We start from the raw sequence: 428,243 nt of genomic DNA on the forward strand, positions 1-428,243 counted from the left end.
AACCCCAACCCCAACCCCAACCCCAACCCCAACCCCAACCCCAACCCCAACCCCAACCCCAACCCCAACCCCAACCCCAACCCCAACCCCAACCCCAACCCCAACCCCAACCCCAACCCCAACCCCAACCCCAACCCCAACCCCAACCCCAACCCCAACCCCAACCCCAACCCCAACCCCAACCCCAACCCCAACCCCAACCCCAACCCCAACCCCAACCCCAACCCCAACCCCAACCCCAACCCCAACCCCAACCCCAACCCCAACCCCAACCCCCAACCCCAACCCCAACCCCAACCCCAACCCCAACCCCAACCCCAACCCCAACCCCAACCCCAACCCCAATAATTAATTTTTGTTCATTATAATTTATGAAATTAAAAATTTTTAATAGTTTTTACACTCCTTTGTACAATTTAAATTTAATTATTTTAAATATTTGTAAATTATTAATTTTAAAATCTAAAATTTATTAAAATAGCTAAGTTTTATCATAAACTGATAAGGAAGTAAGATAAAATTTAATATAAAAAATATATCAAATATATTTAAAACATATGTTAATTAAAAATATTAAAAACATATTAGTAATATTGATTGAAGTTATTGAATAAATTATATTTTACTTAAATATTAAATATTATTTCTAAATAATAATTTAAGAGGTTGTAATTTTTTAGAAATTTTTACTCCTTCCTTTAAATATAATTTAAATTAAATTGTAAAAAATTTTAATATTTTAAAATATTACATTAATTAAAAATAGCTAAGTTTAAATATAAAATAAAAAGTATATCACATATATAATTGAGGAATGTTTATTTATATTATTTATTATTCAAATATTAAGTAAATTTCATTTTAATTAAATATTTTAAATTCTTTTTAATAATTTATTAAATTTAACTTTTTTTAATAATTTTACTCATTTTTATAATGTTATCCTGTAATATTAAAAATTTTTAATTTATCAGATTAGCTAATATGAAAAAACAAGTAAGAGAAATTTGATATAGAAGGTATATCAAATAGAAATTTGAAGAGTATTTTAGTCAAAAATTTAACAAAAAGATTAAAAAATAATGATTGATTAATTAATTGAAGTTATTATAAAATTATACTTTAATTAAATATTATAAATTTTTAGTAATATATATTTATTTATTTTATTTGTGTTTATTGATTTATTTCTATTGTTTTACTTTAATAATTTATTTAAAATAATTTATTTGAAAACTGATTTACAAGCAATTAAGTAAGTAAGTAAGAAAGTAACTTATCAATCAATTCATTAGTTTTTGAATTTGCTTTTAATTCTACTTTATTATGTATCTTTTACTTCAAATCCTTCATCATTTGAATCGTTATTATTTTACAAGCTATCTGAGAATGTACTTTTTTTTTCAACATGGAAGGAGTTATTTTTATTGACTCTATGTGCTCCAAAATAAGATTAACCTGCTGAATGAGATGTAGGAGTATTGCTATGATGCTTAACTGAAGAGGGAGAATCAGCAGTGAAACCTATTTGAGAAGCTTAAATGTTTTAATCTAAGAAACTTTACCATTTACTTTTGAATTTTATTTAATGGATATTATTAATATTATTTTTAATAGCATTAACCAATTCTTTATATTCAGGTTTATCATTGCTTAGAACAAGTAACTTTTGCAAGATAAAATTACCATACTATATTTTCATGAACTCAGCAATACATCTCTTTTATATAATTACTTAAATTGCTCTTTTGTAAAAATCCTTAATTAAAATTAATTTAATATTATTTACTTTATTTTTTTAACTTTATAATTTACTTTGCAATATGTTGATATGCATTTCTCTATTACATTTGATGAGTATTTTTATATAGAGAAGTGTTATAACTTTTCAAGTATCTTTGCAGTTATTTTTTCACACTTTTCCTCTTCATAACACTATTTATTTACATCAAAATTTTAATTTATTATGGTTAAAAATTATCAATATTAAATACATCATATGCATGTTAAATTGCATAATTTCCAAATGGATTTTGAATGAGTTCATCGTTATTTTAAGCTAATAAATCTATAATTATTTCGGATTTACTATCTCCTTTTAATTTAGTCATCATTGCTTTAAGCTAGTTTTTAAAATACTTAAATTAATATCAATTATGTTACATATTAAAATTACCACACAAAGAGAGTGCTAATTATTACCAAATTTAACAATATCTTTAATGATTGTGTCAAAAATACATTGCAAATTTTTTAAAGGGAAGCAACCAATTATTTTTTAAATAAAATGAGTTGCATTGTGATGCTTTTATTTAAATATTATATTTATTAATTAATTATGATGTAAAATTTTATTTTACTTAAGAGAGTTCTGAAATTTTATTTTATATATTATTCATAATTAAATCAATCTCTTCATCTAAATTAATCAAAGAAATCAATGTTTAGAGAGAATGAGTTCCCTTCTTATCATAAACAAGATCTGCAGTATGATTAGAAACCTTTTTTTATTTTAGAATTAGAATTTTAAAAAATTGTAATAAATTGATTTGTTATTTACTTTTTTTAATATTTTTTTTCTTTGATCTATAGAACAAACTTATATTAAGGATTAAAACATATAATTAGCATATGAATCAGTAACTAAATTTGGTAGTTCTTCATAAATTTCATCTATTACAGAATCTATTTCTGATCCTTAACATTGATGAAAGAATCTCTAGAGTTGATGACTTCCTCCATTAGTCTTTGCTAAGTTGAGAATAGTGCCTTCTATATCTTTATAGGATTTAATGTCTGTGAATTCTTCACCTGGATTTACCTGAACTAATTAATAAATAATAATACAATTACTTAATTTTTCAATAAATGCTTAGGCTGGCTTACAGTCATTAGTGTCTTAAGTGATAAAATTAAGATTATTTAGATCTTCCTATATATCTTTTGTGTTAGATATATTTTTAGGAGAGTAAGTAACTGAATTTTCCATAGAGTTAGGATAATTCTTTAGGAATATTTATTTTTTTTATTGTTTTTCATGGACTGGAGAATTGACTTAGACAAGAGGATTAACTTTTTAAAAAATTAATTATCAATTTTTTTTAAATAAACAATAATTAATTTACAGGAACTCTTTTAAGTTCTCCTTAATTCAGTTTAAGGTGTATTTTATCCTGATGGATTTTCATTGGACTTGAGAGGAAGTTTTATGTTCATATACTAAAAATCTAATAAAACAGTATTTTGCTAGCTTAAATTTGAAAAAAGTTGCTATATGTTGCTAGAACATTTCTCAAACTTTACAAATTAAACTCCAATTTAAACAATGTTGCCATTCTACTCCTAAATAAAATTAACAAAATTTAATTCTTATTGAGCAAATAAATAATTTATTTATACTATTTTCATTTCAAAAGGTTGATATCTATCCACTGTGCTTAAAAAGTCCCATTAAAATTCAAAAGTGTAAATTTCCTAATTAGTATTTAAATAAATTTGAAATTCCTATTTTTAACCAATTAATTATTTATTTATTTACCTTATCAAAATGCAATGTTAGAATGCATCTGGATCTTAAAAATGGTAAAGCTATTTATTGTTATTCAAAGAATTCTGCATGCTAATTATTCATTTTCCAGTACGCATTTTAATCGTTCTTTTTATTAGGAATTAATTAATTTAAATAAAGAAATTCATTTAATCATACACCGAAGTAAATAGGTATGAATTTTTCTAATCTGAATAGTTTTTAATTTGAAACAGGGTGAAATATATCAAAGGAGGCAGGGATGAACTTTGTTGTTCTAAATTTTTGAGATTCATCAAAGCTGTAGAATGTATCAGTTTAAACATGTTAAATACTTTTAGTTACAAATTAGATGTTGTTTTGTGTAGTCATATAACTTTAATAACAATTAGAGTGTATAACATAATTTTTTTATACTTAGCCTACTTTAAAAACCTAGAAATCATCAGTCTGCAAATTAATAACTATTTGAAAGAATAAAAAAATATTAAACTATCTATTTTAGTTCAACTTTTCTAAAAAAAGTAAAAAAATTACATTTTTTGCATATAGGGCAGTTTTGTTATGATAACTTAAGTTACTCTATAATATTTTAATTTTATGGATATCCTATAATCTAAATAGCATCAGACTGTAATTTTACGTTATTCTCTAAATAATGATTAATCTACAACTATTACTGTTACTACTACTAAGCTAAAGGAGACATTACTAATATTTTTTAATGATAATATTGGTTAAAAACAATTAAAAAACTAATTTATAGTATGCTTAGTGATTTTATTTAGTTATTTATTTTGCTAAATTAAGAAATTTTTTTAAACTCCACATTTCATAAACTTTTTAAACAAAAAAAACTGATAGAGCTTTATTTGTGTTAAATATTTAAAAAGGCATCTCTTAATATACCACTAATTGATAGTATTAAAAACTAATAAATGCTATTTTTATTAAGCTATCGCAAATTTTAAAATATATGTTGTTTATATTATTCAATAAATTCCTAATTAATTACTTTCATCATTAATGATCATATTTTGGTTAGAGCTGTCAATATAAGATTGCTATCTAATTTAACTTTTTATAAAATAAAATGATTTAGTTAGGCTTAAGAAAAAAAAGTCTTAAATTGTTTACTGCTAATAATAGCCATTTCCAACTTAGGGCATAGGATTAAACTAGTTAGGAATTGACATCTACTAAATAGCATTAGGTGGATAAGAATACATCTGCCCAGGATAGTTCATCTAAACTTGATTTTACATTTGATAATAATTTTGCATTGGGAATTAGTTTCCTTATATTAAAGGCTATTGCTAAGGAGGAATTAGTTCTCCACCCATATACCCAAACATTTGCTATTACTACATGTTTATAGTCAAAGGCTTTTCTATAATATAATTTAGAAAACGAATTATTATTAAATTAAAATGAAGTTTTTGGAATAAATTGCTAAATAATGAAGGAAAAAGCAAAATGAAATGAATAAATTTAGTAAATTCAAATTTTAAATAAATAGAAAAAAATGGTTTTTTGTTATTTTGATCTAGTAAATCTAATTTTCTTGTAATTGATTGAAATTATTTTACAATTAAAAGCATCGATTAGGGTCTTATCTATGTTTTTTTCAATCAATTCAGTGTATTCAGTTTTGTTCATATCTTAAATGATCTGTATTAAGTTACTTACTATTACTACTATGGAAGATGTGTTTAAGAAATTTGAAAAATAATTATACTTTGCTTTATATTTAGCTAATTTTTATAAAATTATTTGAGAACTATTTTAATTTTTATAATTATTTTGCTATGCTCTTTTTTTGCAATATTTTTTTTCCTAACCTAAATGATTAAAAGAAAGTAAAATCAAATCTTAGTTAGTTATCTCCAAATTAAACTAATTATAAATTATGGTTGATCTTATTTAATTTTCCTTAAGTATAAGTTAATTTTGATGATTGATTTTTATTTTAAATAATTAAATCTTTAAAATTTTAAAATAAATTAATTTACCTATTTGCTCACTTAAATGCCATTTTACCTATTAAAATAGTTTAAATCGTATAGTTCATATGTCTATTTAGTAATTAGTGTTAAGTTATATTAAATAGCACTTTTTTATAAAATAAAAATTCTAATTTTGAAAACTAAATAAAATACTATGTGATATAGATTTTTTTTATTTGACTTTAACAAGTAATTAAATTAATTTATGCAAAAAATGATTCTATATAAGTATAGAATTAATTTCAATATTTAAAAACTACTTAAGTATATCTTAATATTAAATTATTAAACTAAAATTAATTTAATTAAATAGTTAAACAATATTTTTCAAATATAATTTTGAAACTAAATAAAATACTTTTTGCATTTAATATATACTGTAAATATATATTCTTGCTAATTAGGATTTAAATAAATAAATGTGTTTAAGCAATTATTAATATTAATTAAGATATATTCTTAATAATTTTTTTTCTTTCTTCACCCTCTCTCTAAATGCTCCTTAATTAAAATATCAACAATACTTTTTACATTATTAATCCTATTAAAATTTTAGATTATTGTTATTCACTTTTCAGTTTTTTTATTCAAAATACATCAAAGTTTTTATATCTCTTTCAAATAGATAATCTGAATGAAAAGGTAATTAGGCAATCAATATACTTTTATAATGGATTAAATATCAAAATATATTTACAAATCTTTAAATTGATAATATGAAGAATAAAAGTGCTATTATTAGTAATCGATTTAATTATGGCATATTAAGTTATTTTTGATTTTTTTTTTAGGGTTTATTTATTTACAATATAAAAATTAATAAATAAATGATTAAAATTATTTGTAATAATATTTAATTTAACATTGTTAATAATTTTATTTAATAAAATGTCAAACTCTAAATTATATAAAAACTCATTATTATTCTATTTCAGCACTTGATTCTCCTCTACTAATTTTATTTTCATAATTTTTTGTTTTTTCTGTCTATTTGTTTCTTGTTCTGGTAGTACTTTTATTTGCCCGTATTTAAGAACTTTTTAATTAAATATATTATATGAATATTAAATAAAAACTCAATAAGAAATTAAATAATTACAGATTAATATTTTTTGTGATGTCTCCTTTTGAACTTGCATCTTGTAGTAAAAAGGAATTTAATTAGGGTGAAATATGAGGTTTGCTACTATTATTTCTATTGCTGCTAAATATAAAAGATTAATCATCATAATCAGCAGGTTCTGTTTTTATTCTGGTTTTTAATTTATCCTAGATTTTTTCTGAAACTCTTTTTTTATCTTTTGAAGACTTATCAATGCTACTTGTTAGTACAGATTTTTTGACTAATTTATTACCTCCTTAATTTAAAACTTATGATTTTGTAATTTACTTAGGAGTATCATCTTCATTGCGGAATTTCGCAAGACTAGACTTAGCTTATTAATAAAGCTTATTCTGAGTAATGTGATTATGGTCAATAATTTAATTTGGAGAGGCTTTCCTTAAATAGATGTTTTATTTTTGATTTAACTATTATTGCTGGTGTTGTTGTTATTATTATTATTATTATTGCTATTTAGCTAAGTTGATTTGAGCATTTTACAAAATTTATTATATCTAATTTTGATGAGATTATATACTTTAACTTAATTATTATGGATTATTTAAATTTTATTAGAAATGTTAGATTATTATTGGATTTTAAAGTATATGCTATTATTATATTTATTGTTACTACTATAATTACTATTGTAAATGTTAATTCATATTTTTTTACTGAGGAGACCAATTTTCTCTAATCGCCCCTTATTATTAAATTTAATTTATTGTTTATTAGAAAATTTATTGGTTGCTTTGTTAGGTTTAGTTCAAATTTTATTATTGCTATGTTTAAATATTCATATTACTTTGTAGTTACTAAACATTCTATGGATTTTATTAGAAATTTAGATAATTATTTGCAGCAGCTGTTGCATAACTATCTGGACTAGAAGAATACTTATGAATCATGTTGTGCTATGCTATTTAATTTTATTTTTATTATTATTTTGCTGCGTATTATAGGAGCTGTTAAGCAGGTTGATTGACTATGATATTAGATTAATTTTGCTAATGAAATTAACCATTACTTATATTAGTCTTCTTAGAACCTGTATTTTTATTAGAGTTTTATTCAATAACTTTATTTCTAATTGGAGTTTTTTCTATTTTTTATGTATTACTTTTTTAAATTAACACATCTTTTTTAAATTTATCTACTTAGTTTGTTGATTTTGATTACCTAATTAATTATTTAAATTATAAAAAAACATAAAATTTAATTAATTAATTATTAATAAAATATTTTACTGATTTGTGGAGTAATTAGTAATTGCTACTTTCTTTTTTGAGGCAGAAGTTGTCCTTTCTCTACTTTTTTCAACCTTTGAGTGGTTATGATTGTTGATATTTGAAGTTGTTTAGTTTGTAGCCTAAAATGTAGGATTACTGCTGTCTGTTTTAAGTCTATGATTTCTTAGCTTTGAGTCTCTTGCTTATGAGCCTGTTCTTTTTACTACCTTTGAAGGAAGTGGATTTTAAGAAATATCTATAAAGTTACTATTATTATTTCCATGTTAATTTCCTGATTCTACACTAGTTTACTAGTCTTAAATTAAACTATAATTATTCATGGATCCTATAGATGTATAAACTGTTTGCCTCTACTTAGAATTTTATGTTGGTGTTTCCCTTTGTTTATTGACTATTTATTGTTAATTTGCTGGTAATTTTTTTGTTGTCTTTGATATATCTTTTTTCTTTATCAAATCTGAAATGGTATTGCAATTCATTGAGGCAGATACACTCTCTTTAGATTTAGATAGAGTCTTTGTAAATTATTTTTGTTAAGAAAAATTTTAAACTTGATTATTAAATAAGCTATAATTATTAAAATTCATTTTCAAAGTCTCCATTAAGCGTTATTGTTACTATTTTTATTATTAAACAATAAATAAATAAATTATTTTTCAAATTTTTTAAATAAAAAAATTTTTTTTTTAATTTTTAATTACTTTGTTTTTCTTTTAAGTTTATGTGAGGTTGTTTGAATTACTACCTTAAATAGATGAACTTGGTCTTTAAATATTTTACTTTGTGGTAAATTAATTAAAATCATTTATTTCTTACTATTACTGCTGCTATTATGCTTATTTAACTGCTGGTGGAGCTATGTTATCAATATAGTTATTTTACTATGAATTCATACTGTGGTATGTGTTGCTAGCTTAAGAATTAGTTGAAATAACTCCCCCATTTACTAAATTAAAATTTTTATTGCTATTGTTATTTGTGCTTATAAGGTTAGCTGAAATAGCAGAAGCATTGTTATTTTATATCTATTTTTATTTAGAAAAATCTAAAATTTATTTATGCTACTCAAAGTTAACATCATTTTATTTAATTTAATCTTAGGCAATTTGCTTAGAATAGTTACTTGAAGTTAGTTATTACTAAGAGCCATTTTAAATTTAACCCTAATTTGATGACAGTGGTATTATAACTACATCTTCAGATATTTCACTGTCATTATTATCATAAAGTTTATGAGCAGCCTCAGATGCATTATCATCATCGTAATTCAAATCATTTCCTTCCGTCTTTAATCTTCTATCATATTCACCTAAAGTTTAAATATGATCTGTATTACGACCAAAATCTTCATCATCTTTATTATTATGCTAGTTATACTTATTGTTAACTTAGCTTTAATCATCTTCATCATCTTCATCAAAATAATAATCTTCTATTGTAAGTGGTTATGCTTATTGTTTGAAATTATTTTAATTATATTTTTCTTCATTTGTTTATTTGGTTGTTTTATTACCTTAACTACTAGCTACTTATCTATTCTTTTATTAGTCGTTGGTGTTTTAAAATTTAACCTTTCCCTCTTTTAAGATCTTTTTCATCACTTAAGCTTATTTCTAATCCACAAATTAATCTTATATTTTCATTTTCATGTCATTAGCTTATTAGTTTAGTTTAGAAGTTTTATTGAAATTAGTTAAGTCTTGTTTGAAATTTTTTTTTTATGAATTGCTAATGGCTTCTTAACCAGCTGAAGCAAAATTATCGAGTTCATTTATTTAATCGCTTTGTAAATTAGTTTTATCGCCTCCATCAGAAGTAAAATTATCTAATCCATTCGTTTAATCACTTGGTAAATTACTCAAGCTTAAAAAATTAATATAATTATTTTTTTACTAATTAGGTGGTTGGTTGGAAGTTATTTAGTTGTTAATTATACTAAAAATACTATTTTGAAAAGATTTTTAAAGATTATCTAATTCCCTATTAGCTGTTTGATTTAGTTAATTAAAATTTTAAACTCTTTATACCTTAGGCAAATTCTATGAATTTAGATCATATTCAGTAACACCTTCAAGAGATTCAAAAGAAGAACTTCCTTCTGAGTCATAATCTTCTGAATCAGAAAATCTTCTTGGAAATGTATATATTTTATTTGGAACAGACTTTTAGAATTATTTTTCAATGATTTTAACTTTTTATTCCTAACAATAGCTTATTTCTTGACTAGAATTTTATTAATCAGAAACCTACATTTTTTATTATTGCTGCTGGAGTTAAGCTTACATTTCTTACTATAATTTTTACTGAATACTTCTCTCATACGACATGCTTAGCTATGGTACAGGGTTTTTATTTTTTTAAATTTCTTAATCTTATCTTTAAATTTATAAGCGATTCTTTTTGTCGCTTTACAAAAGGTTATCATGAGATTATAACAGCTCTCCCAATTGATAATGTTTATTACTTTAATTAAAGCGCAATTATTAATTATTTTGAAAGTTTTACATATTTTAATTGTCATTTTATTCATCCTCATTTTATTCTTACATTTCATATTCTTCTTAAAGATCATAAAAGTTATTTTAATCTTGTCCAAAACGATTATTGCTTCCTTTAAATTCTTCTATATTTTCTAAATTGATGTTATTCAATTTTTAATTGAAGGTCCCAAATTAATCCTTTTAGAATGAGTGCAATTAATCTTCCTAAAAATTACTTATTTTGATTGGATTTTATGCCTAACCTCTACTCTATTAATAATTTTAAAATTATCCATTTTCCCTATTTTGCTGTTAATTCTGAATAAGATTTAATCTAAATCCTTATTGTTATTAAAAGTTATTTTGTTATTATTGATGCCAACTGCCGCTCTCTTTTTACTAATGCTAATTCAATTTAACATTTTCGGTTTATTAAGCAATCCAATTTTATATGTTAACTTATCCTTTGCCTGTATCTTTATTAAAGTTTTTATTCTTTTCTTTATGATAGATATCTTGTTAATCCATAGCTACTTCTATCTATATATCTATAATGCTAAATAATTTAATTTCAAATTACTTTTATTATTTTTTACTTACTGTATTTTGAAGTTAGTATTTAAAATAAATCAATAAATTAATTAGTTAGAAATCTAACAATACACTTAGCTATAAGCTTTAAAAAATAAATGAACGATTTTTATTAGAAAATCTTTTAAAGAACTATGAAAATTTGGATTGGTTGTCCATTAACATATAATATATATATTAATATCTTAATATAAATTGAATAAAAAACATCACCCAAACAAAATCATGATTTATTTGTTTGTTTGTTATATTCAAATTTATTTTTACATTTTCATAAAATTATTTACGAGCTGTTAAAATTTTAGCAAATATGTCTCAAGTTATTTCAAAAATATTTCTAAATTATTTATTAAAAAATTATTTTTCATTAAAAAAAATTAAATATTCTTTATTTTTTTAGCTTTAAATAAATGTTGTAAAAATTAAAGAATAATTTTGAGCAAAAAACAATTCATTTTTTGAAATAGTTTTTTTTTTGAGATTTTGAAGAGAAAAAAATATTATTAAAATTAGATTTATTTTACTGAAAATATTAATTAATTAGACTTTAAATATTTAAAAATGTTATCTATCTGTACAGAAATAGCTAATATATTTTTTGATGATTATTTTTTTTATTTATGACAAAGGTTATTAGTGATTAAATTATTTATATTAAAAAAATTTTGAGATAACAAAATCAAATATATATTCTCATATCTCTATAAACATTAAAAGCAATTAATTTAATTTTAGTTAAGGATAAAAATCAATACAAACATCATATTTTTTATAATATATAAAAACACGATATCTTAATCTTTTCTAAATAAAAATGGAAGTTTATAAGGAGTTTTATACTTTTATAAAGCATTTCCCTGCTGATCTAACAAGGTTGAATGAAAGTGGTAATGAAAATCAAAAAAAAAACAAAAAGAATAAGCAAGATCCTTCTGTTAATAATTAATCTTAATAAAATCAAAAAAATAACAAAAACTCTCAAAAGGCAAACAAATCACAATAATCAAAAGAAGAAAATTCAGGTCCTACAATTAATGAATTGAGGTAAAAGTTATAAAACAAGATTAAAGAGTAGAGAGAGAAACACTCCTCTAAGAATCCTGAAAAGATAAAAAAAGCTATCTAAAAGGAGAAGGTGAAATAGTAGAACACTCAAAAGCAATAAAAGAAGAACCAAAATAACAAAGACGACAATAAAGGTGCTTAAACTGGAAAGGGAGGCAATTAAAATAATCAAGCTGCTGAAAAGTAAAATAACAATAACAATAAGAATTTCAAGAATAAAGATCAAAAGAAGCAACACGCTTAACAAAAGTAACACTAATAGAATAACAACAAGGCTAACATTAAGGGAAACAAAAATAAAGATTAAAGATAGAGAGCTGGATTTGAAGGCAAAAGAAATAAAAAATTTAAGCACAAATGAAATCAATAATATATATGAATATATCAAGTATGTCATTACATATTTTATATTTTAGTAAGAAATAAATTCTAAATTGTTTTACAATATTAAACAGCAGGTAGGAATAATCTTTAAAACTTCAATTATCCTATAAAATAAATTTGATCTTAATTATTTATTATTCAATCAATATCCTATAAATTACCAGTAGAGGTAGACAGGTTCATACAATATTTGAATAAAATTTTAAAAAATGAAATAAAATATTTTAAATTAACAAATAACAAAATTTTTAAACAATATTAGATTATAAAACATTTAAATACACAAGATTTTAGCTTTAAAATTTTTATTATTTACGTTTAATATGAATTTAGATTAAAATTAAATAAATTAACAAAATTTAAATTTATTATCAGTTTAACAAATATAATTATACCTAAGAAGATCGATAAATGAATTTAAATATTTATTTATATGATGAATTTAATATATAAACCAATTAAACACTTTTAAGAAAAAGACAAAAAAACAAACACACTATTTTAAAATTTTAATTTTTGAATTGTAATTAAATGAATAAATGAATAATCTGGGCTAAATATTTTCTAAGATATGTTTACGAAAAAGAATATATACGATGCTTAAAATTATTTTTCATAAAAGTTTATAAGATTTAAATAGATCTTCTGGTGCCCCAATTGTTTTAAAAAGATTTGAAAAACCTATTTTAAAAAATTATATCAAAGAAATAAAAATTATTAAAATAAATACTTTTCTTTTCATCTTTTGTAATTTGCATGAGACACATGTTAAATTTATAGGTGTCTTTGATATTTTGAAAAACTTCAACAAGTAAAGGATAATCTCTAATTTATATTAAATATTAAATAAATTATCTTATTGAACATTAAAATTTATTCTTACTCTTATTTCGAGTGCTTGTTAATTGCATCTAATATGAGTAAAAGATAAGTTGGTGGATAATCTTTTTTTGAGAAAACCTTTTTATAAATATCAGTTGGAAGCTTTTTTATGTAAAGATAAAGCTTGTCAGAGTGCTTTTTAAATGTATCAAACTCTTATTCGTATTAAAAGGTATTTTATGGATTTTCTTTTCTACTTAAAATTTATTCTTTAAAAAAATTTTAAATTTTTGAATCATATTTTTAGAATAAATTTTACCAGCCATCTTATCAAAGGCATTCTTTGTTACTTCGTTAAGCTCCTGCAATGTAAAGTTTTAAGATATTTTCAAATTTTCATTATTCTTCTTGCTTTTATTAATTACAACTTCTTAGATATCTGAATCTTTATCCTAATTTTGCTTCTCTTCTTCTACTTCTTGCTTTTTCTTTTCATTTTGATAGGTAGGATCCAAATTTTTTAATGCGATCTTTATCTTAACTGATTCTTTTACGATGTATGATAATTCTTATTTTACTGCTTTATTTTCCTCAAGAGTATTTAGCTTTTCTAAATCAGCTCTAGCCTGTGAAAATAATCCATCTTTTATTCTTAAACTTTCTAAATCCTTTGGATCGCTATATAATTAACTCTCGGCTTATGCTTTATTAGACAATGCCCTTCTATACAAAGCCTTTGTATTATCTGGATCAATTTTAAGTACTTTATTACATATTTAAATTGCTTCAAAATGTTAATTTTAATTTAAATGGCACAAGGCAAGGTTTGTGGATAATTGTAAGTAAAGAGTTTTTAAATCTTTATTATCAGAGACGTTCTAACCAGATTTTTCAATCAAATCGACTCCATTTTAGAAAGCTATTGCTGCACTTTTTAGATCTTTCTATTTAAATAAACTATTTCCTTATTCTTTAATCTATTCTACTTATTTTAAATCCATTTCAATTTATGCTTAATAGGTATATCTTTTTATTTTAATTTTTTTTAAATCTCAAATTTTAATTAAATATTTTGATTAAAAAACAAATGTTCTAAATTCCAAATAGAAACAAAGAATATTTTTTCTATGAAAATCTTTATTCTACTTTATAATTTATTTATTTTTCATTTTAATAATCTTCTAATTAAATTTAATAATTAATTTCATTTAAATTCGCAAAGTATGATTTCAAAATATTATATTTTTTAATTTTATAAGAAATCCTTACAAAAAATCGATTTGATAATTGTAATTTTTATTTTATTGAAATATAAGTAAGTGGGTGCGTGATTTTGCTTGATTTTGAAAGAGTTTATAAAATCAAACACATCCATAAATCTTTATTTGCAAATCTTATAGAAATTAAATTAGAGAAATCAAAATATTTATTTACAATTTTTTGATAAATTGAATAGAAAGATGTAACTGAATTTTCTAATTTTATAGAAAGAATTAATAAAGAGAAAATATTTTTTTGTAACGATTTCGCTTTAGATTTTATTTATATAAAATTATTTAACTAATAGAAATAAATTATCAATTATGTTCATGGATTTGTTTAAAAATGTAAAAGTTAAAGCTATAAAATGAATGATTTATAAATTGTCATAGTAAAAATAATTTAGCTAATACTCTTTTTTCAATGAAAGAAAGTGAATAAAAAAAGTAAACAGTATGCGGCTTAACTATAAAGGAAAATTATTAATTTAAATTAAGACAAAGGCCATCCATTTTTTTGATTTTTTGAGTGGTTGAAATTAAATTTAAAAAATATTGACTGGAAATGTGATTATAGCCTGTTGCATTTACAATATAATTAATTCAACTTTTCCCCTGCTTTGCGATTAAGGGTCTTTTAAACTTACAGTTCTTTTTTAAAATTACATAATTTTTTACTAAGTATGGATAAAAGATTGTATTCATGAAAGATTAAAAATGAAAAAGAAAGGAGATTTCAATAAATTTATCATATTTTAAAAATTATTTTTTTATGATAAAATGAGGTCAATAAGTAATTGCGTATTGGGATCTCTTTTATGTTCTAATAAAAGTATAATTTTATAATTGGAATAATCAGCAATATACAAGTATGTAATTTTATTGGTTCTAATAAAATAGAGGAATTCCATCGCTTTTTAATTTATATCTATGTTGATAACCAAAGAAAATATTGTCTTTTTGTAAATGTAAGAAATATTAAAAACCTTTTTTCATTTGAGAGCAAATAAACTTTTAGAAAAAAAATACTTTGATAATTTAATAATCAATAATAATCTTAATAAATATTTCTAAGTTAATCCTTATAGTAAAGCAAACTGTGTAAAAATAAAAATCATAAATAAATAGTGATAGTTTATGACAAGCTTGTTAAAAACTAACAACTAAAATTAGCAACATTTTAACTCACCAGGGAATAAATCTTTTAATCTTGATGTTACTAATTCAAACGATACAAGTGAAATGAGATAAATAAAGCTAAATTATAATAGCCCTGAAAGATTAAGTCGTCAAAATAGAGAAAAAAGTGTGAATGATTATTCGCCAAACTTAAATACAAATCAATCAAGCAATAAAGTCAAAAAAGTCTTCATATACACTGGCTCTGACTCTGATTAGAATAAACGCGAAACGGTTTCTCCAAAATTATCAAATGAAAATACTTAATTTTAGAATAAAAAGGAGCCATAAACACCTCTTCCTAATTACTAAAATAAGTAAGGAGCTAATAAGGGTATCCTAAAGCTCAATAGATAAACTCCTTAATCAAATTAGAGTAGCGAACCTTTTTAATATGCAAAAGATTAAAATTTAAGCTTGAGCAGTGTAGAGTAAAATTAGAGAATGCAAACGCATTATATATAAAAAAACGATTCGAATTTAGATTCTTTCTAACAAAAAGCAAGCTAATCTATTTAGTTAATGCCTCTTTATTAAAGTAAAGCTAATGTGAACCAAAAAGAATTTAATGACATAAATTTTTAAAAAAATAATTTTTATCAATCCTATAGCACATAAATTAATTTTGTAAAATAAAATTCTATTTCAAGCAATGAAGGGGCTCATAGTGATTAAACTCATAATAAATAATCAAGCTATCGTAAAAATAGTTCTATGCTTCTATCTAAAAATTAAAATGTTTATGGTGATTTTTAAAAGAATTCTTTGTAAAACAATACAAAATTTAATCATTCTGTTGATTTTTCTACAACAAGTAATGGTGGTTTTAGTGATATAAATACGACTATCACGAATTAAAGAACACCTTTTTTAAGCCCAGAAACGAATCTTGCATCACCTTTGCTTGAAAAAGTTAGAAACTCCTAATTTTTAAATAAAGAGAATTTTTCTCTCAGTTTAAATGAATAATCCCCTTTTAAGGCAACAAATTAAAAATTTAGAATATCTAAAAATAATAGTTCTTTTTCTGAGCATGTCAGCTAGGTAGAATTAGAAAACGGAGATGATTAGGAGAACAATAATGCTATTGAAAGAAAACATTCTCTAAATCATAAATTTAATCATTGTTAAAGTTACATCAGAAAAAGAATTTAGTCTATTGAAAATCAGAAACCTAAAGGATCACTTCCTTATATAAATGAAGATATTAGTGAAGAGAATGGAGCACTTTCGTTTAAAGAATCTAATTATACATAGGAAGAAGTTAATAGGAAAAAAAGAATGCTTATAGAAAGGTTAAAAAAAGGGTCTACTCCCAATAAATTTCATTATGATGAGCATTACGATAATTAAAAAATTGAAGATAAATTGTATGATCCAAGCAGCATATCAATACATCACCCTTCAAGAAATATTTATGATCATAAAAATCCTTTGAAAGCTTATCAAGTTAGAAGCAATATTCCTCTTTCAAATATGAGAATAGTTACAGATCCTAACACTTACACACATTAACTTTACCATAGAGCAAATTAGAAAAGATAAAAAGATTAAGAAAGAGTAGTACAGTTACTAGAAGAGCAAAATAAAATAATGGACCGTATAATATCAAAGTACCATAAAAGGGCAGAATAAGAGGAAAATTAATTAAAGTTAAAATTACAAGAATTGGAAAAAGATAGAGATTAATTAGTTAAGCTGAAAGAATAAGAGTCTATGCTTGGATTGATGCATATTAATCTTAGTCAAAGTAATTAATTGATTTATTTATTAAAAATAATTTTTGATAAAATTGCCTTTTATCTTTTTCCCACTTTTTAGACTTATTGTTAACCATAATTTTTAATAAATAACAGAAGTAGACTAATTTAAGAAGAATATGAATTATTACAATTCCTAAATGGCACCCAACATGCCTTAATTGCGTCCAAATATGGAAAATGCGTTTTCTGATTTGCACGATATAGCTTTCTTAGATAGCATTTTAAAATAGTAATAGTTTAAATAGCTTTAAAAGCAAAAGCAATTGATTAGACCTAGAAATAAATCAATGGTTTCTTAATACAATAATAAAATATGATCTATGAAAAGAGAATAATCCTAATAATTAAAAATTTCTTACTTCAATTAACTAAAATCAATAGTTAGTTTATTATTTATCCTAAAAATATTAATTTATGTATATACTAAAAAAAAAAAATAAATAAAATAAATATCAAATACTAATTTTACTTTGTAACTCTCTATTTTAATTATCACTCATATGTTTGTAAATATTAATAAATACAATCTAAATCATAATATTTTTGATAATTCATTAATAAAAAGGAAGTGTTTATTTGCTTTGTTGAAATAAAAATTAGCTATAACATTAATAAGATATATAAAAGGAATATTAAACAAAGAAGTAAAGTTGATTACACTTTTTACTATATAAAGTCAAACAAAATAAAACAAATAAAGAAATAAAAGTAAATGAATTAATTCCATACAAGTAAAGTCAAAATTTAATTTTGTATACAAAGAAAAAATCATAGTCTCTTACTCAAATTAAAATTTTCCCTTTCAATTAAAATAAATTATTTGGATATTAACTTTTTATTCCTATAATTGTATTAAATAATTATTTATCTTGGGTTTTTTTTTGAGTTAATTAAAATTTGTGGTGATTTTAACAATTATGTAAAATAAGACTGATCAATAAATTTAATTTGCACTATCAATCAATCAATATTCATCCAAATTAGATATTTTATCAATATTGTTTTTATATTCTTACAAATCTATTGATTTTATTGTTTCCTCTTTACCTTTTTAAAATATTGGCTTAACATATTTTTACTCAAGAAGCTTAAGTTTATCTCTCATTTTATGATTTTCTGATTATGATTATTAGGATCCATAATTGTTTGATTTTACCCTAATAGGAGAATTTTAACTAACATCAAACTTCCTATTTAAACTGTTTGTATTATAACCATAGGAACCGATTTCACCGTAATCGCTTATACTTTTAGTTTTTATAGATGTTTCTATGTTTAAATGCGCATCCAAAAACTCGCTTCTTTCAGGCTCTAAGCCAATCCATTTTCCATATAGCTGCATCAGAGATCCCAAGAATATAGTAGAATAAATAATTATCAAAAGAATAATATTCAAAAGAACGTTTAAATTTTTGCTTTCTATCATTAAAGTTAAACCAAATGCTATAGCTCCTAAATTTTATATTTAATTTACTGTAAGTAAAAAATAATAACTTTTGAATTAAAATAGATAGGTAGATTTATACCTCTTATAGTACCAGAATACCAAACCATAGATAATTATTTATAATTAAGCTTGGACTACTTTTTAAAGACAGCTTGTAGACATGGTAGACTATATACAGAAAAGCATCTTGCAAACATTACTGCAAACATCATACAAATTGTAAATCCAATTTCTATGTCTGCATAATTAATGTTTACTAAGGATATACCTATTTATTTTAGTAGTAAAAAAATAAAACAAATATTTATATTTAATCTTTATTTACCTAAATATGCAAAGACAAATGCTTCAGCTAAATATCCAACTGTCTCAAATGCTAAATGGGTTCCTTTTTACGATTCTTCAGATATATTTAAATATGCATAATGACCCATCACCAAACCACAGCAAAAAAGAGAAATAATTCCTAATTATAAATAAAAATTCAATTTGAAATATTTATAAATTATAAAAAAATCAATTAATGTTCATCTTAAAAAGTAAGTCACCAAACAGTTAAAAAACTAAAACATTTTAAATAAAAATTAATTTATATCTAAAAAAAAAATTCTGAAAAAACTTTAGTTAAATCACTTTTACTGCTAAGCATTTTTAAAAAAATAATAAACATCATCTTAGACATTTTTAATTCTTAGATTATAAATAAATTTATACTTTAAATAAAAAAGCTTAACTAGCTTTTATATTTATTAATATGTTGAAAACTTAGTTTTGAATATTTCATAATAAAATAACTTAAATTACCTGAAAGTCCAACAATTTCAGCTATTAAATATGAGAAATATCCTGAAAGCATGATTATACTTGTTTCTCTAAGAGGGTAGTTATTGAATGATTAATATTTTTTAAAGAAATAGGATATTAATAAACCTATTGTCACTCCCATAATTACACTTAAAATAAGTAATTTGAAGAAATCCAATAAAATTAAGAAAATTGTGCCAACATTGAAATTGCTGTTTGCTTCAATCATAAAGTTCTTAACACTTCTAAAAATAACAATAGAGATTGCATCGTTTATTATACCCTCACCGAATAAAACAGAGTTGAGCTGGGGATATTAACTCTCTTTTACCAAGCTTAGAGCTGCAACTGTATCAGTTGCACATAAGACGGCACTGAATAAAAGCATATCTGATATATCTATATTCTTTCCATTAAAAAACCATCCACTTTACATTAACATAAGAGAAGAAGCGGCTAATATTATAAAGCAGAGAATAGTTCCAATAATTCCATAATACATAATTACGCTAAAATTCTCAAAAAACAATGTTTTTCTTAAATTAAAACCACCTGCAAATATAATTGGAGGTAAAATCAAATTGAAGAATATCCCATGGTTAAATTCTACTACAGTACCAGTAATCTATTTTTATAATTATGCTTAAATTTAGATCCTAATTTTGCTATCGATAAATCAAATAAAAAAAATGCAAAAAGTTATTCTGTTTGATTGAAGATTGCTTTTATTATATTATGTATTATTTACTGCTTTCAAGATAATGGCTACGATGACTCCCAATCCTATAGAAACAGCTGATTCGTGCAAAATAGTTATCTATATAAAAAAACAATTTAGATCAATCTCTACTTAATTATGCATAAATCAAAATTGATTTTTGTAGATATGGTATTTACTTTCTTAATCTCAATCACATGTGATGTAATTGTATGAATGAATAAAATTAATATGGTAATCAAAGCTGCCAATGATAAATCTTCCATTAACCTAAAAGTCTTATCCTATTCTAAATCTAATTTTATATTTGTAAAGAAATACTTTTTTTATTTAATTTTGAGAAAGTAATTTTTAATTTGTTTTGCTTAAAAGTAAATAAATACTATGTTGAGTGTGTATTACCAACCTTTTAAATTAAACTCCTGATTATGCCTATTAACAATCCTGATAAGAAGATATTTTAATTTTCTTTGTTTAATTAAGATTTACGCTAAATTTAAAATAGATTGATAAGTAAAAAATAAATAATTTGATAGTATTTTTTATAATAAAATTTATTTATTTTTTGATTTTAAAATATTCTTATTTGCTTAGAATCTAATATTAAAAGTCATTTAAAAAGTTAATCCTATGTAAGATAACTTTATGTTAAGAAAGAAATGGTGCGAGGTTTATTGAAAAAGATAATTTTTTGCACTAACAAAAAATTTAAATAAAATTAAATAAATATTTTTAATTAATTAAAAATAGACTCTATATATTTATTTTAATCTTATCAAAAAGAAAAGAGTAAAAACTTAAATTTAACAACGAATCTACTTTAATTCTGATGGCTCCAAAAAAAAAGAATAAATCGCCCAAGAAAGATGAAACAAAAAGGGCATAAGCAGATAAGCTTAAAGTAACTAAGTTAGATTGAATTAAACAATTATTGAAAATGAACGATATTAAATAAATCATACCGTTTTAAATCTTAAAAAAAGAGTGCGCATCAGATTTTAGTTTGAATTAATTAAATGGAACATTTATATAAAACTGAAAACAAACAATTAAAGAAAATATTTTTGCATCATCTCATTTGCACAAATAACCATTTTTTCATACTTAATAATTAGGAATAGGGAAACAAGTCGTTATAAAATGAAAATTATTAAAAAGCCATAGAACTGTACACTGAAGCAATTGAATTAGATGATTAATGCTACGCTTATTTTCATAATAGATCATTAGCCTATTTTTTGATAGAAAAATATTAGCTTTCACTGTAAGATGCTATTAAGTGTAAGGAATTAAATCCAGAATATCCTTTAGGATATCTGAGAGAAGCTTCTGCTTATTTAGAATTAGATAAACATGAAGTAATGCAATTTTAGATTTTAGAAATTAAAACTTACGAAATAAATTGTAATTTTAAAAGGAATGCATCAAATCTGCAAAACAAGGTTTAGAAATCGAAAAGGATAATTAGTAGTTAATAGATATAATTAAAAAGGCAGAAGAAGAATAGAAATAAGTAGCAATTTTTTTCAAATAATTAGCTTTAAAAACAAAATATTCAATTTAATAAATAAAGAATTTTATTCTTGCAGAAGATGATCCAGAATTAGTTAATCATAATACAATGATTAATTGGCTGTTAGATGGCAAGAGTGAGTTTGATAATCTAAAACTTCAGTGGTATAGCAAGAATTATCGTGGAGTTCATGCAAGAAGAAAAGTTTACGTAAAGAAGATAATTATTTATTAAAAACAAAAAAATATTTTTATCCTCTCATAATTCTAAATAAATTGCGCACTTATTATATTTATAAATTCTGATGCTTTCTTCAATCTAACTATTTATACGAGCAACAATTATTTACTTTATTTTTATTAAAGAATAAAGAAACGATATTATTTATACCTAAGTCTCATTTGATCACATTAGAGATGGCTAAAGAAACTGATGTGGCAAAAAAAATTATTGCTGCTAAACTTAATTTACTTTCTCCAAAGCATTCCTTTTTGTCCACCTTCTTGCTTTAAGAGAGAAAAAATAAAGAATCAAAGTGGAAACCTTATTTAGATATACTTCCTAGTGATTATAATCAATTCCCAATATTTTTTTCAGAAGATGATCTGAGCTGGTTAAAAGGCTCACCATTTCAAAGTAAGAATCAATATCAATTAAATACGCATAGAAAAAAATTTATTTCTAAAAGATTAGGTGAGAGAAAAAAAAGCAGATATAAAAAGAGATTATGATGATATTTGTTCAGTTGCTCCTGAATTTGCTGAATATACTTTTGAAGATTTTTGCTGGGCAAGAATGACAGCCTCTTCTCGTGTTTTTGGATTATAAATTAATGAATAAAAAACTGATGCTTTCGTCCCTCTCGCAGGTAAAACGATTATAAAATTAAAATATTTATAAAAATATTTAAAAAAGATATGCTTAATCACAGAAGACCTAAGTAAACCTCCTGGTAATACGATGATTAAAGGGAAGGATTTGTAATTCAAGCTCTTGAAGATATTCCAAGAGGGGAGTAAGTTTATGACTCTTATGGCAGAAAGTGTAACTCCCGTTTCTTCTTAAATTATGGTTTCATAAATTTAGACAATGATGCTAATGAAGTAGCTTTGAGATTAACCTTTGATGCTGAAGATCCTACTATTGAAAGAAAAAAGGAAATGATGGGAGGAGATGTTCCTGAATTTAAAGTATACAGAATATTAGAAAACTACCAAGAATAAAATGTTTCTGAATTTATGAGCTATCTTAGATTTATTTTAATAAGAGACAATTCTAAATTGCTGATGCTTTCAAGTCTCCACGAATAACAAACAGAAAATAGTGAAAATTTATCTGGATATAAACCCCAAAAAACACCTCCTATATCAATCTAGAATGAAACAGACATGTGGGTACGTATTAGTAATATGTGCTAAACTTCGATTTCTCTCTACAACACAACTTTAAAAGTATTATTTTACCAAACGAAGCACAAACAATTAATTTAACTTAAAAAAAATAAAAGGAAGACAAAGAGTTGCTTGCAAAAGATAATTTAACCTAGAATTAAAGAAATTGCGTCTTACTTAGGTCAGGTGAAAAAGAAGTAAGTTTTTTTTAAGAATAAAAAAATCCTAAAATAACTGAATTGTAAATGATAGATATTGCACTTTTATATAGAAATGGCAGATAAAATGTAAAAATTGCTAAAGATGAATAGAAGAGTAAATCATTTATTTTTTTATTAACTTCTTAAGGCTCATTTCTTTTTTTTTTAATTAGGAAATTACTAAGCTTAGTTTGTAATAAGAATATATTAAGTATAATGTATACATAAACAAAGTTATTATAGGAACATTACTGTAAGGCTAAAATTGAGCTTTCTGCTGATGAATAATCTATTAATACAAAATAAAAAAACAATCTTTAACATTCCTATCAATTATTATTTATAGATTTATAGAATTGGAGTGAATAAATAAATAAATAGATAAATAAAATAATACTCGAGATATTTAAAGTAGTTATAGTTAGTTAATTAGTTATTCGTTAAAAAGATTGTGGTTAAAAATCTAAAATTTAGTTAAATTGTATTTAATATCTATACATTATTTGTTATTTTACCTTTATAAATATAGCATTAATCTTCAAATTATTTCATATTTCTAAAAAATTACTTTTGAACTTATCGTTTTTATATTATTAATTGGGCTTATAAGCAATATCAATTATTTGAAAAAATTTTATTTCTAGAAGGTTTTATTAGATATTTATTTATTTATATTTTTAATATTTTTAAACCAACTAAATAAATGAAATCATGTTTATAATTAATAAACTTGCAGAGAAAGCAAATATGTTCAATTAAATCTTTATACAATTAACAGCAAATGAGATTTTCTCAAAAGATTGAGGAGAGTAGTGTATTGTTAATGAAAGATCAAGACGATAAAAGCTCTTATGAGACATTTGAGTAGAAAAAAAACTTAGTGCTCGTTGAAGATAAATTTACTGATTTTTAGAAAACTTTTGGTTTTTATGAAAATATTGAAGAATTAAAAAAAGTTAATGAATAAAAGGAAAAGAGGAGATTTTACAGTTATGGCTTAGGTGCCCTAGTTGGTATTGGTATAGTAACTGGAGTATTACTTATTGGTATTGATCCTGCTATTGATAAATCATTAAAAAGAGCTTACTATGTTCACTCTTGCAACTTAAAATTGAAAAGTAATTTGATAATTTTCACTCAAGATTCATTTTAAAATGATTTTTTTTTTATTTATGTAAAATTAGAATAAAATATTATTAATTTAAGAGGCACTTCTAAGAAAAAATTAAAAATTATTGAAGAATATTTTGAAAATATGAAAAAAGTGAATTCTAAATAACCAGCATACAATTTATATTTAGTAGAAGAAATAAGGTCTATAATTCAAAGGCATTCTATTTTAAATGATTAACAAATTATCACGGAATGTATAAAATATCTTTCAGAAATCTAAGTAATTATGGAATCTTCTTAAAAGTATAGTATCTATTATGACTAATATTTCAAAAGTATAGAAAGTATTGTTAGCAACCTAATATAATCCAACATTCAAATATCAGATAACCAGTTGTAAAATATTTGCTCTTTTTGCTTTATAAAAACTGATGATCATAGATAGATGAATACATTTATTGCATATTTAAAGCTGAATAGATATAATTTAAATGAGTAAAAACCTTAATTGGTTTAAGATATAATATAAAAATCTTTGTAGATAATTAATCTTTATAACTCAAATGAACAAGAGTTCTAGTTTAAACATACACTATAAACTTAAGACAGTAGTTATGTTAACCCAGAAGAATTCCTTAAATTTTATGATGAATATAAAAAGTAGTATTACAATTCTACTTTATATCAAATATCAGATCTTATAAACCAATTATAACGTAAAATTTGTTATTTTTATTTATAGAAAAATATATTTTTAATTATCATTTTTTGTATTAGCAATATAGAAGAAGAGTTATTAATATGAAATCAAATAAATAAATGAATTTATTTAATAAAAAGTTTGAAAAAAATATTTTTATTTCTTTCAAAAATTAAAAAATTTAATTAATAGTTTAATTATTTATTTATTTATTTTGTAAATTTATTTAATATTTGTACGTAAAATTAAAGATTTACTATAAATTTCATTAAAAAAATAAATTTATTCATTTGTTAAAATTTTTAAATACTCAATAACGTATTTTTTTATTTTTATATAAGTCAAATATTTGTAGTCAGAAAGCTTAAGCGGTGTTTTGGTTTGCAAAGGGACTACCGAATAATTGATCAATTAAGTTATTCTTAGGATTTTTTAAAGGGATCCAATCAGGACGATCTCTCTTAATATTTGCCCAAAAGATATCGGCAAGATAATCATTAGCAAGTTAACTAGGATGGAATCCATCAACTGGTTCAATAATGTCTTAAGCAGTGTAACCATTTGCAATAGCCATATCGATAATTTATTGAATAGGAAGATCATAATAAACTAAATCGAAATTATTGAACTTAATGGTGGGATCAGCTAAGAGATCTCTGTAAACTTAATTAAGAGAGGCTGCCCAGTCAGCAGTGAGGTCTCTAGTGGTAGCATTGGAATTCATATAACCCCAGCAAGGACTAATTCCTAAGCAATTTAAATAATCATAGAAATTAGGATATGTGATGCCGATAGGTTCAAGCTTATTCTTTAAGGTATCATAAAGAATTTTACCATCAGCGACACCCCAAATAATCATATGAGATCCAGCTGGAACAACTGTATCAAGATAATTCCAAATTTCAAGTATTTTTTCTCTGAAAATATTAGGAGGAGTCATAGCATCAAAAGAATGAGCAGGATCACAAACATCGTTACCAATCAATTCAAAAACGATCCAAAGAGGATAATCAGTTGTTTGATTTCTACGAATAGCCTTAATATTTTTTAAGCTGTCAGTACTCATAGCACCATTGACACCTAAATTTTAATAATCGTTTCTAATACATCTGTTTTACTCCAAAAGCTTCTTGTAGAGACTGTTAACAAAAGGTTAATTGAATTCGTAACCAGTTGTTCCACTCTTATGAGGAAGATCAAATTCGTCTGCAATTCTAGTCAAAATATCGCTAAATGGTTTTTCTAGATAAATAAATAAAAAAATTAGATTAGAATAAACAAAAAAAAGTATAAATAAAATTAAATTATAATTTTATAAATTTGGGGTAAAATTTAGAAAGTAAGTAAGATATTAATTAATTAATTTAATTAGACAAAAATATTATTTTATTATATTTTTGATTGTTTCGGAAGTGTAATTTTTTTTGAGTATTTTTTTAGAATTTTAATCAAAAAACAACGCACTTTTGTTTTGTTTGTAAAATTTTATATAAAGACTATCAGAAGATCAAATTTAATAAAAATTTTTTGAATAACTAGTCTATTTAATAAGTATAAGCTAATTAATTAATTCGTAAGTCAAAATAAATTTAAACCTAATATTTTTTAAGGTGAATTAATTGTTTAATTATTTATTACCATTCCAAAGGGTGACATTTAAGTAAGCAGGAGGGATTTCGAAATGAGCACCTGCTGAGTCTCCCATAGTAACAATACCATATTATTCAGAGTTGCCACATAAAACTTCTTTATAGGGCTTTCCAGAAACAGTGTCAACACCCCATATTCCATTACAGTTGTAATCAATAGTTTGATCACCTGCATATGTTTTAACACCAGGACGTATGTCTTTATGGAAGTCATTGCAATCATAGCCTCTCCAATTGTAGCCACGCAAGGTAGGGATAGTTGAAAAACCGTCATTATCCAGGTCAACAACAGGAAGATGGTCATTAGCGAAATTGTTAAAAAGTTCAACAATCCATTACCAAGGAGATTGGAATACAGCTTGGTCAGTCTTAAATTAGCTAAGTATTTCTTCAATTTGGCTAGATTAAGGATCAGGATTGGATGTACCATTGATATGGCATTATAAATATTTGCCCTCACATGCTCCAATCTTAGCGCAAATAACATCTGAGTTGTACTTGTTAGCAGCAGCTTCTACAAGATAAGGACCAACAATTTTAAGGAATTAATTACAAGTTCCATTTAATTACTGAGGGAATAACTTACAGAAATGGTTTGTCATATAGTCAGCAATATCAACTTTTTTGTAGATAGCATCGTTAAGTCCTAATTTAAGTAAAGCACCACAAATTACACAGCTCCATGCACCAGATTCTCTTTTTCCTTATTCATTGATTTAGGTATTTAACAATGTAGATTCATCCAAACCCTTATCATGTAAAACTTAGATGTATTCAGTAAGTTCACGACCATATGAAACTAAAGCAAAAGTATTATGACGTGAAGCAGCTATTTTCTTAGCAATTTAGTAAATTTAAGATAAAATTTATTAAGAATTAAGGCTTTCAGCTCCTTAGAAGTTTGAAAGAGTTAAATCACACTCATCATTTACAAATGGTAAGAGCTTACTCATTTTAATTGTTTCTATGAAACTGCGAGTGTACTATTCTTTTTCATAAGCATCAATCATCTTATCTGTATGTCTAAGAAGATTATTTTGAACAATTTTACATCTATCAGCTCTCATTTAATCCTTGAAATCAAAATTTTATGCAAAACTAGCACAAAATAGACCAACGAAAATTAAAATAATGCTTATTTACTTACTCATTATTTTTTACTTTTTCGACTTTTTTTTGTTATTAAATTTTTTTAGAGATTTTATCAATTCCCGAAATTTACCAAAGCGTATTAGTAAGAATCTGTAAATACAATATTTATAATCGAGAAACTAGTGATTATTATAAAAGAATATTGTTTAGCCTTGAATTGTTTGATTCTCCAATAGTATGCATTAATCATCCACTTTTTTATTTTTCTCTAATATATTTTTTTACGCATACATAAATACAAATTTTTAATATTTTTGATGGTATTGTTGGATTTTAAGTTTATCATTACATGTTGAAAATATGTAATTTCTTTTTAATTTTCGATTCAAATAGCATCAAATATATTTACAAGCCTTAATAAAATTTCCATCATTATCGTCATATGGTAATTAAAATATTGGCCTAAAATTAATAACAATCAACCAAGAATTCTAAGTATTTATTTCAATTTATTTTAAGCAAAGTAAACATTATTCATTAAATTACGATTAATTAAGAAATTGAAGACTAAATGATATTTCAAAAGATATCTCTTTGATGTTTACAAATAACTGCTTGAGTCAATACCAATATATTTTTTTGTAAGATAAATAATAAAAATATTTAAAAATGAAATAATAATTTAAATAATAAAGTTTCTTAAAAATTTATTTTATATCTAATAAAAAGAAAATATAATTTTCTTCTCATAATAAGTAGACTTTATTATGCTTTAAGCATTCATTTAATTATTTAAGTAAAGGTCATTAGAATTTTAATAATTAAATGGAAATAATAAAACAATATTCAATAATTCTTTTGAAATTAAAATAACAGTATCAATCAAAATTGAGAAGAAATCCAATAATTTTTAAAATACTCTTTTAATTCAATTCAACTTATCTCAACCAAATTTTATTTTTTTTTGTAAATATAAATTGAATTAAATTGATAGATAATAAATAGGGGAGAAAAAAGTGTAGTAATGGTGTCAATTTCGTCAAAAAAAATATTTTTGATGATGAAATTGAAAATTTATTAGAGTTCTAAAATAAGCAATATTCCAATTTAAATAGCTTGATTTGTTTATCTTTATCATCAAATTGGTATTTTTAACATTAAAAAAATATAAATTATCACATACAAGTTAATTAAATGAAGTATCTATTTTTTTTCTTCTTTCCAATTTTTAAATTTTTGATTGCTTTTGTAAAATTAAAACTGTATTTATTTTTAGAATTTCTTGATGTTTTAATTTTGATCGCTAAAAACATTTTTTTGACTATGAAAGTTCAAAAACAATTTGAGTTGGATACAAAATTTAAAAGATTTTCACCACTGATAATAAATATATTTGAGTATAAATTATAGATTTTTTAATGCTAAAAAATATAATTTTAATTTTAAAATGGTAGAATAATATTTTTCAAAAATTTTGTTTTAATTTTTAAAAGAATTAAACATTTAAAATAGAAATTTATTTATTTATTAATTTATTTTCTATAATTATATGCATATTATTTTTATAAAATCGGGTAAACAATAAGTTATTTTATTATTTTAAGAGAAAAATAAATTTGTTATGAATTAAATTTTCCATAATTTAAAATGGAAAATAAAAGAAAATATATTGATAGTTAGTTATAAATTGTAGAAGATAATTCGAATAGATCTATTTCGATTTTAAAAACCATAGTTTTTGTATTGACATATTATTAAAATTAATGCTTGAATCTATAAAAAAGCGTTGCATTTGAATTAAATGATGTCTTTTTTTTTAATTGAATTTTAGTTTAAGTTATTAATATTTATTTTATTACAAGCAATTTCTTATTGTATGTTAATATTATTATTAAAGTTATTTGATTTGAAAGCGAATTATTCTCAAAAAAAAAAAGCAAAAAACACTTAATATTGTAGAAGAAAGGCACGTCAAAGAAGTATAAGTAAAAATAAGCCAATAGTAAGCAAATGAGTGTAGATTTGAAGCATATTTTCATTAAATCGTGCTTTAAATTAAACAAAAAAATAGTTATTTATATTACGAGGAGAGTTTGTGATGAAGTAATCATGTTTTATTGATTTATTTTTAAAAGTTCTACTTTTAAATAAATCGCTTTTATTATATTAACCATTTCTTTTTATGTTATAACTTAATTTAGCCTTATAAGCCTGCCTTAACATTTGAAGAGAAAAAGCAAATGAGAGCTCAAGTAAGCTTTATGTTTTACAAATATAGGTTTTTTATCATCTAAAATAAATGATTAGGATTTTAAAATTGGTGAGTCTTGCTCATATTTTGATAAAAGGACATATTGCATAGACTCAATAAAAGAAATGAATGATAAACTAATTGAAGAAGATTTATTTATTTCTAAACTGGATAAGTATAATGTAGATTTTATTCCATTAAAGCTATCATTTTATTTTAAGAAATAAATTGTATTCGATGGAGATAAAGACATATATGATGATTTTGTGTTATATTCTTCTAGCTTTATTTCTTTTAAAAGATGTTCTGCTCAATTGGTTTTGAATACTATTCTTTAAGGCAACTTTGTATCTCTCAGAATTATTAAAATAGAGGAGTGTTCAATAAGCGATCCCGATTTTCTTCAGATAACTCAAAAGCTTGATTATTATCATGGAGTTAGCACAAATGATGTAAATAAATAAAATAAATAAATAAATTATATATGACTATAATTCAAATGAAGTTTGTTTGACTTAACTTTAATTTAATTGAAACAGAATAATGCAAACAAACTTAGAGATCATTAATTAGAACACAAGAACTCTTTTACATTTAATGATGTTGAAATTAACATAAAGAAATGCTAATACCTGACAACTGCTTTATTTGATTATCTAAAAAATTGGGATAACAATTCATTCACTGATGAAAATAATAGAAAACTAGGATGCGCATTTTCTATCAATTTTATGGGAATTCTTAGATCTACAACTTTATTATAATTTTCAACATCTTAATTTTTCAAGTAATCAAATAAATTTATTTATTACTAATTCAAATATTAAATAAATTAATATACATAGGTAATTGAGAAAACTGAAATTGAAAAATCACCCTCAGTACAATAATAGTCCTGTTTTACTAGAACTACTTCTCTCTTCGCGCAATTTTACAAAAAGGACCTAAGCAGCTATTAGCTATCAATAAAAAAAGTAAAATAGGAATAATGGTGATAGCGATGATGAAGAAGAAGAAGAAATTGAAGACGAAGACATGTAGCTCCATTCTGATGCCTTACCAGATGACGGGAAAGAAACTGATTAAATACGCAGTAATTTGGAAAGACTCTCATTTGATTACTCTGTCTGCCAAAACTTTGATGATTTACCATTAAATTCTGACTACTTTAACAACTTAAAATCTATTTCATATGATGCAGCTCATAAATCAAAGAAAGGAGAGAGTACCAATGAGAAAGATAAAACAAAAGATATGGTATAAATCACATTCTAAAATATGTTTCCATATTCCTTGCAAAACCTGTAAATGTTAAAGCTCAAATTTTGCTCTCTATAATATAAGTTCTTTTCTAATATTGAATACATGAAATGCTTGCAAAATTTATAAATTCTAAACTTCTCTTATTGCTTTTTAGATATGTACGAGTTTTCTAATTTTATAATCAACTCTGGATTAAAGAATTTGAAGTCTTTGATTTTAAGGGCAACTAATGTTGATGACAATTTTTGTTCTGTCGTTTCTGATATCACCATTGTTTCTTTTTAACTAGAAGAAATTGATGTTTCAAAAACAAAAGTAAAATTTATTAAAATTTGTAAATAATATTTTTGAATTTTAATTATCATTTAGGGTGTTTCTCTAAAAGGAGTTAAGTACTTAACAATGATTGATTCTTTAAAATGCCTTAACATTAAAGAAAAAGAAAATATTAACTGCTAGCTATCAACTTTTTTAATCGATTTATTGGAAAGAAAGAGTATATTAAAAATTTTATTTATTTATATATTTATTCTAAAAGGATATTTAAAAATACTAAAAGGATTCTTATATGTGAAATCAGTATTAGAAGATATAGAAATCAATAAGAATATAAGTAATTAATTAATTTATTTGTTAATTTATAAAATTTTAAAATAAAATCGATTATAATAAATATAGATTTATGCGAGGAGAGATTAAAAGAAATAGAAAAAAACGAAGAATTGCTCAACAAAAAAGCAAATTAATTCACAAGAAATGCTTTCACTTCGAACAATATATATGATGAGCAATAAAACGAGATATCAGAATAAGGACGCTTTTAATTTGCATATTCTGGGTAAGAAAGAGAAGAGGATTAAAACTAAGATGAAGATTAAATTATAGAAAAATCAGATGGTGAGTAGACAAGAAAAAATGCAGAAGCTTAAAAATTACAGTAGTAAAAATAGTAAGAAAGTAAATTTGAGATTAGCTAATAAGATATTTAAAAAAATAATAATATTAAACACCCTCGATATGATTTGCTTATGTCCTACACACATAAGTGTCCATAAATAGTACATATGGATTTTTCTGGCTGTGAAAATGTAACTACTCCTTTTTTTGAAGACTTATATAGACATAGACTTTTAAACCGCTTGACTTATTTAAATCTTAAAGGCACTAAAGTAGATAATAATTTAATAGATATATTTAAGTAATCATGCATTCAAAAGAGTGAAGGAGTTTAAGAGTATTGGGTAAGTCATTCTTTTAAATAATATGAGCCCATATACGAAAATCAAATACTTGAAGTTTGTGATAATCAATTTATTCATGATAGCATAAAGTTTTTTTCACTTAGAGATTGTAAAGTGATTCGAGGTTTTAAGATTGTCTTTTTATTCAAATCTATTCCTCTTCTAAGTTTACAAGAAATTGATTTAAGTAACTGTAATGTATTTGATAATACATTAATTTAATTAGCTGATGAAGCAAAAGAAAAGTACCCAAATTTAACAAAAATTAAATTGGCTTAAGTAAAGTCTTCTCCTGTTGGTATTAAAGCTCTACGTAAATTGCCTGCAAATAAAATAGTATACTTAGATTTAAGATCAACAAATTTCGATGATGAAAATTCTCTTATGTTCTTTAGTGATCCTCACAACAAGCTCTTAAGAACACTCTAGTTTTTAGTAGTTAAAGATTGTAAACAGCTGACAACTACTGGATTGCAAGCAATGGTAGATGGTCTCGCAGGGTTGGATAGAGCTGAAATATATAATTTAAGATTTAACGTCAGCGAATAGGAGAAGTTAGAATATTAGCAGAGGACTTAAGAAAAATAAAAGCAACAGTAAGAAGAGCTGAAAGCTCGAATTCAAAATTTATAGGATTAAATCAAATAGTTAGAAAAGCAAAATAAAAAAAGAAAGAAGCACAAAGGTGAAGTGTATCCATCTGATAAAAAAGATAAGCTGTAAAAAGAGCTAGATGATATACTTAAGAAAAAAAATAAACAAAAAGTTAGAATTATTTGTGAAACTTTTGATGTATTTGGACTCCTCTAGGACTGTTATTAGTTAGTAACAGATGATTTATTTACTAATTTCTTACAAAAACTTGGTCATGTTTGTAAAAACATTTTTGAATTAAATTTAAATAAAATGGGAAGACTCACGCTTAATGATTTCGAATTTACAGGAAGTTCATAAGGTAACGAAGAAATTGATAGCGAAATCTTTAAGAATTTAGAAATTATGAATATAAACGAAACAAGGATTACCACTAACTTTGTAAGAAAGTTCTTTAGTTTCTGGATAAATTCAAATTAAGATAAGAAAAATGAGTTAAAAATGAAAAATTTCATGATCCTGAGATGCCAAAAGGCGTATTTCGTTAATCCATCTTGCCTAGATGTTTTTGTAAATTAGCTTAAAATTTGAAAATATTTTAATTTTTTTTATTGGTTTGTTAATATCTTGAATAAATTTATTAATTATTTTAATTATTTTAAAAATAGAAAAATTAGAAGCATTTGAGAAATATTCTGAGTAAAACTCATTTTAAGCTAGAACTTCTTTTGAATGAATTAGGTTTAAAAATCATGGATGAGAATTTAGCATTTTTAGAAGGTTTAAAGGTTTCAGAAACCAGATTTGTGAGCATAAATATCAAAGAGCTTAATTTGGAAAATAACTAATATATTTCTTAATAAGGGTTTACTACCATTTTAAAATCAGGATGGATGAAATATATACTTCGTTTGAATGTTAGAAATACCTAATTTGGAAATACTCAGCTTGAACAGATGAGTCAAATGATGAAAGATAAAAAGAGTCAAAAACAATTTGTTAAACTTTAATACATTGGAATGAGAGGATGTGTTTAAGTAAGCAGAAAAGGATTAATGTTGCTGTGCTAAATGGATAAATTGAATGAAGAATTTGACTTAGGGTGTATTTGTGAATTGAAAATGCTTATAGATGCTGATTTGATGAAAGATATGGCTCAATCTGTTTACTGTAAGAATATGGAGTTTCTTGATCTATCTGATAATGGTTTCTAATCAATTGATAAAGGTTTCAAATATCTTTGCTTTAAGGGAAAAGATGTCAAACTTAACTTAAAAATAATAAATGTCTCTTCAACATGGATATCTGATAAAGCACTTCAGTCATTAGCTGTTTCTGAGAACTTCAATCAACTTGAAAAGATAATTCTAAAAGATTGCAAAAGAATTACAGAAAGAGGTTTGTCCTATCTAGTTGACTCTAAGTAATTAATGAATCTAGATCTCTAGTTTTTATTTAGCTCAAATACTTAATTTCTGAGTGGCAGAGTTATTGATACTCTCAAATACTCAGATAGAAAAAAGACAATTAAAGTAAATTAGCTTTTCCACAAAAATTAAAGATTTTCATAAATTATTATTTTTTATTGTCAAAAAAATTTGATTTTAAATCAAAAAAACTATTTTTTTTATAAAATAATTTAACTGAATAAAAATAGGAAATAAGTTTATTAGGATCACAAGCCTAAGATAAAGAAATTAATAACATTATGTAAGAAATAATATCTGAAAACTATCTTATAAAAACAATCGATATAAGAAAAACATCTAATATTGGTATAGCTGGTTTATCATATATTTTTAGTATGGTATAGTGGAACATCGTTAAAGGTTAGAGTGTAAAATGCCCTTTATAAGCTCTCATTGTAGATAATATCGTAATAAATATTTATTTTAAATAATGATTATTTTATATTGATATTTTTAAAATAGAGATATTAAGAATTCAGAGCTAGGTACTGCTATGATGATTACATGAAATAAGTATAAAGTAAGCTTTTTAATTAATTATTTAAAAGATCATTTTAATTAAAATTTAATAATTTAATTGATAAGATATCCCTGACTGCAAAGCTAAAGAAGATGAGTTTTCAAATATATTTGTTGAAGATTTGAAAAGTGAATTTGGCTCAAAATTTTAACCATTAAAAGGTTAGCTGACTTATCAAGAGTTTATTAAAAAATGTTAAGATATTTATAATGAACTTAGACATAAAATTAGATTTTGTTCAAAGCCTTAAAAGCTTAATGATATTTTTGTAGGAGATTTTATTCAAAATCTATTTTTAAGTGCTAACAACCTCAATAATTTTAAATATGACTTTTTTATTCGAAAATTTGCTTTAAGCATTGAAGACTAATTTATTGATTCACTGACTTTGTGTGATTAAAAATTTTCAATTTTTAAAGATATGGAATCACCAAATGATGGTTAATAAAATTAAACTGAGTAAAATATAAACAAATTTGCTCTTATTGGAAAAAAGGCAGGAGGAGAATAACAAAATAATTAAAATGATACTCAAAATAATACAATTAACTACCCATCATTTAAAGATTAATTTGAATACTTTGATATCAAAGGCAATAAAGTGCTGTGTGATGTTTCTGTTTGTAGATTCTTCTTAAGCAGTCAAATGGTTTCTAATATAAAAATTATAAACATATCATACACACTGCTCTCAGAGAAAGTGGTACTAGCAATATGTGCTTCTCCTTACTTAAGAGAAAGTCTAGAAGCTATTTATTTTAATAGATGCCCTAAACTCAAGGTCAAAGATGCCCTTTAATATCTCCTAATGACTAATTTTAAGAAATTAAGATATAAACCTTTAATTTCTTAATACCATAATTATATTGATGATGAAATATTAACTTTGATTTTAACCAAATTTAGACCAGAAGAGGTTTTTATTTATTTATTGTTTTTTGTTTTTTTTTTTGTATTTTAACATGAATATAATTCATATCTAACAAAAAGGTAAGATATTTGAATTTATCTAATTCTAGAATTACTTCTATGGGTCTTGTTTTACTAGAACACAGTCATTTAAGTGAATACTTTTATTTATTGGATCTTAAGAGTACTGGTATTGAAGCAGAAAAATTAGATTAATTTATGATAAGCGAAGAAAATGAAGAAAAAGGTATGCCTTTCCCTAAAAACTTAAGATATATGTGGTTAGAAAATACATATAACTTAACAGATGAAGAGCTTTATAAGCTGAAGTTTTGGAAATGTTTTAAATCTAATAATTTTGATTTTATGGAAATGGTATAGTCAAAAGCAAGAAAACTTAATTTGACTCTTAGGCATTTGACAAATATAGAACTTAGACCACATATATTTAAAAAATCTTACATTCAACTAGATATTTACACTTATATACCTTCAGATGTTCTTATAACTCTGATCAATGATTAGTTCTATAAAGAAGCTGATTAATTTTATGATTTAAAATATATAATCCTTGCTTTCAGAAAATAATAGTATTATGCTTTATAAAAGTGCTTTGACTGGTATAATGCATCAGACGTAGAAAAAATATTAGCAAAATATTGTATAAGAATAACTAAAATACCATCAGAATATTAAAACTTACCTATTATAAAACTTACGAATAAATCATTAGACTCTGAACAGGCAGAAGTAAGAGAGGCAATCTAATTTGATTTTCATAATTACTTAACTACTATGGACTGTGATCATATTTTAAAAGTAAATAAATTTGTTGAGGCTTCATTATTACTAAAGTTGGACTTTTAGGGCACAGATATAACTGGCCACTTTTTTGCAATATTATGTAAAAGTATAAAGGGGGATTAAAATCGTATTACTGAAGTATCCCTGAAAGGACTGAAGACAGTTAGAGATGAACACATTATGGTAATATTAAAATTTTAGATTAATTTTTATTAAGAAATTTACATTGAATAAATTAATAGTCAATGATGTTTGATGAGTAAGAAATGGATTAAATGCAAAAAAATATGATTGAGATATATCAAAAGCATAAATCAAAAAAATTAGCTGATTCCATCAAAAAGAAAGAAGAAATTAAGAAAGAAATCTAAGTTTAGATTAGAAAAATCTCAAGATTTAAAAAATTCCCATTCTTAGTAAGGCTAAATATTTAAAACACTAAAGTTACACAATTCAGTTTAGTTTAAATTTTGAATTTAACACCTTTTAACATGGGTTTCAGGATAGAAGATTTATTTGATTAATATGCCAAATCTGAATATACAAAGATTGATGACCATACCATAAATGCTTTAAGCTAGTCAAATTATCTATAAAATTTTAAAGTACTAAACCTTGAAAACATTCTATGCTCTTCCAATACTGTAAAAATTATTTAATTTCTTCAAATTATTTTAGGATTAAATTTAAAATAAAATAATAACAAAACTTTTTTTTTTGATGTTTATAAAAGTTAGGAAAATTGCTAAGGTCTCCAAAAGCAATAAATATTTAGGAAATGATACTGAATACAACAAATTTAAGTGAAGATGCTTTTATAACCTTGGCAAATTCAACTAACCTTCCTAGATTGGAGTAAATTAAATGCGTATAAGATACAAATCCTGCTATTAGAAAATCTTATCACTATATAATGAGAGCTTAATATTTAAGTATGAATCTAAAAACAGATGAAATTATGAAAAGTAGGGATGTAATGGATACTTCTTAGTTTATTTAGGCAATCATGAATTCATTCTACATGAATAATTTATCAACAATAGAAATTCATAATGCAAACTAGTTTATGCAATAAATAAAATCTCTATTTAAAATGTCTCTATTTACTTAGTAAATAACTAAAGTGTGTCTTTAGGATGTAGCTGATAGTATTGAATATAAGGATATTTGGTAAATGATTTCTGTTTCAAAAAGCTTCCCTCGTCTACAAATACTGAACGTTAGATCTCTTAAAGAAAAAGAGGTAACTTTAATTTATTATTTTTGAGATTAATATTTTTATTTAATTTAATTTATAAAAATAATTAGCATCTCATTATTCTATTAAATTAAAAATTTAAACCTCAATTTGATATGGAATCACTTTTAAAAGATAATAAATCACTGATAGATGATGATGTTATTATTTTTATATCCAAGATGCCTCTTTTGCTTAACTCAAAAGAAATAGACCTTAGCTCTTTAAGTAAAAACTAACTTTCATTTATATTTAATAACAATTTCTTAAAAAATAAATGGTCTAAACTTCTCTTTTGCTTATTTAAAAATTTGATATTCAATTTTTAATTAACTTCAATCAGTTTAACGATAAAGAACAAGTATTAAGGGGATGTTTATTTTTTCTTTCCTGTGCTATATTAAGAATATTTATAATAAGCTTTTTTTATGTTTCTCATATTTTCATAACATTTTTAAAATATTTATTTGAATACTTAAAAAAAAAAGAAACATATCTTTACTAATATAAAATATTTAATATATTGATTTTCGTTAATTAACTATTTATATTGTAAATAAAAGACAAAATTAGTGTCAAAGCTTGGTAGTAGTTTGCTAACAGTAAGTATGTAATCAATTTAAACAAAATCAATTTTTCAGATGGAACTCTGTTAAATTATAAAACTGATAACAATATAGCTTTGAGAAAATATTACTTTCATCCTGAAGTAGAATTTGCAGGCTCATCAAAGTGCTTTGGTCTTTTTTCATAAAATAATTTTTTCAATTTAGAGAAAATAGATATAACTAATAATAGAGGATTGCCTATAGAAGAAATTAAATATATTCTAATGTCTATCAAAAAGAGACATGTAAGCGTTAAGTTTGATTTTGAAGATATATTCATCTAGATAATAGATGATATCAGACCCCTTATGCTTTCACTCACCTAGGAAGAAGATGATGATTATAGTGATCAGGATGAGATGAATGATTAGGATCAATAATATAATTTATAAGATTAGTTATGGAATAAATATCTTAAAGAATTATATGAACTCTTTTAAACATACTTCATTAAAGATCGTGAATGGTACAACAAAAGGCATAAAACTTTAGATCTAACCTATTTCTAGTTTATGAGACATTTCAGTTCATTTTAAGATATATTCAGATAAATTTCAGACCTTAGTTGCATTGAGACTATCAAATTTTATGAAGGAGGATTTGATAGCGTGTTTTCTTCAAATAATATGAAATTTTTGAACTTGAAGAATGTAAAAATACTGAATCTGGAAGGTGACAAAAAATTGGCTTAGGATTATAGTGGCTATCAAATGAAAATGATCATGGAATAAAAGTATATTAAACCATATTTATTTAATATAAATGGATTTTTAGATAATTATTATATGAATGAGAGAATATAATAATAACTTATCAAGAAAGATACATATATTTTGTGCTAAAAAGAACTAAAAATATATTTATACTTTATCACTAAAGAATAAATCGAAACAATCTTCAATAAAGGAGATATTCATTATGCAGCTACTACAATAACACTATTAGATAAATTTAGATTACAAATTCATGGATAAACAGCAGAGGCATATGAAGAAGATGATTAAATGGATTAGTAAGAATTATAAAATCAGTTAAAAGAGAAATAAGAGTACTTTATAGAACTTTTGTCTTAATCTAACAGTTTTAGCCAAATTACTAAAATAGATACTCCTCTTCCTTTATCACTGAAATCAATCAAATAATTACTAAAATCTAAGTGCTTGAGTCATAGCTTTGATTTCTAAAAGCATGTGATGGATTTAGAAGTAGACTAAGAATATTTTGACTTATTTGTTTCATCAAAGTACTTCAAAAGTCAAACAAAAATAATAATTCCTAGGCTAATTCAATAGTAAAAATAAGAAAACCAGAATGCTAAATAAAATGCAAAAGATAATAATTAGACTTCTTAAAATACCTGGCTGGATATTTAAAAACTAGATTTAAATTGTCTTGAAAGACTAAACTCTATAGTCGTTTTAGAACCAATAAAAGACAAAGACTTCCTCACAAAATTATTTTCTATTGAAAATGTTAAATTTAATAGAGATTTTACATGCGATAAGTTTTAAATTAAAGAAATAGATTAAAATTAATTCAAACATATTTTTGAGCAAGATTGGCCTGGAATGGATTGGCAAATTTTATTAGATCTACTAGAGAAAAACAAAGCTTCGATAGATGGAGAAGTCTATGAAAAACTTCTTTTAAATAAATCAGCTCACTTTTTTATAACTTAAATTATTATACCAGAAACCTTAACTGAAGAGAAAGCTGGAGATTTAATTTCCAGCATTAATAAGAGTTGTAGAAAAACTCAATAGAAGCTGCATATAAATAAGCTGGTTATAAGGTAATTTCCTCAATCAAATTAAGTGGAAGCTTAAGATGAGACTCATAAAAATGACTAAGCAAGCGAAATCAAACAATTCCTTTCATCTGTAACTAATTTGAAATATATTGAATTCTCCAGTAAAGTTAAATTTGGTATGAATGAAGCTATGGTCCTGATAAATAACACTCGTAATACAGATTTATCTGAGGTAGTTATCTCTTGGGTTATACCTAAACTTTCTAAATAGGATCTAGAAAAATTTTTAGTATGCCTAATGAATGATAGAGAAATTCCATATAACTTAAGCTATATTAGTTTCAAGTAAAATCCACATTTCTACAGTCATAAAGCATTAGAACAGCAAATAAATGAACTTAGATCTAATAAAAAAGCAAAAAAAACTGAAAATAAAGAAGGATAAGAATAATAATTAGAAGAAGAAGAAGATGATAAAAAAGAAATAGAAGATAAAAATGAAGATAAAGAAGAAAAATAAGATGATGGCGAGGGACCTAAGGATGAAGGAGAAGCGCATGAATCAAATAATCAAAGTTAGAATAATATAGAAGAAAATAATTAGGAAAATGTGGAGGGTTAAGAGTAAGATTAAGACAACAAGTAAGTTTTGAAGGAAATAGATTCCCTTCTTAAAAATTCTATTACAGAAGATTATTTAGTTGAGTTCCTGCAAAATTTCAAAGGTTTACGTGAAATTGATTTTTAAGGAACTAATTTTGATATCCATCACTTAAAGAGCCTTAAAACTCTGCCTCTTATTAAGAAATTCCATTTTATTAATTTTAAAGATTGTAAATCTTTTACTGATGGTATTCCTTTTATCTGGCTAATACACGATGATTCAAAACCTTGGTAACAAAAAATTGATTAATTTATAAACCTTAAATATTTTAAGCTTAAACAAATTTAGCATTTTTCTCATTTAAATTTTTTCAAAAACTCTTAACTAAAACTTAAAATTTTGAATTTCTTAATTTTTAGAAATAAAGAATGGATTAATTAACATATATTAAAAATTTTAAAAATAGGTTTTAATTTTAGAAATATCTATCAAATTTACCTATAGAACAAATAACAAATTAAAGATAAATGTTAAAAGCTATTTTTAATTGCAAATTTTTCAAAAGGCATTTGAAATATTTTGATGTAGATTTTATCCTTAAGAGGTATTAAGAAACAAGTAAGGATTTAGTTGATTTATTCTCATATATTATTAAGATGAGAGTTCCTAATTTGGATATAACTTCTTTTATGTAATGCTTACCTTAATATATGAAAGTATTCGTTAATGATAATCACATAGAATAAATTTGTAAAGTTTATGGTAATTTATTATACCTTTAACCAGAGTTGTTCCCAAGCGTTGAATATGGTTTCAATTACATTCTATAATAAAAGAATATTCCCACAGCTATAAGATTAATGTACCTTTTAAATAATACGTTTTAAAAGAAAGTTAGTGCAGCTTCTCTTTCTATAATTTATTAAGTTGCCATTAAAAGCGAAGAACTCAAAGAAAAGAAATACATTTTAGAAAATGATGAATAGTTAGAAAAATTTTTTGTTCAGTACATTAAAAAATTAAGCTTAAAAAAGTCAAGACTTTTGAAAAAGATATAAAAATCTAAAAAGGTTTTTGATAATCAATAAGATAAAAAAAATATGAAAATACTCTAGGCTTTAGGAAAAAAGAAAAACATAAAAAGAAAAACTACTACAAAATCAAAAACAATTTTAGATACCTCAAGTAAAAACTTAGATAAAATTAACAGTCAAAAAAATTAAAACTCCTAGATGTAAAGGGGTTAAAACGATGATGAAGAAGAAGAATTTATTAAAATTGTTTAGCAAAACATAAAGAGTAATTTGTAAGATGAAGAAATAGAAAATTTAAGATTAGAAAATGGAGATGATGAAAGACAAGAATATGAATAGTTGAATCAAAATGAAGATGATTAAAACTAAGATAATGAAAATGAAAAAGAAGAAGAAAACGAAGATGGAGAGGAAGAAGGAGAAGGAGAAAATAATGATGAAGATGATCTTAATGATAACGAAAATTAAGATGGTAACGAAGAAAATAATGACGATAATGATAATAATAATGATGAAGATAAAGATAATGATGGATTTAAGATATAAAAAAGCTATTTGAAAGATAAAAATACTCAGTAAAAAGGCTCTTCAAGGCTTAACAGTCTGAGAAATAGTAGAGTTTAGAGTAAAAACAGCTTAAGGAACTAAGATAATGAGTAGGTTAATGAAGACAGCGAGTAAAAATAATTAAATGATGAAAGTGAAAGGGTTTAGGAATTATTAAATAAAGAAAGAAAAGAATCTTTACCTCAAACTGATATGGAAACTTTTTATAAAACACCTAATATGGAGAAATAAAAAAGTAGATTTGATACTACTTCTTCAAACAAGAAAATAAAATATAATTTTGAAGGAAAAATATAAGCTTACAAAAATGCAGTAAAAAATAATCTTGTGAGAGTTTATGAAAATTAGACAGCTTTGAGGCTGCATAGATAATTAATAAATCTCCACTTACTCAGTGAGGGACTCAAAAGCTAAATACAAAAAAGTTAAATATATGAAAGAAAATTAAAAGATGTTGAAAATAAATTAGATTATTTAGAGTTCGAGTTAGAAATTTTAAGATATAATAAAAATAATTTCTTTGCTTTAGAAGTTAATAATTTATTCAACTTTTTTGAGGTCCTCAATCTAGGATAAAACAATCACTTGAATATCTATGGTTTAAATTATTACGTTGCAGAACACATTCTTCCTTGGATTAAAATGAACTAAAATTTAAACGAAATGAAAGATGGGCAATAAAGAAAATAAAAGATATTAAATTATCTAAAAAATAAAGATGATTCAAATTAAGATGATTTTGAGGCAGTAAACGTTTTAAATCCAGATCATTCACTGGATGATAAATTAATTGAATAACTGAGTTACCTTATTGAAAAAAGACTAAAGTAACTTAGATAAATTGATTTGTGTGGCTTGAATGTTAGTGATGACTTTGCTGAAAAATTCAGTTTATTGCTAAGTGACGATGGTAAATTAAAATACTTAACCTTGTTAGATCTTACTAATAATCGTCGTATTTCTCCTTTTGGACTTAAGTTCTTATTTTCTAGTATTGTAAATCGTATTCCTTAAGGTTTCAGAATTTTGCTAAGTTCAACAAGTAATGACTCTGAAGATCTTCGTATATAGATAGAACTTTTAGAGAAAAGTATTTTAAAAGAAGCTGTTTATATAATTGAATAGCAGAAAAAAGAAGTAATGAGATTCATAAGTAAGAATAAAAAGAAACTTTCCAAGCCTGTCCCTTAAGAGCTTATAAAAAGACCTTCTATTGATATTGACATGCAAAACGATAACAAGCATGAAAAATTAAATATGGAAATAAAAGATTTAAATGTGCCTGTTATTTCTGATATTTTTTCAGATGAAAATGAAAAAAAGGAAGAAGAAATCATTGACAAAGAAGTAATTCATTCATTACATAAAATTTCTTAATTAGCTTGTTTATTTATTTAAACGATATTTTCAAAAAAAAATTTTTATTTTAAAATTTTTAATAAGTTAATTAGAAAAAATTGATAATTGAAATCATTTTATTTACTTTTAATTATTTATTTATTTATTTATTTTAACTCATGTCAAAGTATTTGAAATATCTTCAAAAAATATTTATTTTTTCATTTATACTTATAATTTTAAATTCCTATAAAAGGTTCAAATTAACGATTATGATAGCATTGACTCAGAAGAAGAAAGAAAGGATAGATTGAAAAAAGGCGAATTGTAATTTTTCTTCTTAAAGGAGAGAACATTAGATGCTAAAATAGTAAAAAAATTAGAAAAATCGAAAAATTTCAAGTAAAAAATTGAGAGGCTTAGGAACTTTTAACTTGCATATACAAAGGCTATTCAAGAGAGTAGAAATAAAGATATTGTAAGTGATAATACTGATGTTAGATTAATTGTACAAAATATAGTAAATCTTGGTCTATTTTAATCTATCAATATTTTTGTCAGGGACAATTGGAAAAGACATAAACTCTTCATTATTTTTATCTCCACTTTATTTTTCCCATTTACAATTTTCCATTTGATGATGGTTTCAACTTATGGAATTTTCCTGTTTATTTAAAAAAATAAAATCAGTTTTAGATGTAGTTTTGGTAGATCTGCTAAAAACCAAATAAAAATAGAACTTGATAAGCTTGTACCAGAAAATATCCAAAGCACAGATTTCTTTTTTGATGAGGATGTAGCTTAAGTGGATATACTTTTATCACGTAGCAATACAAAAAAAATGCCTAATGTAATATTTATCTATTTAGTCAATATTAAAAACTTTTAATTTTTTTAATATAGGATATTGCAAGAAGAAACGGGAGACTAATTTGTGAGTATTTAAATAACCCTAGTAAGCATAGTTTCCAAGCAACTTATGACAGAATTAATGATAATTAAAACCATGAAATAAATATGCTCAAATACTTTGACTTTATCATCATATTTAATTTCTTAATATTTACAGTTTTTATTTGCATCCTTTACACTTACTATTTGATTTTCTATTACATTCCAAATCACGTATCATAAAAAACTTGTGGAAGTATTCCGGTCTTATATGATGTACCATTTTTTGCAGTAGGTCTTTTTATTGTTGCATACGAAGCAACTCTATTGTATAATATCGAAAAAGTTATTGTCTCTAAAAACATTTTCTAATTTAAAAGCTTATTTGTGTTATTCTAGCTTTACAACTCTTTTATGCAAAGATATAATTTGTATACTGATATGATATTCGCATTTAACACCATATACTGCAAGAAAGCTACTGATCTAGGTAATTTATAAATTTATTTAAAAATTTCTTCAAAATCTTACATCAGAAAAGCTTTATAACTAACTAACTTATTTTATTCTAATAAAAATAAATATTTAAATATTAACAAATTTTCAAAGAAAAATAAATTTAATGTAAATTAAAAAAAATTAATTTTATAAAAATAAATATAATATCAACTAAAAATAAATAATCTTGAATTTTAATTTAATAGGTTTTGCAAGTATTAGTGTATTAGGAACCCACTTAGTTTTACAGACATTTTATTTATTTAGCGCAATTTTTAGTATTTATGAAGCGAAATAAAAGATAAAAAAAAAAATTCCTGTTCATAATACAACATTTATAAACATCTACACTAAAATTGCTTTAATCTAAGATTTTAGTGGACTGAGTATAGTTTTAGATAGGTTTTCGACTTCTTCCACTATTGCATTAGAAGGAATTTTAATTCCAAAACAGCTTGAAAATGTTAAAGTACCATAAATCTTGCTTACAAAATTCTAAAAAGTCTTTTTAGAAGATATTCCTTAAATGATTATAGTCCTTATATTTAATTTAAGATTTGCACAAACTACAAATTTATTAGATTGGTAAAACCTAAGAGTAATTAAATTATTTTTTATTTAGCAATAAATTAATTTTAATTAATTAATTAAATAAATATGTAGGTATTAGTTACTACAGTTTTGAGTATGTATAATTCTCTTAACTCAGCTTGGTAAGCTCATCCTAGTATTTTTAGGACATATCAAATGCAAGATTATATTAATTTTAGGTAAGACATTTCAGAAGTTTACAAAATTAAGATAAGTCAAAATGATTAAGATACATTTAACTACTTATCAATACCTAAAGTGATAAGTAAAACTTTATACTTTAATTAAAAGTATAAAATAAAAAAAGACTTAAAGAAAGAAGGTTCTAGTAGCCAAAAATCCAGAAAAAAAGAATAGAAAGATAGAGATGCTTAAAGTTCCAAAGGGCCTAATAGCTAGATAGGTAGTTAAAATGCTCTATCAGATAATAAAAGCGTTGCGTAATCATAAAAAAGCATTTAGGCATCTGAACAAAGTATAAAATCAAAAGTTTCATCTAAAGGCTAGTAACAAACTAAAAAAAGCAGTAAATCTAATGATAAATCTTAAAAAGAACTACCAGAGTCTGAATTTAAATAAAAATTAATTCAATTTTTACTTGAGAAAGAATAATAGAATTGATAAATAATATAAATTATATTTTTTTATTGTTTTTTAAATGTTAGAATTCAATCAAAACTTTATTCTTTAAATCATTTTATTTTATTTTTTATTTCCATTCATAAAATAGTTATTAGTCTTTCTATATATTCTATGCCTTTATATTAACAGATATTCATTTAAAATTACAAAAAAAGTATGATTAAATCTATCCTAAGTATTAATTTACTTTATTTAATTATTAGTTCGAACTGATTATAAATATAAATTTTTTTATAGACTATTTAAAGAATTAAATATACCTTAAAAGTCTATATGTAATATAGCAATATGCAAATGAATAATTTATACGTTTAGATTCCACTAAAAGTTAATTTAATTGGAAAAAGAAATTTGAGGAAAAATAGCAATTAATAAGTAAATAAGGTACCCTTCTATTTTCAAGTAAAGAAAAAAAATAAATAGTTATAACTAAACCTAATAAGCAATAAAATTATAATTTTTCTGCTTAAACATAATGTTCGTTTGTAATAGCATGAATTTGAGAAAAATTTTATTTTATTAATTAATTTTGGTAAAATTAATTTGTTACAAGCAATTTAGGAACTATTTACATTGAGTAATTTTTCTGTAAGTTCAAAAGTGTTCTATCTATCTTTTTAACTTAAAAATAATAAATATATATTTGTTGTTTTTATAATTATTAATATTGATAATTTGTATTAATTAAAAAAAAAGTAATTAATTATGGGAAATAACTCCTCCTCATCATCATATGCTAACGGTGGTATTTACATACAAACCGACTAACCATTTTACATAGCAGGTGATACTGTTACAGGAAAAGTGCATATAAGTATTCAAGAATCGTTTCCTGCTAATGTACTTTCACTAAAGATAAAAGGATATGAATCGTATAATGTTTTAGATATCTTTCATAATTACTTTTAAACCATTTTTTAGCTTTCAATTTTTAAAAAACATTTTAAAATATCAAAAAGGTCTTATTGGGAAGAAAAGAAAAAAAAATCTAACAAAATAGGAGGAAAATATCACACTCAAACCTATTATAAATTTCATACGGGTAAAAACACATTCTTCTCTCACTAATTCCCTCTTTATATTTGGTCGAACTTTTCCTATATGCCAGCTGGTCAATTTACTTTCCCTTTCTAATTCAAGTTGATGGATACTTTACCTGGAAGTTACTACGAAAATGGTACATATAAAGGTTGTGAATACAAAGCTGCTATTAAATATAAGGTTAAAGTAGAAATAAGCTCATCTAATAATAAAAAACTTAAAAATAAGCAAGATTTGATTATCCGTGAACCTCTCAAGACATAAGTAGCATCACAATACCAAGAAGATGTAGTTAAAGTAAGAAGCGTTGCTTTTTTTTATAATTATATTCGTTTACATTCAAATTAAGCATATTTAAATGTTATCTTTTGCAAAAGCAATATTCTATTTATTGTTCTTCAATAAAGGTTAAATCAATTGAGTAAAAAATAAAGAGTCTATTTATCTCAAAATATAGTCCAAAGATCAATAATATAAAATAAAAATTACTGTGGCTAATCAATAAATTTAGAAATAAAATAGATCTCATACAAAAACAACAATATTTATTTACTATTTTGAAGACTTTTTTATAAAATTTGAAATTTTTTTATATAAATAATAGCCAAAAACATGGTGTTGTATAAGTTAAGGTTAGTCATAAATTAAATGCCACTTTGAAAGAAACAGCTATATGCCTGGAGAGACTGCTCATATGCTTGTTGATATTGATAACTCTTAATGCAATTTATAAATTAAAAATTTGAAATGTTCTCTAAATAAACGTTTGAAATTGACTTCAAACAGTGGAAAATCGCGTACAATTAAAAAGGAAATATGTAGTCGTGATTTCGAAGGACTTGCTGCTCACTAAACAGCTACGCAAAATAATAGACGTAACTGTGAAATAAATCTTATAAGAAATAAAGACAAAGTAATTTAGCCTTCAACAACAGGTAAATTAGTCAGTTGTGAATATAATTTAAATATCTCAACCAATTTTAATGGGTGTATTTGCTGCTCTGATGAACCTGAAGTAACAGTACCTATTACAATAATTTCTCCCCCTCCTTCTAATTATGGATAAATCTAACCTCCCCCTAATTGGAATCCTCAAGTATTTGAAGTTAAGACATTCGCTTTCTCAAGTGATTATATGTATAGTAAAAACTCACCCCCTCCACCAGGAATGAGCAATAACATCAATATGCCTCCCCCACCTCCTATGAATCCAGTTCCTCCACTAATGTATCCTCCTAATGATCCTATGCCTCCTCCAATTATGAATATGAATGTTAATAGGAATGCAAACTAGAATACAAATATGAACGTTTAACTAAATCAATAAGTATAATATTAGGATAATAATATGCAAATGGGTATGGGTGCCCCAGGAATGCAAATTTAAGTAAACAATCACTAATACTAGCACAACTAAAATCAACAACCTCCAAATATGAATATGCAATTTAATGGAGGTGCCCCCCCCATTTTGTGAAATTAAAAATACTTGAACTGAACAACACTCATAAGAATAATAATTTACTTATTTATTGAAAATATTGATTAATTTTTATATAAGAAGTATCATTAAATTTTAAATACATATATTGATTGCAATATATAAGGTGTATTTTTAAATTTTAAATACATATATATTAATACATTTTGATTTTTATTCAAATTTTAATTAATTTCAATAGTAATAAACTATTATCTACTCAGTCAATATTAAAAAGTTAAATCTACATTATATTTAACTTCTTAATATTTACAATTTTTATTTACATCCTTTATACTTACTTTTTGATCTTCTATTACATTCCAGATCAAGTATCATAAAAAATTTTTTGGAAGCATTACGGTCTTATCTGATATATAATTTTATGCAGTAGGTCTTTTTATTGTCTCATACAGCAAGTCTATTGTATGATATCAAAAAAGTTATTGTCTCTAAAAATATTTTCTAATTTAAAAGCTTAATTGTATTATTCTAGCTTTATAACTCGTTTATGCAAATATATAATTTATATTCTGATATACTATTCGCATTATACACCATATATTGCGAGAAAGCTACCATTTAGGTAATTTAAAAAATTTCTTCAAAACCTTACATTAGAAATACTTTTTATTTAATCATTAATAAATATTAACAGAAAAATAAATTTAATGTGAAAATATAGCAAAAATAAATAAAAATAATCACTCATATCGTTTTTAATTTTAATTTAATAGGTATAGCAAGTATTAGGAACCCACTTGATTTTACATACATTTTATTTATTTTGTGCTATTTATTTTATTTATTAGGCCAAATAAAATATTTTTTTTTAATTCCTGTTCATTATACAATATTTATAAATATCTACACTAAAAGTGCTTTAATCTAAGACTTTAGCAGACTGAGTATCGTCTTAGATAGGTTTTTGACTTCTTCTATTATCACATTAGAAAGAATGATATTTTCCAAAGCAGATTGAAAATGTTAAAGCGCCATGAATCTTGCTTACAAAATTATAAAATCTTTTTAGAAGATATTCCTTAAGTGGTTGTAGTCCTTACATTTAATTTAAGATTTTCAAAAACTAAAAATTTATTAGATTGGTTAAACCTTAGAGTAATTAAATTATTTATTATTTTATTAAATAAGTAGGTATTAGTTATTACAGTTTTGAGTATGTATAAAATTAATTCTCTTAACTCCGGTTGGTAAGCTCATTCTAGTATTTTTAGGACATATTAAATGCAAGATTATATAAACTTTAGGTAAGACATTTCAGAAGTTTACAAAATTAAGATAAGCCAAGATAATTAAGATATATTTACCTACTTATCAATACCTAAAGTGATAAGTAAAACTTTATTCTTTAATTAATAGTATAAAATAAAAAAAGATTTATAAAAAGGGGGTTCCAGTAGCTAAAAATCAAAAAAAAAAAGAATAGAAAGATAAAGATGCTTAAAGTTCCAAAGTGCTTAATAGAGTGATAGGTAGTTAAAATGCTCTATCAGATAATAAAAGTGTCCGATAATCTTAAAAAAGTATTTAAGCATCTGAACAAAGTATAAAATCCAAAGAACCTTCTCAAGGTGAGTAACAAACTAAAAAAAAAAGTAAATCTAATTATAAAACTTAAAAAGAACTACAAGAGTCTGAATTTAAATAAAAATTAATTTAATATTTACTTGAGAAAGAATCTGAATAGAATTAATTGATAACTAAAATAAATTATACTTTTTTACTGCAATTAAAATGTCAGAATTCAATCATAATTTTATTCTTTAAATCATTTTATTTTATTTTTTATTTGTTTTAAAAGTTAATTATTATGCTTTCTATATATTTTATGCTTTTATATTAATAGATATTCATTTAAAATTACAAAAATATAATTATTAAATTTAACCCAAATATTAATTTACCTTTTTAATTAATTATTCGAATTGATTATAAAAGTAAATTTTCTTTTATAAAAAAAGTATTTTTTTTATAAACTATTAAAGGAATTATATATACCTTAAAAGTTTATATGTAATATATAGAGATCAAAATTTTCTCTCTGTAGTCTAAAAGTTCATAATAGTTAATGTAATTGAAAATAGAAAATTGAGGAAAGGTAGCAATTAAGAAGTAAATAAGGTACCCTTTTATTTTTAAGTAAAGAAAAAAATAAATAGTATAGATAAGATTTGTAAATTATCTAATTTTAATTTTTCTGCTGATACCTAATGTTCCTATTCGCATAAATTTGAGAAATTTTATTTTATTAATTAATTATGGTAAAAATTGTTTGTTTTAAGAAAAGTAGAAACAATTTTACATTGATTATAATTATGTAAGCTCAAGAGTTCTATCTATATATCCATTTAACTTAAAAAATCTTAAATTTATATTTCAAGTTTTTATAATTATTTATATTGATATCTTTTGTTAAATTTAAAAAAAAGTAATTAATTATGGGAAATAACTCCTCATATGCAAACGGTGGTATATACATACAAACCGATTAACCATTTTACATAGCAGGTGATACTGTTACAGGAAAAGTACATGTAAGTACTCTAGAATCGTTTCCTGCTAATGTACTTTCACTAAAGATAAAAGGATATGAAGAGTATAATGTTTTAGATATCTTTCATAATTAATTTTAAACCATTTTTTAGCTCTTAAATTTTAAAAAACATGTTAAAATATCAAACAGGTCTTATTGGTAAGAGTAACACTAAAGAACTCACACAGTTAGAGGTTCAGATGGCTAGGAAAGATAGCACACTGAAACCTATTATGAAACTCATAGGGGTAAAAACACATTCTTCTCACACTAATTTCCTCTTTATATTTGGTCAAGCTTTTCCTATATGCCAGCTGGCCAATTTACTTTCCCTTTCTAATTCAAGTTGATGGAAACTTTACCTGGAAGTTACTACGAAAGCGGTACAGATAGAGGCTGTGAATACAGGGCTATTATTAAATATAAGGTTAAAGTAGAAATAAACTCATCTAATAATAAAAAGCTTAAAAATAAGCAAGATTTGATTATTCGTGAACCTCTAAAGACATATGTAACATCACAATATGGAGAAAGAGTTGTTAAAGTATGAACAATTAATTACTTCTTTTTATCATTTTCATTTACATTCAAATAAACAAATTTTAAATGTTATCTTCTGTTTAAGCAATAACTATTTACTATTCATCAATAAAGTTAAATCGATTGAGTAAAAATATAGAGTCTATTTATCTCCTTAATATAGTACAAAGATCTATAATATAAGATAAAAATTAATGTGAATACCAATAGATTTAGAAATAAAATTGGTTTCTTACAAAAATAACGAAATTTATTAATTTTTTTACAGATTTTGTTTACAAAATTTGAAAATTTTTTTAATAAATAATAGCCAACAACATGGTGCTGCATAAGTTAAGGTTAGTCACACATTAAATGTCACTTTGAAAGAAACAGCTATATGCCTGGAGAGACTGCTCGTATGCTTGCTGACCTTGATAACTCATAATGCGATTTAGAAATAAAAAATTTGCAATGTTCTCTAAATAAACGTTTGAGATTGACTTCAAACAGTGGAAGAGAACACCTTATTACTAAGTAAGTAAGCAGACGTGATTTCTAAGGAGTTGGTGCTCACTAAACAGCTACAGAAAATAATAGACGTAGCTGTGAAGTAAATCTAATTGGAACTAACGGCACAGTAATTTAGCCTTCAACAAGAGGAAGATTAGTCAATTGTGAATATAATTTAAATATCTTAGCCAATCTTGAAGGGTGTATCTGCTGTTCTGATAAGCCTGAAGTAACAGTGCCTATTTCAATAGTTTCTCCCCCTCCTCCTAATTATGGATAAATGTAACCTCCCCCAAATTGGAATCCTCAAGTATTTGAAGTTAAGACATTCGCTTTCACAAGTGATTATATGTATACCAAAAACTTACCCCCTCCACCAGGAATGAATATTAACATCAATATGCCTCCCCCACCTCCTATGAATCCCATTCCTCCACCAATGTATCCTCCCAATGATCCTATGCCTCCTCCAGTCATGAACATGAATGTTAATATGAATGCAAACTAGCCTACAACATCTAACTAAGGAAATGTAAATATGGGAATAGGTATGGGAGTTCCAGGAATGAATATGCAAGTAAATATGAGTGGAAACGATCCCAACTACAATTAAAACTAATAATACCCCCCTTAAAATATGAATGTTTAAGTAAATCAGCAAGTATAATATTAGGATAATAATATGCAAATGGGTATGGGTGCCCCAGGAATGCAATTCAATTTTTAAGTAAATGATAACTAACACTAACACAACTAAAATCAACAACCTCCAAATATGAATATGAATATGCAATTCAACTAAGGTCCTCCCCCAAATTTTTGAAATAAAAAATAAATCTCTAACTAAGAATAATAATTTATTTATTTATTTATTGAAGATATTCATTAATTAATTATTACATAAGAAGTATTAGATAAGATGTTACATATATTTTAGAGTCAGTCATTTATTCATTTGATAAATTTTAAATACACATAATAATATATATAATATTTTAAATCTATTCTCTTAATTTTCTATTTATTTATTAATTTATGTTTAGTAATTAATTGTTTTATTCTATAATTATTCTTACTTATTAGGTATATCCTTTATTAGAATTAAATTCTTTGTTAGCGTATTAATAATATCTTTTTACATTTAAAACTATTTTCATTCCATATTTATAAGTCCTCTCATCAATGTTTGTTAGGATTGCAATTTTCACTTTTAACTGTTTTCTTCACTATATAAATACTTAAAGGGATAAAGCTGAATGAGAACTTTTCCTTTTATCAAATATTCTGGAAGAGGTCCGTGATCTCTTGAGTCAAATGAGTTATCTTTATTATCACCTTCGATCCAAACATGGTTAGGAGGCACTATTATTCTATTAACCTACTCACCTTCTGTGTATAAAACTCTTTTACAAATGTCCACATCAGGTTTAACAGGCGATTAAGCTATGATTATATCCCCTTTTTTCACTCTTTTTCCAAATATTTTATATGGTAACTTTAAACAAATTAGAGAAGAAGTATCACTAATAGTTGGTTCCATAGATGCACCATCTGCCTTATTAGCAACAATAACATTATCAATGGTTAGGTAGTATAAAGCAGCTGCAGAAAGTGGCATTAAGCATTAACTCACAATATCATTTAGTACTCGAGACATTTTTAAATGAAAAATTCAACCAATCAATCTATCAATATAAATTTAAATACGCAATCTAATAAGTAAATTTTAGTTTTCTATTTTTTTCTTTAAGAAGATTTTACAAAAATAAATATTCCTATATACGTTTGTAAAATATTGTAAGGAATCAAAGCTCCTTATCTAAAATTATTATTAAATTAAAATATTTTCTCGAATGCTACTTAAGCTAATAAAAATTTAATATTCTGAAATAAAATAGAAAAAATAATACGAATAAAATCTAATAATTTTATGTTTAAATTCAATAGCTTTTTATCCTGAATTTTTCTTTTTTTTAATTTTTAAATTAAATAGTTTATTCTATTTTAATTTTATTTACATTTATTAACAAGTAAAGAAGTAAGCGATTAATTTTAAATCTTGAAGAAATATTTTTGCCTATAAAACTATTTTTTATTGAAGCCTGCCTCGCTCATATAAGAAAACTATAAATTTGTTAACTTTAAAACATATTAGAATTAAAGATTAAATCTATTAATTTGAATCTCTCAAAATTTTGTATATTTTTGCAATAATGTTTTTATAAAATTTTGAAGACTTTTTAATCACAAAGTTCTAACAAAAATTCAAGGCTGGTAATAAAAGATACACTATAACCCGAATAAATAATTAGGAAACAATTAATATTTTAATACATCAAATTAAAAGTTTATACTATTTCTAATTATGGGTTGGTTTAGTAAAAAAAAGGATCCTCCTAAAGAAGAAAAAAAAGAGGATGAAAAATAAAAAAGATAAAGTATCTCTTAGTAATCTTAGTAAGATCTAGCTAAGTAATATGAATCAAACTAAGATTAAGTATGTTTTCTTTAAATAAACAATCCACATTTTTAATTCTTATATTTTTTATTTAGTTTATACTAGATTCTATTATACAATTTTTCAATAGTCCTGTATTTACATCACCTGTCTTAGATTTTTTAGATGAAAACTGCATTATTTTCTAAGATTTATCTAAAGAAAATATGAAAGTCTATTAAGATATTCATCTGGTAACTTTAAATAGAGATACTCATTTTATATATTGATTTTTTGTTGCAAAATAGAATTTCAAAAAGTACATTGAGCAGTAACTAATTAGCTTATTGGAAACTATTGGCTGTGATTTAAAAACTATACTTGATCATACCTAAACTATGCTTTCCTAGAAGGATTATCAAAAGTATTTAAAGATTATGATAATTTACTTCCACTTCAATGAGTTTTGCAAGATTATGGTATCAAGAAATAAAAAACTTGAGGAGTTGGCAAGATAAGGGATAACTCCTTAGTAAAAAAACCATAATTAATCTTAATTATAGTAGTATGAATCTGTTAGCAAAGAAGACATTAGCTTTGCAAAAAAACAATCACTTCTTGATGAACAAAATTTAAAAGAGAGATAAAGAATGATAAAGTAGCGAGAAGATGAAGAGTATGAAAGAGTAAGACTTTTATATCTATTACTTATCTGCTTTCTATCATTATAATATTTATTTAATAAAAATAGGCTATCTTAGAAAGTAAAAAATGGTATGAGGATTATTTAAGAAGATTAGAGCAAGAAGAAGAAGATTTAAGAAGAGCTTTACTATTATCTCTTGAATACATGAAATAGTAAGGTATAAAAGAAGATGAATAAGATAAAAAAGAAAGGCTAGAATAGGAAAGAAAACTGCAATAAGAGAAAGAAAGGGCTAGATAAGAAATTTAAAGATTAGAATTAGAGAACTAAAGACTGTAATAAGAAAAGCTTAAAAAATTGTAAGAATTAGATTAAGAGAATAAATTATCCGAAATGCAATAAAGTTAACTTGTCTAAAAGAATCAAGAAAAATAAAGAGCTATTGAATTGGAAAAACTAAGATAAAAATAGTTAGAAGAAGAAGAAAGAAGGCTCAAAGAATTAAACGAAGAAAAATAAAGGTAATTGTTGTTGCAATAAGAGGAGATGAAGAGAAAGCTATTAGAAAATTAAGAAAGAGTAAGGAAAATGAAAGAAGAATAAGCTCTAAAATAAAAACAGTAGTAATAATAATAAGAAGAAGAATTATAAAAATAGATGAAGTTAGCAGAGCAATAAAAACAGAAAGCTGATGGCTCTGATAAAAAAGAAGATAGTAAATAAAGATAAATGGATGCAATAAAGAAATAGCTTTATGGCAATTAATAAGTAAGTAAATTCTTTAAATTAATTATTTTAATTTTTTATAAAAATTTTCTTATTAAAAGGGAGATAATTAAAGCAATAAAAAAAATTAATATGTGGGTATTAACTTAGAATAAGAGCTTGGTTATAACTATGAAGAGGAATAACATGAATAAGAAGATTTTATGAGTAATTACACAAGCTAACAAGGAGGCTAAGGAATCCAAAATAATTTATTATTAATCAATAACGATAATGATGCTATTTCTAATAACAAAAAGAATACATAAGACATTTATAATTAGCAGATGAATTACAACTCTTAGAATAAAAATTCATCATAATCCCCTTCTTCTTCAAAAAACAATAATAATTAAATCAATTCAAATAAATAAAATATTAATTATAATGGAATTAACGAATTTTAATTTCAAAATGAAGATGGTTAAAATTTCGACAATTAAAACTAAAATCCATACTAGATAAACCCAAAGAAATATGATGAAAATGTTAGAAAAAACTTCTTTGATGATTTATAACGTGATTCTGCCTTAAAAAACCAAACATTGTCAGATGTTAAAAAACAAAAATAAACAATTAAAAATCCAAATTAAGAGGATGATGAAGACGATTTTTATTAGACAAATGAAAACAATAAAAGAAATGGAATTTAAAAAGATAAGTTTGAAGATCAGTTTGATGATTTATATAAGGAAATACATGATTTAGACATTGACACTCAAAATAGTAGGGAATAGCTTGATGATAACTAAAAGTAAAGAAATTTAAAACAAAATTAATAAGATGATTTAAATAATAATTTCGATGGGACAGACTATTCTTAAAGAAGAACACAAGCATCACAACAACGTGCCCAATTAATATAAATGCTCAAACAAAAAAGAGACAATGATTTATAAAATTACTAAAGCAATCAATAGGTCTCAACATAAAATAATGTTGGATCTTAGCCAGTATACGGATAATAAACATCTGCAAATTAAAAAACTAATATTTACTTAAATAATGCAACCTAGAAAATATCAAGAGAAGATAGTTATAATGTTTCAAGAGAGTAAAAGGAATCTGTAAAATTTGCAGTAATAAATTTATTATTTTTATATAATTTTAATAAAATTATTTTTAAAATATTAAAAAAGGAAATTGGTAAAGCCACAATTCTTAAAAGACAATTCTGATAAAATTAAAAAACGAAAATTTAATTAAATATTTCATTTAATAACTTTATAAATTCTAAATATAAAATGAGTAGTTAGTTAGTTAGTGTTTTAATTCTATAAAAATGAAAAAAAAATATTAATCTTTAAATTAAATAAGTAATTCAATAATTATTTATGAATTCAAAAAATATATTATCTATTGATATAATTTATTTAACTTTTGTAAATAAAACAATAAAAAACTAAAATACTATTTCCACCTCAATAAAAACAATCAATATTTATTTATTTATTAAATTATTCAATTTTTATTACTTGTTCTAACTTTTTAAAAAGACTTCAAATTTAAAAATTAATTAAGATACAAAATATTAATTACTTGTTCAGCAATAATTTTCTGATTTATAAAATTAAAAAGCTATAATGGCGTACTAACTATATTCTAGTCCTTTCTAGAGATTTTATTGCGCCTCTCCTATATCTCCAGCTGCTTTAGTTTGTTTTTGTACCTATTTTATGGTAGCTATTATACCATTTTTGCTTGTTGCCTCAACTTAAAGTAAAAAATAAAAATAATTCAAACATAGATTAGTTTCAGAATGGATAGTGATAACTTCATATTTTATGATTTTATTTAATAGATTTATGGCAAACACAGGTTATAGGAATGGAATAAGTAGATATGAACTTTTAGAACGATAATAACTTCCATATATCAGTTTTAATTAAAAAGGCTGATTCAACATTAAGCACATACACAATATCCAATCTTTTATATTAAAATCCATTAAATAATGATGGTACATTAGTTAGTCTTTAAGGTTTAACAGTAATAATTATTTATAAAATAAGGGAATTTATTCATTTTAAATTAAAAATTTAGCATTAAAGTTATGATTATAATGATGATGGAAAAGTTGATCATTTAGAAATAAATTTATAACTAATAACATTGTAGGGTACTTATGTAGTTGATGCAGATATAGTTATATTTATGGGAATGAATTTTAAAGTAAGTTTAAATTATTAAAATATTTAAAGATGGATGGCTTATTAATTACAAAATATATTTAGAAATATACCAAGATTTAAAGTTATGGAATGTTAAGATTCAAAACAAATAACTTATCACAGTCAAATTTAGGTAGTGTAGTATTTATAGGTTATCCTGTGCTCAGAACCAATTAACCTTTACCAAGATCTAAGTAATAAATAGTTGATATGAATTCTTAACTAATAAAGATTTAATATAAATTAAGGTATAAAACATTGCAAATATATAATGAGAATCCATTTATAACAGGCTGGATGCTCATAGATCAGATATACTAAAAATATTATTAAAGAGACTGTAAGAAAATTCTAAATATTTTTTCATTTAATTTAAAAAATGACTGAATGCATAAAATTTTTTAAAATTCGTTTTATTTTTAAACAAATATTTTCAATCAGTAAAATTCAAAAAAGTGATTTTAATTCTCAATTAATTCAAAGCAGGTTAATTTAATTCAAAAATTAATAAATAAACAAATAGTTAGAATTGATGCTGAATACTAAACTCATGTAACTTAATGCATTTAGCCATCTTAGACATATTAATCAATTGTAAACTTTAAAATATTACTCGACCTTAATAAATAGCAAGAAGTACTTTATAAACCTTCTTTCCTTTAGCTAATAAGAAATGCTTGGGTCCAATACTTTGGTTTACTGTTCCCCTCAATCTATTTTGGAAGATTTTTCCTACAATTTATATATAAATATAAATTCTTTTCAACTTACATAGTTGATAATTTACCTAAACAAGAAAAACTAAACTGATGATTATATCAAATAATCATTTTGTAATAAAAAATTATGCATATTTGTAAATTATTTAGAGTGTTTAACGTTTTATGAATTTTCTAGAAATATTCCTTTTGAATTTTATTAATGCTTTGTTTTATTTTTTTAGATCAGATTTTTAGCTACACTTGAATGACATATTTTATATAGAAAACAATTTATACTATTCTACCAAATATCCGTTTAAGTAGTATTGTATTTTCGATTGTGTTTTTAGGAAAAAACATTTATACAAAATAAAATAAAAATAAAAAGTTATTAAAAGCAAATAAGAAGAACTATGATAGCTCGTTCACTTTTCTAGACTAATAAATATTTTGCAAGTAAATTTTAACTTTTAACATTCCGTGATAATAAGTATGCGATTCCTAGCCCTCCTTCTAGGCCTGCATTTGCTTAAACTATCTTTAATCAACTTTTAAGAAACAAAGCAAAAGAAATTGGTTAGAAATAAGCAGATATTAAGAAGAATGAACAATTATTTAAGTAATTAACAGAATAAGCGAAGGTTGAAAGAGAAAATGCTTTAAAAAACTATGAAACAAGTCTTAAAGAATATGAAGCTAAATTCAGTATACCTAAAAGGATTAAACCCGCCTTTTTCTATTACTATTTAGAAAAATACGATAAGACTGAAAAGTTAACAGAAAGTGTGAAAAGGCTAAGTAAAGAATTCAAATAACTTTCTGAATAAGAACAGAAGATATATAAAGAAAAAGCCGCTGAAGATAAAAAAAGATATTAAGATGAATGCGAAAAATTTGTAAAGCAGCATTAGGATTTAATAGTTCCATCATTGTATCCTTTGTAACCATTATCTTTGTATGTTTCTGAATAATTTTCATAGAATCCTCAATCAACATTGAAAAAAATTGCATCATCTTGGAAATAGCTAAGCGAGGAATAAAAGAAATAATATGAAGAAAAGGTAATCAAAATTAATGAAGAGTAGAAGTAAAAACTTGCTGAATTCTAAAAAAAGAATAATTTATCAGATGAAGATATTAAGAATTTCAAGAAGAGAAAGCAAAGATCTAAATCTGTTGAATAAAAAGAAAGTCAGAGCTAATGATGAAATAAAATCAAATTATTAATAAACTCCTAAACAATTAAATGTTTTATATTTACAATATTCATTGTTTGAAGCACATGCTAATTGTTTCAGTGTATTTTATTTTTGATAACATCTAAAAAAAGCATTTATTTATTTTAATATTTTTTCTAATAAATTTTTTAATTTTGAAATTTTTTTAATTTGGAGGTTAAATAAAATAGAAATAAACTTTTTACAATGAATTAATATCTAAATCTAAGCAGTTATTTTAAGATTAGAAATAAATTTTTATTTGTTTAAAATAGGAAGATCTTAAAAATAAATCATATCTAATTTCTTTTTCAATGAGCTAAATTATCTCTTAATTTTTATTTGAGAAATATTTGTAATATTATTTAAAAAGTTACTGTTCACCTTTTAAATATTGAAAATTTAAAATAAGCATTTAAGTTAAGAAAAATAGAAATAACTTTAAACTTATTAATGTTATCAGAAGGAATAATTTTTAAGTTAAACATTTTATTGATTTTAAATAAATATAAATAATAGTTTGATCTTAGAATTAAATCATAAATGTTGTTTATTAAGTTTATTTATTTTCAACTTAGAAATATCGTGGAAAATATATTTTACTCTCATTTTAGTTTAAAAATAGTTGTTTAAATTGGCTTATCACTTTTAGGTACTTCTTTTAAAGAATTACAAATTATTTCATTTTAATTTTTAACTTTTTACATATTTTTATAAAGATTTTAATATTTTTTAACATTTTTTTTGGAGCTTTTTATGCCAATTATATTTTATTTTACTTTAGATAGCATTATATTTTTATTTTTAATAAAAAAAAATACATTTTTACTTTTAAGATAGCTCAATTTAAGAATATCTCATAATTGATTGAATAGATAGTCAATAATGTAGAGGGCATATTTAGAAATTTATAAAAACATAGTAATAAAGTTATTTTGCTTTTAAAATTAAGCACAATAATTTTAATTTTCTTCGATATAAAAAAAGCAAAGGAATAACGTGCTTTATAAAATTACGCATTTATTAAAATTAGCTTGCCAATAATAGTGTTAAGCAAGTAACAATTCTATTTTTAAAAGCTTTTTTACAAATTAATTTTGATTAAAAAATTATAATCAACAAAAGTCAACTAATAAAGTGTAAAATATTTAGATGTAGGGATAAGAATTTGAAGAATCATAATCTAGCGTATAATTTAATACTTTTGAAGATAAATTAAATCTGAAAAAGTGGGATGAAGATGAAGCTGAGATAAGAACATTTTTAAATAAGCTATCCACTGACATAGAGCAATCTTTCCTTTAAAGAAGGCTAGATAGAGGAGTTAAAGAAGATGAAATTTAATGTAAACACTTCATCAATTTTTTAATTTGCAAGCTTTTAAACTTTCTTGCTTTAATCTAAAAATGTTTAAGAGTTGTTGTTAATAGAACATTTTTATTTAAAAGATGAATTTGAATTAGCAATAAAGGAAATTTTGAACAAAGAGTAGCAGATCAAGCTTTCTTTAGAACTAGCATGTAATAATAATTAATAAAAAATGTTATTAGTTTATAGAATTCATTTAAAAAAATGAAAATAACCTTCAATAATAAATAATGCAAAATATTTCTTAAAAAGATGTACTATTAGAAAAAATGCATGAGTAAAGGGATATATTTAGTGATGAATATGACGAATTTATGTAATAAAAAGAAGAGCTCTAAAGGGATTTAGAGTTTAAAGAATAATATTGCGAAGAGTACTCAGTAATTTACTAATTAATACTTAAGATTATTTTAAATTTTTTATTATTTTTTTCAAATTATTTATCAAAGTAAAATCACATTCTCAAAAAATCACTAATTTTTTAGTAAATAAGATTTTTAATTTTGGCAAATATTTTATATATTCGTTCGGCAGTACCAATAACTTAACATTATTATATCTAATAAAGAGAAGATTGTAGTTTCTAACAGAATAAAATAATAATTTGACTTAAGAATATGCTCAGTTAGAAGAATTCAATGATAAGCTTAAAGCGAGAAACTCAGAGCTTGACCAAGAACTTATAAAAAGTTTACATTAAATAGAATAAGTGGTAAAGAATAAAAATTAAATTGTGTAAAAAATTATATTCTATTAATTCAATTATATAGAAATAAAATAAAGAATAAGACACAAATTCTAAGCTAACAATTATTCAAAAAGAGCTCGATAATTTGAAGAATCACAATATATAGTTGTCTAAGGATCTATCTGAAGCAAAAAAAAAGGTTTAATCTGAATAAATATAGCAATAAGAATTATTCAATTAGTTAGATGAAATGAAAAGAATGAATAATTGTAATTATGATTAAATTATTTTAAATATATTAGTTAAACAAATATTTTTATAATAATTTTGAAGTGTTTTTGAAAGAAAACGACTCAATAAAAAGATAACTCTAAGAGGCTCAATTTAGACTCCAAGCTGCTTAAGAAGAAAAAGAAAAGATTGAGGTATAGTTTTTGTAGCTATAGATGGTTCATTAGAATAAATTGCATAGAAAAGACTCTAAAGAAAGCGACTATATGGAAAGTGATAGCTATATTGCTTAAAATAATTAAAATAATACAAATATAAATTTAGAATAAGGTAAATTTTATATTTAAATTTTTTACTTTTAAACTCAATTTTCTTAGTGAGTGGTATTAAATTTTTCATCTTAAATTAATTTAGTAATATTTCAACAAAAAATCAAAGAAATTATCTTTTCTTTAGTTAAATTAATTAATTAAAAATATAATTTAAAATATAGATAAAAATTAAGGTTAATTTTCTGCTTTATACGGAGAAATATTAGGGCAAAATAAAAATTAAAATAAATTTGGAGATGATATGTTTAATTACTATTCCTCTAACCGAGATTCTCATACAGAAGATAATATTAAGGATCATAATATTAAAGGCAAAACTAAAGCTATTTCTAAAAATAACTTTGGCAAAAGATTTTCTAACATTAACACTTTAAGCGAAATTTAAATTGAAAATAGAAATAATAGAAATTACCCACTCTCTAACAAAAACAGTAGCTAAACAATAATTGAAAATGAAGAGAAAGGAGAATAAGAAATTAAGAGCAAGGCCTAGACTTTCACCTATTTTAAAAAGGGGTTTAGTAATTTATCTAAAAAATACTAAGAAGAAAAAAATTACGAAGATGAAGAATATGACTCATCGAGATGGCATAAATAAGATTAAGTAATAGAAATAGAGAGACCTAATTTAAATTTCAAGAAAAATGTTTAGCGACTAAGGAACATAGATCAGGCTATGAAAATCGAAGACTAAAATTACTCTTCAATTGAAGACATAAGTGCTCAAATGGATATTAGGAGTTTGCAAGATTAAAAAATAGATGAAATATTGAATTCATATGAAGAAGTTCAATTCAATTCTATCAAGAACTAAGCTTAATCTCCATCTAAAGAAAAGTAAATTTTACTAATTGAAGATCATAGAATATCAGAAGAAGACTAGGAAGAAGACAAGGTAGGAGGTTAAAATTCTGAAAATAAAGAGGAAGCTTAACCAAAATATATATCATCTAATAAAATAAATAAGTTATAGGAATTTTCCAATTAAAAGCAAGAACATGCTTAGGAAAATAGTGGTTATAAAGAGACTTTACATATACCTTAAGATGCTCAAGTTGAGTAAAGAAACTTGTTATCAATTAATTCAACTGATAATCAAAATACCTAAAATGCAAGCTTTTAAGAAAATAATTAATAAACTATCAAGTAAATTAAAAGAATGTCAGCATCAAAAGGTTCTGAATAAAATTCAATTTAAAAATAAGATAAAATTATCACAAACTTTTAAACTCCATAACTAAATTAAAAAGCATCTTAAAATAAAGATGGTAGTGAAATTTTATAATAGTAGAGTTAGTCATAAAACAATGATTAAAACAATTACAACTCACACAATGTTTACAAAAATAATCACCAAAATCATTACAATACATAACCCTAGTTGTTATAAGATGAATTTAGTAATCAATCAAAAACATCAATTAGTGGACAGGTAAGAAAATTTTCTTCAAGAAATTAAACTCACAGGAAGACTAAATTTATGGAAAACATGAAAAATTACAAAATTTCTCACTGGGGAGAAGATAATGAAGAAAACTATAAATTAAACACTCTTATAACTAACGACACTATGGCAACTCATGTTAAAAAATATAAGCACGAACACACTAGAAGTCTTTTAATCCCATCTGAAATATCCGATTATAGAAGTGAAAATAAAATTAACTAAGAAACAAAATAAACAGATCAAGAATATTTAAACAACATTTAAATCAATAACCCATTCGAAAAAATAGTAATAGATGGTGATGCTTTTTTAAATGAATAGCCTAACTAAATTTCTACTAAACTTACACAATAGAAATCAAATCTTTATAAAGCATATAGATCTGGCATAAAAAGTGCAAGTATATGTTCTCTACCTTCAAGTAATTTAACTCAATAAAGATTAAATCATGATAATATTTAGAGATAAAGTATGTAATAACTATAAAATGAAAGATAAGAAAGTTAATTAAAATAGTTTGAAGAAATTTAATCCCCAATTCAGCGTTAATAAAACCCCTAAATAAGAATATAGAATGAACAAATAGAAGAAAAGAATGAATTGTAATAGTACTTAAGCCAAAATTAATTTGAAAATTTAAAATCATAAGAAGACGATAGTGACAGAGAAGATGCAACAGAAATATTAGAAAAGTCTAAACTAAAGAATGAAATTTAAACTTACGATTTAAACAAAATGAATTCTAATAATTAAGATGAATACGATAAATTTTGCTCTCCTTTGTTAAAGGATAATGAGTTAAAAGAAGAAAATATGTAGATATCACATATCATTTAAAGCATTTAAAATAACAAAAGCTAAAGTATTAACCCTGAATATGAAAATATCTCTGAAATGCTCATTAATAATTCTAGAGTCAGGACTAAAGAAAGATCTATTGATAAAAATATATTCAGATAACCATTATAAAAACCATAGAGGAAAGACACTTATGAGGTAAAATTTTTTTATTATCAATATTGTTATTTAATTAGTTGCATATCATAAAAATAGGAATTCTTTATGTTAACTGCTTAATGCGTTAAATTAAATTCCCCTTATTTCGACGAAATAAACTCTGTTAAGGTATAGCCATATTATGAAGAGATTAAGGCACAATAAATACCTTACCATAAGGTATGAAATTTTAATTTAAATAATTTTAAATAATTAATTTAATATTTTTAAAATAAACAGTGGTCTGACTTCTTAAAAGAAAAATTTGAAAAAATTCATTAATAAATGTCGCAATAGAATAAACTTAAATTCACCTATAAAGTTTAAATAGAATCAGTTAAATAAAATCAGGGTCCATAACTACAAATATGTTCTATAATATCTTAAAATCAATCCCCTTAAAGGAAAAAATGAATTAATATAAAAATAATTTTCTAAATTATAAATAAGTTTGTATAAATTAATTATAAAAAATAAGTAAGTAAGTAAGTAAGTAAATAAATAAATAAATAAATAAATGTATATATGATCTTTCTATATCGTTTTGTTAAATATAATGATTTATTGATATTTCATATCTTTAGTTTCTAGTAATGAAAGAAATTATTTATAATTCATCATAAAACATATTATTACTTAAAATAAAAATAAATATTTAAATTTATGTGAAATGAATTCAAAATTTTTTTTTTGGATGCCTATTAAAAAATAAATGTATTATTTTATAGATTTTTAGTTAATGTTTAAAATCTTTTATCATTAATAAAATTTATACTTTGAGGTGAATTTTTTATTTTGTCTCGTTAAAAATTACAATTTATTTAAATTACTAATTTTGTAGGTGGATTTTGTTTAAAATTAACTTTTTTAAAGCAGTATCTTACTTAAAGAAGGTATTAGTTATTTTTTACTAAGTGTACATTTTTGATAAGGGAAATGTATTAATTTACTTAAATGAAATTAAAATACTCTATACTTTTTCGAATTATTTACAGGATTATTAATTATTTGATAATTAATTCACTATAAATGACGTGTTTTATATTCTATCTTAATTAAATTTTCTGGTCAGATAAAAGAAAAATCTAAAAACAAAATTATGAATGAGTTGTGGATTATTTTTGAAAAGATAATTAAAAGCAATATACATTACATCAATTTGTTAATAAATATTCAATTTTGAATTTTTTTTAGATAGATAGATAGATAGTTTATTATTATAAATTTTAGTATTGGAAAATCAAATTTATTTCAATTCAATTTTTGCAACTATTTTCAAATGAAAATGGTCTTTTTGCATACAATTTGTTAAAAGGTTTTTGTTGTTTATTATTAATATTCATTTTATTGTAAATTTGTTAAGGTGAATTTATTTATATATGTATGATTATTGAAAATAAGTTTAGAGGCTTTCATTAAATACTTATTTTGCCTTTTTTTTCCTACTTTTCACTCAGTAAATTAGTTACATGTATCTATTGATTCTTTTATACATTTCCAGTAATTTTTGAATTCAGCACTCTAATTTTCCAACTCTTCTCTTTCTATTGCATTTTTAAGGTCTTAAAAATTTTTATTACTCTGCTTTTAGTACTTAGCAAGTTTTTGATACACAAAAAGTTGGTTGGTTTGATAAATTTTTGTTTACTCCCAACTAAGGTTTGAAACTTGTGTAAAAACTTATTTTATGCACTAGCTCTACAATATTATTATACAATCGTCATGACTTCTGTATGATGCTTTAGCCACTTTAAAATTTATGATACTTAAGGATAGTAAAGTTAAGCTGATAAATTTAAGTATTTGATGATGACTTTTCATTAAAACCAGGACAAATAGATTGTTATAATTTAGATTTAATTTAATTATTTTTTTTCTTTTTACTTAACTTTTTTTTATACTTTCCTTCTTCTAATAATCTAATTTTTATTTTTTCTTTATTTCTCCACATCTATGCAAATACTTACTAGAAAAGTTTTATTTGGTCTAATTTCATGCGTTTTATGCCAAAGCAAGATTAAAATGTTCCTATTAATTGTATGGATACAATTAGTTATTACTTTTATACTTCCTTTCTATTTGCTGGCTAAATTAAATTTAGAATTAGAATCAATATAGATTACATTCATATTCATGAATAATTAATATATAATATAAATATATTTAAATCTATTTTTAATCTAAAATATTTATTTTTAAATCATCAAATTTTAAAAATATTTTAAGTGTAAGTTAAAATTTATTTCATAAAAATAATTGATTGATTATTTTATTTCATTCTTTTAAAGTAAAATAAAATTTATGAAAATTATTTTTTTTAAATTAAACAATTTTTTTTTTAAATTAAATTCACCAAATTAAAACATTTTTATTGGAATTATTAATTTTTAATTCTAAAATATTTAAAATATAAATTAAAATTATATTTGATAAAAATGATTGATTTTAATCATTTTAATTTCATTTATTAAAAATAAAAAAAATTGGCTTAAAAATTATTTATAAAAATGTATTTTTTGTCCAAAAGTTTCTTTTATTTTAATTATAAATTAAATAATTCTATTTTAAGAGTATTTGTATTAAGATTAATTAATTTGTATCCATCGAATTTTAATTGATATTTCCTTATTATTCAAGTAAAAATATAAGCTAATAGTTATTCTGAATATTAATATTTTGAAATATATAACAAAATAAAATTTATATTAATGAGCTCATTTAATAAAAGCTTTGATAGAAAACTAAGATGCGATGATATTCCTGGTAAAATAAATAGACGTAGTATAGAATTCAAGTACTAATTTTTAATATAGGCGCATAACCAAAAATAAGACACTATGATAGGAGACCTGTTAGAAATTATCCAAACCAGTAAATTTATCATCATTCTATTCGCAATAGTTTAAAAATTTTTATGATTAGAATGATGGCTAGTATTTCTCAAGATGAAGAGCAAAATGTCATCAAATATATGAATGAATAAATAGTCAATGATGAAAAAAAGTATTAAACATACAGGCATGTTGTTGACAATTCAGAGAAGATTAATTAAGCTATTGAAAATATTTAGGCTAATGGCTAAAATGCATCAATCAGAAATTTAAAAGCTATTCATTCAAATCTCTCAAAAAATATTGGCTAAAATCAATCATCTTTCATGAATATGTAAATATTTTAATATCATTTTTAAAGTCTTTTTCCATACCTTAACATTTTAATTTAAAGAGCAGATCATCAAGAGTAATATTATAAAAATAAAGACAATAACAATAATTAAAGTGCTTTGATTAATAATTAATAACCTGATAGCATAAAATAAATAGCTGAGTAATCTCCAAATTTATCTCAAAGTAGATATTCAAAAACACCTCCAAAAAATATAAATAAAAATGCTTAAGAATAAAATTTCTACAATTTAGATTATTATAATGGAGATCTATCAGGAGAAAAGCCAATTTTGTTGCAGTAGTCAGTTCAAATTGACTCCAATTAATATCCAAAACATCAAAGAACATAAAATTAACTTAATGCTTCTAGATATGATTAAAATATTATTGATGAAAATGGCTCAAAGATTTTAAGATAAGCATATGGAGATAATATTTACAGATAAAACTTTTCAGATTAAAGTATTTAATATTTTCCTTTTTTGTATTTTAAATTATTTTATAAAAATAAAAGAATTTACAAATTCGTAAAGTGTAGATAGATTTGGAGGAATTTAAGAAGATAAAGCATATTTTTCAGATAATATTTTACAAAAAAAGAAATTTAATCAAAACATTTCTGGTTAAAATTAAGGGTATAGTTAATTGTACAATTTTAATTAAAAATTGAATACTTAGCAGTAATAATAGTTACTACCAAAAATTCAGAGTTAAAATTTGTAAGACTAAATGAATTAAATCTAATAAAATTAGAAACAAAGAAAGCGAATTTTATCTTACAATATAATAACTAATAATTCAGTTAATTATCTGTGTAACGATAAATTAACTAATTTACCAAATTAATTTCCTTCAATTAATAATTAAAAAACTCAAAGCTACAGCGTCGAAAGATTTAATTAATATGAGAAGCTTTAAAATCATCCATAATAAGATAATCCTTCTTTCGTTATTAACTACATACTTCCTACTTCCCAAAACATTGACTAAAATCCATTTAGACCTGAGTAAATTACAGAAAAAAAAATTTAATTTAATAGAAAAAAATTATTTATGTATTGAAATATTATTTACACTAGTAATTACACACCTTTGTTACATAAGTTGATATACATGTCTGTAAACTAAACTAAATAATTATTTGTGTAGTAAACCAGATCACTAATTTTATATAAATATCACCTGAAATTTCTCAAAAAATATATGATTAAAGAATTTAAGTTAATTTTATATTTTTATTTAAGACTATATAATTTATTTTTAATGAAAAAACTCAAATAAATAATTTTTTTCATATAATGAGGTATTACATACTTATAACAGCTCCTTTTGTTTTAATTTATTAAAATAAAGTTTTGATTCATTTTTTGTACTTATTTTATATTTATTGAAAAAATATTTGAATATTTATATGTTTCTTTATTAATGTTGTAATTTTTAATTAATCAACAACCATTTAACTACAAAAGAAATTTATATAATAATTGCAATAATTATAGGTATAATCATTCAACTATTAAATACTGAATTATATTATTCCAAAATAATTAATAAATTAATTAAAAATTAAAATAAATAGGTTTTAAGTAAATAAAATGAGATAAATAGGTAGAAAATAAAAGAAAAGAACTTCGTTCTTCATAGAATTCTTGATACAAACTTATATTAGCAATCATTAAGTTATTAGACCTTTAATTATATGCTACTTTTTAGTCATAATTCATTCTGTTTAGCACTTATCTTTACTGCTTAACAAATCAATTTTGAATTAAATATATTAAAAAGATAGCTTATCAAAAGAGGCATCATAAAAGTTATTTTAAATAATTTCATATTTTAACTTTAATAATACTAATCTGCAAGATTCCTCCTTCTTAGTATACATATTTGTTGGAATTCACACAGTCTTTTTAGTTAATTTATTGATACTTCTTTTATTCTTTAAAGTAAAAGTTAAGAATCAAATACTTCTACATTACAGCCAAGCAATTCAACGAATAAACTCTATGATTTTTAAGATATATTATTAGGTCATTTTAATACCCTCATTTACAATAAGCATTTGGGTGATTAAATCAAGCACAAATTAATCAATTATACTAGCTTGGGTAAACATAGCTTAAACTTTGTCATTAAGTTATTTATAATGTTATCTAGATTTCAGCTAAGAATTTTTGATAAGTGATTCTCTAAATAAAAGGAGTAGTAATTGGTCTTTATTTATACAAACCTTAGATATTGTTTACTGCATAATCACTTAAATAGAAATCAATTATTTGACTTTAGCAGGTTCTATTCTATACTCTTTAATACTGATACTGAAATCATCAATAGAATCAACCTATTTCGATTAAAGAATGAATTAAATATCCATAACTCTTTACTTCATTTAGCTAATAACTTCTATATAAACAATAATTTATTTTTAGCTTTAAATCTATTTAGATTGGTTTAACTTTTTTATAATCCTCATACCTTTGGCTATCAAGTTATCTAACTTTTTTTAAAGTGCTAATATAACATAAAAAATTGAAAGTTCTTTCTAAAATATATTTTAATCTCAAGGACATCTAAGCAAAATCTCTTTAGTCTAGTTATAATATTTAATTGGATCTGTATATTAAGAATCTTATTTCTATGAAGACTACGCACTATCTAAAAGCGGTAAAGGGATATTGGCAGAATCATTTATTATATAACATTACTAGTAGTGCTAAGAGACAAACTGCTTTTGTAAAGAATTCAAGAAAGTACAATTTTATTTTTATATTACATCAAAACATTAAAGGTGGGAAAAAACATTAATATAAATATTTTTTAAAGAATGATAGTAGTAAATCTGATTTTATTGGTGAAAAAACAAGAAAGGAAAGTATTCTAAAATATTTAATATTCCTCTTTGAATGCTTATTTGCTGAGCTAAAAAATGTAAACTAATTTTATGAATATTTTTTTATTTGGAATCCACTGAAAATTTTGATTATTTTTTCTTACAAATCTAATCTTTGGTATTAATCCATTCAAACATTCTAAATTTTTTTAATCTCCTAGTAAATTAAAAAATTTTATCCATTCATTAATTTTTTCTTCTCAATTTTTAATATGGTTTTAATTAGAAATTTTCTTTCCAAAAATCTCCTAAAAATTAAATTCTTAATTTATCCATTCATTCATTTATTTCTTCTCAATTTTTAATATGGTTTTAATTGAAATTTTCTTTCCAAAAATCTCCTAAGAATTAAATTTTTTAGATAAATAAACTAAATTCTACTTGCAGCAAAAAATAATTTATTTATTTACTTATTAATTTATTTTTTAATTTTAAAAGCAAACTAAGACAATTAAGTTTAAAATATTTTATTTAACTTTTTTGCTTGAAGCTTACTCTAGTCCAATAAAGTGCTTAGTAGAAACATTTGAATGCTTAAAGTATTAAGATTAATACTATTGGCAAGAAAGATGTTTACTTGAGATAATTAAATAAAAAATAGTTTAAAAAGCCCATGAGAAAATGTTTAACTTTTCAAATTAGAAATTAAATACACTTATAAGTATATAATTTGATGAAATGTTGACTGATATAGAGGAGAAGATGCTAGAGATACTACCTGAATATAGAAACTATTTGAATTATATTTCTTAAAATTCAATCGATATTTAATTTCTTGAAAAGATAGGAAAGTAATACATCAAGAAAAGGAATGAGATTGATAAAAATATTAATAACTGCTATCTAATGAATCCAGAAAATAAATATTTAAGTCAGCTGACATATATTTATATAGATTTTTTAGATTTCTAAGAAAGGAGATAAAAAGACTTCAAAAGATTATCCTTTCACCATAGAACAAGTTCAGCTCATTAATAGTATAATTTTACAGAAAAACAATTAGTAATTTTTATTTCTCTGCTTAAACCTGTAGGGTAGATATTAAAATTTTCTCATAATCTTCCATTTGCCCTTGGGTATACTCCTGATTAAATTTAATCTAAATCCTTGAATATATTGCTTCCCTCAGGTGTGGCTAAAGTTCATGACCAAATACTATATAACTTCATAAATTAAGTATTTAATATTTAATAAACACTCTCCAATATATATCTTTATTATTTAATAATTTAAGGGGTCTTTAGATAAAATAGAAAAAAGAGTTTATGGATTCTTCTTTTTAAATAACCAAAATGTATCTATTTATTTATTTATTTATTTATTAAATTTTATTTTTTAAATTATTTTTTTCAAATAACCAGTTTTTAGTTCCTGCAGAAATATAGTTAAAGATTGATTAAAATCTAAAAATCAATCAATTAGGTGTATCTGCATTATGTATTTTATAAAGCTAAAATATTGAGTATATCACATATCATTAATCTGGAAGGATATAAGAAACTACCGAGAGGCTTTACACTAATTTATTCTCTGAAAGGATACATCTTTCTTAAGGTAAATAAATGTGTTTGTTTGATTTTTTATATAAAAATTTTTCTTTTGATTAAATATAAAGACAAAGTAAGCATGCTAGATATACATAAAATAATTCCTCAAATAGGAATTATGAGATTAATTAATGACGTTTAATTAAATAAAATATTTAAAGGATACATAATTATCCCAAAGTATTAAATAGGAAAAAAATTAGGTTTTTATTAGGTAGACTCTCTTCAAAATATAAAAAGTTAACTCTACAACTTAATATAATCTTATGAGTATAACAATCATTTATTTTTAGAAGCGTTAATTGAAATTAAGATGAATAAAATTGGCTCAATAGATTAAAGTATTAATTTTGTTAGTCTTTCTAATTTGTAATTGATTCGATCAAAACAAGAAAAAGAAAATATAATAGATGAATTGCAAGAATAAGCTCAACAATTAATGGCTGTAAAAACTCCAAAAACTTCAAGAAAATCTCAATTTTTTTCTTCATCTTCTCTTTCTTCAAAAATAAGCAAAGTAAGTACAAGGTATTTCAGAAACAGCTTCGTTTAAGATGAGAAGAGATTGCATGATATTTAAGATCTCAATTCTCATTAAACAACTCTTTATGATAATGAAGATTAACAACAATTTGAGGAAATAGAAGAAGATTTTGATGATGAAGAAGAAGATAAAGATAAAAATGAAGATAATTAATAAAGTAATTAGGTTATTGAATAATAAATATAAAAATAATAAAAATAAATTTTAATTTCAAATGAATGGGAATAAAGTTAAATAAAATCTTTTAGTCATGATCCTAAGTAAAATGAAAATGTAGTATAAGGTAATATCAATGAAATGGAGAAAGTTAAGCCTTATTTGAATGAAAATAATTAATCTAGATTTGAATCAAATAGTAAATAATTTAGTAGAATTTATTTATTTATTTATTAATTTTGAAAAAAAAATAAACAAAATAGATCTGAGTTATAACACAAATAGATAACTTTAAGAAGAAAATGTGAACAGTACCTAAAAATTATTTCATAAATTTAATTTTAATATATTAAATTATTAATAAAATAGAATAAGATTAAGAGTCTAAATTATTTGAAATTTCAATGGAAACAGATAGAAACTTATTTAGTATTTTATAAAAATAAAGTAAATAAGATCTATTAATTAATGGAAGTGTATAGTATAGCTCACCTTTAAAAGTAAACACTTTAATTATAAAAATTTATTTTTTTTAAATTTATCAAATTTTAAAAGTGTGAAAATATTTTTTAAGTTAATTTTGAGAAAAATGATGAAATATTTAAATAAATTTTTTATTTTGTTTAAATGTTTTTTAAATTTAAAAAGGATAATTAAAAAACAATGAGCTAAACAACTAATTTGATAACTGATTAACTAGCTTCATAAATTTCTTAATAAAGATACATTTAATAAACTTCTGATTTAAATGACTATTTGAAAGATTCAGAATAAATTAGTTCATTATTATATGATAAAGTAAAAATTAAAAATTAAAGTTTTGATAATTTAAAATTATTTTCATTTATTTTAATTAGAAAGTAAAGAAAAAACAAAAATAAGCAAAGAGAAATGTATTTTCTAAACGTACAAGTGCAGTCGAAACAAAAAAAAGTTAAAGCAAAAAGTAAAATATTGCATCATCAGTTAATTCTACTAGAACCCTGTAGCACTAAAGGAAACAAGATATAATCTATTTAATTACAAATGAAAAAAAAAATTAGTTTTTTGAAGTAGTAAAATATACAGGATTTGCTTCATTATTAATTTTAGTTACTGTCACTTCAGTTCTTTTTTCTTTCAATTTATAGTTATTTCAAGAAGTAAAATTTAATTAAAATTTATTTTTTAGTTTAAGATAATATATTTATAAAGGAATTATCATAATTTAATGATATACCTTATGCTGTTTCTATTAGAGCTGATTACTCCTTAATCATAAAAAATACAGAGCTATAAGTATTGTTGGATTAAAATACTTTTGGATTCTAATCAGATTAGCAATAATAAGTGATGGATTTATATAACAGCACAATTCAAGATAATAAAGAAAAACTTAATCACTACTAGTAAATGGTGATAAAGTTTTATCGAGATACGAAATCAAATGGGTTCAAAGATTACATGTTGAATGCAACTTAAGTTTTAAAAAATTATGCACAAATGGTAAATTCTATTTATTTCATCAAATAAAAATTAAAATATAAGAAATTTTTTTTATTGCTTAAAAAAGAAAGGGTATAAAAACTAAACATTCTCGCTTCCATATGCTTTCTTATTTATTTAAGAGAGTTTATATTATTATATGAATTATGGGATAGAAAACTTGGAATCATACAATAATGTTTAATAAAATTTTATAGCTATGTTTGCTTAGTATACTAATATGCAAAATGTAGTTGTTGATTAGGCAAACAGCCTTTGTGATACTATAGTTAATCTTCTTTATGCATCATTAATTACTATACTGACTATTTCTTTCTTTTTTATTTTGATAATATTTCCTATTTACTCCTCTGTGTAACTATAAAGAGAAAATATATTAAAGTTAAATTCTACTTTTGATCCTAGTAAATTTGAATTGCTGATTAATCAGTTAAGTAAACTAATTGAAAAGGGAAATGTTATTTCCTAATAAAGAAAAAATAAAAAAAATACAAGTGCGTTAAATTTCAGTCCTACCAAAATTCCAAGCCAAGGAAGCAAATCAAAAAAGAAAATGATTTCGTCTACAACAAATTTAAAAAGATATAATATCTTACTTATACTAGGAGGCATTTTTATTTTTATACTGCTGGCAATATACCCTATCGTTAATTTAATTGTCATAAAAAATTTTATTAATGATGCAAAATATAATATTAATGAAATCTCAATTTTGTATAGTGTTAGAGCTCAATTAACAAGGTATTCTAAAAACTTAATAAAATTTTTTTTTTTAATTTTAGAGTTTTTAAAAATATCATTTTAATAATAAAAAAAAAAAGTAATTATGCAGCAAACTATATGGCAATGTCTGGCTCTTTACTTCCAGGAAAGTTGGATGCTGTTAAATATGGCCGAGTTCAAGCATTGGCTAGTTCTAATTAAAGCAAATTATAGTAGATATTGTCAATTTTTAATGATTTTAGTGGAACTAGATATGATGATGGCTATTACAAAGGATTCTTTTTAAAAATTTTGAAGGGGAATATTTGTGATGCTTTTTAAGAGTATCCTTAGTTCGTTTCAGCATAGTATTAAATTGATGACTCATAATGTAGAAGTATTTGTAATGGTGTACTTTAACAAGGACTCTATATAGCTTTACAATACGTTTTTAACAATTTCTAATTAGCTTTGCCGTTTTTTGATAAAACAAGTGTAGAATAATTTATTTAGAATATGAGAATATGGGTTTAGAACATTGATTTTTTTGAGTTTAATTAACTTTATCTAATGATGATAAATATTATAGAAAGTGAAAGAGTATTTATGGAAATGGTCACTTCTGATTATTTTTCATACATTACTTAAGTTACATATGCTCTTTTTTTCTATAGCTTATTTTGCCTGCTTTTTATATTCTATTTTTGCTGGGTAAGATATTTTAGATTCCTCTCAGAATAAATGACAAGTGCCAAAAGAGTTCTTTCTGTAGTTCCAATTGGATATCTGATTGAAAATCCTTATGTGATGAGCTATCTAGAAAAAGAAAATAAAAAGTGAATAGTGTTTCTAAAAATAATTGAAAAGCTTATTTTTATTCTTTTATTTTATATATTCTGTAAATATTTCTTTTTATTACAATCCTATTTTCAAGTATTATTTTGTAAAAGATATTTGGCATTTATTTTTCTATTCATTTTTACTTAATAAAATCAACTTTCTTAATTAGAATTTTATTTTTGCTGGGGAAAGCTTTTTTGATTGATCTTAGAGTAAATAGTAGATGCAACAATTTAAGTCTTGTTTTATATTTACCAAAGATATACACTATGTATTAAATCATATTATTATATAATAATATAATAATAAAAATGAATAGGATTTATAATTTCAAGAAAACTTTAACTCTTTGCTATTTAGCTAATAAAAACTCGACTTATCCCATTCATAATTCAAGTTTTTAAGTTTTTGATAAAATTAAAGATTAAAAATGGATTGTTAACTTAAATTTTAATGTTGAATTCATATTTATTAAATAAAATCAAACAATAGATTAAAAGTTGAATTTGAAAACGCAATAATTAATTATTAAAATTTTTTACATTACATTAACAAGATAAAAAAAATAATAAAATATTAATTAATCAAGTTGAATAAATTTTTATATGATTTGAAATTAATGTTTATTTTCTTATAGATACTCTAAATCTTCTTTTATATATTTTTTTAATGTCTCAAAGCAATCAGACCTTTCTCAGACCCAACAGCATAGGTACTACTACAGATTAAACAGATCGGGAGTATAGGTAACCTTGCTCGGGTTTTGAGTTGCTTTAAGTATATACCGTGTTTGAAATTTTAAGATATGGGGGTGATATTATGTTTGTGATGTGATTTTGTTTAATTTTAGTTTTTTTAATCAATTAATTAATCTAATGTGAAATTAGATATTAAAATGATTAGATTAACTACTTAATAACGATTAATTTTAGAATAAGGTATTTTTAGGAATCAGTATTCATCATCTTAGATATAATTTAATTATTGATTTATTCACAGATAGGTTGTATTTATAAGTGGATTATTAATTAATTAGGTTATTTTCATCAAATAATTAGCGAATTAATATATAGTGACATAATATCACCATATTACATTAATTTTTCAGTAATTATCTTTTTAAATACAATTACTATCTACGAATTTACATTAGAATTTAATATACTTTTCAACATCATTATGTAATAAGTGCGCATCATCCTTATTATTAATACCGCTGCCAGAATTGTATTATGGGGAGAAAAGTAAGTTAAATTGTTAAATTTTTCCATTTTAAACACTCTATAAATTAATAGAGTTGGTAGAGTTGGAGTTTTGGAAATCCTCAGCAAAGTTATTCTGTTGGAATGAATATTAACAAGCAATTTATTGAGTTGCATATGCTTAATTTTGGGGGTTAAATTATTGATATTATTGTTGTTATGCCTGATGTTAGTTTTATTAGTTATTAATATCAACACTCTTCTTTTACATCAACTCATAATAATTAATACTTGGTTTTTTGGTATTAATTTGGGGGGCCACATTAAAAGGATCTTCTTCCTCACCAATCATATTAATATTTTCGTGATTTTCCTCAAACTATTCAATATTTTAATTATTATAATATTACTATTACATATTATTCTATCTCACTTATGATCTGTATTATTGATATTATTATTATTCTTACAAGAATTACTATTCCTATCTGTTATTGACAGCATCAAGGCTCTATGAAGAATCCAATGACGAGTCAATACCCTCTTCTCTAAAACTAGCAGTGTCATTAAAGAATTAGCTGATGTTATCGAAGGTTGGTGGACTGTTATGATAGGCATTTTATCTGTTGTTATTCTATTATTCAGTAGTTGTATTTCTTAATTTATCTAAGCTCTATTCTTACAAAACTGAAGGATTCAAATAATTGCTATTGAGTTGCTTTTCAGAGAAGAAAGGAGTAGGGAACTACATTTTAGGATTGTACATTTAGTTTTCATAAGTATTCTTTTGTGCAGTAGCGGCTTGATTACTTCCCTAAAAAGGAGTATCAGAAGAACTGACACAATAAATAGATTTTAAGCTTTCGAGCTGCATTAGCTTTTCCCTTTATAATTCATCAAGCTTTTTGCTTAAATCTTTATAATAGCTCCTTTCTTCTTCGTTATTTGATTGAATTTCTTTATATTTTTAGCAGAAATCCAAGAATGATTGTTGTATAGGTGGTTCGGAGTCTGCTGCAACTTCTTTCTCTAAGGCTTAAATCTTTTCCAACAAAGCACTATTAGCAGCGGTAGAGGAAGAGGAAGTCTAGGATTGAGATTCCTCAATGATGAAATCCTTTTCGCTCTCTTCTAAATTAGACTTTTATAATTCATTTAATTCAGGAGTTGAAGTAGGTTCTTCAGTTCCAGGAGTATGATTTAGAGTGACAGCAGCATTAGCAAGCATTTGAATAAGTTTAAGTTACTTAAGTTGCTCATCTTTCTCTTACTCTTTGAGCAGCTGTATTTATTTCAGCAGTTCTTCTAAGAGTTCTTCTTGGGTTAAGTTTTTGTATTGTTCAAATAATTAAGCGTTTGGCCCTACGAACTATAAGTTACGGAAGTTTGAACCTAAAGTTCCATTGCCATCTTATTGGGATCCAGAAAAGACAAGCATCATGTATATAATAAATATGACAAAGGCTGTACTCCATGCACCTTTTCCAAAGCTGCACAAATTAATAGGAGAAGCTGCCATAATAGGAGCACTAGTCCTGGAAAAATCAAAAAATTAGTATACAGCTCCTGAAGAGTTGGGGTTATTATCGGTTCCTTATTAGTTAGCTTAATCGATATTTTAAATTCCTTGTTAGTATCTTTATTGTATTGAGTCGGTAGTAAGTTGAATGTGATTTGCTTTACAGTTTTAATATTGTTATTTAGTGTTGTTATCAGTGGTAGTATTGGTTGTTGCTGTGTTAGATGAAGGATTATTAAAGAAGCCACATTGTTAGCATGTGTAGTGTTAATTTATCATGGACTAGAGCTGCTTGTTTTCATCAGTTAAAAACTTTAAATCTTATTGCATTTAATTTTCTAACAATTTCTTTCTGTCACGAGAGAGCTAAGCACTTTCACGATTTTTAATTTTTTGACGTTCAGCCTTTTCTTCCTTTGAGTATTCCTTTTAATATTTTTTAAAAAGCAATCTTGAAATTTTTCTCTTTTTAACGTATCTAAACATTTTAAGTTTTTTAATAATCTCAGTTGATTCAAATAATGCATTGACTAGGAATTCTTCAGAAATATTAGATTTTATTTTCATTTATTTTATTGAGTTTTTCAAATTTTATAATAATTATTTATGAGTAGAAAAAATAAATTTGTGTAGGGCTTAAAATAGAGTTTGTTTGGTTTTGTTAAAAAATATTTGTTGTGTTTATTTATTTATTATACCTTTAATTTATAGTTTATTTGATATTTATTAATTTTATTTAGATTAAAACATTTATTCAAAAATTTTGTTGCTACTCTTGAGAATATATTAGATGAGAATATTTACATAAAAATTTTGTCTGATAAAATTAAAGTAAAAAGTGGCATAGTGAAAGTCTGATGATTTTTGAATTAGGAAAGGGTAGGTATAATAATCTTTTATAGTTTTTTTTAATTTTTTGTTTGGTATTTAATGTTCCGTCACTTAATTAAAAAAATTGATTTCATAGTATTTTCTGAGCAGATAATATTATTAAAATCTTGCCAAGATTATTTATGAATTCAGGAATGGATTTTATCTAGTGATGTAAATGAGATTCATATTTCGTCACTCGCACAATATTTTATTTATTTAGACCTCTATTTTTGCTTAATTTAATTTAAGCATCAAAATAATACACCCCACTGTAAAAATTTTGTTAATCCCACTATTTTATCATCAGTTAGTTATATATTGGGGATACATCTTAAAAAATATGCATTAATTTATTAAATTCAACTAAAATTAAGTAAAACCTTCAAAATATATAAATAGTCTTTTTTTTATTTTATTTTTTTCCAAATAAATAAATAAATAAAAAATACAAACAGAGTCAAAGAAAAATTAATTAAATTTATAAATTTGTTTCTATTTTAATCAATTAAATAATTATTTACCTTCTTTTTTTCAGCTTGCTCTTCCTAAATTTAGATAGCCTATTTCTTTTCTTGTATTTGCATTTTCTTTTTATCTCTTTTCTCTTTGAGTATTTCTTTCTTTGATTTTGAACAGGCTTAGCTTTGATAGTTGTATTCACTATTTTAAAGCTAAGAGTGAACAAAACTTGTGAGCGGATGAGACTCAGTAATATTATTTCCAAATTATTGACAATATTATTGATCGCTTGTGTCTATTAAATTTTTTATAGCATTCAGTTTCTGCTATTGAATTTGATATGTCTTTTCATGGCTTTGTAGTGAAAATTTGTTTGAAACCAGACCTCTCTTTTCACTGAAGGAATCACTATTTTCTTCAGTAACGTAGATTTAATCGTCTTCGTATTTGAGACATTTAGATGAAGTAATATAATTTTCTTCATCTTCGCAGCTACTATTATTGCAGCAGCTGCTTTAAGTTGATTTATATTGATTCGAAGCGCTCATTTTATATTTATTTTAAATGAATTCTTCGTCAAAATAAAGGGGAGATAATAATCCTTTCTTTCTCTATTTTGTTTAAGCGATGTTATTTTGTTTGTATTTATTTAGCTTGTTAAATCAAATTTCTTCGATTATCAAATATTGTTAATTGGGTGGGGAAATTGAATATATTGATAGATGTTTCCAATAAGACAAACTAGAAAGAATGAAATATATAAGCTGCAGTTTTCCCTCTGGGATTTTGTTTTTTTATTTTTACAAATCTTAATTAATTATTAAGAAAATGGGCTTGCTATTTTCTTCTAACATTTTTTCTTTTTAAATACACGTGTTGGCTCTTTAAAAAATAAATACTCATCTTCGAGAAGGTTTTACCTTGTTCAAAATATTGCATTTAAAAGAATTTATCATTTCTTGCATTTCAGATGCATTGCCCGCATATTATCTAAGTATTCTTAATTAAATATCTTACTCTTAGATTATCAATTTAATTAGATTATTCAAAATTGATTGAATAGATCATTGTAAATTAAATGCTCTCAATTGATTGACTGACCCCACACTCTTTACTCTTATTATTTTTTTCATTACTGCAATCAAAATTTGCATTAACTATTTACAAGCTGATTAAAACATTACATTCATTATATTTATGCCATTGTTAATACAAAAAAATTTGAAAATTAAAAGCACAAACTTAAACATAAAAAACTACCTCCCATCAAGTATGAAATAAAAAAAATTGCATTTTAATTGTAAAATAAAATAGAATTCATAAATATCACATAGTGTGTAATCGAGCAAACAAGTTTTATTATTAAAAAATTTTTCCCACCTTGCCTGATTTGTAAAAAAGATATTCTTTAATTAAAAAATACTATTTATTATCAGCTTGTTGTTATATTACATTTCTTGAAAAATGGCATAAAGAATAACAAAATAACCTGCTTCTAATTTAGACCATATACATTATTTTAATTTAATATGAATTTATTCTCATACGATGTCACATGCTAAATAACTCACTAGCTTTTTTAAATTCAATAATTTCTATTTTTAAAAATACCTTTAAAAGAAAAATAAGAAAATTTTTTCATAAATAATAAATTGGTGATACTAAAAGCCATAAAATATTGATTAAGAATATTATTAAATTCTTATTTTAATTACTTTCTCCAATATCTTGAAATCTTTAAAAGTTAAATGTCGTCAGTTGTCGTATTCGCTCTTTTTATTTAAATCTTTTATTTACAATTTTTAATTCTTCACTAAAAAATCTTACATTTATTGATTCATTGAAAGTCTTTAGATTTATTAAAAATTATTAATTTTCCTTTAGAATTTTATTTAGAAACAGTAAGGATCTTAAATAAATACACATGTTAAACAGCGTATTATTCATTTAAGCAGCTTAACTTTTTCAGAAAAGATTGATAATGCATCACTGTGACAAAAAATACGTATGCTAATAACTTCGATTATCAATCACTCCTTTTTAAATAAATTACTTTTATAAATTGTAATCTTTTATAAATCAATGGCCTTACCCTATCTTACAAAAAATATTATTAAAATTTCGAAAGTATTTATTTAGGAAAAATAAAAGTTTACTTCTTACAATTTTTGTAAACGTGATATTTTTATCTTACTAAAATATGCCAACTAGAAAACTAAATTTTAAAAAATTCCTTGTAAATAAGCTTTATATACGTCCAAATAAATATAACAGACAAGAAATTTTAAAGTATTTAGCCATTTACAAAAATATTATTATATAACTAAAAAAAATGCAAGATTTTGGATGTTACAGTCGAAAAAAGATATGTTTTGAAGGGAAAAAAATAAATAAATTTGAGTTTGAGTGTAATGTGAGGGGCAGAAATATTAATAATATTATACCTAATAAATATTTCCTATATTCAAGCTTAACTCACTCAGTATAATATATTATTAATTTTCGTTTTTAGTGTTTACCCCAATTTTATTTTATTCAAATAATCACTGATTTTTTCATTTAATTTTATTTCATTTATTTTTAGTTTCTCATAATTAGCTTTGTCTCCTAATTTACACTTCTACCATTGGCTAGTATTTCAATTCATTTTAGGTATTTTTTTTTTTAAAAAATTAGCTTTCACTTTTCAAGTAAAGTTAAATTGTAAATGAGAGTTAACAAGTCTCAAAATAAATTATGACACAATGAGATTTCAAAAGTTTTAAATTTGAAATTTAATTCTTTCTTTATTCATTTCTTTAATTATTTTTTGTTATAAAGAGTAGAAAAAAACTTATTTCTTTTAATTTTTTTGTATTTTTTAAGCATTTTAAAAATAGTTTTCAAATTCGTTAGTTTTTTTAATTTTTAAAAATATTTATTTTTTCTGCTAGCACTAAGAACAAATTATGAATTAGAACCACCTATAATTAACATTTTTAATTTTCTTACGTTTCAATGAACATGAATAGTATTAAGCTTGCTTGTAATTCACTTTAAAGTAGTTCAATTGAAATATTATAGACAGTGTTAAATATTTCTTATAAAATATATCTAGTTTTCATTTAAAATTTTGCTATCAAACATTTACACGTTTTAATAAGAAAAAACTTTCTATTAAATATTCTATTAAAAGTTAAAATGTAGAACTTCATTTTTTAATGAAGATTAAAAGTTTAAGATTTAATATTAACACACACGTAAAGCTATAAATATTTCAAATTCTATTTTAATTTAGAACATTAATTCTAATATCACCAAAATAAATATATAAATAGATATATAAGCAAAGAATGAAAGATACGTTCAATATAGATAAATTATAATTTAGATTTTTAGAAATATTGAATATTCTGGTACTATAAATCTATATCTTTTTAATAGTAAAAGATACATAAGTATATACACAAGCATATCAAAAGACATTTATATATAAAAATAGATTAATTATTTATAAAGTATTATTTATTCATATTTTAGCTTTAACTATTCACTAGAGTTTAGTGACTTAATCTTTGCAGTGGTCATATCCAGTGCGCCATCTTTTTTCTAAATTCTCAAATGAGCAGTCAAATTGCTACTTTCCCAACCATTTATTTACAAGATTGTGTCTCTCACATAGCCATATACTCAGACTCTCGTTACTTTCTACAGCAGGGGGAGCTTTTAATAAAAAATATATTTTATAAATTTCTTAAAGGAATAATTGTTAACAGAAAAATAAGAATTTATTTTTGTTTTTTTCATAAAAATATTTTAAATTTATTTATAAATTACTCTTTAATATATCTTTTTGGAAATGGAGAGCGCAAGGTTTGCAAGGGTAAAAGGTGGCAAATGAATCAAAGAAATTTTTCATTTTTTATTATTCTTCTTCAGTAGGATTTTTTGGGTAGTATATAGCCATAGTGTGTAAAAAATTCCAAGTAAAGAAACCCAAGCTCTATTTGTTATTAGGGCAGTATTTATATGGATCATCTTAAGCAACTTTATCTTCTGATTTTTCCAATTCTCCTGATGAGTTAGAATGGTCATCTGTATCTTCATCTTTAAACTTCATTGTCTTTGGTTATTATGCGAATTTTCTATAGGTACCTAAAGGGTCACTTTTTTCGCAAACTACTTCTGGGCAGTCTTTCTTTTTTTCTTTTTGTTCTGAATAGGACATTTTATAGTGTAGTAAAATTCAATAGTGAATAAATATTAATTATAAAGGTATTTAATGTTAAAAAAGTAAATATATTATCTATGGTTATAATAGAAAGAAATAGATAGATTAATATGCTAATTCATATTAATTAAATTCTAGAAAAAATATAATTCAGAACAAAAAATGTTTTCAACACAAAATTAATGAACCAGAAATAACACTTCCATTTATTTATTAATTTTTCATCTATTATATTTTTATATCAGTTAAATATTATCAATAAGGTATTATTAAACCTCAAAGAGTTTTAACCAATTTATTATTATTTTATAAAATGCTCACTTCTAGTTTATTTTTATTTATTTATTTATTATCAGTTTTAATGGGTTTTTTAATCTTAAGATGCTTCATTGTAATTTATTAAAAACATTCCTAATTCTCTTATTGGATTAGTTGGTCTATTTGTATTTTTTAAAATTAAATATTTAAATAAAATTTATAATATAAATAAATACCTTTCTTTTGCTAACTTTTTCATTCCTTCTAACAAAGCTTTATGAACATTATCTTCAATGTAAGTTACTAAAGGCTAAGGTCTTAGCTTGACTTATATATTATTTAATCTATCCTATATTTCTTTTGTTTTTTAATTCAGTTCTTCTTTCGTAATTGTTCTGCTAGCATCTAACTTTTGTAATCCTAATCCTGATAGGGATTAAACGTTGAACTGCTTACTTTAATTAACATTTGCTTTACTCTTATTAGAATCATCTTTTTTTTTTATTGAAGCCATATCTATTTGTATTAGTAATTGAACTACACCTATTTATATATTATTATTATTATAAATTATGTATTCATTTTAAGGAGGTTATTCAGATATTAGCTATTTGATATCGACATGGGCCTATCCAAGATAGTCATCTTATGACTTCTCATCTTCTTCCCATAGCTCTAATATTATTTAGTTTTCATCATTTCTGATAAAACCATGTTTTGCTCCTTCATTCCACTTTGGATTCTACCCTTAATCTTTTGCTGTAATGGTCCTAAATTGTTATTCACCCATTTTCATAATAAAATAAGGATCCATTTTACCTTTTTCTTCCTCAAAATTTTATGCTATTTAAGCAGATAAAATTTATACAACTATGTTAGGATCTAAAATATATATATTTAAGTAAATTTTCAATTACAAATATTGATGGATGTTTATATAATTTACTTTATTTCCTCACTTAGCTGTTATTAACAAACTATGATTGGCTTATTTATTCCTAGCTTTAAGATTGTTCCATTTAATATTTTTTACGAATTTAGTAATTTTATTCGGATATTTGCTACTGTTGCTTAAATGCATCTTATAATTATTATTAGTTCTTTTAAGAGTCAATTTATATGGCAGAATCATATTTAATATTTAATGTGATATCAGCTACTGTTTATTAGCCTTTGTCATATGCTACATATTTTTTTTCTCCTTAAAAGCTCTTATTATTTATTAAATCTTAAGTTTATATTTCTACTGATCCTATAAAATTATCTGCACTTTTATGATCATCTTCTCTTAATTCACAGATCAACTTATCTTCCTTTGCATGGTAAAATAAAAATGTTTAATCTTAATTCCATGATACAAATTATCCTTAATCATTGCCTACTGATGTTTGTTAAGCTTAATTACCTAGTCTTAATAAAATGAAAGCATCTTTTTTTCCTTAACTTTGGTTTCTTTTATGTATCTAAGCAGAAACTACTTATACAACCATATTAGGGCCTAGTTAATAATTATTTTTAATAAATAAAAAATCTTTAAATGTCTTTTATCTATTTACTAAGCTTTTGCACTTCTTTAGTTGGAGGTCCGCCTCCTTATTTTTTATTCTACTAAGATTAATTCATTTTTACTTTATAACAAAAAATTTAATTCTAAAGATCAATATAGATAGTAATTATGATTAATTAATTAATTAAAAAATTATAGGATTAATAAAAGTTACTTTTTGTTTTATGATAATATCCAAACAATATTTATTATACTTGTTTTTAATAATAAAGCATTAAATAAAAATCAACAATTTTAATTTTAAAATATTATTCTTATTTTAAAGGAAAAATAAAATATAATTTTAAAATTAATGAATACAAGTTGCTAATTTTAATATCTTTTTATTGATACTTTTAATAATTATTTTTAATTTACAATTTTTATTACTTTTGCACCTGTGGTAGTTAGTATAAGTATTTTAAAGGTATCTTTAGATTTAAATAAATCAAAAACAAATATTTAGTTTAGTTTCAAAGATATGATAAATATGAAATTCTTAATGTTTAGAATATACGATATATATAAATAAAGATATAATTTATAAATTAATTAATTAGTTCATTTTTTCAATATTTTTATTATGCATAGTTTTAATTAGTACTTAAGATATTGGTATATACATTTTTTGTTATTTTTACTCCTGTTGTAGTAGTGTTTAGGGTGTTTGTAGACATGCCTGTGAAACTGTTAGTTCTATTAGTTCTTATTTAATTATTCCCTTGAATGTTATTGTTTTATTTAAATTTATCCATTTCACTTTTTTTTATTTAAAAATATTTTATTCATATTTAATTAAATTAGGTTTTTATTTTACTAGTTTCTTAGCAAGACGTTAAGTGGTCTCTCTACATCGAAATAAGTTTTATATTTGAATGAATTCTCGTTAGGATATATTCTTTTGAATCTTCTGCACCTATGAATTTTATAAAAGAAATGCATTAGATAAATGAAGCTTTTTTTTTTTAAATATAAATACCTTTTTATTTCATCTTCAGCTTCTTTAATTACATATCTTTCTATTTTAGAAAGTTCTTATTTATATTTACTCCAGTTATTGAGGTTTTATATTTGAGTTTATATTTATCTTTCAGTAAGAATCTAATTCTATGCCAAGCTGTGAGAAACATCACTAAGATATCTTTAGTCATTCGGAACTATACCTACTAAAGTAAATATGTCAGAGATAAGGTTTCCTTTAATTTTTAAATCTAAAGGTGAATCTGTATTCATGCTAGGAGATAAATTGACTTCAAGTAGCCAAGGCTATTAATTTTAATGAAATTTTTATTCAAGTTAAAAAATCTATATTAAATTTAAAATAAATTAAATTCTTTTTTAATAATTACTTTTAAGTTAGAATCAATTAATATATCAAATCCGAAGAGCTCAAAGCAATTATTTCTGTAAGGCACGTGCATTTCAAAAGCACTATTCATCATATTTTCTATCGAAAGTATTGTCTTTACAGCAAGATCCTCAATTCTATCGAAAATTAATTGATAATTAATACCATTTATTTTCAAATAATCCTTGAAAGCTGTTAAACTCCATTTACTACCTTAAGCATCATCTTAGGCATCCTTTAATAGTTTTATTAAATTAAAATTTAAACAAATACTTATTAATAATAAATAGAATTATTACCTTATTAGGAACAAAATTTTATGCATATTTATTGACACTATAGTTAGTAAGATGCACATATCTATTTTTGTTTATTTAAAAATATTTTTATTAATTTATAAGAATTATTTATTTTCACCTGCTTGGTCTTGTGTTTTTATCAGTGTTATATGCACTTGTTGCAAATCTAGCCAACCCATCATCATAAATAAATATTTTGAGAGGATTGATTGATGTTACAACTACGTAAATACGTAGATCAAATTTGAGATCATTAATTAACATAGGATTTTAAATATAGTGGCAGACAACCATGCTACCATTTTATTTTTTCAAAATCTAAATAATCAATATAATAAATATTATAGTTCTTTGTGATCAAAAAGTCTAAAATAATTTATTACTTCTTAAATGTTATCAGTTACAAAAATACCCTAACCTTAAGACTTCGCAGATGGCTTTACGATATACCACTGACCTTTATTTTTTTCAGCTTCCTAATAATAAAAATCAATTACATAAACTTTTACAGTTGTTTTATTTTACTTCTAGAAAAAGAGACATCTCTGAGGGTATTAGATAAGTCTTAGGACAAAAATTAAAATTGTTATTACCAAATTTTGCTGCCATTTTAGAAATATTTCTACTCAGTAAGTCTTTCCTAGTAATTTCGTAGGATTTAGGGAAATGATTAATCTTTGTTTATTAGTAAAAAAAGTTATAAATGTTCTTTTATTAATTAAATGTACCTTTTGATAAGCCATCAATTGCTAATAGAATGGTGGCGGTATACCAGAACAACTCCACATAACAGTCCAATCTTTATTTTAAGTTTCCTATTATATAAAAATTATGAGTTTTTGATTCGTTATGAACAAATAATCAATCCTACTTTAAATCCATTTTCTTCTAATAATCCTTTAATTAGTTTTACAAATCCACCATTGTAGAATTTATAATAATACCCATTATCTGAAGGATTTGGATTGCTTACTCCACTCCAAGGCTTAAAATGCAAATATCTAACACAATTAGAATTTTTAGGTATAATTTCAAAACCGTCTCCGTTACCAACAGCTTTTTTCTTTTCTTCTTTTTATTTTTTATCATAAGTTTAACAGAATTATATCAAAATGTCATAATCTTAATCCTAAATTGGGGTTTTCACATTCTCTTTATTAATAGATTTTTATGAAATAAGCGTGTCTACTGTATTTTAGCTTTTTACTGTGCTACTAATTTATTATGTATCAGGTAAAGTAGGAAGGGTATTGGTACTTTATTGCTAAATTGTTTTTTTGCTATTGTTGAAATTATAAATATTATTATATGTTGTTATATTGTTCAATTAGTTATTGTTTAATTCAGCCTAGCTACTTCCCTTATCTTATTACAAGTTTGAATTGGACTATTGATCTGTCTTCTATGAGATTTATTGTAACTTATTTAAATCTTGCTTATTTAAAATATCTAATAAATCTGCAACTGATTCAGAAAACTCATCAGCCATTTTAATAAATATGTTTTGCTTAATATAATCAATTTCTATTTAAATTGCTGGTTTTATTCACTTTCAAAAATAATAAATTCAATCAAAAATTATCAACTTAATTGTTTTAAATTAGCTACACACTTACTATATGATCGATATAGGTGTTAAATATTGATTAATTGATTGATCAATATATTTTTCAAAAATTTTTTCATAATCAAACCTTAAAATTAATTATTATCCATAATATTATAAAAATATATTAACAAACTCAAAAAATGATGCATATAGAATAGATATTTGAGTATTATTGATTACAAAAGTATTTAATCAATTTTAACTTTTTTAGATAATTTTGAAATTTAGTATGATATTATAAAATAGTTGTTAAATTAATTTGAGAAATAAATTAGTTGACTAAGATTATATACATTATGTAAAACATTATTTATTTAGATTTAGTTTAACAAATATTCTACAAGCATTTTTACAACTTTTAATTCACTTAAATATTAGTATGATTTATAAAATAGCTGTTAAAATAATTTGATTGATGCAAAAATAAATTAGTTGACTAAGATTATATACATTATGAAAAACATTATTTTTTTAGATTTAGTTAAACAAATATTCTACAAGCACTTTTTACAACTTTTGACTCACTTAAATATTAGTTTTAATATTAAATTTGGATTTATTGTATCTTAGAGTAGCTATTCAACTAATTTTTAGCGCATCAATACATTTTGATCATAAGTAAATATTTTTTATTCTTATAGCGCTTTTACCCACTTTTCATAACATTCATTTGAATCTAACAATTATGGATGGTTTGTTAATTCCTTTAGAGTTTACTAAAATTAAGCCACAGTAATACAATTGAATTTAGATTCTTGATTAAGTATAAAAAATTTAGAAATAAAAGGAATTAAAACATCTGGAGGTGTATTTTAAAATACAAAAATCTGATAAAATCTTAAATAGCTTTCAAAATCAATTCCATTTTGTTTATTACTAATTCCATATAACACTCTATCTTTGATGCTGCCATCTGTTCTAATATATTTCTCAAAGAAAAAAGTCTCTTACAAAAAAGTTTCAGATGAAATACAGTAGTCATGAGTTATTATCTGATTGAATAAGGCTTGCTCATCTATTTTAGCATCCATTTTAGTTTTTATCTTTTTCGTCCTTTTTTTGGCTTACTATATTCTATCAAGTTGTAGTAGCCTATTGAATTCCTCTACAATTAATAAGTGCTATGACTTCTTATTCATAGATTTAATTAGATCACCCATATTTTTAAATTTAAGTGGATTGTGATTTTCGGTATTTAACAAACAGTACATCTTTTAGCCTTTTCCCTTAAATGCTTTATTAAAATTAATTACATTCAAGCAAAATGCATCATTTTACTGATCATCATGATCACCATTTTCATTTCTATTTAAATTTTCACTGCTATATTTTGATTATTTTTTTTATTTAATTCCTTATTATCCTTACTAAAATAACTCATTCTTAAGGATGATATCCGTTTTTGATATGCTATTTTGATTTGGCTTATATTTAACAGTATCCAAACTCTCGTATCTGATCATAGGGGATATCCACTTTTTATCAGATTCTAAGTTTTTTATATTTTAACTGCTCATTTGACTCTGGCTTAATCTTTAAGAGTTTTCATTATTCAAAAAATTGTCTTTTACCTTTGCAGATTACACAGAAGGAAAATTAATATCACCCCTTGCATTATTGCTATTTATAGAAGTTTACAAAATTAAAGATGGTGAAGTTGACAAATTATTTTTTTCTTTGATAAATTAATCGAGCTAATCAAGCTTTTTCTTGATTTTTTATTTTTCTTCAAAAGGATAAAGCCTTTCTTAACAGTTTAAAATATCACTTTACATTTTTTACTTAATCTCTTAATAAACTGGAGTTTCTAATAATAGACTTTTATTTTTAATATCTGCCATTCCTATGTTTACTATATCTTATTATCTCTTTATACTTTGAATAGCATTCTCAGTGCAGTTTTTATTAGGATTAGAATTCAAGCTTTTGCTAAAGAAATCTAAAGGTTTTGAAGATAGAAAACAAAATTCAGGTCTTTGCAATTTTAGCTTTTCATATTTATAATTTTTATAGACTCCTCCTCCCATGTCATAATATTCTCCTCTCTCACGAGATTGCTCTCTTTTATACCTTAAATAATCTAAGCTACTTAAATCTTTTACTGATCTTGAATGACTTGACATATCTGACTTTCTTAAAGTAATTTAACTCATCTTTGATTATCTAAGTTCTGTGTGATCCTTTTCTTCTCTAACTGAATCTTTGCTCTTAGATTCCTTGCTTGTATTAACTTATTTTTCTGAAGATTTACTTGTTTATCTTTGTTGATTTGTTTATGTATTTTAATTAGATTATTTCAAATTTGAGTTTGAGCTATCATGGTGTTTTTATCTTCTTTAACCTTGTTAATTTTCATTTGTCATCTAAATCTTATTAAATTATCCTTATTCTTTGCTTGCATCCTAAAATAATCCCTTCAGTTTAGGGCGAGTTTTGTTAACTTTTTAAAACATTTGCAAACTTTAATAAATTTAGAATAAAAAGAAGGAATAATTAATTAACTTAATTTTTATATTCAAGATAATGTGATATAGTAAATTTTGAGCGTAAAGGTTTTTAATTGATAAGTTTTATAATTTTTAAACTGGAAGTTGCTGAATTAAAAATGAAATAATATGGAAATGCATAAAACCAATAGAATTATAACATGAAATATCCCAAAAACCCATTTAATTCAAAAAATATCAAAAAAAAAATATTATAATTAAAGTACATAGAATCATTTTAGTTTCTTAATTTATCATTAATAGTAACACATAATAATAATAATCATCATCATCATCTTCATCACTGAAATGAATACTGATATAAAAACGATCTTTAATATTTACTTGAATTTAATCTAAATGTTTTGTTCTTTCTTTAAAAATAAATTATTCTATTATATTAGTTTAATTGTGATTTTTATTTTTGTAATGTTTATTCTAGTTTTTATCTAATTTTTTAATGTTTTATTCAATGGTTAATCTTTTCTAATTTCCAGTCTCCTTCACCATCAAAACGTAGAATGTAATCATGGTGTTACTTGAGATCATTAACTCTATGAGAAATAGTGAACAAAGTAATATTATTCTTTCTGCAGTAAGCATATAAGCTATTTTCTACATCAGCACTAACTGCACTGGTGCATTCATCTAAAATTTTATGATTATTATTCAATTAAAAAGAAATATAGGTGGAAATAGAAATTTAAATTACCTAAAATTGCAAACTTAGGATGATGATAGAACATTCTAGCCATAGCTATTCTCTACTTTTCACCACCAGAGAGCTTATCATACCAGTCTTCAAAAGCTTCAAATTTCTTAGGTTCTCTGTTGACAATATACTCAAGGTTGACATTTTTTAAATATTCAATTAAATCCTAATTTAAAAAAAAAAATTATATTTATTTTGTTTAAAAAAGGTTTTTTTAAATACATCATCAGTTTTTTTTTTTCTAAGCATTTAAAGTCTAGTATCAGGATAAATAATTTAGTCACGGAGAGTACCAGTAGGGAGATATGCCTTTTGAGGGATGTAGAATAATTCACTTAATTAGGGGCTGCTCAATGAACCAGTGAAAATAGGCCATAAACCACCAAGAATTCTGAAGAGTGAGGATTTACCACAACCATTAGGACCAGTTACAATAACATTTTCACCAACTTTAATTTCTAAGCTGATTTCTCTAACAAGTTTTTCACCACCAGGTGTAACAATAGGGACCTTGTCAAATTTAATGACATCTTCAACTTCGTGAAGCTATTATTATTATTATGATTAGTAATTAATTATAAAGAAATAATTATGTTAAATAGAAATTACATTTCCAGTTTAAATAGTAACAAATTAAGGGGCAGTAGTTTATTAGAAGCCATACTCAACAGCTGATTCTACCAATTTTCTCTTGTATTATCCTAATATAAAATGTTCAAAATAATATTTTTTTAATTATTAAATTAATGTATAATTACCCTTATTTAAATCAAGTAAAACATCTCTCATTTCACAAACAACAGTTGTATAACCAGCTAATTCTTAAATTTCCTTATATGAAACGACTAATCTACCAATAGCTTTAGCGAGATTAATTAAAAGAGATGAGTTTCTAACGTAATCTCTAGTAATAGTGGAAGAGTCTTTACCAATCTTTGCTAAATACTATTCTTTTCCAGGACCAAAAACGGGTAAACCAAGTACTGCATAACCAACCATAACAGCACCATACTTAACAAGCATAGAATCAAATGTACCCATATACATACGCTTAACCATTACATTAACTTAATGTCTTATCAACTTATTAAAAGATTCGGCTACTCTTTCCTTTTCCCAATTATTACCTATGATATTTTAGAAATATATAAATTTTAAAATTTAGCGTATACATATAATATTAAAATATTAATTTAAGCATTTTTTACCTCTATAAAAAGCAATTTCTTCGCAATGGTGAACAATATCTGTGTGGCAATGTCTGTAGTCACCTTCATTACGTTGAGCAATAGCAGTGAGTTTACCAAAAGGAGGGGAGATATACTTAATAACCAAACCAGAGAAGAAATACCAAAGGACAACCATTAAAGGACCTCTCCATCCTACTTACTCAGCTAATTTTCTGGAGAATAAAATTATGTCCAAAACAGGCTTAGTGAAGTTAGAATAGATAACTGATAAAGAGTTAGCCCATTTTCTTTAAGTAATTAAAATATATTAATTAAAATATCTTCTTATTTAAAATTTTACTCAATATCATTAGTGAGACGTTGGTCAGGATTAGCTACACGACAGTCAAGACTAGTTAATTAATAGCCAATCATACCATTTAAGTAAAGTCCACATAAGTGCTAAGTCAATTGTGTTCTGAAGAAAACAGCTAATCTTTTATTTAAGAAGTCTAAGTAGCTATTAACAAAAGAAGCAGGGATAGCAATCATGCAAAGTTATATAATCTATATTAATTAAGTTAAAATGTTTACAATCAGCTAATCTTAAGTATTTATTTATTTATCTATCTATTGATTCAATCATTTATTTTTTGAGTTTATATAAATCTATTACTACTGAATTATAAAAATTGTATTAAAAGAATTCACTAGAACTTGCTTGTTTTTTTTTAAATAAGAAAACTGAATAAATAGCTTATTTGATTAATTCTTATGATTAGGGCAATTAATTTACTTTATTTTTTAGATATATTTAGGATTTAAAATTAGGAGATTGATAGATTAATAGATAGATAAATAGATATAGTCTCTTAATTAATGATGAAATATAATTGATAAAAAGTTGCATGAATAAAAATAAAATAAAATCATTACTCTCTTCACAAACAATTAGTAATCAAGCTTGATGATGGCTTTTACAATACGACCATTTGCTCCAGCTAAATAGATAGACAAATAAGTACGGAAAACTAAGAAGACTGTTAAAAGCACTATATCGATTATTGCAGTACATTTAATTGATGGGATTACAATCTTTAAGAGAGTTTTAATACGCTCAAAGAATACTTTATCAACATCTCCCTTACCCTTTCTTTCTTTTTCTTACTTGACTTTAGAATCTACTTCCCTACTTCTTTAGTTTTTGCGTAACTTAAGCATACCTAATAAAGCAAGTATTGCTGAAATGGTAATTGTCTTTTTTGTATTTAAAAAATAATATTACAATAGATCTATTTATTTATTTAAATAATGAAAGTTTTAAAATTATTTTTATGGATTTGCTGATGGTTTATTTATATACGCTAATAATCATCTAAAGTTAGAGCTGAGAATAATATTTAAAATTTAATAAACAACTGTAATTACTGTCCTCTATCCATTCTTGAAGAAAAACTTGACAAATTATGACATCAAATCAGCCCATAATTAATCATTAGATGGTATTTTAGATTATGCAGCCATTTTCTACTACCTTTATAATTTTTAATTTAAAAATATTTAGCTATTGTGTTTTTGGATTACTATTTTAATCTATTCAATCTTAAAGAAATATGTCTTTCAAATTGAATTCCATTATCAAACTATTTTATTTTACCTTGTTATTTGGCCTATTTTACTTTATTTGATTCTTTTTTTCTTATTTCTTTTAAAATATTCTTTTTCTAAATAGCGATTAAGTTAAACTTTTTTGATAATTGATCCTTATTAATTAAGGTATTGCATATGATTAATAGCTATTACGCAATTATATTGCTTATGATGAATCTTTCTTGAGATTTATCATTGTGAATTTCTCATTTTAATATTTCACTTTCTAAAATACATATCTCCCACATATTTAATGAATAAAATATCTAATTCATTTTTAAAAGGATGTTTTTATTACTCTTCTATGTAAATAGCTTCATTATCACTGTTTGATATAATATTATTAATCTTAACTAAATAAATTTATCTAATTGCAAATCTATTTTACCTCATTAATTTATTCAAAAAAATCAAAATTTTTAAAAAATTCAAATAGTTTATTTTTTAACTTATTAATTCATGAAAAAGGTTATAAATTTTGCTTTTTAATCCATTAAATTAACTATTTTATATTAATCTAATAATTTTAAGTAGAATTTTAAAATTAAAAATAGATAAATAAGAATGTAAACAGGTGTTGTAAATAATTTGTTTTTGCAATGAAAGCATAATTTAATTATTTTTAGGTTTTATATTTATCTAATTAATGAATGCTATAAATAAATTTAAATGTGGTATTTAAAATTGTAGTATTCTTTTATTATTAAAATTTTGTACTTTTTGAATCTTGTTTTCAATATTCTTTAACATAATTTCCAAAAATTTGATTTTCTCAAAAATTAAATCAATTAAAAAGTTTATTAAAAAGACTTTTCAATTTATAATGTAGATTTTTAAAAGGTTAAAAAGTTAATTCTCAAATAAATTTTTAAATACTTGAAAATCTACACGTAAGTAAGTTTAATATCTTTGATCATGAATCTAATTAAAAAAATTAGATTTAATATTGTAATTAAATTGGTTACTTATTGTAAAATTTTTATATCTTAAAATCAAAATGAAAAATACAATGAAAAATTCAAGTTTTAAATTTAAAAATTATCTAATTTATGCTTTTGTTGTTGGATTTATTCAAGGATTATCAATAGAAGTTAGTAATAAAGACCGTCATTGTTTTGAAGTTCAAGCTATTGAAGGTAGAAATCTCAAAATAGATTATTAAATATCTGGAGAAAGAGAAGAAAATGTTAAATTTGAAGTAAATTTATGATTATTAAGCGCCAAAAATATAAATTTAATATTTAGCTAGTTTCTAGTTAAGGTTAAATACTTCATGAAGTAGACATGAGAGCAGAATACACCTATCATTACAAAGCTGAAAATAATATGCCTGTTATTGTTTGCTTCTAAAGCTAAGATAAAAAAGGAAAATTTATTAATTTTAATTGGAGAAATATAGTGGAAGACGAGTATATAGGCATAGGTAAAAGTATACATTTTGATAAGTTTTTTAAACATATTTTTAAAAAATTAGATTCTATATCTGAATCAGTTAGAGCAGCTTAACAGGCTAATCGCCAACTTGAATAAATATATATCTTCTATTAGAGAGATTATCAAAGATTAGTTACACATACAAAAAGTAAAAGCCTATCAATTAAATATCTTTTTTAAATTTAACAAATCTTTTTTCAAAAGTTTTAAAGTAGACATCCAAAAAGATTAAATGGGGATATATATTTAAAATTGTCTTGCTAATTATTGTTGCTGTACTCGAAGTTATTACTGTAATTAAGCCATTTAGAAAGCTTTAACAACAATATCATACTGTTTGAAATTCAATTCATTCACATGAAAAAAATTAATAAAAATAGTGAAAATAAAAAACACTTTTCTAAAAATTAAAAAGTAAAATAAAATATGAAATATTTTTATTCTAAAATAATTTTGTGTTAGTAAATTTATATTTTAAAGATATATTTTTTATAAAAAATATAAATTAAAATAAAAGAAATGAGGTTTTTTTATTTTTAAAAATAATTATTTAATAATTAAATATCTAAATTATCAAAACGCAAATAAATTTCTTAAAATCTTCTAAATAGCAAAAATTAAAAATTAAGAATGAAATTTGAAATCGTTTTTAGCTTTGTTTTGCTAGCATTTAGCTTTCTAAGTCAAACAAAAGGGTTGGTTTAGTTAACTTAATAAAATTTAGAATAGGAATTGTCTAAGTATAGTAAAAGAGCTGTTATTTTAATACATCAAGAATGGTGTAACGAGTCGAGAGAACTAGAATAATTTTTAAATTCATTATGGCAACAACAATAATTATCATCAGATCCAAAAATGATGGTTAATTATTTAGTAGTAAATCTTAATTAATAAAAAATACTAGCAGATATATTATAAGATAAAGGTGCTCCTGCTATTTATATGTATAATGATGGAAATTATACTCAATATGAATTTGATGTTATTAGTAGAAGATAATTTAAATATTTTATAGATTTATTCTTTTTTGAAAAGCTAATAAATGTCAACTCAATCAAAAGCTTTGATGAATAAAAACAAAAATTTTAATTTATTTTCATCGGGAAAAAGAATGAATACAATAAAGTATATAGAACATTTGTTGAACTTTCAAAAAAAAATTTTTTATATACATTTATAGAAAGTGAAAATCAAGAGATTTTAAGTAGATTTTTTATTTAACAAGATTAAAGCGATTAAAATGGAAAAGAGAGCGAAAGTGAAGCAGCTTATTTAATAATTGTTAGAAAATATGATAAATTTGATAAATATTTAAGAGTGTTGTATGATAACGATAAGGCAGTAGAAAGAACTATTAAGTTCTTTGAAGACAATTAAAAACCATATCGCTTATACACATTTAATCACAGAGTAAGAAAATATTTGATTGAAAAAAGCTATTACTCTTTGGCATTATTTTACAGAAAGAAGGTCTATCAAGATGAGTATTTGTATTAAAGCTTTTACAACATAACAAGAGATACAAAAACAATAATTGATGGTAAAAAGGAAGATCCTTATAATTACATATCTAGAATAAAAACCTAAATACAATAAGAAGTAGTTTTTTTGTTTATTGATAGATTTGAAAACAAGCTGACACAAAAACTCTCAGAATATATGGAAGATAATTCCTATGATAATATTCCATCTGTATTTATGTTTCACTTTAATAATAAAACAAGAAGCTTAAATAAATTTAAATTCAAAATTAAACACTAAGATTTTATTATATTCTCAGAACTTATGCTATTTGTTTCAAGTGTCTTGCATGAGCCTAGCTAAAACTAATTATTTTTTCTAAGAAATAAATAATTAGATGAAAGAATATTGAAATTAAATCCTAAAATTTTATAGCTTAACAGCTATTTTTTTGAAAGGTCTTTCTCAGATAGATATCTAAAAATGCTAAAGAAAGAAAAAGTTATTAATGTTATTCTTTTTTTATCTACTTATTCCAGAGCTAGCTTACAAATAATATCTATTTTTACAAAAATGTAATAAAATCTTATCTTTCCAAACAACCTAGAAGTATAATTTTCTTTTTTTGATATTTCAGAAAATGATTAACATATTTTCGAATTCAAACCCCAAGCTAAAGTAGTTCCTGAAATAAGAATATACTACTAAAGGCATAAATACTATTATCTTGACACAAATAAAATTGATAAAATTATAGAAGACAGTAATATCTAAAACTCTTAAAAGCTATTGGAAAGCTACATTATGGAATTAATTAACCAAATTTTAGATATAAATAAAAAAGAGGATTTATGAACATTTTAAAATAAGTGATAAATAAATAAATTTTATTTAAAAATATATTAAAACTTATTTGTAAGCTTTATAAAATTCTTTAAATCTTATTTAATTTATTTTCATTTTTATTAAAATTAATTTTAAAAATTCATATTAAATAAATTTCAAACAAATTTGATAATATTAATAAATAAATAAATAAATAAATAAATAAATAAATAAATAAATAAATAAAAACTAAGTATGTCAATATTTAGCTGATTGTTATTAATTTAGAGTAGCACTTGTGCTTTTTAATGAATTTCGTATCAATTTTTTATAGTTTAAACTTCAATTAAAAGTTATTAATTTTTTTTAATTTTTTTATCTTTGTCAAAAAAAATCATATTTTTAACCATGAATTTAAATCTTAATTAATGAAGACCAAAGAAGTTTAAATTTTAAATAATACCGAAAGACTTAACAAATTTTTTAGTGATTATAATTTCAATAAAAACTTATTTAGATTATTGAATATTAAATACTTAAACTAAAATTATATAAAAAAAATGTGTTCAAATTCTTATTTTATTTTTAACTATTTAAATTATAAAATTAAGTATTGTCCTAAATTAGAAATTTTTGTTTTGAGATCTGAAAATTAAAATATATTTTTATATTTAGAAATGCTTAAATAAAATAAATTTCAACAAATATTTTATTAATATATATAGACTGATAATATTATTTATTTTTCTATAATTTATTATTTTTTATATTTACTAATTTATTAAAGATTTATAAAAGTATAGTATACACTAATCTATATTATTATATTATTTATCTGATTTGATTTTGATAGCACAAAATTTATTTAAAACAAAGAATTAGATGTATTCTTTTTTTATAAATAAAGTTTGAATATGAAAAATACTTTTCTAGCGATTTACTACTAACACAAACTAAATGTATTTTTTTTTAAATTATCCTTTTTTATAACTTTTCAATCTATCTATCCTAAATTAGAAATCCAATCGATAGAATTTTTTATGAGTTTCATAATAATAGTTAATATAATTTATTGTGGATTTTAAACAAAAGATATTGAATGTTATTATTAATTTTTTTTATATGTTTTTAAAATAAAAAAATATATTTAGTTTAAGATTATTTAATATTAATATTTTTTTTACTTAACTAGAATTTAAGGTCTTTCTTTAAAATACTTTTAAATACAAAATCTATTAAAAATTTAATAATAGATATTACTTATTAAATTTTATTTTATAAAATTTTAATATTCTTTCAAAATGTTTAGAAAAGTCTTAAATAAAAATAAACTCTTAAATCTCTTTGATCTAAAAAAGATCTTAAAATAATTATAATAGATTATTTAATCTATATTTATTAGTGTATACATATTTCATTTTAACTTTTAAAGTATTAAGAAAGGGGTACGATATTTTATAATATACTTTTTATTTATTAAAAATATTTTAAACAAAATTATTTAACTTTTAAAAAACTATTAATAATTTATAAACATATTCTTTTTTTCTTCAATTTTAACTTTTTTAAATTAAAATAAATAAGCAAATTTAAATTAAATTAATTTCAATTGAAAAAATCTTCTAGTAATAATTTAGTAGAAATAAAAATATTATAGTAGTGAGTATTTGTCTGTACTCTGAAATAAATTGTTCTATATATAAAGTCTTTTAAATCTTAGTAAATATTCTACGAATGAAAATTAACTAAGTAAATTTTTGGGCACTTTTAATATCTCTTTAAAGAAAATTATTGAGTAATAAGTTGATTAATATATTAAAAAAATCTTAAAAAAAGTTAATCTTCAAATTATTACATAAAAATATACTAGCTATTAGATTCGAGATATTAGGAAAGTTGATACTTTTTGAATTTCTTTAAAATAAAATAGTATGATTAATCATCACACATCTTTTGAGAGCTAGATGGGAAAGCTCTAAGACTTGAATCATAAGATTTAAGATATAGTTAAGCAACCTTTCACTGAAAGAAGAATGTAAGAAAACATAGAAACAGATGAAAGTAAATATACATATGAAAGATTATTATTTATATTAAAGGATTATTTATTAATATAAAATAATAGAAATAGAGTTACAGATAGCTTTAAAGTAAATTTTAGAGTATGAGCATATGCTGTTAAATTGCTCTTAAAATTTTGGTAAATTACAATAATTCTATAATTTTGATTTTCATACTTTGATTTTTCATAAAGAAATGATAAATGAAGCATTTAAAGAAGAATTTGAAAAGATGGATGCTTAGGTAGAAGAGTTAATACAAGAAAAAGAAAGAGAATTATAATCTTATGCAACAAGATGTGAATAACTTTAGGTAAATTTAAAAAAAATATTTAAAAGCAAATTGCTTAAAATAAAGTAAATTCCTATTTTTATTAAAAAGGAAGCTAATAATGAGCTATCTTAGAAAAATTTTTCAATAGTTAGTAATTTAGAGCAGCTTGAAGAAGAATTAAATAGATAAAAAGAATAGCAAAGAAAATTAGAGCTTCAGATATGTTAACTTAATGAATCACATAATGAAAATACTGTAATTAAGAATTTACACATAATTTTAGTTTAGAAACTTTATGCTTTTATTATTTTTTAAAGGTTTAAATAAGAGAAAGATAAGCTACAGTATAATAGTTGTAAGAAGAAAATTAGCAATAAACTTAGCAACAGTAGAGGATTTTATATAAATAAAAAACGGAAATTATCGATCTCCAAGAAAAATATGAAGATTTGTTAAGATAAATGGAAGATAATTCAAAATAATATGCAGATTCCTTAAAAGAAATAGATAGTAAATTTATTTTTCATTTTAAGCTGTAAACTTACATGCTGAACAGAAATTTTTTTTTTTCTGATCAAGTTTCTTAATTAATTTAAGCCCTAAATTTTTTTAAATCATAGATTTAAAAAATAAAAATTCCCAGCTGAAAGAAATGAACTAGCATCTAAAAGATGAAATCATTAAAATTTTAGAAGAGAAAGAACTTCTATTTAGCAGTGATAACCTAGATAAGGATTAAAATGCTTATAATAGCATGCAAAATGGAGAAGAGGGAAACGAAGTTTAGACTTTAAGTCTTCCTAAAACAGCTTAAAAGGAATAAAATTAAAATGGATCTATTTTAGACAGTTTTAAAAATTAATTCTCTACAATTTATGGAGACTTAATGAGTGATTATAACAAAGAAAAGCATCCAAAGTCAAGCAGACTCCAACATATTCATATAACTAATTAGGCCAATCATGAAGTCAGTAAATTTTAATCAGCAGAGAGTAACAGAAGTCATATTTTCAATATTGGCAATTAATTATCACAAATTAAAAAGGAAGAATCGTTTTTTGAAGGATTTAATCCTAATACTCAACGCTCTACTGATAGTTAAATGAGCTTTAATATTGTTTAAAACTTTTTAAGAGATAATAATGCAAATTTAGAAAATAATAATGAATAAGAAATATATGAAAAAGTTAATCTATCATAAAAAAACTCTAAATCATCATAGCTCTCAATCCGTTCTTCTTTTGAAAGTCCTAGGATCTAATAAATAATTGTTCCTTAGTAAAGTTAAAATAAATCTCAATCAAGTATTCCGTCATAATAAGAATATTTGGATAATAATCTTAAAAGCAGAAACTTAAATGACCAGGATAATTAAGAATAAGATTAAATTTATTAAAATGAAATTAAGCTAGATAAGTATTCAGCCAAACTACATAAAGGTCACTAAAGATACTTGTCTGCAATACCAACAAGTAAATCTAACTCATTCAATGAAAGTGAAGATGAGACCGGAAATGTTGAAAAAATAAAAAACCATTCTATTTTAAATAGTAATATAGTTGAGAATCAAGAAACCTAAATAAAAAAGCTTGATGCAGAAACATAAACAAAAATTAATTAGGGAAATAATAAAATAAATATGTAAATATAAACTGATAATGTTCAAGTGGATAACTCAGAAACTTAAACATCAATAATTTACTCATAAAATAAAGATGTTTAAACAGAAAAAGAAGCAAATGAAGAATTAAAAAATGAAAAAAACTCATCTCAAGATAAATCTAATTAAAATTAGCAATAAAACAAAAACAAAACAAACAACGAATCAGAAAATAATTGTTAAAAATGTGTGTATGCTCAGGACCCATATTATGTAAGGAATAAGAATATAATTTTTATTGCTTTAATTTTATCAATAATAATTTAAATTTTATAAAGGTTTTTTACATATTGATTTGCTAGACTGCAAAAATGAATTCTAAATATAAAGATGATGTTATTGACTTTGATATTAAATAATTTTATTAAGAAATTAAGGAAATAATACCAATTAATCAGGTATATCATCTATCTACTTATTTTATATTACATATCCATCAAGTATTTTTTTATTTATTAAATGAAATAGTGGTATTAATGGGCTAGTAATAAGTTAATAGAATTGAGAAATTAGTTTATGAAAAGATGATTAAAGACTATCTAAAGAATAATTTATCTCTTCAAGATATTCATTCTTTAATTTTGTTGATAGTGATAAAAATTGTTTGAAGTAAAAAAAACAAAACATGTTTTAAATCTAGAATGATAAAAAAATGAATCTTTCTTTCTCTGTTTTGTTAGTTAATTAGTAAGATTCTAATGATTTTTAAGATAAATACTCTTAAAAGTATAAAAATATATCATAAATAAAAAAATCTTAATAAATAAATTTTGCTTTATATAAATATTTAATAAAATGAATCTAATTTTAGATTATCTGTAATGTGAATTCTTTTTCTTTGTATTTAGTTTTAACAAATAAATTATTAATCAATATACAGTTCTACCTATCATTTCACTTTCATCTTTATTTTTATGTATCTATTAAATTAAATAGGGGTATTAATGAGCTAGTAGTAAATTGAAATATTATTAATGAGTATCTAAAGAATAATTTAACTCCTCAAGATATTCAATTATTAATTTGGTTGGTATTTAGTGGTAAAAATTGTTTGATTTATAAAACTCAACTTATTTTAGGTCAAGAATAGTAACCTAATGAATGATTATTTTTTTTTCTCTCTGTTTAATTAGCTTATTAGATTCAAATGATTAAGATAAAAATACTAATAAATATTATAATATAAATATCTTAAATAAATAAAAATGCTTAATAATATGAATCTAAGTTTAGATTCTTTGAAATGTAAATTATGTTTCATTGCATTTAGTCTTAAAAATTAAATAATAATCACTATATGGTTCTACTTATTATATCACAATTATTTCCATTTTTTTTTACTTAATATTAATGAACTGTAGGAAATTAATAGAATTGAGAAATTACTTTATGTAAAGATGATTAAAGACTATTTAAAGGATAATTTATCTCCTTTAGATATTTATTCTTTAATTTGGTATTTATTGAGTTATAGAAATTGTTCTTTTTAAAAATAAAACAACCTATTTTTATCTTTGATAACAACCAAACGAATCTTTGTTATTTTCTTACTCTGTTTAGTTAATTTGTTAGATTCTAATTATTAAGAGAAATACTAATAAATAATATAAAATATATCATAAATAGAAATAAATTAATTTGTTTTATAAAAATATTTAATTATATGAATCTAATTTTAGATTCTTTGAGTGTAAATTATTTTTTTTACATTTAGTTTTAATAAATAAATAAAGAATCAATTTATGGTTCTACTTATCATATCACATTTTTTGTCATTTTTATGTTATATGAATTAGTTATTGGTTAGATATCATCAGAATAAATAGAAACTATTGTCATAGTTATTTACTATCACCAATAACTAAATACTATTTTACAGTTTGTGAGAATTCAAAATATTTAGTTAGTACTTAGACAGACTATCTTACCAATTTTTTTATCTTAAAGTCCTTTTAAATAATTAAAAAGAATACTTTATTTATTCAAAGCTTAAAATCATCTTAAGCTTTGTTAGTCTTTTAATAATTTGAAATCCTAGATAAACTTTACTGCATATAACTATTCTCAACATCTAATTATTACTATAATAGATTTCTTTACATTTCCACCATTTCGCTTTATCTAACCTAAGAATCTCTTATATTAGCTAGTAACTCCTAAGAATATTTTATGCATACAAGACTAATGCAAATGTATATTAATATTAGAAGTATTAGAAATATATTTATCATAAAAATAAGATCACTATTTTCTGAATTATAATTTGGATTATAGTTAACCAGCTGTAAAACTAAAGAGACTAAGTGATAAATTATTATTACAATTACAACAAAAAGCATTTTTTGAAATAGCTAGATATATTGTTCCTACATAGTTATTAGCCCAATAAGTCCATAAATAAAAGTAGAAATAAAAACAATTTCCATAAGCCCAAGTGATAACGATATCTAATCATTAACTATGATAGAGAATGTATTCAAAATACAAAAGCATAGAGAAAAGAATATGTAACATCCTAATCTAAGCTTTTTTTACTTGTTAAATTCTATATTCATTCTTAATTTCTTTATTATATTCAATTTTTAATTATTTGAATTTTTGTATAATAATTAATTTCTTTAATTTACAATTTATGGAAGTCTTAATTTGCAAATTACCTATTCTTAATCTAAATTGCCCTAAAATTAATTAATTTTTTTGATTATTTCAATTATAAATCCCACTTTTTATCAGATATTCTTTCATTTCAATTTAAACTGGTGGGGTTTTTTTTCTAAAACAACACTTAACAAACAATTTCAATTAAAAAAAGGCATAAAATCTTATAATAATGTTCATATTATTGATTAAAGAAATTGTTCATGTATCCTTTAGATTTCAACCCTGAATATCTATTAATTTTAGAGTAATCAGAGAATTTATATAATATGATATTTCGCCTATTATAATTCATTTACATTTAATCAGATAAATTCTATACTTATTATTATTAAAACATTTATTTTATCGTCATTTTATTTTTGAACGCTTTCTTATTTAAAAATTTTAATTATTTTTTATATCTACGAGCTACTAATTATAAAAATCTAAATATTATTAATTTGTTATTTCTTAATTATTATTTACAAAAAAATAATATTAAAAATACATTTTTAGGTAAAAAAAATTTTTATGGAAAATTGTAAGATTAACAGATACCTAAAATTTGAATATTATTTAAGTTAACTTGTTTTCAAAATATAGTAAAAATATGTAGATAATATTAAATTTTAGAATTTTTATTTAAAAGGTTATTTATATGCTCTGATAAGTATTGTGTTTTATAAAATTAATAAAATAAAACATGTTTATTTACTTAGGTAGTTGAGAGAAAATAAGATTATTGTAATTTAATTTAAATAAATAAATATTTTAAATAAATATAAAACTTCAAAGTACTATATTTTATTTAATACATTTTAATAAAATTGTTAATTAAACAAATTAATTAAAAAATTATTGAATTTTTTTCTAAATTTTATTTCAAAAATAGAATTCTGATTTAAAAATTTTATTTATAAGTAATATCTGATAAGTATTGTGATTTATAAAATCAATAAAATATAATATGTTTATTTACTTAAGTAGTTGAGAGATAATAAGGTTATCATAAATAATATTAGATTATTTAAATAAATAAATATTTTAAATAAGCAAACTCTACTTTTTAATGAATTAAATAAATACATAAATTTATTTTTTTTTTCTTTAAAATAAGAGATTAATTTACTTAATTCACAGATTTAAAAAACCATAAAAAAACATAAATAAATAAATAAACTTTGCCATTTATCTACCTTATATTTTATAATAAAGCTGTTTTATTTAAAATAGCTCAAATAGTGTATGTATCTTTAATTTCTACAGAATTTTCTGTAAGACTGTACAAGAATTTTGCAATTTTATTGTTTTTCTTTACTTTAATGACTATTTATCCAGCTATATCTTTTTGATATCCACTAGGATTTTCAAATACTTCAATTATTGAATCTGCATAGCTTTCTATTATACCGAGTAGTCTCTATAAATCTTAATCGAATGTACAAGTAGAAAGGATAAATAGAGAAGGCTTTTTTGAATGAGTTTTGCAAAGCTATATCAAACTACAAACAAAAGTATACAAAAGTGCTTTATTTTAAGTTCTATCAAAAAGGTTTGTTAGATTATCAATAATTATAGATGGATTACCTTCCTACTTGTCCAAAGAAAGTTCTATTTTTTTTACTATTTTAGTATAATATTCTTACTCGTTGTTATCCTTAAGCTACAACTTTAAGGCATTTGAAGGAGGTTCTGACCAACTTTAATGAGTTTCTTCAATAAAAGGTAAATCTTCGGGAACCCAATCATTACAATTAGAAAACAAATCTATGTATGTAAGCTACTCTCTTGTAATATATGGGACAATATTTTATCCAGTTCTTTTTAGTGTGTTCAAGTAGTGTGCATAATTTTAAGTAGCAGCAATTAAAGAAACTCCATCATTTTTCTTTAAATAAATGTTTAAAATCTAAGAAATCGTGAAGTTAGCATTATTGTATATTGTGTCTTTGATAAAGAAGAAAGAACTCTTTGGTTTAACTTCATCATCCCAAGGAAAATCTGCAACTAAATCTTTGATTCTTTAAAACATTTTATTTGAAATCTATTAAAAATAGCTAAATTATTCTATCTATAAATATTGTTAAGAAACTATTAAAAGTGTTAAATAATTTTAAAATCAGTACAAAAGTAATTAATTATAATATTAGCTCTATAAGCTTTAATAATTTTTGAGATGATTATAACCTTAATATCCTCTACCAAATATGCTTATGAGAATAATTATTACTAAACCAATAAATTCTAATTCTTTTTATTTATAATGTCTAATTGATCTAATTATTTTCTTAATTAGAATAAATTTGAAGGTAGGCAGCTCTTATAAAAAAAATAAAATATAAACAATTATTAAATATATTAAATTACAAATAAAAACAAATATTAATTATTAAATGAAAACATAAAAAACAATATTAGATGAATAAATAGTAATAATTAATTATTTAATATTTAATTATTCTTTTTAAGTTAATGTTTATAATTAATCAAAAGTATTTACAAATAACTATTTAAAATTCTTTATTTTATCTTTGCATATGCTAGTTCAATTTAAATTAATGCTAACTATTAGTCTACCTATTTCTTTGGCAAGTTCTGGTGTCTATAATTAAAAAAAAATAAATATTTATTTCAATTAACAATATGTATTTATTTATTAATTTACTTAAAGAATTTTTTTAGAAAATTAATTCAAGTCAATTTTAGATATTTGTTCTGGAGAGATTTTATATAGTTTTTGATATTTATTCAGTAAATCTTAAAGGTATTCACTTTGATAAGGAGTTGGTTCTTAAATTTGACAACTTCTAAACCATATAGAGAAATTATTATTGAAAATAGAAGCTAAAAGGTCATTTACTCTTCTACTTATAATATCATATAGCTTATCTTTAAGCTGCTGTTGTTGGGATTCAGATAGGTGACTAGAGTCCTAAATCATTACTTCAATAAATTCTTCAAGTCTTTAATGAACATTTAAAAACATAATCTATTAATTTTCATTATTCAATTCAATCTAGTAGCTTTCATATTCTTATTGTTCTTTTTCCTGAGCTTATTACTCAGCTTGCTTTTATTTTTGTAATTCTTATTCTTTTTTCTTTCTTTCTTATTAAATTTAATATTCACTTTTATAAATTAGGCCATTCATGAAATGATTTTCATCCTTTTAATTTTATTATTTATTTTAAAAATTACTTTTTTAAAATCTTTGCTCGGAAAGCTCATTTTATTAATTCTCTTATTGAATTTCGTTATAATCAAAATTCTCTTATTAATCATGCAAAAAATCCTCTTCATTTTATCTTAATTAGTATTCTTACTCATCCTCACAAGACCTCTCTCTAATTTTATTTTAATTTGAGCTTACAGAAAACTTAGAAGCTCTAAATGCATTTCTTTCACCTTAATATCCATTTTCCTACTCTTGTTATGGATGATTTTTATCATAGATCTTTTGATCAAGAATGCCAATATTTTTAAGGATATCTTTTTCTTAAGAAGAGAAAGATTGTTTTATAATTTCAAAAGATGATGGAAATTCTTATTATTAAGGTTGATTTAACTATTAACTATTTATTTGATTAAATGTATTATCGTTAGCATTGAATTCTTAAGAAAATGGATTTTTACTCCTTCTTAGCCCATTTTAATTACTATATTCCTCTTTGCTTTAAACATCATTGATAAAAGCTTCATTTTCTAAAGCAAATTCTTACTTTTCTGCACTACAAAATGTATTAAATTTATTATTTGAATAAATAGGAGATGTTATAAAAGACTCAAGTCTCTCTGTGATTTTAGATATATTTTAATCCTTGTTTTGATTTTTATTAGATTATAGGTTTACATTTTAGTCAGCCAATAGATTCTTATTACTATAAAGACTTATTAGAATAATTAATATGTTGTAAATTGAGATTTTTCTTTCTCTCTTATGCAATAAATCTGTAGGATCAAAATCACTATTTTTTTTTAAATTATGTAGTACATTTTCTAAATTTTCTTTATCTGCTTCTCCGTATACCATAATAGCAATACTTTGTGCCTTATTTATACTAATAAAAATCAAGCTAGGATCAAGATATTTTTAAGTTATTTCTATTTTTTAATAAGTTAATTAATTAATAAATAAATAATCTAAGAAAGAATCTTAATTACATTGATAAAATTCCACTCCAACCACTTTCTCTGAAATAGCCCTTGCAAATAAGAAAAATATCAAATCATCATCATCATAATTCTATTATAAAAATCTTTTAAAATTGTATTTTAAATGAAAATTTTCAAATTAAAATACTGCTAAAATAATTTAATCTCTGGCTATTTTTAGGAGTAAAACTCAACACTAACTAATAAGTTTACTAATTACTTAATAAAAAAATAATAAATTGCTGAAATGTTTGTTTTTTCTTTTTATAAAATTAACTACCTATTCTAACTACTTTTATTATTTACTCTTTTTTTTTATAGTCTCATATACATGTTGCGGAAAAGGTATTATATTCTTTTATAATTTAAGACTAGATTTTCCAGATAAGAGATGCTATGTTTCTTTTTAAAATTTTGTTGTATATATTTCTTCAATCATCTTCTATGTTTGATCTATACATTTTACAAAATTTATAATTCCAATGAGGTACTAATAAATGCATACCTTTAGACATTTTTTTAGGTCTTATCCATTTATCAACTTGCTTGATATAAGAATATAGTAAAGAATAGTTTTCTTATGATCCAGGTATTATTTGATTCAGAGCAATCTAAAAGCCAAAAAAAATTTAATTCAATAAAAATAATAAAAAAATTACCTATGACGATTATATACACACTTTATTTATTTATGATGTTTATTTCTGCACTTGTGTTACATTTTAAGTAGATTTTTAATTTACAAAACCAGCTTTTTAAGACATGAAATTAGTTACTTTCCTTTTACCTTTATTATATTTAATTATAATAAACACTCAACAAAAGTATTGCTTATCAAAAATCAAAAAGTATCTATCCTTAATTACTAAAATAAATGTTAAATTTTCAAATTTTTTTAAAATTAAAGTGATTGATTAAGTTTCTATTTTCAAACTGAAACCAAAGATTTTAATTAATAAAATAATCAAATTAGAATAATAAAAACTTTAATATTTGAAAGCAAATTCATTTATTTATGATATTAAATTTTATTATAATTCATTCATTATAGTTTAAAAATGCTTTTTCTTTTATTAACAAATATTTTATATTTAGGCGAATGATATAAATTAATAAATATTAAATTTTAAATTTATAGACAAAGGATAAAAATAGTATAGAACATAAACGTTTCAAATATAATCACATTATAATTTATAAAATTCAATATTTATCATACTTAATTCATTTATTGATGTTTATATCTTGGATTAATTAAAAACTTTATTTATTTATTTATTTATATATTTTATTAGGTCAAATATGTTGGAAAAAATTGCTTTAAATATTATAATATAATTATTTTTATTTATTTATTATTATTATGATTATTAAAATTCCTTGACCTCATGATAATAGTTAAATTATTACTATAAATTTACATCTTAGATTAATTAATTAATTTAATAATTATTTAACTGCAAAAAATATTTTCTCATTTTATCTGACCCACTCATTAATCTTTATTCTTTTTTTATAGTTTTGCTAGTTTTTTCTCAATATCATCATCTAATTTTAGTAAATCTTTTAACTTAGATTTATCAACTACTTATGGTGATTATTTGTAAACAGGTTCTTCACCTGCATAGAGGTAATCTAATTTAAATCAAATAAAATTAAATTTTAAAAAAATTAAATCAAATTTATTTTACCTATATCTTGATAATCTTAATAAAGATAATGAGATAAATCATTCATAAGCTCATCACAATCAAATTCAGGTTTTTTATATTTATCATCTCTATTTTCATTATGCTTAAAGCTTACATCTATTTGTTCATTAGTTATATCTTATCTAGCTCCAGCTTATCCATTGTCTTCTTCATTATGACGAGCTTTAAATTTTAAAAATATTAGGGTTTATTATTTTTAATTTACAAATTTATTTACCTGATCCTCTTGTACTCTCTGTCTTCAAGTCTAAATCATCAAAGTATTGTACATTATCTGTAAATATAATACCTTCTGATGTTCTACGGATCCAAGGAGCTTCAGGCTTATTTTCAACTGCAGTAGGCTAATTTATAAAAGTTAAAAATTAATATTCAAACACAAATAAAGAATTGATTATTGAATACCTGCAAATTTTCTAGAAGTGATTCATCAAAGCAAGGTTTCATTGAAGGAGGTTCAACCTTAGGAAGACAGAAATACAAATTGATACTCTTTTATTTTTAATAAAAATTATTTATCTGTTATTAAATTAAGATTTAAATTACGAAATCTTTGTAGATTGAGAAACCAGTTTATACTCTTGGGAAGATAGAACAAAGTCTGCCTGAAAAAGGGAAGAATCTCATATTGTAGATATCTGCTAAAGCTTACTCATCAACTTTTTGAATAAAGTAAATAATTTTTAGACAAAAAATTAAATTAAAAATTTTCTTTGCTTAACGCAGATTAATTTAAATTTTGAAATATAAGCAAAATTATTTTTTTAAATAGCAAAGAAAATTTACTTTAAGAAAAGATAGCATCACTTTTTTCTTATTCATCCTCCAAAATTTAGAATAGAATATCAATTTACTTAATTATGTTTTCATCTTACTCAATAATATTTCTCAACTCTAATAAATACTTAGATGCATTATCGTAATCCTTTTACATGATGTAAATAGCTGCTATATTGAAGTAATGCTCATAGACGTTATAAGTTCTATTAGTAAATTCGTATTCTTCTAATGAAGTTAGTATGTAAGCATTCTCTTCTCCATACTATTCCATCAATTGAGCTAGATCTTCTTCATCTAATTTTTTCTTACGCTCAACTTCAGCATAATCTTTCTTAATTTTGAAAGATTTATTTAGACTTTTCATGGCCTTTTCATAGTTTTTGAGATAAAAGTAGTATACAGCTTTATAGAAATGATAATCAGATCTCTTAAAGCAGATGCCTTCAATACCCTTTTCAATATTTTTACATTGTTTTATATTAGCAAGTGCTTCTTTGAAGAAAAAGCTTTATCCCTATTAATCAGTCGCACTTGAACTCTAAGATGCAATTTTCAATGAGTTCAAACATAATTTATCATACTTTACCATCTCAGTTTTTTCAGTTTAAAGTTCGATGATTCTATCCATATCGAGAAGTGCTTAATTTAACTCCTTATGTGCAATAAAGCATTTAGCACGTAATAAGAGTATGTCTGCATTTCTGTTTATTCCATTAGCATTTGAATATGTTTTGACTGCATCATCGAATTCACCTATGTTAAAGAGGAGATTTCCAGACCACAAATGAATATCAGGATCGTTTTATTTAACACTTATGTATCTCTATAGATCTCTAAAAGCTTAATTTTTATCTCCAAAGAGATGCAAGCATTTAGCTCTATTTAAGTAGGCATTAGCATAATTTGGGTTATTCTCAATAGCGTATGTAAAATCGTTGATAGCATATCTATACTATTATATACAGCCATATGCTAAGCCTCTGGCATAGTGAAACTTAGATTGATTCTCCTCTGCTTTTTCAATAGCTAAATCGAAATCCTTAATACCTAATAATCGTTGAATTGAATAAATTTATTAATTTTTAGTTGTTTGATGCATAAATAAGATGTATACTTTCATTTATTTGACTAAGAGAGAATCTTATTAAACCTCTATGGAAATATATATTAGAATTAGAATCATTAAGTTCAATTCCCTTATCAAGATTTTTTAATGCGTTTTGCTTGTATTAAAGACGCTTATCTTCATCTGTTTTAGGAATTAACTTGTTCGAGAAGCGAATCAAGGTCATTGCCTTATAGAAGTAGGGTTCCATTTTTTATGGGAGTATTTTGTTGGCTTTGTTGAAAAAATTCATTGCTTGCTCAAATTAATTATTTTATGCAGATATAATACCTTCACATATTAATTTATTGTAGATAGAAGGTTTTTCTAATTTAGAGAAGTTTTCAATAAACTGTAAATCATTTAAACTCTTTTAATGCTTTCCTAAACAAAAATACCCATATGCCCTATAAGTATAAACCAATGGCTTCAGGAAATCCCCCAAACTGTAATTTTTAACTAGGTTAGTCAAGTTTCTAATACCTTCTTTGTGTTTTCTTTTCATTAAAAATGTCACACCATCAGTAAAAATTCTAAACTTTTCTAGAGATTTGAGATCAACATCTAAGTAATCTGCTCTTTAGAGAGTATGATAAGCTTAATAAAAATCTCTTAATTCTATTTTTATTTTAGATATTTCATACAATGCTTTAGTGACAGCTTTTCTTGAATTATTATGCTTGATAGCCTATTCGAAGGAAAGAATAGCTTCGTTCAAATTTTCTAATATTTAATATTTTTTATTTAATTAGCTAATTTTAATTATGGAAATTACTTTGTTTGTAATGTAGCATTCCTTTAAAGTAATAGGCTTCAGAATTTTAAGGATCATCATTCAAAATCTTTATTTTTATATGGAATATTTAAAAGAATGATTTAAAAATAAAATTTTTTACTTTTTGTAAATCCTCTTTTGCCTAATCAAATTATTTGGCTTCTAAGTAAGTAATCGCTCTCTTTAGAACAGCTACTTTAGCAATAATTTCTTCTTTTTCTAATGCCTAAGTGTAGAGGCTTATAGCCTTATCATATTCACCCATAAATCTTAGGCAATCTGCTTTACCCATATATCCTTTATATTGATAAAAAATTTTTAAAATAGTAATAGAAAAATAATGCATTGAATTAAAAAGTATTTATTTATTTACCAAGTCCACATTAAGTATTTAATTTAATAGCGATATCGAAATCTGAGATAGCTTTATCAAATCTCTTCATTTTTACTTACAGTTTACCTCTATATATAAATGCATCATAGTATTTAGGATATTATTGTATGGCTTTTCTTAACTGTTATTTTTTAATATTAATTAATTTATTTATTTAGAGAAAATTTCAAAATTTCAAAAATTAATCTGAAGAAATGTTAATTAATTAATTAATAAATCGAAAAAAGTAAAGAGTAAATAAATAGTGGTTATTAATTATTTACTATTTGAATAGCAGCATCAATTGTATTTATTTTTTTATAAGCAATTGCAATTAAAAGATAAACGTTTCTCTTGTAGTGTTCGTTCTTTTCAAGTAAATCGCAAAACTACTCAATTGCCTTTTAATACTGGCTAGAAGAAAGATAGCACACTCCTAACAAATATTAGCTTTCTAGCATCATTGGCTCTTCTTTCATAGCTTCTTAGAAATATTTCAGTGCTTCTTCAATGTTATTTTCTTTAAACGATTATTTACCCTTCTGCAATAAGTCAAATGCTTTTTCATTTTTATATGCTGCTTGCTAAATTTGATATTGATGTTATTGCATTTATTATGAAGACTGAGATTGATGAGAAGAAGAAGATGAGTTTTGCATAATTTTCTTTTTAATTTGATTTTGTTGAGAAGAATATGTAGAGAGAATGGTCTAAGGATGAGAATTTCCATTAGCTACACTTGAATGAGGGAATTTAGTTGAATTTCTCAAAAATTGTTATTCTTCATCTTTGTTGAAAGATTAAGATAAAGTGTTTGGAATACTTTAGTTGAAATTGCCTTATTAAATTTGACGGCTAATTCCAACCCCACCATTAATTTAGCTATTTTAATTGTATGTAACATGTGGATTTGTATTAGAAAATACAGCAGGATGTTCATTCACCTCGCCAATAGAGGGGATATTGAAGCTATGGTGCCCAGTGCCATATGAAATACTACGCTGGTGATGAGCATGAATTGGAATTTAATGCATATTAATTTATTGCTATGGTTGCTATGAATTAGGAGATGAATATGTGTAGGGAGGCTAATTCTATGAGAAAATTAATTGCTAATTTGGCTATACTTTTTGATTGAAACCTATCTAAAACTATTGCAATTAAGGTGTATTTATTTGAGCGCTACCTGTTGATGGTTGATATACTGAATTATTTGCTCTTTATTATCTTGTTTAAGGTTTAGAATTATTGCTACTTCCTACTAAATCAATCCCATTTTTGTAATAATAGTTTGAGTTATATGATAAGTTAAGATTATTACTTCCTTAATGAGTAGCGGAAGATGGCATAGTTCCACTATTTTTGGGTAATGGAACGTTTTTTGAGGACATTGAAGAAGTTTTTCTTTAATTCTACGATGTATTTAAAGTGTTAGCAGGGTATCCTGAAAGCTAAACTATCTCTTTATTCTCCCCCTTAGAGCTGGATCCGTTGCTTTAATTTAAAATAGAAAGAATACCATTATTCATACTGCTGTTTAACTTATTTTGCTAAGACTAACGTAATAAATTCCCATTATTTGAACTATTATTTTTAACTGAATTGCTATTTTAAGATCCATTGCCCTTTGTTGAGGGTTATTAAAGAACTTGTTTTACATAACTCGCAGCATCCTATGTATGCGAGATAGTTCTTGAATGCTATGCACTATGATATTTGTCTGGTGAATTTACTTTACGTTTTTATAAATTATAAATGCGGTTCATGAATAAAAAAAAATAATCCTTTTTGAATGATAAATTAATTTTAAAATTGGAAAAATGAATATTTATTTGTATTAGTAAGCAAGGCTACCAAAAAAAAGAAATATTAAAAATAATTTGATTTTTTTATTATATTTAAGTTAATAATTAATTAAAGTATGAATGAATAAATGAATGAATTAATCAATCAATAAAAAAATTGAAAATTCTCCTTTCCTTTATATATCAAATTATTTTCTCTCTAAATATTTTTTGCTATTATGTTTTTGTTAGTTTGTTTGTTATCTGTTTGGAATTGATTCTTTTCAAATTGTTATTTTAAAGAATTGATTTTGATTTATTTGATTTTTTGTTAATTTGGTAGTTTGCTTTTTACAACTAAAAAATGACCTCCTCTTTATTTCAAAAAAAATTTAATATTTTAACAATTTAAAATCGAGTTGCTAGCTAGCATGCACAATTCATATTGTAATACTCTTTAAATAATATCATAAAAAATCTACTCGTAAAATTATCTTGATAATAACTAAAGATCTAAAATTCAAAAAGGATTTCTCTTTGTCTTTTGACTAAAATTTTAATAAATTATTTTCAAAATTTTACAGTTAACTTTTGTAGATTTTCGTTGTTCTTTCGAGGATGGGCGCTATCCACTTTGAGGTTTTTTATTTCTGCTATCTTTATCAAGAGGAGTTACACATTTTCTATTCATAGAATCATTCGGAATTGAATTGCAGTTATTGAGATCTTTAGGCTTTAGAGTTCTCTTTGGTTGCTCTGTGTATTACTGCTATTATTGATTCAACACAGATAATGGCTGCTAATTAGAGGATTATAAATACGACTATTAAGGAGTTTATTGAAATTGAATATTTAGCTATTGTTGCTATTGTAGTTACTACTGTTAACCTTGCAACGAAGCATATTAATTCAAATTCTAGTAAGGCTACTACTAAGACTGTTATTAAACTTATTGTAAATAATTTTAAGGTGTTGTAGTAGATTTGGAACGTGCGTGCTTTGCTGACTGCCCTCTTTACATGTTCTGCTAGATGTATTGCTATTGAATCATTTACTATGAAACGTCGCCTTCTATTGAATTTCTAATGTTATTTTGCTTAGTAAAAACAGATGCCTTTTATGACTTGCTTTCCTATATGTTTTACTATTAAAACTACCGTTCTTTGTTTGTAATTTGATTTTATAATAGAGAGTACTTTGATTTTATTAATTTATAATTCAACTGTACTTTATATTTCTTACTTTTGTTTGTTTGTTTATTTAATTATTATTATCTTTGATTTTATTTGATTTTGATTTTATATTTTTTGTTTTTTAATTATTCCTCGTAAATCCTAAATAATAATCAGAAACATTAATAGAATAACTTTCGATTATATCCATGTATCTCTTTAACACTCTTTGATCATTTATAAATGAAATTTTCATGTAAATTTAAAATAAATTCAATTTATAGATAGATAGATATATTTGTTTGTTTATTTGTTTGATTATTTTATGAATTTAATTTTTGTTTTTTGATTGTTTTTATATTAAGCAAGCAAAGCATAATAAATAATTAACAATATTATTATAATAACTATTTTGATTAGGAAAGTTTGTTTGATATCTTTAATTTTCAAAATTGTATTAATGTTATTAAAAGCTTATATTTATTTTCTTAACTCTATATTTATTGTTTTATTTCGTTTATTATTTAACGAGCAGGTTTTTTAATTCAAATAATACAAATTTTGTCTAAATTTTAAACTTCAATTAATAAAGATGAAAATGAAATAAAATTAAATATTCATAATGCAAATTATTTTTAAAAGTGATTTTAATGAATATTAATCATCTAAATAAATAATCATAAAACACACTCAAAACAAAATTTAAAACTTAAATACGTAAAATTGAAAATGAATCACTCTCAAATACTTAATTCACTTTCTAATTAGCAATTTAAATTTTATTTAAAATATGTATTTTAATACTTTTATATTAATAAAAATATTTAGACTTATCACAACTTTTTTTATTTGCTTTCATAAAATTTTCTACAGATGCTTGAATCTGGAAGAGACTAACTTCCTTTTTAAGATTACCAATAATTTAAAGGTTAATCTACTTTTTCCCAATATTTATTGAGCGGTGTCTGGCTTATAGGTCCAACTTTCCCATCCAAACAGAGAGTAAGCCAAATAGGATGCCTTTTTCTAGTTAATTAGCTCATTTGAAAAGGTGGTATTTTATACTCACTCACAGGTTAAGGCCTTTCCTTAACATAAATCTTAACTGTAGCATTAGATTAATAAAATAATTAGTTCAGCATTTTTAGGTGCTATTTATCTTCATTCATCAGGTCAAATTCTTCAAAATCCTAAATATTTCTAAGATTTATATATTCTTAGAGATGTTCAACATAAAACAGGTATTCAAATTAGCCAATATCATCTAAAGTAATAACTTAAGATGGAAATTTTTATGAATTATATGATTTCATCCCCCCACACTCAGGTTAGTAAAAGCCAGCCTTGAAAATTTAAAAAACAAAATTATATTTAATATTTGTTAATTTATGGAAAATATTTTACTTAGCATTATAGCTAGTTTCCAAAATTGAATGTTCCACTTATTCTTAAGGATAAAATTGGTGTTGACCAAGACAAAAGAATTTTAAAAGTTTCCCTATCCTTAAATTTATAAGCTAAAGGAGCTTAAATAGGAAAAGAACTACCCCTAGATACACTCTCTGAATTAACAACTATACAATTCATCAAATAATCATCATGGTGATAATGAATAGCATATGTTTAGCCCCAAGGTAAATTGTATCTTATTTTTAACATATAATATTTTTAAAAATTATTCAAAGATTTGAAAATTTTACATAATCGACTATCCGTTTGCATCTGTAATCTGTTTACGGATTGGAAAATTTAATTTGTAGTTGATTTATTCACAATCATAAGCTTCAGGATAAACAAGAATTTCACTTTCATTTAATATATTACCGTTTTCTGCCCCAAAAGTAGTAATAACTAAATTAATCCAGTCTTTATCTCCTTACTAATAGATGGTAATTAAATCCTTTTTTTTAGTTTCTTTTTTCTCATCTTTTTTTTTCTCGTGGTGATTAAAAACGAGTTATTTTTTTAAAATTTCATTTTCTTTTTCTTCCAATTCAATTTCTTATCTATTTAAAATACTTACTCCATCAGATATAGAAGGAAATTTCAGGGATATTTCTAATATGGATTACAATTAAACCATTCCTTTGATATCACTATCTTAAATATTCTCATTAACACAAAAGTAAAGATGGTTTGTTAAAAACTTATTACAATCTTTTTATATTGCACTAAAGCAAATGCTGTCTTCTAATATCTACCCTTCTTTACCCTTTATTATTCTATAAGGGTCCCAAATTTTAAAATTATTTATCCTGACAGTTTTACTCAAAAATGTAGGAGATACAGAAAAAGAACCTTTTGTACCATTTAAGCAAACTTAATATCCTTAATTAACATTACAAGACTAAGTGGTATTCTTGCATTGTTACGATTCATTTATTTTAAATTCTATTTTAGATTCAAGGTAGTTTATAACATTTCTACAACCTTTTATTTTACTTTGAGGAATAATATCCTGATAAACTTATTTTTTTGAGCCATTCTAACTGAGGTTTAGTGCTAATTAATTTTGCTAATTCCTTGAAAGATCATAAAATTTTGTAAAAATTTAATTGTGTGATGATAAATTTGTAGAGTTTTTGCTAAATGAGATTTCAGGTCTTTTTGGAGGTACGGTGTAATCTTACAAATCCACAAAAATATAAGCTAGAGATGAAACTGAGACAAATATAAGTATAAAAAGAACAAATACAGCAAATCTGCTAGAACTCAGAGTTTTTGTTGTCAACCTGATCACCTATCTAAAAATAAAAATTAATATTTTATGTATAAACTCTTGATAATAAATTTACTTATCTTTGTATGTATATAATATTAAACAAAAAAAGAATAACACCATTGAGTTTGAACATAGAATGGTAGATAAAATTAAAAAAGTCCAAAATTAAACAGCATCAAACTATCCTATAAGTTTGCAGCAACTTACATTTAAACAGCTTCTATTATTTTTCTTTTAGCTTATTTCCTTTAGCAAGTCATCTTCCCAGACTAATCCAATATTCTCCTCCTTACAATTCATATCATAAATCTCATTTTTGAAATATTTAGTCTAAAAATACTTTTAAGGACAACCAATTGATTCTAGAAATGTTTTTGAGTAATCTCTCACATCTTAAATACAGTTACCATTCAAATGTATATATGAATTTTTTACATCCATATATATGATAAGAGATTATGCAAATAAAATACCTCCAACAACAAAGTAGATCACTGTAAACCAAACATAATAGCTTTAATTAGGTTTTTTTGATCTCGTATTGAAAAAATTATAAAACATTAAAAAAAATGTGGACAAACCAGAAATAAAACTAATTATCCCTATTTGTGTTATAAGTCTATTTTTTTATAAAGTAAATAATTAGGAAAATTTTAAAAATTTAATTAGATACCCTTGGTGTTACAGAGTCTCAACTTTTTTAACCTTTATGTAATCTTAAAGATACATATGGAATAAAAAGCACACATTAGAAACACAACAGAAAGTGCAAAAAAAGAAATTAACATTTGATGAAAAATCAAATGGATAGAGGCAGAGCCTTGTTATTTCGTAGACAATATATAAAAAATTTATAATCGATAAAAGAGTGCATAGTGTTTAGGATAACAGCAATACATATGTCATTTTTTAGCTATCATTTTCTCCAGAAAATAAATTATTAGCTTCTTCTATTGCTTTGAAATAGCCTTCAAATATTTCGTTACCTATTCAAAAAAAAAAAAATAAATAAATTGTCAGTTATTTTTGATTGTTTCTATATGTCTATATTTATATTAGTATTAATTTTACCTACTAACAAGCCACTTAAAAAAATTATTAGTATTAAACATAAGATAAAAGAGAACTTGGCAAATGATATTCCTGATATTTCAATATCACTTTCATCTTCATCCAAATTATCAAGATCTTAAAAGTCCAAAAGAGTGCTAGGTCTAATCAATTCTTGAATGCTTGTAGGATTTGAATTTTATCCTTTAAATCTTTGCTGTTGAAACATATTTTTAGATTATATATCATTATTAATTTAAATGTTTACATGTAGAAGTGATTTCGCATAAAATTCTTTATGAGTAGAGTGATTGTGTTTAGACCATGCAAGCAGAACAAATGAATAAATTAAAGTAAAAATAGAAACAATTCCTAGCCATTTTTCTGTACCAGCGTCAACCCAAGAAAAAGGAATAGCTATTTACCAAATTGATGTAAACACTAAAACTAGAGCAGACCAAGAAATGTAATCAAAGCAATGTATACGATCTGAAATAGATAATTTTTATCTATATACTCTCTTATTATTCTTGCTTTTAGATTAGGTATTATTAAAATCTTAAGTTTTATCAATACTAAAATTCATTTTTATTTAATTGGTATTTTTTAAATATTAAATAAAGATTTATTTCAATCCAAAAAACGTAATCTTATTTTATTAATTCAAATAAATATATAATATCTTAATTTTTTTTAATTAATAATTATTACTAACTAGTTTTAAAAAAATCTTTAATATTTTGAGTTAAATTAATAATTCATAACATATTAAATAAAATTATTTTCATTTTTACACTTAAGTAAAAATTTTATATCAGTTTTACTGAATTATAATTCTTGCATTCATCAATTTTAGGGGATATAAAGGATATTGGGAATACGAACCCAGTAGAATATAAGCCCATTTTGTCAAATTCACACTTGAATCTAATAAAGATAATCACAGAAACACGTGTAAATTTGTAAAAATGGGTTCGCATTCTCAATATCCTTAATATACTTTTCTCATTGTATAATTGTGATTTATGTTTATAATTAATTGTCCAATAAAAGATTAATATTAAATAACAAAAGAAAGTATGGTTTTTATTTTATTAAACTAACAATTAAGAATATGTAAGTAAGTAAAATCGCTTATTTTGATATTGTTAATTCTTATGTAGCTAAGTCAATTTTAAGGTAAAGCTATTAATAGTTTTGTTGTTGTAAATTTATTTTTAACTCTTTATTATTAGGTTAAAATATTATGTAAATACAGAATGGTGAATAGTGCTATGAAGATACATACTTTTTCAATTAGAATATTGAAATAGAAAGAAGTAGCTCTACTCATGTACTTGTCTTTATTTAAATTATATTTATACTTATTTAATTTAAAATTTTCTAAATATACACAGAATCGATTTTGTTATATATTAATAAAGGTGTATTTTTTTTTAAGTTAATATGGAATTTTACTTTTAATTTTTGTTAGTTGAATTTAATTATAAAAAAATTACATCAATTTTTCCATAAATTTGATAACTAATTTATTCAATAAATAATTAAATTTATAAGATATAAAAAATCAAAAGATAACAAGATCATCAAGAAGCTCTAAGTGAAGTAAAAATAGAAATGGACACAAAAAATAATTTGTAATAGGAAGAAGCCTTTTATGAAAAATTTGCAGTACCTCCAGCTCCAATTAAAAAAGAAGAAATTGATTATTCATATACAGAAGAGTTAAAAGCAGAGACAAGAAAAATTAAGGATTTGCTGAATTTCAAAATGACTAATTAGTTTTAAGTAAATATTTTAAGAATAGTTTAAATAAAATAAATTGTTAAAATAAAAATTTATTTCATCAAGGTATTGTAAATGATCACTCATACAAATAATCATCATAATAATAGAATCAAAGCAAATGAATTTTTAGATTATAATAGATATACTGATATTCTACCATGTAATTCTAAAAAAAATATAAAATGAAAATTAATCTAAAATTTGTTAAAATAGATAAGCATTCAGTTGTTAAAATTAGCGGAAGTACCTAAGTTGATTAATACATAAATGCTAATTACATAAATGTATAATAATCAATTTTTTATTTTGCGAATTATTGAAGTGTTTTGATTGTTTTTTATTTTTTGTTTAGAATCCCTTTAAAGATAAAGCTTATATTGCTACTCAAGGACCTATTCCAAATACAATCTCTTCTTTTTGGAGAATGATATGGGAATAAAAAACAAATTTGATTATTATGCTTTGCAAGGAATTCGTAAATAGTTTAAATTGATAATTAACTTTTTTTAAACTAATCATGTTTTATGAAAACTTAAAATAGGAATAAAATAAAGTAAGTTATATATTAGTAGATCTTTAACAGCTATATGTTTTCCATGTTTGACATAATACAATTCAGGTTAAATGTGATAAATATTGGCCAAGCCAAGGATAGATCTTATAGGAGGGAGATTTGCAAGTCCAATTTTTATCGTAGTAAAAAAATGCATAATAGAATATTATTGAAAGACAATTCATACTCAAGTATAAAAATGAATAACGTTAAGTCTCTTAAGTGCATGTATAATTATCATATTCAGGTTACTAATAAGTTTCATAAAATACATTTTATTTAAAAAAGTGGGAAGGATGGCCAGATCATGGTGTTCCTGAAAGTAGAGATTATGGAGTTTTAGAAAATTTAGTATAAAGGGTAGTAAATCAAATTGAATAGTCCAAGATTCCTGTCGTGCATTGCAGGTAATATTAGAAAAAAATATAAATAAAATTAGATATGTATACATGTATAAAAAGTGCTGGAGTTGGTAGAACTGGTACATTGTTAGCCCTCTCTAATATTTACATGACTTTGAAATATCATTAAGTTAAAAGTAAGATAGATTATTTTTTGTAATTTCTATTCATAATAAGTTTACTTTTTATTTAACGCACAGAAACTCCTATAGACTAAATAGAATTAAACGTCTTAGATATAGTTAGAAGACTTAGAGAGTAAAGAATGATCATGGTATAAATGGATAACTAATTAAACTTAGTATATGAAATTACAAAAACTTTTATCAGAAAAATGTTCAAATTTTGAGAATCAAAAATAAATAACTTACCTTTGTTAAATAATCTAAATTTTTGAATTTAATTAAAATATTTAAATTTGACTTTTTCAATAGTTCTTGAGTTAAAATATATGTAGTTATTTAATAAGTTAATTACTTAGCTATTTAGTCATTTATTTATTTTACTTATTAACTTACTTACTGATTTAGTAGTAGAATGTACTTTTAAATTATAATTTAATATTTTGGGATATATTATCAAAATTAATTAAACTATAAAATGCACATATTTTTTAATTTCGTTCTTCGAGTTTATTATTTGTTATTAAGAGATTTTCTTTCTAATTAAAATAGCGATTTAAGATATTACTAAAAATATAAAGCCACCAAACATATTTATTTGATTATTAAAAAAAAATGAAAATCATTTTTATCCTTTTCTTTAAGTATTAAATTTTACTTTTTATTCTATTTTTGATTTTATTTTATGAACTGAATAATCATTTAATAAATTTAAAATATTTACTAATTTAGTTACATAATATAGAAACTTTTAGAAATTTTATTAATTTAGAACATTTAATTAATTTTTACTTTTATTAAACAATCAACAATACTTTCTGAAATGAGGTGCATACAAAATACTTTCATACAAAACCTAATATCTTTTTTTTTATTTATAGAATCATATAAAAAACTTCAGGAACAGTATATTAAACTTATTTGAATAAATCAAATCAAAATTACAAATATCCTTTGTTAAAACTAACGTAATTAATATTTCTAATACTTTATTTTTATATTATCATATAAATCTTCATTAACAAAATTAGAAAACCTAGTTTCTTTCATGATCTCCCTGCTGAATAAGTAGAATTATATAAATTTAAACCTTAACATAGTAAAAAGTATACTGGCATACTAACAGTGGCAGGATTATTTATCTCTGTTAACATATTTTGTCTACTTGAATTAAAATATCGTGTAAGTATTATTAACAATAAATAGAGTGTTTATTTATTTATTAAAAATGCCTTTGATTTAAAAAATTGAATATATTTTAGGAAGATTTGAATTTAAGAAATCCTGGAGCAGTTAATTGTTAAGAAAAGGCTTAGATAAACTTTTTCCTTAACATGGCAAGTAAAAAAAATATTTACTTTTTCAAATTTTAATATTTTATAAATTAAAAATAGGGGTTTTCACTCACAAATTGTAAGATTTAATTTATAAATGATTTGATCTAAGAATTATTTTATTTTAAAGCCTTGTTACTAATTTCTTTTTAATAACTCCTGATTTGAAACCTTCTTCAAATATTACTGTTGAAAATGCAACCATTCCTAAATATAGGGAAAAATTAATGAAATTAAAGTAGTTCGACTTCTACAAAGAAAGAAGAGATAATCTTTTTGATTTTGCAATGATTGGAGAATAAGAAAACATTCCTATTTTCTGAATAATTTAATAAATTTTTCTTAAATTGTATTTAATTTGTATAAATTTTATATTCAAAAAATTTTGTATCTTATGTGATTAACGAAATTTTTTTTCATTAAATCATTCTTATCTTAAAAATAAAAATCCATTTTATAAAAATAATAAAAAATTAATTTTACGTTCAGCTAGCTTGATAATTTTTTATTTGTTTAACAAACTTTTTCTATTTATTTAATTTTCTATTAGGTATTATTATTTTTTATTTTTGCTTTTCTAATTATTTATTTATTTTCTTTTTATTTGAATATTTAGTTTCTTTTTTTTGTATTAGCTAAGATTTTTTATTTTTATTTCTTCATATTTAATAGATGATTAATTATTAAAAATTTTTTCAATTATTTTATAGCTCAAGATGATGTATGGAAGATAATTCTGTTTTATTTAAATTAAAAGAGTGTGGAAAAGAATTTTGTTTTTAAAATTTTTATGGTTTTAGTGCTGTTTTTGACAAGCATTCATTCTATCAAATCTAAGTTAAGTATACCATTTTAGAGTAATTTATTTGCAAAATCATGAATTAATAATCATTCCTTACAATGGGATAAAAAGGAATATGTTGATTATCATTCTTAGATTTTCAGATAAATAACTTTTATGTTAAAAACTTATAGTAGCATTTGGATTTTTATTTTAAGATTAAAAACTTATTTTTTTTAGGTATATCTTATTACTTAGTCCGAAAGGCACATATGTTCAAAAGCCTGCTTTTTTTTCTTATTTTAACAAATTATGAAAATTTTCTTAAATAAATATTATAAAAATCTTGAATTATAATAATCAATTTTTCAAAAAAAAATAAAAGAGGAAAAATCTTTAAAGTGGGGAAGATTTTTTGAATTTTTTAATTAAATAAGTAAATATTTTAAGTTAATCAAAACTAACAAGAAAAAATATAATTTAATTATTAACAAAAAAATATAAAAGAAAAAATAAAAAAAGGAAAACAAAATAATATTTCATTAAGTTCTCTTTTCTGAAATCAATAATAAGAAGTCTTAATAAGTTTTTAAATTCAAAAATCAACCCATCCACGTTTATCGTACAAGTTTTAACAAAACAGCCTGAGCATCATTTTTAATAATTATTATTTTAAATGATACCAATTGTTAAGCTTTAAGATACCTGTCACCTAAAATAAAAATTAAGACAATAATTTATTGATAATAAAATTTGTAAATATTTAATATATTAGTGAATCACTGATTTTTTATTTCTGTGATCGCGGAACTGTCAAAATTAATTCTCTTAATGAACTATTAATTGTATCCTTGAAACTTAAACTCCCTATTTATAAAAAGTATTTTTTACTAGGAATAAATGAGCTTGAGCAGAAACAAGAAATATTGAAGAAAAAGAAGAAGAAGAAAATGATGATGATGAAGCGATGAAGGAAAAAATAAAATTTAATAAATTAAAAAGAATAAATAAAATAAATAAATATAAATAAATAAACACAAATCATAAAATAAATAAATAAATAAATAAAAAAATAAATACAAATCATAAATTAAATAAATAAATAAAAATAAAAAATAAAAATATTTGCCCAAATAAAAACAAAGTAATACAAATTAATAATTGATTACAAATAAATTTTATTTAATTAATAAGAAACACATTTTTTATTCTTTTTGCATTTTTTAAATAATTTCAAGATTAAAAGATAAATAAAAAGTTTTAAATACAATTTCTTAAGAAAAAAAGCAAACGCTCAGAGTTATAATAGCAATCTGTAAACCATAAAAGAGAAATTCTGTAATTTTTTTTAAATATTGATCCCCCATGAACCTAAATCTCACATAAACAAGTTTATATTTTTCATTTTTTAATAAATACAAAAAAAATGAAGGAAAATAAATAATTTTTTATTATTTAATTTAAAAATATATAAATTGTACTAAAAAATCTAAAATAAAGATTTTAAAATTATAAAAAAATAATTTGTTTGATAGATTTAAAGCTTTTATGATTTAATGAAAAATTAATTTATTTTATTATTTTAATTATTTTAAGCTATTAAAAATTAAATTACATTTTTAAAAATATGTAAAAATTTATTTACTGAGATATTTTAATTATCACCAATCATTTACATACTATATAAATTAATTAGTTTTCTTTTTAGTTTATTTGTATAATTTATATAAAATAGTTTGCAAATTAATTATCTTTATTAATTTGATTCTAGAACAAAAATACACCAAAAATTTATTATTTTATTCTTTATGTAGTAACAATACAAAAATCATTTAAAAAATTCTTCGTTAATGGGGATGGTAATTCGAATATGAGCATAATTCGATATTTATAGGATTGGATCTCCACTTTAGAACATATTATTAGTCATATAAGATGTAATAGCAGTATTTTTGTTTGATAGCATTAATTTTTTAGGTAAAATATAGTCTAAATCTAGTAGATATATCCATTATTATAAATGAAAGTAATCTAACAGAATTTATAAGATATATTGTTTAAATATTCGCAAATGAAAATTTTTAGTGTAAATAAATTAATAATTTATTTTAATTAAGAAAATAATAAAAAAAAATAATAAAATGAATGAACTCTTCATCATACAGGCACTTAAAATTGTAATTTTTAGCATGCTATTTTATTTGCTGATAATGATAAAATAAATTGAAGGATACATAGAAAAATTTTCAAAAGTTTAATAGATTCTTTTGTTGATTTCAGGAGTATATATATCAGTATCACTGATGTAGTTATTGCCAAAATCAAGTTTTCTTTCTCGCAATTACTACTTGCAAAAACAAAATGAACTAAATACTAATCATATTAGTATATTCCCGATGGAATTTTTGATATTTTGCTTTAGCTTTGCGATTATTTTGTTTGTTGAAAAGGTAATCGGATATGATTATGAAGAATAATAAGAAGAACTGCTTGAAGATATAATAATAATGTAAGAAATGTAAGAGATAAAAAATGAATAAGAGAGTAAATATGAATTAAGTACACAAGCAAAACTCTAAGAAAATTTAATCTGCTAAAAGGTTTCAATTAAATTCATAAAATAATCAGAAATTAACTAAGAAGCTAATAATGAAAATATTGAAAACCATTTTAAATTATGCAATTTTGTATGCATAAACTTTAGTATTTTTCTACTAGGATTTTCATTAGGATATACAAATTATTTGGACCACTTTCTATTCCAGTAAATACCAGCTATATTTTACTTACCTATGATTGCTTGCATTCTCAAATTAACTCTGAAGCAGAATTCTAAACTAAATTAATTTTAAAAAGATAGGATCTATAATGCCTTTATAGCAATTATACTTTTAGGATTTATCTTTGGATTTATTCTTTCGTTCTATAGCAATTATTTAGTATAAAGTTACCTTATTGCTTTTAACTCAGGTGCCTTACTATATGTTTCTACAATGAAAATAATTCAAAAATTTTATGGCAAAGATGAAAACAAAATGGATTACTATCTTTATTTCTCAATAGGCTACTTAGGCACATCTTATTTACTTTATTGAAATATATTAATAAACTTTATATAAAATTAAATTATTAAAAAAAATATCTTAAAAAAAATTATTTGTATAAATTAAATTAAAATATATTTTTATTTATTTATTTATGGTTTTATTTTATCCTTATTTACACTTATCATTTATCCACAGCAATGAAAATAAGTAATCAAATAGAATTTATTAGGATTCTCTTTGAATTATTGATTTAAAGAAATAAATTATGATAATTTTAATTTTATTTAGATAAGAAAGATAGATATATGAAACAGATCTAATAAAACTTCTTTTTAAAAATAAACTTTTTAATTGATATAATATGAAAGGTATTTTTCAGATTTCATTACTTTCTTTCTATATTTGATAATATATTTATTTTAGCTAAACATTAAAATTTAAAGATAAAAATAAATAAAATTTATTCTTTATTTTTTATGAACTATGTTTAAATAACTTCATAGTTTACTTATTCATTTTTTCAAATTTAAAGGAGCTATTTTTAATATTGTTTTAATATTTGAAAAATTGTGAAAAATATATATTTATTTGGTTAATTTTTAAAAAACCTTTTTCAATGAAACACATTTTAAAAATTTAAGTATTTTATTTTTACCTCAAATTAATTTTATTTTTATGATTTGAGATAACTCATATAAAAAATATAAAAAGAGATATAAATTATTAATTACTGATTGCTATTTTATCATTAGCAATACAATTTTTTAAAAAGTTTGAAAAAATCATTAAATATTTCTGCCTTATGTACCTAAATTGCAATCATTATTCAAGGATTAAGGTATATGGGGATTTTGTTTTGAAGGGACAGGAGAGAACTAAGGAGTGTTAGTGTTTTCAATAATTTACAAATTCAATCTACTTGCAGAATTGTTATTTTAATTTTATGCCTCTTGATTTACTTATTTATTTTATATTGGATTAAATGATAAAAACTAATTCATAGGTGATTAATCATTCTAAGCACTCTATGAGCTCTATTAGCTCAAGTTACATATATTTTGTAATGCTTAGTTTGTTTCCTAATTGTTATTTATTAAATAACCTTTTTAAGAGTTATCTATACTCATATTTTAGTTAAGAGAAATTGTTTATTAATTTGGCTATGATCTTTAAATTATAAGTGAATGGCTGTGATGAGAATTTTAGTGATGCTATGTTACATTATTGCAAATTAATTGATTAATTTCTTATGTTTAAATTTATTGAGTAAATTATTAGTTTTACATTTGATTTTAATTGACATGAGAATAATTAGGTTAGGGATAAGATTATTACATCTACTATTATGCTTAAGATTAAGAACTATCTCTGCTTTCTGATTAAGCTAATTATGGAAGAATTCCTTGTTAGAATTAACTTTTATTAGCAGATTCTTTTTTATCATGGTGATGCTAACCTATTTCTTAACAACTCAAATCTGAATTTGAATTAATCATACTCATTCTTTACATGCATATTTACTTTTTAGTTAATTTAGTTAAAGGCTTTTATAGCTAGCATATTTCAGGTGTTTCAGATTTAATATAATTTTATTAAGCATGATCTTTTGAATGTTATGGAGTTATAGGTATATGAGCTTAATTATAACCTTGTGAATTTTAATTAAGAGTTTATGTTGCATTACTACTTGCGTTCGGAGGAGTTTAACTTTTATAAAAATATTAATTTAAGTTTTAGCTAGATTTTATCTTTGAGTGGCTTATTTAAGATTATTGGTTTGTCCCTGGTTATCCACCTATTTCATTCATAAATTAGAAACTAAAATACGAAGAGTCTTAAGAATTGGTAGCACTGTGAATAAAATTTTGTTTTACTTATTGTTAGTTATGCTTAATTGGTTTTAATGGTTGTTAAGCTACTTAACTACTAGGAGTTAAGTTGTTTGAAAAATGAAAATTATTATTTTAGGAGATTATTTATTTAGGTGTTGGTGGTTTAGAATTCATTTTATTTTATTATATTTATTGTTAAGACGATTAAGGAAAGGTTTGTTATTAAAACTATTATTATTATTATTAAGGATTAAAATGTTACTATTACTATTGTAACTGCTATTATTACTGTAAGGGATTTTAATAATAAAGTTTATCAGACTATTACATTTTATTGTTCGTTTTTGGATTTTACATAGAAATTTAAATAGATCCATGATGGGTTCTTATAGGTTAAGTTTATATTATGCTGGAATTGCTGCTGTTAATAGTGTTGGTTTTAATTTTTTCATTGTTTGAGTTCAAATTATTTTAATTTTAAATACTATTTTAAGTATTATTCAAATTTTAAGAATATGAATTAACAGCAAGTTGAGGATTTTAATTTTATTGACTGTTTTTACTTTAAATCGATTAGCTTTGCTTTTAAGATATGCTTTCATTCAGAGTTTATTTAGGAGTTGGGGTTCTGATTGGAAGATTTGTTTTTTTATTACTTATTGAAGCAGATGTTGTTGGTTCACTTGTTTACATATTCTATATAAATTATTAATTACCTATGCTTTAATTTGAAGGTGAAATTATAGCTTCTACTTGTATTTACTGCATTAAGCCTAAATTATTCTAATTTGCGGTATTTAAACTCAGGCTATTATGCAAGGAGCTTTAATGTATTTACTAACTATGAGTCTTGGAATAATTATTTCCTAAAATATTACTTGATGGGTTGTCTAGCAGCATATTACTTAATTCCATATCAATGCTGTCTTTTAGCTAAGGACTTATATGATTATCATTATCAATGTCTTTCACATTAGAAATATTAGATATATCCAACACTGAGTGGTTAGTTTGAATATTGTTGGCTTGATCACTTTAGTAAATTATAAAATTACTCTGTGACTAAATTCCTTGTTTTCCTTACAACTAAAATGCATCCTATCTATTTTAATTTTTTAGAAAAATTTTAATAAATTACAAATTTATATTTAATGTTAATAACTTTTCATACTGATTGGCGGTGAGATTCATTTAATTTGTTAACCACGCATCTCTTTAAGCAATGTGAAGTCTTTAAAGTTCAATTAACTCTTTTTATTACCTAAACTTCAAAAGTTCTTGTGTTTCATAGCTTATTTGTTCGTAATTTTATTCCTATTTACAAAATTAATAAAAATGAATAAATTAAGCGAGAAAATACTTTTTTGATTTACCCAATATTTTTTATAGTAATCAATAAAATTGTCTATTAATTTGCAAAAGTTATAATGATTTGGAGGAGATTAGCATTAATTTTTTTCAGAAAATTAAGGTGGGGTTGGAAAAATTTAGTTTTTCTATACGCTTTAAGGGATTGCAGGTGAGTTTTTTTAATTATGAGAATCTATAGAAAATAATTGTATATTTTAAGAATTTTTATTTTGTTGTTAATTATTAAAATATTGAGGGTTTGCGTTCATGAACTTAAAATTCTATGTTTGTTCTTGAATACTGTTTAATTATACAGAGTGACTAGATATGTAAGACTACTAACGACTGTGATTTTGATGAGAAGGTTCTGAAGTTTAGTGGGTTAGGTGATCATTTTTAATATTGTTTTAGGTATTGTCTAACCTAGAATAATTGTTTTGATAGTAAATTTAATTTTAAGTATATTCCTAAGGGTTGTGAGATGAAATGTGATTATATTCATCTTATCTATTATAATCATCACAATATGCATTGTAAAACACAGCATCCTCTATCTCATGATCACTATTATTATCATCATCATCATCATCTTAAATAGCTTTTGCCACTAAAATTTACTAATTTGTTGATATATTTGCCTATATCTGTTATAAACTTTGTTTCTTTTCATCAGGAGTCAAATTAAGTTAAAAATTTGATGATTTACTAGGAGATAAAGAATTTTTTTTAGCCATTTCTTCTTTCTTATTAAATTTTTTCTTCTTTGCTTAAAACTCTGAAACTAAATTCATAAACATAAAATAAGCATTATTAATATCTTTGAATAAAAGCTTACACTTTGCTACAGCATCATCTATAATGAAATTATGAAGCTTCTCTAAGTCTTAACACTCAATTTAATTTAAAGCCTCTTTTATGAGATTAGTGATCGATTCTTTGTTATATGAACCGTTGTTTATCAAATTTTTATCAACAGTGATATCAAAAGGATACAAGCTATCTATATAGTAATTAATTTTAAATTAGAAATTAAAAAAATATTAAATATATTTGAGTTACCTCTTATTTCTAAAGTAAATGCATATCTATATTATGTATCTTGACTATATTCATTAAATGCTAAAGAGTAATTTATTGTGTTTAGATATATGCCTTAGTTGATTGACATGCTACTTGTTTAAGAGCTACCGTCAGAATTACTCTTCATATTCTAAGAATCGTTTTACATAATTTACTCAGACTCCAGCTAGTTGGCATTCTGCTAATTGATAGGGTCATACTTAGAAGTTTCATATTCTTATTATTCAATATTTGTTTGACAATTGTTAAGATTGCATCCCAAATCTGGGGTTTCAGAAGCTATACTAAAATTACCACTTTCTTCATACACTTATTAATCCTAGATAAACTTAAAGCCATTGTTATTTTTAAATTAAGGAATGTCATAATTTGATGAGTTAATCTAAGAATTATTTATGCTAAATATGTCGCTTCCTTTAGGAGTTTATTGTGTTATTTTTTATTCTTTTTAAGAGATTTATCTCAAATCAACGGGAGTATCCAACTCACTTTAATCTTGTTTAAATATTTTAAAATTTTAATATGCTTTTTAAATGTTAAATCTTTCAGAGGTACTTTAAATAGATTCATTTAACTCTACTTGATTGGAAGTTGATTAATTAACTACTGAAGTATTATTAGTCATGGTATTAATTTAAATAGATTGGTTATTTTAAATACTTATTGATTAAGAATTAAAGGTATTCATTCTTGACTTGTTTCTTTGGTTTTAAGGAGTCTTGTAATTTGAATCAGTTTCTAAAGAATCAGATTGATGAACAAGCGAAGTTGTATTACTTACTTATACAAATATGTTTTCGTTTACTTATACTAAATCCTGTTGAATTTATTTTTCTTACTGCTGTTAGAGAGCTAATTATTGTTGTTTATTCACTTCATCAAAGTCATACTCAGTAACATCTATTGTAAGCTAGTTCTTCTTTTTTTTATGACTAAGGCTTGTAGTTTTTTTATCAGAAAAATTAGATTGCTTTCTTGGAATAAACATATTATCTTTTAAATTATCAGAATGTATTTCTTAACTTTAAATTTCATTATTTTAATTCTAATCTGTGCAGGGTGATGCTTCTGTATTCTTTTGACCCTTTAATTAAAACACTTAAGCAGATTCTAGAGGGCAACTGTTGCTTAATGTATAGTTCATTGGAGTGCTTGCATTACTTGCATCCAATAGTTAAACTGGATAATTATCTTCATCTTGTTCAGACATATCCAAAAATTTGTCATTAAGCAACTCCTCGGCACTTGGCCGATCTTTATAATGTGAGAGACACTTAAGTATTAAATTTTTTAGACCTTCATTCTAAATAAGATCAATTTAATAAGGCAATATACCCTATGAAACCTTTTTTATTGAATCAATAGTTAAAAAATTGATTGTATTGAGATAAATTAAATTAAATAATTAATTACTTTCTTGTAAACTTAAGCTGCCGATGTGCACTCTTTGTAAGGAGTGGAAAGAGTAGCCATTTCTAAAACACACATACCAAATGAGTAAATATCTACAGGAGTACCATATTTTTCTTCATAAATTTCAGGAGCCATAAATTCAGGGGTACCAATTACACTCTTAGTATGAGAAGAGTTTTTTAAGCTTACAGCTAATCCTAAGTCACCTATTCTTATTTCGTTGTTTGTGGTACTGATAAAAACATTCTCACATTTGATATCTCTATGAATGATAGGATATGGCTTTTGCTCATGCAAATATACCAAACCTTTTAATATTTATCGGCACCAATTTTTTATAATTTTTAATCTTGGCTTTTTGATCTTCTTTAAATGCCTATTAAATTTCATTATAAAAAAAATTATTGCTTGCATATTATAACAAAAAAAAAATGAATAAAAACAATGTAATAAGATGAAAAATATGCTAAAATTTGTTTGTATTTCAGTTAATTTTGATTATTTTTACTTTTTCAAGGAGCCTCCTGAAACACATTCAGTAATAAAAATAACTTCATTTTTACTCTTATTTATCCATGCATTTATGAAGTTAATAATATTTGGGTGATGTAGATTTTTTAGTAATTAAATTTCCTCCGATATCCTCTTTCTTTCATCTATTAAAAAAATTTTTAATCTTAAAAATTAAGTAATAAAACGTTTTAATGGTATATTTAAAATCGAATACTTCTAGTATAAAACTTGTAAAAGCATTAGATATATTAATATGTAAAAAATAATTAATATAGTACCAAAATACTAAAATAAATATAAAGTATTTACTCAGAGGTAATCTTTGTAGTTTTATAACATTCCATGCTACTTCACAACCAGAGTCGTTATCATAAGCACGATAGACAGTTTTATAAGCTCCAAAACCAAGTTCTTCATTAAACTTTATAGAAATTTCAAAAATAAAAAAATTTTTTTTAAATGTAAGATGAACATGATATAATTGTTGTTAAAATTATTACTCTTATGAATCTTCCTTTTGGGCTTGTTTCTGCTATTCTGTCTTTGTAATCATTATCTTCATTCTCATCTCTATCAGAATAGTCACTCTTTAAATTAAATTAAGTTGTAAAGTGTATGAAAAAACACGAAATATTTTCAAATTTTGAATTAAAAAATATGTTGATATTTATATACCTAATGCATATATAAATATATTTAATTTACGTTGCTTTTTCTAGGAGATTCAGCCATGTATATACTTATTTTTTGTATTTTTATTTTATTGAATGAAGCTAGTTGAACAAATAAATAAAGTATTGTGAGATTTACAACAGAAATCTAAAACTTTTTGACTGCTTATATCTATTTAGAGTAGGCAACTATCTAAAACTATGATAATCTGCTATAAGATTTATTTTTCTGAGCTAATAGAAAAATAATTTTTTAAATTCCAGAGAATTTTTAACTTTTACTTTAGTTTAAATTGTAAAGATGATAATTCTTTTAATGATTGATTATTCTTTTTTCTAACAATTTGAATAATTAAAATATCTAAAATATTATCAAAATTTAATGAATCAATCAATCAATAAATAATTGATTGATTGAAAAATAGATAAATAGATAGATTGCTATTAATTAAAACATTAAAGTATTTCCAATTCAATAATAATTGAGCCTTTATTAAGAATTCGGTAAGTAATGATTTTTGATAAATTAGAGGATATAAATAACTTTGCAATTAAATCTAAGTCATTCAATTTAAATCTCATACAAAAAATTATTAAAAGCAAAAAAAAACTAGCATAACTAAAAATATTCTGCTATTTATTATTCATTAAACTTAAAAAAATATTCAACCAAAATAATAAATTAATTGCTTACTTAGTATTTCTTTTCTTATATAGAAATTAAATAAAATTTTTTATAATAGACATAAACTAAACTTATAATATATTGAATTATATCAATAGCTTCATGAGCTTTATAAAATAATATACTAAAATATTAAAATTAAATCAGAAACACAAGCTTTTAAAATTACGTTATTTCATCTAATTTTACAAATGTTTAATACAATAGTTAATTTCGTTGGCAAGTTTTAATATATTTGCTTGAATTTTTAAAGTTATAATATTTTTATAATAAAATTTATGTTTATATAAAATAAGAAAGTAAAAGGCTTTTTTAATTATGTTTCTCAGTCTTACTAGACCTTATTCTCCCCGTCTTGTTTTTTAGTTGTATTAACACTTAAGGTGCAACCAGATTTCCCTTCCTAAGATTCGCTTGTAAGCTAGTTAGCTCCTATTTTTTACAATTCTCTTTCAATTATTATTTTCATGTATTTGTACAAATATCCATATTATTCAGAATGATGGACCATACCCCATCTTTGCTCCCTTAGCCTTCTAACAATACCAAATATACTTATAGTACATTTTTTTAATTGTTCGTTTTCATGGAAGTTTGTTACTATTTTAAAATTTAATTTTTTTTAAAAATGTCATATTATTTTTAAAAGCTAATAAATTTATTACTGCCTTGCATCACAGCATTCTTTATAGTTGGAAGATGATGTCTTAAATTTAAAACCAAATTTACTAGTGATATTAAAGTACCAGTTCTACCAACACCAGCACTATGAATTATTAAAAAAAATGAATATAATACTAAATAAAGTAATAAATATTAAGTAGTCTTACCTACAATGAACTATGGATTTTCTATTTTATTAGTATTCAGAGAGCATGATATCAATCAATTCATCAATAATATTTATACTATTTTCATCTGGTATACCATGATCTTTCCATTCTGACCACTTTTATTATCATAAAAAGGATTAAAAATTTATTTTAAATTGAATTGAATTACTTAATATTGATATATAACTCTTGTTTCATTATGCTTTGTAAGAGTCATCTTTCTTTTGTAAAGAGAATTGAAGTGAATTTCTTCATCTTCAAAATTTACAGAGAGCTTACCATATTATTATGTTACTCCAACTCCTGAAGGCCAATATTAGTCACATTAAACTTTATCATTCTCCTGATTATTTATATAAAAAAGAATTTATCTATGTATTTTTTTATTTTGATTTGAATGTAATTAATTACTCTCAGGTTACAAAGCATCATTATACATTAAACATTTTCACTCCAAACCATTTTCCAGAATTGATTAAATGTTTCTGGTAAAGGGCCTTATGTTGCAATAAATTTTCTTTCTCCGTTGCCTTTATGTACAGACTTGTATATTTAAGTAAATAAATAAATAAATTACTTATATTTCTTTTATGTTGTTTGTAGGTACAATAAAAAAATAAATAATTAATTGATAAATAAATATCTAATTTACATTTATAAAAGAAGCGTTTATATATGGGCATTCGTCGTCAGATTCTTCCTCAAGCTTTACTTCTGTGCGCTTATCTTAAATTATTTGGTTTAAATAAGAAATTTTAAAAAAATTTACAAGATAATTGAAATAAATGCATGAATTTATTTATTTATTTATTACTATTTTTTTTTTGTAATATTGAATAATTTATCTGATTTGGTTGTTGGATTTAAAATTTAATAAATTCTAAAATTGAAATGGTTGATTAATAATGATATTTTACATGGAAGTATATTATTATATCTGTTTAGTTTATTAAGCTTAGGTTCATAATCTTTAAGCTCTTCATTGTGAAATTAAGTTTCTGTGATTCTTCTTATTAACTATGAAAAAAATTTGATAAATAAGTTTGAAATTTTAAAAAACTTAAAGATTAATGAAAAGAAAAAATTATCAGAAAGAATATTTTTTAACAATTATGATTCTTTTAAAATGTTTTCTTTTAATAGAGGGAAATTAAAATTATTTCTTTAATTTAAACTTAAATATTGATTATTACCCTAAATTCCATATCAGGATTTCTTTTAGAGATTTTATCTGCAAACTCTAAAATATTGATTCCTTGCTCAATCAATTATATATCACTCATTTTAACTACCCAATTATAAGAAATATCGCTTTTTTAGTCATCTGACCACGAACCTTCAACTAATTCTGATTCCTCAGCCATTAAATTCTAATTTGATTTCTTTTTTTAATTTTATAAATTCTATTTTTGCTTTTAATAACCTTTATTTTTCTAAATTTTAATTCTTTCAACTCAATTATTATAAATTAGTTTTTTCTTTCTTATATGATAAATAAACAATCGGATTAACCTTTACATGTATACAATTAGATGTTCTTTGTTTTTTTTCTCTGAATTATCATCAAAAACTAATTAATTAAGGATCTAACTCAATAAAATAAGTTAAATATAATGAAAAAAAGCTTGCAAAATAATTATTAAATGAATTTTACTCATTATAATAAAATACTCTCAAAAGCAAACAAAAGACTTACTTAAAAAATAGAAGCTCTTTATACGGTTATCATATTTGAACAAACGGCTGATAAAGTTAATTCGGAACGTATTTTATTATTTGGTATATAATAGTTCATTCACTAATTTTAAGAAAGATTCGAGACATATGAAGAATTACAACAGAAAATATTTCTATATTTTTTTCATTTTTATACAAGGAATTTTATGAATAAATTATTCAAAAGATTAGAGTTATCTAAATTTAGTTTTACTGATCAAATAAACATACAATACTAAAAATAAAAGATAAAATTATTTTTCATAAAAAAATTTAATAAATAGATAATCATTTTTAAAACATTATTCTTTACTTTACATTGTGGAAGAATCGATAAGCTAATTTTGAATGATTCATAATTATTAAAAATAATAGAAATATTTTAATAATAATTTTTCTATTTTAAACTCTCAGATACCTCAAGAATTTCTTTTGGTTTTTAGTACATATAACCACCAATCTATCAATATAAAGCTAGAATATTAATTATTTCAAATGTTATATTATTTATTCATAAAAATATTATTTAATAGTTTTTTTATTTAATACTTTTTGAATTAAGTGACATATAACAATTTTTATCACTTCATATCAAAAAATAATTAATTGATTTAGTTTTTACATAAAATTTAATTTGTGAAATTAATTTATGAAATAAAAGTTCATTAAGACTTGATCAATAAATAAATGACAAAATCAAGAATTTAGAATAAAGATCACAATTATTGAACGTTATTATCGAGAATCAATACAAAGTTATAGTTGAATCGATTTAATTAAATCTGTTAAAAATTTATTTTATTTGAAGAAAGAAGTATTTTATTAGTTTTATATATATAAAATTAGTGTTTATTGTACTTAATCATTGTTATTTCCATTGATTTTGGTAGTTGTAATTTTAGTAACCTTACTGCATTTAATAGTAAGGATAGTAGCCTTAGTAACCCATTTAGCCAACTTATCCCATTTAATTCATTTAGTTAAGAGCTTGGTATTTATTTTTATCCACAACTACTTCATTAGGGTTTTTATTAGCATTTACTTGTGTATTAAAAGCTTAGTTAATAGCTGTAAATTACTAGGTGTTTTAGATATTATTATTATTTGTGCTGCTATTACTGTTATTTTAATACAATTCCATTAAACTTACGGGTTTATTTTAAGCTTGCTATTGCTAAGTATTGCTATTATTATTGTTGGATTGTGGGTTTGAGTTAATGAGTCCAGTTTAGTTTTGTGTCAATTATCCGTTTAGTTGATAATTTGTCTTATTAGCACTTTAAATTAAAAAGATTAAAAATGTATTTAATTTTGAAACAAATAATTGAATTAATTATTTACTTTGGATTTACTTAATTGCTCAAATTTTGTTACATGTGTGGTTAATACTAATTTGTATATCCAGGAAATGAATTTTATTTATAATGGTTTCCATTCTAGTATAAAGCATTCAAGTTAGAACCATTTGAGTTTGCTTGAGTGCCATTAATTGGAGCACTATTTTACTTCTTTTCATAAAAATCTAATAAACTATTTCCATTTATATTTATTTAAGGATTTTATTATGCATTTTAAGGTTGTTGTTGATTATTTGATAAATTAGCAGGTGCTGATGTGAAACCAGTAAAATCTTCATTATCTAATTTCATATTATCATCAAAATCTAATAAATCTGCAGTCTTACTTGGTTGGCATGTTGGAGAAGTTACAGAATTAAAATCTTATTTTCCATTTTGCTTTTATTCTTTCATTTCCTTTATAACTTAATTTTTATGTTCTTCTGTAGATGGTCCATTTGATTTAAATTTTTTTTTACCTTCATCAATTTATTGAGTTTTTGGATCCAAGTAATGTTCATCTTAATTATCTTATACAGGTCTCCTATTAATAGAATAAAATAATTTTAAAGATTAAATAATCGTTGCAATATATGATATACTCTACAAAAAAAAGAGTAAAAAAATCATGAATAAATCAATTTAGTAAATTGATATTTTTTTTATATTGCAAAGAATAATAAACATTTTTTTACTCTAATATTCCCTTTTCTCTATTTTTTAAAAACACAGTCACAGGGTTGATAGCTTTAGGATTGCAGTAAAGTTTGCGTACATATTTTTCAGTAACGAAGCGCACTCTTTCATCAGGCTATGCATTGAATGTGATTCTACGAGGAGGTTTTTTAAATTCCCAGTAAGAGTTTGCAATTGCATTGCCAACATAATCCATAATTTAGTAGTTAGCGTGATTCCAGCTATCGATCTTAGTTGAGTAAACTCTTGTAACAGACCTACTTAAGTGTCTATGGGCGCCTATTTTATAAATTAAAATCTTAAAATCCAAATTATCTATGAGGGCAAGAAATATGTTTCTCATCTCCAACTATTGTAAAATAAGAGTTGCTTAAGTTAAATCTTATTGTGCAATCCTTATTAGTAATATATCTATCTAGTAAGCGAATATGAAGAAACTATTCATTTTTCTTCACAAAAAGAGAAAGATATATTTTTACATCTTAAAATTTTCTTTTTATGACTTATTTAACAATATGTCCTTGAATTTAGGCAAAAAAAAAGAAAGGATAATGCATACCTGAACAATTCATGCAAACAAATACACCAAAATCTAAAGATACCCAAGTTGGAGCTTTAGTGTGACAATCAGCGCATATTTAGTTTTCTTCTCTCTTTAAGAGTATATTGAATAGTTTTTCTTATTTTACCTCACTTAATATTTCTCCAGCCATACTCATTTTTTTAATATTTGAAGGTCTATAATCTATTGTGCCTTTTATTTGGAGCTTTTACTGTTGCTAAAGCTTGAAGTTTCTCTTTTCCTTTTGAAAATTTTTTAAAAAGATTGATTAATTCCAATATTTTTTTTTTTAATAAATTGTAAAAAGTTATTTGTTAGAGCTTTTATAGGTAATTTATAGTTTATGCGCATCCTATACAAGGTGATATTTTTCTGATATGCAACAAATTAAATTCATGCAAATTTATTGGGATATATATACATGCAAGAAAAAAAAACTAAAAAAACATAATCATCAAGCAAGCTCAAATAAAATAAAGTCTTGATATTATTTATTCTTTCTTTTCTATTTTTGTTTCTAACTTATCAATTACCAGAATCGTGGATAATTATTTCCTTAGCATTCAATTTTAACTCCTTCTTTATTTTTTAGTTCCATTTATGAATTTTTGTTTGTATTATTCATTTTTATTTTGCAATTATTAGATAAATTTATAGATTAATTTTATTTTATTCACAAAATTCTGAAACACTTCTTATAAAATTGGAATAAAAAAGTATTATTTTCATCATCTTCATCATCAAGAAAAAAATATTTCTATTTTTTTGGTTAAACTCATGTATTAGTTTTTTAAATATCTACAATCAAATTATGAATTTTTAACCATAAAAAACTGTGTCAAATAACATTAATTTTAAATATAAAAAATATTAATTTATCTCCATTTAAAATATAATAAATTTTTATCGTATGAATAATTTTGAATATAAATTAGAATTTTAAGGATGTTAGTTTTTTATATGATGTCCATAGTGTCAATACTTACACCTTTGAGTGTTTAGGCTAAAAATTTTATCTGAATTAGCATTATTTATTCCATTTACAAAATAATATTTTTTAGTTGTTTTATTTTTAATAACACCAATTAAGATTTAGTATATTTTCAATTAATATTCAAAATGCAGACAAACCAAATGAAAAAATACTCCTTAAATGAGGATGTTATTAATTACTATATGAAACTAGCAATAGAATAAGTAACTAAATGAGTTTTTTGGTAATTAATTTTATATCTTTTAATATTTAGAGCAAGATAGCAACTGATAAACTAGAAGTAGCTGTTGGTTGCGTTATGGTTAAATTTACAAATAATAATTAAGATCATGAAATAGTAGCATAATCTCACAACAAAACTAATCAGTATGGAAATGTATGAAAATTAAGTCTCATTCAATTTTGAATGCTCATGAAAAGCATATATATAATATATTATCTTTATTCAATACTGGATAATTTTTAAAATAACTAACTAAAAAGGCAACTCTACATTGTGAAATTAATTGCATAAATGAGATATTAGATAAATATGGTTAAAATGTAAAGCTAATTCTCTTTTAGTATTTAAATCTTAGATTTTTTCAAAAAAATAAAAAGTATGATGAGTAATAAATATTTAAGCAAATAACGCTTTTTGTAACATGTGAACCATGTATCATGTGTGCTTATTCTTTATCTTTGATGGGTATTCATTTTTTATTTTTTGCTTGAAAATTTTCTGAAGAAACATACAAAATAAAATAAAAATTATAATTTTACTCACTACAATTTAATTACAGAAAAATACTTTGTATTAAAAATTGATAAAAATGTATTAGGTATAAAAGAGGTTTATTTTGGATGCTATAATGAAAAATTTGGAGGAAACGGAACAATATTAGATTTGAATACGGCCAATTATGGAGCCAATACATATCCATCATATGGTAGGGTGATTCTTATAACTTAAAAAATATTGAGAATACTAATATTTCAATGCCTGAATTTATGTTTTTTATTTTAAAAAAGGAGGATTTTTAGAGGAAGAATGTAAGTAAGTTTTAAAATAATTCTATGAGAAAGGAAACCTAAACTTAGACGAAGATAAAAGACATAGAAGAAAAAAAAAAGAAGATAAAGATGAATCAGTTTCAAGCTGAAAAAAAATAATTAATCTAACCTAAATTGCAAATAAGAACAAACAAATTAACTTATTATTAAAAAAATCAAATTAACAAAAGTTTATAATTTTTGTTTTTATGTTTGTTGTGTATTTATTTAATTAAATCAACTAAAATTTTAATTTTTAATAAAAATAAACGAATTGTTCTTTGAGTATGAGTAAAAATGAGTCAAGTAATTTTCACTAAGAAAATACAAACAATAATTGTAATACAAATGATGTGAACCATTTAAGATACATTATGGGAAGATAGATATTAAAAAAATATTCTGCAAAATTTTTAAGCGTTTTGAGGTCTAAAATGCTTTAAAAAATGAGCAAATAACAATTTGAAATACTCAATGATAAATCACATAGATTAGAGGATTTTGAATCAAAATAATCAACCCCATTTTTAAATAAATGGAGCTAAAATAAGCAATATACCAATTTAAATAGCTTGATTTGTTTATCTTTGTAAATTCCGCTGTTTTCCACAGAAAGCAATACAATATTTATTTTAAATGGGATAGAAACTGCGCTATTTTATGTTTTAGGGTTTTATTTTTCTACTTTATCTTGCTTCTAAACATAGGGATAAGCTCCCTAGTTTATAGATAAAATGAATTTAGTTTTTATAATAATTTAACTTATTTAATTAGCCATATAATTTAACTCAGGGATATATAGAGAGGGTAAGTATATAAGTGATAGATTTTAAATTCTAAAAAACTGCTTAACAAGCTATATTTTTTATTCTAGGATTTCAATCATTGCTATATTTTTGCATATCGAAATCAGCTACTAGTAGAATTTTATCTATTTGTTTATAATAATAGCTCACTCTTATTCTATCTTTTGCTTCTTATCTAAGCTTTAGGAAAAGGTTGTTTAGTTCTAAATTCTTAAAAAAATAACATCTCTCATCCTGCTAATTAATTATGCCTTTTGTATTGCACATGTTGCTTCATTAATGTGGGTTTACATTGGTATAGCTGAATCTTAGGCATAACAAAAATCGTGGATTGCATAGTTTTTAAAGATAGATGAGAATAATATTGAATAGAATAAATTTGAAATTTATATTGCTAGTCTTCACTACATTATAGTAACTATGGTGACAGTAGGTTATGGAGATATTTATCCTACTACTTCGAATGAAAGACTTTTAAATATTTTAGTCATGATAACTTCATCTTTTGTGTTTGCTTATATTGTTAACTCAGTTGGACAAATCCTTTCTGAAATTCATAACTCAAAAAAAGAAATTGAAAATAAAAAATCAATAATAAAAGCTTATATGAAAAAAAAGAATGTTTCAATTGAACTGCAACAGAAAATTCTACAATATTTGTATTATGTAAATTTTAAAATATATTTTTAAATCAATACAAAAACAAAATTTGTTAATAACTGTAAATAGTTTTGGATAAAATCAAAAAACAGTAAATGCAATGAAGAGTAGTTAATTATTAACGAGCTTTCAGATGAACTAAAGCAAACTTTATTAATGGAAGCAAATAAATTAATTGTTTAAGACTATATCCTTTTCAGCTAGAATTTCTCTGAACAATTCCTTTAAAAAGTTGTGTAAATTATTTAAGAAAAAAACTTTTGTCCATTCTAGTAAATTTTTAGTGTAGGAGAGAAAAATACCTCTATTTACTTTGTAGAGGAAGGTAAAATAATTAAATAGATATAATACAAATCCTTTATTAACGTTTTATTTTGATATAGGCTCAGCAGAGAAGTATATAGATCTCTATGAACCCGTTTCACTAAATAAGAAGGGAATTCATATTATATAAACTTTAGAAAAAGGGATGTTTTTTGGAGTATAAGAATTTTTTACTGGGAAATAAAGATTATTTAATGTCAGAAGTAAAGATTTTTGTACACTCTTATGTATTGATAGGGAAGATTTTATGCATTTGCTCAAAGACTTCAGTAAAGACTTTGAAAGATTTTGTGATATAAGAGACACTTTGATATTTAATCCAGAGAAGAGTGATGTCAAATTAGAATGCTATGGTTGCTAATAGCTTAATCATCTGATTGAAAACTGTCCATATGTACATTATATACCTGATTAATAAAAAGTGATTTTAAAAAATGGATATAATTATGTTGAGAACAAAAGATCAATTTTTAGAAGAAAAAAATTAAAAATGACCAAAAATAATACGTTTCACAATATTTTATAAATTTAGATTGATTAAAATAAGTTTCAAATTTCAAGAAATGACATCATAGAATAATATATGGCTGATAATATTTAATTTGATGATGATAGTGAATAAGGCAGTGATAATAATAGCAACAAAGAAGACGATCAAGCTGAAAATTTTGCAACTTCTATTAGAGAAATTTAAAAACTTGAAGACAGGAATACAATCTTTCTTAATAGCCCTTGCTAAAGAGATGAAGTTTTTGCAGCTAATATGAACTAATCCTTAGATAAGTATGACTCATATGAAAGATTGAAATCTGGTCAAAGTTAAATTAAAGACATTCCTCAAAATTTTTCATAAAGTTTGGTTAAGAGATAAATTTCATAGTTGTTTTATGAAAATTAAGATGATCATAGAGAAAAGAATAGAAAATCTACTTTTGTTAATTCCTAATCCAATTAAATAAATTTAGCCCCATTAACTCCTGGTATTAATAGATCTAAATCAAGGTCAAACTAAAATATAGAACCAGAAATGTTTAATGAAGGATAATCACTTCATTAAGTAAGCAGCCCTCATAAAATTTCTCTACCATCTATCACAGAACTTAATTCTAGTTAAAATATTAATTAAATCGAACAAGTATAAAAAGAAAGAAATAATACATATATCTCAAAAAATCAGCCTCCAGCTCAATATTAATCTACTGCAAATGGAAGTGGAAATTCTCTCAGTTTTAATAAAAAAATTAATGAGAATTTAAAGAGAAATAGTATTGATACCATGAAGACCTCTTTTATAAACTAAAATAAGTAATTCTTTTTAAGAAATCAAAAGAATAGAAATATGAGCAAGATTTTATTTTAGCAAGTCGAGCAACATATTTAGAAGCTTTAAGAATAATTTATATAAACTTAGCTTTAAAACAAGACTATATATCAGTAGGAGAATTATTTGATATATTTTGATTTGGTTAAGTCATTTACTAACTATAAACCGTAATATAATGTTGCCGAGGTATTGAAGAATTATAGAATCTTGCAGCTTAAAAGCTTAAGTAAAAAACAATTTTTGAAAATAAATATTTGAGTAATCCATTTTTTTTATAGATTTAGATATTTTTAAATTTTAGCCCAGTCTTTAACCTGATGAACAGAAAAATATTAGTAGAAGTTTTAGTAATTTAAAAAAGAGAAGGCAATCTAAAGGTTTGGCATAAAATTAAGGCAAATAATTACTTAAAAAATATAACATTTAATAAGATGAGATTGATGCAAGTTAGTAATCATATCTCAAAGATTCAATTTAAAAAAAGCCTGGTTTCTCAGATTTTATTTTCAAAATTTAAAGTGCTTCATTTTTGGATACATTAACGAATAAAAACAATAAATATCAAAGTCCATTAATTATAGGCAGACCTGAATAAAATCAAAATAGTGGATTAGAAAATAAATTTTATAATAATGAAAAGGAGGAATTTATTGTTGATACTCCTAAAAGTTCTGTTCATTCATTAAAGTATTTGCCATAGTATAAAAATTTTGAAATATCAAAGAAAAGTTAATTTCATGATAATTCTAACACAAATCAAAATAGTGATATCTATGGCTATAGAGATAGAAGTGATTCAGAAATTATCAAAGAAATAGATATAAGCAGTATACACTATTGAGATGTATGAAATAAATTTCTAATTAACGAATATAAAATATATAATTAATAAAATAAATAATAAATTATTTTATTTTAATATTACACACTTACTAACTACCTTATCTATTTTTATATAAGTTTAAGTATTCAATTGATAATAATTAGTTGAAGAAATAATTAAAGAATAATAAATTTAAAATTCAAATACAAATGAAGTAAAGATATTAGGTAATTGAGCTATCTAAAAATTAAACTAACTAACTACATATATTAATTTTATACATTTTAGGATTAAAGACATTTTAATTTCTTGAGAAAATAATTAAAGAAAAAAAAATTAAAATGATAAATAGAGTAAATATAATATATAAGTGAGTGATTTAAAAACTAAACAAGCTGATTACTAACTTTATAATTTATTATTTTCATTTAGTATTATTTTTTTTAATTTCTTGAAGAAATAATTAAAGAATATAAGAATAAAAAATTTTAATTTTAAACGGAGTTTAGATAATAAATAAATGAGTGATTTAATAATTAAACTAGCCAAATTACTAACTTTATAATTTATTATTCTCATTTTAGTATCTAATTTTTTAAAAATTCTAGATGAAATAAATATAAAAATATAAATTTAAATATTAAATGGAGTTTAGATAATAAATAAATGAGTGATTTAAAAAATAAACTATCTTATTCCTAAGTTTGTAATTTATTTTTACATTTTAGTATCTAATTTACTGTAATTTTTTTGAGGAAATAATTAAAGAGTATAAAAATATATAATTAAAATGATAAATGGAATATAGATGGATAATAAATAAATAGATAAATGAGTGAATTAAAAATTAAACTAATTAACTACCAATATTTATTTTATACATTTTACTATCTAATTTTTTATTCAAATTAAATATATTTTTGCTTTGTTTAAATATTATTTTATAAATTATGTATGAGCAAGCATAATCTTTAATCTTATAAAATGCTTTGCATGATTGATTTATTGATCGATACTTTTATGAAAGAAAATCAACAAAAAAGTAATATCTGAGCACCTATTGTAATAAATTTTAACAAATTAGTTCAACTTTTTCATTCAATATTTTCTCTGTATTTTTAAATTTCCCCATTTTCCTTAAGCTTTTCGTATTATTCGTAGTAGTCTTGCAAAATCTTAAACTTAAATTGAAGAGGCTTAGTAGGATCGTAAATTACCTTAGTATCTTATTACTTAGGAGTAGGCCATACCTATTCTCTTTCAGCTTCACTTTCAGTAACTCCTCTTTCAACATGCTTCATTCTGTAATTTCTAAAAGTTCTATCTTATAATTCCTAAGTTAATTATCTTAATGCCTCCAAAGTTATGAAAACTCTATCGTTTGTTAACACCTTTAACACACTTAATTCCTATTAAATTAATTTGACAAAATATTAACTTGCTTTGCTAATGAGTTTTAATCTTAAATTTTACATTTGGATAGCAAGATTGCAACTTTTAAATATTTTGATGAGCTAATTCGAAGTTTGTATCAATTTGGTAGGGATGTACTATTAAAATTCTGGAGCGCTTATCCATTTTTTCTAACATTTTAGCAATAGCTCTTGTTTTTGGTTCATCAACTTACTCAGTTTCAATTATACGAAGCTTACCTTCAGCTAATTTAGCACTTAAAACAACCTTCAAAGCTTTTTTTATTAGAAGATTCTTTAATAAAATATTTCACAAAATAAATATTTGATTTGTTTTAAAAGATCAAATTTAATTTAAATTTCTCCTTAATTCTACTAAATAAATAAAATATTTAAATTATTATTGCATATTTATTCAAGTTACCTTATAATCTAATCTTTTTGTTAAGAGGATATCTTAAAATTCTGGGTTTAGCACCGTGAGCCTTACCACCTTTCTTTCTACCAGGGGCACGCTAAATAATTAAAAAAATACATTGAATTACACTAAATCAAAATTTAGAGTTAATTTTTTAAAATTCAATATGTATTTACCTTATTACCCATACGAGCTTTACCAGTACCTTTTTGTGCATAAGGTTTCTTGCCAGAACCTGAAACAGTTCCTTTGGTTTTTGTTATATGTGTTTTGATTTCATCTCTATTTTGACGCCATAATACATAAGAATGAACTATATCTCTACGTAAAGGAACGTTGAATATATCGTGATCCAAATCTTTTTAAATAAATAAAATAGAAAATTATTAATTGCTTGGTATTAACAACTAGAAATTATCTAAAGGAGTAAATTTTTATTTTTTTTTCTGCAATTTTTCATTAACTGAGATAAATTTTTCTAATATTTGTACATATTAAACTCCTAATGTATATTTTGTTTGAATTGAAATAATCATTTGCTTACCTACAGTTTTTCCAGTGTAAGCTTATCCATTTTCTGCCAAAAATTTCAAAACAGGAACACGTAAAGGCTAAGTTTTTTCGAAAGCTTTTAATTTATAAAAAAGTATTAATATCTTGATATAATCTGCAATTTTAAAATATTGAAAAATTCTAGTTTTACGAGATTGAGACCACCATTGTTTAACTAAAATTTCATCAGGTTTACGAACTAAGATAGGCATTTTTCCAGGCTACTCATTAATTTTTAGCTCATATTTTACTGGCTTAATAGAATAATTTGTAATTGAAAAAGCTCTCTTCACTTAGCTTAAACATGAAAGAGATTTAAAAGTTCTTTATAATAAAAACATTTGAAATTGATATGGATATTTCTTATGCTTTCCTCTTTTTTCTTTTTCTTTCTATTGATATTTTTCTCTCTTTCTTGTTGTTATTGCACTAAATTAAAAGGAGAAGATATTATATTGATAATAATTAATTATGATAATAGTGCTCAAATTAAATGAGCTTTCATTATATTTCTTTTAATTCACATTCAATTCCAATATAACAGTGATCTTTTCAATTTATTCATTTATTTTTTTTCATTGATTCTTTTTTATTCATTTTAGGATTTTTGACAATGAAAAAATAGCCGTAAAATAAAATTATATGCTTTAAATTGAGTTATATTTAAAAAAGGAATTTATTATCTTTTTAATTTTAATTTTAATAATTAATTAATTATTTTTCTATTTTAAATATCCTAAAATATAATGTTTTAATATAAAATGCTTTTATAAATTCAATAAAATTATATCTTTATTTTACCATTTTATTCAAATACAATTCAAATTATTTTTACTAAAATTTATTAATTTAAATTAAAAATTTTTTTCAAAAATAAAATTTTTAGATAGAAATAATCAGTTTATTTTTTTTGAAAGAAAATAATTGTTTTTTTTTATTAAAATATTTACTAATATTGAAGTCTGCTTACATAAACATTAAATACTAGATATTTAACTAAAAAATTTCATGGTAATTATAAAATTTTTGATCTAAATATCTTATTAGATTTGTAAATTTTAATTAAAAAAATAGGTTAAATATGATGAAAATATATAACAAATTTTCTAAAAAATTGTATACAGCACTCAATTTCAATTTTTCAGATGAAGTCTCTTGTTCAAAAAGAAAATGGTTACATTTAGGATAAGAAGAAAATGCAGAGAGCCATTAAAAGAAAGAACTTAGAATAATGTAATACAATGTATTAGCTCCTTGCTATACTTACCCTAATTTGTATCCTGATTGCACAAAACAAGATTTGGAATGGAATGCGAGATTAGATTTGTTAATAAAGTAAATATTAATGTTTAAAAATTGATTTTAATCAAAATTTACTGTTAGAAATTACAAGCTTTAATAGTTATTTTTTCCAATATTACCATTTTAAAAAAAAATAATTATAATAATAGAGAAATTAAATTTGTGGATCCTACTATTCTTTGCCTGCAAGAAACTTAGTTAGTAAATAATATTTACATTGGAGATTATAAATTCATTATTATTAACAGTGGGTGATATTATTTTTAAATTAATAGGATACTCTTTATGATTTAAATGATAAGCTAAGAGAGATTTTTGATGTATCTGTAAATCTTACATGATAACTTGCTATTCATCTAATGAATTAGCTTACTAATTTAACTAATTTATACTTATTATTATTAAAAGGTCATTCATAGATTAAAAGGAAAATCGAAAAAAGATGGATGTACAACCATTTTTAAGAAAGAAGAGTATTTATATTTCAATTTGAATTGATTTAATTTGAATAAAATTGAACTAGAATTATATTTTAGCTTATTTAATTTTTATCAAACAGATATGAAGAAATTTATTCAGTAAAACTTGATTTAGATTAATCTAGTAGTATTTATAGCGAATTATAGTGGATTAACTGTGAAAATATATGCTTATTTACACTTTTAAAAGATAAAAAGAAACCTAATTCATTTATTTTAATTGGAAACACTCATTTCATATATTCACCTTAAATGGGTTTAGTTAAGCTGGGATAGGCAAAGCTGATAACATCAGCAATAAAATCTATTTTAGAGGCAGAAGGTAGAGTTATTTTTGAATTTCCAAATAAAGAAAAAGTATTATTAATTAATTAGGTGATAAAAATATTGATGTTTTCTTATGTGGAGATTTCAATTTTATTCCTAACAGTGCACTTTATTCTTTTTTTACTCAATAAAGCATAAATTTTGAAAGTCTTCCTTTGCATGAGGTAAATTTTTTTTTTTCCAATATAATTTAAATTTTATTTATTGATAGGTCTCTAACTAAGATATGGCTTATACTTTTGAAAAAAATGAAAACTCAATAGATTAACACTTTTAAAGTACAACAAGAAAATATTAATTTTTTAATAAGAATGAAACATAAAAAGAATATATTCCATACTTCCAAACTTTAATGAGTTTAGAAGTAAAGTTTGATAAAAAAAACTAAGAATTCAATGTGGTATTTAATAAAAACGAAAATATTAAAAGTAAAAACATAATAACTTCAGATATTTGCTTGAAAAGTGCATATGCTGAAATGTATAAACAATACAATTAAAAATTTCCTAATAGCAAAAAAAGTTTAATTAATAATTTGATTTCGAAGATAACTAAAAAGGATAATTTAACTTATGAGTATGGTTTGTCTCATTTAACCAAAAAAGGATATTTATAATGTGATTTTATATGGTAAAAAAAATAACATTAAGAACAATAATAATAATTAATTGATTTATTTATTATTTATATTTTATTGTAAAAAGGTATAGATTTGCTGAGCCATCTTCCTAAAAACATCTTAAATAAATACTTTAGTAACATGACTACTAATATGTAAATAAGTTCAAAGCATTTCCAAATCAATACCATCCTAGTGATCATTTTCCAATAGTAGCCTCTTTTGAGCTAAATGAATGAATAAAGAAATAAATAAAAATAAAATAATAAATATATCAAATATTAGTTACATTCACAGTGTGAAATTATATATATAATCTAAAGTTAATTTATTTTAAATATTATTTACAATTTATCTAATTATTAATCAACAATCATTATTTTTATTATTTATTTAATTTACGACATTGTTTTTCAAATACATTAGCACTCTTGAATAGAGCTCTTGCTTATTCAAAGTACTTTAAGATAGGAGCACAAGAAAAAATAACCAAATTCTCATCATTTAATATTTTATTCTCTTTAAATCCTAATGTATTTGATAAATTATTATTATTCTATTATAAAAATTGCTATGACTAAGCATTACTATTAGCTACAAAAGACCTAAATGTTGGAGGTTATTGATTTGAGTATTGTTGAGAGGAATAAACGTGAAAAGATTCTTTAAAAATTTAAAATGGAGTTCTTCGATCAGGGTCTATTATGTGGTTTGTTGTTGAGACTCTATAACTTTATTTGCATTCTATACCTGAATGACTAAATACTATTAAAGAAAGCTTGATGGTCCTTACTTTTGATCTTAATAGATTTTATAAAGCTTGTGATTGCTGTAATTATTTATTCTATGGAATTTTGGTTTTATTATTGTCTATTATCAATTAGGCTATTCTTTATACTGCTTCATTCAAAATTATTATCTTATCATTAATATTTGTGTCTAAAGAATTGAACTCGATTGCAATATCGTCTACAATTGGATAAGATTTATCTTAATTTTACGATTGAGATTATGGAAATGAAGGGGAGGAAGTAGGGAGCTTTGAAACAGAAGTTTAACTTTCAAATACATTTTCATTGTATCTTAATTTAACTCTACACGAATAATTATTTTAAATTATGGTAAGAATTTTAGTCCTGAAAGTTTCTTGAAGTAGTTGGAGAACTTCAAGCTAAATTTGCTTCTTTTAAGATGACTTGGTGCCGATAATAAATATATTTTTAAAATGATTATCTAAAGCATTTCTCACTAATATTTCCGATTTCAGATTTTTAGTTATTTAACTTACTACCATATACATTTTTTCAAAAGTGTATGTTTCTCCATCTGTGATCACTCTATTTGATCCTGTTTTTTGTAAAGTACCTTTGAATGGCCTTGCTACTATCAATCTGTCTTTCCCAATGAGAGAAATTATTGGTGAGTTTAGTGTTTTACTTTATACTAGAAAAATATTATTCTCTAAGTTCTCAAATCTATTGCATCCATTTGCTTAGCTGTTTCTTCCTTATTATGTGCTTAAGCTTTAAGTTGACATAGGACTTTGAATGAATTATAAATTGATTGAATTTCTATTCATCGGACTATTTTTTAAGAAGTTGTTAGTATTATTTTTGTTGTTTGATAGCTAATTAGATTGCAATTCATTAAAACTTTAGTTATTTTATGGCTCAGTATATTGGAAAGTCTATTATAAAATTTATTGTCCAGAGTTTTTCTTTGGGGTGTTTTCGAATTTAAATTATGTATTGTTTTATATTGTATCGTTTAATTAACTTTGTCTTAGTTAATTATTAAAATTACTGATAATTCTATTTGAAGTTCTGTCTAAGCTATAATCTTTTTTGTCTGATTTGATTGGGAAGTTTTTATTAAAACTGTTAGATTATTGAGATTAAATTGAATTGTTATTGTTATGATATGATTTGCTATTTGAAGCTGAGCCTATTTTAGAAGCCTTAAGTCCATAACGAGGAGGAGTTAAATTTTAGCTATTTTCAACTGACTTTTTACCTATTATTCGTTCTGTGACTTCGAGATAATTCTTTGGAGATAAATAACTTTTACCATTCATAAAGTTTAATAATACCTAAGACTAAGATGTGTTCATTTAAACTTTTTTTTTAATCTTTTCATCAGTATTCTAAAAATAACTTCTGGTTTGAGAGTATTTTGTGTTACCAGCCAATTTTTTTACAGGACTTTAGCTTCTAGATTAGCTATGAATTTAATATTTCAGGTCTTCAATTTTAAAAAGTAATTTTTGCAAATCTATTTTTTTCAATAAAATGTTTTCATTTCCATCTGAATTACCATTTGTTAATTCTGTTGATTTCATTTCATTTATTTTTCTCCTAAATTCTTCAAGATCTTTCTTCTACCTAATTAACTCCTTATCCATTTCTTAGTCTTTTTATTTTGAGACGTTCACGAACTGAATAGCTTCATTATAAAGATTTTCTGTCTCATCATTTAATTCTATCATTTAATTTTCAAAATTCTCTCTTTGGACTAGCATTTCGATTTCATCAAATTCTTTTGCTCCTATTCCTGTATCATATATTTCTTAGTCCTTGTATGCTAGGTTATTTTATTATTCGTTCTGCATATTCTTTTGCTTTTAATTCTTTAAACTTTCAATTTTCTATTGAAAAATTTCCTCCCTTTCTAAACTTTATAATATGTTTCCATAGTCATTTTCTTAATAATACTGCTGGTTATTTTATTAATTATTGAAAATAGCCTATTGCTACAAATTTTGTTATTGTAACTTTTAATTTTTTGCAGTGTTAAACAAAATATCTTATTTGTTGTCATTATTCGTATCAAAATTCTAAGTCTAATTGGATTAAGCTAAATTACTTACAAAATTATTTTATTATTAAGGTAGATTTTCTAGTTAGTTTTATTATTAGGTTTACTGATTTTTGAATTCTTAAAAGTTGTTATAGCGCTCTTCAAAAGTTAGCTGCTATTATTGCTAGCTAGAAAAAGCTATATCGTTTTGATTATTATGATTCAAATAGAAGCTTTACATCTCTTACAATGGCGAACTTGACATAAATCTATCTTCTTATTCTCCTTACTAATTTTTTATCAATTAAATTTATGGTATAAAGCTATTAGAGTTATGGTTTTGCTAGCTTGATAGAAAATTAGAATAAGGGGTTTCCCTATCAGATTAAAATATAGGAGGTGTGCATGGGAGATTCTTTTATATTAAAGAAGGGTTAAATGAACCTTAATTTAATTCTAAGTTGTTTTTAAAATCTTAATAGTCTATTTTTTTATCTTTTTATGAACTTTATAAATTATTTTCTCTGTCCTAAATGCCATTTTATTCATTATAAGCCTAAATTTTTAACTGCTCCAGTTAATTTAAATATTTTTAATTGCTAGAAGATAATTCCAATAGCTACTTATTTTATTTGAACGTTTCTTCATAATCACCTATTTCTGGAGTCGGATTTTAAACAATTTTGATATGGTTTAGTTAACCTAAATTAAGATTTATTGAGTTACTCAAAGGCAGAGTCTGTTAACTTTCATTAATGTTCATTTCCTAAATATTTTTATTTACTAACTTCTATTTATTAATGAACTTACAGATTAAAATTTTAACACATAAATTTTATGTATAATTTTAATCAAAAAATCTTAATAATTAATTAAAAATATTAACTTTTAACTACAATCAACAGAATAAAAATGAAATTATCTTGATTTTTTAACCAATAAAAATTTAAAGACTTGATTGTACTCATTTTATTACTTTATTTTATTTTTTATAGCTATTTTAGTTCAAAAAATTAATTTACAATAAAATATTTTTTTATTAAACCAAAATTTAAACAAATAAGTTTAATATGTAAATATTTTTTATTTAAAAAGTTTATTTTATTTTAATTTTTTAAAGTTTATTTTAATGTATTTTAGTAAGCAAGCAAGATTAAAAACATCTCTTAATCTATTTTAAGAGAAATTAATTTCCACTTGCTTGCTTGCATTGAATATGTATGTTGTCAAACCCGATTGATATATATTTGAATTTAATTTTATTTAACAAAATGAAAAATAATTAATCCTGAGATATTTGTTTATTTAGTGCTATTATTAATTAATAAAATCTAGTTTGGAATAAATTGAAATCAGAAAGAGAGTAAAATATAAAAATGGACAGTTAGAATAATAATTAAGAAGATAAAAAAAACAAGAGTAGCCTTTTTTCAGATGCCACACTTGATCCTATTACATAGCGTTACATACATTCAAAATATAAGCTAGCAGAAGGAGAGTAAAATTTTGCAAATATAGACCTTAGAAATATGTGCGAAAATGTAAAATCTTGAAAAAAGCTAATTTAGTTAAATCAATCATTTTAGAATTATTACTTTTTATTTTAGTTAATAAAATGTAAATAATAAATTTATGCATTAAAAATGAAAGGTAGTTGATGAGCTTGAGACATTAGAAAGTGAAGCCGCTTATGATTATTTAAAGGTAGAAAATGAAATGAAAGACTTAGATGTTGAAATAGATAAAAGCGATTCTATTTTGTCAGAATTAGAAAAAGTCTTAGAAAATTTTAGAGATCACTTAAATGAAATAAAGAGTTAAATGACTGTTTTGCAAGAGAGATCTCTTAAAATGAATATTTCTTTAACAAACCGTAAAAATCTATAAAAATTAATGAATACATTCATGGATTCAGCTGTTTTAGATCCAAAATTAATAGATGCAATTAATTCAGCACCTATTGATTAAGCTTACGTTCAACATATTAAAGTTCTATGCTAAAAGTTAGAGTATCTTCAGAATACGAAACTGCCAGATGCCTCAGTTGTAAAAGAATTGGGTAATAAATATATAATCACGATTATAAAAATTCTTCTTCCTTTATAATAAATAAATTTCAACATATTTTACATAAGACCTATAAATAGTTTTCATTAATTTAAAAAAATTTTTTTGAAATAATTTTAACTAGAACCTGAATTAAACAAACTGAAAAACAAAGCTTGTGGCAGAGTTAGATAATTTTTGCTTGACAAAATTGATATCCTTAAAAAGCCTACCACTAATATTGAAATTCAATAAAAAAATGTACTTTTAGACTATCGTGTATTTACTGAATTTTTGAAGTGTCACTATGAGGAAATTTATGCAGAATTATGCAACAAATATGCTGAAGTAATGTCAAAAGTATACTCCTAATTGTTTGAAAAGAATGTAAAAGAACTTTAAAAATTATGGGTCGAACTATACAACAAATCGGATACTTTAGTCTGTGATAATGCCTCAAACATGAGAACATTTATCACTATAAAAAACGGAGGAAAGTTAGTTGATGTATACCCTGATAAAAACAAATCAATTTTCGATTTAATGGATCGTGATTTAATCTTAAAAAATGAAAGGTTAAATGATGGCTTTATATTTTATGCTTCAGCCTCTAAAGAAAATCAGCGCTTTACCATTGAACAAATTTTCAGAAGCATGAGCAAGTTAATTTTAAGTACAGTTGTCAGTGAAATAGCTTTTTCAAGTTAATTCTTTAACTTAACAAATGCACAAAATTCCAAGATATTTAAAGAAATTTTTAGTTAAACTTTTAAAAGCTTATACAACTTCTTATAAACTATGTTGACTGAAAGTTATGACTGCAATGGTATGGTACTCATTATTTTGATTAACGAATCTTACTAACGTGAATACTCTGAAATGTATGCTTAATCTTAAGTACTTCAAGAATATTTTAACTATATTAACATGTTAGTTTGGCCACGTTTCGAAAAAGTATTCGAAGGTCACTGCTAATCAATATCAGAAAAAAATTTAAAGTAATACAAATTACTTGAAAAATAATTTAGCTTCAAGCCGATTGTGCAGCGTTATGCAGATATAATTATATCTTTTTATAGACTTTATTCATATTTCTAAGACAACAAAATGATATTTATTCGTATCGAAAAACTACGTAAAGATTTTATAAATATGATCAAGAAGAATGCATAAGATATAGGAAAAGGTATTGACAGATGCAAGTATCTTCTCCTTATTTATGATTTAATATTTACCAACATACCAACTAAGAAAGAGTACCAAAAGGAAATAACTGAAATTGAAAAAGAGTAATAAATTTACATAACTGAATTTGTTAATATTTTCCTCAAAGAACTCTTTGGTGATATGATTGATTTTATTAACTAAAATCTTACTAATAAAAATAATGGTGAAGAGATATAAGACTAAAATTAGAAAAATTATTCATAAAATTAATCTAACCCTGCTGATCATGAACGTTTAGTTAAAACAATTTGTGGTGATTTCAATAGCTCACGTAATAAACGTATAGACACATTTAAACATGAATGTGAAAAAATATTTGAAGGTACTCAAATCCTTAAAAAGATCCTCAAGCGTTTTTTGAATACTTTTATTTAATACTACGGAACTTTCTACCGTTATTGCCAACAAAAGCATCCATAGGCAGCTGCCACTCTTATACATTACAATGAAATCAATAGTGATATCTAAAGCTCATATGGAATTTGAAAACGTTATTGTGAAAAAATTATTGATATTTTAATAGTTAGCTCTACCTTTAATAGAGAATAATTATGTTAAAATGTAACTATTCTATTTATACTTTAATTTAATTTGTTTATCTCTACCAACTTACTTTAAAATAAAAGAATTTATTTATTTAGCTTGTTACTGAAAAAATAAAAAATTATTTTTTATATTTTAAAGTTATGCTGATGATAATTAAAAACAAATTTATTGATAAATTTTTTTATCATTTATTTAAATTTTTTAGTAATTTATATATTTCGATATTCTTTCGTTTATTGTATCTTCGACGAAAAATAAGGGTATTCTTCCAAACTTTATGAATCTATAAATTATGGAATATTTATAAAATTAAAATTAAAATAATATTCATTAAAAATTCAAAAATTTATCAACAAACCCTTTTTATCAAAATAAAAATTAGTCAAATTTTTATATTTCGAATTTTGTTTATTATTTTGAAGGTGGAAACAAAAGCGCTTTTATTGTATTAAATAAAGATGGAAGCAAAAATGAACTTTAAAATAAAAATAAAAGGACATTTTAAATGGGAATACATTAATTATACATGATTGATTATACATTACGAATAAATACAACAATAAATATAAGAATATTTTATTCATATTTGTTTGTGATTTTAATTAATTATTTTGTTTGTGATTATTTATTTATTTATTTATTAATAGTTTAAATTTCGATTGTTATTAATAGTGAAAACTTTCACGTCTAAATATTATTTAAAATATTTAATGTGAAGTTTTAAAATACATTCTTGATAAATCAATAATGTATGTTATGATGACATCTAATTGAGTTTGGTAATTCTCTTGATTCCCAATCTTCAATTTGAATTGTAGAATGATAAATACCATGCTATCTGCAAATCTTAGTTGCTTCACGTAGTACTTATTCTTTATCACCATTTACAAAGATGTGAACACTCATTGATGGCTTGCCAATACTCAAAGACCAAATATGCAAATCATGAATTTAAACTACCTTGTCTATAGCTAAAAGTTAATCTTTAAAGTCCTTTATTTCAATATCTTAAGGTGTTCCTTCCATTAATACAGTAATGCAATCCTTTACGATTTTTACTGTAGTAAAGAGGACTAAAATAGAGAACAAATAAGTGCAAATAGGATCAGCTAAATGCCAGTAATCATATTCATCTGTATTAGCATAAAAGTAAATGAGTAATGCAGCTACAACAACACCGATTGATTAAATTATATCACCAATAACATGAATCATAGCAGCTCTCAAATTGTAATTTTCATGTTCATTAATATTTGATAAATTCTTTTTTAATTAAAAATAATTTTAGAATAAAAAATAAAATTGTTTTAAAATATACTTTTTTCTTTTTTTATCCATTTCCGTGGTCATGATCATGGTCGTGGTCGTGGTCATGGTCATGGTCGTGATTGTGGTCATGGTCATGATCATGGTTATGTTTATTAGCTTTTGATTTATTTTTCTTTTATTTTTTTGTTTTATTTTCTTCATGCTTATGTTCATGATCATGGTCGTGGTCATGATCGTGATCGTGGTCGTGATCGTGATCATGGTTATGGTCATGGTCGTGATCGTGATCGTGATCGTGGTCATGGTCATGGTCGTGATCATGATCATGGTCATGACTATGGCCTTTAGATTTATTTTTTGAGTCACTTGGTCCATGACTATGGCCATGGCTACATCCACCATGTGAATGACTATGACCAGGAGCACTATGTAATACTTTTGCCATTCCTATATTGCAAACAAGTCCAAAAACAGCAGTTATTAACATAAAGAAAGGATCTGTTACCATCGATTTGTTGATAATACGATCAGTTGCTTCATATAAAAGGACTATGGTTAAACCCCAAATTAAGACTATACTACCTAAAGCTCCAATAACTTCTGCTCTGTGATAGCCATATGACAGCTTTTTTGAAGCGGGGCGAGTTCCAATCCAAATAGACATAATAGAAATAAAGAAACCACTTAAGTCTGAAAACATATGGGCAGCATCACTGAGAATAGCTAAAGATCCACTAATTATACCACCAACAACTTCAGCAATTAAGAAAATTAAAGCAATTGCAGAGGCAACAAAAAGTTTGCAAAGAACTCCTTTTGAGACATGAGAAACATCAGGTAAGTCATAAATAGCAGATTCACGATGAGCAGATGAGTCTTCACTTTCAGATTCCTCTTCGTCTTCATCTTAAGAAGATCTTTTGATACTAATATCAGTAGCGCGGCTTTCAGCAATAGAGACCTACTTATTTTTTTTCTAATTAACCTATTTTTTTGAAGCAGGTTTATTTTCTTCATCAAAATTGGATGACTTTTTGAAGTTTGGTTCATCTTCAAGAAGTTTTTTTTCAAATTCCTTCTTGATATCTTGAGGGCTTTGACTCATAGATAATTTTTAATGATTTTGCTTGTATGTTTTTTTTTTTGACAAATCAGCTACTATTTTATACAAATTGCTAGTTTTAGTGTTTGTTTTATTTTCTTATTTATTATTTTTAATTTTTAACGAGTCTTTTTTTGTAAATTTAAAGATATAATTTCAATCGTTTTGGTGATTCATTAAATCAGAAATGAGTCTGCCTATTATTTATTCATTCTAATTTTATCAATTATAAATATAAATTTTATTATTTAACATTAATAAAAATTAGATAATATAATGATTAAGATTCATTTTTCGCGCAATTTATAATTGTTATTATTGATTTTCTTAATTTTAAGAATAAAACTTTAAACGGCTCTATTTTTCATTTTATTGTGTTGACAGTTTGGAAACCATTATTATATTATAAAAATAAATATATAAATAAATAAAAATTTATTGAATAGACTTTTAGTTGATTAAATTACAGTTAATTTTATAAAATGAGTGCTTTTTAGAACATATCTTGCTAAGAAAGATAAAAGAAAGGTTAGATTCATGAATATTTAGTTGAACCAGATGATTTCAGTTCTATGCGAAAGATTCATTTATGAATTTAATTAAAAGTTCATGAAGTATCATTAAGTTGATTGAGTTAATTACTAAATCGATATATTAAAAATTATTAATTTAGATTCATTTTTTTTATTTTTGTTAATTAATTTTCAGTGAATCATGAGTAAAGCAAGGATAATAAAAAATTTATTTTTAAATTTTAAAGACTAGTTTTCTTTAACTGCTTTTTATCTAATTGTTTTATTTTTAGAATATTTCTCAAAATTATTATTAATTCTTTTAAAAAAATCTAAAATAAAACATGAAATACGATTAAGAAAAAGTAAAGTAATGATTTTATTTAGTTAGTTAATTCTTATTTTATATTATTTATTAGTTTTAACATTAAACTTTGAATAGACATTTTTATTTACAATTTTATTTAATAATAGATTAATTAAGATAATTACTCTACTCTTATTTTTTAACTAGTAAAAAGCAGTGCATTACTCTAAAAAATTTATTTTTATCTTCACTCTAATCTATGCTATCCTTATTATTTATTTTATCTCATTCACTATTACCTTCTGTATTATTTTCTGTATCTAAAAAGAATTTTTCAAAGTGCTTATTAATTCCCAACGCCTCTTTCCTCTAATTTTAAAAATTTATTTATTTAAATAAAGTTATCAATTAAGTAAAATAACTTAGATTAAAACTTAATTTATTACCAAATTTTCAATTTAATCCTCACATAAATTTACTGATGAGTTAATTTAAAGATAAATATTTTTAAGATTTATAAAGTTTCCTTTTTATTCTTCTTTTTGCTAGATACTTGTTTCTTTATATGATTAAAGCAATTCTTGTAAGTTAAGCTCCTATTCATCCTAAGGATCTATATCTGTTTTAATTTTTATTATAATAATATTTTACATTGTTTTAATTTTACCGCTCACTAATAATTAAAATAGAGAATCCAAAGACATTGTGTATTAGCTTTAACCCTATAATAATGGTTCAAACTTTTATATGATACCTTAAACTGTTTTTGAGAACTCTTTTTCTTGGTTGTATAGGAAAAAAAAATTAGCTAACTCTTAAGTTAAGCTGTAGTATTCATTATCAAGTATTTAAAGTTGTTAATTTAAAATTTGCATCTAACTATTTTAAGCAAACCCACTATTTGTATTCTCTTATTCTAAATGGGCTTGCATTTAATTCATTTCTGACTCAATTTAAACTCTAATTACAACAAAACAGTAAATAAAATAATTTATTATGATTAATTAACTTACCCTATTTCTTCCTCTTACTTAATAAGCTACTCTAATTCTTACATTTATTAGTCTAACTCATTTATTTATAAATTTAACTCTTCTTATTTACCATCAAATTAATTATTCTAAAATTGATTTTTATTTGTTATTTCTTAAGTATCTTTTTAGTTAGTATGAATTGGATTGGTTAAATACTGATCGATATTAAAATTGATTTCATTCTGGTTATAGTTTTAATTTATTTACTAATTAGTTTATTTTTCAAATCCTTTACCTATGAAGCTTTGAATATTAAAGTTTATTTCATTTTGATTACTTTAAGCTTTATTTTTATTTATCATGTTATTGTTTTACTACTTATCAAAACCTGAGCCAATATATTTTTCTATATTAAAGTTGATCTCATTTTAATTATTTTTGTTATGATTGTGAGCCTCTTAACTTTTTAAACTTTAGCTTTTCCCAGTTTCGTATTTATCAAGCTCATTTGCTTTTATAGAAGAGTTAGATGAAAAATAATTTGAGCTCTAATCGATTCTTTATTAAAAATAAAATAGTTAATAATTTTATAGATTTTGCATAAATATACTTAAAATTGATAACATTTGTCTTATCTTCTTGTAATAAATACAGCTTCATATCTAATAAATTATGTGATAAACCACCTTTTTTTTTAAATTTAAATCAATAACTTTATCATAACTTGATAATCTTACCCATAATACCTATAGCAGGTTAGTTTATGTATGGAAAAGTCACATAAGAGTGGTTGTATCTTGGTTCTATCTTTATATCTCCTAGGAATGGCTGGCTCCAATAAAAATCCTCTTTAAAAGTTATAGATAATTTCGCTTTAGTGATATTTATTAGAATGGTTTTTCGATATTAAGAAAAACAAAGTTTTTTAAACTGATATTTGATTGAAAGTTGAAATAAATGAATTACCCAAATTGAGCTGATAAATTTCATTAAGTGAATTATTAGTTTTATTTTCCTATCCTCCAAATATCTGATTTAAAATAATTACATTCATTAAAAAAATATCTTCAGTTATATTACAATTATTCTTGTTTCATCTATGTAGTTAAGACTAAAAAAGGAACGTGGAGTGGGACTTTAGCCTATAGTCTGAATCTTCTTCCAAAAAAAGCTCTCTTAAAATTTATTGCAAACAAATTAATCAATAAATAAATAAATGCATCATTTATTTTAATTATTTACTGAGGTCAAGCTAGTAAATGCTAAAATCATCATATTTTTAATCCTTACATTTTCCTCCAAAAATATACATGAAATTTTAGTAGACAAAAGCCTAATGGCCTCTCCTAGGAGAAGGAATGTCTCCTTTTGTCTATTTAGGTGTACATTACATCTATTAAAAATAAAGTATGATACTATACAATTAATCATATTTAAATATACTCCTGTAGCAGGTTGTAAACTCTGATTTAAATCAATATTTTAGTAATTAAATATCCAAACATCATTTAAAAGCTTATTCTGAGGTAATGAAATACCACCAAATACAATTAATTCCTTTTAGTCATTTACTTTATTTTTATCAATTCAAATAAATTTAGTGTAAGTGATAAAAAACAATTACACATATCGCATAAAGTGTGTTGATGCCTTGAAGAACTTTGATTCAAAAAAAATTTTTTCCATATTAGAGTTTTAATCTATAAGCAATATATGTCCTCATAGGATCTTCCTTTATCTCCTTCCCCACCATAAATAAAAAAGTAATCCAACTAATCTAAATTTAAAAATAGCTTTAAAAAATATTTTTTATCTTATATTTTTATGTACCATCATAAAAAGCTGTATGATAACATCTCATGAGAGGTGCTTATCCTGTTGAATTCTATTTACACCACTACAATGTTTCTTTACATTAACAAAACTAATCAGATTTATACAATTATATTGCTTATTACTTAAATCTAAAAAATGCAAATCATTTAATCTTTAATCAGATTATCCTCCAAACAATAGCAAACTGTTAAGAGAAGAAATATATGTTAGAGTATGTCCTTCCCTTGGGCAAGGATCTTCAATTCCTAATTATTGAAATAATATTTCACCAAACTTATAAAAACCAATCCAAAATCTAAATAATGAAAACAAATATAAAAGGAGCTGCATTAACCTTATCTTAGTTGAAGATTTCTTAATTTAAGTGACATTACTAAAATACTTTTTTGATAATTAGAATTTTAAAATATTAACAAGTTATAGATAGTATTTTGCGTTATTGAAATTTGTAAAACAAAAATTAATTTTAGAGATAGATATTGATCGAAATTTGAAATTATTATATTTTAAAATTAAAAAAAAAACAATCAATATTGACTTAAATTATTTTGTTTATGATCAAATCTTCTATATCTACCAACCTTTGTTTTTTAACATGCAGTGAGATAATTTAAATAAAAACTCATTTTTAAAAGCAACTAGAGAGAAAGCTATTTAGAGTATTTATATTAAATGTCTATTTATTATAAATATCTTAATGTTGATAATATATACTAATAAAAAAAATAAGTTTTTCTTAATTAAATATTCTTCAATTTATACAATAATTTAGAGAGAAAAGCAGATAAACAAATAAAAATATTTTTAAAATTTTAAGGAAAATGAGTGGTAATCATAATCATAATAATTAGGGAAAACATTAAAAAATGCATGAAAAACTCTTACAAATAACAGATAGTAATTTCAAGTATTATTGTGATGAAGTTAGTAAATATTTATAAGATGGATACCAATATATCAATATCGAAGGTATTGGCACTAATATTCCTACAGCAATAAGAGTAGCTGAGACATTTGTTTAAAGAAAGTAAGCAGACTGGGAAAAGCTCCACACAGGATCTATAGAAAAATAAAATGGGCAAAAAGGAAAAAAAGTTTGCATTAATGCTTGCATCAAAAGAAGATGAAAAAAATCATATTTTCAATTACTAAAAACATAAAACAAAAAAAAACACAATATAAATTCAGATTCAATTATAAAAATTTATAAAATGTTTAAAAATTAAGAATAAATAATATGTTTCCAATTTATACACCTTTAAAATAATGTTATGGATATCTCAATTAATCATCTTATATAAATAGATTATTTTATTATATATTTTCCTTTATCATATAAAAAATATTTAAAAACAAAGAATTTAGTAAATTAATTGAACCAACACGCATTAATATTTTTAAATTAAATATTCAATAATATTAATAAATTTTTTTTATTTTATTAAAATAATACTTATTGCTATCTTCTTATATTATTTTAATATCATTTTTTAAATAATATATTTATTTTTTATTTTTATTCAATTTTAAACAAATATAATTACTCAAATATTAATTAGTATTTTATTCTATTTTACATTATTTTCAAATTCATGAGTATATTTATTAATTTCCAAACTAATTCATAAACAAAAAATTTCTATTTTTGTGCTTATATAAAATTAATTTTAAAATTTAATATATTTTTTAATTTTTCCTCAAATAAATTAATTACTCCAATAATTTACTCGAATATTAATTAAATTTCTTTAATCCACTTTATGTCATTTTCAAATAAGTATATATACTTATTATTATAATTATAAATTATTTATTTTTATGCTTTCATTTTAATTTTTAAAAATTAGTTTTAAAATATTTACATTTATTTGTTCAAATTTAAAGAAATAAAATCACTCATACAAAAATATACACAAACAAAAATTGATATTTCTTTAATCTATTTTATAAAATTTTTTAATTTATAAATATTTGTAAGTATTATTTTTCTAATTCAAAAAGTAAGAAAAATAATTATTTCTTTTTTTATTTAGTTATTTTTTGTGATTTTATATTTCTTTTTTGTAAATTATTCTAAAATATTTTTATTTTTTATATTTTCAAATTTTATATATTTAAATACTACAAAGAAGAATAGTTTATTTATTAGCTAGATCAAATAAAGTTGTTTTTTTTCAAATATTATTTCAAAGGTTAGGAGTATACATATTTATTACTATCTTATTTATAAAAAAAATAAAATATTTCTTCATTCATAAATTATTTTTGATGCTTTTCCATAGGTTTTTTAAAGTTAGTTATTAAAATGTTAATTTAAATATTGTTTCTTATTTTCATTAATAAATCAATACATAATAACTGCAGTAGCTTAATCAAGTATTAAATTATTATTTTTTTAATCTATTTAAAATTTTTTGAAACTTATAAATATACTTATTTATTATAATATGACATCATATAAAAGGAATAATAAGTACAAATAATATTCTTATTTAACTAATTGCATAAGTTACAAAAATTATTATTATAAAGTATGATTTAAATAATAAAAATTTTTAATATTTACTATAATTTTTGGATGAAAATATTAGTAAATACAAAATATTTTTTAGAACCTATGCTAACATTTTCATGTTCATGTATGAAATCAAAAATTAATAAACGTTTCTAGTAAGTAAGCCTTATTATTTTAAAGTGAGTAAAATAATAGCATTTTTTGAAAATTTTATTAAAAAAAAATAATGCATCATTATTTTTAAATTACAACAGTTTGAAACTAATTAATTAGATGCTTTTTTCTTTGATACAAAATATAATTATGTGTAAGTTGCTATTCTTAACTACTTTGTAGACTTTTTGTTTTTTTTACATTATAAGAGACTATTTGTATAAAACATATATAATTTTTAAATAATCTAGAGTATTCTTATGATATTTAATTATAAAAATACTTTAAATACTTTGAATTATTTTATGTTAGATTTTAATAAATGCACAAAAGTGAATTGGAAATATTAAATACCATTTGTATAAAAATCAATATGGATAAATTTTAAATAATGTCATTTTGATAATTTTTCTATGAAAAATAGATAGATGAATCAATACGAATTATTATTTATTTAGAATTTACAAAATAAGTTATTTGTTATGTTTTGATTTAGGTTTTTTTTAAGCTTTTCTAAATTTTTTTTTATAATGAAGAATGGAAAATCTTTATGACTACTTTTTTTGTTTACATTTTTTTAGGGGCTGATGTGCTTTTAACTATCTAAATTTGATTGTTCACTTGTCTATCTTTTTATTTATATAAAACTATAAAACAAAATAAGGTTCAATTACAAATTTTTTGATTTTATGTGAAAAGCAAAGAAATCAAATAAATTTTTGTTTCTCATAATTGATTAAGATAATTTCTCTTTTTTTATTCTTTTGAAGTGGATATTAATTACATTTTTTTTTTTCATATTTGCCTTATGAAAAATATAAGATGTATTTATAAAAGTATTTTTTTTATGAAGTATATCTTACCAAAAAATTAAGCAAACGACAAATTAAACTTATCTTCTTATCAAATACTTACACTTAGTTTTATTTGAAAATAATAAGCTTAAAAGGATAGATATTTTGTGTGGTATTCAATTATATTTGATTTTATAAATTTAAAATTTAATTTGGCATTTTAAAAACCAATCAAATAAAGAGATAAATCTATACACTCTAAGATATTATGAAAATTTAGTTTTTGTTTTTTATATTTAAATCAATAACATATGCTTTTAATTTATTTCTTGAAGATCAAATATTAGTTTTTAATATATTTATTAGCAAAATTTTTTGTATATTTTTTGTGTAAATGATTCTGTCACTTTCAAGTGCAATTTTAAGGAAATTTGAAAAAAGCAGAAAAAAGTTTCTAACGCAAAAGAGTAAATCAATAAATTTTTCATTCTTAAATTAAATTCTAGATATATTCTTCTCTAATTGATAGCTTAGGTGGATCATTAAATATGTCTGTCTATATTAATTTAATTGCTGTTTCTATATATATTTAAAATAATAAAATATTAAAAATAAATCTATCTATCTATACTAACTTAATACATTTTCAAATATCGCAAAAGACTAAGGTTTTTTTATTTAAAAAGTATTTTTTTTGTATTGAAAAATCAAAAATTTATGAGCAATAAAGTACGAGTTTTAGTTAAGAAATAACTAACTTACCAAACAACTAATGAGCTTTGCATAACCACTTAGCAAAGATTTAATTTCCTTTAAATTATTAATTTATAAACCAATAAGATTATCTTAAATAATATAATCAATTTAATTAAAAAAATAATAAATAAGTAAAAAGAAAGATAACAAATATCTTAACGCTTCATTTAAAAATACGATTAACTATTAAAACAAACGAATATGAATATGTTACAAACTACGCCAAGAAAATCTAAAAATTTTTCCATTAAAAAAATCACTCCTCCTTCAGTGAGATAACCAAAGCTCACTAAACAGGATTCTTTTAAGTCATCTTCATCAAGAAATAGCAAGTCTCCTGGTAGTTCTACTTAAACATCACAAACTATTATTAAATATGACAGTATTATAACCCAACCACCAAAAATTAAACATCCTGATCGTAGATAAACGTTTACAGTTATAGATTAAGAAAAATAATCTCCTCGTATTTAAGTAAAATTTACAAAAATCAATATTTTTGAATGAGAGTAAATATGTAGACTTATTTTATTTATTTATATATTTAAATTAGATCTCAAAGAAAGGTAAAAGCATGACCAAGCTCTTGCCAATTTTTGAAAGATAACCCATTATGAGGAAGACTGTTGTATCTAAAACTTTCAGAGGTTTTATTAATTAAATATAAGGACAATACATATCTGATTATGAACTATAAAAAAGTTAGATAAGAAAACTTGATTTTAAGTTAAGGTATAACATTTATTGATAGATTATTTATTTTTCTTAATTAAATTTTTTCATTCTAGAGGGTTTAACATTGGAGAGAAAGGGTTTGATGTAGAATTATAAAAAATGATCTCATTGATGGAGAATTAGAATTTAATAGATCTCTGTATCCATGGGTACTATCTTATTTTTCTTAAATAATTCTTAAATAAATATCTTAATTACTTATAGTGATAAAGATCATAAATTGAGAGACATTGGTGTTGCGTAGCTTATTTTTAATTTTTAAAATAACGGTAAAAGAATTGTTTGCTTAGATCTTAAATTAAAGTATTATTTATTTTTCTTTGTTAAATATCACTTGTTAATAATTAAACTAATTTATATTTTTTATTAAGTTGGAATGAAATAACTGATATTGGTGTTAAGCACATTGGAAATGGGCTGACTTATCTAATAAATTTGCGCTCATTAAAGCTTAACTTAGGGTAAATTTATTATTTTAATGTAACATAATTTCTAATACCTTTATTAAATTTTCTATAAAAGTCACAATAAATTTGGAAGCAAATCTGCAAGTTGTTTAGCCTAAGGAATTAAATCTCTTATTCATTTAAAGCACTTAGAAATTGATATTACGTAAATTTCTCTCATGATCTAAGGTTGGTTAATATATTTATTTAAAAAATAAAATTAAAAGTAATTATGGAGATGATTTAAAAATGATGGATGAAGGAGTAAACACAATTATACAGTCATTTGGAAGTCTCAAACATTTAAGAAATCTTAAATTTATAGTTTAAGGTTAACAAATAACAACCTAAGTTTTTGATAGCTTGCTGAATTCGTTGTCATAAACAAAAAAACTTGCTTCTATAGAAATAGATATGGATTTTGGAAGATATGAAGAATACCTAGGAATTTAAGCTTAAAAATTGCAATAGCTATTAGATTTGTGTCCAAATCTAGTTAATCTTAAAATATCCCGTATTAGGTAATTCAATTTTTTTAACACTAATAATTAATTAATCAATTTATTTTCACCTTAAAATAGTTTGACACAGAACACAAAATTGTAAAGATCGTAGTTTTTCCTTAAGCTATTCAAATAAGAGTTCCTTAACTAAGTTTCTATCCAATTCACTAATGGCTATTAGTTCCTAAATTCGTAAATTAATTTTTTAACTATCACTATTTTCTAATATTTTTTACTTTTAAAGAGATGCTAATTTTGTTGATTTTAAGAAGCAGCTTTAAGAAAAAAGAAAAACTTGTATTTAATTAATTGGATTTAAACATGTATTGTCAAAACATTTAGTAGATCCATAAATCATAATAGATGATTTATACGATGTAGATACAAATATTAAAGATGAATGAAGAAAATATATTTACAGCTCATGCATTTTTAATTATTTAAAAAACCAACAAAACAAATTCAACTACTTACTCAAAATACCATTAAAAAATTAAAATAAAATACCTTTTACACAAATATTTTGAAAACTCAAATATAATAACTTTTAAACAAATTTATATTAAAAATGTCTACATATTATTTATTCAAAAAAAATAAAAATTATTTTAGAACTTACTTAATACACTTTAAATGTTTATTCTATTATAAAATATATAATAAATATTTAAACAAATTTATAATATATTAAATTAAATAATGAATATATCTAAATATGTATATATTCATCTATTTCATTATGTGTAATATGTTCAAAAATAGTAAAAACTCAAAACATATTATTTTTAAATTCTTATTGTATTTATAAAAGTAATACTAAACTTTTAAAGATTAAAAATGCAATTAATTTAAATAAATAAGATTAGAAAATTTATTAAAAATTAAAATGATTTAAATAATCTACTCAAATTATTTCTAAAACTTTTTTATAATGAAAAAAATTTAAATTAAAATAAATTCAACTTAGTAACTATGTATAATTTATTCAAACGTGTTATTGTTTTAGATATATTCTCATTGTTCTTAAGTGTAAATTCTATTTTAAAATATTTAATAAACATTTAAATAAATCTAGCATGAAGTAAACTTATATTGCTATTTATTTATTTAGTTATTAATCTTTTACTATTTACAATTTATAAAATAAATAAGATTGTTTAAGTTAAAAATAAATGATTACTTAAATGCATAATCTTTTTATATATTAAAATAATATACTATAAATTAAATTAAAGGGAAACAAATACATAATACTATATTAAAAAAATAGATTATTTTAGAAATCAAAAGACACCTATACCTATGTCTAAAAAATTTATTTTATTTATAAAATATATTACAAGTTTAAAATTTTTTTAAAGGGAAATAAATTCAATAATGTTACCATTCATTGTATTTATCTATAATTTATTCAAAAATAGTATTATTTTTACTATTTCATCATTAATAATTATATTTTTAAAGTGTTTAATAGCTTATAAATAAATTTATATACTATAATATTTGCTTAATTTGCATAAGTTATTCAAAAATAAAATTATTTTAGATATTCAATTCGATATTTTCTTTAATGGATATTCTATTTTTTAAAATTTATCTCCAAAAACTTTGCTTTTTGAATGCAGAATTAAAATAAAATTAATTCAAAGACGAAAATAATATTTTTATTTTAATTTAACAATCTATCTATATTGTAAGTGATTTAATTCAATCAATATTTTTTATTGAAAATTATTAACATTTTACTCTCTTTAGCATTTAATAACATTATTATTTTTATATAATCTATCAGAAATAAATAAAAAATTGTTATCTAAAGATTAAGAAATAAATTCAAGATAGATCTCAATAAATGGATTTTAAATTTAATTTAGGAGGTGCAGAGGAAGAAGAAGAAGAATAGAATTTAGATGGACTTAATTTCTTTGGTGGGGTTCATCATCACCATGACGATGACCTAGATAAGCTTGATCCTACCATGCAAACTAGCACAATATCTAGAAGCAAGAGGGAAAAATCAGTTGAGCCTGATGAAGAATAACCTGATTATGAAGCAGAAATAGTTGCAAAATGTGTCTATGATTAAGTAAGTATATTTATTTACCTTTAAATAATTAAACATATTTTTAAGGAAAAAGGTGTACTAAATGAATATGAGCTGCTAGATAAAATAGGAAGCGGCTCTTTTGGAAAAATAGTGAGAGTAACTAGAAGCTATTACGAAGATGATGGTGTTACTATTTCTAAATCAATATATGTGTTCAAAGTAAATCATATCTCGCATATAAAAATATATTAAGCATACTATTTAAAAAGATTCTGAAGAAAAGCTAAAAAATTATATAAATTACTGATGAAAATGGATAAAGTTAATTGAAAAAGGAACTAGATTTACTTTATTAGGAATTAGAAATCTATAAATATCTGAATAATGTTAACATTTGCAAGCTCTATCAAGTAATTTGTATTGATTATAAAGCCTTTAGTCAATTTATTTATTTTTTTAAAAAGATTATTGATGCTCCATACGAACAAACAATATACTTGGTTATGCAGTATTGCGACCTAGGATAGATATTGAACCTAGATGAGAAAGACTAAAAGTACTACCCCAATACTAAAATCGACTAATTTATTGAGTAAACCTACAATATTAGTGGTAAGTTTTAATTTTCCTAATTTTATAAGTTGCTAATTATATAAAAAATAGAATAAGATCAATATAAAAAAAGAGAGAAATTTGCCAAAGTAATATTTAAATAAGTTAGCTAGGGATTAAAATACTTGCATGATAAAAAAATTGTAAATAGAGATATTAAGATAGACAATATTCTAGGAAAGAGCATTGAATGTAATACTAAATTTTTATCTTTAAAATATTATTTATTTAATTTTTTTATAATATTTAATTGATCGAAGGTGACAAAGGAGAAAATTTTAAGATTATTGATTTTTCGACTGCAGTTAAGCTGAAATCTCACCACCAAAAAGTATTTGGTTAAGCAGGCACCCCTGCTTATTAGAGTCCAGAAGTGTGTACTAAATCTAATGACGGATATGATGGTAAAGCAGCTGATATTTGGTCTTTGGGTGTAACTATTTATTGTTATGTTAATTTGAGCTTACCATTTTTGAATCAGCCTGACCCATAAAAGCTATTTAATTCAATTTTAAATGACCCTATACAATTCTAAACCCATAATTCAGCTTTGTTTTTAGATTTAATAAATAATATGTGTAGAAAGAATCCAAAAGAGCGCCTAAAAATAGATTAAGTTCTAAATCATTAATGGTTCTAAGAATGAAATGGCTCTAGTATAAATCTAAATTTAGTTAAAAAATAATCTTGATTTAGCAAAAAATAAATAAATATTCACTTTAAAAAGTGATATATGCAAATTTGCTCTTTAAAAAACGATAAAAATATTAGTTTACATAAAATATTTATAATGTATGTATGTAAGTATTAATGTCTTTCCCTTTACAAAATTGCTTTGTTATTGCTGACTTAACTTTAGTTTAATTTATTGTTTTCATCTATATGGTTACCAAAAAATTGCAAAATTATTATTTTTTATGTAAAATTTTATCTTCATGAATCACATTTAATGCGATTAAGTAGAAATAGCTTAAAATTCATTTGATGATTTTGTCAATTCTAATAAGAAAAATATCTTTCAATTAAATTATCTATTAATTATATCAAACAAAAAATTTTAATTTTTTTAAAACTTCAAATTACAATGAACAGTCCTGATAATTAGGCAAATAAAATACCTGAATAAGAAAATTACTAAGAAGATTTAGAGCACCATGGATAAGATGTTGATGAAAATAATTAATTTTATCACTAAGAACATAATATATCTTTAGAAAAATACTCAGATTTATGTGATGAAGAATATAAAAAGTCATTTAAGAATAACTCAGAATCAGAAGAAGATTACGAAGCAGATTTTCAACATACCACGGTCTATCATCATGGGGAAAATGTAATAATATCAGTGAAATGAAATAGTCTTATATTATTAATCAGAAGAGTAAATTTTATTTTCACCCATCCTTTTAAAAGAATGGAAGGCACATGAATGAATATGAGTTTCTTGAAAAATTGGGATAAGGGTCATTTGGTAAGGTCAAGAAAGTGGAAAGAAGATACTTAGATGAAGATGGCGTTACAGTACTGAAATCATTTTATGCAGCCAAGGTTAATTTATTTATTTTAATCGCTTATCTAATTGAATTTTTTAAATTTTAAATTAGATCTTTAAAAAAAGTTAGCTTGAATACGAAAGAGTATTTGCATATAATAGTGATGGTGAAAGTTTTATGACAAATAGACTTCATTTAATATAAGAAGAGATAAACATATACAAGAATTTGAATCATCCAAATATATGCAAACTCTTTCAGGTAATATATATTGAAACAACCTTTATAATTAATTCCCAGCTTTATATGTAAGATCATAGACGATGAAACAGATGAGAAGCTTTATTTAATTTTGGAATATTGTGATATGGGTTAGCTAATGGTTTGGAACGAAGACAATTAATATTATGATCCTAATGATAAATTGGATTAGTTTATATGCTAATAATATGGCATCAATGGTATCTTATTGAGAATAAAAAGCATTATAATTTGTTTATTTTCAAATTAAATATTAGAATAAGATCAATATAAAAGAAGAGAGTAATAAGCAAAAATTATATTTTAGCAAATAGCTAAGGGAGTTTAGTACCTTCATAAAAGAAATATTATTAATAGAGATATAAAAATAGATAATATTTTATGCAAGAGTGATGGTAATTTCTTAAATGACGAGATAATTAAATTTTATTTTTACATTTTTAGAAGAAAACGGGGAGCATTTTAAATTAGCTGACTATACAACTGCAAAAAAGCTTACTCATTAGCAGTAAAAGCTTAAAGATTGCGCAGGTACTAGTGGCTTTAGATGTCCTGAACAATAGTTTAATCTCGAATAAGGATATGATGGTAAAGCATGTGATATCTGGTCTTTAGGGATTTCAATAATAACTTATGTCAACCATAAAATACCATTTTGGGCTGAATCAAATCTATAAACAGACATAGCTGCTAAAAATAATCCGATATAATATGAAAAACATAATTCCGATCTATTAAAAGACTTAATCGAATCAATGTGCAAAAAATCAGAGGTAGATAGAATTAATATAGATTAAGTATTAGCTCATCCTTTTTTTACTGGTGAATGATAAAAAAAGTGTCTATAAAAGAAATATATAAAAATATTGTTTTTTTTTTCTGATGATTAACAAAAAGATGATAAGAAAAAAAAAGATTTAATATTAAAAGGGGTGTAAGATTTACATTTAAAAATACAGTTAAATTTATTTATTTACTGTCTTATATATATATATATCAATCTATTTTTATTATATTTAAAAGCAATCTTATATAAACTACTATTAATATATTTATCTATCTATCTTTCTTACTACCTACATATTTAGCTATATATCAACTGATATTTCAATTACACTATTCAATATATCCTCAAACTCTGTTGAATTTCTTTTTGTCCATTCTAAAGTCTTCAATTTCATTTATTGCCATTCTTCCTAAAGAATAATCTGGACCCAATCCTTCTAATCTTTTTTTAATTAATTAATTATTTATTTATATAATTATAGATTTATGGATATTCATATATTATTTTGTATTTACCTTCTTAAAGTATATTCAGTAGATTAAATTATTCCATAAATGCCACCACCAACTATACCTGTTCCAAAACCAAAAAGTCTTAATCCCCATCCAATAAAATGCCTATTATAAACTAAATAAATATGACTTAATATCATTTTTGTAAATTGAATCTTATTGATGGTAAGATTAATATTATTTTAATAATTTTTTATTAATTTACTTGAAACACCTGTAGTAAAAGCCACTCCAAGAACTGCATAACTAAGCATATTCCTTTTAGTATACTAATAAATTATTCAAAAAAGGAACTTATAACTAATATCTTACTCTTCTACAATCTTCTAAAGTTTCGATTTCTTCAGGGGTAGGAGGCTAATAACTCCAAAAATTTTTAATAATATTTCTTAAATCTAAACCTTCAATAGCTTCTCTGTAAGCTCCCATTTTTTCTTCATATTTTTTTTTTCCTAATTGAATAGATAAACATTAAAATTAAAAAAGTTTATATGAGTGAATGAACTTAATCCAAACTTAATCAATTACTTAATAATGTAGGGTCTTCTTTTTCATCTTTCTACCCCTCAAAAAATTGCTTTAACTCCTATTCTTCTTTATTTAAATCTTCTTTAACTTATTAAATGCTAACTGCATCTTTTTTTTTAATCTATTCACGAATTTTTATATCAGACTCTCTAGCCTTAATAAATTCCTATCTCTTTTAATCAGCAGGGGAAGCTTTTTGTTTACTATCATTACTTGTTTAAGAGTCACTCATTTCTAATAAACTATAAATTTAATAATTCTACTTTGCTTTTTTTATTTGTTTGTTTTGTATTGATGAAATAATTCTAACAATATTTATATTTTATGCAAATTTAATTTGCTTGCTTAATACTTGTTAAAACTCTTTAAATTCACTTCCAGAAATATCTTATTTAATTATAAAGATTTTTATAGGATTTCATCAGCAAAAACAAAATATATAAATTTAAATAAATAAATATGGGGCTGACTGATATAACTTTTTGACTTTTAATTTTCTAAATTTATTTAAAAAATATTCACTTAAAACAAACTTAAAAAATATTCACTTAGAACAAACTAATATAAGTTATTTTTTTTAGTGTAATTTTCTAAATATTCTACATTTAGGTATTAATTTTAAGTATGTAGAATTATGTATTCAATATTTTTAGAAAAATAATTAGAGTAAAATGTTATGCTTGTAAAGAGAAAACTTTTTTAAACTTAATCCTGTATCTTTTTATCTAGTATTATATTACCTATTATTTTAAACAATAAGTATTTTTATTTAATAGATTATTGATAATAAATATAGTAATTTTCAATTTTTATTTCATTTTATTATTTTTTTATTTGCAATTTTTAAATTCACTTAATTTTTAATTTTAAATCGCATCAATCAAAATAAAAGCAGGGCAATCAATCTCAAAACAAACTATAACAAAAAGGTTTAATCCTATCATAGATTTACTGTATATTAAATTTAACAAAGGCCATTTTTTCATTAATAATAACATTTGAATAAAATCATTTAAAATAAGGTCTACCATATAAAACACAATTTTTTTTAGCTTTTTATTACTCAAGGAATTATAGTGATAAGTTTTAAAATATAATTAATAATCTAAAACATATTGGTAAAACTATTCTAACACTTTCACTTCTTATTTACAAAGCTTAACAGCTTTTTATCTGTTAATTAGTTGTAATTAAAGAGTTTAGAAATATTATTTGCTTATATATGAGGTGGTTTACATTAATTTTGGCTGCTTAAAATAAAATCCTTTTTTTCAGATAAAAGATTGTGTATTACTCTTACATTTTTATTTTAAAGGATTCTGATATCTTGATATACCAGAAAAGAAAACATAGTGCAATTTTCTTATTAAGTGAGCTAAATTTTATTGTAAGGACCTAACAATGTTAAAATTTTTAACGCTGTTCTTAATTACCACAAAGGTTTATACTAAAATTCAATATTTTAAGAGTCATTATATAAGCTCTGATAATTTAAATTAAATATATTTTGGTTATTAAAAATATGTTAATCGATCTCTTTTGGCAGGAAGACAGAGACACTCACTTAATCAAATTGAGATTTGTTATTACTCTTTTAATGAGAGAATTTTACTCTAATCACATAGTTTTTGTCTAAAGATTCTAAGAAAAAGTTAAATAAATTGTAAAATAAAATTTTTAATTTGATAGCATCAGAAAATACTAGAATTTCTTAATTGTTATTTTATGTAGTTTCATTTTTATCTAATTCTACAATGATCATTTTAGACTAATTAAAATAAATATTGTTTAATGAATTAGCTACAATTTAAGCTGTTGAAAATAAATTTATCTTTAAACTATATACTTCAATTTACTATTTCCTTAAAAAAGAGCCAAACATTTTATAAGTTTCATTTTTAATAAACAAATTTGCACAAGTAGATAAAATAAACTAAAAATTTTATGTTTGAAAACTTAGTTGCTAACCTGTTTCATGATTTTGTTTTTATCGAATGATTTCATCAAATGTAACAGACGACTAAGATTTTTATTTAATAAATTAATCTATTTTTTAAATAGATTCCTTGACACAATCTTCCTGCTAAGAAGTAATAGCATTCAAAATATTATTTTTACGTTTTTCTTTTTCGTATTTGGATCTAAAACTTTCATTTTCCAATATAATAACTACATACAATTCACTATTCTTGAAATATTTTTACCTCAAGCTGTATTTTTTTTGAGATTCATTACCATCTTTTTTTTAAAAGTAGATCACATTAACAGCTTCTTCTTAATCTGAATTTTATTCAATATTTAATAGATTCTATTTTTATTCATTTTAATTTAAATCGGTTTTTTGTTTGATATCAAATTCCACTTATTTTGATATAGATTCTACTTTTATCTTGAAATTTTATTTTTAGCTACCTGCCCCTTAAACTTTTTATAAAAATATGCTTTGTTTTCTAACCTTTTCTTCCTTTTAACCTTATTCATTATTTTATTTATTGTCTAAATTTTCAAAAATCGCTTCAGAATCCATTTTATTTTTTGAAGTTTGGTTATTTTGACTATAAAATCTTTCTTAGTCAAATAAATTGCTATTTAACTAATTTTTATTTAAATCTAAATTTTTAATCTGCTCTTAAGCTGGTTATTAATTAGACATATCATCAAGGTCTTAGTATGACTAATTACTTATATATCTCTCTTAAAAGCTAGGAGAATTCACTAGTAATTTTTTTGGAGTGTCTAAAAATTTCTGATTTGTTAAATTAAAATTTAATTTATTTTTTTATTCTTAATCTATTTTTATCACTTTACTTTCAAAATTCTAGCTTTAAAATTATTATTCTAAATTTATATTGGCTTGCTTTTATACCAAGCTATATTACTTTTTTAATAAATTATTATCTTTATCTTCTAGTAAATTTGACTAATTAATATTACCAGAAAAATTACTTTAAAGTAAATTTTTATGTATTTAAGTTGATTCCTTTATCTACTCTTCTGGGCTTGGTTACCTTTAAGGTTAAATTTGAATCTTTTAGCATTCGCCAGCTTCTTTATTGTGTAAAATTTGAGTATCTTTGTTAGTAAACAAAAAGAATAACTTTTCTCTGATTATCCATTTTAATGAATTTTGTTCACTCCTTACATTTGATGAATTAGAGCTATTTTCTTAAAATGAATTTTTATCTTATTATGAAATAAATTGAGTTAAAAGAGAATTCTTTTTTTATCTAATAAAATAGTCGTTTATATAGCAGTTTTCTAAAAACTAATTGAAGGATTCATTATCAGTTATTTTTAGCTACTTTTCTGCTTTTAAGTTTGATGAATAGTACTCTAATCTTTCCTCTTTTTTATTAAACTTTCCAATCACAAATGGTGTAGGTAATTATTTATGAATCATATTAGCCCAATCAATAATATGTCTTTTTTATATGAAGATCTATCTTTTGATGATCTCCTCATGTCTAAGTTTAAGAGAATAAAGAATGCAAGGGAATACATAACGTATTATATTTGAAGTTTACAAGTTATTATTAGAATAGCTATCACTTAAAATAAATAAGAGCCCAACAGTAACAAATAAAAAGCTCTTTACAAAATAACTACCACCTTCTATACAAGAGCATAGTAAAAATGCATTAACATATCCGTATGAAATCGTTTTTCGATCATCAAATTTTAGAAAATCTTAGTCATAAATGCCCCATGTTACATTCAAAGAGTATGCATAAACAAAAATAATGTGAGATATATTATACAGATATGGTTTGAAATAATTAACTAATATGTAAAGGCAGCTAAAAGTAAAATGATTGCCATAGTAAATGAAGAACTTCATATACCTAAATTCCTTTTTAATTGAAACTTAGTAAATAATATATAAGAGAGACCAAACAACTAAAACATAAGCAAATCCAATGTGAATTTTACTTCTTTTAATTTTTTCTTCTTTTTAATAGATCTGTTCAATTGATTTTTGTTTGAAAATTAAACTCCATTTGTGTAATTCCTGCTTGTAGCTGTGCTCAATAATTTTTTCCATAATAGCAATAAAATTTCTAAAACTTTGTGTTTTTCTGTTTTAAGTAGTTACCTTGACTTGCTGCTTCAAAGTAATTGTATTTTTGTAATTCTTCGTTATTATTGCAATCTTATTGCTAAAAGTTTTATTTGGTATATAACCTTAAATCAGAATTTAATTAATGCAAATTTTCAATCAATAATATTTTTAGAAACAAATAAAAACTCTACATTTAATAAATCTTCTTTTGAAGTAAATAATAAAGTGAAGTCTTAACATAATTATTATAATATTATCTAATCCTAAAATTAATTTCAATCAATCAATATTAAAAAAAACTAAATTACCACTAAATAGTATTTTAAAGTTATTTAATGAATATCTGACTGAATATTTACGCTTTCTTTAAATTAATTAACCAGATAAATTTTCAAAATATATTTTATCTATTTTTTAAAAATTATTCTTCTATCAATTTTTTAATCTAACTTTTATTTATTTAAAGCAATAATAATCAATACAGAGATATCTCTATTATAAAACTTAAATTAATAGTTTGAAAAATCATATTTAAGATTTTATTTTTTTCTTCTTTTTAGAAAGCAATTAAGATTAAATTTTTCTTCTTCTTCATAATGATCAATTTTTCAAAAGATAATAAAGAACAAGATTGGTATTTTACCTCATTAAATTGAAACATTCACTAGAGAGGAGGTTAGTTAATATTATAAGTCATAAAAATTGATGTTTTTTATCTTAAAATAAATTTTATCATTACTACTTTTTTATTTGCAGCTAAAAAATAAATTGATCTTAAAATTCAGTTTAATATTAAAAATAATTAAGGAAAATTTAAAACATTAATAAAGATAATAACTAAAAGATTAATCCAAAAATGAATTAAAAAATATTAGAGATATTTTTGATGTAAAAAAAGATTCTTATAAAAATATATAAAAATAGAAATATTAATAAAATATAAGAGAATATTAATTATTTCATAAAAATATTAAATATTTGATGTTAATGACAACAAATTAAAATATTTTAAAGTAAATCAATTATTTAATCTCTGATAATAAAAAATAAGGTTCACATATACAGTAAAAATTATCTAATGTGATCCTTGTCTGGACCAAAATTTTTAGTAAAAATTAAATCTGCAAGCTCAATTATAAAAAAAATTCAGCAATTTTAATAATATTTCCAAAGGAAATACAGTATTTTGATGTAAAATAAAAAATACTTTAGAATTTCTACAATAAATATAATTCTTAAGTAAACAAATAAAATATAAATTAAAATTTTTATAAACATTTAAAATTTAAAAAATTATTAGGATAGTATGAATCAAAATAATAAAATAGTTTTTTATTAAATATTATAATTCATATTAATTTATAAATTAGTTCTCGTATAAATAACTTTTTCATTAATTAACTAATTTATTAAATTTTAGGATATTGTAAAAAATTGTTTGATATAATAACAATTTAAAAATAATCAAAGAAGTAAGAAGCTAAGTAGAAAACAAATATAAATATGTAATAATCACAAGCCAATTAGATATTACAGACATTCGATTTTGAGAAGATAGATGAAAATGAAAGATTCTTTAGATTAATGTTAAATACTACTGAAATAAAAATAACTGAATTGATTTACTCGCATAAACTAGATAAGAAAGCTAAATTCTTCATATTTTAGGATATTAAGTAAAATACAATTTAATACCCATTTATACAGTTCAATTTAAATCAGAAACAAAAAATTTGGTATCAAATGCAAAGCGACAATTCAAATTAACAAATGTCTACATTTTTTTTGCAAAAGTTGTACATCTAAGAAAGTCCAGGGCTTAAATTAGGTTTTTTTTATAATACTGATAATATCAACATTATCTTTAAAAACGAAAATTTTAAATATACTTTAAAATAGATGTTTTTAATAATTAAAGAGGAAAGAAACTTGGTATTACAATGTACTTTTTTAAAGTAAATTTATACAAATCTGATTCAAGCTATGATTTCTTGTTTAGAAAATAAATAATTTTACAAGTTTAGCACATCAACCATTTTAGTAAAAAATGATAGTCCGAATTTTAGTGTTAAAGTAGTTGTCCCTTATTTTATCTATAAAAATTAGAAATAAGACTAAATTGAACAAAATAATAATTATGATTTGTATGAATCTTACCTATTAAAAAAAACTAATAAAATTGTAAAAGAAATGCATGAAATATTTAAAAAGTAAAAATTGGATGAAATTTCAAAAATAATTGAAAAAGCAAGTGCTATAATTAAACCTTGTAAGAAAATTATACATATTTAGGAAAGACTTAATAATGACGATTAAAACTCTGTAAGAAATTTACTTTAAATAATGATTGATAGACATAATTAATAAGATATTAATATGACAGAAATGACAGCAATAAGTTAAATTAGAATGAATTTAATTTGATAAAATTTCAATAACAAAAAATAAATGAAGTTTTATCTCATAAATGATGATTTTATTCTAAAAGCACATAAAATTATATACAATTAATTTTATATATTTATTACTAATACCCGGATAAAGTAGAGATCTATTGATTATATGAATATAATTAACCATTCAAATAAAAAAATACATATTGATTTAAGTATTAAAATTTTTTTTGTCAATACATTTATTTTTATTTTTTTATGGAATTTTAAATGTCAAATTTGAAATTATTGTTTTTTTTTTTTTTTTGATTTTTTGGATTTTTTGGATTAATGATAAATATTCAATTTAAAATTTTTATACGACAATATAATATTTGATTAATAAGTTAGATCTTAATTATAAAAAAAGAGTAATCTAATAAGTTGATTAAAGGATTAAATGAGTAGAGAAAACAGATTTAACAGTAATATAAGTAATTTAGAGGTAGATTAAAGGAAACCTTAGAATGTTTCATAGAGTAGTATATAGTAGCCACTTCAATCTAATTTTAGTTCTTAAAGCTCTTAAATGAATAAATAAGAACTTATTAATAGTCAGCAAAAAAAGTAGATGTATTCAAAATAATCTAAAAAATAAATCAATCAAGAGAAAGATGACAACACAGATAATTTAAATTTAGTTATTTAAACATAAGGAGGAGCATCTCTTAAGAATTTATTAGGGTTATAGCATACTTTTAATTAATCTCCTAATTTACCTACAGATTCATAAAATGAAGAGAATAAGTTTACTTTTGAGAAAGTAGATAATCAAAATAGAGATAAAGTTGATTCTTATCAGTCAGCAACATTTAGAAAAGGAAGTGAATTAATACATAGTTAGACAAATTAGATAGGTAGTATCACAAGCTTGCAAAATGATTAAAATATTACAAACTCTTAGTAGATCGCTTAACAATTGATAGGTGTAAAATAAAATAATTTTTAAAAAAGCTCAATAGTGTTGAATAGTACTTTTGTTAATTAGAATCAAAGTAGTATTTCATAAAATTAGTCCTAAATTTAGCAGCCAATTCTTTTTTTGAAAGATAAAAATATAACTACAAAATAGTACATGTAAAAAATTAAAGAATGTTTATAAAATGATTATGAGAATAAACTAATAGGGTTGTTTAAGTTTGCATAACTTTACTCAAACTATCAAAAAGAGGGGTAATTAGCCAATAATGATTTAATTGAAGCAACTATGATTTATGATAACTAATTTTAAATTGCTTAATAAAATAATTAATAAAATTTAAGCTAGCTTTATTTACATGATTATTAAAAAATGTTTCAATTCTAAAAACAATCCTCTTTAGGGAGAACAGTTTTGAGACAGTGCTGCATTTACAAAGGATAAATTCGTCAGCCAATTGAAGATAAGAGTAAGTTTTTTTTATTGAATCAATAGTATTTAGTTAAAATGAATCCTAAAATTGATTCAAAATTTTATTTAATAATTATAAATTATTGATAAAATAGATTAAAAAAGAAGTAAAAGTCCTATTACTCAGAAGTACAAAGAAAAGGAAATAAATAAATTTCAAGCAATTGAAGAAAAAGGGAAAATATACAAAAATACTCTATAATGGAAGGGTGATGCTTAAAAAAAATTTCGTGTTATGTTAAGAGATAATAAAAATCATTTATTTGCCGTTTATACTGAGGATTTAGAAGAAGTAAAGATTTTTTCTCTTTCTAGAAATAAAATTTTTCAATTGTTTTTTTAAGGCTATTAAAATCAGAGATTATTTTTTGTGCTTAAAGATAGAAGATTAAAATACTTATTCAGATGTTAATCTACGAGGTTTATTTAAAAAAACCACTATATATAGACAGAAAGATAGATTTATGCATTTTGTAATCGATTAAATTATTCTATTAATCATTTTAGAAAATAATTATTTTTAATTAAATAGTTTTAAGGAAAGCTTAGAAGCTATGCATCTTACCTTAAAAATTAACAACTATAATAGTAATAATAACAGTAGCTATAATTATTATTGTAAGAGTAGAAGAAAAAGTAGGAAGAGTAATTAATAGTAAATTTAATTATTAAAATAGTATTAATAAATGCTTATAAAATTTTTGTATCTTAGAAGGAAAAAATGGAAATGGATGATATTAAAGACTGCGACATTGAATTAGATTAGAAAGAATAATCCAATTATTATTAAACAAACTAGTCAAATAGTCCTTTCTAGAGCAATAAATTTAAGAAGGTAAAGAAGAATAATAATGATTCCCTGTAAGTAGATAATGGTAATAAAAGCTAGGTTAATATTAGTTAGCTCAGTGATAAGTCTCATCAATCCGTACCAGCTTAAGCTAATATGATTGAAAGTTAATAATTTATAGACTCACACAGAAATGATATGATTCTAGATGAGGAATCGATTGGTAATAATGGGATGAAAATAAATGAAACTAATAACAACAATTCCATAAAATAGAAAGAGAGAAAGCCATCTTTATAAATTCCAGAAATTAGAGATGTATTTTTAAAGAACTAAAGCATATTAAAAGAGTATGAGAACCTTTAAAAATAATTCGAACTTTAAGATGAAAAAGATTAAGATGATGAAAAAGAATAAAACGAATAAAAATATATATATTAATCTAAGGACTAGTAAAACTAAGCAAAATGGAATCAAAGAGATTGCAGGAATATTATAGTATTTAGATCAACAAATAATAAAATCTAAGTGGACAAATAATCAGTAAATAATTTATTATTTCTCAATAGATAATAAGTTTCCATTATTTTATAACAAACAGGTTAACTTATTCTTTAATAAAATCCATTTTTTGAGAGAGTACGATAAAATATTAAAATCCGCATTTAGAGAACAGTTAAAGATGAGAATTAGAAACAGGGCAGAGAATGAAATATTTGATATCAAAAAGAAAATAGAGCAAGAAAAAGAAAAGGCTGATATATTTGTTGACATATTTTTGACATTTTAAGAGTTAAAATTTGAGTTTAAAAGTAAAATAAATGATCACATTAACTATTTTTTTAAATTTTTTTTAATTTATTATGTAGATGAAGAAAAAAATGATCAGAGTATGGTCTTTAAACCTAAATTAACATTGTAAATTATGAAAATGATTGATTTAGATCCTAGATAAAAGTAGATATTAAATGATTAGGGAGATACAAAACCTAAAATGCAGTTTATATTTTTTGGAGATTAAAACAATAAAAAAAATGTTGCTGAACTAAAGGCTAGAGTGTTTTCTAAATAAGGTAACTTCAAAGAGTTTGAGCTTTATGGTGATAATAAAGTTGCTGACATAAGGAATGTAAAGCTTATAGCAATAAAGAAGAATGAGATGAAAATACAAATTATTGACGAAATTACTGGTTCTTTGATTGCAAAAAATTCAATAAAAATGGAAAAAATACTTAGCAAAAACGATTTCATGAGTTCTCAGATAACTATTGAACCTGTTTAATCTCTATGCGATAAATTAGCTATATAGGTAAGTTTGCAGTCTTTAACTGTAGAACAGAAGAATGGCATTTAATTCTAAGACAATAAATTAGGAGATAATAGTTTCTCATAAAAAAACAACCAAAATGAATATTAAGATGTTAAAGAAATGAGAATAGAAACCCTAAGCCAATACATAGAAAGTATTTTGGCAAAATAAAATTATATTTTGGATAATTTTTACTAATGCAGAATATTCTTAGAACCCTTTTCTCCAAGCTAATTTAAAATTGTTTTAGAACTCATTTCTGAGTTGAAAATAGATACTACACCTCTTTAGCTTAGCCTTAGAAAACAAAGTCATAAACTTGAATGCTACAGGTAGGTGAGGGCTATATTATTTAAACACTACTTAGAATAGCAATCCTATCATTAATCTATTTTAGTTAAGAATCTAAATTGTTGGAATAATTTATATGATAAGATTGTTGCTTAGGCAGAGTAAATTTTATTTTTTTAATTTATAAAATAATAAATAATTTTTTTAATGTTCATAGCGTTATAGAGTATGGTAATAACTAAAGAATAGACAACAATTACTTGGATACAAGTGATAATTTTATACTAAGAGATGCATGTGATGAAATTAAAAAATATGATTTTGATGCTGGTAATGATTATATTTAACAAATGCAATCAGGGAGAGATAGTGTTTCGTCTTAAGATGATATTTTTAGCAATAGAAGAATAGTAACTTCAGTTTTTTATAAAAGAGATTTGTGGGAGCAGGATACCTCATAGCAGGAGTTTTACTAAGAAATGCTCAAACATACAGAAAAGGGAATACCTAACTCTCTTAGATAGACTCTGTGGCTAGAAATAGGGAAATCAAGCAAATACACTCATATGATTAATAGACTTTTACTTTCTCTTGATAAAGGCTAAGTTATAAATAGCTCATTAAGTGAGGTTTATTAAAATTTACTCAAAAAAGCATATTAATTTTAATCAAGCTCAACTGGCTAAAGTTTTATATCAGAAATTTAAGATATGCAAGCTGATATTTATTGGTATAAAGAACATATTTTATTTATTGATGACCAAATGCTAATAAGTTTAACAAATATATTCTATGCATACTGCCACTATGTTTATCTCCAAAATAGCAGGACTATTTATTCAAAGTATCTCATCCCATTTGCAGCCAGAGCCTTAGATTATTTTAAAAGTGAAAGCAAGGAAAGCGATGATTCTATTGAAGAAAATGCATTCTGGCTTGTTGTATGCTTTACAAACAATTTTGCAAAAAGATATTATAATACTTAGCTTATGATTGAGGCAGCTCAGTAAATTATGTAGGAATAGCTGCTAGAATAATCCTCTAAGCAAAATAATAATGCTCTAAAAACTGAAGTAATAAGTAAGTAACTAGTCTAATCTCAAATATCTATGCTTCCAGCTAATAATCCTACAAATAATCATCAAAAAATATAGACTAAATTAAATTACATCCCAGATGATATTAGACTTGACATGCTGATCTTTGAATTTTATTTTAAAGAAAAAAATTAAAAGTTGTATAACTTTTTAACAAATGTTAGCTTTGGTATTGGATTATTTTTTGCAGAAAAAATGCTCAGCTATTTTTCAGATTTATTCAACCATGAATTATTATTTAGAATTTGGGATTACTTATTTGTAGAGGGAAGTTCTAAGAATACCTTAAAAGCTACCTATTTTGGAATTGCAGTCATGATTCACTTCTTAGATAAAAATTCGAAGAGTATTGTTTCTAAATGTAAATCTAAAAAGGATACCTTACTCTATATATAATTAGCAGCTAGATTTGAATTCGATTGTGATAATTTTATTTCGGAAGCTGTTAAGCTGTATAAAAATATTATAGATAAGGATCCAGTTAGATTTCCAAAAAATTAATAACAGCAGTAAAGTACATAAAATCCAGCAGTAGCATTAGCAAAGACAACAAAGTTAATATTTCATCAAATTATTAGTGTGTCAAATAAAATATTTAATTAAACTCTATAAAACTACTTAGAAACAGTTGATCAAGCATACAAATAGCTTGATATGCAAAGATATTTAAATTAGCTCATGTTTGTATAAACTTTGGTTCAGTTTAAAGATACCAAAAAGATAGATTTAAAAAAACTAAAAAAAGTTATTGAAAAGGACATTTTTTATAAGCATCATAGCTCAGATGTTATTACTTTATTTGAACACTCAAGAAATTAAAGTTAGATTGGAAACGAGTTATCTGTATCAAATATTAGGTCAAGAAGTACCAGTTAGATTAGTGTAAGTTCCTAAACTCGTAATTAGCAACAAGGTGGTTTACAATTAGAAACTATAAAGCCAATTTACAACATATACTCTAAATAACCTGAGATTTCAAAAATATTTATTTATATCCATTAAATTCAAATTTTAGAAGACTATAATGAACTTAATGTAGAAGTTAAATTTGAAAATCAAAAAAGTGTGCATTTAGTTAAAAGGCTCTCAGCTACATAAATAATTGAGTGTTTTGATCGCTCAAAAGATTACATATAAAAAGTGAATGAATAAAAAGCAATAACAATAACAGTTTATCGATTTTAGGACAATACAGTAATACCTGTGAAGTAAACTAAAATTTATTTTAGTAACTACTAACCTGACGTAATCACTAAAGATTACACAATTATGTATGAGTATGAAAACGTAGATGATTATTTTTTAAACAGTAATTCTTAATATGAGAATGATAAAAATCAAGCAAACAATTAATCATATAATGGAAGAATAGATAATGTAAAAGAACAAGGAAGACCTTTATATAATTATGACTCAGGTGTGGAATTTACGATTTTGTTAGCTACACCTCACGGCATGGGAGAGTCTAAAGCTTACTAAAATATTTTATATCTAAAAAGGATTCAAGCAACCAATAATATTTCTCTCACAGGGAACTCTATAAATATATAAAATATTTCAAGCTATTTGATTGATAAATACAACTATGTACCTGAAGTTTTTCATGTGAGAAAGAATTAACAAGCAGAAAGCAAGCTTAAGTAATTTAATTAAATAAAATCTGAAAATTTTGTTGAAATAATATAAAATAAATCGTTAAATACGATAAAAAATATGTGGAAATAAAAAACTACATTGAGCTTAGAAGAATTTAAAGAATTTGTGAGCAAAACAGACCTAATAGATTGGAATGATCTAAATATAAATGAGATAAAAAACCACTTTTCATATGAAGGAAAAATATGCTTATTTGACTTTTTGCTAGTATGTATTCTATTAGTTGAAGGTAGATACCTTGAAAAAGTAGATGTACTACGTAAATTATTCAAGTACTCAGCTCCGGTCTAAGTTTGTGAAGAAAGAGAGAGATTGAATGAAAACGACAATCCATTTATCTACACAAGCATAATTAATGAACTTTATTGCAAGAATATTCTCTTTTTACCTTTGAATATACATTTTCATTCTCTAAAACTGAAAAACCTACCTCATATTGAAAAAGCAAAGTATTTTTTAGAAAATTAGTCAGTTTAATCTTAAGGTGATAACCAAAGCTCTTAAAAATAGCTTGGTGCTAATTAAAGTTAGTAAAATCAGCCAATAAACGAAGCTCAAACCTAATCTCGAATAAATAAGACAGTTGACATAACAATTTTTATGTAATCATTTTGCGCTTAGTAATCATTATTTAAAGGAACATTTGACATTTTTATTGACTCACCTGAATTTGCAGATGCTCTAAAATAGTATTTAAAAGAGGAGTACAAAGTAGATAATCCTACTGGCAAACTTTAAGCATTTTATTGGGTAATAATTACTTTAACCTTAAAAATATAATGAAATATAAATTTTTTTGAATATAAATTAATGAATAGACAAAAGGATAGTTAAGATAGCTTCAAGCATAATACACTTATCAAACATTAGGACTAGTCCTCAATTATGTTAAATAACAGAAAACAAAGCTAAGCAAAAATAATTCCATTTTGAAAGCAATATAAAATGAATAGGATGTTAAAAATTAAATTAAATAGTAATCAGAAAACATTTAAATTTAATCAGTGTACAAGTTGCTTTAATTTAATGATACTTTAGTAAATCTAAACTATGATAACTACGAAATGGAAGAATAAGAGGTTAATAACACATTTTTTTCTTTACCTTTGCTATCTTACTTTAATTCTCTGCAAAACTCTGTGTATAATCACTCTAGACCTAATAGAAAAAACAACTCTTAAGATAGATTTACAAAATAATTTAATTTATAAATTTCCGTAGATAATGTAAATAAATGTTCATTTAGACTAATTGCATCTTAGAAAAAATAAGAATCGTAAATTAATTAATTAATTAAGTCATTTATATTTTTTATTTCAAATTTTAATTTAAAATAAAAAGTCAGTCCATTTAAGAAGAAGTTAGCTATTTCAACAAATAATTTAGGACTATATTAGAAGATTGGAACATAATAAAAAATTTAAAGAATTTACCTTAATAAAATAATGTTAAGCTAGATAAGTTAGATATGAGTATAGACCACATCCCACTTTATTATAAAATTAAAGATTTAGCTAAACTACTTACTTATCGTTTAATGGAGAGCTGTATCAATAAAGTTGAGGAATATTTTTCATATAATTAAGGTGTAAGCTAATGGATTTCATTCTTTCACTAGATAAAATCAATAGATATGTTAGCAAATTTGGAAGGAGTTTACTATTAAATAAATACAAACAGAAATAACAAATTAGACCCAAATTTGGATTTAGAGCAAAATCTTATTTAAGTTTTAAATTTATATAATAAAACAGATAGAGACTAGTAAACAAATTTAAATGATTTGAAACACGATTTAATATTGAATTTTAGCTCATCAGAAAGTCATCAAAGTGATGATGACGTTTCTAAATTTGAATAGCCCTTACAGTATGCTATTTACAACTTTAAAGATGGTGGAAAGCTATGGATGCCTTGCAAAATAGAAGGATATGTTAAAAAATAAAAAAAATTCTAAGTGAAATTTTTTGACTTCCCAGAGCGTACTTATCTAAGAGAAGAGGAGGAAATTGCAGTTGATTAAGATATATAAATTTTGAATATTACAGATGTAATTTAATTAATTAATTAATATATTTAACAAAATATTTTACTTATTTTTTTTAATTAATAAATAAAGGAAGAATATTATCAAAATGAATAAAATAATCACAATTTATATAATGATAATTCTGTAAATTTGACATTAGAAACACAGCATTGGGATTAAAGCTAATTTGGATTGGCTAATACAAGAATTAATTCAAGTCAAATAAATGTAATGAATACAAGTAATAATTTTAATTAGGACTACAGCAGATATAAAAACACATAGTTTACACAGGATGCATAATCTTATTACTAACCAACACAAGAAGATATATACCAAAAAGATTTGTATGAATTTTAAAATTAAAAAACATAGGAAAATTTTTAAACTGAATTTGAATCACCAATAAAAAGTCAACAATACCAAAAATAATTTTACTGAATTTGTTAGTTAAAAAGTTAATTTATTTTAGGGTTATTTAAAACTCAATTTAATTATAATAAATAAAACACAAAGGATCTCTAATAAATTAAAGGAATATTTTAAAGTAATCTTATAAGAATAACTTATGAATATATATATATTTAATTGTAAATAAATTACTCTATCATCTTTATAAAAAAACCTAAATTATAACTTTTACTAATTTATTTTTTTTAGAAATTGCTTTTTTAAAAATGTAAATTTTAAATAAATATTTTTTTTATTTTCTAAAATACTTTTATTTATTTTAAATTTGTTTAATGAAAGATTAATATCAATCATACTTTTAAATGAATGATAGATTTAAAAGTAAAATTTTTTGTAAAATTAAATAAATTCATCTCCTAAAATTTTCAAAAATGGAAATATTAAATTTTATTGGTATAAATTTTAATATTAAGGATTATTTTTAACTGATGAATATAATTAGTTCTAAATACTTAAAAGCATAATAATAAATTAGTATCAAAAAATTTTAATATGCTTTGTTGATTACAATTAACACGAAGAATTTACCTCAAAAGAGATTTTTTCACATAATTTAATCATTACTAAATGACCTTTTAGCTAAATATTTAATTTTTTGCAGAAAATTATTTAATAATAAAAAGTTTTTTTATACCTTATTGATTGATAATAACAAGAAATTAAAAGCAAATTGTAAGAATTTTAAATAGGAATTAGAAATATTCTATAAATTAAGTAAATAAAAGTAGTAATTATGAAGATTCCTTCATCGAAAAAGCTATAATTAAAAAGCCTCTTGCTTGTTTTAAGTCTAATCATTTTATTTTGTTAAAATGCACTTGGATTAACAGCAAAGCTGAGTTAAATATCCCCTACATACTTATAATTAACCACGGATAATGATATGATAATTAGCTCCTAATACTAATTAGCAAATATTTTTTCAATTACTATCGATAGCATCAGCCCAAGTAGCTACACATACACTTTTAATTTAAAAAATCCTACTACTATAGAAATTAACATAGTATACTCATAAAGTTTTATTTATAGATACCTTAATTTATAGGTGACTCAACCTAAAGCAATTACAGATTAAAGTGGAGCTAATCTTGATTAAAATAGTTATAGCACATAAATATAAATGGTTATAATCTATTCAAGTGCAGAGAAGACTATTCAAGACATAATACCTTATATTGTGTGGGGATTTTTTGGAATCTTTGTTTGCATAACAATTAGTTTTCTTTTTATGAAAGTAGACACAGTAAGCATTTGGAATATTTTAGAATTCTTTCAAATATGTGGAGTTTTGAATTACTTAAACATAGTCAAAGCATAATAACTAATTATTTATCTCAGTGAGCTGAATAAAAGCAATTTTTTCTTTATCCCTACTTGGTTTTATCAGTTGCTCTAGCAAATTAATAAGTCTATATCAACTAATAGCTCTAGCGTTTTTATCACTAATAATTCAATTGATGCACCTTCTTCAACAAGCTTTATAAGAACTACAGGAAATGCCTTATTTATTGTCTTTATATACACATTCCTTACTTTGATATGCTCGTTTAAACCTTGTTTAGTTTTTTAGAAAATTTTTAACACTCGCTCTCTTTATAGAATTGTAGATATTCTTTTGATTCATTTTGTATTTGCTAGTGTCATTAATTTGAGATACTGTTCTTTTAGCAGTGGTTATAACATTAGTGACTTTGCTTCATCAATTGTTTGCCTTATAGCTTTTTTTTTATACTCAACAATAATACCCTGCTCTAAAGTTAATAACATAGATGTTATTATGTTAGACAAAGAGGTAATAGAGAGAAATAAGCATTTCATTAATAAAGCTAGAGTAGAGTACTTTTTTAGCAGAAACTTCTTTTCATTTCGTACAATTTTTAGAAGTCTCTTAGTTATAGGACTTGCTTTAGGAACATTAAGCAAAACTGCAGCAGGAATAATCACATTTGGTTCATTATTTTATTGGATTATTGTTATCATTTTAAGTTTAAGATAAAGTTTATATGATGATAAAATATTAAATGCTATCTAACTAATAAATACTATCTCTCTTACAGTTCTTTTAATATTGTTTATAATTTTATGGAGTTTTGAGCAGTTCTATGCCTTGGTATCACGCTCAAGCAGCAATCAGATTGATAGCTCTTATATTTCAATAAATCACTATCTAAGTTGGTCTATAATCTGTCTAATAGTAATTGCAAAAATATCCTACATAGTATAGTTAGTATTCTATCTAATATAAACTCGAAATATAAAGCTGCAGACTCTCTTGAAAACTTAAAATACAGAAGATTCTTAGGTGAAAGAGCAAAGTTAATTACAAGAATAATTAGTAAACTATAATGATAAATCTATTGTTTAAGATTCTCAGTAAAATAATAGTTTTGTTTATGGAAAAAAGCAGATGTTTTAAACATAAATAGAGTAGAAAAATATCGAATTATCAACAACATAGCCAATTTAATAGCAAAATATAAATGAATTAAATACTGTGTAATCTTAATTATTTGATTCACCTTAAAAGCTTGTTAATTAAACAGCATTAAATAATACAAATACTTCTTAATTTTATAATAACGGCTCATCACTTAATAAATCATAGCCAAATTAAGTTTAGTTTCAAGCTTAAATTTCATTTAATAATTAAAGCATGTAGCAGTAGCCTTCAGATTTTATGTTTTCTTCTCATAAGAATGACAATATACTAAATAACTAGTAAGAGTAGGAGCATAACCAAAACATAAGATTTACTAATAAAACATCTACTTTTTCTGCTGAAAACAATGAAAGAAACTAATTATGAATTAATATATTTTGTCCAAAATATTTCAATAAAATTTATATTATATTTAATTATTTTTCTTTTAAATGTTTGAGTAAATTAAAATATTTGATTTGAGTTAATTAATTTTATAAAATATTAAAATTAATTTAATTCTATAATAATCTAATTAGGCTATGCTTACTATTAATATTTAATCTTTAGTGGTTTTGATGTGAAAGTAAGTTTATGTTTGCTTAACAAAGTTTGTAAAATTATCTAAATAAACAATAATTAATTTATTAATTATACATAAAAAAATTTTTTTAAAGATTGGAAAAATGTTAAAGAGAGTATTTTATGCTTTAACACTTAGTTTATTGTTTTTAAACTTAGCAGACTCAAAAAAAGAGACCCTTTATGTAGCTTAGCCATATCACCTTTACAAACTTTGTGTAAAATAAAAATGCGAAAAGCTTTTTTGTTTGATTAGTGATAATAATTGCTAAAGAGAGATAAGAAAATCAGAAAAGTGTAAAGAATCTAATATGAATTGCTAAGGATTTTTTGAATGGGAAATGGAGAGAAGTGACGATGATACTACTCCAGTCCCAACCTCTCTCAGACTATGTTTCTAACTTTGTCCAGCTGATAGATTCGAAAGCGAAAACTTCTATGAAATAGAATAATGTATGTATGGATGTGCATTTTAAGAGATATAAAGAGGGGATTTATGAATAAAATATTTATTTAAATCATTTATGATAAGATTATTTTATTTATTTACTTCATTTTTAGATAGCAGTATTAATTTCTTAAAATAAATTTAAAATAATTTACTTTTTGCTAAAATAAAAATAATAAAAAAAGGACTTAAATGAGTGATTTTCACTTTTTAATATTTATTTTAAAAATTAAAAATATATTTTAAATATACTAGATTATTTTGATTTATTTATTGATAAACACTGTAAAAAAATAATTTTATAATAAAGTTACGTTGGTTGATTTTGATACTTAATAATTAATTATTTTTTTGCGGGCAATAAATTTAAATTATGAAATTAAATTATTTTGAATCATTTAATCAAATTTTTGACAAAATAGAACTACTCTAAAATTTGTAATAAACGAATATTTTGCAAACCTGAAAGATTTAATATTTCAAAATATTATAATAAGAAAGCATTCTTTATTTAAAATAATATACATTCATATAAATAATAAATAATGTTTAATCACCAAACTCTTTTCGAGACAACTTAATTTTATGTTTAAAGATAAAATCTGGCTGTTAATCCTCGTATAGCAGCTCTTAGAGAGAGACATGATATGATGAATAGCATAATAAATGAACTTAATTAATCTAGCAAAAACGATTTGAAAAGACACTTGTTGTTAACATCTGATAAAATAACAAATATATTTACTTAAATTTAAGCTGATAAGGAAAATGTAAATAGCATTAATTTACCGCTTTAAGCTGATACAAAAGATAATAAAAATGGTAGTAATTTTAAAAGAAAAAGTGATGAATAATCATTAGGATTACCTTCTACTGTCAATCAAAATTTTAATTTTTAATAGCCTTTGATATCAAGTAATAACTTGAGACAGGCAGTATTTAAACCTGGAGCAGATATGCAAGATTTAGTTGATTAAAACATGATTCTTGAATAACTGTGCTAAAATTAAGAACATTTTTGTATATTTATTTATATAGCTAAGCAATTTCTTAAAAAAATTTTAAATTAGTAAAGGAATTATATGAAGAAGCAGAAAATATTGCAAACAGTAATCTAATATGGAAAAAAGAAATTATACAAATGAATAATCACATAGCAAACATCGATAAAACTATTTCAGTAAATTATATCAAAAGCTCATAAATTATTTTTTTATACCTTTTGTTTTTATTAGAACTTGGAATGTAATTTTGTAAGCGAAGTAAAAGCAGTTAAAAATCAGGTTATGAATCTCCATATAACGAGCGATCAACTTTAAGAAGAGATGGATATTGAATTTGAAAACAACTAAAATCTAATGGAATAAAATTAAAAATATTCATAAGAGCTAAGTTAACTGCTTGAAATAAAAAAACAACTAGAAAAAGAAATAGAAGAAACAGAAATGCACTAAAAATCACTGAAGGAACAAAATAATTAATTTTCTGATTTTTTAGCTACAAGCGAAATAAAATAATAAGAGTTATTTTAACGAATTGAGCTCACTGTTGCAGAAAAAAAGGACTTAAATGATGAATTATAATCAATAAAAGGTAACATTAGAGTATATTGCAGAATTAGACCTCTTTTACCTTCTGAAATAAATGTTGAAAAATGTACTAATATTATTTAAGTAACGTCTAGTAATAATGTAGCACTTTAAGTTCCTTAACAAGTAGCTATTAAATTTAATGCCTAGATATTAATTTTTCATTTTTATTAAAATAAAAAAAGCACTTAAAATCAGAAAATAATTAGAAAGATTACAGATTTTCTTTTGAATAAATATTTGATGAAAACTCTTCTTAGCAGACAGTGTTTGCTGAAATGTCTTAATTAATACAATCACTGATTGATGGATTTAATGTATGTATTTTTGCTTATGGTTAGACAGGCTCTGGAAAGACATATACAATTGAAGGTGGGTAAAGCGAAGAGTCTAAAGGTCTTATGCAAAGATCTATGGAAATGATATTTCAACAAATAAAATATTTACAGTAATTTGGTTGGACCTATAAATTATTTGTAAGCTTTTAAGAGGTAATGAATAACAATTGATTATATAAATTATTTATTAATTTTATTTTCATTAATTTAGGTTTACATGGAGCAGCATAGAGATCTCATTACTAACTTCAAAGTAAGCGAAAAGCAGGATTAGCTCGTTTTTGTTGAAATTAATTCAATTGAAGAATTTTATCCTCTCATGAAAAGAGCCAGAGAAAATAGAAAGACTGGCAGCACGATGTGCAATGATCATTCTTCTAGAAGTCACTCTATATTTTAATTAAAATTATATGGTTCCAACACTAAAGATGGAAAAACTTGCAATGGAACACTAAATTTAGTTGACCTTGCAGGTTCTGAAAGAGTTACACAATCAAAAGCTGAAGGTTTGCTATTAGAAGAAACTAAATTTATAAATAGAAGTCTAACTTCTTTGGGAGACGTCATTAATTCCTTGGCACAAAAAGATAAGCACACACCTTTTCGAAATTCAAAATTAACATATTTACTGCAACCATATTTATCAGGTATTTATTTTCAAGACTATATGAGTAATTATTTATAATTTTTTATTTTAAATAAAAAGGAGAAGGATCAAAGACATTAATGTTTTTAAATTTATCCCCATCTTCTTCTAGCTATCATCAAACATTATGTAGTCTAAGATTTGGTGATAAAGTTTCAAATATAAAGCTTAAAAAAAAGTGAATCTTGTTAAGAAAAAATAAAATCATCTATCTTTCTATTTCAATTTCTAATTTATAATACTAATATTTTTAAATATTTAATTAATTAATTATATAAATTTTTAATCTTATCTAATGCTATTTTATAATTTAATTTCTTTAAAACTTTTATATACTGTATTTATTCATTGAATTGATAAAATAAATTATTACTCCATTTTTTAATCAATATATTTTCTATAATGTTATTTTTTTATTTACCTTTAAATAGCTTTAGATAAAAAAGAATACTTAAATTACTATATGAGTATTAATTATCACTAACTCAACTTTTCATTTATTTTAACATATATTTTGGTAAAATAATTACTTTTAAAAAATAAAAAATTGCAAAAGTTATATCAAATTACATAAAATTTCAAGTAAGTGTTCCTCATTTTAATAATAAAATAGCTATTTAGGATTGATTAAAGGAAATCAATATTATAACTGAAATTATTTATGAAGTAAAGGGCATTTAACTAAATTTAATATACTATGAAATGATAAAATTATATTAAATTTAATAAATTAATTATTATTTTAATTTTTAAGTTTTTTATACTAATGTTTATATGTTTCTTTATTTATTTTTTAAATAAATGACAAAGAATTAAAATTTCATTGAATTTGTCTTACATGTAAGCATTTAAAGATTTATTAAATAAGTCCCTTCTTTGTCACTGAAATATATTTCTTCAAAATAAAAAAAATGTGTAAATATTTTAAATAACAATCTTTTATATAATTTAAGTAAACATCTATTTTACCTGATAATTAATTATAAACTAACTTAATAAAAATTTTAATATATAAAAAATATTAACTCTAATTTTGTTGATAATTAAAAAAGTCAGCTTTTATTAATTTAATTGTTTAGTTTTAAAAATTTGGATATCTTTAATTGGATTTGTTGAATTATGTTAAAAAATAAAAATAAAAGCAATACAATTAAGGTGTTTCTATTTTGCTTAATATTGTGCTATGTAATAAGCAGATTAAAAAACAAACTATTTTAAAAATTCTTAGATTTACCTGATTTAAATTAGTATCCAGTTATTGGAATTTACGCATAACCTTCTTCCTAAAAGAAAGAATATGTCAGACAATATTATCAATATGTATTGAATGCTAACATAAAATGGATTCAAATGCAAGGAGCTTAGACAGTAATTATTCCTTTTGATGAAACCTAGGAGTATTATGATAATATATTTAGTAAAATTAATGGTATTCTTTTTACAGGTGGCAGTTTAAATATTAATATAAATAATCCAGTCGATTCATATTAACCTAAAACTGGTATTAATTAGTGGACCTAAAACGCCGCTTATTTATTGAACAAAGCAATTAAAGCTAATGATGATGGAGACTTCTTTCCTGTTTGGGGTAATTGCTAAGGCTTTTAGCTTTTACATTATATTATAAGTGGATATAATTATACGATACTTAATTATATAACAAATGATTTTAACACTACAAGGAACGCCCAATTTTATAACATAGAATCATCTAACTTACTATAACAATTCGACAAGCAAAATATTTAATATTCGCAATCAAATTCCCCTTTTTTATATCTTCACGAACTTGGAGTAACTGAAGAAGATTATAAATATAATCCCTCCCTTAAAGAATTTTTTTAAATTGTTGGCGTTTCAGTTAATTCAACAAGCTTCTAAGATAAAAACGCATTTAAATATCTTGCAATCGTAGAAGGTAAAAGATATCCTTTTGCTGGGGTTTAATTTCATCCAGAGTACACAATCTTTGAAACTTCATTTGACTCTAATCACTCCCTTGAATCGCTAAATATAGCCTCATATTTCTCTCGTTACTTTGTTTCATTAGCTAGAAAGAACGGACATAGATTCTCTGATATTGAAGAACGTAGTAATTTCTTATCTTACAATTATCCAACTGTTCACATTGATGGATATTTGTTTAACTAAGTAGTTTTTATGGATAGAAAATAAAATGATTGAAATAATAATTAAATAATATATAATCAATTAATCTTTTATCAATATTGTAAAATTATTCAATTCTTTAAATTACAATTAATCATTTCTTATTTATATAAAAAACATTAGAACATTAAAATTAGTTTAAATATAGAAAATCATTTTAATATTGAAGTAGTAGAGTGAATTTACTTTTTTTTTTTGTTGAAAATTATTTGAAAAAATAAGAGTTCATTTTTGAATTTCAAAGCTTATTATTTGTCTTACATAATCTAAGTCACAATTTATAATTATTAAATTATACTTTGATTATTTTAAGAAATATGTGAATTATATTTGTAAAAAATTATTTTTAATTGAGATTTCAAGTCAGAGTAACTTTTGAAAATTAATTTAATTTTAAAGCATAAAAACTAATTTTGCATTTACTTAGATGATTTTTGTAGAGATGTTTATAATTTTATTTATAAGAGGACAACTTATACTAGCATTAAATGAATTAGTTTTACTTTAGTTTTAAAATTTCTAAAAGATAATTATTTTAAAATATAGTTATTTAACCTAATAAATTTAAAAATCCCTAAAATTTTATCATAATTAAAATAAATAATAGAATTTTCTAAAGATAAAAATGATATAGTCAGTTAATAAACTAGATGCGAACGAATATTTTTGTAGAAATTCCTTAATTTGTATATTAATTTTGTAAAATTAAAAAAGTTTTTAAATTAAGTGAATAAAAAAGGATATTTAATAGATTCAATAATTTGGTTATTTTTTTGAATTTTAAGGTTTTTAGCTTCTAGTTAGATGGAATATTATACAAAATAAGATGAATCAATATGGGATAAAGTAAGTTATCACATATAGGATAAAAAAAACTTATTGAATAGATTTGGGATATCATAAAATCTCTAGAAATATAACTTATGGAGAGAATATTTTGATAAAAAATTAGATATTAGTTTATTTTAAGGCAGCTTCGAAGATTTGAAAACCTCAATATAAAAATAGAGATATGAACAAGACAAATATATATAAACAAATCCTTTATAGCAATTAGTTAATTCTGTATAAATAAAATTTGATGACAATTATTTCAGCAAAGGAAAACTAATATTTTTTAAAGATTTTGGCTTTTTATCTAAAAAGTAAAAAAAGAAATTAGGATTAAGTGGTATTCTTGGAGTTAATAATCTATTTGATAGTGGAGATAAGTTAAATGTTTATGGCTGGGTTGGAATTAATGATCCTGTAAATAATTAAGTGAATTTAAAAATGAATTATTTTTCCCCAAACTAACCACCTTTAAAAAATGTTAACAACATACAATTAAAAGGAAGATATTAACAATTAGATGATGAAAAATAAGAGTATTTGTATTAAATAAAATTTTAAAGCTTAGATGTGGTAGAATAATGGATTTTTTCAGGAGGTGCTAAGCTATATGTAAACGAATTTAGAGGAGTAGATAGATAGAGTATTATTTTTTATATAAATAGAAAATCTCTTCCAAATAAATAAATAGGATTTGATTGGACAAATACTTCTAGTCTAAAATAAACTTTTGCTTTTGACTACACAAGAAAATCTTTCTTTTTCAAATCAATTTAATTCAACAATTTTTAAAGGCTGTTAAATTACGATCTAGGAAATAATAATTTACTTTACTTTAACTTTATGAATAATTTCTCAAAAGGATACATTATTAGAATTAAATAAATGATCTAAAATGAATAATTTCAAGTTAATTATCAGCCTGGATATATAAACAACCACTATGACCCAGAAAATTCTGGTCTAAATCATCTTGTTTAAAATACTACAAAACTAGAAATGATTAAATTTATTCCTAATTTTGATCCTTTTGTGTAACTTTATTCATCTCTGTAATTAAAGAGAGTTAATTTATAGGATATAATTCATTTTAAATCGTTTGTATAAAATAATTGCAAAGCTGTAGTGAGCGTTGGTGGAACTGTAGATTTAGGTTTTGTCAAAATTGGCTTACTCTATAATATGCTGGATTTAGTACCTTACATTTTCAAAAGGGAACAAAAGTAATAGTTTTAGCAATTTCAAATATATTTTTCAGAATGATCGGATTTTATAAAAGAAATTAAATTAAAGATAAATATAATAAGTATTAAGAGTACTAATTCACTTGTTTTTTATAGCTTAAATAACTAAATTATATTTTAATAATCAATTTTTATTTTTTAGTTTAATAACAATAAAATTTTTAATTTATTTTTAAGTTTACTCATATTTTAATTATTTAAAATATTTAAATGCAAAAAATTTTATAAATTAATTGATAATATTTATTTGAAAAATTTTAGTTTTTATCTTAATCTAAATTTACTTACTATTTATAAAAAGAACATTATCTTTTTCATTGAAAAGTAACTTTATTAATTATATTTTAGAATATTTATTTATATGCTGAAAATACAGATTTAAGATTATTTTTTAAGTATTTTATATCAATTAAAACTATTTTTTACATTATTTTAAGTTGTATTTATCATACTATTTAATTGTTAAATGTTAAATTTTTATATTAAAACATAGAGAAACAACTTTTAAGTAATTATGTAAAGAGATCTATGATATTTCAATAATGTCACTTAAATTTGCTTATACGTTTGAGTGATAAGATATTTTAATTTTTTATCATCAAATACTTTTAAGATTTAATTAATTTTATATGAATATTTATTAAATTTATAAAAGATTAAATTTTTAAGAAAAACGATGAAGTCAAGATTAAAATTAGAAATACTTGCAATTGTTTTTGCTCTAAGTATTTATGGCATCGCAGGTAAAACAAATCATATTAGCAAAGATTTTAAATAATCAGAACTTCCTACTCAATTTTCTTGGGCAAGTGTAAATGGAGTTAACTATTTGAGTTACGTAAGAAACTAATTAGCTCCTAGATTATGTGATTCTGGATGGGCTTTTTCTGTTACTTCTTCACTAAATGATAGAATAAAAATTAAAAGGCAAAATGCTGGGCCTGATTTTATTCTTTCTCCTTAAGTTTTAATTTCTTGCAATGATGACAGTAATGGATGTCGTGGAGGATCTCCATAAACAGCATACGAATATATTTTGAGAAACAACATTACTGATGAAACATGCTCTCCTTATACTGGTAGAGATTTTAGAGATGGCTATTAATGCAGGTAACACAATTATAATATAATTTAATAATGAATGATTTTAAAAATTAACTTAACTCAAAAATTTTAAAGGTTCAATTTTTAAATTTTAACCTATTTTTTACATAAATTAGCTCACTAACTGTTTGTATGGAATGCTGGCCAAAAGTAGGGTGCAAAGCTAGAGATGATGCTTACATTTATTCAATTGAAAGTTGGGATTAAGTTAAAGGTGAAGAAGATATGTAATAAGAAATATTTAATCATGGTCCCATTTCTTGCGTAATTAACTCTACAGAAGATTTTAGAAACTACACTGGTGGAATACTAAATCCTCCAGATTCTCCTGTTTAAATTACACATTCTTTAAGCATTGTTGGTTGGGGTGAAGATGAGAAGTAAACTAAATATTGGATTGCTAGAAACTCTTTAGGCACATTTTGGGGAGAAAATGGATTCATCAGAATTATTAGAGGTAAAAATGCTCTTAAAATTGAAAGTGATTGCTCCTATGGTAGAATTAGAGATACATGGAGCTAATAAATAAGAAATAACACCTCGTTTAGCAAGAGCAATTCTAGTTATACTTCAAATAATTAATAGGAACACAAAATTAATTTAGATATCAATTCTAAATCTGAAAAAAATATTATTTAGTAAGCTAAAGATGAGTTAAAGCAAATCTTTTAAGAGTCATATCAGAAATATCAACCTTTAATTGAATCTATTTCTAGTAGCTTTAGTAATAACATAGAATTAGATGTGAGTACCCTTCCTACCAATTTTACTTGGGGTAATGTAAACGGAGTTAATTACTTAACTTAAATAAAAAACCAACATAATCCATAGTATTGTGGGGGATGCTGGTCTTTTGCTGTTACAAGCAGCTTGTAGGATAGAATAAAAATTGCACGCAATAGAACAGATATTCCTGATGTAATTCTTTCAAATCAGATGATTATAAATTGCCATTTAGGTGGTTCCTGCTTTACTGGAGGAGTTTCATTGATAACCTACTATTTCCTTTCATAAATTGGAGTTGTTGAAGATTCTTGTATGCCTTACTAAGCGAAAGATTAATGGCTTCCTGTTTGCAATACCAAATAATAATGTATTTCATGTGAGCTTCCTTCTGCTCCTATCAGTAACACAACTGATATATCTTCTATCTGTCCAGCTCAAACAAAGTATCCTTACAAGAAATGGAAAGTAAGTAAGTTTGGACACATTACAGGTGTAAAGTAAATGAAAAGCGAAATATATTCTAGAGGACCTATTTCTTGTACCATTGATGCCACTGATAATTTAGAAAATAATTACACAGGTGGTATTTACAGTGAAAAAGTTAAGTTACCTATACCCAATCACTATGTGTCTGTAGTTGGATGGGGTTAGACTTTAGAAGGTGAGGAATACTGGATAGTTAGAAATTCTTGGGGAACCTATTGGGGAGAGGAAGGATTTTTTAAGTTAAAAATGCACAAAGACAATTTGGGTTTAGAATTTGGTTGCTCTTGGGGAGTTATAGATCTTTAATAATGAGAATGAAATAATGAATGAATTTAAAATGAATATTTGTATTAAAATAATATATTAAATTTTTATTAAACAAAAAGTATTAAATAAATATCAAATTTTATAATTTTAAATAATTTATTTTCATTTCTCAACAAGTTTTTTCCCTTAAAACACACTAGAAATATATTTATTTAATTTTGCTTCTCTCTACATTCCAATACTCTATTTAAGTTAATTATTTATCAGATTACTTGTTAAATTTGAAATTTCTTTGAAAATTCTTTTTTCTCGATTTTTTCTCAATAATAAACTCTTTATAAAAGAAAAATATATAACACCTATTTGATCCTTGAATTTGTAACAAAAAATAATGCTCAAGCATTTTTAAATAGCAAAATAATATTTTAAAAACATTTAATAAATGAAATACTTATTGATATTATTTTTGCGTTAATTCAAGTTCTTTTAATAATTATAATCTAATATTGTAAAAAATATTCTTGCTTGTAAGATAAATTAAGGTTTTAAATATAGAATCTGTTTCCTCTTTACTCAGTGATAAAATAAGGGACAAGAGATCAGCTGAATAAAATAGAAAAGTTAATCCAAAACTTCCTTATTTAAAAAAAATAGGTTCTTTATGTTTATTATTTCAATTTATCTATTGACTAATAATTAATTAATTTCTAAAAAATCAGATTAAATCTAAAGATGAGTCATAAGTTAACCAATTTTTCGAAATTGATAGTTTTTATCGCCTGCTTTAGCCTTTTTGCTTCTGTTGCTAGCAGTCGCTTTTTCAACTATTTTAATTAACTCCCTGATATCAACCATAATCCTGTTATTGGTATTTATGCTTAGCCCTCTTGGTGGGATCAGTATCCAAGAGAATACTTTTAGTATGTTTTAAATGCCAACATCGATTGGGTTTAAATGTCTGGTGCTTAGACAGTGATCATACCATTTGATGAAACTTAAGAATACTATGATGATTTATTCAGCAAAATAAACGGTGTTCTTTTCACAGGTGGTGACTATGATATTAACATAAATAATCCTATTGATGAATTTTAACCCAAAACTGGTAAAAATTAATGGACTTAAAATGCTAATTATTTGGTTAAGAAGGCAATTGAAGCTAACAATAAGGGAGACCACTTCCCAGTTTGGGGCATATGTCAAGGATTTTAACTTTTGCATTATATTGTCAGCGGTTTTAATTACACAATCCTTAACCATATTACTAACGATTTTAACTATACTAGAAATGCTAACTTATAGCATTTAAGCTCAGCTAATCTCTTTCGTGATTTTAATAATGATTGGATTGATTACTCAGAGACTTAAACTCCTTTCTTATATTTACATGAGCTAGGTATTACACAAAAAGATTATGAATACAATCCATCATTGAAAGAGTTCTTTTAAATACTTGGAGTTTCTGCAAATTCAACAAATATTGATGCCAAAGATGCATTCTAGTATGTTTCTATTGTAGAAGCAAAGAAATATCCTATAGGAGGTGTTTAATTCCATCCTGAGTACACCATATTTTAATGGGGATTTAATTCAAACCGCGAATAGAAATCACTTGATATAGCTAGTTACTTTTCACACTACTTTATTTCTCTAGCTAGAAAAAATAACCATACATTTACTTCTACTTAAGAACGTAATAGCTATTTATCCTTCAACTATCCAAGTGCTCACATTTAAGGAGAACTCTTTGATTTAATTACTTTTATTCCAAGAAAAGTTAATAAAGCTTGAAATTTCTAATACATTATTATAAATTATAAATTAATTGTTTTTACAAACAAATACATTTTAAATTTGTTAAAACTTAGTAAATATTTTTAGTAAATTAACAAGTAATATGTAGAGTTTAATTTACTAATTTAAATAACATTTATTTACTTATTTCCATATTAAATTTATAATTTAAAAAATTTTTAAATTATATTTATTTAATAAATCAGCAAGTAAAATTAATGTTGAGTTGAATTTTATAATTCAAATTAATATTTATCTATTTATTATGGTAAATGAATTGAAATTTTAATAATATTATACATACATACATTTAAAATTTTAAGCTGAATTTAACAATTTAAATTAATATTTGTAAATTGAGGAAATGATAAGTAAGAGGACATATTTGATTTATTAATTAAATTGATAAAAAATGAGTAATGAAAAATAAAAATATAAATTTTAATTAAATCTTCATAAATAATTAAAAAATATAAATAATATTTTTGGATATAAACATTTATTTATAGTTAATATAATTTATTTTTATTTTATATAATCAATTGAAATTTTGAGATAATTTTCTATTTTGAATAATCAGAAAACCTGAAACTATTAGAGTTTAGATCAAAGTAAGGGCATATGTCACAGGATTCTTTGTTTTGAGAATCATAAAATCCTAAAATACCATTAGAAATCCCGAAAGTATAATTAAAGCTTTTCTTGATTTCTTTACCTTGTGGAAAATTAGCTTTAAAGATAATAAAATTTTTTAAAGGAAATTACTTTAAAAAAAAAAATTTACATAAAAGATTGTATTTTTAAAACTTCCTGGCTAAGAGAGATTTGTCTTTCCTATCGATCTATACCATTTATCTTAAAAGCTAACAACTACATTTCTTTTATATGGTTAATTTTCTTTCCATTCATAAAAATTCCTATATTTTATTATTTAATTTATAAATAATCTTCTTTGATATTATAAAAGATAAAATATAAATACTATTAAGCTTTTGCTTCTTGTTCAGAAATTTATTTCCAACAACCTAATTTTTTAGCCTATAGCTTATTTAATAGACCAATGTTCACAAATATTTCCATTGCAAAAAATAGCATTAAATTTAAGGTTGTTATAGCTGCAATCACCATAGAAGTAAAATAGTCATAGTTGATATCTTCATCTAAGCACTTGTAAGGTAGCAAGCATGAAAAATAAATAATTTCACTCAATTTGATAGCAATAACTTTATTTTATCATTTTTTATAAAAACTTCATTATAAAGGTTTAGAATTCAATTATTTTACCTTTAAAGTAGAAATTAAGATCATGATTAAAACCAAACTAATGCTCTTACTCTGTAACACTTGTCCCATATTTAAAATATATCAGGTGACTTACTTATACAAAATTAAATTAGAATTTATGTTTATTTGAACAATTAAACTTCAAAACTAAAGTAAGAAGTTGTTTTTATATATTTTAATAGTAATATTTGGTATGTCTTGTGTGCTTTCTTAAAATTTGTTAGTAGACTCTATTTATTTCTATTTGTTTCTCTTTACTACACGTTTTTAACATATCTGATGAAATCCAAATTGAAATAAGCACAAATAACGAGTTTATATAATAAATATGAACTTTTTCATCTTTAGTAGATTTCATAAACAAAGATAATTAGTATCAAAAGAATTTACTAGTATGCTAGAAAGATTATTGATGTATATGAATATGTTTCCTGCCATAAACGTATGCAAAGATATAAGATGTTGAATATTATTGCTGCATGAATCACTATAAAAATAGAAGTTGATGGTCTAAGTTTTAATGGATCAGAAGCTTCTCTGGCTTTAATAATTCGACTAATAAATCTGCGAGTCATAACAAGTATTGAGTAAAAGAAGAGCTTGAAGTTGAAGATATACACATTCTAATTGATTTTAAAAAAATAAGCTTTATATTGTGTAAAAATGAGACAGCATACAAGGAGATTTATATCACCCATCTTAATGAGATGACAAGCATTCCCTCATCTACTACTGTAATAACAGTTTTTATTTATAGCTTTTTAAAAATAAACAGAAATAAAGTAATTGCTTACTAACTTATAAATGCTAAAGTATTATGTGATTGTGCTGATTATACAAATCAAGTAATATATTGCCTCAGTGTTGATTTTATCCTTGATTGTTGAAGATATTCTATCCATTATTTCATTCACTTATTCTAGCTAAAGATTATTTTACGCAGATCCCTATCCATTAGAAACTTTTTTAACTTAAGGCTAGTTTTATTTCATGTTTAGTATGACAGACAATATCTGCTTTCAATTTATTTAACTTTAATGCAAAGATTTTGATTATTCCCTATAAAAATATGAAAGAGAGATTTATTTTTCTTTGGATTGCACTTTATAGTTATCCTATTTCTCTTAATTTTATCAATCAATTAATATATTAAAAATATTAAAAATGATTTGATAGATGAATTTTTTATTTAAAAAGACTAATGTGTTTTACAATTCTATTTAAAGTAATATTTTCCCCTTTCGTTATTTTTAAAAGATTTATTATATTATATCAAACATTGTAGCAATCAATGATCACTTTATTTTTTTATCAAAAATAATTCTTTGCTAAATAGTAAAGATTCAAACAGCAACAAATGACATAATAGATAAAAATACGATTACTAAGAATAATAAACAATCCTTTTATCATTTTAAATTTCTTCATTTTTCGAGTATCAAATAAATAATTTGAATTGATCATTCTATTTTCTTTTTAAAAAAAATAATTTAATTTGATAGTAAATGCATTATAAACATGAAAATTAATTCAACAATAACTTATTTACTTCCAAATATTCAAACAAAACAGAATTTATTTTAAAAATAAATAGCAAAATTAAATGATAAATTTTAGCTACACTAAAAATATTAAAATTAAAAATAAAATAGAAACCAAAATTTTAAAGAAAAAAATAATGTTAAATTTAGTAATTTTAACAAAAATCAAAACTATTTTGTTGATTAAAAATATTTCACTCAAAAATAAAAAAGTGATATTTTAGATTTTATTTGAGAAAATCAAAATTATTTTTTCAAAGGCATTCTAAAAACTCTAACAATTTTCTTAAATTCAAATTAGAAGGTAAAGTTTTTATTTTTGTAAGATTTTTGAACACAAAATATATATTTTAATTATTTATTCTAATTATTTTAAGATAAATTTAGAATTTTGAATTTTCATTCTAAATATTTGTAAAAATATAAAAAATAACTTCTAATTAGCAAATTATTGGAATTTATTCAATTTTATATTCTCAAACTAAAAAATTTAATTTTTATAAATATTAAATAAATTAAAAAAAATTTTAAATAAAATAAAAAATCATGGAAGTCGATATTAAGTTAAACTTACCCTTAAAATAAGTCCTATCCTCTCTTGAAAATTCAATCTTAAAATAGATATAATTATCTGAAAATAGCATTGATATTTAATCTTTAAGGGATGCTGTAGCTTAGTTTTAAAAAAATGTATAGGATCAAATAGAATAATTTAGTTAAAATGGTAGCTTTAAGACCTCTGATGGTATGTCTTAGTTAAAAGATTCTACTACAAAAAATTTCTCAAATAACTTATTGACTGGCAATAATAGTCAATAAAAATAGATTTAAGATAGTTATTATCACAGGTAGTTATTAAAAAGATCAAAAAACAATGAAAGTGAATCTGATTTTTATTAAAAATCTGATGACAATTCTTCAAATTCCAATGATGATAACGATGACAGCGAAGGTTTCAGCTCTAAGTACAATATTTTATCACCTAAAGACAAATAATATATCACCGAGTTTTTCAAAAGGCATTATGATCCTAGTAAGAGAAATAAGATGAAACTGGTTTAAGCTTGCTAAAAACGCATAAACTAATCATTTAATTCAATATATTCTATGATTACATATCTTATGAAAAGATATAAGTAAAAAAATAGAAACAGATCTAGCCAGAGATAACTTGATAGCAACAATAAACAACAATATTAAGGAAAATAGTAACAGCAAGATACTTCTGATGATATTGAAGACGAATATATTAATACAGGCCTAAATTTTTCTTTAAATTAAGAAAAAGAAAATGATTTAATAGATGAAGAGTCTATTAACAATCTGATAACAAAATATGAATTCATAAATGAAAAATACGATAGCAATAATTTTTCAAGGTAAGAATATTCAAACAGCAAAAACTATGAGACTAGATAATCAAGCAATCCCTAAAAATTTAGAGAGAACTATCAATCCAACTAAAATTTTGAGTAAGTTAGAAATAACACAAATGGTAAATCTTATAAAATGGAAGAAAATCAACAAATGCTTAATAGACAGCTATAAAGCAGAGAATAAAATGGGTAAAGCAAAAGTAATTATAATGATTAAAGAGATGTTGCATATAATAGCTATGATGAAAGTTTTGATAATGACTTAGATTAAAAATTAAGCAAGAAGTATAATTGAATCAAATAAAATGTATTAATTTATTTTTTAAATATATTTTAATTATTATATATATTTAAAGTCTTCCTTTTTGTTTTTATTAATTTGAAATATATTGCACATTATTAATAAGTTCATTTAGCATAAGAATCGATTATTTACTTACTTTAAAAAAATATATTTGTATTATATTTCAACTTACCAGTGTTTATGGTTTTTATTTAAAAATGATCAACTTAAACTTTAAAATAAATATATATGAGTAAAATTAAAAAATTTTAAATATCAAATTAATAAAAAAATATAAATTAACTTCATTTAAAAAAACAATAGATAGATTGATGATTAATTTGTTAATTCATTGAATATTCTAATGCTGAAATTTGAAAATGAATGATTAATGCTATTTAAATTTTTTGAAAAAGATTCTTGCCATTTAAATTTTGTGAAAATAAATAGCTGTTTAAAATCTTGCGTTTGCATTTAATTAAAATATCAAAAAAAATTAATTAATTAAATTCTGCAAAATCTTAATCAAAAAAGATGAAAACTCAAAGTAAATTCATTCTTTTCATTTATCAAATCTTTTATTAAAAATTATTTTATTAAATTTTAGGAATGGACTCTCCATAAGCTTACCTATTAGCATTTTAAAATTAATAGGTGGATTATAGAAACAGATCAAAATCATAATATTCAGATTTTTCAAATAAAAACTAAGTAAAGCCTATCAATTAAAAATTTCTTGTAGATTATAGTCCTTATGATATATGCATCCCAAATAATAATATCGCTAGTTAGCAATAAAGAAGCTCTAGTATGCAAAACTCTTCTTAATACTTGCAAGAAACAAGCGATAAAACATAGAGAGTATTTTATTTGTTTTATTAAAATCAAGTAAGTAATCATTTTTAACTCAAACAATAAAAGGATTAGGACTCGGATGGCTCTTTTAGTGGTCTTATCAAATACTTAGAGAACTAAAAGTGTTTTGAATATTCTAAGCAAGTAAAATGCTTGCTTAATAATATGAATAAGTTAAAAGAAGAAAATTTAAAGCTTAAGAAAAGGCAATTAGATGTTATCAGTCTTTTATCTGTAAAAATTATTTTTTACTTTTTTAATATAAAAATATAAAATCATAAAAGATTTTAATATCATTTTAATAAAAATAAATAAAAAATAGAGTGCAAATAGTTACTAAAGTCCTTTTAGAGAAAAATCTTAAAATCAAGTAAGCTAGAAGCCAATTTTAAGCTCACCTAAAAATTTAGTAGATGATAACGAAGAATCGAATAGCAAAGGCTATTATAAAAAAGATTCATTAAGTAAAAATTTATTTCAAACCTTTGATTCTGCATCTTAGATTTCTCCAATTTAAAACCACTATATAAAATCTCCTGAAAGTTGCTTGAGCATTCCTTTTTCATAATCTTCTATTGAAAAAGAAATAAAAAAAGAAAATATTTGCTAACCATATTTATATGATTTGCAATAGTAGCCTAATCAAATAATAACTTAATTTACTAATATTTAAAATAATGTTTAGAAATAATAAAATAAAAATGATTAATTGAAATAATAAAATTATAGTAATAATTAAAATGGCTTAAATAAATAATCATTTTAGAATAAATCTCAACCATAATAAACAAATAAAAACTAATAAAAATAAATTCTCTAAGTAAAAATATAAAATTAAAAGAAAGACACTTCATAATATAAGTAAGTATCTGATATAATATCTTAATCGTAATATAATTCATATTTTTAAACTAATGACGCATCTAACGATATTGGAAGAAAGACTGCTACTTTCTTAGATTCTATTATTATTTAACCAACATAAGCTAACAAAACTGCTAATTTAAAAAATAATCATAAAAAAACAGTCATAAAGCCATACAATAGATTGAAAGATTCTCTTAAACTATAAAAAAATACATATTGTAAATCAAACAGTCCTTAGAGATCTAGGAAAAATAATAATACTTAAAACAAAAGTTAGCCTAGAAAAAACTTTGTTTGAAGAAAAAAAATGTAAATCCAAAACACACTAATATTCTCAAATAAAATAAACTATTAAGATTATTTAGAAAGATAGGAAATATAAATAAAATAAATAAGTGTTTTACTTGTTATAAATCATAGTATTCATATTAATAATATATTAAAAAATATATAAAAATAAATTTATTTTTTTTAAAAATTGTTATTGATCTAATTGCATATAAATTGCTTATTTTGCATTATAAAAATCAAATTATTAATATCTAAATAGTTCACAAATATCTTTATTATTTCTCTCATTAAAATTTGAAAAATTTGAAAAACAATAAAAATTTATTTTACAAAAATTTCGAACGAATATTTTTTTGATAAAAAAGGTAGCTTAAATTATTATATAAATATGTATAAATTGTATTTTTTTCATATTTTTTATTTATTTTTGCAAGTTTCTAATTTCTTTGAGTTTTATTTTTTAATTTATTTTTTGTTTTCTTCTTAATTTATATATTTATGGATTATTGTTAAGTTAAGTTTTAGTTTTTTTTCTTATCTATTAATCAAAATTTCATATCTTTAAATTCAAATTCAAATTTTAAAATTAAATTTTTATTTTTCTTAAGGTTTTTTCTTTTTTAATGTTACTGTGAAAAAAAAATTTGTTATAATAGTGAAAGTCCTAACCGCTATTCATAACTGTCCTTTTATCATTTGCGAGATCACGATTTTAGAGGGGGAATACGGGATACATGCAGCGGGATTGGTTTTAAAAATATAGGACTGAATGAGCGATTTAAAAATATTTAAAAAACAAATTTCCTATAAAATTTTAAATAATTTATCTAATTTGTAACGCTCGATTTAAAAACTTATTTCCTGGGATATATTTATAGCACCTCTGGTTTTAAAAACTATATAGATAAATTATTTTAAATTTCGTGGAGTAAAGGTTGTTCTTTATTTGTCTTGAAAGTCGGAAAAAAGATAATTATCATTTTCAAATTATCTTTTAACGATTATATGATATGAAAATACAGAATTATGAGAAGTAGGTCTAAATCAAAAGGGATTGGATTAGCAGAGATTTTTGTGGGTTTAAAAAACTAAATTTGAAGCTTTTACTTCATTCTGTATACTTCATATTTTTGTTAATATTTCATATTTTTTTGTTAATTTATTTAGAAAATAAAATTTCAAATTTAATTAATTATAGTCACTTTTTTTATTTGTTTCCTTCTATTTAAAAGTTGTTATTATTAAAAAATTTGAATAGATTCTGTTTTAGAAATTCGCATAATTATTTATTTATTTGTTATTTTAGAATTGTTCTTTAGAAAATCTCAGCTAAGAAGATTTTATTAAAAATAATTAAAACCTATTAAAAAAAAGATTTAAATTTAATATATAAAGAATTAGCTTGATTGTAAATGAAAAAGCATATTTTATAGGTTCTTTTAATCTTTTTAGTCCTTACAGTAAGATTTTAATGCTAGCATACAGAAAAAGAAGAAGAAATTACTGATAATACTTAGAATCATAGCTCTTAAGATAGTCCTTAGGACATTTCAGAAGGAGAAATCGATACAAGAAATTCAGATTAAGATTAAAATTATAATTAAGGAGATTTTATTGATGAAAAATAAGAAAACTAAGGAACACAATAAGCTTCTAATGAATATATCTCACAAGAAATACTCACAAATCAAGAGGATGAAGTACATATTGATATAGATATGTATTAAAATGACTAGAAGGCTCACGATTAGATAAATTAGTAAAAGCAAGAAAATCAACAAAAAATCGACATTATAGCATTAGAAATTTAATAATTGTAAAGCCTAATTGAATTGCACAAATCGAAGCTAACTCTTCTTTCAAATTTAAGAGAAAACATGATAAAAAATAATGTCACATTTTAGGTAGATTTTTACAAAAAATTAAAAGATTTTTTAACTAATAAATAATTTTAAATAAGGAATTCAACACTACTTAATTGAAGAAAAAGGTTTAGCCAAATCAAAATGTTGTAAATAATAAATAAGATCCTACAGCTGAATAAAAAGAAGAGAGTATTTCATCTAAAATAAATAACATTTACATGACAAACACTTAAAAAATGAAGCTAAAACCTTAAAAGCTGATTGAATTCTAATAATATACTTTTTCCAATAGAGTGGACAAAAAATTAACAGTAAAATGCCCTCAGAAAATTAGGAAATTAAAAAATTTGCAAACTTTCTAGTATCAAACAAATAATGGAATCAAAGCAAATTTAATGATGGTTTCATTGACTATTGATTCTACTATTTTAGTTCATGATTTTTCTGGAGAATTAGCTACCGATCCTTATACTCCTGGGCATTAGATACATTTAATAGCATTATCTTAAAGATCAGATGACGTATTTGTGGCCACTATAGGTGATGATTAAAATTTAAGAATGGCTAGAATAGATAATCAAAAAGTTAAATCTTAATTTGCTGAAGGAAATAATTAGTTTAGATACAAAATAAAGACAGATCTTTTCTTTCCATTAAACTCTTTTTCAAGTACTATTGACATATCTGTAAAAATATTAGATTCTATTTTATTTCAGTTAAATAAATAAATATTTATAAAATAACAGAAATAAGTCACATCTTTTGAGTATCTTTAATTTTAGAGCTTCAAGATCTTTTTACTAGGTGATTATGAAGGAAATTTACAGTAAATAAAATTCAGTTTTAATATATTTAATTTGTTTTATTAATTATCAAAAAGTATGTATTACAAGAACGGTACTTTCATCTCAAAAGAGTCTCTCAGTTCTCAAAACTTGCCTATCTTGTCTTTGTAAAAAATGAATGCACCTAGTATATTATATTACAGTAAGTATATTTATAAATCAAATAAAAACACTAAAAATATTTTAAATTTAATAAAGCTGATAAAGAAATTGGTTTTTTTAACTTAAATACTTTATAAAAATTCCCTTTTTCTTGCTAACTGGTAAAAAATTAAATTAATTATTTAAATAAATTTAAAATTATAAAAAATAATATTTAAAGGATGACTATGAAATATTAAAAGTCAAGCTTGATCCATATATTTCAAGCATTTTATATGTTTTGACAAAGCAGCAACAGTTACTTGCTTATGAATATAAAGTAATGGAATAGTTTTGTAAGTTAAAAGAGGTTTTTGATTTTGAAACTTAAATTCAAGTAGAAGAAGATGAGCAATTTAATATAAATAAATAGCCTGCTTATTATAATTAGCTTGTTCCTATTAAAAATTTTGTCGTTCTTGTAAGTTATTAAGCAAATAAAATCAGAGTTTTAAATACAACTGATATTTTTGTTGACGGGATATAAGATGGTTTTGATTTTAATCATTTAAAGCTATTTGAAAATCTTAATACAACAACAGATGATAGCATATAGTTTATTTATCAGTAAAAGATCTATCAAGGAAATTATATTGTAGCAGGATATTATCACAATAAAGGAGAAAGTACTACTTATTCTCTTTATGAAATTATAGCACCGTTAAGCAAGGAGTATGATTATCTATCATATATTCGTGGACCATTGTAATTAATTTAATCATTAACTGAATTTAAAATTTAATCATTAACTGAATTTAAAATTTAAAAATAGGATTATCACTGTCATTATTGGAATAATTAGCTTTTAAATTTACAAGAATTACTAAAAAAAGAAAATGTATAAGAACAACAAAAATGATTACTCCAATTTTAAAAAAGATCTTGATATTTCTTAAAAGTTTAAAAAGAGTAATGGTGCTAAAAATTCTGATAATAATAATAATCAGTAAATAAATTAATACAAAGATAAAATAAGCTAATTAGAAGAAAGTACAAGCTAATTACTTAAAAACACTTAGAAGCTAGAATAAAAATAGCCTTCAATTTAAAAACGTAAAAATTACGATGATGTTGAAGATGATGACTTTGATTTTAGAAATTTTAACTAAAAAAATAAATATGAAAATGATAAATAGAAAAATAATAATAATTATAAGTATAATCAAATCGAAGATGAAGACGATGATGACTAAATTGATTAATATGACTGAAAAATAAACATTTTATATTTAAATTTTTAATTCCTACTATTTATTTGAACGATTATATTTTTTTTAAATATGATTAAGAATATTTCAGCAATTCATTCATTTTTAGTTTTTAGGTATTTTAAAAATTTTACCTCTCTTGGCACGAAAATTTTATCTTAAATCCTTCTAACGAGAAGATTTATTATTATTTAATTTAAAAAACATAGTTTATTTATTACAAATTTGTTTAGTCAGAATATTTTTTAAGTTTTACTATTAAGTGGTATTCTATCATTTTTTTATACTGAGTTATTTTATAAATTTAATTATAATGTATAATAACTATTAAATATTCTTTCATTGAGAATAAAAATACATATTTTCATTGAATTATATTATCTTAAAAGAAATAATTTTTAATAAGAGACTTTAAATTAAAATTGAAAAAATTATGGTATGAATAGGAAAATGCAGAAGATTATTTAATAGTTTTTATAAACTAATAATATAATTAAATAATCATTTTTAATGCAAATAAAATTTATTAAAATACTTTAAATATAAAATAATATCTTTTTTAGATGTTTTTGGTTAATAAATATGATAGCAAAAACATAATTCAAAGATCTTTGAAAAAATAATATCCTGTTTTTGACAATTCCCCAACATCATATTGCTTTTCATATACAACTTCATCATCTAAATCATGCTAAGATTGTTAAGCACTTTCTTTTACAGAATGAGCTACGTCACTTGATTTATAGTTATTATTGTTGCTACTATTTAAGATTTAGTCTTTGTAATTAAAAAAATAATTTTTTTAAATTAATTATCAACATCAAAAATAAATTTTACTGTTTGCTGCTCTTATTACATTTAATTTTTCATACTTGTAATTATTAGGATTTCCATCAGTGAGTAAAGATTTGTTTTCAATTTCATAAAGATTCTTTCCTTAGATCTAAAATTTTTTTGTAAAAATTAATTGATTGATATATAATAAAAATTAAAAATTACTAATAAGTCTTGCATGTTTTCATCATTTGGAATGACAATTCTGTTTTTTAGAAGATGTATGTTTTCTTAAATTTTATTTTCTAGATAGGTTTAAGTGTTCATAAAATAGGAGGATTATGATTAATTAAAGTTATTATTTGTTAAATTTAGGCATTTCTTTTCTCCTACTGATTTACGAACTACTTCTATTGGCTTGTATGGATTATTTACAGTTACAGTCATAAAGTTACTGAATATATCTGATTATGTTTGCTCTCTAGGATCAAAAATTTAAGGATCTTTTAGTTTTGATATATCTTATTATTAAGTATAATTAACAAACTTCCTTATATTTGACTTTGATAAATACACATCTTAATCATTATCTACATTTTTTAAAATATCATTTGTGTTTACTATTTTATTATCAGATTTCACATTATTTTTACGAAGCATCATATACCAAATACGCTGACCGAATCTTTGCTCATCACTTCTCAAGCTATCAAATGCGTTAAATATTTCTATTTTCTTTCTATAGTCATCTGATTTTATCATTAAAGAGTCTTCTGGTTTTCTATGACTGAAATCAGAGAGTTTACTAATATCTTTAACCCATTAAGTAACTGTTTTGTTGTATTTTTCTAGTATACGCTATTCTCTATTTAAGAGCATTCTTTATTCAAAATTCATTTGGTTTTCTTTTTTCAATTATTCTTCTTCATTTTATTTGATTCTCAATAGAGCTAAATTCATCTCATGAATAAGTTCTTCTTTACTTACTTCATCAAAATCAGTATTTCTATATTTTTTTTTCATATTATTAATTCCTGAATTGTTCATAGCGTATGTAGAACTCTTCTTAAAGCTTGATTTATGTTCTAAAAAAAAAAAATTTATTTTTAAGTAAAATTTAAATAAAATAATTTGCTACAGTAATTGGTATTCAATCTGATGTCAGAGGAATTTTCACTATTAGTTTAATTAAGATTTGAATTATTGAAATTCCCTGTTGCATTCAGTTATATTTAAGAGTTTTTGCGTAGTAATAAGTTTTAATTAGTACCACTATCAGTATACTTAAATGTATTTTTTTTCCTGGGTTGCCTTATAACATTTACTAATTAATCTTTTATGCTATTTTTTTATTCTTCTAGATTATGATACTTTGTAAAGAGCTAAGGTGATCCAACTATTGTATAAGGTACAATCTTTCCATCCCTAAATCTTGGTCCTTGATTGTATTCAACAAATTAGTTACTTAAATTCTAATCCTTGACATTAAATATATTATTTTTCATAGCTCTTTCTAATTCCTCATTTAATTTAGATATAGCAGGGTTATTTTACTTTTGATTATTCATAACAGGTTTTTATATATTAGGCATTGATGTATTGTTGCTACAACTTCTCTTTTGAGTGCTAAGAATCTATGCTTAATTATCTTACTTTAGCTTATCATTCACTTAAATTGGAGGACACTTTTACTAATTGTTATTATTATTATGTAAATTAGATTCAGAAAGTCTCTTAGCTAAAACAAACTTTCCTTTATATTTTGTGTTATTCAAAACAGAAGGCTAATTAACACTCTTTTAATCTCCTGGTAATATCTAAAATATTGAATCATTAACTTTACTGATATTATTTTAAAATTTATTGGCACTATTTTAAGGATACTACATCATGTTATTCAAATCAATAATAGAATTTGAGATGCTATTGTTCATAAACTATGAATGCATTTGCTTAATTTCTTCTCCTTCTTTTTAGCGAAATGTTTTATCACTGGTACCTTTTTTTGATAAAGTAATAATTATTCTAATTCTTTATTTTAAAGAAACAAAACTAATTTTTATGTTATAAGATTTTTATTAAGACAAATTATTTATTTTGCCTTTTTCCAAAAAAATTATGTTGCTAAATAAATGGATTAAATTTCACAATTAATGATAAATAATTTTTAATTGTTTTTTACGCCAGTTTTAATAATGTTCTAAATAACAAATACTTACTTAGTTACAAATCTAATAAATATTCTTAATAACTATAAAAGGTAATGTTTATTTATAAGATAAATAAATGTAGAAAAAAATATATTTTAATGTTTATTAACATAATAATATATAGCATGTATATTGATTAATTTAGAAATAACATATAAAAAATTATAAAACATTAAAAATAAAATAATTACATTTTAGTTTTTTAGAAAGGTAAAAAAATGAATTATTTTTTTTAGAATATAAAATATTTGGTATTAGATATTATTTAATTTATTTTATTTTTTCAAATAAAATAAAACAATAAACTTGAAAATGAAAAATTAAAGGTGTCACCCAGTAGTAAATTTGAATGTTAAAAATTCTAATCAAATGTTTATCTATCTTTCTATCTCATTTATTTATTTAGTTAATCTATAGTAATTTTGATCACCTTTAATTAGCTGGTAAACTGATCATTAATTTAATATCAAAAACAAATTTTACAGTATTTAATACAAATTTTTGATATTTCAAACTATTTTAATTTAAATTGTACATGAAAAACTACTAGGAAAATCTTATTATTTTAAGAGAATAAGATGGAAATGATAGATGCTTTGAGTGCAGTAAATTTATAGGAGTTATTGATACTAAATTTTATAAAAACACTCAAAATATAAATTTATATTAGGTGATAAACTATTTGAGTAGTTTAGCGTATCTATCAACTTAGGAATATTTTTGTGCATAAGACATAGTACTTAGCATATATAGTATGGAAGAAAAATTAGTTACATCAAAGAATACAATTGCAATTCATGGTAGATATTTTAAGTAAATTTATATTTGAGCAATATTTATTTATTTTATAAAAATTATTACAAAGGGAAGATCAAAATTTAGATTTCATTAAACAAGGAGGAAACCTGCAATTTAAAAAATATTTGTGTCTAAAAGGAGTTAAAAAGTTTATATTTAATAAAAAATTTTACTCCTCTGAAATAGTTAATCGCTATAGATACTTAGTAAATTTATTATTTCTGCTTCGCCAAGTTGCTAATTATCATTAATCATTAGTTAGAATAAAAGGCATTGAAAGTAATAAGTGTTGAAGATTTAAATGAAATATAAGGCGATAAATAGGAAGAGTAAATTGAAGAGACTAAAGTTGATCTAGGTTTATTTTGTATTTGCTTATGAATATTATATTTATTAAGTTTTATTATAGAAAAAAGTGAATATGTCTAACATAGCTTCTAAGAATCTGAAGAATAGTCTGAAATTTAATCTGTATCTGATCAAGACAATATAATTAATCAACTTAATGAGTTTTAAATAAGTAATAATGCTAAATAAAATGCTTCTATATATAATATTAATGATTTAGGTATTTTATTAATTGCCTATTTATTAAGTTTTTAAATATTTATTCAATTTTTAAAGATAGTAAAAATAGTAATGATTTAAATAAAGGTCTTTATGAGAAGAATTCTTCTAATATATATGAAGATAAAATGGTAGATGATAATTGTATTACATTAAAAAGTATAAAAGAGGAATAAGTTTTGCAATCTTAAAAAATAAGTGAAGATTAAATGAAATAAGAAGTGTAAGAATAATAATTACATAATATTAGTGAAAAAAACATTTAGTTAAATTCTAAAAATAATACAACTCTAGTTAAAGATTAAGATTAAGAAAAAAAAAATGTGCAATTACTATTTAATAGCAGTTAAGATAACAAATAATAAGATTTAAAGCCTTTTTAATCTGTAAATTCTTTATCATCTTCATCAACTTCCTCTTCTTCTACAAAATTTGTTAATACATTATCAAAGAGTAACACTGAAGATAAATAAAAACTAGTAAGAAATTTAAATATTATATATTAATTAAAATTATATTCTTAAACCTTATTACTTTTAAGTCTAAAAAAGAATAAATTTTTGGTTTTTTCTCTAAAGCAAAGGAGAAATACTAAGAGGCAAAAGTTTCACTGAAAGAAAGTGCAAAGAGCTTGATCTATGATATAAATTAAAAGGTACATGATCCTGACACATAAATTAAAATCCAAATGATAAAAGAAGACGTAAGAACTAAAACTATGGAAGCTTAAGAAATAATTGAAGAGCAAGCTACTCATTTTAAAGATTATGCAACAACCACATTAGAATCCTTTAAAAATAAAATCAAAGATAAAATAAAAGAGAAAAAAATTGATAAGGAAATTGTTGATATGAAATAATAAATAAGAGAAAAGTATTTAGAATTTGAAGTAAATTTATCAATTTTATTTATTTTCACAATTTATTTTTGATTCTTTTAATTTTTATTATCATTATTTAAATGAATATAATCTAATTACATTCTTCAATTAATTCTATTTTGATTTTAAATTTATTAAATATTTGCTTTTACTTTTATTTTATTTATTAAATTTGAAATTCGTTGAATTCTGTGTTGAATTTTTTTATTAATTTTATTAAAATTCGATAGGTATACACAGAAAATTTAGCAAGTAAAAAGATAAAATAGATAAAAAATTACTTGCACACAGAAAATATAGAAAATGAGCCTTTTGAAACAATTGAATCAGATGGCAGAGAATTAGATAAATCTTCATAAAATTTAGATAAATAAAACACTTAATAAAAAAATACTCTAGTTAATAGTTTATAAGATATTTAAACAAGTAATTTATAAGAAGAATAAAAAATTTCTATAAATTAGATAAGTTAAAATGAAAATGATTACTTATAAGATAAATATAAAAAAAATATTAATAAATAGTTTAATTAAAATGATAAAAAAACAAATGTAAAACAAATGAACATATCTCCTAAAAGAGTTTTATTTATAGATGAATAGCATTCATATGATCTTTAACAAATATAAGAAGATGATTCTATATTTTAGCCTTAAGAATAGAATCTACCTCAATATGAAGAAGCAGATAATGATGAAGAAGAAAAAAATGATAAAGAAGAAATATTGGTTTCTAATTATGTGTAAAAAAATAACATAAAACTGAACCTAGTATAAGATTAAAAAGACTTATTTAATTAACATTTATATCATAATTAGTTTAAATGCAATTAGGATAAAGTTTTATTTTTAGACGAATGTTCCTAAGAAAATAGTAATAACAATAAAGCTCATATACAAGATGACGAAAGTATTTTTGATAGTTTTAAGAATTAAAATATATGAATAAATATTAAGTAGAATCTAATTTTTAGTATTCTCTTTATTAAAGTGATTGAAATATATTTACAATATTTATTTAAAGAAAAAAACATAAAAATTAAATAAAGCAATAAAAAAAGTTTATTTTTACTATTTATTTAAAAAAAAAAATCATTTTTATAAAATTTATTAAAATTCTAGAATATTATTTAATGATTAAATGTATTACATTCCTTTATTTTACTTAATTTATTTATTAGCATATCAAACTTAATTCCTTAAAAAACAAACAAACTAACATTCTTAGATTTATTTATCAGATTATTTTGGATAAAAAATATGTCTAAAAGACTTTTAGAAATTAACTAGTAAATTGCTTGCTAAAATAAACTTGTTGATTATGAAAAAGTGAGATAAGATGTTAAATAAATACTAAAGCAAGAGGGTCATGATGAATATGGACATATTGGACCTATTCTAGTTAGATTAGCTTGGCACTCAGCAGGTACTTACAATAAATTAGATTAGAGTGGAGGATCTAATGGAGCAACAATGAGATATTAAAAAGAATTAAGTGATCCAGAAAATAATGGATTATAGGTTGCTTAAAAATATTTAGAATAAATTAAATAAAAACATCCAGTAACTTAAAATTATTTTATTTTTAATTCTTATAATTAATTATTTTAAATGATAGGCAATTAGCTATTCGGATTTATGGATTTTAGCTAGTTATGTTGCTCTTGAAGATATGGGTTTACCAAGAATTGAGTTTGTACCTGGAAGAATAGATGCGTTGGATGATAGTAAATGTCCTCCATAAGGTAGACTTCCAGACCCTTCAAAAGATAGAGTGAATATGAGACAGGTTTTTTATAGAATGGGGTTTAATGATTAAGAGATTGTAGCATTAGTAGGAGGTGGCCATACTCTGGGTAAATGTCATAAAGAATATACTGGATATGAAGGTCCTTGGACTGAAGAGCCAATTAAATTCTCGAATCTTTTCTTCCAAGAATTGTTTAATGAAGAGTGGATAGAAAAGAAATGGGATGGAAAAAAATAATTTGTTGATAAAGAGGATAAGTAGATGATGCTTCCTACTGATTTAGAATTAAGGGATGATCCTGAATTCAGAAAATATTCGCTGATATATAAAGAAGATAATGATCGCTTATGCTCAGATTTTTCAAAAGCATATAAAAAACTCACAGAGTTAGGTTTTAGATAGTTTTGAAACAATATTTTACTTTCTTAGATAGCCTACATTTAATATTAAAATTAACTTTGTAAATCCTATCGATTGATAATCTTGTCCAATTTATATTTTTTATTCTATTTCCAAATTTAATAAAATGTCATAGTATTTTTTAATTTTCATTGAAAGGCAATTTTAGTTATTAAGGACTTTTTAGTAATTAAAGTATTCTTAAGCTCATTAGATTTTAAAATAAAGTTTAAAAAACAATGTTTTATATAAAATTAATTTTAATTGCTAGCTAATAAATAGGGGTTTACTATGTTAAGTATAGACAGTAAGTAAGAAAGAAGGAAATAAATTGCTTTTAATATAATAAATGTAGTTGATAAAGTTTTTGTTATTTTGAATTAACTTAAATATGTATTTTTTGTCGGTTATTTCTAATGAAAGCATTACAATTTAAACAAATCAAGAGGTAAGCAAAGACAGATATCAATATTTTTATTTCGATATTCAAACAATAGTGAGACTTATTCAATAAAATATTTTATTACATCATTGATAATTTAATTTGTTTTATAATTAATTAGTTTTGATTATATTTTGTATTTAAAAATTATTCTATATTTTAAATTTCCATTTTTAAATATTAACTACAAAATTGAAAGTAAAAAATAAATAATATTCTAGCCGAAACTAACATTAATACTAAAATAAATTAATATCACAAAAAGCCTGCATCTTGGAAAATTTTTTAAAAATTACCTACTTAAAAACTACACATCCAATCTATATTAAATTTATCATGGTCTAAACATATTTTGGTACACCTGCTAAAGTAAAATTTTCAATTTAAAAACATTTCTAGCCTCATGATTTAAATATTTTATTGAATGATTTAAATTTAATGATATTTTTTTTACTTAAAATATAATTATTAATATATAGTATGGATCTTTAATCAATTGGTTTAACCCATTACCTCTATTTCTGCAATGCTATTTGTCAAAAAGTTATGAGCCTCTTTAACCATTCAGATATTGCGTTTCTACATTTGTTTTAATGACTTAAAATATATTCGCAAAAATTACTAACAATTCTCCTTTACTATTCACAAGCAGTAATGGCGGAATTCTCTTTTTCATTTATGCTACATCTGCATTCATAATGAAACGATAAATACTGCAATATTTAATATACTTAACATTTCTTGTAACTTGGGCTTTAATTTTATAAAGCATGGACTGTGCTTTTGTTGGATCTACTTTATGCTTGATTCAAAGCATGTCAAGCTTTTCTCCTATTTAAATTATAGTAACTTTTTCTACAAGTCTTAATTTTTAATTTATTATTTATTTATTAATTAATTAATTGGTTATTATTTTTTTAGATAAAAACATATTTCAAATTTTTCTTCATTATCAGAAATCTATTTAAATTAAAGAAATATTTAATCAATACTTATTTTTTTTAAATAGATTAAAGCCTTTAAGTAAAAGAATCATATCTATATAAACCCTTATTCGTTGCTCTTAAATTTTATGTGCAATTTCCTTTGGGTATCCTATGGTTTTGAATTATAACAAATGACAATAATTATTCCTAATTTAGTAGAAATTCTAATAGTAGTTTTATAGCTTTCATTGTATTTTATATACAAGAATATTTATACAAAATCAGTAAAAATAAATAGTTTTTATGATGCAATCAAAAGTTGTGACTAAATTCAGCTTTAGATAACAGAAATATAGAAAGTACTATGATGATGCTTTTATGACTTAAAATAAATTTTTTGAAAATTGTAGCTAAAACATTCTTCCATTTTATATAAAAATTACTAATTTAATTAATACTAAAATTATTCAAATATATAAAAATCATTTTATTATTAAGTGACTGTATAGATCTTAAATGTTATATTTTATAGCTTTATTTAATGATAAAATTTTATTATTTTTACTTTTATTAATCTTTTTTTATTTGTATTTTATATTTTAGGTTCATTTTTATAAAATTTATGCATTTTATAATATTTTTTAAATTTTACATCTTATTGAAAGTAGACACTTTGCCAAATGATCTATCATTTTCTCTATATATCAACAAATTATTTAGTATATCTGCTAATCTATGGATATTTATACACCAAACTTATGCATTCTTTAATATGAAATACAATTTTTCTCTCAAAATTTCAGTAATGTAAAAAAAATATTGAGTTTTTTGGAAATATTTTTTATTTTCCAAAAAAATTGAGACTGAGTTAAATTTTATTTTGTTTTGTTTTAACTTAATTTGGTATAGATATGTTTGATATAGAAGATTTTAAATTTGATGGTTTTTATTTATTCTTATGATTTCTTTTGATTATAATTGGCGCAAAATTTAATTATATTTGAAGCCCGCACAAATAATTAAAATGGATAAGAATGTATCAATATGCCTAAATTAATGCGAAGGATAGTGATTAAAATAATATCTAATTTAAGTCACATAATAAAGCAGCAACACCAATAAATTTATTAAATTTTCGCGGAATTTAAGTTTTATTTCAGTAAAAAAATGAAAAAGTCAAAAGGTAGTCCAAACTACAAAATTGCCATTTATGTAGTTTAATTAGCTGTTAAAATTTAGATATGGATATATTTTTTCAATAATTTAATTTTGAAATAAGCATCTTCGCTCTAAAATTTAAATTTTTAAAAAATAATCTAAATTTTAATTTTAACCCAGATTTTAGATTAGATTGCTTGACTGTAGATCAAAAATGAATGGGAAGTATTGAATTAGATGCTATTAGTAATGCTTTACTTCACTAAATATGTACCTTTGCTTTGTAAAATATGTTTTTTTAATGTTTTGAAAGAGTATCTTTCATTCATTTTTATCAAAAATGCCTTTTTGCTTCTTTATTTTAAATTAACACTATTGTATAAAAAAGAATATTAGATTTTTGATTACGAGTATCAAATATATATAAAAAGATGGTAATCCATTCATTTTTACATTTAAATATTTACATAGAAAAATAATTCATATATCCAATCTATCATAAGAACTCTTTACTAAATAAAACTCATCTGCACATTTACATGCACACATATATACATACATATTTTCATTCATTCATATACAAATAAAAGTAGAGAAAAGGAAAAAGTAATCAAAGATAAAAGATAATTGATCTTATAAATAAGAAGTAAAAAAAACAAAAACAAATAAAATATAAAAGGAAAACGCCATAAATAACTTTTATTGGTCATTCATAACTCATTATCAGACTCAGTCTTAAAATTAAATCAGATATAAAAAATAGCAGAACAATTGTGAAAGATGGACAAGAACGCTGATAACATTCAAGTTATGGTTCGTGTACGTCCCCTTAATGATAGGGAAAAGCGTGAAGGTGCTAAATCCTGCATTATTTTGGATGATGAAAACCCGAACAACATCATAATAGACGCTAAGCCAGAACCCAAATAATTTAAGTTTGATTTTGTAGGAGGCGAAAAAACATCATAAGAAGATATTTTCTAAATTGCAGCTAAGCCACTTATGATGGCTGCTTTAGAAGGTAAAATTAATCAAATTTATAGAACCATATATAGTCAATCCATTAAAGGGTAGCAGCTATCTTATATAAGATTTAAAATTTTAATAAAAATGGTTTACAAATAATAACAAAAATTTGAAAAAACAATTTCAAAGTAACAGAGAAATATTCATTTTTATAAAAATAAATAGGTTATAATGCTTGTATTTTTGCTTATGGTTAAACAGGAGCTGGTAAGACATTTACCATGCAAGGTAGAGGACTCGAAGAAGATAGAGACTCAAAAGAAAGAGGTGTTTAACCAAGAGTATTTGATCACCTTTTTGCCTTAACAAATTAGTAAAAAAAGGAAGGAAATGTTGAGTATTTAGTAAAATGCAGTTATTTAGAAATTTACAATGAACAAATCATGGATTTGGTAAAAAAACATTTTCTTTATTTTATTATTTTACAAGCATGTAGCAATAGAATTTTAATTTGCGCTGACCATGTGAATTTGAATTAGTTTATTTATTGTAAATCATGAGGACTTACAATATATATATATATTTCCTTTAAAGAGGTTAATCTTAATATTTGTATTATTATATTTTGATATACTCAAATATTAAACTTCATTCATTTTAGAAATTAATGAGCTCTTGATTAAAAATTTTTAAAAAAAATTAAATAGCTATCAAATACTTAGAGCAATTTAATGGTTCGTGAAGATCTTAAGAAAGGTGTTTATATAGAAGGTTTAACTGAAGAAATAGCTAAAAATTCTGATGAAACTATCTAACTTTTATTGAGAGGTATGAGAAATAGACATGTTGGAGCTACTAATATGAACTTTGAGTCTTCTCGTTCCCATTCTGTTTTTTCAATGACTATTGAATCAAAAAAGACAACTGATGGCATGATCAATGTCAAGGTATATTATTAAATTGCTATTTACTGATTGCTTTTAAAATAGCTCCTATCTATCCGTTTTAATTAAAACATAAAATTAAAAAATTTATAAACAATATTTTTAAATTTAAATTTAAAATTCAAAAATAAGAAAATGAATTCAAAAAGCTAAATCTGAGTAAAATATTTTTTTCTCCAAAAATTTTATGAATGTTTAATCTACTTTCCTAACTTCAAAAAATTTTAGATTTAAATATTTAATTTTGAAGATCAAATTTCTATTTTTTGATTCTGATGGTTTAACAGATTTTTTAATTGAATGAATGAAGGAAAGAAAACTAATGTTAATTAATAAACCAATATTAATTCAATGAAATTTGCATTTAAATTGTTAATTGCTATTTCTTTCTCTTTTTTGATTTAGTCCTTATTCTTAATAACCTCATACATACTTATGATTTTGGAGGGAATGTTAATTTGGCGGGTTTCCTCTAGATTTCAATTGATTTTATAAGTTGAATTGATTTAATAGAAAAAATTCATGATTTTACTCTTTTTTGAAAAGGAGCTAAATAGAAAATATTTTAAGCTTTTTAGTAAAAATTAACCTATTGTTTTATGGAATTTAGGTTTCAAAGCTTCATTTTGTCGATTTAGCTGGTTCTGAAAGATAAAAGCAAACTGCAGCTGCTGGAGAGAGATTAAAAGAAGCTTCAAATATTAATAAATCATTAACAACACTTGGTTTAGTTATTAATTCACTTGTCGAATAGGCTTAAGGTAAAAGCAGACATATTCCATATAGAGACTCTAAATTGACTTTCCTTTTGAAGGACTCTTTGGGTGGTAATAGTAGGACTTATATGATTGCAGCAGTAAGTGCAGCATCCACAAGTTTTTAGGAAACACTTTCAACTCTTTAATTCGCCTAAAGAGCAAAATAGATTAAAAATAAAGCTTCGATTAATGAAGAAGCTTAAGGAAATGTAGAAAGTTTAAAGAAAGAAATCAAACGTTTAAAAGAAGATCTTGCTTAATCAAAAAATATCATAGTTAATTTAGAAGAATAGTTAAAGAATGGAACATTCTAACCAAACCAAATGGAAATAGAAGAAGAAGGAGAAGAAGATTTAGTTGGTTCAATTAGCAAATCTAAAAGTAAACAAGCTGCTACTTAACTTTTCTCTGAACTTGAAGCTAAAGAAATTATATCTATTAACAATCGCTGCCTTGAGGTAGAGGAAGATTTTAAGAAGCAATTGGTTTAAATTTAAACAGTTATTGATGAGCAAATTTCTCCAGAAATCAACAAAAAAGACAAATACCTATAAGCTTATCAGACTGGAGTCGAATTTTAAGATTCCAGTGAATCTCATTATAAGGCAATCCTCTAACTCTTTTAGGTTAGAGTAGCACGTTTATAAAATCTTTTAACTTAAAAATACGATGAAAACTTGTAAATAAATAAATAAAATAATTATTTCCTTTTTTAATATTTTTTATATTTTTTAGATACAAATAAACAATCTCAGAAAACCAAATATTAATTAATGAGTAATATGAAGAGCTTTTAAAATTAATGGCTGAGACTCCTAATATTATGAGCGTCTATGATGAGAATGTGAATTTAAAATAGAAGTTAGAGTAGATTGAATAAACACATGACCCCTCATTCTTGATGAATGTCTAATGGTTTGTTGAAAATATAAAACAAATCTAAGAAATTGGAAGCAAGATAGATAATAGTCTTGAAGAAAGAAGATTTGTAAAAGAGAGACTCGAAAAGTTTAACATGATCAAAATGCCCACTCCTGAAAAGATTAAGGTTATTGAAGATTAGATGCATAATCAAAAAATTGAGCATAATGAATAAATTTAAAAACTAAATTATGATTTAGCAAAGTAAATTTGAATTTATGAATTACATCATCTAAAAAATATTTTTTAGTTTAAAATAAAAAGAGCATGCACAAGAAAGAGCTTTAGATTAAGAGAAAAATAAAGTCCAACAATTAAAATAAGAAATTATTAAAATAAAAGAACAAAGAGCTAAGGATTTAGAAAATCACTAACAAGAAATTGAAGAATTACTTAATTAATTCAATCAAATAGATAATTAAAAGACTTAAGCTTCAGATGAATATTAATAGAATATTGGATAGTTGAATCGTAAAATTATTGAATTAGAAACAAAGTATTCTAATTAGAAGCAATAATTGATTGAGGCTCAATCTGAGTTATAGTCTAAGGAAAATTTGCTCACTTAAGAGTAAAAAATAAAAGAATAAATCCAAAAGGAGCTTAATGATAAAATCGATTCATTTTCCATGTAATTCTTTTAAAAAATATTTCAAAAATAATTAACTGATAATTTATTTATTTATTCGTAACAGTGAAAAATGTGAAATGGAAAACAAGATAAGTGCTCTTAAAAATAAGCTTTAACTTGTCACTGAAGAACTTACCTAATCAATCGAAGTAAGCTAAGGCTATTAACAAAGAATTAGTTAATTAGAAACTTAGGAAGAGTCTCACAAGTTATAATACGAACAAATGCTCAAAGAAAAAGCAGAAGAAATCAAAAAACTAGAACACTAGTTTAATGAAAAATAAGATGAATTAATTCACATTCAATAGTAAATGGAATAAGAAGATGATAAAATTGCTAATTTTGAAGCTGAAAAAAATAAAATATAAGAAGAATATGGTATCTTAAATGATACTTACAATTATTAATAACAATTATTAGAGGAAAAGAATTCTTAAATTGCATAAATGGAAGAAGATGTAAATACCTTTTTAAATAAAATTAATTTGCAAAATTTTATAAAAAAAATAGATTAAAAATAAAGAAAAAGAAATTGGTTATCTTAAGAATAAGCTTGAAAACTTTAGTCAAGAAGAAACAGAGCTTTTTGGATCTTCTTCTTAGACACAAACACAAGGCAAAAAAGGTGAATAAAATTATTTTTAATTTTAATTTAATAATTCTTTAACAAAAAATAGAAATAAATGAAAGTCTTTTGCTAAAATAAAACAAAGAATTGCAAGAATAAAATCACCAACTCAGAGTGTAAGTTGAATTTGAAGCTAATTCAAATATAAGCTAAAGATCTCAAATGAATACTCTCTCAAACAGAGTAAACGAACTTACAAATTCTGAAAAGCACTTCAGAACTGCATATTTGGAAGTCAGAAACTAATTACAAAATCTTTCTTAGAGAAACAAAGTATTTAAAATTTTTCTCATATCAAATATTTGATAAAAATTATTTATAATTAATGTTAACTTTATGTTTTAAAAATAGGATCTTCAAAACGCTCTTACATCTAAAGAAATGGAACACTTTGAATTACAAAGAGATATGAAATCAGCCAACGAGAATGTTTAATTCTTGTAGGAAAGAATCGTAAGTGTCAAGAATGAAATGAAGGTCAAAGAGAGAGAAGCTCTAGAAGCTGATAATAGGCTCAAAAAATGTAAAGAAAGTGTCATCAAGCTGTAGGAAAATCTTAGACAAAAAATGGATAACCTTCAATAGGCTCTTATGAAGAACGGTGAACTTGAAACAAAGATGGCTGTTCTTCAGAGAGAAGCAGCTTAATTGAAGAATGAAATTAAGAGTAAATCTTCTCTTTCAGAAAAGAGAGTTTAAGAATTATTGTAGTCATTTGCTTAACAAAGAACAGAAATGAGCCAAATGCAAAAAATAATTAACTCTAAAATTGAAGAAAATATCAGTTTAACTGCAAATAATAGGTAAATAATTAGTTTTTTAGTTTATTTTGAAATTGAATTAATAAAAAAATAAATTTTATTTCGAATAGATTACTTTAAAATTTGGTTGAAAAATATACAACTAACGAATGGGAATTAAAGTAGTAATACAAGACTATGCAAGAAAAGTTTGCTAAGGATGAAATCAATTATAAAAAAAGAATAGACCACTTGATTTAAGAATATGGAAAGTTAGAATAAGAAACAGTCTGTAATCAAGAGCTTGAATAGCTTTAAGATATGAAGAACCTTCTTGAAAGTAAATCAAAGGAATAAGAACAGACAATCAAAAATAAAGATTGCTAAATTAAGAGTTTGTAGAAAGAAAAAGATATCCTTCAAAAAGAAAATGAAAAGCTCGATAAATAAATATATGACTTTAAATAATAGCAATAATACATCTTAAAAGAAAAAGATTCTATCATTGGTTAACTTTAAACTACTGTTATGGAAAAAGAAAAGGAATTAAAGGATGTTAACTCTAAAATTGCTTCAATTTAATAAGGAATTTAGCAAGCTCAACAATACTATCATAAATATTAACAGTCTTCAGAAGAAAATAAAAAGTTGAAAGTTGATATTGAGTTAAAAGACTAAACTATAAAGTAATTAGAAAATTAATTAGGTAACTTCTCTATTAATCCCGGTAAGTAGAGTCAAAGACCTGAAGATCCTAATAAATATAAAGAGAAATTTATTGCCTTAGATGAAAAATACCAAGGCTTAAAAAAGAAATATTTAACTTTGCAATAGTAATACTAATAATTATAGCAATCGTTTGGTGAATTGCAAACTAACTTGTAAAACTTATAAAATGTTAATGGCCCTAAAAATGAAAACTAAAGTGGTGAAATTAAGATTCTTTAGCAACAAGTTGAAAGATACAAATTAGAGTGCTAATAATACTTGAAGTAAATAGCTAGCTTGACAAGCTAAGGGGATAATGATATTCCATAATTTTTATCATCCTAAGTAAATCAACTATGCGAATTTGTTTTGAGTGAACTTGAATGCAGAGGAAAAGATCTCATCTTAAATATTCCAAAATTAAATGGAACTATTGAGCAAAATTTAATGTTTATGGTTCATGCATTCAATAATTTATTCACAGATATAAAGGTAAAAATAAATAAATAAATAAATATTTTTATTAAAATTACAAAACTTTATAAAATATATTTTAAAATAGAACAAAGAATAACAAATTCAATAAATGCTTTAAAATGAAATTAAATCAAATAAGAAATTTTCAAGCTTAGAGAAAGAAGTTCTCATTCTCAAAAAGAAAATGAGTAATATGTAACCAAGTACTGCCTCAAGCTCTGCCATACCTACTCCCAAAGCTTCTGTCACTAATTCAGTATATAAAATGCCCAATCACTCTAGTATGAATCCTATGAATAACATGAGTATTATAAATAATAACTTTAACCACAGTATTATGTCCAGTTCAAACAACTCACTTAACAACTCCTTTTCATATAAAAACAGCATAAATAGCAAGAATCAATTTGGAGGTAAAGATTTTTTCAATCAAATCTATTTAAAATATTTTTAATTTCTTTAATTAATTAATTAAATAACTAAAATTATCTAAAAAGAAATAGGTAATAATGAACCTTTGCCTGGTGAATCCATTATGAAGAAAGTTAAATATTGAGCTTAACTTATCATTTTAACTACTAATAAAAAAACGAATGAGCTCATAGTTTTAGTTTTAATAAAGTTATAAAATAACTAATGTGATTACATACATTAAAATAAAAAATTAAAACTATGAATAAAAATTCGAAATAAAATTTATAAATCAAACAAACAAGCTAAAAACTATATAAACCACCACTCATTTCAAAAAATAATAAATAATAATAATAATAATAATAATATATAATTTTTAAACTAAAGTATATAGAATATTAATAACTATTAATTAATAAATGTGATTTAACATATTTTATAAATAAATCTTACTTTGTTTTCAAACTATTTTACTTTATCAGTATCTTATCTATATATCTAGTATTCTTTTTTAGAGTTAACTTTATTTTGTTATTTCATCAAAATAATATTTATTAATTTCATACAAGTATAAAATTACCGTAAAACCTTGTTAACTCGCAACCCGCAAATTCAAAAAATTTTCGATTTATCGAGGTTTATAGAATTTTAAGATTCTTACATCTTACCTCGCAATAGGTTTGTTTAAAAAAATTTTTCAATATATATATATAAACTTTGCAGATTTAAATTAGTTAATTTTTAAACTCAACTTCTAATCAATTACTTGAACAACATACGTATATTTTTTATTTATTAAAAGTAAAAACTATTACAAAAAAGTTTATGGATATATTATGAATAAACAATATGAAAATAATATAAATTTTTTTAGCGATTTGATAAATAGAAAGCTTGATAAATAAAAAGTATTTTCAAAGTTAAAATAAAATAAATCATTTGCTTATTAAAATATTTAAAATGATTTATTATTCTTAAGATTTTATATATCTCATAATTAAATTTGAAATAAATTGTAAATAAATAAAAGTTTATTTTAATTGGAATATAAAAAATTGAAATAATGTAATATTTTAATATTAAATTTAACTAAGTTGCAAAATATATACTGGTAGACTAAACACATTACTTAAAAATTATAAAAAAAGCTTAATTTATTAATTTTAAGAGATTATTTTTCAAATAATTCTGACGTTTGATAAATTTCTAAGTCCTTTAGCACTATTTAGAAAAATAATTTAATATGAAAATAAAAAGTATTTTATTGCTTTTACCCATATTGTTAAATGTATTCCATAGATTAATTTTATTTTTGATCTTTTTGTCTCTAAACATCTCCATATGATCCTAGCCCTATATGATAGAAACAATTTAATATTTAATCAATTAGTTTGATTTTTTTTACCTGCAAATCTTTCTTACTAATGTTTTTATTCTAAATACCTTTAATATTCCATTTTATTACGAGCTTTTTCTTCTTCTTCAGCTCTAATCTAACTTATAATTTCTGCATAATGATCTGGGTTTAAAGTTTTTTTTATATGTGGCTGTTAAATATCTGGTGAACTTCTTTGGATATTATCTATTTATTTGTCTGCTTTATCCATCATTTATTCAATTTTTTCTAACTATTTAGAATGATTCAATGCAACCATTTCCTTTTTTTTATACTCATTTGGATTATAAGAAAAAGGAGCTCCAAAAGGAGTATTGTTTTTGTATTGCTTATACTCAATTGAATCATCATTTTATCTTTATTGTAAAATGCTATTATTTTTTAATGGCTACTGATATTCAGAAGGTAATTCTCTTTATTATGGAAGAGCAACAGTCTCTCTTTTATAATGATCTAAATTTCCTTCACCTTTTTCATATACATTAACTGGATATTTTATTAAATTTTCCATAGTGCTTTTTGGTGCATTCGCTCTATTATTTATTTTATGTTAAAATTTAAATAAAATTCTGGCAAATAAATTTATATACCTTTCATATTGTAATTAAAATAGATTTTCGTTTGTTGGAGGCTTTCCTTGAGCTTTTAAAATGTCCATAAACTCACCAGGATATTTTTCAAACTTTTAAAAATTCAATTAAGTATGAGTATACCTTAAGTTATCTTTTTAATTTCCCCTTAACATTTTTTCTTTAGCTATTATTTAGTTTCCAAGCAAATTATGAGATAAAGTTATATTTTTATTTGCAAGCTCCGTTCCCACATATGACATACTTGTAGGATTAAGCCTGGCTCCCTTTCCATATTAGATATATCCTTCTAAATTAAGATTTGGAGCTAAGTTTTATTTTGTTATCTATGGAGAAATGTTATTTATAGCATGAGATATTATATCTTGCTAATGATTTAATTTTGATAAATTAGGTTGAGATTTATATTGGCTTTACAACCCCTGTCTTCTATAATCTATTTCAGGAGATTATCTACCAGCTTTATTTAAATAAATAGATTTATTAAATATTTAAATTAAATATAATCTTACATTATCTTATGCCTTATTATTCCCTTTGATAAGGGGATTAAGATCTCTTTTCATTCTTAAGCAAAGAAATTTCATTATTTTTTTAAAATTAATATTCCCTTTCCTTTTAGAGATTTTGCTATTCTACTTTATATTCAGCTAACTTTTTTTCTTTTTCATACTCTTACATTATTCTTTCATATTCTAGCTATTTATAATAATCTTAATTTTAGTCTTGGCTTTTAAATTGCTACTCTTTTATTTCCTACTAAGAATTAAAATTTTAAAGTTTGTTTTCATCTCTAAATTATCTAGGTTTGTAACCTTCATCTTCTTAATAATATTTCTTATTATTTTCATGATTATATTACTATCTATCTAAATTAGATTCTTTTTCTAAAGCTTTTTCCTATGTAACACTGCTCTTTTCAGGGTTTTCCTTATTTGAATTTTGATTTCCTTGATTATAGCGAGGATGATCAACAGGAGCGTATGGATTATCGGGATTAACAATAAAATGATGTCTATCTTTAAACTCTCCAGATTAACCCTAATTCATTTCGCTTTTAAACTTGTCAAGGGCATCAAGATATTTTTCATATGGGTTTTTTTATAGTTCTTAAAGTTATTCGATTTCACTTTTATCTATAATTAAAATTAAAAGGAAAGTTACATATCTTATTTATAATTTAAAACGATTTAAATTCTATTTTGATATTGTAATCAATTATATAAACTTAACTTTATTTACTATACCTTTTTATATTAATTTTTTAGCTTGTTCTTTATTCTTAACAACCTTATTGCCGAGAGAACCTGGTACTGTTCCTTCTATATCTTATATGTTTAGATTTCTTGGATAATATTGCTATTATTTTAATGGAAATAATTGTATTAAGATTCATTTTAAATTTTTTATTTACCTAAATGAATTCATAAGTTGGGGGTAAGTTATAAGGATTTTCTAATGATCTTTTCTCTTTGATTTCCCCATCGTGTACAAAGTAATGTTTTTTACCTCCTGCATCAAATGGGCTTTATCCTTAAGGTAGGCGAACTTCATAATTAGGAATTTTTGCCTTTTAGACAACAGGGTTACTTCCATGTCTTGTATTGACAATATAATCTTCTGGGTATTTTTAAGGGATAGGAGGACTTTAATTAATAAGAAATGTTGATTACTTTAACTTGCTAATACATAAACAAATAACTGAATGCTATTAAAGATATACCTTTTTTATTCTCTTTCATATAATTTAACCTCTTTTTCAATGTATTTTGCTCTTGCCCCTAAGCAATTTGAAAATAAATTATTTTTCTTTTCTAAATAATAAAAAAATGTCACCTCTTATATCATAATTTACTAATGATTTGTCTAAAATTGGTTGTGGAAAGCTATTCATGTTAGTAGATATATTACTTTTTATAAATACTGCTTATTATATAAATATAATTAGGTAAAACTTATTATTAACCAAAGTTAATTAATTAATTAATACTTTATTTAAGTCAGTGATTAGATTTTTTTAATTTCAAAGTATTAAAGCAAATTAACAAACAAACAAAAAATCAAAAAAATGCATAGCTTGATAGAAAACCAATTTCAGCAAAGTTATATATTTCTAAAACTTATTTTTTTCAACAAATAAAAGGCATATTCAGAAAAAATAAAGGTTATTATTTAATTTCTTATTAAAATTATTGATAAACACCACGAGCAACTTTTTAAAATAAATTAATTAAAAGAAAATAAAATATTTAGTCGTTTAAATGAATTTGATTGACTTTAAAAATAAAGTCAAGGATTTTATTTATATAATTTGAAATTTTGATTTGATTGTTGTATTGTTTAATCATTTAATTATTTAAAATAAAAGCTTTTTATTTATTTATTTACAGATTTTTATATATAATTGGTTATCTATGTAATTAATTTACTTATAAAAATTGTTAGTTATTAGTAAAATAAATTTTATAAATCATGAATAATTTAATTGTCATTTATGCTATGCTGTATGATAGTATTAATCTAGAGCTTTTTTTATTTATTTATTTAAGCACAATACTTTTTTATTTTTGGTTTCTTCAAAGCCTGTTATATTTACTTTAAATGTGATTTTTAGCGTTTAAATCAAATCCTACAGGATTGAAGTGCTGAGCTACTCCAGAAGGTCTCCATATAGCTTTACGACTACTTGAATTACTTCTACTATTACTATTGTCCCTAGGACTCTAATAGTTTGTGGAAATTTAATCTATACTTAAATCCTTTCTTCTACTTGATAGGTTACCATTATTATTTCTTTTATACGAGAGAGATGCATTTCTTTAGGGTATCATGTTGTGGTTAGAGGCAGAGCAAATTCTCTTATTAGCACAAGTTTAACACTCCAATTTAGGTAATACTTTTTATGATTATTTTTCAGGACTGAGTGATATCAATCTTTTAGGTTTATTTCCACTATAGTTGCTACCATATTATGACCCATTTATTTTTGGGAGTGTTAATTGAGTTGTATTTTAGGATTTTTGTATTGGTGACTTATAACTTTAATTATCTGTTAAAGTAGCACTACTTTTTTATTTATCAGGTGGTATATTCAAATAATCATCGCCTTCTCTTTAATGTTGCATTTATTAATTGTCCATTTACTCGTCTACAAGTCTGCTTGAATTATTTTCATTTAAATCTTCTTTAATTTCTCCTACTTACAGACCATTCATCCAATAGCCTAAATTTTAACAAATTATTTATTCATCTTCAAATCAAATTTTTCAAAAAAATATCTATTATTTACCTCTGTACACTGAACCATCCTTCCAATACATTTCACCGTATCCATGTCTTAGATCATTTTCAAAGTTCCCTTTATAAATATTACCAGTTCCCCATTTATACTCGCCGTACCCACACTTTTTATCATTTCTATATTCTCCTTCGTAGCAATCACCACCGTCTTTTACAGCTTTCCAAATACCCCTACCGTGTCTTAGACCATTAACAAAATAACCTTTATAAAAGTTTCCAACACTCCAATAATACTCTCCTATAAAAATAAGATAACTTTAATCCCCAAGCTAAAAAATCTAAAATAAAATATTACCATATCCTTCAGGTTTTCCATATTCATAGTTTCCTATATATACATCTCCGTTTGCAAACCTTTCAGTTCCTAAACCATGTTTCAAACATTATTTGAATTCTCCCTCATATCTATCACCTTTTTAAGAAAATTATTTATTAATGTACATAATAAAATATAAAACTACCATTAATCCAGGTATGTACACCAAATCCATCTGTTTTTCCTTCTTTCCATTCTCCAATATAAGAATCACCTTATTTTATTGACATTATTAAATAAACATAATCCACAATCATGAAATAAATCTATTTTTTACCTTTAATTCCTTTCCATAATCCTGATCCATGCTTAGTACCGTCTTTCCATTCTCCATCATATATCTCACCATTTACCTTTTATTAAATACGAATAAAGTTACTTTCATTTTATTTTAAAACTCAAAATTATTTATAAGAAATAAAAATGAGTTTAATTTCTCATTAATTAATTCTTAGAATTAATTACCCATTTAAATTATCCTTTGCCATTTTTTTTCCCATTTGCAAAGTTTCCAAAGTATCTTCCACCGTTTTAATAAATTTCTGTAGCTTTTCCATGTTTTTTATCATTTTTCCATTCACCTTCATATATTCTTCCATTGTAATAACATAATATACCTTTTTAATCAAAATTACATAAAAACAATTTATACTTTTAATTTAAAATGATATTTTACCTTTGCCTTCTCTTAATCCTTCAAGTATAATGCCATAATAAATGCAATTTTTATATCTTTTAATTCTTAAATTAGAGTTATTTTTGAGCTCGTTCATATCAAAAGTATTGGATTGAGGTTTATATGTTTCGAAATATTCAAGAATTTAATCCTAATCTTCTAAATTAGCTAAATGTGAAATCCAATCTTTGATGGGCATGTGTAACTCCTAAGTAGAAGCGACCCTGCTATTTCGCTTTGTTAGTGAATGTTCGGGAGATGATTGATTGCTATTCATCGCTAATTTGAATTGCTTAAATCCAAATTTATCTTATACTTGCAATAAATAATAAAAGGAAAATTAATTAGTATACTATTTATTGGTAATCTTTAACTTAATAGGCAAATAGATTAATAATTTGTTTAGCTAAATTGATATAATTATAATTATATTTTGAATGATCTTTTATCAATTAATTAATAAATATGTATTCAGAATTTTTTGTGGTATTTAATTAATTTCTAATACTGAATGTCCTAAAATCGTTTATACATAAAAATCATATTGGTTAAATATATCAAGTTTCATATAATATTACTTAATTAATATCCATATAATTAAATTATTTCTCAATATGCATTTAAATATTATTTAATGACTGTTCCTTTGTGTTTAAAAATCAACTTTTGACTGGATGTAACCAGCTAAATCTTAATTAATAAATACCTAATAATTTTATTAATATCATAAAAAAAAACTAATTTTAAGCATTTTTAACCCATAAAGTAATTAAAATATAAAATACATATAAGGATTATTTATTATTATTTTTTTTATACAATTTTTAAAGAATTATGAATAATTTAGATATTGAACTGAAAGTATTTAACAGTTCTTAAATTAGAATTAAAAAACTTTTTATAGCCATCAAATAAATATTGCTGGAAATCCACCAATATTTTTTATTTAAATATAATTTTTATTATTTTAATATTAAATTAATATTTATTATTATTATTTTTACTATTATAATTTTTATAGAATTTTAAGTTATTAGAATACTTTCTTTGTTGTTTTTTTATTTGTTTGTTTTGTGAGAGAAAAAAATTTATTAATTAAAATCAAAGCTTTAAATTATACTTTGACTAAATCATCCAATTAGCTCTTTCACTACAATTTGTCTTGTATTTGAAATCATTATCTAGTCGTTCAAATGAAGTTTATATTCACTGCTTCTTTATCCTTTTGCACTTAGCCTGAGCCAGGTGCCATTAGCACTATTTAGATCTGTAAAACAAATTTATTTGTTTTCATTAAAATGAATTTCTCCGTGAACATTGCTAATAGTATTTCCTGAATCTTATAAAGCTATAGGACATCTTAAAGAGCACCTCCCAACCTTATAGGATTGCTATCTATTTAAATTAGCTAGTTTGTTACTTCCATTCACTTTTATTGTTACAACATTCTATTTATTATTAATTTAAAAAATTATAAAAAATATAAAAAAGATTTTAATTACATTCTCTATTTTAACTATTTTAATTTCTACTTCTCCTAGCTTTAAAATTAAATCTGCTGAAATTGGGATGCTTTTGATTTTAATAAAAGTTCCTGCTTTACTTTTTATGTCTTAAATAAAAAATTCTCCTTTTTTGTAGAAAATTATGGCATGAGAAGCACTTATTTATAGCTCATCTTAAAAGCTAATGGTGTTAGTGCTTATCCTACCTATAGTAGCTCCTTCTGAGTGAAATGAATAACTTAAATTTTTCTAGCTTGAATACCTCGTACTAACTTCAACTCTCATCATTGGGATAATATCAAATTTAAATGGATTAAAAGGTAAATTATATGTGTACTTTAAAATTTAATTATTTTTTGATTGATATTTAAGCAACATCTGGTTTTATTAACTCTAATTCATCGCTTCTTGCTAACTTAAATCTTTAATTATGTTAAGTGCTGTATGATCAATAATAGATTCTTAAGGGATATCTGAAGATTTTAAAAGGTCATCATTTGCTGTATTCATTTTAAAAATACTTGGGAGTTTCATAGGAATATTACTGTCTAAGATATCGTGAATATTATTTTATTACTAGTTTAAATTATTGTTTTAAAAGAGTTAATTCTGGTCATTTTGTTAATAGTTGTACGGTTAATTGATAAATTATTAATTATTAACGTTATAAAAACCAAAATTTTGATGTTGTTGATGACTTTATCCAACCTAATTGCTATTTGCAATAAAAGAATTACCAAAATTATTTTGTTATTAATTATGCTAACTTTATTGAGATTTTTAATCTTAAAAGTAATAAGAATTACCTTATTAATACATATTTTAATATTAATTAGCTTAGATATTTTCGTTTTAGAATTGATTATAGCACTGATTATTTAAATACTACTATTGAGTTGGTACAAATTGTTAGGGTTAATTAGGGTATTACTAAAAGGATATAGAATTACCTATCATATTATTATGGAATGCATTTTAATTATTGGAAGCATTTGCTTAATTTAATTATTATCCTGTGTTTACATGACATATAAAAGAGCAACCTTGATTAAATGGAGCTTATTGAGTTTGTTGATAGGCTGAGCCTCCAATATTATTTTGATTATTACATTAATAAATTTAATTTTAAAAATTTTCTTGTTGTTATTAAATTTGTGTATCTTATTATTAAAATTGTATTGGAAAGTTGTTAAGATTTTCTTATCTACCACTCAAATCACCTTACCCATTATTAATTTAAACTCTTTAATTAATACTCTATCCGTATTTAAAAGCAGGGATTGAATTTCCATAGTTAAATGCAAATTAAGCACCATTTTAAGGAAGTTATGGCTATTCATTTTATATCGTATTTAATTATTAATTATGAATAAAAAAGTTGTTATTAATATTTTCAGCAAAATGATTTGGAGGATTTGAACCCATTTGGTTTCCATGAAATAGATTTAAATTTTGTTAGTAGTTTTATTACTAAAAATTATCTTGAAGATTTTGTTGTTGCTACTAATGAATATTTATTTACTATTGGTTTTATAAATTTTCTTAGATATTTTATTCTTATTAACATTAATTAATATTTTATTATTAAATCTAAATATTCTCAATAATTTATTCTGGCAAAAATTTAAGTTAACACAAATCATTATTGTTAGTTGTTTATTATATTATTTAATTATTATATTGGTTTGCAAACGGAAAAAAATTTTGATTATGTGGATTTTATTAAAATGTAAATGGTTGTTTATTTTGTAGAATTTGCTACTAGTCTAATTAATTAATTTCAGCTTCATTAGTATTTAAATTCTATGCATTTTAATAGTTTATGTTTGGAGAGTTCAAGCTGTTGATGCTTTAACTACTTTGAATTACAAGTTAGCTATTTTATTAGATGTTATTTCTTTATTGCTATTGCTACTGCATTTAAAAACTTCCTTAGCTCTCTTAAAATTAAACTTTCATAATTCCTTTTATTTTAACAGATTTATCAAAATTATCTGATTGAGTGAAATAATTTGACTAATTAATAAAATTAGTTTAAGGCTAGCTTGCACTCAAGTTTTAATTGCTTAAGTTATTGTTTAAAATCTAACTTAGATGTTATTAATCATTACTTTAAAATAGAGTATTATTACTACTAACTTTTCTTAAACGACGAGAGTCCTCTTAATTTCCTTCTTATTGTTATTAAATTGATTGTTTCTCTACTTTTTAAGACATTCCTAGAGGTTGTTCAATATAAGCAGAATTTCCAAGATTATTTTCTTGCATATTTTTATTTGGCTAATCTTGCTAGCTATATACCTCAGCTTCTTTTAAAATATTAGAATTATTTGTAAAATTGTTTAAAGGCATATCAATCCTTTAGTTAATTAAATTATTTTAGTTCATACTCTACAGTAACTATGTACTCTTTGAGGGGTACAGCTCATTGTTTAATAGGATATGAGAATTTTATTTATTTTATTAAATTAATTCATGTTACCTACCTATATTTGGAGTTATTCCTTATATATACTCAGAGTTAATTAAACTTTTTTAGATGAGAGATTTGGATTCTTTGCTTATTTAATCAGTATTTCCTTATGTATTCTTTTCAAAATGAAACGACGTTCCTAATGTTGGCTAACTGCTTATATTTCTTCTTTCATCAAAGCTTGTTTAGTTTTCTTCAGAGTTAAAGTGCTAAGACAATCCTAGGCTTGCTTTATTTTAATTTGAGTTATAACCTATGAAAGCTGTCCTAATTAGTCTATTTTAGCTAGGACTCTTACTTTTTGATAAGTTTAAATTTGTTTAGGAATCACTAAATAAAATAGTATAATTTGATTGATTCTTATCTTAAGATATTTGCATTGGATTTTTTTATTACTCTGCTGATGCCAAAAAATTTTAATTATCTTAATCAGAAGTTGAGCTTAATAGCTTATCTCTTGTTTAAATCTCGAATGTCATTTAGGAAGAACCTTTTTTATAAATGAAATATTAAAAATAAATATAAAAAAATAAATTACCATATTGAAGATTAGGATTAGTGTTGTAACAGTAACTACTTTTTAAAACTTTATTAACAGATACTTTTTAGTCATCATACTCTTAGAAATCTTATAACTAATCGAATGTATTTTATATGCATTGATTTTTTTAGGATTTAATCCCAACACTAGATGAAATTCCTGGATTTGAAAGTTATCTGCTGTTGCTCAGCTAATTTGAATTATTATTACTTCTATTTAAATTTTAAGGTGATACATTTTGAGTAATATTTTCAGTTTCTATAGAGCTAGAGTGATGGAGTTTCTTAACTCTCTTGATATAATTAATTCTAGCCACTTGTTACTATCTTATAGGTTCTAAAATTTGTATGAAATTTTTTAATTTGGATGCTTAGGTGAAAGTAATACTAAGGATTTTCACTATGTCATGCAACTAAAGATCTTCATTAATAATGGTAAATAAAATAAAACCATCTATTTGATATTTTTCTAATATTTCTTCTATATCTGAAAATTATTTGAATTTATTTACTATACTCAGTAATTCATTTTTTTCCCATTAAATTAGCTGCTTATCATCAAAAAATTTGCAAATTTTCTAGGCTTCTTCTTATATTTTTTATTTCATTTATTCATCCATTTTGTGAGCATGACTTACTTTTGTTTATCTCTTACTGTGGCTGTTTTCATTTTTGTTTTTGGGTCCATCAAGGGAATCTCTCTTTTTTCTGCTTTTATCCACGCTCTTTCTTTTTATGTTTTTAGAAGATCCGTTAACTTCATCATCTTTAGAATTATTGGCTAAATTAACATCTGTGCATTAATCAGAACTTTTTTTTTTCATTTCTATTTAAGGATTAGAGGTTTAAGAGCAGTCATCTTAAAACTCAGAAGGATTGCATTTTTAGGACTATATTTATCTATTTATTATACTAGACTATTTTTATAAAGTTTGAGAGTTAGTACACTCAATTTAACTGTTCACATTCTAAATGGATTATTCTTGTAATTAATGGTTTTGACTTTGAAGAATTTCTATTTTTTCTTAACTTTAACTATTTTACAATTTAAGGTACTCAATATCATCTTCCTTAAAACTTCTACCATGGCTAGTATTTATAATATTATCTTTTTGTTCTAAATGTAAACTTTACTTTCGTTAAGTCTAACTAATTGATTTTTGTGAGCTGCAGTGTGTTTTTGTTTCTTACTCTTTATGAAATTGTTCATTTTAATCTTAGTTGCTTCTATCTTAATTTAATTTTATATTTTGCATACTTTTTAATTCGCTTTAGGCATAAGAAGGTTATAAATTATTTTGATTGTTCTCTTAAATCTACTTTTTTAAAGCAAGACACTATTATTCATCTTCTTCTCCGCTTTATCTATTTTGGTGATTAATTTCCTCTTCTTATTCATCATCGCTTTCATTATCTTCTTCATCTCCTTCTATTGAATCATCTTCGAATTCATCTTCTCTCTCTTCTGGAATGTTTGTATTTTACTTGGTTGTAATCAACTAATCTTGTATAATTATATTTAAAATTTTGGTGAGTTATTAGTTAACAGGCCTTTGTTCAAGTTACAACTAATTTAAGCTCAAAGCTCCAATCGAAATAGTAATATTTTTTTCATCTTTGACATGCTGCAGATTATCAAAAGAATTATTTTAAGGACCTTAAGAAGCAATAGATTAATTTGACTAAGGTTAATTTTCTTCTAATTAGATGGTGTATTCAATAATTAATAGCAGCCATTTGTTAAACAACATCCTTTACAGTACTTAATTTTTGAAAGATAAAACCTAAGAATAAATAATATCTATTGTATAATGATCAAATAAATCTAAAAACTTTATAAGAGTTAAGTTCTTTTGTTGAAATTACTCAGCTGCAAATCTAATATTTGCAAAGAATAAAAATTATTGGGTTTAAAACTTATCCCATGTAAGAGGATTCTACTTAAATTTTTATTTAAATTGTTAGAAAATCAAGCTTTTTTCATTATACTTCATTTGCTTTCTTCAAAAAAAATATTTTTATTTCAAGCAAGTAACTAACTTCAAAAACTTTCTTTAAATATCCTTCCTTCTCTATCTATCTATCTATCTATCTATCTATTTATCAATCTATCTATTATTTATTTTAAGCTTACTAAATAACTTTATTTAATATACTGATTTCTAAAATTTTGTATTTTTTGATTTAATTGAAATTTATTAATTGAATTATTCTATTTTTCTAAAGAGGCTATTATCATTTTTTGCAATCCAAAAATGCATAAATATACATACATACATACATACATACATACATACATACATACATACATACATACATACATACATTCAGACATACATATTTCCAGCAGTTTTTCTAACACAAACTAAATCAATAATATTTATATTCAATACAATCTTTTAAATAATAATTGTAATCAACCAGGAATGTTAAATTTTATAATTTTTAAAAGTAATAAAATTTTCTTCAAAGTAATTTATTACAAACTTCTTTAGAAAGCAATTAATTTTCATCCTATTTATTTTCTACAAGTTTTTTTTATAAAAACTTCTAAAATATGTTGAAAATGTCAAAATTTATATTATATTTAGATAGATTATATTTGTAATTATTCTTAAATAAGGTTCTATTAAAAAAAGGTAAGTATTTAAAAGTAGTTATTAATAAAATTTAAACAAATAAAATTTAATCTAAATCTAATTTAATAAAATTAACTATTTATTACATTTTGATATTTCTGTTAGTTAAGTGATTCAAAAATTTTAACCAAAAAATAAATTAATTAATAAAAATAAGAATGTAGTGAAAACAAAACTAATCCATCAAATTATATTTATCATTTTTATTTACCCAAATCAATAAAATAAACTTACAACTTTTATTTTACATCTTTCTATTAATGTTAAATACTCTAAATATTTTTTAAGTATTTTTAATTACAATATTTAGAATAAATAAAATTTGTCAATTAATTAATTAATTTTGTAGAAGATTAAACATATATTAATTTGGATTTAGAAAATCTCCATAAAACAACAGAAATTTAGTGAGTTATTTTGATAAATAGTGAAATTCTCTATTATTTAACTTCTATTCGAAAACATATTTTTAAAAGGCATTTTAATTTGTAAAGTTTAATTTAAATAAATAAAATACTCATTAGGAATTTTTAAAATTTGAAAAAAAAATCAAAGAAAAATAATTTGATAAAACTTTAAATTGATTTTTAATTTATAAATTATGAATAAAAATAATAATTATATTAGCTTATTAAATACTTCATTTTAATAATTTAATTATTCTTTAAATTGAATAAATAACCTTTAATTATATTTAAAATTTAAGTAAAAAGTAGGGTTTATAAATAAATTATTATATTCTATTTTTATTTTTTATTTATTAAAAAAAATTTTTTTTCTTAATATTTTTTCTTTTTGTTAAAAAGTACAAAAATATTTTTAATCTTTTTGAAATTAAAATGTTATTATTTTATTTATTACTTTTTAAAATAATCTTTTAAAGATTAATTAACAAAATAAAAAAAAAATCATAGATTTTATAAAAAATTAATGGATTTGTCATTTAAAATATTTACGCCAAAATATAAATTATTTTTGAAATACTTATTGAAAATAGATCGTTATGAATTCAAAAATTTTAACATAGAAATTTGTATTTTTATTTAAAAATGTTATTGACGATGCTTTCTTTTTGTTTTTTAATTTTTTTATTTGTTTGTTTGTTTGATGGATATAAATAAACAAATAGGAGTGTTTGTTTTTAAAAAATAAACAAAGACTGAAATCAATCAATATTATTTGAATTAAATTTCAATTTTCTTTTTACCCATTTGAATTGTGATTACAAAAAGCTAATAGTATCTTAAATCAAAAGAAAAACAACAAATTAAACTTAAATAATAACAGGTACTTACTTCCATTCAATAAATAAAAGGATTTCCATAGTTTTTCTTTAGCAAAAAAATTTAATGATAAATATCAATCGATTCTTGCAAAAGTCTTATGAGCTTTAGCAAAAATAGTATGAGTTAGAAGTATAAAATTCAAAGATAAAACATGAAAAATCATCTAACTCATCTCATAGTCAGTATATCAGCCAAGAATAAACTTTATAATAAGATTAGTTATACTAGAGCTAACCAGGTATTCAAAATAGAGTCGCCTATTCCTTTCCGTTAAAAATAAATTAAGTTTAGCAAACTGAATAGTCTGTTTTTGACTAAAATATTTAAAATAATTATTGTTCTTCATAAATTTAGAATTCAGGTACAAATATGATGGCATCATGTGCTTAATTTACTTTTAGAAATTAAAATGGCTCATAGAAAAAAATTTAAAGCCCAGCTCTTCAGTCGCCTATCCCTCCTTCTACTTAATCATTCAGTGATAATACAATTTAAAACAATATTATAATGAATAATCTTATGACTCAAAACTCACTTAACTTTAATAAAGAGAAAAAGCAAAACTATTAAACTCTACCACATGCCTTTTAAAATATTTCAAACATTCATTATGAAGAGATAGAACATGAAGATAATAATTATACTCCTATTTCATACAATATTAGCAGTAATTTAAAATGGGATTATACGATATCAAAAACTTCTTAGCTTTAAGCTTCTTCAATTTAAAGTTAATGCTTAGTAGATGAAAGTGCTTTTAGCAAGTAATAAATAAATAAGCCTCTTCTTACTGAAATTCCTCATTATCCAATGATGGAAAAAGCTAATTTAGAATATAACTGCAACCGTTTGAGTGAAATTCCCATTCAAAATCAGGACTAATCATTTGAATCTAAGTTCTTAATAAATTCTCCTTAGCTGCCTATAAGTGGTTGCTTTTCACCATCAAAAATTAGTGACTTATCCTGTCTAAAAATAGAAAATTTTAATCCGCAATATATTGAAAACAATGTTTTAGTAACAAATCAATGGGAGAATAATCCTTAATCTACTAATTTAACCATGAATAGCATAATTAATGGAGGAGTATTAAATTTTCATATCAATTTAAACAGCAATAACAATAACAAGTAGTAGATTGAACCAAATAATCGCTATAACAACGTTGAATAAAGCTGTCACGAATAAGATTTATTTGAATAAATACCTATGGATAATATAACAAGCCAAGTAGTAAAAAATTTCGAATCTATGGAGTCATCTATCAGCTATAATCACTCAGCATCAATCGTTTCGGATGCTTTATAAGAGAATCAGTAAAAAAATACATCTCTCAAACAAGAATTAGAAAATATTATAAATTCTACTAGAGAAAATACAAACTAAATTCCTCTTAATACAGAGTGCAATAATGGTAATCGATTACCTGCAGAGTTTAAAAATTAAGATTCTTAGCCACATAAAAGTGAATTAAATTATTTTTAATAGTAAAATTCACACTTTATTTCATCTCATGCTTCATCGAATTCTTAATTACAAGATTAAAAGAATTTACTAACATTTAAATCAGATATAAAAGAAGGTTTAGCTGATAATGGAAATAATGATCATTAAATTAGTGAATTCGATAAAGAAAATCAAGAAATTAATTATAACTATGAACCTAAGAGCAACAGAAATTATTAAGTATCTGTGAGTACAGCGAGTTCTTCAGACTAATTTACTCATAGATAGAAGTAAGACACTCTAAGGAAGCTTCTGTCTCCTCAGGGTCACTAAGAGCTGATGAGCTAATTCCTTGGATCCAGTTAAACATTAAGCCACTTTGAAAATAATAAATAGTAATTGATTCCAACAGATGAATTCTTTTAAAAATCTAGATAGTAGCTTGATTCAACAAGAAATAACCCTAATAATATTTTAAACATATTAAACAGATCAAGAGATATGTCACCAGTATAGCAAATTATAATTTATCTATAAAATATTTTATTTTTATTTTTAATTAAAAGATTAATCAAAACTCCTCAGGAAGTAAAAGAATAGGAGGTAATTAGAGCATGGTAAATTTATAGAACTTGATATCAAGCACAAGAAATACCTAAACGAAATAAATTAATTTAAATTATTTGGCTTCTAATAATACATAACTTTCAGATAAGAAGCAAAAAATTCCTAAGTTATCTATTAATATAAGCTAGGCTGACTTGAAAAATTCCTAGACAGAATTTGGAAAGGCTTCTGTTTCTCCAAATAGATTATTTCAGAGCTAAAGTACTAAAAATATTCTAAGTTCTAGTAGGAGTGGAAGTAATCTAAGAGGAGCAAAACAAGGAACAGATGGTGAGGATTTTAAACTATTTTAGATAAGTAATACAACCAGAAACAAATGTATTTCAATTAATATTGCATAAATTAGTAATTATGTCACTTAGTAAGCAGCCACAACTACTAATAGCAGCATAGGAAACAAAACCCCATAACTATTTAAAAGATTAAACAATAAATCTATGAGTAATGCCACATCTACAACCACTTAACAGATTGCAAACCCAACAAAGACCAATAATTCTATCTCACCAACAAGAAAATTGTAAATATAAATAAGCTAAATTATCTCACCAACTCATCATAAAAATACAAGCCTATCTCCCAACTAAAATAATTAATTTGTCTCTTTAAATAAATAAAACACTATGAATAAATAAAAAACTCCTAAAAACTCTGAGAATAATCAAAATACTAATATATAAAATTCAGCAGCAAGTCCTTAAAGAGACATTTTAAAATAATATTAGTTAATTTATAAACCAGAAAAGAAGCTAAGCAGTATAAATAGCAATAGTAGTGCCGCTCAAATGAGAAGAAGTAACACATAGAGATATCTATTAAATAATAGCAATAACAATTAAAACTCATGTCTCAATATTAGTAAAAATAATAATAATTAATCATCTTTCCTCAATAAATCAAATGAACTTATAAAAAAGGTAATTTAATTACTTATTTTAAATTAGCTAAACTTTATATTATATAAAATAATTTAGAATTTTTAGGTTATCTAATCTAAGAATTAAGCAATTAAAAATTTGAATGCAGTGTAGTCAAAAGATTTTAAGCTTGAAAAATTTTACAAGACAGTAAATTTTTAATTTATTTATTACAACAAATAATTTTAAACAAATTTAAAAGAATTAAAAGTAGGTTGACAATATCCCTAAAAAATCAGGACTGAGTTAAATGATTAGTGATAGAAATCAACACAAGTCAATTAATTTGAACTAATTAGCTTTAAATAACAATTCAAGTACAAATATAAAAAATACTAGTAACTTTAATATTCCTCACTTAAATAATGATGAAAATGAATAAAGAGTGCATGAAAAATTGTTAGAAGAAAATTGTTAACAATTAAAATTTTCAGGAATATAAATAAACACATAATAAAAAGTTATTTCAAATAATATCTTAACAACTCCAAACAGTTAAAGCTAGAAACAAATTCTCTAAAAATGCTTACATAGCATGGTATAAATCTACTGCAACATATGCAATAGAAAATCTAGAAATAATATTTAATAATTATTATCAAAAAGATGATTTTGCATTTAATTTTCATTCATTTTTATATTCATTTATTAATTTTTTATAACTTTTGGATTTAATTGATTGTTTGTTTGTTTGTTTATCTAACTAAGTTAATTTTATTTATCTATTTGAAATATCAAATTTAGATTAATAAATTAATAATTTTTATTAAAAAATATTATGGTTAATTTGTATGGATTTCAAATAAAAAAACATACTTACCATAAAATAAAAATGTGAGTTAAATTTCACCTTAGCATCGAACCATTGTTTAAGAAATTATTAGACATTGTATAATAAGATATTTATGCAATATTATATGTTAGCCTAAGATTTACTTTTATGTATATCTTTATAAAATTGATAAACAAAAAAATACAAAAAATTAAAAAAAGTAAATAACATAAAAAATTAAAGAATAAGTTTACAATGTCCAAATCAATCACTTAAGTAGAAGCTTTTTGGGATAATTATTCAGATGAGTACACAACCTATGACCACGGGGCTAACGTATTTTATCTATCTTTACTAAATATGCTAAAGATTGAAAAGAGAAATTCCATTCTTGAGGTAGGAGCAGGTGCTGGTTTCTTATATTCACATACTTTAAATCGCAAAAAACCTGAAGCAAAATACACTGCCACTGATGTATCAGTAAAGATGCTGTATTAAATGTGCAAAAGATTAAAAATTGAAGGTGATTTGACTAATGGATTATATAATGAGAAGTACAATTTAGCAATTGAAAAGGTTAATGGAGAGACATTACCTTACTCGGATGGCACTTTTGATTGTTATATTGCAAACTTATGTTTGTAACTTACCCCTGATCCTTAAAAAATGTTAAATGAATCTTATAGAGTTCTTTAAAAGGGAGGTGTTGTAGGATTTACAGTTTGGGGAGAATAAGATAAATCAATATGGTCAATTATTCCTGGTATACTAAAATAATTTGACATATAAATGGATGAAGGAACAACCCACTTCTAGTTAAATGATAGAAGTAAATTGATAAAGATGTTGGAAGATACAGGATTTACCAATGTAATTACTTGGTATTAATTTTCTCCCTATAGCTTTATCAATGATGAGGATATTGAAACATTTTTGAATTTATCATATAATGTCTCCATCCTCAACTTAGCTGGAGATAAAAAAGAAGAAGTGAAGCAGAAGGTTGTTGAAAAGTTTAGAGACATTTTCTTTGTTTAGAAATAAGCTGTTGGACATGGTGGCTTACTTATAATTGGAACAAAAAATTGATGAATTAAAAAATCAAAATTGTATTTTTATATTAAAATTAAAAAGTTTGTTGATTCTGTATTTTTTAATAAAACAATGATTTTAAATGTATTTTATTCAATTAAAATTCAAATATTAATAAATGTAATAAACAACTTAAAAATATTTATAACTCATTTTGTTATCATAAATTTATTAAAATTAAAATAGGCCTCCTTATTTTTACTAATTTCAGTAATTGTATTCAAGCTACCCACCAATTTAACTAGCTTCATTTCCTCCTTGGTTGATGGATTTAATTATAAGTTTGAAATTATTTTGAAATTTATCTTAGTTAATTGGATCAATTTTTAAGGTAATGTCCTTCAGCAAGCTATTTAATGGTTCTTAAATTATGTTGATATCTTGTTAATTCATAACTTGTGATTCAATATATTATTTTCTTACTTATTCGAATATCTATTTTTTTATAAATAATTTTGTTTTATTAATAAAAATTATTAAAGTCATTTATTTACGTTTGGCATAAATACTATAAAGGCAAAAAGCGCATTAGATATTTTGACGAATATCTTACTATTTACATAGCTGAATGATATATTAAACAAAAAGGCTATGTATTCATTAAAAATCTAATAACCATTAGTAATAAGAGATTTGACACCTCTTTCGACCTCCTCAGTCATCTTAAAATTAATTTCTTCAACACAGAAGCTGCAGAGATTTTATATTACTTGTGATACATTTTGAATTAATGGATCATCATGTATAGTGCTGAAATTTCCATATTTAAAGTTTTCTTAAGTAATCTTTTCCATAAATCTTTTAGAAATCAAGAATAAGTTAATAGCATACCTTTCATCATTAAAACAGTATACAGTTTCTTGGAATTATTCAGATATAATTAATATATTTTAAATAAAGACTTGTGTTAATTTTGGATACTAAAATACTTCTTCAAAAAGCAAAAATTTTAAATCCAAATTAACTTTTAAGTAATCTATAAATGTAGAGTCTCCATAAAGTTGAAAGACTGAAAAGTTTATTAGCTTGCTAGTAAGAAATTTATTTAAAACTCTCCAATATATCATCACAAGTTTAATTTTATCATTATTTTAATTTTTGTTGGTTACATTCTGGAAGTATTCCATTAAAAGTTTACCATACTTATTTAAAAAATCAGAAAAATCCTTGAACATTTGATATCCAAAATTTTAATTTGTCAGAATACTAATTCTTTGAGTCTTGTTGTCAATAACATTTAATAAAAGCTTTAAAGCTGGTACCATTAATTCCATATCCAAACCATAAGAAAGCAGTTGGTCAGAATAAATAAACTTATATAAATGATACCTAGAATTTATTTTTTTATTTTTAAGTTTAAAAGCTTAAAAAACAAAAAATTTTTACGTTTTCTTCAAAAAGACCTTGTAAATTGCTCCTAAATCTATATGCTTAGCTAATCCAGTTGCATCATAAAAGAAACGGATCATGTCAGCCTATAGTAATCAAAGCTTAAAGGATAAATTTATTTAAATTTAATTTACTTTAGTGCAATTTTATGGGTTGAAACAAATTCTTCTTATAATACCATCAGTAGCTTCGATGTAATTATCTAAGGGATCATCCATGTATGCAAACGCAATTAGTTCATAAATTTTTGTTCTACTTTTAAAACTATCTTATGATAGTTACCTTCCTACAGATTCCTTCATAATAAGATTAGAAAGCTGTAAAATTAATGGCATTTTCTTAAATACACCTCTTGAAAGATTGTGCTTGAGCCTTTCAATTAATTAAATTTACATATTAATAAAGATTTAAGTATATCTTAATAAAAAATTACCTAAGAAAGATAAAATTTATAACATGGAGAGAATACTCGAATACATTTTTGCTAGTAGTTTGTACATTCTACTCTAACTTGCTCACCATCATCTATGTCAACTAAGCAAATTCGTTCACATTCAAATATTTTTATACGTATGTAAAGTACTAATTTTATTAGATTGATTGTTGTGAATAAATATTATAATTATTTATAAGGAATCTTATATTTTCTTCTTATTAAATAGGAATAACTACCTTGGCGCTAGTAGAAGTTGTATCAAATGTTTTAGCATCATCTGTATCCATATCTTCAGTTAAATATTTGTTAAGCAAAAATGAATGAAATTAATAAAAAAATTTACTTCCTAATGTTTTAATAATATACTCTTCCATAAAATAAAGTATTGATAATTCAGTTAGTTCGTTTTAAATTAAAGGGAGCTATTAGAAAATTTAAATAAGGTTAAAAATAAATTTAATTAACATTAATAATATTACCTAAGCCTGAGGGTAATTGATTTAACTTTCAATTATCTTGAAGAAAATAGCGATCATTTTCCCCATATATTCAAATACTTAAACAGACTGCTAAATATAAGAATTAGATTTTTCAATTCCAACTGAAGATACTAGAATTAATTAATTGACAAGGCCTAAACACAAACATATCTTGTCTATTTTTATATTTTTACATTTTAATTTTAATAGCTTACTTTTAATTTTATTTTACGATTTGAGCTTTGCATTTATGCATTATCTATATTTCCTCTATTTTACAAACAAATAAAATATTCTTCAGCACACTTTTCAAACAAATGAGCAACAATTTAGAACGAAGGTTCAAGGTCGTTATTTCCAATATAATAAATGTTTTCAAAGAAATTTCTCATTGCCTTCTTAAATTTTTTAAATCCTATTTTTTTTATTTTTTTTAACTTTTAATCTTTTTCACTATAAATCATCCTTACTTAAAAAGTTTGCATCTTCAAAAAAAGAAACTTGTTAAAGACATCTTTCAGTGAAAGTTTATATTAGCTATTTAAAAAAAATTTAAATAACATTTTTTAATTTTAATTTTAATATTACTACAGTAGAAGTAAATTTATTAATAGGATTAGTAATAGATTTAGGAATTTTAATGCTGATAGATAACCTAACTATTTTTCTCCATAAATTCATTAACTTTGGAATGACTTCATCTTTAACCTTTTATAATTTTAATTTCAACTTTGTGTATTTTTCCAACAACTTACATTAAATTGAGTACGATTAATGACATATAAGGAAAATTATTGCATGATATTAATCCATTCTTCACCTTGTTTTTCAATTTTTCTTAATTTCTTCAAACTAAAATTATTCTTAAATTTTATCATCACTTTATTTGATATTTTTAATTAAATTTATTTTACCATCATTCTATTGCAATAATCTATGATTTCGAGATTTAAATCTTCATCAAGAACTTTAATAGATCTTATAATTTCTGTTATTCCTTCACAACAAAATAAGATAAATCCCTTCTTTTTTTCTTTATCTTCAAACTCTGAATGAGTTATCCTGCAAGAAACAATTTTGCTCAAGCATCTAAGTAACTAAAAAAATTGATTATAATTAGAACATAAATCTCATTTAAACAATTACATTTAGGCCAACATGTGAATTTACTGTGATCAGCAACTTAGTTGTGTAAAACAATCTCTTTAGTAAATCGAAGTTCACTAATATTTTAACAATTTTTTCAGGGAACTAGACGCATATTTATAAAAAATATATCAGTAAATTTATAGGAAAGAATTCACAATCAAAGTAGATTTGCTATAATCAAATAATTTAACTAAAGAATGATTACCTAAATTAATTAGTTATCTTAGTAATCTTAATCTGTCTCAAAATCATAGTATGAGATATTAAAGTTAAAGGAAAGGATTTATAAAAAGAGTCCTACATATTTTTCAAAAATTTTTGAAGGGTTGTTAGGTTAAGCTGCTACTATTTCTAATAATTAATACAGCTTTGAAGCTACTTGCTAACTTATTGGAACTAAACCTGATGTTTAAAAGCTTAGTATTATTCTTCTATACATAATGTATCCCATATTTGTGCTAAAATTAGAGATATTTTAGATAATGAAATCTACTATTAAGATACCGAAATCCTCTTTCTTTTTTGTTTTAAGTATTTAAATTAACGTAAAAAATAAGTGGATGATTAATATTGTCTTAAATTGAATATATAGATAACAAAAAATTCTTCTATTTGCTATCTTACAAACTGTTTAAATAACTGTATGTTTAAAGTAACTTACATTGATAAGAATCTATACAACATATTCTACAAGTTCTGTAGAGTAATCAAACGAGTTATCTCCCCAAAGAGCCTTAAAGATTACTGCAATAACATGACACACGGATTTATATGTATGTAATTAATATTTTTTGTCTTAGTTTAGAGTTAAAAATTTCATGAAAAATCCAAATAGCTCCAAATAGGCTACAGTATCTGAGGACATTCTTTCATCAGAATTTGCTAAACTTGAACCTACATCCATGTAATTTGATATATTTCCTCTATTTAAATGATGAGAAGACGCTTCTTTTGTATTAATAAATGTTCTATTATCACTACTAATTATCTTTTAGAGTAGCTCGCATGCCACAAAAATTGAATTCTCTTATTTTGTTTAAATAAGGATTTCAAAAAATTTATACATATTCCTCCAATCAAGTAAAAATTAATCTATTTTTTGCTCCTCCGCTTGCTTATCCTAAGATTTAAGATAATTAAAATTTTAAAAATGTTAACTTCTAAAGCTTAAAAATATATCTCGTTAAAATGAGTAATAAATTTCACTGATAAATTGATTTATTGTGGGCTTTTGAAAAATATGTGCTTACTTATATTTTTTAAGAGTTCAATATTACGTCGCATGACCAATTGAAATTATCGATATCTGTTTAGACTATTTGGCTATAATGATGAGTATTAAATATGCTCATAACTATATTCTACATAGGATTTGGCTACTAAGCATTACTGCCATTGATACTAATTTCTGAATTCATCATCATCTCCCCTTTTACTAGATTATCTAACTTTAAACTTATGTGCCTCGTTTTATTATATTTTTTAAAAGATTATCAAATATTTGTTTTTTTGCTGGCTTTTGCGCCTTTAATATTTGATTAGTTTTTATTACAATATATTTGATTTTATTAAAAAGAAATATAGTAGTAGACTCCCTATTTCATTCATTAATATATACAAATATGCATAAGTACATACATAAAAAATTCATCAAAATCAAAAAGAGATTAAAATAGCATATAAAGATATAATTTTTCAATTAACATTTTTACTAAGTTAATAAAATAAGAGTATCTTAAATATTCTTATCAATATTTTTTATTTATTTATTATCAAAATAAAGACTGCGTCTAAAAATTTTGATATGTACTTTTTCTGAACAGTCAGAGTGTCGTAGCATACATTTTCTAATACCTAAAATATATATTTTTTTATTCAGTTATGTGCATAAAGGCATTTTTTCAGAATTTTTTGTTAACTGATGAGAAAAATTCTTGTTGAAGTATCATTTTTTTTGATGTATGAATTAGCTTTAAAAAAGTATGGAAGAATCAGAACGTAAAAATTCCTTTTATAAAATTGATCAATTAAAAATAATTTTTTCCCATTAAAAAATATAGGTTTAATATTTTTTTAAATAAATAATAAAAGTATTTTTTTATTTAATAAATTTATTTATTGTTAATAATTTTTTAATACAAAAATAGTAGTTTTAATATAAATTTATATATTATTTGCTAATAATTCAAAGTTTAAGAGATGAAACTGTTGAAAAGCAATGTTCTCTGAGAAAACCTCTTTGATTAACTGGAGCCTTAGGTTGATGACCAGCATATCCAGGAATTTTAGTATGACTATATTTCAAAATAATTTAAAAACTAAAAAAATAAAATTTTATAATTTTACTAATTATCCACTATGGTTGCTCTAGATTTATCAATTCTTGAATTTAAAGCTGCAGCATGTTCAAGTGATTTACCAACAGTTCTTGCTGCAGGAATAAAACCAGTATAGTTAGGAATATGGAAAGTAGATTTAGTAGTACCCATTCTAATTTTAAATTTTAATTAAAAATAATTTTTTTTGTTAAAATTTACTTTAAAGGATCTTCGTGTTTATTAATTATTTCATTGCCATATTCATTCAATTTATCAGTTGGCTTTGTGCCAAATTCTCCAAAGGTAGTTTTATATTCAGTAGGCCCTATTTTACTAAAATAAATAATTACATTTTGTAATTTAACTCTATTTTAAAAAGTTTCATTTTATTATAAAAATAAACTTTTATGAAGATTTGACTTTTTAATTATAAAATTAAAAGTAAAACTATACCTATCAACTTAGTGGGGCTTAAGATGATAGGACCATTCTGGTCTTGAAGCTTTACTATAGGAGTAAGGATCTTTAATATTAGCATTATAATTTGATTTCCAATGCTCTACACCTGTTTTCAATTTAGAAGTTTCATTATTAGGATCAAAGGTTTAATCCTTTCTATCACTGCCATATGAAAGAACACTCTTTCCAGTAGCTTAAAGTTGATATTAAGTCTAAAGTCCCTTCTTAACATGTGTATGGTTTTAATAATCTTTAGGCTATACTGCATTTGATACATCTACTTTATATACTGTTTTGTAATGTTGATGATTTTCGTACATAGAAGCGTCATCACGAGTTCTTTGTGCTAATTTTTAAAAATATTTAATGAATCAGTTTTGCTTATTGAAAATATTAATATTTTTTGACTATAATAATTATAACAGCCATTTATTTATTTCGTCACTATGTATAAAATCAAGATTATTTCAGCAATATTGTAATTTTTTTTATCTATCATTTTATTTTATTTTTAAATAAAAAAGTACTTTATTCCCAAACATCGTTAGGAGAGAGAACTTATCTTCCTGGCTTTAGAGAGGGATATGGTTTATCACCATATGAAGAAAATCCTTAATATCCTGAAACTTTTGAAATCATAATATTTGAAATTTGCAAAGACTATTAAAAAAAAAATATATTTTTTGTTTTCTTTGGGTTTTGCTATATAAATAAATATTGCTCGTTATCAAATTTAGGATTTCTCTTATTCACACAAAAGTAAATTAATTAATTAAAAAGCAAACAATTAAAAAGATAGTGATTGAATAAGAAACAAATAACTTTTACAAAAATAATTAATCTAAATTTTTTCAGTTTAATCCAATCATTAAATCAAGAACAGTTTTAATATTTCAAAAAAAATAAATATGATATTTTAATTTAATTTAAACATTTTCTGTATTATTTATTTATCTATTAAAGACCACTTAAATAAGTTTTGAAAATATTTTTATAAAGAAAATAAAAAAAAAATAACTGCTTTTTATGCTTGATGAAAACTAAATGTTTGAATTATGTAAGATATTTATAAAATTGATTATACACTTATTCATTCTATTTTGCAAGTTGATTTAATTTTATAAATCAAAATTTAAAATAGAAACTGCTATAAATTTTACTGTTTTGACAATTAAAATAAGTGAAATATCAATTAAATTTACTGTATATTGTAAATTTACATGAAGAATTTATTAATTATTTATTTATAACTCTCTCTTTCTTTTTCTTTGCTATTTAATTTATTCCAGTTCTTAATTAAAAAAATGTCATTTATTTATATATTGATGATGCTGGCAAATAACATGATTTTTGATTTAAATTATGAATGAAATACAAAGTAAGAGGAAAAGAATAATAAAGGAAAATTATTAAAAGAAATCATTAACATAATCAAAAGGATTGATATTGTTTTTAAACAATAAAAAAGAAAACTTAAATTAATTTATATAATAAATACATAAAAATACAACATATCTGGAGAGATATTAATTAATTAGCATAGCAAATAAATAGCTTATCTGTCCATTTTTTGTGTGTTATTACTGAAAAAAAAAAATAGAAAAGCGACTTGAAGTTCTAATAAGCATATACTATTGATACATATATTTTACAGGTGAACATCAAACCAAATAAAGCCAGGTTGTTGAGAAATTTAAAAAGCTATTTAAATAATAATTAATAGATATGAATAGGAAATAATTGTTTGGTGACGAAAATCCAGATGATGATAAGCGTATATCTAGTGGAGATTAACCAGTATAAAACATTAAAATCATTACTAAGACTTAGTCGTAAGGTGGTTTTGGAATTAATAATTTAGCTGGACGTCTTTACGATAAAGGCTTTAATTTAAAGACAATGCCATCAGTAAAGCGTGATGCTAATTCATACTAAGACAAAGTTTTGACAGCAAATTTAACTAATTTATAAAATCGTAAAACCAAATTAGTGCCACTGATTTATCAACCTTAATCTGTAGTTTTGCACAATGGTAAAAGAGTTCATGCAGTGGTTATGCCAGGAGGATAGCTAGAGTAGGATGGATTTAATCAATCATAAATGGGGACAACAAGCTATGGCGGCAGTGGAGCATTAACTTAGTTTGGATCTACATAATAGCCTAATTTCTTCCGTTAAACAGCAAAATCCACATTTAATGGCTAATTTAAGCTTAATTTTGGATAATAAAATGATGATGGCGCCCCTTAATCTAGAGGAATGTAAATTTAAAGCGCATAAAAGAGTTTAAGAGGTGAATCTCAGCCTCCTTTGGAAAATGAAATTCAACCTTTAAATAAATCAAGAACTGATAATATGGACTTTAAAAATTTTATGTATAAAACCCATGAGCTATTTCCTTAAAATCCTTTAGAAAGTGGTCAAAAAGTTTAGATAAGCCAGAGTTAAAATAAATTACCTCCAATTGACCGTTCTTAGCTAGGATCAGCATAGCAATAAAATAATAATAATATAAATCTTGGCTCGACATAAGTAGGATTTAAAGGAAGCTTCATGGAAGCTGATAAGGCTTTTTTAAAAATTAATGGTTTTTCAGATGTTGAAATGGATAGAACAAAAAGACTTGTTGGAAGGATTTCTGGAAAATAAAATATAGACTAAAGGTATAGAAATACAATGGGCCAAACAGGAGGATTCGGCTCATTTAAAAAAAAAAAGACAGACGAAGAAGAACTTGATTAAAATTAGCAGCATCCTCTTCCTGATTACAAAGGAGAATTTACTGTAGTATAGAGTGAAGAATAATAGAATTAATTAGGTGCAAACTTTGAAAAAAAAGGAAGAAATCCTAAATTAGATCTTTATATTGAGCTTATTTTAAAAAATGTAGTTCATGTTCACGAATTTTAGTATTTGATACGTGACGATAAAGATAAAGATGATGATGATCCTTACAATCTTATTGTTGCTGACTATAAAGATATAAAAGCTAAAGAAAAAGCTGGCACTCTTAAGGAATTTTACACGATTTCAAAAAAAGGTCTTACTCATTACATCAATGGCAAACCAGTTGAATTTATAGGTCTTGCAGTGTGGATGAAGGTATGAACTAATCATTTTAATTAATTACAAAAATATTTTCTTTCAAAAATTTTCCAAAGAGATCAAACTAATTTTAGATTTAAATAGACGCTGTTAAAAGTATTAATTATGAAATTAAATAATTGATCAGTTTCATTTCTGATAAAATTGATAATTAGATTGATATAGAAAAATAAAATTCAAAATAATTCAAAGAATTTAAGTAAGCAATCAAATGAGCAAGTCAATAATCAAGCATCTAAATGATTAAAAACTTTAAAATAAAATAAAATAATTTAAATTAATATATTTTTATTAAATTACAGGAAAGAGAACATTATGATCAAATTAAAAGTTTAAAATTCTTTACTAAATTTAGAAAATGGAAAACTTTAAAAATGTGGAGAAAAAATGTTATTAAGCACAAAACTGCTACTTGCGCCAAGGCTTTAAACGAAAAGCTATTTATCCTAAATAAAACATTCCGTGATACTATTCTTTAATTCCGTTCAAATACTTATGATATGATGGAATCTTAGCGTTTTATTAGCGTAGATAACAATTCATACACAGGAGCTGATTCTACTTACACTTTAGATGAGTTTAAAAATTTGTAGGAGTAAACCAGAAAGAAAATAACAGATAAAATTTAAGAATATTCTAAGAAATGCAGAACTATTGTAAAAAGTGGCTTCGACGAATCTCTTAATGAGCTTAGAAGAAACGTCTACATGGCAAACAATGAAGAAGATTATCAAAATTCAAGAAAATAAAATTAAAATTTCTTTAGGTAATCTTTTTACATAATAAAATATTTCAATTTTTACTATTTAATTTTTTATTAGACTTAAAGAATCTGCCTATGAGAATCTCGGCTTTTCAGATAATATGAATTACGAATAAAGATCTGAGCTTAGAAAAGTTTGTACTAAATTCTTACGTTTTTCTTATTTAGTTGACTTCTTGGCTATGGAATCATTAAGCAACATATTTAAGTACAGTGTTGCAGAACTTGAAAATAAGCTAACATGTTTGGTTGATGAGGATTTCTTCTATGAATAATAGAAGCTCAAAAATAATTAAAATATGAATAACGATCCTCTCTTTTTAGTTGAAATTAATCCTGGTTTTGAACCAATACCTGATGATGCTACTGTTATCGAACCTATTAAAGAATTTATGCCTAAACCTTTTGGTGAAGATACTGAAAAGTAATTTAATATACTCCACCATGTCAGACTTAAAGAACCAAAGAAAAAGACTGAAGAATAAAAAGCTGCTGATGCTGCAAAAAAAAAACCTAAAAAATAGAATGAAGATGGTGAAGATGAAGAGGAAGAAGAAGATGATGAAGATGAAGAAGGTGTTGTTCCAGATGAAAATAGGACATATAATCGTAAAATTGTTCCTACTATAACTGAAAAATGGATTAGAATATCTCCTGACAGAGAAACTATTATTTCAGACATATTACGTTGTATTGCAGAAGGTACAAACTCAATTTAGGCTTTTGAAAGATGGAGTAGACATGACGATATGACTATGTATAATAATAAAAATAGAATTCTTTATTTTAAAAATTTTATTTAATAGTTATGTTAGCGTTTTAGAAGAGTGGGATGATATGGTTGGAGATGATTGGGAGCATCCAGATACCAATTACTTAAATCCTTAAGATTGGATTGATGGAGGATCACCTTAAGATAAATTTTAAAAGACATTTAGAGAGCTCATTTCTAGTGCTTTTTCAAGATGTGATTCATTCATTAAAGATTCATTCCATAAATATCTTATTGAATATTGGGAAAATGAATAAATTGATTTAAATATTTTCCGTAATGAAAAACTTTTAAATCCTGGTGAGTCTTTTAACTGGACTTTAAGGAAACTTACAGATCAAAAGGAAGTTTATGAAAAAGAATTTCCTGATCAAAAAGATTTAGGTCTACTTAGATTGGACTTCAAAACCCTAAGAAAGAAAATTATAAATTTCCCTAATGAAATAATTAAAAAATTCTCTCTTTTCATGCCAGAGATGATTAGATTAAGAAATATCGAAGTCAAAGATTGGTAAATAGCATGATTTAAATTTTTATAATTATAATTAAATTTTTTAAATATCAAGGATGAATAATGCAACAAACTTATTCAAAGGAGGTGGAGCAAACATTGATGAATTCGTAAAGAGAAGCAATAACCTTAAGATAGTTTAAAGATAACTACCTAAATATAAATAAAAGTTTAGCGATATATAACATATTAGAAACATTATTATTGAAAATAAATTTGATATGAAAAAAGAAGATGTATCTGCTATTATAGACACACAAAATGTTTAAAAAAGATTAGAATAAACTATTCTAAGTGCTGAAGAACTTGCTGAGAGAAATATAGAAAAGTAAATTTTTGATATTGTTTACAAATATTTATATTAAATAAATAAATAACTAGTTATATCCGTGATGTTAAAGAAGATTTAATCCCTAAATTAATCAAAGAAGTAGGTGAGTTAGATTCTCAAATATAAAATAAGAAATATCTCAGCGAGGAATTAGATATTAATGTAGCCATTAAAGAGTTAGAAGGCTTGTACAATGATGCTAAAAAGCTTGAAGATAACAGTAAATTATACAATCATTATGAACATACCCTCGGATTACCTATAAGCAGATTCGAAGATCTGGAAATGCTCCTATAGGATGCTAACCTACGTTATTTAATGTGGAAGTCTTTAAAGGAATGGAAGGAGTTAATTTCAGGATGGGTTGATGGTAAGTTTAAAGATATTAACACTGAAGAAATTAAAAATAAGGCTGAATATTATAGTAAGATAGTTGCTCGTTGTGACAAAAAGCTCCCTTAAAATGCCATTCTTACTGAACTTAAAAAATTGGTTACTGATTTCCGTAATACTATGCCTATTGTCTTAGCATTACGTAACGAAAACTTAAAGGATTATCATTGGAGAGACATCAAGAAAATTATTGGTGAATTTGAGATAAATGATGAATTCACTTTAAAGAAATTGATTGATATGAAAGTTGTAGATTTCATGGAAGAAATTTAAGAAATTTCAATTCAAGCAACTTAAGAAGCTTCTTTAGAAAAATAGTTCCAAGAAATTAGCGAAAAATGGAACAAATAAGAATTTACTTTAGCTCCTTACAAGCATCACTAACCTCGTACAAAGGACGCTTATGTACTTGATTAACTTGATGAGCTCTTTGCTGCTATAGATGAATATTTGGCTAACTTGAACAATATCCTAGGTTCTCGTTATCTTAAAAAAATTCGTGAGGAAGTTGAGAAGTTCTAGAAAAACGTGCTTTATAGTTAAGAATGTATTGATGATATGCTTGCAGTTTAAAAGAACTGGATTTATTTAGAAAATATTTTTTCTTCTAACGAAATTAAAAGTAAACTTAGAGAAGAAACTTAATAATTTGAAGGTGTAGATAAATTCTTCAAAAACTAAATGTCTAAAGCAAATAAAGGTCAAGGAAAGCTAATTCATAAATTTATAATTTAACCTAGCAAATCAACTGCTGCTGCTGCTCCTCAACCAGCAGAAGCTTAAAAAGATTAAAAGGAAGGAGATAAAAAGGAAGTGAAAACTCAAAAAAATGATACTTTGAGCTAATGGCGTAAGCACAAAGATACTCTTAATAGTATTCAAAAAGCATTAGACGACTATCTTGAAGATAAGCGTGGTGAATTCCCTCGTTTCTATTTCTTAAGTAATGATGAACTTATTGAAATTTTAGCTAAGGCTGGTGATATCGAGGCTATTTAGCGTAACTTAAAGAAATGCTTTGATGGCATCCATCGTTTAAATATTGATTCCAACAATTCTATAAAGGGTATGATTTCTCCAGAAGGCGAGACAATAGAGTAAATAAAAATTAACATAATATTTTCTTTAATAGTATTTTAATTAATTTTAGGTTTAACAAATTCTTTACTGCTAAGGGAGAAGTAGAAAAGTGGTTATTATAAGTCTAAGAATAAATGAGAGAAAGTCTTAAGAAAGCAATTAAAAAAGGAAAACAAGATATTGATAAAGATAACAAAGAAAGAAAGGATTGGGTATTATAACATCCCGCTTAAGTTGTGGCTACCGTTTCTAACATTATGTGGACTCAAAGCACAGAAATTTTTATTTAGTAACAAGGTGATGCTGATGCTGATAATCCCTTAGAGAATTGGTACAAGATAAACATTTAATAACTATAAGAATTAACTGCTCTTATCACACAAGGCCTTGATCCATTAAAACACAAATCTATAGTTGCTCTTATTACTTAGGATGTTCATGCAAGAGATATAGTTTACAAATTATGGGAAGAAGGAACTTGTTCAGTAAATGATTTTGAATGGTAAAAACAATTACGTTATTACTATTATGAAGAGCCTGAAAATGAAGTATAAGTAAAGCAAGTAAATGCAAAGATTAAGTACGGAAATGAATATCTTGGTGCAACTACAAGATTAGTTATTACTCCTCTGACTGATAGATGTTGGATTACAATTACAGGTGCTCTCAACATTAAGCTTGGTGCAGCTCCCGCAGGTCCAGCAGGTACTGGAAAGACAGAGTCAACAAAAGATTTAGCTAAAGCTCTAGGTGTATTTTGTGTTGTCTTTAACTGTTCTGATTAAATTGAATATTAAATGATGGGTAGATTATTCTCAGGTTTAGCTTAATAAGGTGCTTGGGCATGTTTAGATGAATTCAATCGTATTGATATTGAAGTCTTGTCAGTTATTGCTCAATAACTTCTAACTATTCGTCAGGCATTAATGAAAGGAATCAAGGATGATGAAAAATTCTTGTTTGTTGACAGAATGATCCCTCTTAAAGGTATTTTTTTTATTTATTATTGATTATTTTAATAACTATTTGTATGATAAATAGCTGATGGATATGGTGTTTTTATCACAATGAATCCTGGTTATGCTGGACGTACTGAATTACCTGACAATCTTAAGATTCTTTTCAGACCTGTAAGTATGATGATTCCTGATTATAGATTAATTGCTGAAATTATGCTTTTTGCAGAAGGTTTTGTAAATGCAAATCCTTTATCAAAGAAAATGGTTTAATTGTACACTCTTTCATCATAACAACTTTCTCAGTAAGACCATTATGATTTCGGTATGAGAGCTGTCAAGTCAGTACTTGTTATGGCAGGTGCCTTAAAGAGAGCCTAGCCAGACTTAAAAGAAGATGTTGTGCTTATTAGAGCTATGAGAGACTCGAACGTACCTAAATTCTTAAAAGATGATTTACCTCTATTTTCTGCTCTTATCTAAGATCTTTTCCCCAACGAATAAATTCCAGATCCAGATTATGGTGAGCTTCCACAATAAATTGATCAATCGTTTGAACGCTTAAACTATTAAAAAGTAGAAGAATTAAAGCATAAAGTTATTTAACTTTTCGAAACATTCAACGTACGTTTTGGAGTTATGCTTGTTGGTGCTACCACTTCTGGTAAAAATAAAATCATACTCTTTTAAATTTTTTAGTAAAAATAATCAAATATTTAAAATAGGAAAAACTGCATGTTTTAGAACTTTAGCTGATTCTATGTCTCAATTAAGAAAGAGAGGATCAAAGGATAATAGATTCTAAGAAGTAAAAACCCATATATTAAATCCTAAATGCATTACAATGGGTGAGTTATATGGTCAAGTCAATCCCAATACATAAGAATGGCAAGATGGATTAGCTTCTTAAATCATGAGAGAAGCAGCTTCAGATGAAACTGAACTTCGCTAATGGGTAGTATTTGATGGACCTGTTGATGCCCTTTGGATTGAAAACATGAATACTGTGCTTGATGATAATATGATGTTATGTCTTGCTAATGGTCAAAGAATTAAACTTAGGACATAAATGCGTATGCTTTTCGAAGTTTAAGACTTGAGGGTTGCTTCACCAGCTACAGTCTCTCGTTGCGGTATGGTCTACTTAATGTAAAAAATACATTTTAAATTTAATAAGATAAATTAGTAAAATTTTTTTTTTCAAGGTATGAAAACTTAGGATGGAGACCTTTTGTTTAGTCTTGGATAGAAAAGAAATTTACAACAAAATTAGATTTAAATGACTAAGTAGAAGTAGAGGAGGTTCTTAGCAAAGAATTAAGAACTCACTTATATACTCTTTTCGATGAGAAGGTTGATTTCTTTATAGATCATATTAGAAAGATGAAAGAACCAATTGCAACTTGCGACCTTTAATTGGTTAACTCACTTTGTAATTTGATTGAGTGTTTCATAAGCGAAGAATATGGATTTAAGAAAAATGAAAGACCAGATTTCAAAAAAAGATATCTTGATCATGCCTTTGCTTTTGCTTTTATCTGGAGTATGTGTTCTACAGTCAATGAATTAAACTATGATAAAGTAAATTTGAATAAATAAAAAAAACATTATAAACCGTTTTTAATAAGTTATTAATTAATTTCATATTTAAACATAAAAGTTGGACATTTTAATTAGAGATAAATTCCCTCTTTGTATTTTCCCTAATTAAGGAACTGTTTATTCTTTCTTCTTAGACGTAGGTTCCTAACAACATAATGATTTAACATTTAGACATTGGAATGATAAAACACCTGAGTTTGTTTATGATAAAGAAATTCCTTACTTTAACTTGCTAGTGCCTACTCTAGACACTGTTCGTTATAGTTTCTTTACAGAATGGCTACTTTCATTTAAAAAGCATATGTATTTAACAGGTATGAGTGGTACTGGTAAATCAGTTATTCTATCCACAATATTGACATAGATTTCAGAAACAAGAAACGTTGATCATTTCAGTCTAATTTTCTCAGCTTAAACATCTTCTAAAGTTACATAATTGACAATTGAAGGTAATTTGATAATTCTTTTTGATATTGATAAAAATTTAAAATCGAAAATTAGGAAAATTGGAAAAAATTAAAAAAACATTATTGGGTGCCAAACCTAATAGAAAGACTGCTGTATTTATTGATGATATTAATATGCCTTCTGTTGAAGAGTATGGAGCATAACCTCCTATTGAATTATTAAGATTCTTGGTAGATAAAGGTGGATTATATGATAGAAAAGAAAGATTCTGGAAGGATATTTAAGATACCATTCTTTGTATCTGCTCTGCCCCTCCAGGTGGTGGTAGAAGTATGTTAACTCCTCGTTTCACAAGACACTTTAATTTATTGTGTGTACCATAACCTACAAGAGATATTCTTTTTAAAATATTTGAGTCATTACTAACAGGTTTCTTCAATACAGGTTTCCCAGATACTGTAAAAAGAATGGCTGATGCTATTGTAAATGGTACCATAGATGTGTATCAAACAATCGCAATAGAGCTAAAAGCAAAACCTTCTAAATTCCATTATACATTTAATCTTCGTGATGTCTCTAAAGTTTTCTAGGTATGATAAAACTTTTTAAATCTTTAAGTAAATTTAAAATATTTTTAAAAGGGTATTATGATGACTACGCCATATGGTGGTGTTAGAGATGAAAATAGTGCAACAAAACTATGGATACATGAAGTACAAAGAGTCTTCCATGATAGACTTATTAATGATGAAGATAGAGATTGGTTCTATGAATATATTATGCAATTGCTCGGAAGGCATTTTAAATCTCGTTTGTAGAAATCTGAAATATTTGGTTCTCAACAAATTGTTTTTAGTGATATACTTCGTCTGGATTTAGAAAGGAAGGAATATGAAGATGTAACAGATAAAATGTAAAAAGTAATTAGGGTGCTTGATGATAAGTAGGATGAATATAATTCATCAACCACTAATAATAAAATGAATTTAGTTTTCTTTGATGCTTGCATTTACCATATCTTAAGAATCCTTAGAGTATTACGTTCTCCAAGAGGTAATGCAATGTTAATAGGTGTTGGAGGTAGTGGTAAATAATCACTAACTAAGCTTGCTACATTCATGCTTGAGTATAAACTTTCACTTCTAGAAATTACTAAGGGATTTGATTCTGAAAAATTCAGAGACTTTATAAAAGAATTGATGAAAGACTCCGGAGGTGCTCAAGGCAAAGGAACCACATTTATATTTACTGATAATCAAATTGTTTATGAATCTTTCTTAGAAGATATTAACAATATTTTGAACTCTGGTGAAGTTCCTAACTTATGGTAGCAAGAAGATAAAGATGCTTTGATTTCTGATGTTAGAGAAATCAATAAAAAGTTAAGAAGAGCAGAAGATCCTGATACAATTTACAAAGTATTTATTATTTATTTTTTCATGTTTTATTAATTTTTAAAAATAACAAACTTAGACTTTTGTTGAAAGAGTGAGAAACAACCTCCACATAGTTTTATGTATGAGTCCTGTAGGAGATGCATTAAGAGTAAGGCATAGAAAATTCCCATCACTTGTAGATTGTTGTGCCCTAGATTGGTTTTCTCCTTGGCCTAGTGAAGCTCTGATTAGTGTTGCTACATCAATATTATCTAATGATTAAAATTTCCCAACTCCTAACACAATTACTAAAGAAGAATTAATAGAATAAGTAGCATTTATGTGCAAAGAAGTCCACATTTAAGCAAGTAAGTAAGCAGAAGTTTTTGAATAATAATTAAAGAGAAAAGTATATTACACACCTAAATCTTATCTTGATCTTATCAAGCTTTACCAAAAGGCTCTCTCAGACAAAAGAGCTGAATTTATCACTAATCAGAGTCGTCTATCTTCCGGTCTTACAAAGTTAGAATAAGCAAATAAATCAGTAGCTTAACTCTAAATTGATCTCACAGAATTGAAGCCTTAGTTGGAAGAAAAAACTATTTAGGTTAATGAAAAACTCAGGGAAGTAGAAAAGGATTCAAATATTGCTGCAGAAAAAGAAGCTGTGGTCTAAGAAGAAGCAGAAAAAGTTCAAAAGCAAGCTGATCGTATTTAGTTAATCTCAGATGAAGCTCAAGCTGAGTTAAACAAAGTTATGCCTGAACTTGAAGCAGCAATGTAAGCTGTATAAAACCTTGATAAATCTGCATTAAGCACCCTCAGAGGTATGGCTAATCCTCCACAATAAGCCACCATTACCTTCGAAGCAGTTGCTGCATTGATGGGGTAAAAAAAATATCATTTTTTTAATTAATTTAAACATTTTATTAAATAAAAAATAAGTGAAAAGAAAACTGATTGGGCTTCAGTTAAGTAAATATTCTTGATGGATGTTCCTAAATTCATAGATAAAATGATTGGTTTTGACAAAGATAACATCTCAGAAGATAGGCTTAAAAAGTTAAATAAGGTATTGGCTAAGCCAGAATTTAATTTAGAAGATATCAAGAAAAATTTGAGCTATGCTCATGGTCTTGCATCTTTCTGTTTAGCTATGAAAGTTTATGCTGATGTAAATTCTAAAGTAAAACCTAAAAAAATAGAAGTAGCTAGATTAAACAATGAACTGAATGCAGTTAAATCAGAGTTATATGAAAAAGAATCAGAACTCAAAAAAGTCAAAGATAATGTATAAAGACTCTAAATGGAAACCTAAATGATGGTTAAATAAAGAGAAGAGCTTGAAACTAATAAAGAATTAACTGAGTAGAGATTAGATAGAGCCTAAAAACTTATATAGTTAACAGCTGACGAATAAAAAAGATGGGAAAAAACAGTTGTAAGATTAGGAGGAGAAATAGAAAATTTGTTTGGAGATGTTTTCCTTTCAACAGCTTAAATTTCATATAATGGTCCTTTCACAGGTAAGATATTTTTAAAATTAATTTTTTCATATTTTATATTAAAAAATGTTTAAATATGAAGGTGTATACAGAAAAGAGCTGAATACAAATTGGTTAACAATGATTCGTGAAAAGAATATCCCAACCTCTGAATAATACAATTTAATTAAAACTCTTGGTGATCCTATGTTACTAAGAGAGTGGGTTATTTAAGGTCTTCCTAGTGATTAGGTATCATAGGAGAATTCTATTTTCGCTGTTAAGGGTTTCAGATGGCCTCTACTTATTGATCCTTAACTTTAGGTAATTTTTATTGTATGAATTTTAATTAAAATAATATTTTATATTTACTGTTAAGGCAAATAAATGGATTAAAAATATGGAAAAACAAAATAAACTATCAATCTTTAAATTTTCCACTCCTAAATTCTTAGATATCGTTAAGCTTCAAGTTGAAAACGGTTACCCTATTTTAATTGAAGATGTCGATTCAGCTATAGATCCTTCAATTGATTCAGTAGTTAACAAAGAATTTTCAGAAGTTGATGGTAGATTATAATTAAAATTAGGAGGAAAAGATATTAATTACCACAAAGACTTTGCTTTGTACATGACTACTAAAAAACCTAACCCATAATACTTACCAGAAATATTTATCAAAGTTAATGTGATTAATTTCACCGCTACATTTGAAGGTCTAGAAGATTAACTTCTTGCTGATGTAGTTAAAAATGAAAAGCCAGAAGTAGAACATTAAAGAGATGAAAATGTCCTTAAGCTTGCAACATTCCAAAAGCAAATTATTTAATCTGAAAAAGAGATTCTTCGTCTGCTTGCAGAAGCTAAAGCTGAAAAGATATTAGATGATGTGAATTTAATTAAAACATTGTAGAATGCAAAAGAAATGGCAGAAGAAATCAATCAATAAATTGCAAAATCAATGGAAATTGAAAAGAGCATTGATGCTACTAGAAGCTCATATAAAAGTGTTTCAATTAGAGGTTCTATTCTCTTCTTCGTAATCAAAGATCTCTCTTTGATTGACCCTATGTATTAATACTCACTTCAATATATCAGTAAGCTCTTCAATTAGGCTATGTAATCCTCGGAATAATCAGATGATTTTGAATAAAGATTAAAAATACTTATTGAAAACATTACAAAAACAATATATACAAATGTAACTAGAGGTCTTTTCGAAAAAGATAAGCTAATTTTCTCTTTCTTGATTGCCACATCTATAAATAAGCATGCTAATATACTAAATGAAGATATCTGGAGAATTCTCTTAAGAGGTGCAGGCTTGTTTGATAAGTCAAAGTAACCACCTAATCCAGATAAGGTTATGATTCAACCCCTTTCTTGGGATTTAGCATATTCTCTTGAATTAGACTTCCCTGATTAGTTCAAGGGTTTCACTAAGCACATTTCTTAAAAGCTATCCCTTTGGAAGGAATATCAAACAAGTGAAGATCCCCTCTCTAAAAAATTACCTGAAGAATGGCATACAAAAGTAAATATTTGAAAATTACAAATTTAAGTATCTAATTATTTTTAATTAATAAAAGCTTGATGAGTTTGAAAAAATTGTTGTATTGAAGATCTTTAGACCTGAAAAAATTATGTTTGCAATCAGTAATTATGTTTAATATTATCTGGGTAAATTCTATGTTGAATAACCTAGTGTTACTATGGAAAGAATTCATGCTGATTCAGATATTTCAACTCCAATTATCTTTGTCCTCTCTTAAGGAGCAGATCCAACAACTTCAATTTTGAGCTTTGCTCAGTAGAGAGAAATGAATGAAAAGCTTAAGATTATTTCTTTGGGTTAAGGTTAAGGTAAAAAAGCCAGTATTCTAATAGAAGAAGCTAAGAGAGAAGGCAATTGGATATGTCTTTTGAACTGTCATCTTGCACGTACTTGGATGCCTGACCTTGAACTTATTATTGAAAGAATACCTGAATCTGAAAATGTAAGTAGCGACTTCCGTATCTTTTTAACTTCTATGCCAGCAAGTTACTTCCCTGTATCAGTTTTGCAAAATGGTATCAAGATCACAACAGAGCCTCCTAGAGGTAAATTAAAATTGGAAATACTTTTTTGTATTTGATAACATTTTTTTTTTAATTTTAAAAGGATTTAAAGCTAATTTAAAAAGAAGTTGGGATAATCTTACAGATGAGTTCCTTAATGATTGTACAAAAGCTGATGTTTTCCATAAATTAACTTGGGGTTTAACATTTTTCCATGCAATTATTTAAGAAAGACGTAAGTTTGGTCCTCTTGGTTGGAATATTCGTTATGAATTCAATGATTCTGACTTAGAAACTTCGACAACTGTCATGAGAAAACTTCTAGATGAATAAGAATCAATTCCATGGGACGCACTTCTCTTCGTAACAGGAGAAATCAATTATGGTGGTCGTGTAACAGATGATTGGGATAGACGTTGCTTGGCAACAATTTTAAAGAAATTCTATGTCAAAGAAGCATTAGAAGGCACTTATTAGTAATTTACTTAGATATATTTATATTTAAAATACATTTTTTAATCTTTAATATTTTTAAAGATTCTCTGATTCTCCAGTCTACAAAATTCCAAGGATAGGAAATATTGAACAGTACAGAGCATATATTGAAAGCTTGCCTTTAAATGAAGATCCTTCTGTTTTTGGTATGAATGAAAATGCCAATATAGCTTATCAAGGATAAGAATCTACAAAAATGATTGAAACTATTCTATCTATTTAACCAAGAATGACATCTGCTTCTGCAGGTAAAACTCCAGATTAAATCGTCCTTGACTTGAAGAAAAGTCTGGAAGAATAAACTCCTTAACTTCTTAATAAGGACGATGGAAATAAAGAATTGTTTGAGAAGGATGAAAATGACTTAATTCCTTCTCTTTCTACAGTTTTATTATAAGAAATGACTAAATTTAATTTATTAATTTCCACTGTGAATAGAACTTTAGCAGATTTAGGAAAGGCTATAGATGGTGACATAGTTATGTCATCAGATCTAGATTAAACTTATAATTCTTTATTAAATAACCAAGTACCTAAGTAGTGGGAAAAAGTCTCATATCCCTCCTTAAAGCCTTTAGCATCATGGATTATTGATTTACGTGAAAGAGTTTAGTTTATGGCTAAGTGGCTAAAAGAAAGTACTCCATTCTGCTATTGGATCTCAGGTTTCTTCTTCCCCTAAGGTAATTAATTGTTTATGATTTTTTCATATAATTTAAATTTTAATCCTAAAATTTAACAAATTATAGGTTTCTTAACTGGTGTCTTATAGACTTATGCAAGAAGCCATAAAATTCCTATTGATGAATTATAATTTAGCTTTAGAATATTAGATTTTGATAAAGAACAAGTCACAACAAAACCAACAGTAATTTAGTAAAGATCTAAAATTTGAATTAACTAATTAATTAATAATATTTAGGATGGTGTAAATATTTATGGTTTGTACTTAGAAGGAGCTTAGTGGGATAGAAGAAGAAAGACCATATTAGATGCTGCTCCAGTAAATTAAATTATAAATTATAATATGTACTAATTTTTAAATATAACTATAGAATCAAACAAGCTGCTTCATGCCTGTAATATTATTTAATCCAACAAAACAGTATTAAGAAAAAGCAGAAAATTATGCGTAAGTAGATTTTTTTTAAACTTTAAATTTTAATTATTCCTTTATATAAATAGCTGCCCTGTTTATAAAACCTCAGTTAGAGCTGGTGTTCTTTCAACAACTGGTTAGTCAACAAATTATGTACTTACTGTAGACGTTCCTTCTATTGATTAAAATCCAGATTTCTGGGTTCTAAGAGGAGCTGCTTTACTTTGCTAATTAAATCAATGATTTAAGATAATCTAAAAAAAATAAAATCATTTAAATAAATAAATAAATTTTAATTTTATAAAAAATAACTATTTTAATTTTTGTTTAGTTTTATTCGACTCAAGTGTATATTTACTTTTTGCTTTTTATATTTTCAAATGAAGCAATTAGAGATAAATAATATCAAATATCTAATCACTACTAATTTTATAAATTTATAAATACATAAAAATTTTCTATTTTAAAATTATAAAAATAAACCTTCTATTAATTTGCATATATTTAATTAACAAAAGATAATCAATCAATCAATTGATTATTATAAATAAATTATTGGAAACTAAATTTTTACCTCTTCTTTTTAAATTATTTGATAATTGATAAAGATAGCAATAAGCTAAATCTTTAAAAAGTAGCAACAAGTAAACTTTTGATAAGAAATTTTGTAAAATAATAAATATAAAAAAAAGTTTTTTTATAAAAAAATGAGTAGCAACAAAAAAATTTAGGTATAAAAGAACAAATAAAAAAAAGTTCTGAAAAAGCTTTCTAACACAAAAGAATCTATAACTGTAAGCGAAGACGAAAGCGAGAATGAAAATTATAATTAACAAAGTGAGCCTTTATATGAGGTAGAGGCAATTAGAGGCCATAAAGGAAATGGTAAGAATAGATTGTATTAAATCAAATGGTTAGGATATCCAGAGAACTAAAATACTTGGGAGCCTCTTGAAAACCTTTAAAATATTTTGAAAATGGTAAAATAATATGAGGACTCATTGAAAAATAACTCATTCTCTTCATAATCGTCTTCATCTTAGCAAAAAAAGAAATCTTAAATTCAAGAGCCAAATACCTAAATTTAACTAAATAAGAAAAGGAAAGTTTTAGGCAAAATACAAGGTAATAAATAGATTTTAGAATCTGATGAAGAATCCTTAGAAGAAGAGGAAGAATAAATTTAATAAATTTCTAGAAAGAATAAAAAGGTAAAATCTGAAAACAATGATTCATCGATAGATGAGATCATTACTTCGCAATCTAAATCAAATGAATCCAATAGTTAGAAGAGTAGAAAAAATAATAAAGTAAGTACTAGCCTCATTCGCGATTTTTTAGAACCTAATTAGAGTTTTGATACTCAAAAGAATAGATAGGAAAAGTAAGCTGTATCTTTTAGCACCCAAGATATCAAAATATAAAGTAATTAAAAAGTTGTAGATAACTAAAAAAGCAATAATAATACTGTTAGCAATATTAGTAACTCTAGTAATGATGTCAGAACAAATAATAGTAAAGTTTTGCCAAGTAAAAATGTTATTCCAGAAAATTAATTTAAAAGTATGTCTAATTTGCTCTATCCAAATTTTGTTCCTTAAACTCTCTAATAGAGCTCTTTAAGTCTTTTAAGTAAGCTAACAAATGTAGAAAATAACTATGATAAAGAAAAAAATGTTTAGAGTAGCTCAATTCGCTCTTCGCTTCTGATACCTACTATTCCATAAAATTAAAACTTAAAAAATATAGTTTAGAACTTTAGTTAATAAGATAATTCCGTAAGATAGGTTAATACAGGTTAAAGACTTTAAAAGTTGATTGAAACTCCTGAATTCGAAACTCAAAACTAATAGCCTGATGCTATCAACCCTAAACTAAAAAAGTTGAATAATGAAAATTAAAGTTTATTTTTACAGTTAAAAGACGAATTAGAATTATATAAGAAAGATATGCATCGAGAAGATTTAACTGACTCAGAATATGATAGTGATGATGATAATAGTGAAGATGATTTAGAAAGTAATATCAAGCAAAAAAGCAAATTAAAAGAAGGTTTAAGAATATTTGAAATACACAAAGAATTAGAACTTTATAAAGGTTTAGATATTAAAATTGTATAAAATCTTAAAAAGCAAGAAGAATTAAAACTCTATGAAAACATTTACAATGAAGCAAATCTCATAGAAAATCAATAATAATATTTCTTAGGCTTTAGTGATATCATATAAAATGTAAAATCAATAGACAAAAATTTATTCAGACATAAATTATAATTTGCTCCATATATTAGCCAAAACACTTTATCTCAATCAAAAAATGATGTTTAAATTTAATAAAATGAAGTTTTAAATCCTATTGACACAGCAAAGGAGTATAAGTAGTAAAAAGAAAGCATATAAGAATAATTAAATCCTGAAAATTTGTTAAATATTAAATAAATTCCTTAAAAAACTCATTCAAATCCATAAGAATAGCATAAAAATTTAATTTAAGGATAAGGATCTATTTAGATTTAAGAATAAGTAATATCATTAAGTCAGCAGGCATCAAGTTTAATTAATCAAGAAGAGTCTACTTAAATTTAAGAAAAAGGAGTTACTGGTTTTAAAGAGAAAGAATCGATTTAAAATTAAGGAGAATAATTAGCCATTCCATGTTTAATTTAATAAGAAAAATAATAATCTTTAATCTAAAACGAATTTCCTTTATAAATTTAAGGATAAGTATCTCTTTAAATTTTAGAAAATTTATAAATTTCAATTAATAAATCAATTGAAAATTAAGAAAATTAAATAAGCTAAATCTAACAAAAAGAATCCATATAAATTTAAGAAAGAGAATCGCCTTAAATTTAATAAACAGAAAAATCCTCTTTTATTTAAGAAAGAAAATCACCATTAATTTAAGAAACCGATTTAGCTGAAATTTAAGTAACATAATCACCTTAAAATTAAGAGATAGACTCACCTTAAAAATCTAAACATAACTATTATTCAGATGATCTATCAAATTCATTATCTGAAAGAAGTTATAGGAGGAAACCAAGTGATGATATAATTTCCAGAAACTATTAAACAGATGAATCAGAGCAGTAAATACTTGTAGAAGATGATTTAGATGAAGATTAAAAAAAGATTTTATTCTAAAATGATACTCTTAATAAGAAAGATACTCCCAATTCAAGTAAGAATGATTCCGAAAGTGATAAAGCATAAAATAAAGTAATAGATTCAGAAAAAGAATTAATTTAAGAAGAAACACCCATTTAAATATGCTTTGAAGGAATAAGTAATGAAAAATAATAAGAAATGAGTTACGAAATAAAAAGAAATAAAAATGTATTTGAAAGTGATTCATTGAGTAGCTCAATTTCAATAGAGAGTGCATAAAAAATAATAAATTTTAATGTATAGCCAGAAAAAAAATAAGACTTAGAAATGAATTTAGTCTAAACAAAAAATCTGAGTCAAATTGAGCTCAAATAAAAAACACACTCAAAAGACTCTACAAGGACAGATAGCCACTTAAGTGATAGTTTAAGTGCTACCCCTTGTAAAGATAAATCTAATGATAAACTCTCAAATATAACTCCAGATTCTTAAAAAATCATGGTCAGCACTAATTTTTTATAATTTAAATTAAGATTTAATTAATTAATTGTACTTTTATTATTTAAAATATAGAATGATAATAAAAATAAGAAATAAGAAAATTCATCAATCAGCTCAATTACTTCAAATTAAGATACAGGTTATATTAATTAATAAATTATATCATAATATTAATAGATTTATTTTTCTTTTTAAAGCAAATAATAAAAAAGACAGATTCAAGAAAAATAAAGAGGAAGGTAAGAATTTATATTTTGATTTTATAATTTAAATTTATTAATTATATAGAAAAGCATTAGAAATAATAAAAAAGAATTAAAAGAAGTAGAAAAAGAAGTAGTAGCAGCAGCAGTAGCAGCAGTAGTAGAAGTAGAAGTAGCAGCAGTAGTAGTAGTAACAATAGCAGCAGTGGTGGTAGCAGAAGTAGAAGTCACAGCTCCTCTTCTAGAAAATACAAAAAGTAAACTTATTTATAATAGTTAGTTTAGAATAACAATTTAAAATATAAAATTAATAGAAATTAAAACAAAAATAAATATCAAAGAAATCAGTAAAATCCTAAATTTTAATCACTTTCTTCTTCAAAAAGCTAAAGCTATTCATCTTCATCTAACTATTCCCGCTCACCATCATCCTCTTCTTCATCTTCAGAAAGAAAGAATAAAAATAGGAAATTTAGCAAATCATCTTACAGCTAAAGTAGAAGTAGTTCAATAGACTAAAGGAAATCAAACATTAGCTCAAGATCATCTCTTTCAAAAGATGATGATTTTTTTAAAAAATAAGCAATAAGTTCTTAATCCTCTATAGATCATACTGATCAAAGGTTACTTAACAAAGTAAATTTTAAGATGTAAACTAGCTAATTAGATTCAGAGGACTAATCAGTAATAAAAATAAATTAAATTGATCTTCATAATTATCATTTATACTTAAAAATAGATAAAAAAAGACACTAAAAAAGTAGAAAATGAGTAGAATAAAGGTATAAATTATCATCTTTTTAAATATATTGCTTAGTATTTTATTTATTCATAGGCTTTGATTAATAAACAAAAGTTTCATAACCACAATCTGAGCAGCAAAAGCAACAGGTTTTAATTCCTCAAAATTAAAATATTTAAATTAAAGGTACTTACTCATTAAAAAAAAAATATTTTACTTTATTTATCATTTTTTTTACAAAAAATATTTACAATAAAATTAATTTATTATTATTTAAATTTATTTATGATTTATTTTTAAATTCATTAATTTTAATATTTAAAAAAAAAAGATTAATCTCAAATAATAAAATTTAGTTTTTTTCATTAAGTTCTCTTTATTACACCAAAAATTTTTTTTGAAATTAACAATATGAAACTTTTTTTATTTTTACGCATTTATTTGAAATTAAATATCTACTTTATATGAATTACAGAACAAAATAAAGAGATACCTGTTTAACCTACTCAACCTAGCTTAACATTTGCTAATGATTCTGCGCCTAAGCTTGTAAATCCTTAAATAACAGATATTTAACCTTAGCCTTAAATAAATAATCAAATTTCTTTTAAAACAAATAATTTTGAACCTAAAACTTTTTTAGCAAGCTAAATACCTTAATCAGTCGTCTTATGTTCTTTATTTTCGCCTATTGGAGATATTTAAACACCTTAGCAATCTGTTTCAAGTATGACACAATAATCAATAGCTAAAAGTGCAACACCTTTACCTCAAATAGCTAATAAAAATACTGTACCATAAACTATTTCTCTAGTTCCTGCTTTGTAGCCAAATATGCCATAAAATAAAGATATACCTTCTCAACCGAAAGCAGCGAATACAGTAGTTTAGAATAATAATGTAAATCCACCTTAAGCTAAGTCTTCTAATCCTGTAGCTCAGTCAATAAGCAACAATTCATAATCACAGACAAAAAAGTAAAATATTCAGTAAGACAAAAAAATAAAAACTGTGAAACCAGAAAATCCTTTTGGATGTAGGACTATCTATGAAAGTGATGAAGATTCAAGTAGTGACTGTACTGATAGCGAAATGGATGAAGAAATAAATCCAAAGAAGCAATAAATTTAAGAAATGTAAATTTCTTATTATTTTTTCTTTTAAATAATTTTTTATTTTATCCAAAAAGGTAATAACAAAATTCAGTAAAAAATACTGTATAATAAAAAATTGATAAAAGCTCTAGCGTGAGTGCATTATAAAAATAAGATTCAGTAAATGCTAATGCTATAAAATAAAACACTGAAAAAAATCCAATTGTTAATGTTTTATAAAAATAAGATTCTGTCTAATCTTAAAATCCTCCTTAAGTTTAAACTCAAATTTTACCTTAAATTAATCTAAAAAATTAAGTTAGTAGTTAGGATAACTAATTGCAAAATAATAAAAAAATTTTAGAAGATTAAGCTTTGAATTAAAAGTAAAATAGTATCAAAAATAATTAAGAAGAATAAAATTTGAACTCAAAGTTAAATAATATTTCTCAAATTCCATAACCTCCAGTCTCAGTATAAGTAACCCAATAAACAGTTATTCAGAATATTGAGAATATAAAAGATCCAAGAATCAAGAAAAAATATGAATAACAAGAGAAGAAAAATTAAGTTTTTGATTAAAAGCTAAACAGCTTGAAAAACAATATGATTCTTTTTCCAAACATAGGATCTTTAAAATTTGATGATCCTGAAAGGATTATATCTCATATATATCACAATGGATAATTATTCTTTAAAGTCAGTTGGAAGCCTAGATCAGATAAGATATAGATGCCTCCTACATTCATTGAATACTTTAAATTTAAAGAAATGTATCCAGTCATTTGTGATAAATATATAATTCCAATTTTAAGCTCATAATTAATAAAATATTGAGTCGATCATATGTATTTTTAATTAATTTATAATGTTTTTAAATATTTTAATATTACTTAACATTTATTACTATTAGTTTATTTTATTTTTTTATTTACTAAAAGGTATTATACAACTTAATCTTTAAAAATTTTTTCATTTCTTTATTAAAGCTGATTTTTATTATTGAATAAGATAAGAAAAAAATATAATTGCTTTTTAATTAATTAAAACTGAATATTTTTCTTTAGTATTTATTAATTATTTATTGAAAATATAATAAAAATTATATTTACTTAAGAACTATAAGGACCAAAATTTCTTTAAAAAAAGACATTATATTAGGGGTCAGATTGAGTCATAAAATTTTGACTTTTATGAAAATATTTTATCTTGACATCACAAGGCTAATTAATTTGGTTACTTAAAATTTAATTATTCAAAATTATTAATTGTTAAAATATTTTTTTAAAATTGACTTGTTATAGGAATAAAAAATTAAAATTAAAAAATTATAAAAAATATTTGGTTTACTTATTTTATAATTCTAAATTTTTTAAAATAATCAAAAATTTTAATAAATAAATTATGAGAGAATTAATTAATTCAATTTAAAAATTTTATATTAAATATGATGATAATGAATTAATTAATTCCGTTTAAAAATTGATAATAGAAAGCAAAAATTAAAAATTAGTTTAAATACTTTTAAATTATTAATATTTTACCTTAAAATTGATTGAGAAGGACTTTGAAAAGAAATTTCATTTTACCTATTAATAAAAGTGTTTTATTTATTTGATTTTTTTTTTTTAGATAAATTTCACTAATTGTTTTTAATTAAAAATTATTATCATATTTTTAAATATAAATTTGCTTCATATACTAATGAAATTTAAATAAATTAAAAGAGTTAAGTGGGGAAAATTAAGAATTATTGAAGAAAAAAGAAAAAAAATAAATTATTTACTAAATTAAAAATCAAACAAATATTTAATATATACCAATGAATTTTTATACTCATATCAAATCTAATATTTTATAATTTACTTTATCAACATTGAATAAATGTATTGTAAGATGTTTTAAATATAAATTTCTTTTTGTTTACTTCATAACATTTCAAATGAACATTTAATAATCTTAGAGTTTAGTATTTTTCGAAGCTTAACAGTTTTGTTTTAAAAAATGAATTATGTGTAATTATTTCGCATTCACATGGTTATCCATAGTAACTAATTTCTCCTATTATACTGTTATTATTTTAAGAATAGCTCCTATAGGAAATAGATAAGTCAAAATCTAAGGTTTCTAAATAGTTTAAATTACAGAATTTAGAATAGTCTTCAATGGTTTTGCTTTAAGCGAATGCTTTTACTGCAGATTAATAAAATTATTTGCTTCGTGAAAAATCTTACTTAGTCAAGAAGCGCTCTTAATGCATAACATTTTTATATTCAGCTTTCAATGTTATTGTATATCCGCTAAGATAATGATTTTAAATGTCATAAAAAGTACAATATGCATTTCTAACTCTAATTCTAGTCCCTTCTCTCATTTCTGAGTATGAATTAGAATCAGCAAATTAGATTATCAGCTCAGTTTAAGGTTAATTGGAAATAGGTTAAGATTAATCATAAATGAATAAAGAATCACACACTAAGTATTTAGCATAAAAAAAGTCGTTGGAATTAGCTTTATTAATAACTGAGCTATTAACTGCTTCACAAAAATTAATAGTTTTTTTTTGCTATTTTAAGTGATATTAAACAAGCAGAGGATATTTTTTAAGTATCACTAAATCTAATGTAGAAATCTGTTCTCCCTTTGGCTTAATTGATGAGAGCGATCTTAAAAAAGGCTTATTAAAATACCCTAATTTAGTTTATTTATTTTTCTCTTTTTAAAATGAGTTAAAAGGTATTTAAATTAAATGATCGAATTCCCTTATTTCTCCGCAATCTTATTATATTTTTATTTTTTACTAAAAGAGAAATTATAAATTAGATATCCTAACTTTTGTTTGTGGTTTTATTTTTTTTCTTTAGATTAAATCTTCAAAAAGCTATTAATTAGTCATTTTCAGAGTATTTTTCTTATATCCTATATTTTTTCCTTTTTATTCATCCTAGCTGCTTAGGCTTAAGCTTTTATGGTGATAAGGTTGCTCTTTAATATTAAGAGATTTATTGATTATAAAATATAGTGAAGACCAAGCATCAGTAAACTCTATTACATAATGTCTACTTGTTTCTAGGATTTCTCCTATAAGTAAGATTATTTGGTTGGGGTAATTATAAAACTATTTGATTTCTATTGAATTTAATTTTAAATTATCTTGAATTTAGGCATATTCCTGTTGAATTTTATTATTTGCAATTTAATCAGTTTATTTCTACTTGTTTTGAATCTCCAAAAAAGATAAATATTTCTCAAGAAAAGGTTAAAAGTTTAATTTTTTCTACATGTATATTCTTTTCTCAAGATGATAGTACAGAGACTCTATAGAAAGCTTTTGTTTAAAAGATAATCTCCAAACAAGGAATCTGTAGTAGTTACTAATATCAGTTCGTTTTACAATTTTACTCAAGTGAATTTCTTCTAGTTTTTTGAAAAATTCTTCTTCTCCAACCATACCATTTTAGCAAAAGCAGCTTAACTTGGATCTTATAGATTAAATTTTTTAATAATAGTTTTATTCTTCATCGTTTTAGTCACTCTCATAAATTAGTTTTTTTTCTGTTGTCTAACAATCAGCGATTTAGTTAACTGATTTTTATATTTTATGATATTTGCTTTTACTTTTAATGGTCTATTCATTTTAAACACTCTAAATGGAATCTTAAGACAAATTGTTTGCTAATTCAAAACAAGGTTCACACAGAAATTTATAACTTAAGCATTTTTCTATTGGAATTGCTTTTTTTATTAATGAGCTTTGTTCAAAGTTGATAGAATCTTTAGATAAAAAAGGGTTTCTTGAAAATTAGTAAGCACTAAATTGCTCTAAAGTTAATTTATTAATGTCAAAATCTTGTAAGGCTAAATTCCTTTTTAACTAATCATTATTTTTTTTATTTTTAAAAGAAAGTTCAGTATTTCCAAATTCAGGAGAATGATTCTGAGCTGTGCTAAATTTGCTACTAAATTATAACACAGTAAAATCTGTCTTTTTTGCACTACTTTTTAAAGATTTTTCAAATTTCATTTGTCCATTTTCAATATTTTGGTTAAGCTAAGCTAGATATTAAGCTGATGAAAAAAATGGATCAATGCTTCTATCTATAGTTTTTATATAATCAGTATTTTGTTAATCGCTACTCTATTCTTTTACATAATTTTAATGAAGTCTATGATCTAAATTATAAGTATTTTGATTAAGATTAATATTCCTTACAGTCAAAAAGGGATTCTATTCATCTAAATTGCATGTATTTTTATCATTCGAAATTTTTTGATGAGGATATATTGAATTATTGCTATTCAAATTCCAAGTTCGATTTTTAAAAAGTTCTTTACTTCCTTAGAAAATGTCTACCTTATTTTATTTTCCACATTTTAAAATTTGACTAAACTCATCATCTTCAGCTGTCCTTTGTAATTATATTTTACCTATATCCTTTAGGTCTATTTATTCATACTTCTAAGGAATATCTAAATTGTTTTTTGTAACAAGATTAAGTGTAGAGTTTGTTTACTAGATAATCCCACAAGAGCCTCCATTTTAATTTTAAGCATCCATTTTAGAGGACAAATTATTAGTTTGCTACCATATAGACTTGTTTGCTTTAGGTTTATCCATGTTTTTGTTGGAATTGAACATATTATTTTTAGCTTACTTCGATTTTTAAAATATTTAATTTTATCTGATATATATAAGAATTAAAAAATAGATTTGACAATTAAATGTAATTGAATTCTAAATTTTTTAGACTAAAAGTAAGTAGAATATATAAATAATAAACAAAATAAAAATAAATAATTATTCATAAAATTTAAAGTAGCTTTTTATTTCTTTTTACAAATATTTTATTAGTAAAATGTTGCATACCTTAGATTAAAATTTGCTATGGGAGCTAGATTCATGAAATTTAATAAACCGCATCCACGAATTTACTTACAATTAAAAATTTGTAAGCTAAATAATAATTGAACAAAAAAAATTAATATCTAACGTGTATTAATAATTTGAGTATTTGTGAGTGAAGGAGAGAAGTATTGATGAATTCAATAAAAAAGATATAATCAAAAAATAACAAAGAAGGTTTCTGATCTTGGTACTGATAAGAAGGATAATGATTTAGCTTGAATCAAAATTTTATTTGGATATAACAAAAATTAGATAACTAATTAATTAAAGGTGGGGAAATAGAAAAAATAGAAAATAAATAAGAGTAGTCTATAAAAAGTTGGATCCTACAACTTTTGCAAACAAACAAGATTATTGATCAGAAATAAATTAAAAAGGATATTACAATATTTGAATGTTAAATAGCTAAGAAAATTAACAAAAGATTAATAAATTTCATTAATTATGGAAGATATCATTTACTAATTGAATTAAGTAATTAAATAATTATAAAGTTTACAAGATCTTTAGATTAAATCTTATTCATAAAAACGTACTTTAAATACCTTAAGATTAGGTTGATGATATAATTAATTGATTATAAAAATTATTAAAGCAATTAATATCTTTCTAGCAATAAAAAGACAAACAAACAAGCAAGCATAATAAAAAAGCAAACAGATGTCAATTAAAGAAGAACTCTACGAACAGTACTTGTTAAGTGAGTCAAAAGCTGATTTCATAAGCAATCTTATTCCTGATTCATATGAACACCTATACTTCTAAGTCTTACATTCTTTGAATACTAAGTCTACTTTAACAGAAGAAGATGTCAAGATCTTGACAAAACTTAGAACAAACTATGCTCAAGGTAAGCATGAAAACTATTCTCTTCATAATTTAGACTTCTTAAATCTCCTAAGAGTCCTTGACTCTTAAAAGAGTACCACAGCTTAGAGAGAATAAGCCCTCAAGGATCTCAAAAACTACTTTAATATCAAATTTAGTGCTATCAAGCCTAATTCAGTATAAGGAAATGAAATCCACTAATCAGATATATTGTTAGGAACTTAACTTGAAACTTCTCTTGATCAAAAACTAATCAGCTTCCAAAATTATTTGAATTAAGCCTACACCAGTCAGCACATTCTAAGTAACATTGTCCCTTAAGCTCTCTACAAACTAGATGTGGAAAGACTGCTTACAGAAGCTAAAAATGAAAAGAATTATGCATAAATACTTGAAGCTTTTGTTTCTAATGTCCCTTGTCTCCATCAAGTTAAAGATGTCCCCAAAATATACAAGGCTATTTATGATGACTACTAAAAGAGAAAGCTCGTATTTGACTTTCAGTAAGCTGGCTATGACAGATTGAGTTTATCATAACTCAAAGAATTTGGTACTTTAATGAAAGACGTAGTTTTCGAAACATTTGAATATCAACTTGCCTTAATGAAGAAACTTTTCTTTAGAGTACTTGATTATATTCATTAAAAATTTTATAATTTTTTAAATAAATTAATTAAATTCTACATTTACTTTGCTTATCTTCTATTCAGATAAATAGATATTCATTTTAAAAATTTTATTAGTGAAATTGATTAATTTATTTATTTAGATTATATCTTAGAGATGATATTTGATTATCACAATATTAACTTTTATGATTAAATAAAATAGGATGTCAGTAAATTTTTAAATAAATAAAACCTCTCTTTAACATAAGAAGATAAATAAGAGAAGAAGAAGTAATACACACTTATCTTGACCTGGGTTAAAAGCAACTTACCTAGGAAACTCTAGTACTTGCAAAGACTTTTAGTTTAGGAGCTAGTTTTATTGAATTTAGAATTAAAGGATTACAACTAAGAATTATTCTTAGAATTTATCACAAATCCTCCTATTATTATTAAGTAATGAATTTGAATCATAAATTTCTTATTAAATATTTTTAAATTACTTATAATAGCTAATTCACAAATACTTAAAGAGAAAGATACTAATAAAATATTGTGTAGCCAAATAGAGATTGGAGTTAAATCTTTTAATTCTCAAGTCTTAATTCTACCTAGTTATTAAGCACAGTAGAAAATTATCTCCTTTTCTTTTATAGAACTGCTGATAGTATTAAACCTTTCGACTCTATTTTAGAATAGTATTACTTAAATAAGACATTTTACAAATCTAAAATTTTAAGTGGTTAGTAAGAGTATATTACCAAATCAACTTCAGTTTACTCCTAGTCAGAAATAGAAAGCTTAGTTAACTCAAGATAGATTAATATCCTAGATAGCAACAATAGATATGTTAAGGGTAATGAATAAGTAAAATTGCAAGTTGAGGTAAAGAACATTTAAAACTTGACAGTGAACATCTTTGAAATAAAAACTGGAAATTATTATATGGAGAAGATGACTTAATTTGATAATACCATTAGCCTTGATGGACTTATTCCTTTACATACTACAGAGTATACTTATAAAGAATCTTCTAACTAGTTGGTTTTGAGAGAATTTAACTTGGAGCCTATTTAAAAAGCTGAAAGAGGTATTTTCATCGTTGAATTCTTTGGTAACTCAATATCTTCTAGAGCTGTCTTTAAAAAAGGTATTTTGTTTTGCGAATTAAAATATTTTAATTTAACTTTATTTATTTACTTACTTAGGACTTTTAAATATTGTGTCAATTCCTACAATTGCAGGACACTTGATCACTATTGTTGATGAGTCATAAAATATCTGCAAACCCACTTAAGAAAGTAAAACTGGTATTTTGAAGGATGGAAGATTCTTTAGCGCAGATGAAAATGGTTAGATCATAATTCCATATGAAAGCACTCAAAGAACATACTAATTAATATTAACTCATAATGACTTCTCAGAAATAGAATCCTTCGATGTATTAACTGAATATTACAATTTCGAATGTACTTATATGTATAACTAGGAATCTTTCTTATAAGGTAATAAATCTAAAGTTATCATCCACCCTACTTTGAGTGTCAACGGCTTACCTGCTGATATGGACATAATAGAAGACTAACTTATTAAAGTAAATATAAAAAATCATTAGGATATTCCAACAGCAATTGAGTTTAAAGATTTCAAATTTAGCAACAAAGAAGATATTTAAATAGAAATTCCTATTCAAAGCATTATCAAATCAATAGAAATAGAGTGCACAGGAGTTATAAATAAAATGGATGGAACTAAATAAAACTTAGTTAGCAATAATAAACTTACATTCGAATTGCACCAAGTACCTCAAAACTAGATCTTTAATTTGTACTTAAAGAATACCCATTCTCATGGATATGTTGTTTATGCTCTTGACAAAACTGGATAGCCTTTAGAAAAAGTACCTATTGAATTTTAATTGTTCCATAAAAAAATTTATCAAAACTTCACAAGCATGCTTCAAACAGATGCTGAAGGTAAAGCAATTCTTGGTTAATTGGATAACATCAACAGCATTACTGCCCAAGTCAAAGACTTTAAAAACTTCCCTGACATCCATTAAAATTGGGTTATAATGCAAAATTACAAGACAGAATTACCATCAAATATTACTATTACTGAAGAAGAAACTGTTGAAATTCCTATACCTAGTAATGTTTAATTGAGTCGTGAAAACATTACATTCTACTCTGTGAATTAAGACATTTAGGAATTTGTATATGAAGATCTTTTTGAATAAGTTAAATAAGTAACTGGTTTCTTAAGAATATCTAACTTAAAACAAGGAGTCTACATCCTTCATATCTTGGAGCTATAATCCTACATCACTATTAATGTTTACAGAGGTAGTTATTGGACTCATAATAAGTCATTCTTAATAACTGATAATAAATTCATCTAGGTAACTAGAATTAAATTAATTTACTATATTAACAATTTATTTCAATATAGGTTGATAGATCTAGAGAAAATTTAATCTCAATCAAAGAAACACTTCTAGTCCCTTAATCTGAAACTGAAGCAGATATTTTAGTTAACCTAAACTTACCTGAAAGTATTAGTGAAGCTTAAAGAAACAAGATTAGAGTTCATGTTTTCGCCTTTAATTACTTATCAAATGACTAAGATAACTTTGTATAAAGTTTAAGAAATAACAGAATTCACAAGCCTGAAGTTGTTATAAGCATCCAATCATAAGCAGCAAGCTTCTTCAACAATAAAAAAATTGGTGATGAAATATGTTATGTCTACAATAGAAAAAATGAACTTAAAAGAATAGGAAACACTCTTGAAAAACCTTAAGTTTTACTTAAGAGAACATTTAATAGAGATACATCTTTTGAAAAGGAAAACTTAGAGATAGGTTAAGATTTCTAGAATGTTTCTGAAGTTTAATAAGAATCAATCAAAAAATCAAAAAAAGATATGAGATATTATGATTGCTCTGGTAGTGAAAGGTATTGTGCTGATATTTAAGTTTGCCCTCCAGGAGCATGTCATGTTAAGGGAGAAATAGATTCCTTTTTAAATTTCTTGAAGAATGCATGCTTTGTGACTTCAAACCATTAAATCTAACAAGATGGATCAGTAATTATTCCAGGCTTTTAATGGAAGAATTACTCTAGCATTCAAGTAGTTGTAACAAGTAATAACTTAGCAATTTCTGACATTTTCCCCACTACATCATCTGAAACTCCTACATAAGATCTTAGACACGTATCTTCTATGAAGCCAGATTAAGTAAAAATTTTTATTTCTTAATTGATAAAATTATTTCTATAGAATATTAAACAAATCTTAATTATATAGTTTTACACTGAAAACTTTAGCTCAGGTAAATTGAATGCCAGTTAAACTTTGTCGATTTCTGCTGATAGCCAAACTGCAGTTGTTGGAAGTATTCCTGAAATTTTTGAAATCTAAAAATAATTAATGAAAACAGGAAGAAAAACTGATGAATATAACGGAAAGAGTTATAGCACTTGGTAGTTTTTGAAAGAATGGATAACTTTTACAGATAGATAGAAATTAGATAAGTATAATGAATTCGCATCTCATGAATTAAACCTTTTCCTTTACTTCAAAGATAATAATTTCTTTAAAGTAGTGGTAGAGCCTTTCTTAAAAAATAAAATTTAAAAGTCTTTTATTGACTATTTCCTTCTTGGTAATAAAGAAGAATAGCTTAAATACTCTAATACTGAAAGGGTCAGCGAGTTAAATACCCTTGAATAAGTACTTCTTATCATCACCTTAGTGAAAAATAACTTAAAGTAAAGAGCTGAATGTTTAGCTTCATCGATTGAAAATACATAAAAGACATAAACTAAAAACATTGATTTGTAAAAGAGATTATTCCTCACTATCATAGAATCTACAGCAAAAGATGAAATAGTTGTTGCTCAGCAAGTATTAATGGAGTGTACAAGCTTTAAATCTATGGCGCAAAAGTCTCGTTGTTATGCAGCAGCACCTATGTAAAAAATGTCTCTCAGATCATCAAAAATGGCAGAATAATCAGATTTGTTGGATCTTTAATGTGAAGCAGAAGAAGCTGATGACTACTTTGGCGGAGGAGGCTCAATGAAGGAGTAACTTATTGAAAAGAGGAAAGAGTTTAAGGAAGGTTATAAAAAGTTAGAAAATACTAAAGAATATATTGAAAGACAATATTATTCAGACAATAGAGTAAATAATTATCAAAATTTAGTTTAAGTAAACAAATTCTGGAGTGATTTAGCAAGATTTATCGTAAATAATAACGGGATTGAAAATTTTGTAAGTGAGAATTTTATTTATGGTTTTAATAACCATGTAGAGGCTATCAGTGTCCTATCTCTTATGGATATTGCTCATACATCTAGAGACAATTATGACCTTAATTCTCTTCCAGGAAGGAAAATTCAAATAGTTTCATAAAAGAATGTCATTTACTTCTCAAAAGAAATTGTTTAATCATCCGATATAACAAAAGTAAATTGAATTTCTTTATTTATCATTTAAAATAAAATTTCTTAAAAAATTAATTAAAAAAATTAAAAAATAGTTTTCAATTTAATTTTATAATAAAATTATTTTTTAATCTAAATCTAGGCTAATGTTAGCATAATTTAAACTTTCTTTGATCCTAATGACAGATTCACAACTCTTAAGGATGATCCTACAGTCAAAATTGAAAAAGAAGTAGAAGAATTTGTGATTAACAAGATTTATGGATGCAAGGTTATCGTCTCTAACATCTCTATAGCTAACTTGAATCTTTCAATACTTACTGAAATTCCTGAAGGAGCTATTCCAGTAAATAGCTTCGAATATACTAAAAGTATAGACATAACTGTTAACTCTTATCAGACTTACAATAACATTGAATTCTTCTTCTATTTCCCTAAGGCTGGTACTTTTAATATTTACAGAAGTAACGCCTCCAGAAATGGAATTATTATTGCTCAAGCCAATGAAATTGCTCCAATAATTGTCAAGCAATTCAATGAAATCAAAAAAATGGAAAATCTTTCTGATATCCTTAATAATGGCTCCAAAGAAGACATACTTTAGTTTGCCAAAACCCAAAACTTGCATGACACATAAGCTTTTAACATAAACAAGATACTCTACATAATATAAAGCGACAAGGTAATTAGATATTTTATTTAACCAAAATTTAGATTTTTAAAATGTAATAAAAACTTATAATAATAGCATTTCTTCTTGAGTTTCTTAGAGATTTTAAGAGAATAGGGAGTGTTTAGCAGGAATGTCTGGGAGTATAGTTTATTCCATAACTACGAATAGGGTGTTATAGAATTACTCAACAATCAAGAATTTAGAAAGAACAGAATGATTCAAATCTACTAAAATGTCCAATCACACAATTCTGACTTACTCAGCTATGATAAATTTTAAGTTTTCGAGTATCACCCCCTCCTTACATCTCGTACTCACAGCTTTATGAATTAAAATAAGAGTAAGATCTTGAATGTATAATTCAAGTAAACATACAATGATTATGTCAACTATCTTGCTCATGTAGCTCAGCCAACTGTAAATAAAATTATTAAAAAAATTATTTTTATTTATTTATTCATGCCTTTATTAAAAATAAGAGCGCCCATTATCTTATTTTGAGCTATTACTTGATTCTTTAAGAGCGTATAGATGAAGCTTTGTAAGTATTTGGAAAGATCAAAGAGTCAGATTTAACAAATAACTCAAAGATTTAATATGACTACTTTGCTGCTTACTTAGATATTTACACAGGTGGTCCTAACTTCAAGAGAGCCAGAGAAATCAGTTAAGCATATCTCGAATATCCTATTATTTCTTGGAGAAATCTCTTCGTAAATATTCAAAACTAGCTTACTGAGTATGATGGAGAAGTACTTGATGAGTCTGAAGTTGCAGAAAACACTGATCTTAGCAAGGTAATTTTAAACTTAAGAAAATTTTAATGAATTAATAACAATTAATTTTAAAAGAATTTAAAGAATGCCTAAAAAGAACAGTCAATGAACTTTGAAATTCAAGAGAAGAAGTTAATAGTTTACTATTAAAATGCTGAAAGAGCTACTATTAATCTTTATTAACTTGATATTGAAGTCCTATTTTCTACTTAACCTTTCATGGAAGGAGGAAACAGAAACGAATTTACCTTCATTAAACCCAACCACACAATTAACTTGAATTTCGAAAAGTTGAGCACCCTTGAAAAGTAAGTAATTGACATTCCAGCTGAATATGCTAATAAAAATCTTTACATTCAACTTGTTTCCACATCTGGATCCTAAATTCTTTCTTACTTCTCTTCTTCATTAAAGGTCTAAATGATTGAAAAGTATGGATAAGTAAAAATTCTTGATGAAAAAAATGCCCCCTTACAAAAAGTACTTTTTTTTAAATTTATAATAAAAAATAAGCATAATTTATTCTATAAATAGGTTTATGTTAAGTGCTTTGCTAAATATAAAGATGATTCAGTATAATTCTTCAGAGATGGTTATACCGACTTGAGAGGAAGATTTGACTATGCTTTAAGCAGTTCTAGTGATATTAATTAAGTTAAGCAATTTTCTATTTTAATTTCCAGCGAAGAGCATGGATCAATTATCAAAAAAGCCAACCCTCCCACCCAAACTGGAAGTTTTGAGACTGTAAGCTTACTCAAAAAGAGATGATAAAATATATTAAATAAATAAAATATTAAGTATATTGAATATATTTCAGTTTTATGTTGTATGAAATATTAAAATTATTTTTTTTTAAAAAAATAACTTCATTTTGATTAACAATTTAATTAATTTCTTTGGTATTAAAAAATTAGAAATCCTAAATTATTAATTTAGTATTTTTGCCAATATATTACATTTATCTGTATTTCGGTTATATATTTATTTTTTATAGACAATTTAATCTAGATATAGATAGATAAATAAATCAATAGCTAGCTATCTTGGTCTTTTTTTTATCAATTTTTTAATGAAAAAAATAAAAGAGCTTTGAAATTCTTTTTTCTTTTTAATAGCAAAATAAAGTGGTACTATATTTTAGGGACATTAATAAAAGTAGATAAAAACGCTCAGCTTACAAATGCATCTGGTTAATTTAGATTTATTTTCTTATCATAAAAAAAAAATATTGTAAAAATTAGAGGAAAATATCCAAAAAATTTTATTTGCAATAAAAATATAAATTCAAGCATATAAAAATAAAATAAGGAATGTTAAGTTATTGTATAATTGAATATTTATGAATAAATAATGTTTTTCCTTTAAATGACTATATAGATAGATATAATTATAATCTATTATTTTGTAACTACCGACTATTATAAAAATACGTTAGAATGTAAGTTTGTAATTGAAAATTATAATAATAGTATCAATTAAACAATAAAAAGGTGTCTCTATTAAGATTATATACCAATTTATAATCTTAAAATAAATGTATCTAACAGAAAAATATCTTCCATAATTAAAAATTATTCATAGTTTTTCTTAAAAATCAAGTCAGTATATATTAGCTTATTATAAATTATTTCCTTCATTTCATTTATTTTTAAATTTATCAAAACCTTTTAAAGTGCTTGAATAATTGTCTTCCAGTATAATCAGTTCTGCCTTATGTTAATAATTTTATTCCATTCAGTAATTAATTATAAAATTCTATAAATACGCAATTCTAATAAAATATAGTGTTGATTAATTTATTTCACAAAGATCAATAGGAAAATTTAATTTAAGGCAATTAAAAACACAATAAAAAGAACTTAGTACTACTATTTTTATCTAGCAATTTAATTATTTGGTAAGTGTAATGAATAAAATTTTATTTTAGTGCTAGAAAGAAGTTTTCTTATTTCATTTAGAATTCATTTTTATTTGGAATCACTTTTGCAAATTTCTTTTCCTATTAGCAAGGAAAGGAAATTGAGGTTTTACAGAATGCTTTTTTTGAAAGGAAAATTTGTAAGTATATAACATATATTTGTACTTAGATTGTTTCAGAATATCTTTCAAACAAATTTATTTAATTTGAAGTGGTTTTAAGCAAGATACTTTAAAAATTAAAGTCTAACATAGTTACAGATAGGCTTAAGTATCTACATATACGTTTTATAAAATAAATTTATAAAATTGGAACCTATAAAATAAAACAATCAATTCTAGTGTTTTAAAATAGAAATATAAAGCTAAAATTTATTTAATAGTCAATTATAAAGAAAGATATATTGCTTATAATTAAAACTTGAGCGTGTAAGATAATTTTAAAAATCCTTTCATAATTAAATACAAATTAGCAAATATTTCAGATTGATGGGGAAAAAATAGATCAGTGATTAATTTAGTTTAGACATAAGCCCTTTAAAAAAATTAATATGAGCCACTAAATACTTTATTTTGATAACTCTTTTAAACCTTATTTATTTTGTATTGTAAATTGAAAATTATCTAATAATTATGAGCTTATAGATAATAAGCATACATCTGTTTGAATAAAAAGAATGTGTGTGTACGTGTTTTGAAATTTTATAAATTGAGATTTCTTAAGAATTATAAAATGTTAATTAAAAATAAAAATTAAAAGCTATTATTATAAAACTAATTTTAGCAATTGGTTAATTTATATATTAAATATTCTAATTTAAAGCTTCCTATTGTGATTATGATGAAAATATATGATTAAATTTTGTTTGTTATTTTCTAACATTTCATAAGATTTCTAAATAAAAATATGGAGTATTTCATTTAAATATTTTAAAAAGCAGCATTTTTTGTTTATAATTTAAGAAAATTCCTCATAATTAAAGATTTTCCTTCATTAATATAATCAATAAGTACTTCGAATAAAAATAGCAATTTTAAATATTTCTAGTATTTAAATTTTTTTTTTTAAATAGATTTGGAGGCTTTATTGAGATAAAATAAACCAGACTTATAATTATTCAGACTGATTATAGCAAAAATATTATTCTTAGAAAATAAATTAGAAAATTAATTCATTATTTAAATGCATATTTCTAATATAAATATAAAGATTAAACGGCGCTCAGAAGAGATTAGCCATTATTGATTTAAATATAAGCAAAAATAATAGATAGCTACTCAAAGAAATTAAAGAAATTTCAGAAACAAATCGCTTATTGAATTTAAATAAGCTCTAAAAATAAATAAACAAATCAAAAAAGAAAGTAGCTTTTAGTTTATATTATGGAACTACATACAATTAATATGAGATAAAGTGCCTTCACTAAATAAAAATAAGTACGAGGTATTTTATCATGAATAAATCTTTATTCAAGATAATCAAAAGTATCAAAAAAAAAAAAGGAATCAGCTCAAACTCTAAAAAATCAATGACTGGATTGAACAAAAAAAAGAAAGAGAAGAAAAAGAAAGTGGAACGAAAATCAATGGGAATTAATTGGGAAATTAGTGTTAAAAAAAACGATGATTATCATATACTTATATAAAGATATAGAGTACGTAAATAAAAAAAATTAATAAAGTATTTCTAAATAAAGAAAAGCAAAAGAAAGAAGTGAGAGATTACAAAGAAAAAACTAATACATTTCTTTAAAGACTAAGCATTAATTAGCAACCATTGTAAAGGGTAAAAAGCAATGCTCTCTCACAATAGCTCGCAAAATCGTATGAATTCAAATTACTACTAATCTGAAGGCGCAAACGAAAATAACCTCTTTAATGGAGCTTCATAAGACTAGTCTTTTCTCTCAAATAATAACAATAATATTATGAGCTGTAATACTAATAATTGTAAACCAGTGAGTAAAATTCTTGCTCCTTCTCATGGAAAACACAGCTCTTTATATGAAAAAAATCCTGGAAATTTAGTTTAAAATTAAGGGATAATGCGCCTTCCATCAATAGGATAGCTTTCAAGTACAAAAGCCCTTGCTATTAATCCTTTATCTCCAAATGAATTCGGTAGCTTATTCGATGCTGAAAATAAATTTATCAATTCATGTTCTTCTGCATAACAGTATTCAAATTTTTAATATTAATTAACTTTGATTTTAATTCTTAAAGATTAATAAATTTAGAGATAGAAAAAGGAGGTTTTAATTATAACTATAATTTTTTATAAGCAATTACTTCTTTAACTACGATGATTGTTTGCTTGCTTTCAAAATAACACTCTCCAAAATTTTAAAGGGGGCCTTCTATAATTAAAAGTGCCATTTTTAAATATACCTTTTAATTTTATTTTAGCAAATAAAACCAAAGGATTGAAAAATTCAACATATATTCGCACTGTTACCTTATATTTTTATTGGCATAACAAAAATTAAGCTCTTTTTTTTTTTCTCTCAAATTTTAAGTCAAAAAACAGTTTTAGATTGTTTAAAAAATCTTCAATATTTACAGATTTTTAAACTTGTTTCCCAAATTTAAACAAAAAGTCTTATCTTAGTATCTTATTAATCAACAATAAGAATAAAAATAAAATCCTTAAATTTGTTGTTAATAATTCTTTTTTCTTTTCTTTTTTAAATTTAAAAATATCAAAGTCATGAAATAAATAAATCAATCAATCAATAAATTACTTCTTTTCTTATTTTATCAAATTTAAAATTTTCAATCAATCTTTCTTACACTGTTTGCTTTTTACTTTAATTGATTTATAAATCTCTGAATTATCTTAATTAACTTCCTCCTATTTTCAAATGCGTAATTTAAAAATAGAATTAAATTTTATTATTTTCTTAAGAATTTACTATTTAAAAATATTCAATGGCTGATCTTAATTCTTTTTGATTATAAATAGGAAGAAGAGGATGATAAGAGTGTAGTCAAAAAATAAATTTCCTTCAGATTTCTTTAACGAAAATTAAGATTAGTTTTAGTAGAATAATGGAAATGAAGAGATTTCCTTGTAAAGTAATTGTAAATTCTTCTAGTCACCAGATAATAATTTTAACTCGCCTTCATAGCAAAGAATGTCTAACCCATAAATCTAAGTGAATTAGCTAAAATTATCATAGCATTCTATTTAGAATTCAGAAAATTCCTAAAGCGTAAAATAATTTGATGTCAGTGTCAATTCTTATTCTATCTTGTCTCCTAGATCAAATGTAGATGATGCAAAAAAAAATAGCGTTTAACTATAGAGTCCATAAAATACTTAATATTTTTAACGTCCATTTATCAGTGCTATGGGAAGTCGCTCTATAAAATCATAAAACAATTAAGTACAATAATAAAACACTCCCCTTAGTCAATTAAAGAAAGAATTTTAATTCAATAAAAATAATTTTATCGAGCAATAATATGATATGCAACTTTCAAACTAGCAAAACTCTAACAATATAAATTAAACTTCCAAAGGAAGCTCTGCTAAGTAAAATGTAGCTTTGAATAACTAATCTGCTTCTGGTAGTATTAAAAGACTTATATCTGCTTAACTTCCAAGCCCAATGGTATCTCCCAGTAACACTTTTAGAATGCTCTCTCCTACTGAAAAGCACAATCGCTTACTTAGTCCTTCTTCTTTATAATAAACATAAAAAATATAAAGCAGACTAATTTTAAAAGCAAATTCTTAATAGGAAAATTCTGAATAAAAGTAAAATGACTCTATATAAGAAATTAACATAAATGAAATCAGATCTTGCACGAATGACTTATCTATCCCTAATAGCCCAAAAAACGTCCTTATTAGATAAAATAGTGAAAAAGTATAAAAGTGCTTAGAAAAAACTAAAAGTGCTAATAGTTCAAACAAAAAGTCTGAAATAAACACTCCAAAATCACAACAAAGTTAAAAAAGTTTGCTCCATCACCCCATGTCCTAATAGGCTTAAAGACCTAAAATTCCAACTAGCAGCCAGAAAAGAACACCAAATTATGATGTAAAAAGTTCTGCTAATATTCACGAGGCAATTAATAAGGGACCTTTGAGCACAAAAAACAATGAAGCTGACAAAAAAAATAAATTATTTTAAGGTTCTTTTAAAGAAAGAAAAGATACTGAAAGCAGCGAGAACTCAGAGAGTTAAGCAACAAAATTTATAAGCAGAAAACCTGTTGCTGTAAATAAAGCCAAAGGTGGAAGTAACATAGATTTTAGCAACTTTAAGGTACCTATTTCTACTATAAACAAAAAAATAAAAGAAATTTCTGTACTACCTAACAATTAAGAGAGATAAGCTGGTAAATCTTAAACTACTATAGTCTCATCTTCATCTAAAAACCATAAAGAAGATTAAAACTAAAACAAGCAAGTTCAAAATAGTGAAGTTTAAAAAAAGAAAAAATCTAAAGCTTTATCAACAACAAAGCTTTAGTCATTCATTCCTTTAAACTAGCAAGAATCTAGTAGTATAGCAGAAGTTCAAATTGAAGAATAAATAGATGATCATTAGAGTCTTAACGCAGAAGAAGAGCACGCTAAAGAAGAATAAACATTTTTTGAAGGTGAAAACTCAGACACAACTAAAAATAGCATATAATAAAATAATACAAATTCATTGAATAGTCCAAGCCTTTAATACGAAAATCTCTATCTATTTTCGGATAAACAAATACAATCAAGTCAAAATAGTATGGTAGCCTTACCTCCTCCTCAATTAAAATAATTTTATTCAGATTGTTGTGATACTTCGAATTTTAACTGTTAAAATACTTTCTCCTTCCCCAATTAAATTAGTGTAAACAATTAAGATACTATCAATTTCTAAACTAAGATTGATGGCTATTAATAACACATTAATAATCAAAATTTAAATTAAAATTTTAATAATCAATATAACTAATTTAACGAATTCATTGAAGAACATCCTATGCAATAAGAAGAGATCAATTCAACAAATAACTATAATAGAACAGCCAATTTCACTGATTATCACAGTGCTTCCTAAAATGAAAATAGCTAAAATTAACAGAAACTAAAATCTTCATAAAAAGCTTTACCAAAAATTGCACTAAATTTCAAAGAAAGTGAAAAATATAAACCCTTTTTAATCAGAAAAGTTAGTAGCTAATGTAGTATGAGAGTCAGAGGAAATCTCTCCAGTAATAGTACATGCAGTAATTAAAGTAATAATATGGGTTTTGATTTTATGAAGAACGGATCAGGGGGATCAACAACAAATGGAAAAAGCATGATTTCTTCTCCAACACTCCTTGCTTCTAACGAACATATTAATTCTCATGAATTTAGCTTTAGCAACTAGTGAAAAATAAATATTATTATAAAAATGACTAGATTAAAAAATACATAAATACATCTATTATATTAATATAAAGATGAGTAAATTTAAGATATTTTAAATACTATACATTAATAATAATAATAAATAATATAAACAAACGAACAAATATAAAAGCCTTCAAAATATAATAATAATAAATAATTTAATTTGATATTATAGAAAACAGATTTATCTGGAAATAATTGAGCTTATTTATAAACAATTAAATATAATTAAAACTATTACTAAAATGAAATATTTATTTTCTAAAATAATTATAAAAATAATAATAACAGGGTCGTCAAAATTATTAACAAATTCTAATGATAATATACTAAAAAAATAAGTATATGCATCTATCCTATTCATCTAATTCACTTATAAAATAATATATAACTCATTCTAAATTAATTGCATTTTGCTATTCCTTAGTCTATTTATTTTATGTTTAATTCTACATTAAATTATTCTTTAAATTATTTAAAGTTTATAGTTAAAATTTTACCTAGAAATATAAAATTTTTATTTAAAAAGTAGTATCTATCATTTTTCTACTCTAACATTCATTTTTATAGTCTGATTGTTTCTATTTTTTATTTTAAAATTAAAAAAGATATCAGATACATTCAGAAAAATTCTAATACTTAAAGTGCATTCTATGCATCAATTTTACAAATTGTATTTATTATTTAACTAATAGATTTAAAGCACTTACAAACCTATCAAAAAGAGAAAAAAAATTATTAAAAATGTCATTTAATTACTAAAACGATGCCTTTCATAGTAAAATATATGAAAACTATAAATCAAAACTAGTTGAATAAAAAGCTTAGAATGTATCTTAGTAGTAGGCTTAAAATTTACAAAAGTAGCTTATTGATCATTTATCACATTTTTAATATTTAATTTACTTTAGTTGACACAATCTTAAAATATTTAAATGACAGGCGTTCAAAATAATTAGAAGATTTGAAAAAGGTTTATTCTGTGCAAAAGGTGGAATTATTTTTCGATGCAGGCGAGATAGACAGAAACGAATACCACATAACTTTTTAATCTAAAAAAAATGGCAAATCATACAATATTAGATTGTAATACTTATTATTTATTATAAATCTATAAAAGATAAAAATCTCAAATTGAAAAAGCGTTGACTAACTACAAATCATATGTATGTATTTTATAAATATAAAAGATAGTTAAGTTATGACTTTCCTCAAAGAAGACCCAAATTTTATTTGGACAATAAATTCTTAGAAGACTATATTGATCCTTAAACCTTAGAAATTAAATATTATGATTACTATCCTTGGAATACAGAAGAATCAACCCTCGTAGAGCTTGTTAAGAATATTAATGAAATGATGAATATAAGACCTGTTAACTTCGGGTAAATATTTTATAAGTTATTATCACATTATTTAATAGAATAAAATTATTGCAATTTCATAAAGAGATGACTATCAAATTATAGCTGAATAAATAGCTTTCTAGTTGAAAGAAACTTAAAAATGTAAGGAACTTAATTAGATCACTATGCAAAACCTATTCCCAAAGATAGATGAAAATAAAAGAGAATCTGAATACATAAAACTCTCTAAAAATCCAGAAATTATAAATTAACAAATTCAATCGAGTTAAGAATATTGCAAGCTTCTTTAAAATTGTAAAGAGAAGTCTGATATGGTTTCAACTTTAGCAAGTAAAATTTATTTATATTCAACTTTAAATTAACAAAAACCAACAAAAAAAGCAAGCATAGAGAAAGAATATAGAAATTTAGAAGAATTCAAAAAGTAGGTCAATTTAAAATAAGAATAATTTAGTTAGAAACTTTAAGAGTACCTTTATTTACATGGAGAAATTCAAAAATTTCAAGAAGTAAAAATGATTTAATTTGACGTTGTTTTATCATATTTTTAAAATATAAAAGAGATTTGAAATTTAAGCAGCTATTGCCATTTTAGACTGCGAAATTTATAACTTAGAAGATGAAATCAATAAATTAATGTAGGACAGGTTCTAAAATAATTTAAATGAAATTGCAAAAAAATTTAAGTTATTAAAAGAAGAATAAATATATTTGCAATTATTAAAGTAGCAATATATGAAAAGCAATTGATTGATTGATTGATTGATTGATTGATAAATCAATTTCTTAAAAGAAATTTAAACATTTTTGTAAAAGTAACAAATATTTTTACCAATATGGAAATTAATAATTATACATATTGTCTTAAGTTAATTATATTTACAGTTTTGAGATATAAATTATTAATTAATTTGAGTGATATTAATATATTTTGCTGTTTGTATATTTCTTGTTGCTAGTTCATTCACTAATTTTATTTTATTACTATATAAAGTCTATTGTTCTAATTTAAATAAAATAAAAGTTAATTCGTTTTTATTAAATATTAATAATTAATATTTACTGTTATCCATTAGGAATCCAATTTGTGTTTCGCTTTTACCACTTTTCAAAAATGTATGCTTCAGTGCTTGTATATTCTTCTTTATTTTTTGTAAGTAGTATAGATATATACTTTAGGTAATCCCATTAATTATGAACATTCTAGTTTAAAAAAATCTAATTTAAAAATATAATCAGTATTTAAAATATTTACATTTATATGATAATCAAAACCCTTAGGGCATATTTGTGTAATTTGTTTTCTGTCTAATGTGCAAATTAAGCATATATTTTAAGTATCATTCGTGAAATTTTCATTTTATATTCTTAGTTAGGTAAATGCATCAATAAAGTAAGCTATATATTGTTAAAATTTTTTATTTATTCAATTTATAAATTAATTAATTACCTGTAAATGTCCAAGTCCATATGAGCGAAACAACACAAAAAATATAGAAAAAGAGGTAAATATCTTCGTATGTTAAAACATAATTATTATTATACTCTATATTTATTTATTAAAACATTAAAATTAACGAAACTGTTTTTTAAAATTTACTTTCATAGATTGGCTCATAAATAGGGGAAGAAGATACCAGGCTTCTAAGGGTAGAGTCTAAAAATATGGAAAAACATGATAAAAAATTTTCACACATATTATTGTATGCATCATTTAGTGGAGTAACTAAAAAGGAGATCAGAGAAAAAGTATATATCAAAATAAAATAGAGAATAAGTGTTGAAATAATTTTGACTTTCATATTCCAAACAACCTTGAAAATATTTAATGCATCTGGAAATTAGAAAAAGATATCTAGCAGAAGGATGCAGGCAAAGAAATCGTTAAAAAACAAAGTTAAAAACAAAACTGGAGTATAAAGCACTACATAAGTGATAGTGTTACTCGAGAACCAGTTTTGTATGTAAATCAAAATTATTTCTGATTTAGACAACTTTAAATTTATGTTCTGATTTGAGTTTGAAGTTTTTGATTAAAGCTACTGCTATATAATTTATTTTAAATTCTATCCTTTAGATGATTAGAAATGTAAGCTATGCTACTATTTCTTTTAAATTATTTTATTTTTAATATCGTTATTAACTTTCCATGAATAGAAACTATGTATTTAAAGAATTTGAAAAATTAGCATAAATAAATCGAATCCAAAAAGAATCAAGATGGTTATTTTCATGAAATTGTCTATGCTTCCTTATCTTATTTTGCTGAAAAAAGCAGACCCTTCAACATCTTAGTATTTAAGAAGGAGATAGATATTTATTGAAATGCCTAGCAAGAAATTAATTGATCTAAATATTTCAAAATAATTGAAAATAAAAGTAAGAAGTTTGAAGATTTTGCTTTTAAGAGCCTTATCTTTGAGTGATTAAAGCACATTTAATCTCTGATTGTATTCTTCAGCTTAGTCAAGGAATGATTTAATTTTTGTTTCATATGAAAATCTGTCAATTTTCTAGTTTACTTCTGACTCAATGATTGAGTTACTAGAATTACAGTGAGGAGTATAAGGATAATATATGACTTAAAGCTCATTTATTTCTTCATTGAATATTATAATTTTACCAGTGTTTTTTTCAAAAAATGAATAAGCTTCGGCAAAAATTGATATTTCTTTTTCGTGTTAAAGTTCTTTTTCTGTTTTCATTAGTGTTTTGATACTCTAATCACCCTTTTTGTTAATTAAAATAAGTCTCATTTGCCAGATAAAGTTTTCGATGTATAATTAAAAAAAATTTATTTACTATTAACTAATTGGCTTAATTGATCAATGCTTATTGCAAGTTCCTAATGGATTCTTCATGATTTTGTAGAAGAGAAAATATTTTGAATCCATATTTTAGGAATTAATGAGAATGAGTAGAATAAACACCTTAATACAAAGTTTTAAATTACTAGAATTAATCTATGAAGCACTGAAAAAGATTTTTATAAGTTAATCTTCTCACAATCTATTTCTTTCTCTATTAATTCATATCACTTTCTACTAAGTGTTCAAACATCTGTAACATGTAATTTTTAATCAAATTTAAATTTTATTCTGTGAATGCATTTTATGTTAGTTCATTCCTTTTATCAAAACCAATAAATCCCAAAAAATACTCTAAATATTTATCTTATTTCCTTTTACCTATAATTTATTCCTATGTAAGATTTTTCTCAGAATCCCAAAGCTAAGCCATATTTTCTAAAAATGAAGATTGCATAAGTTAGTCCTTGTTTTCAACTAATCTACCTTAAATCATCGATTAAAGAACTTTAATTGACAATATTATTTAGTCATTAAAGTATTTAGAGTAGCTAATTTGCTCTAAATCGAAGAAAAATTAAATTCTAAAAATAAATAACAAAAAAAATTACTTGAAGTCGAAGTGTTAAGGATTGTTGACTTAATTAATTGGTCTAATAGCTTAATATACAAAACCATCAGATCCTAGCTGTTATTGGAATTCATTTACTTTCTCCAAAAAATCTAATTTTTTTTAATCTTTAGTGAATAAATTAATTCATTAAAAAATTACTTAGAAAGGAGAAAATTAGTCAATATTCAAAAGTTAAATAAGTTTGCAAATATGTTCAAAAAGAGAAGTTTAATCTATTCTAAATGAATAATTTGAGTAGTTATTAACCAGATGAAAAATCATTTTCTTTTTGTTAAGCATGCACTTTGTAGCTACCATTTACTAATAAACAACTTAATAGATAAAATTAATGAAATTTTCAATTTCTGAAATAGAGCTTAAAATTTCATAAATGTCATTTCTTACTTCTTTATTTTTGTCCTCTAATAATTTACAGATTAACCTAATTAGAGATTATATTATTTCTTAGTTTCTAAGAGTTGTTTATTTTGTTAAAGAATTTTTCAAAATCTTTTAAAAACACTTGAAATAAATGAAGTTTTGCATTTCTCTTTTTGATTCATCAGGTTGTTTATCAATAATCTCAATGACTAAATTGATTATATTTTGAATAGTATATGTTTACAATTGCTAATTATTTAAGTCAAGGTAGAGAAGTGTATGATCTAAATAAGCAAATATTCTCTCATAAAAAACTTATAAATCTATAGGTTTTTCAAAATATCCAATATTGACTTGATTCTTATTTTTTTGATTAACCTCAAAGAGTATCATTTTGATGAGATAATCGTTTTAATTTAAAACAATATTTTATCTTACATTTTCATTAAATAATATGCTTTAAAAAAGTTTTCTGTATGCTTAAGAGCTCTGTTCTTTTCTTCTTAAAGACAATAAATTTCTTAAGTAGGGTAAATTTTTACCAATTTCTAAAGAATTAAACTCCATTTCAATCAATATATTGTTTTTTCCAATTAATTTTTAACTTCCAGTTTTGTAGAATTGCTTAGATAAAGTGCAGAAATCTGCTTCATCAGAAAGATATTTACTTTCATTCCAGTTTTGTTATTTATCTTATTTATAAATGTAATTTGATAGGAGATACATTTATTTAATTTAATCACCAATTTTATTATATTAGCTCACATTTTAAGAATTTAAATTTGATAGCTAATTCTCTTTCTTTTAGTTGAATAGGCTTATTATAGAAATTGGTTACCCATTTTATTAAAGTTAAACATTTATTGCTTTAGATTCTTGCTCAAGACTTTGTAGCCTTGACTCCATAGCATTATTATTTTATGTTTGTTATTTTTCAGTATTTTAATTTATACTTTTTAGTTCACTAGTATTCTAAATTTCCTCAGCGTTTTTAAGGAAACTGGTGTTAATTATATTAGATTTTACATCAACTAATTCATTTTTGGAAAAAGATTGCTCTGTTTTTATCAAATTATGAGAATAAAGCGAAGAGGGGTTATTCTTAATTACATTCTATCCAATAATACTTTTATTTTTAATCAAACTTACATTTTTAATACTGATAGCATTATCTTTATCTTTCTGTACCTGTTTATCTAAATTTTGTAAAAAAGCTTCTTTCTCTGTAAAAAAGCTTCCAACTTCAAATATTTTTTAAAATTCAGTAATTTCTTCTTTGAAGTTTTCCTTAATAAGTAATTATTGCATTTAGTTAAGCTTTTTAAAGAAAAAATCATAAAATTTTTAACCAAAATTTCCTAATAGTATAAGTTCGATTTTTGGCAATTCCTTTTTATATTTACCGATAGATAGTATTAATTAAAGTTATTAAAAATATTATTTACTTCAGGATACCATGAACTTTAAGCTAGATTTGAGAAGACTATGTTAAGATCTGTCATAAATGGTACCAGATATTTAAAGATATAGCTCAGAACTCCATAAGGCTCTTCTAGAATACTCTTTTTATTTAATGGCATAATATTCTTAAGATAGTTTAATGTGTAGGTCTGGAGATAGCATTAGTGTAAATTTGAAAGAGTCTAAGAATTTCTTACTTACTATATAAAATTTTCTACTTCAGAATTCTTTTCATCTTTGTAATTTTCCAAAAATTTAATTTATTCTCTTAAAAATTTTATAATTGCCTAGTTTCTGATAATGTCTGAAGGATAGTTTTATGTCTTCAACCATAAACTATCAATAGTCTACATTAGTTCTATTTTTAATATTAACTTCAAAAAATTTTCTTCATTTTATTAATTGTAAAAATCTTCTGAACTAAGAATGCTAAACAGGTATTGTGTTGAAAAAATCAATTTCATCTAATCATTAAATTTGTCCTTTGTCCTAACATTTGAATAGATAATTCTGGCCGTTCTAAGAGCATAAGCTTGATATAAGTAAGGGAGCTATTTAAATTTTATTTTATTATAATAAAATAAGTAAAAATTCTTAAAAATAAATAGTAATTTACTCTATCTTTCTGTATCCAATCCATTTCAAAGCTAAGTTTTTTACTATTTTCTTCTGTTAAATTAAGTTAAATTAAATTTATTGTTTATAATATATTTTAAAAAGTTACTTTGTATTTATTGAATATTTAGTTTGATAGAATTTAGAATTTTCATTTAATTTTGATCCAATTTTTGTTCTTCATCTTCATTTATTTCTTAATCGTCTTCATCTCTCAAAATAAAATTCTTCATTCCAAAAAATTTATAAATATTTTCAGTTTAGAATATCTCCTTAAAAATTTAATTGGCAATATTTTCTCTATAAATTCCTTTTTTCAAGAAGAGATTGTTAAAAATTATTAAGTTGCTTGGATCTATTTAGCATATCGAATCACTCTTTTCCCTCAAGCTGTTTAAATAATCTTATAGCATACCCTTTTCTATATTTTCTTTTTTGTAAGTAGCATCCAGAAAGATTTCTGCAAAAAACTAAGTCTAACCTACTTCTGTACATGAAAGGTAAATTTAAATTATTGGATAGTACTATTTAATTGCTTGAATATTCTCTAAATTATCAAGGCAAAAAAATGTTAAAAACTCAAAAGCCTGCTATATTATAGGTTATATGCTATCAATTTATATTTTTTAATAGAAAAATAAATATGCATCTTCCAAAAACTCAAGCACAAACACGTGGTAATCAAGTGAAAATAGCATTTTTTGGATTTTATAGAAATAGTCCTCTTCCTTTTAAGTTATTTCTATTTTTTTGTGAGCTTCTTTTAGCTGTGCAATACCTTTTTGCAAAGTTGCTTGTATCAGCTAAAGTAATTTTTACATTTCAGCAACATCTGCGCTAATTTAAAAAATAAATCTTCTTTCTTAGAATGTCTTCATAACATTAGTAAGTGCTTGTAATACTTCAAATTTAGCTATCTCCTCATTTCTAAAAATTATTTGAGCTTAACACATCATCTTTAAAAACTCTTATCTTTAATTTGTGATTACGAATATCAAATATATCAATCGTTCATTTAAATTTTATTCTTTGTTATACTTCATAATCTCCAAAATGTTTGAGATAAATGTAGTACTATATATTTCAAATTTACCTCCTAAATCTTTTTAAATGACATTATACTATTCAGCCATAAATTTTATCAGCTCTTTGTTAACATAATCATTCATGAAATTGTAGTATTTTAAAATACTTTTATCAAATTTTTTTATCACTTGAATATTTACTTATTTATTTTTCTCAATATCTCCCTTTTTCTTTTAGAGCTAAAATATTTTATCAGATTTCTCCTCTTCTTTTTAATTTTAACTGACATTTTTATTTCTATTAAGACCATCCTTGTTTTGCTAATTCGTAGATAATTCAGTGTGCAAACTAACTCTTCTCTTTAAATCTGAATTTTTCTGCTTATTTTCTAAATTTTATTTTAACTCATCTTCATTTTAATCATTTTAATCTTCATCAATTTCTAAATTTAAATTTTCATATTCTGGGAAATCTTCCATAAGTAATTTTTACTTTCCATAAATAAAGTTAATATTTTCATCTAATTTTACCATATCTTCTATTTTATTACTTAGCTAAGCTATAAGAAAATCAAACGATTACTTTTATTTCCTTTGAGCTACAATTATATAAATGTCTATAATTTCTGATTTTATTTTATTTGATAACTTTTATTAAAAATTTTAGATTAATTTAGATAAATTTAGTAAAAATCTACCGTATTTCTGTCTAGTTCTTTAAATATTTCTTTCTTCTTTTGCTTTTCAGTTTTTTCTTAAAAAAAAATAAATATTATAAAAATAAAAGTAAAATATACAAACTAGAAATGGTATTGATTCATTTTAAGTCAAATATTATTCTCTGTTCTCAATCTTAAAAAACTCTGTTAAATATTTAATAACTTTGTGGTCGAGAGGACATTAATTAATTTCAACAAGAAATCTAAAGCTCTTTATTACATAGTATAAATAGTTCAGTTATATATTACTAACTTTTTCATTAATGTTTTCTTATCCTTTTTGAATTGCTACCTCTTCTAAAAACTCTAAAAGATAAGACTAAATTTGTTAAATCCAATCATCGATTCTATATTCCAATTCTTCACATAGTTCTGCATCTTCACCTTTTTTACTTTCATTTTATCCTGCAAGTTCAAATTAAACAAAATCCAACTACTCTGATTAGTCTATTTATTCTTCCTCTTCTTCTTATTCATCTTCACCTTCTTCTTCTTCATATTCATAAGATTCTTACTCTTCTCCTTCTTCCTCATTTACTTCTTATGCGTAGACTTGCTATTTTAAAAATAAATTGTTCACTCTTTTATTCTTTTATTTAGGATCTTTCATATCGTCAGTTTAATTTTAAGAAGATTTGCTGCTCTCTAATTCTACACTTTCGTTTTCTAGATATTTTTACTCAAGCTTTTAAATCTTTTTTGAAGGCTATTACTCTTTTTAAAAGTTATCACTTTATTATGTGAATGCGCTTTGAGCTTTATTCAAGCTAGAAAACTTTTAAGTTCTTTTAGTTTCATAATTTTAAGAAGTCTTAATTTGAGTTGAATTTTCCTGATTAAACCTTATAGATTTTTTAGATACTATAAATTTTATGTTTACCTTATTTTCTTCAAAAGAAGTTAAAGTTAATTGATTTTAATCTATCTAATTCTAGTTATAATCCTAGTTTTAAATGAACATTCTTGAAGCTATATTTTATCTATCTGCATTTACTTAGTCTTATTCATTTTGCTCTTCTTCCTCAGGGTAATAGTAATCTTAATAGTGTTACTCCAATTTCTTTTCAAAAATCATATTATTTTCAATTATGTTCAGTTAAGTTTTGCTGAGTTAAGTTTTAGAACGATTTTTTTTCGATGAACTATGTTCATTAAGAGTTTTTTAGTTTTCATATTGCTTTGGATTTTCTGTTTTTCTTCTGATAAAAGACTCTTATTACATTTTTTATGAATTTGGAATATTTTCTTCATGTTGAATTTCTTCCTCATCTATTAGTTCTATCTCTCCACTTCTTTATAAAATTTATTCTTGATTTTCCTAATTTAGATTTTGATTGTCTAAATTAATTTTTACAAATTATACTTGTGTTTCTTAATTAGGAAGTGTTTTTTTATTAATTAATTAAGCGTTATCTTAAACCTCATCTGGGTTAGTTTCTAAAACTCTTGTTATTTTTTAAGGTGTTCTTTGTTTTTAATTTTCTTAAACAGGTTAATTTTTAACCGTATTTATTGGTGATTGAGGTTTAAATTAGCTCTATTTATTTTATTATTTGTTGTTAGTTTTGCTTAAATTATTAGATCTCTACGATTTTACAGAGATACTTGAAAGTCTAGAAAATTAACTCTAATTATCTTCTTCATTTTTTCTATTTTACATGCTTATAGAATCGCCCTGCTTAAGCTTAGCTTTTTAAAAAAATCCATATTTCTATTTCTCTTCAATTTTATTTGTTGAAATCATTTTTTTTAATTCTTTTTATTAATTCTTTAAAAACTCTTTTGAAAAAACAAGTGTTTTAGGATTTTAAAGCTTATAAAAAGGATCCACATTAATGTAAAGATTGGAGTAAAGTTCTAAAAAGAATCCTCTAATCAAGAAATTGATATCATCATTGCGAATGATTGAAAGGAGAAAGTAGTAAGGAAAATATTATCTTACTTTATAAATATTAAAATAATTTCTGTCTTCTGTAATCAGGGAGAGTAGCTTTACAGTATGAAGAAAGAGATTCATTTCTCTACCTCTAGATGAATTGTTAGTTAACCTTTTAAAGTTAAATAAAATTAATTATTTTGTTGTAACTGTTAATTAAAATAACCTTATAAATCTTAAGAAGTCCCATTTGTAAATTCCAATTTAAATTTAAATTTATTTTTCTACTGTATAATCTCTTCTCATAATTTTAAACAATATAAATAGCTACTCAAATTACTTCTCAGACAACTCTTCAAACATAAGTTTCCCGATCAAAATTTAATTTTTGATTTTGATTTTTTCATCCATATCTCTACAAATACTAATTAAAAACTCTATAAAGTCAAAGCAATACTTCTCTTCTCCATCATAATTTTTCTTATTTTTAAAAAAAATAAACAATTTATAAAAATAAATTATTAACTGCAAATAAAAAGTATTACCAAATACTGCATCGTAATGATCTATAGAATGTTTGAATTAATAAAAATTTCTCTATTTTTGAATTGATCAAGAGTCAGATCATTGACTTAAATTAAGTGATCAAGATAATTGTATTTTCTTATAAGATAAGACAAACATTTCCAACAATTTCCAACTCCAATCTATTTTTTTGAATATAATTTAATATTTCTCTTAAAAATTAAGATTTTTTACCATGAAAATAATTTCGAGAATTGTTTTTTTAATTATCTCCTAGGGAAAACTATCTGATTTTATAAGCAAACCAAGTAACTCATATGAATTATTTATTATAATCATAAGGCTTATAAATAAATTTTAGTTTGAAGTCAGAATATCCTTTTGCTCTATCTTAGTAGCCGAACCTTATATATTTTATTAACTTGTACTTTAACTTTGCATCTTTTACTTAGTAAATTGATTATCTTCAAATTTTTTCAATTAGACTTATTGGTATTCATTAGGATCTCTTGAAGATTGAGCAAAAATTTTTAGCTTTTTAATTTAAAAAATAAATAAAAATAATTTTAGTAATGTTAATTTTTTTACTCGAGTAAAATTTTTTTAGTTGATTAAAATATTTTTTATTAATTTGATAACAGTCGATTAAACATTTTTAATAATCATTATATTTAATCTAGCTTCATTTTCTTAATCAGATTTAAACAAAAATATATCATCAAGGTATATATCATTAGACTTTGCAAATCTGATTAAGCTATCAATTGTATGTATAGTATCAATTAGCAACTCTAGATTTTAATAGCTTAATTGTAGGATATCTACATTTAAAATCTTTTCAATCTTTTAAATATTCATTTCAAGCATTTATCTGCAAGATTCCACAAATAATACATCCCAGCATACATTCTCAGATAAAATATTTATTTTAAAACTCTCAGCATTTAAGCTGCTTTAACATAAATTTAATCTATAAGAGCAATTTGATTAATCAAATTTCATTCCTATTTGTTAGCCTAATAAACAAATTATAATTTAAATTTTGTTAAAAAATAATTTTCATCAATCCATAATTTTAGAATTTGAAATATAAAAATGGGCTTGTTAATCCTCAATACTTTACAAAATTTAAGATAGATTAAAAATCTAAGTATTTAAAATGTAAAAATTTAAATATGAATAAAATGTTTGTCTCTTAATTATTAAATATTCTAAATTAATTAATAGATTTATTTTTTTAAAAAAAATATTGATTAATTAATTACCTGTTAATGCATGTATAATACAAAAAGAAAAATTGCAACTGAGTTAACAGGACTAAGTTTTATCAATTCCTTTCTCATCAATAAGTATAAAAACACTATTAAAATCATCTTCAGACATATTAAGTTTAACAGTTTGCTCCATAAAAATTGAAAAATCAAATGTAGGTTACTTTTTATCTGACTAAAATTTTAAATATTTGCCACTCCTATTTATGTAATTAAAATAAATATCAATATAAATTACATATTTAAATTAAGAATAAATAAATGAATGAAGGATGGATGGATGGTAACTTAATTAATTAATTACCTAATATTTTAAAATCTGATAAAATCTTTAAAAAAAATACATCCTCCTTCGAAAGGATTTATTTTTTCAATTATCCATAAATTGGAAGATTCTTCATTTTTAGCATTATCAGTCAAATAATATTATAATATAACTCTCTGTTCGATTTTTTTTTATCTTTTATTGTTTACATTATCATCTAAATTACTTTTACTTTAAGTAACTTGCACTTCTTGTTCTTCTTCTTCGTTTCTTTCTTCCTCAACTTAATTATTAAATCTTTAATCATCTTCTTCTATCTCTTCTATTATTTGCTTTTCATAAATTTAGCCAGCTGTTTCTATATGTGAAATAGAGCATATGCTACCAGCTTTTAAAACACTCTTTTCACCTTCTTACTAGCTCTAAGAAAAATATTTTACTATCCTTTTTATTTAAATTTTTTTAAACGTTAACTTTTTTAATAAAAATTTTGCTTTTACTCAAAAGGATTTATTTTAGATGTATCTTCTGAAAATTATATATCAATATAAGGAATAGTATTTTATAATATTTCTTTATCGCTCCAAAATTTTTTTATTGAGCAATGCCTCTGCAAATATTAATCTTTTAAATTAATTATTGTAATACATACTTTATCTCCAAACGCTATTAAATCCTCTTTCTTTATTCGATTTTTGTAGAATTGCTGAAATTAAAATCCTACTTAGTCTTCTATTTAAACGTCTAATGTTAAACTTTAAAAAAAAAACAATTTTAACTAATTTTATGATTTTAAAAAAAATAAAATTGCTGATTTTTGCAGAATGATTTTATATTTCTAATAACAAATTAATTTACTTAAAAATATTTACATCAAATGGCGATTGTTTAATAGATAAATATTTTTTAGAGACTACATGCTGCAAAATAAATGTATCATTATATAAAACGTAGTTATCTTTATAAATATCAATAGTTCTTTTATTGCTCTCTAATTCTTTATTTAAATTTAATAATAGCTCATCCTACTTGGATTAATCTTTGTACTTATTGTATTTTAAGCACTCAAGCATTGCTTAGTTGGTTAATTAAGGATAAATTTTGAATAAACATTCTGAAGATTTATGATTTCCTATGTTTTAAAAATTTCTTAGCTCTAACTCTACCTTGCTCATTCCATTCTAACCTAGATAAAAGAAACTCCCGCTAATTCTTAAAGCTATTACATCCCCGTATTTTAAATATTAGTCTTGATTATTAAAATCTTAATCTAAAGTTAAATTCATTTTATATATGAAGCAAAATTTGATAAATACTTTAAGTTATAATAATGTTTAATTTTTTCTACTTTTTCTTTTTATTATTGTATTTATATGAATTTGTTAAAAGTAGAATCAATCAATATTTTTGATTAATTTAATTAACTACCTTTAAAAAATATATTTAAATATCAATTTCAAACAAGCAAAATAAATGAGTTAGTTAAATTCAAAAATAATCAGATATTATTCTTTTTTATGATCCAGTACACTATAAGTAGAACGAAAATTACTTAATCGTTGATACTAGCATTTTTTATGCTATTATATTTATTTATTCGTTTGCTTAGTTTACCTTAAATTCTTTTTTAAAAGATGCTTTACTAAAATAATTGAATATATTATTTTAAAGAATTTGAAATAGAACAAAAATAATAATATTTAATTTTGTAAGGAATTAAAATTTAGTAAATGTACATTAATATAAATTTCAATAAAAATATTCAGTGACAAATATAAATTAATATATGTTGGTTTTTATTTATTTAACAAAGTTAAATATTTAGGAATAATAAGTAATATTTTATTAATTTATATCAAATAACTAAATTTTTTGCTTAAAAAAATAATAAAATATTATTTTTTATTTGTAATTTAGTAAATACTACCAAAATAAATAAAAAAATAATGATAATAATAATAGATATTTAGATATTTTAGAATTATCAGATTGTACTAAACTTATATAAAGTTATATGCTCATGAGTTTATCCAGGTAAGAGTTCTACTTATGGGAAGTGAGGAATGTTAATTGAGTTAGGTATTCCTTGTGTCTCTAGACAAAATCCAGCTCTATCTACAAATCCTTTGATTTAGCTTAAGTAATTACCTGTATATAATTATAATCCAGGCTAGTTTGTATACACTTCCAGTACTCTACCAGATGCTTTTTCTTAAACTTTAGCAGCTAAATTGATTTTTCCAGATCTTTTGAGAATAAAGTTATGATCTAATCCATTACCGATTTATAATTGATTATCTTTGCCTTGCTAAGATAACTATTCTTAAAGTGTTTTCTATTATGTGAAATCAAATGGTGTATTTTAAACTTTTAAAATTTCACCATATGGGCAACATGTATCATCTAAAGGAGTATAAAAATCTGCATTTATGAAAAGTGAATGATCTTACATGCAAGTTGCAAAATCTTTCTTTGTCTAAAGATTGAAATAGCTATGACTAGTTAAATTGCAAAGAGTTTACTTATCTGTTTAGGAAGTAAATATCATTTAGAACTCATTTTCGTCATTTAATTCATATTTAATTTAAATTTCTAGTTTTCCTGGGTAGCCTTCCTCTCCATCTTCACTCACTCCAGTAAGAATTAACTAATTAGGTTATTAAATTTAGAATTAATAAATCTTTTTATCAAATCCTTTGATTCCACCATGGAGATGATTTGGCCCATTATTTACAGCTAGCTAATAAACATGATTAGGGTCGTTGCTCAAAGAAAATTTCCCATTTGCAATTCTATTGGCGCATCTTCCAACAAAGGCGCCAAAGTAAGCATCATTATGTAAATGATATTATGTAAAATCATCAAAATTAAGTACTATATTTGCTAATTGATTTTATTTATCAAGAGTTTGTATTTCTGTAATAATTGCTCCATAATTTATTACACTCACTTTAGTACCTTTCTTATTTGAAAATGTAAATTTCCAGATTGATTCCTCACCAATCTTACCAAAAAGTGTTTACTCTATTTACATATTTATTTACAATTACCAAATATTTTTAGAATGTATTGAAACCTTAAATAAAATAAAATTACAAAGATATTTTGCTTTCTTTATTAAGATATTTGTTGAATTTTTAATTCACAAATAAAAAATAGTAAGACCATCATTAAGAGATTTAATTAAATACAATAATTTTGAGAGAAAATACTTTCTAATTATTTATAAAAATTTTCATTTTGATTTTTTCAAATATTTTTTTTTGCAGATTGACTTACAACTTACTCAAAAAATCTTTAAATAAAAAAATTGATGAATTTAAATGAGATAATTGTAATTAATAAATTAATAATTTTTTTTTTTCTTTTTAATTTATTTAAAAAATCTCAAAATATGTCTTCAAAATTAAACAAATAATAGAATTTTTTCATTTTAATATGAAATAACTTTATAGTTTACATTTTTTAAAAAATAGTAGACATTATTATTTTAATTTTATAAGATAAAATAATTTTAATGTTATTTAAGATATTTATTAATTAATTATATTAAAAGTTACGCAATTGACAAGTTGATCTCAAATTATGATGACTTACTTACTTATTTATTTTTACTAACTTTATAAAAAGACATGAAAAAAAAAAATAATTTGTTAATTTTTTGTTAGATTATACTTAAATTATATTTCAAAGAACTTAAGAAAATTTAAACACTCTAAAAATTATTTAATTAAAAAAGAATAATTAATTATTTTGCCAAATTAAGAAATTAAAAAAGGTAAAACAAATAAATATCTTATAAAAATATAATGAAAATTAACAATATAATTTTACTTATTATTTTTTTAAGCTATGTTAAGCTTTGCTTTACTGAAAAAATAGCTCAATAATAGTAAAGTAACAACAAGAATCTATTAGTTTAACTCGAATATAGCATATTTCAAGGATTTATAAAAATAGAATTTAAATTATTAAATGATTCTTTTGCAGAAAATTATAATATTAAATTGATAGAAGTGCAAATAAATTCAAATAATTTCGATGAAAATAGATATTTTAGTGATCTATAATAAACTACAATTTGGATAGAGATATAGTTAAAAGATGCTTTTAAAGATATGGTGATAAAAGTTGTAGCAAAATAGAGTCAAGTACAAACTAGAACTAATAAATAAATGAGTGGTGATTTTTATTAAGAAATAAATTTTGGAACTTAATTACCTTAATTAGTTAGCTTGGATTTAAGTAAGAATATTAATTAAATGTAAAATAGCTCTTGGATGGATTTTTTTCGAATATTTCCTCTCTATTTGATTTTCTTCAACTCACTTTAAGGTGTTTTTGTTATTATAGTTGCAGAAATTAAATTACCATAAAGATTGTATGAAGTTATTAGGCTTTTATCTTGCTTTTATTTTAAAAATTTAAGGGGCTGGACTGTAAGCCAGGATTATCCTTATGATATTGCATAAAGCAGTACCATAGGAGTAGATATTTATTCTAGTGATTCTAATATTTATTTATCTCTAATTGGTATCAGTGAGAATATATTTGCTTAAGCTTTTTGGAATATAGTTATTTTGATAATATTTTGGCTACTTTATTATATGTTCCTTAGAAAAAAGCAATTAAAATTTGCATTACTAGTTGGAAATATCATATCTTTTTATCATAAAATAACTTTACTTTTATTTTTTTTGGTTTTTTTTAGTCAGTTAAGATTAGCGTATACTTTATAATCTTCTGGTTAGAGTATTACATCATTTATTATTGGTGTTTTAATGTTGATATATATGATTTATTTAATCTTATTTGTATCAAGAAAATTGCTAAAAGATCACGAAAGCAGTGAAGATTAAGAGAGTAACTAAAAATCATTGTAAGAAATAGTCGATCTATTGTATTGCTATTTTTTATCTTAAAACTAAAAAGATTATCTTAAACACATTGAATGTAAATAGCTTTCTTAAAAAATAAATAGTTTTTTTCCTTTAATCAGTTTCTATTTCAAGATATATATATCATTTATTCTTGTATTTATGCAAGGAACGAAATAAGGATAAATATCTGTGATAATATTTAGTTATTTCATGTATTTTATAATATCATATCGCTATTTTATAGTTGATTCTAGAAATATTAAGATTATAAAAACTCTATCTCAAATATCATTCTTTCTTTTGCTAATTTTTACTTTAGCAAATTATTTAGTAATTGATAATTTAATTAACCAGCTCCCACAAAATCAAGGTCAATTAATTACAGACGAAACAATATAAGCTGTAAACGGATTAGAAATAGTTTAATTTATCTTCATGTTCTTATTCGTCATTTTAGAATTTGTAGCTAAATTATTTTAACTGAAAAATTTGATAGAAAAAATAAAATAAAACATATAATTTTATTAAAGCAATGATATTAATTTAGAAATAAGTTAAATTTAATTCACTAAAAAGTCTTATATTGAAAGGCTGAATGCATAAAACAATTAACAGATAAGCGATAAATAAATAATTGATATATATAGAACAGATAAATCTAAAGATGCTGAATCATTTCCATCATATTGCTAAAAATAATTGTCAGGCTCAATAATAACATCTTTTAAAGGACATAAAAGTAAAACAAATGAAATGCCAAGTTTAACTCAGTAATTAGTTAATGTAAATTAAATTACAAAATAAGTTCAAATTGCTAATCAAAATATAATGGAAAGTGATTATCAAAATAAAGATATTGTTTTTTCTCGTACAAATTCTTTATACGAAAATAATTAAACACCGAATATTTAAGAAAAAAAATAAGATCAGGAACCACAAAATATAATTACTTTACAGATAGTTGATAATAAATAATAAACTACTATATCCTAAAATTAATATGTGCCTCCACAAATTAAAGTACATAAAGTTGAAGATATTTAAAATGAATAACCTAAAACAGACAATAAGTTTTTATATGTTCAAAAAACCATTAAAAAAATCTTGAAAAATAGTTTAATTAATTAAGAAACAATAAAGGATGCTGATATATTAGATAGCTAAATAGTTAAGAAAGAGTCTTTTGATCAAAGTGATTTTGATATTTTATATGATATTAATAAATAACTTGAAGGCTAATAGGAATAAAATGATATAGACTTAGTTGAAAGAAAAGAAGAGTTTAAAGAAATAATGCAAACTTCAGCAAAGAAAATTGAATTATCAAAGGAAACTAGAAATTTTATTTCTTCTTAAATTGATAGGTATAACTAATTCAAAGAAGCTAAAAATCCATAAACTGTATTACTATATTAAGATATCATCTAATAAGTGAAAGACAAATATAACGAAGAAATAACTGAATACAGTATTACAAGCTTATATTTAAAAGAAGCAAATATAAAAATATGTAACCAAGATAATAAAACAATTAAAACTGTAATACCTGTATATCGTTAAAGAGTGTTTTCAATCACAAGTCATAATTCGGAGAAATACAAAGAATTATAAAAAATATTTGAAACATAAATCTAAACAAAACGAAAGAATAAATTTTAAGAAGATAATCTTGATAAATAATAAAATTAATTAATGCAACAAAATACTCGTATATTTTTTGATCTAGACTCCTATCAAAATAACACTAAATTAAATTTAAATAATCATTTAATCCACCGTGAGACATTTTAATATAAACCATACGATTCCTGAGCTAATTATATTAATAAATTAAATAAGGCAATATTATTTTATAAAGTAAATTCTATTTATTAATGTATAAAAAATAAAAAGCTAACAACATCCAACCAATAATATTAAATTTAAGTTTTTAATATAAACAAGTAATTAATTTTCGAGTTTCGCTTAAAAAAAATATAAATAGTGCTTATTATTTTTTAAATAAATGATATCGAAATAACTATAATTTTTTAAATGTTATTAACAGCAATTACTTTTAAAAATAAATTAAATATTGATTTTTAATTAAAATTTTCAATAAAAATAAACAACTTATAACTCAATTTAATAAAAATAGAAGTGCTTTTATAATTTATAAAAAAATAATATATTTAAATCTAGCAAAAAAGTAACATCAAAATGAAAAAATATCAACTTTGTAGGCAATATAAACAAATAATTTTTAATAACAATAACTAACTCTTTAATTGCAAATCTTAAATTATCATATTAATATATTTATTTTATAAATAATTAAATGATTAAAAACCTAATTTAATTTTAAACCACTTTTTAAATTAAAAATAAATAAATTAATTGAATTTGCTAATTATCAAAATTTATTTTGATTACTGTAATATACAATAATTTATAAGTTTAGAGCTTATTTTAATTATTAAAATTATATTTTTCACTAAATACTTTTGTATGTACTCTCTATAAATCCTAACAAATTTTTAAATAATTGATCAAATAAATAAGAATCGTTTTGAATTTTTGCTTCATTTTCATTCAATATTTTATTAATCATCTATTTATGATTCTGTAGACCATAGAGTTATATTGTCTTGTAATAGTTGCATAATTAAGGCTGTATCTTTATAATGCTCGTCCTTTATTTTATCTATATTTGCTATTGCATTTTAATAAGCCTCCTAAGCTGTTTTGACTGCTAATCCTATTTTAAAAATAAATTGAAAAAATGTGAAATAAAATAATCAAATTACCATCTTTTTCAGTTTTTTACAATATTTCATAATAAAATACTGATTAGTTCAGTAATAAACCTAATTTGATGGGATTGGTTGGATCTAAGGATTAAGCTTTATTATTTGCATCTTTGTAGGCATTTTAACAAGATTCTACTGCTTTATTATATTCATCATCAACTAAAAACTCTGCTAGATATCTGTTATAATCGCCTTTCATTTTATAATAGAAACAAGCAAATTCATCATCCTAGGATTTAGGAATAAGAGTATTATCTAAAGTGTTTATTATGTCAGAACAATATAAACGTAATTCTTTTTCTATCTTTTGCTTGTAATTTCTTATGTATTATAGATTGTTGGTAACTTCTTAAGATTGCTATTTGCGAGACTCTTTTTATTCAATAGCAGTTAACACTCTTAAATCTGCTCTTTTATTTCCAACTAAATTTTTATATGCTGCTGAAACAATAGCTCTTTCTTCTTATGTTAACTATCCATTTTATTAAATGAACTTTCCAACAAATTCTACCATCTCGTTGAATCTCTCTGTTTACTGAGCTAACTACGCTAAAAGTAAATAATCATCTCTCTAAAAATTTTTATCACTCATATTTTTGAATAGTTTTTATTGATTGATAAATATATGGTGTTTGCAAAATATTTGGTTGATCTAATTAGCTATTATCTAACTATGCTTAATTACTAAAAAATAAATTAATTTCGTTAAAGAATAATTTATTTATTTAAATTGGTTATGATTTCTAATTTTGAGTTTAGATATATATTTCAGTCAGTTTTATAATATCTAAGATATATAATAACAATAAATATTATCATATTTTAAAAAAATTTTTAAAAATAGCTATAACAAAAATTTAAGAATAGTTAGTTTAAACAAATAAAATAAATAATTTTTTTTAAAAAAATGTTTCTACTCTTTTCTTAGTTGATGCTTTTTAAACATACTGAATTAAAAAAGCAGAAATTTATTAAAAAAATAAAAATTTCAAAACATGAAGAAAAAAACCTGATAAAATAGAACATAAAATAGATATTAAAATTACAAGAAATAAATTTAATTATATGGCATAAAGATTACCTAAGAAAAACAGTTTTATAGAATAACTTAGAAAATCCAATTTTAAAAAGATAAATTTTAATTAATTTTAGATTGATTGATGGAATTAACTTAAGATTTATAATTTTAAAGTAAGATTTATAAGAATAAGATTACCCTGAAAAACGACCTCACGATTTAGTTATTGACATAAAATAAAATAATCTTTAAATTGTAACATAAAAATACCTTTAAACATTAGAAGACTGATCACTATTAGAATTTTTAAGTTAATTTTAAACCTTCTGGAATTACAATACCGACTGGCTATGAAATTGTAGGCATATTACTAAATTTAATACATAAATAGCTTCCTTACGAGAGAATTATAGGTGAAACAATCCTTCATAAAAATAATTGAATGTTAATAAATTTAATGTTAAAAAATATTTTATTTTAAATGTGTTTTCAGTCTATACTGAAAAAGTACTATCAATAAATATTGAATATTGATAATTTAAATGTCATAGATGCAACAAAATTTGATAAAAAATAATCAGAAGGAAAATATATAAAAGAAATAGAAATCCTTACCAAATTTTAGATAAGAATTTATTTTGTTTTAAGTAATAAAATATGTGAATCGACATTTAAAAATGTTTGGCATTTTATTTCCTCTTTCAATTGAAGATGTTTATCGGATCCTTCAAAAACATATTAATACATTAAACAAGTGAGAGAAGATTAAATAAATGATTGATACATTTATTAATTTTTTGACAATATATTAAAATTTTACAAATATTACATTCAATTAAAACTTCAAAAAACATTTGATTTTCACTTGATTTTTGCCAAATATAGAAAATTAAAAATAGATAAATTTAACCAGTTTTTGACATATGTAAATATTCTTTTATTTTTATTTTTTAACTTATTAATTTAAATATATTTGTACGAAATTAAATTTATTTTTAGTAAAGAAAGATAAATTATAAATATAAAATTATTACAATCTAACTTATTTAATTAAGAATTTTTAAAATAAATTTATTTCAATTAAGATTTTTAATAATTCATTAAATTTTCATTTAAAAGTTGTATGAATAATATAAATTTTCGATACAAAATTTGTGTAAATTTGATCACGTGGTTACTCATTATTTTTTTTGGAATTTATGAATTTTATTTCTTAAAAATTATTAGGATTGTAAGTAATACATTTCTTATGGTAAAATCTTATCAATTGGTGAGAAAAATAGTAAATTCTCTTTAATAATAATTATACTTGTTTGCAATTTTATATTTTTAAATTTTTTAAACTTTTGTTTCAAAAAGAAATTCATCAAACTATTTTATTATCTATCTATCTATCTATTTGATCTAAATTTGCATGATTGTATTTTACATTTAGATTTAAACTAGATGCTTTTCAATAATTTAATTACTAAATTATATACGTATTATACAAACTTTAATACTCTATTCATTTTACTGTTTAACATTTATAAACCAAATAATTTTTATTTCATAAGAAGGGAATAAATTAGTTTTTTATCACCGATTGATCTAAGAATATATTACAATTTACAAATTTTGGGCTTAAAATATCGTAAATCCTATAAAAATTTATGCTTGTATGGCTAATTAACTCTTAAAAGTCGTAATAAGGCAGAACAATCTAAACAAAAAAATCGGTTTATACGAATCTTTCTTTATCTGTATTCATGAAATATTTGAGTATTTTCTTGCTTAAGTCATGTAATTAAATTCAACTGATTTAATCAATTTTTATAATTAATTAATCAAACAAAGAAAAACAAAGCTTATTTTTAAAAATGAAGGGAACTAAATTCTTTTTATCACTCACACTTTTGCTTGCAGTAAGCTTAGTGGCTTTTAATGGCTATCTCATGTACAAATAAAGTAAATATGTCATGAGCTCCTCTGGTATTCCTTCCAAGGTATTTGGTCCTTATGTTTTTATATATGATGGCGTTTTTGATGAAAGAAATCAACTCAAGGGCGGTATTCCCCAATGGGTTATTAATGGTGGTTCTAACATCGCTATCCTTTCTTTCTTGGATCCTGTTGAATTAGAAAAGTCAAATGTTCCCCCACAATAATTTTTGGACTCTATTGCTCAAGTTAGCTCTAATGCTAATTATTACGTCATGTTCTCTGTTGGTGGTTGGGACTTTTAGAATCGTTTTACATAAACTAATCCTTAGACTGTCGCCTAAAATGCTGCCTATATGGCTAAAAAGTACAATATTGGTTTTGAAATTGATTGCGAAGCAGATAGTGGTGCTGCTAAAGAATGGATCAGCTCATTTATCAAAGCATACAGATAAATTATTCCTAAGGATGATGTCAATTTCTACTCTGTTTTGACCATGGATACTGGAGCATCCCCTGGTGCATTCTTCAATGTTGAAGCAGCTGCTCTTGAAAACCTTGATAGCTTAAACTGGGTAAATGCAATGGTTTATGATCCTGAATTATCTCCTGATAATAGATAATTCTGGGACTATCACAAAATACCCCCTAACTAATTCACTGTTGCTAGAAATTTGGTTAATACTTGTGATGATTTGTAAAATTTACTCCCAACTCTTTCATATCAAAAGGATGGATAACCAATTAGAGGTATTCTTTTCTGGGCTGCCCTTTCTGGTGCTACTTGTGACAGTGCATAAGAAGGTGCTCATAACTGCGGTACTAGCTGTGTTGACTGCACTGGTGGTGTTGGTACTAAAGGTAACTGGTCTTGTCCTGCAGTTGCTTCTGCTTGCAAAACCTATGGTGCATGCAATTGAACAATACATGAATGATAAATAAACTATATATAAAATAGTATAAAATAATCTATCAATGATTTTTATTCAATATTTATATAGGTAATAAATTTGTTTAATAAAATAATTAAAATATTAAATTTCTCAAATATATTAAATTAAAATACTGAATAATTACGATCAAAAATATTTATTTTACTATAAACTACCACTTAGTATCTAGGTTAAAATTTAATTTTGATATTACAACTTCTACTAAGGTTTATATTCAATTAAATTTTTTTGAATTAGTTTCTTACTAAATTTAAATTAAAAAAATTAACAAATCTAGTAATTAAACTAATTAAAAAATTTTATTTTTTTATTAATCTATTTTGAAATAAATGATTTATTTTTAATAGAAAAATTTTATAAAAAAAGATTGTAGTTTTTGTAAATGTAAAATATGATTTATATACATTTTTATATGACTAAGCAATCTTCTCTCTCTACAGTGTTGCATTTGAAAAACTGTTTTAATTTTCTACTTTTTTTATTCATTTTCAAGAAAAAAAATCACAATAGTTATGTGTTTATCAATAAGATTTTTTTATTTTTGAAATACTATTTCTTAACAGCATCTAAATTCAATAAATATTTAGATTTTTAATAAGTTTCTTGCTGTGGAAATATTTTTTCAGCTTATTTAATTGAATAAACTAAAATAATATAAATTTTATTTCCAAAAAATTCAAAATTACTTTTTAACATAACAAAAAATCTAGTTTCAACCTGTTTTCAAAAAAATAAATTTTAGTAAACAAATTAGCTAAAAAAATATATTGTAAATATCTGCATAAATAATAAAAATTATTTTTACATTTAAAATAATTAATAAAAAGTATGTATTTATTGTCATATCTTAACTAATTTAATACTTTGGGAGAAAAAAATAATAATAAATTTCAATATATGAATATTTTTGTGTTTGAATAACATAACATAAATGTGAAAATCAATAATATTTTTTAATAAATTTAAGATTTTAATTTTCAAAGAGGTATCTATCTATCTTTATTTCTGACTTCAAGAATTCACCAGTACTATATTATATTAATTAATTATTATTTTAATAGATCAATATACATATTATGAAAATTTACATGAGTACTTTCTTATGAGTATTGAGTTATCCTAAATTATTTACTTAAGATAATAATTCACTGTAAAAAATTGTAACTTTCCTCATCTTAATCATTTGATTATTATTCACTAAAGCATTTGTTTTATTTTATAGTAAATTATTTATTTTTTAAAAAATCTTGAATTATTTAATAAAAATGTACCCCTATTTTGATAAATTGAGTTGAGGATATTGCTGGCTTTCAGAAAAAGTCTAATTTTAGGCATTTGAATATAAACCATTTATTTCTTGATGATCATGATTTGATAATTCACTATAGCTTTTATTTTTTAGTAAATTATTATTTTTTTTTTAAATCTTTAATTATTTAATAAGAATTTACTCATATTCTGGCAATAAATTTTGAGGAACTTCAAATTGCGGGCTTTCATAAGAAAAATTATTTTGGCTATTTGAATTTGCATCGTTTTCAAATTAAGGAAAATTCAAGCCTTGTTAGCTTATAAAATTTAAAATATTTTACAATTCTTAATAAATTTAATAAATTATTTACTTATTGTTTTCTTAAAAATATTAATCTGAATAACTAGTATAAGATTAGATATCATCTTGGTGAATATTGAAGCCAGTTGCAGTAAATTATTCATTATTTGAATAAATTTGGTTATTATGGGTATATTGGGTCTAATTAAGCTAAATATTTTGTTGTTAGGAGTTATTATGGTTAGAAGATAAGAGAACGGAATAAGCAGGTGAACCCTAAATCTGAGTAGGATTTTAATTCTAAGAATTGTGCATAGACTAATCTTGAGATTATGAGAATTATTCTAGTTTCTTTTTTAGATAATAGCAGTACTTTAAACTAATTTTAGGGTCATTAAAATAATTAATTAAAGTAGCTCGTAGAGTACCTGCAAATTTTTTATCCTGAAAGTCTAGTGGGATTCCTTCCTATTAAAGTAGATTATAAACTTCATTGATTGATTTGAAACGATGTTATCTACCAGGAGATCGCAAAGGTGGATATATATTTCTCAGTTTTATTCGACGAATAGTAGAAACAGATAATCCAGTTAGATTACGTAATTCTTTTAAAGGTTTATCTTGGTTATTCAAGATAAAATTTACTTATTAAGGCAATGCTCTTCTCATTTTAATTTTTTTAATTTACTTTTCTTTAAAGTATCTATGTAATTATAAATTATATAATAATCAATCATATATTTTAATTATTTAATGGAAGGCTATTTTATATATACTAACTAAGTAAAATGTCTTTCAGACTTAAGATATATTAAACCTTTTTTCAAACGCAACAACAGACAAAGAAGATTATATCTTAATTGTTTTTACTTTGAAAAATTATTTTAACACCTTAAAAAATAGAAATCGTGTTTTACTTAAATATGATACACAAGGGAAGAATTCAAAACTTAGAAAAAAATATGTATTAAAATTGGTTCAATTATCAAAAAACTTCTTCGACCGACCTCAAAAACAAAATTAAAATGTAAAAAATAATCAAACAAAAATATTAATAATGAGATAAACACTTAATTTTTTAATAAATAAATCATTAAATTAGAATGCATACATGTATAAAATATAAATAACTCAAATGCAATAAAAACATTTATATATAAATTAATTAAAGGGATAACTTAAGGATATTGATAGATGATAAGTAATAGATAGATAAACATTTTCATTTTATCTATCCAATCATTCATCAAGCCATCTAATTTTTTTACCCTCTTTCCACTCTCCTTCTCTTTCTCTACCGTTTGAACCTTTATAAAATCCTCTTCCATGCTATTTTCCATTCTCCCAATATCCTTTATACACTCTACCATCTGGCCAGTAAAATTCCCCTAATCCATGTTTTCTATTTTAAAGAAATTTTTGTTATTATTGAATAATTATGCTAATATTACTTATCATCTATATATTCTCCTATATATTTTCTTCCATCTTTCCATGTAAAAACACCCTTTCCGTGCATTTTATTGTCTCTCCAAGTACCGTCATACTCTCTACCATCAGCCCATCTATATTATAGTAATTAAGTTAAATAAATTAATGATTAGGCAATTATTATATCATCAAGTGTAATATTTTCTTACTTGTAACTTCCTCTGCCATCTATATTATTATTTTAGAATTCTCCCTTATATATACTACCATCAGCCCAAGTAAAGACACCATGCCCATGCTTCATACCCATAAAATAATTTCCTTCATAGCTAGCTCCATCTATCCATTTTTCGACTCCAAATCCATGCTATTTATCTTCAAACCAATCACCTGAATAACTAGCTCCATCTCTATGAATATAAACACCTTTGCCATGAGCTTTATCATTTAGCCAATTTCCTTCAAAGACATCTCCATCTGCATGTATAAGTCTACCTTTTCCATTAGCCATATCATTTTTCCAATAACCTTCGTATTAAGACCCATCACTCCATACTTATTTACCTCTTCCCCATCTCTATCCGTGCTTCCACTATCCGATGTAAAAACTTTTGATTTCAAAAAAAAATAAATAAATATTTTTTTAAAAGTGAAAAAGAAAATTAGAAAAAGAGAAAAAAAGAAAAAAAGAATGCAAATTTTATAGATTTTAGAATATTAATCAGAAAGGTTTTAGATTGCCTCAATATTCTTTATATGATTATTTTTTTAAACATTAACTAAATAAAAAACTTGATAAAGAATTAACTTTTCAAAAAATTCATTAAAATAAATCAAGTCGATCTATAAATTTTTTTAAATCTGCTTTCTATTACTTTTATTAAACTAAACATATTTTAAATCTCTAAATTAATTTAATCTATTTTAGTTGCTGATAATAAAATCATTTTTTTAGCTTGGCTTTTTATTTCAAAAATAAACTATTTTATTTGCTATTAACTGTCAAATTATTAATAAAATCTTTAATAATTACGCATTGTTTTCCATTTCACATGGTCCAAAGAATGGTAGGTCAAGGAATGACTCTTCTTCATCTTAGTCATATACGAATTCGCCAAGTTTTTCCAGCACTTCTCTTGTAAATTCGTTTGAAAAATCAGGAAGTTAATCTAATTTATTTAAATGAGGTGGAATGTGATCACCGGTTTCATCTAATTTATTTGCTGACTATCTGTTGCTGTTCACTGATTATTATTAACCGTTTTAAAACCCTTTTGAAGCAGATAGTGGGTTCAACCTTTCTTTTTTGGTTGAAGAATTTAACTAATCCACTCTTGAGCCTGCTAAAGATTGATAATCGTCATGCTTTCCAGACCTTTTTACTTTTTCAGTTTCTTTATTTTAAAATACATTTTCTTTTCCAAATTCATTTTCATCATATTATTCTTTTTCCATGTTTTAAAAATTTTCTTGGATTCTCTTTTTCTTTTAGAGATTGACTTCTGTGTTTTGATCAAATTCTTATGTATCTTCGCAAGCAGCACAGTTACCCATTTATTTATTCTTAATATTTGAAATATCTAGTCTATCTTTAACCTTTTATCTATTATCTATTTATTTGTTGAAGAGCTCTACTTTTAAACAAATTTTAATTGCTTTTGCTTCCACTATTTTTACGATTTATAATATTTGAATATATTAATTTATAATTTTTGAATTTTTTAACAGAAATTTAATTGTTTCCTATTATAGTCCTTAAAGGTGTGTAAAACAATCTTTTAAAAAAGAACCTCTTTAACTAATTTTAGAGCAATATAGATAAAATATTAAAAGGAAATTATTTGAATCTTTCTTTAATAGAAAATAATAACAACTTTAAATAGCACACAAAATTAATTTGTTATACAATTCATTTTTATTACATAACTTTTTTATACTATATTTATGAATATTATTTTATAAATTAATTTAAAATAATAATAATAATATCAAAGAAAGGCATCATGATTTTTGAATTCATTTTATGGAATACAAAGAAACATCTGCAGCTGAGTCAACTTCCATAATTTCTGCAAGTTTGCTCATATTGCTTTACTTGTTATCCTCTTTGAATATAACAGAAAATTATTAATTTAATCCATATATGTTAATCATTTCAATTTGTGTTATCATAAAAGAACAGAAAATTAGAAGCAGTCCTATGTAGGCAATAAAATAGCCATTGTTTATATAAGAAAAATATATTAATAAGGGCATAAAGGCTTGTAGGAATGTGCTTAAGGTATCTCCAAGTCCAAGAGTAATTTTAAAATATTAACTATGTAAAACAAATTATAGGAAGTAGGTTTTTATAGGAAAAAATAATTCTAAACAGAGCTTGGTGATAATTATAGGAAATATCAATCCTTCTGAAAATTATTACATCCAAAAAGTCAGGCAGCACATTGATCCTGATATCAAGAATAAATAGAGTATAACTTTTTTCAAATCTAAATTGATAAGAATAAAACTTGCAATATAGTTAGAGACTATTTCTATGAGAACGATTAAAGTTAACTTTAGATAGACATCACCTTATATAAAAACAAGCGATATATATAAGCTGTAGTTTGCGATATTAGCAGAAACCCAGCAAGTCAAGAATATAATTATATTTAATTTTTAAGAGGGATCTCTCTTCAGTTAAAGCCATCTTACCCTCATTTCTTGTTTTATAGTTTGTATGTTTGTTGATTAAATTTAAGTAGTTGGCTGCAACTGGACTAAAGTCTAGTAAGAAAGTTAATTGGTTATTTGATTTTAAGAAGTTGGAATCATAGTTTAGCTATATTTTTATTTTTCAAAGTCATCTGACTAATCCTGTTTGAAGGCAATTGAAGGATTATTAGAATTTGTTAAATTAGTATTGTTTGTCTAATTGTTATTTTAGTGCCTAAAACTGTTTTGATTCTATAGTTCGTCTTCTTTAAGATGTTTGAAGCTTGCTATTTCTCTTTTAGCTGAGCTTCCTACTGAATCTTAGCGCTCAATAGTATTATTTACTAGTTAGCTATTATAATGTATATTTTACTTTGTGCTTTTAACTTCGTTTTCTACTGTTTGCATTTGATTATTTACAGTATTATTAGCATAATTTGCTTAATCAATAATATTTAAATCACTATTCATAATGAACTACTCTTACTATTTTTTAAGCTACTCAGGTGTTATATCATTGTGCATGTATTTTTGTTTTAAATTCTCATAAATATTACTTTTTGAATGTTTTATATTCTTTTTAGTTCCATCCGTTTCATTTGTGTGGTAGCTATCTAAAACTTTGCTATGGTCTTAATTCTTCGATCCTCCTTCTAGAGGACTTTCTGCCTCATTAACAAATTAATTTGTCTGTTAAAATGTTAACAGAAAATCCTCAGTTTAAAAGCGACTAAGTATAAAAGTTTATTAATTTCTTGTTTCAGCATCATAATCTTCATTGTATTCTGCAACATCACTATCAAAATAATAATAGTGCTTGGCTTACAAATCCTATGTATTTGGTTATCTTATACTTGTTTACTTAGGTATTTCGTCTTTTTAGGATTTGGCTTATTAAAATAATCTATATTAAAAGTAGAACGCTATAGTCAAACATATAATTAAGAATAATTGTGGAAGTCCATTAAAGTAAAACATAATTTGATGCCAATCAGCAAAGAAACGAACAAAGATTAAGAATCCAGTCATCACAAAAGACCATATAGTATGATATATTGTAGAAGAGTATTTTGCTAATAAAGTACCATATTTCTATCCAATAAAATTATAAATAGAAGAGTAAAAAAATGATTATCCAAAATTCCATAGTGCTAGTATAATACCTGCTTAATACCACTACTGAACCAAAGGCGCGCATAGCAAGGCAACAGTTTAAATGAATAAACATAATATAATTTATTTCATACTTTTTTAACCATAGATATCGTTTTTATCATTAGATGATATTTTTGATGAGTCACCAATTAAAAAATTTGTTAAAAACCCTAAGAACAAGCCAGATGCCATCATACTCAAAACAATTAATTTTTAATATTCTAAATTACAATACCATGAAAAAGTTTAAACCATGCTCTCAATTTAATCATACCCTTCATAAAAATAATACTTCCCATGAAATGATTCTGAGCAAGGATTACATTTATCTGTTCTGGAATCAAACTAATAAGTTAAGTTAAAAGTGGGCTTTTCCATTTTTTAATTTGATGAATTTTAGATTATTTTAGAATGATAATGGGTTATCTACTATTTCTATTCAAACTTATGAGATTTATATATATTATTCTTTTAACAGATAATTTGAGGAGTATAAAAATTAATCAGTATGCTACTTTAAACACAGCCATTCAAGCCGAATATCAATCCTAGGCAAATGAATGATAATATAGTAAACGAGTCATATCTTTTCCAAAGAGTTTTTAACATTTATTTGTATGTATTAAATAATAATATTTTTAATTAATATCTTAATTACTATTTTGATTGTTTAATTGGCTTTTTGATATATATATTCAGTTAAAGTTTTTATGCTTAATTTATTATAATCTATTGAAATTACCATTAATCAAACTATTTAACAAATTTTAAGCAACTTTTTTGTTATTAAAGTTATTAAATATGATTAAATAAATAGCTTTTAACTACTACTAGAAAACTGTTTTCTAAAATTTAATTCAACAATATTTTTTACCATGTTTTTACAAATAAATTTTATTATATTTTTAACTTATTTAAGGAATAACTTACTTGTATTTTTAATATATATATTTCATGTAATTTTAACTATTTTATATTTATCCATTCATTGAAAATTCATTAAAATTAGTATATAGCATTATCTACAACATTGTTAGATTCAAACAAATTCTTTAAAAATAAAAGCTATTTTCTAATGAAATAAAAATATTTTTATGGTTAATTTTTAACATAGACTTTAAATAATTTATTTAATCAGTTTAGTTATTTTGTAAGATTCGGAATTTTAAAGATATATTTTAAGAAATTTAAATTCTGATTATATTAGGCTAATTTATTTATATTGTCATCAGAGCATGATATGTTTTTATTTATTTTTCTCACCTCATGTTAAACAGTTAATTATGTGTGATATACTTAAATTCTAGACTTAGTTTTTGTTAGATATCCAAATTATTAGTTAATTTAGTTGACATATAAGTAGATATTTTATTACAAGAGATAGTTTTTGAGATTTTTTATTTAGTTTAACTAATTTTATTTATGAAATATTTATTTATAAATAAAATAGATTTTATGATATTTTATATAAATTTTGAAATTAATTATTATCATCTTTTTTACTCAAGTTTTTAATTTAATTTGTATTATTTAATTTCTAATTTTTCAATGGATTTTTAGTTCTTTCATTTGATTATGAATTGAGAGAGCTATGATATTTGTTTGGTCTTTTTTATTGAAGAGTTTATAAATAATTAAAATTTAATTAAAGTGAATATTTTTTTAATTTAATTTCTTTAAAATATTTTTGAAGATCTCTACACTTACATAATTTGGATTTATGATTGATACTTTGATGATTATTTAATTTTTTGTATAAAACAATCTAGTTTTTAATTCTGTGTTATTTTTTTATACTCTGTTTTATTATGTCTATTAAACTTTAATTTAAATTCAGAAACAAGATAATTCTTTAATTAAAATTTCTTTAGAATTTATAAGCATATTCAATAAAAAAAAATTCTTAATTGTTATTAATTGATTGCTATAATTTATCGATCAAAATTTGAATAATTTACTTCTAAAAAGGCGCACTTTTAGAAATTATCTAATTGCTTTGAATCAATAGTTAAACACATTCTCATTAGAATTTTATGGATAAACAGGCATAATTAGCATTATAATTAATTTTAATTTGAAAAATATCAAAAAATAAAATCTGGAAAAAAAAACTTAAAGCAAAGGAAAACACTGATATAAAAAGGGCCCACTTCAATTATTTCTATGAATTAAAAATTTCTTCAAGAGAACAGAGATTTAATTAAAAATCTAGTATAATAATTATTATTTTATTAAATTAGTTTGATTAAATATTTATATTAAGTATGAGGAAAATAAAATGCCTTAGGTCTAAAGATAATTATAGATCATTAAAGGAAAGAAGGTTAAATATTGGAAATTATATGAGCTTACTAGCAAAAATATAATTCGTAAAGATAAGCCTGGTCCTAATAGAATGATTGAAGTGGAGTGGCACATAAATAATAGACAAATAAAATCATTCAAAGATTTTTGTTAATGTGCCAAAGATTATTTGTAGGGAAAGGGTATTTTTGATGTAAAAATATAAAGCCTCAGAAACCGTTACAAAGACCATAAAAGGATAGTCAAAAAACATGAGTTAAATTATTTTATATTTAATACACTAAAAATATAATTAAATATTTTTATCAAAAAGACATCTAGATCAAGTTTTAAACTTTTGATGCCTTTTTATAAAGATTAAAATTAACTTTCGCAATCATTAATTGCATTATCTTGCAAAAAGTATCAACTTTTCCTTATTTATATCAGTACTTAAGCATTTTTAAAATTTACAAAGCTAACAAACTGGATTCATAATAAAAATGAAAGTTAGGGATTTTAATAATAATTAAATTTAATAGAAGCTTTATTAAAGAAAAAATCAATCTAGTCTGATTTTTTAGGAGGTATTATTATTAATAAGGAAATAAATTATTTGTTAGGCTGATATTTATTTTATGTGTGTTTCTTAGTGAGTATCACATTAAAATAAAACACTTTTATTTTTTTTATGTGAAAAACAAAAAAAGCTCATAAAACAAGGATTGTTATTTACTTATTTTTTAAACAACTATGATGTAGAATTAATATTTATTTATCAGAATTTAGCATTTTCGTTTAGTTTTTTTTCCTTGTATAAACAATTCTCATTTACTATTTAAAATAATTTTTGCTTTTGTAAAAATAACTTAAAGCTCTTTCATCTTTTTATCTTTTTACAAGAAAAAATAAGATTAAGATAAACAATATTTCAACCAATAATTTAAAAAGAAAAAAAAGAAAAAATGAAAGACCTAAAATCTTCAAAAAGTTAAATCAAAAAGGGCTAAGAAAAAAATTGGACCCTTAATTCTAATTTAGGATCAGAGGCATCTCTAAAAAATAGAGAGAAGATGAAAGAGCTTAAAAAAGTATTACTTTTTATTAGCCTCATTTGCTTATATTTTATAGCTTAACAAAGCAAACTATAAACCTTTTTGTATATAGGACGCAAAATCTGTACGGGAAATTATAAATGAGTTTGGAATTTCTAAAGCTCACTTGCATAGAATAACCAGTGAAAATTACACAGGCCCTCAAAGTAGCATATAATTATTTTATTAATTTGTTTTAAATATTCATAAAAATAATAGAAAAAGGTAGAAGATAGTATCTTACTGATGATCTAAGATTTACAATCTTAGATAGAATTTTAAGGAAAATGAAAGATGACACCTAAAGGACTAACTTCTTAAATATGAAGCCAAAAGAGTTTATCTCACTTTTAAGAAAGGACCCTATAATAATAGATTTAGAGGGGTAGGGAAAGGGTAACAGAAGTACTAACTTTTTCTACCCCGAGTGCAAACGCTTCTAAAGTCTTTTTAAAGAAAACCAAAAAATCCTATAAAAGTATTAAATTATATATTATAATTTTTTTTTTACTTAAATGCGAGACATAAAAATTGATTGAAAATAATAAAATAGCTATAACACAAAAATCAATGCTGAGCCATATTAGGCTCAAACCCAAAACTAATATTAGGAATCTCTAAATTAATAGGGTAATTTATTTATTACTTTAAAAAATTAATTATTCGTAGATTTTTTTTTTAAAAATATTTTTTTAAATTAATTTAGATTCCTCCTTAAACGAGTACTTCGATTCCACCGAAAGTGCTCTATCTCAAAATAATAGTATTTTATTAAATGCAAAATCACGATATAAATTAATATTTTATTAATAAAGCTTAAATGCGCGAACAACTATTCTAAGCTAATTAAAATAGTTACTATTTACCTAGTAAAGATTTCTAAAATTTTTATTTTAACATAATCTAGAAAATTTTTCATAATATAGATTAAAATTTTGGTGATGAACAATGCTAATCTTATGAAACTAATTAATTTGGAAATCAATCTAATATATTTATCCAAAGAAATTGTAAATTATATTTTCCACTTATTTTTATTAATAAAATAAAATAATTTAAAATATTTTTTATTTAGAATACGAAGGTTTTTGCAATGTGAATTACCTAAATAATTAATTCAATAATACATGTAATTTTATTTTTATAAAAAAATAAAAATAGCAATATAATTAATTTATTATAAATAAAGCATAAGCCTAAAACTAATCAGAAATTATATCAAATTCTAATGAAGATTGTTTAGAAGATATTTCTAATTTCCTCAATTTGTAGGAAATTAGAGGAGGATAATTTAATGATGATCAATGATGAAAAAAAGGCTATACCAACAAATTTTATTAATTTGCTAAATATTAAAATAAAATAAAATAATTTATGTTTATTCTAAAATAAAAAATTATAATAATGAATTAAAAATTAAAAAAATATATTTATTATTTTTTGTTAGTAAAAAAATAAATAAATAATTTTATTTTATTTATTTTATTTTTTTTAATTTAATTAAGTAAATTTGACAAATACTTTCAATTTTTTACCTAAATATGATAACATAACTAGGTTATAAATTTTCTTTCCTATAGGTTCTTATTAAATTTAATTATTAAAAAAATACTTCTTTTATATGGGCGAATAATAAAGGTGAAGGCAAAGTAAAACACTGATATACTAAATAATCCTATAAAAGTAATTTTTAAAATTATGAAATTCTATTTAAATTGTCCATGTTTTTTATACAATAGCTATATGATTTCTCTTATCTTGTAATTAGACTACCTTTTTTTGCAAAAATTGCATATTTATTGATAAATTAATGATTATTCCTACTTAAAATCTAGCTAACCATATCCCTCTAATCCCCTCCTTTAATATATAAATATGGAGAAAAAAATTAAATGTCGCGGTCTCTTTTTTTTTTGGTAACTATTAAATTATTTTAATGTATTTTTAACTAATGGCTTTAATTTTTTGGCTCTATTTTAACATCATTTATAAATTTTAACAATTTATACTTGATATGATATTTCTTAGATTTTTAAGCTATTTAAACAAAATATTTTAAATATTTTTTCTTATATAATTAAAAGTAAGATGAACCTAAAATAATATTATTATCGTCTAATTAAATAAGTTAAAATAGTTTATAAAAAAAAGTTAAATAGGATTCTCATTATTGTTGCAATGAGTTAATTTTCTCCTATATGTTTTATACGGGCTAATAAAAAATGGGAAAGCAAAGTAAAACACTGATATACTAAATAATCCTATAAAAGTAATTTTTTTAATTACGAAATTCTATTTAAATAATCCATCTTTTTTATAAAATAGCTATAGGTTTCTCTTATCTTGTAATTTGACTACCTTTTTTTGCTAAATTGCCTATTTATTTAAAATATTTATTATTGTTTCTACTTAAAATTTAGCTAACCATAAGCCTCTAATCCCCCCTCCTTTAATATATAAATATGAAGAAAAAAAAAAAAAATGTTTCTGTCTCTATTTTTTATGGTAAATATTAAATTATTTTAATTTATTTTTAACTTGATGGCTTTAATTTTTTGGCTATATTTTAATATCATTATTTAATGATTACAATTTATACTTGATATGATACTTCTGAGATTTTTAAACAACTTAAACAAAATATTATAAATATTTTTCTTATATAATTAAAAATCCATCAATACCCTTTAAGTAAGATACACCTAAAATAATAATATTATTGAATTATTAAATTTGTTAAAATAATTAGTTAAGGGGCAGTGCCAAAACGAATAATACTATTTGCAAGGCACTTTGAAATCAAATAGATAAAAAAAAGAATGAAGAAAATAAATTAAAAAAAAGACTTTAAGACAAAAAAAAAAAAAAAATACTTTAAAATATGTAAACAAAATATTATTTATCTTTTTATTTTTGAAATAGCGAAAATGATAGCATTAAAAATATAATTATGAAAATATTTAGTGAAGCAATTAGCAAACAGTAATAAATTTTAATAATTAATAAAAAAAATATTTTAAATAAACAGAAATATATTTTTATTATTATTATTATTATTTGATAGGTTAATTGATATTATCGATTATGTAATGCTTTAATCAAAAGAGCTATGATATTGATTTGATTGTCTTTTATTTAAAAATAATTAGCTGTTTAGTTAGACTACCTTATGTAATTAGGATAAATAAAAATTTAGGTCATGGATGATTTTTACTAATTTAATTTTAAAAGTTAAATGCTTTATCCTAAGATTTAAATTTCCATAGTAAATTTGCTTGTTTTATGTCTTTTTTAACTATGCAAAGAGGGATAATGATGCCAAAAATTTAACGATTTTTTGACTAAATATTTAACAGATGATATTTATTAGCGTCTATCTAATTATATTAAAATCCCTCTTTGTTTAAACATGCTAAACAATTATTTATTCATTCTTATAATTTTAAAAGCTTTATTAGAAATTATTACTTTTAAATTTATTAAGTTAAATTAATTACTCTAGTATATATTGATAAGCTAAAATTCAATGTTTAGGCCTTTTTTATGATGAGGGGTTTTTCTGAAATTTTAGTTTTATTAAATTCCTGATTATCTAAACCAGCTAGACATACACAATTATTAAATATTCATTTTTATATTCTTAAATATTTTTATTAGAATTATTTATAGTTTTATTAAATTAAATTATTTATTTATTCTGTTTAAAAAAAATAAATCATAATTAAGTGTTTATGTGTTTTTTATGATCAGGAATTTTTCTGAAATTTTAATTTTCTGATTTTAAGCCATTTGCTAAATAAAATTCTCCATTTAAAGCCTTTCCATCATCAAATTCTCCTTCAAATCTCACACCATCTGTAAAATAGTAAATTCCCTTCCCATTAAAATTATTGTCTTTAAAATATCCTTCATATCTTTCACCATTATGAAATTTAAGAGTGCCTTTCCCATTTTTAGCATTTTAGAAATACTCTCCTATATAAATTGTACCATTAGCCCATTTATACATGCCGTGACCTTCCCTTAAGTTATTTTTCCATTCTCCTGTATACTTATTACCTCCTAAATAGTAATATACTCCTTTTCCTTCATATAATCCATCCACAAACGATCCTTCGTACCTATTACCCTTGTGAAAATACATCTTTCCTTATCCATGAGGTACTTTTTATTATACTTCTCCAATATAATATCCATTAGGAAAGAAAACTATATCTTATTGTGAAACTTTTGATTACTTGGATTAGGAATCTAGCTATTATGAGGTTTTTCTATTTCTTTATTATTCATTTTTTTCTTCAATTTATTTATCTGACTGTGGGTAACTATTAGTAGCATTAGTTGTTAATTGTTTAACTATGGTCTTTTATTCAAAATCTTTTTCTTTTACTTATTAAATTTTAATTTCTTTTTAGTCTTTTTTTAATAAATTTTCATTTATTTCATCTAACGAAATATCAGACTCACTGCTTGGTAAGTTATCTAAATCTATTTTGTTACTTCCTAGTTCATTTTAATTTGAGTTTTCCTAGTTATCATCTTCAGTGTCAAAGTATTAAGTAGTTATTTCATATTCAATTGGTTAATTTTAGCTGTCAGAATTGACAGCAGTCCATTAATTTAATTTATTGTCATAAAATTTCGATTTTCTGTATGCAGGAGTACAATTTTGGCTATCATCATTAGATTAAGTCTAAACACCTTTGTCTTCCTTCTGATTAATTTGCATTTTATTTTATTTGTATTTTCTAAAAGATTCTTGAACTAAAACAACTAAGTAAATTATGTAAAGCACCACTTTACTAAAACTCTTTTAAAAATACAAAAACATTTTTTTTGTATTGGTGAATAAAAAATAAAAAAAACTTTTGGTTTAAGCAGAATTTTAATGGTTATTATAACTAGTTGAAGAATTATCAATTTTATTTAAGTTATTTTAACCATTTTTAAATTAGAATTGATTAGTTTCAATAGAACCTCCATCTAAAAGGCATTTTATCTAATTGTAAGATTATTCTAATATTTCAACTGATTAATCAGCTCTTAAAATTTATCTATCGTTTTTTATTAAATTTAAGGCTATTTCAAATAAAAAGTGGTATCTACCTTCTAATTTATCCTTAAGTAGTAATAGCTGATCAATATTCCTACTTTATAAATTTATTAATTCTTCAATTTTGTTTTCAACCCTTAAACCTATTATATCTAATAATACCACTCCTAGACTGTATAAATCTGATTCATTAGATGGGCTTTGTTAATCAAGTTACTCTTTTGAGCTGTAATATATAGTGAAGGGATCATAAAAAGCATGCTTCAAGTTATTATATAAAAACTTAGAAGCACCCTGATAAGAAAATTTTAGTGTATAAGAGGAATCTATCAAAAAATTAGATGGGTTTAAATCTCCGTGGATAATATTTTTTTAATGCAAAATAAGTAATGACCTAATAGCTTATGCACATAAATCATAGGTAGTTTGTAGGCTAAGATTTTAATCTCTCCTAACAAAATGATATAAATCTCCATTGATGCAGAGATCCATAATCACAAAAAGCATTTCTGTTTGCTCATCATAATAAATTTGGTGTATTTTGAGCAAATTTTTATCTTCTTAATCTTAAAACATTATAAATTACTTTTAAAGATCTTTTAACACAGCTTAATTTCTGCAAGTCTATACTTTGATAGCAACTTCAGTATTCAAAGTGGAGCTAAAAGCTTTAAAGACTACACTATATTTGCTGCAAGCAATAATGTCAAGGACATCATAATCCTTCTAAAATAGGTAATTATTAGCTTAGAGTACTTAGCTTGTAGATAAATTGCAATCTTGGCTTTACTTGTAAATGTTCTAAAGCTATTCATCATCTAAGGATTAATTTTTGTTTTATAAATTTTCCATTTTGAACAGTTCTATTAGCTAGCTCCTATTTGTTTTTTATGTATGTGTCTGCTATTACAATCTAAATAATATTTGCTAATTGAAAAATCTTAAAAGTAAAATTACTTTGAATTTTTATTTAATTAAATAATGTTTAATTTTTGATTCGCTTTCTTACTAGTTTTAGATAGTAATAACAAATTCTGACACATGTGTCATGTTTTATCGAAGGTATACTCAAATTTATTATAAGACTACCTATTTCAACATAATTTAAAATAGATTTAGCTCATCTAATTATAAAATTAAATTGATTAAAAATAATAATAAATGCAGAAAACTTTGAAAGCAACACAAAACTAGATTATAATTTATATCGTTTTTATCACTATTAAAAACAATTATATTTTTTTTATAGTTTATTCTATATTTATTAAATGATGTATTTGCTTTTTATTAGTTATTTAGTTGTTAGTTAGCTAGTTAACTATCGAAACAGTGGTCTATTTATTTATTATAAAGTATTTTTCGCAATCTGTTTATTTATTTTTATTTTCAAAAGAATTTTTTGAACTTTTGTTTAATCAATTAATAAGATTTAACTTAAAAGCAAATAAATCTTTTAACTTAATTTAAAATATATTAAATTTAACTAATTATAAAATTATATTTATTGAAGATAATATTAAATGCAGAAAATTTAGTTAAAAATACAAAATTATATTACAAGTTATTCATTTATCATATATAAAAATAATTTTAATATTTATTTTAGTTTAAAGGTAATATTTTAGTGTATAAAATTTATTTAGTTAGTTAGTTAGTTTCCTGTTTATTTATTTATATAAAAGTATTTTTAATAATTTATTGATTATTTATTTTATTTGTAAGTATTATTTCCTCATTCATTTTCTCAATCAATCAAAATAGTTACTTGTCAAATTTGGTTTTAGATGAAGTTGGTTGATTTATAATGTATGAATTTTTTTAATTCCTCTAAATTTACAGTTGTGCCCCACTTTAAGGATTAGGTTTAAAAATAGTGAAGTCATCTTCATTTTTATTTTGGTTAAGCTAAATTGAAAATTAATTTTATTGTTTGTCTTGAGAAACAAGAGGATTAATGAATTAGTTTCTGTTTATGTTAGGATTTTATTATTTTTAAACATTCATATTTTATTATTAATTATAGTAAGGAAGTTAATGATTTTCAACATAGTTAGATTCCTTGATGCGTTTGGTTGCGTTTTCTTTGAAGTAATTAAAATTTGAGAAGTCTGCTGTTATGTTTGCTTAATCACTCTTTCTTTTGTTGAGAAAACTTTCATTAACATAGTTATGATTGCTTTACTAAGAAGAAGCGATACTGTATATTTGATTAGATTATGCAAAACTGTTATTTAAATTATTATGTAGGTGTTGTTAATGTTCCATTTCTTAGTTAATGTTAATCTTTTTTTTATTTGCTTTTAAAGAAGAATTGTTGTTGACAGGTGCTTAGGGTTTTTTAAATACTTATTACTATTAGTAATCTTCATTTCTTCTATAAATGTTATTTTAAATTGGAAGTTCTTACTCTGCTTCCATTTAATCATTATAATTATCTATTAAATGCATATTATTTGTCAACCCATTGATGTGACTTTAAATGCTACCATAGCTATTTAAAGGGTTTTAGAAGTCGCTATTTTCTTAGTATGGAATTTATCTTCTTTAATTAACAGCATATGTCTCTTATTATTGAGAATCATCAAAACGATTTGGTACAGCATTAGCTTAATAAGCATTTTAATTATTGCTTCTTGAAATTTTAGGTTATTAAATGACTGTAGTGCTTTCATTTAGGTATATTTATTGCTGCATTTATACCTGTTATCTTTGAGCATCAAATGGGTTTTGCTTGTTATAATCTTCTTCGTCCTGTTCCATAATTGATTTGAATTGGGAAATAAAAGTAAAAGATTCATTTTTTGTTCTAAGAGAGACAGAAATGCAATCATCAACTATATCATTGCCAATAAAAAGTTAAATGGGATCCTTAAGTTTAATACCCATCATGACTTAAGGGACTAGGAAATTAGGAGGAATAGTCAGACGATTCTTTCCACTCATATTACTAATTAGAGAGTGATAATCATATTTTTCAAGAGCTGTTTTTTTGATGCTTATATTATTTTCATCTTCATTATTATAAGCGCTGACGTAATCGTTATAGAACTTAAAGTAAACACATTCATTTTTCTTTAAATCTTTCATTTATTTCATATAGACTTACTTAATTTCAAGATATTGAGTTTTATCATCTATAAAATTACGAAAAATGCTAAAATAAAGTTAGGGATTCATTCTTTACTATAAGAAAATTTCTTTCTTAACTTCCATCTAACCTTCATCAACTATAATATTAAGTTGGAGTAAAGCTTTATTTTGAGCTTCATCTATGTTGTAAATATGCCATATCATTCTCTTGATTTGCTTTTTTATACTTTTAAGTACTCTTACGTAGTTTGTAACATCAAGTTCAAAGCATAAGAATTCATGACTTTCGTGTGCCATATGAGAGAAGAAATGTGGTTTAACATGGCATAAATTGACCAAGTTTGAGCAATCTAAATTATCTAAATATTCCTAATTTTATAGCACTGCCCATCCTTCATTACGATGCCAAATAAATAAGACATTAGACTTTCCACTCATAAAAGCTTTAAGTAGATCGCATAATAAGCTAATCTTCTTTTTATCTTCTAGATCGAATTTCATTTAGCTGCTATCTTTTTCCTTTTTATTTACTAATAATTTCTCTAAATTTTTTATTAGTTTGTATTTGTAATTTGTATTGATAAAATTCTTAAAGTTTTGTATTATAAAGTTAATAATTTGATTATAATTCCTTAAATTGTTTTTTGCTATCAGAGTTTTTATAATTCAATTTTGAAATATCATAAAATATAAAGATTTCTGGTGATCTCATTATTTTATATATAATAAAATGAGCGCCAACTAAATCCTTTTTTATTAGATTATTCAGTACTGATAAATTCCTTAACATTTTGTGCCATTTTGTCATTCATTCTAAAATAAAAGTGATTAATTAATTGACATAGAAAAATACAAGCCAATTATTAATAAAAACTAAATAAATTCTGCTAATTTCTTTTATCATTTTAAAATATTTAATTATTAATTTATTTTTTATAAAACAGCATTATAAATTTCACTAAAAAAAATAAATGTAATTAATTTCAATAAACTCCTTTTATCAATTTATTTTTAATCCATTTAAGAAAATTAAATAATTTTAGTTATATTGATTTAATTATTTTTTGTCTAAATCTTTTAGACAACATAAAAACTAGTAATATTAATTATTAATTAGTTATTTAAATTTTTCTCTAAAAAGATAGCAAGCACAAACATATAAATTATAAAATAAATAAATAAAAATATTTCAACGAAGTTAAGATTAATCGACACTTTTTTAGTAATGATTTAAATTTAATATTAATTTGATTAATATATTTATGGAAAGAAACAGTTTATATTTCTAAGCATGTTTAAATTGAAATAACGAAGTTTTAGTTTTTCATTCGCTTAATAAAAGAAAAAAATTTTTAATGAATGCCATATAAATTAATTGAAATTTTAGTGTTTTATTTTAGTTAAATTCATCCAAAGAATAAAAATGGTTTAAAATGTAAAATAACTTTCAAATTTTATTAAATTTACGTAATATAATATTTTTTAAGTTACTGCTATGAAGCACTCCTGATATATTTACTTTTTACTTCAGCAATAAATTATTTTTTTACATTAAGATGGTAGTAAAACAAAATATTTTTATTTTGTAAGCTACTGTTTGTTTTGAAATTTTGAAATGAGCAAAATATTATTATTTAAAAATGCTCTTTTATTTATCATTTTTCTATTTTTAATAAAAAAATCTTTTTATATAAATTATATTTCGCTTACAAATATTCAAATTCATTTATATGAATAAGATTTTAAGATATTTATAATAGAATTAACTTACTTTTTTTGTAAACTTTAACTAGATTTATAACATAAAATTAAAAATTCTTTTTAATTTCTTTATTCACATATTTTTGAGATTTGAAATAAGTGAAATTTTATTTAAAAATTGTCGTTTTTGATGTTTTCTTCAATTTTTATTCAATAAATATTCTTTTAAATATTATGTTTTGTTAACAAATATTCTAATGGGTATGAATAAATAAAAAAACTTATAAAAAAAAAATATTACAAAAATCCCCAAATCAAAATATTATTTAATATAATAACAACAACAATTAACAATAATTAAACAAAGAAAACTCAAGAAAATAATCCAGAATCAACTAATATATATTATAAATAAGTAAAATGTACTCTTTAAGAATAATATTTATATCCTCATTACATAATTCATCTATAAACATCAATTTTATTTTAAACGCAATGAAGAAAGTTTTTATTTTAATTGAAATATTTTTTTGCTCATTCATCAGAGGGCTTTACCTTCTTGGCTAATTCAGGTTCTTCAGTGTTTTCTGAAGGATTTACTTCTTCTTCTACTCTTGATGCTTCAGTAGTGGTGGTTTCACCATGAACTTCAGTAGCAGTTCTCTTTCTATTTAAAGTTTCTTCGCTTTCTTCAGTTTAAGTAGTTGTTGTTTCTTCAACAGTAACTTCAGTATTAGTAGTAGTAGTTTATTCAACAACAGTTTCTGTGGTAGTAGTTTATTCTACAACAGTTTCTTCTACGGCTTTGGTTTCTACAGTCTCTTCTACAGTTTTTGTTTCAACAGTTTCTTCTACGGTTTTGGTTTCAGCTACAGTAGTAGTTTCAGTAACATCAACTTTAGTAGGAGTATTAGCGGGAAGTTCGTCTGTAGAAGGTTAAGTGTCAACACTCTTTTCTCCCAAAGAGCTGGTAGATCCTTCTTTGCAGACAGAAACCTTTTCTTCCTTGACGTGTTCAGTAACAGTTGTTTCAGTGTTAGTGAGTTCAACGTTTTCAACTTGGGTGCTCATAGCTTTTTTTTTTAGGGTTTAATAATTAAATTTTTAATTTGTTTTTTTTTTTTTGATTATTATTAATTATAATTAAATAGAAAGATAATCAAGTTTTTAAAGCTAAAAATCCTTCTAAAAAATTGTTATTTTTAACAAATAAATAATCTTGATAGACATCATTGTATTAATAACTTAAAAATCAAAAATTTGATTTTAGCGGCGCATGTTTTTTACACTCTGTTTTTTTAAAGTTAATTTCTGAGTTATTTCTGACAACTTTGAATTTTTTTATTTAAATGTCATTTTTTCATTTTGGCGCGCATATTTAATTTATAAGAGAGGACCATGTCTTTGTCTCTAAATACCATATTTGCTTAATATAAAAAAAATTTTATTGAAGAAAATAAAGTTTAATATTTATTTTTTTCAGCTTATTTGAGCAAATTATTTTGATTTTTCTCTAATATATGTATGCATCCATATATTTAAAGCTAATAGTTATTCATCGAAAAAAAGGAGTATTAAAATAAAAAATCAAAATATGAGAAAGCTTTACTAAGCGCACTAAAGAAGAATTATAACATAGTTTGATAAAAATAAAATAAATCATATGTAAAAGAGTATTTTAATCAGTAAAAGATAAATTAGATTCATAAATGTGTAAATAGAAAGTAAATTCATTATGGAGTGTTAAATTGTTAGCTTTTTTTTTGGTATTGATTAAAATCAAAACATTCACTCTCCTCCAATAGTTTTCAAATTTAAAATGCATTTTTTGAATTTAAAAAATTCAATTTAACTTTTTGGATTTAAAATATATTAGAATTTTTGCTAATTTTTAATCCCAAAATAAAAAAACTTTTTAAAAAATTTTCATCCCTTTTTCTCTTGATTTTATTTATTAGAAGGTTCTTCAATTAATTAATGAGTCAAAAATCTATAGATCTAAGAAAATTTAAAATACTTATAGAACCTTTTCATTAAGTACTAGTGGAGATCTAAGATAATTGTTTTTATTATAAAGAGTTTGAATTTTGAATTTCTATGGAATTAAGAAAAAGAAACCTTAATATTCATTATAACCAATTACACATTATTTACAATTTAAGTCATTTTATACAAATATTCAAAAAATAGCTGTTCCTTCTAATTATTTATTGATAATAAACATAATATATAATGAAAATATTCTTAATTTGTTAACTCCTATATAAAATTCTAAATATTTTATATTTTTTTATCAAAAATATTATTTGATATTTTATTGTGAAAAATTTTATTTCATATTTTTGAAATTTAATTTTAGAGAATGATATTTGTTATAATTAAATCAATTACATTATTTATTGTTGCTTTTTGTAAATGGTTATTTATTATATTTTGAAAATATCTTATTGTATTATTTATTGAATAAACTGAAATGATAATTTTCAATTTTAGTTTTAATGATTTAATATATCGTCTTGATTCATCTTAAAATACAAAATATATGATGGATGAATTATGCATGTATATTTAAAATTATATATATTTTTACTATTGTTTTTTTTATCAATTTTAGTTAATTTATTTTTTTTACATTTTTTATGCTTATATCAGAAGCATTTCTTATGAACGTAAGCAGCACCATATTCTGTATACTCTTAACGAGTAATAAACATAGGTTAGAAAGATGATAAAGAGGATAAAATACTTCCACCCATCCAGACTGAATATTTTCTTTCGGGAGGTGCAATTACATTGATTCTCATTGTAGATGGGGCTAAAGCTACAACTTCTTTATTAAGACGATCATCAATTCCCTTAAACATTGTTGTACCTCCAGCCATAACTATATTACCATATAAATCTTTACGTATATCAGTATCACATTTCATAATTGAATTGAATGTGCTTTCGTGAATTCCCTAGCTATCTTTACCCAATTTACTAGGTTAAAAGAGTGCTTCAGGACATCTAAATACTTAGTTACCAAGAGAAATTTCATTTCCATCAGGCATTCTATGCTTTGGTTCTTTATCGCCTTTATCGCTAAAGCTCTTCATTTCAGCTTCGAAATCTCCAACAACATAACAGCATTTTTCTTTAGTATCTCTAGCGTTTTCTCTCTTTGTTTCAGCATTATTAGAAAAATATTTATCTTTTTATTATTTAAATTAACGTTTTAAAATTTGAAATAAATTAATAAATAAATATCATTTTTTGCAGGATAAAACCCTAAAATATATTCATTTTAATTACTTGATTCTTCAAATAACTTTATAAGATAGTCATCTAAATCTCTTCCAGCAAGGTGATTTTGATATATTGCATGACTAAGAGCAAATCCTTCATATATAGGAACAGTGCTTGTAACAGCATAACCGCTGTCAACAACAATACCAGTAGTACGTCCAGATGCAAAAAGTGCTAAAACCTATATTTTAATGAAGATTAATTTGATAGGTAAACTAACTATTTTTATATCATATTTAATGCAACTAAGATTATTTAAATTAATCTTTAAGTTTATTTTTTTTAGAATAAATAGTTGGAGATAGCAATATTTTCTTGAATAAAAATGAAGATTTACTTATTATATAGCAAGATAAAATGAATGGCAATTAAATGTCTCGAACATAACTTCGATTAACTTTTCTCTTTTCTTTTTTGGATTTAATGGAGGTTCTGTCATTAAAATAGGGCTTCCTGAAAAGTTAGCATTAATTTTAGTTGAAGCATGTGACCATATTTTTTCCATATCTTTCATTTCTTATATAACACCATAATCAATAGGATAGGAAAGGTTTAATACTTCATGTTTTGAATTTACTTCTTCACCTATATAGCAATCTTTTTAATCCATACCAACCATCAAACCTTACTATTTTGGAATACCAATAACTGTAGGTATTGATACTCTAGGAGCGTCGTCGCCAGAAATACCAACTTTACAAAATCCACTGCCATTATCAATAACTATTGCAGGGTTTAAAGAGTCGTCAGCCATTCTACTATTAAATAATTCTTTTTTGCTTAAATTTTAAAGCTATGTTAATCTTGCTTTATAGATTTTTGTAAATTTTAAATATCAAAAATTTTAAATTGCGATTTATTATACAAAAATTGTAAGTATCTTTATTATTATAAATATTGCTTCTAAATTTTTAAATTAAAACTTATTTCCATCAACATACATTAATATAAATCAAATATGAAACTATCTTTAAACATCATAAAAAATAGATTTGACATAAGAATTAAATAAATATATTTTTTTTAACTTAGTCTTAAGGTAATCTATTTTATTTTTGTAATATTATCATGAACAAGTATTAAAATATATTTAAAAAATTAATAATTACCTTCTTTGGTATTGATATAAGAATTTAAAAATAATTTAGAAGTTATTTATTTTTCAATTAATTTGTAATAAAAAAATTTATATCATCATTATTAATAGTAGAATGACCATTAATTATTTTAAAATAGTTAATAAAATTATTTTTAAAATATTTAATTTAATATTTTTATTGTAATATTTTAAATTCAAATGATAGAAATATTAATATCTAGCTCACTTTCAAACTTTTTATAATAACAAAAAATAAAAATAAAAATATTTAAGTAATTTTTTAATATACATACAAAATAAAATATTTGGGTGTCTTTTAATTCATAAAATTATCAGATCTGAAATGAAAGAAAAGCATCCTAGCAATTAATAAGGAATTGTTTATTCTACTAAAAAAAAATTAATTGTAATTAATTACAATTTATATATTTAAAAATTTTCTAGATTTAAATAATAAATAACTGGTTATGAGTGCTATTTAATTAAGAATTAGAGGCCCAAAAGGTTAAAAAGTTGTTAGTACTTTGAGAAATGATAGTACTTTTATAAATTTAAAAGAGTAGATTGCTTTACTTAATGAAACAAACTAAGAGTCCCTTGTATTAAAAATGGGATTTCCTCCATAAATTGTTACAGGCTAAGATAGTTAAACATTGGAATAGTTAGGTATATCTTCAGGATCTACAATTATTGCAGAGATAGATTTGAAAAAAGTATAAGTGCCTATAAATAAAGAATTACCTAACTAATAGGTACCAAATTAAGAAGGATTAGTTATGATAAGAAAAGTTATACCAGCAGATAATAACTGCTTGTTTAGCTCAGTAATTTATGCTCTTGAAAGGAATAAGCCATAACAATCTACTAAACCAATAGATTTAAGAAAATATATAGCTAATGTAATATTAAAATCTGATAGCGAATATAATGAGGTCGTTCTGGAAAAAAGCAAATCTGAGTACGCTACCTGGATCCAGTAAGAAACTTCTTGGGGAGGAGCTATAGAAGTTAAAATCTTAAGTGAAAAATATAATGTTGAAATGGTGGTTATCAATATTTAAACTGGAAAAGCTGAGCATTTTGGTCAAGATTTAAAAACAAATGATAGAATATTTTTATTATACGACGGAATACATTACGATATATTATGTAGAAATATATCAGAAGATATGCCTGAGGAATACAATGTTTGTGTTTTTGAAAAAAATGACATGTATGCTTATGAAGGTTGTTTAGTATTAGCTAAATAGTTTAAAGAAAAAAAGCAATTTACTGATGTTTCTACATTCACTCTTCAATGTGGAATATGCTTATAAGGATTCAAAGGATAAGCAGAAGCTTTAAAACACGGCTAAAGTACTGGTCATATGAACTTTTAAGAAGTTAAAAAGTGATAAATAAAAATTAATAAATAAATACAAAAAGATTAATAAAAATTAAAAAAAATATTTTAAGAACTGTAATATCTTTCATATGTAAATACATAAATTTATTAAAATAGGCTAATAAAATATCTTATAAAAGGATATGCAAATATATTAATTAGAAAAGATCTAAAGGATTGTGAAGAATTTAAGTAAATATTGAAAATAGTATTTAAAATTTTAATATGTTATGTAAATACATAAATTTATTTATTTATTTGCTGATAAATCTTTTATATAAAATTTCATTTTTTTATTTATTATTTTGGGAAAATATTCATAATTTATTTTTATTATTTCAAAAATTTTATCATTTAGCTAGCAAAAATGCATATCAACTTTCTTTGTTCGCTTTTCTGTAAAATGAGACAACAGTTTTTTTACTTTCATCTTTTATGATTGAATTGCTTTGATATTATAAATTTGCATTCAATTTCTATAAAGAAGCATTTCTACAAACTGAAGAAATTTAATATGGATCTTTGTTTAGTCGGCTTTAATAAACCACTAGAGTCTTTGTTTACTTTTATTCCTTTATTTATGGAATTTTATAGTTATCTACTGGTAGTATTAGAGAACCGAATTATGAGTTTTTTATTTTGAAGGAAACTTTACTTTCTTCTTTTACAAAATCGTTATTATAATGGCTATTATCTCTATAAATTTAAGTGTTTTCTAAAAGATAATCTGAACTATAGAGTAAATCGCTTTCTTTTCTGTTCAAAGGATTATTTTTTGAGTACTATATGATACTGGATGACTTAGAATGAGCATTATAAGCTGTACTATTAGCACTGTCTTTGAAGCTATTTTGTTATGATCTTAAGAATTTATGTGAGCTTTAGATCAATGTCTAGGAACGTGAATTATTTTGCTCAATTTCCTATTTTTATTATATTGTCTTTGAAGGACAAAAGAAGGTAGCACCTGCCATGCACAAGGAAGGGTCTATTTGTATTTTCTTATCTTTTTAATACCCTTAACTGCTGTAAGTTGTAAGCATCATTAAATCAGTTTTCTTTTTCTTAATTTTTTTGAGAGTTTGCAACTAATCTCTTTCTTCCTATAGGACTTTAGTTATGTTTTTTGAGTTGTAAAACTAGTTAACTTAATGAGAAGAAGGTAAAAACGGATTTTTCAACTTCAATAGTTCAACTTTTGGAAGTAAGAGCCTTGAGTTATAGCTTTAAGTTTTTCCATTTTATTAGTTCTGAATATCATTACTGTGCTTTGGACTTTACCTCTTAAGTGAGTAATCACTTTTTTTAGCCCAATTACTATTTGATCTGTTTGGTGAGTCTTCATAATCTTAATTTGCGTTGTTTTTAGAAGAACCTCTTGATGAGTTACTGTCTTGTCTTGATCTATTCTTTTTTAAGTTTGATAACCAAATATTTGAATTTTCTCCATTTAATTCATTTATTTTTTGCTATTTAATTTCTTTTTTCTTTAGTTTTCCATTTTCATCTACTTCATGGCTTCCATCTAAAATACCTTGTAAATCATCAATTTTTTAACCTTTAAGCTTTCCCTTAAATTTTTCTCCAAATTTAGAATTAATATCTTTTATTATGTTCTACCTTTCTGTATCTTCATCATCTTTATCGTTTAAATAATCCAAATGCTAAAAAGAATCAATTAAGTCATCTTCAGGATCTTTATATAAAAAAAATTAATAAGCAATCTAATAATAGTAAAATATTACTTGAGTCTGTGTCATATTCTAATATAGGTTCCATATTTTGATTCATCATTTGTATCAATTTAAACTCAACTCCTTTTTCTCCTAACTAAGATTCTATTTCTTAGAATGAAAAGTAATCTTCCCAGTCATATGACCTCATATCAGGAAAAAGATTTTTAATATTTAGAGATTGCCCAATAATAAACTTAACAAAATAAGTCAGCTTTGATTTTGACTTGAATTTATAGTTTTTCGATTGCTTGAAACTTTAGCCTGAGTTACTGAGGGAAAGCTTGGCATTTCCTATATTTGAAATCTTTTAAAGATATCCATTTTATGGACTACCTGATCCTGGACTCATAGAATTAGATTTATAATTTATAGAAGATTGGTTACTTAGGGGACTTTGAATTTCAAATGCTTATAAATTCAAAGGAGGAGGATTAGTCAAATTTTATAATTTAGCACTAAACTATTTTTGTTTGCTACCTATGATTTCCTTTTCCATAAAAATACTTCCAGATTTTTTATTTTCTACTTTTACATTTTGATTTGTTGTGTTCATTTTAGAGTCTTACGTCTAAATTGCAAAACTAGATTGCTTTTAAAGCTTTGTTGCACCAGACGATTTCTAGATAGGAGAATTTACGAATAATTTGTCTTCCTCAAATGAATTTTCAAAAGATTTTTTATTTTAAATTTCTTCTAAGTTAAGTTTAAACCCATACTTGCTTTACTCTTAAGTTCCAGAGTTATCTAAATTCATTTGGGATGAAGAATTAATAGAGTCGCCTTCTTCGCTTTCATCTTAATTCGAATTAGCTAATAAAATCTTTTTTTGAATTTTTTTAAAAAAATTTGATTTGCCACCAAATTTCTTTTTAGGGGTTTTCTTTATTTCATTATTATTTTAGTCAAGATCATTCTGAGGTAATTCATTCTCCTTCACAGTTATTGAATTCTATTTTTAGAGTTTGTTGGGTCCAATAGAATTTAGCCTTTTAAGAGGAGATTATTTATTTGTTGTAGGGGATTTGCCTTCATTTTTTTTTGTAAAAGACTTTCTCGATTTTGGTGAGTTTTAGTAAATTTCTCCAACTTTTTAAGAAAAAGAATTTGTTCCTTCAGCTTAACGAATTTATTCTTAAGAGCCACCTTAAGAAATTTAGTCTTTTATTTCATTTTCTTTTTTAACTTTCGAGATATCCAAATCCTTTTATCCACTTTATTCTATTTCAACTTACATCATAGAAGTCATAAGGGTGAATTTCAAAAGATTATGACAGAAGTCGACAGCTATCTATTCATAGTCTTCTATTTAAAACTTTGTTATTGGTACTTTTTTTAAAACGGGATTATTAGGATTATTGTAGTTATTAAGATTTCTATTTTGTAATGAAGGAGAAGTAGCATTGTTAATCTATCCTTATGAAATTTAACGGATTAGGCTTCTACTTGTTTAAGAATTTTTTTAGATTTATTCCTCATTTATTTGAGATTGATGAGATCTGCTTGTGTTAGGTTCTGACACAGAAACTTAACTAGGTGGCTTTATTTAATCTACCAATTCTGCATATTCATCATAATCAATTTTACCATTCTCTAATAATACTTTCAGCCTATCTCTCTCTTCTTTCCTAAATTGCTGTGACATAAAGAATTCATTTAACCTATATCCATTCATGCTGAATTCTAAGTTGAAAGAGTATTTAGCTTTAAATTCTTTCCAAAGAATCACTCTAGCTGTGCATTAATTCTTTTGTTTTAGATTAAATTTGCAGTTCTTTTCTCTAAAGTGACACATCGTTTCTTGCATTAGTTTAGTTATTAATCTATTTGAGATCCAATTATAATTAGAACTTAAACCGTGAGCTTACTCACAGCCAACCAGAAAAGAATTTGCTTTTGTTGCAGTAGCATGCAAATCTATAAACATGAATATGTCTTTCTTCTTATCTCTCATTTTGGAAATATACTATTTTAAAAAGTATACTTCTGGATGAGCATTCTGTGTTGGATTTTCCCAAGACCTGCATTGAAGAAAAAAAAGAAAAATGAGTAATTTTTAAATTGAAAAAAATACTAATTAACCTATTTAAGTCTGCTCCAGATAGGTTTGTTCTTGAATTTCCAATAACCACTCCATCAGGATTTACCATAGGACATATTTTGAAAATAAACATACTTTTGAGCTGGCTAGCAACAGGATTATCTGAAATAAGAAAATTAATAAATCCTTAGCAAACTAAAGAAGATGGTGTCTCAAATGGGTGCTGTCTACCTAAAATGAGCACAACTTTCCTTTTATCATAAGGGATAGACGGTTTGAACTTTTTAGGACAAGTAATTTCTATCATGAATAAGGATAGACCAAGCCTTGACCCGCCAATAATTTCTTTTTTATAGTAGGTATTTTCTGTTGTAATAAAAGTGGTTCTTGATTTTGCAGAAAAATCCTCAACAACATTCTCTTTTTCCTTTAGAGATTATTCAGTTTTCTCTATAAACTCAATCAAGTCTGTAAATGTATATGGTTTGTAATAGCTAAACAGAACTCTCTCACCTGAAGTTTAGAAAGTAAAATCAAATTCTAATTTATTAAAAAACAAACTCAAAGGTCCTTCGAAAGGTTCATCTTCTTTCTTTTTCCTCCTAAATTCAGATTAGGTATAGATAATATCTTAAGAGTATTGTTACCAAGTTAGACCTTTCTCTGGATCAAGGTATCCTACATAAAATTTCATGCCTTTAGAAAATTATGAATGAGTCTTCTTTTGGTTAGCTATTGAAAAAGTAACTTTATGAGGCTCACTTCCCCAAAATTTAACACCAAAATAAAACCATTAAGCGAATCCTAATAAAAAATGATGTTTTAAAAATGAAAAATTTATAGCAAACATACCAAAACTATTTGAATCAGACTTCAATAGTATCTTACATTTCTATGCTTATTAATCTATAAACATTGTCTTGAGGTTAGCACTTTCAAAATCACCATAAAACTCAAATTTTTTATGGAATTTGTCTCCTGTAAACTATTGGTAAAAAATATATGTAAATTTATGCTAATATTTTTGTAAATATTAATCCAGTACAAATTAATTTTTAAAAGTAGAATATTTTTCATCAAACTAAACACAAAGTATTTTTTTTAAACATAAAAAAAATAACCCATTAAATAAAATTGTACTTTATAATCAGCTATAGTCTTAGGAACCTGCATGCTCCTTATTGCTAAATAATCTGCGAATCCCATTCCAGGCTAACGGCATATTATATAGAGAGCAAACTCTCTTTAAGCTTAAATTGTGTTGATCTCAGTAAAATTGAAGGTTACAATATCATCATTTTCTTTCTTTTCCATTATAATGTAATTAAAATCATAGTAGTAAATATGATATGGTTTCATAATTTTATTAGGTCCATAAACGATCCACTTCAAGATCTTACCACAAAACTTGCACCTAAAATTATCATCTGGCTAACATTCATGATCACACTACAATCCCTAAATAAATTATTTTTTTAAAATATATTAGAAATTATATATGAAGCACTATTGATAAAGTGTATATTTTATTCTCTATTTTCTTTTATGAATTTATAAATGTTCAGAACCATAAATATATTGATGTTTAATTGATTACTTAACTAAAAAATTCGACTAAATCCTTCTTAACTGTTTTTTGCCAAAAACTCTAATCATTAGATGATGCAAAGTTTTTAGGAAGTATTTTGAATTTCCAAGCTAACTATTTATCTGGCGCATATTTTCCTTTTTCAACTATATCTAAAGGAGCTCCAAGTTAATTCCAAAGCTACTATGCGAGGGTAGCCATATTAGTTATGATATAAAATTTGTTAGATTAATATAATTTTTCTTTATTCTATAAACAATCTAATAAATTAAATAAATCAGTTTGCTTAAATTTATTAATATTTTTAAGTAGGACTTTCTTTATATTTTATTTATTATTTAATTAATCAACAGAGTAGTTTAAAATATGATTTAAAGTGTAGCCATTCAATCTATCTATAAATAGCAATATAATTAACTTTAAAAAACTTAAGCTATTCAATAATTCTTTTTAAAGTACAATGTTGAATTAAAATTTAAAAATTATTTTCTGTTTAGAGCTTTTTATAAATTTAGAGCCTTACATTTACCTTTTATCGTCGTTTAAAAAAAATTTTTTTATCTCCAAAAAAAACTACATAAATTTATTGCTGCAAATAGAATTTAACAAATAATTCTAACTAACAACCTCGCATTTAATTTATTTACTGTATGATATAAGGTTTTCTTCAATTTCAAAAGAGACTTTAAAATTAAAAATAATTGCAAAACTCCTTATTAAATTTTAGATTAAAGAAATAATTTTAATTTTTAATAAAATATTCTAGAAAATTAAAATCTATCCAATGATTAAATAAATCATGTTTGAATTAAAAATGATTTTTATAAATTTTCATTCATTGAGTTTTTGAAAAATCATAAATAATTAATTAGCTTTCTAGTATTTAGTTAAACAAGGCATGCGATTTGAAATAAATAATATAACTATTTTTTTCATGGGATATTTATTTGCATTATTGATGTTTATTTAATTGTTTTGAATTGGATAAATAAGTAATACATTCAATAAATAGCAAGCAGATATCAAAAAAATTTAATTGTTAGTTATTAACTTTATATTAATATTTAGAAAAAGATTAATCATTTAAAGTATATATTAATGAAAGCAGTTCCAGCAGAAACATTTGGATTTGCCGCTAAGCCAAAGGTAGTAAATCCTAGATCTAAATATAGAGAACCTGTATAAGAAGATGAAGAGTAAAATGATATTAATGAGTTAGCAATGGTTGTATGCTTTGTATGTTTCATACAACATACTTCCAAATATTTTTAGATTTACTAAATTGTTACAAATATAATAAAATAGCCCTGAAAGAGTTCAAAATCTTATGTTTGAGAAGCGTGTAGTTAGAGGAAATACATACGCAAGAATTATAACATCAAAGGATAATGAAATAAAAAATGCAACAAAATCTGGAAAGTCTTTCAAGAAAACAATATAAATTGTAATAACGCCCTTTTAAATACTATTTTGAATACTTATTTTGCTAATTAGTATTAAATATTTGATGGAATATTTATAATTAATAGCTATTATTACAATGGTTATTTTTAACAAATTTAATAATGAAAAGAGATTAGATAGGAAATAAATTGAAAAATTAGACAATCTTTTGATAAAATTTTTACTTAAATTTTATTAACATTTATTTTATTGTGTTAACTACAGCAAAAAGAGTAGATAGATTATTAAAGAGACCAATACGAACCTGGTACTCCTAAACCAGTAGCAGGAAGATAAAATATTGAAGTATAAACTGACGAATTCGTTGAATAATTAACTGACAAGCCACCTGAGTATGAAAAAGATACTTAGACTGAAGTTTTTATTGACAGACCTAATCCTCGTCTTTTTATGCCTAAAAAAACTGGTATAGATTAGGAAACATAAATTTGGGATGGTGATCTTTTCGATTTTGATTATGAAGTTGAACCTATACTACAAGTATTGCTCGGAAAAACCTTGGAACAAAGTCGTATGGAGGTTCTAGAAGAAGAAGAACTCCGTGTGATGAAAGAGTAGCAAAAAAGATTTGAATAGTTAAGAAATGCAGAATTAGCTGAAATGCAAAGACTTGAAGCTAAAGAGAAGCGTCTTTATGAAGAATCAGTATTAAAATTTTTTAGTTTAATTTAACGAGAGAAAGCTATAATAAATTTTAATCAAATTTAAATTCTGAATGCAACTTACCTTAAGAATGAATATAAATTAAAAAATAGAATATAAATAGATATTTAAGTTGAATTCAGATATTTAGTTAAAAATGAATCATAGAATTTTTAGATTGTTTTAAATAGCTTTATGAGGATTAAATTTCAAATTTAATTTAATTTAATAATCATTTTATTCATATTAGGAAAGAAGAAAATTACAATACAAAAAATAAAAAGAGTAAAATGTTTTATCTCACAAGAAACTTATATCAAGAAACATAGCAAAGCAATATCTAAGCAAACTTAGAGGAAATGTTGTTAACATGCTTGAAGATCAAGGTGTTTTTAGAAATCCTCTACAAATGTCTTTGTACGATTAATTCCTTCCTTGGTTATACTAAAATGTTTAATAGGAACTCATTTAACAACACAATATAGAAACAGAATTAGAAAGTAAACAAATTTATGAGATGATAAAATTTAATACGTTTATTTAATAAAGATCTATGTGTCGAGCTTATTGAAGAAAATAAGGCATTACATAAGCAAGGATACGATGTTGAAATGGAAAAGAGAGAATAAATTAGATAAGATAAGAGACAAAGATAAAAAGAACTTGAAGAAAAAAGAGAAAGAAAAAGACTTGAAAAGCTAAGAAAAATTGAAATGGAAAGAAGAGCAAAACTCAGAGGTAATAAACTTAAGATTTTTTCTGTAAATTAATATAAATTTTATACTTAAAATTATTTATAGATGAAGTAGCAGCAAGAATTCTAAGTAAAGCAGAAGTTAAAGATAATGTATTACAAAACCATATTTCTGATATCGATAATAATCAATAAGAAAATAGACCATTCGGTAAATTAGATTTGATAAAATATTTTTAAATTTATTAAATTAATTAAATATAAATAGTTGGTCTAGTTGGTGGTCTTGTTGGAGAATTTGTCTTATTCATGGCTTCTTTGGCATAATCTTAGGATGAAGATCTTGCTAGCGGAGCTAGAGAGTTAATTAACAACTAAGAAGCAGTAATTAATATTTTTTTAGTAATTGTAATAATATTTTATTTACTAAAATAACAAAAGATTTTAAATTCTTTTAAAGAATTGCTTACTTCTGTTTTGTCTGAGGGCTCTATTGATTTACCTATTAATAGCTAAATTGATGCTTTACTTGCATAGAAGGGTGAAGACTTAAGCTTAGCTACATTAGCAACTGCTTAGCTTGGTGATGCTCAAGACGATGTAATTGATTTGATTGTTAGCAATGTTTCTTCTTAAATACTGAATGCAATCAGAGAACATTCAAACGAATTTGGCTTCCCATAAGAAACTATTGATTAATTAATCTACTTAATTGTCTAATCTTACTTCTCAGAAGAGTCACGTAAAAAAACTTTTGATTCAAACTATTATTTATATCTCATCTATTATTTAAAAAAAAAATAAGTTTAAGCCAAAATTAAATTCTCACCTGTTAAGCCCGTAAAAGGATTCAGTCAAGCTGGTATTGCATATTTAAGACCAGATTTAGAATCCTTAACAATAAATACAAGATCCCCTAAGTTTGGATAAGAACCAGAAATAGGAGGTAAATTTTAACTATTGCTAATTAAAATTTATATATAATTATCTTTATAAATGCTACAGAGGATGAAGAACCTATCAAAGTGGTACCTGAAAATTTAGTAGAAAGCGAGTTTTCTAATAAAGTTAGTTTATTAAATCCCAAAGATGAAGATTTAGAAGTATTGGTATAACACGCCGTCGCTGAATAAGTAGTCAGAGAAGATATCTTAAGAGTAATTGCAGGTTCAATTAAAGGAGTTGATGGCCACGAATACCCCATATTATACGAAGCTTTATCAAAAACTCAAGAATATCAAAGAAAGGTTTTAGACTCTATTCATAACGATTTCCCTGTTTTAGATATGAAATCATATTGATAGCATAAATTAGCTAACTAAATAGCAATATAAAAAGTTAAACTATTATTTTACATGAAAATTTATTACATATTTCTTTGCAAAATGTTTTATAAATTAGAAATTTATAAAAAATGCAAAATATTTCTTACAATTCAAATATTTCATTTAATCTTTTAAATTTTCTGATAAACTCTAAAAATTATATGATATAAACAAACAGTTCATTTAAAAATCAAATAATTTGAATTAAATAAATTAAGAAATATTTTATAGGTTTAAGTATAAATTTATTTAATTACTTATTTTAAATAAATTCACTCAACTAAATATTTTACTTAAATTTGCTTGATTAAATATTTAAAGTCAATTCACTCAATTAAATATTTTAAGTAAATTTTTTCAATTAAATATTTTAATTAATTTTTTTTATGAAATTAATTATTTAAAAAAAAATGTTTTAGGCAATTTTTAGCTTAAATCAATATTAATATTTTTGATGTATTATAAAATAATTCAACATATTAATTTATGAGAATAATTCTGATATGAATTTAGTTAATCAATTAAAAATACTGACTAGATAGATCATATTTTAATTATATAATATTGTATTTATAAAAAGTAATCTTTTATTTTGTTTTTTGGGGATAATATGGATCAAGAAATTTAAAGAAATATCCTTTCTTTAATAAAAAAGAGAAAGAATTACCTGAACATGATTGAATAAAATATGAATAATAGTGATTCTCTATTCATAAAATGTTTTCGTTTATCAGAGAATATTAATCCTATTTTGAATTATAATAAAAATGCTTCGTCGATAATGCAAAGAAATTTCTTTTTATTATGCTCATTATTATCTAATACTATTTATATTTAAAATTCTTATAATAAACTTAACTTAATCTACAAAATATGCGAATAATATGAAATATTTGAATAATAAAAGATTGCATATAATGCTAAGTTTTAAATTTCATAGTTATCTAGATTGGCTGTAAATCCAACAAGAACTGATATTGGGTTAAATATACCAGAAAATATCACATCATAAGAGTTGTAAAAAGATTTATAAAAAATGGCTAAAACAATTACTCTACCAGAGGAAATGAGCTTTCCTACTGTGCTTGAAAGTTTATGTAATGTCCTTAATTTAACTTACAATATGTTTGCTGATAGTAGCTACTCAAATAAAGATTGCTTTGATTTAATTACTAAAATTGATAACATAATTTATACTAAGTTTATATAGCCTTTGATTGATGTTTATTTTTAAGCTTCAGAATAACTTATTACAGAAGATTTTTAGAAATTAAATGAAATAATTTTTGATGAAGATAAACATTTAGAATATACTTCTATCTCACAAATGATTCAAGATTTTGAAAATAACTAAAATTGAAATAAAAATTCTATGAAATTAATTACATTTTTTTAAAATTATATTGATTTCTTCAATAGATATTTATTTGTATTTTATTGATTAAATATTTTTATTAAAAATATAAATTTCAGAGAACTTTTAAATAGATTATTAGAATGAAATAAGTTAAAAATTATTTTTATAATTTTACCTTAACAAATAAATATTTTTGCTTAAATTGAAATTTAACAGAAAAGATTGCGAATCAAATTTTATTTAATGGCAAATCTTAATGTTTGAGAAAATTCAAATAAAATGTAATTTATATTTTAAGATATATATATTTCTAATACCTCTTGATTTATATAAACGAATGATTTAATTTAATTGCTGTTGTTGTTTTTTAACTTATTTCAAATTAAAAAAAAGGGAAAGTACTCAATTAGTTAGTTGTTTAGACTGAATATCATTCAAGAAAATTTAATTTTTACAAATTAATTAAATCAAAAGAGAGGTTTGATATACTTTACTTAAAAATACTTCAAGTATATCTTCTTGAAAAATGATGATTCATTCAACAGAAGGTGTGAATTCAAATAAAAATTAAAAGGCTATTTTAAGAAAGGGTCATAATCATCCAAATTTATTGAATTAAAGAAATTTATCAGAGTAGAGGAATATTTAATATAAGCCTACATAGCAGCAACATAATGGCTTATTGTTAGAGCATAATATTAGTCAACAAGAAAATATATAATTTAATGTAAATAGAATCCAATAGGGTTCTTCATGTTAGATTTAGTATTTCTTTCCTAAATCAGTTAAAAGAGGAGCAAGAAATAGAACTCCTGGCAATGAAAGTAAAAGTGGATTTTCAATAAATAGCTTGAATGACAATGAATAATAAAACATATTAATTCATGCTAAAAGCGGCGATTGTGATTTTAAAACTACCTAAGCTTAATTCTGCGAAGGTAATTCTCACTTTAAGTATCTATATTTGAGTTGCATTAATAATAAATATATTTAAGTGGTTGCATTATATGTTTTATTAACATAGTTGATATAAATTTGTTGCAAAAGAGAGATATATCAAGGAAACCAGTTTCAAATAGTGTTGCTCAATCTCTGGCTACAAAAAATGTGAATGATTTAATGAATCAACAAAAAAGGTCTTCATCATCAAAAGCAATTTCATCTAATAATACAAATAATTTAATATCTACTCAAGTTATTCTTTAAGAGAGTTAAAATAGTAGATAGTAGATGTCATCTGCTTAAAAAGGATAATCAAGAACTCCTAAAAATAATAAAACAAAATTAAATTCTTAATTAACACCATCTCTTGAAAGAAAGAAGAATTCAAATTCAGTGATTTCAAATAAACGATCAACTTCAATTAACAAGCAAGTAGCTTAATAGCCTAGCTAAGGATCCTAAAAAAAGGTAAATTTTTTAATTTAAATAAATTTGTTAATTTCATGTGGTAAAATAAAATTAGAATGATAATAAGCCAATAGTTATCCAGTAACAAAGTAAACAACCCTAGCTTAGATTAGCTTCAAAATCTTCCTTATAAAAAAATAGAAAATCGTAATTTAGTTATTTATATAGCTTTAAATAAAGTTATGTCCATTTAATTTAATATTAGTGAGTCTATACGCTACAGGATTAAGACTGTTGGTAACGAAGAAGATGATTCAGATGAGGGATTCAATCCTGAAATTATTAATTTAAATAATTTAGAAGATAATGACACACCATTGAGTAAATTTAAAGATGTTATTCTCTCTAACTAAAAATAACAACCAAGCGATTTATTGAATCCTCCAAGAGTAAATTTTTTAAAAAAATTCAATTTATTTGAAGCTTCAAAATTAATAGTACCCTCCAAAAATAAAATTTCAAAGAGATGTAGGCAGAGTTCAAGGAAACATCTAGGAGTGCACTGTACTAAAAAATTTCCTAAATTAGGGGTAAATTTATAATAATTTAATTAGTAATTAACTTTAACAAATAATTCAATAGTGAACATAAGCTACAATAGTAAAAAGGAAATAGTAATTAAAGTATTTAGCTAAAATAAAAAGATGCAACAGATAAATCTCCAAATGCCAAATTAATTAACTCTAAATAAGTAAATATGAGTGGAAATTAGCTTGTAAAAACTGAAAATTAAGGAGTGGAAGTAAATCGAATTAGAGCTATTTCTTCAAACGGTGTAAGAAAAAGAATTTTGACAAAAAGCAATGAAAAGCTAAGAACAAATTTGCATATAAATACAGACAATTATTGTGAAATCGATTTACCTCAATAAAGTTTATATTAAGCTGGTGGAGCAGCCACTACAACTCTAGATTCCAAAGGGTCGACAAAGCATACAAATACTATTAAATTTTCAAGTAGAATAGACACACAAAGTCTGTTCAACAACAATAAAGCTTAGTTAAATAATAATCCAAAATTGGTAAAAGTTAATTCTTCTAGTGATAAAGGTAATTAAAATAGAGCTTAGAGGATAAAAACTGAAGGAGATGAAGTCTCCTTACCAAATTACTCTCCAAGTAATCCAAAGACATACAATGTCAATAACTATTTACATCTTTCTAACAAACTAGAAGAGGATAGATTATTTAAGCAAGATAATTTTCTTGTTTAGTATTAACCTTAAAGTAATAAATCTCATAATAGTGATGTTCTACTTTTTACATCTCAAAAAAAATCTTCAAATAAATCTAACTAAGATATTAAATATTTAGAAAGCGATTAACAAAAATAATGTGCAACAAATTAAGTATAAGAAAATACAATTTAAAGTGATTAAATAATTTCTCCTTAGTTTTAAAAATTAAGATTTAAAAATACTTAAGCTATAACATATGAGAGAAACTATTCTGCAGATGGAACTAGAAACAAATAAAATTAAGATCTTAATAGCAATTTAAAATAATTAAAGAAAAAAAAATTAATGATAAAAACTATTAATCCATATAAATCAGAAGAGAAAAAGGAAATTTCTTCTTAATCTGAAACCCCATCTAGCGCTCATAGCTCAATTATGTTCAGTAGTATTGGAAACAATAATGGAATATTAACTAAAAATACTGATACTTTCTCTAAAAGTCCTTTGAGTTTAAGGAAATCAGATGGTGTTAATATTGTGAAAAGCCACAATTAGTAAGGAATACTATAATCTCAGTTTAGTAGTGGCTAATAAAATTTTGAAAACCAATAAAATGTGAGAGAAAGCATAGCAAGTGATTATTAATCTAATTAAATTTATCAGAGTGTTTAACATAATTATTCTAGTAAAAAAATGGTTGATTGGATAGAAATAACAAGCCCAAACAACATCCATTTAAGCTCTGATTAAAACTCTAATGCAATTATAGATAATAAGAAACAACAAAAAATCATGCTACGTCCAACAAAAGTTACATCAAACGAAAGAAAAAATAACAATAATAGTAGTAATGGAAGCAGATCACAAATAAAATAATTATGCAACACTAACTCAAATAATAACATACTTTAATCTTCATAAAATATAGCAAATAATCAAATTTTATATAATAGTAATAATTAATAAATTAATTAAAAGGGTTATTTTTCCGTTCCTATGCAGCTAATAGCAGCTCCTTAGCAAAATCTTTACTAGGAAAGTGGTTAGTAGAAAAATTACTTTTCATCCCAAAAATTTACAAACGAATTTCGACTCTCTGTTGAGACATTTCAGCCTTCAGAAAAAAAAGATAAAAATTAATCTACAAACTCTCTTTTATCTTCATCTAACAATAATAATCCCAATTTTAATATAATTTTCAACTCCAATAAATCAAATGATGCTAAGGAACTAAAAACAATAAAATAACAGATAAATTTTTATTCTAATATTGATGAGGATTAATAAAAGCAAAAATAAATTTTAGATTCCATAAAATCTGATGCAATGAAAAGCATATTGAGATAATCCTTAGAAAAAGGAAAAGATTAATCACAATTCTAATCAGATTCTATCTAAGAATTGTAAAAAGACCTCCATGAAATGAAACTAAATGTTTAAATAGAAAATATGAATTAAAATTTTGCTACTTTAAATAAAAACTTGAAGGAAATGAACAATGACTTAAATTTAGAATACTCAAATATCATTCCAAGAGATTCTAGAAGTAATATTTTAGAAAATATAGACAGCTATCATTTTGATAAAATTCCAGAAAATGATAGTAATAATCATTCTAAAAGTATAATTAATTGTCACGTTAGTATTTTAAATAATAACTAGTAGGATTCTTTTAAATACACAAACGAAACAAGCTAAAATGATAATTAACAAGCTGAAAAAATGCAGTAACTAGTTAATAATTTTGATTTTTCTGATATTTAAGAGGGACCTGATGATAAAGATATTATGTCGTAATTAGAAAAAGAAAAAACTGAGTTTGAGTAAAAGCTATTGTAAGAAAAAATAAAATTTGAACAAAGATAGCAGCAATTAAAATAAGAGTTCATTTATTAAAAATAAAAACTGATTTAGTAACAGTAAATGAGACTAAAAAATAGCAATGGGCAAGCTAGCTCAGTAAAAAATTAATTTGAATAAAATTAATCTAAAAACAACAGCTTACAAAATAAAGAAGATAATTTTGCTCTTTCTCCTTTTTCTAGTTAAGAACAACAAGACGTAAAAGAACAAAACCATAACTAGTAAAGATAAAATTTAAATATGAAAAAAAATAACTCTTTTACACAATATCCTAGTAACTGTGGATAAAAAATGTTGTAATTTGCTGATAAAAGCTTAGACTTAAGCTTCACTAAAAATCCGAATTTAGAAAATGATGTTTCAAAGCTATTTAGACAAGAATAGATAAGTCAAATACTTCCTGAGAGTTAATGCTCTTTCCTAAGCGAGGTCGAAAATATATTAGAAACTAATAACAACTCTAATTTATTTACAAATGGAGGAAACTAAGCCATGAAAAATTAAAATATTCATTAAGGTTTTAACTAAGATGGAATAAATGTAATAAACCTATAAAACTAATCTTCAGCAAAAAATATCAGCCAAAGTACTAAGTTCTAAGAAAATCAATCAGCAATATAAAAGTAAAACTTTTTCCCTACTATCAGTCCTCAATCTTCCTCTTAAAGTTTATCAGATAAATAATATAAGCACATGAATTCTAATAATTAACAATTTCCTAATATTCATATAAATGCAAATATGGTTAACATTCCTAAATAATAAAGAAAGAATAATTTTTAAATACATGAATAAATTTAATAATAGCTAGTTATTGAAGAGCAAGATTGTGAGCAATCTTAAGACTCATCAATACAGATATAATACCATCAATAAAACAAAATTGCCAATTTCAATTCATAAAATTCAAATAGAATGCCTCCTCTTCCTCTTAATGTAGGATAACTTCAAAAATTAAAAAAAAATAATTTATGCTAAACTTCATAAAAATTTTCAAACTTAAAGAATTGATTTATTAATGAATTCAAATTCATTGAATTGAAAATAAAAAACATTTTTAACAAATTTAAACACTAATCTTTCGTATTGATAATTACTTATTACTATTTTCAAATTTATTTTCAATTTTTTAAAAGAAAAAAAATAGTTTTTTCATTTTATCTGTTTAATTGTATTATGAGAATAATTTATAATGGCTAAAGGATCTAAAAGCTTAAAATGATGATTTGTTAATCATATGATTTTTTTAAAATTAATTGTCAGCGTAGTATTGAGAGTTTTTAGCTAATTTCTGAGAAGAATCTCGTTTTTGCAAAATATAAAATTTTAATTTATTTTGCCATTTAAATTAAATAAGAATCCTTAACTAAATTAAGGTATTAACATTCAGTAAATTTTATTTTATTTTTAACTGTATAAATAAATATTGATTAATATAAATTCAAAAAAACTTTTAAGAATTTTAGATATTTATTGTAAATAAATTAACAAAAATATATTTAATCTGATTTTAACACAAAAAACATTAAAAAATATAAATGACTAAACTACTTTCATAAACTTTTTTAATTTCTTAGTAACAAATTAATTTTAATCAATTTTAATTTTCATCATCTATGTTACCAAATGAGAATTAATTATTTAATGATTTAATATTAAAACTGATAAGTAAATCTTTTTTTGAATCTAATGCTTTGCTTGAACTTAAATCTATAAATTTCTTAAAATTTTTAATTTAGATTTTGGCTAAACCTCCTTTTAAAATAGATCGCCTTAATTTTGACCAACTATAATTATTGTAAATATATTTTAAAGTTTAAATAATAAATTTACTTATGAAAAACTTTGAAAGGGTTGTATTTTTAATTAAAAAGCAAATTGTAAAGTAAAAAATTATTTTTAAACAAGTACTTTCGAACCCATAGTTAGTTATTTAATAATGTGCTTGATATAATTTAAAATATATTAAGTAAGCACTTATTTCTTAAAAAGAAGTATTAATATCTTCTAAAAATTACACCAAGAAGGCTTAATGTTAATTAACCTTTTTTAATTTTAAAGATTAATGCTTAAATATTAAAGATGAAAGGAAAATTAACTTACCAAACATCATTATAAATAATGCAATCAAAATGAACGAAAAAATAAAATTAAGGTACATTTTATCATCATTCAATTACTCAAACAAAGCAATCCAAAAAATTAAGAGAACATAATTGGCTGATTATGATTCTAATTTGTTTATTTTATCATCTTAATATGGTTTAAAGAGCACTAAAGAAGCACTGTAGATTAACTATACAAATATAACTGAAGTTAGTTAAATTTGAGGTTTATTATTGTAGTAGGTTGACAAAAATAAAATTATTATTTTATACCAAGTTTTAATAAACTCCCACCACCATCTGTTTCTGTTAAAGTCTTGAAAAAAATAACCATATCTTCTTATAACATTTGTTGATACATTGTCGAACATTTTAGAATGGTTTCTATATAATACATATAGCATAATTAAAGGATAGATAATTGTGACTACTACTAAAATAGGAAGTATTAAAAATGCTATGTAGAATTTATGCTCAGTATTATAACATTCTTAATTCATCTAACTTTTCATGTAGTAAGTATCTCCAAACTTTTGACAAATAATAATTTCTAATGCAGCCTAGTAAATATTCTATGAAGCAATATAACTGAATACAATTATTGTACTAATTGCCATGTTTAAATTATTATATTTGATTTACAAATTATAATATTAATTTGGCATAAAATATTATATTCCAATAATAATTAGGTTAACAGAAATATATATTAGTTACAAAAACACACATGGAAGCACAATTGAGATGTACAAAAATCTTAAGTATTGTATTGGTATGTTGAAATTTAACCTACTCAAGCTGCAATCAATTGAATATAAAAATACCAATATCGGCTATGAAAATGCTTGAGGAAAGGCAAATAAGTTCTAGAATAATCCAGGAAATGTAAAACCAATACTAGACTTTAAAGCAGAGACAACATAAAATTAATTTATAAAGATCTTGGAGATTAATGTAGATTAAAGTATAAATTATGATACTCCCATCTAGAGAATTTTAAGCGAGGATATTATACGAATTTGACACATTTCAATATTGCTATCCTAAGAATCTATAATTAAAAAAACTAGATAGAATACTATCCCAAACAATACTAATATTTATTTAAATGAATTTGTTTAAATGGAAGAGCATAATGAGCATTAAATGCTTTTCGTACCTAATTGACTATCTTTTCCATATTATTTTCCCCATATTTTTCCATAATTATCACAAGATGAGCATAAAGCCCCTGTGTATCCCTCTTAACAGTACCCTTTTGATGAGTCTCCATTCCAAGGGTTTGAAAGCTGATCACATTAGTATATATCATCAGAATAATTACTTTTTCTCCTATTTTTTTAATAATAATTCTTAAATGTTAAAATTTAAATTTTTAATTAAATAAATACCAGTAATTCTCCCTTAACACAATTTGGTTTAACTCACAATAACTAGTTTATTAATTGTCACAATTTTTGCACTAAATTTAATCTCCTATTTAGGGATAAATGAGGGAATAGGTTCCATTTAAACATTAAATGCACTCTTACATTTAACAGCCTTAGCATACTGAGTTATAGTACTCACCAGCTTAACAACTTCTAAAATAAAGAAATATACCTATATTATCTACATTAATAAATTGATTAGTGCTATTTAGAGTCTTCATTCCACTAAGCTAAAGCAAGATAGTAGCATTTTTAGAAGGAACTCCTGTAATTTTAAAATTATTCATAAAGCATCCTATTTTTTTGGGTGAGTAATAAGCATATTCAACTAATGTTGCACCTTCTATTTTTACAATTTGATCTTATAAAAATATACTATTTTGTTAAATATATATCCTACAGCTATATGAGCTTATTTCTTAAAATAACTCTTAACTAATTTAACTAACAATTGCTATTTGTTAAAAATTGAAATAATTAGACAGAAAATGAGTAGAAAAAAAATTGATTACTTTTTATAAATCTATCTGTTTCACTTAATTTTTAAACTCATCTAAAAATTAAATAGTCAAGTCAAAGTTACTTTACCGACTTCTAAAATTGTAAAAGGTAATATCTGGGTAATTTTTAATATCCACATCAAAATCTTTGCTTGGTAAAACAGAAGCAAATTAAGGATAACTCGCAATCTAATTACCAAAGATTATAGCTTTATTAGATTTGCATTAATTCTAACTAAACGTTTTACAAGAATCTCTTTTAGAGTTGCCTCTTTCAACCAAAAACTAAGGCTTTTTATCTAAATATCATATGACTCCTCCTATTCCAGCTGCGTTATTTATAAAGTTTGAGTTAGAAATTATTATATCTGAACCATACACTAAAATAACTCCTCCACTCCTGTTATCATATTTTTAATTAAAACTTGTAGAAATAAAATTATTAAAACTTGATCAAAATTTTAATAAATTCAAAGACTATTATTTTTTAATTTATTTTTTTTATACAAATAAAATACTTTAATTTCTAATAGATAAATCAACAACTCTTTCCATATAATTTTATTATTTGAATTTATTGTGATAATATTGATAGATGCTAATTATGTTTACCATATTTAATAATAATTAGTATTTTGAAATTTAAATTTGTCTATTCAAATTAGTAATTTTTTGAGTAATTAAAGTAAAATGAAAAATAAATACCCTAAAGCTTAGCTATTTTAAAAAATTGAGTTCACAATGTAAGAGTTATTTCCATTAGATTGAGTTATATACAGAACTCCTCCATCACTAAAAGCTTTACAAAATTATGAACTGAAGTTGGAGATTTAAAATTAGGTAGCTTAATTAATATATAAATCCTCCACTCTAACTAGATTAGCAATTCTGAGTTTATATTTTATATAACATCAAGATTCCGTTTTCAAAATAAATACTTCCTCCATTACTTGATTTAGAATTTAAAAACTAGGAATTATTTATTTTTAAATTAGAGAATTAAGAATATATTGATCCTCCTTGCTATAAGCCTTAATTACTGTCAAAAGAAGATCCTTCAATTTATAACTCACTTTAAGACAAAAATATCGAACCACCTTAATTAGCTATGTTATTTTTAAAAGTTGAGTATTTTATACTAACTAATGATTTTTGGTCTATGTTGACAATTGAATTCAATTGATTAAATCCGTTTGATTAATTGTGCAAAAGTTTTAAGTTTAAAATTTAGAGGATTGACTGAGTAATCATTAAAACCTAAGTTGCATCGTTATTTGTTATTTCTGTATTTTAAAGAGTACCTTAATTTTAATTTTATATAATAGCTATATTGTTGAATCCTTTGTTTAAATTAGCAACAAATTTATCAAAATCAAAATCGCTAAATGTTTTTATTGAAACGAGAGTATTTTGATTAGTAAAATCACTATTTTAGCTGATGATAAAATTAGTAATCTTCAATGTCTGACATATAATTTGTAGTACACTATACTACTATATATTATTATTAAATATATTATTGCTTAGAGTTATATTTTAAATTTAAATGTAATCATTATTTATTTACTAATTGATTTCAAAAAAACTAAATAATTTTTAATTTCCTACTAATTAAATATTATTCATTTCAAATGTTTATATATCTTGAATTAAAAACTGGATATAATCTTTTTAAGAAATTGCTGGTTATATTTATAAGTTATTTAAAGATGCTAGATCATATCCTGAAAATGAAGTGAGTAGGTCTTCAGTAGCAATAATTTTGTATTGTGTTGTATTTTTTTTTGAAATAATGTATACCTGCGAGTGGTTTGAGAACTAAAAAGGAGGAAAGGGTGGTAAAATTGTTTCTCTTTCAACTGATAAGTTAAAGATAAGTTACTGAATAGGAAAATAGTTCTATATCTTTTGATATATACTCTGAATATACTGTAATACCGAAGCAAATTAGTCTGAAGTAATATTTTCTTGGCAGATTGACTAGCCAAATACAGGAAGTTATATTTAAGCGATTTAAAATCCAGAAAATAAAATAAGCTTTGCATACACATTTTCTTTTGTGTCGAATATTTCATAATCTGCTACTTTTCCAAGCATCTATTAGTCTTATGAATAAATACCTTACAATGATATTGTTTAATCGAGTCTATTAATTTTATAGGTCTATATTTGATAAGTATATACATCAAAGAAATAATCTTTATTGATAAAAATTATCCTGTTGTCAACTGGAGTAAATATGGGGTTTAGAGGATTTTAAAGAAGGGTATATGTAAATCTTCCTTAAGATACTAATTATAAAGTTGAAAGCTCATTAATTTGATAAATTCCTAAGCAACTTTATATAATATAATCAAGATCTAAATTTATATCAAGTTTATAAGAATATCCAATGCAAGGGCTAGTAACTTAACCTACTAGAACCAAATCATAAGGATTTAACAAATTTAATGAAAAATCATGTATTCTTTTAATAAAAACCCAATATATTTCATTATTAAAAAAAAATTTTAAATAGGTTATTTTAATAAGAAAATTTTTTAAGATTAAAATCAAAATAGTTCAAATTAGATTAAATAAGTTTACAAGTAGATAAAACTCTGCTAAAATTAATGAAAAATAATAAGTTTAATTTAGTTTTTTAAATGTTGCAAAGAAAAAGTTTTGAATTAAAAATAAAAATAAAATATATGTAGATTTTTACATAACCATTGGTGTATTATAGAATATGCGCGTGAGAGCTTATTCCAGGGAGCAAAAGCGTTTATTATTTTAAAATAGCAAGCTCCTAAGATAATACCATTTAAGCAATTTATCCATTCAAAGTCGGAGCTATTAAAATATAGCTTGTAGATTACTCAATCACTAAGCTATTTACTATAGCTTCATTGAGGAGCTATAAGTTAAATATTTAATTGAATTATTAATGTTATGATGAAAGATTAAGAGTGTATCCAATGATCTATCCTTAAGTAGTAGTAACAAAAAAAGTTTTAAGTGGCACAATAGCTTTAAGTTCTACAATAGAAGAGTTTTTGTCAATCGAAATTTATTAAAATATTATATATGCATTAACATCTAAAATTGTTATATTATTTACATACGAGCAGATCAAATATCCTTGAATTTAGGTTTTTCTGAAAAATTTTTGTTTTTAGACTTTAATTATAGATAAAGTATTTATATCAAAAAATACAGTTTATTCGCAAGTTAGTAATGCAGCGATTGAAGTTTAACCTTTGATGAGGATGAATTCACTTTAGGCATCTATATATAAGTCTGCAGCATAAAATCCATATCTTAATTGCTTAGACTTATAATCCCAAAGCTAAACAATATTGCCTTCCTGGTAGAATATAATTCCTTATTATGTTTAAAGAGTGGACATCACACCTATAAATTTTTAAAATATTTTAATAAAAACCATATAAAATATTAATATAAATAAAGAGGTTAAATAACTATGAAGGACTATATAATTGATTGCTTTAAAACATATTAACAACTAAATTATTAGTTTATTTATGTTAGTATTGCTTTATAAATAAGATTTATATTAATAAATTTTAAATTTACCTACATATGTATAAGATAAAGTGTAAGCATTTGATTAAATGAATTAAATAAGATTATAATAGCCTACTGTATTAGAACCTAAACTTCCAAACATTAACATGTTGTGCTATGAATCAAAATAAAGCTTATTTATAATAGAATTAGTTACTTGCATTTATTTAACAAGGACTAATTATGGATATGTTAATACATAAATAAAGCCATTAAAATCAGATACAAAAACATAATTATTATCCTTGTCTAGAAAAGCATCATACAGCTGATTTTATAGCTATATTTGATACCTAATTAATTTTACTAAAATATATTAATAACTTATAAAGAGAATGTTACATTTTATTAGGATTTTAAATATCGTTGTAACTCCAAGTTTTTACATATTTATCTTTGCTGTAATTATTAAAAAAAAATATTCAAATTTGTATTTAAAAAAATGCTTACCTTACAGTGGTTAGAATTAAATTTTACTCATCAACTAGACATTAATATATCCAGTTCTAATGAGCAATTATATAACCTAATTATACACAATTATAATCATAAATTCTAACATATCCATTTTGCTAAAATATTTTTTAAAATGTTATTTATATTTAGCTATCCATTAAAATTATTTACATCCCATAATATTTGTAGTTTGTTAGTATAGTCAAAATTCCCAAATAATCCTTCAATCCAGCACCTGTGATTTAAGGTGTAATAATCAATAGATCTTGACCACCAATCCCACTAAATAAATTAATTTTAAATTTAATATCTAAAAATTTGTTTTCATTATTAAATTAATAAAAAAATATTTTATGAATTTGAGTAAGTAATTCATTTTTTTATTTACTAATTTTAAAATTTGTTTATAAGAAGATATTTTTAATTGTTTAAAGTAAATTTGTAAAGAATCAATTTAAATCATAAAAGTTTTACCCCAAGAAACATGATAAGTTAAGCTTAAGGATTAAAAGCTATACCTGTAATTCTATCACTAAATTCTATCTGATCAAGGACTTAAATTAATTGAAAATTTTTGGATAAATCCCAAACAACAATAGTTCCTGGTAATAAACAACCTACAAAAAGTCTATTTAAATATTCGTCAAAGAAAAAAATTTGGGTGTTAGAACCTTCTTTTCTTATTTTTAAATTTAAATTTAGCTTTTTATTATAATAGTTTCATTTATTTATTTATTATTTTAATAATTTGTTTTTAATTTGTTTCAATAAAACTATAGATCATTTAAAAAGTTTTTGCTTTTTTTTCGAATTATTTTTTTATAAATTTCAAATTATTTCATTAAATTTATAAAATTAATTTAATATTTTTTTTCTCTGTAAAATAAAAATTTTTTAAAAACAATTGATAAATTTCTTAAAGAATTTGGAAATTATTTGTTTTTTAAATTGTAAATTAATATTTTCTTTTAAAATTATTAAGGATGGATGTAATATTTAATATAAAAATCTATTATAAGTAAATAATTGGATATTTCATTTTCAAATTAAAAAATTTTAAAACATAGCTTTTTTGAAAAAATTAAAATTATTTATTTATTTAAATAATCTAGTTTATATCAAATAAAATCTAGGAATTAAATTAATTCTTGGTTTCCCAGCTACAAGAATTTAAAACCTGAAAATGCTTTATTGTTAATGGAAATTATATAATTACAAATTTTAAGCAAAATTTCTATAAAAAAACTTACTTTGTTGATTGATTTATCTATAAAAAAGGTAGAGTAATATGTAGTATAATTTATTTATTTTTCTAATAAGTTGTCAAATAATGACCAATACTATATTATTCCTGCTTTATCAAGTTTAATTATTCTAATTTATTTTATTATAAATTAAAAGTTTTTATAAAATGATAAAATTTACCTATTAAAATCTGAGTCAATTTAAATTTATACAGCTACATCATAAGATGATTAAGCCTAATCAAAAGAGTCCATGAAATAATTAAATTTAGATGTATTGAGATCTAAAGTAGAAACAGAGTATTCTTAACCCACCACTACTAAATTATCAACTACAAAAGCTTACATCCATTTAAATGTTCTTAGCTTAAGAACTTAATTTTTAAATAATTGAGGACTTTTCTCTTCTAATGAGAATACAAATATGTAATTTTCAGAAACAGCTGATATTTGGTTTTTTTGATTGATAGATCCAAAAGTAAAATTAATTAAAGAATCTACAGAAGTTGAGTTTGCATCTCTTTGATCGCAATAAATTTTTTAGAAATCTGCTTGATACACTAACATATTTTATTCTATCGACCATACCTAAAATAAATTTGACTCTCCTATTACTATGATAAAATCTTCTTCTTAGCTAACCAATACCTATATAGAAACTGAAGGAAAAGTATTCTAAAACTATAAAATTGAGTTTTTATATGAAGACACATAAAAGACCCATTTTATGTAGTATATGTTAAAGAAATTTAATTTTTGGTTGTATAAATTGATTAAAAATTTTCAAATTTTTCTATTTAGAATAGTTTTTTAAAAATTTAGCTGGTAATTTCAAATTCGTATAAACCACCTTAAGAATCAATAAGCAAAAACCTCCTATTTGTCTTATCACTCACACACTGAGTTATCTAAGTTTATTTCAGCTAAATTGTAGTTATTTTTGAAGCATAAATTGAAGAATAAGAATAATCGATGATAAGCAACTATGTTTAATAGTAAAGAAAAAATAAATAAAATAAAATATATATATATATATATTTATACACTTGATGTGTCCCAGGTCACAACTATTAATTCTTCAGAATTCAAACATGATTTAGGATTGATTTAAATTTGTGTAGGAATTTAAAGAGTACTCTGTTTTGACCCATTTCCTGAGTTCCATCCAATAATTCTTCCTTTGGAATCTAGGTTATGAATTACAGATACTTATAGGTTTTATCTATCATCTTTATCAATTTGATAGAATTAAACATCTTCTGAACTCTCGATGATGGTATACTTAATATTTCTACGGAAGTTAAAAATACCAACAGTGAAAGGAAAGTAGACAATAGCAGCAATATCTTGAAAATCTTGCTGAGGATCTGATTTTAAAAGTATCATAGTTTATATTTATATATTTTTTTAATTGCATGAAGATCCTACTATCCAAAATGGGCATCATATTGCCCTAACTAAAGTGGATTAAGATAAAAGAAGGCAAAAATTTAATCTTATTAAGAATTTTAGCAAAATAGAAATCATTGTTTTCAATTTTTTTTTTAATAAAGTATAACAAAAAAAAAATTTAATCCCAAGAGAATCAATTTAAATAGCAGTTATTTGAGAAATATAATATTAAAAATTTTTAAAAAAATAAAAATTCGCTTCAAAAAGAAAAGGCTTTTTTAAAAAAAATATTAAATAAAAATTACTATTTAAATATATTTAAATTTTTTGATTAAGTAAATTAATGAATGTTGATGAGCAATAAAAACAAATGACCAATCATTATTAATTCAGCAAAATTAAAAATCAAAAAAATATAAATTATTATCAATTGGAATCAGATAACTAAAGTAAAAAGGATTCAAGCTAAAATCAATTAAAATTTTTTAATTTCTTAAAAAAAATATTATGAAATATCATATATTAGTAAAATTGGATACTAAAACTAATAAGTAGTATGAGCGTAATAAAATATTCATTTATCACATTTATTTGATTGAATATAATAAGTGAGTAAAAAGGATATAAACCAAAGAATTATGCTAAATTAATTTTAAATTTTTTATCCAGAAAAGCAAATAAAAAGTTGAAGAAAATGAAAATGTGTAATTAAACTTTAAAAAATCTACAATTTGCTTTGAATATTTTATTATTAAATTTTAAGATTCAGTAAAAATTATAATTTAAAGGGTATTTAAACTTGTATCATTTTTTAGTATTACAAGTGTTAATCAAAAATAAATTAAAGGATAAATTGAAGAAAAAAAGTAAACTTTGTAAATTTTGTAATTAAAAAGTCAATAATAATTAAAATAAATAAATAAAATAATTAATTTAAATAGCATTATTTTAGAAGATATTTGAGTAAATTAATAATAATTTTAAAGGTTATTAAAGTTAATCAAAATTAAATGGAAAAAAGTAGAAATCGAGAAAGAATTATATTTGGTATATAATTATTTACTTATTATTAATAATTGCATATTTTTAAATAGCTTTATTTCGAAGCTAATATTTTTTTATTCTTCTAAAGAAGTTAATATTAGGGAAAATAAAAAATTTACTTTTAAGTTTATATATTAAATTTTCGATTTACTTTTTTATTCAAAAAATTTAAAATCAATAAAATGAAAGAAAGCCTAAATTAATTTTATTGCTTAATTTTAAAGTATTACACACAATTTAGAATAGTTTACTTTATAAAAGTATCAATTAAAGTTATACTTATTAATGAGTTGTTAATAAACATTTTAAATATTTCTTAGAATTAGAAGGAATATTAGGAAATTGAGCTAATTAAGTAACAGATGTAGGATTTTTAATTAATTAGCTTTATAATCTTAGACAATAAATGGAATTTTAGGCATTCTAAAAAATCACAAGATATTGATTAAGAATTAAAATTTAATAATAATAAATAAAAAAATTTTGAAAATTCTAAATTTGTAAAAATAAAATTCATTAATTTTAATAGATTAATAATGCATTAGAGTTGGAAATATTAGAAGAAGTATATTACTATTAAAATTTAAATTAAAAATGAAGTATATATATTTTATAAATTTCAAAATAATTTTACAATATAAATTATTCATTTTATTATGAAAAAAATAATCTTGTGATAATTTCCAAAGATAATTTTAGTTTCATCATATCCTGAGTTTATAAAAAAGTGTTAGCAAAATTTAATGAATCAAAGATAATTAATTTGTTTCTTTAAAATGGTATTTAAAATGATGTTGTTTGTACCTAAAAGTGTAATTATTAGATTTTTATAACATTTTATTCAAAACATAGTATTAAATAAGATGATTTTTTTAAATAATACTCTTTTAAGGTAGTTTACAAAATAATACTTTTATATTCAATACTTTTTAAATAAAGTAGAAATAAATGATCATTTTTTATTATGCTTATTATTAAAAATATTAATTTTAAAATCAATCAAATTAACTGAAATAAAAGTAATTATTTTTAATTATTAGTATTAAGTTTACATAAATGTCTAGGCAATAATTATAATAAAAAAATTAACATAACTTTAGTTGAAAAAGAAAATATTAAAAGTTTACTATTTTTTCAAAAATTATTTTATCTAAATTAGAAGGTATTTTTATACATATTTATATAAATAGAACCAAAAAATTTTGGCTGTAAATCCTTTTAAATCTAATTTTATTTGAACTTTAAAATAGAAACGAAATTTAAAGATTCAATTAATTTAGATTTTTATTTTGATAATCAAATTATTCTTTACAATTAATAATCATATACCTTAAAATTAAATAAAAAGTTTTTATATATTTTTAATAAAAAAATTTTTTTTTTCATTAAACAAGCTTTTAAATAGACATTATGAATTTTATCTCAAATTTATTGTTTGATTACAGTTTTTAATTGAGAAAATTTTTTTATAAAAGAGTTAAATATTATTAACATAAATTAAAAAAAAATTTACTAAATTGATTTATTTTAAATATTTAAGCTTATCTAAAATAAAAATAAAATATATTTTTTCTATTATAATATTAAAATAGCAAAGTGGAGTTTATTAAATATCAAGAATTAAACTAGAAGAATTTCAATATGAATATAATACATTCAAAAATGAGTAAAGACTTTAGTAATACTTTAAAGACAAAACCATGAAGAGAAATAAATTATTAATAAAATATAATGCCTTATTATATGAATTGTAAATAAGCAGTATAAATACAAACATAAATTAGAAATAGTAATTCATTAAATTTTTACACGCTGAATAAATTAGAAAAAATAGGTCGAACACTTAAATATTGAATTAAAACATTAGATAAGCAATCAAAAGGAAAGGAATAAATTTAAAAGGAAATGAATCCTGGAGCATTTAATTTAAATGACTATCAATAAGAATAGATGGCACAGTAAAGAAAGAAAAAAATGCTCATATTGTTTATAGCTCTTTCATCTCTTTATGTATTCTCAAGGACTTCAGTTCAAACATCTTAATAAAATTAATTAAGAGGAAACTCAAGAAATAAATAATATAATGAAGAGAATATGGGGTTAATTGATGACTCTACAAAAGCTTTGAAGTAGTTAGAAGATAGTGAATCTACTATAGATGGATATAAAGAGTTATACAGAGCTTTTTATGAAAGATATGAAGACGAGTAAAATGGAATAGAAAATCCTACTCCAGATTTGAAAGGAAATAGTGCTTCAGATTTACTATTTGGTACTCTTTATTCATTAAAGAGAAAGCAATTTGAAGGTGTTTGGAATTCTGAAAACTCGCAAAATGTAGCTCATTTTATATTTTAAAAACATAAGTTTATTACCATTTTCTCTTTGAATGTTTAATATTATCTTAATACTATTAAAGTATTCATTTAAAAAAGAAAATGCATAGAAATGAGTCAAATTAAATTCTTTTTAACAATAAATAAAAGATTCTTGGATTCTTAGATAATAAATAGGGTCATTTCAACAGCTACATTGAAAGTTATAACAAAAGTGAAATAAGATTTTATGTTGCAATAAGAGATGATTAATACATTGATCACAAGTCAATGATCGGACTAATGATTATTAAAAGAGGTACTAACTTCACCATTGTAGACAAATAAGTTAAATTTTCGAATTTAACCCTTATGTATAATTTGTAAAATGATTTGCAATATATCTCAAACAACTATCACAATGGTAAATCTATTTTATTGATATGGTATTTTATATAAAAATTATATTTTGCTTAGCTACCATCCCTGTAAACATGGTTATCCAATTTAATGAATAGACAGATTCCGAAAAATATATCAATAAATACAGTCCTTACTTGTTTATCAAAATCTCGAATGAAAATACAGATGACAAATTTTCATCAATAAACATTTCTGCCGAAGCTGATTTAGAAGATGAAGTAAATAAATTCAATTTAGCTTTAGCAAAAATTGATTCGTTAACTACTTAACATTAATAAATTTTTGTTTTGTGCTTGACTAAAATTCTAAATATATATTTTCATTATTTGAGTTAACTTTTAAATAATTTGGTTTTTTATTAAATAACGCTTCTTAATTTTATAAAAGAGTTCCTAAAAAGGTAGATAGACGATGTATTACGCGATATTCCTAACTATAGTATTATCTATTTAATTCATCTTTGTGATTAAGATGATGAAGAGCTTTTTAGTTCAGGATAACGAAGAATAAAAATTCTCTCTTCTCTCACTCAGCATAGTTTTTATTTGGGACGGATTTTTTTGTTTCCTTCACCTCTTATTTGCAATCAGCCAAGATGTATTTTTCTATTCAAAACAAACAAAAAATATTTAATAAATCCTAAAATAACAGCATTAATTCCATTATTTCATAACTCCTTGCTTCCTTTACATGATTCTTTGGAATATTTTTGAAAGAGGTTTAATTACAATAGTCTGGAGAAATAGACACGTAAGCTAATTTATCATCAAGATCAATATCTTCTTTATATTTTTATTTAACTTATTTTTAAAATTATTTTTTATTAAAAGCTAATTTTAAAAACTTATTTTTGTTTAAAGTCATTTTAATAATAAATAAATAAATAGGCAAATATAGTTGATGAATAAATATTAAATAAAAAGAGAATTTGCTTTTTTGTCTGCTTATGTAATAATATAAAATAATATAGAATAATAGATTGAAAGAATAAATTATTTTTTTATTTAAAATATTAGATTCTGCTTTGATATTCTCTTTCTTCATCATTAAATAGTATAGAGCAAAATCCTGGTTACTTTATCTTGTAAATCTATATTTTGTACCTTAAATTATCAGAAACGTTCGTAGAGGATAATAAGTTAAAGTATGCAAATCATATGTTTTTGGTTTTATGATGATAAGATCTTTAATATTGGTATTTAATTAATTAATTATCTATAAATTTAATAAATTAATTTGTATTAAAATATTAAAAAATAGCTTTATTATCGCGGATGTCCAGAAAATATAGCTAAGCTCTCACCTTAATATTCAACATGTATTGGAATAGTTGTAATTATTATAGCATAGGTAAAATTTATTTAAATAAATGGTTTAGTTATATATCAATAAATATTTATTAGGTATTGTTCCTATATGCTCAAGAGTATTTTGGTCCACGTTTCTTTATCCCTAAAAGATTCTAAACAGATTGTTACGATTACTATTATAAGCTACCTCATTCATAAGTTGATTTAGAAAGTTAAGGATAAGCAGATGAATGTACAATTTGCATTACTGAATTATCTATGCAACCAGTTCTTTAATCAAATTCTAGCTACTTTAAAGATTTAATTATTAAAGCTAAATAAAAATAAAATTATATTATGAAAACACCATGTGACCACAAATACCATATACCATGTCTATTAAAATGGATGGAAGTAAAAATGGAATGCCCAACTTGCAGAGCTCCTTTGCCACCTATGGTATGAAATCAAAAACCGAATCTAATTAATTATATAAATATAAAATGAATAAATCTATGAATTAAAATGGCATTATTTAATGCTTACAAATGACTAATTCTCATAACTTAAAAAGGATTGATTGATAAGAAAAAATACTTAATCAGCACTATCTCTTTCTACTGCTTAAAATTAAAAATATAATTTAATTTTTTAATAAAAAAAACACTAAATTAAATCTGATTATTTTCAAAAATAAATGAGTATTTAAAAAAAAAGATATTAAAGTTAAATATATCTGATAAAATAATTTAAGTGTATTGAAATTAAAAAGCTAATTTTATTTTATATATGTTCTTAATCCAATCAATTTTTAATTTATAATTAATTGAAATCAAATAGCAGTTTTTAATTAGTATAAAAATTCAAAAAACAATTTCTTTTTTATTTTTATTTTAAGACAAAATAAATATTTATGAATTTATATAACAAGTTTAATATATCTAAGATGATGTATCTATCACCTTTAAATTAATCATAATCTTTAAATTAGATATTTAAGTTATTTTGGGATTATATAGTTTTTACATATAAAAACATTGCTCACTGCATATCTATGAACACTTTTTTCTGAGAATCTATTAAATAAACTTCTTTAAAACCACTTTAAATTAAAATTTATTATTTTAACTTATTGAAATATTATTTTCCCTCATCCTTGCTGTCAAAAGGTTTACCAGAATCATTCTCGTCATTATTTTTAAAGCCATATACAGCTGCTATTTTGTCATTATTACTTAGTGTCACTAAAATATCAATGATATTATTAAGTTATATTTAATTTGTTTCTATTTTGGCTGTCTTTTTATATTTAATTTCCAAAAGCGAGATTAAATTCTTTAATTTATTTTGCTTCATCTATTAAAGATTAGCTAATACATTCTATACTCTGAGATCAACAACTTAGTTTAAAGAGTCATTCGATTGTAAAAATTACATTTCATTTAATTTGTAAATAGCTTATGAAAATATAATTGAGTTTACATTATCTATACTTAAAAGTTGAGGTATAAAGCTATTGTAAAAACACTTTTCACTAATCTTCCAAATGTCTTAGTCCTAAAGTTTTAATTGATCATCAGAAAACACAATTTGTGAAAGAAGTATTGCGTTTATACAAATAGAATTTTTTCTGAATATGTCTAAATATTTTTTTAAATGGTCGTACTTATTATCTTCGTTTTTCTTAAGTTGCTTAATCGAAGGAACTTGAAGGGGAGCAAATTAAATTTGTAATTCTTCATGCGACATTTTTATTTTCATCAATTCTTCTTGCTTTTCAGTTGCTTCTTTATAAATTTATTCTTAAATTCTCTCTAAGTCTTCAGTAAAATCAAGCTCTTCTATTGATTTTTCTGGTTTATCTTCTTTCATTAAATCATTAAGATCTACTTATTTCTATATGCTCATAAAAAATTATTTAGCTTCTTGCATTTCAGAGGCTGTTTCAAAATTTTCAAATTCAATTCTGAATGGATACTTTTTTAATTACTTTTAAAGAATTATTTATTCTTTTTCTTTGTCTTACAAGATATTTTTTAATAAAAACCCTATTTTTATGATAACAGGAGTGCTAAGCTTGTGAGTTATTTGGCAGATATATTTTAAGCTTTTATTAAATATTTATTGTACCTCATCCATAGGAATAATATTTTTTATTTTGTTTAGCTTTTCTATTTTTTGAATTAACTCAAACAGCTCTTCTAAATTATAGTATTCAGCCTTCTAAAAATTTTTATTAATATTTTACAAAGGCTAAGCAAGTGCTTGCTATATCACATAAGCTAATTCTTATTCTTAAAATTTGTACTCTTCTTTACCTGATAAATCTCTGATCAAGCATTCTACTAAGAAATTGGTAATATGAAGAACATTCTAAAAATCAAATTAGTCAAACTTTGTTAAATAAGAATTTATATTTACAAATAATTAAAAGTTCTTAATGTAGATTTTTGGGTTTGCAAGTATATAATTTAAGCAATCATTTAATAAAATTGGATGTGATGACTATTTTGGAGAATCTTGCTACTGCTTTATATAATTTTCTATGGATTAACCAAATAACTCTTCGATCTTGCTATTTAAAACTTCTTGTTGATCTAATTTAATATCCATTTTGTATATAAAACCACATATTTTAGCTAAACATTTAAAGTTTGCTTATGTGAATTTATGTTTAAGCATATGATAAAGAATTCTGTTAGAAATATCATTCTTTTACTATTCAGATTCTTTGCTATAATTCTTTGATAGTTGCTTTTAGTAAAATAAAGAATTGTATTAGAAGAGGATAGTAAAATCAAGAGCAGACAAAAATTAAGGTTTTTATAATATTGCTGATATAAGTTTTTAGTGAAAAAGAGGCTCAGTAATTTCTAAGTGCATACTTATATACATCAATTAAAGAAGCTAACTTCTTCTTAAGCTTTTTAAGTGATTACATAGCTTTTTAACTGCCAAAACAATAACTTTTTATGCAGATTTACTTGAATTAATTTCTTTTTTGAGTATATTTAGATAAAGGATGAAGTGATAAATCTAAATTTCACTGAAAAAATTAATATTCTAATCCTTTTCTAATAGCTAGATTATATTGTTAAATAATTAAGATACTATTTCTTTATTTTTATAATCGTCTGCCATCTTTCCAAGCATTTTCAATAAAAGATTCAATGAATCAGGATTCATTTCTTCTAAATTTAGATTAACTTTTTCTAAGATTTACAAGAACATTTTCTTTTCTGAAAGTGAGTATCTCTTTTCTATCTTTGCAGCTAAATTAAAAGAAAAAAAAAATTATAAAAAAAGAAATAAATATTTTTAAATAAATCATGATATTTTACAGTTCTCTTCTTCTTTTAACTTGTTTTACTTCAATACTTCTCTATCGTACTGCTACTAATATTTATAGATTTCAGTAAATTTATATAAAAGCATAGCATAATGTTAGCTTTCTAAGGGATATTTACTCTTTTAATAAATTTTAATTAGTTCGCTATCTGATGAACATTTTAAAATTTAAGATGCCAATTATTTTGATCTAGTTTATTTATATTATTACGAATCCTCCTAATTATACTTGTTTTAATAGTCGAATTGCTCTTTTTGTATTTTATTCTCATGTAATTAGCTTCTTACATTTGCAAAATCCCCTTGCTAACTCTATTAATTAAAACTATTTGTAGTCTCATTTGATTGCTTTTATCTATATTCCTTCAAATCAATAATTGTTTTTCTTGCGAAGAAGCATTTCTGAACTTGAGACAATGAATTTAATTTTGCAACTATTCTTCCAATCATAAAAACCTATTTAAATTTCTAAATATTTTTTACTTGCTGTGATAATTTTAAAGTTATGATTGTTTATTTATTAAGATTTCTTTCTAATATGATGAGAAGTTTATAGAATTTCTAAAGTCCTACCAAAGCTTTTAATTTATCTAAAATTTAATTTTAATAACTTAAAAAATTATCTTCTTTTTCAAATACTTTTGCAAATTATTTTGTTTTATTTATCTTTTTACTTGCAAAATTAGAATGTTCTTTAATTTATATTTATTCACTCGTTAAAAAATTTTTTTGATGATTGAATATATATATGCTACTTTTCCCAATTATCTACTAAAAAAAGTTACAGTGTTTTAGAATTCAAATTTGCTATGACATACAAAATAATTTTATATTTACTTTAAAATTATAAAAGAAATATACTTAGTAAAGATAAATAATGATTTACTTAGTTCTACATTTCTTAAAAATAGATTAAGTAGAGTTTTCTAAGATAAAATTTTCTTTTTAATAAAATTCAAAAATTTATTTTTATTTTAATAATTGTTACTGAATAATCTACTATCATTGTGAGCTCAGACCTTTAATTGTCAATTTCTTTGCAATTTTTTTAAAATTATCTAATTTAATGTTTTTTATTTTATTTTTAACCTTCAAAGAATTTAGACTTAATATAAAAACTCTAAAAATAAAAATAGATAAAATTGATTTAGTTGTTTTAACATTTTTCTTTTATTTTAAATTCAAAAATATTTTTTGTTTTAATTTTTATAATTGTAACTTGAATTATTTACTTTTATAATGAGCTCAGATATTTATTTGTTAATTTATTTACAATTATTTTAAAAATTATCTAATTTTTATGTTTTTTATTTTTTACCCTTCAAAGAATTTAGACTTAATATAAAAACTCTACATTTAATAAAAATCATAAAAATAGACATAATTTTTTTAGCATTTTCTTTTGTTGCAAATTCAAAAATATTATTTATTTTAATTTTTATAATTACTATTTGAATAATCCTCTTTTATTGTCAGCTCAGATCTTGAATCATCAATATCTTTACAATTATTTTAAAAATTATCTAATTGCAATGTTTTTTATTTTAACCCCTTCAAAGAAGTTTATATTTAAAATAAGTTACTGAATTTCTCATCAAACTTGTGATTAGTGTTTTATTTTGTATCTGACTATATAATAGGGTTCGTAAATATAGAATCGTATTGCATATTCGCGATTTGATTTGTGCTTTTACGTGAATTTATCAAGTTACTGTAATTTTATATGCTACCATCCTCGTCTTACGAGTAAGTTAAATTATTGTTGTCAATATCACTCTTTTAAAGTGTATGAATATTGTTTAGTATCCTCTATGTCTATAAATGAGATTTAGCATCTGATATAGTGTAAAAACTTGGTACTATCATACTTTAAACGCTTTATATGAGTTAATTGTTTTTTAACAACTAACTTGCACTTGAATTAATATTGTTATTGTTTCCATTCTGGTTCTTGTTAGTCGATTTTAAAGGAGTTTGTAAGCCATTCTATAGATTTTATGATTAAAGAAGCAAACCTTCATCTGCTAATGTAGGTGAATTTTTTATTAAAATAGATTCCTCATACTTATTCCCACAACTATTTGATAATTAATCTGATAGATGTAAAGAAGTAGATACATCCTAAAATAATCTCCTAATGATGCATAGATCTTTTGAATATCTTTATTCGATTTCCTATTTCTTTTGAGAAGAAAAACTTTTCCTCTTCTAGACTTCTTAAATTATACTCTCTTCGTTGACTATAAACTCCTTTTAAGTTGACTCACTCTTCTTATCAAATTCATCGTCATCGTCAATATTAGAGACTTAAAACTAATATGAACCATCTACTTCTCGTTTCAATGTCCTAGGTGAAAATAAAGCTGCTTAACTAAAAAAGTCATTTCTTTTAGGGGAAGTAGAATCCTTCTTCTTTTATTGTTTAATTTGAGAATCTTAAATTTAAATATTATTTTTTATAATTTAGCTCAAAATATTTGATTATTATTTTTGTTCGAAAGACTATTTTTTCATCGAAGATCCCTCTTACACGCTTCCAACCATAGAACTTTGCTCAGGTGTAGAAGAGATAAAAGATATTTTTTAATTTTACTTAAGTAATAATTCAATTCTCTCCATAATTTAGATTTATTATTGAGTCCAACACTTATTATATTTCTTTGAGTTAGAGTTTAAATTTAAATTCTATTAAACCTCGTCTGCCTTCTTTATTGAACTTTTGATCTAATTATTATTTAAATGATAAAAATTTAGTTTAATATTTTACAGGAGATTCAAAATAAAATTTCATTTTAACTAAAAGGTGCCTGAATATATGACTGTATTCAGTATTTATTAAACAAACAATTAAAAATTTCTAAAGAATTAATTAATATTATTTTATTTATTTGTATGGCAAGTAAATTATGAATGATAAATTAAGTACTTTAGAACATATTTACTGAAAATTTGGTGAATTTTGTGAGACATTATTTTAATTGTTACTATTCTAGTTGAAGTGATAAAGCTAATTATTAGAATTCAGCTAATTTGATGTTTGATCTAAATTCCTTGAGCAAGATGTAGGAAGAGAATCAAATCTATTTGTGTATTAAAATTAACTTTCATTTAAATTTCCCTTGGTATTAAGAGAATTGCTATACTAGTTTGAGTTAATAAAATTGCTAATTTCATTAATATCTGATACAACTTATTGGAGTATTTGAATATTTTTGGTATTTTACTCTTGCTAAAAAGACTAAAAGGCTGTAAGTGCATCATGCAAAGTAGTCAAGTAGAATTTCCATACACTTTTGCCTTTTTCATAGAACTCTTTCATGTTTTCAGCATCTTTTTTCAGCTCATTATATTTTAATATCCATTTAATACGTTTTTACTCTAATTCATTAATCAAATGGGTCTCTCTTTTTTAATATTTCATGCTTATTTAAACAATTTATTCTTCTAAATCTTTAATTTTAAATGATAATTATCTCCAATTTATCAAACGACTATCATTTTAACTATTTATAGAGTTACCTTTTTATGATTTTATTTAGCAATTACATTAAGGAGATAATTATCCATATCTATACTCCTTTTCTGTGGTTGCAGCTATGGAGCTAAAATTTTATTACAATAAATTTAAATCGCAATCATATTCTTTTGAAGTATCATTATCTGAACTCTTCTTAGTTATATAAGGTTCTATGGTCTACGTCCAACCTTCCTTGTACTCTTTAATAGTTTACTGAGTGATTGGTTAGGGAATATTTTTAATAGTAGTTATAGATTATATTTTAGGTTTTTGTTTAGATTTATTTAAGACAGATCTCATTTTGCTTTATTTAAAATCTTGAAAGCAAAATTGGATATTGTTTATACTAAAATCTACTGAGAGATTAAATTTAATGATTACACAAGATTTGTTCTATCAAACAGTTTGATCTTTAAATTTTTCATTCATTCAATATCACTTACTTAAATAAAAAATTTGATTTAAATAAATTAATCAGCCAATAAAATTTATGTTCATTTATACATATTGTGATAAAAAAATTATAAACTTACTCATTAAATTTTTTTGTTCGAAAATAATTTAAATAAAGAAATAATAGTGTTATCTAATATTTTATAACTTAAATTATTTCACTTAACTCATACTCTAAAAAGATATTAAAATTTAGTCAATTATGTGGCTCTTATGAAATATTTGTTAAAATAATTTAAAAAAATTAGTTAACTATTTTAGACATTTAGATTTATTTTATCATTAATTTTTATTTAAAATGGTATATAATGCTTATATAGTATAAATTTTTATGAATAGCATTTCTAATTTGACTGGAATAAATCTCTAAATTCAATCATAAAAAATGTTAAAAAAAACATAAAACCATAACACTAAAATTATTATTTAGCATTTTATTAAATTACTGAATATTGACTTTTAATTAAAATAAAATATAATTTTAAGTTTAATGCAATCTTATATGACTAATGAAATATTTAGTAACCTATTTAATATAATTAAAACATAGAGACGACATTTTATAAAATGATTCAGAAAATTTAAACTATATTAAAGAAATATTACTTTAAAGAACAAATAAAAACTGTTAAATTTATTAAAAATAAAATTATATTGTCAAATTAATCAATAAAAATTCTTTAAAAAAATTTAAAAATGATAATAAATAATTAAAAACTAGTATGGCCTTTACATATTATTTAATTAACTTTTTAATTTGATAATTTAAGAAAAAAAATATCTCTCTTTCTAAAGATAAAATAGTATATCATATTCTTTTACAAAAACATTTAAATAAAATATTTAAAATTATTAAAAAAATAGTTTTAACAAACTTTAAATATGTGTTATTTTATTAAATTTAATAATTTAAGAATATTTAAAAAATAATTTAATAATAATTTTACTGAAAATATAGACAAAAAATAGAAATTAATAAATTTTTTTAAAACAAAATTATTTTTGTAGGATTTTAAATAAATGTGAAAAAATAAATTTTATAATTATGAAAATTTTTCATAGTTTTAGCTAATATTTTTTAATTTACAAAATATATTTAGCAAATTTTTGTCTTTTATGTGTTATTTTATAAGACTTAATAATTTAAGTATATTTAACACATAATTAAAGCTTCAAATAAACTCAAAAATTTGCTCGCATAATAAAAATCAATTAATTTTCTTTTTAAAACAAACGATAAAAAATTTATGGAAAAAAATAAGTTTTTAATTAAAAAAATTTAGATAGTTTTTAATCATATTTTTTTAATGTTTTAATAAAATCATCTTATTTTTTAAACAAGTAAATATCTAAAAAGTTTAAAAATTGTTTATTTATACTTTATTCTTTTTGAAACTTCTTTATATTCATTTTATGAATATATACAAACTATGATATTCAAAATTAAGAAAATTTGCATTAAAGTATTCAGGAATATTTTAAAAGCAATAGTTAAACCAAAATAATATTCTTCATAGTTTACTGTTTTATAATAAAAATATACTTTATTGAAATCATTTTATTAATAATTTTCAAAAAAATGTAAGAAATGTTATGTTTTAAAATATAATTTTTTATGAAGAATATATAAATATAATTTTGAAACGTATATATTTTTTAAATATGTGTTAGAAACAACTTTTAAATAATAGGTAGTCCGTCATATTTTAATAAAATTGGGAAAGCGCATATAAATTTGAATTTCTTTTAATTTTTGCATTTAATTAAAAATAAAAACTTTGTTTTACTCAACAAAACATTTTTAATATTAAAAATTGATCTATAAATAGAAATATGAGTTTTGTTAAATTTTAATGACAAAAAAAAAATTTAGTATATTAATTGTTAGTTATTAATTAATTAATTAACTCATTCATTTATTCATTCATTAGCAAGGTTGATAAGATATAGGAAAACAATAAAAATAAATATAAATATTAGGCAGAAATAATATAAGGACTTTAATATTAAATTTATTTGAATATATAAAAATTCATTTGAATAGCGCATCTAAGATAAAATATTTATAAAAAAAAAAAATAATATTTATTGTACATATATTTAAAGAATTTTCTAAATTTTAAGCACAATTCGTGGTATATTGTTAAAAAATACATACATAGTAACTATCAGTTAAGAATTGTCGATAATGGATTATATACATTATTAAGAAATGCGTTAATTAGAAGAGGTGAGTGCTTATAAAATGAAAGGTATGCTATGCTAGAGTGATTTAGGCCTTTTTAGAGCAGGAATAAATAAAGAAGAGGCTTGTTTTAGCTAAGAAGGGGCTTAAAATCAGTTGTTGAATGAATAGAGCAGCTTGGAAAATAAAAGACTAAAAAAATTTATTTATTAATAACAGTAAAATCGAGAAATGTTAGCAAAGTAGGAAGAATATTTGTCTGCAAATCAATTATAATCCAATATAAGTTAACCCAACGCAATCAACAGTGGTAAATTTTAAGGGATATAGTATTAAAATATAGAGGGAGAATTATGCGAAAAAGAAGTCTTAAGTAAAATATTTTGTGGTACAAGTACAGATAATTAACACTATTAATAGAATAGTAACTTGGATTACGATAGATATGATCAATAATAAAAAAATTGTTTTTACACTAATAATGAAAATGAAATAGTTAATGGTTAAAAAGAAATAAAATCAGGTTATGAAAATTAAGAAATAAAATAATTTTAAAAAATAACTTCAATTGATGTAAAAACAAATCTTACTGATTTGAAGAAAAATATATAGAAAACTTAAGGTTATTTTTATAGTCTTAACTCACAAATATAGCCTTCCTTAAAACCTTCTTTTTTTTAAGGAGCACCTGCAAATCAATAAATCTAAAAATAATATTTACCTAAATAAGTTAAGGAATCATATATTCAGAATTTTGATGTTTCTCCAAGGGCGAATTTAAATAATTAATTAAAAGAAAAAGTTTTTGAAAATATTAATAAGCCTACTGAATTTGAAACTAAACTTGAGAAAGAAGTAATGATGGGAAAGATTAATAATCATATTTACTGTTCGCCAGATAATAACGAAAATTTTTATTACATGAGCGATCAAAGTCAGACATGCAACTTGCCAGAAAATCTTGAAGGAGAGAGCTATTAAAACTATCAGTTTTAGTAGCCAAATACTGTTTTATCTTCCTATAGGGTTGATGGGGGAATAGATCATTTGGCCTACAATTTTTCAAAAAGATAAGAAAATTATTAAGTGGTTAATGAAATATATCAAAAGGATGAATATCTAATTTATGGTTCTGATAAATTACAACCATATAATTAGACACAAATATGTGAAGATTTAGAAAATCTTGTAAATCCATATGAAAACGATCCAAACATCTTTGAAAATTAATATGGATAGCAGCAACTCTACTAATTGGATAGAGAAGAACAACTTTTCATAGACTAGTTAGCTTAAATCAGCCATCATAGCATGGAAAATTAAGGAGATTTGTATTTTTAGTAGTTTTCGACATAACAAAATTATAATTATCCTCAAAGTTATTAATAGTAAAAAATTAATTAAAATTCTTAAATTGAGGATTAAGTGTACTAAGAATAGTATCAGCCTTAGCAAATTTAGTCAATTAATAATTCTTGCGACGGTTCATATTTTTTAAAGCAGTAATTAGCTTTAAATCATAATATAGCCAAAAATGAATCCAGCTCGAAAATCGAAAACACAGAAACATAAGATAATGCAAATTTAGAAAGTTGCAGCAGTCTTGAAAATAGCAGGAACTCAAAAAGCAGCAGTGTGACAAACTAGCATGATTTAGAATACCTAACTTACAACTAAAACAACAGCAAGAATAGCATTGATTAAAATTAAGATACTAAATCATAATCACAATAGAGTGAAGATATTGTAGATTAAGTTATTCATTTAAATAAAAAAAATATAGTTCGCAACATAATTAGAGCCTTTAAGAAGTACTTCCTAAATAAGAAAGCTAAACCATAGGCAGCTTTGTAGTTTTTCCCTGAACAATCTTTAGAAGCTTCTAGAAACTAATTTAAATAATATTTTGCTAACAAAAAATTTAATAACTCTATTCTCAAGTAACTTATTGTTCACCCTAAATATGGTGAGATATTCAACTTTTTCCTCCTCAACAAATCAAACGAATATCTCGATCACTCCAACATAAAGACAAAAAAGTCTCATGAACTCTTTATTAACTACTTAGTTTTGTGTTATAATGACCCTTAAAAACTAACTTACCTTGAGACTTACTCCAAATTATGACTTTCCTTCCCTCAAAAAAGCTCTAGAAGGGAGAAACTAAAAGAAAAAATCCTCCATTTTAAGTTGGATTTCTTCCTTCTAGAGTTTAAGCAGCTCAGCTTGACGGGTTGCTTTGTGTGCTATAAAAGAAAATTTAAAAAAAAGGATATTCATAATTAAAGTCAAGCAAGTAATAGAGTCTTAAACTCAACTGTGTCTAATATAAATGAACTTCATCACATCAAGAGTAAAAAACTACCTTTTTAATTTAAATTATTAAATAATTTCTATATAAAAAATAGCAGTAAGAGTTCTTAATAACGCAGGCAAAAAGCGCAAATTCTATGTATTTGTAGAAAAAAATTAATAAATAGCATTTAATTTAAAATCACTTTTTAGCATCTCCTCAAAACAAATTTATTTAGCATTTCAAAAATTAATTGTAAAACAGAATAGAGATATTACAAAAAATTAAAATAAATTAATACAAGTTCCATCATTCTTAAGCTAGTTTTAATTTATAAAAGAGATTAACTATAGCTAATAGCCTCTTTTGTAAATTTATACTTATATCATTGTAATTTCTTAATAATTTTATTTTTTTTTGTTGTAAATTCTTAAACAGCTTAATTAATTAAAAAAAACTTCAAACTATCATTAATTCCTTCATTCCTTTTTGATTTAATTTTTTTTTCTATGATTATTGAGTTTACTTTAAAATAATATTTTCAATAATGAAGAAAAAAAATATTAATTACTAAAAATGCCTAAGTTTGTTTGAATTTGAAAAAAAAATAATAAAAATCTTTCTATAAATTAATTTATTATTTTAATATTTGTATGAATTGAATTAATTTCCGTCTATTTTGCTATTCTTTTTTTTGGGATTTTTTATTGTAAAAGAAATAATAAATCTAAATGGATATTGCTTTGTTTACCTCTAATACATTTTTAAAAATATTTTCACATTTTTAGCACTCTATTTAGTAGCCTAAAAAGTTAGAAAAGTATATTATAGAATGATGTGTATAGTAATCAGTAAGGAGAATTATACAAACTATGCAATTTCACTTAAATAAATCCTAACAATTCGCAATAATATTCATATTGTATGCTACCTATTTTTTTTAATAATTAACAACAAAATTTTAGAAGACCTAATAAATAAATTTGCTTTTATTTAAAATTAAAGAAAAAATTTTTTAATATCAAAATTAATACATTTTGAACAATATAGTTAGACTATTTAAATATAATAGTTTGCAACATCTTGTTAACAAATTAAAAAGCTATAAAAATAGTTTATTCAACTTATTCTGAGTATTTTTGAAATAAAACCTATAGTAAGTAAATGTAATTTTAGTTTTTTTCAGTTAATTTAACTTTCTTACTCATTTTATTCATAGAATTTTCAATTTTTTTGGCTGGAAATCTAACTCTCTTTTATCTAACAAGAGATCCGATACTATGAACAGATAATTATACGCTAATAATATGAATACAAATAATTAATACTCCAGCAGCGCTACAACAAACAACTAAAACTAGTTTCCCTCATCGAATAATTCTCTTTCGAATTAAAGTGCTCATTAGGGTATGAAGGAGCTAAGCTAATAAAATAATGTGATTCTTTATGGAATTCATAAAAAGTTGGTGAATGATACCAAATAAATGCACTAAGATTGTAATTTTACCAATTTATTAAATTGAAACTAAATTTAATTTTTTTTATACAAGAATGTCAGCATTAATATTAAAATACATAACAATCATTTTAACGTCACACCCAAAATGATATACCGTAATTGGGGAATTTTCATCCAACTTTCTAAAACTCCTATTCTAGTGACCAAACAAACCCCTTTATTGGAGGGTCTCTTAATAATATCCATGATAATGTCTAAGATGATCATATCGGATCATATTGTGATAGGAACACCAGCACTTAAAATTTATAGTATATAAACAGATTGTATAACTTTGATCGAGCAGAATAACAGACACCATAATATACCTTATTTAGTGAGTAATATCAAAATAAATTTTAATAGGATAATACCTAACAAAATATCGTTTATTCAAATATTAGCTCTGAAAATTAATATTTTTTGGAAACTCCACTCTACTCTTATTAAAGGTTAAATACTTAAACCGATCAGAGTTATGATGTCCCTGATGGTCATTTTAAACATTAAGGATTCAACATTAATTATGAATAGAACAAACAAATTTAAAATTTTTACTCTTCATAAACACAGCAAAACAGCGCATATCCTGACTAAGTTCAAGAAAAAAGTGAGCAACAATACTCTGAAACTACAGATTATTTTTCAAGAGATAATATTTTTGAAAATTCTTGTATGTGTGACTAATCAAATTTAAATTAGATTAGAAAAGGGGAATATAAATAGTTAACTCATCCTTATAATATTAGCGAACCTACTTTTTAAAGCAGTAATTATAATCATAACAGAGAAGAGTCTAACTTTTTGGCTTCAAATGAAAACAATGACATATTTTAAAATAAAATTGAAGATTTGCAATTAGAAAATTAAAGTTATTTTAACAATACTAACTATATAAAAGATAAATATGATTTTCACGAAAACAGAGCATCTAACTCTCCATTTTAGAATGGGAATTACAACGATGAATCATGTTCTAAGAGTGAATAATCAGATGAATAATTTTTAATGAATCATGTTTTTGCTGAAAATTCTTAATCAAATATAATGGATGAAAATGCCTGTTAAAAATAAATGCAAATAAATCAAAAAGATAATCACTAATTTTAAATAAAACAAGAAATAATGGGTAAAAATGGTACTTAAGAGTATTAAAAACCATTAAAATTTGCTAAATAAGATGTATAATAAATGGAAAATTATGGAGATTTAGCAAAAAAATGGGACGCCTAAATAAACTCTAGCTAAATTAAATTTACAGAAGAAGACTAACGTTTAAAAAAATAAATAAACAGTGATACAAAATAATCTTTTTTAACTTAATAAACCAATCAAATTTATTAAAGCGCAAAAGAAGAATAAATCTAAAAATCAGAAACCGCTTTGAATTAAGAAAATTAAAAATCGTCATTATTAATTAAGGAAAGTGATTGTTGCTAAAAATAGTAAGAAGAAAACTTTGATATTATTCATTTGGACAAAAAGAATATTGTTAGGAATTTAATTCGAGCTTTTATCAGGTTTCTTTTCAGTAAATCTTCTTTTCCGCACATTCATAAGACATATTTTTCAAATATCACAGAAAATGAATCAAAATAACAGCTAAAAAAATATTTTACAAAAAAAAAGTTTAACAATTATGTTATTAAGCAAATAGTTCAGCACTAATTGTATGGGAATATTTTTAAATTTTTCCTTGAAAAAGAGGCAATGAATTACTTATAGCATTCGAATGTCAAATGCAAATAAAATCATGAAAGATTTATTTAGTTTTTAGTAAAATGCTATGATGATTATAACCTTTTAGAAAATTTAGAATGTTATGTTAAAAATAAAAAAGTGTGAAATTACAAAGATATTTTAAAAAAATAAATAAAAATTAGTTAAATAATTTATATAAAAATTTGTTTAAAAATTTTCTTTAAAAATAAATATTAATATAATAATATGATAGAAGATAGTTTAAATCAATCATTAACAAAGTTTTTTTTATTTGTTGTTTTGTTGGAAAACCAAAATTTTAGAGTGAAACTATTCAGTTTTGAAAAGATAGTTTTAATTAAATCATTAATAATCCTGATCTTTAGTCTAATAAATTAAACAAAAATTATTATAAAATATTTTTTAAATTAAATCTTTTATATTAAGCAATAATCACATATTTAATAATGTAGTTTGAAAAACATATTTTTGGGAATTTTAAAATTGTATGCTTACAAAAAAAATCTTTTGATATTACTAAATGAATTATTAGATAATTCTGTTTGCTTTGACTTTCGAATTGAAAATCATAATATTTTTTTCAAATCGTTATGGTTATTTTTTTTTCTTTAATTTAATCAAAATATTTGACTATCCCTAAATTTAATGTTTATTAGTTTTGACAATTTGAAATAAGTAATATTTATGAACTTTTTTAGTTATTTATATTTATTTACTAATCAAATTGCAATTCTAAAATCTTCTAAAAGAAGCATTTCTTAAAATCAAAATTATACTCTTAGCTGAGTAATCTTTTAAATCTCCATTTTAAATACAAAAATATAGAATCGATTTAACCTAAAACTCTGAGCTTTTTTGCTCAAATAAACATAAAAGCTATGGATATTACAAAAGATATTTTTCTTTAAAACATTTATTCAATTATTGAAGAAGTCAAAAAAGTTTTTTAAATAGAAAAAGGAAATAAATGAAATTCTTCTCCTCTCAAAAACATAAATTTCTTCTAACAATTTTATGGTTTTTTTTGATATTTTTTTATAGTTATGAAATTTAATTTTAAAGAATCAAAAAAATATTTTTAAAGCAAAACTTAAAAAATTTATAATTCTCCATATTAAATGTGTGATTAAAAATTAATTTCTTTTCTAAATATGTTTGAAAGTCAACAAAACTGAAGGATTTCATGTAAATTGATCAAACTCCATTTTTGTTTTTACCTTTAATAATATCTATATTTAGAACATTTTTTATAAAAACTTTAGAAAAGTTAAAATAATAAACCAATAAATAATTAATTGCCTTATCTTAATTATTGAATTAGTTTTTTTGTAATTAGGATATAACTAAGATAGTCTTTTTTTTCTTTGATGCTAATTTGAAAAAAAGAAAAACAATTGAATTATATTATTTACTTACTTACAAATTTAGGCTATAAATAGAATAAAAAACATATTTGGTAAAAGAGTATGAAAGCTCTAATAATTCCGTATATATTTTATTTAGCCTCTAAATTTATGAATGAGTTAAGGTATAAAATAATATTTACTTAAAAAATTTTCTAATATCTAAGTTTAGTAAAGTAATTATGATAATTCACAAATATTACATATTAAATACCACATTTAAATTAATTTATCACAATGTTTATTTGCTCTTCTAATAAATTTAGGAGTTTTAGAGATAATTCTTTAATTAACTAATTTTAATCTTAGCTGAGTTGATCAATATAAAATTAAAAATAAAACAAAATATTAAATATTTTAGAATTATAATATCATTTTACTTTTTATTTTTTTAATATCACCTACCAAGCAAATAATAACAAATTTGCTTCAAATGAGAGTGAAGTTAAAAGCTCTTATTTTATGCAGAAATTGTGGAGTTTTAGCACATTTATTTAATTTATTTCTTTAGTTGTTGAAATAGAGATAAATTATCTCAAATTGATAAAAATAGTATCTGAATTTCTGATAAATACCTTCAGATTGTGATTAATTTAAAAATAGTACAAACGAACCACTCTCAATTCTAAATTATAATAAAATATTAATAAATAAATTTTTAGAATTTACAACTCAAATTACATATAATAATCATAAATACATAAATAAAAATAATCCTTCAAACTCTCACTTATTAAATATAAATGTAAATGGATTAGTTACTTACCTATTTTGCTGGAAACATTTAAATTGTCTGCAATTAACATGAATAATCAACCGAAATAAGTAGCTGCTAAGACTCTCAAGACATTATGGATGAGGCTCAAATTGTCAGCTTAAATAAAAAAAATGTAATCAGAAATCTTATCAGAGCTTTCTTATAATATTTGTTTGGAAAGAACTAAAAAGTGAGTATTTTATAACAGTACTTTCCTAACAGCAGCGACTATGACACAAAGTGCTAAATAAAAAGATACTTTGCTAAGAAGAAATACAATCACCTAGTCTTGAAATAGCTCTATAAACATTAGATTTATGGACAAATGTTTAAATAATTCCTATTGACTGAAGCTCATAACTATCTTCAACGTTCATAAATTAAAGAAAAAGAAAACCACGTGATATTTATAAATTATATGATTAAATGCTATGAAGATGAAAGACTTCTTGAAAAGCTAGAAACTTATTCTAAAGCCAAGAAAATATGACTATCTTCACAGTTAAAAAAATAGATAAATTAAAATCTAGAGAATAAAATTAACTAAAACTAAAATTTTCAATCTAGAATTTTTTAAATTAACATAACAATAACTTCTTAAACTCTATAAAAAAATTGCCTTGGTTGTTCTACTTCTGACTAAGAAGTAGCACTTAACATTAAATTAGATATATATATGGCCTAGTTTTAAATTAAATTCTATATTATTTAATTTATAGTTTATAAAATTTAATTATGTTTTGTCTAAAATAAATTCATTTATTTATATTTAGTAATTTTAATAAACAAAATTATTTGCAAGCTATTTATAAAGTAAATCATTAATGTACTGCAAAAACAATATTCGCTACTTTTCTAAAATGCTTCTATTTCATCTCTCATATTTGATTAAAAAGAGGAAAGAAAAAAATGAAATTAATAATCAAATAAAATAACAAAATTATTAAATTATTTTCATTCAAACATAAAAAGTGGAGTTTTTTAAATAAATGACTCAAATAAAAATTTTTAATTCGCTTCAATCTTTTATTTTTAATTTAAATTTGACGTACTAATAATTAAAGAAACCTTACTAACGATTATTTGCATTTAATTTTTTGCTATCTGGTATTCTATATTAATACACTTTTCTAATTCAACGGATGATTTTTATTGATACAAAATTTATTTGATTAATTAATTAATTAATTAATTATCTAGCTAACTAACTACCTCCTACCTAGGTATTGCTTGGCTTAATCCTAAAAATAGAAACAAATAATAATTACCAAATTTAGTAACCATTACCTAATCACTTTTTTAAATTATTTTTTTCATAAATAAGCTAACAAATATGTAATTCTATATAAAGGTAGATAGATAAATAAATAAATATAAACAAACTAATAATATTTTGTAAAATAAAATATTTTAAGAATCTAAAAATTTAATCTTTTCTAAATTTAATAAGCTGACAAAGGCTTACAAATTTTTTTTAAATCTAATCCATTTTTATGGAAAAAAGATTAAATTTCTGAGGAAAAAAAGTATTAACATAAAGAGCAAACAAAATCTGTGTAAGATTGAAGTATTATATATGAATTTTGTATTCTTGAATGGTTTTCTCGAATATAAATTTATGAATTTTCAATTTACTCATAGAAGGTCTACCTTTTATGCCCTGCGTTTGTAATCCTCTATCAAGTTTTTTAATTGGACTTCATTTATTACGATTTCATCATGATAAGGATCCCAATAAAATTCCTCATTTTCTTGATTTTCTAAGAATATTACTTTATTATTCTATTATTGCTAATTTATTAATTGCTCTTCATAAGAACATTAATGAGCAGATTTGGGTGGTCCAAATATAAATCCATCAATGCTATTTGTATTAGAGTTTTTTTCTGAAGAGTCTTATTAGTATTTTCTATTTGTATATCTTTTAATTGAATTCAAGGAGGAAGGAGCTTAAGGGGGGTATGATGAATCTTTTGATCCAGATTGCTATCTTTTTTGGTTCTATCTTGGAGTTTCTGAATTTCTCGAATTGGGAAATTATTGATTTGTATTATTGACATTTTGGAGATTTTTGTTCTTTTCTAATATATTATTAAGTATATTTACATTTTCTTTTTACTATTATAGCTATTATAGATTGTTGTTGTTAATTTGCTATGCCTATTATTATGATTATTGTTGTGAAGAGGTTTATGATGTTTTGGCTCTTGAACTTTCTTCCATATATTCTTCTTTTATTTAAGATATTTGTTAATGGCAAGCTAACTAATTATTTGCCAAATGTTGATTTTGATTCAAAACTGGTTAAGGATGTATTTTTGACTGTGAAACATTCACATTAATTTATTGTAAATTAGTTTGTATGTTAGGATAGCTTGAATTAGATGCAGATGCTTTAAATTAGGCAAAGCAGCTGTTATCTGAAAAAGATGTATTTAAGTAAGAAGGTTTTTGTTAGCTTATCTCAAAACTTAACGACTCATATTTATTTTACTTTTCCATTTCGTTTTTCAAAAGTAAATTCTTTAATATTTATTCTAAATATTCTTTTTCGTTCATCAATTCAGAAACTTTTTCAGATAAAGTTTATATCAATTTTTCTTAGTATTTTGCCACTTGGAATGCATTCTGTTAAGTAATAGGCTCGTTTCTTAGTTAAACCTAATAAGTTGATAATCCATTACTTTAATTACTAAAACTAACGTGATTATTATTTGAGGCATTTCCACCTCCTCCTGAACTGCTGACTAAACTATTACTGCTTATACATTCACCATTTGCTATCTTTTTAAAGTTAACTTGATATTTTTATTTTTCCTCGATCAATTCTTACTCCAATTTTTTAATATATTTATTCTCCTATATTAAAAAATATAATAATATTAGATTAGAAGATGTAAAAAAACAAATTTTACCATTGTCCTTATATTCCTATAACGATTAACCTCTTCATCGAGTTGCTTATTTGTGCTTTTAAGCATAATATTTTCTTATTCAAGCCTCTTTATTTCCTATCTTAAAATAGCATCTCTTAGATGGTATTTAGTCTTTAACTCCCTTACTTTCTAGTTATTGTCTTCTTCAGAATTTTAGTAGTTGTTATTGCTATCAAGCAAGCCAAAATTGCTTCCCCTTTTAGAAATTGTTGGAGCATCAATATTTTGTGATGCTTATTTCATCTGTAGAGAAAAAGATTCTCTTTTTCTAATCCCTTCATAAGAATTTTAGTGCTGCTAATTTTAAAATTATTAAAATTATTTTGCCGAATACTTTTTATCTTGTTCAATTATCTTAATTAGCTGGTTTACTATTTCACTTTAAGGGCTAGCTGCAATCTTACTATTAGATGCTAGAATACTACCATTTTAAAGCAACTTATTAACTCCTGAAGCAACAGGGCTATTTGTATTTACAAAACTTGAAGAATTGTTAAAAGCTTAATTCTGCTTTAAAATTTCTTTTTAATTTTTAGCAGCAGTGCTCTGCAAGCTGCTAGAAGTTAAATTTAAGTTGCCGTTTTTGTTTTATGTACCTCCATTTTAACTAGAATTTAGGCTTTTATTTATTTAGACATTTGAGTTATTACCTACATTAATATTCTACTGTAAGGCACTTATGCATGTTTAGTTATTGTAACTATTTGAATCGTTAAGGATATAAGTATCCTTACTTCCATTTACTTAGTTATCATGTTGCTTTGATATTAAAAATGTCTTTGAATTGTCAATTGAAGGACTTTTATTTTAATATGAAACATCATTTTATGCTAAAGATGAATTTTTATCTAAGTTGCTTTTATTAACATAGTTCTAATAATAAGATAAATTTTAATTTTTTAAAGTAATACCATCATTCGTTAAGTTAAAATTGTATTCTATCTTTTTTTTATTTCCTTTTACAGAGCTATTTTTTGTAGATAAGAATTCATTTCTTCTAAACACATTTTCTTTATTATTATTTGATGATTAACTATTTGGAGTAGTACTTATTCTCAACTTTGTATTTCCAGAATCACCAGCCCATGAATTCGCTGATCTGGCTTTACAGTAAGAGTTATTTGTATTAATCTACAAATTGTTTTTATTACTCATCTAATTTGCATGAACTGAAGATTTTGGCTAAGTGCTTTGGCTTACACACTATCTCCATCCCTTGATAAAATTTTAAGGAATTTACTGTTAATATCGCTTGTTCTATTCTAAAATTCGATCTATTTTGTCTTTTAAATTTTTTGGATTGTAACTCATTTTTATATATCAAATTATTATTAAACTAACAAAATTTTTTACAAAAAATTAATCAAGGCTAATGTTTTTTTGTTTGTTAATTGAAGATAACAAAAATATAAATAAAAATGAATATTTCAGCATTTAACTTGAATTTGTATTTGTATTATTATTTAATTTAGAAATTCTTAACAGATACATGAATTAATTTGTTTAAAGGTCAATGAAATTTCATTTTTTATGCAATCTTCAAATATCTTTACAAGAAATATTTGAAGCATTCATTTATTCAAATTTATGTAAGTTATTGTTATACTTATTTGTATTTCGAATTGTTTCATATTAGCCGATATTAGAATTTTAATATTTTATATTATCTATGTAACAAAAAATTAATATTAATATTTTCTTATTTCTATAAGTCAGCATAATATAATATTTATTTTTAACTTCTAAAAAAAATAGCAGTAAAGCATGTGTAATATAAAAATTAAATTCTAAAAGATAAAAGAGAAATTTAATAAACATATTAATTTTTTTGTTATTTAAATTTAATTTTAATTAAAAAATTAGTAACATTGTTTAAATATTTGATTGATCTTTAACTAATTTATTTCTAGTAAATTTTGTATGATTTTAACTAATTTTTATTTTTATTTTAACTAATTTTTATTTTTATCCTATGTTTTTATGATAAATAAATATTAAGAAGCACAAATTAAAAGAGATATAAAATTTTAAAAATTTAATTAATAATTTAATTTTAAAATAATTTATTTTTAAATGGATGTTTATTTTAAATAATATTTTAATGGTAAAAAATCAAGAGTAAGTGTTTGTTTTTATAATTTTAATATTATTTATTGAAAAACGTAAAAATTACTTAAAATATTAAAAAACAAATCAGTATCCAACAAAAAGTAAAAAATTTTTAATTTGCATTTTCAGATTAATTTTAATTAAAAAAGCATGATATAAACAGAAAATTTTATAAGAGTTAAAGAAGACATAAGAATTAATAAATGGAGTCTAGGCTCATCAATTACATTAAAATATAAGCTATTTAGCACTTTAAATTCTAAATTATTTATTAGCATAGAAAAGAAGTTGAATTAACAATAAAAATCATTAGAAAAGCTTCAATGGTTCAAAGATCATCATGTTGTTGATCTTTAAATAGATGAAATAGGATACTTTGGATTCATATTAACAGAGGATTGCTATTTATTTAGACTGCCTTTAGGCATATTTGGTATTTAAGATGCAAAAGATGAATGGAATAATTAAGTTTTAGTAAATCCTGAATTTATCATATAAAATTATAAATAAACTTGGGTTTTAGCTCCAAAATTAAAAGAAGTTTAGGTGATTCGACTAGCAGATTTACAAAATAGTAATACAATTAATCCACTTACAAAAAAAAATAGCTAACTGCAGGATAATTAATTTAGTTAATTTAAATATTTAAATTTGTGGAGAGCTAATGATAATAAACAGTATGCGATAGTAGCAGCATAAAAAGGAATCATATTATTTTTATGTTTAGATTCACTTCAAACAGTAAATTAATTTTTTGTAGAAGCAAGACAATTTATTATATTTGGTATTAGGTTTTAGCATTCAACATGGAAGAGCAAGAATTAAATACGATGAGATTGATAGAAACATAGTCATTATCATATTTATTAGTTCAGTTTGGTTAAGAAAAGGAATATATTCAAATAATACTATAAAAAAATAATTAAGATGATAAAGACATGTCTCAAAATGGAAAGAAAGTGAAAAATTCAGGCGATTTAAAAAATATAGTTAATAATTCCAAATCCTAATCATATTTATAAGAAATGATATTTCCAATTAATAATAATGGGTTTGAATTATTCATTAGTGAAGAGGAAGGTGCTATTCGTTTATTTTTTTACTGCTACAAAACTAAAATATTAAAAGTGTATAGACCTGGCAATCTTTGTTCCTCTAAATATAGATTTTTTATCTAATTAAAGAATATTATTGATATCATTTAGTGGAAAAATTATTACGTTGTTTTTTAGTAAGAGGAAAAGAGTACTAAATTAGAATTTTTTTTAAAAACCACTCTATAAAAGTGTGAAAAAAAAACCTTAGAAGCCCCTAATTTTAAGCCTATTTTTCCCTAGCCTATATTTTCATACAGTCTTTACAGTGATATTGAACAAGTAAAAAAACTTTTGAAAACATTAAAAGAAACTTTCAATTTTTAATATATTTTTTTTAAATCAATAAATACAGATTATAAAAATAGATCCATTTGTTTAGCTTAGTGATAGGACTTTCTAAGTCGATATTTACAAGAATAATGGTGTAGATATTTTAAGTTTAGACTTAAATCATGGGAAATTAGAATTAGAGAATATGATCCACAGTGATAACTTTTAAATAACTAGCTATATTTACTATGAACTATTTTTGAAAAATCATCAATATGATGTAAAATTTTGTTTAGATTATCTTTATCAAAGTCTAAAAGCCCAATAAAAATGGGAGAATCTTTGTCTCATAGATCTTTAAAATAAAGACAAGGATCCTTTTAAATTATTTCATGAATATTACATCATCAAGTCTTACAAAATGGGTAAATAAATGATTTATTAGTTATATTAAAATTTTTAGCTAAAAATTTAATAATTTTATTTAAATAATTAGAATATCTGTTATTTAAGAGTCTTTTAACAGCTTTTGATAAAGTAGAAGTCCTTGAAGAAAATTTTTTTGATGGATTTGCTTTTAACATTTTGATAGGGGCATATGGAATAAAGATGAATTCTTTTGAAATTGGAGAACATATAAAATTTAAATAAATGCAGTCTATTTTATTTGAATAGTCTCTTAGTCCAATGAAAATAGCTTAATTTATATAAAACCAATAGTTATATAGTATTTCTAATGTTTAATTCATCAATTACATAAAATCTTAAAGAGAAGAAGAAAGCTCTTAACAAGCTAGATATGATAAAAAGTTAATTGATTTCTAGGAGTTAAATTTAATTTTTAAGCAAAAAAGATATGCAGAGCTAGTTTTAAATATCATCAGCATAGTTATGTCTATAAATATTTACCAGCACCAAAGAGAGAGATTAAGTATAGCTGAAATACTAGAATCAATAGTTATTGATAGCTATTTTATAAATGAAACTTATTTTGAATACCTTCTAAAGTTATAATCTAAAGTAAGTAAATGTCCAAGCTTTTTAAAGTGTCTGTATCTTATTATGATTTATAATTAGTAAGAATCATTTCAACTTGAGCTTAATTACAATTTACAAAAACTAAATTTGTAAGAACTTTTTAAGTTACTGAATATTTGTGTACGTAACTTTAAAGCTATGTATTATAATAAGCCATTCTTAAACTAGAACTGCATAAAACTTCTTCTAACTAAATTTTATTCTCTTTAACTTAATGATTAAATAGTTAAAGAATTAATTTAAAAATCTCTCGTTTAAAGTAAAGCAGAGAGCAACTTTAAAGATGTGAATGAAAACGAAGTATAATCGTACTTCAATCTCATTTAAAAAATCTACAAGTAAAAAAGTAAGTTGGCACAAGGGTCATACTAGAAATATTTACCTGGTATAGATTCTGTATGGTTAATCCTTTCATAAATTAATAAAAAACTATCAAAGTCATAAAGCAAAAATCACATTATTTAAAAATAGTAAATTAGTAAATAGTCTTGCTCGAAGATCCTAGTATCTAAGTAATTATCCCCTAAAAAGAAAAACCTTATAATTGATAATAAATAAATTGAAACTCCATAAAATGATTATATTTTGATAAATGGTAGTAAACTTTATATTTCAAACTATAGAAACGAGGAGGAAGTCCATTAATCTTCTCATTTTTCTTTTTAGATTAATACCAATAAAATAAATTTAGATTAATGCGATGTTGAAAAAAAATAACAATAGCCTAATATTTAATAAGAAAAAATTTAAGATATTAACAATTAAATAGATTAATTTGAAATAGAATAAAACAAAAACGCAGAGTTGGACACTCTTTCAATATAAATATATGATTGTATTTAGTAGATTTAAAAATTAACATCAATAAAAGTAAAAAAAATAATCAATCCTAATGAATAAATTATATCTATTATCTAAAAGCTTGATATGTGAAGTTAAAATGTATGTTTAAACAAATTTATATTAAATATCTCTATTCGATAACCTCTTTATATATTATATCTTGTAAAAATATTACTGCATTTAAATTTATTTGATCTTTATCAAAAATCTAAAAAATATTAAGTTTATTAAATAATTCATAAAAAAAAATAGCAAGCAAAAAAACTCATAAATAAATGGATAGTGATAAACTTAAAAATAATGCCTTTTGCAAAATCCACCCTGAATTTAAAATTAAATATATTAAAATAAGCGATGAAAACAATGAAATACTAAAGTGTGAGGAGTGTGCTTTAGAAGAAGACCAAATATAAGATTACATATCAATTAAGAGTATTAAACTAAGCAATAATGAACACATTTTCAGAAATTGGCCTCCTGTTCAAGATCCTACTTTATTAAAAGATCTTAAATACATACTCCAGCAAGAGGTTTATAGTATTGAACAAATAGAATAGTAATTCACCTTATACATTTCAGAAGTAGTCCAAAAGCTATAATAAATAAAAAAATGTATTATTCAATCAATATTGAGGTAAAATAAAGAAAAAGAAGATTGCATTAAAATTTATAACTAAATATCAGGCAAGAAGTAGCTACAATAATTTGTAAATAGCTCAAATATTTTTTAAAATTTGGAAGATTTAAACGAATTTATTTAAGAAACTATATTTTAAGAGTATTAAAATACAAATATTCTCAAGTAATAACTATAAAAAATTAAAAATTCTAATAAATATTCCTAGTAATTATTTACTAAATTGAAAGATTCTACTTTTAAATTAATTGACGATTTTGACTTTATCATAAAGCAATAAGATGAAGAGGCTTCAAAACATTTGCAGCTACTGTAATATTTTCGTTTTTGCTCCTATAGCCAATCAAATTAGATTTAAATAGTATCTAATGATAACAACGTTATATCAATTATTAAAAATAACATAAGTTTATATGGTGGAATATATTTTGAATATGAATTAACTTAGAATAAAACTTACACTATCAGATTTAAATTCAATGATATAGCTGGTGAGTATTTTATTATTGGTCTTCTTAATTCAAAACATATGGATAAAACTCTAAATGAAACGCGCTAAGGCAAAACATTTTGTAAAATATCTAATGCAGGAGCTGATGTATTGTAAGGTGAGTATTTTTATTAAATATTTGCTGACCAGATATTGGAAATGAGGGTAAATATTAAACATTAATAGATATATTTCTTAGATTATCCTGAATATAATAATATCAACAAATTAAGAGACATGGATTTATTAGATTAAAATGGAACCTATTATCTAGCTATACACTTTGGTGCCAATTAACTATATAAAACTTGCATAGATTTGATTTATTTTTAAGAAAATGATAATTGAAATATTTTTAAAATAAATAAATAATTTATTTAATTAAAATAGATTTTGAAAATATCATTCATAAATAAAATGTTTCTAATAATATTAATTGTAATATCAATTTAATATTCTTTAAAAACTAGTCTAAAAGTACATATTAATTAATTAAACAATTATTTATTATTCATGAGTTATATAAAACTTGTAGCATAGATTAAATTAATTATTAAGAAATTGATAATTGAAATATGTCTAAATTAAATAATTTAATTTTAAACAATTATGGGTTATAAGATGAAAAAATAAATTCTCACAATAATAAAAAACGGATTATTAGATAAATCTTTTTATCAAGAATTATTTTACTCTTTTCATAATGGCTCAAGAAATTTCAATCTTAAAATTTTTCTAATTTAGTAAAAACAATATATTTATTAAAACAAAAATTTTATCAATATTTAAAATTTAAATTAAATAAACATAAAACAAATTAATATATACCCCTAAAAAAAAATTTTGATCACTTCTCATATATATATATTAATATTTCTACAATTTTGATTAGTAAATCCTGATATTAAATAAATAAAATTTATAAAATTTTATTTTAAAAGTTTTTACAATATATTTATTGATATATAATAACATTTATTATATAATTTATGTTAATATACCATTTACCCAATATTCTAAAATATAAATATTTTTTTTAATGTTATTTTTTTTAAATTAAGATAGAATTTTGATAGTTTTAAAAAAAATTAAAAATTAATACAAACCAAAATAGCAATATCTTTATGAAAGGAGAAACAAGAAAGAATAACTAAAAAGAACTTAAACAATCATATTAGTGAATAATTGACTGGCTGATCAATAAATAGAATAATTTAAATACTAAATTCAATTTTAAACTTTTAATAAATCTTTATTTTATATTGAAGACTCTGTTTCAATAATGTAATCACCGCTAAAATTTGAGTTTCTAAAACTTGATAGGTTAGAAGAAGCCTGATCTCTGAGCTCTATTATCATTTTTTAATTTTATATATAATTTTAAATTAAATAGTTTAATTATTACATATTTAGTTGGGTTTAGTGTTTCTAGTATAGTAAGGCTATCTATTTTTCATCCTATTTTTGAAATTATATTTTTTAAAAATGCTTTACTTTTCATCAGATTCAGATGAGATTGTTTAAGTTAATTTTATAGAGTTTGGGGATAGAATTTAATTTTGTAAGTTTTTCTAATTAAAGTGTTTTTGAATTGATTCTGTAGGATCAACATTTTTTTGATAACTTATCAACTATCTAATTTTTTTTTTTAGTTCTCTTATCTTTAAAAGAAATCTTATCTTATCTTTTTTTTATATTTTAATATCGAATAATGAAGGATGTTTATTGCATATTTAAAATATTATATTTTAAAAACAATTTCTCTCCTCTCGTTCTACAGATATATTTAATCTTAATAAACCTAATACTAAAACAAAAATAAAAAGAAGATTTATAAAGAAAACTAAAAATATCCAAGCAATTTATTCCTCTTATTCATTTTGATCACTAATTATCTATAAAAAGCACAAATTTAAAGATAAAGCATATAAAAATGTAGATATTTGCGATAAACTATTAAAGTATTCTCTAACATAAGGTTTAGATTTTAAAAGCAAATAAAATTAGAATAGCAAAAGTATATTCAAAACACCTACCTATTTTTTTAAATATATTATTTAAATAAAAGATTAAAAATATATATTATATAATTATTTTTATTTACTTAAAAGCATAAAAATATAATATAATAATTTATTCACTGCAAAAGTTTATTTCTAAGTTAATTAATATAATAAAAATTGAAGAAATTTAAAAAAATTCATTTATTACCCAAAAAAACTTTATTTTTTAATTTTTTATTAAATTAGAAAAGTTAAATTACCTTATAATATATATTTTGTTTAAGCAGGATGGATACTACAATCAATTTCATTTTGAAAAATAATTTCCAAAATTCCCAGAAATAATATCTCTCTTTATAACCTGCAAATAAGAAAGAATACTTTATTCGTATAAATATAGATTTTTTATTTTATTTAGCATGATAAATTTTATAGAAAAGTATAAGAGGAATAATTAGGCCCCATAATAATGTTACTGGAATGCTATAATAAAATATAAAAGGTAAGTGATAATCTTTATCAAAGCATTCAACGTTTAAGTCTAAATCTAAATATTTTTTATTTCCTATAGTTATACAGTTAAACGATCTGCATGCTAGAGTAATGATCATTGGAAAGAAGTAAAAGTAAATAAATATAACTGCAGTACGTAAATATTTAAAAAAAATATTTACTTTAAATACGAAATAAACAAATCCAATCAGAATATATATTAAAAATATTCCTATTGGCAGAGATAAAGACCATAGAGATTAAAATAGCCATAAAGGTTATAATTATGGATAATGTGAAAAAACACAATCGATAGACTTACTAGTTAAGCTAGTAGGATTTCCTGAAAACTATATTGGAAGAGTAAATGAGCTAGGCATTTTGAATGTAAAAGTGCATATTAAAGATAATATTTATAAATGTTCAGTTAGAATCTTAGATAAAATTGATGGTCTATCTAGCTAACTTACTTTTTTTAAAAATAAAACTATGATAAATATAAAAAATAAGAAATTATTACAAGTTGAACCTAAATAAATGATATCCAATCTATTAAGGAAGTAGCCAGTGAGTTTAATTTCAAGTTAGTTAATAATTCTTTTTAAGATTGTTAAAATATAACAAAATATTAAAAAGAAGAAAGTCAAATTATAAACAATAATTTTGACTTAGCTTTCTTAACATTTATAGCAATAACCAGGATTTAATATTTCAGAATAATTTGTTTCCCATATCTAACCATATGTATCACAGCTCTGACATAGAGGTCCTTTGTAACCTACATCACAGTTAAACTTTTAAATTTCGGAGTTATAAAGATAAAAATTAAATTTTTAAACTATAACAAGTTTTGAATAGATTATAAACTCTTTTTAATTAATAATTATTTAAAAAAAAACATTATTTTACTTTAGAAGTAGAAAGCTCTGGTTTACAGGATAATGGATTAAAAGTACATTAAAAAATATTGTCTGTTTAATTATTTTCTCTCCAATATCCATTTTTTAAATAAATGTTTGAACCTATACACCTAATAGCTGAATCAAGACATAATTTACATTAACTATCATTTTAAATTAATGAGTATTTTCCATCTGGACAAGATTCACAAGCAATAGAATTGCCATATTATGTAAGTATTTCTCCAACTGAACATTATTCCATAAAAACTTAAACATTTTATTCTACTTACCCTCCTATAAATACGATATTTCCATTTGAATCTTTAATTTCTGGAAACACATTACTCACTAATTTTAGGGTCATATTGGACATAGGCTTATACAATATTTAAACATCTAAGCTAAATCCTCCATTTGTAAACGATTTTGCTTAAAGCTAACCAACACATTATATTTACTAATTTTCTTATTCACAATTTACTGAAACACTAATTTATTGTAGTAAAGATTAAACATCATTACTCAATTAACTAAATTGAGTTGAATTAAAATCTAGTAACTTTAATGGATTGTCTTCTTCATCCAACAATTATATTTTTTTAAAATTTATTTAATTTCCACTTTTAAATTATTTGATTAGTATGTTTTTATCTTAAAAATATTCCAAGATTGTATTTGGTGCTTCTATACTATCTAAATCGATATGCACTTTCCTTAAAGTAGAACCAAAATTTTTTCCAAAGATTATTCCAACATTATTTTTAAAAGTGTTATTATTTTTATTACTACTTTATAAATCAATAATAAATTATGGAAAAATTTGTGTATAGTATATTCCACCACCTATCTAAGCTAAATTAGAGGAAACCACAGAGTTTTACATTATTAAATTATTATTCTATAAATAAATGGCTCCTCCAGAAGAATAAACTGCTTTATTTGATATTAGCTATACTTAATTTAAATTTAAAGTGCCCATTTATATTGTATTTAATACGAATATAGCTCCTCCATTCAACATCAAACATTAATTTAACTAAAATATTGAATTTAATATATTAATTACTTTATTTTCAGTAGCATGTATAACTCCTCCTGGGCCATTGCTATTAATATTGTTACTAAATTAACTATCACTAATAGTTACATTATAACAATTTTAAATTACAAAAATAGAAGTAAACTAATTTTAAGTATTTATCACATTTTTTATTAAAACATTCCCTAATACTATATTTTAGAGTTCATTTAATAATATCAAAGGATTATTGTTTTATATTGTGAAATTTATGAATTTTGATTAAGAAATATGAGCATATCCTCCTATGCTTTGTTAATTTATATTAAGGATTGATATTTCATTATCTAATGAATAAATATTGCTAATATAAGAATTAATGAAACTTTTTATATCAATTAATTTACTATCAGCTCCATTTGGAAATGGCTTGGTATTTGTGATATTAAAATAATCCAAATTTATTTATTCAGCTTAAATACTAAAAATAGTTTATGAAACTTCAATATAATCTAAAGCAATTTGAGATAATTTAGCCGACTTAACCTCAATAGAGAAGTTTGTATCTACACAATTAAGAAGTGTTACATTATTTAAAATAAACTTACCACTAAGGTATTAAACTGTGTTAATATCTTACTCTTGAATTTAAACTATCATGACTTCTGTAGAGTTCTTAACTAAAATACTCTAAATAGATGAGTTTATTGTACTTTGTATTTAGTAAACAAAAGAAAATGAATTTTTGTTTAAGAAAGTATTCGTAATCGTAAGATTTTGAATTTATTTTATATCAAACGCATTAATTAAATGAGTGCAATTCTATATGTAAATATTTTATATAGTCACTTATTCGCTATAGATAATCTAGAAAATTTAATTCGAAGTTAGATCAGAAATATAAACATCATTTATTACCACATTTGTATTATTACTTAAAACAAATAAAAATTAATCTTGCATCTATATTTCATTCAAGAATAGTTAATCTATTACCACTAAATTACAGTTAGAAATAGTAATTTATATATCACTTTGGGTTATGATTTATAATTATTACAAGTAAATTTTGTTAAAACCTGACAAATTAATTGAGTTATTTAAAGTTAATGACATATTAAGCATTTAGAAATTGTTCATCGTCTAATTTTAATTCAAATTAATTTATGCTGAAATTATTAAAGACATTTATTTTAAAAGTAGATTTTTTATTTATTTAGAAAAGATAATATTATCTTACCAAAATATTTTGTACATATTAATAGAAAATAACTTTAAGCTGATCTAATGTAATGGTTCTATATTTTAAAGTTGTACTTAAATATCAAATTGTTATATTGATTATCCATCTAAATATTCTATTTCTATTAATGAAAGTGTTTACTATGTAGTATTCAAATATAAAGTCCATTAATCTAATTTTAATTTTGTGTAAATATTTTCATATGTTCTATTTTACTATTAAATTTAAATAGAACATAAATTATTTTATGAGAGAGGCATTTATATTTTAGAAATATTTTCATAACTAGATGATACCATAGAAGCATAAACTTAATTATTTGAGTCCTTAACAAGTTAAAAACTTTATATAAATAAATTATCTTAATAATATTCATAAACAATCTCGTAATTGTCACTATATTTCAATTATATTAAAGATAGTTTTTTTTTCTAAACAATAATAATATAATTATTATAGTTCATATTTACTATATTATTTGCTTCTGAGATACCTTTATTTATTGTATAAAATTACTGCTCAAAACTTATTGCATTATATACAATTATATCATTAGGACATATAGAATAAATATAATTAGCATCATAAGTTATCAATGCTTACTTTAGACAAGAATTTGGTATTGAAGTAATAAATTCTAGTTAAAAACTAAAAATATTCGTTGTTGCTTAATTGCTAACAATATATATCATCTATTTAAAAGGATCACTTACTATGTTGAAGATTTTATATTCTTTTAGAGATTATTACTAAATAACTTTATTACTTACCAAATCAATAATATAAAAATTATAACCAAAGTTATTTTGTTAAAAAACAAATACATTTTTTATAAACTATCCTTCTTTTATCTAGTCCTTTGTATTTATTCTATCATAGCTTTCAAAAGGAGTTTTCCAAATATCATTTTCAAATTAACTAATCTATAATTTAAATATTTATTTTACTTAGCCTAAATTAGGTAATTAAATTATATTAGTTATGTTCTTTTAAATGTTGTAAGTTTAAATGATATTAATAGATGCTGTAACTATATATTAACTGCAAATAAAGGATTAAGGTCTGTCAAACTCCTTTAAACTTGCTATAAAAACCTCGCCTTAACTATGGTTTTATAAATTAATAGCAGATAATCTCAAGTTTTATGAGTAAAGTAATAATACTTAATTTGATATACTATCAAAAAAGAAATTATCAGGGGTATTTTATAATGTAATTTAAAATATTTATGTTAAAGAATTTGTTTGCAAATTTATTTAAATGAGCCTTAATTAATTATATGTAATGTATATGAATTCCTTTTCAGACACTAATAATGGCTCTGTAAAATATGGCTAAATATTTTATTAAAATGGCTCAAATAGCAAACTATCAACAATTTAAGCGTTTTTGAATAAATTTAGAGAAAGATTAGTTAAACTATAATACACTTAATATTCATCATTTAAGTATATATTTTAGATTTTTTAATACTAAAATAAGTTAGTTTCGCTTGCATAGAGTACTTCTGTTAGATCAAAGCTAATAAACGCAGTACTTGTTTACACTATCAAGATAGAAATTTGTGAATTAATAAATATGCTCAAAATATTTGTCTAATCATATTAATGTAAAGAAAAAGTTTCAATGAGCTACATTTCTGGATATTTTAAAGCATAAATAAATTTGTATGAATATAAGAAGACTACCTATTTGTTTTATTCCATCTAGATTCCCTAAGTATCTTTGATAAATGTATTGAAAGTTGTGATATTTCTTTATAGATAGTTGCATAAGTAAATAATAGGAGTTGAGTCAACTAAAATTATGCTGGATTACTCCTATAAATAATAAGTAGCTCCTTACAAAAAGGGATTTATTGTATAGTACCTAAATACATCTAAATCTCCAGGAACAGTCATAATATTAACTTATTTTGTCACACCAATAAGTCCTATTAATATCCCATATGTAAGATCATAATAAAGATTTGTATGATTTTATCTATAATCAAACGAAATTAAAGTTTATACGTTGTTATTTTTTTGAAAAAAACTATTTCCTGTATCTAAGAAACATATTATTAGCTATTTTTAGACGTTTACTATCGGGATATTTTAGAAGTTGTTTTGATTTTTTAAGAAGAATAAATTTGCCTAAAATAAAAAATAATTAATATTTACAGAAATCAAAAAAAATAATTCTAATAATTATTCAAATAAATATAAATATTACGCTTTGAAAATATTATGAATCATTGCCAGAAACTAAGTCTAAAATTCTCACCACAGGAGAATAAATGATTAATAGGCTTTGAGAGCATTATAAAGTAAATTTAAGTGGTAAAATATTTTAGCCTTAATTGACTGAAAAAGCTGTGTTTACTTGTAATTAAACCCCTGATTGCATCTATTAATTTAAAGCTTATTTAAGAAATGTTTTGTAATAAATAAAATAATTTACTTAAATTGTGAATAAATTTTAGTTTTTAGTTTGAACAACTATAATTTATTGCTAAATACAATATTAATAATCTGTAATATCCGAATCTAACTTTGCTATTAATTTATTTTATAAATTTAGTTTTGGATTAAATAAATTTATATTTGATCCATATACATAAAAAAAACTATTTTCAGCCCAATCTAATATCTTAATTGGTACAGTTAACTCGCTTTCAATCTTGTTTTGATTTACTGTAACTAACTGGTTATTTTTTATTATATCATAAATCTAAACACATTTACAGCTACTATCGTATAAAGCTATTAGATTTTCTGTAGATTAGAAATATAAATCTTAAAAAAGTTAAGTTGAAATAAAATTAAGGACTTAAAAAGGAAAGTTAAACAAATTTTTATGCCAATATACTCCGTTTTATGATTAAAATATGTGAAATTATATTTCATCCATTTATACTTAGCCAATCAGAGTATTATCTTCTTACTATGTTTTGATAATTATCATATTATCAATATCAATTATATTTCCAGATTTTTTTGCATATGAAGTATTGTTCAAAAAATAGAAATTAATTTACAATTACAAAAAGTAAAATGAAGAAGAACCAGCATCTATAATTTAGAACTACTTAAGCTCCATGTCAAATTTATAAAAGTATGCTTAATCAAAATAAAATGCAAATCTATCATTTTGAAACATGTCTAATTATTATTGCATTTAAAAAGTTGGATACTCAATCCCAATATTTAATAAGGTTAAGTTTTACAAATCATATGAGTACACTAATATAGTTCCATAGCAAAACATAAATATTTCTTTTGTTTTTTGATATGTAGCTGTAGGATTAATTAGAGGGAGTAATTATAATTCAGTTGGTTCCAGAATAAAATTTTATTCATTTAAAGAGAAAGGCTGACAATATTTTTAGTTTAAATAATCACAGAAATAAATGATATCATCAAAAATAAGAGGATTGTTTGAATTTATGTTAAAAGTCCATAATAAAAAATTTGAATTATATTAAAAATTAAAAATTTAACTACTTTTAAATGTAGATAAATCTAATTTATTTAAGACCATTTCATATTAATAATTCATTGATTAATAAATCAGATAGTCATCGTTGATAATTAATAATTAAATATTTTATAAAAAATCCTCGCTATTATTTATCAGCTATTATGAATTGTTCAAATTAAAAGCTTAAGGAATATTATTAACTATTAAAATATTTCTTTTTTAAATATAAGCAAAGTTTGTTTATTAACCATTATCAGTATAACTGTATGATATAATTTATTTATTTTGAGTTATGTCAAAGATGTATTGGTAAATTGTGAAATATATTTATTATTAAAGGATAATATATTTATTATTTATTTATTAAACAAATTTAAGAGTTCCTAATAAAATATTTTCATTTTGATTTAGTTATAGCATTTTAGTGCTCAAATTAGGGATTCTTTGGTATCCTTAAGCATATTCTGAAATCATAAGATATCCAATAGTTTAATTTACAAGCTTTTACTCACCATCAAAAATATAAATAAAATTTTAATTATTATTAACGTCAGAAGTAGTTAAAGCTTATTGATTTTAATTCAAAAATAGCTAGTTTTATATGTAGAGGGATTTAAATTAATATGGTGCTAAGTATTTTATTTAATATGTAAAATCAGTTAGATTATATCTAAATCTAATAAATTATTGATAAGCAGACAAATCAGATAAGACTTGTGAAATAAAAAACTCTATAGTATTTTAATCTTTCATAATGTTTACACTATTAATTTTTGAAGACTAGGTAATAAAAGTATAATTTAAAGGTTAGAACTAAGTTAAAATACTTTACTATTAGCTTTCACTTTAAATTATAAAATTTGTTATATTAATAATTTGTAGTGTTTCAGAAAATATAAATGCTAAAGTAGAATTCGTGCCTTTATCTTCAAATATTTAAAATGAACTTAATTATGAGGATGTTATATTCATCTTTTTAACTATTTATTCTGATTCATTATTTAGTATTAATATTTCTAAATTGTGATATTTCTAATTCTATTAAATAATGCAATTGAGCATTTATGAGTAATAGATTAATACATTATATGGAAGAATATATTAATATTATTGTATTATTTAAAGCCTGCTTATTTTATCTTCTTTTATAATAATTTTTGATATTGTTAAAGTGTAATAATTGAAGAAAGAAAATAAAATATAATAATCATTTTATTAACTTAATCTGAAAAATAATTAATTATCCAAATTTTCTTAATTTATATTTTTAAAATCTAATGACCTATTTTAGTTCAATGTTGCTACCTTTTTTTTAAATATTTAATATTATAAATATAAATATTAATTTTTATAATAAATTACTTAAAATATCACTTATCCTGTCTATAATTAATTCTACATGAGATAAATTGAAGATGTTTAATTTTCAATTTGATAGAAAAATAATATTTTTAAAAATTCAATCTTTTATTGATTCATATTTTTGTTAATAGCATCATACAACATGATGTTGCCGCTATATAATGAAACTAAAAAAACAATTTAGTTTATTTAATCCACATGCTGAACTGTGTATTCATAATTTGTATTATTAATTTCAAATTCTACTTCTAGTGTTTTAAAATTAACAACTTTTAATACAGTACCTGCAGAACATCCCCCATAATATCCAACTATAAAACTTCTTCTATCAGTTTCTTATCCATTTGAAGTATAATAAAAATTGTAATATTCTAAATTTTACAAAACCTGTACATTGATTATGTCCCAATTTTAGTCTACTAAAGCAAAAGTACAACCATTTCCTACTACTAAATATTAGTTTTAATTTATTTTTTAGAATTCTATTACTCTTTCATCAAAAGAGAATCTCTTGCTTTCTTGAATTTATGTACAATTTACAGTCTCTTCGCAAGTTTAAGTTTCCATATTTTAGTAAAAGGTAGGTGAGCAATCTTTTTAACAATTTTAAATATTTGTTGCTCCCTAATAAAAGTTATTCAAATATGAACAGACATTATCCATAATCATGCACTAATTATTAGCTTAATCAAGCTTTAAATTTTAATCACATTCATAACATTTTTAGCTTTCATCACATTTAACACATCCAAAAACTTAGCATTTTACACACTCTTTGTTTTCATTTTAAAATTCATTGATTTAGCATTTTTGAACGCAAGTAGAATCATCATCAGAGCTTTTAAATAAGTTCTACTTACAGGTTATGCAAGAAGATGGTTTTGTATTAAAGCACGTCTAACATTCATTAGAGCATTATAAGCAAGATTAAGTAACCAAGGAATATATTTCATTTTATTCACACTAAAAAGAAATACAAAATTTAACTAGAATCAAAATGATATAAGTTATTTTTAATGAATTCATCTTTGAGTTTAGTGGTTTTTTAATCTGATTTGACAATAAGGTTTTTTAAATAATCTTTTAATCTAAAAATCTAATTAAATAGCTGCCAATTTTAAATAATCAAAGTTGAGAGAATAGGATGACATAACATTTTTTAAATTTCTTTTAAGTTTTAAATAGTTATTTAAATAATATTTTTCTTGGCATAAAAATCAAAAAGAGATTATGATTAGTAATTAAAAATTTCATTCATTTTTAAATTGATTGATTGATACAGTTAAAACACATGAATTAAAGTCATTCAAATATATATAACAACATATAAAATATTAAATATTTTCAACTAGAAAATTCACTTTATTTATATTTCTTTCTTGTTCTTGATTTGAATTTCATATCTTTTATTGGCTTTATCATATAAATGAAGTAGATATCTTTTCTATGTCAACAAGTTATAAGGGAGGCTTGTGTTAATAGTAGAATTTCTGATATCAGATTCATCATATATAATCTTTTATCAATCAGATATATTCTACAACGAACAATTTAGAAAATTATCACATCTGATCAGCTGATATGAAAATTCAAGCTCAAAGTAAGAGAGGATTTCCAATAATTTATTATTTTACTAGGACATTTTTGAATGAAAATTTTGATCATTTTTGAGTTCACCTGTTTTTTAAACTGATTTGACAATAAGGATTTTTAAAAGATAGTTTAATCTAAAAATCTGATTAAATAGCTATCAATTTTGGATAATCAAAGTGAGAGAAAGTAGGATGACGTAACATTTTTTAAATTAGATTATGATTATTAATTAAAAATTTCATTCATTTTTAAATTGATTGATTGATACAGTTAAAACACATGAATTAAAGTCATTCAAATATATATAACAACATATAAAATATTAAATATTTACAACTAGAAAATTCACTTTATTTATATTTCTTTCTTGTTTTTGATTTGAATTTCATATCTTTTATTGGCTTTATCATATAAATGAAGTAGATATCTTTTCTATGTCAACAAGTTATAAGGGAGGCTTGTGTTAATAGTAGAATTTCTGATATCAGATTCATCAAATATAATCTTTTATCAATAAGATATATTCTACAATGAACAATTTAGAAAATTATCTCATCTGATCAGCTGATATGAGAATTCAAGCTCAGAGTAAGAGAGGATTTCCAATAATTTATTATTTTACTTGGACATTTTTGAATGAAAATTTTGATCATTTTTGAGTTCACCTGTTTTTTTAAACTGATTTGACAATAAGGATTTTTAAAAGATAGTTTAATCTAAAAATCTGATTAAATAGCTATCAATTTTAGATAATCAAAGTGAGAGAAAGTAGGATGACGTAACATTTTTTAAATTTCTTTTACATTTTAAATAGTTATTTAAATAATATTTTTCTTCACACATAAAAATCAAAAAGAGATTATGATTATTAATTAAAAATTTCATTCATTTTTAAATTGATTGATTGATACAGTTAAAACACATGAAATAAAGCCATTCAAATATATATAACAACACATAAAATATTAAATATTTTCAATTAGGAAACTCATTTTGTTTATTTTTCATTCTTGTTCTTTATATGAATTTCATCTCATTTATTGGATTTATCATATGGATGATAAATGAAGTAGATATCTTTTCTAAGTCATCAAGTTATAAGTGACTCTTGTGTTAATAGTAGAATTTTTGATATCAGATTCATCATATATAATCTTTTATTTATCAGATATACTCTACAACGAACAGCTTAGAAAATTATCTCATCTGACCAGTTGATATGAGAATACAAGCTCAGAGTAAGAGAGGATTTCTTACAATTTTTTTTTTACTTGGATATTTTTGAATGAAGATTTTTATCATTTATTTTTGAGTTTAGCTGTTTTTTTAAACTGATTAGACAATAAGATTTTTTAAATGATAGTTTAATCTAAGAATCTAATTAAATAGCTGCCAATTTTAGATAATAAAAGTTGAGAGAAAGTAGGATGACGTAACATTTTTTAAATTTCCTTAACGTTTTAAATAGTTATTTAAATTTTTTTCTTCACAAATAAAAATCATAAACACAGTAGAATATTTATTAGTAATCTATTAAAAATAAATCGGTCCTTGCTGTGAGCCGCTAATTTGTTAGATATTAGATATTAAAAATATAGTATTTTTATTTAAATTATCTATCTGCTGCACTTTTTGTTTAATTTTGTTTTGTTTTAAAATTCAAAAAATATTTTTTCAAAATCAAAATTTTTGACTTCAAATTAAAAATTTAATATAATTTAAAAATTAGTGCAAAAGTAAAAATTACAATTATTTTATATTTATGAATCGATTATGTAAAATATTCTATAGATAGATTTGTTAATTTTTATGAAAATAAAATTTGAAATATTTTTAAATTAAATAATTTACTGCAAATTTCAATATTTAATAAAATGCTTGAATCAACATTTTATAATATTAAGTTTAAAAATTAAAATTACTTAAGCAATTATTATATTATTCTTGATGGATTAATTGATTGACTAAAATATAACAAGATTTTTATTAGAAAATATTTTTTATAAAAATTTAATTTCTTATTTTTTTCAAATAATTCTTTTGGCTTTTAGATAAAATGATAAACAAAATAAAGTTTTAAATTATACAAAATTAATTTTGAGAGAGTAATTAGTCTTTGAAATATATAATATATTATTTTTTGTTAAAAAATTGCATTACTAAAATTGAAATATATTAAAATTATTTCATTTACTTACTTTAGAAATTTATTATGTTTATTTATAATTTTAAATTTATATTTTATTAATATAAGAAAAATATTATGGATTGATGCTAGTTATTCATGTATGTATTTGCAAGCATATGATAGACGGGTTTGCTTGTAATTTAAAAACTAAAACTTTTAAAAGCTTAGAGCAAAGTATATTTAAAGATTTCTTTTTGATTGGCCTCAATTTATAAAAAATTGGAATATATAAATATAATTAAATTTAATAAAAAAGAAATTAATTGATATTTTCTTTTAATTATATAGAATATGAGTGTTAATTTAGGGATTTCAAAGATCCTGCTAAGTTAATTAGGGAGACCATTTATTTAGTAAAAAAGTGGATTTAATACCCTCTTTAGATTATTAGATGGTACTCAAAATGCTTTCAAGATAACTTAATTGAATGGATTTAAATTTTTCTAATAAATGAATTCAAATATTTAAGCTAATTACTTGAGCAATATCATAATGAAAAGCTTTAACTTGTAATCTATCTCATCTTCCTTGGAAGGTCCTAAAAGATTAGAAATCGATGAAGCTATTTTGAATGTTAATACCCATTAAAGAAAGAGAGCTAAAGTAAAAAGAGAAAAGCGTAAATAACGTAGAAAAAAAATCAGAAGATTATCTGAAAGAAAGAGAGAAAAATATAATTATTGATTCTATTTAATATTAAAAACAGTCTACTTATCATAATCTTTCTTGTTTTATAACTAACATTTTTTATTGTATATTCATTTAAGTATTTCAATCAAATTTGACCCTTCTATATGTCATTTAAACTATTTTATGCAATCCTATTTATTATTTTTTATATCTAAGAAATTTCTATTTTTTTTGCAAAAGATATTAATTATTACTAATCAATCAATTTATTCAATACACTTAAAAATTTTAATTATTTTATAATTAGATAAATCCCTTTTACACTTTTAAAGTAAGCAATAAATAATTCAAATCTAATTGGGGTTGGGGTTGGGGTTGGGGTTGGGGTTGGGGTTGGGGTTGGGGTTGGGGTTGGGGTTGGGGTTGGGGTTGGGGTTGGGGTTGGGGTTGGGGTTGGGGTTGGGGTTGGGGTTGGGGTTGGGGTTGGGGTTGGGGTTGGGGTTGGGGTTGGGGTTGGGGTTGGGGTTGGGGTTGGGGTTGGGGTTGGGGTTGGGGTTGGGGTTGGGGTTGGGGTTGGGGTTGGGGTTGGGGTTGGGGTTGGGGTTGGGGTTGGGGTTGGGGTTGGGGTTGGGGTTGGGGTTGGGGTTGGGGTTGGGGTTGGGGTTGGGGTTGGGGTTGGGGTTGGGGTTGGGGTTGGGGTTGGGGTTGGGGTTGGGGTTGGGGTTGGGGTTGGGGTTGGGGTTGGGGTTGGGGTTGGGGTTGGGGTTGGGGTTGGGGTTGGGGTTGGGGTTGGGGTTGGGGTTGGGGTTGGGGTTGGGGTTGGGGTTGGGGTTGGGGTTGGGGTTGGGGTTGGGGTTGGGGTTGGGGTTGGGGTTGGGGTTGGGGTTGGGGTTGGGGTTGGGGTTGGGGTTGGGGTTGGGGTTGGGGTTGGGGTTGGGGTTGGGGTTGGGGTTGGGG

General features: G+C 23.1%; 116 protein-coding genes across 116 annotated transcripts; 65 read left to right on the top strand and 51 right to left on the bottom strand. All coding sequences in view use genetic code 6, as the record gives it.

Moving 5' to 3' along the window:
* Positions 1–1,288: 1,288 nt before the first annotated feature.
* On the bottom strand, positions 1,289–5,185 carry TTHERM_00563840 (RNA-binding protein, putative; the record flags this gene model as incomplete). Its single annotated transcript, XM_001021983.2, has 15 exons — positions 1,289–1,759; positions 1,816–1,935; positions 1,995–2,123; positions 2,177–2,305; positions 2,361–2,501; positions 2,561–2,826; positions 2,887–3,072; positions 3,126–3,342; positions 3,400–3,474; positions 3,539–3,655; positions 3,707–3,990; positions 4,064–4,237; positions 4,542–4,603; positions 4,664–4,916; positions 5,116–5,185. The coding sequence occupies 15 exons, from the start codon at positions 5,183–5,185 to the stop codon at positions 1,289–1,291; spliced, it is 2,694 nt and encodes an 897-aa protein (XP_001021983.2).
* Positions 5,186–6,447: 1,262 nt separating this feature from the next.
* Positions 6,448–10,973, bottom strand: TTHERM_00563850 (hypothetical protein; the record flags this gene model as incomplete). Its single annotated transcript, XM_001021984.2, has 4 exons — positions 8,586–10,973; positions 7,882–8,501; positions 6,632–7,813; positions 6,448–6,568 (listed from the first exon to the last, which is right to left on the bottom strand). Exons 1-4 carry the CDS (start codon positions 10,890–10,892, stop codon positions 6,448–6,450), a joined length of 4,230 nt encoding a protein of 1,409 aa, XP_001021984.2. The 5' UTR covers positions 10,893–10,973.
* Positions 10,974–11,769: 796 nt separating this feature from the next.
* On the top strand, positions 11,770–12,381 carry TTHERM_00563860 (hypothetical protein; the record flags this gene model as incomplete). Its single annotated transcript, XM_001021985.3, has 1 exon — positions 11,770–12,381. The coding sequence occupies one exon, from the start codon at positions 11,770–11,772 to the stop codon at positions 12,379–12,381; it is 612 nt and encodes a 203-aa protein (XP_001021985.3).
* Positions 12,382–13,017: 636 nt separating this feature from the next.
* Positions 13,018–14,227, bottom strand: TTHERM_00563870 (tetratricopeptide repeat protein; the record flags this gene model as incomplete). The annotated part of the gene is made up of 4 exons (XM_001021986.1): positions 13,018–13,085; positions 13,135–13,229; positions 13,288–13,495; positions 13,546–14,227. The coding sequence occupies 4 exons, from the start codon at positions 14,225–14,227 to the stop codon at positions 13,018–13,020; spliced, it is 1,053 nt and encodes a 350-aa protein (XP_001021986.1).
* A 1,395-nt stretch (positions 14,228–15,622) lies between these two features.
* On the top strand, positions 15,623–17,744 carry TTHERM_00563880 (endo-1,4-beta-xylanase xylA, putative; the record flags this gene model as incomplete). Its single annotated transcript, XM_001021987.1, has 2 exons — positions 15,623–17,414; positions 17,521–17,744. The coding sequence occupies 2 exons, from the start codon at positions 15,623–15,625 to the stop codon at positions 17,742–17,744; spliced, it is 2,016 nt and encodes a 671-aa protein (XP_001021987.1).
* A 647-nt stretch (positions 17,745–18,391) lies between these two features.
* TTHERM_00563890 (sodium/hydrogen exchanger family protein) lies at positions 18,392–20,662 on the bottom strand (the record flags this gene model as incomplete). Its single annotated transcript, XM_001021988.3, has 6 exons — positions 18,392–18,879; positions 18,954–19,142; positions 19,200–19,340; positions 19,679–20,303; positions 20,427–20,495; positions 20,576–20,662. 6 exons carry the CDS (start codon positions 20,660–20,662, stop codon positions 18,392–18,394), a joined length of 1,599 nt encoding a protein of 532 aa, XP_001021988.2.
* Positions 20,663–21,225: 563 nt separating this feature from the next.
* Positions 21,226–24,074, top strand: TTHERM_00563900 (SET domain protein; the record flags this gene model as incomplete). Its single annotated transcript, XM_001021989.3, has 9 exons — positions 21,226–21,297; positions 21,512–21,754; positions 21,814–21,909; positions 21,970–22,119; positions 22,275–22,545; positions 22,598–22,777; positions 22,825–23,360; positions 23,417–23,615; positions 23,674–24,074. 9 exons carry the CDS (start codon positions 21,226–21,228, stop codon positions 24,072–24,074), a joined length of 2,148 nt encoding a protein of 715 aa, XP_001021989.3.
* Positions 24,075–24,203: 129 nt separating this feature from the next.
* TTHERM_00563910 (transmembrane protein, putative) lies at positions 24,204–25,418 on the top strand (the record flags this gene model as incomplete). The annotated part of the gene is made up of 2 exons (XM_001021990.2): positions 24,204–24,618; positions 24,685–25,418. The coding sequence occupies 2 exons, from the start codon at positions 24,204–24,206 to the stop codon at positions 25,416–25,418; spliced, it is 1,149 nt and encodes a 382-aa protein (XP_001021990.2).
* Positions 25,419–25,546: 128 nt separating this feature from the next.
* TTHERM_00563920 (GDSL-like lipase/acylhydrolase) lies at positions 25,547–28,167 on the bottom strand. The gene is made up of 2 exons (XM_001021991.2): positions 26,952–28,167; positions 25,547–26,555 (listed from the first exon to the last, which is right to left on the bottom strand). Exons 1-2 carry the CDS (start codon positions 28,111–28,113, stop codon positions 25,669–25,671), a joined length of 2,049 nt encoding a protein of 682 aa, XP_001021991.1. The 5' UTR covers positions 28,114–28,167; the 3' UTR covers positions 25,547–25,668.
* Positions 28,168–30,294: 2,127 nt separating this feature from the next.
* Positions 30,295–46,844, top strand: TTHERM_00563930 (transmembrane protein, putative; the record flags this gene model as incomplete). The annotated part of the gene is made up of 21 exons (XM_001021992.2): positions 30,295–30,306; positions 30,362–30,757; positions 30,845–31,092; positions 31,151–31,883; positions 31,938–32,064; positions 32,128–32,181; positions 32,247–33,973; positions 34,072–34,935; positions 35,061–35,279; positions 35,335–35,392; positions 35,458–36,308; positions 36,383–37,288; positions 37,348–37,749; positions 37,839–38,348; positions 38,414–38,570; positions 38,906–41,594; positions 41,771–44,252; positions 44,500–45,093; positions 45,147–45,624; positions 45,839–46,230; positions 46,296–46,844. 21 exons carry the CDS (start codon positions 30,295–30,297, stop codon positions 46,842–46,844), a joined length of 14,448 nt encoding a protein of 4,815 aa, XP_001021992.2.
* A 726-nt stretch (positions 46,845–47,570) lies between these two features.
* TTHERM_00563940 (arrestin) lies at positions 47,571–49,383 on the top strand (the record flags this gene model as incomplete). Its single annotated transcript, XM_001021993.1, has 3 exons — positions 47,571–47,737; positions 47,825–48,203; positions 48,511–49,383. 3 exons carry the CDS (start codon positions 47,571–47,573, stop codon positions 49,381–49,383), a joined length of 1,419 nt encoding a protein of 472 aa, XP_001021993.1.
* Positions 49,384–50,370: 987 nt separating this feature from the next.
* Positions 50,371–50,946, top strand: TTHERM_000563949 (hypothetical protein; the record flags this gene model as incomplete). The annotated part of the gene is made up of 2 exons (XM_012799181.1): positions 50,371–50,597; positions 50,655–50,946. 2 exons carry the CDS (start codon positions 50,371–50,373, stop codon positions 50,944–50,946), a joined length of 519 nt encoding a protein of 172 aa, XP_012654635.1.
* An 899-nt stretch (positions 50,947–51,845) lies between these two features.
* TTHERM_00563950 (arrestin) lies at positions 51,846–53,795 on the top strand (the record flags this gene model as incomplete). The annotated part of the gene is made up of 3 exons (XM_001021994.2): positions 51,846–52,003; positions 52,091–52,484; positions 52,791–53,795. The coding sequence occupies 3 exons, from the start codon at positions 51,846–51,848 to the stop codon at positions 53,793–53,795; spliced, it is 1,557 nt and encodes a 518-aa protein (XP_001021994.2).
* A 381-nt stretch (positions 53,796–54,176) lies between these two features.
* On the bottom strand, positions 54,177–54,629 carry TTHERM_00563960 (inner membrane protease subunit 1; the record flags this gene model as incomplete). The annotated part of the gene is made up of 1 exon (XM_001021995.1): positions 54,177–54,629. The coding sequence occupies one exon, from the start codon at positions 54,627–54,629 to the stop codon at positions 54,177–54,179; it is 453 nt and encodes a 150-aa protein (XP_001021995.1).
* Positions 54,630–55,337: 708 nt separating this feature from the next.
* Positions 55,338–57,998, top strand: TTHERM_00563970 (ubiquitin interaction motif protein; the record flags this gene model as incomplete). The annotated part of the gene is made up of 6 exons (XM_001021996.2): positions 55,338–55,469; positions 55,526–55,663; positions 55,718–56,095; positions 56,161–56,823; positions 56,883–57,899; positions 57,960–57,998. 6 exons carry the CDS (start codon positions 55,338–55,340, stop codon positions 57,996–57,998), a joined length of 2,367 nt encoding a protein of 788 aa, XP_001021996.2.
* Positions 57,999–58,403: 405 nt separating this feature from the next.
* TTHERM_00563980 (transmembrane protein) lies at positions 58,404–59,801 on the top strand (the record flags this gene model as incomplete). Its single annotated transcript, XM_001021997.3, has 6 exons — positions 58,404–58,539; positions 58,622–58,809; positions 58,864–58,992; positions 59,055–59,185; positions 59,240–59,331; positions 59,515–59,801. The coding sequence occupies 6 exons, from the start codon at positions 58,404–58,406 to the stop codon at positions 59,799–59,801; spliced, it is 963 nt and encodes a 320-aa protein (XP_001021997.2).
* A 166-nt stretch (positions 59,802–59,967) lies between these two features.
* On the top strand, positions 59,968–60,897 carry TTHERM_00563990 (HMG box protein; the record flags this gene model as incomplete). The annotated part of the gene is made up of 1 exon (XM_001021998.2): positions 59,968–60,897. Exon 1 carries the CDS (start codon positions 60,106–60,108, stop codon positions 60,895–60,897), a length of 792 nt encoding a protein of 263 aa, XP_001021998.1. The 5' UTR covers positions 59,968–60,105.
* A 1,122-nt stretch (positions 60,898–62,019) lies between these two features.
* TTHERM_00564010 (hypothetical protein) lies at positions 62,020–66,385 on the top strand (the record flags this gene model as incomplete). Its single annotated transcript, XM_001022000.2, has 9 exons — positions 62,020–62,254; positions 62,358–62,429; positions 62,530–62,657; positions 62,846–62,989; positions 63,048–63,234; positions 63,299–63,526; positions 63,690–65,971; positions 66,029–66,151; positions 66,212–66,385. Exons 1-9 carry the CDS (start codon positions 62,062–62,064, stop codon positions 66,383–66,385), a joined length of 3,531 nt encoding a protein of 1,176 aa, XP_001022000.2. The 5' UTR covers positions 62,020–62,061.
* Positions 66,386–68,631: 2,246 nt separating this feature from the next.
* TTHERM_00564030 (hypothetical protein) lies at positions 68,632–70,200 on the top strand (the record flags this gene model as incomplete). The annotated part of the gene is made up of 5 exons (XM_001022002.2): positions 68,632–68,734; positions 68,785–68,842; positions 68,894–69,136; positions 69,197–69,600; positions 69,653–70,200. The coding sequence occupies exons 1-5, from the start codon at positions 68,680–68,682 to the stop codon at positions 70,198–70,200; spliced, it is 1,308 nt and encodes a 435-aa protein (XP_001022002.2). The 5' UTR covers positions 68,632–68,679.
* Positions 70,201–70,967: 767 nt separating this feature from the next.
* Positions 70,968–71,527, bottom strand: TTHERM_00564040 (hypothetical protein; the record flags this gene model as incomplete). The annotated part of the gene is made up of 2 exons (XM_001022003.2): positions 70,968–71,077; positions 71,182–71,527. 2 exons carry the CDS (start codon positions 71,525–71,527, stop codon positions 70,968–70,970), a joined length of 456 nt encoding a protein of 151 aa, XP_001022003.2.
* Positions 71,528–71,775: 248 nt separating this feature from the next.
* TTHERM_00564050 (transmembrane protein, putative) lies at positions 71,776–77,302 on the top strand (the record flags this gene model as incomplete). Its single annotated transcript, XM_001022004.2, has 12 exons — positions 71,776–72,066; positions 72,467–73,204; positions 73,263–73,322; positions 73,390–73,582; positions 73,644–74,474; positions 74,539–74,586; positions 74,645–74,775; positions 74,924–75,073; positions 75,133–75,417; positions 75,470–75,760; positions 75,828–76,501; positions 76,582–77,302. The coding sequence occupies 12 exons, from the start codon at positions 71,776–71,778 to the stop codon at positions 77,300–77,302; spliced, it is 4,413 nt and encodes a 1,470-aa protein (XP_001022004.2).
* Positions 77,303–78,406: 1,104 nt separating this feature from the next.
* On the bottom strand, positions 78,407–81,903 carry TTHERM_00564060 (basic region leucine zipper protein; the record flags this gene model as incomplete). The annotated part of the gene is made up of 2 exons (XM_001022005.2): positions 78,407–80,449; positions 81,418–81,903. 2 exons carry the CDS (start codon positions 81,901–81,903, stop codon positions 78,407–78,409), a joined length of 2,529 nt encoding a protein of 842 aa, XP_001022005.2.
* Positions 81,904–84,884: 2,981 nt separating this feature from the next.
* On the bottom strand, positions 84,885–85,562 carry TTHERM_00564080 (Erv1/Alr family protein; the record flags this gene model as incomplete). Its single annotated transcript, XM_001022007.1, has 2 exons — positions 84,885–85,057; positions 85,172–85,562. The coding sequence occupies 2 exons, from the start codon at positions 85,560–85,562 to the stop codon at positions 84,885–84,887; spliced, it is 564 nt and encodes a 187-aa protein (XP_001022007.1).
* A 355-nt stretch (positions 85,563–85,917) lies between these two features.
* On the bottom strand, positions 85,918–87,446 carry TTHERM_00564090 (Dpy-30 motif protein; the record flags this gene model as incomplete). Its single annotated transcript, XM_001022008.1, has 4 exons — positions 85,918–86,002; positions 86,060–86,705; positions 86,770–87,321; positions 87,380–87,446. The coding sequence occupies 4 exons, from the start codon at positions 87,444–87,446 to the stop codon at positions 85,918–85,920; spliced, it is 1,350 nt and encodes a 449-aa protein (XP_001022008.1).
* Positions 87,447–87,938: 492 nt separating this feature from the next.
* TTHERM_00564100 (tubulin-tyrosine ligase family protein) lies at positions 87,939–90,505 on the bottom strand (the record flags this gene model as incomplete). Its single annotated transcript, XM_001022009.2, has 10 exons — positions 87,939–88,128; positions 88,187–88,285; positions 88,349–88,635; positions 88,719–88,952; positions 89,017–89,077; positions 89,135–89,334; positions 89,400–89,492; positions 89,542–89,691; positions 89,745–89,831; positions 89,888–90,505. The coding sequence occupies 10 exons, from the start codon at positions 90,503–90,505 to the stop codon at positions 87,939–87,941; spliced, it is 2,019 nt and encodes a 672-aa protein (XP_001022009.2).
* Positions 90,506–91,146: 641 nt separating this feature from the next.
* Positions 91,147–93,078, bottom strand: TTHERM_00564110 (hypothetical protein; the record flags this gene model as incomplete). Its single annotated transcript, XM_001022010.1, has 1 exon — positions 91,147–93,078. The coding sequence occupies one exon, from the start codon at positions 93,076–93,078 to the stop codon at positions 91,147–91,149; it is 1,932 nt and encodes a 643-aa protein (XP_001022010.1).
* Positions 93,079–93,580: 502 nt separating this feature from the next.
* TTHERM_00564120 (ABC transporter family protein) lies at positions 93,581–96,777 on the bottom strand (the record flags this gene model as incomplete). The annotated part of the gene is made up of 10 exons (XM_001022011.2): positions 93,581–93,759; positions 93,824–93,989; positions 94,046–94,369; positions 94,433–94,524; positions 94,582–94,950; positions 95,032–95,300; positions 95,354–95,559; positions 95,929–96,249; positions 96,421–96,526; positions 96,650–96,777. 10 exons carry the CDS (start codon positions 96,775–96,777, stop codon positions 93,581–93,583), a joined length of 2,160 nt encoding a protein of 719 aa, XP_001022011.2.
* Positions 96,778–97,639: 862 nt separating this feature from the next.
* On the top strand, positions 97,640–98,417 carry TTHERM_00564130 (emp24/gp25L/p24 family protein; the record flags this gene model as incomplete). The annotated part of the gene is made up of 4 exons (XM_001022012.1): positions 97,640–97,840; positions 97,888–98,065; positions 98,117–98,224; positions 98,281–98,417. The coding sequence occupies 4 exons, from the start codon at positions 97,640–97,642 to the stop codon at positions 98,415–98,417; spliced, it is 624 nt and encodes a 207-aa protein (XP_001022012.1).
* A 608-nt stretch (positions 98,418–99,025) lies between these two features.
* On the top strand, positions 99,026–99,502 carry TTHERM_000564149 (hypothetical protein; the record flags this gene model as incomplete). The annotated part of the gene is made up of 1 exon (XM_012799182.1): positions 99,026–99,502. The coding sequence occupies one exon, from the start codon at positions 99,026–99,028 to the stop codon at positions 99,500–99,502; it is 477 nt and encodes a 158-aa protein (XP_012654636.1).
* Positions 99,503–102,293: 2,791 nt separating this feature from the next.
* Positions 102,294–104,964, top strand: TTHERM_00564150 (hypothetical protein; the record flags this gene model as incomplete). The annotated part of the gene is made up of 7 exons (XM_001022014.2): positions 102,294–102,423; positions 102,488–102,562; positions 102,617–102,735; positions 102,805–102,951; positions 103,014–103,206; positions 103,317–104,569; positions 104,635–104,964. The coding sequence occupies 7 exons, from the start codon at positions 102,294–102,296 to the stop codon at positions 104,962–104,964; spliced, it is 2,247 nt and encodes a 748-aa protein (XP_001022014.2).
* A 3,266-nt stretch (positions 104,965–108,230) lies between these two features.
* On the bottom strand, positions 108,231–109,028 carry TTHERM_000564159 (hypothetical protein; the record flags this gene model as incomplete). The annotated part of the gene is made up of 1 exon (XM_012799183.1): positions 108,231–109,028. The coding sequence occupies one exon, from the start codon at positions 109,026–109,028 to the stop codon at positions 108,231–108,233; it is 798 nt and encodes a 265-aa protein (XP_012654637.1).
* Positions 109,029–109,541: 513 nt separating this feature from the next.
* TTHERM_00564160 (hypothetical protein) lies at positions 109,542–111,912 on the bottom strand (the record flags this gene model as incomplete). The annotated part of the gene is made up of 7 exons (XM_001022015.2): positions 109,542–109,598; positions 109,662–111,097; positions 111,158–111,252; positions 111,297–111,367; positions 111,429–111,601; positions 111,654–111,759; positions 111,808–111,912. 7 exons carry the CDS (start codon positions 111,910–111,912, stop codon positions 109,542–109,544), a joined length of 2,043 nt encoding a protein of 680 aa, XP_001022015.2.
* Positions 111,913–112,640: 728 nt separating this feature from the next.
* TTHERM_00564170 (tetratricopeptide repeat protein) lies at positions 112,641–118,992 on the bottom strand (the record flags this gene model as incomplete). Its single annotated transcript, XM_001022016.2, has 12 exons — positions 118,260–118,992; positions 116,178–117,625; positions 115,894–116,035; positions 115,642–115,817; positions 115,521–115,587; positions 114,755–115,468; positions 113,647–114,687; positions 113,407–113,519; positions 113,266–113,352; positions 113,078–113,204; positions 112,840–113,022; positions 112,641–112,783 (listed from the first exon to the last, which is right to left on the bottom strand). Exons 1-12 carry the CDS (start codon positions 118,726–118,728, stop codon positions 112,641–112,643), a joined length of 4,710 nt encoding a protein of 1,569 aa, XP_001022016.2. The 5' UTR covers positions 118,729–118,992.
* A 663-nt stretch (positions 118,993–119,655) lies between these two features.
* Positions 119,656–123,281, bottom strand: TTHERM_00564180 (transmembrane protein, putative). Its single transcript, XM_001022017.2, has 7 exons — positions 122,890–123,281; positions 122,643–122,838; positions 122,245–122,557; positions 121,645–122,190; positions 120,550–121,593; positions 120,254–120,494; positions 119,656–120,192 (listed from the first exon to the last, which is right to left on the bottom strand). The coding sequence occupies exons 1-7, from the start codon at positions 123,205–123,207 to the stop codon at positions 119,683–119,685; spliced, it is 3,168 nt and encodes a 1,055-aa protein (XP_001022017.2). The 5' UTR covers positions 123,208–123,281; the 3' UTR covers positions 119,656–119,682.
* An 855-nt stretch (positions 123,282–124,136) lies between these two features.
* Positions 124,137–125,936, top strand: TTHERM_00564190 (tyrosine phosphatase). The gene is made up of 9 exons (XM_001022018.2): positions 124,137–124,409; positions 124,473–124,569; positions 124,623–124,693; positions 124,762–124,884; positions 124,951–124,962; positions 125,029–125,190; positions 125,251–125,369; positions 125,424–125,500; positions 125,564–125,936. The coding sequence occupies exons 1-9, from the start codon at positions 124,239–124,241 to the stop codon at positions 125,710–125,712; spliced, it is 981 nt and encodes a 326-aa protein (XP_001022018.2). The 5' UTR covers positions 124,137–124,238; the 3' UTR covers positions 125,713–125,936.
* Positions 125,937–126,308: 372 nt separating this feature from the next.
* Positions 126,309–127,142, top strand: TTHERM_00564200 (transmembrane protein, putative; the record flags this gene model as incomplete). The annotated part of the gene is made up of 6 exons (XM_001022019.2): positions 126,309–126,313; positions 126,367–126,453; positions 126,517–126,667; positions 126,748–126,826; positions 126,880–126,898; positions 126,950–127,142. The coding sequence occupies 6 exons, from the start codon at positions 126,309–126,311 to the stop codon at positions 127,140–127,142; spliced, it is 534 nt and encodes a 177-aa protein (XP_001022019.2).
* Positions 127,143–131,429: 4,287 nt separating this feature from the next.
* On the bottom strand, positions 131,430–137,828 carry TTHERM_00564230 (Serine/Threonine kinase domain protein; the record flags this gene model as incomplete). Its single annotated transcript, XM_001022022.3, has 10 exons — positions 137,541–137,828; positions 137,336–137,422; positions 137,145–137,256; positions 136,831–136,978; positions 136,323–136,698; positions 134,889–136,254; positions 134,665–134,829; positions 133,853–134,610; positions 133,642–133,793; positions 131,430–133,581 (listed from the first exon to the last, which is right to left on the bottom strand). The coding sequence occupies exons 1-10, from the start codon at positions 137,565–137,567 to the stop codon at positions 131,430–131,432; spliced, it is 5,343 nt and encodes a 1,780-aa protein (XP_001022022.2). The 5' UTR covers positions 137,568–137,828.
* A 688-nt stretch (positions 137,829–138,516) lies between these two features.
* On the bottom strand, positions 138,517–140,388 carry TTHERM_00564240 (tyrosine phosphatase; the record flags this gene model as incomplete). The annotated part of the gene is made up of 8 exons (XM_001022023.3): positions 138,517–138,791; positions 138,857–138,957; positions 139,022–139,140; positions 139,194–139,367; positions 139,436–139,567; positions 139,677–139,750; positions 139,942–140,041; positions 140,218–140,388. 8 exons carry the CDS (start codon positions 140,386–140,388, stop codon positions 138,517–138,519), a joined length of 1,146 nt encoding a protein of 381 aa, XP_001022023.1.
* Positions 140,389–141,602: 1,214 nt separating this feature from the next.
* Positions 141,603–143,624, bottom strand: TTHERM_00564250 (ARF GTPase activator; the record flags this gene model as incomplete). The annotated part of the gene is made up of 4 exons (XM_001022024.3): positions 143,333–143,624; positions 142,773–143,052; positions 142,082–142,621; positions 141,603–142,017 (listed from the first exon to the last, which is right to left on the bottom strand). Exons 1-4 carry the CDS (start codon positions 143,490–143,492, stop codon positions 141,603–141,605), a joined length of 1,395 nt encoding a protein of 464 aa, XP_001022024.2. The 5' UTR covers positions 143,493–143,624.
* An 830-nt stretch (positions 143,625–144,454) lies between these two features.
* TTHERM_00564260 (cytidine and deoxycytidylate deaminase zinc-binding region protein) lies at positions 144,455–145,471 on the top strand (the record flags this gene model as incomplete). The annotated part of the gene is made up of 6 exons (XM_001022025.2): positions 144,455–144,532; positions 144,583–144,705; positions 144,813–144,872; positions 144,930–145,017; positions 145,151–145,258; positions 145,341–145,471. The coding sequence occupies 6 exons, from the start codon at positions 144,455–144,457 to the stop codon at positions 145,469–145,471; spliced, it is 588 nt and encodes a 195-aa protein (XP_001022025.2).
* Positions 145,472–145,570: 99 nt separating this feature from the next.
* Positions 145,571–149,316, top strand: TTHERM_00564270 (cation channel family protein; the record flags this gene model as incomplete). Its single annotated transcript, XM_001022026.3, has 4 exons — positions 145,571–146,833; positions 146,897–147,152; positions 147,211–148,701; positions 148,754–149,316. 4 exons carry the CDS (start codon positions 145,571–145,573, stop codon positions 149,314–149,316), a joined length of 3,573 nt encoding a protein of 1,190 aa, XP_001022026.3.
* An 806-nt stretch (positions 149,317–150,122) lies between these two features.
* Positions 150,123–152,187, bottom strand: TTHERM_00564280 (50S ribosomal protein L4). Its single transcript, XM_001022027.3, has 6 exons — positions 151,832–152,187; positions 151,673–151,756; positions 151,305–151,486; positions 151,135–151,225; positions 150,772–150,986; positions 150,123–150,707 (listed from the first exon to the last, which is right to left on the bottom strand). Exons 1-6 carry the CDS (start codon positions 152,019–152,021, stop codon positions 150,393–150,395), a joined length of 1,077 nt encoding a protein of 358 aa, XP_001022027.2. The 5' UTR covers positions 152,022–152,187; the 3' UTR covers positions 150,123–150,392.
* Positions 152,188–152,761: 574 nt separating this feature from the next.
* On the top strand, positions 152,762–154,646 carry TTHERM_00564290 (endonuclease/exonuclease/phosphatase family protein; the record flags this gene model as incomplete). Its single annotated transcript, XM_001022028.3, has 8 exons — positions 152,762–153,015; positions 153,132–153,183; positions 153,258–153,308; positions 153,391–153,455; positions 153,542–153,783; positions 153,837–153,952; positions 154,000–154,418; positions 154,493–154,646. The coding sequence occupies 8 exons, from the start codon at positions 152,762–152,764 to the stop codon at positions 154,644–154,646; spliced, it is 1,353 nt and encodes a 450-aa protein (XP_001022028.3).
* Positions 154,647–154,780: 134 nt separating this feature from the next.
* On the bottom strand, positions 154,781–158,020 carry TTHERM_00564300 (hypothetical protein; the record flags this gene model as incomplete). The annotated part of the gene is made up of 1 exon (XM_001022029.2): positions 154,781–158,020. Exon 1 carries the CDS (start codon positions 157,964–157,966, stop codon positions 154,781–154,783), a length of 3,186 nt encoding a protein of 1,061 aa, XP_001022029.1. The 5' UTR covers positions 157,967–158,020.
* Positions 158,021–158,579: 559 nt separating this feature from the next.
* Positions 158,580–160,962, top strand: TTHERM_00564310 (Vps52/Sac2 family protein; the record flags this gene model as incomplete). Its single annotated transcript, XM_001022030.3, has 3 exons — positions 158,580–158,744; positions 158,854–159,262; positions 159,395–160,962. 3 exons carry the CDS (start codon positions 158,580–158,582, stop codon positions 160,960–160,962), a joined length of 2,142 nt encoding a protein of 713 aa, XP_001022030.1.
* An 801-nt stretch (positions 160,963–161,763) lies between these two features.
* On the bottom strand, positions 161,764–167,393 carry TTHERM_00564320 (cation diffusion facilitator family transporter containing protein; the record flags this gene model as incomplete). Its single annotated transcript, XM_001022031.3, has 16 exons — positions 161,764–162,285; positions 162,341–163,521; positions 164,512–164,581; positions 164,659–164,831; positions 164,880–165,172; positions 165,226–165,744; positions 165,797–165,872; positions 165,924–166,034; positions 166,153–166,216; positions 166,267–166,361; positions 166,429–166,579; positions 166,630–166,757; positions 166,811–166,963; positions 167,017–167,094; positions 167,145–167,267; positions 167,357–167,393. The coding sequence occupies 16 exons, from the start codon at positions 167,391–167,393 to the stop codon at positions 161,764–161,766; spliced, it is 3,774 nt and encodes a 1,257-aa protein (XP_001022031.2).
* Positions 167,394–167,892: 499 nt separating this feature from the next.
* On the top strand, positions 167,893–168,399 carry TTHERM_000564359 (transmembrane protein, putative; the record flags this gene model as incomplete). Its single annotated transcript, XM_012799184.1, has 1 exon — positions 167,893–168,399. One exon carries the CDS (start codon positions 167,893–167,895, stop codon positions 168,397–168,399), a length of 507 nt encoding a protein of 168 aa, XP_012654638.1.
* A 3,042-nt stretch (positions 168,400–171,441) lies between these two features.
* TTHERM_00564360 (hypothetical protein) lies at positions 171,442–173,328 on the top strand (the record flags this gene model as incomplete). The annotated part of the gene is made up of 9 exons (XM_001022035.2): positions 171,442–171,714; positions 171,794–171,972; positions 172,029–172,124; positions 172,180–172,278; positions 172,347–172,436; positions 172,498–172,587; positions 172,649–172,942; positions 173,003–173,116; positions 173,169–173,328. The coding sequence occupies 9 exons, from the start codon at positions 171,442–171,444 to the stop codon at positions 173,326–173,328; spliced, it is 1,395 nt and encodes a 464-aa protein (XP_001022035.2).
* Positions 173,329–174,776: 1,448 nt separating this feature from the next.
* TTHERM_00564370 (Serine/Threonine kinase domain protein) lies at positions 174,777–176,229 on the top strand (the record flags this gene model as incomplete). Its single annotated transcript, XM_001022036.3, has 6 exons — positions 174,777–175,010; positions 175,056–175,190; positions 175,241–175,381; positions 175,436–175,583; positions 175,635–175,775; positions 175,844–176,229. 6 exons carry the CDS (start codon positions 174,777–174,779, stop codon positions 176,227–176,229), a joined length of 1,185 nt encoding a protein of 394 aa, XP_001022036.2.
* A 395-nt stretch (positions 176,230–176,624) lies between these two features.
* On the top strand, positions 176,625–178,765 carry TTHERM_000564399 (transmembrane protein, putative; the record flags this gene model as incomplete). The annotated part of the gene is made up of 6 exons (XM_012799185.1): positions 176,625–176,916; positions 176,997–177,131; positions 177,188–177,337; positions 177,377–177,537; positions 177,595–177,732; positions 177,782–178,765. The coding sequence occupies exons 3-6, from the start codon at positions 177,322–177,324 to the stop codon at positions 178,763–178,765; spliced, it is 1,299 nt and encodes a 432-aa protein (XP_012654639.1). The 5' UTR covers positions 176,625–176,916; positions 176,997–177,131; positions 177,188–177,321.
* Positions 178,766–180,302: 1,537 nt separating this feature from the next.
* Positions 180,303–183,417, bottom strand: TTHERM_00564400 (transmembrane protein, putative; the record flags this gene model as incomplete). Its single annotated transcript, XM_001022039.2, has 3 exons — positions 180,303–183,014; positions 183,095–183,183; positions 183,258–183,417. 3 exons carry the CDS (start codon positions 183,415–183,417, stop codon positions 180,303–180,305), a joined length of 2,961 nt encoding a protein of 986 aa, XP_001022039.2.
* Positions 183,418–186,056: 2,639 nt separating this feature from the next.
* TTHERM_00564410 (hypothetical protein) lies at positions 186,057–194,659 on the top strand (the record flags this gene model as incomplete). Its single annotated transcript, XM_001022040.2, has 11 exons — positions 186,057–187,044; positions 187,142–187,338; positions 187,391–187,519; positions 187,579–187,701; positions 187,759–188,379; positions 188,438–188,648; positions 188,706–189,597; positions 189,654–192,939; positions 193,008–193,465; positions 193,531–194,239; positions 194,309–194,659. 11 exons carry the CDS (start codon positions 186,057–186,059, stop codon positions 194,657–194,659), a joined length of 7,965 nt encoding a protein of 2,654 aa, XP_001022040.2.
* Positions 194,660–195,422: 763 nt separating this feature from the next.
* Positions 195,423–197,498, top strand: TTHERM_000564419 (transmembrane protein, putative; the record flags this gene model as incomplete). Its single annotated transcript, XM_012799186.1, has 1 exon — positions 195,423–197,498. One exon carries the CDS (start codon positions 195,423–195,425, stop codon positions 197,496–197,498), a length of 2,076 nt encoding a protein of 691 aa, XP_012654640.1.
* Positions 197,499–198,004: 506 nt separating this feature from the next.
* On the top strand, positions 198,005–198,193 carry TTHERM_00564420 (hypothetical protein; the record flags this gene model as incomplete). Its single annotated transcript, XM_001022041.3, has 1 exon — positions 198,005–198,193. One exon carries the CDS (start codon positions 198,005–198,007, stop codon positions 198,191–198,193), a length of 189 nt encoding a protein of 62 aa, XP_001022041.2.
* Positions 198,194–198,686: 493 nt separating this feature from the next.
* On the top strand, positions 198,687–200,896 carry TTHERM_00564430 (kinesin motor catalytic domain protein; the record flags this gene model as incomplete). The annotated part of the gene is made up of 6 exons (XM_001022042.2): positions 198,687–199,161; positions 199,212–199,321; positions 199,377–199,856; positions 199,916–200,221; positions 200,280–200,715; positions 200,775–200,896. 6 exons carry the CDS (start codon positions 198,687–198,689, stop codon positions 200,894–200,896), a joined length of 1,929 nt encoding a protein of 642 aa, XP_001022042.2.
* Positions 200,897–201,779: 883 nt separating this feature from the next.
* Positions 201,780–202,898, top strand: TTHERM_000564438 (papain family cysteine protease; the record flags this gene model as incomplete). The annotated part of the gene is made up of 1 exon (XM_012799187.1): positions 201,780–202,898. Exon 1 carries the CDS (start codon positions 201,834–201,836, stop codon positions 202,896–202,898), a length of 1,065 nt encoding a protein of 354 aa, XP_012654641.1. The 5' UTR covers positions 201,780–201,833.
* An 839-nt stretch (positions 202,899–203,737) lies between these two features.
* TTHERM_000564439 (hypothetical protein) lies at positions 203,738–204,583 on the bottom strand (the record flags this gene model as incomplete). The annotated part of the gene is made up of 1 exon (XM_012799188.1): positions 203,738–204,583. One exon carries the CDS (start codon positions 204,581–204,583, stop codon positions 203,738–203,740), a length of 846 nt encoding a protein of 281 aa, XP_012654642.1.
* A 1,051-nt stretch (positions 204,584–205,634) lies between these two features.
* Positions 205,635–207,586, top strand: TTHERM_00564440 (papain family cysteine protease; the record flags this gene model as incomplete). Its single annotated transcript, XM_001022043.2, has 2 exons — positions 205,635–206,068; positions 206,179–207,586. The coding sequence occupies 2 exons, from the start codon at positions 205,635–205,637 to the stop codon at positions 207,584–207,586; spliced, it is 1,842 nt and encodes a 613-aa protein (XP_001022043.2).
* A 627-nt stretch (positions 207,587–208,213) lies between these two features.
* On the top strand, positions 208,214–209,332 carry TTHERM_00564450 (peptidase C26; the record flags this gene model as incomplete). The annotated part of the gene is made up of 1 exon (XM_001022044.4): positions 208,214–209,332. The coding sequence occupies exon 1, from the start codon at positions 208,274–208,276 to the stop codon at positions 209,330–209,332; it is 1,059 nt and encodes a 352-aa protein (XP_001022044.3). The 5' UTR covers positions 208,214–208,273.
* A 541-nt stretch (positions 209,333–209,873) lies between these two features.
* On the bottom strand, positions 209,874–211,611 carry TTHERM_00564460 (transmembrane protein, putative; the record flags this gene model as incomplete). Its single annotated transcript, XM_001022045.3, has 6 exons — positions 209,874–210,065; positions 210,120–210,252; positions 210,318–210,558; positions 210,620–210,708; positions 211,010–211,242; positions 211,414–211,611. The coding sequence occupies 6 exons, from the start codon at positions 211,609–211,611 to the stop codon at positions 209,874–209,876; spliced, it is 1,086 nt and encodes a 361-aa protein (XP_001022045.3).
* Positions 211,612–212,661: 1,050 nt separating this feature from the next.
* TTHERM_00564480 (endo-1,4-beta-xylanase xylA, putative) lies at positions 212,662–213,831 on the top strand (the record flags this gene model as incomplete). Its single annotated transcript, XM_001022047.4, has 1 exon — positions 212,662–213,831. The coding sequence occupies exon 1, from the start codon at positions 212,707–212,709 to the stop codon at positions 213,829–213,831; it is 1,125 nt and encodes a 374-aa protein (XP_001022047.3). The 5' UTR covers positions 212,662–212,706.
* Positions 213,832–214,239: 408 nt separating this feature from the next.
* TTHERM_00564490 (hypothetical protein) lies at positions 214,240–215,839 on the top strand (the record flags this gene model as incomplete). Its single annotated transcript, XM_001022048.2, has 4 exons — positions 214,240–214,366; positions 214,427–214,680; positions 214,741–214,908; positions 214,997–215,839. The coding sequence occupies exons 1-4, from the start codon at positions 214,354–214,356 to the stop codon at positions 215,837–215,839; spliced, it is 1,278 nt and encodes a 425-aa protein (XP_001022048.2). The 5' UTR covers positions 214,240–214,353.
* Positions 215,840–216,536: 697 nt separating this feature from the next.
* On the bottom strand, positions 216,537–216,977 carry TTHERM_000564499 (hypothetical protein; the record flags this gene model as incomplete). Its single annotated transcript, XM_012799189.1, has 1 exon — positions 216,537–216,977. One exon carries the CDS (start codon positions 216,975–216,977, stop codon positions 216,537–216,539), a length of 441 nt encoding a protein of 146 aa, XP_012654643.1.
* A 267-nt stretch (positions 216,978–217,244) lies between these two features.
* TTHERM_00564500 (transmembrane protein, putative) lies at positions 217,245–219,894 on the top strand (the record flags this gene model as incomplete). Its single annotated transcript, XM_001022049.3, has 7 exons — positions 217,245–217,736; positions 217,793–218,383; positions 218,444–218,523; positions 218,578–218,684; positions 218,741–218,805; positions 218,865–219,388; positions 219,456–219,894. The coding sequence occupies 7 exons, from the start codon at positions 217,245–217,247 to the stop codon at positions 219,892–219,894; spliced, it is 2,298 nt and encodes a 765-aa protein (XP_001022049.2).
* A 598-nt stretch (positions 219,895–220,492) lies between these two features.
* TTHERM_00564510 (hypothetical protein) lies at positions 220,493–222,614 on the bottom strand (the record flags this gene model as incomplete). The annotated part of the gene is made up of 4 exons (XM_001022050.1): positions 220,493–220,668; positions 220,729–220,834; positions 220,891–221,750; positions 221,804–222,614. 4 exons carry the CDS (start codon positions 222,612–222,614, stop codon positions 220,493–220,495), a joined length of 1,953 nt encoding a protein of 650 aa, XP_001022050.1.
* An 839-nt stretch (positions 222,615–223,453) lies between these two features.
* Positions 223,454–226,064, top strand: TTHERM_00564520 (peroxidase family protein; the record flags this gene model as incomplete). Its single annotated transcript, XM_001022051.3, has 8 exons — positions 223,454–223,480; positions 223,546–223,688; positions 223,741–223,879; positions 223,932–224,031; positions 224,083–224,241; positions 224,298–224,719; positions 224,782–225,129; positions 225,351–226,064. The coding sequence occupies 8 exons, from the start codon at positions 223,454–223,456 to the stop codon at positions 226,062–226,064; spliced, it is 2,052 nt and encodes a 683-aa protein (XP_001022051.2).
* Positions 226,065–226,379: 315 nt separating this feature from the next.
* On the top strand, positions 226,380–227,277 carry TTHERM_000564528 (cytochrome C peroxidase; the record flags this gene model as incomplete). Its single annotated transcript, XM_012799190.1, has 2 exons — positions 226,380–226,682; positions 226,738–227,277. 2 exons carry the CDS (start codon positions 226,380–226,382, stop codon positions 227,275–227,277), a joined length of 843 nt encoding a protein of 280 aa, XP_012654644.1.
* A 767-nt stretch (positions 227,278–228,044) lies between these two features.
* On the bottom strand, positions 228,045–228,482 carry TTHERM_000564529 (hypothetical protein; the record flags this gene model as incomplete). Its single annotated transcript, XM_012799191.1, has 1 exon — positions 228,045–228,482. The coding sequence occupies one exon, from the start codon at positions 228,480–228,482 to the stop codon at positions 228,045–228,047; it is 438 nt and encodes a 145-aa protein (XP_012654645.1).
* A 2,092-nt stretch (positions 228,483–230,574) lies between these two features.
* Positions 230,575–237,123, top strand: TTHERM_00564530 (kinesin motor catalytic domain protein; the record flags this gene model as incomplete). The annotated part of the gene is made up of 12 exons (XM_001022052.2): positions 230,575–230,815; positions 230,986–231,212; positions 231,468–231,707; positions 232,315–233,141; positions 233,198–233,587; positions 233,634–234,014; positions 234,079–234,472; positions 234,525–234,639; positions 234,692–234,915; positions 234,994–235,445; positions 235,514–236,582; positions 236,653–237,123. 12 exons carry the CDS (start codon positions 230,575–230,577, stop codon positions 237,121–237,123), a joined length of 5,031 nt encoding a protein of 1,676 aa, XP_001022052.2.
* Positions 237,124–238,159: 1,036 nt separating this feature from the next.
* Positions 238,160–240,924, bottom strand: TTHERM_00564540 (hypothetical protein; the record flags this gene model as incomplete). The annotated part of the gene is made up of 9 exons (XM_001022053.2): positions 240,804–240,924; positions 240,691–240,748; positions 240,382–240,613; positions 240,215–240,326; positions 239,480–240,103; positions 238,968–239,427; positions 238,387–238,910; positions 238,256–238,334; positions 238,160–238,202 (listed from the first exon to the last, which is right to left on the bottom strand). The coding sequence occupies exons 1-9, from the start codon at positions 240,859–240,861 to the stop codon at positions 238,160–238,162; spliced, it is 2,190 nt and encodes a 729-aa protein (XP_001022053.2). The 5' UTR covers positions 240,862–240,924.
* A 619-nt stretch (positions 240,925–241,543) lies between these two features.
* Positions 241,544–243,536, bottom strand: TTHERM_00564551 (MORN motif protein; the record flags this gene model as incomplete). The annotated part of the gene is made up of 7 exons (XM_001470903.2): positions 241,544–242,190; positions 242,257–242,505; positions 242,563–242,679; positions 242,729–242,797; positions 242,861–242,936; positions 243,049–243,200; positions 243,260–243,536. The coding sequence occupies 7 exons, from the start codon at positions 243,534–243,536 to the stop codon at positions 241,544–241,546; spliced, it is 1,587 nt and encodes a 528-aa protein (XP_001470953.2).
* Positions 243,537–244,389: 853 nt separating this feature from the next.
* Positions 244,390–249,771, bottom strand: TTHERM_00565550 (FHA domain protein; the record flags this gene model as incomplete). The annotated part of the gene is made up of 3 exons (XM_001022055.2): positions 244,390–244,707; positions 244,762–247,727; positions 247,776–249,771. The coding sequence occupies 3 exons, from the start codon at positions 249,769–249,771 to the stop codon at positions 244,390–244,392; spliced, it is 5,280 nt and encodes a 1,759-aa protein (XP_001022055.2).
* Positions 249,772–251,627: 1,856 nt separating this feature from the next.
* On the top strand, positions 251,628–255,302 carry TTHERM_00565570 (hypothetical protein; the record flags this gene model as incomplete). Its single annotated transcript, XM_001022057.3, has 4 exons — positions 251,628–253,658; positions 253,715–254,692; positions 254,750–254,842; positions 254,895–255,302. Exons 1-4 carry the CDS (start codon positions 251,766–251,768, stop codon positions 255,300–255,302), a joined length of 3,372 nt encoding a protein of 1,123 aa, XP_001022057.3. The 5' UTR covers positions 251,628–251,765.
* A 417-nt stretch (positions 255,303–255,719) lies between these two features.
* TTHERM_000565579 (UbiE/COQ5 methyltransferase, putative) lies at positions 255,720–256,553 on the top strand (the record flags this gene model as incomplete). The annotated part of the gene is made up of 1 exon (XM_012799192.1): positions 255,720–256,553. The coding sequence occupies one exon, from the start codon at positions 255,720–255,722 to the stop codon at positions 256,551–256,553; it is 834 nt and encodes a 277-aa protein (XP_012654646.1).
* A 210-nt stretch (positions 256,554–256,763) lies between these two features.
* TTHERM_00565580 (exportin-7 protein, putative) lies at positions 256,764–261,433 on the bottom strand (the record flags this gene model as incomplete). The annotated part of the gene is made up of 16 exons (XM_001022058.3): positions 256,764–256,991; positions 257,051–257,885; positions 257,943–258,031; positions 258,080–258,317; positions 258,379–258,670; positions 258,725–258,803; positions 258,861–259,036; positions 259,093–259,275; positions 259,331–259,397; positions 259,452–259,568; positions 259,616–259,723; positions 259,775–259,957; positions 260,007–260,111; positions 260,215–260,526; positions 260,671–261,129; positions 261,260–261,433. The coding sequence occupies 16 exons, from the start codon at positions 261,431–261,433 to the stop codon at positions 256,764–256,766; spliced, it is 3,645 nt and encodes a 1,214-aa protein (XP_001022058.2).
* Positions 261,434–262,194: 761 nt separating this feature from the next.
* Positions 262,195–263,425, bottom strand: TTHERM_00565590 (ptype ATPase, putative; the record flags this gene model as incomplete). The annotated part of the gene is made up of 5 exons (XM_001022059.3): positions 262,195–262,303; positions 262,356–262,499; positions 262,547–262,660; positions 262,781–263,132; positions 263,314–263,425. The coding sequence occupies 5 exons, from the start codon at positions 263,423–263,425 to the stop codon at positions 262,195–262,197; spliced, it is 831 nt and encodes a 276-aa protein (XP_001022059.2).
* Positions 263,426–264,511: 1,086 nt separating this feature from the next.
* TTHERM_00565600 (dynein heavy chain, amine-terminal region protein) lies at positions 264,512–279,760 on the top strand (the record flags this gene model as incomplete). The annotated part of the gene is made up of 23 exons (XM_001022060.3): positions 264,512–265,888; positions 266,194–266,657; positions 266,713–267,411; positions 267,461–267,937; positions 267,993–268,265; positions 268,319–269,758; positions 269,812–270,728; positions 270,783–271,361; positions 271,423–271,846; positions 271,903–272,278; positions 272,358–272,748; positions 272,801–273,297; positions 273,349–274,125; positions 274,181–274,974; positions 275,032–275,612; positions 275,674–275,894; positions 275,950–277,104; positions 277,160–277,670; positions 277,732–278,104; positions 278,166–278,806; positions 278,873–278,991; positions 279,046–279,202; positions 279,309–279,760. 23 exons carry the CDS (start codon positions 264,512–264,514, stop codon positions 279,758–279,760), a joined length of 13,695 nt encoding a protein of 4,564 aa, XP_001022060.2.
* Positions 279,761–279,929: 169 nt separating this feature from the next.
* TTHERM_00565610 (chromodomain protein) lies at positions 279,930–285,709 on the top strand (the record flags this gene model as incomplete). The annotated part of the gene is made up of 9 exons (XM_001022061.3): positions 279,930–282,833; positions 282,906–282,972; positions 283,031–283,072; positions 283,122–283,293; positions 283,351–283,720; positions 283,776–283,818; positions 283,872–283,964; positions 284,254–284,914; positions 284,968–285,709. The coding sequence occupies 9 exons, from the start codon at positions 279,930–279,932 to the stop codon at positions 285,707–285,709; spliced, it is 5,094 nt and encodes a 1,697-aa protein (XP_001022061.2).
* Positions 285,710–286,742: 1,033 nt separating this feature from the next.
* TTHERM_00565620 (hypothetical protein) lies at positions 286,743–289,511 on the bottom strand (the record flags this gene model as incomplete). Its single annotated transcript, XM_001022062.2, has 1 exon — positions 286,743–289,511. One exon carries the CDS (start codon positions 289,509–289,511, stop codon positions 286,743–286,745), a length of 2,769 nt encoding a protein of 922 aa, XP_001022062.2.
* A 927-nt stretch (positions 289,512–290,438) lies between these two features.
* TTHERM_00565630 (hypothetical protein) lies at positions 290,439–297,885 on the top strand (the record flags this gene model as incomplete). The annotated part of the gene is made up of 11 exons (XM_001022063.2): positions 290,439–291,230; positions 291,438–291,670; positions 291,727–292,364; positions 292,423–293,615; positions 293,666–294,454; positions 294,524–295,687; positions 295,808–296,347; positions 296,414–296,755; positions 296,818–297,135; positions 297,190–297,594; positions 297,649–297,885. 11 exons carry the CDS (start codon positions 290,439–290,441, stop codon positions 297,883–297,885), a joined length of 6,651 nt encoding a protein of 2,216 aa, XP_001022063.2.
* Positions 297,886–300,830: 2,945 nt separating this feature from the next.
* On the top strand, positions 300,831–304,406 carry TTHERM_00565640 (hypothetical protein; the record flags this gene model as incomplete). Its single annotated transcript, XM_001022064.2, has 2 exons — positions 300,831–301,210; positions 301,997–304,406. 2 exons carry the CDS (start codon positions 300,831–300,833, stop codon positions 304,404–304,406), a joined length of 2,790 nt encoding a protein of 929 aa, XP_001022064.2.
* Positions 304,407–305,170: 764 nt separating this feature from the next.
* TTHERM_00565650 (hypothetical protein) lies at positions 305,171–306,543 on the top strand (the record flags this gene model as incomplete). Its single annotated transcript, XM_001022065.2, has 6 exons — positions 305,171–305,289; positions 305,369–305,512; positions 305,617–305,811; positions 305,876–306,123; positions 306,175–306,302; positions 306,355–306,543. 6 exons carry the CDS (start codon positions 305,171–305,173, stop codon positions 306,541–306,543), a joined length of 1,023 nt encoding a protein of 340 aa, XP_001022065.2.
* Positions 306,544–306,753: 210 nt separating this feature from the next.
* Positions 306,754–318,637, bottom strand: TTHERM_00565661 (transmembrane protein, putative; the record flags this gene model as incomplete). The annotated part of the gene is made up of 21 exons (XM_001470904.2): positions 306,754–306,796; positions 306,857–306,996; positions 307,049–307,191; positions 307,244–307,339; positions 307,394–308,522; positions 308,596–309,161; positions 309,212–309,323; positions 309,373–310,911; positions 311,040–311,606; positions 311,672–311,724; positions 311,780–313,343; positions 313,394–313,449; positions 313,664–315,462; positions 315,517–315,770; positions 315,836–315,997; positions 316,050–316,349; positions 316,404–316,831; positions 317,081–317,286; positions 317,391–317,795; positions 317,852–318,106; positions 318,210–318,637. 21 exons carry the CDS (start codon positions 318,635–318,637, stop codon positions 306,754–306,756), a joined length of 10,245 nt encoding a protein of 3,414 aa, XP_001470954.2.
* A 698-nt stretch (positions 318,638–319,335) lies between these two features.
* Positions 319,336–320,385, bottom strand: TTHERM_00566660 (aldose 1-epimerase; the record flags this gene model as incomplete). The annotated part of the gene is made up of 1 exon (XM_001022067.1): positions 319,336–320,385. One exon carries the CDS (start codon positions 320,383–320,385, stop codon positions 319,336–319,338), a length of 1,050 nt encoding a protein of 349 aa, XP_001022067.1.
* Positions 320,386–320,983: 598 nt separating this feature from the next.
* On the top strand, positions 320,984–322,715 carry TTHERM_000566669 (transmembrane protein, putative; the record flags this gene model as incomplete). Its single annotated transcript, XM_012799193.1, has 2 exons — positions 320,984–322,420; positions 322,476–322,715. 2 exons carry the CDS (start codon positions 320,984–320,986, stop codon positions 322,713–322,715), a joined length of 1,677 nt encoding a protein of 558 aa, XP_012654647.1.
* Positions 322,716–322,771: 56 nt separating this feature from the next.
* Positions 322,772–324,043, top strand: TTHERM_00566670 (hypothetical protein; the record flags this gene model as incomplete). The annotated part of the gene is made up of 1 exon (XM_001022068.2): positions 322,772–324,043. Exon 1 carries the CDS (start codon positions 322,985–322,987, stop codon positions 324,041–324,043), a length of 1,059 nt encoding a protein of 352 aa, XP_001022068.2. The 5' UTR covers positions 322,772–322,984.
* A 755-nt stretch (positions 324,044–324,798) lies between these two features.
* TTHERM_00566680 (14-3-3 family protein 14-3-3 beta/zeta) lies at positions 324,799–325,612 on the bottom strand (the record flags this gene model as incomplete). Its single annotated transcript, XM_001022069.1, has 2 exons — positions 324,799–324,968; positions 325,018–325,612. 2 exons carry the CDS (start codon positions 325,610–325,612, stop codon positions 324,799–324,801), a joined length of 765 nt encoding a protein of 254 aa, XP_001022069.1.
* Positions 325,613–327,858: 2,246 nt separating this feature from the next.
* On the top strand, positions 327,859–328,878 carry TTHERM_00566690 (glycoside hydrolase family 18 protein; the record flags this gene model as incomplete). The annotated part of the gene is made up of 1 exon (XM_001022070.4): positions 327,859–328,878. The coding sequence occupies exon 1, from the start codon at positions 327,898–327,900 to the stop codon at positions 328,876–328,878; it is 981 nt and encodes a 326-aa protein (XP_001022070.3). The 5' UTR covers positions 327,859–327,897.
* A 1,178-nt stretch (positions 328,879–330,056) lies between these two features.
* TTHERM_00566700 (hypothetical protein) lies at positions 330,057–331,132 on the bottom strand (the record flags this gene model as incomplete). The annotated part of the gene is made up of 4 exons (XM_001022071.3): positions 330,057–330,108; positions 330,183–330,299; positions 330,363–330,479; positions 330,534–331,132. The coding sequence occupies 4 exons, from the start codon at positions 331,130–331,132 to the stop codon at positions 330,057–330,059; spliced, it is 885 nt and encodes a 294-aa protein (XP_001022071.2).
* A 570-nt stretch (positions 331,133–331,702) lies between these two features.
* Positions 331,703–333,655, bottom strand: TTHERM_00566710 (MORN motif protein; the record flags this gene model as incomplete). Its single annotated transcript, XM_001022072.3, has 4 exons — positions 332,928–333,655; positions 332,104–332,502; positions 331,915–332,028; positions 331,703–331,865 (listed from the first exon to the last, which is right to left on the bottom strand). Exons 1-4 carry the CDS (start codon positions 333,446–333,448, stop codon positions 331,703–331,705), a joined length of 1,197 nt encoding a protein of 398 aa, XP_001022072.2. The 5' UTR covers positions 333,449–333,655.
* A 262-nt stretch (positions 333,656–333,917) lies between these two features.
* TTHERM_000566728 (transmembrane protein, putative) lies at positions 333,918–334,691 on the top strand (the record flags this gene model as incomplete). Its single annotated transcript, XM_012799194.1, has 1 exon — positions 333,918–334,691. One exon carries the CDS (start codon positions 333,918–333,920, stop codon positions 334,689–334,691), a length of 774 nt encoding a protein of 257 aa, XP_012654648.1.
* A 2,863-nt stretch (positions 334,692–337,554) lies between these two features.
* TTHERM_00566729 (hypothetical protein) lies at positions 337,555–338,685 on the top strand (the record flags this gene model as incomplete). The annotated part of the gene is made up of 4 exons (XM_001470905.2): positions 337,555–337,655; positions 337,792–337,957; positions 338,010–338,452; positions 338,508–338,685. The coding sequence occupies 4 exons, from the start codon at positions 337,555–337,557 to the stop codon at positions 338,683–338,685; spliced, it is 888 nt and encodes a 295-aa protein (XP_001470955.2).
* Positions 338,686–338,994: 309 nt separating this feature from the next.
* On the top strand, positions 338,995–340,431 carry TTHERM_00566730 (hypothetical protein; the record flags this gene model as incomplete). Its single annotated transcript, XM_001022074.3, has 9 exons — positions 338,995–339,120; positions 339,197–339,290; positions 339,343–339,601; positions 339,677–339,753; positions 339,830–339,886; positions 339,939–339,992; positions 340,050–340,133; positions 340,199–340,252; positions 340,313–340,431. 9 exons carry the CDS (start codon positions 338,995–338,997, stop codon positions 340,429–340,431), a joined length of 924 nt encoding a protein of 307 aa, XP_001022074.1.
* An 890-nt stretch (positions 340,432–341,321) lies between these two features.
* On the top strand, positions 341,322–342,464 carry TTHERM_000566758 (hypothetical protein; the record flags this gene model as incomplete). Its single annotated transcript, XM_012799195.1, has 6 exons — positions 341,322–341,392; positions 341,449–341,468; positions 341,544–341,628; positions 342,046–342,105; positions 342,188–342,209; positions 342,273–342,464. 6 exons carry the CDS (start codon positions 341,322–341,324, stop codon positions 342,462–342,464), a joined length of 450 nt encoding a protein of 149 aa, XP_012654649.1.
* A 1,017-nt stretch (positions 342,465–343,481) lies between these two features.
* Positions 343,482–343,841, top strand: TTHERM_000566759 (hypothetical protein; the record flags this gene model as incomplete). Its single annotated transcript, XM_012799196.1, has 1 exon — positions 343,482–343,841. The coding sequence occupies one exon, from the start codon at positions 343,482–343,484 to the stop codon at positions 343,839–343,841; it is 360 nt and encodes a 119-aa protein (XP_012654650.1).
* Positions 343,842–345,928: 2,087 nt separating this feature from the next.
* Positions 345,929–347,767, bottom strand: TTHERM_00566760 (hypothetical protein; the record flags this gene model as incomplete). Its single annotated transcript, XM_001022077.3, has 1 exon — positions 345,929–347,767. One exon carries the CDS (start codon positions 347,765–347,767, stop codon positions 345,929–345,931), a length of 1,839 nt encoding a protein of 612 aa, XP_001022077.3.
* A 1,734-nt stretch (positions 347,768–349,501) lies between these two features.
* On the bottom strand, positions 349,502–350,323 carry TTHERM_00566770 (hypothetical protein; the record flags this gene model as incomplete). Its single annotated transcript, XM_001022078.2, has 1 exon — positions 349,502–350,323. One exon carries the CDS (start codon positions 350,321–350,323, stop codon positions 349,502–349,504), a length of 822 nt encoding a protein of 273 aa, XP_001022078.2.
* Positions 350,324–351,615: 1,292 nt separating this feature from the next.
* TTHERM_00566780 (actin) lies at positions 351,616–353,009 on the bottom strand (the record flags this gene model as incomplete). Its single annotated transcript, XM_001022079.3, has 3 exons — positions 351,616–352,160; positions 352,262–352,436; positions 352,593–353,009. 3 exons carry the CDS (start codon positions 353,007–353,009, stop codon positions 351,616–351,618), a joined length of 1,137 nt encoding a protein of 378 aa, XP_001022079.1.
* An 812-nt stretch (positions 353,010–353,821) lies between these two features.
* Positions 353,822–354,748, top strand: TTHERM_00566790 (OTU-like cysteine protease; the record flags this gene model as incomplete). The annotated part of the gene is made up of 1 exon (XM_001022080.3): positions 353,822–354,748. The coding sequence occupies one exon, from the start codon at positions 353,822–353,824 to the stop codon at positions 354,746–354,748; it is 927 nt and encodes a 308-aa protein (XP_001022080.1).
* Positions 354,749–355,112: 364 nt separating this feature from the next.
* Positions 355,113–360,301, bottom strand: TTHERM_00566800 (zinc carboxypeptidase family protein; the record flags this gene model as incomplete). Its single annotated transcript, XM_001022081.2, has 6 exons — positions 355,113–356,434; positions 356,484–358,492; positions 358,554–359,316; positions 359,365–359,497; positions 359,653–359,970; positions 360,110–360,301. The coding sequence occupies 6 exons, from the start codon at positions 360,299–360,301 to the stop codon at positions 355,113–355,115; spliced, it is 4,737 nt and encodes a 1,578-aa protein (XP_001022081.2).
* Positions 360,302–361,198: 897 nt separating this feature from the next.
* On the top strand, positions 361,199–364,201 carry TTHERM_00566810 (radial spoke 3 protein; the record flags this gene model as incomplete). Its single annotated transcript, XM_001022082.3, has 10 exons — positions 361,199–361,296; positions 361,406–361,544; positions 361,769–362,209; positions 362,457–362,706; positions 362,756–362,944; positions 363,007–363,111; positions 363,169–363,284; positions 363,342–363,642; positions 363,706–363,846; positions 363,906–364,201. 10 exons carry the CDS (start codon positions 361,199–361,201, stop codon positions 364,199–364,201), a joined length of 2,076 nt encoding a protein of 691 aa, XP_001022082.2.
* A 791-nt stretch (positions 364,202–364,992) lies between these two features.
* TTHERM_000566829 (transmembrane protein, putative) lies at positions 364,993–365,295 on the top strand (the record flags this gene model as incomplete). Its single annotated transcript, XM_012799197.1, has 1 exon — positions 364,993–365,295. One exon carries the CDS (start codon positions 364,993–364,995, stop codon positions 365,293–365,295), a length of 303 nt encoding a protein of 100 aa, XP_012654651.1.
* An 813-nt stretch (positions 365,296–366,108) lies between these two features.
* TTHERM_00566830 (hypothetical protein) lies at positions 366,109–371,043 on the top strand (the record flags this gene model as incomplete). The annotated part of the gene is made up of 6 exons (XM_001022084.2): positions 366,109–366,520; positions 366,607–366,992; positions 367,048–367,139; positions 367,198–367,381; positions 367,431–367,522; positions 367,575–371,043. The coding sequence occupies 6 exons, from the start codon at positions 366,109–366,111 to the stop codon at positions 371,041–371,043; spliced, it is 4,635 nt and encodes a 1,544-aa protein (XP_001022084.2).
* A 599-nt stretch (positions 371,044–371,642) lies between these two features.
* TTHERM_000566848 (transmembrane protein, putative) lies at positions 371,643–373,854 on the bottom strand (the record flags this gene model as incomplete). Its single annotated transcript, XM_012799198.1, has 3 exons — positions 371,643–372,076; positions 372,136–373,469; positions 373,529–373,854. 3 exons carry the CDS (start codon positions 373,852–373,854, stop codon positions 371,643–371,645), a joined length of 2,094 nt encoding a protein of 697 aa, XP_012654652.1.
* A 519-nt stretch (positions 373,855–374,373) lies between these two features.
* Positions 374,374–380,720, bottom strand: TTHERM_000566849 (hypothetical protein; the record flags this gene model as incomplete). Its single annotated transcript, XM_012799199.1, has 14 exons — positions 374,374–374,467; positions 374,773–374,866; positions 375,006–375,561; positions 375,676–375,926; positions 375,987–376,534; positions 376,654–376,670; positions 376,772–377,460; positions 377,644–377,927; positions 378,085–378,206; positions 378,262–378,372; positions 378,565–378,792; positions 379,341–379,464; positions 379,516–379,982; positions 380,379–380,720. The coding sequence occupies 14 exons, from the start codon at positions 380,718–380,720 to the stop codon at positions 374,374–374,376; spliced, it is 3,927 nt and encodes a 1,308-aa protein (XP_012654653.1).
* Positions 380,721–383,675: 2,955 nt separating this feature from the next.
* Positions 383,676–386,262, top strand: TTHERM_00566850 (zinc finger, C3HC4 type (RING finger) protein; the record flags this gene model as incomplete). Its single annotated transcript, XM_001022086.3, has 9 exons — positions 383,676–384,107; positions 384,257–384,509; positions 384,563–384,726; positions 384,896–385,105; positions 385,160–385,258; positions 385,396–385,456; positions 385,525–385,703; positions 385,769–385,858; positions 385,912–386,262. The coding sequence occupies 9 exons, from the start codon at positions 383,676–383,678 to the stop codon at positions 386,260–386,262; spliced, it is 1,839 nt and encodes a 612-aa protein (XP_001022086.3).
* A 576-nt stretch (positions 386,263–386,838) lies between these two features.
* TTHERM_00566860 (hypothetical protein) lies at positions 386,839–389,595 on the bottom strand (the record flags this gene model as incomplete). Its single annotated transcript, XM_001022087.2, has 2 exons — positions 386,839–389,069; positions 389,139–389,595. The coding sequence occupies 2 exons, from the start codon at positions 389,593–389,595 to the stop codon at positions 386,839–386,841; spliced, it is 2,688 nt and encodes an 895-aa protein (XP_001022087.2).
* A 963-nt stretch (positions 389,596–390,558) lies between these two features.
* Positions 390,559–393,022, bottom strand: TTHERM_000566869 (hypothetical protein; the record flags this gene model as incomplete). Its single annotated transcript, XM_012799200.1, has 2 exons — positions 392,072–393,022; positions 390,559–391,869 (listed from the first exon to the last, which is right to left on the bottom strand). The coding sequence occupies exons 1-2, from the start codon at positions 392,960–392,962 to the stop codon at positions 390,559–390,561; spliced, it is 2,202 nt and encodes a 733-aa protein (XP_012654654.1). The 5' UTR covers positions 392,963–393,022.
* Positions 393,023–395,303: 2,281 nt separating this feature from the next.
* TTHERM_00566870 (hypothetical protein) lies at positions 395,304–397,427 on the top strand (the record flags this gene model as incomplete). Its single annotated transcript, XM_001022088.2, has 1 exon — positions 395,304–397,427. One exon carries the CDS (start codon positions 395,304–395,306, stop codon positions 397,425–397,427), a length of 2,124 nt encoding a protein of 707 aa, XP_001022088.2.
* Positions 397,428–398,873: 1,446 nt separating this feature from the next.
* TTHERM_000566889 (hypothetical protein) lies at positions 398,874–400,936 on the top strand (the record flags this gene model as incomplete). Its single annotated transcript, XM_012799201.1, has 3 exons — positions 398,874–399,090; positions 399,144–399,432; positions 399,496–400,936. The coding sequence occupies 3 exons, from the start codon at positions 398,874–398,876 to the stop codon at positions 400,934–400,936; spliced, it is 1,947 nt and encodes a 648-aa protein (XP_012654655.1).
* Positions 400,937–402,869: 1,933 nt separating this feature from the next.
* TTHERM_00566890 (hypothetical protein) lies at positions 402,870–403,463 on the top strand (the record flags this gene model as incomplete). Its single annotated transcript, XM_001022090.4, has 1 exon — positions 402,870–403,463. Exon 1 carries the CDS (start codon positions 402,960–402,962, stop codon positions 403,461–403,463), a length of 504 nt encoding a protein of 167 aa, XP_001022090.4. The 5' UTR covers positions 402,870–402,959.
* Positions 403,464–404,608: 1,145 nt separating this feature from the next.
* On the bottom strand, positions 404,609–407,220 carry TTHERM_00566900 (hypothetical protein; the record flags this gene model as incomplete). The annotated part of the gene is made up of 2 exons (XM_001022091.1): positions 404,609–405,832; positions 405,889–407,220. 2 exons carry the CDS (start codon positions 407,218–407,220, stop codon positions 404,609–404,611), a joined length of 2,556 nt encoding a protein of 851 aa, XP_001022091.1.
* Positions 407,221–408,144: 924 nt separating this feature from the next.
* TTHERM_00566910 (hypothetical protein) lies at positions 408,145–411,462 on the top strand. The gene is made up of 4 exons (XM_001022092.2): positions 408,145–408,759; positions 408,810–409,394; positions 409,468–409,810; positions 409,882–411,462. The coding sequence occupies exons 1-4, from the start codon at positions 408,169–408,171 to the stop codon at positions 411,354–411,356; spliced, it is 2,994 nt and encodes a 997-aa protein (XP_001022092.2). The 5' UTR covers positions 408,145–408,168; the 3' UTR covers positions 411,357–411,462.
* Positions 411,463–413,620: 2,158 nt separating this feature from the next.
* On the bottom strand, positions 413,621–417,468 carry TTHERM_000566949 (transmembrane protein, putative; the record flags this gene model as incomplete). Its single annotated transcript, XM_012799202.1, has 7 exons — positions 413,621–413,742; positions 413,799–414,429; positions 414,657–415,357; positions 415,409–415,682; positions 415,798–416,739; positions 416,857–417,155; positions 417,216–417,468. 7 exons carry the CDS (start codon positions 417,466–417,468, stop codon positions 413,621–413,623), a joined length of 3,222 nt encoding a protein of 1,073 aa, XP_012654656.1.
* A 5,337-nt stretch (positions 417,469–422,805) lies between these two features.
* TTHERM_00566950 (zinc finger protein) lies at positions 422,806–423,828 on the bottom strand (the record flags this gene model as incomplete). The annotated part of the gene is made up of 3 exons (XM_001022096.2): positions 422,806–422,818; positions 422,913–423,648; positions 423,732–423,828. 3 exons carry the CDS (start codon positions 423,826–423,828, stop codon positions 422,806–422,808), a joined length of 846 nt encoding a protein of 281 aa, XP_001022096.2.
* A 3,119-nt stretch (positions 423,829–426,947) lies between these two features.
* Positions 426,948–427,340, top strand: TTHERM_00566960 (hypothetical protein; the record flags this gene model as incomplete). Its single annotated transcript, XM_001022097.3, has 1 exon — positions 426,948–427,340. The coding sequence occupies one exon, from the start codon at positions 426,948–426,950 to the stop codon at positions 427,338–427,340; it is 393 nt and encodes a 130-aa protein (XP_001022097.1).
* Between the last annotated feature and the right edge of the window lie 903 nt (positions 427,341–428,243).

This window comes from Tetrahymena thermophila, assembly GCF_000189635.1.
Source record: "Tetrahymena thermophila SB210 genomic scaffold scf_8254495, whole genome shotgun sequence".
Classification (NCBI taxonomy): domain Eukaryota; phylum Ciliophora; class Oligohymenophorea; order Hymenostomatida; family Tetrahymenidae; genus Tetrahymena; species Tetrahymena thermophila.